The 514,064-nt window shown below is 37.8% G+C and overlaps 36 protein-coding genes and 4 long non-coding RNA genes across 114 annotated transcripts; 21 read left to right on the forward strand and 19 right to left on the reverse strand.

Annotated features, from left to right (window-relative positions):
- Window positions 1–72,403: 72,403 nt before the first annotated feature.
- On the reverse strand, window positions 72,404–75,704 carry LOC143144362 (S1 RNA-binding domain-containing protein 1). The gene is made up of 2 exons (XM_076306689.1): window positions 73,312–75,704; window positions 72,404–73,236 (listed from the first exon to the last, which is right to left on the reverse strand). The coding sequence occupies exons 1-2, from the start codon at window positions 75,199–75,201 to the stop codon at window positions 72,463–72,465; spliced, it is 2,664 nt and encodes an 887-aa protein (XP_076162804.1). The 5' UTR covers window positions 75,202–75,704; the 3' UTR covers window positions 72,404–72,462.
- LOC143144364 (uncharacterized) lies at window positions 75,516–77,857 on the forward strand. Its single transcript, XM_076306691.1, has 2 exons — window positions 75,516–76,033; window positions 76,176–77,857. Exons 1-2 carry the CDS (start codon window positions 75,866–75,868, stop codon window positions 76,965–76,967), a joined length of 960 nt encoding a protein of 319 aa, XP_076162806.1. The 5' UTR covers window positions 75,516–75,865; the 3' UTR covers window positions 76,968–77,857.
- On the reverse strand, window positions 77,166–78,663 carry Sgt1 (suppressor of G2 allele of skp1). The gene is made up of 5 exons (XM_076306692.1): window positions 78,406–78,663; window positions 78,210–78,320; window positions 77,937–78,138; window positions 77,678–77,874; window positions 77,166–77,600 (listed from the first exon to the last, which is right to left on the reverse strand). The coding sequence occupies exons 1-5, from the start codon at window positions 78,445–78,447 to the stop codon at window positions 77,493–77,495; spliced, it is 660 nt and encodes a 219-aa protein (XP_076162807.1). The 5' UTR covers window positions 78,448–78,663; the 3' UTR covers window positions 77,166–77,492.
- A 138-nt stretch (window positions 78,664–78,801) lies between these two features.
- Window positions 78,802–81,174, forward strand: LOC143144363 (uncharacterized). Its single transcript, XM_076306690.1, has 5 exons — window positions 78,802–79,377; window positions 79,624–80,025; window positions 80,111–80,315; window positions 80,398–80,613; window positions 80,686–81,174. The coding sequence occupies exons 1-5, from the start codon at window positions 79,308–79,310 to the stop codon at window positions 80,933–80,935; spliced, it is 1,143 nt and encodes a 380-aa protein (XP_076162805.1). The 5' UTR covers window positions 78,802–79,307; the 3' UTR covers window positions 80,936–81,174.
- Window positions 81,175–83,355: 2,181 nt separating this feature from the next.
- LOC143145037 (uncharacterized) lies at window positions 83,356–96,897 on the forward strand. The gene is made up of 2 exons (XM_076308041.1): window positions 83,356–83,594; window positions 92,094–96,897. Exon 2 carries the CDS (start codon window positions 92,096–92,098, stop codon window positions 95,978–95,980), a length of 3,885 nt encoding a protein of 1,294 aa, XP_076164156.1. The 5' UTR covers window positions 83,356–83,594; window positions 92,094–92,095; the 3' UTR covers window positions 95,981–96,897.
- On the reverse strand, window positions 89,398–113,556 carry Dap160 (dynamin associated protein 160). Of its 15 annotated transcripts, none has more exons than XM_076308036.1 (42): window positions 113,249–113,556; window positions 113,077–113,132; window positions 112,685–112,838; window positions 112,450–112,598; window positions 112,137–112,364; window positions 111,682–111,777; window positions 110,267–110,437; window positions 110,105–110,128; window positions 109,546–109,710; window positions 109,067–109,427; window positions 108,767–108,980; window positions 108,547–108,698; window positions 108,365–108,487; window positions 108,154–108,292; window positions 107,764–108,078; window positions 107,324–107,692; window positions 107,093–107,250; window positions 106,819–107,020; window positions 106,390–106,674; window positions 106,115–106,225; window positions 105,834–105,929; window positions 105,386–105,523; window positions 105,173–105,296; window positions 104,922–105,086; window positions 100,439–100,566; window positions 100,236–100,342; window positions 100,068–100,140; window positions 99,788–99,994; window positions 99,632–99,715; window positions 99,393–99,548; window positions 99,166–99,312; window positions 98,856–99,096; window positions 98,578–98,652; window positions 97,756–97,929; window positions 97,487–97,657; window positions 95,424–97,230; window positions 94,866–95,345; window positions 94,299–94,768; window positions 93,366–94,226; window positions 92,174–92,438; window positions 91,042–92,051; window positions 89,398–90,953 (listed from the first exon to the last, which is right to left on the reverse strand). In XM_076308036.1, the coding sequence occupies exons 2-35, from the start codon at window positions 113,096–113,098 to the stop codon at window positions 97,506–97,508; spliced, it is 5,505 nt and encodes a 1,834-aa protein (XP_076164151.1). In that variant the 5' UTR covers window positions 113,099–113,132; window positions 113,249–113,556; the 3' UTR covers window positions 89,398–90,953; window positions 91,042–92,051; window positions 92,174–92,438; window positions 93,366–94,226; window positions 94,299–94,768; window positions 94,866–95,345; window positions 95,424–97,230; window positions 97,487–97,505. The 15 variants fall into 15 exon arrangements, with proteins under 15 accessions (XP_076164151.1, XP_076164142.1, XP_076164141.1 ...); XM_076308027.1 differs by having other exon boundaries at window positions 92,174–93,137; XM_076308026.1 differs by having other exon boundaries at window positions 92,174–92,730; window positions 92,796–94,226.
- Window positions 113,557–115,023: 1,467 nt separating this feature from the next.
- Window positions 115,024–141,719, forward strand: Orct (Organic cation transporter). Of its 8 annotated transcripts, none has more exons than XM_076306836.1 (10): window positions 115,024–115,433; window positions 136,475–137,246; window positions 137,833–138,124; window positions 138,282–138,540; window positions 139,004–139,172; window positions 139,253–139,486; window positions 140,020–140,234; window positions 140,331–140,512; window positions 140,909–141,045; window positions 141,115–141,719. In XM_076306836.1, exons 2-10 carry the CDS (start codon window positions 137,104–137,106, stop codon window positions 141,230–141,232), a joined length of 1,749 nt encoding a protein of 582 aa, XP_076162951.1. In that variant the 5' UTR covers window positions 115,024–115,433; window positions 136,475–137,103; the 3' UTR covers window positions 141,233–141,719. The 8 variants fall into 8 exon arrangements, with proteins under 8 accessions (XP_076162951.1, XP_076162958.1, XP_076162957.1 ...); XM_076306843.1 differs by lacking the exon at window positions 115,024–115,433 and adding an exon at window positions 118,064–118,173; XM_076306842.1 differs by lacking the exon at window positions 115,024–115,433 and adding an exon at window positions 118,070–118,182.
- Window positions 122,333–124,601, reverse strand: LOC143144438 (uncharacterized). The gene is made up of 3 exons (XR_012991417.1): window positions 123,897–124,601; window positions 122,910–123,384; window positions 122,333–122,805 (listed from the first exon to the last, which is right to left on the reverse strand). It is a non-coding gene; the product is annotated as an uncharacterized LOC143144438 (long non-coding RNA).
- A 431-nt stretch (window positions 141,720–142,150) lies between the features above and the next one.
- Window positions 142,151–156,286, forward strand: Mcm3 (minichromosome maintenance 3). The gene is made up of 21 exons (XM_076307849.1): window positions 142,151–142,256; window positions 142,318–142,430; window positions 142,550–142,758; window positions 142,847–142,977; window positions 143,048–143,286; window positions 143,354–143,596; window positions 143,673–144,036; window positions 144,121–144,425; window positions 144,513–144,663; window positions 144,742–145,178; window positions 145,247–145,459; window positions 147,645–147,809; window positions 148,162–148,414; window positions 148,505–148,559; window positions 148,714–148,936; window positions 149,050–151,225; window positions 151,391–151,575; window positions 153,285–153,387; window positions 153,465–154,916; window positions 154,996–155,207; window positions 155,300–156,286. Exons 1-11 carry the CDS (start codon window positions 142,185–142,187, stop codon window positions 145,443–145,445), a joined length of 2,463 nt encoding a protein of 820 aa, XP_076163964.1. The 5' UTR covers window positions 142,151–142,184; the 3' UTR covers window positions 145,446–145,459; window positions 147,645–147,809; window positions 148,162–148,414; window positions 148,505–148,559; window positions 148,714–148,936; window positions 149,050–151,225; window positions 151,391–151,575; window positions 153,285–153,387; window positions 153,465–154,916; window positions 154,996–155,207; window positions 155,300–156,286.
- Na (sodium leak channel non-selective protein na) lies at window positions 146,645–155,935 on the reverse strand. 2 transcript variants are annotated; one of them, XM_076307839.1, is made up of 29 exons: window positions 155,768–155,935; window positions 155,277–155,410; window positions 155,009–155,194; window positions 154,708–154,931; window positions 154,365–154,639; window positions 154,038–154,285; window positions 153,469–153,858; window positions 153,163–153,354; window positions 152,966–153,103; window positions 152,686–152,892; window positions 152,406–152,602; window positions 152,032–152,154; window positions 151,621–151,794; window positions 151,354–151,533; window positions 150,998–151,250; window positions 150,760–150,927; window positions 150,451–150,659; window positions 150,252–150,372; window positions 150,062–150,195; window positions 149,813–149,978; window positions 149,376–149,570; window positions 149,066–149,283; window positions 148,733–148,956; window positions 148,511–148,647; window positions 148,294–148,430; window positions 148,060–148,216; window positions 147,854–147,973; window positions 147,594–147,765; window positions 146,645–147,482 (listed from the first exon to the last, which is right to left on the reverse strand). In XM_076307839.1, exons 2-29 carry the CDS (start codon window positions 155,379–155,381, stop codon window positions 147,337–147,339), a joined length of 5,196 nt encoding a protein of 1,731 aa, XP_076163954.1. In that variant the 5' UTR covers window positions 155,382–155,410; window positions 155,768–155,935; the 3' UTR covers window positions 146,645–147,336. The 2 variants fall into 2 exon arrangements, with proteins under 2 accessions (XP_076163954.1, XP_076163953.1); XM_076307838.1 differs by having other exon boundaries at window positions 146,645–147,515.
- Window positions 156,257–165,644, reverse strand: LOC143144957 (ATP-binding cassette sub-family C member 5-like). 8 transcript variants are annotated; one of them, XM_076307841.1, is made up of 26 exons: window positions 165,269–165,644; window positions 164,791–165,002; window positions 164,316–164,410; window positions 164,112–164,261; window positions 163,890–164,048; window positions 163,678–163,825; window positions 163,364–163,597; window positions 163,110–163,283; window positions 162,863–163,010; window positions 162,627–162,775; window positions 161,563–161,673; window positions 160,754–160,864; window positions 160,170–160,315; window positions 159,637–160,074; window positions 159,430–159,556; window positions 159,205–159,350; window positions 158,997–159,136; window positions 158,746–158,933; window positions 158,385–158,661; window positions 158,150–158,303; window positions 157,943–158,071; window positions 157,586–157,862; window positions 157,331–157,496; window positions 157,077–157,260; window positions 156,794–156,986; window positions 156,257–156,711 (listed from the first exon to the last, which is right to left on the reverse strand). In XM_076307841.1, the coding sequence occupies exons 3-26, from the start codon at window positions 164,393–164,395 to the stop codon at window positions 156,442–156,444; spliced, it is 4,299 nt and encodes a 1,432-aa protein (XP_076163956.1). In that variant the 5' UTR covers window positions 164,396–164,410; window positions 164,791–165,002; window positions 165,269–165,644; the 3' UTR covers window positions 156,257–156,441. The 8 variants fall into 8 exon arrangements, with proteins under 8 accessions (XP_076163956.1, XP_076163957.1, XP_076163955.1 ...); XM_076307842.1 differs by having other exon boundaries at window positions 158,997–159,127; window positions 164,791–165,644; XM_076307840.1 differs by having other exon boundaries at window positions 164,791–165,644.
- Window positions 165,645–172,347: 6,703 nt separating this feature from the next.
- On the reverse strand, window positions 172,348–178,245 carry Glo (heterogeneous nuclear ribonucleoprotein glorund). Of its 3 annotated transcripts, none has more exons than XM_076307851.1 (9): window positions 178,121–178,245; window positions 176,925–177,198; window positions 176,716–176,859; window positions 175,769–175,907; window positions 174,444–174,616; window positions 174,141–174,334; window positions 173,909–174,028; window positions 173,730–173,829; window positions 172,348–173,644 (listed from the first exon to the last, which is right to left on the reverse strand). In XM_076307851.1, exons 2-9 carry the CDS (start codon window positions 177,181–177,183, stop codon window positions 173,559–173,561), a joined length of 1,215 nt encoding a protein of 404 aa, XP_076163966.1. In that variant the 5' UTR covers window positions 177,184–177,198; window positions 178,121–178,245; the 3' UTR covers window positions 172,348–173,558. The 3 variants fall into 3 exon arrangements, with proteins under 3 accessions (XP_076163966.1, XP_076163967.1, XP_076163965.1); XM_076307852.1 differs by lacking the exon at window positions 178,121–178,245 and adding an exon at window positions 177,987–178,097; XM_076307850.1 differs by lacking the exon at window positions 178,121–178,245 and adding an exon at window positions 177,655–177,823.
- Window positions 178,246–179,585: 1,340 nt separating this feature from the next.
- On the forward strand, window positions 179,586–186,646 carry Mats (MOB kinase activator-like 1). Of its 2 annotated transcripts, XM_076306121.1 has the most exons (5): window positions 179,586–180,061; window positions 181,322–181,488; window positions 181,559–181,786; window positions 181,864–182,027; window positions 182,116–186,645. In XM_076306121.1, exons 1-5 carry the CDS (start codon window positions 180,048–180,050, stop codon window positions 182,194–182,196), a joined length of 654 nt encoding a protein of 217 aa, XP_076162236.1. In that variant the 5' UTR covers window positions 179,586–180,047; the 3' UTR covers window positions 182,197–186,645. The 2 variants fall into 2 exon arrangements, with proteins under 2 accessions (XP_076162236.1, XP_076162237.1); XM_076306122.1 differs by lacking the exon at window positions 179,586–180,061 and having other exon boundaries at window positions 181,308–181,488; window positions 182,116–186,646.
- Window positions 185,239–187,595, reverse strand: LOC143144088 (uncharacterized). Of its 2 annotated transcripts, XR_012991346.1 has the most exons (3): window positions 187,401–187,595; window positions 186,881–187,313; window positions 185,239–185,911 (listed from the first exon to the last, which is right to left on the reverse strand). It is a non-coding gene; the product is annotated as an uncharacterized LOC143144088 (long non-coding RNA). The 2 variants fall into 2 exon arrangements; XR_012991345.1 differs by having other exon boundaries at window positions 186,881–187,595.
- Window positions 187,596–191,263: 3,668 nt separating this feature from the next.
- On the forward strand, window positions 191,264–216,616 carry LOC143144394 (fatty-acid amide hydrolase 2-A-like). Of its 4 annotated transcripts, none has more exons than XM_076306746.1 (12): window positions 191,264–191,372; window positions 202,215–202,523; window positions 204,898–205,077; window positions 206,038–206,257; window positions 210,036–210,253; window positions 210,831–210,942; window positions 211,500–211,657; window positions 211,977–212,114; window positions 212,328–212,420; window positions 212,527–212,694; window positions 212,819–213,001; window positions 213,305–216,616. In XM_076306746.1, exons 2-12 carry the CDS (start codon window positions 202,464–202,466, stop codon window positions 213,410–213,412), a joined length of 1,638 nt encoding a protein of 545 aa, XP_076162861.1. In that variant the 5' UTR covers window positions 191,264–191,372; window positions 202,215–202,463; the 3' UTR covers window positions 213,413–216,616. The 4 variants fall into 4 exon arrangements, with proteins under 4 accessions (XP_076162861.1, XP_076162863.1, XP_076162862.1 ...); XM_076306747.1 differs by lacking the exon at window positions 191,264–191,372 and adding an exon at window positions 201,246–201,726; XM_076306748.1 differs by lacking the exon at window positions 202,215–202,523 and having other exon boundaries at window positions 191,269–191,372.
- Window positions 216,617–218,770: 2,154 nt separating this feature from the next.
- On the forward strand, window positions 218,771–231,996 carry LOC143144086 (fatty-acid amide hydrolase 2-B-like). The gene is made up of 10 exons (XM_076306120.1): window positions 218,771–219,022; window positions 226,833–227,004; window positions 227,561–227,780; window positions 228,353–228,570; window positions 229,287–229,398; window positions 229,922–230,220; window positions 230,396–230,494; window positions 230,880–231,047; window positions 231,125–231,307; window positions 231,728–231,996. Exons 2-10 carry the CDS (start codon window positions 226,837–226,839, stop codon window positions 231,818–231,820), a joined length of 1,560 nt encoding a protein of 519 aa, XP_076162235.1. The 5' UTR covers window positions 218,771–219,022; window positions 226,833–226,836; the 3' UTR covers window positions 231,821–231,996.
- A 2,045-nt stretch (window positions 231,997–234,041) lies between these two features.
- On the forward strand, window positions 234,042–241,240 carry LOC143144963 (fatty-acid amide hydrolase 2-A-like). Of its 2 annotated transcripts, none has more exons than XM_076307862.1 (10): window positions 234,042–234,211; window positions 235,169–235,338; window positions 235,770–235,989; window positions 237,216–237,433; window positions 237,860–237,971; window positions 238,341–238,639; window positions 238,852–238,950; window positions 239,797–239,964; window positions 240,047–240,229; window positions 240,610–241,240. In XM_076307862.1, the coding sequence occupies exons 2-10, from the start codon at window positions 235,171–235,173 to the stop codon at window positions 240,700–240,702; spliced, it is 1,560 nt and encodes a 519-aa protein (XP_076163977.1). In that variant the 5' UTR covers window positions 234,042–234,211; window positions 235,169–235,170; the 3' UTR covers window positions 240,703–241,240. The 2 variants fall into 2 exon arrangements, with proteins under 2 accessions (XP_076163977.1, XP_076163976.1); XM_076307861.1 differs by having other exon boundaries at window positions 234,043–234,211; window positions 235,166–235,338; window positions 240,610–241,238.
- An 879-nt stretch (window positions 241,241–242,119) lies between these two features.
- LOC143144962 (fatty-acid amide hydrolase 2-like) lies at window positions 242,120–254,319 on the forward strand. Of its 2 annotated transcripts, none has more exons than XM_076307860.1 (10): window positions 242,120–242,138; window positions 248,072–248,244; window positions 248,703–248,922; window positions 249,620–249,837; window positions 250,364–250,475; window positions 250,972–251,270; window positions 251,693–251,791; window positions 252,448–252,615; window positions 252,697–252,879; window positions 253,880–254,319. In XM_076307860.1, the coding sequence occupies exons 2-10, from the start codon at window positions 248,077–248,079 to the stop codon at window positions 253,970–253,972; spliced, it is 1,560 nt and encodes a 519-aa protein (XP_076163975.1). In that variant the 5' UTR covers window positions 242,120–242,138; window positions 248,072–248,076; the 3' UTR covers window positions 253,973–254,319. The 2 variants fall into 2 exon arrangements, with proteins under 2 accessions (XP_076163975.1, XP_076163973.1); XM_076307858.1 differs by lacking the exon at window positions 242,120–242,138 and adding an exon at window positions 247,783–247,955.
- On the reverse strand, window positions 254,145–271,783 carry Jar (Myosin heavy chain 95F jaguar). 4 transcript variants are annotated; one of them, XM_076307854.1, is made up of 19 exons: window positions 271,698–271,783; window positions 263,226–263,453; window positions 262,772–262,965; window positions 261,611–261,684; window positions 261,139–261,268; window positions 260,895–261,059; window positions 260,035–260,447; window positions 259,335–259,594; window positions 259,111–259,268; window positions 258,870–259,034; window positions 258,578–258,801; window positions 258,299–258,490; window positions 257,228–258,211; window positions 256,912–257,051; window positions 256,721–256,765; window positions 256,208–256,328; window positions 255,991–256,108; window positions 255,545–255,757; window positions 254,145–255,070 (listed from the first exon to the last, which is right to left on the reverse strand). In XM_076307854.1, exons 3-19 carry the CDS (start codon window positions 262,950–262,952, stop codon window positions 254,919–254,921), a joined length of 3,735 nt encoding a protein of 1,244 aa, XP_076163969.1. In that variant the 5' UTR covers window positions 262,953–262,965; window positions 263,226–263,453; window positions 271,698–271,783; the 3' UTR covers window positions 254,145–254,918. The 4 variants fall into 4 exon arrangements, with proteins under 4 accessions (XP_076163969.1, XP_076163971.1, XP_076163970.1 ...); XM_076307856.1 differs by having other exon boundaries at window positions 262,772–263,128; XM_076307855.1 differs by lacking the exon at window positions 271,698–271,783 and adding an exon at window positions 265,011–265,141.
- Window positions 271,784–276,960: 5,177 nt separating this feature from the next.
- LOC143144584 (zinc transporter ZIP1-like) lies at window positions 276,961–306,059 on the forward strand. 2 transcript variants are annotated; one of them, XM_076307157.1, is made up of 8 exons: window positions 276,961–277,123; window positions 286,822–287,072; window positions 287,504–287,671; window positions 287,867–288,025; window positions 288,109–288,270; window positions 288,542–288,749; window positions 289,519–289,645; window positions 304,468–306,059. In XM_076307157.1, exons 2-8 carry the CDS (start codon window positions 286,849–286,851, stop codon window positions 304,752–304,754), a joined length of 1,335 nt encoding a protein of 444 aa, XP_076163272.1. In that variant the 5' UTR covers window positions 276,961–277,123; window positions 286,822–286,848; the 3' UTR covers window positions 304,755–306,059. The 2 variants fall into 2 exon arrangements, with proteins under 2 accessions (XP_076163272.1, XP_076163271.1); XM_076307156.1 differs by lacking the exons at window positions 276,961–277,123; window positions 286,822–287,072; window positions 287,504–287,671; ... (2 more) ...; window positions 288,542–288,749; window positions 289,519–289,645 and adding exons at window positions 292,869–296,487; window positions 299,356–300,382.
- Window positions 285,517–290,819, reverse strand: LOC143144587 (uncharacterized). Of its 3 annotated transcripts, none has more exons than XR_012991455.1 (5): window positions 290,039–290,819; window positions 289,496–289,876; window positions 288,495–289,358; window positions 286,794–288,370; window positions 285,517–286,701 (listed from the first exon to the last, which is right to left on the reverse strand). It is a non-coding gene; the product is annotated as an uncharacterized LOC143144587 (long non-coding RNA). The 3 variants fall into 3 exon arrangements; XR_012991456.1 differs by having other exon boundaries at window positions 285,517–286,451; window positions 286,530–286,701; window positions 288,495–289,876; XR_012991454.1 differs by having other exon boundaries at window positions 288,495–289,876.
- Window positions 306,060–307,183: 1,124 nt separating the features above from the next.
- Window positions 307,184–308,608, reverse strand: LOC143144586 (uncharacterized). Its single transcript, XM_076307160.1, has 3 exons — window positions 308,243–308,608; window positions 307,669–307,791; window positions 307,184–307,573 (listed from the first exon to the last, which is right to left on the reverse strand). The coding sequence occupies exons 1-3, from the start codon at window positions 308,401–308,403 to the stop codon at window positions 307,396–307,398; spliced, it is 462 nt and encodes a 153-aa protein (XP_076163275.1). The 5' UTR covers window positions 308,404–308,608; the 3' UTR covers window positions 307,184–307,395.
- A 243-nt stretch (window positions 308,609–308,851) lies between these two features.
- Window positions 308,852–311,405, reverse strand: LOC143144585 (putative pyruvate dehydrogenase E1 component subunit alpha, mitochondrial). Of its 2 annotated transcripts, XM_076307158.1 has the most exons (7): window positions 311,201–311,405; window positions 311,022–311,039; window positions 310,419–310,655; window positions 310,124–310,342; window positions 309,806–310,054; window positions 309,475–309,723; window positions 308,852–309,396 (listed from the first exon to the last, which is right to left on the reverse strand). In XM_076307158.1, exons 1-7 carry the CDS (start codon window positions 311,249–311,251, stop codon window positions 309,211–309,213), a joined length of 1,209 nt encoding a protein of 402 aa, XP_076163273.1. In that variant the 5' UTR covers window positions 311,252–311,405; the 3' UTR covers window positions 308,852–309,210. The 2 variants fall into 2 exon arrangements, with proteins under 2 accessions (XP_076163273.1, XP_076163274.1); XM_076307159.1 differs by lacking the exon at window positions 311,022–311,039 and having other exon boundaries at window positions 311,201–311,398.
- Window positions 311,406–312,110: 705 nt separating this feature from the next.
- Mah (solute carrier family member mahogany) lies at window positions 312,111–315,391 on the reverse strand. 2 transcript variants are annotated; one of them, XM_076307154.1, is made up of 8 exons: window positions 314,879–315,391; window positions 314,180–314,300; window positions 314,008–314,120; window positions 313,793–313,925; window positions 313,535–313,669; window positions 313,335–313,444; window positions 313,038–313,244; window positions 312,111–312,953 (listed from the first exon to the last, which is right to left on the reverse strand). In XM_076307154.1, exons 1-8 carry the CDS (start codon window positions 315,012–315,014, stop codon window positions 312,250–312,252), a joined length of 1,659 nt encoding a protein of 552 aa, XP_076163269.1. In that variant the 5' UTR covers window positions 315,015–315,391; the 3' UTR covers window positions 312,111–312,249. The 2 variants fall into 2 exon arrangements, with proteins under 2 accessions (XP_076163269.1, XP_076163270.1); XM_076307155.1 differs by lacking the exon at window positions 314,879–315,391 and adding an exon at window positions 314,674–314,728.
- Window positions 315,392–315,532: 141 nt separating this feature from the next.
- Window positions 315,533–322,755, reverse strand: Rpii215 (RNA polymerase II subunit RpII215). The gene is made up of 9 exons (XM_076307152.1): window positions 322,605–322,755; window positions 321,639–321,908; window positions 318,895–321,556; window positions 318,608–318,813; window positions 317,870–318,529; window positions 317,401–317,789; window positions 317,167–317,285; window positions 316,888–317,076; window positions 315,533–316,805 (listed from the first exon to the last, which is right to left on the reverse strand). The coding sequence occupies exons 1-9, from the start codon at window positions 322,680–322,682 to the stop codon at window positions 315,673–315,675; spliced, it is 5,706 nt and encodes a 1,901-aa protein (XP_076163267.1). The 5' UTR covers window positions 322,683–322,755; the 3' UTR covers window positions 315,533–315,672.
- A 376-nt stretch (window positions 322,756–323,131) lies between these two features.
- On the forward strand, window positions 323,132–324,772 carry LOC143144298 (pre-mRNA-splicing factor RBM22). Its single transcript, XM_076306577.1, has 4 exons — window positions 323,132–323,203; window positions 323,270–323,329; window positions 323,409–323,462; window positions 323,557–324,772. Exons 2-4 carry the CDS (start codon window positions 323,276–323,278, stop codon window positions 324,682–324,684), a joined length of 1,236 nt encoding a protein of 411 aa, XP_076162692.1. The 5' UTR covers window positions 323,132–323,203; window positions 323,270–323,275; the 3' UTR covers window positions 324,685–324,772.
- Window positions 324,773–325,092: 320 nt separating this feature from the next.
- Tm9sf3 (transmembrane 9 superfamily protein member 3) lies at window positions 325,093–330,130 on the forward strand. The gene is made up of 10 exons (XM_076307165.1): window positions 325,093–325,376; window positions 325,729–325,924; window positions 326,007–326,129; window positions 326,211–326,455; window positions 326,551–326,790; window positions 326,868–327,152; window positions 327,231–327,439; window positions 327,518–327,664; window positions 327,742–327,825; window positions 327,907–330,130. The coding sequence occupies exons 1-10, from the start codon at window positions 325,290–325,292 to the stop codon at window positions 328,049–328,051; spliced, it is 1,761 nt and encodes a 586-aa protein (XP_076163280.1). The 5' UTR covers window positions 325,093–325,289; the 3' UTR covers window positions 328,052–330,130.
- Window positions 330,131–331,278: 1,148 nt separating this feature from the next.
- Window positions 331,279–332,838, forward strand: LOC143144348 (stress-associated endoplasmic reticulum protein 2-like). The gene is made up of 3 exons (XM_076306668.1): window positions 331,279–331,572; window positions 332,007–332,079; window positions 332,169–332,838. Exons 1-3 carry the CDS (start codon window positions 331,489–331,491, stop codon window positions 332,204–332,206), a joined length of 195 nt encoding a protein of 64 aa, XP_076162783.1. The 5' UTR covers window positions 331,279–331,488; the 3' UTR covers window positions 332,207–332,838.
- Window positions 332,839–333,449: 611 nt separating this feature from the next.
- Window positions 333,450–334,851, forward strand: LOC143144041 (uncharacterized). Its single transcript, XM_076306031.1, has 5 exons — window positions 333,450–333,634; window positions 333,744–333,994; window positions 334,049–334,244; window positions 334,349–334,444; window positions 334,509–334,851. The coding sequence occupies exons 1-5, from the start codon at window positions 333,586–333,588 to the stop codon at window positions 334,637–334,639; spliced, it is 723 nt and encodes a 240-aa protein (XP_076162146.1). The 5' UTR covers window positions 333,450–333,585; the 3' UTR covers window positions 334,640–334,851.
- Window positions 334,852–334,927: 76 nt separating this feature from the next.
- Window positions 334,928–337,811, forward strand: LOC143144043 (putative malate dehydrogenase 1B). Its single transcript, XM_076306032.1, is given in 6 exon segments — window positions 334,928–335,088; window positions 335,146–335,425; window positions 335,499–335,739; window positions 335,853–336,142; window positions 336,229–336,416; window positions 336,492–337,811. Coding segments are annotated over 6 exon segments (1,542 nt in total). The 5' UTR covers window positions 334,928–334,941; the 3' UTR covers window positions 336,888–337,811.
- On the reverse strand, window positions 337,586–341,113 carry Eif2beta (eukaryotic translation initiation factor 2 subunit beta). 4 transcript variants are annotated; one of them, XM_076306028.1, is made up of 7 exons: window positions 340,902–341,113; window positions 340,018–340,278; window positions 339,778–339,935; window positions 339,670–339,701; window positions 338,953–339,137; window positions 338,584–338,868; window positions 337,586–338,496 (listed from the first exon to the last, which is right to left on the reverse strand). In XM_076306028.1, the coding sequence occupies exons 1-7, from the start codon at window positions 340,917–340,919 to the stop codon at window positions 338,452–338,454; spliced, it is 984 nt and encodes a 327-aa protein (XP_076162143.1). In that variant the 5' UTR covers window positions 340,920–341,113; the 3' UTR covers window positions 337,586–338,451. The 4 variants fall into 4 exon arrangements, with proteins under 4 accessions (XP_076162143.1, XP_076162142.1, XP_076162145.1 ...); XM_076306027.1 differs by having other exon boundaries at window positions 338,953–339,140; XM_076306030.1 differs by lacking the exon at window positions 339,670–339,701 and having other exon boundaries at window positions 339,779–339,935; window positions 340,902–341,112.
- An 815-nt stretch (window positions 341,114–341,928) lies between these two features.
- Window positions 341,929–358,322, forward strand: Spir (spire type actin nucleation factor). Of its 8 annotated transcripts, none has more exons than XM_076306022.1 (16): window positions 341,929–342,335; window positions 343,590–343,796; window positions 345,494–345,843; window positions 346,797–346,828; window positions 346,914–347,037; window positions 347,653–347,810; window positions 347,902–348,120; window positions 348,751–348,780; window positions 349,224–349,487; window positions 349,666–349,807; window positions 353,482–353,615; window positions 354,027–354,282; window positions 354,351–354,661; window positions 354,785–355,033; window positions 355,150–355,436; window positions 355,532–358,322. In XM_076306022.1, the coding sequence occupies exons 3-16, from the start codon at window positions 345,519–345,521 to the stop codon at window positions 355,773–355,775; spliced, it is 2,775 nt and encodes a 924-aa protein (XP_076162137.1). In that variant the 5' UTR covers window positions 341,929–342,335; window positions 343,590–343,796; window positions 345,494–345,518; the 3' UTR covers window positions 355,776–358,322. The 8 variants fall into 8 exon arrangements, with proteins under 8 accessions (XP_076162137.1, XP_076162138.1, XP_076162136.1 ...); XM_076306023.1 differs by having other exon boundaries at window positions 343,653–343,800; XM_076306021.1 differs by having other exon boundaries at window positions 343,653–343,796.
- On the forward strand, window positions 351,080–352,356 carry LOC143144042 (uncharacterized). The gene is made up of 3 exons (XR_012991330.1): window positions 351,080–351,212; window positions 351,530–351,926; window positions 352,072–352,356. It is a non-coding gene; the product is annotated as an uncharacterized LOC143144042 (long non-coding RNA).
- Window positions 358,323–360,311: 1,989 nt separating the features above from the next.
- On the reverse strand, window positions 360,312–367,460 carry Asx (transcriptional regulator additional sex combs). Of its 5 annotated transcripts, XR_012991437.1 has the most exons (9): window positions 366,850–367,460; window positions 366,399–366,658; window positions 365,164–366,285; window positions 364,800–365,081; window positions 363,863–364,687; window positions 363,400–363,639; window positions 362,281–362,554; window positions 360,722–360,992; window positions 360,312–360,616 (listed from the first exon to the last, which is right to left on the reverse strand). XR_012991437.1 is itself a non-coding variant. In XM_076306951.1 (8 exons), the coding sequence occupies exons 1-7, from the start codon at window positions 367,103–367,105 to the stop codon at window positions 362,946–362,948; spliced, it is 2,991 nt and encodes a 996-aa protein (XP_076163066.1). In that variant the 5' UTR covers window positions 367,106–367,460; the 3' UTR covers window positions 362,429–362,554; window positions 362,908–362,945. The 5 variants fall into 5 exon arrangements, 3 of the variants coding, with proteins under 3 accessions (XP_076163065.1, XP_076163066.1, XP_076163067.1); XR_012991436.1 differs by having other exon boundaries at window positions 360,722–362,554; XM_076306951.1 differs by lacking the exons at window positions 360,312–360,616; window positions 360,722–360,992 and adding an exon at window positions 362,908–362,951 and having other exon boundaries at window positions 362,429–362,554.
- Window positions 367,461–368,309: 849 nt separating this feature from the next.
- Window positions 368,310–374,776, forward strand: LOC143144089 (retinoblastoma-like protein 1). Of its 4 annotated transcripts, none has more exons than XM_076306123.1 (8): window positions 368,310–368,554; window positions 369,110–369,641; window positions 369,722–370,018; window positions 370,546–370,644; window positions 370,915–371,012; window positions 371,097–371,480; window positions 371,560–372,945; window positions 373,033–374,776. In XM_076306123.1, exons 1-8 carry the CDS (start codon window positions 368,417–368,419, stop codon window positions 373,216–373,218), a joined length of 3,120 nt encoding a protein of 1,039 aa, XP_076162238.1. In that variant the 5' UTR covers window positions 368,310–368,416; the 3' UTR covers window positions 373,219–374,776. The 4 variants fall into 4 exon arrangements, with proteins under 4 accessions (XP_076162238.1, XP_076162239.1, XP_076162240.1 ...); XM_076306124.1 differs by having other exon boundaries at window positions 371,100–371,480; XM_076306125.1 differs by lacking the exon at window positions 370,546–370,644.
- Window positions 374,777–376,506: 1,730 nt separating this feature from the next.
- On the forward strand, window positions 376,507–378,048 carry Ave (sterile alpha motif domain-containing protein aveugle). Of its 6 annotated transcripts, none has more exons than XM_076307027.1 (4): window positions 376,507–376,648; window positions 377,273–377,357; window positions 377,514–377,627; window positions 377,734–378,048. In XM_076307027.1, the coding sequence occupies exons 2-4, from the start codon at window positions 377,319–377,321 to the stop codon at window positions 377,908–377,910; spliced, it is 330 nt and encodes a 109-aa protein (XP_076163142.1). In that variant the 5' UTR covers window positions 376,507–376,648; window positions 377,273–377,318; the 3' UTR covers window positions 377,911–378,048. The 6 variants fall into 6 exon arrangements, with proteins under 6 accessions (XP_076163142.1, XP_076163138.1, XP_076163141.1 ...); XM_076307023.1 differs by lacking the exon at window positions 376,507–376,648 and adding an exon at window positions 376,703–376,797; XM_076307026.1 differs by lacking the exon at window positions 376,507–376,648 and adding an exon at window positions 376,804–376,868.
- Window positions 378,049–379,184: 1,136 nt separating this feature from the next.
- LOC143144700 (RYamide receptor) lies at window positions 379,185–412,627 on the reverse strand. Of its 3 annotated transcripts, none has more exons than XM_076307355.1 (11): window positions 412,481–412,627; window positions 410,825–411,059; window positions 389,338–389,485; window positions 386,610–386,812; window positions 383,526–383,674; window positions 383,092–383,213; window positions 381,690–381,907; window positions 381,304–381,404; window positions 380,898–380,988; window positions 380,598–380,716; window positions 379,185–380,217 (listed from the first exon to the last, which is right to left on the reverse strand). In XM_076307355.1, exons 2-11 carry the CDS (start codon window positions 410,951–410,953, stop codon window positions 379,959–379,961), a joined length of 1,539 nt encoding a protein of 512 aa, XP_076163470.1. In that variant the 5' UTR covers window positions 410,954–411,059; window positions 412,481–412,627; the 3' UTR covers window positions 379,185–379,958. The 3 variants fall into 3 exon arrangements, with proteins under 3 accessions (XP_076163470.1, XP_076163469.1, XP_076163468.1); XM_076307354.1 differs by having other exon boundaries at window positions 411,207–412,627; XM_076307353.1 differs by having other exon boundaries at window positions 410,825–412,627.
- Window positions 411,519–429,422, forward strand: LOC143144701 (uncharacterized). Of its 5 annotated transcripts, none has more exons than XM_076307357.1 (6): window positions 411,519–411,897; window positions 411,998–412,197; window positions 412,535–413,303; window positions 423,887–424,004; window positions 427,674–427,878; window positions 428,802–429,422. In XM_076307357.1, the coding sequence occupies exons 3-6, from the start codon at window positions 413,295–413,297 to the stop codon at window positions 429,196–429,198; spliced, it is 729 nt and encodes a 242-aa protein (XP_076163472.1). In that variant the 5' UTR covers window positions 411,519–411,897; window positions 411,998–412,197; window positions 412,535–413,294; the 3' UTR covers window positions 429,199–429,422. The 5 variants fall into 5 exon arrangements, with proteins under 5 accessions (XP_076163472.1, XP_076163474.1, XP_076163475.1 ...); XM_076307359.1 differs by having other exon boundaries at window positions 412,535–413,286; XM_076307360.1 differs by lacking the exon at window positions 412,535–413,303 and having other exon boundaries at window positions 411,998–412,062.
- A 1,887-nt stretch (window positions 429,423–431,309) lies between these two features.
- On the reverse strand, window positions 431,310–440,926 carry LOC143144936 (uncharacterized). Its single transcript, XM_076307817.1, has 13 exons — window positions 440,912–440,926; window positions 440,747–440,867; window positions 440,241–440,606; window positions 440,062–440,166; window positions 439,495–439,959; window positions 438,748–439,413; window positions 438,253–438,666; window positions 437,857–438,054; window positions 437,128–437,550; window positions 433,834–437,064; window positions 433,288–433,662; window positions 431,875–432,857; window positions 431,310–431,441 (listed from the first exon to the last, which is right to left on the reverse strand). The coding sequence occupies exons 1-13, from the start codon at window positions 440,924–440,926 to the stop codon at window positions 431,310–431,312; spliced, it is 7,494 nt and encodes a 2,497-aa protein (XP_076163932.1).
- LOC143144538 (uncharacterized) lies at window positions 431,452–431,868 on the reverse strand (the record flags this gene model as incomplete). The annotated part of the gene is made up of 1 exon (XM_076307050.1): window positions 431,452–431,868. A coding segment is annotated over one exon (417 nt), but the record flags the coding sequence as incomplete, so codon positions are not given.
- Window positions 440,927–514,064: the final 73,138 nt, after the last annotated feature.

Below are 514,064 nucleotides of genomic sequence, written 5' to 3' on the forward strand. Positions count from 1 at the left end.
GGGCGATATTCGAGAAAACTTTTATGAAATCGACTTGGTCGTCGACGCGTTGAAGCTCGCGTCGCGTTTTGCAACACTTTTTACGCGCACGAAAGTCACCGATATCCGGAAGTCCGTTCAAAGATGGATTTAACCGAGTTCCGTTAACGCTCGAGAGACTACGAGAACGAATTTCCATTGCGTTTTCATGTTTCGCATGAACATCGGTATTCGCAAAAGTCAGTCCACGCGTGTTTAGCCAGCGATTGTTAACTCGTTAAATCGCGTAAGCGCGTTGGATCGCATGGATTTTCAATTAACGCACGCGACGATGGCGCGGCACGCGAAGAAGCTTAAAAGATTAAGCCAACGGTGACCAGTGCAATCAATTTGCATACTGCATCCTTCGCGTTTTGCAATTAATACGGGGGATACTTTGGCGCGACCTCTGCTCTCTTTGAAAGCTCACCGTGCGTGACCGTTACTTTCTTTAAGAGCTCGCTGTGCATGTCGTCTGCTCTCTTTGAAAGCTCGCTGTGCACGACATCTACTCTCTTTGAAAGCTCGTTGTGAGGAATTACAGCTCTCTTTGAAAATTTGCTATCCTCGACCGTTACTTTCTTTAAGAGCTCGCTGTGCATATCGTCTCTTTGAAAGCTCGTTGTGAGAAATCACTGCTCTCTTTGGAAGCTCGTTGTGAGGAATTACAACTCTCTTTGAAAATTTGCTATGCTCGACCGTTACTTTCTTTAAGAGCTCGCTGCGCACGACTTCTACCCTCTTTGAGAGTTCACCGTGCGCGACGTCTACTCTTTAGGAGCTCCCGGAGGTCCTGATTTGTTCTTAACACGTGCACTACCACACCATTACTCCATATTCAACTCTTACGCTATGTATTTAAATTTTCGAACTATTCATGGAAAATGTCTATTATCGACCAAAAGAAAATCTTTAATTTTCTACTTTTCTTGTATTTTCTATATAGATAGAAAACAGTTTGCGATAAAAAGAAGGGAAGAAATAATTGTAGAACAACTTAATACTATTGTCGAACTGTTTGACGTAGGAAACGGCACTGTGACGCTACTTCTAGTAATTTTGTATTTATCGATATTGGCATTAAACGTGTTAAGAATTCTCATATTTGCGAATCTCTATGAATATAAACGCAATGGCGACTTGTCGCGCGCATGGATACCTGGTATTCTTGGTTCCAAATATCTGACTCGCATTTGATACTCCATAAATATACACGCCTACAGTCGTGTATTTATAGACACGGTATTCGAATGGGAATAAAACACATTTAGCTGGAAACGCATGATTGTAGGTTGTAGTCAACATCGAGCATCGTTGGTAAATAACGCGTTGCGTTTAAAAGCAAAACATTATGAGAATTTTGGTAACTCGTGTATAACGATAATAAAATGCTTTTATCGAATCGAAGTTATGTACAGAGGCGAGCAATGAATAAATACTTATTATTGAACAAAAAAATTCAGCAGAAGAGGACAAAATTAAAACAACATTTGGCGGATAATATTAAAAGTGGAAAATTATGCAGAATAGATCTATTTGTTCAAACAGAAATATTGACTTGAACAATTTGAAACAAAGTATTAATCATATTGCGTGTTCTTTTCCTCTTCGATTGCCTATCGAGTATAAAAATGAACAATTTGACATAGAAAGAACCCGTTAGCAAAGTTTCACCCAGACACCTTGGATATTTCTCGAATTTTAGAGAAGTGCCGATGTGTGAAGTTACTCGCAGTGAATTTATTTATAAATTAAAAAACTTTTTAGTATCGCGATACAATATTCCAAATTCGCAGCCAATTAGCTCGGTATTATCCGCGACGAAGTATATTGTTCGTCGCGATTAATACCGATTACCAGGTCTCACCACGTGGAGGTTGCTGCGAGCGGAGACCCGGAGGGAGATAGATGGAATCGAAGTTCCATCGATCTCCCTCGACGCGCGATACAAACGAAATTACTAAACCGAGGAGATGAAAGGAATCAAAGTTCCTTCGATCTCCTCGTTTAGTTCTGCCGAGCGATTACATTATGGAAAAATGAGGCAAAATTGGGAAAGACGCGACGCGTACCGTGTAGTTGGTCCTACTAGGTCTATCCCGTATCCCCTCGGTGGGCCCAATTCAAGAGGAAACGAACGACGCCTCCACTCCCCTAGAGGAGTGCCCCGTTTCTCACCTTTGCGACGAGAGGGTCTTATTTTGGAGGCTTTCGCAGGGACCAGCAAAAATGCCTGCTCCTGTGCTCGCAACATGCCCCCTCTGGAAGCGGACACACCGGAGGAGACGCAGATAGACCGTTCGGACCAACTACACGGCCGGTCACTTGCTTACGCAACAAGCAGTGGTGACCGGGCTGAGGCACGAAGAAGCGAGCAAAATTAAGCTAAAGATTGGATAATTGCTTGGCAGAGCACAGCCTTAAAACTAACTTATTCTAACTGCAGAGATAGAAGGAATCAATGTTCCTTCGATCTCCTCGTTTAATTCTGCCGAGCAATTACATTATGGAAAAGTGAGGCAAAATTGGGGAATACGCGACACGAACCGTGGAGTTGGTCCTACTAGGTCGGTCCCGTTTCCCCTCAGTGGGCCCGATTCTCAAGGAAATGCGCGACGCCGTCCACTCCGCTAGGGGAGTGCCCCGTTTCTCCCAACTCCGCAGCCAGGAGCCACGCAGAGCGTGGACCTGACTCACGGAGGATGACGAAGAGAGGGTCTTATGGAACAAGGGCTTCCACAGGAACCGGTGCGAACACCTGCCCCTGTGTTCGCAGCATCTTCTCTCTCAAAGCGGACGCACCAGAAGAGACGGCGATCGACCGTTCGGTCCACCTCCACGGCCGATCACTTGCTTATGCAACAAGCAGAGGTGGCCGGACTATGAAACGAGGAAGCGAGCAAAAATAAGCTAACGATTGGATAATTGCTCGGCAGATCACAGATACTTGTACATGGTGGCCTTAAAACTAACTTATTCTAAGCTTGACCAAAGATCCCACGCCGGATGCGACGAGAGAGTCCTCTTTCGTTCTTCGTTCTTCCTTCTACGTTCTTCGTTCTTCGTTCTTCGATGTGCCTATCTAAGAGAAACCTAAAGTCAAGGAATGATAGAAAATAGAAATGAAGTTGGTTAGTGATTAAATACAGTCATGCAGTGACAAAGAAAATAAACGAAGTGGTGAGAAAAAAATATACATGGAAAAACAAGTACAAATTAAAATCAGAGAACAAATAAAATAAATTAAACAAAGAAAAAATTGAAAAGAAAAGAAGAGGATTAAGAGAGTGGTCGCTAGGACTGACCGCCGCCTATCGGCGGTTACCAAGAGCCCCCTCCTCTCCTCCCTCTGCAGATACCTAAAACGAAGAGATCCGTCCACCTCGGAGGCTCCAGGAACAATGAAATTTTAAACAACCAGGGGTTCCTTATATACCCACCACAAGGTCACCTTTCCGTTACTTCGATTGTCTTTGTTTGATTTAATCGAATGTTTCAACGAATTGATAGCTTTTAAGCAATTATTATACTAGAACATTGTTAATAATTGCTTAAACTATGGTCCTACGACGGTTGCTAATAATTATGATAAATAAACATCAAGATATTGCGAAATCTGTGAAGGAGAACGATTTCGGTGAATGTTTGTTCATTTCCGCAATTGTTACTAACATTTACGCATGTTCCCAATATTAATCGAACAATGTGCATCTTATTTATGCATCACAAATGATTAAGTAACTTATAGAAATTGATTTTGATCGAGATTCGAAGAAAAAACTTATTTCGTAAAGTTTTAAAACGTGGAAATTAATAATTGCCTATTTGGTGCATTAATTTAACATTTGTTTAATTCTTATAATTTACACGATACGCGTAGAAGTTGTGTTTTTTACTTCAAAGCTTCGAAATTCAATTGATCGCTTTGCGAGATAGAAAAATCATCGCGATGAACATTTGTGAATCGATAATCGATATGTGTAGCCTTGAAAATATCAGTTGGATCTCAACGAAAAATTCCTTCGCGAACAAAGAATATTTCAACGAAATGATATTTTAAGCCATTATTTACACTAGGACATTGTTAATAATTGTTTAAACTACGATTCTACGACGGTTGTTAATAATTATGATAAATAAACATCAAGATATTGCGAAATCTGCGAAGGCGAACGGTTTGAGTGAATGTTTGTTCATTTCCGCGATTGTTACTAACATTTATGCATGTTCCGAATATTAATCGAACAATTTGCATCTTATTTTTGCATTAAAAATGACCGATTCGCCTAGAACAATTAATTTTGATCGATCTTCGGGTATAAACGTGTCTCTCAATGTTTTAAAGCATAGAAAGTAACAATTGTTTATTAGATACATTAATTTAACATTTGTTTAATTCTGATAATTTACACAATGCGCGTTGAAGTTGTATTATTTACTTGAAAACCCCGAAATTCAATTAATCGCTTTTCTAGATAGAAAAATCATCGCGATAAACACTCGTGAATCGATAAACAATACGTGTAGCCTTGAAAATATCAGTTGGATCTCAACGAAAAATTCCTTCGCGAACAAAGAATATTTCAACGAAATGATATTTTAAGCCATTATTTATACTAGGACATTGTTAAAAATTGTTTAAAGTATGTTTCCATGACATTTGTTAATAATTATGATAAATAAACATCACGATATTGCGAAATCTGCGAAGGCGAACGGTTTTAGTGAATGTACGTTCCTAAACGCGATTGTTATTAACATTTTCGCATGTTCCCAGTATTGATCGAATAATGTGCATCTTATTTATGCATTACAAATGATTAAGTAACTTATAGAAATTGATTTTGATCGAGATTCATAGTAAAACGTTTTTTGTAAAGTTTTAAAGCATAGAAAGTAATAATCGTCTATTTGGTACATTCATTTAACATTTGTTCAATTCTTATAATTTGCATAATAGGCGTAGAAGTTGTATTTTTTATTTGAAAACCCCGAAATTCAATTAATCGCTTTTCTAAATAGAAAAATCATCGCGATGAACACTCGTGAATCGATAAACAATACGTGTAGCCTTGAAAATATCAGTTGGATCTCAACGAAAAATTCCTTCGCGAATAAAGAATATTTCAACGAAATGATATTTTAAACCATTATTTATACTAGGACATTGTTAAAAATTATTTAAAGTATGTTTCCATGACATTTGTTCATAATTATGATAAATAAATATCAAGATATTGCGTAATCTACGAAGGCGAATAGTTTCAGTGAATGTTTGTTCATTTTCGCGATTGTTATTAACAGTTACGCACGTTTCGCATATTAACATGACAATGTGCACCTTGTTTGTGCACTATAAATCATTAATTACTTTAAAAGTATTAATTCTGTTCGAAAATCGAGAAACATATGAATACCACGTTTCACTTTAATTTTCGATCGAATTTAATTTCGATAGGTAAATCAATCATTCACAATGCATAAATAAGAAGCATTCTGCAACATAATTGTTCGGAACATGCGTGAATGTTAATAACAATCGCGGAAATGAAAAAACATTCACTCAAACCGTTCGCCTTCGCAGATTTCGCAATATCTTAATGTTTATTTATCATAATTATGAACAATCGTCGTAGGACCATAATTTAAACAATTATTAACAATGTTCTAGTATAAATAATAGCTTAAAATATCATTTCGTTGAAATATTCTTTGTTCGCGAAGGAATTTTTCGTTGAGATCCAACTGATATTTTCAAGGCTACATGTATTGTTTATCGATTCACAAGTGTTCATCGCGATGATTTTTCTATTTAGAAAAGCGATTAATTGAATTTCGGGGTTTTCAAGTAAGAAATACAACTTCAACGCGCATTGTGTAAATTATCAGAATTAAACAAATGTTAAATTAATGTATCTAATAAACAATTGTTACTTTCTATGCTTTAAAACATTGAGAGACACGTTTATACCCGAAGATCGATCAAAATTAATTGTTCTAGGCGAATTGATCATTTTTAATGCATAAATAAGATGTACATTGTTCGATTAATATTCAGAATATGCATAAATGTTAGTAACAATTGCGGAAATGAACAAACATTCACTCAAACGGTTCGCCTTCGCAGATTTCGCAATATCTTGATGTTTATTTATCATAATTATGAACAATCGTCGTAGGACCATAATTTAAACAATTATTAACAATGTTCTAGTATAAATAATGGCTTAAAATATCATTTCGTTGAAATATTCTTTGTTCGCGAAGGAATTTTTCGTTGAGATCCAACTGATATTTTCAAGGCTACACGTATTGTTTATCGATTCACGAGTGTTCATCGCGATGATTTTTCTATTTAGAAAAGCGATTAATTGAATTTCGGGGTTTTCAAGTAAAAAATACAACTTCTACGCGCATTGTGTAAATTATCAGAATTAAACAAATGTTAAATTAATGTATCTAATAAACAATTGTTACTTTCTATGCTTTAAAACATTGAGAGACACGTTTATACTCGAAGATCGATCAAAATTAATTGTTCTAGACGAATTGATCATTTTTAATGCATAAATAAGATGTACATTGTTCGATTAATATTCAGAATATGCATAAATGTTAGTAACAATTGCGGAAATGAACAAACATTCACTCAAACGGTTCGCCTTCGCAGATTTCGCAATATCTTGATGTTTATTTATCATAATTATGAACAATCGTCGTAGGACCATAATTTAAACAATTATTAACAATGTTCTAGTATAAATAATGGCTTAAAATATCATTTCGTTGAAATATTCTTTGTTCGCGAAGGAATTTTTCGTTGAGATCCAACTGATATTTTCAAGGCTACACGTATCGATTATCGATTCACAAGTGTTCATCGCGATGATTTTTCTATCTAGGAAAGCGATCAATTGAATTTCGAAGCTTTGAAGTAAAAAACACAACTTCTACACGTATTGTGTAAATTATAAGAATTAAAAAAATGTTAAGGTAATGTATGTAATAGACAATTAATACTTTCCATACTTTAAAACTTTAAAAAACCTGTTTTTACTTCGAATCTCGATCAAAATTAATTTCTGAAGGCTAATTAATCATTTATAATGCATAAACGAGATGCATATTGTAACATTAATTTTCGGCATATGCGTAAATGTTGATAACAATCCCGTGACGGAACAAACATTCACCGAAACCGTTTGCCGTCACGGATTCCGCAATATCTTGATGTTTATTTATCATAATTATCAACAACCATCGTGGGATCATAGTTTAAACAATTGTTAACAATATTCTAGTACAAATAATGGCTTAAAACTCATGAATTCGTTAAAATATTCGGTTAGGTCGAACAATTGTTGTCGAGGTGGTGGTAAGTCACCTTCTGGGGGGTATAAGTAGAGCTGCCGGTTACCGAAAATTTCATTCGACGGGGAGCCTCCGAGGTGGACGGACCTCTTCGTTTTAGGTACCTGCAGGAGGAGGAGGGGAGGGGGCTCTTGGTAACCGCCGATAGGCGGCGGTCAGTCCTAGCGACCACTCTCTTAATCCTCTTCTTTTTTTTTCAATTTTTTCTTTGTTTAATTTATTTTATTTGTTTTCTGATTTTAATTTGTACTTGTTTTTCCATGTTTATTTTTTTCTCACTACTTCATTTATTTTCTTTGTCACTGCATGACTGTATTTAATCACTAACCAACTTCATTTCTATTTTCTATCATTTCTTGGCTTTAGGTTTCTCTTAGATAGGCACATCGATGAACGAAGAACGAAGAACGTAGAAGGAAGAACGAAGAACGAAGAGGACTCTCTCGCCGCATCCGGCGTGGGATCTTTGGTCAAGCTTAGAATAAGTTAGTTTTAAGGCCACCATGTACAAGTATCTGTGATCTGCCGAGCAATTATCCAATCGTTAGCTTATTTTTGCTCGCTTCCTCGTTTCATAGTCCGGCCACCTCTGCTTGTTGCATAAGCAAGTGACCGGCCGTGGAGGTGGACCGAACGGTCGATCGCCGTCTCTTCTGGTGCGTCCGCTTTGAGAGAGAAGATGCTGCGAACACAGGGGCAGGTGTTCGCACCGGTTCCTGTGGAAGCCCTTGTTCCATAAGACCCTCTCTTCGTCATCCTCCGTGAGTCAGGTCCACGCTCTGCGTGGCTCCTGGCTGCGGAGTTGGGAGAAACGGGGCACTCCCCTAGCGGAGTGGACGGCGTCGCGCATTTCCTTGAGAATCGGGCCCACTGAGGGGAAACGGGACCGACCTAGTAGGACCAACTCCACGGTTCGCGTCGCGTCTTCCCCAATTTTGCCTCGTTTTGTTCGTCGATGTAATTGCTCGGCAGAACTAAACCAGGAGATCGAAGGAACATTGATTCCCTCTATCTCTGCAGTTTAGTAGTTTCGTTTGTATCGCGTATCGAGGGAGATCGATGGAACTTCGATTCCATCTATCTCCCTCCGGGTCTCCGCTCGCAGCAACCTCCACGTGGTGAGACCTGGTAATCGGTATTACTCGCGACGAACAATAATGCTTCGTCGCGGATAATACCGAGCTAATTGGCTGCGAATTTGGAATATTGTATCACGATACTAAAAAGTTTTTTAACCTGTAAATAAATTCACTGCGAGTAACTTCGCGTATCGCCACTTCTCCGAAACTTTGACAATTATTTATAGCTATCTAAGACCACAAACTATTAATAAATTATGTACCACTGTATCCGGGAAACTCTTCTCTATTTTTAAAGACCAATTGGAACTTTTTAACTACTTTACTTTTTACGTAAAATGCCTCATTTTTGTTGAAAATCCTGGGTTTTCGCAAAAATTAGTGTTTTTCGAAAACTGCGATTGATACAGTCATTTAGATACAGCAAAATGATTTCAATTCGTCGGGTAGTGTAATAGTCTACGTTTCCTCGACAGCCTTTTTGTAATAAAATTCTTTGAACCTGATTTGATCATACGCATAAAATTGGTAACTCTAAAGATCTTTACGCGATAAATTCGCGATAAATTGAATAGAAATGTTTAATATTTCTCTACCATTTACAGTTTCATTTGTTTCTTGTCTTTTCAACGAAGTGTTGGTGAAGAATCTATTCGACTAACACACCTCCTACAGTGAGGTATCGTTTTTTTCACCAGCATTCCAGCGAGTTCACTGCAGAATTATCCATTAAATATGTATACAGTACTCACTCTAATTCTACCAATAGTAGTCTAACGAAATACATCGATCGAAGAAAAAAGTGTAGAGTGCAAGGTCAAAGGCGTACCGTAACAACCGTCTAAAAATGAGAATTTATTTCCAGGCTATGCGAGTGCGAAGCGAGAATAAACCCGGAGAGAGCGTGTGCATCCCTGATGAGGGAAACGTTCGTTTCGGTGGCGATAATCGATAGCGATGTCGGAAAGGTGACCCCAGAAACCTTGACCAACCGTCCCCCGTTCAAGTAGGAACGACGGAACCCTGGCAAAGGACCGAAAGGTTCGTCTCTGTTCTTGATCGAGTACCTATAATCGAAACAACTCTTCGTTCGGCCGGCTCCGTCCAGTGTAACTACAGATACTTTAAATTTCCTACGGAAGTTCCGTGCCAGGAGCCGTTTCCCAGCAGATTTAGTGCCCGGCTTCCATTACTTTTGCCGATTCTCTTATCCCCGGGTTGCTCCGGCTCGCTCCTATCAGGGATTTGTAGACCTTTTGTCAAGATCTTCGCCATTAAATGGACAAACGGCGTTTCGCTCGCTCGCCTGTTTTTCTAATCAATACGCACTTGGCGCGATTTATTTCACGCGCGCTACCCTGGACGGAAATATTTACTAGCCCCCGAATGAATCCGTTGGTACCCCGCCCAAAGCTTGAAATCTACGACTGTGCACACTCGCCCGGTCGTTATCGCGGTACGACGCGAGAATGAGCTGCCTTTTCGTAGACTCGACGCGAACTCTCGGTCACGTAGAATTACGTTTTCTTTTCTTTTCTTTTTTTTTGTTTTTTTTTTTTTGTGTTCTTTTTAATAATCGTCGACTCCGGACAGAACTCTCTCGTTATCGGGAGCACCGTGTCGCGATGACTTTGAAACCCGTGGAACGTAGTACTACGTTCTTTCTACGTATACGCGTCGATGTATTCCTCGTATCGCGTAGTACTACGTTTCTTAAATTATCGCCAATTACTACGTTTTCTCGAGTACGTGTCGGTGCGTTTCCCCGTATCATGTAGCGCTACGTTATTTTTCCGTAATACGTAGTGCTACGTTTTTTAAATTAACTTAGTAGCTACTTACTACGTTTTCTCGAGTAGGTGTCGGTGCGTTTCTCCGTATTATGTAGCGCTACGTTATTTTTTCGTAATACGTAGTGCTACGTTATTCTTGCGTAATACGTAGTGCTACGTTATTCTTGCGTAATACGTAGTGCTACGTTATTTTTTCGTAACACGTAGTGCTACGTTTCTTAAATTAACTTAGTAGCTACTTACTACGTTTTCTCGAGTAGGTGTCGGTGCGTTTCTCCGTATCATGTAGCGCTACGTTATTTTTTCGTAATACGTAGTGCTACGTTATTCTCGTGTAATACGTAGTGCTACGTTATTTTTTCGTAACACGTAGTGCTACGTTTCTTAAATTAACTTAGTAGCTATTCACTACGTTTTCTCAAGTACGTGTCGGTGCGATCCTCTGTATCACGTAGTGCTACGTTTCTTAAATTAACTTAGTAGCTACTCATTACGTTTTCTCGAGTACGTGTCGGTGCGATCCTCTGTATCACGTAGTGCTACGTTTCTTAAATTAACTTAGTAGCTACTCACTACGTTTTCTCGAGTACGTGTCGGTGCGTTCCTCCGCATCGCGTAGTGCTACGTTTCTTAAATTAACTTAGTAGCTACTCACTACGTTTTCTCGAGTACGTGTCGGTGCGTTCCTCCGCATCGCGTAGTGCTATGTTATTTTTTCGTAATACGTAGTACTACGTTATGCTTTCGTAACACGTAGTACTACGTTTCTTAAATTATCTTAGTAACTATTTGCTACGTTTTCTCGAATGCGTGTCGATGCCTCCCTCCGCATCGCGTAGTGCTACGTTATTTTTTCGCGATACGTAGTACTACGTTATGTTTTCGCGATACGTAGTACTACGTTATTCTTACGTAATACGTAGTGCTACGTTATGCTTGCGTAATACGTAGTGCTACGTTATTTTTTCGCGATACGTAGTACTACGTTATTTTTTCACGATACGTAGTACTACGTTATTTTTTCGCGATACGTAGTACTACGTTATTTTTTCGCGATACGTAGTACTACGTTATTTTTTCACGATACGTAGTACTACGTTCTTTCCACGAAACCTGTACTTCTCAATTTTCGTTCAAGATGTTTTACCAACGATTCTATGCAAACGTTCTACATCGACGAAAAAGTAGCGAAATTCGTTGCCCTGTAAGCAACTTCTACGCCCAGTAACCGTTTCCAGTTTTCTTTCCGAAAGAGGAAGTTATAGGAGCATTTGAAAAGCACTACGCTAATTTTACCCCGGAAGAGAAGTTATCCTCGTTTAAAATATGTTGAGTGTTTCTACACACGTGCACACATTGGTAAGTTTTCTTCGCGTACGGTTAAACTCACGCGCGAAGAGTCACTAACAGGTGGTCCACTCCACTTCCGTCTCGTCCGACTATCGCGTCACCATTTCCCCGTTTGTACACATTTACGTACGCGCGTTACACACAGTTTTTACGTTCACGTTTAATACCCATCTCGATCTAATTTCACGTTCAACCCCGACCGTTCCTCTCGGATGAAAAAGAGGTTTCGCGTATACGTTGAAAGCACACTGTTATACCCTCCGTTTTTTGTATTCGTATAATACAGGGTTGTTCGAAAAGTAATTTTCCAAAATGGAAAATATATAATTTAATATAATGTTTACACGCTCTAGAAAAATCGTGTTTCATTTTCACCAAAAAAAAAACCAAATCATTTTCCGAACAACCTAATATATTACGCACGAAGTATTCCTCGTATCGTGTAGTACTACGTTTCTTAAATTATCGCTGATTACTACGTTTTCTCGAGTACGTGTCGGTGCGTTTCTCAGATCAGTTTTGATTAATCGTATTTCCACGCGTTCTATAATGTAAGTATTTTAATATTCTCCTTCGTCCATGTACTGTGCGCAGCTCGTAAAAAGTCCCGCTGAATGACTCGGTTCGCTCTATCTCCCTCGATTTCGGTAAGTCTCGGCTTTCTTCGTCACTCTCCGGCCAATAATACGCCAAATGCTCGCGAGACGAAGCGCGCTCGGTACACACTTCGACACGCGTTCCTTCCGCGGGACATCTTCTCGATCGCGCACAGTACATACGGTCCCGTGTTCGACAATTTGAAAAGTTTCGTCTTTTCTATCAACTGAACCCACTTTCATCGCCTTTACAAACTAACAATTGTGTTACTTTGTTCCTTTCCGTTAAATTCGACGAAAAAATATTCCCACTTTACGTTCAAAATTTCGTCGCGTAGCCGAAAAAAAAATACGAAAAAGGATGATCGAGAAAATACGTTCGATCGAAATGTTTCTCGAATCGATTCGAGAATCTTCTAACCTCGTTTCGCTACCACGATCGCGGTAGCGATCCTCGTCGGTACGAAATAATAATATTCGCCTCGCGGCCCACTTTCCAGCGCAACTGTAAAAAGTTGAACGATTCTTGAACTTCTCGCGGGTTGACCGTGTTAAACCAGCGGAATGTTTTTCAATTGCTGGTACATACGTACCTGTACATACACACACATACACGCACACGTAGTTACAGAGATAGGTAGACTGAAGCGCATCCGCGAGTCGCGAAGACTCACACATATGCATTCAGATGTATCGCGAACATTCGCGTAACGCGGCGACATTTGAAGCACGCCAGCGACGAATATTCATGCGTGCGTCGAATGTTTGCTTTTACCCCGGAACGTTTCGTTTCTCCGAGTCGTTGGAATTCCACCGCCATCGTCATCGTCGTCGTCGTCGTCGTCGTCGTCGACCGCGGAAACGGAAGAACAATTTTTTGAAGCGACGCTCGCTCGTGAAACAGAACCGTTAAAAGACGGCGCGAGAAAACCTGGCAAACCCTCGCGCATTCACTCCCACCGTAATTATTTCGCACTCCAATACATCCACGTGGAACAAGTATTACCGTTTGCGACAGTTTGTACACCGCATCGGAAGCAATATTGTGCGAAACGTTTTCTTTCGGTTTTACGCTCGCTCCGCGCGAAGACTCCGCCCCCTGTTGCCCCCACCCCAACCGTGAAACGATATTATATAAGGTACTCCTCCTCCTCTTCCTCCGCTGTCCTCGCGGAGCTCGTTCAACGATCGCGATAAGAACCGGATTGAAAGAAATTTTCACGGAACGTTGTACCCCTCCAAGTAGAAAAGCTCGTAATAAGTCCGTCTTTGAAAGATACTCTTAAATACGACAGACTCGTTTTTCCTACGGAGTTCGCGGTTTAACAACGTCTCGCTTTTCAAAACACGTATTAATACGCTTCCCATTCGTACGACGGGCTTGTCGCGAGTTCAACTCGATGTCGAACGATCGCGTTGTTCGTGCCCCGTCCCATACCCTGGTTCCGGTTGTTTTATCGAGGGCAGTGCCGTTACTAAGAATCACGGGGCCCGTTGTTTCCGTACGAATGTGTAAGCGACGAATTTTGTCGAAATCGACATTTTTTTGTATAGTTTCTCACTTCAATTTATCACGGGAATGATACAGTTCTAAAAGTACGATAAAATAGAATTGAATAGTTAGATAAATACAGTTACAATTACACTTATCTATTTTTTGAAAAATGTGAAAGTAACTAAGAACAAATACGGATTACTACAAAAATAATGTAATCTGAAAGTAGGTAAAAAAAAAAGAAAATTGAATGCCGAGACTAGTAAAATTACACTCGTTTACTTTTTACAAAATGTAAAAGTAACTAAAAACAAACACGGAGTCATTTGTTTGTCAAAATTACACTCATTTATTTTTTACAAAATATAGAAGTAACTAACAACACATACGGAGTCCCTTGAATGTAGAGTCGCTTGGATACGGGGTCTGATGCAACTAGAAATTTCGAGACCACCAATTCCTATTCCGATATAACTAATTTCACGCGTAGATTGTTATAATGTACCATAAACTTTGGAAACCTATTACAACAAAAATAATGTAATCTAAAAATACTTGAAAACAAAACTTGAATGCCTAGACCAGTAAAATTACACTCATTTATTTGTTAAAAAATATAGAAGTAACTAACGACAAATACAGAATCCCTTGAATGCGAGGTCCCTCAAATGTAGAGTCACTTGAATACGGGGTCTGATGCAACTAGAAATTTCAAGACCACCAATTCCTATTCCGATATAACTAATTTCACACGTAGATTGTTATAATGTACCATGAAACTTGGAAACCTATTACTGCAAAAATAATGTAATCTAAAAATACTTAAAAAAAAAGAATCGAATGCCTTGACCAGTGCAATCGCGGTCGTTTATTTTTTTCCGAGTATAAAAGTAAGAATAAACGAGGTCCGGGGGCAAGTGGCCCGTTTGCCCGATGCTAAGGGCGGCACTGACCGAGGATTGTGCCCCGATCGCGAAGGCGGATGGTCTTGATAACGTTGTCCGAGATATAATTAAAGTACATCCCGGCGTTCCATCGATTTTTCTTCCCCGCTACTTTTTGCTGGCTTTATCCGCCGATTCCCGGCCCTCTTTCTCCGGTTGAAAAGCTTGACGATGATAAACGGGAAACACGACGAGCCGCAGAATAACAAATTAACGAGGCATAAATAAAGGAACGGAGATAGGAGGGGGGAGAGGGGGCCGAGTCGAGCCGTGCTTCAGATTTCATTCGCGCCTTTAATCTAAACTTCGCAGACTGTTCCCTTTGGTCTTAAATCAGGCATACCTTGGAATAATTCAAATTACCGGTTCGTTTAGAGGCCAGGAAACCGTTCTACCGTATCGGACGAAAACTTTGCAAAATAAGTGGGTGAGCGAGTACAGTCGACCGTGGAGATATGACGATGTCGTAAATTAAACCAGGATCCTGAAAAAAAAAGAGGGAGTGGACCGAACGAACGAAAAAGAGTAGTTTCGAATTTTCCTACCGTTTTGGTGTTACACTGTCGCTCGAAAGTTTGGAGCACCCTATAGAAACAAAGTTTTTTTTTTTTTTAAACCTGTGGGTACAGATTTAGTTGACTAGTTTTGCCTTTTGTATTTAGGATTACATTACGCACCGACATTCGTTAGATTTACCGTTACATTTTATACAATTGGAAGAAACATCATTCGATCGATGCTAAAATTGCACAGATTGTTTTGTACGAAAGAAATGTACAAAAGTTACGAAAATATAAATCGAATGTGTTAGAAGTGGTTTAACCTTGAGAAGTTGATAAAAGTGAGTAGAAAGAAGAGATTGGATTATAAATTATAACAAATAAGGTAGATAATAACCTGACCGTACGTGATCTCACGCCGCATAACGTGAACTCACGAATTGTCGGATTATCCGGATTATTCGGATTATCTGATAATAGATAATAGATAATAGATAAAAGATAATAGAGAGTAGAGAATAGGTAATAGATAATAACTTGACCGTACGTGACCTCATGTGAACTCACGCCTCCTCGCGTGAACTCACGGATTATCTGGATTATTCGTCAGATCGGAATGTGTTTCGAAACTTTGAGCAACAATGTACATATATCCAGTCGAATGTAAAAATACACACAAGGTTCGTAGAATAATAAATTCATTTTTTTGTTGTTTAGCTTACCTTTACCGGAAGTGTCGAGACATTTAGCGAATAAATCAACGAACAAGGTAAATATAAACGAATAGGTTTTGATAGAGTGCACGGAAGGTTCCCGTAATTGATGGTTCTACTCTTCGAATCCGTAATAATACGTTCCATATATTTTCAGAACGAGTACGGACCAACTTACGATTTCGCCAATAATTCTCGACAGAAGTTTGTAGTTAGTTCAATGGATTTGTCTTCGACGAAGATTACACGTTGCAATATCTTCGTCTACGAGCACATACGAATACGTTTCGTTCGTTTGTGAAACTACTCTGCGAACAAAGTTATAATTTTCATCGTAATTCTTGTAAAAGTTTCAACCAGCTTGATAAATCCGATATCGCGATACGGTCCTATACTAACACGTATTAAATTAACGCATAATAAACGTTCCAACTGGCTGCAAACAAATTTATAATTCCGTCGATAATTCTTACAGAAGCTTCCAGTCGTGAATCATTCGTTGGATCGTCTCTTCGAGGCAAATTACACACTGTCGTGCAAGGCCCTTCGTGCACGTACTAATACGCGCTACTTGTTTACAAAACCGCTCTACGAACGAAGTTGTAATTTTCATAATAATTCTCGCGCGAGTCTTTAACCAGTTCGATAAATTTTCATTCGCGGAAGATTGCGCGCTTCGATGCCGCTCTTCTCGTGCACGTATTAATACGTTCTAACTACCCGCAAATAAATTTACAATTCCGTCGATAATTCTTAGAAAAACCACCGGTCAATTTGATGGATCTTCCTTCGAGGAAGATTACACCCTGTCGTATCGTCTTCTTCGAGCACGTACTAATACGTGCTACCTGTTCGCCGAGCTACACCACCAACGAAATTATAATTCCCAGAATAATTCTCGCAGGAGTCGTCAAACGGTTCCATAAATTTGCATTCGAGACGATTCTACACTGCAATCTCGTTCTCCTTGAGCACGTATTAATACGTTCCGATTCTCCGCGAATAAATTTACAATTCCTTCGATAATTCTTACCGAAGCTTCCGTTCACTTCGATGTGGATCTCTCTTCGATGTGGATCTCTCTTCGAAGAAGATTACAGCCCACGGTGTCACTTATTTCGAACACGTACTAGTACGTGCCAGTTAATAGCAAACCACATCGGGAAAAAAGTTACAAATTTTGCAGTAATTCTTTCAACCACAACTGTAAATTTGCATTCGAGAAGAATTCACACACTGCGATACCGTTTTTTTCGATCACGTATTAATACGTTCCAGCTACTTACGAACAAATATATAATTCCATCGACAATTCTTACAGAAACTTGCAGTCAATTCAATGAACCTCCCTTCGAAGAAAGTCTCGCTCTGCAATACCTCTTTCTCGATCACGTATTAATACGTTCCTACATAAGTTAGCTACATATGAACAAATTCGTAATTCCATCGGCAATTCTTACAAAAACTTGCAGTCAATTTAACGAACCTCCCTTCGAGGTATGTCGCACACTGCGACAGCTTCCTTTTCAACCACGTATTAATACGTTCCATACGTTTTCAAAGCAACTACGAACAAACTCGCGACTCCGCCAATAATTCACCCGGGAATCATCGGTTCGTCGGAAGCAACTTCCCTAACGATCGTACGTCGCAACGAATCGTCCCTGAAAAACGTACTGCTACGTTCCACACGCTCCGTGGTGACAACAGAGTTTCCAGAATGGTGTCGATAAGTCTCACAGAAGTGTTTAGCCGGGATTGATTCTCGCGAAGAAACGAATGGCGCCGGCTCGCGATCTCGCCCTGGTCCCATTGAATAAATAATAAACCCGGTAAACAGGGTCCTTTCGTCTCCTCGCCTGTTTCGTCGGATGAATGGCATAGAGACGCGCGCCGGATCCGGTGGAGCCTTTTTTTTTTTTCTTCTTTTTTTCAGCGCTCCGCGCCAGGCGTGTTTTCAGTCTGCACGGATAAATAGAAATTTTTCCCGCTGAAAGGGATGGCCCCTGCCGCTGGCATTCAGACTCGGAAGCCGTTTAATGTAACGCCCGAGGAATGCGTGGAAATTGCACGGTACCTTCTTAGGATTAAGATCGGAATAATTACGCGGCGAGCGTGAGACGTACGACTCGACGCGTCGCGTCTCGCGACGAAGGGGCTCGCGCGAGCGAAGTCAACCGAGAGAGGCTGAACCGATCGGAGCACGAGTTCTAACCTCATCGGGGATATTAGGTTCGGTTCTCGTTTTACGTAACAGGGGATTTCGAGAATCTTGAGTAAAAGAAGTTATTTCTCTCGAAATTTAAAGTTTCAAGAATGTATCTTTGAAATGAGGGCACTATGTGTACCCTCTTGTAAGAGCGTTCTAACCTCTTTGGGAATATTAGGTCTGGTTTTCAATTTATACAAGAGAGGATTTCTAGTGTCTCGAGTAAAAGTGATTGAGTTATTTTTATCGAAATTTAAGGTTTCAAGAATATATCTTTGAAATGAGGGCACTATGTGTTACCCTCTTGTAAGAGTGTTCTAACCTCTTTGGGAATATTAGGTCTGGTTTTCAATTTATACAAGAGAGGATTTCTAGTGTCTCGAGTAAAAGTGATTGAGTTATTTTTATCGAAATTTAAGGTTTCAAGAATATATCTTTGAAATGAGGGCATTATGTGTACCATCTTGTAAGAGTGTTCTAACCTCTTTGGGAATATTAGGTCTGGTTTTCAATTTATACAAGAGAGGATTTCTAGTGTCTCGAGTAAAAGTGATTGAGTTATTTTTATCGAAATTTAAGGTTTCAAGAATATATCTTTGAAATGAGGGCACTATGTGTTACCCTCTTGTAAGAGCGTTCTAACCTCTTTGGGAATATTAGGTCTGGTTTTCAATTTATACAAGGGAGGATTTCTAGTGTCTCGAGTACAAGAAGTTGAGTGATTTTTCTTGAAATTTCAAAAGTTATCTTTCAAGCAATTGGAGATACTCTTACTCCTCGTGTAAGAGTATTCTAACCCCTTCGGGAATCTTAAGTCCTGTTTTCAATTTATTCGAGAGAAGTTTCCTAGTGTTTGAAATAAGAAAAAGATAATTTCTCCTGCTCTTAGAATCTAGAACTGCAAAAGAATATATTTAAAATAACAAGAACGTTACTTTCGCCTTGTCTTCGCACTTAAAAATATATTTTCCATACGCATTGCATATATATACATTCCCCTTCGTAGATTCAACCTCTCAGACAACACATCCCACTCTCTACCCCTCTCTCGTCTCCCTAAAAATGGCGTCAATACGTTAAATCCACGATGAAGGAGAAATAATCGCGACGTTCACGTACGCCGTATTTTTCAACTCCGTGGAAGGGACACGTTCGCGCAATAACAATATACACCGTCCGAAAGCAACCCCTATCGAAAACCATACAGTGAAAACGAAAGGGTCAAGGGTCCAGTCCGTTGTAACGAACTTCCCTTTGCCGCGCTGCCAACAAATCCACGACCACGATACCATACAGGATCGTTTAAACGCAAATGGTCAAACATCACCGTTCCTTATTGTCCATTAATTTCCACGAGACGCTGTGTAGAAGCAGCCACGGTTCACGTATTATACCTTGGGTCGCGAGTTCAGCTCGTCAAACGATTCCAGCGGGATAAGTTCGCGGTGATTCTTGCGAGAGTTAGAATTGAATACGACCGTCTCTGGTTGTCAGCTCCCAATCCTCCACCGCCCCTCATTGCACAGAATTTCCAACCCCATTTCAATTGTTTCGTTGGCTCTCGGCGGCTGGCAGCCGCCAGCCGTAAGATGAATACATGCAGGGTTTTCTCGTTCCCTTTGTGTTGGCATAAGTGGATACGATATCGACAAAGTTTCCTCGACAATAAATCGGCCCACTGCTCGTACGTTTCATTTGATGGACGCCTCGTGGACCTCTGTCGAACGACTGAAAAATTCACCCTTGTTTACGTCCAAGTGGGTCTCAGATTCGGGTCTAGCCCCGGGTATTCGATTGTCGAGATTTCCACCTGCTTTGCGAAGAATGAATTTTGGTTACAGGTCGTAGGAGGGCCATAAACGCACAATTTAAACGCGAATGCAAAGATTTTGAAAAAAGAATAAAAATGTATTTAATTGTATTATATTTCGAATTTTTACCAGGAGAGAGGAGTATGTGTCTCGTTCAGAGTTTTCAATTTTTCGAAGTTTTTTAATTCACTTTTGCAACACACGCGTCTATACTCGATATTCGATTATTTCTGGAGATAAATTTTCGTTACAGGTCGTAGGAAGGCCATAAACGCACAATTTAAACGCGAATGCAAAGATTTTGAAAAAAGAATAATTGTATTATATCTCGAATTTTTTACCAGGAGAGAGGAGTATGTGTCTCGTTCCGAGTTTTCAATTTTTCGAAGTTTTTTAATTCACTTTTGCAACACACGCGTCTATACTCGATATTCGATTATTTCAGAAGATAAATTTTCGTTACAGGTCGTAAGGGGGTGAGAAACTCGCAATTTAAACGCGACTATCGATTAACGATTTCGAATAAAAATAATCGTGTCGTGTTTCGAAGCTCTACCAGGAGAGTAAGTGTTCCGTTCACGAGTTTATAATTTTTGCACGATTTTTTTAATTTACCTCGGTAACGAAACGACACACAGGCGTGTCTGTTATTTTCGAGCGCGGTAGCGAGTATCAAAGAGCACCGTTTTTAATTTGTGCTGCGCGGGATCGAGGGGACGAAAAAAATTGTACTCGCAATGTTTTGCGATCGAATGGCGCGCAATTATGAAAAATCGTCCAAATTTTTCGCCCGTTCCGTCGGAAATACCTCGTTCGAGAACACCACCGTGTAAGCAAACGTGCACCCGTGGCTTTAAACAAATAACGCGGAATCGGGATCGGGCCGAATAAAATATTCGTTGCACCGTCAGATTTTTCGCATATCGGAATTATTTCTCGATGAAACGCGGAAGCGGTGTCCACTCGTTGGGCGCATTCTCATGGAAAAAAAAATCCCTTTTCCCCCGTGTGCCGCGAATATTTTCCGAATTCAACGCACGCCGTTCCTGCGCGAAAATTTGCGAACGAAATCGAGACTCGCGATGTTTCCTTCCGGTTAGGAACCGAGAGAAACAATTTTTGTAACAACGTGGATAAGGCGATATTTCGTGAAACATTCCGAATTTAATTGTTCTTAACATTCCGGGAAATTGGTTCACCTACTCGTGAAAATACGTTACAAGTAACGTCGACGATCGATGTTCTCAGGTTGTCTTTCGAAACGTAGACTCGCCCTTCGAAATGTACATCGTTCGTACAATTATTCGTTGTTTCAACGATTCTTGGCGTAGAAAGTTTTTTTTTAGTTTGATTTTTCGATGGACAAAATAAACGGGTTGCCGCTACTCGGCCTTGCGGGTTATTAAAGGAAGAGCCGATAACTCGGTTACCATCGATCGTACGGAAAATTTTTATGGAACGAAAAAGTTTCCAAATTTAATTTGCGACAACTTCTCCCGTATGCCTTTTTGCTGTAAAAGCAACGGCAAACGAGATATCGCGCGCCTCGTGGGTGGGGCAGCTCGGAACTCTCGCGTCCCGACAAGAATTTCCTCGTGTCGCGTAGTTTCGATTTTTAAGTCCGGCCACCACCGCCACTGCCACCGTGCATTCCGAGTTTCGTTGCAATTACTCAGGAACATTTCTCGCGACGAGATACTTTCGTGGATCCGTCGTTATCAATTGTATATAGGTGTACACGTGCGCAATTTCGTCGTTAATTAAAAATAATTACGGCGGACGAATCGAGGCGAATGAACGAAGGTAACGCGACGTTTCCTTCACATCCTCGATCCAGAATCGTTTTTTCTACGGTAAAACGAAAGAATCGTCTTCGTCCGCCGCGAATTCACAGTCGTAGTATGCAGATATTCGTACGAATTTTAATAATCACGATCTGTACCTCAGCACCGAGCAAACCGGTTCTCAGTTTCGAATACCTCGATTAAAAAGCTCTCTATTTATTACTAAATAGTAGATTCGTAATTTACAAAAAATAAATATTACACATTTTGTAAAGAATAAACATTACACGTTTTGTAAAAAACAAACACTACACATTTTGTAAAGAATAAACATTACACATTTTGTAAAAAATAAACACTACACGTTTTGTAAAAAATAAACACTACACATTTTGTAAAAAATAAACACTACACATTTTGTAAAAAATAAACACTACACATTTTGTAAAAAATAAACACTACACATTTTGTAAAAAATAAACATTACACATTTTGTAGAAAATAAACGAATCTTTATTGCTGTAAAAAGCAGTCCCCTGAAAAGTGTAGGCTTTCGAAGTACATTGTACTCTATAACGGGTCGAAACTTTTTAATTACATTAGAGCAAGAATAGCGTACTTCGCGAACTGTAGTTGCTCCGAGCCCCGCAATCTCAAGGGGCGGTACCGATCACGATGCTACTTATCTTTAATGCGAGTGTTCATCGAAACGTAAACACATCAGTTTTCCAAAATATCGTCGAGTTACAATTTTCCAAAAATACACATTTATCGTCGCGAGAAAAGAATTATCGAAAGAAACTAACCTCAACTTTCACGCATAAATTTTATAGTACAGCGTGGGCCCGAGAGGTTAGAAAATCATACGCTTGCTATGAAAAACCGTGAGACGTTTACCCTTGAAATTTAATCAAAATCAAACAAATCTTGAAAACACCCCCGAGGTACAATTTCTCAAAAAAATACGCATTTACTATTTCGAGAAAAGAATGATCAAAAAAGAACTAACCTCACTCTTTACGTACAATGTTTACAGTACAGCGGGGATCCGATAGGGGTGAATCATAAAGCATCGCTAAGATATAATTTTCCAAAACAACGCATTTATTGTTTCGAGAAAAGAAACCCAAAAAAAAAACCTAACCTCCACGTGCATACACATATACATTCCATATAGTGTCTACAAGCGAGGGTCCGAAAAGGTTGGAAATACGTGTCGCCCGGTGTCGGGAATCGTAAAACATTTATCCGCGAAAGTTCACTCGCTACGTCCCCTCGATAGTTTCTCGAGATAGCATCGATAAGAACGGGAAGGGGGGGGGGGGGGGGTCGAGAATAGGCGAAAGTTCGTATCGCCGAAACGACCGGGCTCGTTTCGATCGCGATGGCTCGTTTCGCTCGGTAGATCGAGCCGCTCGAATGTTTCGGCCACGGTGCGTCGGGTCTGGTCTTGAGCCCGTCACTAGGGGCAGCGAACCTCGTATGCATCAGACTAGGGTGCGCACGTATCGCGACTGCCACGGAATACGTTGTATCCGAAGCCCGAGAATGGATGGAGGGCGCAACGCCGCGTCGCGAGCCTTAATGATGTACCGACCAGCGAGACAAGGAGCGAGGGCGACCGAGTGGGGAGGGGATGGGAAGTAGAGAGGGGGAGAGAGACCGAGCGGAGGAAAACGTGGCGGGAAATGAGAGCCCGGCAGCCGTTGATATGCATTATGGAACGCTGTATCGTTATTGTTTCCCATTCGTTTTACCGTACCCGGCTTTCTCGACCCGCGGCCCCTCCCCACTCCTCGCCCTTGACGCTGTTCCACGTCGCGCTCCCAACGACACAAAAGGACTATCCTCTCTGTGATTGCGTGCTATCGCGTCGGGAGCACGGTTTGGATTTTTAGGCGGCTCTCGAAACCTTCGAAGAATCGGGCTCCCCGAACTTCTCGAGGAACCGACCGCGACGTTTTCAACGAGACCGGCGGCTACCAGAACCACCGAGTTTCGCGAACGGGCTCGATCTACGAACCCGACGACGCCGAATGGGACTTCTTGCGGGTGAAATATTTAAAGCGTTCGATCCGCGCGCGTCGTATCGTCGAGAAGCTTGCTAATATCGCTCCGCGTGTTTCCGGAGAATATTTTCCATCCGCTTTGCTCTACCGTGGAACATTACTAAGTGACGAAATTAAAGGAAAGTAATCTCGAAATTTCTTCTCGTGGTATATTTAGAGGTTGGGTGTCTAATTGCCTTGCGACAGGGTCTGTAATGTTCCAAGGTGGAAAGATAAATATCGATAAAGGAACAAGGGATCAAATATTTGTTTCTTGTACAAGTTAGATTTCGGTGAGTTCCTCGGGTCTTTTCAGACCCAGCTTACCCTCCAAATGCACTGTTACCGTATTTTCTTAATCGTCTCGGTTTTATTACCAATTTAGAAACACGAGTATATTTTTTTATATTTTTTACTCGTAGATCTCGAGTGTACTGTCGAAGCGAAAAATGCTTCGAGATTGAATAAATGGACATCTGGCGGTGATAGATAGAAGCTTCACTTTGAGAGCGAAAAGTCGCAACGACAAAGTTATTCTCGCTCCGTCTTCGTGTCCCATCCATTGACTATTCTCAGTGGTGGAATCGCCGCGAAACTAAACTTTTTATTGCGCCCAGAATTTTATATCCGCGGGCTTTGGCCGCCGAGAAAGTCTCGGTGTATCTTCGCGTGCAAGCTTCCACGGGGATAAAGCGTCGGGGACATATTATTTGTCCCCGAATCCCGGCCAGTGAACCCTCTGCTTTCAAAAATTCGCTATACGCTCCAAGGGAAAAGGTTGTCCTAAAGCCACGATATGCACGGGGGGTTTGACCAAAATGCAAGCGGAATCGAAAGTGCTTCGTTACGATGCACCAAGGTGCATCCCCAAAATCGGGCTACGTTTTATTGCGTAAAATGATCTCGAGTTTTATTTTTTCGCGTTGATAAAAAATTCCAAAGAATACACAAGTTGTTGCTTGAAAATTGATACGTAGGTATAGTTAACAGCGGAGTGGGAAATTGTTAAAATATTTCTTCTCGTGTTGAGATAAAATCTTTTAGTATTTCATCGAAAGAAAAATTAATACACAAGAATGAATATTAATACGAAGAATACACAAGTTGTCGTTTGAAAGTTAATTTATAACGATAGTTAACGGTGGATCAGGGAATCGTTAAAAATATTTTTTGAAAAGTATTGGAAGCACACGAGTGCAAGATCGATGCATTTGTAACGAAATCAAGGTTTCCTAAACAAACTTCGTTCTGTTCTTTTTTTTTTCGCGTTGAAACAAAATCTCTTGCCAGTTTGCCAAAAGAAGAAGTGGTCCGGAGAACGTACACGTTGCTCGAAAATGTATTGCAGTCGCTGAAAACCCATTACGAAAGAGAAATATACATCAGACGCGTTAAAAAAAAAACTCAATTGACGCTATCCGCTACAATTACTTTACAATGGTTAAAAATATTTCAAAGGTCGTTTTTCGTGAAAGAGAAATTGTTCTTTTAACGAGTCATTTACGACCAGTCGCGTCCTCGCGTTACATTATTATTCTATTAATAATTTTCCATTAGTAACAGAGCTATTGTAACAGATACCACCGGATGCTCTGATATTCCCTCAGTCGTCTGGACGTGTTACAAAGTCGGAGACCCGAGTTCCATACATTCGGAACATTTTTACCCCAGAGACTGACGAAAGAAGTCTCAAAGGTTAATCTTAACGCGTTCTTCCATTGTATACTCGAAATCTTTGAATAAGAAGTGTCCCAAACGTACGAGCCTCGTATTCGTAACTGCAATAAGAAGACCGAGAAGATACAGGAGCATTTCGTATTCGTCACGATCGCATTAATTATACAAAAAGAAACGGAAGATGACGAAGATACGACAACTCGTTCGATGCATCGCTAACCGTAATTTCATCTTTTGCAATCTTGGACGCTGATAAGAAAATATGTAAAACGAGGCGCTTGTGCGTCGCTAAACTAATAATTAGAAGTGAAACTACCTACAAGAACCTTTAGGAAAGTTTGCACGAACGTAATTATTCGAGAGGTGAATACAAAGAATAGGAAAACCTTTGAGAAAGTTAGGGCAGATATAATTACGTAAGAGCTAAATACAAAGAATGCAGAAACCTTCGGGAATATTGGCACGAGTAAAGCTACGTAACGTCAATTCGAAGGTATAATTAAAGAAAAAAAGAGCACAACGTCGAACGAAACGACGAAAGCTACCTTTCGAAAAATGAATGAAGATTTCTGCATAATTTGGTCGGTTAATCGTCGAACGAAGCTCGAAACCGAAACTCCGTTGAAAGCTTCGCAGACTATTACTCTTTCAACGTCAGTCTCGCCTAACGAAATGTTATCCGGCTCGGGCACGGCTACTAATTACAACAGAATGAGCAACGAAGAAGAAGCATGATCGCGACCAGCTCCGCACACGCTACGATTCAAAGCTGAGCTATCGATCCATCCACGGTTCCCTTGGCTCGTGCGATCGAAGATTAAACGTCGTTGCCAACTGCAATTTCACCTTTCTCTCGTCGTTTCTTCACCTCGGTCGTGGAAACACGCTCGCGAGTTGGAAAAACGCTCGCGAGACATCTTCCCAATTGGGCGCAGTATCTCGTACCGCGATGATTCTTTTTTTTTTATTCATTCTATAGGGGTTAAGACGACATTAACGAGCCGTCGAACAGGTATTCGTGGAATTTACAATCTCCTTCTAATTAACGCTTAACAACGTCGAACTATGCCCAAGATTTCCCCTCGCGTAAACCAGACGCGAGAGACACCGTTCAAAATGGTTTCCTCGGGAAAGGGTGCGTTCGAGCCTCGAATCTTCCAAACGGAAATATTTGGAGACTTTTATCAGGTTGTTCGATCAGTTTTATCGAACGACAAAACCTAGTAAAAGTCTACAAATTTTTCCTTATCGAACAACCTTGTGAAAGTCTACAAATTTTTCCAGTTCGAAGTTCTTCGATAAGTTTTGTCGTACGATAACGTAGGAAACTTTGTTGAATTGATCAAGCGAAACGTACATTTGTAACGACGTATGGGTAGGTATATATGGTGGAATATTACAAGGTATTTATCAGAGTGCCATAAAAAGGAAAAAACATTACGGAAAACGTTGAGACTTTTAACGAAAGACGATTTTTTCTTATATTAACTGTGTGTGGAGTAAACAACATGTGCAATAATTTGCACAACATTTTAGCAACGTTGTTTGGAAAGATTGGAGATTCTATTGATTTTAGAATACTTAAATTAAACATTAATTAAAAATAGATACCAAGATTGAAAAAATAAAGAAATTTGGATTTGTCTCTTTAAAACGAAGACGATATTTTTTTCGTGGAAAATATATACCTTTCTGAATGATAAATTTGTCGACAAAGTCTTTTTAAATTTTCCACCAGTCACGAACACCACGCGTTCGCGTAATCGAGCGTAACTCCCGTGATTATTAATATCTTTTCATGAAACTCTGACAAAACTTTCGTCGCGCAGGGATCGACGAACTGCGGCAATTTCGAACGATTAGGTTCGTTAATATCCCGGAAACGTAGGATTAAAGAAAATTTTTTCAATTCCGTGGCCACGGATGGCCGACAAGCACGGAGTTCTTCCACTTTGATCGCAAAACGTTTAATGAGAAATTTATCAAAGATTTTCGTACACTATTCCGTGATAACAGGGGAAAGTGATGACGCGTGAACGCTCACTGATATTTCGCGGCTTTCCAGCGTTTCCGTTTCGTTGAAACCATGGGGGATCGTCGTCTCCTGGTATTTTATTCAAGGGGTGGAGCCCCGATTGGATTCTAATGGAAGCCGTGATTTCGCGGAGTCTCGTGTCGCGACGTGAGATCGTTTCAACAATATAAATCTCCACGATAAAAAATTACACGCGATGATGAATTACTTTAATTTGATAACAACCGGTCCGGTATTAAAAATTGTTCTCGCGTGACCGTTTCGTCGATCAAAATTACTCCGATGTCGATAAAAAATCAAAGACGAATTATTTCGCCTCGATAACAACCGATTGGTTCTTAAAAATTATTAACAATTCGGTACTAAATCTACCAACACTTCTACATATAAATTCAATAACACAAAAAACTATGATACAATATTTAATCATTTAAATTGTCTAAAGTTCGTAACTATTTGCAAATTCGTTACTTCTGAAACTACAAATACAAAATCCTTAGATACTTAGATACAATTTTGCTTTAACAAATACTAGTAAAACTACCAACACCTCTACATATAAATCCGACAGAAAAAATCAAATATACAAGATTTAATCGTTCGAATTTCCTACAGTTCGTAATTTCTGAAAATACAAAACAATTTTACTTAAAAAATTGGATACAATTTTGCTTAAAAAAATATTACCAACTATTCGTACCTGACAACGATCCCGTGACTACCAAAAATTCAATTATCTCCGGTAGAATAAGACACATCGATCGAATCATTTTTTGAACGTCTCTGCGCGAATTACGAATTAAATAAACCCCGAGAGTAAACCGAATTGGAAATATTTTCGACGAGAGAAAGTTTCAGGAACGTCCCCGAATCACCGGGAACTCATTCTTCGAGTCTAGAGGATTGCATAACCGCGTTGTACCCGGGTAGAGAAAAGAAGCGAGAGAGGCGAAGTTTCTATTCAATCTTTGAACGAGCTGTCGCGTGGCCGTTACTCGAACGAAAACGACTCCCGTAGGGCCGCGTGGATCGTATAAAATCGCGCATAAGTTACCCCGGGCCCGAATCTCGTGCCATACGAACAAACGATGTCTACGACGCCGCTATAATGATATGGTTCAGGGAATACAACAGCGAAACGGCTTCCCGCTAGTTTGCCGAGCGCGGCGCGATATACATACCTATTGCGTGATATTCCCTTTGGTCCGCAGTTTGAACCGCAGGCGGTGTCGCATTTTCGACAACGAAGAAATATCACGGGGTATTCCGAGACTCGGCTGGAGAGACACGAGCGACGGAAGTTACCGCGTAATTAAATAATAAAGGGCGTAACTATTCCCCGCGTACGAGTTACTTCCGGGATTGTTCGTTTACAGAGAGTACGAAAACCCAGTGTGCGATCGTTGTTCGCCAAAATTGCGATGTAAGGAAAGGGAGATTCTGATGGTCTATATTTTTTCGAGAAACATTTGCTTGGGATTATTTAGCGAAGGGTTTAACAACGGGGGGATATTCACTGGGTAGAGTTATGCAATCTGGATTAGTGTTTTTACAGTGGAGAGTGCAACCTTTATTTTCAAAAATAGTGTTTTTATTATTATCGTAAGAGAACGTTATTATCGAAAAAAAGGGAGATTCTGATGGTCTGTATTTTTTAGAGAAACATTTGTGAGAGATTATTTAGTGAAGAGTTTAGCAACGGGAGGATATTCACTGGGTAGAGTTATGCAATCTGGATTGGTGTTTTTCAAAGTGAGGCTTACAACTCCATCCTTAAAAAATAGTTTTTTTTATGTTATTATAGAAGAAAAGAGACATTGCAATAGTCTATATTTTTTAGAGAAAAATTTGTTAGAGATTATTTGGCGAAGAGTTTAACCGAATCAGTGTTTTCCAAAACGGAGAAGAAGAAGACCCCCAACTTAAGACACCACTCTACCATCAAAGCAGAAAGAAAGGTTAAAATACACTATATGTTCGAAAGAAAAATATTTTTCACCGAATCTTCGGTTCTCGTTCGAAGGAGCAGACGAGTCCAGAGATTAAGCGTTATTTACACGGATTATTTTTAAAATACTGACGTCGAATGATTTCCGTCCAGACTCCCGTGTAAACAAGATCGATGTTTTTTATGGGCAGTTTATCATCCGCGATACGGGCAACGGAACGCGATCGCGTCAAGGATTAATAATTAGCGCGTTCGATTGACAAACGAAAACCGTTGACGGACGGCCCGGTATCGGGCCGATTGTTTCGACGAATGAAAAATATCCCCTGGGCGATGTCTGGTCCTTTTTATCGTTTACTTTCTATTTAGAGTAGATTTGAATGGGAACGACAAACTCTTGATCCTCCGTTCGAGAGAGATAAAAACGGCGGCACGATGAATTTTTCATTGTTATAACGGCCGACAATGCACATTATTCTTTTTCCGCTTTTCCGTTATATCCGGTTTGTCCGTTATACTTTTCTTAATTAAGATCCGAAGACCCCGGACAAAGGGGACGAGTGCTGAAAAATCGTATTCATTTTTCAGAGCTCTCTCGAAACGCTGCCCCTACGAAACAGTGTCTAAAATTAACCGGGTATATTTTGTGAAAATTTTCATCTCCGAGAGGATTCCGAACGAGAATTAATTCACCCGATTCGGGTTACCCTTAAATTACAAAAGATATTGAAGAATGTTTCCCATTAAACTACCACCGTTCACGTAAATTAATAATAGGAAAAGGTGTACACGTTCGAACGAACGAATCCTTTTCAATTTCATTTGGGGAACGTTACGTCGTTTGTAATATTAAATTTACACAAATGTGAATCGAGGATCGTACCAAGGATTTCGATCTTAAAAATCTTAAAAGTAACGAACGAAATACTTTCACGGTTATAAAATTTATTGAAACAAAAATTTGCGCAACGACGAGTCACCTTCTCTTTTGGAAAACACTTCTTCGTAAATTTCTCTCCTAATCTCTCAATGTTGGGACACCGAATCGCCTCTTTCGATCGGTGAACTCAAAATGTAATTTGAATGTAGAAAAAATAAAAAAAGAAACCTCTCTCGTAATTTCGCGACTCGATAATTATTGGGTTGTTCGAAAAGTAATTTCGTTTACCGAAATGAAAAATATACAATCTAATAAAATGTTTACACATTCTGAAAAAATCGTGTTTCATTTTCACCAAGAAAAAAGCAAAATGACGTTCCGAACGACCCAATACTTTCGGTTTCTTTATTTTTCCGAAGTAATAGTAGTATCCTACGGAGCGTTAGAGAATTTTGGGAAAGAAAATATTATTGTCCAAAGATCAGTATAATATCCCAGTATAAATATCCGATCCCAAACCGTTCGCGCGTTGTTTTCCGAATATAAAAGTACCCCGAAGAAAAACATCGATCGAGATGGTAAATGTTTCCATCGAGATCGATGACGTAAGTGGAAGGTTTCACCGGGTGGTTCGTCGGTCCGAATCACGGAGAACGCAGCAACGAACTTGGAGCGGACGTCGAGCGACATTTAAAAATAGGAAGAATGACCTAAGCTGCTTGGGGCAGCTTACGCGTGCAGACAGTGTGTACGACCGGCTATAAATGTGGTGGAAAGGAACTCCGGCGCATACGCGTCCCCGGATACCAGCTATGTACACATAGGAGACACCCTTCTGGCTCCCCGAGGACATGTTAGCTTCGCACGTGATATTCCCAGCCTACCGTCTTTACGATGAGAGCTCTCAGCCAGCCTTCGGTTCCATGGACCGCGCGAGCAACCTCTTCAAATACGTTTGTGTACACGTCTACCCGTATCCCTCGCGCGCGCCTGCGCGTACGCGTCCGTTCCTATACGCGTCCTCTGTATTACCCCCACCCTACTACCTCCCATACGTTGTACACGAATGTATCGTACGATTTCGCGCGTTCGTATGCGCGTCCCCTTGCTCTTCTTTCGTTTTCCCCCTTTCTTCCGCTATCCACGCTACTCAAATCACGAAATCTCCGCCCCACGATGCGAGCGTTCGGATTCGAGAGATTAAAGCATCACCGATCCTGTGCGCGAGCCTGCGCGCGCAACCGCGCGCGAAAAATCAAACGATCGATAAACGTCTCCCGGGTGATCACGTTTTTTTTTTTAGTAGCGAGAGAAAGTTCTGTGACGGGTTTCGCGAGAAATCTGACTGCTCTGTGATACGGTTTGAACGGAGTTTCCAGAAACCGGGGTAGGTAGATTTTTAGCTCGTAACCAGAACGATGAACGATCGAGTGTCGAGTGATCGAGAGACGTTGATGTGTTTGGTGTAAGAACTGACACTTGAAAGCGGGGATTTACTGGTTATCGGTTACTTTCGTAGTTTACTTCGTTCTTCGTAAATTAACGATTAGTTGAAGCTCCGTTACGAGGAGTACATTTCGAGGGGACGATCTTGAAGAATTTTTGTACAATTTGGAATTGAAAAATCGTTTCATAGCCTAGCCGGTGTCGGTGTATCGGCAAGCATTGCGTAAACATTGACGTTAGCAAGGATGATTTCGTTGCTTGAATTCGATGTAAAAATTGTCACTCGAAAGTGGGGACTACCGTGTTGAAACCTACTTTCGCAGTGATTCGTAGGTGTACTTTATTTTTCAAGTCAACGAATCGAGAATCATTGCAAGAACATTGACGCTGGTAAGGATACTTTCGTTACTTGAATCCGGGGTAAAATTTCTCACTTGAAAGCGGGGATTACCGTATAACGTCCACCTTCGTAACGATTCGTATAAATTTACCTTGTCCTTCGTGAATTAACAATTCGTCGAACCTTCGTTTCGAGAAATACGTGTCGAAAAGATGTTTGTGTACGTTTTGAAAATAAAAAATCATGGTTGTCGCGTCATGCGCAACGTTGGTCTCTCGCGAAAATCGATCACGCGCGCACGACACGTACCGATGCATTAATAAAAGGTTTCGTTGTCAAAAAGAAAAAACTGAAATTTCTTCCAATGAAAGAAAATTAGAATATCAATGGACCAACGAAACGCTCGTTACTCCTTTGTTCGAACGGATCGATGCCTCGGATTATTTAAGACCATGGACGTCCCGTCGTATTTAAATAATTATCAAGAACGATAGACAGCGAGCAGAAGCGTCCCCGATCGTCCTGTTTATCCGCCGTCTCAAAGGCAGGGAGGAAATTTTGAAACAAGGTGACAAGTGCAATCAGAGGCCCCCTCGTATCTAATTATCGAGCCGGTAACGAGCACGATGCCCTCGTTAAGCCTGTGGCCGGGCACGATAGAGCTCAACCGGGATCTGTTCAAGCCGCATGAAAACTAAGCCGCTGTTGCACCAGAATATCGGCAGTTTAGCGGTAACACGCAAAGTGAACTAAATTTCGTATAATTAATAAACATCCTGACCATCGAGGCGCGTTCGTCCGGAAACGCTTGTTATCGGTTTATCCGTCTAAGTAATACAATTTTCCAATGAATTTGCAATATTGATCCACGAACGATCGTACAATGTCCGTTTCGCTCGAAGTACCGTCGAATTCTAATCGTCTCGAGCGCAAATGCTTAAAAATCCTCCGAATTTGTAAGTTTGAAAAAAATTAACGATCAACGGTTGATTCTTTGCGAAAAAGTAAACAAAAAACGTAGAATACAATTTGTCCCCAACGAGTCTCGTTTCCGAGGAAATCGATTTCAAAGATTCTCGGGGCACGCGTGCGATCGAGCGCAACCTGGCCGCCGTGTCTGTGCATTGCTCGGTATTTCTACTTCGGTCGGTGTACGCAAACATCGACTGTGGTAGGATATTGTCTGGCTTTCGTCGATCTTACTATCTTTCGGGTAAGTAGAATCGGTCGAAGGAGACGATACCCCACCACCGTCTATGTTTACGAACACAAGTGGAAACAGCGAGTAATGGACAGACACACCGGTCGTGTTTCCCGAGAAATCTTCGAGATTGATTTTCTCGAAAACAGGGGCTCGTATCGAAAAATGTTGCTCTACGTTTTCGATTTAGTTTTTCGTGAAAAATCTTATACTACATTTTGAGTATTCTGTATACACCGTGGGCTGATATTCACGATCCAAGCGGGGTTAGGAGGATTCGATGTGGCTCGAAATAAAACGAAAAAGAGCATTTGAAAATCGATTTAATTTTGATCCATGATGTATCAACGTAAGTGCATACTGGATTAATTTTCAAATAAATTTCTCTCGAAAACGAAGGCTTCGATCAAATTTGATATTATACTTTTATCTTATTTCGAAATATGAAATCTTCCTAGGCCCATTTCTACCATTAATTTTTACACGTTCTATTTCTCGATCGATGCTCAGCAAAATATTCGCGACATGGAACAATTTTTAAATAAATTTTTCTCGAAAACCTCCGATCAAATTTGATATTATACTTTTATCTTATTTCGAAATATGAAATCTTCCTAGCCCCATTTCTACCATTAATTTTTACACGTTCTATTTCTCGATCGATGCTCGGCAAAATATTCGCGATATGGATCAATTTTTAAATAAATTTTTCTCGAAAACCTCCGATCAAATTCGATATTATACTTTTATCTTATTTCGAAACATGGAATCTCTCTAGCCCCATTCGTAACGGCTAATTTTTGCACGTACTATCGCTCGATCTATGCTCAGAAAAATGTTCGCGATATGAAAGAAAGCTGGTGGTAGATCGATGCTCGGAAAAACATTCACGTTTCATTCGGGGATGGTCCGATAGTACGTATGCAACGAGAATTCCAATAGCCGCGCGAGAACGTCGATCGTTGGACGACTGGTATTGGTATTTTCATTCTTATTAACGTTGGAGACGTTACCTGAAATGTACACGAGCTTCCACAAAGCTTAGACAAACGTTTAAAACCGCTTGCTGGTTGTACTTTAAGACTTGCGCAAACTCGAAGGTATCCTCGTTACCGGTCCACTTTCAGGGTTAAACGAGTCCGTTGCCAACAGACTACAATCGAGCACGGATACTTCCGTGAAAGCATTGTTTCGCGTGTACATAAAACCGCGTCTTTCCGAAAGGAAGAGGCTACCTGGTAAATAATTACACAAGAGGTTTAAAAAATGTTACTGGAATTCTTATTCGATGGTACACCTTCTTAGAAGCTGACGAGTGGATACTTGAATTATCGAGTAGCTCGATTAATATTCATCAAACGAGATTAAAAACCTGCTAAATATTTTTACGATCGAAAATACCTTTTTTCGCTATAGGAGAGAGTATCGAGAACTATAAAATCGTCCGAGGTCGAATTTGAAAGAAACACGATTTTGATGCATCTTATTATTACACATTTATTTTGAAAAATAACCGTTCATTTGTAGTCGTAGATTTGTCTACGTGCTCTTGAAGTTCAGAGATAATCGGTCACTTAGCAAGTATCATCGCTTGCAGATACTAGCAGATAACTCGACCGTGTTCGTTATTACTGTTGTAAATGGAACACTGAGTGTAGTAAGTATATCGACAAAAGCAAGTTGAGTGCCATCTTCTGGCAAGTAAACTCATTGTGTATAACAAGAGTTGCAATTGTGGCGTGTAAAGTGATTCTGATTATATAATTTGTGTAAATTGTTACAAGAGGGAGGGGTTGGATAAAATTAGAGAAATAATGGACGATGAAGAGGGAGGGAAACAGTGATTGTAACTAAGGGAGGGAGAAAGAGAACGAAGCTCGTGAGATTAAATTTTTAAAGGGAACGATTTAGGATTAAGTTAGTATAAAAGTTACCATAGAGATTTAGTTATTAAAACTATTAGAATTATATTAGAATTAAGTTTGTCTAATAGTTACCATAGAAATTTAATTATTGAAACTATTAGAATTATAGTAGGATTAAGTTAGCATAGTTACTAATTATAGAAATAATTATAGAACTAATTATAGAAATTTAGTTCTTTAAACCGTTAGAATTACACTAGGATTAAGTTAGTGTAAAAGTTACCATAGAAATTTAGTTATTAAAACTATTAGAATTATAGTAGGATTAAGTTAGTCTAACAGTTACCATAGAAATTTAATTATTGAAACTATTAAAATTATATTAGGATTAAGTTAGTGTGAAAGTTACCATAGAAATTTAGTTATTGAAACCATTAGAATTACATTAGGATTAAGTTAGTGTAAAAGTTACCACAGAAATTTAATTATTAAAACTATTAGAATTATAGAAGAGTTAAGTTATTGCAAAAGTTACCATGTCAGACGTTATCACGAAAAATAAGTCAGTGTGCAATTTACTACGCGAATGAGTTAACGTAGAAGTTACCGTAAGTTAATGTAGAAGCCACCGCAGAAGTGAGTTAACGTAGACATTACCGTAGAAATAAGTCACTGTAGACGTTACCGCGCGTGTAAGTTAGGGCAGAAGTTTCCGTGAGTTAATATAGAAGTTACCGCGGATGTGAATTAATGTAGTCGTTACCGCGGAAATAAGTCACTGTAGACGTTACACCACGAATAAGTTAGCGTAGCAACAGGTAGCAACACAAGTACAAAACACGGAAGGATGTTAGAAATTTATCACAAAAGGCATAAAGGAGACCTGAAAGTCATCGTAATCCACGGACAATAACGAATTACGAACACTCGTAAATTATTACCCGCGTATACTACCGAGTAATAAACAGTAATAAAAATTTTATAATGCCGTAAAAAAAAAAAAGGGAGAAAAAAAAAGAAGCGCTTACCTGCATAGATAACATAGATAATGCAGCTAGAAATACTGCATAATGGAGGACTATCGCGTCGTTACATGGCCCCTTAACATCCGCGAGTATCCATAAAGCGGCGAGCATTCAGAACCGCCACAAAACTGTACTCAGAGGCTTGAAGCAACGCCGTAATCGGATCTCCGTGTCTGTCTACTTTATTTCGAGGTCGTCGAACTTGAACGAAAAACAAACTACGAAATCGTCGCGATCGACCAATTTTATCATACTTTTATCTCCGTTCTTCGTTCAACGACGTTGTTCGCCGCATTGAAGGGAAACAACGTAAACCGGAAAGCAAATACGAGAACGTACTTCGTTTCGTGGAAGCGAGAAACGAGGTTCGAACGATACGGTCGTTCTTAGGAATCTTTCTCATTTCTTTTTTTTACTTGAAACCGAACGAAATCGTGGCGATCGCGAGAACCCCTTTACGGTGCGCGATTGCATACGAGACTCTGTACTGTCGCTAATTTTCATTGTTTTTCGTTGCAAAAATTCGCAAATATTGTCGAAAGGGTAACAAGTATATACGCAAAACGCCGATGCGATAGATCGCGTAGTTTCTTTGCAAAAAAATATCGGAGAGAGCAAAACAAAAGACGATTTACAGTAGACCACTTTAAAGCTAGAGCTACCGAGAGTTCGGATGAAGCTATTTTTATTAAAATCAGTTAAATCGACTGGTCTTTAGAAAGTGCGTGATAATAGAATATTTTTATATTTATTAACCGATCACTTTCTAACGAAAATTATTCCACGTTACGCGTAGAAGACTCTTGGTATCATTAAACGAGGGTGTAGTCGAATAATCGCGCATTAGATAACGTTAAATGGTGTTAATATTTTTTAAAATCAGTTAAAACAACTGATCTTTATAAATTACGTAATAATAGAATATTTTTATATTAATTAACCGAAAACTTTCTAACGAAAATTATTCCACGTTTCGCGTAGTAGATTCTTGGTATCATTAAACGAGGGTGTAGTCGAATAATCGCGCATTAGATAACGCTAAATGGTGTTAATATTTTTTAAAATCAGTTAAAACAACTGATCTTTATAAATTACGTAATAGTAGAATATTTTTATATTTATTAACCGATCACTTTCTAACGAAAATTATTCCACGTTACGCGTAGAAGACTCTTGGTATCATTAAACGAGGGTGTAGTCGAATAATCGCGCATTAGATAACGCTAAAGGGTGTTAATATTTTTCAAAATCAGTTAAAATAACTTTTCTTGATAAACTACGCGATAATAGAATATTTTTATATTTATTAACCGATCACTTTCTAACGAAAATTATTCCACGTTTCGCGTAGTAGATTCTTGGTATTATTAAATGAATAATCGCGCATTAGATCAAGCTAAAGGGTGTTAATATTTTTCAAAATCAGTTAAAACGACTTCTCTTTATAAACTACGCGATAATAGAATATTTTTATATTTATTAACCGATCACTTTCTAACGAAAATTATTCCACGTTACGCGTAGTAGATTTTTCGTATCATTAAACGAGGGTGTAGTCGAATAATCGGGCATTAGACGACGCTAAAGGGCGTTAAGTTTTCGTGGCAATGTACAAGGAGAGTGACGCGGGTACACGTACGTAGGTACGCAGGTACAAAGCAATATCGTAATTTCGCGGGACGGTGTGCAGGTTGAATGCCGTCCCATCGAGAGAGGAAGCTGTATTTTCTGGAATTTCTTTTCACGGCGATGGGAAACATAGTGGAGAGCCGTGTTGTACTCACGGGTTTATATCGAGACGTGGGGTGGATAAGAGGGTGGGCGAGGAGGAGTTAAAAGCACGTAGAGTTTAATGACTTGATCCGGGGCCAGATGGGATACTTTCGGTCGATCCGTGGTCACTAAATCCGTCATACCATCGAGCTGGAATAAAAAGAGCCCCACGTGTTTTACGACTCGAGCTACGACGTCGAAGACGGTGGCCTTCGCCTTCCGAGAAAATTGCAATAGGACGCATACTGTCCGACGATCGACGACAAGAAACCGATCTAATCGACATCGCCGTCTCGGTGCGAAAATTAGAGGGTGTTAATTCATCGGGACATAGTGAATTAAAAAATTTTCCACCCTTTTTAATACCCTCGTATTCATTGGATATTTTTCAACGAGTGAAAAATTAAAATAACTCCCTACAAATCGCACGGTGTTAATATTCCATCTAATAATTAAATATCCAATCTATTTTTTAGTTTTCATTGTTTCGTATGATTTCGCACGTTCGACGACTGTGCCTCGAGGAGTTGAACAAGGAAGAAATGAATTCTGTTTTATTCCCAGCGTGAAATCTGATTTGAGAATCGATGGAATCGACGCGGAGATTGTTGCGACAAAGAAACGATGATCGTTCGATTTTAATGAAATTCAACGAGCTTGTAAGTCCATGGGTGCAATAAGTGTGATCAGAAGTATGGACGACTAGTTATGAGAAAATAATTGTAAAGTTTGGAGAAATCGTTTAATTTCGTTTACTAGAGCAATCGTTGCAGAAACTGTGGTCGTAGTTGATCAGCTACGAAACAAATAATAGTAACATTTGAAAAAACCGTTTTGTTCTTCGTACCGGAGCAAGTAATAATTCCAACCGGAATTGTAACTCCAGATGACCAGTTACGAAAAAAAAAATGCTAAACCAACTAGTAGGGTAAGTAATAATTAATCGCACAGGTTAGAGCGATAACTTTGGTATTGCGGAGAGAAGGAAAGATTACTCGTGGAAGGAACGACAGACCGTGTTGAGTCAGACGTTTTAATCAACCTTTTAAGGCCCGTGACTAAGCAAAACCCTGTCCATATTCTACTTACACGTGATGTACGTGTACCATACGGATAATCGCAAGAAAAAAGTACACAAGCCACTCTTCCGAAGAAGATGATGATCCAACAGAAACCACAGTATTATCTTCTTATGCGCGTAAAATTATAGGTATTCGGTAAAATAAAAGAAATCTCTCAAACACGGCGCTCATTGACCGGGTATCGGTATCGGTGAAAAGAATGAAATTAAATTAAAACGGAGAACCGTGCACGTAGCAATTATACCATCGATGGAACAACACCGATTGTTACTATTTTTTTTTATTTTTTGCAATGTCGTGAACTGCAACTCGGATCAATGTCGAAAGAACGAAACGTTTCGCTTAAAATTAGCTACGATGGTTCTCTCTCCTTTCGAGTCGCCCTCTATATAACAATTAGCGGACCAGTCCCTTTTTACTTCTAACGAAGGACACTTTAACCAGACTATACGCAAGAAGGCGTATCGTTTTTCGCAATTCAGGTCCGTTACCCTCGCCGGAGCCACGTTTCGCATTGTAACTCCACGTTTAGTCTCGTTAAATTAACGTTACTTGATGCGGTGAAAAACTCGGTCCCCTTAAATACAGTGGGGGATCCAAAAAAAAAGAAGAAAAAAATGGAAAGACGATATTAAAGTCGAGTATAAAATTATGCCGACGAATCGGTTCAAATTAGTCGCCAACGCTCGCGGTTGAATTTCGTTGAACTCGGTCGATACCCGCTTTCGAGTCGCGACGTTCACCCCGGATTTGAGTAACGCACAAGACAACGGAAAACTCGTACGTACCCGAGACTCGTACGTTACGAATTGTTCTCTCTACCAAGAACACGCATCCAACTTTCTCTAAATCGCTAGTAATTTCGCCCAGAGAACCGAACCAACCCGCGAAAGTAAACACTCTGTATTTAATTACGATTCCCCGTGAGACCCGTCGCGAAATACGTCGATCGGCTACGTACCCTCGTCAAATTCCCCATAAAATTCTCCAACGGAAAATTGCTTTCGTATTTCGTTGAAATCGGTCGATACCCGCTTTCGAGTCGCGAGATTCACCCCGGATTCGAGTAACGTACGAGACAACCGAAAACTCGTACGTATCCGGGACTCGTACGTTACGAATCGTTCTCTCTACCAAGAACACGCATCCAACTTTCTCTAAATCGCTCGTAATTTCACCCAAAGAACCGAACCAACCCGCGAAAGTAAACACTCTGTATTTAATTACGATTCCCCGTGAGACCCGTCGCGAAATACGTCGATCGGCTACGTACCCTCGTCAAATTCCCCATAAAATTCTCCGACGGAAAATTACTTTCGTATTTCGTTAAAATCGATCGATACCCGCTTTCGAGTCGCGAGGTTCACCCCGGATTCGAGTAACGCACGAGACAACGGGAAACTCGTACGTTCCGAATCGTTCTCTCTACCAAGAACACGCATCCAACTTTCTCTAAATCGCTCGTAATTTCACCCAGAGAACCGAACCAACCCGCGAAAGGAAACACTCTGTATTTAATTACGATTCCCCGTGAGACGCGTCGCGAAATACGTCGATCGGCTACGTACCCTCGTCAAATTCCCCATAAAATTCTCCGACGGAAAATTACTTTCCGAAGCAATCCCGTCGTCATATTTCTCCAAGTTCCACCCCAGTTCCGGCGACGCGTTAATCCATGCGTTTCGGTTCTCGTAGTTGAAAGTTTCGGGAAGGGTTTCGACCCCGTCCTGTCCAAAGTGGCCCGTAAAATCCCGCGGCCGCGACATCGGCGTAAAACAATTCCCCGGTGTGTGCGTGTCGCGCAGATTAAAGGACATAAAACTTCGCGAAAGCGTAATAAACTCGTTTTTTTTTCCCCTCTCTCTCTCTTTCCATCCCTCCTCGTCCCTTTTCCCCCACTCCTGAGCTCCACGTTCGTACGGTTTTCTTTTCCCGCGGCCGGGAGCTCGTCTTACGTCCAACGACCAGTTCCTCGCCAGACGCGTCGTTTCTCTCTCGCGGGCAAGTTGAATTACCGCAACTTTTTCTCCCTTATACTGTCTATTTACGGCGCACTCGCGCTACGAGCCGACACGCTCGTAACGAAATCCGTGGCACCCAACGGCCCACGATTATGGCCCAGAGATAGATTTAGGGGACGCGGGACACCGCCGAAACGATCCGACCGATCGTTGCCGCGTTTCGTTCGATCGATTTCAATCGAGTTGTCCAGACTTGTTCTTCGTTTATTCGGAGATAGTTCCTCCAATATTTCGAATCGATTTCGAGAGCTATTTTTAACGATTATTTTGAAATACAACGACTTGGACCGATGCAGCCCCTGAGACGTCAAGACACGGGAGAGGGGGTCGTTAACGACTTCGATGTTTTTCGATCGGTCTAGTCGGTTTGTTCATCCCCGTGCCCCCGCCGCACGACTCTATTATCTTCTACTAGTTAAATAAACGTTCCATTCACTTTTCTCTCGTGTTCAACAATTCCATTGTTTCACGGATGAATTTCGTGGTATTTTTCCAGTCTTCTTTCGCTGTTCGAAAATAGTTCAGGTGACGCGAAGTAATATCGCTCGGTACGGTAATCCCCGCTTTCGAGCGACAAACTCGAAACCGATGGCCCCTCTAAAGACTGCGTCGCGCGCTAGTTCTATTGCGATGCAATTAAGAAGCTTTCAGGCATTGGCTGCTTGCAGTGTTTGAAAATTTTCAAGAAAATTTATTTTGTAGGACATCCCGTTCGTTTAGTTTCTAACTTAAATTTATTATAAGAATAATATAGTTTACGTACGTTGGGAAGAAATTGAATGACGAGTGCTACTTTCTTATTATAAAATGTGGATGGAATAGTAATAATAAATGCGGAGACAAGTGTGTCGTTTGTCCGGTATTGAAACGGGTATTGCTAATTTTCTTGAAAGCGGGGTAAGTGAAGATTTTCTCTCGAGCTGAGATTCAAAGCGACACTTTCAATTATCGAGTGTAAAAATCATTCCTGTACGTTAAGATCGCTGGAACTTCGATTTCATCTTTTATAATTTTCGAAAATGCAAGAACAATTATAACGCTACAATTTGAAAAATTTTTGCAAAACACAAAAATGTAGAGAGCTGCAAATGTTTGAAGGAAACGTACAATTTCGAATGTACCGATAAATTCGTTCTTAGAATCGTGAATGGCTTTCTTTCGTTCCCTCTTCGCTTCCATTCCCTTTACGTGATCCTAAATTATGAGTCAAAGAGAGAGATATTAAATTTCCAAGTGTTGTTTGATCATTCCCCCCTCGGAATGTAAGATATCATGGAATAGGGACTCGGAATAAATGGTGCTTGGAAAATTTTCATAAGGTGCTAGAGCGGCTATAACTTTGAAAATAATCTTAATTCCATTTATGCTAACACACTACCAAAATGTTTCAAGTTTCATCCGTTCTTGTATCCCTGTAATCTTCCAAGTTACGCGTGTTCTCGCATCAATCCGTCTAAACGAGTGTAACCAATTGTTACATTTTTCGAGATCAACGCACGCATTATTATTTATTTCCACATTTCACGAAAACGAAATTACGTCACTCGAAACGTTCAATTCTTACCTATTTTATAATTATTTTATAATTCACTTCAAATATCTCTGTATTCGATTTTCAATTGTCTCTGCATCTCAACAAACTCCCCGGAGTGCTTGCAATCACGGAAGGGAAAATTGTCTCCGGTAAAAAAAATTGTTTACTTTCATCCGAAATTCGCTCTCGAACACCTCGTGTGAACACTTACAGCGGGGAACGATTTCGTAGCTTGAATCCGGTGTAAAAATTGTCCGTTGGAAACGGAAATTACCGTATCTACTGCAGGACGACTGGAGAATCTTTCCGCGTGGGGTCATCGACCGAAATTCCGTTCGAACGGTCCCGACGCTCCGGCGGTTTCACGGAATTCGATCAACCTAATTCCGAATCACTGGCGAAAACAATTAGAACGCCATAAATACGTGCGGTCGATCGAGTACGTTGGTTGATTTTAGTGGCGAGCTAAAGCGACCGTCCCGTGCACGGGCTGCGGCCATTAAACAGCGAACACGTAACGTTGCACGCCTCGAATGTAACGCGCGCTCCCTCGAGTCTCTTACAGAGATTAAAAATCGATCCGCCCTTAGCCCATTCTAATTCGCATGAGCCATCGACTGATTAAAATCCGCTCCCCGGACGCGCGGCGACAGGGCCGTAACCGCGTGTGCGTGTCACCACCCCCACCACCATTTTTCTGTGCACGTTTTTTCTTCTATTTTTTTCCACCCCGCGGAAATTGGAACCGATTTCGACGACGAGATTAACCCAGACGGGAAGGCCAACAAGCTCGAAGGGTCGACAAAGAGCACAGTATTGCGTTCGATCGAAGGACGAGACGCTCTTATCGGTCTAACATGCGATCCACGAAAAATTTCATTCTGTCTCTTTGAAGACAATCGACGCTGACCAATATCCACCGCTACGAAGACACGTATACGTGTGCACGTGTGTGTGTGTATGTGTATGTGTATATGCAGAAGGGAGCAGTGTTTCTCAAACTTTCCCCTTGGCGATTATTCGTGTCTTGGGTGGACTTGAGTGAAACGTCTACAAGTACTAATCGTGAGGTACAAAGTTGTAGATCGAATTATGGATATGCAGGAATTCGAAGTGATAGGGAGTGTGTATGTGTGAACCATCTTGGATGAGTGAGACATCTACAAATATTGCCTCTGAATTACAAAATTGTAGACCAAATCGTAGGTATGGACCAATTAGAAATAATAGGGAGTGTGTATATATGCACCATCTTGGATTAGTAAGACATATACAAGCACTGCTCTTGAGTTACAAAATTGTAGACCAAATTGTAGATATGGGCAGATTCTAAATAATAGAGAGTGCGTGTATGTGCACAAGGGAGTATCGCAGTGCTTCTCAAACTTTCCCCTTGTCAATCATTTGTACCTGGATGGATTTGAGTAAAACGTCTACAAGTACCGCCCCTGAGGTACAAAATTGTAAACCAAGTCATAAATATGGGCAGATTCGAAATAATAGGAAGTAAAAATCAAGTAAAACGAATATCTGGTCGGTATTGCTCCCCAGTCGTGTTGGTTTGAGGAGAATATTTTTCATTTTTACTCTCCCACTTACAAATTGGATAAAATTTTATCAACGAAACGACACATTTTATGTTCAAGTTTTATATTGTTATTTTAATACCCGATTCAATTTTGACCAAAATCCAACCGTGAACATTGACGAACTCTCGTAATTTTTTAATTTCTCTCGACATGTACGTTTACTGCTCGTGAAAATGTTAAAACGTATTTTAATCAATTTTAGGAAGAATTAAACTCTGAATAGAAGAATCCAATAAACTTCCCCTGTGTTTTCTCCGATAGGGAAAAGGTTGCATATTTTTTATCATCGGATGGTATCGGGGAAATATTTGTCTCCATCGATTATTTTTATTCGATGTACAGAATTTGCAATATTATAAAAAATAAAATAAACATTCGTGTATTGCAAGAGATGCAAAAAAATGTGCAGGTTGACGTGGTTTTGAATTCAACAATAGTGAATTCAACATTGTATTCGACTATTGGGTCGTTCGAAAATTAATTTCGTTTTCCAAAACGGAGAATATACAATTTAATAAAATGTTTATACACTCTGCAGGAATCGTGTTTCATTTTCACCAAAAAAAAAAAAAAAAAAAGAAATGACTTTCCGAACCACCCAATATTTTTCATCTGCTAAAATGTATGGAAGCTCTGTAAGAAGAAATATATCCATATTTTCCTAAGAAGGGAGCGAAAATTTCGACGAAAGCCTCCCGGATACATCGATCGAGAGATTTCGGGTCAAGAAATTCATGCTCAACAATGGACGACGCTTTGAAAAAGGCTGGTACAGTGGTTCGACCGATAGATGGTAAATTTTATTTCACGCTCGTGTCGTCGTGGCTGTCACACAGCCGGGGATGATATTGTCGGGTGACTAGACGGGAGGAAACCAAGGGAGAAAAGTCGAGAATCGAGTTTTCTGGAAAAGATTCGCGAGGGTGTGTTTGTGTAGCTCGATGGAACTCTTGATGTTGCGTGGAGCCCGAGTGTCGTTGATCTGTGGACCCCTGGCTTGGATTAAACTATTTTTTATTTCGTTTACTCGATCCCATCGACACGTTTACAGCTTCATGAATTCGTACAACGAATCGTGAAGGCATAGAACCGATTAATACGTGCTTGTGCACTTATGCTTTCTACGAGTATAAAAAAGTACACCGAAGCTACGCAGAGTAGGCTCTTGAACAACGACGCGATAATATTCTTACACCGGTAAGAATTAAAAATATATCGTGTTGTTTAAAAAATCATTTCCTTTCTTTCGGTGAAAATGAAACTTGATTTCTTTAGAGTGTAAAAACATTTTATTAAATTATATATTCTTCGTTTTGGAAAACGAAATCACTTTTCGAACGACCCCATATTTTAAACTCCGTTGAAGTGTTTCAATTTTCGAACCTCCGTTAAACACTACCGAGCAATTTTCCAACCAATTGCCAGAAACTGAAAAGCGTTTAAAAATATCAGTAGCATTGCTCCCGGGCGATTAAAAAAAGAAACTAGTTACGCGAGAATTTCTTTAATACCGAAGGACTCGTTACAGTGTATAGATTCTCGGTAAACTTTCGTCGCGGATAAACTCGAACGCTCTTTATCATTCCACGAAACCTCTCGTGCCAGCTTATCGTCGAACTTCGTCCCTTTTTAGGCCCCGACTACTTCGTTTCTCTAATAACCGAAAGAGCTCGATCGAAATTGTTAACGAAGGAGTAAGACGGACGAACAGCGCGCGGAGCAGGAAGGAATGAAGGGAGAGGAAAAAAAAAAAGAAAAAGCAAATTTCAAGCATCGACCGTACTTCCGTAAGCAGCTGATGCCTGAGAACAGGCGCCGCGGCGTCTAGACGCCGGCGGGAAAACCGCCCTCGTTGTTCACCCCCTTCCGCCACCCTCTGGCCCCGCCTCGAACAGGGGAAAATAAAGGTTCGGCTAGATTCAGATATTCAATGGCTACCGTACGAATAACGAGTGAACTTTTTTTCTCTCTCACGTTTTCTCTACCCTTCTCTCTCTCTCTCTCCTTCACTCTCGCTTTCGAGTGGTCGACGACAAGCGAGGAATTAAATTGACAACGAGGCGTGATCGTGCCTCCGTCGCGTCTCGTGCATTGGAAAAATGCGAAACTTACGGATAATTGGCGACCTGTCGCGGATCCTGTATCGCGAAAACGGAGTACTCCGAGCCGAGGTAATTCCCGTTTTTCGAGCGACAAATATTTACAACGAATTCGAACGACGAAATCGCCCCGACGACCCACGTTCGCGTTACGCGAAATAGGGATTCTCGTCGGCCTCGGTACGAGATCGAAACCGCTACCTACCCCGCTTTCGAGCGACGAGTATTCACGATGAATCGAAACGATGGAATCGTCCCGTTTAGCGTACATCGACTAAACTATATAGTAAACGAAGGTTGTAGTTGTGGAAGACCAAAGAGGAGCCCACTGGGCTTGTTATCGTAAGTCTAGGATTACTATATAGTAGTATCATAATTCCAGGAGTATCGTATAGTGGTGTCATAATTCTAGGATCACCGTACAGTAGTCCTATAATTCCAGGACTACCACCCACTGGGATTACTATCATTAGTCTAGAACTACTGTGTAGTAGTATCATAATTGTAGGATTACTATATAGTAGTGCCATGATTCCATGATTACCATGTAGTAGTACTATAATTCCAGGATTATCATACAGTAGTACAATAATTCTAGGATTACCATACAGTAGTATAATTGCAAGATTACCACCCACTGGACTTACTGTATAGTATAAAATATTTTTATAGGATCTACCATCCTATAAATCTAGGACTACTGTATAGTAGTATCATAATTCCATGATTACCATATAGCAGTGCCACAATTCCATGATTATCATACAGAAGTACAATAATTCCAGGATTACCATACAGTAGTATAATTGTAGGACTATCACTCACTGGATTCACTATCATAAGTCTAGGACTACTGTATAGTAGTATCATAATTCCAGGATTATCATACAGAAGTACAATAATTCCAGGATTACCATACAGTAGTATAATTGCAAGACTACCACCCACTGGACTCACTATCATAAATCTAGGACTACTGTATAGTAGTATCATAATTCCATGATTACCATATAGTAGTGCCATAATTCCATGATTACCATACAGTAGTACAATAATTCCAGGACTTACTGGATTGACTATCATAAGTCTAGGACTACTTTGTAGTAATATCATAATTCCAGGGCTACCATATAATACCACCACAATATTATGTCTACCATATGACCACCATAAACGGTAAACATCGATCGAAATATTCGCCGAAGATCGATTCTTCGTAGCAGCACCTCGATATATGAACAACGAAAATGAACAAACTCGATATCAATTTACAGAATCTCGTTCAAGTTACCATTGGTCCAAATTAACGTGCATCGTGTCGCAGCCTTCCTAGAATCTCTAATACGCGAAAATAATTCATTCGAAGTGCACGGGTTGAAGTACGAACCGAATATCAGTTCCGAATACCGAAAGTGGTTTTAGAACGCGAATTCCTCCTGTTTATTAACGGACTGCAGTTCCGCGATAATCTAATATTGTAGAATGATGTACTGCAACATATATTGTACCCGAACGTTTTATTAAAATTCCGATAATCTAGACCCGGTTCCGCTAAAGTTAAAGCGAATTATCGTCGAGGGGATGAGTGCGCAAAATTGAGCATACCCAGGCGTAAAACCAACCCCCGTATATTGGATTTTAATTAATAGAAACGGAAATCGTTACCTGCCGAAAGTGGAACATCGATTAATAACGTATTCTCTCTTTTTTTTTTTTTCTTTTTATTTCGCCTCCTCGCGAGCGGCTTCCCTCCTTTCCCCCAGATTGCAATAAATTATGAGCGGTTTGGCACGCGGGATTCGCGGAATGCTTCCATCATCGACCGTTCCTTTCTCGCGTGTGTTCGTGACTAAATTGTACCAATATATTTCATTGTCGTAGAAAAAAATTATCTACGATCGCTCTTGCCGCGTACAATTCGTTCGCTCGTGTTTCAGATATTTTTAGCCGACATTATGCAAAACGCGACACGAGCTAAAGAGGTTAAAAGCCATCGAACCTTTCGTGTTCTTACTTTCGTTCTGAAATACGATTCCTTCGGTTCGTTTCGAAAAGAATTAAACGATTCTCCTACAACGCGGATCGTCGCTCCGATAATCTACTCCTATTCTACGCAATTCGTAATATTTGAATATTTTTAGCTAATCCAACGCGCAGTGCGTACCAAAGACGAAATAATGTAAAATTGTTTTCGTATTCTTACTTTCGTTCCAAATTTCACCTCTTTTGATCCGTGGTGTGACGGACTCTGGGTCAATATTGACCCGTGTGCCGTTTCAATCGACCCGCTTTCCTATTACAATCGTTAAAATAAACAAATAAATAATTTATAAGCCCAGTAACGCGAAACTTCGATCAAAATCGACGCATTCGATTGCAAAGCTAACGAAATTCGAGTCTGGTTCGAGAACTTGATTCTCGAGATTTGTTAAATTGACGCGATACCTTGTCGAAGGTTGCTTCGATTTCGCGACTCATCGATCGTGATAATTGGACGGTGAAAAATTTGTATAATCAGCGCACCGGCATCGCCGAAAGCAGAATTTAAATCGATACAACGAGATACCCGCGATGAAACTATTCAACGAGCTGTCGCGTTGCAAACTGCATCGCGAATGCATTCTGACCAGAATGGCGTTGCCTTCGAATATATGCGACCTGCTTTCGAACTTATTGCCTGGCTCCGAATTGGCAACGGCCATTAACACCAGCCGGATTCCACGGTATTACCGTGTTTATCCAGCCAATTTATTGCACGATACCAAGAACGCTAAACACCGGTAAAGCAGCTCGAATTACTCCCGGTAATGAAAGAGGAACACGGGATGAATTTGAACATCGAGATATTGCTACGGGACGTTCGCTACCCAAAGGGAAACCCGCGAACCCACCATTTGGATCTACAATTACTACAGGTTAGATTCGACCAATTTTGGAAGAATCACTGTCTCAATTTTGAAGTAGGAATTTTCAAATTAAACTCGGTTTTCTTGTCACAAAAATGTTCTAATAGCAATTCTTTAGCTATCCAAAATTTGTGATTCGAAATGCAACGTTTCATCTTTGAAGAATTGATTTAAATTTTTTAATAGAATTCTCACCGATCTTGATTTCAATTCTAAAGAATAATCTATAATAATTAGAGGCTAGGTTCGACCAATTTTGGAAGAAACACTGCCTCAATTTTGAAGGAGGAATTTTCAAATTAAACTCCGTTTTCTTGTCACAAAAATGTTCTAATAGTAATTCTTTAGCTATCCAAAATTTGTGATTCGAAATGCAACGTTTCATTTTGAAGAATTGATTTAAATTTTTTAATAGAATTCTCACCGATCTTGATTTCAATTCTAAAGAATAATCTATAATAATTAGAGGCTAGGTTCGACCAATTTTGGGAGAATCACTGTCTCAATTTTGAAGGAGGAATTTTCAAATTAAACTCCGTTTTCTAGTCACGAAACTGTTCTAATAGTAATTCTTTAGCTATTCAAAATTTGTGATTCGAAATGCAACGTTTCATCTTTGAAGAATTGATTTAAATTTTTTAATAGAATTCTCACCGACCTTGATTTCAAATTTGGAGAATAATGGATTTAAACAATTTTTCAATAGAATTCTCACCGATCTTGATTTCAAATTTGGAGAATAATGAATTTAAACAAATTTAAAATAGAATCATACCTCGATCTTAGGGAAGAAATTGTTTCGTTATACTTCGTTAGTTTGCTACGTGAAGCGAAATTTGCAATTTGGGAACGGAGATTAGAACTCTGTACAGTGGATTTGAAGAAACTTGGAATAGAAATCCTACCCCGATTTAAAAGAAGAAATTTTCAAAGTCCGTTTGCCAACCCAAAGCGTGAGATTTCAGCCGTGATTCTAGCCGTGAAGACCGTATTTGAACAATTTCGAAAGAAATCCTCGATCCCGTGGGAGAAATTGTTAAATTACACGGTGTTCGAGCTAGCCCGGCGAGCAAATGCAACCGCTGGATACGCAAATAATCTACGTTTCGGTACTCCCGGATCAATACCGGCGAGATAAGCTTAGTGTCCGAAAATACATAAATTTATGTAAGTTTAATACGAATAAAAGGTTATTATTCGCGAACAATGCCGATTTATCGTGCGCGCGTGGTGGTTCACGCGGGACTGGCACTGTTCCAATAAATATTTATTCGTGTATCACTTTCTTCGTTACATCGCGGCCTCCTCTTTTTATCGTGCACACCGGGTGTCACGTGAGCACCGCGTGCACACCACCGCGCATATGTTACACGAATATAACATACGTACCCGGAATATGCAAATCCGGAATAATAAATTTCCTGATAAGCGAACGCTGCACCGAACGAAACTTTATTCCCGATTTCCGAATAAATCTGCAACTTTTACCACTTACGAGAGAGGATCGTATTTATCGTGGGCTCGGTTTGATCGGTGTACCGTCAAAGCGAAGATATTTCCAGTATAACTGCCAGTTCTTCACGTGCGTGCGACGTGCGATATTCAATTGAATCGGTAGTACCGTGTGCTTGTCATCCGGTCCGGTCACGTTGTCACGTGGATCGATTAAAATCGCGAGATAATTCGAAGTTAACCGAGACGCAACGGTGAGGCTAGATGGGAGGCTGTCGTGGGTCAGGCGAGGGTTCGCGTAACGAGCATGAGCTAAAAGTTAAAATGTCAAAGGGTGGAGGCACGTGCGTACCTCGATAACCCTAATAAAGTCGTTATTGCGTTACCGCTTTCCGTCCGTCACCGGAGGAAACTCTCCGCTCCTCTAATAGAGGCCACAGACGAAGGGAATCGAACGACCGTGCGGTCAACGAGATAAACTAGTTTATTTCAACGAGCACGACCGCGTACCGCGCCTCCACTTGTTTAGCGAAGCCGCCCAGGGGGGAGGAGGGAGAGGGAAGCACGCGGAGGGCCTTTACATCGAACCCTTCGACCGGCCGAAATTTTCTCTCGGTTTCGTAGGTCTCTATTGGGGCGAAGAGGAGCGAATTCATTGCCGCGTGGAGCAGTCGAACCGACCAGATGACCTTGTCTTCGTACAGACTATCCTCGTCTTAACGTTCTTCGGACTATCTTTGTCCAGAGGGTAAATGGTCTTCGATCAGAGTATCTTCGACCAGACTGGAGCGTCGTCTTTCAATCTTTGTTTAGACTATCTCTGACCACCTTTCGTCTAAGTTACCTATGTTCGGATTATCTTTGAGTGAACTATCTTTGTCCAGACTATTTTCGACCAGACTATTTTCAACCAGACTAATTTTCACCAAGCTAGAGAATCGCTTTTCAATCTTTGTTTAGACTATCTTTGACCACCTTTCGTCTAAGTTACCTATGTTCAGACCATCTTTGTCTAGACTATCTTCAACCAGATTAATTTTCACCAATTTCTCCAAGCTACAGCCATCGCCTTTCAATCTTTTTTTAGACTTTCTTTGTCCACATTATCTTCGTTCAGACTATCTTCGACTAAACTATCTTTGTCCACATTATTTTCGTCTAGGTAATCTACGTTCAGACTATCTTCGACTAAACTATCTTCGTCCAAATTATTTTCGTCTAGGTAATCTACGTTAAGACTATCTTCGACTAAACTATCTTTGTCCACATTATCTTCGTCCAGATTATTTTCGACCAAGTTATTCTCGTCCAAATTATCTTTGTACAGACTGTCGTTGTCCAGGCTATCTTCGTCCAGACTAAACTATGTTGTCTCCGACGAAATTGTATTCAACCAGATCTATCTTCGTTCAGACAATTTTCACCATGAACCTATCTATAATTCGCTATCTTACCATGATGAGATCATGAGAGTACAATGGCTTGTGGGTGAAGTTCCATAAACAAGAGCCTAGATCTATCTTTGTCCAAATTATCTCCGTCCAGCCGAAACTTTGTCTCGCTTCCGTAGATCTTACTGAGACCGGGTCTAGCGAATACATTGAATTGTAGGAGAAGTTTCACGAAGAAGAGTTTACACTACCTGCGTCAAGTTGAAATTTTCTCTCATCGTCGTATATTACACTGTGGCGGAGTCGAATGCATTGACTTGCGAGAAAAGTTCCACGAACAAGAACCTTCACTATGTTACTCGGACCGTCTCGGATACTTGCAACGACTTATTCGAAGTATTACAAGACTCCACGGTTAGCAATGGACGTTCTTATCGATTCTGCGCAACCTAAGGTAAATGCATCTAATTTCTACGTTAATCCAATTTTAGACTAGACATTTTTTGTTCTTCTTCGTGAATATTACAAGCTCTTATAATCTTGGACTCTTTCTTTTTAACTTTTTGTATAAAATTCGACCAGTCTGTTGTTATTTTGGGATATATTTGGGTCAGGTAAAAATGTCGACGATCGTTTGGTTTATTATTCCTATACCTAACATTGTAGGTGTATAAAAGAACGATACAGTGGATACAGAATGTATTCGAGGTGCAGAGTTTTATTACACGGAATCAGCGATTCCAGGTAGCCACCTTGCGTAAATTAATACAGAGAAGGTCGACTAAAATTGTTCCAAAGGTACAACTGGTACCATTGAAACGACTATCGGACCAGCCGATTTCGAAATAATATAACGCAAGAGTGGTACCGTCTGCTGACCGTAGCAGTTGGGCGCATGGATCAGTTACCTGCAACGGATGCCCCACGACATTTACGAAGACGTTAATTAAGAAACAACCGCCCTAGAAATTACACATTTTGAAAAATAAGAATCACATATTCGAAAGTTTCATTTTGTTCAAGTACACATTTTGAAAGTTTCGAAGAATCGAGTTATCAAATTCCGAAACGTTTAAACTCGAAAATTTCTAAACAAGAATTTCTTTATAATTTCCACGTTGCAATTCCAATGTTCGATCTGGGAGAAAAATTATTTCGGATGATCGAATTCTTCTCGATAGAGACAAAAATAATTTCGAAAGTAAAAATTCATACGTGCGAACTCGTTTTTGCAAAAGTGGACGACATTCCCGAACTTTGAGGTCTTGTAATTTTTGAACGATTTCGAAATCGAGAAAATAACGACTCGAACCCCTGTAATTTTCAATGGACCGTCGTTTCGTGAAAAATCTTTCGGGGCTCGGGTGCAAAAGGTTGAGAAAGTGATCGATTTTTCGTTGAATTGGCCACGCGCGATACACTCGTACCCATCGCTACTTTCATCGAAGGCTGTCGAACTCTGAGCATCCAAGCCGTCGGCCAAGGCAGTGAGAAGGGGAAGAGTTCCCCTTGACAGGGCAAGTGGCGGGAGGTCGTTCAAGTCGATTCTTTCGTTTACTCCATCATATATTTGTAGGAGCGAGCGATCGACGAGATAGACTATAGTCAGGTCGAAGAAGTAATCAACGTAAGGGACAACCCACCAGTCATCTCGATAGGAAAAACTACCCTTACCCTGTTGCCCGATTGCTATAATCAAATCGAACATAACCTCTTCGTAGATACTGGTACACGCGTCTACATTTACTCTTAGAGTTATTTTAAATAAAATCTCTTCTTAATAACCGTCTAAATTGTGAATGAATAATTTTCATTGAATTTCCCAATTAGATAACAATTTGAATTTTTATTTATAACGAAATAATTGTGACTCCAAAACCCTTGTTTCAGTAGTCATTAACCTTCCTGAACTCACGGCTCGAAAGAAGATTCTTCGTTTAATATTTTGTTCGATAATATATTTCTCGATTCTAATCGTTAAAAATAAATGTATCATTTACTGTAGAAAATTTACTGCAGACGTGCAAAATTATTTCTAAGAGAATCTTCGATCAAGTTTGCACCTTATAACCGAAAAGAAGTCCAGATTGTTCAAATATAGTGTTGACTGAGTTAACAGCCGCAGTCACGTATACGTGACTTTCCCAGCCAGCGATTACCAACCGTTATTGCGCGTACGTGATCTTATTATTTCGCTCTTCGGATTGACATCCACTCAACTTGGAACGTTTCCTACGATACTCGATCTTTCGATTGTCGTTCAAAATAAAACTGTTTTTAAAATATTTTTAATATTTCTACACAAAACATCGACAACTAGCGTCATTTTCAACGAACCCAAAAACGTCAGAAACGAAAAGATTCTTATCGAAAGTATTGGGTCGTTCGGGAAGTAATTTCGTTCTCCAAAATGGAGAATGTATAATTCAATAAAATGTTTACATACACTCTACAAAAATCGTGTTTCATTTTCACCAAAAAAACGACTTTCCGAACAATCCAATAGAATCTATACTGTAACGTTCAATCTTTCCAAAATTTCAATCGCGAAAATTGTGTTTTTCGGTTCGTGGGAAGGTGATTCGTTACGATATCGATGCAAGGCGACGTTCGATCGGAAGTTGGACACCTCGTGCAAGCCCGTTGAATTTCCCCGACAATTTTATCGTCCTCGCGCGGAAATTCCGCGCGATGTTTATAAGCGGCGACATATTCGCTCCGCGTCCGGCGTGTTGATCGGGAGAATTAATCGCGGACACTTGTAGGGAATTCACCTGCTGTCGATGCACACCACGATGGCTACAATTAAATATCACGTGCGCCCGTGTCCGATTTATCGGACGAACGCGGACTACGCGAACGCAATTTTCCCGCGGCGAAATCGGCGCAAGGACCGCCGGCCACGGTACCGGAAATTAACGAGCGGACCATCGTGGTCCAATCCCTACCAGAAGATACACCGACGATCGAGCATCGAGGTGATTTTTGTCGCGTTCGAAAATCCGTGTCTCGCGACCGTATCGTAACTTGTTGCGCCAATTTTCACCGCGACCAGAAATCTCGCTAACATTTTCAGCAATTTTTATCGCCGATCGTTGATCATTTTTGGGGGAGTTTTCACGCAAGAATTGTAGGACTAACGTTACCAGGAACGAATAGATGCGAATAGTGTTACGAATGTACAGGATTCGACGAAAACTTTCCGTTTCTGAGAGGAAAGAACGAAGATCACGTGTACGTGACAGCGGCCGATAACTGCTGGCGGGAAAAGTCGTCTCGTTGTATTACGAAGTTTGAAACGCGAGTTTATATATTCGGGAGATTATTTGTTGTTTGCTCAAAGATCTTCGGTATTTCATCAAACGAAAGAATGTATTTTAGAAATTGCTTTGTTATTGTAAATATAGATGGTTTATGTAGGTACTTGTATCGGTCGTAAAATTTTTCTATCGATCGTGTGCATTTTTAATATCTTGGGTTACGATACAGGAAAGGGGAAAGGCCTATGGTGGTTCTTGGTGCCACTTTCAATTGTGCGTGGACCACCGTGGGGGTTAGTGTGTAGAACCCGCATCTGGTATCTCCAAGTGCAGGGAATCCCACTCCATCTTAACACTAGAACTACCAACAGTGATGGTATTACTATTTGTATCAAACTATTAGGTTGTTCGTAAAGTCATTTCGTTTACCAAAATGGAAAATATATAATTTAATGAAATGTTTATACACTCTGAAAACATCGTGTTTCACTTTCACCAAAAAAAAAACGAAATGACTTTTCGAACAACCCAATATATATGTATCTTCGAAGTTAGATGGGAAAAGAGAGAATTAATTCACGAGTATCGTTAATTGTTTATTTTGATAATTGTCCACGAATATTGTAGGCAAAGTCACCGTTAATAATTTTAAAAAGAAGTTTGAAACAGGCCAAATTGATCCTTTTGGTAGTTCTAGGGATAGAGGAAGTCTTTGGAAGATTTTCCTCGTGTAAAAAAAAAAATACCTTATCCTAATGGTCTCGCAAAATGTGCAATTCTGGGCCCAATTTCTGGCCCCTCTACGTATTGGGACCTGACAACCTCGTACTCGACAAGAACACCTGGAGTCGACGCTCTGGAAAAACTACCCCAGAAGAGAGAACTCGGTCTACCATTCGTCAATCGTGTCACCACGTTCAGCGTTTTACATTTAAGAGCACCTAGGTGCAACGTAAGTCAAAAGCTGTCTGGAACTTCTTTGAAATTTTTGAAACTTTGTGACATACGGACATGGAACGAGATCAATGGGAATAAAACACGAGGAATCGAAGTTTCCAGGATTTTCGATGTAATCAACGTTATTTTCTACCTTTTCTTAATTTTCTCGTCTCGTTTTCTTATTCTTTATTCTTTATCACGTTCTGATTATATCGTTTTCAAATTTAAGTCAGCGATAACATCCACAGCTCGCTCTTGCATCGAATGTTTATCTCGTTTTTCTTAAAGGATAAAAAATGTATTTTAAAAAATATATTTTAAAAAGTAAATTTCCATTCCATCGTCGTACTCACGAACGATTACTTTTTAACGTGGTGGTGTATTGTTATTAAAAGCGAGGAGAAAAAAAAAGAATCCGACTGTGTAATACAATTGGACGTACGTTAATGATACGTTCGCGTTCTTGTATTTAAAAACTGCCGATCGTGTTCGAAAATACTCGTCGAAGAAACGAAGAAGCGTTCGTTGGAAATATGTTTATCGAAAAGGATCTGCCGGTGAAATTTACGCGCCGCGCGATACTCGACGTTGAAAGTTAATTCGTCGAGAGCGCCGCAAACTTGGACGAAACACCCTGTAAAAATTTCCGGCAACGTGCACAGCCGACTGCACGCTCGGCATTTTTAATTGAAAAAATTAATACCAGCCGCCGCCAGCAACCACGTCGCGCGAATCACGACGGCGAGGCGTGGATTTTCCTAAAAAAAAATTTCATTTCTTCGAAACGAAGTTGCGTTAAACGACTCGACGAACTACCACCGATAGCGATGGGAACGAACACACCGCGAGTAGCAGCGAGACATCGCACGATCGAAGACTAGAAAAGTTTCAAGTACAAAGAAGTGGTGCTTACGAGTTTCGTGTCGTAAGTAGACTGCGAATTTTGTGGAAATATTGTGTCATTTGAAAAATCATTTCGTTTTACAAAATTGAGAATGTATAATTTATTAAAATGTTTATACACTCTAAAAAAATCGTGTTTCATTTTTACCGAAAAAAACGATATGACCTTCCGAACAACCTAATATATACCAAATATGGAAATATGTAATGAATTTTATAGGTACGAAGACTGTAGATTTTGGGATGCCAAAAGGTGAATTTTCTCTCATTTGTTGAGTTTTCTACTTTTGTTACCAGATCTTTATGTATTGAGAGATATTTTCCAAGTCTGTGCATTGCACAGTGCTTCACAATGCACATGCATCGCGACCAATCTTTGTTAAATGATCCCTTCCGTGTAATGCATTCAGCGACTTCTCTATACAGATCCACCGACCTCCTTCTCTGGTTTTTAATTGTCCAAGGATAGCTATGAATCGATTATATTCGGTCACTATCAGGGGACTTCCCCTAACTGAGGCATATAAAGATACTGAAAAGAAGAAAAAGTATGATATTCCTTGCATAAACCGTATTACCGTAAAACGTTGGTAAATCGTCAGTTTACTTATTAAACCCTCGCGAGAACACCTATCGACTAACCCAGACCTCTTTTTATCTCTCAAATATCAACAATAAATCTACTATCCACTTCCACCCTGTCGCAGCTGTGACTAACCCAAACCATACCGTCGTAAATTATTAAGTAATTATCGATTTACTTATTGAAGAACCCTCGTGAGAATAGCCATCGATAGAAAACATCGGTGCATCGTTGCCATCGGTACATTCGAACCCGCCGTCACCGAACCTTGTCCTTCGGTTCTCGGTGTCCAGCTTTCATAGTGCGCTACGGTGCCTTGTACCCCACCGAGGAGACCGACAAAGGTGGCGGTACCCGCGGAGGTGAAATATTGAAGAGGAATTAATGATTCCACGGCGATTCCATCGTAGACGGCTCGCGAGGCACAACGCGAACGCGCGAATGCCTACGTAAGGGTTGGCTCGCGACTGGCGTCGGGTGTAAGAGTCTCTTTGCACCCCGTCGATCAATATTCCGTCCAGTGGCGTAGCGCGGGAAACTATTTCTTTTTCCCCGCCCCGCGCTAACTACTTCGCAACTCTGGCTTCTGCCGGTGTGACTAGACTGGCGAACAAACGACGGCTGCGAAACCGACGACAACACAGTCTGGGCACCGCCGTCTGCGTAATTCCGGGGGTTCCCCGTACGCGGAGCGCAGACCAAGCCGTGAACGTAGAGAACGTATCCCGCAAACGATTGTTTAAACCCTTTGTCTTTCGAGAAGAACACTTACGGTCGCAACACTGCGATCAAAACAACCACCGTAAGTCGAATGGAACGGAAAGCAATGTCGACGGAATAATATTTATTATTTGTACGTGTGGTTCTTCACTCGCGAAGCACGCAAATGTCGAACGTTTCTACCTACTCTTCTATTACTGGCAAAGCTCTAATGTTACGATAGCAACTTAACCTTTTCAGTGTCATGGGTGTGTGTATGAGTACAGTGAAAGCTAGGTGTAGACGCATTTATGTCGGTAAATAATCTTCTCGTATTTGTTTAATTAACGGTGAAAAAATTAGAACTGTAACTTAACTGCGCCTTGTGCGCTCGATCGACGAAGTTCGCGCTAAAATATTCCGTCCTTAGCAAGTCGGATGCGGTGAACGCGCCTCGGCCACGTGAGTTGCTACGATCTGGAGCAGCAGTGAGAGGGTTACAGTAAATCTGCTGCCTGATCTATTGCCTCGCGTACCTTTTAAAGATATTACGTTCGATAAAAGTGATCCTCTACAGGTACCGTATTCGATAAAAATTGGTTTACAAGAATGTCCCCCCGTTCGATTAACAGCTGGTATCGCCAATTTCGTCAACGAGACAAGATTCGCCGCGGCGTCGTTTCAAGTTGTTGATCCAACGAACGATCGCGTTTGCTTTCAATGATCGACATCGGCTTCGTGCAATCTCGTCGCGTCGAATGGCGTTCCAGGGAAGAAGAAACGGGCAGATGATTTAATATTTCAACACTGTTCGCGTGCAACACGAGACATCGGACAGCCTAACCAGATTGAGGACCGAACGCACGGAAAGGTAAACTGAGTTCATTTCAATTGTACATATTTGAGGCGGAACGACACTCGATGTTGGTTCACGTCCAATGTTCATACACCGACACGAATATTATGCGTCGCGCGTAGATATTCTATTCGAAATGGCCGCCATGAATATGTACGAATTCACCGTCTCCCCTCGGCCTGGGCTCGATCGTGCCAAAAGTCCGCCACGGAGTTGCAGTTATTGAAACAGCTTTAGTTCGCAACTTTTGAATTTGCCACGCTCCTCCGCGCGAATAACAAAGACAACGATAACGATCTTTCCATTGCGCAACAACGAGACGAGGTACGCGATGTTCGAATTTTCAATCCAAAATTTTTCAAATATATATATACTTTTTTCCAAAGATATACTTCTCATATAAATCATCGTTACACAAGCAGTCTAAATACATGACCCGTTCAGTATCGGATAATCGATGGTTTGGATACCCGAAATTTAATTAATTTCGTCTTCTCGAATAATCAGCGTTTTACACATTGATCTACAAATCTACAAAATTTCGTTAAAACAGATTCGTGTAAGAATTACAGTGAGTCGACCTGAACACGTGGAAGGGTATCTAATCTTCCAAAGTAAAAATAAAGATATTCGATAATCTACACCGTTGTTGTTTCTATGCACGACGTTACGCAAACCGAACTTTCTCGATCCGAATTTCGTACGTTCGCAACTCTCTTTACAATCCTTCGGGTAACAACCGAAAGATTTCGTAAAATTACACCACGGTCTGAGAGAAGAATCCCCGAAAATCTACCCATCGTGTCCCAACGCGACCCTCTTGGGAACGGAATAAAAAAGATAGGAACGAAACAATCGAATTCTCGTGAGACACCGATGTGTCGTCTCGATTACCTCGACACTCGGATATCGATGAGGCGAGCGTGTCGAATCGACGAAACAACGGAAGCAATTAAATCGAACGAGTACGAGGAAAGGTTGAACGAAACGTGGAATACGTTCTACATTGTGGATCGATCCGAAGACGAATATGGTAACACGGGGGGGGGGGGGGGTGGTTTCGTTTCTTTCGCAAAAAAAATAGAAGAAAAGAGAAACAAAAGGAATGGTAACGCGGTGACGTGAAATAATCACGGAAGGGGGGGAGAAAGGAAGGTTTTGACGGAGGATGCAGCGATTTAACGCAGCGGTTACGACCTTTTTTGGAGGAAATGAATTGATATCCGTCAGCGGAATGGAATCCAGGGTGGACGTCCCCCGCGGTGCCTGGGGGCGAGACATCATCCGTTCTGCTTTCGAGGATCGTTACCGCTGCAGGTACCGACGGGTTTCCCCCTTCGACAACGACAGGGGCGGAGGGTTACAGACCCGGCGTCATCCGTGCTTCAGGTTCGCGGTGCACTGCGATAATTGGATCACCGAGTCCTCCTGTGAGTCGCGACCGAAATTAAGTAACCTCCGGCATAGTGGCGGCACACCACCCCCTCTCCGTCCCTACGCGGCGCCGCGATGATGCTTGGGCACGAACACAGCGGCAAGAGCCACCCCACCCGCCCCGGAAATAACGCACCCCCGCAAGAACACCGACACAGCTCGAAAAATGGCGACTTCACCGCTCTGAGACACCGAGGGACACTGCGAATTTTTACTTCGGAAATGTTCTAGTTGGAAAAATTTGGATTTCTGGTGTCGGGGAAATTGTAATTAACGAGGGTATTGCAATTTTTACTTCGAAAGTGTTTTTGTAGTGCTACTTATAATTATTGTAATATATACTTATCACTTCACCGGGGAAATTTTTACTTCGAAAATATTTTATTTGAAAAATTTGGATTTCATGTATCGATGAAATTGTAATTAACGAGGGTATTGCAATTTTTACTTCGAAAGTGTTTTTTATAGTGCTACTTATAATTATTGTAATATATACTTATCACTTCACCGGGAAAAGATACTGAGAGATATTGTGAATTTTTGCTTCGAAAATATTTTATGCAAAATTTGGATTTCTGGTGTCGGTGAAATTGTAATTAACGAGGGTATTGCAATTTTTACTTCAAAAGTATTTTTTATCGTGCTACTAAATATCACTCGAGTACTAAATAAAAACTTGAAATACTAGGCGCCATTTTATACCGTCACGGTATTCAACTATCCCGAGAAATTGAAGTTGAATGTCGGATTATCGGACGTGTCGAAGTAGCGAATGGCCCGGATTCTAAAGACTTCGAGTACTCTCGTGAATTGTATTTAATTGTTTTTATTATTATTTGATCACGAATTTACATTTATTTTACATTTGATTCGAATCTCGACGAAGAACCTTTTATCGTTAAAAAACGTTATACTTGTACAAAATTCGTTCTCCGTGTTGCATTAACCGTTACTATTATCTAAGATACTCTGATCGTAGTACATGAAAAGTACATGGCAAAAAATCAAGGTACAAATATAAACGAGCATAGTGTAATACAGATACGCGTTAATAGAATTAAAAAATTCACTCGTCGAATTTCAACGGTAGAAATTTATTCGACGAGTGATATTACCTCCCGAAAGTAACGCGTTCGCGGTTGTCGAATTTTTTTAATGAAATCGTTCCCATGTTTATGGACACCCGCGTAAGACGCGGGGGAGAGATAGTTTCTCGTTGTAATATAAATATTATATCTTATTACGAGAGGGTCGCGCGAATCTCCCGGTTCGGAAGGACTTAAGCCGTCGGAATGGCGGGGCGGTAAAGAAAACACGAGCCGGAAAAAGGTTCTCCGGTAGAAGAGGCGCTTTCCGCGCGGATGGACGTTGTGTTGCACGCCATCCGGAGCACAGCCATCGACCTAACCGGTGGAAGCAATTTGTACAGCGCTTAAGTTTCGCGCATTATTTACCGATCACTCGTATCGGTATTATTCGGCGGGTGATATACGATTACGGGCGCGAAACGCGAGATACGTCGCAATAAAAGTCAATCTTAGCGGGCCGGGCGACGAGGGTAGAACCCGAGAGCACGGGGAATCCCCGCGTGGAACTTACAAAACCGCTCTGAGCTCGACCGAGTCGCGTGCAAAGTCGTAACGTGGTCGTCGCGACAATTAAAAAATCCTCGTGGAGGCTTCGTCGTGGTCGGTACGGTGGGTTCCTCGGTCGATAAGAACGATCGAGTCGATAAGAAGGATCGAGTCGATAAGAACGATCAAGTCGATAAAAAGGATCGAGCCGATAAGACCGATCGAGTCGATAAGAACGATCGAGTCGATAAGTAATCGCGTTTCGAATTCATCGACGTCGCGAGACCTGCGTTCACCGCTGAGAACCCCGACGAAATAAAGTCTGGCGGGCGCCATTCACAGTTCCGCGAACGCAATTGATTCCCTTCGACCAATCGGATAAATCAGACGACGTTGGGCGGAATCGGGAATACACGCGACCAGAGCAGACGTATATTCGATGCGACGTACAATGCCCAACCCCGAATGTATTTTCGATAGAAAAGAGAGAGCTCGCTCGCATGTTGAGGTGAAACGATCTAGAAAACTGGGAGCTATACCCGATAAGAAGGAAATCGTTCCTACGTGACCGAAGACGCTTTCGCGCATCGACCGCCTCGAATTGTCAAGGTAAAGTATTATAATCTGCGAAAGCACTTCCAATACCGAGGGAGGTAAATAACATAACGCGCGCCGTGGGAGGGAAACGGGATAGATAAGAATTCACGCTGTCCACTTATTTCGCCTCTACGGCGTGATGAATGGCGCGCGAACAGAAATTGCGTTTCGATCGTTGCAAAATATTGTAGTTTTGCGACATTTGTGAAACAACGACGTTACGTGAAAACAATTATCGGACGATAATTTCGTTGATGGAACGTTCGATCGAAAAATGATTTTACGAGGGGAGAAGATTGAAGAATTTACGTGTTTCAAATTTGGAATACAGGTGACATTCTCGACGAGGGGGGCGATGAGGTTTCGCAGAGGGTCGATACGTACCTAAATTAACATTTTTGGAGTATTTGCAATGCCGTTCAATGGTTTTTGTGCAAACGTTAAATCGAGCAACGAGTGTCTTTTAATGGACGATATTTTCGATAGAAGGTCCAAGTAGAAAATACTTTAACAACGAGGGACCAATGTTGGAGAAGCAACAACGACACGTGGAAAGGAACTACCGTCTTAAAAGCAACTATTAGGGGGATCGAAGGTGACCTTGAAGCTTCGACGCTTTCACTCGGAACCAAAATAATTGGTCCCGCGTGACCTCACCCTCGAAGCAAAATATTCTGTCCGAAACATTTTTTCCCCCATTTTAAGCGACGCACCCTGTACATTAAATATACCTTTCCCGATCCTAACCTTTTAGAGCACGAATCCTGTACAAAACGAGACCCTTTTGGAGCACATTATATAGGTATTATTTCATCCAAACGATACACCTACATTTTATTTTCGGTAAAAGTGTGTCATCGTATATATATATATATACATTTTCAACATCTTTACAACCATAAAAATATTCAAGACAACCGAACCCTAACTCTAAATGCACAAATCTAATAAACCTGTATCCAGTGCTCCTCCTAGAAATTTCAAAGCCCGCCATTTCTATTGTATAATAACACAATTGAAAAGCATCGACCATCACGATACACTCCAAACACCTACATTCTTTAAAAAACAATATTTCTCGCATCTCGATACGATACCTTACTTAAATTTACCACAAGAATATCACGGTTCAAAAAATGTATTAAAAAGAAAAATTTGCTGTACAACAACATTCGTTTATTTCTCGCCAAAATACGAAAGTAACCGACAATAAATTACAGAACCCAAGTACCCAAGTGTCCCTTTATCTCAGTGCTAAAGACGGCACTGCGTCCGACACTCATACCAGAGAAAGTTAACAATTGATAGAACAGTCCAAGTATCGATCGTTTTCACTTCCTTATTAAAACGTTTAAATGTTTGCCGTTATATTTCACCGTTCGTTTGCACTCCTAATATTGCTCGCCGGTTTCGTGCATTCGAAGCCGGTAGCAACACTTTAATTATTTATCGAAGGAGAAAAAAATGTGAAAAGGTCAGAGATCATCGTCGTGCACGCGAAAACGCGATAATATTGCGAACGAAATATACCCGCGCGTATATATCGTAACGTCAGCTGAAAATATCGAATATCGATTTAACTCCAACGGTAGAGAACCTTGGCATTGAATTCCCCCAACCCTGCGCCGTTCTTTTTCTCTCCGGTATCTTCTCTTTATTTTCCGGTTACGCTTTTCATGCAACCCGCTTTTCCTTCTCTTTTCATGCGCTCCATTGTCAAGAGTAGACGCTCCGAAACTACTTTTCACCTGGGGGCTGCTCCACCTACAGCCCCCAAACCACCACCGCGTAATATCTGGCTGCATTTTGTCGTTATGACATTGCGGGGCCCCGCTGCAACACACGGAACACAATCTGTTGTTTCCTCCGCTCGAAGAGCTTGCGGTTGCACTTAATACCCCCGATGATTCGTCCTCCCTCCGCAAGGACATTTTATCGTCCGCGATATGAACGAATTTCGACGCGTGAACACGGCTAGTTCGAATGACTCGAGATTCAATTTCACCGGATGGACCGAAAGTAGACAGGGACCAACCGCGCGCAGACAACTCGAGGACAGAGGTATGGGTTCCACCGATGAGCCGCGCGAGCTCGATCCGGATGGATTGCGCTTAGATATTAAAACACGAGGGTAGTTTAGCACTGGAACTTCCCAAGGGGGTGAATTTGACTTGTTTCGAACTTCTTTTCGAAATTACTCGATTATCAACAATGCCTTTGCTTACAATATTCGTTTGGATATTGTCCACAAGGAAATTTTATCATCAGCGATATGAACGAATTTCGACGCGTGAACACGGCTAGTTCGAATGACTCGAGATTCAATTTCACCGGATGGACCGAAAGTAGACAGGGACCAACCGCGCGCAGACAACTCGAGGACAGAGGTATGGGTTCCACCAATGAGCCGCGCGAGCTCGATCCGGATGGATTGCGCTTAGATATTAAAACACGAGGGTAGTTTAGCACTGGAACTACCAAAGGGGTGAATTTGACTTGTTTCGAACTTCTTTTCAAAATTACTCGATTATCAACAATGCCTTTGCTTACAATATTCGTTTGGATATTGTCCACAAGGACATTTTATTGTCAGCGATATGAACGAATTTCGACGCGTGAACACGGCTAGTTCGAATGACTCGAGATTCAATTTCACCGGATGGACCGAAAGTAGACAGGGACCAACCGCGCGCAGACAACTCGAGGACAGAGGTATGGGTTCCACCGATGAGCCGCGCGAGCTCGATCCGGATGGATTGCGCTTAGATATTAAAACACGAGGGTAGTTTAGCACTGGAACTACCAAAGGGGTGAATTTGACTTGTTTCGAACTTCTTTTCAAAATTACTCGATTATCAACAATGCCTTTGCTTACAATATTCGTTTGGATATTGTCCACAAGGAAATTTTATCGTCAGCGATATGAACGAATTTCGACGCGTGAACACGGCTAGTTCGAATGACTCGAGATTTAATTTCACCGGATGGACCGAAAGTAGACAGGGACCAACCGCGCGTAGACAACTCGAGGACAGAGGTATGGGTTCCACCGATGAGCCGCGCGAGCTCGACCCGGATGGATTGCGCTTAGATATTAAAACACGAGGGTAGTTTAACACTGGAACTACCAAAGGGGTGAATTTGACTTGTTTCGAACTTCTTTTCAAAATTACTCGATAATCTTTGCTTACAATATTCATTTGGATATCGTCAAAATGGATAACTAACGATAACTCGTAAATTAATTTGCCCTAACCTCGAAAATTTGTATGTAATCTGATGCAAATATTGGGTTATTCGGAAAGTCATTTCGTTTCTTTTTTTTGGTGAAAATGATGAAATACCATTTTTTTAGAGTGTATAAACATTTTATTAAATTATAGATTCTCCATTTTGAAAAACAAAATGACTTTCCGAGTGACCCAATAGTAATAGGTTCGCCATTGGTAGTTCCAGTGTTACGATAGTTTTACATTGTATTCGATTTATAGATTTATATAGTGTTGGTAGAACTGGTGGTAGAACCCAAACGGTTGAATCTACGTGAAAGAATAAATCGAGTGTGTTTGGTACCATTTGAGGTGGTAGTTTCCTAAAGAACACACCCTCGTGACCGAAACGTGGATCGATCGAATTGTGCGCGACGTATATATGAATCACCAAAGTCCTCGAATGTTCGAATACAGGAAAAATTCAACGAGTAATCTTGTCCGGAGATGTGAAAAATTTGATTTCAATCGATATTGACGAATAAAGTCAACGTAGAGCGATTTATTCGTGACGCTTATTCGATTGGACGGTAATATTTGTTATAAGAGACATTTTCTGGATGAAAATTATGCCCGTACTCAACTTTGGTTTCAGCTCGGTGAAAATCTGTATATATTTTCTATTCGTTGTACGAGACTTTTATCTGGATCAAAATTTTGTCCATATCTGTCTCAGCGTTGGTTTCAACTCGGTAACTAAATTCTCCGCAAGCATTTCGCGCCACCACCGAATAACTCGACGCGGAGCTCCGACAGTATTTCACTAGGAAAGTTTCCTCCGTCGTTCAGTCAAACCTGGCTCGACCGTTTGAACAAGTTTCCTAAATCAAAGGCAAGGGTGTTTCATCGGATCAAGCCTCTCGCGAACCTTAACGATGAAATATCTACGTAGCCGCGTTCGCTCGACCCGAAGAACAAAAAACGGACGAAGATATACGTGGAGAAAAATTACCGAAACTGCTATTTACCCTTTGAGATAAATTATCTTGTACTATCTATTTGATACTGATCGGTGTGCAAATTAATATTAGAAACTGTAACTCGATCGGTGAAACATTACGCGCGTTAAACCTTTCATCAGAAAATCAATTGATTCCGTGTGCTAATAATTATTAAACAACGTATTCACGTTCATTTTATAAGTCACGCTTGGGACAATAACGTATGTCCCGTTCATTTCCCGCTCGTGGTACACATTTTATTTAAATCGTAACTTTCTATCATTTTCGCAACAACGCGTGCACAAAATGAATATAAAATATCTACGATAAAAGTACTCGTGTGAAAAACGTAAACGAGCGGAACACAACCGTATTGTTACATACGCAAACACGGTTGAAAATTACATTCGACGAAAGCGCTGTGTCGCGCGTTTGGCGAAGGAGAAACGAGGAGACGTGGAAACGGGAAAAGGGAAAACAGCGTTGCCAAAGCCGGGTGAACGCGACCCACTTGATGCACGGACTCGCGCGTCTCGTGTAAAATTTATCCAAGAATCGAGAGACAACAGACGAACGTGAAATGAAACGAGCTCAGAAGTTCCCGATAGAAAGCGCGGAACCCGGCAGATTGCTTGCTAAAACTTTCAACACGGTGCGGAACGAAATCCTCTGTTTTCGGAAAATCATCCCGCCCGACGTTGGAATACAATAACGAAATAAAGCTCGACGAGCGCTGTGCGTTCTCGCAGCTGGGCCACGTGTTCGCCGTGTACGTACGCGATCTCGAGCTGACTATACTACGTAAGCGTATCGCGCGCGCTCTCCGCTCGAGTGTTCGTTTCCACGGAACGTTTTCAGCTTCGTATCCATTGTTCGACGCACACAAGGGAACTCCGTTCGAGCGACGCGTCGCTAACCCCTCCCCACCCTGCGCGTTTCCTTCCGCGACTTGCTATTGACGAATTAAAACCTCGCGACCTTTCAGTGTTCTTTCGACATCAACTGCCACGGCGCAACGTCGAAACGCGTTTAGAATCTATTCCATCGTTGAGAATTTATAACCGTGATTTTGTTTCGTTCGCAACGAACGTGCTACACCGATCCGAAACAACCTTTAACGATGAAAGGAGATGGGCTTATATCCATCGCGCTAAATGAGCCTATCCTAAAGCGGAGATGAAATAAAATTCTTATCTAGTAAATGAAAAAGTAATTATTTAGAAAACGGACCGTTTTATCGATTTCGATGGTTCTTAAATGTATCGTAGAAAATTACATTTTGAGCCCATAGATATAACCTCGGTATTTACGGAAAATGTGAATTTTCCTGAAGGAACCTTTTTGACTTAAGTATTAAATGCAATCTTCACTCGGATTTCGCAGATAACTTTTTTCCCAGATGATTTAAACAAATTGTAAATACGCGATGAAAAGTCTCTCGAGAAAGATCATCGCGTAAAGTATTACGCATACATACACTGTCGTTGAAAGGTCTTAAGGCAGTTACAGAAATTCGCGTAAACCTGAACAAAATTGTGCAACTAAGGAAAAATTTTTTAAAACTTTATCTCGTTTAATTCGAAATGAAATTAAGGTTAAGTACTCGTACGTATCGAAGAATCTTAACTGACCATTGTTTCTCGCGTATCGTCGAACCCACTCGCGACAGCTACGCGCCAGTCTCTCGGGAAGTAACGAAAGTCGCAACGATGCGACGTGTTCAGTATAAAAGCTACTACATTCCAAATGGAATATCCACGATCCCTCATAGAAGAGGGTCGCTAACACGTGCTAAAACAGGTACTAAATATAGCCGCGGGAAATTACAGATGCATTATCGCAACAAGCGAGTCGGGATCGGCGCGCACGCGAGAAAGTAATACACACGGTGGCGTTTTGCCAAGAAGTCCCGACGGCCGCGACCGGGGTGGGAAGATTGAATTTGTTAAATATTTAAGGGCCGCGCGAGGCAAACACGGCGCGCTAATACCGACTGCGCGTGTTCCCTCGTGGGCAACCAAGAGATTTCTAGGATTTTTATTTTATCTCGAAACACGTTTTCCACGGATCCCGCCTTGACTGTGTTGTTGACGAGTCCTTTTGTTTCGTGCAACCGGCTAAAGACGAAACGATTCGTCAACGTTACGCTTAGTATAGACGATATTGTTAGTATAGACACGACTCACCGTATCGGACCCCAAGGCCACGCGTAACTTTTACCGCTTTCAGTAAAAGTGTTCCGAGACACGCCGTGGTGGATCCGCACAGGCCGTAAGGTGAGTCCAGCATATTGCAACGAGTGCTGCAGGCGAGCCATTGTCTGACGAGTCGCGGAAAGCCTGACGGGAGATCCCAGACAGGGAAAAAGGAGAAACGGTGCAGTCTCGTCGCCTGTAAAAAGACGACGCAAGGGTTAGTTTCAACCAGTGACTGTCGCATCCAGATACTATAGTATGTTTCGCGAGATGATAAAGTCGGATGTAAACAAGCCTATCACGTAACCAAAATTTGATTGGTCCATTACGTCGACACGACGCACTAGCCAAACATGTGTCGTAGATCGGATGAAATTCTATTGTATTTACATGCATTATGGTCAACACGGTCCTACCACAGTCACGTGGTTTCTACTATGATACAAATTATAGATAGTATCTATTTAATTAATATTGCAAACAATATATCAAAATAATACTTTTGTAAATTAGCGACTTTGAGTTGTTATAGCGTACTTGTATCCGTATACATTCGTAAAATATGTGTTAAACTTTGCACATCGAAATATCAGAATTACGTCGAAAATATATAAATAAATCAATTATATGTTTCACAGCGAAAATGTTACATTATTAATGGCGGAAAGACTCTCGAGAAGCAAGAATCGCATAATCAAATGTATTCTATATGTATTCGTTGTGTATGAAGTATAAAATAAATTACAAATTTAAACATACATTATCACACAACGACCAAAGCATTCATAATTTGAAAGGAATCGATCGTCATTTTTTGCTGCAACATCCAGAGGGAGTAACATCTGACCCTCGCACAACCTCGAACTCCTGTTCCTCGGGGAGAAACATGGTAGAACGTGACCAGAATTCGTCTTTAGAACTTTCCAGCTTACCGAATAGATTCTGCATCTTTTCCGATGGTCGTTCCATTTACTGTGACTGCGACCGTATTCGAAATTTACAACTCGATCTACGTGTTTCGCTAAATATTTTCGCGCTCGAAATTTTCCAAACCGTCGTGAAAGGAACACGGTTACCGTTTGCAGCGCCACAATTTTACTCGATACAACAGATCTATATAAATACATTCAAATTCGTCAAGTCGATAAAATCGATTCCATTGTGTTCCGTTTTTACCAGAAGAAATCATTGCTATCGATTTAAAATATTTTCTAGATGTTACATAACAAAAAATTTTATACAGTCAACAATAGTGAAGACAGTTTTTAAAAATGCATTAAATAAATGTTGAATATTTTGAAAAAAAACTTGCCATCAAGTTACTGCAATAATACATAGGAATAATAAAATCTTAATAACCGGCGTCGTATAGTCGCGACACTTCCATTTGCACCATCTATTCCACTCAGCGAACCGTCCCCTAAATGGTACGGTTCACAGCTCAAATACATAAGTGAGAATATTAAGTGGAAATTGAGGCTTACGACATGTGTATACTTGAAATCGGACTGATAATCATACAAGTATAATTGGCGACATCTATTCAGGAAAGTAGGGAGCTCCGTCGCACTTGCAAATTTTAATGATTGTAACGAGTCAAACTCGTACGCTGGAATCATTATTTTTATTTTTACTCGGGATGTTATATTGCTTTAAGTTTTGATGTTTCTTTTTGAAGGAAATGAATCTACAATGCAATATACCAAACGATAATTATCATATGCGAAGTAGGGACATGTATTTCCAGATGATTTGATTAAAATGACAAATATACTAGGTTGCTCGATAAGTTTTGTCGTTCAATAAGAAATGGCGCTATTAGGTTCGTCGTTTTATTTTTCTAAAGATGGTACTATTGTTTGATGAACATGTGTGAAGTTTCATGTAGATCTGTCGATTCATTCGTATATTTATAGTTGTTCAAAGTTGAAGTGTGTAGTATTTTTTTTACAATGGAAGAAATTGAATATCGAGCAGTGATAAAATTTTTAGTTTTGGAAGGTTTAGCACCAAAACAAATTCATGAACGATTGTTAAAAGTGTATAAGGACTCTTCACTTTCAATTAGAACAGTAGAAAAATGGGCTGCTGAATTTAAACGTGATCGTGCAAGTCTTCAAGACGATTAACGTGAAGGGTGTCCAAAACGTGCATCAACAAAACAGATTCAAATGCGACTTTCTCAGCAACATTTGCAACATTTTAGAAAGAATAAAAAGGATTTTATGTGTTGTTTCATCTCTATGGATGAGACGGATCTACCACCATGATCTTGAATCAAAACAAGAGACTAAGGAGTGGTGTAAATCCGGTACATCGACTCCGAAGTGAGTTAGGGTCCAGAAATCGGCCAAGAAAGTGTTAGCATCAGTTTTTTGGGATGCAAAAGGGATTTTGTTCATGGATTACCTTCAAACTGGTAAAACAATAGACTCAGATTATTATTGTAACCTTTTGGATCAGCTGGATATAAAAATTCGTAAGAAAAGACCTGGTTTACAGAAGAAAAAAATCATTTTTCATCAAGACAACATACCCTCTCACACAGCTCAAAAAACCATCGCGAAAATCAGTGGATTAAAGTATGAATTGTTGCAATATTTACCTTATATGCCAGATTTAGCTCCCTCTGACTTCTGGCTGTTCTCACATCTCAAAAAATTCATGTTTGGGAAATGATTTTCATCAAACGAAGAGGTAATAGGAATTGTGGATGCATATTTCAATAGCCTTTCAGATTCCCATTTCAGGGATGGAATCCATAAATTAGAACATGAATGAAACAAATGTATTGAAGTTCAGGGAGAGTATATTAATAATAAAATGTATTTCAAATCATGAAATCGTGTTTTTCTTATCGAACGACAAAACTTATTGAACAACCTAGTACATGGAAATTTACACACATTATTAGGCAAAATGATTAATTCCAGATCAATGCGCGGTGGTGATGAGGGACAATTTATTGTTAGTCGTTAACTTGACTCAAGCAGCGCGTGAAATATGCAAATGCTAGTCCAACGTGTAATACGTCCTGCACTTATGTTTATTCATAGAGTTCACGAGGGATCCTTATTCTATGAGGGGAAACAGTAAATTATAGATGTACATTGGATGATCCATTCTCTATAATATATCTGATCCCCCTTCATCTTCCAAAAGACAAAAAAGCTTATGTATAAAAATAAAATTTATTTTCGAAAAACGTGTACATATTATATAATATTTTTAAACAAATTATAAAACATTAATTAATTCTAAGCTAATTCTGTTACGGTTGAGATCCACTGAATGTACTTTCACTTCAACATGTTGACCTACTGAAACTGTATTATTTTTCATCCATTTAGTTGGTATGAGTCCATCTCTCCCAACTCCTACATCCACGAATGCTCCAAAATGTGTAATATTTCGTACCACGCCAGTTAACATTGTTCCAGTACTTATATCTTTAATGCTGAGCATACTCTTTCTGAACAATGGATAATTGGTCTTTAATCTTATATCTTCGTCTTTTTTCATAGATAAACCCTTAACTATTATTTCAATTGTTGTATCGTCTGTACCAAACTTTACTGCTAAAGCGGCATATCCTTCATTAGTATATGATTTTATTTTTTCAATGAATACAGTAGTTCCAAGATCTTCTAAGTTACAATTGCAATACTTCAACAATTGTTCAGCTACGTTATATGACTCAGGATGGATCCAAGTTTGATCCAATAAATTAGGAATATACTTGGGATTTTTAGCACCTTCAGTTTTTACTGAATTATCAGTTACTGAAGTTTCTGGCAATATTCTGATAAACCCAGCACACTGTTCAAACGTTTTATTTCCAATGCCTTTCACGTCCAATAACTGTTGCCTATTCTTAAATGCCCCAAATTTAATTCTCCATTCTATGATACTGTTTGCCCTAGATGCATTTAAACCAGCAACTCTTTTTAGAAGATATTGAGATGCAGTGTTCACATCCACCCCCACAAAACTCACAACCTCAGAGATTACCTGCAATCATTTTTATTATTATTTAATTCCCTTAATTATTTTAGTAATAATAAATCTATAGAATTTTATACTCGCTTCATCTAATGCTGCAATTAATTCTTTCTGTGGCAGATCATGTTGATACATTCCTACACCTAAATGCTTTGGATCTAGTTTTACTAATTCAGCAAGTGGATCTTGTAGACGTCTTGCTATCGAAACTGCAGAAATTACATTGGTGTCAAGATCTGGGAACTCAGATTTTGCTTTTGTACTACAACTATAAATCGATGCTCCTGCCTCGTCGACTATTGTGTATGAAATATCTATTGAACCAAATGATTTGGACTTTATCAATTTGTTTAAAAATGCTTCAGTTTCTCTGCAGGCAGTAGCATTGCCTAATGCGAAAATTGTACATCTATGCTTGTTTACTAAATTTATTAAAACATTAGCAGATTTTTCATAAGACTGCTCCATTTTCTTGTGAGGATATATTACACTTGTTTCAAGTACATCTCCATGTTCAGAAATTACTGCAAGTTTACAGCCATGAGAAAATCCTGGATCTATGCCAAGTATAATTTTCCCTCGCACAGGCGGAGTTAGAAGCAATTGTTTGACATTAGTTACAAAAACTTCAATGGATGCTGTCTCTGCTTTTTGTTTCAATTCATTTCGAACACGACGAACTATTAAAGGTTTAATAAATTTTGTGTAAGCATAATCAATACTATCATTCATTAACATAACATGGAATTTAGAAGATGTCATAGCTTCTTTATATAGTTTATAACAATGTGTTTTAAATGCTTTTTCAAGAAAGTCAGGCAAGATAATTTTTACCTTAAGAATCTTTTGTGCCTCTCCTCTATTAATAGCTAATATTTGATGAGGTCTAATACTCCTATTGGTTGCATTAAAATCATAATACATCTCATATTTCCTGTTAATATCTTTTTCTTTACTGTCAGAAGATTTCTTGGACTTACTTTCTGTAGTCTGTATGTTTATGATAGATTCACTTTGAAGTTCCTTAATCCTATCAAATATTGTTTTATCCTTATTTATTATATCTGCTATTATGTATACAATACCTTCTTTAATCTCTTTCTCAGATTTCAAACCATCTTTTTCAGGATTAATAAGAGATGACAAGTGAGGTAATGTCTGACTCTGTAATACAGCATTACTTACAGATCCTAAACCTGCTTCTCTTGCTCTTTCTGCTAAGGATCGCTTAGATGCAGGCTTGAAAAAGGAATATATGTGTTCTATGTCTTCTAAGCATTTAGTAGATGTTATAGCAGTATATATATTAGGTGTCCATTGTCCTAATTTATCAATACTTTTTAATACAGAAGCAGCTCGATGTTTAATTGCCTTAGCCTGATCAAAACTTTCACTCAATGCGCGCAATTTATCTGCTTCCATACCACCAGTCATGTTTTTTCTATATCTTGCAATAAATGGAATTGTATTGTCTTCTTTGAAAAGCTTTATCACATTTTGTGCTATATGCTTTTCAATGTTATTAACTTCACTTACATAATCTACATCAGTCCACTCTTTGCATTCCACAGCATTAAAATGTAATTGATTTACGTCTTTTAGTGTGCCTTTAAATTTTGTTTCAGCAGAACTTTGAACCTTTTCTTTTTTTCCTTTTGGTACTTTTTTCTGTAAATCTATTGATTTTTCAACATCTGTAACAACAGTCTCTGTTTTTACAGTTTTAGTTTCAAATTTTGTCACTTTCTGTTTCTTCTTTTCAGGTAATAGAAGTGTATTAGCTTTTCTCTTTTTACTACTTGTATTTGTATCATTGTTTGCAATTATTTTTTTTTTCTTGCTTTGATCTGTTTTAGCTACTTTTTCTTCAGGAACATAACTGTCATCACTTGAAGGATTTTCATATTCATTTTCAGAACTGCTTATTTCAATTATCTGGTTTGTCTGAGATGTTTTACGTAAAACTCTTTTCATTGTGCAAATTTGATTAACGAATGCCAATGTAAAAATTGAAAAATATACTATTTAAGGTTGTTAAAAAAAAGTTAACATTAAATAATAAATTATAAATAATTGTATTATTTTTCACAGTGAAATATTAAATTAATGACATATTGAACAATTGTATTATACATTTAACATGTATACATTTACATTGTTATGTAAATAAGACTACATAATACTTAATAGTGAACTGTCATGTGCTTTACTTGGCGCTCCAGATCGCAATAACATAACCACCAATTGAAGTTCCTAACCAAACCTGAATAAACCTTACAAGTAGTAACCACAAGCAACCGTCGAAAATATAGGTACCTTTAATCAGTTTCGAACAATGTTTTGTAATAAAAATTGAAAATAAGATTTTTTCCAATATTCATAAAAAATGTTTAGATGTATATATATTTGAAGTTTATTATATTCGGCTTTTGGTTGATATACATACATATTTATGAAAAATGAAAAGTTCCAAACAGTTGTATCTATTCATAATTTTTTCTTCGTGTTTTATTTTTATCAATAATAGCTCTTAACAACTGCAGATGTTCTATATATTGTAATATATGAATAAAATCACTGATTTTGATATCGTTCGTTTTCATATAATTTAAATATTGTTTAATTATATGTATATATAATGGCAGAAAAATTTCGGTCGCTAATAAGGGTTATAGTTAGCAATGTGAATAAACACTGGTTGTTAAATAATGCAACTATAAAAATCAGTAATACTACTGAAAAAGCACAAGAAAAATTAAGTAATATGCAAAATGTTGTTGCTTCAAAGTATTATGCTGTTGCAAAGGTATTATACTGTTTCATAGTCTTTAATGTACAAATATGCACATATAATATTTAATTTTAAAAAGTGTAGTACGTACAATTTGTAATAACTGTTTGCTATAACTCTATCGTGTATTACATTAAATTTGTTTTATTTATTTCAGCAAATTAACAGTGATATAACATTAATTCAAAATTTAAATGCAGCACGACTACAACCAAGTCCATTGCCAAACAAAGTTGTGAAATGGATGCAATGGTATCAACAATTAACAGGCCTGGATGCAGTTGAGCTGGCTAAGCATCAAGTAATATCAGCACAAGACAAATTATTTAAATGTCAAGATGACAGAAGAGCCCTTAATCGTCAAGCAACGACAATAAATGATAAATTAAAAGAAGTATATTCAGAATTGATTCAGACTAAACGAGATGATCCAAAATATGTGCAACTAACTATAAGAGAAAACAAATATCTGCAAGATCAAGCAAAAATTATATCACAACTTAATTTATTAGAAACAGAAGAAAAGGATCACTTTACACAATTAGCAACTGCTATAAAAGAATATCATGATAGTCAAACAATGAACGGGCAGAAGTATAAGTATTTATCTATTCTTGCCTCTTCCATATTAGCAATTATATCATTAGTTGGTTCAATGATATATAATAATCGGAGAATAGCAAATATGCGAATGGTTATAGCCGAGGCACAAAAAAGTAATGAAACTGCGCTTCAAAGTACTTTTCATTCTTTAGAAAAATATATAAATATAGGGTTTTCTGAGGTTTATAAAAAATTGGATAATAAAACAGATAATAACATTAAACAAGATATAAATCTAGTCAATCACGAATTAGATACAAATGTTACAAAAAAATTACAGCAAGGGTACATTATCTTAGGCTTATGCATTGTTAGTATATACATATATAGAGCATTGGCAGGATAAAAATAATGAAATAATTAACAGGGATACAATAATGAGTGGTAAATAGAATAATCCCTATCAATTAGCTGTATAGTTTTTGTACTATTATATTTAAACTATTTTATTTCAGTACTAGACTAGAGAATATATTTTCTAAAAAAAAATAATTATTGCTATTATATTACATGTAAAAACTATTATATTAAAATTAAAACAATATATTAAATTACTAACTAAAAAAGTTATACCGAGTGTTTAGCTGCATTTATTGCATATGATTGTTTTATACTTTGTATACGGTACAAAGATTACAATCCATTAGGGAAATACGTTTATGTATTTAATAAACTGGATAAATACATGATTCTTAGGAAGGAATAATTATTTAACTAATTAACTTCGTGATATATGGAATATCTGCAGTATAGAAGATGTTATAAGTTACGTTGTGGTTTCTTAAATCTTCACAAAGCAGTTTTATTTAAAATAAAATGAGATTATATTCTTAAATAGTAAGCAATTTAAATATCAATTATGTTAATTGGTTTACGTATTCCAAGGCTTCCACTCCATACCATCTGGTGGTTTTTTCTCAACTTTTCCTTTGCCTACTTCTAACCAGTTGGTACTTAAAACTGTACCACCTGACTCTTGCTATTTTTAAAAAAAATATGACATTAACACTCCTGAAATTACGTTTTATTGAATCTACTTAATGCTGAGATACTTGCAAAAGATTTATTCATTGCACGTCTGACTTCATCTGAGCCAGAATGATATATTTGTTGTAACATAGCATCCAGAGCAGCATCACCATCTAGTTCTTCCGCTTCTTGCTTCTCAAGCTCTTTTTCCACTTTATTCCAATCGCGTGATTTCTTAGATGAAGTAGGATATTTTGGTGGATAATTTTCAGCTTGCAGAATTTCTTAAAGACATTTTTGTTTCAATATACAATTTACAAGAAACATTATAGACAATGTAGTTTACCTTGAGGTATAGGTTGTGGTGTATCTTGTACAACTGGATTTCCTTCTAAGGCATTCCATCTAAATCCATCTTGTTTTTTCAACTTGATTTCTATTTTAGATGGAACTACTTTATGTGAACATTGATCTGATACTACAGGATGAGCTAAATCTAATTCCAGACTGTAATCGTTTCCTGATGGTAACAAGGCAGATACGCTTAACTGAAAGCAAATAAAGGTGATCAATGAATGAAACTTTACTACAATATATTCCACAATAAAAACAGTTTTACCGTGTGTTTCTCACAAACAACTTTAACATTTTGCGCATTCTTTGTAAGAATTGTAACTATGACATGAGTCTCCGTTTGATACCAGTCGTACCTTATTTTTGGAACTGGCATCTGTAAAAATCCGAAATTTTTATCTGATATTTGGACACTTCTGGATTTCTAGTTTTTGTTCGCGATATTTAATTGTAACGTTTACTTCATTATTATCCGCGGGGGTAGACATTTCTTCACTAGCCATTCTCGTTTCTGAGAAATATCAAATATCCAACCACTTGAAAATTTGATACAAAATGGCGTACACTATACTTCTCGAAAGTTCATACAGATACTACACTCAGGAGCGTAACAAGTGATGCTGGAATCATTACAAACACTTTTAGTGTTGTGTGGTTAAAATGCTAAATAATGTTATTTAAGCTATGCCATGAACCATATTCAACATAACAATTTTTGGAAGAACTTAACATCAAAGATGTGAATACAATGGTTACCTTCTTATTTACAATGAAAGTAATTAACGAAGTGATATAGCCATCTAGTGGTGAATGGATTAAACTACTTTTAAAACTATTAGCAATATTCGTAGCGCCTTCAACGGTAAAATGTCCAAGTTTGTAGCGAATAGTTCTCTTTTTCATGTATCAAATTCTGTAATTTTTATTCAATACTTGCTACTGTGAAAGTGAAAGGGAAGTAGAAAATTGGGACTAAGAACAGATGGTGACTTTCCTCTCATTTAGCATTTGCCATGAACCAAGACTTTTGGATAAACTTTGAATTTAATCATCAACGAAAGAAAAATGTTATTTGTTCACCTAAACTAAGTAGAATGTTATCTTTCAATTACAAGATATCATTGATAAAATGTGAAATAAATGATACTAGAAAGAGAATGAGTATCATGTTCCAAAATCAATTTACGATTTTGCCCGAGATCGTTTAGAAATTCAATCAAATTGATTTCACTTCCGTTAAGGCAATTGAGAACGGGTGAACTTCCGGAAGTGCTTGAATGTTTTCATGAGTGTTTTAAAATTTGGAGAGAACGAATTTCATACATTAAATTGAAAAGTGAAACAATAACAGTTTTTGTGAAAAATGAAACGACCAATCGAAGCAGTTATCGAAGAAGTAATTACAGAGCCATCAAAAGTTCAACCGATCATTGGTATTAAACATACATTTATTAAGAAACAACGTTTAAGCCGACTCGTGTTCTGTACATTTATTAACAAAATAATGTATTAAAATTATAAAAATATATCATTTTCAAACGATTCGAAATGAATTTGTTTATCGTGGCTGTCAATTGTCTCTGTGAAACGAATTGTAAAGGAACGAAGTCGTGAATTCGTTAATACTGTGCCTTGCGTAATTTACATTTTCAAATGTTTTATCAATGATTATTTTACAGTTAATTTTCAAAATGGTGAACTCAAGGATGCGGAAGCGAAGAAGATGTCATGTGGCCTGTTTTACGACAAGAAAAAAAAGAAATCATGCTTGGCTCTGTCAAATGGACAGATTGTTTACAGAGGTTATAAACCTGACACGAGCCAAGATTTGATGCGCACTATGCTTGTACTTCACAATCGAGAAACGGGAAGAGTTAGGCTTGTTCAAGTTGAACGTTGGCAAGTTAGTCCAGTTTTAGATAAACCTGCAATAGAGGACAACAAAACCATGGAGGATGATAAGATTGCCATATTGAACAAACAGTTTGGTTCGAAGAAAGTAAGACGTAGAACGGAACAGAGAGAGAAGCTGAGAATTAACGTAGATTCTGTTAAGGAGCAACTAGAACAAACTGTATCAAGTAAAATAATTTTTCAAATTTGGTCCAAGTTTCTAAATTGTAAGTCGAGTCGATCTTAATAGACTTGAAATTCTTCTCCTTGCAGATGTTGAAATCGATAGAACAGATTTATCAATGCAGTTACCGGACAATGAATTCATTATGAATACAGCATTACCAGAGTGTAATAGAGATGCTATTAATGTAAAAAATGTATATAACATATATGATATTATACCACAAGATAAATTGGAAACTTTGTACAAGAAAGTTTCAGAAATTTTGAACGAAGATTCCAGTAGTTTAGAGGGGTATGTTTCTGATAATTATTGGTTTCTTTCAAAATACTGCTGGTAGTTGCTGGTTTTAATTACTTTTTTGCTATACGTGTAGGAAAACAAAGTTTTTTAGCCGAACATTGAAATATTTATGGACTGATCCAGATAATATTAAAAAGACTGCATTATTAATTTATATACAAGCAGTTGTAACATGGTTAAATATGCCAATGAAAGATGCTAAAAAACGTGGTGTTCAAGTTTGTCCAGACTCCGAAGAGGTAAATTCGTATATTATGGATACGTATAGCATTGAGAGCACTCATGGAAGGTATGTGTATAAATATAAACACGACAGATACATAAAACTGAATTTATGTAATCAAATCTATATAATTTACAGGTTGAGACCAAACAGTATAAAAGATAAAGGAGTAATACATTGTATGATTTTAGCATTGATAATCTATAATTTTGAACTCGATATCGAGTTATTTGCAACAATATTTAGTCATCGCATGGGTGTAAAAAAGTTAACAAGCCTTGCCAGAATCATTGGTGCTTTACCCAATAAAGAGGACAAGAAAATCATCTCTTTAAAAGTTCCATTACCACCACCGCCGTCTATAGTAAAAAAGGGAAAGAAAAAATAGTTGTAAAAAGACTAGAATAATTAATAGGATATTGTTTTATAAATAAAATATATTTAAATAATGTAATTCTTTCTGTTATCGTAAGGAACGAATTTTTAAATTAAAGGCGCGTATATTTTCAGATAAATAAATGTTTTCATAATTTACTGTTATCTCACTTTTGCTATACGCAGAATCTTGTTTCACTGAATTTGTATCGGTCAATAGTATTTATACAATATAATAATGAGTGCATTTATTTTATACGCTATAACTTACGCAGTATATGTACGCGTATAATATATGTGTTAACGTCCAATAAATCGAATTTTTTCTCCATAGCCACGCGACAAATGTACTGTTTCCAACAAATTGAAATTCGATCGACGTGTATTCGAACAATGCAAACAATTTAAGAAACGACGAGAAAAAATGACTTCAAAGTAGAAATAATGTTTGAAAATTTAACAGAAACGTGTTATATCGCATTAAAAATATTTTTCAAATTTCTTCCCTTAATGTCTCGTTACACTTTCGCAAAGCGTTCGAATCAGCGATTCAAGTGGATACGTGCCCAAATGTAAATTTTCGTCCCAAGTTGAACGAGCAATTCGGAGAAGAGGAATACAGGAACATACGAACATCTTTAAGTGCAAGGGGAGGGGGGAACGCGAGGAGAAAGCAAAACTAAGGCAAATTGTTACATTCGGATAAGGTCTGGGCGGTTCGAAGAGCGTGGAAATAAAGAAGGGAGATTCGATGATTAAACGATTTCAGCGTGATCCTAGAACGTCTATCGTGGTTAACGGAGGGTAAGGTCGAGGAAACTGGCACGTTGGCCGGCCCTGAGCGACTCCCCGCAATGTGGGTCGTCGTCTAACTGTTCCACGTACCGTTCCGTCGACTCGGTGCCGTCCATTAGTCAGATCCAACTCCTTTTCTTTCTCACCTCCACCATCGGTAGCCGAGAAACGACGGGGCATCTTACCCGGCACCTTTCCTTCCTCATTCTATCGACAGCTACAACGTCCCGAGGAATCTTTCTCTAATCGATACACCGAGAAAACCTTAGAAAGTTTGTCCCTGTTCGTACATCTTTAACGGGAAGAAATTAGAATCATCTGGTCGCGAATAATGCCGACGACATTGTACATATGGACATCCAGAAACGGTGAGATTCGTTTCCTGAGTCCGACGAAGCAACCGATAAAGCCATCTTTCGAGGATAATTTTTAAAATCTGCGACTCTCTACAGAGGGAGATCGGTAAAGTAGAAGAGGTCGTAAAATATATATGTATCTACAGGAAAGTGTTTGCACAGTGCATGTACAGGAAAGTATTTAATGAACGTTTGTACACTTTATCCACGGCTAACCGAAAAAACGGTTGAATCGATTCTCAAACTATCGAGGATACGAGTCGTATAAAAATTTGATTCGAAGAGGAAAATAAATTTTTATTAGCCTATTATTTACAGAAATTTCGATTTCGATCCGTTTTTACCACGTAATTTCTATTCCTAAAATTAAGAAGAGGAGTGCAAGTTAATTTACGAATACAATTAGTTCTCTACTTCAATAACCGTCGGGTCACCGAATATTTCGAGAAAAACATCGTTAATAATCGAGTGATTTTAAAAAGGAATACAAAACAGGTCGACTGGTTTGGTAGTCCAGTTTCAAACGAAGCTTCGATCGATCGTTTGTCAGATGTTCCACGAATGATTTAATCGGCGTAAAACGAGTGCAGCTTCATCGATCCTCGATAATTACAATGAAACAATCAAAAGTGTTTTTCGGGCGTAATGAAAACATTTCCCTGGAAAAATAACGATAATATAAAAACTTCGTCAATACAATAAAATCTCACGATACGTTCGTGTTTAATATTACATATACATCCTCCTTCAAATCGAACCATTCTTCTATCCCCGGTACTTTGGGGAACAGTTGAACCGTAACCTACAAATTCCACTTTTTACACAATTTGAAGATCGATGTTTCTTCAAATTTCTACGCGGTGCATTCGAACATATAGTACTTGCACCGTTCGCTTGTTGAAATAATTAAACCGGAAGTTACCGTGTACGAGTAACAAGCCGTAGGTACTACTTTGTCGTCACGGAGGTGGAATTTTTTCAGGTGGGTTGACGCGGCCGGTGCAACGGTAACGAAAGTTTTTCTATCGCGTCGTTTCACGAAATTGAACTTATTAAAATTCAACGACGTACTTTCATTCTGTTGCACGGTGACGTCGACCACGGGAGAATCTTCCCGAAGCGTCTCTTTTTCTTTCGTCGGAATTTCCTCTTGCTCTTGTACCATTTCGTTCACGGTCCCTCCACCACTTCTCGACCACCACCGCGACGTCTTCCTTCTGCCTCCTGGTGGTCGGTGCTCCTCAGTCGACGTGCGACCTTCCACCGCGGCTACAAGGTTCCGTACGGACTCTTCGCACGTTCAGTCGTCTTATTCGTCACGGTTCGATATTTATTTGTATTTTGTTTTCTTTTTTTTTCTTCTTCCCGTCGCGAACAAGGGAACCGAGAGTGCCCGAGGTCGTAGGTGAACCATAAGAGGTCGACGCGCATGGGGCTGTGAGCGACCCGGTGGAACCTCTTCGCGCCAGATCGTTTCTTCGACGAGTGGTGAACCAACCAGATCGTTTTCGTCGAGTCGAGGTAAAGTCTCCTACCCTTGCGACGATACTCGTCTCCACGAATTTCCTCGAGGTAGGGCGGCAAGAGCGCGAGTATTTCGACTTGAGCGTACTTACCAACCGAGCTGTAACGTCGACTTTTTTGTTTTCTTTTTGCTGGAAAAATTTGGAAAGTTTTGAACAATTTTCCGAACGTACTAAAGAACAGCGCTTCTTAACACTGGTGCGTTTCACGGGTCTTTTTCGACCCATCGCGTTCTACGTGTATTTTTCGACTTATCGCGTTCTACGGGTCTCTTTCGACTCGTCGTGTTCTCACAATATATTATTTAAAGCCGTTAGAATAGACGCAACTCGACGTTTCTATATTTTCGGATTCTTCTAGTATCTTCTTCTCGTTGTACAATCAAATTAAAAACACGGGTTCTGTATATTGGAGACGTTTTTTTTTACACAAAAGCTTTGAGCGTAAGTTGAATGGAGAAACGCAGTAGGGTTTAAATTTGTTTCGCTCGCGATCTTTCTTTTTTATATTCAATTATTAACTGGCCTTGGTTTGAGCAAATCTTGTAGATAATTTGAACTTCAAACTAGTGCGATTTATTATAATAATCGTTGGAGACGAATAGAGTGAGAAAACAAGATAAGAATTGTTACGTAACGGATAGAATATTTTGATATTTTCAAATAACAGAAACAAGAAGCTCTGTACTTGAACGCAAAAAAAATATAAACAAAGTATTTCCATTCTCGTATTGTTGGAAAATCAATTATTCTCAGGTAGGAGAACATTTAACGCTCTCGATGACCGATAGAAATTTTATCAATTCTAATTTTGTACATTTCTGTCGGTTCGTTGTGCAATATTTCGTTCCACGATTCAAATTCCGATATTTCCGTTACTCGACGAGTAACAAATGCAAAGTTTATCCGTTCGTTGAAAGATTTAGGGTATAGTCCTTGGGAACAGCGGATTGCGATGTACTCTTTTACGACTCGCGAGAGGAGGTCACGACTTGGATTGCTTTTTGAATGGAAAAAATATTGCGAATAACCGTACCGCGAGCGAGAAATTCGAGTTCCTCGGATTTTTTATTTAGGCCGTATTCGCGATCACTCGCGCGTACAATAAAAAAGATCAAAGTTTCCATTCAAAAAGTGTTGGTTCGGTGTTTCCACGGAATTCGAGGACACATCGATAAAGTTAGTTCCAACGAAGTCGGTCGTAGCTAGCGAAGTATTGGAAAATCTTGAAGAAGGAAGAAACTTCGAAGAGTACACCTGAATCATTTTCTTGTTAAAAATAGAAACTTTAGTCTCTTCCGAAGGCTCTCCTCTCGAGCTTTGATTTTCAAAGGATGGAGAACATTTCTTCGAAGACGAAAGAAAAACAACAGAGGAAAATATCGAATGATGCAAAAAGAACTATCTTCCTACGATCTCGAATTTTTCATAAGTGTGATGATACACCTGTGGACAGTACAGGTTCTATTTTTTCGAAGCTAACCGTGTAATCACGACGAACATCCTCCATCGTTTAGAATCGTTGAAAGAATCTTCAACGATAGAGACTCTTTGAGGTAATTACTTCTTCGCATAAATAAGAGGCTCGCAGAAATTAGCGGTTGCAAACATTCGATTTTAATTTAAGAAAGCGTAAGAATCACTTCATTGAACGTTTCGTCCCTTCGACGACGGAGACGTTGCAATAATTCATTCATTCGTAGAATTCTCGTTGAAATTAATCATTCTACCAATCGTTGGCAATCGTTTGGCTTCGATTAAAGAAAGTTGTCGAGGTTCCCCATATTTGTCCACCGGATCGACGTTGTTTCTCTTCGTTAAACAGACCTTGGATAGTTCAACGCAGAGTCGAGATTCTACGAACAATTTGTTCCGATCGAGATCGCGTCGTATTCGATTCGATCGAGAGATAACATCGGGGCGACGAAACGCTTTCGTCGCGGATGTCTCTCGGGCGGTGGACAATTAGAATATTCTGCAATCAGTTGTACCGTTATAATTAGGACGAGTTTACGCCGCGTTGAAACTCTCAAACCGTTCTACGGAAGAGCGTAAAAACGAGCGCGATAAGCGACGCGTTCGAGCGCGTTAAAAATTGAATCTCGAACCGGTTACCTGCTCTAATTTGCATCGACAACCGAGAATCGCTCAATTGAACAAGAATCGCGCGATAACGTGGCATCGATGGATCAAAAACCAAAAAAGTATCGTAATCCGGGCTTTTGGTAGATCGTTGGAGTTGTTTCGTTCGTTTTATATATTTATTAACGGAACCGTATGTTTTTCTTGCACGCAGAGTGCGTTTTGGGAGGTCGTTGCAGTTACTTATCTCGCTTTATATTTTTTCTTTAACGAATCTGTACGTTTTCATCGCATATAAACTGCGTTTTGGAAGATCGTTGCGGATACTTATTTCGTTTCGTTAAAAAAAAAAAAAGAAAACAATTGAATCGTATGTTTCCATTTTTTTTTAAAACAGACCCGAATGTTTTTATCGCACGTACAGTGTGTTTTGGAAGATCGTTGCGGTTACTTATTTCGTTTCGTTAAAAAAAAAAAAAGAAAACAATTGAATCGTATGTTTCCATTTTTTTTTAAAACAGACCCGAATGTTTTTATCGCACGTACAGTGCATTTTGGAAGATCGTTGCGGTTACTTATTTCGTTTCGTTAAAAAAAAAAAAAAAAAGAAAACAATTGAATCGTATGTTTCCATTTTTTTTTAAAACACACCCGCATGTTTTTATCGCGTATACAGTGCGTTCAGAGTCGAGTGAGTATACACTGGAAACCGGTAAAAAGAAATGCAATGTAAACGTACACGTTTGTACAATAATTTGTACCAGTTTCGATGCACAGACGTTTTCGAGTATCGAGGTGAATTTATTACGAACCGTGGTCAAAATTTGTATCGCGGGTCCTTTGGACCCATTCAACAAAGCGAACCCTGTATTTCCATAATTAAAAGGATCGCTCCGAGAAACGAGAGCACGGTTCAGTGGAAGTGTACACAGTCAATTAGTTCTCGAGCCATTAGCAGTACAAAAGAGTCGCTGGTACAAAAGCGTAACGCGGAGAGATTTCTTATTACTCGCGGAGACCTCGATGCTTCGTTCCTTTAAACGGAACCATATGTTCCCATTGTGTAACGCGTATTACGTGCCCCGAGATACATTTAACGAGGTAAACAAAGTTCACTTTTGATCGAGCATCTACCGGATGGAACTATTAGCGTCGACGCGGAATCGTCGGGTGCAACTTTTTCAACTTGTCGCGAGAAACGTACCGTATATGGCTCGTGGAGTCTTCGTCTTCGATCCTGGTGAGTTCCTCGGGTCTCTCTCGACCCACCAGCTCCCCACAGTACAACGTTTCTCCGTAACGAAAGCCATTGCGGTAAACGCAACTAGATATTCCCTGAATTTTCTCGATTCTTCCATTACAAAGTTGAAAAGACCAGTTCTATAAGTTCCGGATATTTTTAACCCAAAGACTTCGAGTGTATGTTCGAACGTAAGTTAATTCAAAGATTGAATACTCGATGCATTTTGAATGTTTTGGTTTTAGTTCCTTCAGAGCATTGTAAAATTGAAAAAGTGAGTTCTATACATTCGGTGCATTTTTAACCCAAAGACTTCGAGTGTATGTTCGAACGTAAGTTAATTCAAAGATTGAATACTCGATGCATTTTGAATGTTTTGGTTTTAGTTCCTTCAGAGCATTGTAAAATTGAAAAAGTGAGTTCTATACATTCGGTGCATTGTTAACCCAAAGACTTCGAGTGTATGTTCGAACGTAAGTTAATTCAAAGATTGAATACCCGATGCATTTTGAATGTTTTGGTTTCAGTTCCTTCGCAGCATTGTAAAATTGAAAAAATTGAGTTCCATACATTCGGTAGATTTTTAACTCGAAGATGTACACACTTGAACGCAAGAATCCTCAAAGGTTCAATGATCGGTTGCTGATTTTGGATGTTTTAGTTTCAGTCCCCTTGTTGTATTATCTGTAAAGTTAACGACACGAGTTTCGTACATTCTGGACATTTCCAAGCCAAAGGCCGTAGGTAATTGCGAACATTTATAATATTAAGAACCGTGAAAAGTTAAACGATTTGTCAGAGGTCAGAGGCTACAGTCGAACGTAAGAAACCTCGACGGTTGAACGATCGATCGGAGGTGCAATTTGAATGTTTCTTTCGATCGGTAATGAAAAAAGGAGGTCGAGAGAAGGAATCTCCGTGCGGTCGAAGATTCTTTCCGTGACGTTGGTCACGGAAAAGCGGATGATTCATGACCCTGTACCCGAAACGGTTCTCGAGGATGAAACCCCCTCGAAACCAACGACGAAAAGTAGGTCGTCCCGATCAGCCTGTACAACACGAGACGTTTCTGTTTCGTGTACCACTCACCGAGTTAGGAAACATCGACGGCGGTCACGGTCACGAACACACCACTTACAATTAGCCACGAATATTATGGTCAGAGACGCGCGCGAGACCTTGGGCGGTTTCAAAGAGGCCTGCGAGAGACGAGAGTCGTTGGCTCGGGTCGTTGGACGTGTCCCTCATCCTGTCCATCCGTGTAAATAACTGGTTCGTTTACCTCTCCCGTGCTTTTGATTCTCGTCCTCGACCCACCCGCAATTCGGTCTCTTGGGTCACTGATTCCGCAAGGTGAGCCATTCAAACCTATCGTTTGAATTTATTTGTAAATCGTTCGTCGTGTAAAATAATCGCTCGAAACGAATGTTTCGCTCGGTATCGAGATAAGCGTACAACGTGCGATTACTTCTTTTTTCACATATTACAGAGATACGAAGGTTACTTTAATCTTTTTAATCGTAACGCGTAACGTTAAACCACACTGCTCGAAAGGGTACCGAATAGCGAGTAAAGAACGATTAAGGTAAACTGGGTGAAAGATTAACAATTAACGAGATATTCTTTAGCGAGAGACGATGGAACTTGCACGAAAAATACTTACAATGCTTGCGTCAACACGAGTTCATCTAGATGAAAAAACGAAATAGCAAAAAATTATTACATTGTACGATCCTCTCGATACGGAACAACTTTCGTTTGAAACGTTCACGACAAATAATTAACGGATAAATTTAACCGAGACGGTTAATCGATTCATTCTGTACAACGCTCTTCCATGGAGGAGTCTTCTAATCGGATCTTTGTCGAATTAACGAAATTCTAAAGACAACGATACGCGTAAATGTTTTCGAATCTTATCGACACTTTGGATGTGTTCTCTTTAATTGTCAAAGTGAACAATCGTTGATTCAACGGTACTCTTAGATACTTATTGAACGTTAATCGTAGCAAATTAGATACGGTGTAACGTTTAACTCGTTACGTTACATTGATGTTTAACGCAAGAAAAGGGTAGTAAAAGTGATGCCATTAATATCCTTCTTGGAAGTAGAAATAATGTAGTTGAACATTTTAATTCTTGTGGGCTTAATTGGGAGTAATTCAATGATATTTTTAGCTAATTGGAAACGTAATTTATTTACTCCAAATAAAGTAGATAACTCTCTTAAGACGAACAAGTGGAGTAATAAAGAATGTTGTACAAGATTACTCTGCAACTTGTTTATCATACACTTAGAAAAGACTCAAACTTTCCATTGTATTCTATGGGGTACACAGTTCTACTAATAAACAAAATTTTCTAAAGCGAAAAACACACGCAATGTGTTTACCGAACATTTACACATTCTTAGAAACATACTTTCACATTTTAGAAAAATTACTATCTCTTCTAGCGTATTAACATAGAGAAGTCGTATCACGGATACATTATTTATTTTACAAGTATCATATTGTAAATAGCCTGTAGATATTTAGACTGTATTCTTTTACAAGTTATTTTTTCCATCATTGGTACAAGTGTCGGTTAATAGACGCTAATTCGATAACGGAGGGATACAATTCTCGATAAATAGGTCTCGTTTCAATGGTAAACTAATAAAAAGTCGTCTATCGAAATTTGTGTCTATCGAGTTATAAAACGTAGTCAGAATCGAAGACAAGGTGCTCGAAACTGTGTCCAAAATTAGAATAAAGAGCGATTCGAATAACAGAGTCAAAAATTGAAGAACGGAGAGACGAAGGTTGCGAACAAGAAAGTAGAACTGTTTTACATTTTAGAATTGCTACTATGAGAAGATCTAGTTCAACTCGAGCCGAATTCTCGTTATCCAATACTCCGCGATATAGTACTTTATCAACGTCGAAACAACGTTGCTCACGTTGGAAACGTGTCGGTGAAACTCTTCCTCTTGTGACAAGGCGGAATTTCCTCATGGACATTCGTCTCGTCTCGTCTCCGTTCGTGACAACGAAAGCTCGCTCGAAAGTGCGAGTAACGAAATGCTAATGCCAAATACAGCGATCGAGATTGCGGCACAACCTCGACAAAAGCTACTGGAATGCCATAAGGGAGCCGCCGATGGAGACGAGAGGGAACGAGCGGAAGCGGGAGAGAACGAGAAACCCGTTACGCGTTGGAACGCGATTCCGCTTGATGAAAGATGTAGCAGCTTGTCCCTGTTTATCATTCCATTGTGGAGATGGTTCTCCACGGTCAGGGGATCCGTTAATTACGGCCAGGGACTGAACGTGTTACCGGCCAAGCGATTACAACGTCGGACAACGAACGATGGTTGTGCACGATAGGACGACGATTTCATTTTTACACGCAATCGAAGCGGCGAATTTTCATTGCTAATTAGATAATTTGCATTGTTACGCGTCCACGCGTTCTTGACACGAATGCAATTTCCTTTTTCAGACGGAAGAAACGAAATTTCTCTGGTACACCTGCTTCCAGTCTGCTTCGTGTCTTCTCTCGAAAGTACCAATTTTATCGGAAGGTGTCGATGTTTCTGAAATCAATGATCAAGTTAGACACACGTGTCCATAATGAACGAGAAATATTCTAACGTGGTATTTAATGCATACGAAACGCTTGAAGTTTAAACGACCTCGTCAAAATTGAATAAATTTACCACTGGCGTCCTTGGATCCTTGGATAAAATTACAATACCGATAAGATAGAATCTTTCTCGCCAGAGCGTCCACGTGAAAGTTTCCGAATCCGAGAAAAAAGAATATAATAAAGAATACTTTTGCAATGTACCGGTAACGCTAAGGTTGTTATAAAGTTAGCTCGAAGCGAAACTCGGAAATCTTCTTCGAAGGAAAAACGCAAATTACACTCCGAAGTTTCTTTTTTACTTAGAAACAGGAAGACGGTGATTTAATTTCATCCATGGAGTTGGAGAATAATGCTGGTTGCAATGCTGGCCAAAGTGTTCTGCTTTTTACCGGCAACCAGGAAGTCTGGAATACAATATCCTCGATAAGAATACAGTCGGTGAAAGTTTTAAGAATGTAATTCGGAGCAAAGAATAGAAGTTGAAATACCTACCAATATACGGTAGTTGGTAGATTATAATTCAATTGCAGTACATTCTTGTTATTCCAGTTCCAATTCTGGCACACTACTCCAGGGCTCGAATTCGCTTGTGATAGTTTCGTCCGACCGCTCCGATGCAGATTACACGCGAGAACCGCTTTGACGCGTTTACAGTAACTCCGCCGGTGGTACAACGCGACAAATCGGGTGGGCGTACCGTGAAACCGTACACGTATCCCGCATGCACGTTCGTGACCATGTCAGGATACATTAAATGTAGGACACAAGGGACGGTACACCTTTCCGGCCCCTTTACTCTACCGTATCGATAAACTCGTAGCCCAGAAAAAAAAGGAGCAGAGTACGTGAACAGTTTCAGGCTCGCATGCATTCGTACATTATAATAAAAATCACAATGGATAAGAGATCGCATTGCAAATTAATGATACATTGATAAACTTGTAGCCCAGAAAAAAGAAGATCGTTCCGAACAGTTTTGAATTACCAAAAATCGATACATACGACAATAAAAATCACGATTGCTTAACATTCTGCAATTAATAAATTGATCAAATATAATACCCGATTACTAGACTACCGTTGTCGATACAACGAGAATGAAATTACTTAGGACTCGGTAGATCATTTTCTTTCAAGGTCACCCGCGTTGCTCTAAATAAAACCATACGTTTTTCTTCGTGCACTGGTATGATCGGTATTCGACAATCAACGTGTACTTTAAACGATCTTGAGCATCGAAATTTATGTTTGCCTCGGTGTAAAGAGATTTTGGGAAGAAAGATTCAAATTTATCGACTTAATTTGTCAACGTTACGAAACGTGACACCGCGTTGTGCGAAATAACCACTGCGTAAACAAAAATATGTATAGTTCCGTTTGAAAATTCAGGTGAAAAAGAAAAAGAAATGATTTTCAACTAAATAGTCCGTCTATACACGCTAGTCCGAATTTTCTTCTCGGTATCTCTGTTCTCTCAGTAATGGCAATTGTTTCATCCTGCGCTGCAAGTAATATATTTTATCGTTAATGTAAAACGCTTTTAGGTATGGCGAGAATGACGCGACTCGGTCCATGGACAGTCGTGGTCGTCCTGGCCTGTGTGGCGGGTACATCGTCGGAGTACCTGATGGGGGGACACATGGACAACAGTCCACCGAAGTCTCTGCTGGAAGAGATCGAATCTTCTCCGGCTTTGGCAAGGACGGCGCAGCTGGATGACCTTGACCTGGATCTCGACGCAGAGGAGAGCACCGTTGCCCTTTCGACATCGAACGAAGAGGAAGCGTTGCGTTATCACCTTCCGTATCCTTTCGCCTTCAACGGCGGCAGACCGTTTTCCTTGGAGAAGGACCCGATCACCGGGAAGATCGACTTCGAGAAAGCGCCACCTGTGAAAGCACTCAACTATACTAGTCGTTACCAAGAGCACACGAACAACGACGAACGGATCGTCGATAAAGAAGCCGCCAAGGAGAGTACCCCCAACGCGAAGAAAATCGAGAACAAAGAAACCGTGGATGTCAGTCCTAACGAGATCAATCCGTACTCGCCCAATTTCCACGACTTCCTTAATCTTCCTGTTCAATACTCGTCCGACAAATACGGCAACGACAAATACCCGTTGATATCCAGTTCCTACGCGAACACGAAGGTTCAGAGTGGCTCGAACAGCTACAGTACCTACAACCACAAACCGTATCACGGTGAAACTGTTATCTATTATCCTACCAGAAAACCGTACGTACCCAAGGCAACTTCACCAACGATGACAACGTCCCTGAAAACGACACCGTCGTCTACGCCCACCACCACCGGCATTACTACGACTCCAAGGACTACGACAACCACGATGACGACCATCACCACCACCACAACTTCTCTATCGTCGACTACTCCTCCTCCTTTCACGAAACCGCCCGTTATAACGACGTGGAAGCCTCGTATCACCACACCGAAGCGATACATCGATCCTTTAGACGATTACGAAGATATTCTTCCGATAGAGAAGCTTCAAGCTTCTATATACGACAGCAACCACCATGGTCCAAACAATATAGTACACAATCGAGATCCCCAGATGAAGCCACCTGCGAAACAGGACGAATACATGGAGAATTACGAGGACTACGAGATTAGCGAAGGAGAAGATACGAAGGATTACGTCTCGGTAAAGGAGTCCACCAATGAGATCGTTAAAACCAGCACGTTACCCACCACGTTGTCTACCGTTCAGAATACAACGACGACCACTACAACTCCGGAGACTACTACTCCTACGATCACAAGTACATCAACGCCATCGTCATCGATGATACCTTCATCCGGTGTTTTCACGCCTTCTTCGATGTCCCAAGAAAGCACGTTCCAAACCAATCCATTGACGTTCCAACCTCTACCGCAGCGGCCAGTGACTTCGATGCCCTTGGATAACGATCCTCGAGTTCCATCGGCTTTCGAGAACGACAACAGAAGACACGGTATCGCGGACAATGTTATCATGAACCAAGGTTATCGACCGAATCCAATTGTCAATCAGAGACCAAGTGGATTGGGGGGGGGAATCCTGGTGGAGAGTACCAGCAACATCGTGATACCACCTGATCAGGATACAGTGTCCTTTGTACTTGGTAACAGACAAAACGTCGAAGGTGGATACTACTCGTTAGGCACAGCCATTGGGGAGAATCTTTACGGCGGTTCGACCGGAATCGATGCGTCCTTCAGGCCTCTGTACGGTGTGCCACCCGACAAAGGTAACCCGCAGGACCATCGTGGAACCATCGCATTGCCCTCGGTATCCGTAATGGACAACAATCCCATGTACGCTGCTCAGACGTGGAGGCAGCCAAATCCCCCTACCACTCAAAAATTGGCCAACGAAATAGAACCTTCCAGAACTCAGAGCTCGTTTGTGATGGGTACCGTGCTCCTGGAGCAGTCGGACGACAAAAAAGACGACAAAGACGTCAATTATGTGGTGTTCCCCAAGGACGAGCCCAAGCAGCCCATCGAGGAGCACATCGTCGTCGTGAACGAGGCTGACGGGTCTGTCCACGAGATCCCACCTTCTTCCACAACAATCAAACCCGTGAGGGTAGATCCGTCGGTGTCGAACGAGGAACATCTTCCGCAGCTCTCTGAGAATCTGACACCGCCCGCGGAACGACCAAGACCACCTGCACAATTTTACTATCATTATCATCACGGTGGTACAACAAGACCCGATCATTCAAGACCGCAAAGATTACCTCTACCGCCACGTGGAAAACAACCATTGCCACCATCTCTTCCACCTCCACCTTCGGACCTAGGGATTAGAAGGAGGCCTTATTCCCCAGACTCCAACCTGCCGAACATTCTACCACAATTTCGACCGAACGCCAAGACGTCTCACGGACACCGTGGCTCGGAGACGATCGGTACAATTCCAGCCGGTCAAGCTTATCCTGCGAGGATCAGGCAACCTGTACAGTCTCATCCGCCCACCAGGAGACCCCTGCCTCCACCACCGTCTTATCTTCAGAGATTGAATCCTCCACCACCGCCGATTCACGCGCTCAGGGTCCCAACAGTATCCTCCGTGAAATCCGAGAACGTTGTGCCTCCCAGGGACTTGGAACCAACGGTAAAGAGATTTCGCCTTCCATCGATACCAGCGACATCCAGAGGCGAGGACGACGTTCAATTGGCACAACGATTGTCTGGACAGAAACTGCGCCTGGAAGAGGAAGAGAGATCGGATCGTTACTCCGAGGAGCCACCGCAAGTGCCACCCAGACCACCCTTGTACCCTAAACGAAGAACGGCCGACTTACCGCACGTAGCGACCCTCCAGATGATTCAACAGCACGGCGAGTTCGACGAAGACATCACAGAGCCGAGTTTACCGTCCATGAACGCGAACGAGGAATTAGAAAGAATAGTGACCGATCAAGAGGCCGATAGACGAAAGTTCGACAACCGGGAGACCATGGCTGAGCCACCGGTTTACGTGGTCTATCCTGTAAACACCGCGGTGAATATACACCCGGACGATTCTAGGGAGAAAGACGAGAGCGTGATAGTTGGTACACGTGGCCCTCATAGACCACTTCCACCGGAGACGCTTCTCCAAGACAACGAGGATCCGGACATGGAGGAGGAGCAGAGTTCGCCTATTCACAATATATTTAGTGGACGACCTGTTGCTTCGGATTTCCCGTATCCATTGGAACGCCCTGATCCTTCGATTCTTGCTAATGGGATGAGAGAGACCCCATTATTGGTGCCCAGCGATCAACATCAAGAGGAGGAGCCTGTGAAAGAGAGTAACGATGAGAAAGAGGAGAAGGATTCCAGCGTGAACGTGATACCTTATCTACAGGATTTCGTACCTTTTCCGGCGAGGAAGAACGAAGTCATCTCAGCGACGCTACATCGGTTGCCATCTCTTCCATCGTCCACACCTATCGCCTATGTTTACACACCGACCGCCCAGGCGTCTCATCGTCTGGATACAGATGTACGCGACGAGGAGAGTTCTAAACCTGATGGTAACGAGCAGAAGCCCGTCTTGTTACCGTCACAACAACCGTCTAGTTCTTCTAGTTCGGCACCCTCGCCACAGAATTTTATGGCGCCGTTTGTAGCCAGCGTCAGTGCTGAGGCACCATCTAAAAACGGCTGGAGCGTTGTCGTTGTAGAACCTACTATTAATAGAAAGTCGGACGATGATCGCGAGTCATCCGAGAACACTTCTGATGCTGGAGAATCACAAACAGAGAAAAACGAGTTCGACGCTGAAAATTTCAAGCCGCAATTGTTCGGTGGGTTCAAACCAATTTATGAATTTCCTACGGAAGACGTAGACAGGCTAGAACGTAGAGAATCCGTTGATGAGGAAACGGAAGTAGCTACGCATCATCATGACTCCTCCGATCCAGCTGTTTGATGAAGGAATAGATTTATCATGTAGAAAATACGATATTTAAATGCGGATAATCTTGGTTTCGAGTATTTCGTTGAACGTTGTCACACTCCTATTGGCATTACCGTCCTTCTGCACATAAAAGAAGATTAGGATCGACTTCTATAAATATCTTGAAGTATATGGTTTTGAATTAAGATACACGATATTTATAGAGTAGTGCTAACTGGAATATCCTCGTGAAGGGAGAACTAAATATCTCGAAACTTGAAGTATTGGTGACTGGGAAGATTTGTTGTCTTCGTAGGGGATTGAAGTTAACTATACAAGTCTGAATATTTATACAATTTTTTGATAAATCTCATTCGTTGAACTTGAAGCGAAGAATTAAATGCGACCGAGTGCAAGCGATATGCTTAGATTAAATATTAAATTGATAAAAATGCAATAATAATAAATCTATTTGTACTCGTTGGTAGAACAATATTTTATACGCAATTTTGAATAATTAAACGACACCTAAGTAAGGACATTTTCAAAGAATGTATTATTAGATGTGCTTGCACCACTTTGCATGTAATTCTGTTAAATGTAATCAGAAATGCTGTAAACGTCTGAAACAATCATCACACCAATAAATCGTTATATTTATATTAATTTATCTATTTTATTGATAGGTTACATCATAATTTATAAAATTTCATCGATAGAATACACGTCATACTTTGTACATGTAAATTCGAATTTATGTTACGCATTTTCTCGCACGAGTCAGCGTGAATAATGTACATTATACTATTTATTTTATTATAGAATTATTAACGTATTTGAGAGTATGATTTACGTTAATAATTGCACTTACATGATAAGTATCCATGCAATAAATCGTTTTTAAATTATTTGTTCTATCCCTGTTTTATTCGCATTAATGCCCTTTTAAATGCTGCACATTTTGTACAATATATTTAATACAAAAAATAAATGCTTTCTTGTTACATACTACAAATGTTATAATAACAACGAATGTTATAATAACAATATATAAGTCTTTAAAATAACAAATATCGCATTTTTATATGTATATCATTTAAATTATTTGTTCATTTATTACATAATACTGTAATTCAATAAGAATTTAAATAATAATTAACTCTAAGAAAGAATTAAAAATAATTGTAACTCATTGAATTTTATATGATATGTAAGACATCAGAAATAAACAAAACTATTTCTATTTTATAAATTAATCCTTAAAACTGCATTGGATACAAGTCCTGTATAATAAACAAAAGTATCAAATAATATCTATTCATCAAAGTTTGTAAAGTATAATAAATACTCTTATGTAAAAAATCGTCTTTTTATGTCTTTATCAATTACTACTAATAAAATATTTAAGACCATTTAATTTCGTTAAGGCAAGAACTTGTTTTTTTATACTGAACATGAAAATATACATTAGGGATTGGAAAAATCCTATTGGCAGTAAAAACTTTACAACCATGACTTGTAACAGTCATAGCTAGTTACCTGTAAACGTAATACCATTTTATCGATTACCAAACAGTCGTAGATCCAACTTTAATACAACCGTGCCATTTTCAACTTCATGTAATCGAATACGTTTTTGGATAGGTCCACACGAATCTCTACTGTCTCTCATTATGTCAGCAACCCTTATTTCTGCTCGTCCAAGAAATTCTATGAATAATGTTTATCAAAATTACAATCATTTTGTTATTCTTTGGTGTATATTTTTCACAACTATATTTGTGGTAAAATTATGAAATTAACATTACCATCAGGGCTATAATAGCCTTTATCAAACACCGTAATACACAAAGTATCTTCGAGTAAATCCTTTACTTGAAATTGCATAGATGCATCCCACAAAGGACAATCGGTTCCTGATACAACACCTGTTCTCTCTTCTTGCGAACCCATACTTACTTTACAGAATGTATTACATTTTCCTACAAACATTATTCGTTTCATTGTTTCTCGTTATACTTATTATATAATATTATATAGTAAGAAACAAAATTAATATTATTATGTAGAATGCATTACTTGTGCTTGCTGTTAATAAATGCAAATGTTATTGGAAGTGCAGAAAATCAGAGATGCATTGTTATATTCAAAGCCAATGTATGATGGTAATGTATCTAAATTGAAGGTCATTAAATAGTACTATCATCTACAATTCAATTATAATTTAGACGTTATATTGCGTATTACCAAAAAAGAAAAGTAACTCGTTTTAATACCTGCTCAAAAATGCTATGATTAGGTAGAAATTACATGCAAGCAGAAATTTTTTACCTTTCTTAGATATAAGATCTTCAGCTTCCTCAACTACTAACCAAAGTCTACCCTCAGGTGGTTTCCTGCGAACTATAATCATGCCAGATTTTTGTTAGTACAAACACATTATGCAGTTAGATGATACGATATCCAATGTGATGCCGAGATATCCGATGATTCTATTCCCTCTGATAGATTGTTGTGTGTTGTTTTCTTTTATCACATGGTCACGTAAAAAGTGATTGAAAACACTAAGCAAGCAATAAGCATACGCACAAAGACGAAACCAAGCATCTTAAACATGCATTGTTGCTTACCAGGAATTGTTTTTAAATTGAAACCTTCAAGCACTGTAACGAGAATTCTGCCACACGCTCCAAACTGCGCCTGTTCTGTTTACTCATACATATACATTAATACATGTCAAATTTGCTATCATTAACTGTAGATAAATAACAAAGTATAAAAGTTTTCTTGTATCTTACATTACACTTGCATGATTCATTGTTACGATAAAACCACAAGGACAAATAACGTTGCGTGAATCATAATGTAATGAATAAAAACATTTGAAAAGAATGAAAATTAAACTCACTCGATCTCTGTCTTTGTAAACAGGTCCTTTCATTTTCCAAAAATTTCTTTCTTGCTTCTGTAATTCTTCTGACCCACAAGGAACATTCACTCGGAGATGGTGCCAATAATATTATTGGCTTTTTCTGATCTCTTAATCTGAGTATTTTAGTTGAGTTTTCTGTACCCTCACCCCAACTTAAGCTAACATTTCCATTTGTGTCCGAATCTCCTAGGAACCGCAATTCATTTAGAAATATTGGCTGCAAAACAAAAATATTTTCATTAGTATTATCATACTGTTATCCATATATTAAATTTCCAGTAAATACCTTTCTGTACATCTTAAATTTCTGATGTTCATTTCGGTCAAATGAAAATTGTTGCCCATAGAATACGGATTTTTTGGTAACTAATGGCTGAGCAAAGAGTAAAAAATCATTTGTAAGAAATCCAACAAGTTCTTTTCCACTTTTTGCCTGAAACACATGTGAAAATTTTCATTTCATGAAGGAAACATTTCATGTTTTAAAAAAATATCAATTTTGCTCTAGAGTACCTTATGAAGTATACCAAAATGTATAAGTTTTCGCGGACCCAACGAATTGGTTAAAGAATTAAAAATAAGTTGTTCCTCAAGACCATCACAAGCTACATGTGTTTGCAACCATTCTAGTCTATCACTGTTTTCTTTCTCTCTAACCCCCTCGTTTACCTAGATTTAAAATAAGCAAGATTTGTATTTATAATATGAAATTCATTTCTTAAATAACAGAATTTATATTTAAAAAATGCCACCTGAGTACAAAATTCTTCTGCTTTAGCCAATGCTTCTTGAAGATACTGCCTATCAGGATGAACAAATGGAGTGTGTTCTAAAATCTAAAATAATTATAACAGATACATATAACACAAGTTGTGAAATCAAACTAATAATACAAGAATGAAATATACTTTGCCAATAATAAGAGGATACTTTGTTATCCTTTGCATTGGTTTTATTAAAAACGAACTTAAAGGCATTCCTTTTGTACGTGGATCTTGTTGGCAAGTATGTGCAACTTCAACAAATTCTGGTACAGTCTCAGTTAATCGTTGAAGATAAACAGCAGCAGATATTTGACAGCTGCAAAATCTGATATAAGCTGACATTCTGGGTATCTAAAATTCACAAATACATATACAGAACTGCAACATGAAATTAAATGTAATATTACAATAAGTAGTTGCATACATTTTCACACAAGATATCACCAATCATTCTTACAACACCTCCTTCACTGTTATCTCGACGTATTCGCAATGTTCTAAAAAAAAATCCATTAAACGAATAATATGGATGAGCATTATTAATATTATATTCTTACTTAAGTAAGAGTATTCTTACTCTTACTATTCGTACCTTAGAAAATTATCATTACAGGCAATAATATCCCTCCAGTTAACAAATATCTTATCAACTTCGTCTACAGTTAAAACTAAACTTTCAATTAAAGGTTTCTCAAACACCTATAAAAAGATTTCCATTCTATAATTTCTACTTATTAAAATAAAACCTTAAATACAAATATCTTCACAAAATCATCTTATAAAACTTGTAAGTACCTCGTGCACAAGTCTCATGTCTTCTATATATGCTTGTTCAGTTGTGATAAGTTCTTTGATGTATTCTTGACGCTTTCTTTCCATTGAATCCCATCCACCCACTACTAGATCAGTTGTCATCTCATTAGCTGCGCATAAAATGTATGTAATCATGTTTTATTATTTTGGTATTATTACGTTTTATATGTACTTTATTATGTTTATTGCATAAAAGATTGTCTTCAATTCATTTTAAGAAATACATAAATACAAGAAAAAAAATAAATAATAAATAAGTTTTTTACTTGATAAATTTGAAAGAATATAACACAAATTAAAATATTTTATAAAATAATATTATAATTATTTGAGTTGATTGTTGGGTTTCATCAAATAGTATAGAATTGTTGTACACAATGATACTTTACAACAGACAGATACTTTATTTCAATCAGCAGTTTTGCGAACACGTCTGTATATGTATGGATATGTGTACGTATGTATAAGAACAGAGTGTATATGCATGTGAGAAGATTTAGAGTATATTCACATGAAGTGTGAACAGAAATCTGTAATAAATACACAGTGATCTGAACTTGTTCACACCTGTACAGTGACCTTCGCTCGAAAATATGCCATACACAGTTGAGATTCGCAATGAGATTCGACATTACAACAATCAAACAATATGGATATTTTGCAAATAGTAACAATCTTAAGGATGTAGCACTACACAAGTATTTCATCTAAGAATAACCAGTTGCATAATTTGCTTTACACATTATCAACATGTTTAGATAAAGATTACAAGATTATGGGCGCATCTAGAATATTTAATATTAAGCACACAATATTCATTCTTACGATCAGACATATTTATACACCTTTCTTGCAAAGAGTCATATAGAACGTGTAAAAGGATCAACCAGTGTATAAATATGCTGGTCTACTGTGCGCTTGGTTCTTGTAGTTATTCGAAACTAGTTATTCCATCAAATTCCTGATTCTTTCAATGGAATGAATACTACACATATAAAATATATTTACTTATTCAGTCAAATAAGTATTTCATGTTAATTTATAATATTTAAACAAAAATTGTAACCACTAAAAAAGATGGAGTGTTCGAATATTTTACAAATTGTTTCATAAAAAACTGATTTTAACAGAAATCGTAAATTATGTCGAATATAATTGTATAAAAACAATAACAGAATATTTAAGTATCTCAAAATCAAGATTCATAAAACTACAGCAATAAATATAAATAATAAAGATAAAAGAAAGTCATTAAACGTAACATCCTTGTATAACAATGTTTAGGTATCCTACTCTTAAATAACATAAACTATCATATGCAGGAGTAAATTGATGGAAGAACTGGTTTACGATAATATAACATTACTTAACAAATCATTCCCACCAGTGGTAATAATATCTATCTATAACTTTATGATTGTTATTACTGATATTTTAATGATGATTTAGGCTCTATAATAAAAGGCTGCGAAGAAGGAGCACATCATCTTTCATCATGTATTACTAGACGGATTAATGAAAAACAAATAATAACTATATATAGAATAAATAAATAGGAACAACAGATTTGGTTAAACACATTGAATTTTAAAGAGAGCAATATTTTCATTCTCTTTGTAAATATTACACAAGAATCTTTTTTGACTACTACGCTTATAATAAAATTTTGAATTCAAACATACAGATATATATATATATATATATATATATATGTATATATATATGAACTGTATGATTATTCAAAACTTTAAGACTGAAGGAGTACTTATTATACATTGTAACAGATTCTTCACTTATTTGTATGGTAAAACGACAATTTAAACAGGATATTCAACTAGTGATTATTTAACAACTCCTTCTCCCTTACATTGAAGACAAGCAGAAACATGATGTTCAATTGCTCACATTTCAAAGTGCTCCGAAACATTTGCACTAGGCCTTGGCGCAGTGTTATAACTGTACAAACCATCTGTATTGCGCACCAAATGATATGCTACAGTGCTTGTAAAAAAAAAGAGACAGCATTGAACGTTTATCAATATTAAAGGCTCTTTTAAGGGCACTGATCTTGGAAATTCAGGATTACTATTAACAATCTGTGTACTACTTTTTATTGTGCTAACACTTTAAGCCCGATGTTAGCGAATTTTATGAATAATTTGTATTTATTGCAAATTTGGTATGTTTGTATATTTTTATTTACACATAAAGCTGTTCAAATATTTTTAAATATATAGGATAGTATGAATGTTTTATAGATAAATAGATCAATAGTTATTGTCCTTGCTTCTAATAGAAAGTACTTCCATTTTACTAAAGTACTACCATCAAATATAACTGCCTTTATTTAAGCTTTTTTTCAAAACTTTTTTTATGAGATAAACATTATGTATGAAAAATGAAATTCTGGGCTGAAAGTGCTAGTACGAATAAAAACTGCAATTAACTTTTTCTAAAAATAGTATGATCTTAAATAAATTGATATTTGATTGACATATTAAGCATTGGTGGTACTAGATACTATTCTAAGTAGATAAACAAATTATATACTTTTAAGTTCTGTCTTGGATTAAAGTAGAGGGCTGAGGTAGAATTTGGTGCACATGTCAGGTGGTCGTAATGATACTTACGATATAACTTGTTATTAAATATTTAGCGCTCTCATGTACGCACATGTTTATAAATACTGCGCAATAATATTCCCGTCGAAACCATACATAGAGGTTTTAATAGCTTGAAGGACAACGGTCGATAAGACGCATGGTAACAATTTGAATGACATTGAAAACAAAGGAACGAGTAGGACCCCGCACCAGAAGAAAAAGGCTTGCAGAATTCAGGGCGATATAGAAACGAAGAACCAGCACTGAGTCTTTCTTTCACATTTCTCTTTCTCATTTCTATGCTCACTGTCTCCACCGACGAGACTTGTTGGTGTTGTAACACGTTGTGGTGAGCGTAGAGTCTGCTATCATTCTTATTGCACTTCAGATGATTTTATTTTAGCCTGCAATGCTGCGGTGCTGCTCTGCTATCCTTTATGCTGCATGTTAAGCAGAGGCGAAAGATAATAATTAGTAAAAAGGATTTACTGATTCCAGATATTCAAATGATAGATGTTTAAATTGCTTGAAGTAGCTATTTCCTTTTGTAATACTAATATTTAATAATATTAATATTATTTTAGTCTAATTAAGCACTTTATAAAATAGCACTTTAAGAAAGTTCAACAAAAGAAGTTAATGAACGCATGATAAATAACAATTATTTAAAATGATAATTGCATAATATGTACCTGGTAAATAGTTTAGTTTTCTCATTTGCAAATTTTGAATTATAAATTGCTAATGCAAATATAAGTAATAAAAATTATAGCGGTACAGATATTTTTGATTATAAAATATGTTACACTATATAAGTTTATGCATACTTCTTATTAATTATATATACTGAATCTGTCAAGTATGTTATAGTGGAACGAAGTAGCTACCTCAAACGGACAGACGGACGGACAGGCAGGCATGCAAGCAGACAGGCAGGCTATGTGATAGAGAAAGTATGCTTCTCTAATAATTTATACCGCAAACTACCAGGTATAAATAGACCAGAAATGAAATGACAATTACTGTACATTAAAGATGTACCACTTTCCAAGCCAAAGTGCTGATTTTAATGCAGCCATATCAGAGCAGAAAGCACACACAACACCCGTTGTGAATAATAATCATTGAAAGAAATACACTGTTTTTATATAACTATCACCAATTAAGATTAATTCTTATAAACCATAGATGGTAGAAGTCAGTAATAGATATTCATATCTAGTGGAACAGGATTTGAGAGCTTAATTATATTTACGTATTTGATACTAACACTCTGACAGACACACTTATTTGTGCCTGTAATGTATAGCTAATTTTAAATAAGTTCCATAAATAAAAGGATAACTATTTGAACATGAATATTGTTAATGCAACTAGTACGTTTATAACAATAACATGTCTACAAATATTTATTTTATTAAAATAGATTAATACAATAACATTATAAGCAAATATAAGATACGTAATTACAGTTTACTAATAATAGAATTATTTTTTTATAGATAATTAGTATTTAGATTATTTATCTGGTCCTCCTAAACAATTGTCGTTATAAATTGCATTTTATAATATCAAATTTTTGTATTTGATAGTACTAGAATTTAATTCTATCTTATGTTATTGATAAAAATTAAACCTGACGGTCCTCCGTCTATCCGTGTATCACAGATTGAAATTATACTACAATGGTAATGTTTCATGGTTTCATGTAAGTTTTGTAGCATGACGTTGCTATATAGTTGATTTAAAACTGTTATATAAATACTTATGATTGATATTAAAATAACCATGTTTGCTTAAGAACAAATTCTTTGTTAAATTCATCAAATCAAAAATGGAATTACAAAAAAAAGAATACTTACACATGGGAGATACATAATTACTGGGGAATACACCAGATACACCATTCAATTCGCCTTTCCACCATGTTGCTTCATCTTTTGCAAGTACAGTTATAGCGTCACCCTTTTCGAAGCTTAATTCATCTTCATTTTGTGCCTGATATGGATATAACGCCATAACACGTTCTGTATTGGTAAAGTAATTATTATTAAATTTTATGTTTATTGTATATATAGGAGATATGAAATGATGTAAATGGAAAGTTACTTACCAACACTTGGATCTGTAGGAGAATCTTGATATCCATGGGAAATAGGTGTACTTCTATTGCTACTGGTTAAAGGCTTAACATAAGATGCTGGGAACCAACCAATTTGTCTTTTTTTACCACGTGCCTATAAAAATGACATAAAATATTATAGTTATATTATCACAATCATTTCTATGTCATGATAGAAATACAATTGTCAATAAATCGTTATACCTGTAATTCTCCTTCCCACCAACCACTATCTGTTTTTTTACGTATCATTATTAACTGTCCTTTTTGTAAGTCTAATTGCTCAGAACTAGTAGCTTGATACGGTGCAATAACTTGTACGATTTCAGGTTTCCTTCCTCGCTATATTAAAGAAAATACATTTTATAAAAATACATTACATTTTTATTATTATTACTATTATATACTATATGTATAAAAAATCAGATGTGTATTTTACAAGCTGTAAAATAAATATTAAGGTCAAATTATGGAACAAAATAATTGGCAAGTGTATTTTATAGGAGTTAAAATACCTTATAATACTGCAATAGCAGGATGCCAGCAATGAGAAGGAAATAACAAGCAATTAAGTTTTATCAAACAACAAATATTTAACATATATAATCTGAGATTTTACATATATACAATAAGCGAATGCAATGTTAATTACCTGTTGTGAAGCCATTGTAGTAAAGTCTGGCAATTCTGCTCTATCTTCTGCAGCTGCTCTTTCATCTTCGAGCTGCTCAGCAGTTTTTGCAGTTTGCTAAACATGGATATACGCGCATCTAGCTTATTGCGTATTTTGCAATCTAATTATTAATAGTACGTTCGCAAAGTCAAGTCTATTTAGCATTTTACAGGATATAATGATTGTTTACAACACTCAAAAATTAATACATTTTTTGAATAACTACAAACTGGGACTGTTAAAACCAAAATATTACAAACCAATGTCGCTTGGGCAACTGAAACATCTGCTTCTTGACTACTCGTGGTTATATCTGCAGTCGTCGTAGTAGTCGTGTTTGTTTCAGACGCGTTAGTTACTACAGAGACACCCTGATTAATGTTATACATAATGTTAAAATTTAAAAATTGTCACCTCATGTTTTGTAAATCTTACTACTTTTTGTAACACATTTTAACATCAGAATCACAAACTTCAAGCTTAATAAAATCTGTATGTTAGAAAAGTGAAATAATTACACAAAAAATCAGTATACCTGATCTGGAGCATCACATTTTTCTACATAATTGGCAGGAAAAATTCCATTCCTATCTCCAATAGTGCCTGTCCACCAATCGCCTTCCTTTTTAGTGACCAGTACAATTTCTCCTTGATTGAATGTTAAGTCTCCAACTTCAACAGAGGTATATGGATACAGAGCCATGTAGTATTCATTGAGGCCATCAACCACTGCAGCTTGATTAGCAGTAATTTCTTTCACATATGATTTGGGGAACCAACCCTTAGCTTCAGTACTAGATGTACCATACCACCAATCACCCTAATTGATTAAATAATATTTGTATAACTCAATACCTTAAATACTTTAAAAGTATAACCACTTTTAAATTAGTATTTAAAGAATCTTAAATTTCTTATACTATATATACATATGTACTACAAATGATATACAGTCTATATTAACCTGCTGTTCAATGACATTAATAATATCTCCTTTCTCAAAAGCAAGATGCTGCTCTGTTGTAGGGCGATACTGAAACAAAGCTGTTACTTGTATATCACAAGCTACACCTAATCCAAGGTTGGGTATGATGGGTTCAACAATAGGAGGTTCGCCACCTAATGATCCTGCATCGGACACATTCTCAGGAACTTCAGCAATTCCTCTGTAATGAATTGAAATAAAAATATAATAATTACAAATTTTTCATTAATAAAGTATAACTTGATCAACTAACTCTAAGGTCCTCTTTTCCACGCTATCCTGTTGTATAAAAGCATTATCGTTTCCGCTTCCAACATCTACTGGTTCTACATAAGATTCAGGGAACCAACCAGTATGACCTCTGATTTCTCCAGCCATCCATCCTGGTTCTGCATTCTGAACAGGTGGTACCTATTTCAAATACAATTTTATTTTCAGGTCTTTGTATCAGCTTACTATATTTATGTATTTTCAAAATGGTTACCAAGATAATATCACCAGGTTGGAATGATATTTCATCTTGATTTCTGGCCACAAATTCATACAAAGCTCTGTATTTCATAACTCCTGGAATAACTTCTTCCACTGTATTAGCTGTAGTAGTAACATCATCAACAGGCCATTCATTAACTGTTTCTGTAGTATCATTCCAGGTTGTATTACTCCAAGCAGATGTGGTGTAATCGGTACCAGTTCCAGTACCAAGGCTAGCTCGGAGTTCTAAGACTTTTAACTTTTTATCTTCGAACGAAACATGAAGATTCTTGCAATCAGTCGTTAAATTTTTCATTTGCGTCTTAATATCTTGTAGCTGACCATTGTTATTTTCTATGTCAGCCATTTTAGCTTCAATCTATTAATATAAACATTATATTACAAAATTATTTTAAACATGAAAGGTTTATTGAATGTATTTATATATACCTGTTGTTGTAAATCAGCAATCTTATCCTTCATTTGTTTGAGAGTAATTTGTTTATTGTCGAACGCCATTTTAATAGCTTCTTGACCTGCGGCTTCCGTAGCTGTGTTCATTTTGTTCTTTGCTTCGATGCGAGCTTTCTCCTGACTCAAAGTCAACAATCTTTGGTTCTGTTCTCGAAGTTTATTCTTTAAGGCAGCCATCTCTTGCAATTGTGCGTCACGCGTTGACCGCATACCATCGATAGTTGTTTTTACACCGGAAACACCAACTCGAGTGTCACAAATTTTTTGCGACAGTTCCTTTACTTTATCATTCTATACGAATTATAAAACAAATTATGTGGAACAGATGTATTAATTGCTTCAATGATCATTTTTTTTAATACTTACAAGAGTTCCAAGTTCAATAGTTAGAGTATGATTTTTTGCTTTTAACTTAAGCAAAACATCTTGCTCTTTTTGCCTCTGAGTTTGAAGTTCTTGTGACTTTTGTTTTTCCCATTCTAATTGTCGTTGCCTCTCCATTTCCCTATGAAACAAAGTGAACTTATATTACTTTACACATTTTTTAACTGAAAGTCTAACAAAACATTTAACTTACTTTCGGGCTGCTTCCCTCTGTTCTTGTGCCCTTTTTCGTTGTTCTTCTTTTTCCTGTTCAATCTCCTTTTGCCTTTGCATTTGTTTTTCAATTTCTGCTTGTCTACGTCTCTCTTGCTCCAGTCTGTATAATAATTTTTTATTTATATAAACACATCTTAATGCAACGAAAGATTTCCTTACCTAATTTTCTCTTGTTTCTCTGCCTCCTCCCTCTCTTTCCGTTCACGTTCTTCTTGTTCTTTCCGTTGAATTTCTAACAGAGCTTTACGTCTACGCTCTAACTCTGCTTGACCCTTTTCAAAGTTTTCTTTACGTTTATCTTCAAAGGACGTCTTTGAAAAAATAATCATATGTAAAATATGAATTTTAAAATATAAATTTATGTAAACATTAATCTTACCTGTGGCATACCAGCTGATGGATCCACAGTTTCTGTTCCTGTTTGTGAAAGCGTCAAACTACTCTGCCGTTGACGCCTGAACGCGGGTGGAATAAGTTCTATTGGAAGCACAGTAGGTATCTTTTCACCGAGCTTAGCTACATCACATAAATGCATTGCTAACACAAATTCGTCGCAACTCAAACGACCATCCGAATCCATGTCTGCTAGCGTCCTAGTAGTGCAATCACATTCTATAGAAACACTAGGAATGATTGTTTCAGTAATTACTATTTAACGTTTATGACTATATTATTATACCATATTTGGGCCAACACTTTTTGATGCAACTGTGACTGCACCATAATATTTCTGGCTTGAGGACCAGACAAAAATCCAGACCGTGTCCTGTCCCAAGTATTGAATACTTGGGTGTATTTTAATTTTGTTTGATGTGGTACAGCCCATTCTACAGACTGCGGAGAACCCACTGAATGCTGACTATGTTGTGATTCGATTGAACTCACTCTATCAATACTTGGTGGACGTGCTGTTGTACTCACTGGTGTACTTGTAGATACAGGTGTTTGAGCAATGACACCATTTACTAATGTACCACTTGTTGTGGTTGTTGACACTAATGGTAAACCTACAACTGGAGGACTTGATACTACACCAGCACCTAAAAGAATAAAATGTTACATGTATAGTATTACAGCATTTATTGAATGAAACTGTAATGATTAAACTATGAATTAATAAAAATTATATTAGCAAAATAAATTTTAAATTCTATGTACCAGTAGGTATTGGTGCAATAGATGGTACAATAGTAGAACCAGCTGTAATTGGAGCAACCATGGTAGCACCTAATGGCTGCATCTGCATTGTTTGTCCCATACCAAAAGCAGCAATTGGAGTTGGATTTGTATTTAAGGGTGCAATTGGAGCTACACTAGACATACCTGTTTAAAAATAAAACTTGTGTCAAAACTACTTATTCATATGTACTAATTGTTTGCACTCAGAATGAAAAAATTAACATTAAAAATTGTATAAGTTTGAAGTTAGTGGCTTGAAAAATATACTTTAATTGTCTACACAAATAATTTAATTAATGTTATAACAATGTGAAGTATCAATGTAATATAATTTCTTATATAAATTATATATCTATTAATACTACAAAATATAATCTCACAAGGATAATATATATTAAATAAGTCTCCATCTACATAATCGAACCTTGACAGATACCATAAGGAAGACCTAAATATCATTACTTATTAACTAAAAACACATGAAAAATAATAAAAATATACTTTCTACAAAACTCAATTGTTAATGCATTAAGTATACCTGGTAACTCAAGATCAAGTAAATCTGTAAAGAAAGAATAAAACATCATTGGCAACTTAATAGACCACCTATTTCAGATGTGTCTGTACAATAAAAAATTAAGATTGAAAAATAAAACAAACAAAATAAAATAAAAATATAACAAAAAAGATATAACTTTACCTATGGCAGAAGTAGTCATTGGTTGTATTGGTTGAACTGGAGGAGCAACTGTTGTGACAGATCCAGGTGGAGCTTTCACTGGTGACATTCCAGCCATGACAGGACTATTAGGGAACGAACGTGGTGCAGGTTTTGGTGGTGGGCCACTGATAGCGGGTGAAAAATTTGCCCCTAAAATTATATGTCAGTTATTTATGAAAACAAAATATTCTAATTTGATTTTATTAAGTACTGTGCAAAATAAATGAAAAAATATATATTAAACAACTGAAAGTAATAGTCTACCAATAAAAATAACATAAATTCAAGCTACAATTATTTGAAAGCTTTGCAGTATATGCAAAATTAATTTATAATTACACATATGCGTTGTATATGTAATGCAGTGGAATGATCTCTTTTAACATAAAGTGTTTATTGTAATGATATATGATATAAAAAGGAATCATTTCTTTGTTTCTAAATTTAATTACAAAAATACAACTATTATCTAAGTTTACATGCTGTCTCATCTATTATATTTATAAGGAAATGGTTTCTATCTTTTCAAATCTCCTTTACTCCTTCAAACATACCAATATTTGTGGGTGGTGCAGGTCTTTGAGGAGGACCACCACTAGGAGTAGTGGTAGTGGTAGTAGTAGTGGTAGTACTTGCAGAAGGCACGATTCCTTTTTTTTGCAGCACAAATATTATATTATTGTATAACTGTTATATAGGCATGAGCAAACACATTAGAGGAACAGCAGAAAATATATATATATATAACTGCAGTCAATAAACAAAGCCACTGCAACACTGATTATATAAAATTATGTATTTGTGAATTAGAACATGTATAATAGGCACAATTTCATATTGACACTATTCCACATATAACATGATGTAAGATAATAAATCCATATTAAATGAATACACAGACACAAAGCATGAAAGTATAAATGTGTTGATGTTCCTACATAATGTCAAGTAATAAGTATGACATATGATACCACTGTATAAAAAAATAATAAAACATCACTTTGACAATAACATGAATTATTATATGCATTTATATAAATGTTTCAATTGTGTTGGATTTCCTACAGTATTCTGTTTTAATGTTCGTTAACAAATTTTTAATCTGCCATTAATTTATAATTCTATTATAAATTACATTAAATATAGTATTATATAAATAATTAATTAAAATATAATAATGTATTTCTCATGCAAAAATGAGTTTCCATGTTCAAAATTTGAAAGCATGTACCATAGCATATCATAATGTATCATACTGCTGATTATATCAAGTAAAAGAAATGTACTTTAAAAGAGAATCATAAAATTTTGATAAGCCATAAAAAAAATAATTGAACAGCAGATAACCCAGATATAATCATTCATATACAAAACATCTAGTTCTTGTAACATACCCACAGAGGGTGGTGCAGGTCGAGCAGGTGGCTTTGACGCTGTGTGAGTTATGGCATGTGTAGTGGCAGCCACATTCTGTCTACTTTGTCGTGATTCTGTATAGTATGATGCTGTGTAAAATAATGCTAAATAATGCTAAACAATGTTGTTCGTTAGTTAAGATGTTTTTCAATTGGAATGACCATTAGAACCAATGATAATATCCGAGGTAAGTACCACAAATGACAAAAAAGTCAGTTTAATCCAGTTTTAACAGTTACATATTTAGTTATTATGGAAAATATCAACTGTACAGTCAACTAAGACAATATTGTATTTGTTGTGAAATATAATATTAAACATTAGTGTAAGGATCTAGATGAAATATATCATAATTCATATTATTTTCACAATAGTAAAAATTAGTTATGTATACTTTTCGAATATTTAAGCATAAAAATCTTAATTTAATTACCTGGTAAAGTCATTGGTGAGGCAGGTCTAATTCCATGTCCAGGTAGTGGTCCATTTGATGGCGGAGGACCTATAAGAGGCCGTGGGACAGATCCAGGCATAGACATTCCACCAATTAAGGGTTGCACTGATACTGGAGGTGGTCCAGTTAAATTTGCTAAAGAAGCAACATTATTTTGTTGTGGAATATTGACAGCTCCATTTGTTAAGTTTGTTGTTCTATTATCACCTGGACACAAGTCAATGTCAAAAAATATGGATACAATCATATCTAAAATAACTGTGAGTGTTTGTAATTTCCTCTTTATACTCACTATCAGAATATATCTTTACACTTTGCACCAAAGTTGATGGCAATGTGCTAGGAATCTCAAAACCACGTAACTTTAAATTAATTAATTTACATGCAATACTAAATTCATTTATATCCATTTTGCCATCTGCATCTGTATCCGATAAGGCCCTACATAATAATGGACATGTTATGAATATAATATTTATTTTAAAGGAACTAAATGTTAAAGAATTATGATAACAAAATATTAATACCATATTTGTCCAAGAATGTGAGGTGGAAGCTGAGACTTAAGCAGAAATTCTTTTGCTTGTTCTCCAGTGACAACACCATTATTTGGTTTTAAAGATTCAAACAGCTCTCTGTATGTTGCACGTTCTCTGCGTTGGATTACCCAGAGATGCGCACCTGAAAGAATTGACATCTTTCTTTTTATCTTTCTTATAACTATAATCAATTAATGATTTTGAAATTAAAGTAGTTGTAATTGTAACATAATTCACTGTTTAATCAATAACATTTAACAAACTAGAAATGATCGATAGTTTCTGTTGTTCCTTTATACATAGATAGTTGCTGTCAACATGACAGATCAACTGAACATAATTGTTAATTTTGTTGTAGACAAAGAAAAAACATGACTTACCTGGAGTTTTTGGGGTGGCCATCTCTGTTCACCCGTAAGTGACCACCGAGTTGAATCTGCAAGGAAAGAAAAACGTAACTTTCACGAACTTTTCTAGAAAGTCGGGCAGGAATTCGTGATTTCAAGGTTAGGTCACGGTGATCGATCCTAGCAGGAATGACTCGAGATATACCTCACGAGAGAAGAATTGTCGAAACGCTATCAATTTAGCGTGGATTCAATCACGAATAAATCCAATTAACCAAATAAGCGCGGGGTCGTGAACTTGAAGATTGATCGGGGCCCTAACGCACACGTATAAGAGCAAGAATTTTTCTCACGCCAGTTATACGAACATACGACAGTGAACCGCTTCCCTTGCTTACGAATCCTCCCACAACTTTACGAAAAGAAATTCATGATTGTGTATCGCGATGTTAGCGATCCTTTCCCGAGAGAGCGAATCGGAAAAATTTTAGAACTCTATCGACGATACACGGGTCGGCCCACACTGACTGACGTACATACGTCACTTTCACGACCTCGGTTATTTCCGGGAATCTTCGGTTAGAATCGATATCTTGTCCGAAACCGTTTCGTTGATCTTCGGTAGAGATCGCCACTTCCGCAACCCTTGGTTCAAATTTTCTATGCTTTATATACGCGACAATAGAAAACATTCGCGACACATAGAAATATTTGATATAGTTTCTTTTAATAGAGTTTATTTTAATCTAATAGGAGTTAAAATAGATAAAAGGAAATTATTTTTGTTCGAAATTAGTCCCTTCGACTAGTATTAATTTTCTTGAACCATTACCTACATCTAAAGCAGATTGTAATTGAAATAAATGAATTCTCTAATCGGCTAACAGTAACCTTATATTTTAATCTACGAGAAATTAAATAAAAAACGATCAATTAGAATGATTTTGAAGCATGTACGACAATACAAATTTTATGTTGGGCTTATAAATTCTTATTATACGTTATAACTCAAAACAAGAAATATTCAAGTATTAACAAATTTATAAGAAATTTCAAATAGTGAAGACACAACTCAATGAAACAAAATCGTTCTATCGACTAATCGATATTTGTAAAGTAGAAAATCACCTATCGAAAGTCCGTAGCAGTGATATCACGTGCGGCACTCGAAATGCACTACTTTCATATAGTGACGAACAGTTTTATTGATTTGAGCCCAAGTTTGAGTTACGTCCCTAGACACTCAAGTACTTCATGCTATCCCATAATATCGCATTTGATCAGAATATACTGGTAAAAATCGTATATGATTATTACCGGACATATTTCCAGTACTAAACAATTCTTATTATTTGCTTGTAAGAAACATCAGATTATATTTTCCGATCAACATTACTTATTCCTCTTCTTTGTAATAATTTCAAAGTATCAAATACATTTACTAATTACTCAAGAAATTATAATTTATGTTTTAAAATTGAATCTGATAAAATTAAGTAAAATATATTTAGAAATTTCTGCAGCATACACCAGATGTGGATGTATATTTTCAACGGTTAGAAGTGTAACTACTACTAGACGTAGCTTACCGAGGAATGTTAATTCATTAATATTTAAACTTAAAAATAGATTTGTCCAATCAAAAATAATTAACCTAACAATTATTGAATTGCATGAACTTTGTGTATAAACACAAAAGAAGTTCTAAATATCTGGATAATGATGTGGATAGAGTATTCGTGGTGGCATCCAAATAGTTTTTGTTTGATGACACTAGCGATGAGTAATGCGAATTATACAAAATTACGAGTGGTCTGTACTTGTCACGTCCTTGGCTGTATCTGTTTCGTACCCACTATAGATAGGTGCACCCGACCTGGAAATTACAAACCTCCATTTCATTGTCAGTTAAGCGCGTGCGAACATACGAACGAGAACGAACAGCGGTAAATCGGCTTAAATGTACGAAAATCGCTGTTGGAAAGCATGGGAAAGAGTATTTCGTGGAATGATCGAGGTTATCCAGCTTCAGTATTCTTCGAAGCTTTGAGAAAAATCGGAGATCTATAGTTTATAAACATTCGGCGAAAGTGCGACCTAAATAACGATTATATGCGGGAGCTTTTTTCTTGATCGATAACGTGCGATATTCAATTATCATTATCGCTGTAGATATCACCTGTAGAGATTTTAAACGCGTGCATATTATACACTGTTAATATTTAAAGTGATGTTGAGATAATGTGATCTCAACTTTTCATAGGATGGCGCGCTGTTCGAAGTAAAATGATTTCGTGTGAATGATGATCGGTCGCGACATAATTATGCATACTTAATCGATGACTGTGTAACACGGAACAAATCGAAATTTCATTGAATTAACAATCTAGGTAAGTCCAATTAAGTGCTTAACATTAATGAGTCTCTTCGTAGAGTTCGTGTATATTATATCTTGTCTTTTCTCATAAAGAAGGAGTTAGTTAATATCAAATTTTTAAATTTGATATGTTTTTACATGGCGTGCATGTAAAAAAAAAATATTGAGCGATAACACGAACACTATATAAACGTTGAAAGTTTCGGCATGTCCAGTAGTATGGTTTGTTATATTCGATTACGGGATTATTATCTTTATTTAGAAATGATCGTACAACTGCCATGGATTAATCGGCACTCTGCTAATTAACATATTTTTTTCTTGTACTGTTATTTGAATATTATCTTCAATGATATTTATGCAAGTGTTGTAATATAATTTAAAAATATAAAACAGTATAACTTTTAAATCTAATAATAGTATTTAAGTAATCTTTGTCAAGTATTTAATTTATGAATTTCACTTAATTAATTCGTGAAACAAAAAATGCTACGATAAATGAGCACGAAATATGTAACATTCTTTCACCATTTTTCTTTTAGCTAATTTTAAGTTTCATTCTGTTTTTACTTTCATTTTGGTTAACAGTTATTTAAATCTTGCTTTATGGATGGATTATCGGTATCAAATATTTACTTATCGGTAAAGCTCTGAGATAATTCTGATACGAGAGAAAGTTATGATTGAAACTTCAACGTATGGTGGCGCATTGGGCGTCAGAAGTAAAAGTTTCGATAGAATTCGTCTGTCATCATATATATACGTACATAAATTATTGAAAATGTATTTTGTAATAACAGGAAAAATTGATATATTCCCGTGATATCAACTATGCTTAATAAACGCATTGCATGGTTCGAAAGAGTTTAACCAGTTTTATGGCTGACTCTTTGTATAGTACGACGCGTTTGACGACTCTGTCACGATGTTGTCGCAGAACCAGACTCTAGTCTCATTCAGAACATGTACTGTTAATGTGAGGCGATTACGCGTTTGTCACTAGTCAATGCCAATCGTTTCGAGTAGAGCTGGTAGCGTTCCACATTAAGGCATTACGGTACGAATTACATGTACGAAGCTACATACATTGGGATAGCTAGCACGCTAACCTACGCGAAAGAAAGGGGTAAAGCACGTGTTCCGTGATTGCAACGTGATTCAGAATAATGGACATCTTTTCATCAATTCTGTATTCGTATTAATCGAGTCTCGCGCATAAAAAACGAGACTATTATCTGAGTCAAATGTCATTATTTACATTTATAACACAGACGAACGTGTTATATTTTTATACTACCATAGAGATACATATGGCTTTGTACTTTCTCGTCTAATAACATAGTGCTTGCACAGATAACGGGAATGCGAATATGAACATTGTATGTACATACACAGTAATTTTTGAAACTAATAGAAGTGTAAATATTACACATGTAGAGAGTATACGTTTACGATCTTTGTACTTATGACGAGTGCTCGAAAAATAAATATTTACATTTCACGTGTATTTATGCGGAACGTCTTGTAAACATGTAGCAATTAAAGTTAGGAATGTTAGAATCCTATATCTAATGCTGAACATATTTCTATTTTATATAAAAATGTGAAACTAATGATAGATACGAAGCATGAAGAGTAACGGTTTTGTTGTCATTAATATGTAAAACACGTTCGGGTGACAGAATTCTGTATCAATTGTTAAAAACTTGGTATTACCTTTACGGGAGCAACGATCCTTGTTGCTTTTAAATCAATTAATTTACACGGATGAACATTTTAAACTAGGCGTAATCATACATTTCTCTCAATGCTATTGAACGATATCATCTGCATGAATCAATAATCAACCGCATGAGCAGGCAACTTGACAAGAGGTCAAGTGCAAGTATACAGGGTGAACCATATAACTTGTTCACCCTCATTATTTTCATTGCTAGTTGAGCGATCTAAATTACTTTACTGTAGATAATGTAATTCAAAGTAGCTAACAAAGTAGCCGTATATTTTTCGTGAGTCATATGTTTAAAATTTTTTAATGCTGTCTTTAGTGTTTTATAGGGAATCTTGCGATTTTTTCGTGAAAATGTTTCATCAAGTCCAATGAATAAGGCTGAATAATAACTAAGAAATATTATAAGGTCCTATATAACAAAAATTGTGAGTAACCTTGAAAAATTAAGTCATAAACAATATAGTGGCCTGTATGAAGATTGTCCAGAACTATATTATTCAAAATAAATAAAGTTTATTCGTCGCGTTAATAATGAAAATATTGAGGCAAGATATGTGATTCGCCCTGTATAACGCACAACATTAAAGTACAACAGATCAAACATCATTCATTTTTATTGAGCAGTTTATGATGTTCATAGAAGACGATCTGTAGGAACAAATAATTTCATTCAATTTGAATTGTAACAGTATTTGAAGCAAGAAGGAAATAGAAAGATCTTAAAATTACTAAACAAAGCAAGAAATGTTTATCTTTTTATACATAAGAGTATACAAAAGGGTTATAGGGTTCAAAGAGCGTTCTAATTGTCTAGATGTGCATTACGCATCGACGGATGCTCGATAATTCGTAAATCGCTCGGACCGCCATCTTTCGATGGCTTCGGAAAGCGTTTAGTACCGCAAGGTCTTCGACCTGTCCTCCGCTTCGCTCGCGTGTGTTTTTGACGTTTTGCTGTGTACCGTAGGCTTGTGAAGCGCCGAGTGAATTACCGAGAGATCTACGATTCCATGACAGACAGGTATTAAAGGTTGGCAAACGTTTCACGCACAATAAAGGTGATGAACGATTTCACCTGTCGCGAAACTGTCTCTTTTCAGTTCGTTAGGCTTTATCGATTAACTGTGCATACGCGACCGGCCGGCAAGTAGTCGACGCCGGGTCAACTGAGAGACCAATAAAACTTTACTATGAACGATCGCTTTTGGAATGGTCGATTGCATAGCGGCCTGTATTCACACGTTAAAAGTATCGGGCAGTAATATTGGCCGGTGATATTGCATTAATCGGGTACTTATATCATTGATCATTTCTCTTAAATAATCTGGGTCACTGGCACGTGAATATTGCGCGGGCGTCTGCTCCCTGATACTGCCAATGCGCATGCGTGCGATACGAAATGCACGCGGGAAAATACATGACGAGAACGTAAATACGTCTTATGGTAATATACGTTTCTAAATGATTGTGAAATTGAATGGTCTGTAGTACATTCTTATGAATTGCAAACAAAATTATCGATTGTTTCGTGTTACTGAATGGTAGGAAATGTGTTGATGGTAAAAATGATCTTAACGTAATATAATTATAAAAACAAAGTTCCAAGATGTTTAAGAATTATATGCAAAAATATGATATCCTGTGGAGAAGGAGAATTCTTTTTCTCTTTTTGCGAATATTGGTCAAACAGATAATCAATAACATGCGATGAGGAAAGTCGAATGGAAAAAAATGATGCGCATTTCGTATAAGAATAAATAATACGAGTTCAGATGCGAAGATATGCTAACGAGGAAGCAAATTTTGTAAAGTTCAACTTTTAAACTTCTCAGAGTCATCGAACAACACTCTATTCATCGTTAATGTTTTTAAAATATCCATATTATGGTCGTCTCTTTAACTTACGGTTTAAGGACATAAGTGTTGCTTACCTTGAACTTTTAATAGCATCCCTATTGTGAACAAAGTGTCAACACATTAACAACAAACAATGTTGTTACTCTTTTAAAGTTGAAAATACTTATGCTGAATAAATAACACTGACGCTATCAGTGGTACTATATAGAGTATTATTATAGACGAAGTACAAAACAGAATCAAATTCTAAAATAGGACACTTCACCTTGCATTTTCATTTTCAGCAGTTAAATTACTTCACTCTGCGCAACGTATTTCTAGGAATGTTGCGCAATGTACAGAGATTTCTATTCAAATGGCATCTATTCTCGTACATTTATCCTATTTTGTCCCGCGAGATAGGATGTTAAGCGCCAGATAATAATAATTCAAGCATTTATAGCGTCAACATCGCAATGTAAAACAAGCGATTAATCTCGCGGCATACATGTTAGTCGTTCAAATTGGAATTGCAAATCGGTGAAGCACAATACGTATATTAAAGAAAAATTGTTTTTCCAGAATCATTGGATTTCGTATGCGAGTAAGGGGAGAATCTTTTGTTTGCAACACTACACGAATCCACGGGAATTACAACTAATTGAAAGTGACCTTCGAAAGATAACATTAAACGAAATTTCTTTTACTAACTCTTACAAAACGATGGTAAAACTTAATACAAAGGATGCAGCCTAACATGTAAAAATACGCATTCCGCGACAAAAATTATTGGTTACAACTCTTCTACAAAAATAAACCGATTAACACGACTTCAGTTTATCAACACATTTGCTGCCAAGTTGATTTTATACAAATTTCCCCGAGAGATACCTATTTTCCTAATTTACTTCATTCTGACCATGAAACACAATTTTAGATGTCCTTACACTTCGCAATTTAAAATGTCTAACATTGAAGGATGTTATTCGCATACGAATAACGTGGTTCCCTAATGCGGACTACAATTCAGTTGCTCGTAAATGAATGTAGCTAATCGCATATAGTATCCAAAATGAAATATCGATACAGTTGGACGAAATATTCCGTTATCATTAATTTATCGTTCCACTCCGAGTTCTAACTCGTTGAATTCTCACCCCAAATTTATGAAAAAATGTCATCTATTCATTGTTGCACCAAAGGGTTCGTAATACCGTTAATCGGCTCGATTAACGCGTCGAATTAAAATTCTTCCCTTTTCGAGACGTTCGAATCTCGTACGGTGGACGTGAAACGCGGCGATCTTTCTTTCATTACGCTTCTCCGTAGCAAAAACTGCTACCAGCAATGCGAAATGAGTCCGGCGCGTCCGAACGCTTAATCGAGTGACTCGGTCGAGCCGGTCTCTCCGACCGGTGGCGAGCTCGGTGTCTGTATTTCTGTCCTGAAATTCCGCAGAGGGGGATGTGAATGCCTTCGGCAGCTTTCTTGTCTCCTCCGCGGGTGTAGTTCACGAGAGCGCCCTTGCAAGGACAGCGGCCTTTCAGGGCTTTCAGGCCTTTCGGGGCGAACGCTTAAACGAGCCAAACGGATAAGAGGCGAGTCAAGACGAGTATAGACCGGAGTCCTCTCGCCTCCACGCTGCCTCTCGCGATCACTTTTTCTCTCTCTCTATCGTCCGGCTCCATTCTTCCCTCCTTTCATTTACCCCCCTCCAAACGGCCCGTCGCCGCTTCCCTTCTTTTCTTTCGTTCGTTCTTTCTTTCCTCCTCTGCGGCTCGCAGGAAACCAGTCGCGATTTTTCACGCGGTGGGAACTAGAAGCCGCTCCCTACTATAAATAGCCTTCGAGTTCGCTCTCGAGCCTCTGGTCTCGGCCTCCAACGGCGATGGGAGTAGCTAAAAGGGGGTAGCCGTCCATGGGCGCCGACGCACTGACGTTTCAGGATTATTTTTTATCACCTGCGATCCTTCTAATTTCACGTTTCGCTTATATGGGCGCCGTTTTCCTTCTCGTATTTTTTCTTTTCTTTTTTTTCCACCTTCGACCGTCGGAGGGATCCCACGGTGCCAGTTTTCAGTGGAAAAAACGATCGAACGTTAGACAGTCCCGCGTTCCAGCATTCTTTTTGCCGCGCGATTATCGCTCTCTTTCGCGGCTTTAGGGCCGATAATAGAACATGGTCGTACGTAGATAGTTATCAGAACGGTCGGAAGAATGTTCTAAGTAGCTGCTTATACGTAAGTCAAGGAGGAGGGATCGCTTTACCTGTATATTTCATTGGAAACTCCTTAATTGAAACATCGAGCTTTCGCGTGTTTGGGAGCGATCACACACAGCTACCCGTAATACCAAATTTCGTTTGCCGTATTCACTGTATACGAGTTTTTAACGATTTTCTAAAAAATTGTTTAGTATCGATTGCGATTGCAAGGCCAACAAGTGCACGACTAACTTTTAGAGTATTTTGTGCGATAACAGTTAAAATTTTAACGAGGTAATTATGCTCTAATGATATATTAATCGAAGATAAGCAAAACAACCGCAATATTAGATATTGGTTGCTTTCGTGGTGCGAACGGTAATTATAAAACTCAAGCGTTGCACGAGAGCGTCTGTGGTTAGCAGAAGTTCGCGCTGAGGGAAGGCGTGGTTCCTACGACCCCACGCGAAACAGTATGAAGACCAGGTGGATGTGCGTTCGGTAATACGAAATTTTAGACAGTATGTTATTCCGTATTGATAAAAAAATTCGGTAATTTTTCTTCGTAATTTCGTTAATTTGCCTTGAATTATTTAAACGCATTATCGGATCATAGTGAATGAAAAAATTAAGCGCTCGCTTAGGTAGATATAGTTTAGGTCTTATTACGTTTCGAAAAATACCATTTTTTTTTTTGTTACAATTTCTTATAGAATTTCGTTATCTTTTATTTTTCTAATTTAAAAAACAAAGCATTTGAGAATATTATTTACTCGTGAAGCGTATAAAAATTATGTAGGTGTGTGCTTGAATTGTCTATAGAATTGAAATTGTACGCATATAGATTCAATTTTAATAGAAGCTTGATAGAAAAATCTTTTCTTTTTATTTGGAAAAAAGTATTTTATTACTTAGCCACGGTTTCGTTATTTTAACGTTAAAGTAACGTACTTGAGCATCTCGTGTGTCTACAAGATCTGTAGAAATTGTTTAGATAATTGTTGGAATTTTAATAACTCTTGAATACTAATCATGTGTTAGCTTAGACAACAGTTCGAGGTCATCATTTAAAGGGAATCGCTTAACAAAGAGTAGATTTCACCATCGCGGAGCATACAGTACGATCGGCACTGTTGGCAATAGCGTGTTTGACAATTTTTTCTCCCCCTCCCTGAATAAAATTCTATCGGCGCCCATGTAAGTCACGACTTTGTACGCGCGACAGAGGGAGGGGATGAGCGTTGGAATTTTTATGGAAGAAAAAAAGAAAAGCTTCGTGCCTGCGACCAATCGAAAGGGCAGCCAGCGAACGCGAGGATAGGTGCTGGAAAGAGAAAGCCAGATAATTTGAAAAAAATTGTATAATTCTATTGATTGGCCGTTAAAAAATATTGAAAGTGGATGGAGTCATGGAATCGTGGAACGATTGTCCATTTCCATCCTCGAATAAAAAAAATCGATATCAAAATAATAAGAATATCATGACGAGGCACATCGTTCCCTCGTTATCTTGATCTACGTATGAATTCCTTTTACTTAACACTTTCCAAGATTCACATTATTACTGCTAATAAATCGATTAAAAGTATCGCCGAATAAAGCCAGATTGGATTTCTACAACAATGTGATTAATGATCCGGTGGCTTGCAAGATTACGTTTAGTTGGTAATATTTAAAATTTAAGTATTTTAGAATATTATAAAATATATTTGACCCACATAAGTTCAGTAGATGCATCAGTTTCGTTTACGTTACAACAATCTTATCAGGGACCGCGATATCAGACGTGTCAACAAACACAATCCTGCTTTCGTGTGCAGCTGCCAATCGTTTACCTTAGACAAAAACGTTAAATCTTGCTTCATTAATATGGAATCAATTATTTTTTCGGCTGTTTTACTGCTTCGAGTGCGTAAATCAGATTTATTTTAAAATTCCTTTAACGACTTGATACAGTCTACAATGTTCCAAAAGTAAGTAACCATTTTGATACTTTTTCCTTTACCAATTGTGGTCGATAGCCATTGTCGTATTGTTACGTTTTCTGCATACATATACACATAAATGTCTAATTTAAACTAAAAATAGTTGAAAATTATCTACTATTTGTTTTCGCTTTAGCAACAGAATTTACCAACTTCCAGAGTTAGGTTTTTATAGTAGTTGAACGCGGCTCTCAGGATTGAGTGTTGGCTAAAACAAGTAAGCATTAAAGTGTTAACATTGATTGGATATCCGTTCTAAGGTTAAACCTCTATGAACTTTCTATTGTCCGTTCAACTCAAAGACGAAGTGCGAGTAAACAAAACCACGTGACTGTTACAGGGTCGTATTGGCTGAAAGCTACTTTCCTGAATAGATACAGATATATTAGAATTTATACAAGTTACTATTTATCTATATAAACAGAAATATTGTCAATTTCTTTCCATGGATCTACATTTTGCAACGTGTGCGAAAGAAATCTTGGCCCATGGCTTTTCAAACTTCCGTCACGTCTTTTCGCGTTTCAACCTACTGTGCGACGCACCTATAATAGATCGCTTGACCAGAACGACATGTCGACACGCTAAACCAGTGGAATTCTGATCACGTGACGATCTGTTGTTTACATTCACTTCGTATTTAAGTTGAACGAATAGTAGACGTTCTCGTAAAGCACTACTATAAACAAAAAAGGTGTTTATAATTCGAAAAGGAAGTACCTTAAGTTATGAGGATATGTAGCGTGCACATATCGCGCAACCTTTTTCCAGTCTTGAGACCGAGTAAACTAACCTCCCAAAGTCCAGTCACTTGTGTCTTGTGATACTCTGTACAAACGATCAATTGAAGCGCAGTTCGGTGCGTCTTAGTTGACGCCAATTAAAATCTCGATATGTCGTTCATCAAGCTATTGAATCTCAATCGGCTCGATTGGTATCATATAATGTTCGTTACCTTTTTCTACTACATACGTAATCACTTGACTTCGTGTTCACTAATCGCGACTTCGTTCGATCGTAATTACGTAAAAAAATCGTTCAGAGATTTTATCTTTGGGCGACAAGCTTCGACAAGACACTTCATCAATTGATCAAAGGTTCGTCAACTTTATGCACGCGTACGTCTAATTCTTATCAGAACGTTAACAACCGTACGCACGTGATACTGGTCGTTTGTGGGAGACACTTTCGCCTTTGATCTTCGAAATCTTCATTCACCGCTTCCACGAGCAATCGTTCGATGTTGGCGCTCAATTAAGTTACAAGTAGTGTCGTTCCGTCGACACGAAATTGCTTAGAAAGAACGTCTACTTGTTCACAAATTGCTTTTACATCGCAGGAAGCGATTCATCATTCCGAAATGAAGATTTAATTAGATAAATATACCGGATCTGAGCAAATAGAGGGTCGTTTACTCAAACGAGATAAACAATCTCACGTTTACGGTAACTATTGTAATCCACGTGAATATTCATAAGCAGCAGGTGCTTAGTTACGTTGTCTTCGACAATCCTTCGAAATACCCAGAGATATCGGTAAAATGAGAATAATACAGTTATTCGTGATTATTATAGTGCAAAGTAAATAATCTGGTGCATAGAAAAAAATAAATTTAACCGAATTAAATAAGTATCAGTTAAACGAATTGAATGCGGAACGACACCGATCATGTTTACTTAAATGTTCTGCGTCATAAATGAAATAATATACCGTCCTTTGACGCGCAACAATAACACGTCTCGGAAACGAAGTGACTTCAAACCTATATACATATGTACGTTCATTTGACACGTTTTTCCTCGTTTTAAATACGCTTGAAAAATCCCGTGCAACGTTTAGACTAAATACGACTCATTGACCATCGTTTTGACGAGATCGTTGATTATTCGACGACGATTATTCTACCCCGAAGGTATTCAAAAATTGTCAAAAAGATGTTTCTCATCAAAAGAGAACCCTTCGCTTGTGCCGTCCTCGCAGCTCCGAGCGTTCACGACGACGATTTTTCCACGGTAGTTTTTCTTTTCGGTAATTTCGTCATTGCGGGGACTCGAGAATCCCTTTGTTTATTAGTGAAACGTTAACGTCGAAGATCGCTCCCGACGACGGGATACTCGTAGTGGGACTCGCAGATGTGTGTCCATTACATTCGTCGATGGAGAAAAAAAAGAAAGAAGAAGATAAAATAGAATATCGCCGAGTTTGCAGTACGAGCGATAAAGTTGCGATTTGCGGGGCAATCAATGCGAAAACCGGTTAGCTCTCTGGGAGCATAATGTTTTTCAAATCAATTTGCACTTGCCGGGAAATGCACCTGTACCTCGGGTTCTCCCTTTCACGCTGGCCTCCCGGCGCTCGCTGCGAAACTCGCATAAACGCACACACGCTATTTATAGACAAGTGTAAGGCTGATTATTTCTTTCACGGATAGTCGCGGTCCGTCTTGAGTTCCACTGTAGACACGTATAATGGGAGAACCGTAAACTGACGCGGGACGAGCGAGAGCGGAGGAACGAATAGGTGGTAATTGTGAGAAGAAAAAGGGGAAAAACAATGCGTCGCTGCGGCTGAAACGAGCCACAGTTTCGTCGATTAATCGCGTACCGGAGGATAAACGTAATTAACTGCATCGAAAATTACTTTAGCGTATCTACGCCCCGACAAAGAAAGGCAGCTCTCGGCGGTGTATAGGTATATAACCATGAATTCTTGAATGATACCGAGTGTACAGGTTGCTTATAAATTACACTTGAAACGTATACAGACGTATAAATCTTATCGAGAGGAGCAAACAATTTTTCAAGAAACGTATACTCGGAAATTAATCGTTTCAAACAGATTTAGCCTTTGAATCCGTTAACCAATATTTGTACGACACTAAACTGCACGCGAATATATTTTTTTTTTTTGTAAAAAATATTCGAAACGATGGCCCGAGACGATGAATTTTATATTAGATTTATTTTTGATGAAATATTAAACGTAACGTTATGGAACAAAATTCAACGACGAAGAATTCATTGATCTTCCGATAGCGTGTACACAGTGCAAGTGAAGTAAATTATAATCATATTTTGATCATTGTCATTGTCTTTTAATTGAATTCAATACAACGAGCAATCTTTAATTTTGTAACTTAAATTATCCGACGAAACTTATTCTGCTCGGTTTAAAGACGAAAACGGGTTATATAAAATGGTTCGAGAAATTCTTCCTTTTCGAGGTAAAGGCGCTTCTTACTGATTTCGTTAAGGAAATTGCTAAAAATGATTTCCTTCCGCAGCAATGCACGTCCTCGCGACGCACTGTTGTACACCTTCGAAAACTCCCGGAGTATTTGTCTCTCTAATCCAGTTTCTCTAAGTCGACGATAGACCGAACTGTATGTATTTTTGGCGGGACATCGTCTTCGAGGAAAGATTTCGCGATAGAGACACCGAGCATCCCTGCATTAGCCCGTCCGATGTTAAACTAAGTTGCTAACTCGATGAACGTTATCTTAATTATCAAACGGTCAGATAAACTCTGATAATTTTTCTATTCGCTACGATATGCCCCAATTCTAATATCGAGTCAATCCATCCGGTTGTAAGTACTATTATTGTTTATTTCTAATTGGAGAAAAAAAATTACAGGTCCAGATTTTCAAAGTTTTATTACAATTGTTTCGGTTCTAGCCTGTATTGTTCAGAGATCTTAGGCTTAGATATCCAGGCTCAGAAACCACATTGTGACTTATTTCGGGGTCCCCCAAAAAATCCTCGGTTTATGGAGTCGCCAACAATAATATAATTTCTAAAGCACGATGGTTTCCACGGTCATTGACAACCTACTTTTGCGGCCACGGCACCGTGCCCAAATCATTACACGTCTCTTGAATGATTTTCCCGTGGCACCGGCATTTAATTCACTTTCAACCATAGGTAATAAAGTTTCACGACCTTTGAAATTACACGCGCTCGTTTCACGACTTTTACGACTCGATGACTTTGACATACGATCTTTCCGTTTGAAAATTGCTTTACGATATTTTATTGACCACGATCGCGTTCTGATAAATTATCCATATTTGGCAAGCGTTTACGCAATATTCGCTGTACACGGCAGACCGGGAAGCTGCGGAAAAATCAACAGTTTCATCCGATGAGAGAGTTAAGGTTCCGGGTGTCGCGAGTAAAAGCCTAGCTAGGATCAACGAACCGAGAATCGAAACAGAGAAATTACCGAAAACATCGAATTCGTTCTACCGCGCGGTGCAACAACGTATACGAAAAAAATTCAAGAACCGTGTTATCATGGACACCGTTTCGAAACAGACGAAAATTTTAAAACAAAAATGAAAGTTAACGTTTGTCAATAATTGCCGAAACTAACCGACGTAAAGGCGAGCAAACGTTACAATATATTCTCATACTGTTCACTATAAATTCGAGTCCAGAAACTTGTACAACGAATGCATTGATAGTCGGATAATAATAAAAAATCGTATCGCATCGAAGAAAGTAACATCGTAGACATTTTCCAAAGCCCCCGTGTACGTTCCCGAGTTGATAATTCCAATTTCGTGGGGCGGGCGACTCCCGACGAATTGGGGCGACCGTGGCGTGTCTGGTTATCCGGTAGCAATTACGTGTTTCTTTTAAATACCGGACAAAGTATCATAGTGCCTACTTAATACGATGGGTGTATAATACGGCGTCGTATCGGGCGCGTTTCAATCGTGGCCGTTAATGCTTTTCCTCGAACGAACCTGCTGCAAATTGCATCTCTTCGACCTCCTTTGTACTCGTCCTTCGCGGGGATCGTGGATGAGCCGGGAATTGTAATTTACAAGATCTCCTCGTCCTCTTTGTTTTTCGCGTTTCCCGCGGCCACGCTCCGCTGAATAATTTACATTTTCTTGCAGCTTCTCGCTCGATTTATTCGTTTTCCGCGGGATCGCGCGTCCCTCAAGGACCGAGCGTGCTGCGTCGGCGCGGATGCACCGACGTAGATATCGTAGATCGGTGCACCAGCGAATCGTTTCTCGATCGGATCGTTCGGATCGATTCGGTTTGGTGACCGTTTCGTTGGATCCGAGAACCGTGAAACGGGTAACGGGTAGGTACGGTCCCCGGTTCTTTCGTAAATATTTCGCGAGCCACGCGAGCGATGCGTTCTCCCAAAAGGTTCCAGGGCCCTCGGGCCGCATTCTCCAGCGGTCCTAAGCCTTCGTGAACGACCGTAAGGCCTGCCGGAGCACGCGACAGTACGACGGGACCGGTATGTTGCGAATGCATGCGGCCACTTTCTATCTTGTCATCGTTTTCACCAGCGTTGCTGGCCGGGTTCGCACCATCCGTTAGACAACCATCGATCGAAACATTCTTCAATGGGTTTCAGCATCGAAACGGTCGAAAGGGAAATACCACGACGAGGGGATGATCGTCGATGGGGCGAATTCGTCCGCATGCGTCGCTATCGATGCACCGACTCGCGGTGCATTGTCGATGCACCGCCACGAGATTCGTTTGTACTCAGGCATCGAAAGAAAACAAACAAGCTAACATTTCACCGTTCGATTCTGTTAGAACTTTTTTTCATTTGAAGGTGTTTTTAAAAAAATGACACGATGATGGTATTTTTGGGGAACTTTCGTCGAAGAAAGTAATAAGTCGCTACGTAGCTTTGGTACAGTGTAAAATGAATTGTAAAGTTTTCTGGTAACGATGAATAAAATAGATAGTTTCCGTTGCGCGAGAATTTTCATTTCTCGCGATTTATAAATTATTTGAATCGAGTCGATCAAAAAATGGTCCCGTGATCTATCCCGAACCTTGGTTTACAATCGTGGTACCGGCGCGGTTGAGTGTCTGTAATTACGATCGCTCCTTTCCAATCGTTTTGTAATTATCGATATTTTTACAGTTTTTTATTTAACGTCTTTATTAAGCGGGTATAAGGTAACGGATACGTGTAGAAGCAAATAGGACAGGAAGAAGGAAAAGTGCCCAAGGCGAGGTGCAGCTGAAATCCTGTTATTAATGTTCAACTTCTGGCAAAAAGAATGTTCGAAAAGTTGATAAACGAACAGGAAAATGTTGCAGAAAATCAAGAACAATACATGGTCGATCGATCGTTAGAAATATGTTGTTGCATCCCGTCTTCGAGAAATGTGAAAGAAAATTCGCATTTACCTATTGCATGACCTGATACCATTCACTCGCAACTGGTAACGCAGCAACATTCTCCTCTTCTTTTCCACCATTTGACGTCCATTCTACCCACGACTATCGACCGACCATCATCATTAGACTCCGTTATTATTAGATCCGTTACGATAATCCGTTGAAACGGATCCCATGAATGTGTACAATTAATTGCCCCTGCAATTTCCTTTGCAATCCAAACCAGACGTGGATATTGCTGGCGCCTGGTGCATCGAACAGGTGCAGAAATTCCTGTAGGCTTTTTATCGAAACGCCCGGCTTCTATATTTAGAGGCATATTTATACATCCTATTTATATACCAATTTCGTTCTAAAAAAAGCATACATTGCACATATCGTATAATAGTACTGGCAGATTTACTGTTTACACTCGATTTATTGTCACTCCTCCCCTCTTCCCGTTGCTCGCTTCAACATTAATTTATTACTATTTTATTTCTCTCCATCCTCCCCTCATTTCTACATACTGTATAAGGATGATGAGTTTTTCACCAGCAATGAATAATTAGCCTTTTCTTTTATACGGTAATTAATGACGATTCTTTATTAGTGGGAAGGTATATGTTTCTTCTGTATGCTTTCTGGTAACTTACCTCGAGAATAATAATCAAGCGACAGTTCCAAGAACCAGTCGTACCGAGAAAAGAAGTTTCAAATGAAGATTAACTTTTGATTACTTTTGAATACCCCGCGAACTTGTACTCCTTCGACGCACTCCGCCGCGGATACTGTGCGAAAACAAAAAATAATGATCTCGAAATTATATATATATAAAAAAAAAAAAATGCATAAAACCATCGAGACGAAGAACAAAGAACAGAAGATACCCCTGTATCTTCGTGCGGTTCAACGATCACGAAGAGCCGTTTTCTCTTCAAATATCTAAAAACGTGGTTTCTGGTTCGCAATTTTTTCATCGTCCTTCTCTACGGTGCTCAAATGGCGCTATATTGTTTCGGTTGTTCGACTTTACACGCGTGTAAAAAAAAAAAAAAAAAAAACAAATTCCATTAGAGTAATACGCCCGGTGGACGAGATACCTCGGGGTTGGCGTCAAAAAAGAAGGAGAAAAGAAAAAACCGAGTGCCGAGTATACGCGGGTCGAGGTTGAAGCGGTTTAAGAATCCCTGTATAGAGCGAACGCAACGGGAGAGCATTCGATTCGATGCAAAAAGCACATCGTTCCGACGCTCCACCTCGTACGACGAGACCGTGGACGAAGTTCTCCGGACGCGTTCGTGGCCGATTTACCCTGTTCGCTCCACCTTGGCCAGGTGAATCTGGCACCGACTTGAATCGCTTGATCCATCGGGGAGCAACAGGTTTGCTGACCACCGAAGGGAACAAACCCGTGGTCGGTGAGGGAGACGGAGAGGACGCGGTGCAAAGGTAGAATCTTCGGCCACGACCGAGTCGCCCGGTATTCGAGACATCCATTTAGGACAGGCGACCATGGCGGCGAGGGTAGGAGGGCGCTGGTGGGAGTCGCCGTCGTTAGCGATGCTGATGACCGTGACGGAAAACCGGGGGCCAACGACTTGACCGCGCAGAAAACAACGTCTACGAGATTGAGTTAACACCTAGAAGACCACCTTGTACTCGGTAACCAGAAATCACTGTTCAATTCTCTGCTTTCCGAGTCACCTCGACGATTCCCTAGGAACGACGAACGAAGAAAACGAGGGGGGACAAAAGAAAAACCAACCGACCGATTTCGTTCGGTGAAAGAAAATAGACGCAAGAGTATCTCCGCCGAACGACACCGTCGACGATTTGGAAATCGTTCGAAACGCGTTTACGCACGGGATAAACCCTATCGATCGATGGCCGTTAACGCGAGAAGAGTAAGAAGGGTTCGTCGACACGGACGCTTAAAAATAAATATCGTCGTGGAAGCTCTTTGTACGGTCAATAATTGATCCGTGATTCGAAATACCGCCTAAAACCGTCGGTCCCTCGTATAAATGACCATGGTAGTCGGCGCCTGTTAACACGTAGAAAGAAAACAAGGGAAAAGCACGGCTAGGTGGAGGGTAGGGGGTCGTTCAGCGATGGTGGTGGTTACCGGCGCCACTGGCACCGCCAAGGAACGGTCATATACTTCTGTTCCTGTGTATTGCTGGCCAAAGCGAACCGGTGCCGGCAGTCGTCGTTTGTCCTTCGTGCGTGAAGCCTCGCTCCGCGTTCATCCACCAGCAGTGAGACTCTTTGACAAGTGTGACACCGCGCGAACTCGAGTGAATTCGCCACCGCGAGGGGAAGACTTTCTTCTCGAAGAGAGAGTGAAAGAGCGAGAGCGAGAGAACGAGCGAGCAAGAGAGAGAGAGAGAGAGAGAGAGAGATTGCGTGTACGATCCATTTACGCGTATCCGCCACGAAGCACGGGTTATTCGTCGCGTTGTACTCACAGTAGCGACACGTGACGTTCACGAGTACATTGATTGCTCTTCGAGGTTCTGGAAGAGATTCGATCGTTTAAACGTTCCCCCTTGAGCTGCTCATTACGTCTACTTTGTAACGCGATTTATTAATTGTATCGTAGATCTTTTTTTTTTTTACCGCGCAACGGAACGGTGACTGGCTAGTACACACCGATTACGTGTTTCAGATAAAGGATTTCGATCGTCGCACAAATACCCCGCTCCCCTCCTCGAGCTACTCGTTACGTTTACGTTTAATTTGTTATCGCGTACCTTATCGAATAGCGGAATAGTGAATCATCCCGATTTCGTGTTTCCAAGAGGGATTTCAATCTTTGAATGACTCCCCCTTTCCCCCCCTTCCCCATCGAGCCGCTCGTTGTGTCTACTTTGCAAAGATATTCTATCCGTCGTATCAGATTTAACGAAATATCGAAATACTGATTCGCGTGTACACCGATTTCGTATTTTTGAGAGGAATTCCAATCTTTGTGTAACTCCTCTCTCCCCCCCCCCCCCCATACCCTTCTCTCGAGATACTCGTGTGTACATTGTAATGCGATTTATTCATGTATTCTAAAGAGAAGCAGAGTAGTAATACATGACTTTCACGAATACATTAATTACCGTTTGAGGTTCTCAAAGGAACTCGGTTGTTTCTACGTTCCCCTCGAGCCACTCGTTAGAGTTACGTTGGAACACACAATTTCGTTCGTTAGATTTTAAAGGGAAACGCGACAACGATTAACGATATTACACGAGTACACCGATTTTCAATTATCAGAACGGAATCGGTCGTTCGTGCGTTTCTCTTGTCCGCTTTAAAACGCGATTTACGTATTCCACGAAATATAACAGAGTTTAACAACACGCGACGTAACTCTGTTAACAGAGTTAACGAGCGGGACGATTACCGTTCGAAGTTGAAAATAGTAAATTCCGATCTTCGTGCGTTCCTTTTGAATCGATCGTTAGATTAATGAAAACACGTGACGACCGAGAGTAGTTTTCAAATTGCTGTTCGAGTAAGTTTATTGCTCGATTCCTTTCATTTTTTAACTCGACGGGTCCACGGAATCGGGTAAGAAGGATTAAACAAACATTGGGTAATGTTTGAGCGTGTCGACATCGAGCGTCGGGATTTCTGACGGTCATGAATGATTTAAATATCGGCCCGTGCTAGACGAGGATACGAGGAATTTCGTAGAACGTTTGTGAAATTCCGGGACCGTGGGTTATTGACACAAGAGTGCGATAACCTTGAATCGTTTGAGGAAAGCCTGTTGTCAATTAATTTCGGTGAAGTACGCCGCCTCGTACGGTATTAGTTCGAGATGTGGCGGCTCCGTCCATTTTTAAACGACGATAGGAAACCTGTTGCCCGGTTTAACGATATCCGTCTTCCTCTGACCACATCTCGTCCACAAACGGCCACGCCGCACCTTCGACGTGCAGCTGCAATCTCTCCTTTCAATAAAAATCTAACGTCGCTTTGTTTACTTAAAAATCATCGTGTCGATATTATTTCAGATTGGAAAGTATACGAATCGATAACTCTTGGTTTTCGACACGTGGAATATCTTGAAGAAATCGGTACCTCTTGTAACGTAGAAACCGAAAAATTGAACGCAAAAGGACACAAAGAAATCGGTACCTCTTGTAACGTAGGAACCGAAAAATTGAACGCAAAAGGACACAAAGAAATCGGTACCTCTTGTAACGTAGAAACCGAAAAATTAAATGCAAAAAGACGCGATCAGGGAGACGCGAAGCGAGAATTATCGGTCGTACGTTAAAAAGATGGACACATTTCGCGAATATTACGTTTCGAAGATATCGGTACGAGTATCGTGTTTGCTTACTTTGTACATCTCTTGATTTTCCACGTTACGAAAGAACCGTAAAAATGTAACCGGTAACGCGAACGCGCGTCGTAAAATAAATTTGAACGAGACGGCGCGCCGGATTGAAAGATTAAGTATCGTTGCAAACGGATAAAAGGGGGGGAAATTGAAAAATACCGATGTATACGGGTTCGCGGTGCGTACGAGTAGGATCACTTTACGGGCAGTAAAAATTCTGAAAGAGGTACGCAGTTACGGTCCGATTCAATGAAACCGGAGAACAGTGACGCCATTGACATTCTCCGGTCAACGCGCGAAACAGCGCGCACTTTCTTCGGGAAGTATAAATGAAATTGCATAAGAGGCTCGACGCGCGTATGTACACAACGCCTACGAACCCATCGAGTCGGTTCATTCGTGTAAAATAGCTGTACGTACGGATCTAATTCATCTTGCGTGCGCACTCGAGATCGCGCACGTGCACCACCCGATGATTTTCAATTGCAAACCCGTCGATCCGTTTTATTCCTCGACACTTGTTGTTTCACCATTTCCGAGCAAGCCGTTCCGAGATATCATCGCGCCGAGAACGATTCCCTCGTCGATACTTGATCGCGAAAATGCCCGTGTTCCCTCGATCGAGAACGTTCGCTCTTCCCTCTTATCGCGAACGAACGAAAAAAAAAAAGAAAAGAACGGGTTTTGCAATTGAAACGTAGCAAAATTTAAATACCATCGTGAACGTGTCACGAGGGAACCACGTGTCGCGTGCCAATTTCAACGAAACGTCGTAGATAAATAGAAACGGTGCGATTATCGCCGTACGGAACGACTCGTGATTATCGAACGAAATCGTTGTTTAATAGTTATGGGATAAATACGTTGGAATTTAATCGTTTAAATGTAGATCGTGTAATTAGGAATGTTTCTCGAATCTACAAGTATTTTTTCTTTTTTTTGTTCGCTTCACTCTGTGCGTTCCTGTATTTAATGATACGTATTTAATGATATTATTTTCTGCTTTGCTCGATCACTCCGTTGGCTCTATGGTCGTGCAGCTGTGACGCCGAGTCGAGAAAAAAAATCTTTTGCGCGCCAAAGTTAGGAAAATTGGATAACGTGTGCACCGTGATGTTTACCTGATCGTATACGTGCAGTTTCAATTGCAAATAGCATCGATCGAAAAACAAACGAGTATAGATACAGAGAACGAATTGATCACGAGACGGTTACACTTCTCTTAGATTTTTATCATCGTAACAAACATACTTCGCAAGAACTGGATTCAAAGGAAAATGCAAGCCGCGTAATGCATAGAGACAGAGTTAGAAGAATATTCAAGTCTAGAACAACCGAAGACAAAATGTAAAGAAATAAAAATTTGCTACGAAATTTATCGCGTCCCACTGATTTACCAACACTACTGCACACGAAATACGTTTCGCAGATCTTCGATGCTACTTCGAGCAGGCCTGTTAATCGTCTCAGTTGTTAATTTGCTGATCAATTCTTTTCCGACTTTTTAAATCAGATATAGATGTAACACAATCTGTTGTGAATTAGACGAACGTCGACTAACGATACACTATTCTCCGTGTAATATTTCAAACGCAACTGAATTTATACGCAATTCGCATTTTTATATTTCGTAATGTTCGCGAGTAAATATTTCTGTTGGAGACCTTCGTATCTTTTCTTTCCTTTTTTCTTGTTTTTATTATATTTCAGAGACGGAGAATGTTTTGATTGGAACTTCTTTCGTACGTATAATTTTTATTAAATAGAGAGTCACCTTAACGGCACACTACGTTTCGCGTAATGTTCGAAATATTTGTTGATTTTTTACACGACGCAAAGCGTTACCATTACACTCGTGGATAAATATTTCTCTCGGAGATCCCAATGTTCGTCTCTGTTCTTTTTTTTTGTTTTGTTTGTTGCAATTCGAGGAAAGAATGTCCCAGTCAGATCAGGTATATTTAAAACCGGTACAAGTAACCATGTGTGCGTTATATCCATTTGTATATTATTAACGGTTCGATAATACGTACGACATGTCGCAACGCTTGTTTCGTCGCGTAACGTACAACGAATCTGCGTTGAATGAGATGTCCGCCAATACCGATAATCCTTGATACAAATGAGAACAATTACGTGTCTTGAAAATTGAGTTTTCCTTATTGCCGTATCGTTTTACAAGGTTCAAGATCGTAGCCGTGTATAGTTTAAACCGTAGTATTGCATATCGCGTTACAAACGAAACATTCATTTTAATCCGTTCCTAATTCTCCGAACCGTTCAATTGATCTATTATCGAATTTTTATCGAAACACGAAGGTATCAAGATAAACTGTCGGATTAAATAAAAGTTCGTTTCATCGTTTAAGTAATATTTTCTTATCGACGAAATTATCCACCGTTCAGATTAGTCACAGATTCGTGAGACTAAACGAGCTTATCGATAATCAAGTACAATCGGTGTATCGAATATACAGCCATCGATAAAGAAACAAATATCGAGGAGGGGGGAATGTGGAAAAATGATTAGCAAGGGGAACGAAGACCGTGTAGTACGAATAAATTAAAATTTTTATAGAGCTGGTACAATTTTACCGAATTTTTGCAACTCTTTCGATGCGTGACGAGAATACTTCACTCCACGATTGAGTGGACGAACCATTATTTCTTTACGAGTATCGCTTATCAACAGAGAACGTAAAATCCGATCGAACGTCACTGTCGTAAACTCGAATGTACCTGCACGCAAAATTCCAGCTTTAAATAAACCACCGGGGTCGTAAAACCATCCTGTTTCTGAATTTCAGGTTGAAAGAGGGAAATCTACCTGCGCCGGAAACCGAGCCAGCGCAGTGAATCGCCACATCCGATACGGTTCGAGTCGAAGAATTTCACGCCGTGCGCAAATCGTCCGTTACGAAGATACACGTTCCATATTGCAGAATTTCGGGAGTTCGAATGGTGAAACTACCTCTTCGGGTGGGCTTATCCACAAAGACCATCATCTGTTAGCGGTCCACGTTTAACGAAAAAATGAGATGAATCGTAGAAGACACCCTTTACAGGATACGAATCGAGAGCGATCGGAGAATTGAATAAACCCGAATAATCGGAGAGTATCGATCGGGGAGAACGAAGAGAAGGACAGTGAAGTTCGAGGAACGTTCGTCGAAGAAAATAAGCTAATTTTCTTTTTCCTTTTTTTTTTACGAAGAAACGGGAGGGTGCAAGTTCCTCGAGTCCGGAATTTTTTGATCGGTAATTCGATTCTCGGGCACAGCATAGGTCCTCGGACCTACTCGCGGCAGGAAATCATTATCACCATCGAGACGGATTCGACGAGAGGAAGAGATTGCTTCAGGAGCGTATCCCCGAGCGAAAGGACCACGGGGACTAGAAGCCGTAAACGTAGAAGAATAAAAAGCATCAAGGAAAAATGGCGTACGACGATGTTATCCTACGGATGGGCGAGTTCGGTCGCTACCAGCGCAGGATCTACCTTTTGCTCTGTCTTCCGGCGATATCATGCGCCTTCCATAAGATCGCCGGTGTCTTCCTGAGCGCGAAAATGAACTCTAGGTCAGGACCGATTCACCGAATCAATCGTTATTATCGTAACGTTGAGAACGAACGAATTTTCACCGAACGACCGCGATCGATCGATTCCCGTACGAGTACTCGTCCCCCTTCTTTGTAATTCGTACCACGAATATACTGTATATTTACAGTATACGCAACAGTATACGTAACGAATACTGTATATACTGTACATATATTTTTCCTTTGAGCGCAATTTCTTCCTTCGATACCTTCGCCACCGAACGAACGAATTTACCCAACGATTCGAAAAGTACCGAACGGTCACGAAAAATAATTACACGGTAACCACGATCAATCTGGAATGAATTAGGCTCGGAACAAGTCTGTTAGAGAGTTCCCTCGCAAGTTGATTTAGACTGCACTTCGCTTTCACTTGCATGTGAAACTGAAGACCGCCAGTTTGAGCGGCGCGCGGTTCCATTGTTCTCGAAAAGAAAAGAAAAGAAAAAAAAAATTGTACAAATTCCTTTGACCGTTGTGTTAGCGATAGCGTACACGACTTGTTCGAAAATAGAGATCACCAATGGTATTATTTTTTTTACCGAGAGAGCAATTCTCGTTTCAGATGTGTGCTACCACATGAGAACGTGGAGAACGCCACATACATGTTACCGGAAAGCGTGATGAACGCGAGCTACCCATGGGACTACGAGCTGAAAGGATGGTCGCAGTGCTTCAGACGCGATGTCCCGAGTGTCGTTAACGAAACAACGATCGACAGGTACATCGATACGTCGACCAACGATGCACCTATCCAGAAACCCTTTTCTCCGAATGGTCTCAACACCCAAGGACTGATGCCGTGCAATGGATACGTCTACGACAGAAGCAAATACAAAAGTACCACTACTTCTGAGGTACGTCTAGCAACACGTTTTAATTATTCGTTACTTGTTCTTTCGATACTCTTCCCGATTGAATTAACTCATCCTACCTAATGTATACGTAACGAACTATTAAACCCTATCGATGAGAGGCTAACGTTGTTGGTTTTTTTTTTTTGTTTCTTTTCAGTGGAACTTAGTTTGCGACAGGGTATGGTTGAGAGCTACGGGGGATTCTTTGTTCATGGTAGGAGTCATGCTTGGCTCAATGATTTTCGGTGGTTTGTCCGATAAGTATGGGCGTAGACCAATTTTCTTCCTGTCTTTAGTCATACAGCTGGTCGGTGGTATACTAGTCGCGGTTGCACCTGAGTTTATTTCCTACGTTATCTTCAGATTGATAGTTGGCTCAACCACTAGTGGGGTCTTCTTAGTCGCCTATGTCATAGGTAAGTCACTATCCGATTAATGAAGCATTGGGCTGGGTAATAAGTTCACTCCGATTTTGAAGAGGCATACGTTTCCAGGAATATCGTCTCATTTAGGAGAACTGATCTCTGCGTACAGATGAAAATCAGAGACGCACGAGGAATATTTTTCATACCGTTCCATTGTCGTTTATGTTTGAAGCAATCTAATTTCCAAAATGATAACTTTCGTGCTAACGAAATGTGTGAATATCCAAAGACCTTGCGGCAATGAAACGTACAAATGTCACAAAAAGAAGACAAAAGATGACGAAGTAACGTTAATGAAATGTACAATAATACGAGTTAAATTATTACCCAACCGTATGAATACAATGCTCGCTTCTGAAATTTTTTTTGAAAATATCTTTAATGTTGTGTTTAATAATAGTATCATTTAACATTATAATGATACTGTAATGCTGAGAATAACATTGCTGTTTAGCCTTGGAAATGGTAGGTCCAAGGAAGCGTTTAGTAGCCGGAGTCGGTTGCCAACTGTTCTTCACAACTGGATACATTCTCACTGCTGGTTTCGCATATTTCATAACTGACTGGAGAATGCTACAAATTGCTATCACCGTACCAAGCATTGCGTTCCTTCTTTACTGGTGGTAAGATAAATATTCTCTTAATCTTGTGTTCAAGTTTTGTCAATTATTTCGTTAATTGTTGTATCATTAACATTTTATAGGTTTATTCCTGAATCCGCGCGTTGGCTATTAACCAAAGGCCGCCTACAACAAGCGAAAGATCTCCTACAACGCGCTTCTTTAGAAAACGGGGTGGAAATGCCTACCGAGGCACTGGACACGCTTCTTAATAATAATAGCGATGAAAGCGCGCCGGATTATAAGGAACCGTCATTGTTTGACCTCTTCCGGTATCCAAATTTGCGGCGGAAAAGTATTTTACTCTTTTTCAATTGGTAATGTTTACTTCAACTTTCCTCAACGTCGAGGCAGAGTAAATTGACCTGTCAAGGTTACCAGCAGGGGACTGTTTTGCCACTACTCTATACGTGACTCCTCCCACCGTTTAATCTTCTCTCATTACCTTGAAACAGGCAAAGAGAAGGTATTTAACCGTATACCAATAATGTGTTGCTGACAAGAGCTGATTTTAAATAATGTTTCGTATGAGATACAAAACAAACATTGTCTGGTTCTACCCAATGTTCACACTATTCATAATATATTTTTAGTTTTATTAACTAATTAAGCTAAACTTTAAAGCGGTAGTCCTTGACAAGTCAATTTTTTTTTGCTTTTATATCCTGGTATCTTACAAGGTGATGTCTCAGTATTGGTTTCACTGATTTCAACAAACGTTCTCTTTATTTTCATTCTAAATTTCCTTTAAAAAATATCGAATGACATGACCTCTCCTTGTTAGTATCCACTGATTTTTTATTATTGCCTTGATTTGATGCATGATAACACAATCTCCCAACCTTTATAGGCTTGTAAACAGCGGTACCTACTATGGATTATCCTGGCACGTATCCAACCTCGGTGGTAACGAATATGTTAATTTTCTCATTTCCGGGCTTGTGGAAGTACCTGCGTACACGTTTTTAATTTTCACTTTAAATCGTTGGGGAAGAAAGATCATCTTATGCGGCTGTATGTTAATATCTGGAGTGGCGTTGCTCGCTATCCTATTCGTACCTGCTGGTTAGTACAGGAAATCAGCTTTTTGTATCCTATTTTCCGACTGCTATTTTGTAAAATAATTTTAAGCCCAGTCGTCGCGCTCGTGAATGTTTCCAGACGCCCAATGGCTTGTGGTGTGTCTCGCGATGATCGGTAAACTCACCATCACGTCATCCTATGGTGCTATTTATGTTTTTACTGCTGAACAATTTCCCACGGTCATTCGAAACGTCGGTCTCGGAGCGAGTTCAACTTTCGCTCGAATCGGCGGTGTTATTGCCCCATACGTCATTCATCTGGTAAATAATTTCTACTTGCAACATACATAGCTGAAAATAATTAGGGAATCACATTTCTTGGCAATTTAAGAGAACTATCTTATTTCATGAATAGAAAAAATTCTCTATATTCAATATAATAATATTGTTATTGAATGTCTAGTAATACTGTAAATGAAGCTAATTTATATAGAAAGTAATAAGTGCCCTTATTGTTTTTTAAATATTGAATGCAAAATGAACAATCAAGTTATTTGAATAAGTGATCCCCCAATTATTTTAAACAGTGTATGTAATCTTAATGTTATGTATCTTCTTCTTGTGAAGCCAAACACAAATTGAAAACATATGTCAAAAGATAAATTGTTCTTTTTGAATATATAATGATATTCTAATTACCAATATGCTATTTCACAGTCTGAAATTTGGATGCCTCTACCTTTTGTTATTTTTGGGTCATGTGTGCTCCTTGGTGGAGTGATGTCACTACTCCTTCCAGAAACACTAAATAAGAAGCTTCCAGAGTCCATCCAGGACGGAGAATTGTTTGGAAAGTATGTAGATTTGTAATGTCTCTGTTTCATCATTATCACACTTCTTACCATTATAATGCTTTACTTTAGAAAACCTTCAAAGAAGAAGAAAAAGCAACAACTAGATATAGAACAGTTAAATGAAGTTGACGTAATAAAACCATTGAAACCACAGGAGAATGGTGTCCACGAGAAGCAAAACGGATGACGTTAATTTCTAAAGGAAACGTCAGTTACGCTCAAAATATGTATTTGATTCCTGTCCGACTGTATTTTAAGCACTCATACATATACGTGTCTCGCGTGTATGAATCTTAGTGTGCCCATTGCAAAAGTGCATCAATGAATCCTATTGGACTTTCGATCTGCATGACTAATAATGTAGGGAATATCGAACCAACGAAGTATGGAAACCTACATTGAATATTTCAGCTTGTTTTGAACATATTGAATGTAAAGAGGTAGTGTTTACCTTCTGTTTATACGTACACAAAATACACACAGCCTATGTAATTAATAGCACACCAAAATTCTGCCAGCAAACATATCATTTACTCTAATTTCTGAGTCGTTTACGTGTTAAGTGCCCTTGAAATGTAAACTTGTAAAAGCTTCTTCGAAAAATTCACGTGGAAAACGATTATACTTCCACGTAACAATTACGGATGAAAAATACAAAGACTTTGACATTTTAATGATTTTTTTATATATTGCAGAATGATCCCATCCCTTTCTTTTTCTTTGCTTATATCGATGCACTGTATTATTGATTAGACGGACGAGATTTTTAATTTTCAATGTCAGCATTATTTTTATTCATTGTATTTATTTGTAGAACAGTTTAAAGTAAATGTAAATAAATTAAAAATTTTATACAAAAACAAAAAATTGTATCAGATTTCAAATTTTTGAATGGCATCACTTGTGCTGACATCTTATGGAAAGCGCAGCTATACTCTTGTTGCATCGAGTATCGAAAATTTCGATTCTCTGAAATATATCGATCGAATCTCGAATGATTTAGTTTTCTTGTTATTCCCGCGCAAAGTTATCGTACGGCACGCCGGTTGTTTATTGACTTATTTACATATTTTGATAGTTGTTGAAAACGTTACTGTTACTTTTATTACGTTGAAATACAAAATTGTAACGAAATCAAAATGGATTCTATAGATAGAGATCAAAGACTCGAAGAGATACAAAGAGAATACGTTGATTTTTTAGATGACATGGTAAGTTGAAAAAAGTTTACAACTTAATGTAGGATTAACTTTTCTTATAACTATTCTTTAGGAGGATCAAGGCATTTATACTACTCTCGTCAAAAATATGATTGATGAGAATAAACGCAGATTATACGTAAACGTTAATGATTTGAGAAGAAAAAATCCCACTCGGGCAGCCAGGTGTGCACAATAAAACAAGTTTAAACATTACTGTTTCTTGTTTCTCAAAAATATTTTAACTGTACTGATATTTATTTTTGTACTATTATCTGTAATACTGTTTTTAATTTTAATTATAGTCTGTTGAACAATTCGTTCGAAGAGCATCAAGCTTTTCAAAATGCACTAAAGCAATTCATTGGGAGTATTGATACAGATTATGCAAAAGGAAATATAGATTTCTTTATAGCATTTGAAGGAAGTTTTGGAAATAAACATGTCACACCAAGAACTCTTACATCAAATTTTTTAGGTAACTTGGTCTGTGTGGAAGGTATTGCTACAAAATGTACGTTAAAATTATAAATTATATGAATTTTGTGTGGAAGGTTTATTATAATTCAATCTTGTCTGATATGCATTATAATTGTTAATAGGTTCCTTAGTACGACCAAAAGTTGTAAGAAGTGTTCATTATTGTAATGCGACAAAGACAGTGACGGAAAGAGCTTATACTGATTTAACTTCATTTGATGCATTTCCACAATCGGCTGTGTATCCAACTACAGTAACTATTGATTTTACTTCAAACAAAGTACATACTGTGCATTATAATTTTGACATTGTTTGAAATATAGGATGAAGATGGTAATCCCTTAGAAACTGAATTTGGCCTTTCTACATATAAAGACCATCAGACACTAACCATACAAGAAATGCCAGAAAAAGCACCCATTGGTCAGTTACCTCGAAGCATTGATGTCATTTGTGATAATGATTTAGTAGACCTTTGCAAACCAGGAGATAGAGTTCAGATTGTTGGAAGCTTCAGATGTATGCCTGGCAAACAAGGAGGATATACAACAGGCACCTTTAGGTTTGTTGATCAAATAATGCACATTTATTTAAAGCTACTTAAATATAAGGAACATGTTTTCTTACAGAACAGTTTTAATTGCTAACAATATCATGCAATTAAACAAAGATGCTAATCTATCCATTTCTCACGATGATGTAGCTATGTGTAAAAAACTTGCCAAAAATAATCCATGTAAAAATATTTTTGAGCTACTCAGTAAATCACTAGCACCTTCTATTTATGGACATGATTATGTGAAAAAAGCAATATTATGTTTGTTACTTGGTGGCATTGAAAAACTTTTACCTAATGGTACAAGATTAAGAGGGTAAAAATTTTTGGACTGTTTATTTTATGAAAACACTTTTGAAGTAGTAAACAGACATAATTACTAATGTTAACAGAGACATTAATATTATGCTCATTGGAGATCCGTCCGTTGCAAAATCACAACTTCTACGTTATGTTCTATGCACTGCGCCAAGAGCAATACCAACTACTGGTAGAGGATCTTCTGGTGTGGGATTAACAGCTGCTGTTACCATAGACACTGAGACAGGGGAACGCAGACTTGAAGCTGGTGCTATGGTATTAGCAGATCGAGGAATTATTTGCATAGATGAATTTGATAAAATGTCAGATATTGATCGTACAGCCATACACGAAGTAATGGAACAGGGAAAAGTAACAATTGCCAAAGCTGGAATACATGCTAGCTTAAATGCACGATGTTCAGTGTTAGCAGCTGCAAATCCAGTTTATGGAAGAGTAAGACTCATTATATTGAATGTAATTGTTTGACTTCAATATTAGTATGTGTTTGTTACTTAATATATTTGCATATACTTGCAGTATGATCAATATAAAACACCAATGGAAAACATTGGTCTTCAAGATTCACTGCTTTCACGTTTTGATCTGTTATTTGTCATGTTGGACATAGTAGACTCTGAGCAGGATCAAATAATCAGTGATCATGTTGTAAGAATGCATAGGTTCAGGAGTTCAACAGAACTAGATGGAGAAGCACTGCCTTTTGGTAGTAAAATAGAAATATTAACGACGAAAAATCCAGAACAAATTCTGTCTGAAGATGCAGAAATTCAAGTTTATCAAAAATATGATCCGTTATTACATGGACAATTACGTTCGAAAAGGTATCTCAAAATTAATTTATAATGATACAAGTATATTTATAATAGTACAGTATCAACCATGTATTCTTATATAAAATGTTTTTTTAGTGATCAAATTCTTACTATAAATTTTATGAGAAAGTATATCCACATAGCTCGGTGTATGAAGCCAAAGCTCACAGAAGAGGCTAGCGCGGCAATTGCTAGTGAATACTCGAAATTACGTTCAGAAGAATCAGTAGAATCCGATGTAGCAAGGGTATGTAATGTGCATTATTCATTTAAGCGAATCTTACATTTCATATTTTATTAATAATTTTTCTTTCTTTTAAATCAGACTCAACCTATAACAGCTCGTACTTTGGAAACATTGATTCGATTGGCTACTGCACATGCAAAAGCTCGTTTATCAAAGAATGTTACTGAAGAAGATGCTCAAGCGGCAATAGAATTGGTAGAGTTTGCTTATTTCAAACGTGTGCTAGAGAAAGAAAAGAAGAAACGAAGACGGCATGATAGTGAAGATAGTACACACGGAGAAGAACCAAGTGAGAAGAAGAAAAAACGTATGAAAAAATCAAAGACATCTGGAGAACAAGATCTTTATGAATTTGATAGCGATGATGATAATCATGTTGATGAAGTTGTAATGAGAACCACTAGATTACGAACAAGGACTACTTCAACTTTACAAAGTCAATCCGATCAACCGTTAGCGCAGGATTCCGATCAAACTGTTGTATCGGAAACTCCTGCAACTATTACCGAGGAAAGGTACGCATTTAAATCATACAGTGTATGAATTCTGAAAACATTCGCTTATACCTATTGTATGATTCTAGATTGAAAGTATTTAAGACGCTTCTTCACAAGTTGTTCCAGCAACAAAGAGCACAATCACTTTCGTTGTCAAGAGTTCGTGAATACATTAATAGTGAACAATCACACGAGTTTACGTCAGGTGAAATTACTGCTGCGATTAATAGGATGTCCGACGCAAATCAAATAATGGCAGCAGATGATAATATATTTCTAATGTAAATTGTATTCTTTCTGTAAGTCATTTATCTCGAATTTTTTTACTATTATTAATTGTAAATTTGTTATAAAATTTGTATAAAAAGTATTTCAATGAGTATTTCACATTCCAATAATTTATATTTTCATGACTTTTCATTTTTTTTTTTTTTTTTGCACATATTTAATCGATTTTATATTATGAGGACTTTTGAAAATGTCTGAAATAAGGAGATGTAAACGGTTGAAAATAATTGTATTTATCAACATTTATTATCTCTCCATGTTACAGTACAGCACATTGGCACATAAACTAGCAACAGTGATCAACATTCATTACAATACTGTAAACAATATTGTTTACGCCTCTAAGCCTTTCTGTTTTGTATATATATTTATATAAAATCAACTCATATCACATGGATATAAATAGTTGTGCTGTCTCATTTAAGTATATATCTAATATTTAGGCATCTTTTTTACACGTAATTTGTTATATCTGTATTTTCATTTTGTTAAAAAAATTCTTAACTTCATAACATAGTCATTTTCTATAGCATATTAACTATCTCTATTTTGGTAATCAATTTAAACATATTTTGTTGTTTTTATAACTGTTTGATCGAATTACAAAAATCTTCCTAATTTTCAATTTTGCACAACCAAATTATAACGTACTTGTTTAAAATCAGATTCTGTTAATTTGTATTTATATGTTCAATGACATTTAATTTGAATAATATGTCGATGATGTGATTTGGTGTCTTTCTTTTTATACAAATAATTTGTATGATTAAATTATTATCGTTGAGTGTATCAAAGGTTGTACTATATCTATGCTCGTAACGAAAACACTAAGACATTTACAAACAGATGCAAAAGCTTTACACTACCAATATTAAAATCACTACTTTCTTATCAATATAATACAGGCCTTCAGGACGTAATGTTTCTGTTGTAAATGAACAAATTCGTACCGCATTTAATTATTTTCATTTACATAGATAGATCAAACTTTCAACAACTGAATTATTTCCATTACAAAAGAAATTATTATTCGTGTTTCTTGTACTTATAGTTGTCCTTGACAACATCAATTTGATTAATTTTAGTTAGCACTTCCATGGTTTAACATTTTTTATTGTATAAAATCTACTGTATCTAATTCTATAATTCTCTACAAATTCCACACTTCAACACCAATAAATGACACAAAATATATGTAACACAATTAACAAATTATTTTTAATATATCTAAAAACACGCTGTACAATCTACAAAACATTAATCTATGTGGAACCTGAGTATTTGCTGTAGTAAGCTAAGACACGAGGGAAAACAATTGATGACTTTCACATTTAAGTAGACTCATGACATGAAGTACTGCAATAAGAAATTCTAAACATCAAACTGATATAATACAATTCCCTCGTGCAGTAATAAAATTATTTATATACTCTATTAAAAGATAAAATGATAGAAAATTAAGCACAAATTAATACATGTTTCTATGGATCTCTGACTTTTGCTTCATAAACTTTAACAGAAGGCTGTACAACAATACTAAAAAAATTATACACTTAAGAAAATAGTTATCTTTGGAATTTTGAATTGTATTACAGGAATCACACCTCTGCCCTATATTAAGATTAAAGGTGCTCTTTCAAAATCTTTAACTTAGGTATTTCAGGCACGTATTTATACCTTTTTCTTTAACTGTCATTTTAGCAAACTTGATTTGTCAATTTTAAATGTATGTGTAGAAATAAGAACGAAGCACATGCAAGAAACATTAAAATATAATTTATATTTTGCACCATTTTAAATTTGATTCAGATTTCCATATAGGCTGTTAAAAGCATGTGCTCCATTTTTATACCAATGCTTTTCATTATACATATTGCAAAATATGAACTTATACCTCATCTTCACTGGACTCACTGCTGTACACCAATTGTTCTTTCCACCATTCCCGAACTTCTAGTATAACGCTGGAAGGTTTTGGTATAGTTGTTTTTGCATTAAAAGCTTCTCGCTGTTGTCTGCTTTGCTCTGTGCTTTCTGTGAGATGTGGCAAATTATTTTTCGCCATTGCTTCAAACGGAAAGCTCATATTGGAAGAAAGCATGAGGGAAAAGGTATATGATTGTTGACACATATAAAAAAACTTACGTGGTGGTCTGTTGTTTCTTTTCTTAGGTGGTATATTCTTGTCTTTTTCAGATCTAATCGAGGCAGGATCCGACAATGTTGGAGTTAAATATTTTCTTCCTGATCCACTGCCTATACTATCAGATCTTGGAAGAACTGGTTTCTTTGCTTTATGCTTAGATCCATCGGTGTCCTACTCAACAAACATGTTGATGAAATTCTATGAAAAAGAAAATGGTAAACATTCTCACAATGATCATATGTGATATTGTTAAATTTACTTTTATTTCAGTTTCCTCTTCTTTGTCTGCTTCCTTTCTTTTTTCTTCTGTATGTTCTTGTTGTTGTATGGGTTGGTCAGTGTTTGCACGAAGACCAGCAACAAGACTATTTTGTTGCTTCTACAATACATAAATTACATTTCTTTTACTTTTATTATAAAGCGTTGTATGTTTGCTTTGAAATATATTTTTTTGCCTAAACTCACCCCACTTGCTCGAATTTTTTTTAAACAACCCTCCAACCAATTTCTTATTGTTTGCTTAGCAACTTCTTCTTCAATAATGTATTCAAATTCCTCCCTTGCCAGTAATTCCTCAAGTTGAAGAGCTTTTCGTATATCAACTGAACGATATGACAACATACTGACCAGAAAAATATAATATAAAACAGATTATAACTTAGAAAATAATAATTGCATATAAAGACGATGTCGACGTACTTGATGACGTCGTGGAAAGTAACATCTTCACCATTATTCAATTTTTCCAGTTCATAACACATATGTTTAAAGAGCAGTCGATCCTTTTGAGGATCGGTCTCTAATCTACCCTTCAATAGCCGTAAGATAAACTTCACCTAAAGCAAACTAATATATCATTACTTCTAGTCTAATTTACAATAGCTTATTAAACTCGTAACAATTCTTTCAGGCGTACCCGTTTCACTGGTATGACACCTTTTTGGTGATTATCAACGACGTTCCAGGTATTTTGGAAATTCCTAATGTCAGCATACGACAATAAAGCATCTTCTTCGTTCGAGTAAAATAGAGAAAAATTTTCCATAATAATAGCTGTTGTAAAATAATTAGTTTTTATATCGTAACATAAGAAAACTACGTTCGGCATTTTTGTTTCAGAAGGTCATTCGGTACTTACCTACCAGAAGATTCAAAACAATGTATGTGATAATGACGTAGAAAGTACAAAAATAAATTAAGGAAGCATGAAAATTGCCGCAATCGGTCTCCCAATAATTAGCAGCCGGTGTGCAATACGGCGGTTGTATCATGCAATCGTGCATTATCTTATTCCAGTCTTCTCCTGTGACGATACGAAAGAGCATAGCAACGCCAGTCACAGGTGACTCAAAATTGGCACGCCTAAATAATAAACGTCTCTTAAAATTATATTACGCTAAGGATGCCTATGATATTTTATTATTCACTCTTAATGTTGACCCTATTTTATTTCAGGAATACGTAATATTACCTCCCTATACCTTCACCATACTTTACGGTCCCAAAAATGATTGTGCCTGCTAGGGCGTAAAAGAAAACAAGGAGAAACATGCCAAATATAATGAAGAAACTTTTGCAAACAGACACTCCAACTGTCAACATCAACATTTTAAGGGTTGTATGTTTGCCAGTGATGGTGAAGAATCTAAGGATCACGACCATAAAGCCAATTACGTATGACAAATCATTCTGCAAGAAATCACTCCTTTCATTACATCTATTCATTAATATGTATAATCAATGAAACACTGAACAGTCACGAATTAATGTTATCGACATACCTTCATTGTACAATGAATGACGATCCAAATAACACCCACGACTGTCACGAGCAAATCATATCTGTTTCTTCTGGACTGCCAATAGCCACGTGGTGTAAAAGCAATATTTTTCATGATTACTTCCACGAGGAAGATCAGTGTCAGAATCGTGGACACCGTAGCGAGTGCTTCCGTGTGTTCTCCCTCGATTCTCCACTTAGGAAAAATGAAAAAAAAATAAACATGTTGTTAACGCAAAAACGTGTCGGTTTACTTTTACCACGGTCTAATGGTAGCCGGCAAGGAACAAATGATTCAAAGTAACAGTCATTAAAATCCTTTTCTTCTCAAAAGGTACTTTTGTATCAAGATTCTGTTAATGTGTGTAACAGTGTGTTTTGTTGTGTTGTGTGTTGTTATTACTGCTATGGAAAAAAGATCAAAATTATCCAACTCACGGAAACACATAGAAGAGCACTGTTTATAAGTACCATAACCGCAATAAATCTTTTAAAATAGATATTTTGAGTGATATCATAAATAAAGGCTCTGAATTTCTTTCCATCTGGTCTAGGCGGTAAGTGCAACGGTTGTGCGATTTTCAGTCGCTTCTTTAAATCGCACCTATTCATGTAACAATGTATATTCGTTTATATTTTCAATGTATTATTCGCAAAACTTAGTAAATTAATTAACTTAAGTTTTACCATCGTCTTTGATCGACCGTGAGTAACGCGGTTCCTTTATTTTCAGAATAATTGGCAATAACAACACCAACGAACAGAGTCAAACCAATCATACAACCCAGGAAGATATAGATGTGGATATAAATAGCGTGAACCTAAAAAATCATTGTATAGTATCATGGTCATTCTTATGATAGCACGAATGACTTACGGGTCCGAGAGCTTTGATAAGAACATCTCTAACGTCTAACCACCCTTTAAACGAGAGTACTTCAAAAAGTGCCATTAGCGCATCACCAATATTGTCGAAATTAAATCGTCTAGGATTGGCCCTAAAATATTTCAATATATGCTTAAAAATGTTCTACGTAATCGACTTTGACTCGGTATCTTTACTTTCGTATGCCTACCAAACACGTGGTACTAATATAGATGGATAGCTCTCGTTTTGGCCCGGTCGTAATTTCATTTTTGTCACAAAAACCCTCCGCATGAACACTCCAACGCAATCCTCCCGTTTCAAGATGGTTGGATCGTTGCACCGAGCTAATCTACCACCGTAAAGCTGTACACCATAACTCGCAAATATGAACATCAATAGGATCAACAGAGTAGACACCTAAAAAGCTTCTTATTCATTTTTTGTCTGAACTCTTCGCATCGTATGTTACCCGTTACAAATTAGGGAGTTCTATTGACTTTAAATTAGGATTATTTACCAGCAAGATTTCCTTGAACCCCCTACATAATTCGTAAACAACCTTTCTCATATGCGGCACAAGAGTAAAGATTCTTAATGGTCTAACGCATCGTAAAATCATGAGAAGTTGCGCATCAGAATTTGCTGGCACGCTCTTTGGCATCCAACAAAGGAACACAAGACTGACCTGAATAATCGTTTAAATTAGTAATAAATATTTCAGAAGTTGAACAACGATTCATTGAGTGTCAACGTACAACATAGATAAAAACGTCCAAAACTGAGGCAACATCTTTAATATAAGCCTTCGGCGTAAAAAATAATCCGTCGGCCAGAATCTTTAGTGCCAATTCAATACTCATGAAGATAACAAAACCGTATTCAGCGATTTGCAATGCCGGGATTTCCATGACGCGATAGCGAGGCGTCTCAAACATCATAGAGATGCAAGACATCGTCGTAGCAAAGATCATTACCCAATCAAGGTACGTAACCAAGCCAAGGAAATTGCTAAAAAGCGTGAATGATTATTGGCCATTATTAAGTTCATCTTTGTACTTCAAGCAATGATCTACGATGTGTTAAAGCAGCCATTTGAAATAGAAACACTTACTGTAGGCTTTTATACTGAACTTTCCTTTCTTTTCCAGTTAACGGATCTTTCACGTTTGTGTCGTACCTTGCGTAAACGAGCGATTGACAAATTTTGCGAAATTTACTCTCGCGCGGTACGGCAAATAATGGAGTGTCAAAAAATGGGTGATTTTCACGCAAATCCTCTTCGCGCTGATTTCTACAGGGATGCAACGTGGTGTGCTTTTAATTTTAAAGATGTGTAAGTGTTAAAACTATAAAAAAAATGCATAATCGCTTACTGTACCTCCGCATCTCTGCTTGTTGCCTTTTAGCTTGTAGCAATTTAATGTCCAAATCATGCGGTCTACTGCGAGAAGAACTAACTCTGTTTATACCTCCGATATCACCATTTTCCATTAGATGTTCATAGGTTTGTTTTAGCTTGATCGATCCGCTACGAACACTTCTTCTGATTGATCTATTACAATGGTCATTGATAAAAGTATCGTTAATTTCAAATACTGACAACCTTCTTGAATATCATAATTAGAAGATCACGTTTCTGAATGATTCAGAATGAATCAATATATAGTATATTAGAATTTTTAAGGTATTGAATACATTACTGAATGATAAAGTCATTCAAATTGATGATCCATTAATTACTTTGCTCATTGTGTTATTTATCACACAAAGTTTACAAAACTAATCTTACTTTTTCTGATCGATACGCAGTTGCTTGGCACTATTGACAGTACCTTGTGGTTTCAAAAGACCTTTTCCTGGTACTGGTATCATAGCAGAATCACCTAATAAAAGCCTTTGATTGTTGGAATCACTGAAACGTGATATTTCTGTATTAAAAAATGCATGTGTTATTTATTAACCCATTGATTGTGGACAACTCACACGCATGAGTCACCGATTATAGATTTTTCATCGATGCACAAGGTTTGCAGTCAATGGGTTAAAAAAGGCCTACCATGTTTATCTTTACACAACAATGTCAAAGAATGAATATAAATATTTTCAGATACTGAATATGAAAGTTTATGAGCAATTTTCAAGATTGTTGAATCTTATACTTACTTTATAATGTAATTAACAGCTGCTTTTTTAAGATTAGTGACAACGTTCCTTACTTTCGGTGGATTATTTAAAATCTTTACTGGACGTTGTTTTCTGTATATCATTTTTGAATCAAAGGTTTCGTTTACTTTTTTCGCCCCTTCGTTTTCTTCGTTTTCCATTTCGAATACAAATTGTCGCATAAAGCTTTCACGTACCTGAATCAAAAATATACATTAGTGTATGTACTTTTGCTGTTTTATTTATGATAAAGAAACAAATGTTAAGATGTAATGTATACCTTTGGAAGACTGAAATCTGATGGTACTTTATGTAAGCATGTCATTTGAGGACTATCAGGAAATTTTTCAAAAATTCTTAATCTGAATGGTAGAGTTTCTTTTATTTCTGCACTTTGTTCACGGAACTTTAATTGCTTTAGCTTCTTGATATCTTCGTCTAATTCAAGATTATCCAGAATGACTGCGACGAATAGACTTAACACAATCTTAACAATTAAATAAAGCATTATAGTCGCTATGTAATTCAATAACTATTAAGATATATGCATGTATTATTACCAATGTGACAAATAGATGATATAAAATGAAGTAAATAGCGACAAAAGCTCCCATTGTTTCATGTGTTCTGAGCATTGTTTCATCCATTACATCAACCCAAGCTTCTTGCGTCAGGATTTGAAACATAGACATGAATGCCTAAAAGATTTTTTATCAGTTATTCATACAGAAAGGATGTTTGATTTAATATATGTTACCTCTGGAAACGTTTCGAATTTCGTAAAATCACAAAGAAAACAGAAAAGCTGCATAGAAATACTAGATGATATAACCAGCAAGCACATGGTAAAAATGATGAGGCTACCCAATTTCTTTCCAGGCCCAAATATCTTATAAACGAAGTCTTCTAACATTGGGGATGCCTTGATGAGTCTGACCACCCTAAGAACCTAATTCCAAAGTAATACTGTATCAATTTGAGGGTATACACTTTAATTCTACTTCTTTTTTTGTAACTGTTTACTTATTCTGTTTCTGAACTGAATGAAAATTAATATAGAAACCTGAAAATACGTGAATCCAGAAAGATAGAAGAACGGAATGATGTGTATGGTTGTACCAATTGCCAGTAGCAGCTCGAATTTGTGAATCGAATGCTTGTAATAACTGCGGAATCCAAGGCACCAAATTTTGAACAAAGTTTCGAGATCCAAAAATGTCGTGAACGCAATCTCCGCGTAGTAATAGTTGTCATAGTAAGTGTGCCTTGGCTTTTCATCATGTTTGAAGCTCATCGTCGCGGTGGTAATGCCGTTTGCCAGAATCGCACACATCACCACCATGCGAAAATGAGGAGATCTTAGAATTGCGTGACACAAGGGAGAAGCCAGCCCTCCGTGCTTATTTTCATCCAAAGTTACCAATTTCCAGCCGTTGTCATCGCCAGTCAATATCTAGCAAATTAAGCGCACTTATTAACTCATTGTAAGATTATTCGGTTGTTACACTCACAAAAGTAGTTGACATGACAACAAAGAATTCTGTAATAAAATATTCTCTCGTGAAAATTTTATTTCTTATTTCTCAGGAAATGTTATGTTTTTAATTTCATTTGTATTACTGTATGACTAACTTGAGACGCTGTACTATTACTGATATGTCCCCTGACGCCCCACATCTGCTGGAACTGTACTCGTATCTCGTTAAAAGTCTCTGTGATAACGGCGATGAAAACGTTCTTGACAAGCCAAGCTAAGAAAAATATCATTGTACTGAAGTAGAGAACAGCACGCCAAGCGGGTAGACTGTCTATTGCACGGTACATAATAAACACCCATCCCTCTTGCGATGCAGCTTGATAAACGGTAAAAATACTCGTAACTGAAAAATAAAATTACTTGTATAGTTTATCAATCACCAAATATGGTTGAATGTTCTGAACTTCAACACGAGATAGTACCAAAATTGTCAAAACCGTTGAAACCCATAATGTATTTTGATAACTCAAGCTTCATGCAGGTCATCCCTTCTGGACATTGATATCCCGATTCAGGATCAGTCGAGCAAAAAGTGTCGGGAATCGCTAAGCTGTTTATCGTAATGTGCTTTGGATCGGTAGTGTTAAGAACGCAATGATTTTTCAATTCACCAAAGAACTGGACGCCCAGAAGACCATAAAGGGACATGAAGAAAAGGAAGAATAGAGTCACATTGTATATTTGTTGACTCGAGCGTCTGAAAACATGAATATGCGATATAAAAAAATGTTAAACTGTAGGTTTACATGCAAATATCTTACTTACTTGAAAATTAAATTAATCCTAGCTTTCGGCATGGAGAACTTAAGGAAGACTCTTAGAAAGCGTATCATAATCAAGGGTCGTGGTGCCCGTAGTATCGAAACGTAACTAAATTTTAAAACAAAGCCCAGCATTTCGAACATCTGTAAAATTACGGACAACCAGAGAAATACTACCATACTCCCATCAAATTGGCACCAATGATCTTTCAGGTAAGATTTGTCCCTCTGTAACAGAATGCATTAGATCGTTTAATGTTACTCTTTCAAGAGTGTTTCATGTAACTTGTAGAAAGGCTGATTACCTCTAGAATGCCTCTAATGTGCATCTTGGCAATCATTTCGGCGGTAAATAAAAACGTAACAACTAGGTCGCAAATAAAGGTAACATATTGAAGAGGTGGAACTTTTTCAAAAGTCTTTGGTGTATTCAAACAGACTGAAGCTAAAGATACCAGGGCGCAGAACCTCATCAATCTTCTAACCCATAGCTGAAATGATCAGGTAATTGTTGTCGGGAATTAAAACATAAAAAGTAAATTATTATATGGTGCCAAGATTAAATTAAATTACCTTGTTCACCCAATCTATGTCAGCGCTTTCATTGAGGGATTCCTCTGGCCCATAATCGGCCAAGACGGGTTCCCCCTTGAGGCTCTGCTTGCGCCCCAGCATCATAATAGGTATTATGTTCGCAATGGTGAGGCCTATAATTACAAGTATTTATTTATGTTTAAAAAGTTGTAAATAATAACACTGACTGTAATAACAATATATTATAAAATATACATCAAATTTTACTTATTAATAATAAATATTTTTATGTTTAATCATTTCTTTCATAACATTATAGCATTGTCAAAACAATAATGTTATTGTAACAAAACGTCATCAAAAATACCGTTAAATAAGTATATCTGAAGAACTTGAAGCATATTTTACTCAATAAAGAATATATAGCGGTTGATTACATAAACTCTTAAAAAATGATTTTGACAGGCAGTATTAGGACTATCTTAAGTATCATGCCTGTAAAAATAATTTAGTTGATCACATTAACCCACCTTTTGTTTAACAGTTTGGACGACGACAAAGATTGCCTTTACGGCAATTCATATAGACTACATCTCAGTATAAAACAACGATAGAGCTTAACGTGTGATAAACATTTTAGTAGTAACAACAAGCTGGTGGCATGGCGGTGAACATTTTTTGATCGAGTTCCAAGCTTTCCAGTGATAGTGAAAGCTCAGTGAGCATGAGCAGTCACAGCTTTGTCGCGAGCAAATCAATATTTCAAATCTCGAACAAACGCGCGCTCTTCGATGTATTTCCGCAATGATAGTTCTTCTTCCATAACATATTATTTATGTTGTTGTAAAGTTGACTATTAGAGCCAATACTGCATAATGTTGCTAAAATCAATTTTGTAGATTATTAAGAAAAAATCTGTTAAGTTAAGGGTATGAATAATGGAATGTGTACAAAGTTAATATTTTTATTCCAAAAGAATTTTAAACAGTATTATATTGAAATACATTATAGTTATAATATATAAACAAATATATGTTTTAATATTCAGATAGTAATAATAAATCTATATTATAAAATGAATGAAATCACTTGGGTGTTAATTCATTTTTCAAAAATAAAGTAGTAAAATGAACGTAGCACAAACGGTTGTCAACTTGTAGTGAATACTTTTTAATTATTAAATATAATACCATTGTTACTTTTGTTACAAATTAGATTTCTTTATGGTCTTATCTGTTAAAGCCAGCATTTTTGAAAATTCGGAGTTCGGATTAGAAAGGAGTACAGACGGTGCATCAAATTCAGTTATTTGACCATCTTTCATAACGATAACGCGATCACATAAAACAACGGTATTTAAACGATGCGCTATCGTTAATACAGTACAATTTGAAAACTCGTTTTGTATTGTATTCTGCACCGCAACTTCAGTTTCAGGATCAACAGCAGCTGTTGCTTCGTCCAATACCATCACCTGAAATTTTATCAGATAAAATTAATAATCATTTAGTATAATAATTATTATGTAAGATAGATGCAAATAATATATAGCATACTTTAGTATTGCGTAAAAGTGCTCTTGTTAAACAAAACAATTGTCTCTCGCCAACGCTCAAATTGTTTCCTCCAACTTCGACAAACGCATCTAATTGTCCTGGCATACGTATTACTTTCTCTTTTAATTGAGTTTTTTCTAAAGCACTCCAGAGTTCCGAATCATTATGTCGTTTAAACGGATCTAAATTTGTTCTGCAATAATTACGTTATTAAAGATGTTAAGAATTAAAAACATAAATTTGAAATTTACTAAAAATTTATTAACTCTCCAGATATACTTACCTTAAGGTCCCGCTGAATAAAACAGGATCTTGAGGAATTATGGATAGCTTACTTCTGAGTAATTCCAAATTCACTTTTGCTATATCTACACCATCAATTTTAATCTTCCCACCACAAATATTAACTAATCGAAACAAAGCAACAATGAGAGAACTCTTCCCTGCTCCTGTTCTTCCCACAATACCTACAATTCATTCCATTGTATATAAAATAATCATTAATGACTGTAAAAGTACGTTTCAAATTACAGTTACCTATATGTTCTCCAGCTTTAACAGCAAATGAAATATTATTTAAAATAAGTGGTAGCTCTTTTCTATATCTCAACTGAACTTTATGAAATTCCAATTTGCCACGAGTGGGCCATTCGTTTGGAGGTTTATCAGCAACTTCAGTGAGAATATTTTCCTTTTGTAGGGTCTATGTCATAGATATGTAATATTTAATTAAAGAATTATGTAATTTAATTGTTAATTGTTATTAGAATATAAAAATACAGATTTGATTACCCTTAAATAATAGCTTATTCTTTCAACACTTATAAAACGTGTTTCCGTTTCTGCCATTAATCTAACAGTATACTGAAAAACACCTGTCATTTGCATGGAATATGCCATTGCTAAACCAGCAAGAGCTGGAGATATTTGATTTTTGAGTACTACCACAAGAAATGCACTAATAGAAGTGGAAATGATTGCCAAACTATCGAGTCTCGCAGCGGACCATCTCATGGCTGACTGAGTTAGGTAAAGACACAAATTGTTTAAATCAAACAACTCCCTGAATCTAAAATAAAATAACTCATTATCTCTGTCTTATTTTGCATAATAAATAAATAAAGGTATATATAATTTTATGATATATACTTGTCTGTAAATATTTTTTCTTTCTCAAATGCATGAATTGTACTTAAACCCTGAACAGTAGTTGTAACAAAACTTAAAACTGGTGATCTTGAGGTACTCTCCATTCGTTTTAAATCCCTCATTCCTACTCTAAAAGATTTTGATTTTTGCTACATTACAAAATAAATAATATTACATAATATTATTCTAAAAATGTATCTTTCTTACCTGAAGACTTTACTAATATAATAAAACATAGCGCCAAGAATAAATAACGGTAAACAAAACCAAGGTAATATTGAACATATAAAAATAATTGCAAAACTACAGGTAAAAATATTCTGCACCATATTTTCTATACAAATGGGTATGTTATTGTCAACTGTAACAAGAAGAATAATAAATAAAAATATGAAATTGCATTTAAGTATAACATATTTAAAAATATTTAGAAACACTTTACCTTCATCTACATCTCGACTGAAAATATTTTGTAATCTTCCACTGGGAGTAGTTTCAAAGAAAGTTAATGACGATTCAATCATTTTTTTAAAAACTTTATTATGCAAAGTGGTTGAGGCGCTTATCGTAGTAAATGTAATAACTACACCACGCAACAGACTTGTTAACAAAATAACACCAATAGTAGCACCATAAATGTTGTGATAAAACATAAAATCAGGATTATCATTCAAATTGTCTGATACTATAGTTTCATTGGTATTGGGATCAGTAATGTTCTTAAACAGAAAGAATAAATATGAAATAGAAATATTAAGAAAAGAAATACATCTTACATGTATAAAAATATGAAAAATATTTACTCCACCACCAGCCTTGATCCATGTAGCTAACCACCAAGTACTAAACGTAGAGCTTCCAACATTCAGGAAAAGTGTAAAAAATACTAAAATAGCCACAAGATAACCACCTGCTGATTTTATATATGTATGATAAGTATACGATTTTACGGTACCCGTTTCTACCTTTTCTTTTGTAGTTAAAGTTGCTCCTAAATGATATGTTTAGATTTAATACATTTAAATTCAAAATATGATAAATCTATGGCACATACCCTTTCCTTGTATTCTCTTTGATGCATTGATATTCTCATAATTGTCTGCAGAGTTACATTCTATAATTCGTGTTTCTAAGTCATTTTCAAAATTCCAAAGTTCTATTTGAGTACCTGTTGTAGACTTTCTACTAAATAAACTAAAGTTAAGCAACACTATTTAAATTGTAAACTTAATGATCACAACAAATAAATTGGCAACACATACTCTTTTGTGTCATCTTCAGTTTTTAATAATGCACTATTCACCATTGCAGCATATTCTTTTCTCAACTGTATAAGTTCATTGTGTGAACCTTGTTCTATGATTCTACCATTATTCATAAAATAGATTTGATCACAGTGTTCCAAAAACTGAAAGCAATAGAGGATAATATTAGTTATCTGTGATTTAGAACAGAATATATTAAACACTAATTTCTTTAAAACTTACTTGGACTTGATGTGTTACAAAAAGAACACATTTGTCTTTAAGTGCTCCAAGAATTAAATTCTTAAAAATGTAAGATCCTACATGTACATCTACTGCACTTAGTGGATCATCCAAAAAATAAATATCTCTTAAATGAAAAATACAATCATAAGTGTTTTTGAAAAGTATAATTATTTATTTTCATTCAAATAAAAAAAAAGTACTCACCTATTGGCATAAAATGCTCTAGCAAGAGCGACTCTTTGTTTCTGTCCTCCTGAAAGATTTATACCCCTTTCACCAATCTCAGTTTCATCTCCACCTGGCAGCATGTCTATATCTTCTTTTAAATTACAAACTGTCAATGCATGATAATATCGATTGGCATCGAATTCACTCCCAAATAATATATTTTCCTTAAAAGTTGCATTAACAATCCATGCTTGTTGACTAACATAGGCACATGAACCTTCTCTCGATATATGCCCGCGAGTTAGTTTCAGTTGTCCTAAGGCAGCAAGTAGTAGGCTAGATTTTCCACTTCCTACCTGACCACAGACTCCTATCAATGCACCTACTGCTGCTTCAAATTGTATGTCAACAAGTACCTCCACATATTGAGTTTCTTTAGAAGGCTTATTGAGTTTTTCCAATTCGACTTTACCCCTTGTGTTACATGAATATTTTTGGAATCAAATGTTAATAATAATTTAATGAAACACTAGAAAGTAATACTGTGACTTAGTAGTAGAGAAACTTACTTCTTTTCATTATTGATATTTTTTGATTCTTTCGAATGTAGGATAGAATTTTCATAAACAAATGTACCATTAGAAATGGCTAGGACTTCTGATTTCACAATTGGTTTCAATAAATGGCATTTATGTTCTTCTAACAGCAATACACTCTACAAAAATATCACCAATTATTAAAAATGAATATAAAAGCTTAATAATATAAAAATAATATGTCATTCAAATCAATGCATTCTTCAAAAACAGTTTTGACAATACAAAGTTATTGCTCGTTCTTTTTTTCAAAGCAAATAGATTTAGAACATAGCCATGGAAAAATGTACTGGTATAATAGACCATTAAAGCAAGCAAAGTGTTATAAATATAAAGCAATTATTTATAATAAGCACATAAAATGTGTTGGAATTAAGTGAAATATAGCACAAATCATAATAGCTTTCATATATTTAAATTACCAAACACAAAATAAACTAATTACAAAGCATTCTAATGTACAAAAACACAAGTAAATTAGGTTGTTAACTTCTCATTCATAGAACTAATGATATTAACAATAGATATTAACAACAGATATTAACAAAAATAAACACCTGAAATCTGTTGAATGTTATGTTAGACTCAGTAATATTAATTAAAGCCACTTGTAAAAACATAAAACAAGAGCGAATTTGAGAACTGAGTACTGATATGAATGGAAATACCTGGAAAAGTAATATACCGTAATTTAAAATAGTAATATTTGTATCTATGCTTTAGTGAATTATTCCCGAAAATGCTCTACTGTTACATTTTTTATTATTACTTGTAAAATTCAAATTGTACTGTACATATTATGATAAAATGGAGGAATAACAGAAAAGGCAACTATTTTATATTTATGTACACGTCATGCGGCACTTTCCTCTTTATACCTACAGCCGTAACTAGAAGCTCTTATACCATTATATTAAACCAACATTTAAAATCAGGTACATATTATTAATAAAGCAATTCCTATGTATCTGTTTTCTCCTCAATTTTATAAAAATTAAAACAAAAATGATTTTAAGCACGATACACGAGGACTTGTTTGCTAATAATAGGTACAAAAATTAATTTTCTAAGTCAGTGTTTTCCAAAGTGACAGACGCCAAAGAAAATTTTTAATTTACAAAACTATGAATAACTGAAACATATTTTTCTAGTAATACATTGGAGTTTAACAACTATAGGAATATATTTTTCTTTTATCATTTTAAACCTTCCACTTATCTCAGGCACAAAAATTTTCTCTCTTTTTTTAAAGGAGCGTCATTTAAAAAATTTGGAAACCACTGCTCTACATTGCAAAACAAATAGTAACTTGAACTATGTCAGACCTACAAATCAAATTATAATTTAAATATAAACTTTTGGAGACCTTGAATCTTCTAAGGGCAATACGAGCGTCAACAAAATATCGTGTAAAGTCCTTAAGCGAGACGAGTACCATTCTCAGCATATTTCCAAAGAATATTATAAGTGGGAAAGCCTACAATATATATTCCATTAAATGCAACACCTGTTGCAAATGATTTTAAACATCTTGTATAGAATAAATTTTGTTGGTGACTGAAATATTAATTGTATATATTTTGCTTAAAACTAATTATTCTAATATTCCTCCAAAAGAATTTAAATAACTGGTTATATCAAACCCAAACCTGAAAAATCAAACTGTAATCCTTATAACTTTTGCCCTATAAACTTCCTATCCACACCTGGCAAAATTTTGAACTATTACATATTTAACCAACTCCTGGAGCTTCCTGAGAAACATAAAATCATCCATAAAAAATTCAGTTTCCGTTCTAAGCACTCAACCATCTACCAAGTACTTATTGCAGCAAATAACCCACAAAATGAATGTGGGAAAATTTACTGCGATGATGCTGTTGGATTTGGCTAAGGCCTCTGGCACAGTCTGGCATTATTGAGTAAATTACACAGAATTGGCTGCCAGCTTATTAAGTTGCCTGTGCCTGTTTTTGCAATGTTCTAATCTATGGAGCTCATGCCTGGTGGACACCCTACCCCCCAACTTTAACTGCAGCCTAAATCTATTGCTATCCTATAAATGAATATCCAATAAATCAGCAATTACAAATTATTTAGATTCTCTGTCTCTAGACACCAAAATTCACTCATCTATGTCTTTGGTGCTTACAACATCAATTGTATATCCTACCCTACCTTACTAAGGTGTTCTTCCCTTTATCTTACACTAGGACTGACCTAGCTTTATTTTATATCTAAACATAAACTTCAGCTATGATACCCCCCTCCCTTTTGCAGATTTATTTTGTTTAGTTCACCTAATTCCTTCTTACTAATTTAAAAAAAAAGCAACTGATTGCATCAAATTTTGCATGTTTTATAATAAAATTATTCCTTAACACTAAACTTCATATAATAATGTCTTAGATGTTAAAAATTAATGTATACCTGAGCTGCAATTAAGTTGTTGCCTGAAGATAAATGAGCTAAAAATGTAACAATTGCGGCTATTATGGGCACAGCTGGCATTAAAGAAATAGTAAAACTTTGAAAGTATACAATCTTATGTAACCAATTCTGTTCTTTTTTTCGTAAATCTGAAAAATAATGATTATAACATGTTAAAGTATTATAAAAGTCTAGGATAGTATTTATCAAAAGTCCTTTAAAAATGTTAATCATACCAAGAAGTTTATCACTTAAGTATTTTTCCCAAGAACACATTTTAATTAATTTTATACATTCTAAGATTTCATTCATCAACTTCACTCGTTTATCTGTAACGGCAACTGCTTTGGAACGAAAATATCTGACTACACGAGAAATAAGATACTGTCGAAATAAATATATCTTTGTAACATTATAATTACAAGGTTTTAGATATAGGGCAAGTGATTAAAAATGTTTATAAGATAAAAACATGTTACTTACTTGACAAGGATAGAATATAAGAAAAATGAATGTTCCCAGAAGAGCTATTGGACTAAATATCTGCAGTATATAAATTATACCACAGGTAATGATTATTGGACCACTAATTATCATAGGTCCATAAATGATTACATCAAAAAGTCTCTGACCATCATTAGTAAATAAATTAGTTAACTAAAATTATGAAACAATGATAGACATTAAACCAAAATAAAATAATTCTGTATAATACCTATAATCTGAATGAATCCTACCTCTCCTGTATTTTTATTTCCAAAACTATTTAGTCTCATAATTTTTGTATACAAAAGAGAAGTACAAGCTGATTTTAATCTTAGTGCAGTTCTAATATTTGTATTCCAAGTCCAAGTCAAAAATATCATTCTTAATAAATCACAGCATGTTAACAATAGTGCCCATTTTATACCCACCCATGAATCATCTTCCTGTGATTGAACATATTCCAATATCTTTTTCATTAATAATGTCTAAAAGGAAACATAATTGAGTAAATCGCAATAACAGTATTGTATAGATCCTAGTGATTTATAAACTGCAGATGCCATACAGGACTTATAAATCCACAAATTGTAGAACAAGTTAGTAAGATCCAAGCTACATATATCCTTGTTCGCACAAATCGCCAGGCAACAATTGGAAATGATGCCAAATGTGGCCCACGTTTTCTTAATTCTTCTTGCCAAAGTACCTCTAATCTAATAAAATTGTAATTTGAATTGTAATTTTCTATTACCACTTACATTAATATAACACACTGACCTTTGTGTATTGTATTTACAAGACTCATAAGATGAAATACGTGGTATATCTTGTATAGTAATACCCTTTTTATATGCTTTCAATATATATGGTGTTATCCAAGTATAAAAAATATATGAAAATAAGCCAGCACTGTCTGCTGGCATACTTTCTTCATCCCTAAAATATGCAAGACACTTTTTAAAAGCAACTTTCAAAATGTAAATTTATTTTTATACATACTTGTTTTCATGACGTATTGGTATGAGATTTCTTAGAGCTGGATTATATCGACTCATGTTAGGTCTACGAATATATTCTACTGCTATTTTTGGCGAGCGTGAATTTGCACTAGGAAGCAGAAATTGCTGTCCTTCATTGGTATCATTATATCTGAAAAAGCATCAATTTTATATCCCAATTCAACAAGAGACTATTATATTGTACCTTGTGCTATCAATATACTGGCTTTCAATTTTCTTGCTTTGCTCACTAGTAATAACATGATCCTCAGTCTTATCTTCCATGACTATTTTCTGGTACTGTATATTGATCATACATTTACATTAATGTATTGTAATAATTACACACATAAATGGTAGAAATAAATTTATAAAAATAAATTAATCAAATTAAATTCATTTTTATATAGTAAATTAAGTATTTAAAAAATTAAATTCATATATTAACAATGAAAATCTATAATATAGATTAAAATTCAAAATTGTATTATAGTATAATCATATTAAAAATTCGTTCTTTAACTTATTTAATAGTTCGAAAAACTATTAAATAACAACTAATTGTATAGTTTTTCAAATTAAACTTAAGCAATGCGTTATTATTGGTTTTCAGATAATTAAGATAAAAAAAAGTGTTATTTATACTTATGATTACATACTTATTTCATCTATATAATTACCTTTAGTGACACTTAAACTAGAGGAAAAAAATCAATTTTATTAATTCACCATACTCGTTGCGATGCACTTGACACCTACAATGAATGTTACTCGCGTAGGAGTTCTGATAATGAATTTAATCTTTCTTAATCAACGATAGATAAACATAGAGGTAAGATTGAACAAATATATCATGCTTGTACTTTGAAATTTCCGCTCTAAAGTCTGTCATCTGTGAATTGACAATTCATAAAATATATAACGCGCTGATTGTAAATTAACCTGGTTTTCTTGACAACTTCAAGGATTTTCGAAGAAGAGGTAAAACAAAAAGGTTCAATACTTCCGAAAATTCATTTCGTAAAAACAATTGAAGATGTGAAAGCGTGGAAATTACTCTTATCGAAGTACGCGTACTGATAATTGTCAAAGTGATAGTAACACTACGTGACATGAAGTCTAATTTAGTTCGTATTGAAAACTACATTTTTATTGTACCATTAAAATCTCTAAGGATAATAAAGTTGAATCTACAATATCTTTTTCATACAAAAATGTACATATGTCGAAATAATATTATTAAACGACAAAAATGTTCCAGCTTGAAAAATCGAAATGTTGCTTATTGTATCGCTCTGATAACTACACTTTGAATTAACGGAGTATAGTCGAGTTAACACTTTATCAACCGGTCGTGGTCTCCCGCTGCCTCTTAGTAAGGACTGGCTTATTCGCGCGTGTATTTGCTCCCAGTACCGGCTAAATTTTCGCTATTCATTGTGTTGTGCTTATTCCTTTTGTTTCAAAGGAATGTAATTTTATTAATATTTATACTTTATTTTGCATTTATTTTATATAATAAAAAAATATTCATAAAATATATTCAAGGTAATAGTAATTCAATTTTTGAATAATTCTTTAGAGTGTGATATCGCTCGTAACAGTCACCTTTATGTATCGGAATATTACCAAATTTACATACGAAATATGTTCTACTTCTTATGTGTTTCGATGCACATACTTTACATTGTTTTTGGGGTGTTTTGCTTTTACCACTTATCACTATTCTTATAAGTTTATGCTCCCCTATACATGATAATCTTTCTGGATGATCTGATTTGTTAGTCGAGTCTGCTGTGTCGTTACTTTGCGAATCTGTTGATGATAAATCGGATATCCACGAAATTGCCGCTTTGTGTAAGAATTTCTTATATGTCAACTTCTTTCCACTCAATGTTGTGTACGTTTTAAATGAATTCGTTAGCTAAAAGTTGATTAATAGACTATCGGTCGATAAGCGTTGGCAATCGAAAAGCCGATTAATAGGCTAGCGGTCGGTAAGTATTGGCAATCGAAAAGCCGATTGATAGGCTAACGGTCGATAAAGTGTTAAGAGGAAGATCGTTGAATCATGACTACGTGCTTACCGTAAAGTTCGATTTATTTGTACGTGTGAACTTCGATTTATTATACAATTTATTTGTAGAAGAGTGTTCTGTATACATCGGTGATTTTGTCGTACTTTTGATACTCGTTTTGTCTCGGTCTCGTTAAGAAAAAAATTCGATCGCCCTAGTGATTGTTAGTGATCGATTAATTCTGTCGGTATCGAGGTGCTAAGGGCGGATATTTTCACCAAATCTCGCCAATAGGAAATTATACGACATTCTGATGGTGGTGATACACAATATTTAAACCATAAACGATTAAGTGGCATGCATCGCCAGGATACCGTTCGGATGAGGTGGTCTGCTTCGATCGGCAGGTAGCCGTTTCCAGATTTTTGGGAACGAAAGTTTTCCCTTTATGAGAGGCAATGGAAATTGTCTCTCGTGTATTTGCACCGCAACAAATACATTTACTTACGTTTTACACTAAAAGTATTGAATCCAATTCCGAATTATATCTATCTCGTTATATAAAATCTGTTCTTAAACCATGTACTTATATTACTTTACCAATTACTTTCGTTGTGTGCAACAGTTATCTATTTTCTTAAATTACTGGGCTTTGAATCATTTGTTCGTGCACTCACGTACACACACGAGTTCCAATTACAGTAATAGAATTACACCAAGACATTTTACGAGGAAGATAGTATTTCAGGGACCAATTACTGCTGTTTATTTTCAACTTTATCGCCTTTATATACGTCGGAAACGAGAGTAAGCACAACGTCCTTTCGTTTAAAATTGTATTTTAATTATATATTAATTTCCTACTTATTTTTATAAAAACTACTTTATACAATATCAGCGATTGTCGTTTGGGGATCTTCTGTCAATTATGTCAATTTTATATTATCGTCTTTACAGAATTAATTTTGTAAGAATGTGATAAAGAACAGGTTGTTCGTTAACAACAGTAATATTTTGCAGGCCAGGCTTCAGTGATGCGCCGGTGATCGAGTTGTAACGAACAATATCCAAGCGTGACGATGTACAGATTTGAACGGTCTTTAACAGCATTGTCGTTGAGACGACTCTTGATAATTAATTCCACGAATAGCTTCACCACCTTGGATTAACCGGAATGCTGCCATTGTATCCTGATTCTTAACTCGAATTTTGCAAAAGTCCTCCCAATAAGACCTGCTCAGAAATTAACCCTGCAAAACTCTTCAGTCTGTACCTCACACAGCGCCCCAAAAAGCTGTTAAGATAACAGCTTGTACACAAACCCGCCAAATGCTCAAATAAAATAGTCAGAATTTTGAAGTCTAACTGTCGGCACGTCGTTACGTTACCCGTTTTACGGTCTAAATTTATTAAAATCTTCCATTAATTTGCGATTCCAAATATTTTATAAGGAACAAGTTCTCAGTTCGGATCAAGTGATCGTCGCGACTCTCACCAATCCGTTACTATATTTAAATCAGGATTCGAGCGCGGTTCAAATCTTTCGCTAACAAGTGACACCGTGGCGTGTGTCCCGTAATATTTTTGGCGATCCCTGCCAACTCGACCAAGGAAATTGATCAACAAACACGAATCAATGAGCCACAGGTAAAGGAGATTTTCTCAATTATAGAAATCCCATTCCTATTTATCTCTTCCGACGAAGAAACCAAAATATTTCTAAAAATGAATCGACCATCTGGAACCAACTCTTTCTTTGGACATTTCGACAAAATTCGATACGATGCACCGAAGAATGAGCCTACAAAGACAACGAATGAACGAGCTGACAATAAGCACGAATAAATTGAATAACGAGAACAGCTAGAGGACGGAAGATTTGAAGACTCTTGCCAAGGCGATAAACGTTGAAGCCATTGAAGACGATGAGTCATCAAGAGGATCGAGACAACAACAATGGAATACAAAACTGATATCCTCAGAAGACGAGGAAGTCTACCCAATCGACAAGGACGCGCAGATAAACATCGAAGAGCGATCAAACGCATTAGCAATCGCAAAGGTAAGTGGTGCAATCCGAATTATAGAAACATTATTCGGTAAAGACGACACTGGAGTCGAATTTATTCAATCTGTCAAGAAATAATTGTCAAGAACTTCAATTATGGTAACTCCGCATGGTAATAGCAGAAAAAATAATCGAGCATGTTAAAAGAAGCATTCGATAGTATGAAATAAATAGCTACAAGGATCTTTACGAGGCCAAGTTTCGGTAGTTCGTACCAAAGTTTCCATACCCGTAACTGTAAGCGGTTATCGTAACCGAAACGTGGCAGTCGAAAAAAGGGCTTTGTTACGTGTGGACGTGTAGTGATCAGAAAATCGAAACGTGTAGATTGTAGAGTGAGAGTTTCATGCTTAAATATATTTTACATTATTATTATTATCATCGAAGAGATGTATTGTCCCTAACCTGTCTGAATGCCTAACATTCCTCCACATTATCGACTGGAAAATGTGGATCAAGGATGCGAAAAGAATCGTAAATGGCCGCCCACATAACTTATTACTATCAAAAATTTTCCAACACCAAGAACTGTTATCCAATATCGAATCCTTTTTAGGTCTAGCGGGATATTACCGTAAATTTATTAAAAAATTTTCTAAAAAAAGGACGTACCGTATCAGTGGGCTCAAAATCAACATACTAGCTTTGACACTCTCAAACAGAAACTATACGAAGAACTCATATTGACATATCCTGATTTTATTAAAACCTTTATCTTATCCACCGACGCCTCCAATAAAGCACTCGGTGTCGTGTTATCTTAACGCCGAGAAAAATTATTCGACAACCGAGAAGGAATTACTAGCTATTGTTTGAACCATCAAAGAATACATATTAGGCAGAAAATTCGTAATTCAAACCGACCATCGAGCCTTAAAGTGGCTTCACAATGTAAAGGACCTCTCTTCGAAGCTCATGCGCTGGCGATTGAGGCTCGAAGAATATGAATACGAAATTGAATACCTAAAAGGGAAGGAAAACACAGTTATCGACGCTCTGTCCCGACTACAGCCTGCACAACAATTACCTAGAATTATCGACTATAAGATCCTATCCACGAACGAAGCCCTTTAGGCCCATTGACAGATCGTGATAACACGAACGACGACTCGAACATTCACTTTTTGACAGAATACTATACTTGACTTGGAAACAGACTCTTGGCGAGGCCTTAGGAGAAAACTAACGCTTAGGAGAACTTAGGAGAGACTTAGGAGAAAACAAAACGATAGCCCGCGTAAAAGAAAATCACCAATGGACAGAATCAGAAAACGATGTGACTTTATCGAAACTTGTGACACTTGTCAAAGATCAAAATTAACGTGTATTAGACTCCACGAAGAATCTATCATTCCCGACACACCTGTAGAGCCGAATGACAAAATCGCGTTAGACATAATCGACCGTAAGGATTCAGGACATACCGATCAAACACTTGGTACTTATACTTTTAACATATCAGCAAGCACTGTCAATTGTCAACAAATTACTCGAACACTGCGTTTACATCTTTTCTTCCCTCAAACACATCCTTATAGATTACGGGACGAGTTTTGTTCGTAAGTTCATGGACTCATTTGAGAGGGCTTTCAAAATTAAACATATTAAAAAAGCAGTTTTTTTCCCAAAATTAAGCATATTAAAAATGAAGTTTCCACCGTCGAAGCAATGGGGCTCTTGAAAGAACCCGTAGCACTGTCAAAGATTTGTTACGAACCAGCACTCTTGAGAAGGATAACGATCGAAAATTTGAATTTAACTTGCATGGATTATAATATCAAAATGAAAGTTCTTAGTGTGGATCAGGTGATCGTCACAACTCTCACCAATCCATTACTATATTTAACTTTGACGGTTCAAGATTCGAGTGCGGTTCGAATCTTTCGCTAACAAGTGATATCGTGAGGAGTGTGTCCCGTCACAACAGCATTGTCGTCGTTCTCAGCTGGCCTGCAAATGCTGGTGTGGTGGAACCACGCAAGGACGTGGGTGACACTTCGAGGAAGAGTCTCCTTTCCCTGGGCGACTTTCCCGCGTAAAATCAAGTGATCCAAGAAAGGTGAGGGTCGATGCAGAAGCATCGGTCTTTATCGAACAGAGAACCAGAGACATTTTTGGGTGACATTCGAAACAAACGTTTCGACAAGGCATTTGCAAATCTGTGTATCGTTTGTGTAGATTATTTTCCAAACTGGTTAAAGCAATCACGAAAAATGGCATCTGCTCGTGTACGCAGACAAAATTTTACCGTCGCGAAGAGTTTGGATATTCTCCATAAATTAGAAAAAGGCGCAACTGTAGTACAGGTTGCTGCCGAGTATGGTGTCCATAGAAAGACTATATATCGAATACGAAACAAAGCAGCTTCGATTAGAAAAGTCTCGAAGAATCCGAACTTAATGGATTTGAAAAGGACACCTATACTGCAATACGAAGATGTAGACAACCAGCTGTACGCGTGGATTTTGAAAAGACGAGCGTTAGGGGTCATGCTAACTGACAACCTTCTACAGGAAAAAGCTCGGGAACTACAAAAAGAATTTGCTGGTTCGTCGAATTTCACGGCGAGCCGGGGCTGGCTCTGGCGTTTCAAAAGAAGACACGGTATAATTATGAGCAACCATAAAGAGAAACTTGACGCAAATCAATTGGCTGTGGACAAATTCATAGAAGAATTATGGGGAATATTAATCGATGAACGGATCCACGAAGAAGACGTCTATAATATGGACGAGACAAGCTTAATGTGGAAAGCGGTTCCACGAAGAACGTTGGTCCAAGAAGAAAGACAATTGGAAGGAACAAAACTCAGAAAGGATCGTGTCACTGTTGCATTCTGTGCGAACACCACTGGCACCCACAAGTTGCCACTACTTTTTGTGAACAAGTATGCCAACCCACGAGCGTTAAAACACTGTAAACATATTCTGCCAGTGGTATATAAAAGTGAAAATAATGGTGTGGTTAGTAAAGCCATTTTCAGCGATTGGTATACTAATAATTTTAAACCTGGTGTGAGACAGTATCAGCTACAACAACATCGAACGGGAAAAGTATTACTATTGGTTGACAATTGCAGGGCTCATACGATTTCTGAACAATCACGGGACGATTCACAATTTAAACTAATGATTTTGCCGCCTAATACGAGCTCGACAATTCAGCCAATGGACCAGGGTGTAATTGCTAAATGCAAGAAATTTTTCCGGCACAAGCTACTCCGACGGATACACCAACACAGTAGTAACGGAGTTGCACAGTTTTATGCCGATTACGATGTAAAAGACTGCATTGACATAATTGCCGAAGCATGGAACGTACTGACAACGACTAACATTAGGAATTCATGGAGGAAACTTCTGCGTCGACCACTTTTTATTGAAAGTCCTGAAATAAAGAATTTTAATGTCGACTTTGAAGAGATAGATTCGAAACAATTAGGGGAAACCATTCCTTCCGAAGAAATAGCAGAATGGATTTCGGAATGCGAACAAGCAGAATCGACCGCTACAGAAGAGGAAGAAATCGCTACACAATCTCATTGTCGAATAGAGGAGGAAGAAATTGATCGTACTTTTAATAATTTGGCGGCTTGGGTGGAATCAGAACCTGAAGCTATTAAAGTACATGCACAGTTTTTGATAGATTATTATAATCTAAAATAATATTCATACACAGAAAATTTAAACAATGTATCGTAAGATCTATGTCGGCTATGAATCCTAAATAATACCAAGATTTGCTCGAAGTTAGCAGCGATGGGGATAACCACGGGACATTATACGAGGCACTATTGCACTCGGTATAATGCAACATATTAAATGCGCATTATATATTTTTCTTTGTTTTATGATAATTTGCACTTGTTTTTTTGAAGATCTTCAAGTATGAAGCACTTCATTCTGTCAAACATTTACTTGAGACAATTAAATTGTCTTTTATTTAAAATAACCAAATATATGAAATAAAGAATATATGTATTATAAAAATTACATTCTAAATCCAATGAATGTAGGCTAAAATGTAAATAAATTGACTATTTTTAATGCTTTATATAGAATAATTTAATTAGAATAGAGGGAGTATATCGCAATAAGTGACCTTTAATTACGAAGATATTTATTGTTATATTTTATAAAACACAGGTCACATCAAACATACGCCATTCTTATTAATTTCATATACAAGATAATTTATAAGGATACATTTTATCTTTTGCAGACAAGTTCCTTTCTCGTACAAAATATAAGGTCCTAAATGAATACAAGCATTCCCACATTGTTTACAACATTCATTTTCACAATGAAAGATAAAGGAGTATTTTATCTTTTGTTCACTTATACATAGTGAAATATTACATGTATTTTTAAGTCAGTGTTCTTGAAAGGACTTGTAAAGCTAAGAACGTTACAAATAAAATTGATTCGTTCAAAAGCGGATGTATCTTTTGTAAATGCCAAAGTGGAATAACGTACAACAGGATTTTAATACATGCTGAATCAATTTTGTAACGTATCTTCCTTTGCAGATCTTATATGCCGTCAAACGAGATCGCATTCTAAGTTCTCGCATACTTTTCAGACGAATTGTATTCGATAAGGTTAACGTAAACTATATAAATGTAACTGTGAATTATTATTCAGATAAATATATTACAGTATGAAGTAATCGTTGAAAATTGTTTGCATTCGATATAAACTATATTCTGCACGAATGCAAACGTATTATTCCTAACTCTGCCAATAACTTGTTGTCGAAGCTGTTATTAGATAATTTATAAATATGCTTATTTTATGATATCAATAGAATTTGGAACACTTTTTGTGAGATTTTAATGAAATAGTGGATGTACACTATATCGAAACGGTACGTAAAATGACTTTTATAATTTAGATTTTCATACGATAAAGCAAAATTATGTAAATAAATTTTTTAAATATAATTTGTCTTTTATCAAGTTATTCATACTTATAACTGAAATGTGTCATCCCAACGCTTTCAGGAAATTATTTGCAATTTAACATTTAATGTTTCTATAAAAATAGAAAGAAGATAAAAGAAAGACAAAGTGGAATACAATAATGAATTCTGACCAATTATTCTTATCTTTTAAAAATAATTAACTATTCAATGTCCATTGATAATACTTTATCGTTATCAAAACAGAAACATAAAGTTTATGTTTGCTTTATGATTGATATACGTATGCATTTCATAAAACGTAGTGAAACAGTAGTAATAAATTTCTAATTAAACGCAATATAGAAATAAAGTTTCAATGTGACGATATAATTCAGTGTGATAAAAATTTGATTCACGAAACATTTTATCGTCGGTAGCGTAAGAAACGCGACATCCGACCTCAAAAACTATTATAATTATTTCCTCCTAGCTGAGAGCTGAAACCTCTGTTTGGAGAATACCCTGGCCTGAAGTTATTACCCAAACCTGGCAATATAAATAATCTTAATATTTATAACAATTGAAAATTAGATGAAATGGATAATAAGAAAATATTGAATAAGAAACATACCTCCGCAGAAGTTTCCAATACCACCTAATGACATTCCACTTGAACCACCAGTTGAATTTAGGAATAATTCAATATACCTATGAGACATGTGACTCTTATCCTATAACATAGCATTAAAATAATATAAATAGATAGATTAGAATTTATATAATAATTAAGCTGAAATTTGGTGCACAAACCTTGGACATAGCTTTAACAGCCTCGTCATGAGTTGCAAATTCTACATCTGCTTCTCCAGAAGGTCGACCACCATTTTCGAGAATGATTCGAACATTCACAGGCTCAATAGGTCTAAAGAACTATAATAAAATAATTAAATTTATTATAGTAATATTAAAACAAATTTTATTATGGCAGTAATAATTTCATTAAATATTGTAATGAATTCATTAGTTTCATTTAAGGACTTACATCAGCTATATCTTGTTCTGTAGCTTTGAATGGTAATCCGCGCATATGTATGCTATGAATACCGGAATTGCCACCCCATGTGTCACCACTGCCTCTGAAGTTTCCACCCTTCATGTCTAGACCGCCGCGCATACCCATGCTACCTCCACGGGAATCAAAATTGTTACCACTTCCCCAAGGACCACCGTCAAAATCTATACACATATTGCATAGTAATAATAAATAGGAGTCAATAAAATAAGATATTTTGTCAGAACAATTTTATTTATATATTAAATAATTATATTTATAAATTTATATTACCTCTGTTTCTGGAACCTCTGCCATTATTACTAAAACGGTTCATTCCACCGAAACGAGCACCTCGGTCATAGGGAGCTGGTCTTTGGTTAAAGCCACCCATTGGCCCGCCTCGCATTTTTGGTCCAATACTGGCGTGCAATTCAGACAAACTGCTTCGGAAGATTTCGATGTATCTGTCGAGATTGGTAATGCATTGTTAGTATCTACGTATCAATATTATTGCCGCTTTTAATCGGCTGCCTTCGAATAGGAAAGTTCGATGCAAAAATATAAATGAGTACAAGTTCGGATTTTTAAATGAAGAGAGATATAAGTGGGAAATATGAATCCGAAATAAAATTTCTGCATGTAGCAGGAATAACTTGATTACAGTGTAATGTAAAAAAGAAATGATTCGAAGAAAAAATCCATACTGAAGATTTTGTAACAGATTAACTGTTCATACTACACCTCCACGTATTTATTAAACCTCTGTAGATACCCTCCCTCGGTGACATTGCATTCTGATGTACTTATGTCACCCTAGCCTGTGAGACGCTGATGATCCTCAGGTATATGACAATTACAATTGCACTTTATGCAATTTATTAGAAAAGAAACAGACACCAGTATCGAGAAGCGATACAACTAAAAGAAAGTACATGAAATTGAAAAGTTTAATGATCTTGAAAAAAGCTATAATATGTTGAAGTTAGCATATCATACTATCATAACAATTAATATTTCCGTGCAATTACGAGCTGTATGTTACTAGTGAATTTACTGAAACTGTGCAAAGCTTTCCAACTTGAATTATTCTTTTGCATAAAACGTACAATTGTGCAATTGTCAAACAGTTGTGCCAAATTAGATCGATGATTACTACCTCTGTAGCGCCCACCCATCCTGGGTTAGCCCTACCCACCTCCCATGGGATTTGGTGACGATGTAAGGGGGTACCTCCCGCCCGGCACCCACCCACAGGTTTCAGTTGGGCCAACAGTACTTTCGCTTACGTACGACTAACTTTCTTTTATTTGTGTTCGAAGAGAAACAGTTTCTTTACATTATTAACTCTCGTAATGTTACTTAAATGTTTTCAAAATATTTATTCTAATGAATGCAATCAATAAGTAAACGAACATTTAATGATATAATTCATAGAATATCAATTTTAAGAACAATATTTTTCTGTTCATCAAAAAAGTAATAAAGAAACTGCATCTGTTTAATAACTTGTTCCCGCTATTTACTAACAAAATTTATATACCTACATGTACTACGATCATAAAATGATATTGAAAAGTTATAAGTATACCCAAACCCAGCTAGCGTCAGTGCCCCACCTGTGTCCTATCTTTTCCTTGTGTTTCTGCAGAGCGCGCTCCGCAACATCTTTGTTAACAAATTGAACGTAAGCCTCCCCAGTACTGCGGCCCGTGTAGTCTGTCGGTAGTGAAATCCCGTTCGGCAATATCTCCAACCCTGACCCACACATAATCAAACATCGACATTGAAACGTAACACCCATTATTAATTAAAGTATCGTCAGTTTATTAAAACCCTTATAAAGAAGCAAGATTTTAATATCCTTTGCACATTATGTGCAAAACGTCTCGCTCCAATAATGTATTTTCTTTTAACAAAGTCAACAAAATTTTTACTATGCCGAAGTTAAGAATTAAGTTCTGCCTTCAAAACACAAAAGTGTATTACAAATAAAATATAAAGCACATGTAAATAATAATGAAAGTTTTTCAGTCCAGGGCTAATAGAACATAGGAATTTTAGCCTTCAATCTTAAATCTTAACTCAGGCTGTTTGATAATTACGAAACATAGGGATAGTGCTTGAGATGGATATAAAACTGACTTCAAAATTCAAAGATATTGAATGTTAAGATTGCATGTAAAAGTAAATATGATTTACAAAATTTTACTCTAGTAACCATGCATTTTGTCTTCCAAAAAATAGATATATTTAATGGTAGACTTCCTCAAATCATAATTCTAGACACCTATGTTCATACTAAAAAATTGAAACTGAAAATGAAAAAAAAATTTTATTTTACTTTCAGTTACCACGAAATGCATGTGTACTATAACCATCAGAAGCATTTAGTCCCTGTGGTTCAAGATTATTCTTTTAATTAACGAAAATCATACAAGAGGGAAATAATTTGATTGAAAGAATAAGGATATGTTGGTCACAACAAGGTTTAAGTGAATTTCTAATAATATATTATAGTATAAAGTAGCTAATAATACAAACTTGTGTATATTGTATAAAATACCTGAGAAGAACTGTGCTATTTCTTCTTTAGAACATCCAAAAGGCAGACCACGTAGTCTCACGCAACCATCGTCCATAGCACTTTCTAGGTGTAAACCACTCCTCTTGACTACCCACTCCATTTCACCTCTTTTTGCTTTAAATACTACAACAACAAAAAAAAGAAATTATAATTAATATTCTTAAACACTTACATTTCCTTTAACTTACCTTCTATGTAACGATGACCCATGTGATCTCTATCTCTTTTACAAGCCTTTTCAATATCTTCAGGCGTGTCCATTTCTACATAAGCCTCTCCGCTAGGACGGCCCTCTCTTGACATAGTCATGTGAACACCATTTTTACCATTTGAAATAGAACAATCACTGAAGAATTTCATGATTTCATCAACGGTAGTGGACCATGGAAGTCCACGTAATTTAACAACATAACCATCATCGTCGTGATCTCCACTTCCATTCGACATGGCTGCAATCTAGTACTAAATTATAAATAATGTAAATATATTTTAAGTTTTTTTAAGTTATGGAACAATAGTACAAATGAAAACTAGCATTATTTGATACCATTATTTATTATCAATTATATTTCTTTGAATCTATTTTATAATAAATAAGCATAATTTGATCAATTTTTTAATACAAATGTGTTCTTTTATGTAAAACTTCAGTCCAGGAATCTGAAGGTCATATGTATACAAAAGAAATTTGAGATAAATAGAAATATAATGGAAATGCCTTCCGATTTGCTGTTACTAGAAGTGTAATTTGAATGCATGAAGAGAAATGATAAAATTCAGAATATAACAAGACGAAAATTTCGAGAAAAAAAAAATCTCATTATAGAAGAGTCTACAACACCGCAAATAATATATTATAGACTTTTTACAAATAAAATTTATATTTCTTCGAAGTCCAGATATTCTCTCAATACTTACAAATTCTCGTTGTTGAGACACGAATCAGAAAAAATGACAAATTAACTTTAATTGACAGCAAACGCTCAGCCAACACCACGCTCTACAAGACTATCAGCAAAATGGCGTTCACTTAACGTTATTTAGGGCTGGCTCACAAAATCAACGCGAAGGTACAAATATCAATATAAATTTAATTGTACACAGAATTTCGTATATTTTACAATATGCAAAAATTGATATTTTGCCCTGCTAATGCATCGTAATAACATATTTAATAATAAAAGCTATCTTAAATATTTTACATTTTCTGATGCAAGAAATTTGAAAGATACATATACATAGATTCGTACCTATAAAATTTATGAACACATTCGATATCGCAAAGAATTAAGAATACTCATTTCTCAAGCAAGAAGTTTTAGTTTGGAAAAAATTCAATATTATGGATTATTGATTATTTAAAGAATTATTGTCAGCGACAAACCTGTCGGAGTATTCACCCAGTGCATGAATTTGTGCCGCGTAAGGGAAAAGTAACTAAGTCGCGTTTCCTTTCTATTTCACGATACGCTTCTTATGTAGTGTTACGCGTGCGAAACGCTAGATGGTGTTATTTAAACTTTATAATAGATTGTGAATCTAATCAATAGATTACTATTCAATAAATATAAGCCATTACATTTTAATACGTTGATGTATCTGCCGTTTAAATAACATATAAAAAATATTGTTTACAATTATCAGTATTTATTTTCAAAATGGTATGTATTCCATAAAATTCTCTTTATTGGATCAATAACCTATTATACAATAAAAATACCGCGAAACTGCTGACAATTCTTTATATCAAAGTATTCGCCTTTGAAAATATTCTTAGTTTCATTTTACTAAAATGATTCAATTTTCATCTGTTGTCACATCAAGCTGTAAGAATGTATGGCACTTAAACTCCTTGGTTTAGTAATTTTGATTGTAACGTATGTAAAGGGAGATCAATGGAACTTTAATTCCATCTATCTTTCTCCAGGTCTTTGCTCACAGCAACCTTCACTCCAAATGTTGTTAGATCGTCCCTCTCTTAGAATATAATATATACGCATATTACGGAATAGGAATCTGAGAATCACTGGGACTTGGTGAATTGCTAGGGTAGCTATAACTGTGATAATATTCTTACAATTAGTTTCATTTTGATAATAACTAGAACTTATGTGTTGTTACAATATCTTCTGAGATTAATAGGTTTGACAGAATCTCAAATTATATGCAGAGACAATTTTTCCATATTGATCACCTTTACCGACTTTGGTAATTGAGTTGACTAGTTTCTAGAATCACTATTCGTTACCAAGAGGTCGCTCCAAAACCATTGATATTTTACGAGGTCGATATTTCAGATTGTGTGACACCAACTCCGTGACATGAAACATCTATTTTATATTTCGTTTGTGATTACTATATGTTGTGTATGGTTCTATCAAATCTGTCAATTTCAGAAAGAATTTATATTAGGACAATAAATGTCATCCTTTTTTGCAGCTTGAATCGACAACAGATAGAAATTCGATCATTTTAGCAAAATGAAACTAAGAATATTTTCAAAGGCAAGTACTTGATATAAAAAATTCATTATATACTAGATTATTGATCTAATAAAGAGAATTTTATGGAATACGTATCATTTCGAGAATAAAAATTGATAATTGTAAACAATATTTTTCACATATTATTTAAATGTCACGTACATCAACGAATTAAAATGTAATGGTCCGTATTTATTGAATAGTAATCTATTGAATAATCTATTGATTAGATTCACAATCTATTATTAATTTTAAATAACAACATCTAGCACTTTATCCTGGCGAGACTAGAAATGTATTGTAAAGGAGGAGAAGGGGAAAGAGAACTTGGTTATTTTCTCTCGCACAGTACGGATTCCTGTCACTGTCTGTTCCTAAACCTATCAGAATTTCAAGGCTCGACAATAGCTGGGCTACTGTATTGATCGTGTTATATATAGTAAAATCTTTAGATAAACGTTTTGATATCCAAACCTTATAATCTGATGTGAATTTTGGCGGAGAAATTGTATATAATAGAACGTTGTAAATCGTAGTTCTACGAAAGTGAAAAATACGTGTCTGCAGTCACGTCCAGATAGAGGTCGTGACGGGATCTATAGAGGTATAATCCCGTACGGCAGTAGAACGATTAAAGTCAAGGGATCGCGGAGAAGGTAGTTGACAAAACGTCTATCGTACGATCGTGAGAAAGTGTATGGTGGATCTAAAGGAATATCGTTCACAGTTGAACCTCATAGTGTCGTACGACTCGGAAAAAATCGACGACACGTGAGGCCGTGTAATCGTGAATTGAATATCAACGACAGGTCATCGCACGAACGCACAATGAGCTTCCTATTGTAAGTTGTTTTTTTTTTCTTTTCTTTTCGAGTGAAAATCGATTTTTTCCCACCCCCGGTACGCTTTCGTGATCTCGTGTTGATTTTATACACCACGGTAAAGCGAATGAGCGCGTGCTTAAGGCACCCCGTAAATTTGTCGTTCGATTTATCACTAAACCCAATCGCAAGCAACGAATGACAGCGTAGAAGAATCGGTAATTCTTTCCGCGGACCGGGTCACAACGCGAACAAATATTGACAGAAACCGCCTCCGCCAGTTTCGTTCGCTTGCCTAAGCTCGGCTAATTTGGGTTCCCGACCCATTGCGCTCGAATTCGTGTACAATGCGATCGACCAATCGGTGGATACCTAAAAATAGCGCGATGCCATAATTTCTTTAAAAAATTCATCGTTTTTTTTTTTCATATGATTCTTACCCTCTCTTTCTCGGCGCTTTCACCCGTGCTCCGTTGCACGCGCACCGATTCGTCATACGTCAATTTTATTGGACAAAAATTCGTTATCTGTAGACCGTGCTGCGAAAACAAAGTTTTTTCTCAATACGTCGATATCAGGGCGGAGAGTTTTAATCATGATTGATATCGATCGATTTTGGCACACCCTCTCTAGCTAGGACTGGGTGAAAGATGGCTCTCGACATGTAAATAGTAAACAGTTTGTTAGTTTCAAGTCTACTCCGTCAAATTGGAGTAAAATACAGCAGGAATACTCTTTTATTTACATTGTTGTGAAAATAGGAGTACGGTTATATATGAATAAATTTAATTGTAATAAACATTCAAATTTAGGTAAAAATTATTGAAGGTAAAATATATACAGCAATAAAAAAATTCATATATTTAAAATACTTCAAAATTCAAAATAAAATATTCTATTTTATTTCATTTGTGTTGTTTAAGTTTTTGTTTAAAATATTTGTAACTTTACATTCGCTTTGACATCCACTATTTAACCAATAATTTAAATTTTATCTCATTATTAGTTATAGCCTCAATCATAATTTTATTTTTTTAGTTATTAGTAAAGCTATAAATAAAATTACAGTAATATGTATAAATTCTATGTATGTAAACAATAATTGGAATGTAACCAATAAAGTTCATTCTTTCACTCACAAAAAACAGTCGTGCAATTTTTCATTATTTTTTAAAAATTGTATACATTTGTATTATTTTTTAAGTTGTTGTTTTTTAAGAGTTTGTATAATATATGTTGAAATTAGTCATAACTGTAAAATGTTTTCATGGATTCCTTAAGCGGAAGCAGGTCTTCGAAAACCTTCAAGCCAAAGAAGAATATTCCTGAGGGAACCCATCAATATGATTTGATGAAACATGCAGCTGCTACTCTAGGTTCTGGGAATTTGAGACTCGCAGTTATGCTTCCAGAGGGTGAAGATTTGAACGAATGGGTTGCAGTAAATAGTATGTAAAAAATTACATAAATACATGTATTTTTATTGCAATAGTATAATTAATTTTTGTGTAATTTCAGCTGTTGACTTTTTCAACCAAATTAACATGTTGTACGGCACCATCACAGAATTTTGTACAGAAGAAAGTTGTCCTATTATGTCTGCAGGACCAAAATATGAATATCACTGGGCTGATGGACACACTGTCAAAAAGCCAATTAAGTGTTCTGCACCAAAATACATTGATTACTTAATGACTTGGGTGCAGGATCAGTTAGATGATGAAACATTGTTTCCTTCAAAAATTGGTAAGTGATACTGTATTGTCAAATAAAGTACTGTTGCTATGTAAAATATATTATTGACAAAATTTTCGATTGTCTAGGTGTCCCTTTCCCAAAAAATTTTTTATCCATTGCCAAGACAATACTAAAACGATTGTTCAGAGTATATGCGCATATCTATCATCAACACTTCAGCGAAGTGGTTCAACTTGGTGAGGAGGCACATTTAAATACGTCGTTCAAACACTTCATATTTTTTGTTCAGGTAAGAAGAGTAAAATGAAATGGATTTTTAAAAGGATTTTTTGAAAAAAAATTTTCTAATTTTTTTCTTTTGTTTTCGTTTATTGTAGGAGTTTAATTTGATAGAGCGAAGAGAATTAGCTCCGTTACAGGAATTAATAGAGAAATTAACGGCGAAAGATGCCCGATGAATGATCTCGATCGTCATCCGAAAACTCCTCCAAAGAATCTCACCCGTGCTATCTTTTAACAAACGTGTAACTGCGCATGTTATTTAACTAACCCAATCATTGCTAACGCGATCACTGCCTCGAGCCAGGATTCGCTGATCATATGACATTCTATTCATTTACGAGAAGAAGTGACTGATATATGTTTTATAACAAACCGCGAACTTATTAAATTGAAAATGATTCTTGAAAAAAAAAAAAAAAGAAAACGTTTGGCTGTTTACAAAATGGAATCGGTACTATTACGATAACGATTAAGGGGTTGATCATTACTAATGTAGACTTTTGTAAAATAGTTATACATCCGATATGCATTGTAGTACTCGTTTTGTTTTATGTTTTGAAAAATGAAATGTTGTTTTTTAATTAGTCGGGACGTTTTGTCGTGAATTGTAATTTATTACGTGCAACAAGTTTTTATACTTGGAATTTACACTCCAACAACGTTTTCAAGCTGGAGAACGTATAAGTCAGCGTGAATCATATGTGGAGAGATTAATTCATATCGGCTATAGAACAGATACAGCTCTGTGAACTGTTCAAACAACGATGATACTCGGTTTTGTGTTTCTATTTTCATCGTTCGATATTCCTACTGAATTATCACGTTACACAATTTTGTTACCCTTTTAATAGTATCGTCACTTTTAACGATAGAAGCGATACATAGTTTATCTGATAAAGAGAAAAAGTTATTCTCTCGGTTGTATTTTTAATTGGAAACAATTCGAAACGTTGTGTCTTCGTTGTCGAATGAGTTAAACGAGTCGGAATATAATGTTTATATCACGATACTGCACATTGTTGGTATATAAAATTATTAAGTTAATATAATGCTATTATATTACTTCATAATATGTAATTAGTTTAGACGATTATCGTGTTAAGCGCTTAATAGAAATTATTTATAGAGTTAGGAATTTTATACGCACTACATTTTATCCTTTATACGAGTGAGTTTTGAGTATGTTTAATTTTAGGAAGCATATTATATTTAGGCCGTTTGCGTCGTATCACTGGGAAAATGTTTGATGAATTTTATCATCTTTTATCTTGAAAATACTTGTTTGTTGATATATGAAAATTGACGCACATGTTGACGGCATTTCCGTTTGGCAATAGATTATTGATTCACAGTGATAGTCATGACTTCATAGTTTAGAGTTAATTCGATGGATACAGGGTATCCCAGGAAGTACGCAAAGGGCAAACTTTTTGCATACATACGATACACATGTGTAACGCATGTACTTACGAAACAATACACGTTTTCGTGGGTTACACTTTGCTATTAAGAGTAATTTGATAGAGATATCGAATAGGATATATTTGTTTGTAGCGCATTCAGCAACGTATGTTCGTTTTCTCGCTTATAGAAGATAAGATGTTTATATATATGTATATGTATCTTTATATATATATATATATATATATAAAGATGCTTACTATTTTCACACGTGGCGAACTGCATCGTTGCAATCAAGTATTAAATGAACGCATTGCATCCGCTTGTAACGATAGAAATACTCTTTATAAGTTTTTTGTTCACACTCTGCCCTTTGCTGTGATGATCGGAGTTTGCATTTTTACGTAATATGCAACGCTTATGCGGAGAGATGAATTTAATTAAGCCTTCGCACTGCTATCAATATAAATTACAATTATTTACAAAGAGAAGAGAAAGCGTGTTGGAAAAAAGGCATCGTGTTTAATCATGGAGAACGAGTTTACTTATATTTAAACTGTTCAATAGACAAAATGTCTCGAGACGAGTATCCTATGAAACAATTGCTAAACTAAGGTACGCAAGCAGCTGCAACAAGACTTATCCCTAACGTTATTAATTTCGAATTTGATATTAGTTTAGAAATATGTTTCAAGACATTTTAAAGGTCGTACAGTCAACGTTAGTGATATACAGGTGTCAATTATGATCTTTTCAAATTCTAAATTGTTAATAACTGTGCCCAGTACATCCTCAGATCCTTGATACTATTTATAATACATTGTCAAATATTTGGTGGTATCTCTCATGCGTGATCAGACTCTTGATACTATTATCAGTGCATTTTTTGTTGTTTTTTTTTTTCATATGGAATACTACTACGAGGTATACAAAAATCAAATTTTTAACGAACGTACAATTCCGAAAGAGCAGCGAAGATTAAAAGAAGTGCACGAATTGAGAACACAAAGTGAGCTCAGAAATATTTTCTTTATCGATACGTGGTGCCGCGTGAAAAGTGACAAAGTAATGCCAGTGTTGCGTTTCCTTGTATATCTTGACACTTAACAATTGTTTCATGAAACATTTGTCTCGCAGCAGTCTGGATATCACGATTCAATGAACGTAAAGTTGGGAATTGAAGGAATTTACGGAGAGGAACCTACAGTGATTTTATCCGATCTCGTGTGCGTACGAGCTAAATTTTTATCGCGTATAACCGATAGAAGAAATACTCGGTGACCGAGTGCGAGCAAACTCGAATAACGTATAGAGTAATACTCTCGTGTATGCAAGTCGCATACTGCGTTTCTCGTCGCTCGTTAGAGGGCCATTTTCACTATATTTGGAACAAAATCAATTTATTGCTCGACACTTATCTTCACCCTACAACAGATCGTTACTCGGAGAGCACGTGTCTGCAGAATCGTACTTTCGCGACCGAACAATGTGGTGGAGGTAGCCGCTCAGTGACCTTGAGCGGTCAATGTTTAACACCTCGAGTTAACACGACGGGAGGGGAGGGGGATACAGTGGTAGGAGAGCCGCTCGCCAGCTTTGAGCAGTCAATTGATTTTATTCCAATCTTAGTGTCCGTAAAACCATACAGAACCGTCTTTGGACTCTCGACTCTCAGCCGCGCTGCTCTTAAGAGTTTGCACTGTTTCTTCCGTCCGTTTGTACGCGTATATTTAACAAACGTGCGTGTTTGCATTCGAAACGAGCGTAAGAACAAATGATATATTTTTAAGCGTCCGCGGACCGGAACACACGAGGAATTTTATTTGTTTTTTTTTTTTTTTTTTTTTTCTCTCGACCGGCGTTAAACGTATCGCGACCCCTGTATGTAATTCATGTGATATTTTTTGATGTCAATCGCGAGAGGATCAATGAGAAATTTCACGAGGTCCAGGACTAATATAAATGTATTTTATTATAAACGACGTAAAAAAGTGTAGCTTTGATAACTACGATATTTATCGATGGGAAACGGAAAAGGAAGAAAATTGGTGCGAAAGAGTGACAGAGGGAATGCCCAGACGCTGGAATATAAGAATGACCGACGATGGTTTTTAATGGCGCGCTGAATGTAAAACGTATAAACAACAGTAATAACAATAATAATAATGGCTCGTAACGACGATAATGATTGTACTCAGTACTTAAGGGAAGAAAACAGGAGTTGTACCTTATAGATACATTTTTCTCGCAGAAGAAACGATCTTGCTTCTAATGGAGGCGACCTCGTTGAATAGTGTTGTCGGCTATAGAAGTTATTTCACGCAGTAACACCGTTATGAATTACGATTAGTATTATTAATATTATTATTGCTAATGTCTTTATTGCTATTTATACACGTGTATACGTACCATGTCACGGCGCTGAACGATCATCCCTAACATTCGGATTTTTCTCACACGTAAACTCGGTGTGTTACGTTTTCGACTGACCTGTCGCAGAAAAAAAAAACTTGTTCTCTTTTCTTTGTGGAAAAATCTGCGAATTATTTTAATTACGAGACCATTGGTACAAAGATTTGTTCGAAGGATCCGATTCTCGTCGAAGTTACGTTCGTTTCTTTTGGGTTATCTTCTCGAAATCACTGGAAGCTCTTTTTAATCGCAACTTGAATCTTTCATTTTTTTTTACGGGACTTCGTTGCAGTGCTTGTACGAGCGTTTCTTTCTTTTTTTTTTATTTCGTTTGTTTTGTTCAAATGCAAGTTGAAGGAAAGAACAATTTAAGGAACGTTGGGGAAAGTATGGACTATACTTTGAACGCCTTTTGAGGCCAACTTTTATTAAATCGTGAATTTTTAAGGTTAGTGCATACGCACGAAATTATATAGTAACAATTTTGTTTGTTGTCGATCCTTTTTTTTTTTAATGCAAAACGAATTCCTTTTCGATCGAACGAACGCTCGTGTAACTCTGTATTCGAAGACCGTGAATTCGGTGTCAGGTCGCCGAAGTTATACGAAAAAATGCACAACGACGAAGAAAAAAGAATTCAATGTTAATTTGCACTTTAACTAGACAAGCTCACATTCGAAGTTGGTTTTTAAAAAGCCTTCGTCGTGCAAAGAGCTTTCAGAAAACTGATTGTCCACTCGTTTTTAACAACGCTGGTGATACACACACATACATATATATATATATATATATACATATACATATATGTGTGTGTAATATATATATATATATATATATATATATATATATCTGTGCAATGTAAATAATATTTTTCTCAAATAAACAAAAGCTGACGCGTAACCAGAACACAATGCTGCATTCTTTTTTTTAAATTCTGTTATTTTTTATTCCCTTGGAACCTTTTACCCAGATACAAACTACGTACCTACTCGGTATATTCTTTACAATTATCTCAGCTAAAGTATTAAATCGTAAACGTAGCATTACCTCGATTGTTGCACGAATCTCCATTCTTGCATTCTCCCTATGCTCTCAGGCCCACTTTCCTGCAATTATCGAGGTTCTCCACCGTAGCTTCTTCTACGAGTAACCGGCGTCGAGTGTTCTACCATATACATATAATAAAAATATGTACGTAGAAGTTTCTTACAAACCGAAAAATGTTAATTATCGACTTTTCGAGTTCTTAGAAAACAAGCTTTTGCATTTCACTATGCAAGTAGTGTTCCTTCTTGGTACTTCCTTAATCTTCAAACCATTTTCTTGTGTATCTTCTCGTTGAATCGGTTACCTCGATAATTGCACGAATCTCCATTCTTGCGTGCCCCCTACGCTCTCAGGCCCACTTTCCTGCAATTATCGAGGTTCTCCACCGTAGCTCCTTCTACAGTTAACCAGTGTCGAGTGTTCTACCGTACATCTGTAACAAAAATACAAATACAGACCACTGTACTACTATACTCGCTACAATACGTTTCCAGCGTTTGAAAGCTCCTAGCTACGCAACGTTTGCTCGTAATTTTCCTCCTAATTTCACACTAATGGGCAAGACCTCCTTGCGAAATCCTGGCGCCGAGTTTTCGACGTCATGGTGCACGTTCGCCGACCGCGCGAGACAGAAAGTTTCCTACGCGGAAAAGGACCCGACCGTTCGTTCCATGAACGCTTGGCAGATTCTCCTGGAAACACTTGACATGTAAATTCCCGAAGGGGCGCCGATAAATATACGGTAAGTGGCGCGTTAATTGTTTTCGGTGACTCTCGTTTGTTCAAGGCGACGTCTCGGTGCACGGTTCGAAACGCCTAAGCGATTAGAGTCAGAGAGGCGTATCTTGACGCGTTGAGAAACAACCAACGTTCGTTTTCGCATTACGAACTCGATGCAATGCGATTGCGATAACGCAACCCACCACCGGTGAGAAATTTTACTTGGTTCGCGAGTATCGTTAACGCGCCTCGAAGACGAAGATAAATAAATGCACGAAAGATCAACCGTGACGCTCCAAGTTTATTTAAAATTCCTTCTTCGTAACCCCGATTCTTTATTGCAACAACAACAACGGTAATGGAAATAATGTACCATCGCTGCGCGAAATAAAATACAATGCAGATGTAATCGAGGCTGATGACACCTCCAGTCGACCTCGAGAACGAACGAATGGTACGCGAGGCTATTAAAAAATATCTCAACGTTTTATTTACACACACACATACGCGCGCGGAGAGTATTTGTGTATTTTGGTGAGATATTATAAATTTTGAACAAATTTTTCAAGACCCAAAAAAATAAATTTTTGCACGAATCATCGAATAGGATAAATGTGTATTTTGGTGAGACATTATAAATTTCGAACAAATTTTTCAAGATTCGAAAAAATAAATTTTGCACGAATCATCGAATAGGATAAATGTGTATTTTGGTGAGACATTATAAATTTCGAACAAATTTTTCAAGATTCGAAAAAATAAATTTTGTAAAACTCATCGAATAGGATAGATTAACATACACGTAGTTTGAAACTTTATTTGTTACTCTCTACACGTATAAAGTGAAGTTTTACGTACTGTACGATTTGCTCGAAATTCGTTTTCAAATTTTACCAATGTATGCGCAAACATTTCAGACGCGATCCGATGGAAATATGAAGGTGACTCGATTTTCAAACTTGGTTCTTTTCAACCTGAAAAACGGTGAAAGTTATCCACAAACAGTTCAAGTGACTGGTTCCAACTATGGTAAAGAATTTTACTTAAAATTCCACAAACATGACACAAGATCAAATTTTGTAAATGTTCTTTTTTCCTCGGTCGTTGGTTTTTTTTTTCGTATATATTAATATACCAGAGTCTGTCGATAGTTATAAAAAGTATAAACGATGGTTACAAAAGTATAAAATCGAGAGATTTGGTTCGATCGGCACGAGAGTCAACATTGGAAGTTCCGTATTTCTTCTTGTCGTGTCGCGATACTTCATCGATTCGAAAACTCTGTCGTGTTTTAGGTAATGCAACCTCCGCGATTGCCTCAATCCTCGGGGTAAACAAACTGTCGCTTGAGCGACAACAAGCGATAAGAAATTTTCACGATCTAGAGGATACGGTGTGAATCCTCCGGAGGTGAAAACGATATTAAATTTAACAACGAGTGGTTGTTCGCTTGGTTTTTATCGTACGAGAATATTTAAGCAACGCGAAAATATTTAATACGCGTAATAATAAAATCGTGCCTTTCTATTCTCATCGAACGAGGTGTGGAAATTTAGTATTACGTGAAAACTGGAAGCGTTCGATACTAGAGCGATAGACATGTTATTTGGCACTATACTTAACGATCATTGATACTCAGTGCCGCTCCTAAAAATCACCAGACTCGATATTTTTATACCAATGCACTTTGCAGCAAAGTTAAAGGATCCTTCATTTTGAACCGAAAGATTATCGATATTTGAATTACCGTAACTTTGTGAAAAAGAATCGTAGAGTAGTGTATCTAGGCTCGTTTTAAAGGGAAAAGTCTCTACTTTTTCACTTCTTGTTCAATTCTTCCAAACGTGCTTCTGTACTAGAACGAGGGACGGGAAAGCGAAGATGGTTCTTTTCAAAAATTTTTAAAATTTGAACCGCTATAGGGCGATTGGTAAATTTTTCTCGAGATTCGTTTGTATGAGCAATTTGAAGGCGGAAGTCTCCCCTTTGCAACGAGCCATCGAAAGTTGCCGCGCGATTTTTTCTCGCTGATTTATCGCACTTCGAACAACAAGTGCGCCACAACTCAAGGAAATGTGCACTTTTTTCGACGATTACAATGTTACGGTAGGTTCTTGGAAAAGGTAGTTATAGTCGACAGCGTTTAATTTGCGAAAGGAATCACGTGTTGCGTGTTATTCGCATTCACGAAACGAGATTTTTGTCCCGCATTAACGATCGTGGGTCGATTTAACGCCAGTAGCAAGCACACTTTTCGTTCAGGGTGCGAGAAATCGGCGAGAAAAAATCGTACACCAACCTTTTAATTGCTCGTTGCAAAGGGGAGGCTTCCATCTTCGAATGTATTGTAAAATAAATCACGAGAAAAATTTATCAACCTCGTACTGCTACGAGTTTCAATCTTAATAACGGGTTCTGGTCCAAGTCGTACACATTGGTTTGATTCATAGTTTAGGTTGAATGGGTTAAGTCAACCACTCGTGGTGATCGAAACAGTAACGGGTCACGAATGACCCTCCAGTACCAGACACGTGGCCATAATGTCACTGCGTACTAGTCTAGGATTAACGTAGCGTTACTACACATCGAATATTAACACTAGAATTACCAAAGGGGTAAATTTGATTTGTTTCAAACTTCTTTCTAAAATTACTCGATTATTAACAGTGTCTTTGCCTACAATATTCGTGGACAATTATCAAAATAGACAACTAACGGTATTCGTAAATTAATTTCCCTTTTTCCCAACTAACATCGAAAATATCTATGGTAATATAATGTATTGATAGTAATCTATTGTATCGATACAAATAGAAATACATACACCATCGGTAATTCCAGTGTTAAGGATTACTTTTATTTCGTATATTCCAAAAGTTCTTAATTTTCTCTTTCTACAACATACACCGGATACCGTTTTAAACAATCTTTGAGGGAAAAATGACTCAAAAACTACTATGATTTATGATAGTACTATTATGATACAGTTCCATGCCAAACTCAATCGTTCGTTTGCCTATCTATGCAACTTGTTCAACAAATTTTCATTCGCGATTTTTCTAATTAGATATGTATGTTTTGTCTTATACGTATACTTAGGTACCTTAATTGTACAGTAAGTATATGAGTTTGAACGATACGAAAAATTCTGATCATATTTTCTACAAAATATCGATCAACGTAAAGATCTCCAATAATTTGGAACAATTTAACGATATTATCACAATACTTGATTATTACCATAACGTACAAATGTATCGTGCACAGAAGGGTTAGAAATGTCTCGGTGAGACGGTTTGAAAATCGAAGAGGACGCAAAAAACTCCATTAGGAGACATATACGAGGTGGGGGTTCAACAATTTCAAGAATCGGTATGAGAAAAAATACATTCATAATTCAGAAGTTCGGTGGTTCGTAACATCGGTCGAAAGAAACTGATTTGAATGTCGTTAATGTCCAAGTAAAATACAGTATCGTACGTGGTACGATGCGCAACGTTGCGAGCGATGGAAAATAAAACGTGGAGCGAGAGATGCGAGGAACGAAAAATACGGACTGATTTCCAGGAGGAATCCCAGTGGCCCCCACTCTGGACAACGATGAAAACCGTTTTCTTTTTGCAGCTGCACGGTATCGAGGCCGAGGCGAATCAGTGTTGGACTAACTGTTCGCCGCATCCGGACTCGCAACATCCACCACCGGCCTGTTGCTCGCATCGTTCGCGAAATCAACGCGGAGAGAACGCGTGTACACGGATCGTCTCTCGCCATGGTAAACATTAGAGCAGTGATACTTAACCATCGTGACCGGCGATGCACCACCGCCGTTGTAACGCCGGCTGCACTGCGCCGCGAATGTTTGCCAACAGGTCCGATCGATCTGTCGAATTTTCATTTTTCATGAAAATTTCATTTCTTTAAAAAGAAATTCTCTCTTCTGGAAATTTTCACTGTCTTCACTTGGCCACGATCACGTGCGATGATTTTCCAGCCGCGATTCTGCCGCGAGCCCCGAGCTGCTTGTAAATTGTGTCGCGAGCGCGCCGCCCCTCCGAGAAATTCTTCGAAATTCTATCGCGAGTCTCGAACAATTTCTTCGAAAGATTTCTTCCAAATCGTGTCAGAAGTTCCGGAAAGTTTTCCTTTTTAAATTGTGTCGCGAGCCCCGAACAATTCCTTTTAGATTTGTGTCGCAATTCCCGAATAATTTCTTTTAAATTTTGTCACCAACCCCGAAAAGTTTCTTTCGAATTGCGTAACGAGCGCGGAAAAATTATTTCTAAATCGTGTCGCGAGCCTCGAAAAAATTTTTCTAGATTGTGTCCCGAATAATTTCTTCGAGATTGAATCGACAAGTCTCGTACAATATTTTTGAAAAGGTTCTGGATACAAATTTCGTCATTTTTATCGAATGGAATTCGTATTATAGAATGAAATGAAATTTCCACGGTGAACGAATGAAAAAAATTGATTTCGAACGACTATCGATGTAATACTCGATAATATTCAACTATTATTATGAGAATCTATATTCCGAGTTTTGATTTTGATTATTATTTTATTATTCCACTATCGATCGAACGAATCTCGCGAACGGATCGTTACACGATGTTCTTGTACGTGTTCTACTCGTATCGAGTGTTGCGTTTTCGTTCCTTTTCACTTATCCTCGCTCATTGAAGCGATCAGGAGTAGGTAGGACTCGCGTTGAAAGAGGCTTGAGAAAGTGTCAGCCAACTGTTGGCCCGCGATGAATTCGGGCGTCGAGAAAGTTATCGTGCACGACCACCACGCGTATCGTTTCTTCGAATTCTGGATCGAGAAAAATCGCGCGATCGTGCCGATAATTGGCCGCAGAATCACCGTGTGGATACGAACCGCTCGTGTAAAAATTTTTCATAAAACCTCCTACTGGAACATCATTATAGTAATCACACGGTACACAGAGAGTATAACTTATTGGGGGGAGAAAGAAAAAAAGAACGGAGAAAGAAAGATAACTAGGCAGCGAACTAATTTTTGTCTATTCCGGAAAGAGGCTAGAAAGTTGAAGAGAAATAAAAATGTCGACGGTTGTAATAATAGGTACACTACCGTTCAAAAGTTTCTGGTCCAAATGAAATCTCATTGAAACGTGTCATATTGTTGCTCGAAAGTTACAAAGATTGATTTCGATTACTGTTTTACACGTTCAATCAACGTTTATGAGTTACTGTTACGATATTTCACAAGTGTCTGGATAGTTGTGGCTACCAGATTGTATTGTGTGGCTACCAGTTCGAACGCTTCTCGTTCGAAGTAGAACAATTTAGTGAAATAAAAACCGTGTATCAACTTTTAGGGGGTTGCTGTAAAGGGGAGGCTTGGATCTTTAAATCCACGGTAATCTTAGACGAGTACAATATTTTTTAATCGATTGAGAGCGGTTTGAAATTTTTCAATTTCTTTCTTTCTTTGAGGAAACTATCTTTGTATTTTCAATCGTTTCTCGGTGTAGGAGAACTTTCAAGGGAATTGAACTTGGTGACATGAAAGTAGAGAGTCTGACCTTTAAAATAACCCCATGAAGATTATCGTACGGTTATTATTCGCGGAGGTGCAACGGTTGAACGATCGATGGTGGTTCGATCGGGAAACTTTTGAGCGGTAGTGTAGTTGTGCTCATTCTACGCAACTTATGACAAAAAAAAGGAGAAAGACGGACGATCAAATAGGAAAATAATTTTGGTGTGCTACAGAAAGATACTAGAAAGTTGAAAAGAAATAAAAATATCGACGGTCGTAATAATACGTAGCCGTGCTCATTCTGCTCAACTTATTGCCGAACAAAAAGAAGAAAAACAAATAATCAGCCGAGACAGTAATTTTAGCGCGTTGCAAAATGATTCCATCGGTAAATGTCAATTTATATAACAACAAAATTCACTCCCGCGGCGTCTTCCGTCGCGTAAACATTAACCAGCAGGTTGAATCCATTTTTCTTTCGCGAACTGCGCGATTAGAAACTTAAGAGACCAAGAATCACTGTAGTAATTCATACGTTGCACGTCGAGATTTGTGATTAGAAAATTGGGAAAATTGGTATCTATCGTGGTTACGTAACTCTTCGTGGATTACTCGGTAGAGATTTTTGTGATTAGATAATTGGAAAGATAATTGTCACGGCGAATTTTAATAATACAATGTTTTAAGTCTGTGTGTTTCCTGTGCGTGGACGAGACAAACCGGAAGTACATCGAGGTGTTTGCAACTCTCAATTTCGAACTGAAGCATTCGGTGTTAAATATAGGTCAAGTCGAATAAACTTCGATATATTAGAAAGTAGTTTTAATGTACGTGAAAGAATCATTGGATCGTCCCGTTGGAACAAGATTTATAAGTTATCACAGAAGTTTGTATTCTTTTTCTTATTTTTATATAAAACTCGTTGCAATTATTGCTATCGGTCAAACATTTACTACGGGATGCGTGGTATTTGAAACAAACTCGTTCCTGAAGGTCGTTCTGATTCGAAGTGAATGTACAATGGTCATTAATACGAATGGTATTTGTAATTTTGCGTTAGTGATCGTCGCGGGTTTCGGTTTTTCGTGTTCGCGAGTTCGATAGATACCAATCGACGAGATCCTGATCGTATGTAACTTAATTACGAATACCATTACACGTTTATTCTTTTTTTCGCGTCAATTATGCACATCTGTTTCGTTTTATCTTGCATCGAATTATGAATACATGATTAACGACGAACGATTCTAACGCAATTCGAACATAAATTTTCCCGAGAGAGAATTCATTAAACAAATAATCATCTATATGCAAATTGAACGATATTTTTAACCTGGAATTGAATCTAACGATAGTAAATTTGTTTACGATCGATTTGTTATTTTATGACTAACTGCTGTTCGTGCGTTCGTGACCTTTGTAACACGATAACGTGATAACACATAGTTACTATTCAATATAGTTGTTTAAACTTCTTAATAGAAAAGTGTAGTCAAAGTCGAGCAAGATTTAATTATTTATGTCTACCAGTGATACGAAATTAAATTAACGATTTTATCTGCTCAGTGTAAATACTGTTCAGGTTTTTATCCCAATAGCATGGAAATGAGATAAATATGAATTTTCGTAATTAGTGTCGTTCGAAGATCAATAAGATATTAACCGTAACATCGCGCAAAAAGAAGATAATCGTGTTTGATAAAAGATCAACAGCAACCATCTTAAAGTCTCGACGCGATGCTGTAAGAAAGTTCTTTTCATGAACAATGACAACATTATGAACGATAACGATGAATATTTAATTATATGAATAATGTACACTTTACGTAGAATATTTTACGTGTACGTAAATATGTTTTAACTTCTAACTTACAATTTACAACTTACAACTTACGACTTATAACTTACAACTTACAACTTACCACTTACAACTTACGACTTATAACTTACAACTTACGACTTACGACTTACAACATCACAACTTACGACTTATAACTTACAATTTACAACTTACTACTTATATAAAATTGTTACTCAATCTTTCCACGAATCTATTTTTTTTACACTCTATTTCTTGGTATTCAATATTGACCAAAAATAAAGCAGAAAAACGAGTTTTGTCAATTAACGGAAAGATCAAAGGGCCACTCAGCCGCGGAATTCTTCGGCGTATCATGTTTTGTTCGAAATGATGAAAAATCGGGTTTCGACGTCACCATTTATATTTTACATTTAGATATGTCTATTATTGAGATTCCTGACGAAGGAATCAATTAAGGTATTTTAATAGATTCTGTGCTACACACGTTCCATTTTTCTCTCGATAGACTCCACGCAATTTTCAACGACGTTTCTGTGCGCAATCAACGTTTAAATTGTTCTTGATTTTTCAATACTTTTATGTCCTTCCTCCCGATTCCATTCTTCACTGACCAGTTATTTCGTAACGTCTTCCTCACTGCCTACTCAATCGCTAACTAGTACATTATGTTCCGTAATCGCTCGTTTCCTGGCTAATTCACAATCGATTTTTGTGTTCCTCTTCCTGGTCGATCCTTAACTGTTTTAGTATTCTCTAATTGTGATTCCACGAACCGTAAATCATCTGCTTCCCATTTCACTCATTATTTTCGCGAAGTAACGGTACGGTCCAGTTTGCTCACAATTTCTTAAGATAATTCCAGTTATTATGATTTTCACTTTCGATGAATTTCCAATCGAAATATCTGTGCTACAGGCGTAAACAACTATGAAAAATTAAAAAGACATTTCTACTATAAACGGAAACTTCGATTTTTACAACGAGAATAGATACTAAAAAATTCTTTTCAATTCGTTTCGATTTCGATTCATTCACCATCGGAGTACTTTTCAAAGTTCATAGTAGTGGAAGATATACACGTGTCGAATAAATCGAATTTGAAACAATTCAAATGGAATTTTTTTAACGTTCGTCTCCGTTGAAACTTTACGGTTTATAAATTTGATTTTATTACAAACGTGTACGACAATTACAACAAATAAAACGTGGATCGATTAAGGAACGTCGTATCTGTTATTTATTATTTAATGAAACGCTAAACAATTGCCCGTTTTTGTAAAATTATACCGCTGAACATTACAGTACCGTGCATTTATAGTTTCCACAGGTATGTCTTCCTGATCGATCTCCAAATTAGGTATTCCTTCATATTTCAATTCCTAACTGGTTCTGTTTCACTATTTCCTTCTTAGCTACCCTCGACGATCTTTGCTCTTTAATTCCTCTATAAATTTCTCTCGACGTGTACGATCCCCAATTGATTTCTTTGTTTCTTTTCCTCAACGAGTTCATAACCGATACACAATCTGTACTATAATTATTCCCCTCCTAAACGATAAGGTATACATTCGATATCCTCACATCAACTGTGTAGCTATTTCTTAATCACGTTTCCCTCTACTATTTACCTCTCACTATTGTTCCAATTTCATTCATTGCTCTACACTCGATTCTCAACCGATCGAGTATACTTGCATCTCTTCTATAATTATAATTTTTTTTCGGGGTCGTTCATATTTCTTTTATAAAACTCTGTCCTCTTGTCCGAGCAATGTCACCTTCGACAATTCGTTTTCTCTTCGCTCGTTCGCTGCGTCAATTGTTTTTTCACTATGTTCGCGTAAATCTGTACGCGACACGATTCTATATTCAATATTCAATTTGCACGGACACTTCGCGGCTGCACATAGATCATAGGCACGGTTGCACCATGTCGGGACCACTTGAGAATCCGTGCGTCACTTTGTGCAACTTTTAACGCTTCGATCACGAACCACACACGTGGAGGCCGTGTCTCTTGTCGCATATTTTTGTCCACAATGTTAATATTCGCGCAACGAAGGAATCACAGCAACGTTCGTCTCGTTGAAACAATTTACAAGGACTTGTTGACCATTGCAAGATTGTAAAAATCGTAGCCTCCGTTTATCGTACGAGTCTCTTCTCAATTTCGTAGAAACTTTTGTTACATTGGCGTCAAGTTCGATAACTGTTCGTTCTGTGATCGTGAGTCGATGATCGTTTATAAATTTCACGAGAGATCGAAGAAAAAAAATTTGCGCGAATAGTCAGCGAACCGAAGAAAAACAACCGTGTAGATATAGTCGATGTTAATTGAACGAATAAGCGGATCGATAATGTTTCGCGAATTACAATACTCGAGACAACCGTTCTAAGAAAAGCAATCAAATTTAACGTAAAAAGAGTTTTCCTCGTGCCGGTACATTAAACAAGACGCGGTATAGGCGCTAAAAAGTGTGCGACCGAAGCTGATAAATAAGACGAAGGAAGACAACGATAGTACGGATGAATAAATCAATAACGAACCGTGGAAAGACACTGATTTAATACTGTTCCTCGTTGATGATATCAGAGCTTCGAATTAAGAAGAGACTTGTGCCTGAGAATCGCTTAAAAGAAACGTGATCGCAACGAGCAAGAAAAAGGTACTCCGTAAGCAGAAAAGGTTTCTAATCGAACGGATGAGCGAATCGGATATTAACAAAAGATGCGTTGAAAATTTATGCAAATAAAGTGTAATTCCGTTTGCCCGTTTCGATCGGAGGAATTTTGATGTAACATTTGGAAAAACTTGAAACTTATAAGACGTTAGACAATTCGTTCGAAAGGAGAATGTTGCGAACGTTGAAACTGTAAAGTGAACTTTTGCGATAAAAAACGAATAGGACGAAAGTTGTTGCGTATTTAATTCGGCAACTTTTTTATTCCATACAAATGTACGATAGAATCCATGGTAAACGAGATATCGACATTCCTGTGACTTTTTCTCGCGAACAATGATTTCTGCTTCAAGGTGTGTTGGAACGATTACCGTGCAACATGATTTACCTGCTCCTGGTTCGTTTAATCCGTGAATTGGATAAGTTGTCGATCGTAGTGTACACATAGTCACGTGTACGCGTTTAAATACCGATAAAAATCGGTGTAATACGTATCTCGTTCCACAGGGAATGCGTGCACGAGATAATTATACCTTTGATTAAATGACATTATTAGAGGAGGTAATTTTTATAAATGCAGAAGAAAACGAAGAGATCCAAAGAGATAAGGTCAGATAGAAACGATGAGTCGACTTCTTTTCCCGGTGTAATTACGTTACGATCGATGCAACAAATATTAGGGGGAAATACTTTGTGTAAATGCACGTGTAAACGAAGTGATCTAGGGTGATGAGGACAGATACACAGGCAAGAGTTGACTCATTTGCTCCAATGTTATTATATTATTATATACGTCATTATGTTACTAATATAATGACGTAATTGGAGAAGTGGAAGACCTTTGTACAAATACATAGAAAAATGAAGAAACATGAGAAGACATGGACGAATCGACTCGTTCTCTCCAGTGTTATTATATCACCACCGATACAATACTAGAAGAGTGGAAGACTTTTATATTATATAAATACATAGAGAAACGAAGAAATACAGACACGAACGAAACAATTCGTTTTTCCAGTGTCGTTATATCACCATCGATATAATACTAAAGAAATGGAAGAGATGTATTATATTGGGTTGTTCGAAAAATCATTTCGTTTTTCTCTGGTGAAAATGAAACACGATTTTTTTAGAGTGCATAAACATTTTATTAAATTATATATTCTCCATTTTGGAAAACGAAATGACTTTCCGAACAACCCAACATTACACACTGTAAATGCATAGAAAAGCGAGGCGATATAAAAGGATACGGACGACTCTCTTTCTACGGTGTTGTATAACGACAATATAAAAGTATATTGTCTTTTATATTGAAATCTTGAGTTCTTTGCATAAATACATAAAGAAGCGAAGAAATCCAGGAAAATACGAACGAATAGAAACGAGGAATTACCCAATTTTCCTCGGTCAACGGGTCAAATCTCGACGAGGTGAAATCTCGTGAGAACGGATTGATCAACCAACAAGACTTTTCCGACACCTTGTATGTGACGAGGCTTAAAGGCGGCAAACAGCCGTCCTTTTATTTGCAGACTTGCAACACGCTGTTCGCCACGAAAAATACTTCGCGCCGCGTGGTTTGGCCTTCACACTGCATTAGGCAGGTGGTGTAACCGTTGTTAGCCGACCTAGACCCGATAGGACTCGGACGATACTAACTTTCGGATCTATCGAGCTGTCGACCGCTTTCACATTGAAATTCCGTGCAGAGTCGGAACACTGATGGATCGCAACCCGCCACCTGTTTTTCGAACGTATACCTTGTACCTGAGTATCGAGAAATAAATACGAGGTCATCGAGTTTATTATCACATCGTCACGAATGGAATATCGTCGGTAAAATTCGCAATAAATATATTTATAATATTTAAATTCTATCGTTGGACGTCACGAACAACCTCGTAGATCTTTTAACTGCCTCGAGTCTAATCAAAGAAGATGGACAGTATCACTCGAAAGTCAAAACGACAAGTTGCAGTGAACTTTTTCTGGTTTTTGGGGACAACACTGTGAGATACTTCTTTTGTCGATTTTTACACGTACTCGAAAGTATGATTATTGAGAAACAAATTATGAAAATTAATTCAACAGCGAAGAGATTAATTCTCCATGAACGCGTCAATATTTGTCACTTTATCTATATCTTGGGATTTTTTTTGTAATAAATACTCGGAAGGAAAAGGACATCGAAGGATCTGTAATAATAATATTGTACAATTTTTTAACTAGGCGAAGATAGTCGTCGAATGAAATCTTTCGATCAGATTTTTATCCCGTTTTAAATGTTGAAGATCTAGAGTGGTAACTGCTCGACCGAAGTAAAATCAAGTAGTTACGCAAGTGTTATTGTTTTTTCTGTAAAAGTTGCTGAACACGTTCTCTCTTCTATGTTTTCGTACGAGTAAATTATCGATGCGATTCTACAAATGCAATTCCATCTGCACGGAATTTTCCACTTTGAGATTACGAGGAAATATAATAAAAAAAATATCTACCGTTCTTTAGAAAGTTCGGTGTACAACGATTCATTTATTACTTTTTATTTTCGGTGTTCGCGAAGTTCCGAGTAAACTCGTATGTAAATAAATGTCTTCCAGCCCCCTTATTTGAAGCGTTGTTTGCGTCACTGGTCCCTGAAAGATTCAGATAAAGAAATCCATTGAAGAAAAGTGTTCGACCAAGAAGGAATGTACCAACAAAATTATGCAACTAATTATTCAATATATCGAGAGTTTGAGAGGAGTGAACGTTCAAGTGAGTTTACAGAAGTTGCGTAAACACCTTCGGGGTCGCGTAATTACCGAATACAATACGCATGTATGATATCGACGTGTTCGATTATTGCTCAAATTAAAATACATTGCGTAAAAGATTCTAATACATTGTCTCCTTGCAACAACGATCTTTTTTCAACACCGTATAACGCAGTTCTCGACGAATATATTCGAGATGGAAACGCAACTTCTGTTTGTCGCTTGAAATGATTTTTTACATTGCGAATTCGTGGTACGAGTATCGACACATTCGGACATTATTCAAATTATGCCAAACGTTGTAATATATAATGTTCTTCGAAACGGTGATCGGTTCTCAGCTTCTTGAAACGCACTTCTCAACGAATATATTCGAGATGCAAACACGACCTCTATTTGTCGAGATGATTTTTTATATTACACATTTTATCATTATTTAAATTATACGAAATGTGTAATATATAATTTTCTTCGCAACGGTGATCGTTTCTCAGCTTCTTGAAACGTTCTTCTCAACGCATATATTCGAGATGCAAACACGAGACGATTGACACCTCGATTTGTCGAGATGATTTCTTTACATTACCCGTGTGATCCTTATTTAAATTGTACCAAGGATATAATACATAATTTTCTTTACAACGGTGATCGTTTCTCAGCTCCTTGAAACGCACTCCTCAACGAATATATTCGAAATGTAAACGCATTCTCCATTAGTCGTTAGAGAGGACTCTTCGCAAACAAAGAGTCACGGGGCGCGCAATTATCGAACAGGAGAATGGTTGATCGCTCTTCGAACTGTTTCTCGACGATATTAAACATCGATGTACGCGGAACAGACGAGCTAGAGAATCGTCGTAAAATATTCTCGTTTCACTCGACGTATTTCTGAAGAAAAGTCGATTTCTCGATTCGAGAGCGACGAGAAGTGGCTACACGATGAAGTTCGATTCGGTGCGATAACATCGAGTGTCAATAACTCGGTAAATACGGCTGTCAATCAGTTCGAGCGGCCAACGTGTAGAAGGTCGATGACGGTTTCACGAAACGCCCCACCATGATGATTTTTCATTTAAGTATGCTGCACGCGTGTGGGATCCGTTTAGTCCGCACCGCGACTACTGAAATAGTATACGTTGTCGGACGCGGGAGACACGGCAACGTTCGAAACGTTTTTTCACCTCGCTGTCAACAATCTCGTGCATCTTTTCTCGTTTCGAGAATCCACGTTGACCCGCGTCGCGCGAACACAAACGAAAACCAACACCAAGGTTAAACGGTCTCGCGCATGTTTTTACGATTATCGCTCGTCACGTCGTTGAGAAAAGCTAACGAACGTTTAACTAAGTAAACGCAACAGTGAGTAACTCGAAATCAATCAACGTCGAGAGAGATGCAAGCTTTGCAATCTACTTAACCAAGTACATCCAACGCGATCGACTCAACAGAATCTACAGAACCGACGAAATTTACATGAAAGAAAATTAATCTCTCGACGATTTAACACGTTCGCAATCCAAACGGCAATCTCGAGTCGACGAACATCGTACGTTTAAAATGGACTTTAGGGATTCATTTCCATGCAAGTCGATCTCTGTTCAATAAGATTTCCATCGATCTGAAAATTCGTGACAATAGATCAAAATTATTAGTAGATTACTGTTCGATCGACGCATATTGTATGCACGATCGAAAGAAAACAACGGTTAAAGATTCTGGGGGACAAAAGTAGGCAATTGACAAATCTTGGAAATTTGAGGGCACGAGGAAAATTATTTGAAAAATTGCCAGGAAAATTGTAGGGGAAATAGGCGAATCGTCTCGTAAATATTAAAATTATTGTAAAGATTTTGGAGCGAATTTGTCGAACGCGAGCATCTTTCCGCGTTCGGTGATAAGGAAACACCGTAGAGCGGTGTCGATGGACAAAGTGAAGGAACACTAACAACCTCGTTGCAACGAGATACTCGTTAAATGTTAGTGCTCGTGGTGTGACGGTACCTGATGACGTAAACGCGGGAAACTCGAGGCGAACGGAAGCAACCGAAGACGAAATTTTCAACAACAAGGCTCGTTGTTCGAGGAAGAGAAGAAACATGGAGCTTGTATTGTATGTGTTGCCGATGCTGTACGCGAAACTCGTATTCAATCATTCGGTGAGTCTCGCGATCTGTAACTTGGCTAAATATAGAACATTTCGTTGTGTAATGTTAGAAAAATTATCGGGATCGAACCGGTGATATTTTGCCCGAATTGATTTTGAAAGATTACTTTTCATCGAGAATTTCACGCAATGGTAGACCGTATGAGTATTGTATACTATAAAAAATTGGAAATATTCATACGTAATTTATAAATATTTATAACGTAAACTCTTTTCCAACTAGTTTTTCATTCAGAAATTTTCTTCAATTGTGGAAGGTGGAGTTCTCTGTCGTCGATGTATTTGTAAAAATTCTAAGACGATATTAACGATGAACTTGGACTTGATCGACAGTAGACTATAGAAGTTGCGTAACAATGTTACAAAAGATATCGAGGACTCTATTGTTTACATACGTGAGTCATGTACGGTACCTAATATAAAAGATGTCGACTCCATTGTTTAGATACGCGAGACATCCAAGATAATGCCGTCCTTGCGAATAATACGAAAAACGCACACAATCTTCTTTCGTTCGAATAATTGCTCTGGATAAATAATCGTGGAGAAATTTATATATCGATTAGAATCTGGAGTAATTCTAGTTTGGTGCTAAACAAGTACTGTCAGTGAACAAGAATCCCAGCTACATAATCCCCACACACGAACGTATTCAAATTGTTCCTCGTGAAAATGTGATTGCACGAGGTTGCGCAAAAATGCAACTCGGACAACTGTGAACGAGTATCAATGACAAGTTGACGGATAAGTGAAACGTATCACGACTTTTCTAATACGGTCAAGCATAGCTTGAACACGAAAGAAAAATTCTCGGTCGCGTTCAACGCTGTTTATCGAACGAGAACTGCTTTTCAATCTGACCAGGACAGCTTCGACGATGAAAATAAAAATTTCAACCAGTTCCTGACTCTTGACTCGATCTAAAATTTATCGTAACTCGTAAACAAATCTGCTACAGATATCGGAATCCTGTGTACAGACTCATCCATAAGTATCGCGACACTCAAAAAAGGGATAGAAATAAGAAAAATATGCTTCTTATTGTAAGCATTGTATTTTTCTCGATAGTAAGATATTTTCTTTTTTTTTATCATTTTGAAGAATTATCGTTTTATACGAACACAATTCCGATTTTTTCCCATTGCAAAGTTTGCGTAAGCTCTTGATATATATCGTTCCAATAGGCTCACACGCAATATTTACTTTTTTCGCGATGTAAAATATTAAATGGGGTAACACACCTTTAACAGGTCTATAAATTTTGCATTCACTTTCAATAAATGTCCTAATACTTCTAAACGTGGATGTGCATATTATTTCACAACTTTTATCACGTTGAAAACGAGATTCTCCACGCAATAGTGCAACCAGAAATTTCAAATAATAGGGGGCACATTTTTTTATTACAGAAAGATATCTTGATCATTTTTTCAAACGTTCCTTAAAATTTCTTTTACTTTTCTCTTTGTAAACATCCAACAAAATTGTTTAAATTCTGTCGTAGAAGATCACCTGCCCTTCGTTTCCCTCCTGGAAACCGCACAATGAACAACTTTGAAAAAGGCAAATTTCGCACGACTTGAATTCGATTGTCTCGAAAGTGTCGGGATTATTTTTTGCAGAAAAAGAATGTGTGTCTGGAACACGAGAAATTAACCCGTCGGGTACGCTACTGGTTTTTTTAGTTAACCTCTGTGTAGCAACGAGAGGCAACGAGAAACGATTCCCCTTTCTCTCGGTGTCTTCTTAATGATGTCAATTGGTTTGGTCGTGGCGATTATTACATTGAACTTTCCCGCGCGGCGTTGAAGAAATTATCACTTTGGTTTCTAAATGACCTTTCCCATGATCGTACCGTGCGGGTAAACCGTACCGTAGCCGAGCGCTACAGTTGCCGCCCAATATTTCGACCGTTCAAGGTCACCGAGGCGTTACTCCCACCATAACGTTCGTCAGCCCCCCCCCCACTTTTCGTCTCCTTGAAATATACACCACTCTATCATCCAGACAGACACACAGAAAACTTCGAAGAGACTTCGCAACGGCGTTTCTAATTAACCTCGATTATTTTTAATTTGAATCGCTCGTAATAAACACAACTCCCTTCTTTCGCCAAATTTATCGTTTAACCTCTTAAACGACACTCGTCGTTCTCCCTTTCTGAACACGTTTTATTAATTGTTACATCGTAAATGCGATACTTACGATTGACGATACAATCGTTGAGTCGCGACCGTGTTACTTAAAACGGTGTGTTTGTACTTAATTCAATACAAATTTAAGCGCGCGTTTGTATTCAACTTAATATAAATCCAAGCACGTGTTTGTATTTAATTTGGCACAAATTTTTACGTTCTCTTTTGCAGGCTACGATGACACTGATCGTGCAGAAAGTTCTGAAATTCATGGTGTATTTATTATCGTTACTGATAACGCCGATTATCAGGTTACAATACTTCAAGAAACGGAAACTGTTACCACCGATACAGAACAAACTTCTGTTGCTCTCAGCTACCGAGATCGCGCGACGAATTCGTGAAAAAGAGGTGAGCAACCGAGAACAAACAATTTTGAAGTAATAGGGGATTTTTCTTCGAGAATTTTTCAATCCCATTTAATCTTATTTTTCGTCTCCTCGAACTAATTTGTATCAATTGAGTTCACGATCGCTCGAGAAAATCAATTCCCACGTTCGTTGCATAATTATGTACGTCGTCGTTGCATGTGCAGAAATTGGATTAACACTACATCGCGGACGTGTAATTTATATAACGCTCGTTACATCGGAATCACCAGTTTCAATTATTTTTTTTTTTTAATTCCACCGTAACAGAATCTCTTATTAATTACTAGTAATTACTTCAGTTTATCGTGTTCCGACTGTTCGACGAATGAATAAACAAACAAGTAAATGTACACACGCGTGAAAAATATATCGTGTTTGAAATAAAACTTTTAAACACTACTGTCGCCAGTAAATTGAAAGTAAAAGAAGTGTAATCGATTAAAAATTCCTCGAAGAGATCTGGTCCCGATGTTTAGCGAATTCTTCGAAGTTAAGTAGAAAGTGTTCAAACTCTCTGCTTTCGAAGGTTCGCGAAATGATCAATGACCCCGTAAAAATTCACCTTTTTTGCATATTCGTACTCCAACGAAAGTAAAGCCGAATTCTACGATCTTGTCTCATTCATGCGTAATAAATTCTTTATCGATCGCAATTCGAACAAATTTCTATCGTGCGGTAGACGATCTTTTTTTTAAATAAAGCAAATTTAATCTTTTTTAAATAAAGCAAATTTAATTATTTTGAAATAAAGCAAATTTTTTTTTGTGAATAAAGCAAATTTAATTTTTTTTAAATAAAACAAATTTAATTTTTTTTAAATAAAGCAAAATAATTTCAATAATTTCCATTGTGTGATGAAAATTTGTCACAATGGGTGTCTTGTGACTAGGTACACGAGGATTTAGGTACATTTCGAACGTTTTTTTTTATTTTTCCATAGGTCAGCAGCGAGGACGTGGTCAGAGCTTACGTACAGAGATGCAAAGACGTGAATCCGATAGTGAACGCGATCGTCGAGTCGCGATACGAAGCCGCTATTCGAGAGGCTCACGGTGTAGACGAGTTCTTAACGTGGACCGAGAAGAGCCAAGATGCGCTGGCACGTGAAACGCCGCTTCTTGGTGTTCCCTTAACAGTCAAGGAAAGCATAGCCGTGAAAGGTTCGTGGAGTCCTTTCTTCTTTCTACTTCGTGCCAGGAGTTCACTGACCCGTGAGAAAAGAAAAAAATTCGTAATATCCGCAAAGATGTACACGCGTTTCGACTTTCGATCTGCAGAAAGCAGTCGAACGAGGAAGCTGATTAACGACGAGATCGACGCATTTTCGTGGGACGAGTTCTTTTTTTTTTCGATATAATAATTCGAGGAACAATGTTAAACAATGGAAAGTTAATTTCGTCCTGTGAAAATGTTGTCCTGTCGATCGATTTCTCCGATAACATTAATAGTACGAAAATTGAAAAGGAATATCAATTTTTGCATTTTTATAATTATTTCGGTAACGACAATTTTCGTTCGTAGACAATAATAATAGAATCGAGAGAATTAAAAAGAGGGATGTAACAAAGAGTAATCTACTTGTTTATTATTATGGTAATGAAATTAGGAAAAATTAAAAGAGGAATATAAAACAGAACAATTTACGTATTTTTATTATTATTATCATTGGATTTGTCATCGAAGGGAATTAGCTTGATTGATCGTAAGTAACTGTGTCTCTTTACTCCCAGGTGGTTTATTGATTCTAAAGGAGGAAGGAAGAAAGATATTTCCTTAATTACATATTATACTTAGAATGAGTATTCATGAGTTTTTTCAATGTAAATACGGGGCAAAGAAGCTCCTATATGTTACCGCAGATGCAACGAGAGACGCTCGTTCCGACTTCCGATTGGTGGAGTACGCGCTGTTCGACCAATCGGGAATCGGGTCGCGGCTAGTGCATTTTGACGCATCTGGGTCAGTGATGTTCGATCCAATACTTTTTCGATTGAACTAGTTTCCACGTACAGGGTCCAACGAGGTAAACCTTCGAGTTTCATCGTAAAAGTTTGCTAAACAACGTATCCCGTGTCAAAAAATATAGAGGTGATAATTTAAAAAAAAATAATTAAAACACTTCCATACGAATCCGACAGACCTTCTCCGCGTTCATCTGTTCTTACTAAACTCGCAAAGTACAAATTTTCATGTTGAAAATACAGAGTGGATCTCTTCGATGCATCGATCGATGCAAAAATGAGAAAAAAAATCATACGATCTTGCATTTGATTTTAAGTTTACAATGCACAACCATCTTTGTTCAGCAATGTGCAGCTGCTGTGTGATGCACACTGTTTCAAATAAAACTTAAAGAAGTATAATCAATTTAAACAAATTTGATCTGTAGAACAGAATAATGAAAAAGAATCTTGTCCTTTATTGAGAAAGAAGACTTTCGATACAGTATATGAATATACAATGGTAATTTATTCCACATTGTATTTAAAACGTATATGTAAATGCATGTAAAGTTGGAGTAAAATAAGAATCTATCGAGCATCGCGTATGAACAATTCAGCAAAATTTGCAACTAAGGATTATCCGAGCACAGAAGCAGTAACTGGAGAACAAGGTCGAGTAAGGATTACGTTTATATCTTATATAATTTTTTTACATTGATTTTATCTCACGATGCACCCTGTATATAGGGCACGGTTATTTCATTACAAAATACGATTACAGCAGCGCGAACCTTCCACAATGCGCACTCGAGAACACAAACGAACCGATCCCGTGCATTGAAACCGGTTTCGCGGTCGCATTTCACGGATTCAAGATCTACACGTTTCTCGGTGTTGGTGCACAATATCGATGCAGTTCATAGAAAAGTGGTTGGCATCGTGCTCGTTTCACGTACCACTTGGCCGTACCAGTAAAGTAAACTTGTAATCACCTTGAACACAGGAAAGGTCTATGATCGAATGGTAGAAAATCAATCGACGTATTTCGGAGCAACTATAACTCCTCGAGCGATTACGTAAGAGGATTAAAAAGTAGAAAAATCGCAAGGATCACAGTTCGAATCCAACGATTCGAAAATGGTGCGAGAAAATTCCACTTCTACACTATCATTACAACGAAACTTGTTACGATGTACAATATTCGAATTGTGAAAACAAATTAAACTATTGTACGATACATAGACGAGAAAATTTCAGTTGTACATTATTATTACAACGAAACTTATTACGATGTACAATATTCGAATTGTAAAAAAAAAGTAAACTATTGTACGATACATAGACGAAAGTAAGAAAAACTTAGAAAATTAATTGGATCGTATGAATTACAGTAATCGTAATCCAATTTCCAAACTTTACAAAAAGGTGGTATACGAAGGAAAAAAATCCAACTCGAGAAATCTATAAACTCAGTAATAGGTTTAGATCGTAATATTCAATTTAAATGAGACTTCGTAAAGAATGATTAAAAAGTGCGCGTCAATAAATACGCTGACGTATTCTTGGAGATTCGATAACGATTGAAAAATTCGACGAAAAAATTTCTCACCTCCGAGATCTTTAGTTCATCTGGAAAGCGACACTAATTTATTATTCGGATTTATACTTACATCGGTAAGAATTACTTTCACCGGAAACCTGACGAGAAATGTAAAGATTCATTGATCTCTCGAGCAGTACTGCGAAAAAAGGAACACGTGACTATCGATCAGCTTTTACGATTCACGAAACAGGAAATAAAAAAAAAAAATTTCGAAACAAGGAAACGGAAACGACCTGATTAAATTTTCATTAGTTTCTCGTAAATAATCGGTCTTGTCGATGTACTGTCACTGTGTTCGAATTAAAAATTATAACAGGGAAATATGCGAGTGCATCGTCAATTGCGTGATTTGCGAATTCATTTTTGTGGAAAAATTATTTATACCATATAACGTACTCCTTCGTACCCAACAATTTTTAAAGAACATTTTTTATACCTTTGAGAGAAATTTCATCTAGAATCTTCACCCAGAATTTCACCCAAGATTACTGTAACAGTAAGTAACAATTAACGTTAGAAGAATACTACTCGAGAAAGGAAGATTAAATATCGATTTCGAGATCGGAGAATCGAACTTTCTCCGCCAGACGATCGAATTTCAAACTTCCGTCAATATTTAACGACTCGTTCGAAATACGTCTCTCTACTCGCTAATCGGCTACAATTTTTACACTTTCATTGCCTCTTAACGTTTTCGTGACACGTTCGCGGGCTCTTTGTTCCCTTCGTAGATTTGAATCACACACGGTATTAGAATTCATGTTTATTAGAACCACTCCGTTAATTCGGAGGCGTGAAACATGGCTGTAAAGTACGTAACGGGACTTTGGACTCACCTTGTATACTGTGGTAACAATACGTTGCAAGTAAGGCTTGGACTATTTCAACACCACAGCTTCGAATACTCGTGTATTCGATTATTAAATTATTCAATTATTGCAATATTAAACGAAACTTACTTTTAATCTTGTTCGACTGTACATTCAAAATCTTGGCTTCGAAAATATCCCTCGTTACTTATTTCTCTGTTATCCCTCACTCTTTGTTTCGCGAACAATCTGTTACGATAACTTCGATTAGAGAAAATATATCACGAGATTGAAAACCCGAAGAATGAATCACGAACTCGAAGAACTCGATCTACAATGCCTATTTACTACTCGAATGCCGCAAATATCGAGGTGCTTGATCGGTGAACAAAATAATCGAATGGTATTCGAGTATTTTAAATTTGCCAAGTATTCGAATCACCGAAATGTTCGAATGTTGGAATACACACACTTGGACGAATAGTAATCCTAGTTACAGTTCGTCGAATTAAAAGATAAGACTATCGAGAAGTTCACGTTCGAGAAACAGATCGTTAGAGCACACGTGCTTCTATTCTTTCAGGAATGTCTCATTCGGTCGGTCTGAAGAAGAAGATCCCGGACAAAGCAGCTGAGGACGCGGAAATCGTGGCCATGGCGCGTCAAGCAGGCGCGATTATTCTGCTGGTTAGCAACACCCCGGAACTGTGCTTGTTCTGGGAGAGCAACAACAGTGTGACCGGTTCCACTTGGAACCCCTACGACAACACAAGAACCGCTGGTGGTTCTTCGGGTGGCGAGGTTTGTACTTTCTTGAAATTACAGTGGTCCCTTCATTTAACTGATCTAATAGGGGTACAAGGTTGATTGGATTATCGAGGGTGTTGGAAAATCGGGTATCTATTTTTTTAGAATAACTGGTAGGTACATATAAATACAAACACGAGAATAATAGATAGCATTTTTGGGGTATAATGCATGCTTGGTTCAATGTACATTTAAATCTCACGAATATTCATCGATTTGAATTTTTTGTAGACACGTGAATAGGAAAATGACGTCAATGCAATTTATTAATATTTTACGATATTGCTCGTTCACTGTAATAATGACGTGATTCAAAATCCTACGATTCTCGATCTACGACCGTAAAACGAGTTGAGGAACAATTCAAATTCACACGTTGCGTCTTTCGATATATTACTGTTGCATTATTAGCAAACGAGTTTTTTGTTTCACGTGTAATTGGTCGGATAAATCGGAGATTAGATAATCGAAGGACTATTGTACTTTAAATTAAATTTCTGTTCACATCTCCTGTTTGTAAATCAATATTCGACGTATTTCCTGAGAATCATTTTCGTTTCTCTTGTTCCAGGCAGCTCTTCTGAGCTCCGCTGCATCAATCGTGAGTCTTGCATCGGATATAGCGGGCTCGGCAAGATTTCCGGCCATGTTTTGTGGGATTTTCGGCCACAAACCTAGTGCTCGTGAGTTTCCCCCGCGAACGAACGTAATTTTTATCGATGACAATGTTACTCGCAGTTCTGACACACTTTCGGGACTTGGTCGAACGCACACTGTTCCACAGTGGGTGATCAATTTATTACCTAACACTTTGAAACTATTACTTGTTCGAAGTTTGGTTACATAACTGGTAGCAACATCTTAAAACTGTTTCAAAGCTTTTACGGTAAAAAAAATATGTACCGAATACTTCTTTTCGGGGTCATTTCGTGGTGCCATATGAATATAAATTTCCCCATCAATTGATGTTTATTACGGATGGGTGCAAAAAACAGTGTGATGAAATATTCATATATATACATTTTATTGTAAAAGTTTTAAAATAGATGTAACACGTTACGAATACAAAAATATATTTTTGTAAAAATCAAAGTATCGTTGTAAAGATATTTTCGATTCAATTCTTCACCAAACCTCAACTAAGTAATTTCAAGGTGTTCGTAATAATTTGATCGCACCCTGTAGCAAATATTAAAAAGTTCTTCGATTTTTATCCGATCAATGGTTGCACTCGTTGCAGATTTGGTGTCTTCCAAGGGTCACAAACCACATTCTGAGGACAAAAATTGGAACAACTATTTCACGCTGGGTACCATGAGCAGATACGCAGAAGATCTACCCCTCATGATGAGTATCATATCTCAAACAGAGGAGGGTCGTAATAATTTTCATCAAAAGGTTACGATAAATACGTCTTTCTATTTCTGCATTTGTTATAATTGTTGCATGTCACGAAAATTGCAATTTCGAATTTAGATGAAACTCGAATCAACACGTTTGTAACGCGTTCAGTTTTCTCAGACTGTAAAAATTACGATAATTTTTCCATTTTTTCATACATACATTCACTTATGTTTCCACGAGTCACCGGAATTCTTTCAATCCGGGACGATCGATTTTGTCGAAATTACACGTTGTTGTAACGTTGAAAATTTTTGAACATTTGTCCAACGATGAAAAAAAATTCTAATCGAATTGTGCACCTTGTATCGCACAGGTATCCGTGGCGAACTTGAAGTTTTTCTATCTGGAAGAGTGTTGCGGAGTAACAAATTCCATCAGCCGGGATATGAAAGAAGCTATCAAGAAGCTGAGAACGTATCTTGAAGCGACGTACGGTATCAAAGTGCAAAAGGTACACAATGGTTTCAAACACGGACGTTAAATACAGTGACTCCTCGATAAAACGTTCCGAGCGTATCCCACGGTGTACGTTTTAACGAGGTGTTACCGTGTGCGCACCTCGTTGAACATTTTCGATCGTGTCACAGTACCATTTTGATCACATTCATTTGACCACGTCACAGTAACACTTTGCAATTGTTTGATACAAAAATATCGTTTTCAGGCACGAATCGACATGAAGTACGCGTTCGATATATCCACTCGTTCGCTATTAGATATGAACGTGGACGACGTAGCCAAGGAATTCAAAAATTCGGTACGTAATTTCTGCTAAGAATTTTAATTCGAACTTGGATGTTGTTCGAATCGTGGATACTTGTAAAAAAGAAATAAAATAAAATCGATGTTTAATCTTCGTACAGACTTCGAGCAAACTCTTCCTGGAGATCATCAAATATTTCTGCATGGCGTCGTCGTACACACATTCGATGTTCGCGTATACATTGTTGAAATGGATATTCAGCAAATTCCCAAAGAGGTATCGTACCGGAATGATCGAGAGGAGAGCATCGTTAAAGAAACAATTCGAGGTAAGTTCCGAATGTACAGTCTCGAAGAAGTTACTCTAATCTACTTTTTAACGCCTCGTGGAGGAATTACTTCGTAATTTATACGTAATAATCGTCCACGCATAAAGTACTTTCGCTGTTGCAGGACGTTCTAGGCGATAACGGGGTGCTCATTTATCCCACGTTCATAACAGCGGCGTATTATCGTTACGAAGCGTACACCATGACTCCCAATTTCACTTACATGATGATTTACAACGTGCTAGGATTGCCTGTGACTCAATGCCCGATGGGATTGAACGATAGGGGCTTACCTATTGGCCTTCAAGTAATTATCTTTTTAAGTACTGTACAATATTCTCGTCCATCGTTTTCATTGTGCTTCTAATACTTATATTTTCAATTGTATTTTTCAATGTAATGATATTTTATTTGAACTCAAACTCTTGACACGGTACTGCTCAACACTTTGCGCCGATTTTCTCTTTCGTATTTCCACTCTTTCCCAGTTTCTGTTTCGTTACGGTGAAATAAACCCGTTGAATAAAAAGCATCGTGTTCGTGTTCGTACATATACTCGTGTTACGTAATTTTCTAACTGCTCGGAACTACAATCTCTTTTTTGTTACAGATCGTCGCAAACGCAGGCAACGATCACCTGACCATAGCAATGGCTCAAGAAATCGAGAAAGCTTTCGGCGGTTGGCAGCAACCACCGTGCACCGAAACATCGGTTTGATGTTTCCCTTGTCACACGATAGAAATTCAAATAATGAAAATCTGGAGTAACGCATACTTGCGACGTTTCGTACTCTCAACGACGCGAAATCGGTCACGGGCATCACTTTCGTATCATTTCGTTTCCAGTCTGGTCGGTTCGAAGAGTCGACCCGCTTAGAAGAAAGATGGATATCTCCGCATCACGCTCGACGAGCAATCACGGTAGGTACTTGTTTTGGTACTCTACAAGTGCCAAAGTAATTCCGCCAAGACGTCGTCATTAAACGTCGATCAATGATGATTCTAGCGAAATAAGTTATTAGTATGAAGCTGTGAGGAGCGTTCTCGAAGCTCGGCAAAGATGAAAGACCTATTTTAATTTAAGTCGTAAAACACATTACCGTCACGGAGTGTCGCTCTCGGTTTATTAGCAAGCGTGAGTGTAAGTAGCGATAAAAGTTTTTCAAGTCTTAATCCGGTAATTGCGTATTAAAAGTAAGAAAAAAATTCTAATCGATAAGATTCCTTCTAGGGCTATTATGATCGACACTTTACAGTAGTAGACGATCGATGTAAATTGGTCAAAGCTGCGAGCCATTTTTCGATTATTTGTTTAAAAATCTAAAATTCAAATGCGGATGTAAGTTCAATGAGGATTTGTGAAGAATGTCACTAAGGAGTGTTGTAACGGTAAAACGAGGGGAACGTTTATCGCTATTTGCGTGGAATGCATTTCGATAATAGTGTACGTGATACTAGATAGTGGCTCGATCAATAGTGATACAATAATGCGTCAGGGATTCAAGATCAGGAACCATCCCAATCACTGTTCACGTTTCTTCGATTCGAATAACCATTGGTACTAAAGTGGACTAAAAATTGTTCTATTTCTCATCGTACATTCACAAAAGTATTTTCAATAGCTTGGTTAAGTTTTTCCAATGAAAATAAGCCCAAACACGACTTTATTCCAATTACTTTTATATATAAATTGAAAATTTGCTTGTAAATGATTCAAATACATTATCATATCACGAGAGTATTGTCAATCGGTCAGATAGATTTTCCTTTATTTGGATTATTTTTAATTATTATGTAGCTGAAGGTTTTTCAGAAATGGTTCGAAGATTATGTAATTAAAAAATAAAATAGAGCACTGTTTGGACTCGTTTTTTATCGGACAGAAGTCGTCGATCGAACAATATTATTTTTAAGAAGGTGCAAAGAACATTTTAATTCATAGTAATATTAAAACATGGATACACTTTCGGCCCCCTTTCGGCACCCTTTAGAAACTTTTAACGATCGAATTTCTAGATACCAACGGATGTACATTCGGTCGAAGGGACCTTGTCGCACTGTCTCCGCTGGTAAAGATGAGTTTCATTTTTAAAAGTACGCGGTAAAAGATGCGCATATCCACAACCGTTTATCTATAGTGGTACAATCAGGTTTCTTTTGACCGAGTGTACATTGGACAACACAAAACCCGTAAATACTAGACAGTGCAGCACACAAGCACGATGACTCACATTTTACGAATCGGAAACCTTACCTCTATTGCGTCGCAGTGTTTAGATCAAGCGAGCTTCGTGTATCTAATTCATCCTTATTGGTGGCGTGCCTGATTTTTTATCTTTCACGAAGAGAGACAATATTGTATAATGTTTTAAGTCTGACTTTAATAGTGGAGTGTTGGAAAGAGTCGAAATTGTAATCAACAGGATGCTCGTTTCTCTCCAACATCTTTACGATGCGTCAAATTGTGCGTCACAATTCAAGACATTTTAAGCTTTTACATAATATGATTTGATTAACGAATAAACAGGTGAACTTAATAGACAGGTACTATGTGGTAGCGCAGCACTACTCAATATCATCACGGTGCAGAATAAAGATGGTAAAACTTTGATTCGAATAAAAGATGACGAATAAAATCAACGTATAACGATTTATTCGATTGACCGGTTACATTTTTATTCGTTCATTGTTAACTATTTTATCGTATATCTGAAATTCTAATTTTTATTCCACGAGTAACTGAGTTGTTCATTTTTTATTCGTTATTCGAAAGTTTTATCCAAATACGATTCAGTACAGTGCCTAATGAAGTAGTTCTTACGATAATATGATCGTTCAAACCTGTATGTACCGAGTGTTAAAAGAAAAAACAGTTCAAGACTTCTAAGATTGGAACTCGCCAAATGAAGGAAAAATGTCCTAATTAACGATTCTAGAATTTCTTCAATTGCTCTCAAGACTTCCTTATCAGAAGTCATAACAGACCTAGATCTTTCTGAATTTCGATGTCGTCTTAAACGAACCAGTTTCGCAAAGGAGTTGTGAAATAAACAATGAGATGGAATTTTCAAAAATATTAATTTTTCGATGCATATGTATTCTGCATTTGGTGCACACTTCCTCCATTTGGTAAGTACTACCTGCCTTCAGAGTCACGAACTGTTCTTTTTTAACATCCGGTATAATCAATACGTCGCGCATGACGTCTCTGACCTTGTGGTTTCCTTGACAACGAGAGGTCCACTGCTTGAAAGAAAGGTTAGAAGGGGAAACCAAACGTCTGAGGGGCCCTATGCTAGACAATGGTGATCTAAAGTAAATAAATTTCGGATAGACCTGTATATCAAGAAGTCGATGATTGGTAACGATTTACGTAACATTGTACCGGTGACATGACCCTAGAATTGTTAAGATTACTGTGCCTGAAAACCCACTAAAAAATTGTTCCTGGTACAGAGATCATTGTCGATAATTCGGAGTTTGGAGACATTAAGGACCATTGTGCTTGTAATGCACATTAGAACATATCTCGAGTTAAAAAATCAGTATTTCTGATTTTGAAACCGCTGTAATTAGGAAAGCGTATTAGAACATAGGAACACTTTTTAAATTTTGAAGATTTTGAGACCACTATGCCTGGATAATCTCAAGATGTTTTCGACACGCGTTACCAATGTCTCTAAAGTAATTTTATTTGTCCATTACCTATTACGGTGTGTGATTCACTATACAGATTTCCATTTTCGGAAGTCGCGTTACCTAATATAGGATCTTTCAGCGTCGTATCACAAACACGTGCAACAATCGTGTCAAACTTAATCGTAATAACATTTGTAATGTGTGAACGCGTTCGTTACAATGTTGTTCTATATTATATTGTAACTAAACGAATGTGGTAATTAAATACAAATCGCATATACAATGTGAAATTTTACATATCCATTCAGATATATTTCTTATCTTTCGAGATATTATTTTTGTGTTGCTATCACAATCTCGCAACATTGATACAACTGCAACTACGAGATTCTGGTTGCATAATCGCGAACAATATCGTCCGAATATCATTGACCATGATACATTAAAATGTGTAGTGTCAAATTGAAACAACTTAATGACGTAACACAGGTACCCACGAAAAATCATTTGTCATCGTCAACAACGAACTCTATGTAAATTCAATTCCTTCGCGCTGTAATATATTATTTTTCATACAAAGAAAAGGTACTGTTTTTTACTTTATAAATTAATAAAAGTTGTCAAAACAAAAAATCCGACGTTTTACTCGACCTTGTTATGATTTTTTTATTTCAAATGTCATTTCGATGACACTACACGGAACCATTGATTGTGTTACTTTTTTGTAGAAACTAGAATTATTATTTTTTATCTTACAAATGTATGTATAAAAGTTGTCCGTCGAAGTCGAGTCCGTTTGACCTTTCAAACTAAACAGCTACGGTGTTAATTTTAAGCAATTTCGCTTGAAACGTCTTCGTGTGTAATTGAGAACCAGTTAAGATTTATTTTAAAGAATTTGTAAGATTCGAGAATACACGTGGTCGTCGCTTTCACTGACATCGTTTAAACATCTAACGATCGATGGAATGAGCAATTATTTTATCGTCGACACATCTTTTTACCGCTTCGTAGTTTTTATTACAAATAGATCGTGCAAACGAAATTTGTTCTTTAAACGATTTTGTACGTAAGCGTAATTGAGTGAAGTCGGCACGCGCGTGTAAACAGATCGAGTTACTACTGTAACATTATGATACGTAAACTGGCAGAGACTTCGACAACTACATTTACAGACGGAAGAGGAGAACAAATAAGAAAGGAAAACATAATGCAATCATTTGTGGTAATTTTCCCGCATGTGCGTGCGAGAAATGTATACAATTTCCTTTCAATTTCGAACGTCTGCGAAGATTTCTCCGTTTTTCTTTTGTATGTCAAGTTCACACCTTAAACGAAGATGTGAGTAAATCGTTGCGTACGGCATCATGGTTGAGAGATTTCATTATCGTTTCTGTAACGTAACAAATCGTAGACGTTTCGCAACACCGAAAGAAAGTTATATTTTTAATGTTTACAATTTCAAAGCGGGGAAACTACTTATGGAAAATTAAAAAATGGCCAAATAGGTCTATGTTAAATAATCCGCTGTTTAAAAATACGTAAAACCTGTAAATGGTCCGTTTTTTCTACAAATCATATTTTTCAGCGATATTTTACTTTAAAAGTGAACTGGACAGGTATAACCATGAAATGCATTTTATAGCAGGTTTTTATACTTTATTACCATTCTATAAAAAACGAAGGTAAGGTAAATTCGTCCATTCTATTTCGGAGGTCGTTCGTCAGTCGTTCATCAAAATAAAGTTGTTTTATTTGCTTTTTCAACACGTTTTTTACATCTATCCTTCAAATTTGTATTATTTACCGAATGCTAAATTAATTTTGGTTACCTACTTTTCAGACAAAGAGAACATTCATTTTTTGCTATTTCCTCGGGTTATTATCCGTACAGCTTTGTCTTAAGCAAAATATTTTTGTACATATATATTCGTTATTGAATTTTATTAATCGATTAGTATGACCATTTTTGCTCTTGTGTAAGTTTTTATACTTATAATAGATGTTATTTCACTAGATACGAAAATTTTTTAATTGGGTTCGTATTAACTTATACACGTACTTTTATATCTATCAAAACTAGGCATTGAAAAAAAACAGTTACCTTTTATGTTTCAATGATTCTTGAGAAAAATCTCTTTTGTTTTTATTTATCATAAATTTCTTATAATTATTTATCATAAATTTTATTCAAACAAGAATTTTTATTTATCTTGTCTCATAGGAACTTTTAGTGCGAAAACTTGTATCGTTCCATTTCAATTGTTTCAATGGAACCTATCGGAAAAGTTGCACGATTGTTTCGATCCCTATATTAATTTCTTCTGCGAAGAAGTCGACTCACCCTCTTGCGTACAACGAATGCGTTCTCCGTGGCTACGCTCGCGTTGACCGCGAAATGGTAACGCGTCCCACAACTCCCTGTCAGTAAGTTCTGGGAGTTCGTGGAAGAAGGAAGTTAGACACAGACGGACAGACAAATTATTTATCAGTACGGTACTCGTGGTCAGTCACCGTGGGCAATTCGATCGGATCGGCGATTGAATTCGCGGTGCAGAAGATCGCGGTCGCGTCAACTGCTTTGAAAGCCAGTGTCACCGTTTCATTGTAGAAACACCGTACGAACTTTCGTCGGGAAACCTGATGCGATCTAGCCTATACTTGTAAGAAGAAAAGAGAAAAGCACCAGGTAAGAGAGCGAGTATTTACAGATTTTGTCCAATTTAGAATTATAATCTAGCTGGTGGAATTCGTGATTAATCAAATTTCGAAGATATTTGCTCGGCAAGAATAGTATTCTGGATTGTTGCCCATTGTGCAGCGTTAATTTATTAATTTGCAATATACTTTGGCGAATGTGGTTGAGCAATATTAGAAAGTGGTCCTATAACACGATGCGAATATTTCCATTTTCTTTTTCATTGAGTTTAATTACAAGAAGCTGAAATAGGTCAAAGTAAGCGAGGAAGAGTACATTGAGAATATACCATGATAAAATATGAAATCTTCGTTTTCCGGAAATGATAATATCGATTATTGTGTCGTGCAATTACTTCCGCTAGATCGAACCTCGAAGACGTGGAGCACCCACCCCAGTAATACGCACAACATACGAACTCACAACTGTCAGTTATCAACCACTCTACGCATATGTATATTGAAGTACTTTTAAACAATTAGGCTGGAATAACGAACTTGACTCGCGGCACGCCACGACAGTTTGCAAGAAATTAATTATTAATGTCCATAAGCACGCATCGGAATAACACGAAGAATTACGGGCTGGATTAAATACAAACGACATTCTTTTTATAAATTCACCGAACGAATGTTCTGGCAAACTACCAGAAGGTTATATATAACAGAAAGATATATGTAGTATGTGTATTGTGTCCAATAACTTCTATACACTTTTGCCAACGATGTGACAGTTGTTTAACGACGGTATCATAAAAGCTTCTAAAGCGTATATTAAACCTATCGTGCACATTTTTTTCCACCTCTATATCAATCTCGAATTTTTCTTTCGCCCGTTTGCTTTACAGTAGATGTACATATGTACACGGGTGTTTGCACATCGTTATCGTAAAAAAGTTTAAATAAAAGAATTTGGGGTGCATACCTCTTTTGCCGCTGTCTCGTCACGGTCCTGGTTACAAACAAATGATAATCGGTTGGCGCCAAATCACTTTATCACGGTCACCGCGAGAACGTTATGCCATTCGCAAACTCGAGACTTTGATAACATATCATTATCAAATTGTTCGTGTAATTTTATTAAAATTTTGGTCGATTGGATATTTTGTTTTACATACGAATTTAACGATTACGTGTTGCGTAAATTGAACTTGGTACTTGTTGTTTACTCATAATGATAAACGATGAACAAAATTTCACGGTCATGTATGCACAATATCGAAAAGGGTTAGATACGCCGAGTATACCTTGTTGTTCCAATAAAGTGCGTTGACATTTACTGCACTAGTATGAAAAATGTTGTTTATATTTGAATTATCCTGGTTAGTGTCGTGCTCTGCCCACTACAGCCACATAACGAATTCTGATTCGTTAAATTAAATTACTTCGTTTACGTATTTTCAGTTCATTCGAAGAACGATTGCCTTTTCCACGTCTCAAATGCGTCGAACACGAAGCCGATTGTTTTGTTCTCACTCGAGAGACATTTTTTCCGCGAGCATCAGTTAAAAATGTAACATCGAACGATCAAACACGTCCATAATACTGGCAATGCCCAATTCTGAACGCATGTTAACAGTCTTTATGTACAGGGTCGACTTTGCGTGGAAGTAAACATTGTACCAATTGGGGGCACCTCTTGCTAGAAATATTTCGACGAAAGAAACAAACGGAAACATTAAAACGCTTAATATAGAAAATTTCAAGCGTAGTTTCCCGTAGAAACTGATAAAATTATTAACGAACTTTATAATTTGAAAGTAAGGAAAATAAACTTAAAAAGAAACCGCGCCTAGACTCGACAGTAATTTGAGCAATAATTTTATTATATCTTGTTCAGTCCATATTACTTTAAACGTAACAACTCAGGTTTTATTTATTTTTAATGTGTAACACGATGTAAAAGGGCCTGCTAGTAACCTAGCTTCGGCCCTGTAAATGTAACACTCGAAGTGTCTGATCGGTTGAACGTGTCGCCACGCCTGTAGCATTGAAAAGGTTAATAAAAACAAAGGTGAGCTCATTTAAACGAATTACGAATTCTGATCGAAGTTGGTTTACAGCGTACATTTCCCCTTTAGACGAAGCACTTAAAACAATTATGAATTTATAATCCTCGGACGATGAAATTAATTCTCTCATTCAACGAAAATATTGCGTTTTAGCGAACAAAGAATGTGTAACCAATGAGTGTCGAGTGTTGCGATTATAATATTTTGCGACTAACTATGAATCGATTGTTACGAGAACATATATATATGTCTGAATAAGCAAATAATGAATTAATGAATAATAATCATTTCATGAACAGATGTACCATAAGCTAAGGAAATTTAGAAAAGTGTGAAACTTGTATAAAAAGAGTTTTCTTCGTGCAAACACGTGTGCACGCGTATGAAGAAATGCCAACGAAAGCGATTTCCCATTTAGAAAACAAACATTGACTTATGTGCATTTTCGCAACGAACGATTCGATTGGACTATTCAGTTAATGATTGTACGAATAGCTGTCATTCTTCAAATACACGTTTTCACTGGAGGAAAATGACGAAACTAATTTCCTTCTTTGAAACCAACGACCTTAATGCAAAAGCATCGATTCGATTATATACAGAGTGTCAAAAAGAAAAAAAACAAAAGATCCAGTAAAAATATTTAGACAACGTAGATAAAAAAATTAATTTCGTCGAATTTACGATTGAAACTGGTTTTCGTTTTCGACGATAAAAGTGATTTACTTGTCCAAAGGAATGAATATTTTACCATATTCTTGCATCGATGTTTACAAAATACGTTTCCTAAGCATCTTTTGTATTTCCACTCACGCTTCACGTTATCGTGCCACAGAATCGCGTGCTGTTTTAAATATTCTTTACTCTGTTGGCATAACTTAATAGACGTGTTTTACACGCTAAACAAAAGGTATTGTTTCTTAAAATGTTCGATCTGTTAATCGTAACTACAAATATTTACAGTATAATTAATTTTAAGATATTACGTTAAATAAATAAATCATCTTGTACATAATCTGAAATTCGGTAACCGTACTCTAAATAATAAAAAAGAAGGAATTGTTAGCTTTCGCTAGATTTGATATATTAATTTTATGAAAAGATATACAATACAAATGTCAAGTTTATTTATTTATTTTACAGTATTATTATTTTTTGAGAAACAATAATTGTTATTTGCTTTGTATTTAACAATAGCAGTGTCAACAACAAATATTAATTATAGGATTTTTAAAGCAGTTTTTTTATTTAGTTAAAAAACGATTATACAGAGAACTAAATGGGTGGTTTACGAAATGTTCTCTCGTAAAAGTATGTACATAAGTATTTATCGTCTAATCGATTCTTGAGGAGATTGCAAAGCATGGGACGAGAGATAGAGTAAATAACAGAGTGTTTTGAAACTTCAATGATTAATATTTCTTTCAAATTGTTATAATATTATCATGTTATATTATCGTTGGAGGAACGAACGATCACTGGTATTATCGAAACAGGAATTGTTTCTAACAGTGACAAAGTTTAACCGTACGATCTATAATTTGAGCAAGCAGTTTTTACTATACTTACCGAGCTCTATGTACTTACGTATATCTTCTGAATTTGACATGCTAAACACACGTCTCGCTGGACGTATTATCATTACTGAAAGTAGCCTTTAAAATTATTGTTATTGCTGTAATTATGTCACCATCTTTGAACACACTGTGGACATCGAGTATAAATATCGATTTATTTAAGAGAGTAAACGTGACGAATTTAATTCTGATCTAAGTAAAAATATTGTCAATTGTTTTGCGAATATAAGTCAATCGTAGGATTTAAAACAATGATTTTTATTCTATCCATTATATTCTAAATCAATAATAACAAACGGTTATTTACCTGGTAATTTTTAGCCGGTTGTAAAGTTAAGAATTTTAACTTTTAAAATTTCAGAAACGTTTCGTTTGTGCAAGTTAAGTCACAATCGGTGAAACACGGTCTGTACAGATGGTTGTTTAAAATTTTTCCGGTTGATAATAATCCATGGTCAACCACTGAAACTTGTTTATAAATTATTTGTAATTGGAAATTATTTGATTACATTTAATTGCGAGATATGTGTACTTAGTTGCGTAACTTATTCAACTCGTTAAATTGTAAAGGCCACCATCGAATGAGAACAATTACGTAACCGGTTTTTCCTCAATTCTCTGCGAACATAATAGACATTGGAAATTGTTGCGTTTACCTCTTCAAATTAGTGCGTGTTGTTTAAAATTATCCGTGTCAGTACACGAACAGTAATTGAATCGAAAAACGGTATACACGATGTTGGAGTTCACCTATAAATACTATTATTTTCTTTCTCGATTCATTATGCCTGCCACAACGTCTTCCGTTTGGTATCAAAATAAATGGGTCAATTGCGTGCAATCAGGAATTTCAAATAGGAGACGAACGGGGACGAAACATTTGCATATCTTTAACATTTTGCATATTTTACAGATACAAATAATTATCATTTTATAATGATAATCAATCTCCAAGTTTCTCGCCAGTATATTCAAAACTTCATAAATATTAATATTCATGTTTCTAAGTATCTATAAAGGAGTGACTCGAGAAACTGGGACGAGTCAAATTTCTTTTCACGATCTCGTAAGGCGTTAGAAAAGACCATGAAAAATGTTGATAAATGAAAACGAAATAAATAAGGAAAAGATTTCATTATCTCTGTAGTAAATTTGCGACAAAGTCAGTTTAATGGTCAACGCACGAGTGACTCGAGTAATCATTTGATTTTAATCGGAGTATAGCAAAACCGCGTTCGCTTCATTTACATCCATAAGTACAAATACTATTAACATCTTAGCAAAAAGATCTAAAGTTATCAACAATAAATAGGAGAAAACTGAAATATAAAAAAAAAATTAATAAATTGTATAATTTATGAAATTTCAAGCGTCCATAGCCAACTGCCTGTGTCTAGATCCTTCGCAGGACTCGGGTCAGAAAGTGAATTTAATATTCTGCTGTAGCAACGAAAAAAATACTAAAATTATTAATAACGTATAGGAAACAACTGCCAAAGGGAGCGATATTCTAATAAAGAAATTAATAATTCGTACAATTTATGGAATTTCAAACGTTCCTAGGCAATTGCCTGTGTGTAGATCTTTCGTTGGACACAGGTCAAAAAGTGAGCCCCACTCGTTCTCGGATTGTGCCACATTATCAACATTCAATCGCTTTAAAACACAAGTATACCGATTCCTGGCGTTTTATCGTTCCGGATGGAAGCAAAAAACGGTAGTCAGAAGCTCGATACTCGCCTCTGTCGATAACACAAGAGAAATTCCGATATTACGGATGGCCTAGTTCCTTAAGTACACGATACTGTTAACTATTGATCCGTATCCTTTAAATATCGTATCCTGTGAGAATTACAGTTCGTCGTTGCACGAACTGGCCATAGACCTCCAGCGGCGTTGGTATAACGACTTCGCATTCCGATTTCACGAATCGTGATAAGAAACTCAAGCGAGAACGATGCGGGTTTAGATGTACCGAGTCTAGGTTAGATGACGAAACGAGTATCGTTGAGCTTTTCGATGCATTATTCTTCGGATTATTTCGAAGCGTGTAATCTGGAAACGACTATCGTGGCAAATAGTTATCCCCGATGACCAGCTGAGCCTTGTGTAACACCAGATGAGTGAAAACGATAAACGAAGAGATAGACGAAAGGGTTATCGGGGACTTGGCGGAGTAGACAAATTGTAAACATTAAAGATGAAAGATCAAAGAAACGACTTTGTCGTTGGTAGCGATTCTAGTCGATCGTGTCTCGATATTTTTTTACAAATGTTTCTTCACCGTTGACAATTTGTTAAAATATTCTTATTTATTCAACGTTACCATTGAGATTGAGTCACCATTTTCTAATTCGATCCTCGTACGCACTGATGGCGCCTTTGCAACGGCCATAAAAAATACGTTCCCTTTCTTCACCTCGTCCTACCCCAGCTCGCGTGCAAGAACGATCTTTCGATTCGTCGATCGGTGTGTGCTCTCACCGTACCAAGGATTCACATCACGAGTGTAAACTAATTTAACACGTGCGCTCCTTGCTACGTGTACTTCGTTTCTAATTACTGGATTACGATAATACTCTCTGCACCGGGATAGCATCGTTAGCCTGTTTATTATCGGAGAAAATTGCGCCACAAAATTCGCACGACGAGTTTCGGTTCGATCCTTGCTTCCGAAACTCTCGAATATTGTTCGTTTCGTGGCTCGAGATTTGACTAAATAAACATTTTGTTCGAACACTATCGTCGAAAAAAAGTTCTTTAAAATAATCTTATTCGAACAAATTTCTTGCAACGTTAAAACCACCGACGTTGAACATATTCCTGTTTGTATCAGATCACATACGTATCTTTGGCATGAAAACAAAGAAAGATAAATTAATTTACGCATATAATTAGATCTCGATTTTCACGAATCTCGTTGAATATTTTGACAAAAACATCGTTAACGAACGATTTAAAAATCAAATTCGGTACCAGACGAATCGACCGCTTTGGTGGTTCTACGTAAGTCAAAACACTCGTGTTGGAACATTTTTTTTCTTTTTTTTTTTAAGCAATTTTTGTCAAAATAAAGTACTCGAAACGAAAGATCGAATATGCCTTCCACGTTATCGAAATATAAATTCCTGAGAAACGGGCACGGTGAAACCACATGCGCGATCGTTTCGATAGAGATCGTTTCGATAGACGATCGAATCGAACGAATCCGGTCAAAGTGGGCTAATGAGTGGGTGATCATGGTCCTAATAGCAAGAGTTGCGCACGTGAAACCGTAAGTAAAATTCTTAACCGCAACGAAATGGGTAATATTTTGTTGCCCCATCGCCACGCTTTCTTAGCACTGTGTACTTCCACACGAGATCACTCTTACCGGTACATGGTTCTCGATAATGTGCATGTACAATATGTACAGGGTGTCCTGGAAACAAACAGCCGTCGGAAGTTCTTAAGTTCAGAATATTGACAAATATTTTTACATATTAACGGTGAATAAACAATGATCGAAAACTACGTACTTCGAATACCACGCGTTGATGTTGATTTCCTCAAGCGATCCAGGTTCATTAAACATGCAGGTTCATTATTCAAGGTCACTTCCTCCCATCACGCGGATGAGTCTCACTTTCGCGTCATTTTCGAATAATTCCAATGAAAAGTGGAAAGAAATTTCATATCGTGGCTGATACGAGCGAATTTTATATCTCTGGATCGGTGAAAACGCGTTGGAAAAAATTTTGCCGAAAAATGAGCCCGATTGACATTTACAAGGTCAATTTCTGTTCAATCGTATCGTTTTCTACACGTTACAAAAATCGAACTTGTAGAAGTATTATTCTTGTTGTTGTTTTTATTTACGTGGTTTACATTTCGAGCAAAATTAGTATACTTATCGTGTGATCGATTATCGACACACATACTGAAATTGTGACCAGTTAAATATAGTTTCTCATGATTGTGATCACACTCGAAACGCACCGAGACCAAGCACTAGATACTAACTGAATTTATAAAAACATGAGATACTGAGACAAAGTAATTCGCTTATGCTACACATGACGAAACATTTCTCTCCATCCTGTATATAAAAAAGACAAGTTCGTCAATGGTATCCAGTATTACTAGACAATTCTTTTATTCGTATTATATACGAGCCACGAATAAATAATAATTAAGAAATCGAACTTCAAAGAGTTATTTTTTCTCCTAACAGAAAAATGTTCCTGCCAAACTTCATGAGTCTGTTTATACACTTTGTGCATTTTATTATCCGCCCCTTCTTCGCAGTCATGCACATAAGGAAACCACCGAGAATAGCACCGACTAAGGATCCTCTGTTAAAAATTAGCGCGAATGCATTAGCCAAGAAGATCAGACTCGGAGAAGTGAGTACACACTGACTATGTATTGTTTATCAACACATCCTCGTACAAGAAGTCTATTCATTGTGCGAGATTAGCTGTTGCATTTGAGCGTTATTGTATGGCCATTAAACACTACGCTAATTTAATAATTCAATAGTAAAATGCTTGCTAGGAATTCCAGTGACGGTGGTAGCGAATTAGTTAGATATACAAGTAATGTTTAAACAGTCTATTCGAACGTTTCGACCGTGTCGCTTCGAGTTCCCTTCGCTCCAAAAGTATAATGCGTGGAAAATTCTTTTCAATTATTATTTACTATGTGTGTTTGCACTTTCTCTTCGAAAGTATCGATAACTCGCAGAATCGTGTCCATCATTTCATGACATTCCCATTGACACGCTTACGTCTCCTCGGAAAAGTTTCCCAAGCGAAAAATTATAGAACAATGTTACACGTGTCGGGGATATCTTCGAAGGATAACAATTTCGGGGTAACGTTACTTTCGAAGATAGAGTGTTACGTTGAAATAGTGACCAAATGATATCAGAAATTTGTAAATTTCCTACACTGGAAAAAGCTTTCCAGCCAGACTATAGTGGAGGCGTACATCGAACGTATTAAGGAGGTGAATCCTATACTAAACGCAGTGGTGGAGGATCGGTTCGAAGCGGCTATAAACGATGCAAAAGCGTGCGACGCGAAGTTAAAGACCGGAGACGTCACCGCTTCAACTCTAGAAAGGGAGAAACCACTTTTTGGAGTGCCAGTTACCATCAAGGAAAGTTGTTCCCTTGCAGGTGAGAAACTTTCAACAAGAACGTACGGACTTCAAATGCGATTATAGTCCGTTAAGAACTCGAGAAAAAGGATTGAACAATAATATTTCAAGTTCCGGTTAACAAAATAGTATTATTATTAGATAAGTTAACGTTAGTATAGTTGACAAGAACATTATTCGTGTTACGTCTGTCCGCTTCGGGTATCGAACCATTGTCGCTAACAATCATCTACTATTCGTCCACGAGAAGAAGGCGAATGGGTGTTTACGTCCCCACCCTAGTCTACTAGCCTCCCTACCATCGCACGCGTTATCACTATTGGTCGCTGTTTGTCACCGCCCCTCGACCGATGCGTGCAGTGGTGGGGATAGTAGATTGTAAACTAGAGTGGGTGTAAAGTAACGCCATGTGAACACACGTTGATCTTCTTTTTATGATATCAACAGTTATCAACGGTTTATGCGGTACAAAATCAATAGAGAGTATTGATGCTGAACTTACATGAAAAAAATAATTAAGTAGGAACAATAATACGTAACGATCTCCCGTCGAGGTTGAGAAGCTTTAAAGAAATATTCTTTTGAAATCAGGAATGAGTTTAACGGGTGGCAGCTTGGTTAGGAAAGGAATGAAAGCTTCGGAAGATGGATCTGTGGTAAACATACTGAAGAACTCTGGTGCTATACCTTTGTGCGTTACAAACACCTCTGAAATGTGCTCAGGGATACACGCAACGAATTTTCTTTTCGGCACAACGAGGAATCCATACGATACGAATAGATCTCCAGGAGGGTCATCGGGCGGGGAGGTAACGGTTTAAGTTAATTTTCAACTTTTTCAAAAGTTTAACTTTATCGAATTCGTTTAGACTCAGCTACCTCGCAACTCTGACAATTGATCTCGAGAAATGAATAATCCTTGCTTGTTTTTCTTTTCAAACACTGTTTTCACATTTTAAGGCAAGCGCAACTGTAACTCTTTCGTTGAAAGATTTAACGAAACGGAAGATTTAATAAATTTTATGCGTTAGTAGATTAAGGAGGGTAACCCTGCCCTACATCATTTTTTACTCTTGAAATGTTTAGTTCTTTAAAACTAAATTTTCAATCTATTGTGGTAAAAGCGTTTTAGACCTAACTATGGTAAAAAATTCTCGCGAATTGATTCGTTATTCCGATCTTTTTTTTTATACGACACCTTTGCAAATTAATAGTCGAAGGAGGTGATCCGCGAGATCGTGTTTGTCGGACAGACCTAACTGATAACACATGGATCGATTGAGTTTTCACTAACAATGTGTCGTAAATGCGTATCGTTGTAAAACGGATTATAGGGAAACGAGGTACTATAATACGTACATATTTATTAGCGCAACTATCTCGTAAATTATTCGTAAACGGGTGTTTGTCTATGCCGGATAATAATCGTTAAACGTCTGTCACCACAACGTGGTTGACATTCCCACCCCACCGGCTAGTAGTAAATCAATATCAATGTTTGAGATTAATTTTTTCTTTCTCTTAGGGCGCGTTGATTGGCGCGGGAGCTTCTATACTTGGGATTGGCTCGGATCTAATCGGTTCCATAAGAATACCGGCCCTCTTCAATGGGATTTTTGGTCATAAACCTACTCCGGGTAATTATACCAAAGCAGAGACAGTTAAATTTTTGTCGATTGTAAAATATTTCACTTCATAATTTAAAGTCCAAGTTCTCGACCATCTCTTTATCAAACGTTTACATATATTTACATAATTATTCTTAACAAATCGTGGAATAGTTTTATATATATTTTTAAATAAGAAATGCAGTCTGAAAGGAACGCATTCTTTCACGATTGGGTTCTCTTTCTATTTATCATTAAATAATTATAAACGAACCTTTCCATGTCCAGCTTAAGAAAATATTCTAAATCTTATGTATTCCACGAATAGAAGAATATATTCGCAACCTGCTGAGAAATATAATAATTACCAAATAGGATGTTCAGTTTGTAGGGCAGAGAGGGTTACAACATTTTCTTGACTCGTCAGGAATTAAACGTAGCACAGTTTATTCGAATATTAAAGATAGGAAGCGAGTTAATACATTCCATGAAATTTAGCATTGAAAATGTCATTTGATTCATTAATTCTCTAATCACGCGGTTTCGTTCACAGGTATTATTCCTATCGTGGGTCATTTTCCCACGTCCGATGATCCGACATTCCAAAAAATGTTGGTGATCGGTCCGTTGACGCGCTACGCGGACGACCTCCACTTGGCTGTGAAAATACTGAGCTCGAAATGCGAAAGGCCGTTACACCTAGACGAGCCAGTGGACGTGAAAACTCTCAGGGTCTTTTACTTGGATAATATCAACAGTTTATGCGGTACAAAATCAACCACGTCAGATATAAGACGAACGATTAACGATGCGATGCGTTTCTTCGCGGAGAGCGGTGCACACGTTGAACACGTAATAATTTTATAGAAAAATTTTTCCCTTTAAAGAACCGGTACACCTGGTACAATCTTTACCATCACGAAGAATGAAGTATTTTCATTCGATGAGGACCACAATGGTTTGATTTCTATTTAAAAAGAGGCACCGTCTCTCGAATTTCCATACTCAAGCCACGAATGTATTTCAGTTGTCACAGGAATGGGTACACGACATATTCATAATCCTAATGGCCTGTATAGGCGAAGTGGACTTACCTGAAGTACTTTTGGACGTTAAATGCTCCGAGGTAACGATTGCAGTATAATATTCTCTTCACTGCGGTAATCGCCAATTCTGACAGCTGAATATCTTGGAATCTATTCGTCGAATTCTGTCGTAAAAAGACCGGTTGTTCCATTGGAAAAACCTCTGGACACCTACCCATAGTGGAACTATTGCCACATCATATTATATCCCCTTCAAAGCCATGTAACTTTTATTAACAACGCTTATACTGTCGCGTAAAGTAACGAAGATATGGCGGTGTTTTGTTTCTAGTTTATATCCAAAGATTCACCCTGTAAGTACATTCACGGGGTAAAATAAAATTGATTCACGCCATTCTTGAATTTAGAATCTCTGTGCGGGAACATTGTTTAAATACGTTGTCTTATCTGTAACGTTCTTCGCAGAAAAAGAAGAAACCAGGGGTTGAATTCGTAAAGGCGATGTTTGGCTTGTCAAACTACACGTTTCATCTCACCATGGCACGAGTTCTGAAGGAAATGCACGGATTCGTGCCGCTTTCGAAAATACAACATTATAAAACTATCAGGGAGGATATTCGTCGTCGGTTCAATGTATGGGAGTATATTTCATTCGATGCGTACAATCGTATGTCAGGTTCAGCGAATTGTCACGATGAATTGATTCACAGGATCTGCTCGGCAACGACGCAGTGTTCGTGTGTCCCACGTTTCCTCAACCAGCACCTCTATCGGGATTGGTTTGCCTTCAAACCGATTGTAGCATTTATAGTGCCTTTAGTAATATCATGGAATTGCCATCGACACAGGTGCCAATGGGATTGAACAGTAACGGTTTGCCAATTGGATTTCAGGTAACTATCAAAATATTTCTTCTAGAACTATCTACGGTTCCTCAGTGGAGATCATTTCTTCAATTGTTGCAACAAGTATATTATTGGAAATAAGTAAGAAAAGTAAATGCTGTTCCAATTGAAAAAATCAATGCTGAAAATATAACGTTTGTTGCAAAGAGTAGAGCCACGCACGGGTAACTCGATTCTATTCCTGAATTGAAGGATCATTTGTACAAGTAGAATGATCAAAATTAAAGTTACTCGAGCAGAGCAAGCTGAACATTGAACGAAAGTCCCACAAATATCAAATACACTAAATTTGTTTACTTTATGACACATGGGTGTATTGTTCTTTTAAACTATTCCGAGCAGTACATCTATCACATTTGTTGAAGACGTTTCATAAATAATATGACTGAAAAAAAAATGGTGTTTCAGGTAATGGCTGCGTCTCATCAAGACCGTCTTTGCTTGGCAGTAGCTAGGGAATTGGAAAAAGCCTTTGGTGGTTGGACACCTCCTCCCAGCTGAATATACATTTCGTCGATAATAGTCCTACCCGCACTGTTTTTATCACGGACTACTCGTACTCCATACTTGTTAATTATTGTGATCTTATTACCAGAAAGTACTGTTTTTCTAGCTTAAGGATTCTATCGCATAGGAGACTGTAAACAAAGTTATTTTAATAGAAAAGATACGATCTACTTATTTAGAATCAATCCTTTATGACAACCGTTTACTTGTATCTGCAGATACACACTTGTAATTCAGATTAGATCTGCATATTTCAACTATTTGATTGATTAATTCATAATTTGTAACTTTCCCGCACTCGAAAAAATCGACCGTTCGGACCACCTACACGGACGGTCACAAGCTTGTACATGAAGCAGTGGTGACCAAGCTGAGGAACGAGGAAGCGAGCAAAACTAAGCTACAGATTGTATAATTGCTCGGCAGATCACAGATACTCGTATATGGTGGTCTTAAAACTAACTTAGTATAAGTATAAAATTAAAGATCCTGCAGCCGATGCGATGACAGTGCTAAGAATTATCGAATTATCGGACTATTCGGATTATCGGATTATCCGTTTATTCGTTTATCTATTGTCTTTAATCTATTACCCATTACCTATTACCCATTATCCATTATCCATTATCCATTATCCATTATCCATTATCCATTATCCATTACCTATTATCTATCATCTCTTGTGCAATTAAAGGTTTATATTTTGTCAGCTACATTTTAATATACGACCTAACAGTGCCTGTGTCGCCATCTAGTTCTTCGCGAACGAACTATTTCTCGACAAACTTGGGCGTTTTACCGTAGATGGAGCCACCAGTGCTTTTCAGATTATTTAAATTTTGAACAAATTAAATCATTTTTAGAATTTTACTTCTGCACGCAATTAACAGTCAAAAATTAGTTTATTATGTTTATATCATGATTGGACAACCATAATTTTTCCACATCTTTACACATATAACACACATCCTGTGTATATCTCTAAGCGCGATATTTAAGCGTACTCTTTGTGGAAGGTTTATATTTTGTCAGCTACATTTTAATATACGTCCTAACAGTACCGGTTTCGCCATCTAGCACTTCGCGAACGAACTATTTCTCGACAAACTTGGGCGTTTTGCCGTAGATGGAGCCACCGGTGCTTTTCGGAATATTTAAATTTTGAACAAATTACATTATTTTTAGGATTTGTACTTCTGCACGCAATTATCAGTCAAAAATTAATTTACTCTGCTTAAATCATTTTTCTCATTATTTAATAGAAATATATAATTTTTGACCCAAACATTATAACAAGCTTTCTATGTTCAACTATTAAAGTAAAATTTATTCCTCATTATTAAGGGAAAATTATATTTTGATATTTACATTGCGATACATGTTTTAAGTACAACTTATATTAAAAGGTTTTGTTTTCTTAAAGAATAAGTATACCTTATTTATTGGATTTCATTGATTCAGTAATTGTTTAATTCTTGCGATTTGGACAGTTTTTACGGAAAATATATAATGTAGAAGTTGGAGTCTATACACGTATTGTGCCTTTTATCAGAATAAAATAAATGTTAAATTAATGTGTCTAGTAAACAATTATTACTTTCCATGTCTTAAAATTTTAAGAAACATGTCAAAAACCAGCTTTCACTTCGAATCTCAACATCACAAACTGTATTTCAATACCGACGTGACGCTTTTCGTCTGAAGTAGAATAACATGTTGAAAAAGAAACCATTTACTAATTTTTAACAGGTCGTTGCAAAAAGGAGAGTTTGATCTTCAAATTCGTGTTAATTTCAGAGGCGTGAGAAATATTTTAACCAATTGAAAGTGATGTGAAATTTTTTCAATCTTTTTCGAAAACCATTTTCATATTTTCAATCAGTCTCTATTATAAAAGGTTTCTTAAGAAAATTCACTATAGCCGTACGAAAGTAGAAGAATCGATCTTCGAAACGAAACCATGAAGATTAACAATACGAGTCTGTATTCTACCATCCCCTGAAAAGATCGATCGAAATTGAAAATGATCAGGTGAGGTCGTTTTTCTGTGAGTTATGCAATTTTCTTTTTACACGGAACCTTTTTGGGTTCAACCAAGGCGTAACTTGTTATTAACATCGTAATGTGTAAAAAGTATACATTGGAACGTATTAAATGCTTCGAAGATCAAAGACGAAGGACACCCGTTGCAGATGGCGTGACAAAATGTTAATCGAGAGTTCGTTAACAGTCGTTGAAAACGATTCTACCGAATCGGTGTTCTAAATCGTGGTTCAAGAGAAAGATCTATCAATAATAATTAGTGTCGTGCTAGAACTGTTCGAAATTTCGTTGAAAACTTGAAGACATTTGGCCTGTAATCGTAAGAAGAGCTGAAAGTTCAAGGTACGATTTTAAGTACTTCCTCTTCGAAGATTTCGTGTACGAAATTTCGTTCGAATCGTTTTACAGAATTTGAACAGTTTAACCTTCGATATTTTGTTTCGATGATATATTAAGTCATCTAATTGTAGATTGTTTAATTCGTTTTTCATCAACTACAGAGTAACAGTGAGAGAAGGATGCGTTGACCTTGAAAAAAGTCAGGCACGGATTATTTTAAATAATGTTTCTTATTAGCGTACTCTGTTTGTTTCTGAATCGTTCTTACGATTGATAGTGTGTTTAAAAAATGAAGATCAGTTAAAATCGAACAATGGTGTAAAAATTCGAAATGAATAGATTAACGACATTTCGTGAAACGTTGGGAAAAGATTTCGAAAAACTCGATCGCGTACTATCGGTCACGTTGCAAATATCTTTTTCGTTGTCTTGGCAACGAAAATTGCAAGAGGGCAATTTCAAGTCAATTCGAAATCAACATAATATGGTGTGTTGATTGTTACATTCTATTATAAAATATAAGATCCTCGTTTCTTATGTCAAAGACATTAGCAATAATCGCCGTACTAAATATGCACATCTCGACAACTTTGAACTTTTACAAATGATGTTTTTGCACGTTTGCGGATATTCAAATTATTGTTATACGGCGAGGGAAAGAAACAAAAAAAAAAAAGTGAATGATAAAGTACTTGTTTAAAGTACAAGTTGATCAAATACTGGAAACAGTCCCCGCGAGGTACTTTTTCCCCAATGAGTATGAAAAATTAGAATTGAAATAACAAATTGTATTCGTGGAGCAAGTTTTGTTTAAAACCGATCATTGTTTCTAAACGTTGAAAATTATTATGCGCAGATACGTATGCACGTTCACATATTCAAATAATGTGTTTACGATCGGAAAAGATCTCACCTTACCCCAAACTGTATTTTAAAGAATTATATTTTTTACGACAGAAGAAATGTTTTTGGCCAATCTGGTAGCGATATGTTTGCGCATCATACGATGTGTGCTCTATCCTTTCTACGCCCTCCTTCACTTCAGAAAACCTCCAAAAATACCGTCAATCAAGAACCCTCTGCTATTAAATAGCGGGACCACATTAGCCAATAAGATCAGACGCGGCGAAGTGAGTACAAAAGTTTCTTATTAATCATTTTTTTCATCCGACACTTTTACTTTTATCACTAATTGCCGAACTAATGATATTCGTTTTCTTTTTTTTTTTTTTTTTTTTCGAATTTTTCAATCTCTCCCGCTCTTCTCCTCTGAAAGAACCGTAATAAACCTAGCTAAACGTGCTACAAAGAATGAAATTAATTTGATTATTTCATCGGATTTTAATTATATTTATAATTAATTTATGAGAAATTGTAGATTAAATTTTTAATAAATATTATATTACCTCGTCGACTGTTGATATCTTCGCAGGTGTAACAATTTTGGAGTCACGCGTGTCTCGACGTTAGTGCAATAAAAATAATATCAACGTAATAACATTTTTCGATCCGGTTCACCTACAGCTGTCCATGATTTGTAACATGTCTGCGCTGATAAAAGATTTCCAGCCAGACTGCGGTGGAAGCGTATATCGAACGTATCAAGGAAGTGAATCCTTTCCTAAATGCAGTAGTGGATGAACAATTCGAGGTGGCTCTGAGCACAGCAAAAATATACGACGAGAAACTAAAGACTGGAGAAGTCTCCATTGCTATGCTGGAGAAGGAGAAACCGCTTTATGGGGTACCTGTTACCATCAAGGAAAGCTGTTCCCTTGAAGGTCAGAGACTTCCAGCAAAGACACTTAATCTCGTAAATTTATTTAAGAATTTTAATATATTTTCCAACGAAAAGATTTCGACATTAAAAAAGGAGAAGACATTAAAATTTGTTTGTTCGTTGTTCACAAGGGTGTTGGTAACGAACTGGTGAGGTCCTCCCGATGAAAAAGAGTACAAACACGGTTTTATTTAAATTTATTTTAATTGTACCTGCGATTGAAAATTTTTGAAAAATCATTCAGATGACGTATAATTAAAAACGGTTGAAACGAATTATTATTTAGACTCATTTGCCTTGGGAAAGCTCGTCGATTCATTAAAGAACGTCTATAGAAATAAACGAAATAAAATCCTACTTTAAAAAAGAAAGAAATATTCCTCCTCCCCTTTTTGAAATTTCTGGTCGTGCCACTACAGGCTTAGAGGGCGTTTTACGATGCATTGAAATTCAATTGCAAATATTTATTCACAAATGTAAAACACATTTTGAAATTACATAAGGTATACAACATCTGTGCATCAAAGGATTCAACAGAAAAAATTAGTTACCAAGTAATATTGTTTGAAAAACTAATAGGTTAATTTGTGTACAATCATTTATTAAGCGTTTTTTTGTTTACATCTCTTAGAAATATTAATCGATCGGGGCCAATGGAATCGTACCGATGCCTACGGCATTAAGAAATTATCGTACTTCACACTCTTCTTCTAACAAATAATTATAAAGGGAAATATGCTTTTTAACATTCTGTTACATCACATCACCGAGCAGGAGTTCAATAAACAATTCCGTGCAATATTTTCTTTTAGAGATATTTAACACTTGTTTAGATTCGACCACTTGCCGATTAGTATCGATATTAATTGATTTGTGACCGTATATAATCAAGAAATTATATTTTTTATATTTTTCGAAAATTGAAATAAAATCCGTGTTACAAAGTTTGAACGAGTCGCGCTTCGAAACTGTAGATTTTGAAACACCACTTTTTCGACGACTCGTTTTCAAAATAATCGACTTTCAAGTATCATATATGTACATATACATTAGGTTGTTCAATAAGTTTTGTCGTTCGATAAAACTTATTGAACAGTATAGTGCTAGGTTGCTCGATAAGTTTTGTCATTCGATAAAACTTATCGAACAACCTATTACGCGATAACTACGTTCGATAAATTTTAAAAGCTTCTCCAACAATTAAAAAGAAAATTCTTTCGAAACCAGGGATGAGTTTCACAGGAGGCACCTTCTCGAAGAAAGGAGATAAAGCTATCGAAGATGGACCAGCTGTAGAGTTACTAAAGGACGCAGGTGCTATTCCTCTCTGTGTTACCAATACCCCTGAATTTTGTTTGGGGATCCACACTGTGAATGTTATTTACGGCAACACGAAGAATCCATACGATACGAGAATATCGCCGGGAGCATCATCAGGTGGGGAGGTGAGAGCTCGTGTTACTAAAAAATATCTTCCATTATCTAAAACAGTGGTTCTCTTAATTATATTTGTATTCGACTTAAATAATTTCGTATCATCTGGTTTAAGTTTTTTAATATGTTTCTTACCAAAGCAATGCATAACGATAACAATGAAAAGGAAATCAACGAACCTTACTGTGCCCGTGCATCTAGTATTAAGATTTATTTAATATTACTTCATAATGAATAAGCTTCTTTGACGACAAAGGACTTTGTACCGAGTGTTTCTCAAAAAAATGCAGTAGCACCAGCAGGTTCTTTTCTACTCCACTATATATTTCATACGCTTCTGTTTTTCTTCCAGAAGATTACGTATTACCAACAACACGCTTTTCGGGCTCCTAGAGATCTAAGTCTAGGTCTGAGGCAAACTTTTTTACTTGTTGTAGGGCGCATTGTTAGGTGCAGGAGCATCTATACTTGGCCTCGGTACGGACTTAATGGGATCCATAAGATTGCCCAGCTTCTGTAATGGCGTTTTTGGCCATAAACCTACTCCAGGTACACTGAAACGTTTGTAAATTCATCTCGAGCACTCTCGATAGAATTAACCGACACGCAACGAATACTAGATTTAGTCAAAAGAAATTATGAAATTTGCAACTAAAATCTTTTATATTTCTCATTGTATCTTCGCGAAAGTATTATACACGAATTGGCGAGCTTCTCCCGAGTAAAACGAACCCAAACAAGACCCCAATCGGATTACTTTTAATTACGCGTAAAAAAAAAAGAATTTTTGAAAAATCTTTTTCGTACAATTAAAGATCATCCGAATATAGTCGTGTTTGTACTCGTTTTAAGCGGAAAAACCTCCCCAATCTATCGGCAATACTCTCAAGAAGATACAAGGGCGTTTTTGGTTCGCAGGAATTGTTCCTAACCAGAAACACTTGCCGACTTTAGATAATACCTCGTTAGGGCCACTGTTAGTGTTCGGTCCAATGACGAGGTACGCGGAGGATCTTCATCTTGCTATGACAGTATTGACCAGCAAGTGTGAGGTACCGTTACACCTCGACGAGCCGGTGGATCTAAAAAACCTTCGAGTATATTACTTGGACAATATCAACAGTGTCTTTGGCATTAGATCGACCTCGTCGGACGTAAGACAAATAATCAAACAAGGAGCGCATTACCTGAAGGAGAATGGTGCATACGTTGAAAAAGTAAATGGTTCTACGGAAAAATCGAAATTTCGTTGAGTCTTGATCGACAAAAAGATCGATACATCCCAGAGAACCACTCGGAGGATGTTCGTTTTGTTCGGACAAGTTTCCAGCACTGATCTTTAATTAATTATCTTCGTTTAATTATTCGTCAGCGATGTGGCGCCAAGTGTGGACATATTTAACGTTTCTGTCACGAATGTGTGTTTCAGTTGTCGCAGAGATTCGTGAGGAACGCGTTCATGTTTCTGATGTCCTGTTTTCTCGCGACGGATTTACCTGAAATACTTATGGACTTTAAACACCCCGAAGTAACGTTCACTCTATAATACTATTGCTACTGTACAGGATGTCTCGTAACACGTGCGATCCACTTCAACGGTGGATCGAGAACAACGAACAAAAGTTCGTGTAAAAAACGTGCCCAATTCGATCTTTCACCCAAATTGTAGCTGTTTAATAGTTGGATAATTCTTAATTACGAATTAATTCGATATTATACGAAACTGTTCGAATAAAATGCTCGATGAATACTCGATATCTCCGAACTCTGTTGATTGTTTCTTTTTTTTCTAAATTAAATTACACAAATTCGGTTACACTCGGTAGTCCAATTCCATTGTTAACATTCTCCGCGAGCACATAAATAAAAGCAAGCATAAAGCTGTATACTCCAGAGATACAAAAATGGTTACAATTTGGGAACAAGGTCGAATAAACGTTTACACGAACGTTTTTGTATCCCCGATCGATGAGTTACGCTACACCTTGTACATTGTGTTACGCTGTTTGAAAGGTAATGACATAAGCTCACGAGGGAGGTGGTGGTGGTAGTCGAACAGTTTGACGAACTGAGTTACCTCCGTGGTCTCGAGTTCTGCATTGTATGCAACATAGTATTGTAACAGGGGTTCTCAACCGAAATCGAAAGCGATACGTAACAGTTCCGTTCGGAAGGACGTTGTACCTCAGGATCGTAACGCTAAGTAACTTGTTCGTTCTTGAAAAGAAACGAGGAGATCGACGATAAGGACATACGACGCTTCTTGTACAGTGATCCCCTTCTCGAAGTAACGTTAAACTGGTCGCCACCATTCTCGATCTCGGGGAAAGTAACCGGTTTACGTTTGTTACATAATTGATAACTTTCCCCACAGAGAAAGAAGCACGTATTGCTCGAATTTTTAAAAGTGCTGTTTGGTTTCTCGGATTTCACGTTGCAACTGATCTTCGGTCGACTAATGATACTGTTTCACGGATTCCTGCCACGTTCGAGAACCAACTATTACAGAACAGTGACGAACAACACCATTCAAGAACTCAACGTACGGTGCACACGTTTCGTTAGATAGTTGGAAAATCTAGTACCGGAATCTCGCGTTTAACCATCTGTCAACGCGTTCGCAGAATCTGCTCGGCGATAACGGTGTGATCATAAGCCCCACGTTTCCGAGACAACCGGGCATATCGGAATTGTGCGTCCTTAACAGCGATTGTATCAAGTACACCACGATATGGAACGTGTTGAAGTTGCCAGCGACACACGTACCAATGGGACTCGACAGCAACGGATTGCCAATTGGGTTTCAGGTAATCGTACATTGAACAAATATTTCATCGATTATCTATACTTTACACGATCGAGATCCTCGCTTGAAATATCGCGTTGAACGTTCAGAACAAGTAAAATCATTGCACCTCGAAATAATCGTGAAACGATTCGATCATGTTTTGCTTCGAGAAATTAACGTTCGCGCGCGTGTATTTTCAATTTTTAAACGATTTTAAATATTCGTTACGTAGCTACGTGGTCGGACAGTTTCCAAGTACGGTTGAAATCGATTGAAATTTGTATCCGTTTTGAAACAAATTATACGTCCTTGAAAATATTAATGTCGTTCGATAGAATTGTAGAGATTGTTTTTTTCTTTCTTTCTTGGTTTACGAAATTATGAAGAATTGTATTTCAGGTGGTAGGTGGGTCTCATCAGGATCGTCTTTGTTTGGCGGTCGCTAGAGAATTGGAGAAAGGTTTCGGTGGTTGGAGACCTCCATCCAGCTGAACTTTTATTTCGTGGACACCGATCCTTCGTGTTTCAATATAGACGAGAGGAAAGCACTACAGTATTTACTCGTTTAGAGCTTTGTTTAATCTACACCAGGCATGTTCACGCTGAGCTACAGCTGAGTTTGGGCATCTGCTCCAAATTTGTCCCCTCACTGTGGTAGCCTGCAACGATACACACCCAATAGAAATATTTGTCGGTGAAAATCAGTGTATCGTTTTTTGTTTCATAAACGAAATGTTCAGCAGAAACGAAACCACGTGAGTTATTCAATAGTAAGGAGTTGGTCTATATCACGGAAGGGGGCTGAGCCACGTAAGTAGGATCGGATATAAGAATAAGATATCTCGAGGAGCAGTGTTCGTATACCACCGAGTAATGTGCTTCTGTTTCTCTTTCGAGGGTTCACGGACCGTAGTTTGAAAAATACTGATACGAGAACGTTAACACTGTAGAGGACCGGTAAATATTTCAACTATTTATTTTAGTTGAAAAAATCTAATGTAAATACCGTACGCGAGACCTGGACCACGTTACGAGATTTTAGCCCATGAGATTAGAAAGATTCGATACATTTCGTAGAGCAGTGTATTCTAGTCACTCGATTCCTATATTCTGATCTTTCAAATTGCTAAAAAAATTCAATCTTCGTAGAGTCAATCTTTGTAATATTCTAGTCTCTTGACTCACCGATTCAACATTTAGTAAAATCGTAGGTTTCGATTCCTCGATTCACCGATTCAACATTTCATAGTCTTATATTCTGGTCCCCCGAATTGCTAAAAAAAAATCTAATCTTCGTAAAGTCAATCCTTGTATATTCCGGTTCTTCAAATTGCTAGAAAAAATCCAATCTTTGGAAAATAATCTTTGTATCTTCTGGTCCCTCGATTCACGGACTCAACATTTAATAGAATCGAACATCTCGATCCCACGATCCACCGATTCGCCATTTCGTGAACCGGTACGTTCTGGTTCTTTAATTTACCGAACCAAAAAAAAAAGAAAAAGGAGAGAAAAAAAAAAATGAGTCCAATTGCCGTATCATTTTATTGATCCAATCGAGTCGGTGTACCACGTCATCCGGAATGCAAGCGACGCGTTCGTCGCGACGAAGTTCGCGATGACCTCGAAACGGTATACCGCGCCGCATGATTTTTCATCAGTAAATTTTGGGAGTCCGTGGACGAAGGAAGTCGGGCACAGATGGCGCGACAAAATATCACTCGAGTGTCCATCAACAGTTATCGAAAACGTTCCGTGCGGATCGATGGTACAAATCGCGGCGAACGAGAAGATATCGATGCGTGGGTGCGTTAATCGCATGGATAGCTGCTATCCGTGTACAAGTTGCGGAAACACTATTCGAAACTTTTGATCGGGTGGCTGAAACGATCCGGTCTGTACACAGTGGAAAAGTGAAAAAAGCACAGGTAAGGTCGTGTGTCCACAGGTGTCGCGCGTAAAATCGTCTACCTCGTTTCGAACATCGTTCCAGAACCACGATTCAACTAACGTTCGATTACCTCGGAGTACTCGTAGACGTTGGTTCATTGGCTCTTCCTTTGGTATCCTAATTTCAGGCCCCAATGTCACGGTAACGCGCAACCGAACCGATCTCTCTCCGCGATTCGAGGATCGTACGGATGATTTTTCTTCCTGTACGTTTTTTCTTTCTTTTTCATCTCCCCCTCCTCCCGTTTCTTCAATGACAATCGAAAGTGTTCCACCGCGCAGAAATCGTCCGAAATCGCGTGACCTTCGTTGCACATTCCTCCGGTTCTCGAAGATACTCGCCCGACACGTGGAATGCTCATACGAGATATATTACTATCGAATGGGGTTGAAGGTCGAAATTTCGAGATTAAGATTATCGGCCCGAAAATCTTGTATCATTTTTTATCTGTAAATGAATGTTCATTTAAGAAAAACAGATTTAATCGTCCGTGCAAGTTCGCGCGAATATTATTATTAATGCGTCGGTCAACGCGTTCCCCTTACTACGCGAGGTATGGTTACACGGTCTCTATCGGAGAACCCGCACGTCGAACTATGCAAATCGTCGATTAATTGACGTAATCTCGCGACGGTGTACACGGGCTCGTGGTGTCTATAAATCAACAACAATTGTTGCCGCGCAATTACACCAAGTGTAATCGAACGATCGCGAACGAAGATAAACGAAACTCGTTGAAATCGAGTTGCGGCATGTGCACGAGCGGATTTCGTAACGCGGGATACAATCCGGATAAGTGAGCTCGGTAAAGGACGAGGTCCACCGTTTCGATGTAAGGGACAACGACGCGAACACAACCTATTCGAAAGTCGCTACAGATACATAGTTGCCAAGATCGCGTAGAAATTGTGGAACGAGATCCAAGGACGAGCCAGGCACGTGTAGTCTCCACGTACAGTTTACGTAATCGTGAATACAGCGGTGTCTCGACTCGATTTAATATTTTTCCTTCTTTGCTTTATTGGCAATGTCGAACATAATCGTTCCAAACGTGCACTCTCGTGGTTGCTTCGTTGGAAGGAGTATTGACAACGAAGATCGCTGACGTTCGAGAAAAAAAAAGAAAAAAAAAACGAAAAGAAGAAGTTGGAACCTTTCATCGAAGACTTTTCTACGATGAGAGGATCGCAACGTGCTTCTCGGACTCGTTAACAGCAAACGCACGTTTCGCGAAGATAATCCATCCACCTCTCTCAAACCGACTCTTAGATAGCAAACAAACATACGTGTACAAACAGACACTTGATACTTCGCGCTCGATACACAGTCGTACCGTGTACCGTACATACACTTCGCATCGAACGATATTTCTGTCAAGATTTACCTCGTGTTTCTTAACGATCGAGCGTTTTCGTTTGCTCGATGGTTGAGACATTGTTTCGCGATTAATTAGAACTTCTCGGAAACGTAACGGGTGTACTCCATTCGAAAAGGTGTTGAAATTGAAACGAAGGGTACAACTCTCGTAATCGATTGTTTCTTGGCGAGCTTTCGTTTTCACGATCCAGATCGGTGGGAGTTTCTCAATCTTTTCTCGGCTCGTGGACCCCCCTCGTTCCTAGATCGTGACCCCCCAATGAGATTACGGAGTGTCTCGCTCGGGTACCGAATATACTAGGTTGTTCAATAAGTTTGGTCGTTTTTTCCATTGTAAAAAAAATACTCTGACACTTCGAACAACACTGTGAATATACGAACGTGAGTCGACACATCTACGTGAAACTTCGCACATGTTCGTCAAACGATAATAGTCATCTTTCGAAAAATAAAACTACGAACCTAATGGCTCCAATTCTTATCGAACGACAAAATTGATCGAGATACTTATTGTATGTTTCTCGTTGAGAATCACTGAAGCAGACGATCGTTCGGGATTCACGTATTCTGTGCACGCTGCACGGCTATTCCGCGAAACGAAACTATTATCGTCACTTTTTTTGTTACATAATTGCAGTGGGACACCGTTCGAAACCAGAGACGTGCAACATTTTGTTCGAATAAACCGTGACGAACCAAACAACGAAATATGGAATCGAATTCTAATTTTTATTCAAAGAACGAGAAATCGTTTATCTTTTACTCGTCGCTGGAAACTATCGGGTTGTTCGGAAAGTCGTTTCGTTTTCCAAAATGGAGAATATAGAATTTAATAAAATGTTTATACACTGTAAAAAAATCGTGTTTCATTCTCACCAAAAAAAAAAAACGAAATGACTTTCTGAACGACCTGATATTGATCGGAATATCTCGCGTGTTAAATTTCGCCCGTCTCTGTTCCTAACGTAGAAACTCGATTATTGTAGACATCGTTAACGCGAAAGTGTGAAGCAACGTGTTGTAATTGTACCGAATCGTCCTCGTGTCATTAATTTTCGTGCGAGAAGAAACGAATTGTGCACGATCGCGGTTACGAGAGATTCTCGTGCGCGAAACTCGTCCCGATCGCGTTAGGAGGAGTCGATATAAACATACAATGACGAATTACTCGAACTGTGCAGTGGATAGTCGCGATCGGACATTTGATTTCATTTTTATCAATAATTTTCCTACAGTTTGGAGTCTCAACCGGAGAGCAAACGCGTGAAAATATTTCGTTTATTATTATTTAAAAAATAGAAGGAAAAATAATAAATTACGCGCAACCGCGCAACAAATAATGGCAACAAAATGGATAGCTCGTAAGCTCGCATTTTCAAACGGCAATTTTTTTGGAAAATTGTCACTGTAATTTTTATTTCAACCTGTGCGCTGCCTGGGTCAAGAACGACCCGGTAAAATTTTGGAGTCGATACTCGAAGAATCTACAGAGCAGAAGTGATATCCGATAAGAGCTAATAAAGTTTTTTCAAAATTATTGAAAGTTTTTTTGTTCAACATTTTTCACTCGAAAGTTAAACCACTCGTAGACACGTTCGCCTACCCATTGAGCTAGAATTGTAACAATAACTGTCGTATTTTATTTTTATTGAGAAAAATAAACGAACTGGTTTCAAATTTAACAAAATTTCATTCGTATAATTTAATCGGTAGTCCTGGATAGTTATCACTTTCACAATGGAAAAATATTCTTGCGTTGATTCTATTAATTTTTTTTTTGAAACAAACCGAAGACGTAAGAAAATTTCTAGGTGTTCTTCAATGGCTGATAAAAATACCCACGTGAACAAATTTCGAGTAATCGATCGAACAGTTTAATCTCGATCAGTTCTCAAAGATACCCTTTGTTTCATTGCGTGCAAATACACGAAGAAAGGGAAAAAATCCCCTGATTAAATCCTCGAGTAGAACGTCGGTAATACTGTCTCGTCGTATTGTACGTGTTTGTGTTCGCAAAAGAAACCTTATCGTTCAGAAACGGTGTATTAGACGCCAATTTTTTTTCAACGTCTTTTTTCTAAAAGTAATCTTTACATTCACAGTGCAAATCCATTTATCGCTCGATAATGTCTACGCTCCGAGACGAGTTTAGATTATACACGTATCAAGTGTTTCGAAATGCGCCATCGAGGCAGAATTCGATTCTATGCGTGAAAAGTGTTACTACGCGAGAATTTGCAACTCGTAAATCGCTAAAAAGTTGACGAATTGCAATACAAGAGTTAACGTGTAAAATTTGCAAAATGAAACTAATACGGTATCCAAAACCGTGCAACTTTTTACATTACAAAGTACCCTGTGAAACAAGAAACGTTCCTTTCCACGATGTAAACAAAATTCTTCCTCGGAAATAATCTTAATTTCCAGGTATTTTCAATTAAATTCGTTACAAGCTTCCGGTAACCTGTTTTCGGTCACAGTGGCGTTTCTCTTGGCAATTCATCGATACTGAATATTTATTTAAATCGTATACGCGCATTATACCGTTGACAGGAAAATGTAAATTTAATAATCGACGAATGTAACATAATCGAGGAAATAGGTCGACTTTCGAAAAATTCTATTCGTACCTTTATCCGATTTCCCGAAATAGTGCAAAGACACGTTGAATCTTTCGCGAAGTTTATTTTCTTTCTCAAGAATTATTGAAAAAAAAAAAAAAAATTGCTTCCTGGTTATTGGCCGAATCTATTAGTAGTCGTAAGGATGCATATTATGCACAATTCTCATAATTTTTTTAGCGTACTTTAGACACATTTTTTCCACTTAGTGTCTCGATCGGTCACATTATGCAACGGATGGTAAAAATGCGCATTTCTGTCAGAAACAAACGTTCCGCAATGTCACGGTAAAGAAACTGATTCTGTAACCGGTTGATCCATACTGATAATATCACTTGGGACAATTAAGAGTGATATATTATAAATGCAATCCAAACGTATAATTAACTGTTACGAGTAACTTTTGCGCGGCTAAATGTTCCGGTCGCGCGTATTATTTAATCGCGTATAAACAACCAACCACTGAGAATACTACTGCAATACTGGTACACTTAAATAGCCTGTGGTCGGCAAAATACCAATTGAACGTGCAAGATTATTAACTCCTACTTGGACAAGTTCGTCGCTTTTGCGCCGCGCTGTACCTGGCGCTACATCGATCGATCACGGACCAGAGACGAACGAAATAAATTATTACCGAGTAATAAACAAAAAATGAACAACTGTTTGTCCGTTACTCGTTGAACAAAATATCTGGATCGTTGAATTGTTTCGCCAAGAAACAAATAAAAATTTAACGAATGTCGTTAGTTTCGTAGGTCGACTTTTACACGAACAAAAGTTAACCTATTATTTAAACTTTCTTTTCTTTAGATTTTTCCCGTAAATTCTAGCAATTAAAAGCACGTCTCTAAATTATCGGATCAGAGTTCGATAAATTGTCGAAATTGTATATAATTGGTAACGGGACGTGATCATCCACCCACGCTACTATCGGAAATTAAGGTTAGGTTATAAACCACGCCCTTTCGCGTTGGTTTCTCCGCTATGTCACGTTTTCGTCTACAAGAAATTGTATTTTTTTTTCTCGTTGGGACGAAGAAAATTGTCGAATAAAATAAAATACGAACTCGAACGTCTACTTGTCGACCATTACGAGAACGCGCGTAGCCGACTTTGCAACGTCCGTGTTTTCTCGTTACCGATCGAATCTATTCGTCCATTTTTCTTTCACCCTTACGACACGTGCTCGGCCAGCAAGCGAAACCGATTCGTTCTTCGACGCGCGTGGACGATTTTTTCAATCGATGAAAATTCAAAGTTCCTATTTCTCGTTTCATCTTTGTCCCAAAAAAAACAAAAAATAAATAAATACATAAATAAATCGAAAAAACAAATAAAGACGTTCGGTATCTTTCGTGCAATTATTTATCAGTACGATGCCTTCGCTTTCGAATTCCCTAAATACAGGATCCTACGCGTAAGGTCGTATCGCTCGCCAAACCAGTCGTACTTTCGTAACATAATGAAAAGTATAAAAAAATGAAACTTTCATTGCTGAATGAAATTCAACCACCGAGGTGATCAACATAATACACTTCGTGTATGCTCACGACGCTGCATCGATAATCGTCCACACTTTGTGTGTTTCCTTAAAAGGCTGGCCGCTTGGTAAAGTCAGATCAGTCTGCCTCCATATTTGAGAAAGAGAAGGTGCGCGCTTGCCGCCTCGCAAGCGACTTCTGTCTTTTAAAGCGAACCATCGGGCGTAGCGACGAGACGAGAGACACAGCGGCAAAGAGAAAAGTGGGATCTACCCTCCGAGAGGTCCGATTGGTCGATAGATTTGGCGCCAGGTATAACTATTCGCTGGTCCCGAGCCACGGTGCACAGAACTCCTCTCTCACCCAATTTCGCGACACCCGTGGATCGAGAGATACTTCATTTTAAAGAGTGGTATTTTTTCTAACAGAAAGAATGATTCTGTCCCACATCCTCAGTGTAATCATACACCTGATTTATTATGTACTTCGTCCTTTCCTGGTTCTCATTCACATCAAGAAACCGCCGGCCATACCGCCCATTAAGAACCCTCTGTTGAAAGTCAGCGCGAGCGAACTGGCCAGGAAGATCAGACACGGAGAAGTAAGTGCAAAAAAAATAGAAAATATTTTATTACGTCGTTTGCATCGTGCAAGTCGCGTCCTCGCACTCGATTCTTTCTGTTTTGCTCCCGAACATCGAATCACCGGTACACGTATCCGTCTATATCGCAATCCGTCCCGAGAATTTGTCTCGATAAATGTAACCCTCGATCTCGTGTCTCGTCGAGCGCTGAACGTACAGTAACGATGAAACTTGGTAAACGTTCGCAAGAGGTTTGTCAAATAAATATGCAAACGTTCTGCCGTTAGACCGAGGACGTCCGCGTGGAACAACGAGAACTATAGTGTTACGCGGACGATTTAACAACAATTGTGCCGCGAACGCGCGTTAACATTCGACGGTCGAACAATATCTCTCGATCGAACAAAACGAACGAGAGAGACGACAGTCCAATTACAGCACATTCATAATTTGTAACTCTCTTGCGCTGGTAAAAGCTTTCTAGCCGGACTGTAGTGGAAGCGTATATCGAGCGTATTAAAGAGGTGAATCCTTTCCTAAATGCAGTAGTAGAGGAACGATTCGAAGCGGCTGTAAACGATGCGGAAATTTGCGACGCGAATCTAAAGACGGGGAAAGTAAACGTTGCTACGCTGGAAAGGGAGAAACCGCTTTATGGAGTACCAGTCACCATCAAGGAAACCTGTTCCCTCGCAGGTGAGAGACTTCCAGTAAAGACACATTTAACCCCTACGGTCGCGCGCGACACTTGCACGCGAACCGGACGCCGGGTCGAATCTGACCCGTGGAGGAGTTACACCGTTTCGAAAGTCGTTGAATCGAATTTTGATATTACGTTCTCTAACGAAAACATTTACATCGAAATTGACAAATCTTCTTCTAAGAGCTGGTTTTAATTGTACTTGTAAAATTGTTTAAAAATGACGCGACGTGTAATCGAGAGCTTCAATTATTATCGAAAATTTTAATTTCCAACGGTAGATGACTCGTCGTTTCGCGCGTCTGCGCGTGCAAGTGTCTTCTGACACTTATTTGCAAACCGTCGGTGTATGTAATGCGACACTCGCTCGTTCGAGTTCTATCTCTCTCATTCCTGGTGCATTTCATTCTACTCGTCTACGAGTAGACGAGACGAGTTGAGATCAAATTAAACGATTTTTGCTCTATCGAAGATATTTCTCAACACACGATCCGGTTCTGATGTAGAATAATCGTCGAGAATATGTTATAAACGACCCGTGGTTCGTCATCGACGATTAAGAACACGAGAAATAGAAATTAAATAACATAACAAGAACGAAGCTATCGGTACGAGGACACTAACGTATGAAACTTTGTTTGATTAGCTTGAGAAGCTCCTCCTGTGATTAAGAAAAAATTCTTTTGAAACCAGGAATGAGTTACACGGGAGGCAACTTGTGGAGGAAAGGCATGAAAGCTTCCGAAGATGGATCGGCTGTAAAAATGATAAAGAACGCGGGTGCTATACCTCTGTGCGTAACCAACATCCCTGAATTGTGCACGGGGATTCACACCACGAATTTAATTGTTGGCTCGACAAAGAATCCATACGATACGAGAAAATCGGCCGGAGGATCCTCGGGCGGAGAGGTAACGATTCGTCTCGCGAAAGGGTACAATAATTCCCGCTTTCAAGACTCACCACCTAACCCGGATTCAAGAACTACACTGATTTACGTTTACTGAACACGAACGGGACGAGAGATAAACACCGTGTAAATTAACCGACTCGATTCTGTTACTTGAAAGCGGGACTCTACCATTTTGTAATTTTGAGTAAAAATGTTCTTACGATCCATCGCTTAAATGGCCAGTTTTGCGCGTTGTTTCAATGCCATTGTAGAGCAGGTATTATCATGCAAAAATATGAGACATCAATTTTAATGACACTTTACACAAATGTTAATTAGTGCAACCTAAGAATTACGTCGTATTCCATTGCTACTATTTTTCGTCGTTAATAGCCATTTTCTACTCAGTTATGTAACATTTTCAATTACAAAATACGTTAAAAACTGTCTCGAATGAAAGTTCTACTTTATCCGGAGGCCAGAGAAAGGTTGGTAACAAAATTCTTTTCGTTCCCTTCGTAAGACGAACTTTGTTTCTTATTCAGGGCGCGTTGCTCGGTGCGGGAGCATCGATTATTGGAATTGGCTCGGACCTTATGGGATCCATAAGAATACCTAGCCACTTCAATGGCATTTTTGGCCATAAATCTACTCCAGGTACGTCGAAACAATGATTCTCAATCTCCAATATCGTTGAGTCATTCTGAAAGATTCTACAAATATAATCTTCTTTTAAATATAGTTGCAATTTCCATCAACATTATTGTGCGCGTAAATACATATTTAAGTTATTCGATACATTTTATACATATTGTAATTCCTCCTTTTAAGTGACAATATGTAGCAATTTTTATCCTAAACGAAAATCGAGCATTGAATATGTATCGTTGCGCGACGAATAAATTGAATTTCGAATAAACGAATTTTTTACATGCAATAACTTTAAATATCGTAATATATATAAAACTATTAGCAATGTATTGAGTAAGAGGTTCCTAATTCGAATTATTTCGACCATAAGCCCAGGATTCGTTTCACGCTTTGAGAAACGCTACGTTATAATTAATCTCTTTATCGAAAGCATAACTTTGGGAAAATTTTCATTGAATTAGGTTTGCATCGTGTGTACACGGGTTCGGTGTTCTGTTTGCAGGTATTATTCCCAACAAGGGACACCTTCCAGATTTCACTGGCACCACGATCGAATTCATGTTCGTGTACGGTCCAATGACGAGATACATGGAAGATCTTTACTTGGTTATGAAAATATTGACCGCCAAGTGCGAGAGGCCATTAGGTTTCGACGACCCGGTGGATGTGAAGTCTCTTCGTGTTTTTTACCTGGACAATTTCGACAGTTTTTGCGGGATTAGATCGACTACTACGGACATAAGGGAAACGATCAAAGAAGCGACGCGTTACCTCGCGGGGAACGGTGCACGCGTTGAACACGTAATAATTTTACAAAAAGATCAGTAAATTTCGTGCAATTTTAGTTTTCGAAATATCGGTACGTTTGATTGAACGATGAAACACTACACATTTGGAAAATTTCGATGAAACCTCGCACAAACATCGATCGATCCGACCTAAGAACTATGCTGCTACTTTTTTTCGGTTTTAAGGGTGCAAAACACCCTTTTTGTCGGAACCATCCGTTTTGTTCATATTTGTATAAAAATTCTTTTTATTTTTATTTTCACGATTTCTCTCTCAAGTCGAAAAATAGCAATAAAGTTCTCAGGCTGAGTCGATGAACACTTGTGCAAAGTTTCATGGAAATCGGTGTCTAAAAGTTCGTGATTCTTCCTTGTGGACAACAAAGCGTAGAATCTTTGTCACAATTTCGCACTCAAGGCTCGTTTCTATTGCAGCTGTCGCAAGAGTGGGTAAGCAGTATGTACATACTCCTGATGTCCAGTTTAGGCGAAATAAAAATACCCGAGTTACTTTTGGACCCTAAATACAACGAGGTAACGGGGACAGTGTAAATATTCGTATTTCCGATACACTTTCCATCCATATTGCATTTATACAGGATGTTCCACGAATACGAAACAAGTCAAAGCATGAAAACTCTTCGTGCCAAAGAGAAATGAACAAATTTTCTGACGTACATCGGTCGACTTCGATCGTTTCCATGCGCAAGAAATTTTCATATCTGACCTTGTATTGTCTTTTCGAAACACCCTATGCAAGCACCGAGAGCGATGTAAATCGAAGAACCTAGGGAAACAAGTTATTTTCTAATATTTTTTTACAAGAATATCTTCCCTTGTTTCTTATATCGTAAAAAAAAATTGCTTCGAACATTATACTTCGCGATTAGAAGTTTCGCGCAACGAATAAAAGACAAATAACATTTCGAAGAGAATTTCAATTACAGACTGAAATACAACGAAACAAAACAAAAAAATAAATAAATAAATACAAGTTTAACTATCCGATCGAACGTACGTTGATTTCGTTCATCTTTCGTTCGATTAATATTTTGCTCGTCTTGTGCCCGTTGTAGATCGATTCGCGCGTTTGATCGGGCACGATTTACATTTCTCTCGAACGCAGTGGCTTTATAATCGCAAGGCGCGCGATTTCCACGTGTAATCTAATTCGCAACTTTCCCCCACAGAGAAACGAACGACCGTATCTCGAACTCGTGAAGGCTATTTTTGGTTTATCGGATTACACGATACCGCTCGCTTACGTCCAACTGCTGAGAAAGGTACACGGTTACATTCCACCTTCGACAGAAAAATACTATCGAAAACTCAGGGAGGAGATTCGTCACAAAGTGAACGTACGGAATTTCATTCGATAGATACCGCGACGAACTCGAGCCACGTGTAAATTGAACATTTTACGTTGCGTGTGCTTGCAGAACGTGCTAGGCAATGACGGGGTGTTCATATGTCCCGCGTTCTCCCAAACGGCCGACTTACAGCAATTACTATTCTATCAGAGCGACTCGATCATTTATAGTGCGTTCAGTAATATGATGCACTTGCCCTCGACGTACGTGCCAATGGGATTGAACAGTGACGGATTGCCGATTGGATTTCAGGTAATTCGCGAAATCGAATTTTTTTCTTCGTGTATCTCTTTCCTCGATTGTCACACGGTGTATGTATTGTTTAAAATAAACGTGTATGGTAATGCTTCGCACGATGTTTGAAAATCGGGAGTAATTATCGATACACGAAACATGGACAGAGAATTTTGTATCACTTAAACGGGGTTCAACGGAATGAAGTATCTTTCGATATTGATGATCCAGTTTCTATATAAAGTGGAAAGAGAAAAGAGTTCGTAACTTTCAGGGTAGACACTAGCCAAATGGAGCGGAGAAATAAACCTGGATCGAAAAATTGGTATTCACAAAGTTGCGAATAATTTTTCGTTTCAATTTTCGTATGTATCTGTAACTGTTCATTGAAACGTCTCTAAAGTTTTTCATTTGCATGATACACAACGGTTTTTTACCGTAACGATATCGAGACGTTAATCAATGCTACTCGACGTAAACTCAGTGAAATTCTCCCACTCGGTATTTGTTACCATAGCCAAGAACGAATGGAGTAGCCAAGACTATGTATTAGACACGTATTACAGTTACGTACACTGAGCAAACTGATCATTCGATAAATAGATACTGCTCCTTTGATCGATGGTACAAACATTGTTGTATTGCCATATGCAAGAATATTTGGAGTAACCAAGATCATACAGTCACAGATACTATGCACACTGGCCATTTAGTAAATGTATACTGTTTCTTTGACCAATGGTACAAACATTGTTTATTCTCCAGATCTGAATCAGTGCTGCCAGAGCTATAATAGCCAGAGTTTTAGAGCCAGATATAGTAGCTAGAGTTTTGTGAGCTTCCCCCACTCTAATCAAACGCATAGGGAGGGGTTGATAAAGCTGCACAGAAAGCTCCATGAGTACACTGCACTGCTCCAAATTTTTTGTAAAACTTTCTCAGACGATGTACCTTTTATTTGTTCAGCTAGTTCTTCATAAACTGTCGATTTTGTTAACCGTGAAAAACTATGTTTCAGGTGATGGCTGGATCTCACCAAGACCGTCTTTGTTTAGCAGTCGCTAGAGAATTAGAGACAGTCTTCGGTGGCTGGGTACCACCTCCGAGCTGAAGTTCTATCTCATCGATGTATCGATTTCGTTTGTTTCGTCATCGACGGACATAATTAATCGTATTTCATTCCTGCTGATCACTGTGATTTTTCAATTAAGTACTACTTCTTTACCGTAAGGACGTTTTCGCTGCAGGAGCCTGTAAAAAGTGTTATTTTAATGGAAAACAGGTGGAGTGAATGTTATTTATTTATAATCACTTAACTGATACACACACTCTTTATTCGTCGCGGCTTCCTTTATATCCGCGCACTGGTATACCTACGATTCGCATTAAATGTGCAATAATATACCTTATGAATAGTAAAATTATCTTTACTAAATAAACCAAAAATAGTATTTTCAACGAAGCTCTATATTAATCGAAGGAACCTTGACGCTTTCTTTCATTGCAAAATATAAGGGAGGTTTATATTCAAAGTCCGTTATTAGTTTTTTTTTTCTCTCTTTTTTTTTTTTATATCAACCTTAATACCGTAAATTAATTACAAGGAGAACACCCTCAATTGAATCGTCGTTCCAAAGCGAAGGAAATAAATTCAAATTTAATGAGATCTTTCGTTTACCGAATGTTCCTCTTCACGCCGTCGTGCATCCGTGCTCTTTCAAACGATTACAAAATTCTGCGTTCGAAGATTCAGCGATACCGATCGCGAATACCGAATATCAAGATTCATCGCGCCAGGGATGCACCCAATCTCGTAAACGAATCGTAATACCGTGTATTTCGCAATGCACTGAATACACGAAGTCAAATTAATAACGAACTCGATCAATGTCATCGTGCTTTCCGAAGAGCTGCCGTTTACCGCGAAAGGCACAATATCTAAGGCACTGTGCTGTGGATACACCCTCAAAGTGGATCAATACCGACAAAAATACAAAATTCGTGATTCATATATTAGAACTACATTCGCATATTCGTCGAGCGTTCGAAGTAACATCTCATTTCTTACGATCGCATGGGGGAATGTATAGTTTCCCTCCGTGCTTTTCCCACTCACGATTGAACTCGTGTTCCAACACCTCGGCCCCGCGTTTCCTAGTCAACCCGGTCTCGTCTAGGCTCAATTCGCACATTTGCATGTCGTCGATACCTTTCACAGAAATTAAATTCATTTTTGAGAACTCGATAATTGCTCGTTAGAGGATCAAGCGCTGAGATTCGTTACAAGCGTGAGGTGTTTGCTCCCCTTTCCAGTGAAAACTTATGCGCGAGCAACAATAGCATAGTAATGCGTGACAGCCTCGAACATCGTACACGATCAACAGAAATGAGAATACAATGAGAAAATAGTGTTCGGTAAGAGGAATGGTGTTCTCTCTATGTTGTGCATAGAGGTGTTTCTATACCAGTGACATGGTTTCTATACCAGAGCATGAGAGCAGAAACAATATATAATACAATTCTTGAATATTACTTGTGGTAAACTATGTGTAGAAATAGAGCAGAGAAAAATAATCAATGGAACGAGTAAGGGTAATTTGTTTGCATGCTAGCGTACGAGAGCAGAAATAGTATCAAATAAGCTTGATTCTAGCAAATAAAAGAGAAATTCTTAGAACTTTACCTGCTACCAGTAGAATTGGTGCTTTGTCAGGATGAAGTTCCATCTGTCTTGCAACATATTGACCGTCAAAATGGGCGTACCACCATCCCCTTTTACCAGAGGTATGCGAATCCTGTTGCCCTGGTGCAGAAGGTCGTACGAAGGGAATTCTAAAGTATCGTTGCGAAGACTCGACTATCGATTGCTTCATTGGATTTCTGGGTGTTTTAGCAGCTAAAACAGATATTAAATTGTACCAAGGTTGAATACAGATACATTTTGAACAATCGATCTTTGATTTGCATATGTATAAATTAAGAGATAATATAAATGTTCAATGAAATTATTATTAGTTTCAAAGTATTGTCTACTTCAAAAAGTTAGAAAACGAAGTTTAAAAGAGGAAGTAAAACGGTTTAAGACATTTTTATCGAGCATACATTTTTATAAATTGACCCAATATTTACCAGCTTCCATAATAGACCTTGGCGCTCTTTCATTTTCATCCATGGTCGTTCTCCTGCGATTTCTCGCTTTCCAGGCGTGATAAACTTTTAATCTTCGATGGAACTCGTGACGACAAGCCTGTGAAAAGAATTATATGAAACAGATATCGATTGCAATATTTATTATTGAACGATTGCTTATCTTGTTAAACCTTAGATAATTTGAAATAATGTCTACCTCTAGTAACTCGATGTCACACGATGTGTTTATAGCGTCTCGCAATTCGGAGTACTTCCATTTGGATAAATCATACTTCTTATTAGCCATAGCTGCTTGATTGTTGCGTACCTGTTCTGACCTATCGTTTTAAACAATATTAGTTAATATCGAAAGAATGTATTAATATATCGAAGCATAATTATTGTTAAAACATTCAAGAATTAGAGTATTTATTTTCTGTGTATCTTGCATTGAATGAACACTTATAATTTCCCCGATGAAGGACAACATTATCCAAGATTGTGTAGATATTACGTATCTCATCGTGCAATTCTCATTTTTAGTCGGAACGTATCTAACAAATAGATATCATGCAGAGAAATGATACGGTGTTGTTTATCGATAAACAGCAGAAAACTCTGCAAAGTTTTTAGTATTAAAATAAAACATGTTAGTGAGTTAATTTACCATGAAAGTTTTGTACTCGTATGTTAGTTATACGTGCAGAAAACCTCAACATGTTTACAATACCTTGCTAGCCTGTTGTTGTTCGATGGTACTCGTACATCGGAACCGCTATACATGTTTAAGAAAATGAGAACTTATTGTATGTTGAAAAAAAAATTCGTCAATCGATCAAGATACTCTTGTTTATGTCGACACGTTTTCATTGTATAAGAATTCATCTATTAATCAATATGTACAAAGAAAAAGTAACAAACCTTCGCACAGGTGGTGGTGAATCTTCGACTTGTCCATTTGATTCTTGGGCTAATCTAACTGCCAATTCGTGATCTCTTCTTTCTTGTTCTAATAATTCGCGATACTTGTTCTCTTCCATTGCTTCTTTCTCCATTTGAGCCTTGAGAACAAAATGTAAGATTTAACTTCTGTGTACGAACAGTACAACTATGTTCAAAACTGATGAGTTAAAATAAAACAAAATACAAGATAGAAAAACCTTTATCCTTAATTACCCACTTAACTTAACGATACACGTAAACATGAAATAAAGCTATAGAAAATTAAAATACATACTTGAATAATTACTGCAGCTTTCTGGTCCTCTAATTCTTGCTTCCTCTTCTGTTCTTCTTCGACTTTCCTTCTCATCTCGATATCGTGTTTCTTTCTCCTATTTTCTTCTTCCTCCCTTTTCTTTCGTTCCTCTTCTTCCTTCCGCTGTTTCTGAAGTTCTAACTCTTGCTGGATCTTCCTCAATTTCGCTTGTTCCTCGGCAATCTTCTGCTGTTTGACCATATCTTGTAGCGACGCCATTTGTTTGTTCACCTCATTAACTAAATTTGAATAAAGAGAATCAATTTCTGCCGGTTTTATTCTCGTGTTATTCTTGATCTTCTTGATTGCCGCTTCTAAATCGTTTTGGAGTCTCTTTATATTGTTCATTGACTTCTCGCGATCCTTCAACTGTTTCGACGTCTCCTCCATTCCAATAAGTTGTGTCTTCAAGTTCTTTATCTTTAAGATTCCTTTTATACGAGGTCGATGCTGTTTCTTGGCTATATACATTCTCGCTGTTTTTTGGAGAATGATTAGATGATGTCTGCGATAAATAATCTTGTTCTTCAGTTTGATCACAGAAAGAGCACAAAATTGCATTTTGTTCCATCGGGATTTAAGGAGCCATTTCTTCACATTAGCTACCAGTTTCTGTAAGTTTTCAGGATCCGATTTCATGATCTTATCGAATTCAGCGAACTTTCCTGGTTTGAAGAAGACTCTAGTAATTCCAAACTTAAAGTCCTTCTTGTTCAATTTCAAGCTGTGAAGCAATGCTTCGCAGAAGAACCTAGGTTCTAATGTAACTAACTCCGGTGGAAGATAAGATTTGTACATGTTATAGAGTTCCTGAAACGGAACTCTGCTAGGATAGCCGTGCTCCATAAGCTCCAAAACAGACGTCATCCCTGAACAACGAAGCTGTCCCAAAATACTGTTTCCATCGAACTGGTGAGCTACCATGTCGTTATTGGGTTTAATGCAACGAATAAAGTTTGTTCCCTGAAAAAGAATTTTAATATAGCAATCTTTCAGAATCTAGCGAAAAATGATAGTATTGTAATAAACGCATCAGCAAAAGAAATTTACATTGCTCTTTAATTTATCCATCAGCTCCCCTAGCTGAGTTTTGAATTTACTACCAACGCTGATGAAGGTAAGTTTTCCTTTCTGACTCGAGTTGTTGGCAAATTGAGTTCTAAGGAATTTGGTGTTGCTTTCCTGAATCAATGCTTCCAAAGAAGCGTGTAACGCATCATTGTTTTTCTCGATAAATTGATTCTGCATGTGTGAAAAATTGTTTAATAGTATCATATACGATGCCAGAGATTGCGTATAGTAAATGATTATAGAAACACAATAGTATACCGTTTGATAACAGACTCCACCGGCATAATGACGAATTACAAATCCTTCATCGTCGCGCAATTCTCTATGGGCCTTCAAACGCGAAGTTCTCGGCAAAGTTATTCTGAAATGGCCATTCCAAACCCGATGAACCTCACTGGTGAAATGCGCGAAGCTGTGAGTCGGTAATTTCGATTCCTCGTCCAATAAACTGAAAACTCCCATGTTCCTCGACTCGATTAAATCTGAAAATTCAAGCTGAAGGTTATGCTTTGCTTTCACGTTGTCGAACGGATCTCAAAATAATATTTACCAATGCAATCTTGATTGTCGACATAAGATATCTTGGGTACGTTAAGAGACTCCCTCGCGTAAAGGTCTTGTTCGTACTTCAAGATCCTCTCGTTGAAAAATTGTTGCAATTTTTCATTGCAATAGTTTATACAGAACTGTTCGAAACTGTTTACTTTGAAATACTCTGTGAAAGAACAACACTGATAATGATAATGTTTAAAGATATTAGAGCATAGTGTATAAATAAATCTCATACGTACCAAAACCTGCGATATCTAAGACACCAATGTAATAGCTCGAAGCTTTAAAAGGAATACTTTTATTGATACGACTTACAATATGATCAAACAGTTTACTATAAATGGCTTTGGCCAGAGCGTCCCTAGCATTGTTGGCTTCGTAAACTTTCAACGGTACCCTAAAAACAGAAGACAATAAACATTTATTACCTTTCTTCTATTCTTTATAATTTTTACAAACTTACATGATAACCGTTCCTTTGATACCCCCGCGACTAGTCTGCATCACCTTGGAAACCAAAGCCTGTCTGAGCTCTTCAGGATCAACACCTAACAATTTAGCGGACATCAACACCGCTCTCTCGGAACTAGCACATATTTTGGATCCACCTTTTGTATCCTCAGGATTATCTTCGAATGTGATATTTCCAAGATGAAGCACCGCAGCCACCATCGTGTAAATTTCCATCCTTTCCGCTTCAGTCAAACCGAGTCGCGTTAAAGCCTTTGTGAAAAATACATTTAAAGTAAATGAGGACGATATTGCGTAAACAAAATTGCATAAATCCAAAGCTTCTTTCGTAATCTGCGAGCTTTGTGAGAGAAAAAGGGCAAAATATTTCCGCTATTCTATGTGTGAATGAATGAAATACAATCAACAATAAAAAATTAAAAAATTCGTACGAGATGAAAAATGTACGGAGGTTGTTTACAAAACAAACAAATTACCGTTGCTTTTTCCTGCGTTGCAAAAAATTATCCAATCGGCAAAAAAGAAGAGAACGTGGATTAATATCATCGTTACTTAAAATTTATAAAATCTCTAAGAACTTGATTGCGAAAAGAATTTTATTTACCAAGAGGCAAACCAGTTAAGAATTTCTAATAGAAAATCAATCAAACAAGTCTACTGAAAATTGAACAATGGTCACGATGTTTATTTACCTGGTCAATGGCATTGAAACCTTCGGCATCGTCCAGGATTGGATCGTCCAAACTACCTTTCGATATTTGGTCATGACTCTTTTGAGCGTCGTTCAGTTTTTTCGCCGACTCGTTGTTACAAAAGTACTGTGTGCAACCGTTCCTCAGATAGTTGAAGTCATCCGGTTTCGTAATTCCAAGTTTCGCTCGAAGTTCAGGAGGCGCACCAGCGCACATCATATAGAAAACGTGATAATTTCTCTCGTCAGAGCTTTGAAGGCATACCCTCGACTTTTCCAGAAGATAGTGAGATATGTAACCGCCAACCACTTGACATTTTGAGTCGAAGTGTACCTCCATGAATTTGCCAAAACGCGAGCTGTTGTTGTTCCGTTTGGTCTTCGCATTTCCAAAGGCTTCCAACACAGGATTTGCTAAATAATTTAAGAACATAATACTCTACTTAGCTCATCTAATTGTGATATACTCCTGTAAACAACTACGTGGAGAATTAAAAAATGAACCAAATTTTGGAGTGTATTTCCGATTGAATATAATGCTATAATGCACATTCCTAATTAAATTCCAGTCCTCTCGTTCTCCTACTCTTTTAGATTACATCTTCCAACGAGTAACATTAAATACTATGTATTCAATATATCAATAGTTTTATCGAATGTGCAACTCTTACAGAACACAAACGTCGGTTACCGAGCTACAAACGTCGGTTAAACGAACGATAATTTAATTATTTTTGGCATTGTATTATAAAAATCTAAACGTCTAATACTTCATTTGCTAATTAAGAATTAATAATGGTATATGCTATATAATGATAAATTACTTTGTTCAGTGCTACAGTATTGCTCAACAAAATGTACCGTCCAAAATTTTCTGTTCAATCGGTCCGGCCTTGGCCCCCCACAAATCGCATAGATACCGAAGAAGATATTTCGTCGATTCGGTCTTGCCAGCTCCGGATTCACCGGAAACGATGATACTCTGCGACTGTCTTAACACTTTCATATCTCTGAATGCTTTGTCAGCTGAAAAAGGAATTACAGTTAATATTTCGGTAAAGAAATGTAAATTTTTAATTTCGGTAACAACTGAGAATATACTCACCAATGGCAAAAACATGCGGCGGCGTTTCTCCCAATGACTTGCCTTGATAAGCTTTAATCGTCTGAGGTGAATATAGATTTTTCACTTCGCAATAAGGATTTACAGCGATTAAGATATTGGCAACATAGGTCTGTGGAATGTCATATAACATTAGTCATTCAACGAGAATATCGGCATATACGATTTTGTGCATCTTAATAGATATATGCGGGTCAAATATTAGTAATACACTGTTCAAAACAATTGGAGGATAGATGAACCAATTACATTATAATTTTTATCGATCGAACAATAAAGAACAAGATTAAATCCTATAAGAGACCGGATCGAACGAGTGTACGACTTAACATTGGTTCGCTAATGTTACTTCTTTCATTTCCAAAATTTCACTCATTTCCCTAAATTGTCCGGAAACATGGTACCCGAATTGTTTTGAAAGTCGTATTTCAATCTACGCAGATTTATTACTCACGTATATTCTGTCCTTGAAATAACGTGTCCGCACATTGTTCAGTAGCGTGGCCTCGTTCAGGTACATCAGAGCACCTGAAAACATAAAAAAAAACAGAGCAATCCCGGTGAAAGTGGATTTTGAAAAGTGCGAGAACCACCTCGAGAACCGGGTGGAACTTCGACATCCTTGCTCACGGCGGATGCATCGATAAATCTCGGTTTCCGGTCTACGGAAACATCATCGTGAAATATGTCTTATCTACATCGCGAATTAATGGATAAATAACGAAAGAGCAAATATCCGATGCGTGCGAGCGATAAAAATGGATAGATACGATTCGATGTGTTGTATTCTGAAACTTGTGGAGAAGATAAGAAAAGAATAAATTTTTGTCAGATATCTTCGATACACCCGTAGGAGCAAAAAAAAAGAGAGAGATAAATATTCCAAAGTTAAAGTTAAACGAAAAATATAACAATCGGAACGAAAAGGAAATAGAAGACATTACAATAGATTTCGTTAATTGAGTCGTATCGGGGTCAGAACACTTTGTCCCGACTGAGCGGATGCCCCAATTATGCGAAGTTTTACAGTTACTTTTATAAGCAGTTTATTCCTTAATGTTTGACCCAAATGAATGGCGGTACAACCGGAATTCACTGTATACATTTAACACTGAATTCGTGCTATTCGTCGACCGTTTCTTAAAAGTACAACCAAGGTTATTCGAATAATTCAATATTCCAATATTTTATAGATATTCGTAGGCTACGAATAAACGTCGGGTATCATTTTTAAAATTGAACAAAGAACAACCGATTCGAAGGACTTGATTTATGTACCACCCACGACTTACTTAAATCTGTATTCAGACCTACACTTCCTAATTTGTGTACTAACCACGAATTACTTAAATTTGTATTCAGACCTACTTCCTATCTCCATTAGTTTCTAAGATGTTTAACTAAACAAATACTTTATCTCCGAAATTGTGAACAGTTATCATTTCTTTCGTCACGAGTATTAATCAATAAAAAAAGAAACTAAAAGAAAGTATCTAATATTTTTCCTTCCTCTGCGTGTCACGTTTCATCGAAATAGAGAATTGTCATTTGACCGATGTTCCTTGAACAATAACTAGAAACGGAATGACCGTATTATCCTTAGTGATTTAATTACAATTGTCTTCGACGTCTTTGGTGTACTCCCCGGCAGGATAAACCTCATCCAGTGGGCAGGTGCGTTGTAAATATTTTGGTTCCAGCGGCATGATCAGCGCATCCCCATCGACCATGTCCACGAACTTTCCAATTATGAAACCCTCCTGGGGGTCCCGCACCCATACCTGCTGGTTCTCCATACTTGCTTACGCTCTGCAACGAAACAAGCGGGAAACACTTAAGCAAGAATTCAGGATGTAGCGAAAATTACTCGTTAAAAGTAAACACTTCCCAGCCACTGATCAGGAAGCTTTATGTTGTCGACCTGCAGCTAACGTGCAGCTAACAACAGAGATTTCGTTCTACCGAGTTTCTTCTGGTAATAATGAACATTATTAGCGATTACACAGCGAAGAGGAACCGGGACTATATTTATATTTGCACCGCGGTCACGTGCACCCAATTACACTTACCTCGCGTGTGGAATAATTGTGCAACCTATTATGTCGTGAGGTACGAGATGTCTACAAATTCGAGACAACGCCGCCACTTTCACCCGAGCCGGAGGAAGATTTCCGGTGAAAGGAACAGTCTTCGGGTTTCCGGTCGCAGAATTGCAAATGAGGAGGAAAATTCCTTAACCGAGTCGCCGTGATGCGAGGCGAATCGCTAATAGTCGTGGAAACGCGTTTCTTGCTCCTCTGCGAAAGAATGCAATACCATTGCAATTAATATACAGGGTGGTCGGGTGAAGTTCGATGCCATGGTCGCCTCGCGCGGGTTGTTCACCGCAGAAGGACGGAGTTCGAACGATTGAAAGTTGAAATTTTGTTCTTGAAATTCAAATTTGTTCATTTTTAAATATTACTCCACGTTCCGAACGATTGAAAACTTACGACTCAGATCGTAGAAACGTTTGACAAATTCATCGATACTCTCTAGGGCAAATATAGATAGTTCGGATAATTGGTGAATTGATTAAGAATTTTCGTACAGTAAAAACTTTACTTATGAAATCTTATCGCGATGCTTAAATATTATTAAGTTGTGTGTTTATAATTTTAATACTAATCCGGTCGTTGACAGAATTTATTTCAGTAATTATGATTATAAATAATTTGGTAAATTTTATATATTTCCATTTTTGGTACGTGTATTCAATTTACCGATATTAGCGACATTGTAATTCTAATAACGCAATAAGAACTGGAAACCGGTAAACTTTTTAATTATTCTTAAGTAGGGGCGGTCTTATTAGAGCTTGCACGAAGGTAGATTATAGTCACGCGATGGTAATGTTTAACGCAACCGAACGGATGATGTTCACGAACGATTATCTCGAAAACGAAGTTTCGTAGAAAAAGATTTCCATCCTACATTTTCTATTTATTAATTTTGAAAAATCGGAACTTTAGTATCATTGTTCGGTTAATAAATTATTCGGATGAATAAATCGCTAGAAAATAGAAAACGGTTCACTGTCTCGCCGTTGTTTCCGTTTCGCAAAAGATTAGACGTCGTGGTAGTATCGGGTTGCACAGTATTATTGATGTAGGAAGCATTAGAACTGCCACCGTTAATGCCGCTCGATGGGGATTTAAAGCGACCCTCGAGGGAACAGAGGCTGTTAATGAAGGACGTGACACCAACGCAAAATTTAACAACGAGTCCCGCCACGTGTTTCGCGCGCGACGGCATCGCTGCTTCGAGCCAACGTTACCTGACGAATCCCAATTCTATTTCACAGCACCGTTTACCCCACTAACAGCATCCGACGTTCCGCGCGATGCATTCAAGGCAAGAATGAAATTAACCAGACGCTCGTGCACCGAACTTTCGAGACGCTCGAATCGTTCGCAGGATTGTTAACAGTTATCGTGGATCCTTGACTACCGACCGACGTATTATTCCGAGAATCGTAGATGCTTGAAATTGCTGGATTTTTATCGGCACGCTACACGACGTTATCGCGACAAAGATAAGACCGGTGAAAGGTAACACCGAAAATTGTTACGATCGTAGCGACAAAAAATGTCGATTGTTAATTCGATCGACGACAAACGAGAGAATACATTCTCGAATCGTTTACAGAACTGTCAACGGTTATCGGGGTTCTTTGACGTATTATTTCGAGAATCGTACATGCTCGAAATTGCTGGATTTTTATCGATACCCTGGGCAACGTTATCGCGGTGAAAATAAAACCAGTGAGAGTAACGCCGAAAATAGTTACGGTGACAATGAAAAATGTTTGTTACCTGTCAAGAACGGAGGATATTCCGCTAATCGTTAATTTGATCGATGATAAAAAGTGACTGTATTCTACGTCGATTGTTTCGTGCGTTTAGGTATAAGTGTATTATTCGTGTCCTATGTATTTAATATATATTAAACGGATGACAGTCACTGAACGAGCAAAGGTCGTCACGAACCGATATACAGTTGTTGCACGAGCGCCCAGACCAGCGTGACAGAATTTTGAAAACACCGTTGCGGATCAAAGTGGCGCGCTCTGAAGCGGCACGCTGCACTTGTCCAGCGTGACGTGCTGCGCCACGGAATTGCGTGAAACGACTCGCGAACGAAGAGAGGAAAATGCGCCCAAACGCACTTTTCTAACGAAATTAAAGGCCCGACGTTAACACGCCATCGTTTTAACACGTACTGCTACGTTCTTGTCGGCGTATTGCGTTCCTGTCATTGAATCTCGTACCGATGCTTTCCGGTATACAGTATGTTTAACGACAAACATCGAATTGTACGTCTTCTTGAGAAATCGGCTATAAATTTCGTATCGCATAACGATACGATGGTAAATTTGCAAATTTATTAACTATCCATAGATGACGAAGCTATAATGCTTTCCAAAGTTTAATACCAGGATTGTGTATTAACGCGTCTTAAAGACTTAGAAGCATTGTGTGCTACTACGTCCTAAACCTAACCTGAAATTCCATGTTGCTGCGTCTTGATACAATTATACTATTGCGTTCCACGTCTAGACTAGAACAACAGATCACGTATTACTACGTTCTGAAACAATGTCTGGAAACACATACTATTACGTTCTAAACCTAAACCGAAGTTTAGCATCATTATGTTCTGAAATGCAATCATTAATCATGTACTATTACGTTCTGAAGTTTAATGTTAGTAAGATCTGAGAATTAAATTATGTTTCCTTTAATTATCACTCAAGAGAGCCCAAACATATGCTTGTGCGATATCGAGTTGTTTATAAAACGATATTATTTAAAGCCTCTTAAGTAATTATTATTTGTACACACCTTGCTAATATTTTTTGTTACAAATAACCATTAAATAACCATTGCAGAGCACCTGTAAACAATTACCGTAGTGTGCCACAAAATGCGTAAAAATGATTAATAATCGATAGTTTAGACGAGAATTCATTGCGAATATCAGTCGATCGTTCGCATGGCTGATCTAGAAAGCGCGAGAAAGGAATCGTTTCGGCTAGTTCCCTCTGTCGTCGCATTCCCAGCATCCCGTTAGGAGTATCGTAACGGTAAAAGCAACCGGTAGATCCTTGCATCGATCCTTGAAACATGAACCAAGATTGCATCGTATTCATCCATGGATTTCTATCGGTGTAATTCATTGAAATGATTGATCGACTAATAAATAATGAACCTAACGAAAATTGTACAACATCTGGAAGATATTTTATTATCAAATGGGTAAAAATTTAATTGCTACTTTCTTAACAACTACTTCGACAAATGATTACCGTTATATTAATACAGTAACGTTGCTTTGGATTATATAGTTTGAAACATCAATTGAAATCCCGTTAACAGAAATTAGATAGAAACAAATTTCTATATCAGTGCAGCAAAAATGATCAAAGGAGGGAATTGCTGGTATCGGTTCGTTCACCTTATACTCTATAAAAAAAAAACGGTAATACGTAGCTGTGGCATCATTACTTCTGCAAGATCATGCGGCCTTTCTCCCTTGTTTTGTAATAATACTAAACCCTATTATAAATCGTTTATCTGACAAGACGATTAACGGTAACTCAATAAGGAACAACTTATTCGAATTAAACTTTAATCCTTGATATATATACTTCGTGTTCAATTACGCTTCGTTCTTTATCGCCATTACATAGTGATTTTGCTGTTATTTTTTTCTTTTTTGTCTGTTGTGAAAAGCAGCGCCCGACACTGCGTCAAAATGGAATGAATGAAACAGGAGAGGAAGCAGGAAGCAGCAGGTGGAGCCGACAGTCAGGAACAAGGAGACACGCGTCAGTGGTCACGTGTTTCCCAACAAAATTCGAGCGTGAAATTATGTAGCTTCAAATAAAAGAAAAGCACCCTTCGACGAGAATTTCGAGGCACATGCATTTTTGCCGTCTCTGGGGCGACAGTAGAATACGAAACTAGGTAAGCACACTTGAATCATTGTTTTTCCACGCGTATCGACGATCCGCCCCGAGGCTGCGTCTAGACAGTCTTGCCATGGCGCTGTTCGGTTTAGTCACCGCGAGAAAGTAAGAGCCGCCTATCTGTCGTCATGGTCAACGAACTCCGGGACAGCTACTTTACCTTCTGCGAATATATTCATTACGCATTACGTCCATGCGTTGCGTACCCACTGTGTAATTAAAGGTTATGCTTATGCCAGTTTCGTACACTTATCCGACGCGATTCCGCCAATAAATCCGAAAAACGATCGACACAACAAACTCAACACGTAATACAGTTTTCAAGAGAACTCGAACAGGGGGGGATAGGGTCGTAATAGATACGTTTCGTGTCGCACGAAATTTCGAAGAATTTTCAGAAGTTCATGTTCGACGAAAACCTTAAGACTCGCCGATCATTAGATGCGATACCGTAGAAAAGTCGAAGGTGTTAACCACAAAGTGCACGTTTTGACACCGAAGCCATGAAATATGGCGAAAGCGGAGAGGAAAGAGCCGCGACAACGGATTTACAATGGAGATCACATTAGAATGGAGCGTTGGCACCTCGGACCATAAAGCGCGGCCAACGACCTGTCTTCTCCCTGGACAAAAAGACAGGATCGAAGGAAAGGGAAATCTCGATACTGGAAATACGACATCGTGGAATCTTCGAGCACTCGTAGATTTCATTTCTCCTTACGACGCAATTCAAATGTATTTCGAAAGTTTACTTTCTACGAATACAAACTCGACGATTTGATAAGTTTTCGCATTCATAATTAAACATTGATCTCAACGTATACTGAGAAATTTCTGGTTAAATATACTCAAGCAAATTTTACTCGTGGCGTTTTCTTTTTTTCTTGTACTGTGAACCATAGTTACGAGTACAAAGTAACGTGCATATTTCGTTCGTTAATGCCATCACGAATCGTGGTATCATCATTTTGCAGGCCATTTAATATTAATTGGAACAACCTTCGCGCGGTCATCGTCATCAACCGCTTTCAGCGATTAGATTAAATCGTGGGATGTGATTTCGAGCGTGCGGTGGCATACTGCGCTATGTAATCACATACATATACGTATACATACACGTGTGCACGAACACAGAGAGGGAAAGGGAGAGGGGCTCGCTACACTTCGATTATAATTTATGAGTTTGTCTCGCGTTGTTTGAAAAATAGTAATTGATCTCGTATGAAAATATGAACATTATTTGGAAAGCTTCTAATTTAAAAAAAGTATTATAACAAAAGGAATGCAACGTCGAATGTCCCAACGACATCTAGGAATCCAAGAAATAAATACAGATTTACTGCAACACTTCTGCCTACGTACGTATCGCTTTGTACTAGTACGAAAACAATGCACGGAGATCCAATCGATAAAGTCGTTTGATCAATAGTCATTTGCATCTCCGGAAGGTCCTCTTGTCGTCCGTGTCGTTCAGTTCGCATCGTTGAGATAATTACAACCGGCGATTGAGACTCCGTTACGTAATCACGGAAAAAGGATCGTTCGCTCCCATATCCGATATCGTGAGACGAGAGAATCATGTTGTCAGTGACTCATGCCACTGCGATCGCTCGACCGAGGATCCCGGGGAATCGTTAGCCTCGACTCGGTGTCACGATTAAGGACACACTACTGACGTTTTGTTCCGTAATTAATTCGTCAGCTGATCGAAACCGGCTTCATTAACAACTCCCACGCGTGTATTTAGAAACCCAACACGATCCTCTTTACGCTCAAATATAAGAAGCGTATAAGTGTACAAATAAAAGATAGATGGCGCGGTACGTTTCTGGGTCACTTCCCAACCAATTACATTAATCCTTTGATACACGGTTTACAAACAACACACCGAGTTCTAAAACCCAGAGCAGAACGATACGTGGAAGGTCGATTGCGTCAAACATTTCGTGCGAATAATAATACTTCAATAAATATTGAGTAATATGATATAACATCATGTATAAATATGAATTATTTGAAAGCTGATAAATACGGACACATGCCAGATCAATTATACGGGTTCTCAATGTTCGGTAAAGACACGTGATCAAACAGAACAGAATTTTGTAACTCGATAACAGAGGCAGGTGTGGTGGAAAAAAATTCATTGTTTCTAAATGAGTGCTTCGTAATCGCAAAGTACACGCATCCTCGCACGTCGGTAGACGAACCCAAACGAGCTTTCATCATGCACGAAGAGACCGGGATTTTTTTCTTTTTTTTTTGTGGCTATCAGATACATATACAGGGAAGGAAGACGCATACGATTCACACGCTAATTCACCGGCACTGGATCGTCCGCTTTCGCGCACTTGTGCACCTTCGTTCCACTCTCCAAATCCTCTTGCAATTGTAAGAAAACTATCGCACGTTTTACATCGTCGTCCGGCGGAACAATAATACAATACGTGCCACACGGTTATTCGTCTGTCATTCTCCCACTTCTATATAACGAGTGTCTCACTTAACGTTGCTAACGCGACTATTTGTTTTTTCACGTACAACTGAAGAGAAAGCTGTTTACTTGGATGACCTTTTATTTGATATTCTACTGTACTATGTAATCTAGACCTAACCCAACTTGTAATATTCAATTTAAAGAACCTTATTCTAACATACATACCTATTTTAGAAAAAGAAAAACCTAATCGACACGAGTGGGACTACTTTATATGTTTATAAGAACATGTATACTAGACGTTATATCCTGTCTTAAAGAAAGCATTTTGTGACGAGAATTCTTTCATCGAATAATGCATAGAAAAGTCGAACACCCTGTATATTGCCTGTTATTATATCATAGCCCCCGATACGTAATGAGTGTTGCCTTCAACAATAATGATCGTCCAAGTAGTGCGTTACACGCGTGTACAGCACACCACCTTCAAAAGTTATATTAATTGATTAGCGATTGACAATGAAATAATAATGAACAGAAGCACGGTGTTTTAAGCAGTGGTTGGTTTTAACTAATAAACGAAGCGTAATACCACGATTAATTGATACTTGTACCGCTACTAGAAACATGATTTAATTAGATATAATTCTTCGCAAGATAAATTGTGGAAAAATAAAGTCATTTAGATGTTAACGGTTTACAAATGTAAGTCGTTCACGCTACGAAAAAACGAAGTATCTGAGACACACGTCTATTCCCTGTTCTCAGGAAAATTTTCACGGACGATGCAAGAAACTGGTGTATATCATGTTCTCCTAACCCAATTAGTATGAGAAACAGCTACAAAGTATTAAAACGTAAAAAGTCATGAGAGGTTATTTAAGTCTCCGCGACTTTAAATAAAAAGTTCTCAATTATTTTGAAATGAATATTTTTCCATTTTTTAAACGAATATTGTCGTAGCAAAATTTGATACACAAACAAATTCAACGTAATAAATTTATAATTTTAAAAAACGAATATTTGCGCTTGAAGATATAACAATATCTACCTCTATGATGTCATCATTTGATACTCGATATCATGGCTATTCATCCTTAATAATTATTTTCATGAAGTAATATTTTCTTTACAATTTTTAACAAGTGTCGTTTAAATAATATAGAACACCCATGTTAGGGTAAAAAAGTTAATTCTGATTTCAAAGCAAAAAATATGAGATGTTTGGACATTAACAATCTACAATTAGTCACCAATGATTCGATATAAGAAGTAAAAAAAAATAAAATTATGAATTTTTTATTTTTTGTAAATATCGGAATGAAAATCAAATCACGTTTGTAGATGGTCTACTTCATGTGCAGCACAGATGAATAAATAACAGTAATAATGATAATGTATGAAACATATGTTGCTGGATTTCAGTCTCTCGTTAACCTTCTATTCGATGTTTTTCGCACGTTGTCTATTTGTAAACATAAACAGGTATATATGCAACGCACCGCGAACGAGCGATGACATTGTTGTCCAATCAACGATTTCCAAATTGATATACAAAGCATAGTAATGAAAATTCGACAATGATTCTTCCACCTGCAATCCCACGATAAAGTTCCACAGTCGAAGCGTAACAAACGTCATCGTTATATCACTACTGTATCTAATATATTTAATATTATCAAACTGAGCGTCACCTTCCTAAATTGCATAATAGTTTCCTATAGTAACCGGTGTACGTCGAAATAAGCATGTACATGAAGGGATGATTACCAACACAAAAGTTGAAATTACAGAAGAAAGATTGTAAATTGTATGGTTATGTACAATTGCGAGCGTTATTCATAAAGAAAATACGAACGAAGAAGTCTACAAGAAACAATTTTTCCGCCTTTTTGGATCACTGTGTCTATACGTGTTTGTACTCAACGAAACGATAATTATCGCAAAGCAAAGAAAAAGCAAAAATACTGACAGGTGAAGAACCTTGGCAAGAATAATATTTAGATCTTTTAAACAGTCGTATAATTGGAAAAGGAACAGGTGCACACGAAGAAAAACGAAAGACGCGTGTGTTAGAAGAACAAAGTTACTCACCGATTAGAAGAACGACAGCCACGACACGATCGGCACCGAGTCCGACATACAACTGGCGCTTCGATGCGTCAGTTCCACAGGATCGGCAAATTTCGTGAGTTTTCGGACATGCCACGCGGCAAATGGCAATCACCTGGCGAATCGCGCGCTGAGAAAATTTGAATGTGATTATTATCGTAACAACAGGTGGTAACAAATTTAAAAACTGACACAATGTGAACTTGTTTGCATAAATTTGTTTACTACGTCAACAAAACGTTATTTGTAATTCTTTAAAATAATTTTCAAATTGTAATCTTAAAAATGTAAAATATTACTCCACAATTTCATTTGTTTAAAAATTGCAAACGTTTCATACCTTGTATGATACGTCCTTAAGCCTCACTTATGTTTCATTATTACTTCGTTCAAGGTTGGAATTTTAAATAAATTACTTCGAATATATTTTAAATGCAAGAGTATAAAGATAACAATGCTGTTCTGACTGTCGTAACTATTTATATAACTCACATAAATATTAATAAGTAGTAACAAGGTAAACATTTCTTTCAATGATAAATTGTTATTCCGAAAGTTAGTCAATAACATAGCGACATCTATAGTAACTCGTATATCGAATTACTGTCGATAAAACAGAATACACACAAGTATCTGCATAAAATCGTGATCGTTTCTTTACTGCACTTCAGTAAAGGTTTTCATCTTCTTATCATAGACAACAAAATTTTAGCGATAGTGGAAAACATGATCACAGATCTGCATTATATACTTTATAATTACAGAAAATTCTTATTTCAAATTAACGCTTTGTAAAATGCACAAACAATTATCTTAGGTTAACGTTTAGAAATTTAATGAACCGGGCACAGTTCATTAACCTCAACGAGTTGTAAACGTTAAGGTATAACCGGTATGTGTCTCGATACACAAGAAACTAATTCCTCATTTTATGACGACATAAAAGCTTCACCGTCATTTCCTTGGACAAAACATCCGCAACTATGTTCACAGACCATTGCATGCCATAAATTTTTGCTGATTCGCAGTTATAGGTATTTCTTCCGGTTTGCGTTTCTCGTAAAAATAACTTTCTCCAACGTTAACTGAGAATCAAATACGAGCAAAATCGAACTCCATGAATTTTATTAATATTTTTAACGAATAATTTGTTTGCAATGATTTTTAAATTATGTGAAAAAAAAATCTCGAGAACTTCTCTAGTAAAATTTTATTTTATTGCAACACTTAAACTACTATATCCTTCAAATTCATCCTCGGTTTGATAAACGTTCGCTTGTTGTACATTCTTATCGTAATGTTAAGAAATAAAGAGAAAAATGTGGAATCTCCTTCATCCTTGGCATTTCATAGAACTCTTTCTCGCGAACCTCCTTCAGTTTCCAATATCCGCAGCAAACACAATTTACTCGAGAAACAAGTGCAAATACCATACTTTCGTTTCCTTTTCGTTTCTCCTATTTTGTCACACGTGCTGGTCGCTCCTACCGTTTTCATTGAATTCTTACAAAACCTTGGAAACATTTCGCAGTGACCGTACCGAAAAGCCACTTTTCCCACGTAATAGAGGGGAACCTTGAAAATACTAATCTGCCCCAATAACAGTAATAGGGATACTGGCTATCACCTAAACGTTGTCGTGGACATTCCCCCCCAACTTTCTAATTGATCAACTGACCCATTACAAACTGCGGTTAGCGATCAGTGAGGAAATGACAATTTAAATAGACGTCGACCAGAAGAGGCGTTTCAATATCAGCGCCTCTACAAATTCCTGATGAAGTTGAAGTCGAATCAAGCTCAATTGGCCACTGGTGGTACTTCTTCCACTCGGTTCATCTGGTTGAGAGATGGAAAACGCCCACGGGTTCGCGCGAACGGGCAAGAGGCTGAGTGGTGGGGGGTAGCTGAAACGGTATGGTGGGGGTAGTCGTTCGGTGGCTCTGAGCGGCCACTTCATTGCGATCGAGCTATAGCATCCGATGCTGGCGAAATATCGAAGTCACTCTCCCGAAAAGGACACGGCGACTATGGAAATGGACTTACGGTCGTGAAACTTCGAACAGTATAAATTGTAACCGGCATCATCTTATTCGCCATTATTCCTTCAGTTCCCGATCCGTGATAATCTTGGATGAAAAATATGCGGCATACATTGTATTTTAGTTTCACTCTTACCTTTTTTATCGTTCGATATCGCCGCTATCGCCGTTCACTTGGAAAGTACTCACACGTACCACATTTTAGTTTCGTTCCCGCCTATTTTATTTCTATTGTCCCGTGTCGCGATGAACGTAGCCAACCGTTTAAAAACTACTCTCACGGAGACCATGTTCTCGTTTCGTTCTCGTCTCCGTTCGTGTTCTGAATACCGTCGCTATCGTCGTCCAATTGGAAAATGTTCGCATGTACCAGATCGTAGATTCGTTCTCGCGTTCGATCCGATTGAAATAAGGTTCGCAGGATGTCTGTATTCCCCGCGCTTTCTCTGTCCTCTTTCCAAGCGCAATTTCTAACGAGCCCATTGGAAGATCGAGTTTACAGAGCTTGCTTCCGTGAACGATGACCTCTACGAGGAAAACTCTTGGGCCTTTACGCGAGGTGCGCTAACAGTGGGAGAAATTCTCCGTCGTGCGTAATCGCACGTACCTGACGAGATTAACGATCCACCGAGCGTGGGTGAGAACTATTTGAATACGCAGGACTCACATCGCGTTTAGATAATCCGTGATGGATCTTCTCATTGCTCATCGGTAATTCCGATGTTAAGCGTCGAGGCAAATTACGCGATTAAACTAGGAATTTTGCAAGTCTATTACCGTTTAATTTACTTTGCGAGAACCTTAGTTATCTTCGCGTACCAAGAAATATAATAATCACACAATCACGAAGGAAGGGTACAATAAAAGCTTGTCGAGTGTCGATTTGACGTCAACGTTTCGAAGTTTTATTGTCCATCACTGGACATTGAAAAAAACGATATAAGAACGATAACGAAGGAGAAAATTAGTTGCAAATTGGTTATTAAATTCATCGAAAGTAATTCTTCATCGTCTATTATATTTGAAATTCTCATCGAGAGATTTTATACACTTACGATTTTAATGAACGAATTGTCGATAATCATCGTGTTATCTCGACGTATTTTTCCTCGATTGACACCTACGTAAATACGTACATATTGAAAATATTTTCCCTCGACGGGTATTCGCGAACAAATTTTCAAACTTCGCGAAACGAACGAAATGTTAATCGAGTCGAGAGATTTTAACAGAAGACAAGTATAATATAACCGGTCTAAGTCTTTGTCGAAAGTTTAATGACAAGGTTACGATAAAAGTTAGCGGGTTTCTCGAAAGCGATTAGGGCTTTCTAAACGTTACATTTGATAATCGCCCGCAGCGGGGAGATTCCTGCTGCGTTTGCTTCTTTCTCCCCCCTCCCCCTTTTTCTTCTCGTTCGCTGCTGCATTTCGAGCGCGATATTGCATTTCCTGCGTGTCAACGATACGCGTTCGCTCCAACGAATAAAATTGCTAGACACTCGAAGAAAAGGATGGTAGATGACAACCTCTGGTTCTTAATCGTCGAGAGAACTTGGATTGATCTCGTTGGATCGTCTCAAACGGCTCGCGTGACGAAAGAATTATACGTTTAATTGCACGACCCGGATAAAACCTACCGTCGAAGAATTGAATAAACCACTGCGAAACTATTGGACACCAGAGCGCTGTTCTTCGTGCACCCGTATGCAAATAAATTCTGTGTAAATACAGCTGAGAAACATTTAGAGGTACTCGACGCGTGTATGCTTCATTTCGTTCGTATTTATTATTTCGTTTTCAACGCGTATATTCTAGACACTGTGGATATGCAAAACGTGTACAGAGAAAATTTATAGAGATAAAATCGATTTCTTTCGGCCGTGCAGAAAAACGCGTATCCCCGTTAAACACGATGTCAGCGTGGAAAAGCTCCGATCGTTTTAAAATCTCGTTAACATCTCGTCTCTTTCGTTCGTCACGGTTGATCTTAGATATTCCAGTGCTCGTTGCGTTTTCCAATTGTTACGCTGATTAGTCACGAGAATGAACGTATCTAACCGGCGTAATAACGTTACGAGTATGTACCAGTTAAATCGTGGAAAAAAATACAATATTGCAGAAATCACCTGTACGCTCGCGAATATATCACGGCGGGAAACAAACGTACATTCACGAGTAATACATTAATCGTGTTCGATGTTCACGGATCGGTTGCTTTGGTGTTACGTCGATACGGTACACGTTCGAATCGTGCTTTCGTTTGGCGATGAGGACTGACGCAAGAACGATCGTCAAGGAACGAACAAATCGAAAAACGACCGAATCGAAGCTATAACAGCTGATCCTGAAATCACCTTGGCGGATTACGTAATTAAACGAATAAAAGGAGAGGCGCAGTAGAAACGGAGAAGATGGGACGGGACGAACGCGACTTCGGCGCGAACACGATGATGGATATTGAAACATAAAATTTATGCTAACGATACCACGTGATTGACACATTGACAGGTAACGTTTAACGTGGACACGTGTAAACTGTATTACAGGGACGAGCAGATTTTTATTCGAATAATAAACGACAAGCGAAAACTATTTATTTTGTTTATTCGTTCGTACGGTTCTCGTTTGTGAGATACTCGACCTAAGTGCGTTCCTCGGGTCCTTCTTGACCCGTCGTATGTATGCAACACATAGCTTTTCTCTGATCAAGGTTGACACAACAGACGAGACTGTTTCCGCATTTCTCTACTCTTTTTATTAGGGAATTAAAAATAAATTAAGATACCACACAATAGACGAGACTGTTCCTATCTTTCCTTAGTCTTTTCAGAATTATAAATACAAAAGTTTCGTTCGAGATATTTTTTAGCCAAAGTGTACAATCGAACAGAACGCATCGAGGTTAATTTTATAATTCAAATTCTAATTATTCTACGACGAGGAATAATCGATGGAGAAATTTGTTTACCTTTTATTCCTCGGAAATTTCATCTCGATCAAAACATTGCCCAATTCGAGACGGGAACCACATTGTTTACGGATACCTCAGGGTCGCACGCGCGGCCAGGGTGAATCGTCGAGCGAACCCATCCCCAGGATTCCCCGTCACGGAAAGAAGGCGTGCATACATACATAATGGGCGAGGGAATCCCGATAAACAGGTACGAAAGTTTCCTCCACCGCCACTAGTTACTCTCTCTTGCAACGTTACTGTATTCTTCATTCACTCATCCGACTCAGTGCGCTGTGGTTCGTCGCGACCGGTGCCTTCGCGAATCGTTCGGGCTTCGTTCCTCGTCGGAGTTCGCCCTGTGATAACTAAATAACGAGACGTGAGAGGACACACTTCGCCATTCTCTAAACGGTACATACACGTTCGAAAAATTTATTTTAAATACACCACGTTCGAAATTTATTTCAAAGACACCGCTTCGAAATTTATTTCCAATACACCACGTTCGGAATTTATTTCAAATACACCACGTTGGAAATTTATTTTAAATAGATCACGTTCGAAATTTATGTTAAATATATTACGTTTGAAATTCATTTTAAATAGATTTCGTTCAAAATTTATTTCAAATACACCACGTTTGAAATTTAATTCAAATACACCACGTTCGAAATTTATTTCAAATAGATTACGTTCGAAATTTATTTTAAGTACACAACGTTCGAAATTTATTTTAAGTACACAACGTTCGAAATTGATTTCAAATACACCACGTTCGAAATTTATTTTAAGTACACAACGTTCGAAATTTATTTTAAGTACACAACGTTCGAAATTGATTTCAAATACACCACGTTCGAAATTTATTTTAAATACACCACGTTCGGGTACACCGGATTCGAAGTTTATTTTAAACACACCGTGTCGTTCGAACAGTGTCAATACCTACGCACTTTATTGCAACGCGTCGAACGACGCCGAAGGAAGATATTCGTTCGTAACGTTCTCAAATTGATGAGAACTCGCGCGTGACAATGTTTTCAATCGTCCCGACTCGATCATCGTTGCAGTTACACGGTAGCAAATGCTGTATTTAATACTCGAACGCGTATTAAACGCATTAAACGATCGTCGAAGTGAAACGTTCGCGGTTCGTTGACGGTAGTGTTTTTCTTCCCCTCGAATTAAGTTCTCTCGGTGTTTCGAACCTCGCGTATTGTGAATCCATCCGTAATTGTACCTCGTGTATTGAAATTATCATCTCTCTGGGATGATCTCATTGTATTTCTCTATATTGCTCCGATACTGCATCGTCGAGTTGTGTTCTTAAACGATAATCGATGCTGTTGTGGAAGTGACGAAGTTTTAAGCCGCATTAAGAGATAATTAACGCGACGGAGAAATATTTGTTAACTCTGGTTAAATCTACCTAGTCCTTAAGAATGGTGTTTTGATTCTCGCGCCTTGGAATATATATTCAACGAGTATATTCCAGAATTAACTCATCGAACTGGTTGACCGTCTAAAACCGCCTCCGTGCTGTTGGCGAGTCGGTGATTCGAATTGCATCTAAAATCGTAGATCTCTAATCAACGATAGATATCGATCAACGCTGGATAAGAACGCGATTACATCAAAGGGATCTATTTCGTGTATTGAAATTATCATCCTTCAAGTAGTGGATTGCATAATGTTTCTTCTACGACACTGGAGTATTGTTCAACTGAAAATCGTCTCCAAGGGCACCACGATACGTATGGTGGTAATAGTTTCCTTGTAGGTGAAGTAATAAGGGAAACTCGAAGGTCAACTTTATTTCTTTTTTTTTTTTTCAAGGTAAATTAAATATTCAATTCTTTTGACAGAAATTTGTAGCGATGAATTTTCAAAACGAAGGTGTTACCTACAACGGTTCATAACTTTGAAAGGGGCATGGTGGTGGTGTTGGTGGTTTTCTCGTAATGGAAACTTAAACGAGATTCGAAGATTCACTCCGTTTATTTAGCAATGCGCAGTTCTTTTATCAAAATTCTACACGGTAATAAATTTCCAAAACGAAGGTATTAGGTACACGTGACTCAACGGTAAGAGATATTCTCTGGTATTTTCGGTTATTCTCAGACGGTTGAAGCATTGAAATTGTGTTCTTTGAATTGCTACGTCGAGTTTATATTTCGAACGGGCAATGTTTTAACGCTGCCTTTTTTTCTTTTTTTTTTTAACAAGACGCGACTCGACGCTTCTTTCCTCAAAATAAATTCTTAAAAATAACATCACTGACATCGTATTGAACAAATATTATTATTATTTAAATCAGCAAAAATATTACGTGGGTTTGTACTAATCGGAGACAATTATTGCGATAATCCATTCTTACGTACACAAGAACTCACGAATGACAGTATTACTAATCATCGTGGGAAACCGTCGATGCAATTGCATAGTGAAAATCCTTCTCCGCTTGCAAATTATCGGAATTAAATACGTCACTCGGGTTTTCATTAGACGTGTTTTCAAGCGACGGCCGTTTATCTTCTTGATGAATTTGTTTTAGAATTAACTCATCGAATCTAAGCTGGACTATCTAGAAACTTTGCTGTTCGAAAGTCGGTGGCTTAGAACTGATGCAAAAACTGGATGTATTCAGATAACGATCGATACTGATCAATGCCGAGCAGAAACAGAAATAAAACAGCTTCCTGTTCCGAAATTACCCTTGGAACGGTGCATCGTGTACATCGTTTCTTTTGTGCAACTTGTATCCCATACAACTGCAATACAAACCGCTTCGTAAAATTCTCAAATCTGTAACAAATCGCATACGACGATATTCTTAACCACCTCGAACAGTCATCGACTCTGTTAAGTGGTACAAATGAGAAACCTTCGATTTATCTTCAAAGACACTCGAAGACTATTGCGGCAAAACAAGTACAGTCTTTTGTCGTGTTTTTAAATTTGAAGTCGATATATCTTTTTCCTTGTCGTAAACCTTGCATGTTAGATTTCCACGGTTACCGCGATCCACGATATCGACGCTCCTATTCGGAATTCGATCATCAATTACTTACAGCTATTGAAATTTTATCGTTTAATCGATTACCATCTAATTGTTGCAAAATGTTTTGCAATAGACGTTCCATTAACGAGATGGTTTAACAAAGCTTAAAAAGGCTTAAAAGTATCTTCGTCTTTTTCGAACCAAAAAGTGGATATCAATTGTATTCATTTTTACAAAGAAACTGCAAAGTGTTTTAATCGATAATTTCGCTTACATATTTATACGTCTCTGAAGTGGATGTACAAATTTTGGCATAACTTATTTTTTCGAGAAAAACGCGTTTAAAGTTTACCGTACATTTTCCACAGTCACACTTGCAAAATTTCGTTACCTACGTTAATCAACAATACCGGGGTCGTAAAATGATCCTTGATTTACAGTCAAAAACGTACAATTACGCGCATAAATACAAAATGCTTTTCGTACCCTTGGATTAGAATTATAAAATTCAATAAACCTAGGAACCAACCAGAGACATATATAATATTTGTACGCTTGCAGAAGGTGCAAAAAATAAAATATTCAATTTATCACTCAGAAGTAACGAATACCACCTGAACGATAAACCGCACAGTTAGTATCGAAATATAAGCATTTATTTTACCGGTCTGGGACAGTTGAAACGCAAACGCAACTTCGTAATATTTTCGCAATAACTCCAAACTTAAATATTAGCTCTTGGTCGTGTTTTCGTCGCAAGCTAGTTTCCCGATTGAATTCCTCTCTCACGATTGTTTACGTCTAATGTTCGTCGTTTACGACCAATTAACGGACTCTCCTCGTTCGATCTTCAACCTCGACAATCGTCTCGAAAACGCATCCGTTGTTAACCGTTTCGACGACAGTACTGTTTCATTAGGTTGCCGCAACGAACCGTTAAGACGAACGACTTCGAAAAGAATAATAGGAAACGTCTGCTTCCGTCATCGTCGAACAGGTACAGGGTGTAAAAAAAGAAACTCGACAGTCGATACTCTCGAGTGAATGAATCTACGCGGTTAGATCCGCGGAGAACTGTTCGGAAACTTTCCAGAGAAACATCATTTCGATTCGGAGAAATTTCGTGCGAAATTCTTTTTATTATTTCTACACTCGTCTCGATAAGAATACGAAAAGTTAAACAAAAAAAAGAAAAAAAAACTACGTTTCGTACGAATCATTTTCTCGCGAAACATCGTCCAAGTTTCGACCAATTGTATCGCGCTCCCCCCTCTCCGACTTTCATTACCACGTGTCGCTAGCGTCACCTCCCTTTGCGCGACTGCAATGTTTTCATCGCGTACACGCGAAGTGTATCGGGGCCTCGCGTGAGAGCAAACAGCGGAGTGGGGGAAACGCCCCGCCCCTAGAAGCAACTCTCGCCGTCCGATTGGCCAAAACTTTGACGATCTTTTGCGAGAAACCGAACCGTTCGCGGCGCACGGTTCCTTCGGAACTTTTTCTCCTCTCGTCCGATAGAACGCGTAAAAAATATCGAACAATGATTCTACTCAGAATTTTAAGGTGAATCTCGCGGCACCTCGAACCAAACCCGGTTATTCCGAGAACGCAGATCTGTCTCTGGAAGAGATGGTCGGTGGGCTTTTTTTTTTACACCCTGTACGCGTCACAGCTCAGAGAGAAAGGGACGCCAGGTGTACAAATTACCGGGAAAAACGCTGGAACTCGTTACTGTTCGAATCGATTTTTTGGACGATTATACCGGCCCGAAACAGGTTTCGCGGACACGTTTACAGCCGGTGGACACGGTCGCTGGTCAACCAGTGATCCCAGATCCTTCGATCAGAGTTGTCAAAACGTACGGATCCAGTTCGATCGATCTAGAAGCGTAATTGGCACGAGGCGAATTTCAGAGAGGATACGTTCCATTTGCTCGATACTCCGCGGGGTGATTCTTTTCTTTTTTTTTTTTATATAATTTTTCGCTCGTTTGCAACCGAAATTTCAACGGCGACCGTATTTTCAATGTTCACGGATCAGTGTTTTGTGTTTACGTTGCTCGAAACAAATTTGCCGTCACTGAGATAAGACACTTAAATACTTAAATTCACGCGCGAAAATTACAGAGAACTTACAGCCAGAGTCTACGTACATGTGTCCAATGCGAGGAGAAAAACTTAGAGTAAATAAAAACTGAACGCGGTTGTGCGCGGTATTGCTGACGTTTACGAAAATAATTGAAAATTAATATAACGAAGGGAAGAATCGTGGGAAATTTTAACGTATTACTTGTGTTTACAATTTTCTTATTCTTTCGAGATATTTTTAACGTTTATCGTTACTAAATTTACTATACCTGTAGGATCATCGAGACTCTCGTAACTGTCGCGCGATATCACAAATTTGTAACGAGCACGTAGACTTTTGTTACGGATTGTAGATTCATTGACTCGGTTCTCCCGGTGAACACAATATGTATCTTACTGTGCACGCGGTGTTTGTGATGTTTGAAAACATCACGGTGACGTTCGAACTATGGAAACACAGCGGGTCTAACAATGAGAATGATTAGGAAGCTACGAAATCGTTCATTCAAATTACGCTAACGCGCGCGTATGTACGATCGGTACGGTAAAAATTATCAACTGGAAAATACGCGTTCAAATAGACCTTGGGTAAATATCGATAAAAAAAAAAAAAAAAAAAAAGAATGGTGACAACATCGCGAATGCAAATATTGACCGTGAAAAGAATATCAAAAGGAAACGTAACGACGCAATAATTTCGTAATACGAATCCGGACGTAGACACAACGCGAAAATTATTTAACTTCGAAACAAATAACAAACTTCGCGTTAATTGCACGCGATAATAAACAGAGAGTGTTCCCGCCCCGAAAAGTAATTCGATCTGAGAATAGGTGATTTCGAAATGATATCGAAACGATAGAATAGAAATTTTCCTAAAGGCGCTTCGTTTACAGGAAAATTGAACCGTTTGAGGTATGCGTACATTCGACCCAAAATTCGAGTTTAATGAATTTGTTCACGTTCACCGTGTACCCGTTTCTCCTTTACTGCAGTACACACAATGTGTAATAATAATGTGTCATCAGGAATATTGTTTTATTACGATTGACGTTACGTTTCCCGTATAAATACTTACCGAGGGATCTGCAAAGATCAAATATACTAATCGAGCAAGAACGCGCGCAGCTCGCGCGTATTTACAGACCCAATTTTACCGAAACGGATAAATAAATATGGTAACAAATTTTTTTCAATTACAATCTGCTTCGCGTGTTCGGACCAGCGATTTTTTCCAATTTGAACGCTCGATGATGTTCACGATGCATCGAGCAATTTTGAGTGATTTCTGGTTCATCAAAAATAGAAAAAAATCGCTCTTACGAAAACAAATCGGGTCGCGGGAATACATTGGGTTGTTCGGAAAGTCGTTTCGTATTTTCGGTGAAAATGAAACACGATTCTTTTAGAGTGTACAAATGTTTTATTAAATTATACATTCTCCATTTTGGAAAACGAAATCAATTTCCGAACAACCCAATGGAATTTATTACACCGTTCAATTTGTACCCCTTTGCTTCTATCTTCGACAAAACGTAAGTTACGACCCGTCCCAATTACTAGATACGCAAAATTTTCATCGTTTCGTTTCGTTAAACTAGGAACGTACCCGACGTCGAATTTTAGCGATCACTGTCGATGTCCAGCGAGGAGGAGATTGCGATCAATCGAATGCAATGACTTCAGACGTTGTAGTTTACCTTGGGGTAAACGCAGAAGTCATTTTTCCCCTCTTTGTTCTCTCGTCGCCGAAGGGGCATAGCAAGCATACTTTCACCGCACTTCAGCCTATGGTACTACGTAGTACCATCCGTTTCAGGCTCTCGTTCGCGCTGGTCCCGGTTTTAACGACCATTCCGGTCGATTGGTGTTGGTCGGAGGCAAATGAAAAATGTGAAACGGCAAAGGAGCGGCGCCATTGTATACCGAGCGATTTTAATTTCAAAAGGAAAACTATTTTGGTTCCGTCGAGTAAACGGGACTCGCGTCGTACGGGTCCCTAATGGAAACACGATAAATGGAAACGTGCCTTTCGAAACCTTCGCGGAACGCAACTTACGGTTCCAATATCGCGGTTAACGCGCGTATTTGCGCAATTTTTACGATCCGTTGTAAAGTCTTCCGTGCAGATGCATCGATATAATTCGCAACGAGAATACACATTTTTTCTTTACGTATGATTCACTGCTGTGAACGCGTTCCGTGGAGAGAACTTCACAAAATGGTATTTAATTGTCGAACGAAAATGCACACTCTCCCGTGTTCCTTCAATCGTCACTACGGTTTCGTCGATCTCGATTAACCGACGAAAATTGGAAGATCCGAAATGCGGTTCTGTCAAAGACTCGAAGTACGTCACGATGCGATCGATTGTCGTCATTGACGTTTCAAAGAATTGTACAATCTCTAACGATTATCGTAATTGTTAATATTTGATTTATTTTTCTTAAGAAAGATTAGAATCATCGAAGCCCCCGAACCGCCACCAAACTGGCCGGCTTTGAAATTTCCTGTTTGCTTGTTTATCATCGAATTCCTAATCAAATATTGCACAAAAATCTGAATACGTTCTCAACGATGAAAACGTATCGGTGGAAGATAAGACTCCTCAACGGAACCAACGGAACGCCTACGAATTTTAACCAATCATTGTCGAGATTAGTGAAATGCTTATCTCGGGAGATAAATGAAAATAAAACGGTTACCTCCTGGTGATTGATTAACAGGATACGATCTTACCGGCTTATCTATTAAATTCTATGGAAAAACAAATACATCGGTTTAAATATTCTTTCAATTGGCGATAATTTGTTAATACTATTTAAAAAAACACATTCACGGTGGCAGACATTGATGTTCCACGTTGAATGTTTTTCTAATATTTCGTCGGCAATATTCGCCCAGATACCCGAACGATTCCATCGTTTTATTCTTTTCCCAAAAGATGGCTATCGTGCTTTCTATGTACTTGCTCATCCGTAGCCACGTGTAATACCTATATCTGTTCTTTCGAGAAAGCACGGAGAGATACCGATAGTCTTCATTCTCGCCGGAAATCCAACTTATTGTAACGGATCTTATCGCAAAGGCGACCGACGATTTCGATGATCACAAAAGACTACATGGACGCTACGCGCAGGCTCTTTATAATATATATACGCTCTGCTGGAAAATATAGGGGACTAGTAGTGCGTCCACTCTCACGGTTATACTTACCTGACATCTGAAGTATATTTGGCTGGATGATAGCAAGCTAGACGAACAGGTGTCGCGATATATTAACGCCGCTACGTTCAGACATTCGCTAATTTCAAATTACGGTGAGTTGGTAACAACGTACACAGAATTTACCATGGGAACCTGACCGACTAAGGGATAATGCGCAAACATTAACAACCGTCTCTTGTGCGAACGAATATGTAATACCGATAGAGAGAAACTTGTAACGTTTTCAATTGGAAATATCGAGATTGAAATTTGTTAGAAAGAATTATGATTAGAAATTAGTCATGGCGTATCGGTCGTTAAGAATATTTTTGCTGAATACATTCGTAACGTGGAATACACTTTATCTTGGCAATGAAACTCAAGTTGTGTTAATTTTATTTAATCCCGGTGATAATTCAATAACTGTCAGTATGAATCGGTCTAAATCGAGGGACACAAAACGAAGCAAAAGCAAACATAAAATTATAAAACGGTCACATAACTCACTCGAAGAATAAAAGAAGGTCTATTTTGTTTTCTTTCTTTTAACATTATCAAATTTTACAATACTTAAAATTAATTCGATAAAAAATAATTTTTAATACTACGGATTTTTCTATGTAACTGTAAATTGGAATGTGCTGTGAGGGAAGCCTGGACGTTTCATCTATTATTGAATTTATCCCCAGATACGTCGCGTTCGATTTATCTATTCCAGATTGCGAAATGTTCACACTCGTATCAAACTCTAAACTAATTTCAAGTGGCACATAATCATCATTTGATTCAATACCTTGATATTGATTATTCACAGACACTTTCAGCGTTTTGTAGACACCAAAAATTAATTTTTCACTTTCATCGATCGATTTGTGTCAAATTAAATGATTGTCATTGAGAAAACAACTAATACAAAAAAATACTAATACACGATAAAATAATGGAATTTGAATATACATATTTGTATATATATTCATTACTTCTATTATTATAACAAATTCATCAGTTATTATTATTAGTATTATAATATTGCGTTTCAAAAAAAATAATTATCTAACGCAAACCTGTAACTCCTAACCTCGAAAATGCTAATAACTAAGCTTAGTGTTCGTGTTACGTTTGTCACGACTAATAAAAACGTTTTAATATTTTTGAAATATACATTTCAAAGGTCACAAGATAGGGATTATATGAAATTAGAACATATACGATACGAACTGAATACGATGCTTTTTTATAGGTGAAATATTTGCAAACGTTTAACGGTGTTGAAATTTCGAACTTCTGCCTCGTTCATACCGTCAACAAGTTGTTTTTGCGTTTATTTCGTGAAAGCGGCGATAATGTCGCTCGTGTATCGGCGCGATAATACAAACAGTTAATTTTATAACGGTCAATTGAGTAAAGTCTCGAGTAGATCGATAAAACGCGTATCAGATGTTACCTAGATAAAAAAGAAACCTTCGTTAGCGAGAACAATGTATTTACAATGTATAAACTATAATGAAAGTCACATTCACACCGATTGTTACCGACGTACGAAGAAATTAGTCTTGTTTGTTCATTTTATTTGTTTAAACATATATATGTGAAAAATATATTTGAATGTAAATAAAGAAACGTAGAATTCCTTAAACCGATTTAAGCCAGCTAGATTTTTAATTTTATCTTTCTTACCATATCAATCAGTATTTCTGTAAAAAAGGAACAAGTGTAATAATTGTTGTAGAACGTAAACCATCGTCTAAAATGCTACGTTAGAATTTATAACGGTATTGGCACATACAAATTATATGTTCATTCATTCTTTACAGGATATTTCGACCGTCGATACGGGAACAATGTCTCCATTAGAAGATAACCCGCTCATGCAGAGACTGATGATCGCCAGGCATGCGCATCACGAAGAGGATGAGCACCAGGAGGGCGTGAACACGTCGAGCGTATTAATTGCAAAAGGTGTCACTATGATCATCTTATGCGTAGTCAGCACGTGCATGGGCATTCTACCGATGCAAATGGCGAAGTGTTTGAAATGGAACACCGCTGGCGTGACAAATCCTAGGTAACAATATTTCCATCGGTTTCTCTTCGTTCGTTTTCCTCTGGCATAACAGAAAACTTTCAAACTCTATTCACTGAGAATATGGCGGATTCCGAACCACCGAAGACAACGTTAATCCTTTTACTTCTTTGTCACTATTAATCCTCCTATGATAATATCATTAACGTCAGATGTGAAATTTGTGGATTCCCTCGGATCAAGTTGATAACCCAATTAAATGTGGGTCGGGTTGTACATGTTAGAAACAAACACCTTTAACTCGAGATTTACAAACTATATTATCAGCGTGACGATCGTAATGCACTCGGTTTGTTTGGTGTCGTAACGGTTTCAGAGACGACCCCCGTGACGTAATCTCGTATTACGAAAACGTAGCGTGGCGCGGGTCGATAAACTAGCCGGTGCACTGAACATTTATGTCGTTATGGTAGGTCGACGAAACTGGTGAGTCTGCTTCTCGGTTTCGGCGGTGGCGTGCTATTCTGTACGACGTTTCTACATCTACTGCCGGAAGTAAAGGAAGGGATAGACGATCTTACCCATGATGGAAAACTTCCTACGCTCAGCTTTTCGTTGGCCGAGACACTTACTTGTACCGGGTGAGTGAAATTCAAGTTGTATCTTTCGTTTTGATAATCTAACGATAATGTACACTTATCTATTTTCGTGCTCGAGAAACATCCACGTTAAGTGTTTAAATTTTAATATCCAGGAGATCAATGTATCGTATGAACATTATCGATCAAGTCACACGGATAAGTAATTCACGGAACGACCGCATTTTTTTTGTTTAGATTTTTCATCATGTACTTGGTCGAAGAATCAGTGCACACGCATTTAAGGAAAAAGCAGGCCCAAAGGGTCAGTTCTCAGAAAGACGTCAATCGGAGTACGAACGAGTTGGTCGAGAATGGGCAAACAGTACCGAATTGCGTCAGTGGGCATTCCCACTTGTAAGAACGACTATGTTTATCATTAATACGCAACTCGATGCTATGTAAATTATGCGGAATTAACTGTATATTTGTTGTTGCAGTAACGGCCACGGCCATTCGCATCACCTGCCGGTTATTATGGATGAGAAAGACGACTTTGTCATAAGCTCGCTGAGAGGATTGTTAATAGTTCTTGGTTTATCCGTGCACGAATTATTCGAAGGACTCGCCATCGGGCTAGAAAGTTCAGCCACTTACGTCTGGTACGTTCGATCAACGATGACGTGTAATTTAACTACGTGCATGTTAATATTTTCATTCTACAATTATTATTATTGCGTAAGTCATCTCGATCCTTTTACTCTAGAATGTTCAATATTTATACCGAATCGTATACAACTGGAATAATATTCGCTTATCGTATTCTACAATCTTATACGTTCCACCTTGTTTCTTATACTGTTAATACAATGTATTATACACTCACCACTCTTGTAACGCGTAGACGAATAAAACCGATAATTTCACTTCCAGGTACATGTTCGCGGCGGTGGCAGCTCATAAATTCGTCATAGCGTTCTGCATTGGCGTGGAGCTAATAGCTTCCAAAACCAGGTGGTATCTTTCGGTCATCTACGTCTGCACGTTCGCGGTTGTTTCTCCTTTAGGAATCGCCACAGGAATGTTCCTCGTTGGCGGCGAAAGCGCTGCTGCCGGTGGCATACTTCCGGTGTTGCTGCAGGTACGCTCAACGCTTCTCGATTTCGAATTTTTTACGATCTTCCAGTCGGTTTAACACTGCGGAATAAATTTACCCATTTTCACACTAAATCGAGCGAAAAATACTGTCGCATAAAAATAAATAATAAACCCCAGTCGTTTTCCCGCGTATACAGATGGCAGCAGCAACCACGGTGCACTGGAACGATTTTCTTGTGCGAAAATAAATAAAAAAATGTAAAGTAAATTTCTTTCCCCGCGAAGTTTGATTTTCAAAAAAATTCGATTTCGATGATGCGTTTAAATATGACGCGTACACTTAATAATCATCCGTCTTCGTTGCACGTAAAGTTGTTCACGAACGAACAATTAAATAAAATACGTACACGCTTGACGTAATAAGAAATTTTAGCCAAGCTGGAAGAGCAAGTTACAGTTCTGTGCCGTTATCGATCTAACCTAGATAAACAAAATAATCTCACTGCACTTGATCTTCGCTCGTAGGGTCACGTTTTCAAAGTAGTTTTTCCCAAGACCCGAGTATCGTGCAATTTGTTCCATATTTTCCATTTAATCTCCCTCGAGAAATCGTAGCGTACGTGTTCGAAACACGGTTTTATCGTTACACTTTCTAAAATAACAATCGATATTGTATACGAAAGGGATGTCGATCGATTCGTTTTCGTTAAATTAGAAAGCGTGGCGTTATAAATTTCGCGGTAGCGGTTAATTAAACCGCGATACGTATTAAACCTGCGGGGAAAAAACCTTATGTGTATTTCGCGTTACAGGGACTGGCGTCCGGCACTCTGCTGTACGTTGTCTTCTTCGAGATACTCCAAGAGCACAGAAGCGGTCTCAAACAGTACCTATCCATTCTCGTCGGTTTCGTCGTGATGTTCGGTTTGCAGCTGCTGAGTAAGTACAAAACTTGTTCACCGATAACGTTTAAGTTTCCTCGTAACGCAAACTTATATACAGCTGACGAGGCGCGACTTCGAAGTGAAAATAACGAATGGCCCATTTCGGCACAACCTAGGTCCAATATCGATCACGTTCAAAGTAACCTTGTCTTTCTGCAAACTAGTCACATACAAGGTGTTCCATTTATCACGAACACCTTGAGTAACTTCGTCGTCTTCTTCGGTGCTGAAACACGTGAGATTGCAAACAGGCATCGTTGTTTACTCAAACGACGCACGAAGTGATTCTAATTAATATTCGTAGTTAAATTAATATTAATATTCGAACTCGATCGGTTCGAATTTTCGTTTACTATGTGGAAAGTGATTCGTCCGCGAAGATACTAACATTCTAACGATGCAAGAAGTATAGATTTCTACGGTCGTCAGACATCTACAATCGATGTATTGATACAGATGTTCAAGTTAATTGCTTCCAGTTATTTCTGCATTGAAAATTTTCTTTTATGCCCTCCCCCTCTCCTAGGGGTCACGCTCTCCTCCTACCAGAGGTTGCGCTCTTCACTTTCAGAAACTCTGTCGCAATATTAATACAAACCGATGTTCGAGTTATCCAACAGTACGAAGTTCTAAAATTAAATACACGCACGGAAGTATCGAAATGAAATACTTGTACAGAAGTATTAAAATTCTTCTTCCACGGTCCCCTCTACCAGAGATCACGCTCTCCTCTGCTGGCGATCGCGCTCCCCACTTTGGAGAACACTGTCGCGAACGGTTGGACCGAAGTTGCGCTAAAAGCAACGAAGATATTCAAGATGTTCGCCGTAAATGGAATACCCACCGATAGACCACGCTGGAACGTAGGTCGATAGGGGGTGTTCGTCGCTCGAGTGTCGTTCGTAAACACGAGGATAACAGTTTCTCTTTCGTTCGAATTACAATGTAGACGTCGGGGCGTAACGAGCAAGAGGAGCGACTAATCTCGCGATTAAAGCGTCGTTCACTCGTTGATCGAAGTTCTCTCTCTCTCTCTGTCTGTCTCTGCGCAGACAACGAGCGAAACAAACGCGTTACGGTAAATTAAAATAAATTACGCGATTGCGTGCCAGCGAGGCGCGAAGAGTGCGATAATCCGTGGACTCGAGATCGAACGAAAATTATTACTGGTTCGCTTTGTGCGTATCGATTGCCAAGTGGTCAATAGTCGTTTATCGACGGTCCGTAGCGCACGATTCGAGGGCTAACGGCGACGAAAAAAATAATAAATAGATTCGCGTCGGGGTCAACGATCAGGATGACGTGGCGGACGAGGGAACGCGGGAAAAATTCTTCGTAGATAGTGGAAATTATTGAAAGACCACGGACGAGTACACCGAATTAATCTCCGTAGTCACGATCGTTCGCGCATGAATCGAAACGATGACCAATAATCACCGACAACAAGGAAGCCCGATTTCTTGCACGCGCTTAACCCGCGTTCGAGCAAACGTTTATCGCCGGCGCAATTAACAGTGGAATTTATTGGAATGTTTGCCGCGACAAAGTAACTCGTGACGTTTGTCACGCGATCGATGATCGACGATCGAATCGTTGATATCGGTTCATTTTCGTTCGATCGTCCACCGTCTCGTTACGGGGCAGAAATCTAGAACTTCGGGAGAACGTGCAACGTAATACGTGTACACGTGTTTGTAGCTAGGAAGGTGAACTTCTATAACGAAATCTCTGCTTTTTCCGCGCCAATGATTCGACAACGCGTTTACCATCGCCGGAGTGCCTTTCACCGTGAAATCAGATTCATCCATTTATAAGCAGGCATAGCTAATTCATGGTCGACTCGGGTTTACTCGTACATAGAAACGAACTGAAAGTGATTCGATCTCGGGATGCAAAATGCCCCAGAAATTCTGCATCGTTGATCGATCGTTCGAATCGCTGCTTTTCCAAGCTTCTTTAGAAAACTTGTCCGAGTTGAAACTAATTTCCACGCTCGATATTAGCGGTGTATTCGAAACGACTGGAGAAAACACAATACTTCGGTTGTAAAAAGAAATTTGAAACTCTCTGTTCCCTTCTTCGAATATTACAAACGTCTCCTGATTCCGGTTGTCACGTCTTTCGTCTTTCGCGATACTTACGAGTCTGGAGTGTACCATGTCTCTGTATCTTCCACCGAATCGATCAATAGGTCCGATTACGTTTACAACGTTCAAGAACCGACTGAACGTCTAATCGAAGCTATACAACTTACTCGCTAGGGTTCCATTAGAGAACTGCATTCCTGGGAATTAATTTATAAAAACACAGAAAGGAGATAAAATGACGCAAGAATCTTTAATTTCTTCGACCGTGATCCGTAAGCCCTCGATGCTCGACGTGAGAACGTGAGTTACTCAAAGGTGTAATTTGACGCTGTTGGAACGCAACGTACGAAAAATTACGAAGACCAAAAGGTTAACGCTTTCCCAGTCCGCGCCTGTGAACGTAGACCCAACGCCGCGTCCAGAGAGACGATAAGATTTTCACAGCCACGAACGTTCTGCCCTCTCTCGTAAAACTGTAAATCGTTGCACCATGGGTTTGACTCGTTAGCAAAATTTACGAACAGATATTTTATTGTCCACTCGACCGATTTCCAAGTCGAAACTCCCGATCGTGGACCAAAATGAGTAGAATTTTTTTTTAATAACAGACAATGAATAAAAATTCTCTACAATTAATCACAATTCGTAACGTTCATTCGATCGATAACTACTCGAACGAGCTTTGATTCATTCGACGTGAAATATAAGTCGATTCGGATTGTAAATTTCATCGAGCAAACAACGTGCTTAAAGTTGTTCATTTCTTACTCGTTATTTCAAATTTCTATTCGGATAAAAATTTCGCCAATCTCTGACCAACGGGTGAAAAACGAACGAACACAATGATGTTCGATCGAACTTAACTGCGGAGAGCGCCATAATAGTGCGATTGTAGGATCATAGAGTACCGCGACACGCACAGTATGGTGCGCGCCTTATTTTTTCGAGCAACTCCCTGCAGAACGCACTATACGGCGCGCTCCTTATTTTTCTCGAGTAAGTGTTCACGGGACGTGCCGTATGGCGCGTCTTTTTTTTTCAATTAATTCATTGTGGAACCTACCGTGCGACGCACGCCTTATATTTCTCGAGTAATTCACCGATTGAAGATAACTCATTGTTCACAATTACAAACCTAAACAAATTCCACGCTGGTAATCGGACTGAGACTGTAGACGTACAGTTATTCGGTTGTTCGAAAAGTCATTTCGTTTTCCAAAATGGAGAATATATAATTTAACAAACTGTTTACACACTCTGAAAAAATCGTGTTTCATTTTCACCAAATGACTCTCCGAACAACCCTATAGAATCCTACGAAATAGCAAACTCGATTTATTTTCTGGTGCAAACATTGAAAAAAATCAATTATAGAAATATTTATAATCGAGAGAGTGAATGTACAAATAACAGTGAAAATTCTACGAAATAAGGTAAGATCGATTTATTCCCCGATATGAAAATAAAAAAGAAATCAAATCCAATAAAGAACGTCGTTTGTTCCAGGATGCTAAATGCACGATTAAAATCGTACGAAATTTATTTCCGCGCGAATATACCGCGGCTAAGGGTTTATTAGCACGTTCGGTCGTCGCTCTTTCCCCGATCGTTCGAGACTCGCCAGTGCAGTCACGCTGCGTCCGTTCAATCGACGTAGAAAATCAATCGACACCTGCCGAAGTGTCCGTCCACGGAGCTACTGCGCGGGAATCATTCATTCGGTCGCGTCTGGGCGTCGTCGGTGTGTAATTCGCGAATCGTATCCAACGTGTCGCCAAACGGAGCGACGGCTGCTCGCGTGTGTACCTGGGAACGGTTCGCGGTGGTCTGCGTGCAGCGCACACCAGCGTGGGCCGCGTCACTCGCGGTGGAAGGAGGAGAGATCGTTCTCTCCTACACAGTAGGTAGGGAAGCACGAGAGACCGTGGAAGGGGAAGAGAGCAGGAAACGATTCGGCTTGGACTATGTAAGACGCGAGGGGATCGAGTCGAGTCCCCGACCAGCCCCGGAGTGTCCGATTCACCGTCGTACCGCGTGGAACGACTATCGCTCCTCTCCGCTCGAGTCGAGTTTTCAGTGTTTATCGAATTCTCTTTCCGCTTCGAGGAAAGAGAAACCGATCGAGACACAGTCGCGGGAGGTACGGTTCGCTGCCAAAAGAATCTGTGTCGTCCGATTCTACTCGGTTCTAACGCGTACAGCCAGCCGAACATCCTCCGAGTCTTTTAACGCGTATCTTCGAAAGATATTGGAATTCTTTCAACGAGAAATCAATACGGATCGTTGTGAAAAGTGTGCACCATAGCGAGGAACTGTCGTTCGTCGAACAGACTAATCTCTTTCGAAGAGAAATCGATACAGATCGTTGGGGGAAGTGTGCTCTGTCGCTAGGAACCGTTGTTCGTCGAACAGAGTAATTTTTCTAACACGCGGGACAACTCCAATTCCTCTCGGTCTTTCGACGCGTATCTTCGTATGATATTGGAATTCTTTTAAAGAGAAATCGATACGGATTTTGAGCAAGTGTGCTCTGTCGCGAGGAACCAATTGTTCATTGAACGAATACGTTCTCCAAAGCGTGGAACACTCGAATTCTTCCGAGTCCTTCTAACGTGTATTTTCCAAAGTTGTTTGGAATTCTTCGCGAGGGAACCCGATACAAATCGTTGCAGGAAACGAGCTCCATCGCGAAGAACGATTGTTCATCGGACAGAGTTTCTCAACAAACGACACTGGTTCCTTCCGATCATTTCCAGCGTTCGAAACTTCCCTTCGAAACTTCTCTAAAATTACTCTGGAAGAAATCACGCGTGAACTTGTACACCGTCGCAAGTGATCGTTCGCGATCGAACAGGGTGATCTCGCGACGAACGACGAATTCCCTTGGAGAGTCCAAGTTTCAAATTTCAGAAGAGAGACCGCCAATCGGAACCATCGTTGTGTGCGCACGCTATCCCGAGGAGGATCGTTATTGTTCGAGCGATTTCGTAACACCGGGAACGAACGCAGTTTCCCCGAGTTTCTCGAACCGTTCCCTCGCGTCCACTTTCGGAATTTTTTGTCGCGTATACGATCCACGAGGATTATCACCGATCGATGTCGAGCCAGTTCGCTACTGTAGCGTGTCCAAGTCCGTTCTCAACCCTTCGCGCTCGAGGCTTCTTCGCTACCGGAAACCGAGAGAATCCAACGAGTGGTAAAATTCATCTGGAATGGAACATTTTTGTACACCTCGCACACGTGGGTTCCCACTCCACGAGAACGTAATATTTCAAGTCCAATTTGAATTCCAAACCGCGAAGTTCTCCCGAAACGAAAACAGAAGACCGAATTAAGCAACGATCGAGGATCTCCTCTCGAGTCCAAGGGGTGTCAACCCTTCTCCAAAAGGCGTATCAATTCCTTGGAATCTTCTCGACGATTCCACGAGAGAGGAGACCGATCGAGAACATCGCGACGAGGACAACGGTAGGATCGTTGTCGTTGAAACCGACTCGTTTCGCAACGATCGTGCGATAGTTCCTTCCGGTCGCTTCTGGATGCCCGTTGGCGACACCTCGATGCGAAATCGTGTCGAGATCGTCCACGAAACTCATCATCGGCCCGGTCGGAGCGTTTCGTAACGTTTCGTTACCATCCGTTCACCGTTTCCACTTTCCCAAAAGGAAAAGCGAAACGTTTTCAGGCACGTGTGTGCCGGTGGGTTCTCCGCTCGGCTGGATTCAGGACACGCGCGTTCGCATGGCTCGCGGAAACGCATCTGACGATGTCATCGAACGATAAGCTCGCCACGACGGAAGAGGTGCGTCGATTTTTAAATCTCGACCGCTCGATCGAGCCGACCGAACGACCCGACCACCGTACGGATCTGTAGATCACCTTCTCGGGGCGATCACTCGCGTACAATTATCGTTCTCTTCCTTCTTTTTTTTTCTTTTTCTCCCCATCGCGGTGCATCTCCAGGATAAACGAGCACCATGTGGTTCCTCTTTACGGATTCCTCGAGCGCGGACACCACCGCGACGAAGCGCGCAGCGAATTGAATCACCGATTCGATTATCCGCGCGGTCGAACCCATTGGACGTTAATGAGTCGTCCCGGTGACGAGAAAGGTGCCTTAAGTGTCTTTTCCATTTCGAAATACACGGTCGTTCGGCGTACCGGGCAGCGTGCGTTAAGTGAAAAAGTGGTCGCGTCGTTTAGCCGGCTGAACAAACAAGAAAGCGGGGCGTGAAACACCTGCGAGTTAATGCGAATGCCTGACCGGAGTTTGAAGGTCGACGATGACAATTGACGGACACGTCGGTGGCAAAGGACGCGCTCATGCGTTAATCGAAGGAATCAACGAAACGAGTTGAACGTGTTTCGTGCTACGGGCCGGTCCGGCGATCGGGTTCGGAATCATGTCCACCGTGCCTCGTCGTTGAGGGATCCTCGAATTCGAAGGGACGTGAACGAGTAAAGAGAAATCAGGAACAGGCTCGTTCTTGGCGACGAGACCCTCGTATCGTGATATCTTCTCCCGCAAATCGAAATGGAGGAGACCACGATGTCCACTGTGTTGCTCGTGGCGAAGATCGGTGCGATGCTCGGTCTGGGATTCGGATCTTTGATCCTGGGTATGTTGCCGTTGATCGTCGGACGTTACAGGAGCAGTTATCGTCAAAAACGACACCGTGGGATTTCCAGCAATTCCAGCACGTGCACGTCGGCCTCGGTCTCGAACGCGTTCTCCTCGAACGATTCCCAAGTACGTTACCCATACGAGAAACGATTATCCGGTTAAATAAATATCCTGAAACAGTTCGAACGATTAATGTTCAACTGGTACGTACGTACGTACGAGAACGATACCGTTTTCTCTTTCGATGTCGAACGCATCGACATTGTTCGAATTCCGGTTGTTGCGCGAGCAATGCGAACGAAAAACACGACGAAAGTAATCACCGAGTAAACAATTGAACCGTTTAAACGACCAAGCGCGGTCCGTGACACGGTCCGTTTTATTATCGGGGAGTTTACGAACAACGAGCTTTCACGCTTCGAAATACACGCGCTGTTTATTGTTTGATAATGCTAGACGAAACTAATAATGTATGTATATATATATATTCGTTGATATGAGAATATTGGCCAGGGGAATATCTTGCACGCGCTATTGGACGTTGTTGTTTTACGCGGAACGTAGTATAGTAATTTTGCACGGAAAAGAACGTACTTGTTACTTTACATAGATAGTGTATCTAATATATTTTTTAGTTTACACGGAAAGTAACAAAATGTAATTTTACATAGATAGAATTAAAATGCAAGTATTTAACGTCTAGACTGCGTTTCAGTCCGAATCGTGCGACCGAAATAGAAAACTGTTTCTCTCTATTTTGTAGCAGTTGAAAAGAGCACCAATTTGAAATTATTCCGAGGAAATTATTTTAAATATCTCACAGAACGTTCACATGGTATATAAATTACTGCAGTTTATCCGTATCGTTGACTATTTCATTCTTTATACAAAATTTACCAATTATTGGATTAAGTATAAATTCAGCGCGAGCAATTACCGATAAATTATTTAGTTTCAATTTTGAAAACATACAGATCGGGTCGATCGGAGTAGAAAAATTGATAAGAAAAATACGAAACAAAATCGAAGCATTGGTATTTTAAACTGTACACAGTGCCACGATAATTTTACCGATGACCAATTTTTGTTATCTCCTTGTATCCGTGTTTGTTGCATTGCTTTGGTAACAACTTCCCGGAGACCCGCGTCCGCGGTGTAAAGGTTAAATAAACACGCGAAAGCGACCAACAGTGTCGTAGAGCACTAATCTAGTGTTACTTTTGTTAAATTTCATAAAGCGAATTACACGTAACGTATCGCTCGTTGTCAACTTGTATTCGAACCTATCAGTTGAGGGTTAAATATGCTCTGACGAATGCACGGTGTACTTTTCTGCATCGTTAACCCAGCAAATGTACAGGCAGGTCGCGATTAGCGGGAAACATCGCATTGTTGCAATTTGTACTGTACAAGACTATTATAACATACAGGGTGACTCACGCGGTTACGACGGCTCGAAGCTATTTTCTCGTCGAAGCTAGGAGAAAATAGTCGAAAATAAAATTGAACTCTGGAATAAGCTCAATTTTCTTGTGACCTGGTTTCCGGTCTTCTGCATTTTACTATAAGCGTAACGACACGCCTGCAACGCGCAGTTGCACCATTTTCTTCGAATTGCACCACGTGTACGTTTCAACGTAAATCGATCGTCTTTACCGTGGTACTTTTACGGATTTTTATTTCGTAACTTTGACTTCGTTAAACAAAGAAATTATTTCCCGATAACTTGCACGTCCGTGAATTAGTGCCCATACTGAACAAGGTCGAACCTACAAGGTTGCGTGAAATATCCTCCGCGAACGTTACGCGGACCTTTATATATTTGGTTCCTGATTTGTCGCATTGTGCAACATTGGATTAATACTTGTACGTCTCGGTAAACGAAAAAATTGATTTACGTTAAATCATACGAACGATACGATCGAGAAAATAATAATGCAATGTTTCCGACGCGTTACTGTACTCGAGAAGAAACCAAGGTCGTGGTCGTATCGGCCATTACAATGGCGTGAATCACCCTGTACGAAGTATTATACGTCTCGGTCGGTTGAGAATATTTAGTAAAGGTATTCAAATTTTTTTCTCCACTTTGTTAATGCGATGCAACTGCTTGGTACATGCGAGATGAATTCAGTCGGTAACTAGGATCTTCCGCGGTTAGACATCTTGGTTGCAGCTGTTTACTTTCTACACTCACGGAAAAAATTACAGCATCCACAAACGGAGAAAAAAATTTGCAAATCGATATTTTCAATGGACTGAAACTAATTATACGACTTTACACGGGTCACGACCATTAGGGTGAGAAACTGAACAGCGGAACATCTATTTTTCCATTACCTTGTTTCCTTCTTTAACTTTTTACATTTGGAACGCCAATGATGCAACCAGATTATATTCCGCTGCACAAAGTTGCAATGCGATACAATCTGGTTCGATAATCGTAACAAATTAATATGTCCATCGTTTCGCACGGTCTCGTCTCTTTGCGTTCGATTAACAAACAATGGGAACATCAGTTTCTCACAATTATCTTACACCGTCGCAGGAACAATTCTTCCGAAATTGTTGAACGCGATAACGAATCGAAGGAATCGTATAAAATTTTCAATCGCACCGTACGACCACCACTGGTCTCGGATCGTAACCGTCGACCACAATCCCATAAATCCAACTCCATAACGATCCTTAAAGTCGTAACAATCGCCACCCACCTGTACTGAACGACGCAGAGTTCGAATCGGTCTTCTCGATGGGTCGTTGTCGCTCGAAATACATTTACGTTAAAACATGCAAACGAATACGATCGAGAAAATAATAATGCAACGTTTCGGACGCGTCGCTGTACTCGAGAAAAAAGACCAAGGTCTGATCTGCGAGCTGGGTTAACAATGTTCCGTGAAACGGTATTTCGTAGCTTCTCGACGAAGACGTCAAAAAAAAAAAACAGAAAATTCTTGGAGAAGAAAAAAGAGGATAACGTGTGATCCCTAGGGTCTCCAAACGTCGTTGCTGTTGTGCTTCGGCGGCGGTGTCCTCCTGTTCACCACGTTCCTGCACCTGGCGCCCGAGGTGCGCACCAGTGTCGAGAGACACCAGACAAACGGTCAGTTGCCCACGCTGGGCACGCTCAGTCTATCCGAGTTGTTGTTCTGCGGTGGGTTCTTCCTGGTCTACCTGGTCGAGGAGGCGGTGCACGCGGCGCTCACCGGTAAACCGGAGTCCTCCGAGGCGTTGCTCTACAGAACGGTGTCGGTGCGCAGATGCAACAGCCAGGCGGGTGCATCAGCGGCCACGTCGACCGGTTCGACCACAACGGTGTCCACCACTACCAGGTCCACGTACAGGGAGGACAACGACGAGTCGCAGGACGAAAACGAGTCGAGCAAACGGTCCACCCATCATCTGGAGGACCTACGAGACGGTAAACAGGAGAAGACGCTTCCGGCGATCTTCGTCCTGTCCTCGCCCACGGGGCTGTCCTCGTCCGAGCGGCGTCCAGACGATGCGGACTCGAGCAACTACCCTAAAACGAAACACCGTGAGCACAAACACGCCGTGATAACCAAGAACACGTCCGTTCAAGGACTGTTGACCGTTCTGGCGTTGTCGTTTCACGCGATCTTCGAAGGTCTCGCGGTAGGTCTGGAACCCTCCATAGGTTCGGTGGTATACCTGGCGGCGGCCATAGCCACCCATAAACTGGTGATCTCGTTTTGCGTCGGTATGGAGCTCTACGTGGCTGGTGCCTCGACCAGAACCACGCTCGGTTACCTGACGATATTCTCGATGGTGACGCCGATCGGTATCGCGGTCGGTCTTGCCCTGGGTCACTTCAAGAACGACAGCGAGAATCTGGGACCGACACCCACCATACTTCAAGGAATGGCGGCCGGGACGTTGCTCTACGTGGTCTTCTTCGAGGTTCTGGCTCGCGAGAGAGCTAACGAGAAAAGTGGACTCTTACAGTTAACCGCCATAATCGTCGGATTCATGCTGATGTTGGGCCTGCAAATCGCCAGTGAGTGTTTCCCGGATGATGAGCCGTCCGTGCGCAACTCTGCGTTCGGTGATCGCGACGACGGTGATTCCCGCTTTCGAGAGACCCCGATGTTCATTCGGTTTGCTCGAAAACGGGGTAGGTAGCGGATTTTTGTCTCTCGCAGTGTCGTCCCGTGCGAGGAACCAGTGCACGGGACTTTATTTCCTCGCGGTCGTCGGTTTACGTCGTTTCCACTGTAGGGAGCTCGTACAGGGTGCCCGGGAAGTATGGGGAAAATCGAAACATGCGAACTCTTAGTCGCAATTGGAACAGACTGTTCCCCGCATAAGTGACAGAACTCGAGCCTGGAGTTTAGGGCAGGTTTATTTTACTTTAACAAATGACTCTTCTTTCTGTTGTATTTTGACACTGTGGAGATACGTAAGAATTGTTATTCGCAATCTTGGACGTAGCTCTTGGTACGAAATACTACCCAGATAACTGACAGAACCTGAGCCTGACGCTAGGGCAGTTTTAGTTTTGCAGATAACGCTTCTGTTGCATTTTATTCCGCCAGGAATACGTAAGAATTGTTATTCACAATCTCAGACCACGCTCTTGAAACCGAGTACTCCCCGGATAACTGACAGAACCTGAGCCTAGGATCAGGGCAATCTTACCTCCGTAAGCGACTCTTCTTCCTATTGCGTTTTATTCCATACAAAGGTGTCCTGTTTTCAGCTGAACGCTATCTTTCACCTCTAACGATCTATCTACCCACTCCTGAAATTGAGATTAACTTTGCCCCTCCCCCCGTTACATAATGTAACCCAACCGGGACCTTGATAAAACATGTCCTCGAGAAATTGTGCAGAATTAACAAACGATATTATCTCATAGACGTATCCGGTAACTTTCGATAAGTACGTCTACTTATTGTTCGAGTTATTAATCAATTCGTGGACGTACCGAATAACCGAGAAGAAGTATTTCCTTTTTTGTCATTTTCGAAGAATCGAATAAAATTCACACGCTAAAGGGATTACAAAACTCAACGAATGACACGGGATGTGTGCTAAGAACTTGTATGTAACTTTTAAAAAGATTCTTTCAAACCTTTCGCCAACTTTCGCGGACTTTGTTTCTCGTGACGCAACCTAGGCGCGATTAACGAACTTGTTGGCAGCCTTTCGGTTTTTTTTTCTTCTCTAGCAACTCGTCAACGTCGGTGCAAACCTATCGCAGGTACGTCCTTGATGCGATCACCTCCCACGTGTTACTCGTACTCGTTGGAAACGACGTCTATCTATCGATTTACCGAAAGGCCGAATAGCAACGTCCAAAAAGTCACGGCCACGAGGACCGCGATGAAATCGAGCTACGGCAGCTCGGTGTACATCGATATCCGTCGGACGAAAGATTGTCCGCGCTGGTATTTTTCAGTCAGTGTTGCAACCCTCGCGTGACTACGGTCCGGGTCTTCTTGGACCCAATTGAACAACATCGGACCGCCCCACCGAATGCACGATGCCTCTTGTAAACGTACGATTCTTCGAGTTGCCGGACGCGTGAAACGATAGAAAATAACTGAAACGAAAAAGTAGATTGATCAGATATGTATTTACTTATGAGATGAAATATTAATAGTCTTACCATGGAAACTTGTACGGAGTTATTTTCATTTTTCACGGTGAGTTGAAAATTATCCCACCGTACGTATCGGTGTATTACAAAAGTGAAACATTTCTTGATCCACTATGCCCCAAAGACCAGAGAAAAAACGCACTTAAAATTTGGAACGCGCTAAAATGAAATATAGACTTGGTCGTTGTTCGTGCGAGGGTCCATAGAAGAGTACCCAATTCCATTTGATAGACTCCCCCCGAACTTATCGTTCGCTGTTAGTACCGTGAGCGATTTTAGTCACATCGAAACCAGTAGACGGATCTTAATCGAGATAGAAGAATAAAATCAACGAATTCCCACGGAAAAATCGACGAAACGTCATTCGTGAACGGAAGCGCCATCCAACGTTCGCTTGGTCAGTGACCGTTCATCGTCGAGCATATACGAACGTTTATGCAGAATAACGCAGACAGTTTGCGTGCCCGTTCCCCCTTAAAGAGACGCCTCTAAACTCGTCTACGCGTCTGATTACGCGAATTTACAGATTGACTTTATCCCTTCTCCCCACACACGCCGCACGCTCTCTGATTTCCTCGTTTCTTTCTTTTCTTCTTTTTCTTCCTTTTTCACGTCACACGACGACACTCCGTAACACGACAGCTCAATTGCAATTAGGCTAATGACTCTCTGGTATCTCTGGCGTACACGCGCTGAACTTCTGCTTCGTGGCATCGTCGTCGTATCGTGCAGGAATCGTCGCGACAGGCAGCAACAATAAAACTCGGATGTACCTATTAACCTATTAATTTGCGAAAAGTACGTGATATCATTACTGAACGCCGCCACTTGGGGCAAACAGCGTACACCGAACGATCGAGGAACATTCGACGAACCGTCGATATCGAGTCGAAAGAATTCACGCTTGCGTCGATTCCGTCTCGCCTCTGTAACAGAAAATTCGTTGGATTTACGTCTCGCGAATTTAAATCGATCGTAAAGGTAATCGAAGTAATAGCAATGAAATACGAGAGAGAAAAAAATATGCGTTTAGCATCGATTATTGCGATTGGAGCACCACCTTTGATCAGAATCAATATTTATTACATAAAACACCGCGAAGAAAAATGATATCGCATTTCTTTCCATCTCTTACCGTTTAGTTGATTTGTGCGACCTCTATGCCGAGACATCCGATATACATCAAAATGTGAATATTATCGGCTTCAAAAGCGTTTTCGTTGAAGCGTTGCATTATTTTTCATGCAAGCGATTCACCGACGCTACTATCTCTACTACCATATTTCGAATCGACAATTGTATATATAATGCAAATTTTTATCTGTTGTCCGAGACTATCGTCAGGTGCAAGAATTTAATCGTCCGCGATTAAATGCATAGTTGACCGTCTATTGGAACGCGACTCTAGTTTATCTTAATAACAGTAGACGAGTTATTTAAGAGGTCTAGGCTCGGGAGACCTAGAAAGATTTCGTAACAGCTACCTTTACGGAAGTGTCACCCGTTATGCAATTTGATTTCACGGTGTATCGTATCACTGGTGAATGTGTACACGTAAAACGAAACGACGTATTACAATATCCGATTCAGGAAAAAAACAAGCACAAGTACATAATTGCTAACCTATGTACGACTTGCCCGGTTTGTTTACGTTGTCAGGCGTTAACCTCTTCGCTTTCAGTCACGAGTAAATTCATTTTTTGTCGTTATTGACTCAATCGGTAAGATAAATTGCATTTGATTTACTGATCGAAATTAACTTCCTTTCGAATCAAATTACATATTTTCGGTATAAAGAATAGATCGAAGTATTTTATCATTTCGTTGCCTTAAAGAGGATCGAGCACTCATAATTACATTCTTACGATTAATTATCGTATTCATTTGTTCTAAATTCTCGATTTCGAGGAAGCAATCACAACTATTCTGACGCAGTTGTACAAAGATTTTTCGAGAAAAAATACGTACTATGTATTCTCGAAGAACAGGTTATCCATGAACTTTCTCCATCCATGGCAATGACCCCAGACGTAGGTCAATGAACAATCCGACCGACTTTTGACTGCTTTCTCAACTATCTATTGTGTTTTTATCTACAATTGTCATTCTTTAAAGTAATAATTCATAAAAAGTTCTCTTTAAGTGTGATGATTGCAACAAATTTGCGCGCCTTTAAATATCAATCGAGTAAATTCGATCAGAAGAATTTTCTATCTTCGGATATTCGATACTTTCTACGAAAATGCGGTAAAAATCATATTTCTTTGAGAAAGTTAACGTTATCTTAACAACTGAATCAATTCTAGATGAAGCAGCGCAGATTGGACTATTGTATATGTAGTATAATTCTTTAATTTCTAAGTTCGCTTCTAACCTTGTAAAAAGATAAAGTAACGAGAAAATTGCGTCCCTCTTTAACAACTATACGTAGAAACGTAATCTACTATTAAAGCACTTAAAAATTTATTTCTCATTTGCAGCCGCTCATTCCCATTCGCATTCCCATTCGCACTGCGATTACTCGCACGTGCACGAACAGGAGGATGAGCATCACTTTGACGACGATCACGATCACGAAGCGGATTCCCATGAACACAACCATTCCAACGCAACGAGCGAACGAATACTTACCGATACGATTGACAGAGTCACGGAAAGCATCGCAGAAGCGGTCAGCAATCTTTTATCTTCCTCAATGAAAAATCTGACAGGTGTACCTTCGAGGGATGATAACGAAACGACAACAACGCATACGGATCACAGTTAAAATTTATTTGCGCGGGAGTGAATCCCTTGATCGAGACGGCAGTAGTTCCTCCCGTAAGATAGATGTCTCCCGAATAGTACTTACTTTCGGGAATCAATTATGCTACTTAGGATACACAAATAATTTTTTGGACAACTGTTTAGCCAAGCATAATGACGAAAAGGTCTCGATTGAAGAAGGACAGTATTATGAACTCTTTATTTCGACGCGGGAGAGAAGTATAGTAGTGTACCCGAAAATTTTTAGTCAGTATCTTCTATCGGGATTATATAGGGACCTCGAATGTTTCTTATCACAGAAAATTAATCCGACATTCATGTATTTCACTACAATCGCGAATTATGATTTTTTTTTTCAATAACGATATATTAAATTAACTATGAAAAAAAACTTTTGATATTGAACTCAATCCACATCAAATTACGCACTGCCCGATCCGAGCTACATCTCGAGTATTCAAATTTTCGGGTACCTGCACACTCGTAGAAAATAATATTCACGCTCTGCGTGTGTTATGTAAGTATCACGTCTTTTGGACATTAAAAAAAGTGTTGCATTCAACATGGACGTTTATGAAGTACTATAAGAACGTGTGTAAAAGAATTACGCGAATGGAGAAACTGTTGTCAATATCTTTAAGGCGGTATACTATATACATGTGATACGATTCACGAGTAAACACACCGTGCAATCGCGTTACTTATTCTATTTTTTTATGTAATATAGACTGTATGGTATATCCATATCGATTGCTACTTTTTATACTGTAATTAGAAAAATTTATCTTAATTGTTTATATATTTAAATACTTACATATATAATATGCATATTACATGATAACAGAATGAAATGTATATTTTGCAATTATCGGATATTAATTCTTTCTTATTAATTAAGAAAGATCAAGTATCAAAATATGATGTTAAAGCGTGAATAGCATAATTTCGAAAACGATAACGTTGTCGATAGTGTTTTAATGAATTTAGATATTTACAACTTTCATATGCATTACCATTTTCCTACCGAGCTAACATACATCGCGTGTCGTCAGGAATGATAATACAGTATCATTAATACGAAGACAATGGAAGTCAGATCAAAACATGGGAAACTACATTCTACAACTGTTTGCAATTCCATTCGTATCGCGTTCATCATTTCACTCGTATACAAATCACGTTAACACGACAGATACATGGCTTATATGTAAACATATTCCAATAACAAACAAAACAAACTTTTCATATCAAAAACTTGATTTCTAAATATGAATTATATTTTTTACGAAATAAATTATAACTTTTAGATAGAATTTTTATTTTGAACCAACCAAGGTAACTACTCTGTACCTATCAATATTTCTAGGGTCTTTGTTTAATTTATAGTTTTCAACATCGTTCACAAAATAATCAATTAAACTCAAGAACTTCTCAAAAATAAATTCACATTACGTATAATTCATTATCATTTCTTCTAAAGTAACTATTAAGTTTGTAACTAAAACTGCAAAAACCTGAGTTTCTCTATTGTAGAAATTTTTGTGTCTTGAATGCTTATTGTCAAATTTGTATTATTTATTATCATATATTTAACCATAGTTTCGTGTGAATGCTATTACATGAATATATGGTACGATTGGTTTGTATGTACAATTTATCCTTGAACTAATAATATCTGCACATTCTGTCGTATGATTTTATTTTGTCTACTGCGAAACTTATTAATAAAACACAAAACATTGATTAAGAAAAAAAACCCAGAAACATTCTCCCTTTCTTAGTAGTAGACAAATATACTGATAAATGTATCAGTTCAAGTTTAGTAACAGAGTTTATTATACAAGTGATACAATCTTATTCATTTACAGTGAACGTATTTTATATGCATTTTTAACATCGCGAATTACTTTGATTTAAATTAATTCTGAATATTTTGCTTATAAAAAAGCATGGAAATGCACAATAATAAATTAATTTGTTACACTTATACTTACGCAAAAAAAATTATAAAAGGTGATTCTTTATTTGTAACATGAAACCTTTCAATTTTTTTTTAATTTGCAACATTTATTGAAACTGCAGAAAAATTTGCACATATATAGTACTATAACTACCACAATTCAATTATTTGAGTAGACATATTGTAAGGTGTATCTTAAAAAAATGCATAAATATTGTAAAGCCACTTCAAATTCAGAAATTCAGCTTGTTCTTTTTTCATATTTTTGAATATATGAGTCACAACGCTGTACACATGTATAGTCAGACTAATGTCTGATAAGGCTAATATGAACTATATTTTGCATTTTAAGAAACCACTTTTCATTGTTTACACATTCCATGTAAAGTACAATAACAATATTTCAACACATATTCTATGTGCTTTTAAAATAAGTTTTGAATCTTGCATATAAATTAATGAGGAAAAAATATTGTTCAGAAGTATATTCAACATATAGTTCATAATCTTCAGTCACTTATGGAGCAAAGACTATACAAAATGTAGAAATTTGTAGACAATTTTTTGCTTAGCATTACATGTTTTCCTTACTTGTGATTCAATCCACTATTTAATATTACATTATTGCAAATTTTCATTTAATACATATTGATGTTATCTTGATAATAAAAATTCTATCAATCTACTTCTTTGGTAATAGTCCATCAACAAAGTTCAAATAACTAGAACCAACCATAACGAATGCAACTCCAGAACCAATACCAGCTATTGTACACAGAATAGGATTAGGTGGTATAAGAAACCGTAAGACTGCCCATGACAGAACTGATCCAAAGCACATCAATACAGCACCAGTAGCACTATTGAAAATAAAATAATGTAGAAATGTATTGTTAAGATTTAAAATATCTGACTCATTAAATAATCAAAATACATTAGAAATAATGGGTCTTACCTATATGTAACTCTTAAGCTATTAGGAGCTTTTTTCATGTGTTCACGGGTACATATATATGTGCCAGTGCCAAGAAGGGCACTAATCAATAAAACGTTTGTAATGTCTTTCTTTGGAAATACTCTATAAACATATAGGAGTATCAACACCATGATACAAATTAAAATAAGAAAAAACAATTATTTTCCTCATTATACAATTAACGATGAACAGTGCAATGAAGAACACAAAACACTAATATTACAATATAAATATAATTTTCAACCTAAAATGTTAAATCGAGATCTAAGTTAATCATTGCTTTGCGTGTATGCAAAATCATATGTCATGAAACGCACATAAATAGGTCAAATACTTCCAACTATTGTTCAAGACATATGTGTTTAATATAATTATTCTCATTTTCATTCAAAAAAGTTGACATTTTAGTTAAAATTTTTAAACTATTCCGAAAAAATGTGTCGCTGGAATATATCTACTCGAGGATTACGTAACATTCCGAAAATTATGAAACTTTTATACTTTATGTTAAAAGTTAATGTTTAGCAGTACAGTGGATTGCTTACAGTCTTACCTAATGACAAGTTTTGGATTCATCACATTGACCGACAATACGGTGTACGAAGCGACACCGAAAGCCGGGACATAAAATTTTGCAAGGTTACATTTTGTAATGGGTTTCAAACCGAGTTTTTGCAAAATCGAATCGGTGTTCGCGCTTCCTGCAGCGGCCATTGCTCGTTCGTCTATCTTTTCAGGGCTAATTCACGTGAATGAGCTCCGCTTGTAAAATATTCGCGTTGTAACTTATAACTCTGTACAGGCGAGATGTTTACACAATTCACAGTGATCCGACAGCATCGAACTCGATTGGAACAAGGATAAAAGAATGGACTCCCATGATGTGTTCGTAAATGCATTAATGCCGCGAAATGTGTTCCAAACTAAAATTACGAATTGTTACATGAGTCATGAATAAATCTGAAGGAGTTATAAATAATGTATTTTTATTAAATTTTAAATGGAGGCTTCCTCACTACAATTACACCCTTATGTTATTTTTAATTATACAATTTTACAAATAATAATAAATTTCGATTGTTCTATTAACACAAAATAATAGATACGAATTGTACTGTAACATAAAGGATAGTAAAACAAATAAAACGTATTGTCTTTCGAATCGTTTTTGATACATTTACTGTCTTGAACCACAGTTTGAAATGTACTATGTACATGAAAAATCGCTTGCTACAATATGGCAGTGGATATTACCATCTATTAATCAATCTATAACGTTAAATCTTTCCCTTATTGTACTATTTATACCTCTATAAATAAAATAAATATATATTGCGTGTGTATATACAACAGAACTGTAAATAGTAAACAAAATCGTTATCCAAGAATTTGCTATTTTTTGCCTAAATTTTAGGAGAATATCCCTATATTTAGGGAGTATTTTACCAATGGTAAATATTAATATAATGTTTGAGATTTAATATCATTTAATTTGTTCAAGGTCATTTTTGGAAAATTGTTTTAGGCATTAACAGCAGGACCCAACCTCGTATGAGGAAGAGGATTGAATGGGGTTATATTACGAATTTCTTTTTCTAAACAAGTAGCATAAATATCAGCTGTAAGCTCGCTTAATGGAATTTCAGAATCCGCCTTTGCAGTTTTTACAGCATCATCCACTATTTTTCTTATTTCGCTTTCTATTGCCTAAAAACGACAATATTAGTATTAAATAATGTTACAGTAAATTTCACAGAAAATATACAAAGAATCAATAAAACTTACTTTTATTTCATCTTGTGTAACAAGATTAGAATTTAAGATTCGTTCTTTGAAACCAGTGATAGGATCTCGAGTTTGCCTCACTTCTTGTATTTCTTCTCTTGTACGGTAACTAGTTCCAGGATCTGACATACTGTGACCACTATATCTATAGGTTACAGTCTCCATGACAAGTGGACCTTTACCAGATGTGCAATAGTCTATGGCGAATTTTGTAGCTTCTCTAACTGCCAATACATCCATACCATCCACCTGATGATTTATTCAATTAGTAAATATAATTTACATGATAATAGCACAAAAAATATTTGTAATTATTCAGTTTAAAACAAACCCAAATTCCAGGAACATAATCTCCTCTTGTGTAATACTCTGTACTTGCTGAAGCACGATCAACACTAGTACCCATACCATATCCATTGTTTTCACAGACAAAGATACAAGGAATATCCCATAATTTTGCCATATTATATACTTCAAATACCTGTCCTTGATTAGCTGCACCATCTCCATACAATGTAAGACATACACCTCCAGTGTTCATGTATTTTTGAGCAAGGGCAATTCCAACTCCTAATGGCACCTATAAATTTGTTTTTTCAGTAACATGACACTGATAACTGATTTAATAATCTTCTTAATTAATACTCACTTGAGCACCAACAATGCCATTTCCCCCATAGAAATTTTTAGAATACATATGCATGGAACCACCTTTACCTTTTGCATTACCTCCTTTCCTACCAGTTAATTCAGATAGAACACCAACTGGTTCTATTCCCATTAGATAAGTCCATCCATGGGCACGATACGCCGTAATCACAGCATCTTGTGGCCTAAGTGCTGCTTTCATACCAACTGCACATGCTTCCTACCAAAAGCATAGACACATTTTATTAGTAAAAATTTTTACTGAATAAATCTTGAAATGAGTAAAAGATCCTTACTTGGCCAGAATATAAATGACAGAAACCTCTGACAATTTTTTCCTTATAAAGATTTCCTGCTGCTGTTTCCATACGACGGATTGTGTGTAATTTTTTATAAAGTTCTATAGCTTCGTCCTTAGTAACAGTAACACGGGTGGGTGGACCACTCTCCAGTTTATGTAATCGAAAAGGTTTGGTTTCAAATGTAGCCTCCGTAGCATAATTATTTTTTTTGTTGAAAAAATAAGACACCACCTACAAATGCACAAATCTTTAAATACTCTATATTCAACTTCTTACAACACAGTTTTAAATTCGTGTCATGATCTTTTATAATTTACAAATATGTGCAAAAAAAAAATAAAACAAAAGGATGCAACATAAAGCTAATCCAAATCTAAAGTCTCAAAGTAACAAGCAAAGTCACGTAAAATTTTGATAACGCGTAACCTCCTCTCAGCGATTCTAATCTAATTGTATCAAATAAGAAAAGGATGAACTCATGGAATATATTAAAGATAAAAAGAAAGAGAAGCAACAGAAATTCAGCACGGTGCAATCCGTGAAGTATGGGAACATTAGTGGTAACAAACACATCGGTAAATTTTTACAAATAATTACCTCATTCCAGCTCCCAAACTGGCAAGACACCAGGAGATATAAAAAAAGAAAGATCAAACTATCAATTGTAAGACTCGACCAACGATTACGATTAGAAATTATAACAAGACCCTGGCATGGAACGTGTTGGTAAGTAGCTAGCTAGAGGTCATTTGTGGTTCGTTGGATTATATACTTACGTTTCGTTTTGACGTTTGCACGCCTATGTTTCTGATACAGTTAGGTATCATTTTAAAAAAAAATGTCTTCTTTGATCGAAATCGATATCGAATAAGTGAAAGAACAAAGAATCGAAGCTAAAACACAAAATGGATCCGACGAGGACGGCTCATTCGTTTGGCGCGGACAGTATCGTAAGATCTGGTTCGTAAACGTCACAAGTTCGGTCGTATCCCCTCCACTAGAATCGTTAAAAAAATGTTCAACGATGTGACGTAATAAGTCGTTCACAACGAAAAAGATAAATTTGGAAAGAAACTTAAAAATTACACATTGTACTTAGATAAATTACATTTTTGTCTGTCAAAAAGTTTAATATCGAAATGTAAAATAATTTCATGGTATACTGATTGATTAAATTCACGTGTCATATCAGTATTTAATGCCAGTATTTGGGTTTTCATATGATCAAATTGGACAAACCATAAATAGATTAACTAAAATTTACTTAATAAATAATCTTCTAATTTAGAAATTTGTTTCTGTAGACACGAAAATTTTGCTGTTGGCTCACAGAAAATAGTATGTGTACATTTATAAAAGCGTTCTTTCAAGGTAACCTTCGCGATTAAGAATAGTTCGTCAAATCAGCTGATTCTAACGATCAAACACGTGTGTGTTATGAAACAAGTTTGTATATTTGACTCGATTTTATAGAATGAAAAATAAAACATAACCTGCAGAAATTTTTATTACTAATGTAAAATATATGGAATCTCGTTCAGATATAAATTTAGCACAGACAAGAATTTTGTATAGATAAGAACTTGAAGGTCCACGTGTTTATCAGAAAGCGCGAATTTTTATCAGCACAATGCTGCCGCACAGTGGACATTTCTGAAAGTTAAAAGCCCGTACAAAAAATTTCAAATTAAATTTGGAATTGATTTAATACTAAAATTACACAATGTTACATGAGATTTTTGACACAAATTTAATTAATAAAACTTGTATGTATTCACTGGTAAAAAAAACAATTATTTCTTTTATTGGTACAAGACATTCTTATTTATACCGAATTTTGTACGATGGTAGCATTTATGATACACGGTGGTGTGAATTGCACGTAACGTATCGTATTTTTAATATTGATATACGTTGAGGAAATGGTGACGGCAATACCGAACAGTACAATCAAGTAACCGAACCAATCGTTCCATCTTTGAAAAGTGCAATCTATAATTGACTTTGAGATCGGCTCTTCGGAAATTGCAATTCTTCTATGGGTTTTAAAAGGACGACTAGCGTCTACGAGTATTGGTCTACTATCGTGATTTCTTCTCATCATTAAATATTCTTCATTGACTCCTCCAATGTCCGAGACATCATTTTCATAGTCCACAACTTCATCGAATTCATCATCCTGGTCGTCATAATAAACGTACGAATATCGATTGTACTCGGTTTTAGGTATGCCTAAAACACCATAATAGACTGATCTTGAATGAATTCTTGGATCGATTATCATACTTCCACCAGTGCTCCAACGTCTCTCAGAGCCTGAATACACTTCCGGAGTTAATATTCGCGTAGATCTCAATTTCAGAGCAATAGCTTTTGAATATATCAGCGGTGGAAGCACGAAGACCAATGGACCAGTCAAAGATCCTCCAATTAAAGCCATTACAATGTCAAATCTTGGTACAGATTCTCCTACAGCTACACCAAGAAAAACAACGGCTGACCGTATCGCGCATCTTTTCCATCCAAAAGCTATTACAAAAATATTTATGTTACAACATATTTTTTGACATTAATCTGTGATTATATTACAATTTATTGTCATGAAGTTCTTACATCTTTGGATATTCCACTGGTCCTCTAGATCCTGGAACAAAGCAGAATGACCTATAGCGCTTGACAGGCAGAGTTGAAGAGCAGCAAGTAGAATAGCTGCACTCATAATGAAATTCCCTGGAACCACTTGTAGAACATTAGCTGTTGTACTGCCACCATATTTCCAGGCAGCCAAGCCAGCAGTGATGGCAAACAATGAACCGCTTACTACAATTAATGATATTGATTATTATTGGGATAAATGATAAAACAAAAAGTGGAATGAATTTTATGCAACTGTTTCAATCACATTATTACCTAAGAAAGAAATGACAACAGCTTTATTGATGTCTTGGGAACGACGCATATCAACTTGTACAGTCATTAATGTTGGATGTACATCGAATTGGAATGCTAGCATGCCATATCTGAAAAGTTAATTGTCTCTAAATATCAATTGAACATAAAATTAAAAGGTAATTGGTATTAATTGTAAATAACACTTTTATAAAACTTACCCAGAAATAAATTTGTCCCAGGAAGGAGAAGTGGGCACTGGTATTACATTGAGCTCTTGATCATCAGCAATTATACACCACCATATTAATATTGCTGTCAGTATGACCAGTGTGCAAGAAAACGACACCAACAATCTACAAGTATTCATGAAATGCACAGTGGACCATGGAAATATATATACTACCCACTGTATATAATTGTATACATAGTTATGAAATATAATTTTCATGAAATTAATAGAAAAGATATTGGTTTACTTCATGTCACGTGGACTACCAAGCCACATAATTGGGCACAAAAGTACACCCACAACCAAAAGCCAATAGCAGAAAGATAGATCAAATCGTTGTCCTGATATTTTTAGTCCAAACAATTGTAAATTCTGTGATGCTGAAATTTATTGATAATATTTATGATTAATCTAAATTTAATTAACTATATTATTAATGAACTATATATATTAAGAACATACCAACAAGCAAATTAGGTATACTGCAACCAAAAACAGTAAGATCTAGAATTATAGTGACTAAGGTCCTTGCCCGGGGACCTAATGTTAATTCAGTCACAGCAGCAAGTGGATGTCTACAAGATAATTGGGATAAAATCCACTCATGTATCAAAAAATACAAATGCAATCTTACCGATTTTTCCGCGAAATTTGCGGATCGAGAGTCGTTGCAATTATCCATGACTTTCCGAGAAGTACAGCTGTGTAAATTTGTAAACCCAATACAACGAGAACTAGGGGAATCCCGTATAAACCTAAAATCATGTAGCATGCGCTTTTGTTTCCATTCACTTTAATCATTTAGAAAAATCCTATTCACGAACGTATATTAATTACGAAAATATAGATCATGGCAATGCGTGTAGCTTTATGACTTGGACGTATCGAATAACAAATTCCTTTAACAAGTTAACCAACTTTATTTCCTTCAAATAATCAACTATTTCACACAGCATCTCACGCATTCTTTGCATAAACCTTTTTGACAATAATCGCTGAATAGTAAATACAAGTCAATTATATAGATGGATTCAATTTGAATAAAAATATTTCGCAAAATGAAGTTACATTATACCTACAATTGACTGTATATATATATATTATATATATATTAATATTGTGTCTTACAAAATAGTCGACATCCATCAGGCTGATGTTTACGTCTGTGCGTCATAAAAGAAGGTATACGATACTTAATAAAGCTATTCACAAAAGTGTTAACACGTTTCATTAAAAACAAAAATAAAAGTAGACGAACATTTCGTCGAATATTTATCATTTTTATTTTGGATCAGTGGTTTTGGAAACGGATAAGGTAAAAAGAGAAACTTACCGCATTGCACGATCGCGCGTGGCAACGCAATGATCGGGAAAACGCCGAAGATGTCAATAACACATAACGTGGCGAACAGAAGCGACAAATTTGAATTAGCGTCTCTGAAAAGCAGTGGTAGTCTCTCGCGATTCATGACGAGAAATAATTCGTACTGTTCGACATCAACGCGGAACTTGAACCGGTTTGGTGTGTGGTGGTGAAAAACCACGCAAAGTGTAACTTGATACTCTATCGAACGCAAATGGCGTAACTAGATACGATGAGAGCAACGAAAGAAGACCCACAACGGGTGCTCGTGCCGTCTTCTTAAATACATGGCCATGTATCGGGCGAACATAATACGGACATGTCTGAATCTACCAAATTGAAATTTAATTATAAATACGTAACAAAAATATTTGCAATGAATGGCAGTCATATTTTCTGTTTGTTGCCCAGATTTAAAAATCAAACAGTCGATCTGTGTGGAACGTAATTGTGAGGAGATTTACACACACAACCGTGCGTCGACTTCTGCTCACCCCGAATAGTCTGGAATATTCTTTGAAACGAAGCGTTCAATCATTCTTCTTCTTCAATATAGAAGAAATACAATTTCCTCCAACCTACGGTCATATAGGTGACAAATATGACAATTATAAAAATTGTGCATAAATTTATATACTAAATATATATTTACGGGCTTAGAACATTCAAAATCGCAGCAGCGGTAATTACAACTTATCGCACTTATACCTAATCCATAATAAATGTTTAACATTAAAGATCCATACAGATATACGTAATACTTCTTAATCGTCTGTCTCGTAGGCTGGCGACGCCGGTGAGTAGGTAGGACTCGTCGGCGAGTATCCAGGCACTGGTGGAGAATACGTTGGACTCGTTGGCGAATAACTAGGACTGGTCGGTGTGTACGTGGGACTGGTGGGAGAGTACTTCGTACTTGACGGTGAGTACTGAGGACTCGTGGGCGAATACGTTGGACTAGTGGGAGAGTAGTTTGGACTACTGGGCGAGTATCTTGTGCTCCCCGAAGCTGTGTGTTGGGGTGAACTTGGCGAGTATGATGGACTCGTCGGTGAATAGGTTGGACTCGTAGGTGAATACGTTGGACTGGCTGGTGTGTACTGTGGCGAGGTTCCAGCAAAGGATGGTGATGTAGGCGAGTAGCTTGGACTTGTTGGGGAATATTTTGGACTACTCGGTGAATAACTGGGACTAGCAGGTGAATATTGTGGTGAACTCGGTGAGTAACTGGGACTCGTAGGAGAGTAAGATGGCGAGGGTGGTGTATACTTTGGTGAACTGGGAGAGTAGCTTGGGCTCGTTGGCGAGTAACTAGGACTCGTTGGCGAATAACTTGGCGATGTTGGTGAGTACGAAGGACTTGGTGAATAGCTCGGCGAGGTTGGTGAATAACTGGGACTCGTTGGCGAGTAGCTAGGCGACGTTGGCGAGTACGATGGACTCGGTGAATAACTCGGTGACGTTGGTGAGTAACTAGGCGACGTTGGAGAATAACTGGGACTCGTTGGTGAATAGCTTGGTGATGTTGTGTAACTTGGTGACGTCGGCGAATAACTTGGCGATGTAGGCGAATACCTAGGCGATGTTGGAGAGTAATTCGGACTTGTCGGCGAGTAATTTGGACTGGTGGGCGAGTAAGTCGGACTCGTGGGTGAGTAGTTAGGACTCGACGGTGTCATACTCGGCGATGTTGGCAAATAGGCGGGAGATGTAGGTGAATAACTGGGTGAAGCACCACCCGCTGGTGACATGGGGTATGGACTCATACTGGGTCCTGGACTTCCTGGACTTCCCGGTTGTGGTGAATACGCAGAATATGCGGGTGAAAGTCCTGAAGCATCCGATGCTCCTGATGGCGAGAAGCATGCACCTCCTGGTGTCATACCACTACCCAGTGCTATGAAAAAAATTGTGTTCATTACTATTATGTTACTGAAAGAATTTTATTATTATTATAATATTATACAGCATGTTCATACCAGGTGACATGCTAGAAGCGCCATAGCCAGGAGTAGCGCCCATCCAAGGTGTCATTTGAGGACTCATACTTGGTGTAGCGACGCTACCAAAGAACATTCCAGCGCTTCCCATCATACCAGCTCCTACTGCCATGGGTATTTCAATACCAGCTTTACATTTCTCGGCGTCCAATAACAAATCAAAACATCCTGAAGGATAATATTAAGTACACATGTTAACTTAATTAAATTGGTAATCTGTTTACTAAATTCAAATATACCAAATGATGGAAACAATACCTGTTCCTATGCGTGGCAGTTGTCCCATAATAATGTTTTCGGATACTCCTCTCATTGGATCAACTTCTGCATGAGATGCTGCATCCAATAAGACGTCTACTGTTTCTTCAAAAGAACATCTAAATCGAGATTAAAGATTATATATCAAATTATATGTAATATAATAGTATTATATACAATATTCCAATAATTAAAGTGTAGGTATATTACATTTTTGATTTTCTAATAACTTACCTCATAAGGGCGCCAGTGTCCTGTCTGTTAATTCCATGACGAGTTATAGCCATTAAGTGTCCTTTGGCAGTCATCACGTCACAAAGCAAAGCAAGGTGACGGTAATTTACGTAAAGACCATAGAATTGCAATACAGCGTTCATTTCTTTTTCTACTGATTTTCTCACAGCTTCAATACCTAACACTTGGAATATTTCACAAATATCGTTACTGAACGTCCGAACAGGGTCTACGTCTCTTTCACTTAGTACTTTCATTAAACTTGTTCCGTCCGTTTCCAATAACCATTCTGCTATTGCTTTGAATTCACCAGTTTCTGTGATAACGATGCGCTTCTTAGAATCAGTTTGTGGTAAATGCATATATACTTTCCCTATGGCTTCGATACCCTACAACAATTAAACGATATTTGTAAATACAATGAATCTCGTATTTGTCATATCTTGTAATTAAATTAATTAATGCATACTTGTAACGTCATGTCACTCAGCATATTCGCCTCGATACATCGAAGGAACATATCGTCTTCCATTTTATCTACAGTCTCTTCCACGGTGTCTTGGAATTTGTTATCGTCGCTATTCATAATCCTAATTCGTAACACTAATTTTTCGGCATTATCGTCATTAAAAATGCAGTTCAAATCGTCTCCAAAACCAGCGTTAATCTTTTCTGCGATTTGTTCCATAGTTAACTTTTTGTCAGTCATTCTTTTTCGATCTAACTCAATACGAAGTAACCACGGTGATATTTTAGTCGGATCGAAATCAGGCATTTCGTAATAAACATTAACAAATTCTTGATCTTCTGCTATTACAGTATTCTGTGGATCTGGATCGTAATAAATTGCGGTATTTGCCGTAACCTTTCTTAATGTAGTATGTTCCAGTCGACAAAGTACATTTTTTGCTTTCTCTGCGTCCCTTGCCGCAGCTCCTGTCAAGAACACTGTCAATGATGGAGCCTTCGGTTTCTTACTGATGTTTATAATTTCTTTTAGCCTAGGTACACCGAGAGTTACGTTCTTCGATGATACACCGGCAAAGTGGAAAGTGTTCAGGGTCATCTGAGTGGCAGGTTCACCAAGTGATTGAGCAGCCAAAGCACCTACCATCTCACCAGGTGATACCTAAAATATACATTTTAAAAATAGTATGTCTAACAGTTTTATACTTAAACTGATACATATAATTTATCCTCTACAAACCTGTGCTTGTTGGAATCTTGTTTCAATTTCTCCAATAAGCCATTCAAAAGCTTCACTAGATAATCTAAATTCTTCAGAAACACATTTTGTACATAAAGTAGATCTCACTAAACATTGGAATAATAGTGTGGCGTTTTCATTTGCCTGTTTGCTGAGTCTATCATCACCAGCCACAATGATACATTTCTCCAGGAGATCCTTTACACCTGTAAACCAAAATTTTTAGTATAGACCCTACTGATAATATCAATTATTTATATTTTTAATGAAATTATAGTTTTGTTCACCTTGTATAACCCTCATTGGACTAAGATCAGTGGGTGCTCGTTTATTAATGTGGAAAATCTTTTGCACATTCCAAATCATTCTTTGCAAATTACATGGTAATACAACTTTTGATTCACCACTGGGGAATATCTCTCTGAGCACTGCACGATCCTTATTCAATTGTTCCCATTCCCTTTCTAGTTCAGAAATCACTTCACCAGATCCCATCATTTCTCTGACAATATCTTCATTGAAGATGCGACGAAGATAGCGTTCGTTCGTTGGATCGAACTTAAATTTCTTTTCAAATGCTTTGTTGCTTAACTTAATAGTAGGTAAATTTTGGAATTCGACAGTTTCACCACATAAACCGTCCTCACCATAACGTAACTGAATCAGTTGTCCCACAGAGTTTCTAACTGTTCCATCATAATGTACCATTACAGATTCCATAGCCTTTATCAAACGACGCTGAATGTATCCAGTTTCTGCAGTTTTTACGGCAGTATCAATAAGACCCTCACGACCTCCCATAGCGTGAAAATAAAACTCGGATGGAGTCAAACCGGCAAGGTACGAGTTCTCGACGAATCCTCTGGACTCAGGACCATAATCGTCTTTGATGAAATGCGGTAGTGTTCTTTTACGGAAACCAAACGGAATACGTTTACCTTCGACGTTCTGTTGACCCACACAAGCAATAACCTGAGAAATGTTAATATTGGATCCCTTTGATCCTGATACTACCATAGCCTTTAGATTATTATATTCGGTTAAAGATTTCTTAGCAGAACCACCAGTTTTGTCACGAGCGTCGTTCAAAATCCTATTTACTTGATTTTCGAAAGTCTGCCTCAAAGTGTTACCAGGAGTGGGTTCCAGCTCCATATTGTGAGCTTTTTGAATGACCTCTATTACATCCTCTTTGGCCTTTTTGATTGCTTTTTGAATCTCTAAATAAGTCTGTGGATCAGCAATAGTATCTCCAATACCAATGGAGTGACCTTCTAGCAATAACCAATTATTAATCACAGTCTGAATATTTCCGTAAAACCGTCCGCAAACTTCGTGTCCCAATTCCAACATACAAATATGAAGAAGAGAACCTGCAGATGTACCCAAAGTCTTTTTACAAAGTATACCCATGACAAGTTCTCCATGTTCTACCATGACTTTGGTGTCACCAGGAGATATCCACTTGTATGGACCATCGTCTTCTTCATCTGGATGTGTGCTGTGAGTTCTTATCATATTTACGTTGCCCGGTATAATCAATGAGAAAATTTGTTTACCAGTCCACAAAGGCTTTGGTTTCAATATACACGGCTGAGGCATTTTGCCGTCCCAACTAGGTAAGAACATAAGAATGTTCATCATTTGTTCTTTTTCTATGAATACGTCCCTTTTTGTCATTTTTCTTACAGCAGTAAGCGTATCCTGTACAATACCCATAACGGGTTTATTTGCTTGTGGTGTAATAATCTGACGCGGTGTTACGTGAATATTTTCTACTTCTGCACGAGTCTCCATCGATTGCGGAACGTGCAAGTTCATTTCGTCACCGTCAAAATCGGCGTTATAAGGTGACGTACAGCTAAGATTCATACGGAATGTACTCCATGGTAGAACTTTTACTCTGTGACCCATCATACTCATCTTGTGTAGAGTTGGTTGACGATTGAAAATTACTAAATCGCCATCGCGAATGTGTCGCTCTACTCTGTAACCGCATTGTAGGTGCAGATCAGATGGTTTCGGATGAAATCTCAAATCGATTCTCTCTCCATTGTCTCTAACAATGTATTTAGCACCTGGATACTGTGAGTTCCCGCGTCTAACGAGTTCTTGCATTTTGTCAATATTAAAAGGTGTCACAATTTCAGGGAATGTTAAATTTTGGGCAATACTTCGAGGCACACCTACTTGATCAATTCGCAAATTGGGATCTGGTGTAATGACAGTACGAGCTGAAAAGTCAACACGTTTACCCATCAAATTTCCTCTTATTCTTCCTTCTTTTCCTTTCAGTCTTGCTTTTATAGCCTTTAATGGTTTTCCTGATTTCTGCATTGCTCTTGGCATTCCAGGCATATCATTGTCAACTAGTGTTGCTACATGAAATTGTAACATTTTTATATTCTCTGATATAACATGTGCTGCTGCTCCAGCTTGTTCATTTCTAATCAATTCATTGTTTGCTTTTATAATATCTGCAAGTTTGTGCGTCAAATCATCCTGATTTTTTGCAGAACCATACATAATAACTGCTGGTCTAACTGACAGAGGTGGAACAGGTAAAACAGTTACCACCATCCAATCTGGTCGAGCAAATTTTGGGTCCATACCAAGAATAAATGATTCTTCATCTGTAATATGTTTTAAAATTTCCCATGCTCTTTCAGCAGTGAGTGCTATTTTCTTTTCTTGTGAATCTTCATTTACGTGTTTCCATTCTGCAGTAACATCTAGACCAGATCTCCTAAGATTAGGTTGATATCTACCACAACCACCATGTCCTGGTTTTCTATCTGTAGGTTGTTGTTCTGGACTTTCTTTGTTAATATCCATTTCATCACCACCCTCACAAATATTTTTACTTTTACACAAATCGTAGACAAATGTGAGACGCTTACGTGGCTGACCTTTAGTTTTCATGACAATTTCTTTAATTTTTGGGTTATGCTACGATTAAAAAAGTAATATTAGAAAATTAATAACAAAGCATTAAAATATATAATAAGTGGATTGGTAATTTTTTACTTACTGGACTAACAAGCAGTTTTGAGCAATAGAAACATACACATCTTAAAATTTTTATTGTTTTTGTTATAAAACCAACATGAAAAACTGGTTTGGCCAAATCTATGTGACCAAAATGTCCTGGACATTCTGTCATGTTACCGGCACATGTTTGGCACCGAGAATTTCTATCAATGACACCTTGCCTTGGGTCCATAAGTCCGCCAAGTTTTGGACGGCCACCTTCCATAGTTTCTGGAAAGCGAATGCCGCCATCTGTGACGGACATACGACGCTGCACAAAACATTGTATAAAGTTACATATAACTGATAATTGAAAATAATGTAAGTACAAAATAAATATATTAATCATAAATATTTAGAACTATTTATTTCTGATCATAACATCTGTAACGTAAATAAAATGTACATGTAGGTGTATAATTATAAGGAATAATAGGGCATCAAAAATAGTAAAGAAATGCAGCAATTATATATTTATTATCATAGTTCAATAATATTTTCGTTTATTATCAAAATTATATGATAATTGTACACAAACATATAGACTTATACTGAATTTGGTCATTTTTATTCTTCGTTAATATTTAATCAAACGTGATAACACTGTAAAGGGGGATTCCATATTCTTTGAATCTTTATTAAAAAATTAATCATAAGTATGTAGTTAATGGAAACAAAACTAAATCGTATTATAGACGATATTCACATTAAACGTTAGCAATTGTATAATAAATAATTCTTATTGCATGTATTTTATAATTCTGAATTATGTTTTCCCGCAATTATCAAATGATACAAACAAGAAGTACTCATCGAAAATCAACACGCGCGTCTGTTTGGAAGTAACATCCAATGCCTTCTCACGCAATAAGGTCTCACAAAATGTCGACTGGTGATGAAATAGTTTTGCACATCGCGATGAAAAGTATATTTCGGGTGATCACTTGTTTACAAGTAACGAACTTACTATTTCATCGGGAGAAAGAATGCCAAATTGGACCCTTTTCACGGTTCGCAGAGGCGCTTTGGAGTCGGACGTGGCCATTTTACAACGAGCACGTACAGCTTCTCCCGCGGCCTTCTGCGTCGCGACTCCCTCTAACCGATCTTTCCCGATGGAAGCATCTCCCACCCCTGACAGTTCCATTCGTTGCTAATTACTATCTTGCCTACCCTACCTATGCATGTGTTCCTAAATACATTAAACATTAGTGTCAAGTAAAATTTCCATTATTTGATTTATTATTGCTGAAAAAAATAAAGTAACTAATCATAAAGAACAATCGAGAAATAATATAAGAATGTAAATAAGAGTATGTTTAATTTGTTCGTTATTAAAATACGAATGAATCTCTGTATGGATCATAACGTTACAATGTTCTCATGAAAAACGCAATGACATTTTTTTTATAATCTGATTGGCTAAAGCGACTATATCGTAATTGGTAAAGTAGAAGATCTAACACTTGGTCTGTGTTGCCATCTGTTGTCGTAGAGTAATAGACATCAATGTCCACCCGTGTTGTTGATTAATGATTGATTCTATTTACGATCTTCGTCAATGATGTACGTATCTCGTATCGCTTTGTTGTGACTTGTAACGCGAATGTAAAACTTTTATGTATTTTATAGCTTAAAATGGCCACATCAAAAACGACAAACACGTACAATAGACAGAATTGGGAAGATGCTGTAAGTATTACCGAGTTTTTAACATGATATTGAAATAATTGAAATAGAATATTTGTTAACGCACTGCGCTTCATTTTAGGAATTTCCAATACTATGTCAAACTTGTTTAGGCGATAATCCATATATTCGAATGGTAAGTTAATTATATGAAAATTTATGCCAAAGATTATGATTTTTAAGAAGTGTATTTATTGGTCTTAATGATAAATTATTATTTAATTTTATAGACAAAGGAAAGATATGGAAAAGAATGTAAAATTTGTATGCGTCCATTCACGGTATTCAGATGGTGTCCTGGTGCAAGGATGCGTTTTAAAAAGACTGAAGTATGTCAGACTTGTAGTCGTTTAAAAAATGTATGCCAAACATGTTTACTCGATTTAGAATATGGATTACCAATTCAAGTACGCGATGCAGCATTAAAAATTAAAGATGATTTGCCCAGATCGGATGTAAACAAAGAGTATTATGTACAAAACATAGATAGTGAAATTGGTAAAATAGATGCAACATCACCAGCAGGTGCTGTTGGTAAATCTGCAGCAGCCAGTGATTTATTGATGAAACTGGCAAGAACGAGTCCTTATTACAAAAGGAATAGACCACACATTTGTTCCTTCTGGGTTAAGGGAGAATGTAAAAGAGGAGAAGAATGCCCATATCGTCATGAGAAACCCACTGATCCTGATGATCCATTGGCCGATCAGAATATCAAGGATCGTTACTATGGAGTAAATGATCCTGTTGCTGACAAATTAATGCGTAGAGCTGCAGCTATGCCCAAGCTAGATCCACCAGAAGATAAATCTATCACAACTCTATATATTGGCAATTTAGGAGATGTCTTAACAGAAAAACAATTACGTGATCATTTTTATCAGTATGGAGAAATACGTTCAGTAACAATGGTTCCTCGTCAGCAGTGTGCCTTTATTCAATACACACAAAGAAGTGCTGCTGAAGCTGCAGCAGAAAGGACATTTAATAAATTGATATTGGGAGGAAGAAGATTAACTATTAAATGGGGACGTTCACAAGGAAGACAAACTGTGTCTGCAGCTGAGGCAACTAGAGAGATTTTAGAACCTGTACCAGGTTTACCAGGTGCTCTACCACCACCACCTGAAAGCATGGGAAATAACTTCTTCAATTTACAAACTACTCCTGGCATGATACCACCAATGATGATTCCTCCTCCACCAGTTGCTCCCCAATTTATGTTTCCACCACAAATGGCAGCTGCTGCTGCAACGCCAATATTCCCACCAGGGACAACTCCAATACATTATCCAAGTCAAGATCCATCAAGAATGGGTGCATCTCAAGGTATAGGAAAACCTTGGCCTGAAGAATAATTAAAATAATATTTAACTTTTCATTAAGCGTAATTATGACGAAAGAATCTGTAAAAAATAAATATGTCTTTGACTTTCTTTTAAACTATTTGTACTCAAAAACTAGTAATTTTCCTAATTCATTTTATCAATTACGTAAGAGTTTAATAGAAAATTATAAGCAAATATGATTTATTTAATTTTATTAGTTTATTGCATAGAAATCTCAGAAAACAATACGTATGGGAAGATTTAAATTATTCAGCCGTAACATGTGTATGTATATATGTATAATTTTTTTAACAGACGAAATCACGTGGTTGATTAAGGCAGCTGTATCGCACTAAAAAGTCGCCAATTTCGATAAGAACCTTAAGAAAATCGATGGAGGCGCCACCTGATGTGATAGTAAGTAAACATCCTCAACAGCTAGCGCGTATTAGCGGTTACTGTGAGTGTCATCGTTGCATTTTAATACGTGTCCGCTGGTGTCTGCCTGGCCTGTCCGTCCGGTGTTTCTGCTACGTTGGTCGTGTTCCGTGAATCTATGGAGTGTTTGTATTGTCGGATATCATTGAATTTCTGTCTATAGTAGCATAAGGCGCCTAGCGCGCCTTCCCGTCACGATGAACATGTGTCGGGTTCGATTGTTATTCCACTTTATGGCGCTTAGCCTACTCCCCTTTGCCCGTCCCGACGAGCACACTCACGTCGTAAGTATTCTGAATTGACATATTTTTGAAATGTCAAAGTTACATGTACATCGTAGGCACGTCTTTGTCGGCTTTACAATACGTACCTTGTATTTTTTATGATCGCAATTTGTTCTTTTGTTACCTTTCTATCGTGGGTTAATATGTAATCACGAATTTGTATGTTTAATTTAAACTATTCTTGAAATAAAAGATTTTCAATTGCTCGTTAAAATGCAACAATGTATTTTTTAACAGAAGAGTTTTCCATATACATGAGTTTAGAACCAATACTTACAATAATACATCATACATCTTAATTATAATTTGTCACATATATTAAGAATATACTAACAACAATTTCTTTTATTAGTATGATGACAATGACGAAGTGGTACTATGGATGAGCACAGTTGGACCATATCATAATCGCCAAGAAACTTATTCATATTATTCGTTACCTTTTTGTATGGGCACAAAAGACGTCATTAATCATTATCACGAAACCTTTTCTGAGGCACTGCAAGGCATCGAACTCAAATTCAGTGGCTTGGAAATTGAATTTAAGGGTACTTCCTAATTTTAATAATTATCATTGAGTAATGATTAAATGTTTATATATGTTCTAATGACATTCTGATATATTTACAGCCGATGTTGTAAAAATGGAATATTGCCAGATAAGATTAACTGAAGAGAGTGAAAAAGCTTTTATATATGCAGTGAAGAATCAATATTGGTATAAGATGTATATGGATGACCTACCAATTTGGGGTAAACGATAATGTTGATTTCATTTTCTTTAGCACTTTATTACTATATTAATTGATATTATTTTTTAATGTTACTCATTAGGAGTTGTGGGAGAACCAGAAGAAAATAATGGGGTTGTATCTTATTACATTTGGACACATAAAAAATTTGATATAGGATACAATGGGAAGCAAATAGTTGATGTAAATTTAACAAGTGAAAATAAAGTGAAATTAGCGCAAGGTGCAGCCATTTCTTTTAGTTATGAAGTTAATTGGAAAAAGAGTAATGTTAAGTTCGAAGATAGATTCGACAAATATTTGGATCCTAACTTTTTCCAACACAGAGTAAGCATTATGTTGTGTTACTTGAAAAATGTTAGTCAAAAATTTAGAGACTAATATCTAAATCTCACAATAAATATTGTTCTTTTTTCTCTTAGATTCATTGGTTCAGTATCTTTAATAGTTTCATGATGGTAATATTCCTAGTTGGACTTGTTTCAATGATTTTAATGCGTACCTTAAGAAAAGATTATGCAAGATACAGTAGGGATGAAGAAATGGATGATATGGAACGAGATTTAGGCGATGAATATGGGTGGAAACAAGTTCATGGGGATGTATTTAGACCAGCTAGTCATGCAATGGTTTTTTCAGCTTTTATAGGTGCAGGCTATCAGGTAATAAATTTAACAATTAGATATTTATGTTTCGTACAACGATTAGAATAATATCTTAATAGTTTATTTCATTTTAGGTCACAGTTGTTGTACTTAGCGTTATCATTTTTGCTATCCTTGGAGAACTTTATACGGAAAGAGGATCAATGCTATCTACAGCAATTTTTGTGTATGCTGCTACATCACCTATAAACGGTTATGCTGGAGGAGGCTTATATGCTCGTATGGGCGGACGCATTTGGATCAAACAGATGATACTCAGTGCCTTTATGTTACCTCTTATCGTCTGCGGCACTGCATTTTTCATTAACTTTATCGCGATGTATTATCATGCTAGCCGCGCTATACCTTTTGGCTCTATGGTGAGTGTTATTAAATTTTGATCTTAATTTTTAAATATATATATTTTTTTGACACAACAAAAATTGTTTTATTTATAGGTGGCAGTTACATGTATTTGTATATTTGTTATATTACCATTAACATTGGTTGGAACCATATTGGGTCGCAATTTAGCTGGAACACCGGACGCACCGTGTAGGGTTAATGCAGTACCTCGACCTATACCTGAAAAAAAATGGTTTATGGAACCACTGATCATTATAATGCTTGGTGGTATATTGCCTTTTGGATCAATATTCATTGAAATGTAAGTTTCATCATTTAGACAGTGAAACATTATGGACCAAATAAATTTATATATATATATATATTTTTTTTTTTTCAGGTACTTTATTTTTACCTCATTTTGGGCATATAAAATCTATTATGTTTACGGTTTCATGTTATTAGTATTCGTTATTCTAATGATAGTAACCGTTTGTGTTACTATCGTATGTACATACTTTTTGCTAAACGCTGAAGATTATCGATGGTAAAAATTGTCTAGTTATTAATTAAGAATATTGTTAAATAACATTTTTGTATTCTACATTTTCTTTCTTATTACAGGCAGTGGACAAGTTTCTTAGCTGCGGCTTCAACTGCTGGATATGTCTACATATATTCCTTCTATTATTTCTTCTTTAAAACTAAGTACGTTTACTATATTTACTGCATTTGATTACAAAAAATATAAATTCATTATGAATGTAATTACTTTAAAATTTTTTTCAGGATGTATGGTCTCTTCCAAACAGCATTTTATTTCGGTTACATGGCATTATTTAGTCTTGCCCTGGGCATAATGTGTGGAACAGTTGGTTACGTCGGTACTAATGCATTTGTACGGAAGATTTATTCCACAGTTAAAATAGACTAAAGCACAATTCTAGTGTAATGTCTAAGCCGTGGATTAAAAATATGAAAGCGTACAGAGTAATGCCTGCTGCTCCTCATGAAGTAGGACTCTTCTTCTTCCGGTAGTTTTAATTATTTACACCGATCACAACGCGCAAATACATCCCATAAAATGAAACCTCTAAATCAACTGAACCTTGATACGTTCTAATATTAATAGAACGAATATCGAAGAAATATTTCTATCTGTTATATTTAACAATTGACCGACAGATACTCACTGCGCATTGATAAAATATCATAACAATACTTTTAATTTAAATGGATGTTTAATTTATTTGTCAATACATAGTATTTGAAGCTGAGTCCTACGGCAGATGTGTGCATCATTGAAACAAGCTGTTTGCCAATTCAGACAGTCACGTATATTATTCGTCCCATGAGTCACAGTTCCATATTATATAAAACGCAGGTTCCAATGATTACGCAACTTTAGGATCACTATTTTACTTACGACAACTAACTATATAATATTGCTCAATTTCGCTGAATATTGATAAAGAAATTGCCAATTTCTTTCAGTACATAAATTCGTATGTAGAAATACAATAGCAAATTCTAAGATCAGAAACATTTTAGAAGTTTATGTATACTTGATATTGACACTTAATACGTTTCTTGATGCCACAAATTCTAAAAATTTTTATTAACTAATAATATTTTAAAACACTAGTAAATATCAACAATTCATTGGAAATTTGAAAGCATAAAAGTTAAAATTATCAAAAAAAAAATGGAAAAGAAATATAAGTTGTATGTAAATTGTACACTATAATTTTTAAAAACAATTTATGCAAAATGTGAATATTTTAATTAGTGCTACTAGAACAGTGCCTAAGTTGTGTGACTCTAGACTGGAATTTTAGTCATATAAAGAACGATGCTCTGTTATCGACGATTAATAACATTAATTTTTAGATAAGCTAGATGTTAGATCGAAGTAAGAACGTGAACATAAGAAATTTTTTTACCATTGGGTTCGTACTATACACCACAAACGTTTCGTTCGTGTGGATTTCCTTTGTTACAAATTGTGAGTGCATTGATAAAATGTAAAGTATTGTGAGTCTATATCCAGGGATAAAATGATTCTTTTGATAGCAATCCTCTTCATGGAGATAAATGTCTAAGTATGCATTAATCTCTGCTAAAGGATTAAGAATAAAACGAAGGGGATTGGAATTTGGGAATCACAGTGAATGTGTAACCCTGATGGTACTGTCGTACGACGAATATCAGTGAGGACATTCGAATGAAAATACGGTTTGTTGTTAGTCGTAGCAGTTCTAAGAAATATAAAATTTCTACGTACAAGTTTATTATCTTTTATTAGTGCATCGACCCTGATACTAATTATTAAATTTCATTTAATTATTTTATGTATATACTTTCAGTAATTTTGAAGACTGTCATTCTTAATGCATTTTTTACGTTATTTTACAACAGATCCGAATTTATCTATTTATTAACCGTTTGAGTCTCAAGCAGCGCGATCGCGCTATTCAGATTTAATGTCGAGAAAACCCAGCACATTTTGGGCATTGTCGACAACTGACGGTGCGTCACCGACTGTCGAAGTTGCGCGCTCAGATTTACTGACGCAATTACATCACACAGCTCCTTCTTTTAATGTAAATAATACATTTTACAATAGGTACAATAATATAATAATAGAACGATCACAATTTTGAAAGTGTCACCGCACGTTATCCAGTTTAGATTTATTTTTCAACGGATGTTAAGTTCGATATTTCTTTCGATTGGTCCACATGGTATGCATTCAAGAACATCTTTATATTTAAACTTGCAATCGAACGCTACGTGTTCACTATTAAAATTACAGATAGAAGATAGAAATTGAAATTATCTGATAATTTTGTATTATATAAAATATTTCGATTGGATCAAGTATTCAGTTGCTAGTGTTACTCTTGTGACGGAGGGTCGTCCATCGGTACGTAGAACGCCAACAATTGTTCTTTGTACATAATCTCAAAGAATATCATCAAGGTCGGCTTTTCAATAAAGATTTGTCAAAATATGTTTTAGCATTTTTTATATCTCGCACATATTTGTGCAATTTAAAGAAAAATCCGTTTAATTACTCGTAACATGTTTCAAATGTGTTACCTATACAGGGAGATCAACGTCCACGTTCAATTCGCAATTAAACTATAACTAGAATATCTGTGTCATTGTTGAATATTCGTCATTGCAATATCTAAGAATATATTTTGAAAAATGTTTTCTTTTTATATATGTATTTGTCTGTTTTTCCGTAATTAAAATTAATACAGTATAATAATAAAACGGTAAAACTATTGAGATACGTACATCTATTTCGAACTTCAATAATGAAAGTTCCTTTTCTAGTAACTTTGAATATATTTCTTCAAATTGGTGTAGTACACTTTTGTCTCGATTATTGTTTCACATTTTAGGAAGCTACAACGAATAATTTCTACAAAGGTATGATCATTATACAATAGTCAGTTTCCTGATATTCTCGTGGCTCGATCTTTAGTGGCATAACAATAAACTTTAAAAATTAATTTTGAATATTTTTCATATCACCACATTGAGTAGTCGCATTGGTCATTCGTAAGCTACATTTTATTTTCCGCTCAAATCGTGTTGATAATTTTCAATAAGAAATAGTATTACGAAATATTTGATATTATTTAACTGGTATATAATTACCATATATAGTGAAATCATTATATCGCGAACCATTAATAATGGTGGTGAAAAAACAATTATTTTTTTAGCTTTATAGATATAAATTACATCTTATAAACATACAATAAATGCAATAACGGAGATTATCTCTGACTAAGATAATTTAAATGAAAAGTAGTGCAATCATTTGTTGAAAATAATTATCTTCGTGTACAGAATTTTTTTTTCTGTAATCAGTTTTCATAGCTACACAAATTTTATAAAAAAAATTACAGGTACATTTCGACTATTCGTGTTATAAAGTAGGAAAGTACTATGTTGTTCAACATTGTGCCGCGTAAATCGTTTGCACGTTATTAAACATTTTTTAAATATTGAACTATTATATAAAAGTGATATAATATGACAAAATTATAATATTATATGTATGTTGTTGCTTTATGTAATTTTACGAAAAATTGCATAGTTACTAAGTTGATTTAAATGGTGCCAGTGTGGCACTAAAAGCTGTTCTGTCGTATAATGTGAGTTATTCACGTGTCAAAGCGCACACGTCGACGCAGGCAAGAGCCAAGCGCGTTTGGACGTACACACCTGTTCACCGCTTCGAAAACTTTACATATTGAAGTTCAATTACAGTGACAAGAGTAGTATTTTGATCATTGATCAATTTCTTTCAAACTTTCTTTACATACCATCGGTGATTGAGAAGCAGTAAAAATGGCACCGAAACAGAGAATGCGCATCGCTAACGAAAAAGCTACGAAAAATATTATGCTTCGTGGAAACGTTCCAAAGTCGTCGGTAAGCTATTTGATTTACTCTTTGATAAAGCTTGTTTAATTAATTATTGCCCAAATGGAATAACCAAAAGATATAAATTGTATAAAAATAAGCAGCTGTCAATATTTAGATTTGAGGTTATAAATTGCGTTACCTATACGTTTTAATCACGTACTACGTGACATTTATGACAGTATTATCATATTGTATTTCTCAGTTATATTGCAATGCATGTAGTTTTAAAAGAACTTTATAAATATTTGCAAAGCATTTGTCACTTACTAGTTTTAAATGTTATGGTTTAATAGAATTATATTTGTACCATATGTAATGCAACCATACAATAATTTTAAAATTAGTTTTTTAATAATTATGAGTATTCCATGTATAGTATTTAAATTATATGTATAAGATAAAAACTAGAAGTAAATGACACTTAAATTTATATATTGTAGAAACCGCAAGATGATGGATCTCCAGTTGGGCCTTGTCTACTAGCACTTTTCCTTTTTGTTGTTTGTGGTTCTGGTAAGTTTTACTATAATAGTTGTTTGTTATTTTCTTTAATTTATATACAATTTATTTTGAGTATTTAAGTGGAATTATTTAACTTTCAGCTGTATTTCAAATAATTCAGAGTATTAGAATGGCTTAAGAAAAATTACAAGCATGGAGTTAAGAACATGTTGCTGTTACTGTTAACAAGAAAAACTGTCTGCAATGTATTGGTATACAAGCGAGATTAACAGACTGTTTTATTGCATATTTGTAAAAATGTAGGCATTGTAATGCTGTTGATACAAACTGAATTCAGAGTTTCACTAAATATTCTTTTCCATTTGCAACTCAAGGGATTTATTTATGAAAATTTAGCATTTATAAACATTTTTACTTAATTGCATTATGTTTGATTGTATCGATGAAAGAAGATAACATTTAATACATTTTATTTAAAAATTTTCAATGATTTTGATTTTGTCAGTTTGCAATAATTTTCATGTAGATTTCCATAAAAAGTGTGAATTCTTTCATCGATATATATATAGTAAATAATTGTATATACATATAATCAATTTATCGTATCGATTCATTAATCAAAGCATTCCACTCTAAGCAGTTGGTAGCTTTTGGTTGCTATGTATTTTAGAGACCTTAAGAACACAATAGGTCCTTATACATGTAAAAATATATACTATACATAATGTTAATGTAATTTATCCTAATGAAATATTTGCTACTGACAATTCATTGTCTCTTTTAATAAATTATATTATGAGTAAATATTAATTATGTGATTTTTATTGTTACTCCCATTGGAAATAATTATTTTAATAATTATTAAATTATTTAACCCCAACTAAAATATTTTATGCGTGAAACAAAAGCCGCGTATTCATTAACATTTAATGAACATTTGCAAACGTTTTCTGAATGAATCTTAAATTCTGTAGAAATGTGAAGTTCACACGAACAAAATACTTTCGTGAACATTCGCCCATATTCTTTTAGCCGCGTATTCACCGACTGCACAGAATATTCATGAATATTATCGACTCTAAAATATTTGATCTATATCAGTATTTCAAAGGAAACTTGTTCACATTCATGCGGAATTGAACATTATTCAAATACGTTTTATTTATATTTACAAATTAACTAAATATTATTTATGAATAATCAATAATATTTTACTTGAATACTTTTTATTCGAATAAATGTTATTTAACAATATTAATAGCATTATTAATTATCAATAAATACAAAGAAATCAATATACGTAATATGTAACAATAATAAAGTATCGTCTATCTATTCAACATAATTTATGTCCAAATTTTAGTACTTTTAGGTATCAGTGTAGCCAATAAAGTTTCTCTAGATTGAGTAAATATTCGGTTGCTGTTTAAATTAAACAAAGTTTGTGATAAAATAGAAGAGGTGATTGTTATTTTGCAAATCAAAGTTTGAATGATATCAACTAATTTTATTTTATGCCAAAATACTTATTAAATATTTTAAAAGGATTTTAAGAAAATGGCTGGAATATTTAATTTATTTGGCGGAATATCAAATCACGACAAAGGTATAAGTATCAGCTCTTGGAGGTTAAATCCTTCTTATAAATATATGCTTATAATATTATTTTAAACAATAAAAATAAAAAACAAAATTTGGCCAAACCACACTTATAGATCAGGTTGTGAAACCCTTATCAAGATCAAAAACTTCTCTGGGAGTAAATGGGACTTCTATAAAAACTTTAAGTCAATCAAAATCAAAAGGATTGTCAATTAGATCTAACTCTGATTCAAATGTATCTGCTACTGTGTGTCTAAATAATCAAGATGTATTCAATAAGAAACAAGAATGTTTGAAGCAAAAACTGACACAATTGGATAGGAATGGCTGTTCATCATCACTTCGAAAAGAACTTACAGCAAAGGTATAAACATTTAATAATTTATTGTAAATAAAATATAACATAATTTTCTTACAGAAACTAAATGAACATCCTAATAAAATAAAAGATTTATCTCCAAGAAAAGTAATATTTAATCCAAAAACTGTAAAATTACAGAAGATATCTGATGATTATATTTTTAAAAAACCATTATCACCAAAAAAATTGATTACAAAGTCATATCCTGAGCCAGAGAATCTGGCACCATATTATGATATGCAATATGAATTTGGTACGATCGAATAAAATATTAGGAATTATAAAATATTAATGTTTTTAAAGAAAATAAAAGAATTTAAAGTTTCTTTGCAAAATGTGTACAATTTATTCTTACAGATCATATTTACACAAAAACTATGGAGAATAAACTTAAAGAATTGTCTATGAAGAAAAATGAAGTGTTAACATACGAAGATGAAGAATTTGAATCAGGTATCAGATTTGATGGATGAATAATATATATATAAGTAATTTTTTAATTTGATTTTTTATTTAGATCCAGAACCATTTAAACTTGAATTATCAAAATTATGTATATTATTTGAATTATTTGAAGAAGAGTATGAGAAATGCTGTACTCCTGATTTACCAGAAATATCAGATGATGATGATGATGACAGATTCTAATGTCTATACTATGACTATTTAACTTAAAATTACCTTTAGATTTCTTATAAATTATAAAAAATATTAATTTAAATTACAGTATTATGTTCAAATTGATATGTATAGCTAAAATATCATGATAAACATAAATTAAGAAGATGATAAATGACAATGTGCCTAAATAAATATATTTTATTTTTATATATAAATAAATTGTCGCGTATGTGTAATGATATATGCGTTTCTGTTTTATTACTACACATATTTGAAAATTTTCAAACAGATGATAGTTTAATTGTCTTTCAATTGTCAAACATAAAAAAATGTCAGCAGAGCGATGCATGATTGTAATAGCAGGCGTTTTAGAGGACCATGTTTTCAATCATTTAAGTTTTATTGCTGAAAGTTTATCTACAGTATTGCCCAATTTTTACGTTAGAAATGTTTGTAAAAAATCAACTGAGTGGAAAGTAAGTTGAACATCATTCCTTTCACTAATAATATTTGATATAAAACTTACCTTCTAGCTATGGTTGAAGGAGATTTGTGCAAATCATGGATGGTCTCATACTAAATCTCCTTTAATATGGAGAGAAATTGGATTAACTCATACCATTATTTCTTACATTGGAGGTAGCTATCAATTTTGGGAATTATTGCATAAATATTATAAAATTAAATTGCACTTGACTAAGGAAGATATTGATGCTTTAGAAGTGGATTTAATATTTGTAAATAACTACTATCCAACACAAAACTTTGAAAATCGACTAATGTAAGTACATTTATTAAATTTTATTTACATAGGCTCAAGATCTAGAGAATCAAAAGTGTAAGTGTTTAGATGTACAAAAAGAACGTCGTCAAATAATGATAATAGGAGCAGGAAGGTCGATGTGTCAAGACTTGGTATCTGATTTAATACTTACAAAAGAACTCTGGACAACTCATGGAATTCTTATTAATTTATATGATGAACCAGGGTATTTTTTTAAATTAAGAAAAATTTGTAAAGATGCCAAAGGAATTGGTGGGGGTTTAAATGCAGTGAGAATTTTGGACAATATATCTGATGGTTTAAATAATTGTGACATATTGATTTATCTTGATGCATTATCAAGGTGAGTAAGAAAATTAAGTAGTTTAATCAAATTTACTTGTAATATTTATTATTAATTTTCATATTATTTATTACTGTAAAATATTGTTTAATGTCACTACATATATTTTTTAGGGAAGAATTTGAGGGAATAGACAATTGGTTGCAACGAAATTATAAGTCCATAGAAGAATTATCTATACAAATAAATCAATGTGCACCTTTACACATGAAAGTAATTTTCTGTTCAATGGGCCCTACATGCTTTTATGTCAATATTTTGCAAACGCTTGTTACACAATTACCAAAAACAAGTATTGTAGCTGTCAGTTCTCATTATGGATTAGAACTTTTGTATGTGTTTGCTAGTTCATTAGGTTGCACCTTACGAAACTTTGGTTGTCCACCTGTTTGGGGATACTTGGGTTAGTTCATATATTATTATAAACAAATTTAAAACTTTCAATGCTTTATTTTACATATATAATAATTAATTAAATATAATTTATAGGAATTAATCAGTTTATAGATGTTCATCATATAATTATAAAATGTGACATTTATCAACCCAACAAGAGAGCTATAGATTCAAATAAGAACACAACATTACCAATTGGGGTTCAGTATTCAGAATTAAGATGGTTTTTCTATTTAGTGCATGACAAAACAAATCCTTATAAAAAGAATTATCAACGTAGGGTACATATTTATTTATTCTCTGCTTTACTATATATGAAAGAATATAAATTCCTGTACTAATTTGTATGTCTTTAGTCGCTTACTCAATATCAAGTTGGTAGATCAGAAGATTTTCAAAAGTGTAAAGCAATTTGTGATCTTTTGAAATTATGGTATAGCAAGGAAGAATATATTGGAGATGAAATTATATCACTAGGAATTTCTTCCGATGGTAAATGTAAAAACAATAAAAATGTAAGGAAATCTAAGAACACTTTCTTTGTTGTAGGTTCTTTTGGTATTCCAAAGGGATTAGCATTTTCACAACCAGTCTATTTAAAAGTGTTAGAAGATCATTCACGAATATGGGTACCTTTCACAGATTTTCCAATGCCAAACATGCCAATTGAAATATTTCAAAATCTTATAGACACAGCCGTTATTATAAATGAAAAAATGACAAAATTAAAAGGTAAAGATTTTTTAATTTAAATTCTCGACATTAATTCATTTCGTTAGAAGAAAAGAACTTGCAGCTGAAAGTTGTGAAAAAAGAACTTGGCAATGGAGTTGTCTAAGTATTCCAAATATGATTCTTTAAGCTATTTAAATAATTAGGTAACTTAAAATATGCGATCAATTAATTATTATCTAATAATATTGCATAATATTTGATATGTATAAATATTTTTCAAATATGAAACTATAATACTGTAAACTTTGTAAAAATTTTATAATTTTTTTATAACATTAATACACGATCATTGTTATTTTGATTAACATTATCAGGTATTTATTAATTTACTTTTGACACATTTCTTTTATGATACTTACTAAAAGTTTATGGATAATTATGATACAAACTAAATATATTTTTTGATTGAATGTATGTCTATTTTTTAACCAAAAGAATCATTCTTTTATTATATTATTTAAATACATAAATACCACAAATTTATTCAAATTTAACCTATATATTCTAGCTGCCTATTATATAAGTGTGTGTGTGTGTGTGTGTATAAATGATTAAAATTGCATATTCGATGTTATTCGATGTCTGAGCAATTGAAGTGAAAGAAAAACTATGTAACTTATAATGAAATACAAATCCCTAAAAAACGTTATAATTAATTTGAATAAATATGAGTGTTTTTACATTTCTATTGAATGGATCAGAAGAAGAGTGATAATAGAGCTTCTTAAGATAATTTTATTATCTTGTAAATACAATTGAATAAATTAGCTAAGAAAATGATCATTATAATCGTTTGAAAAAATCATTACATGTTACCATGACATTTGTCTAAAAACATATTTATGGGAATAATACTTTTTGCCATACATAATAATGTACTTGAATTTAATATTATAATTTTTTTTTGTATACTGAAAATGATATAACAAATTATTATTACCTGCTTAAATCTATTGTTAACAACTGGTAATCCATACCACTTTCCACTTAATTGATAATTCTTTATACAGGATTTCACGTCACAATGGTAGACAAATGGATGAGCAATGCATTTCGTATTACCGTGCCATTGTTTATATTATTATTATTATTATTATTATTCAAATCATGACTATAAATCAATTATGTATCTTCTTGAAAATGAATACATACCACTCGTCTATTTACTGCAATGGAAAATGCATTAAAATGTCCAATTCAGTTAAATGTTGCAAGACTTTTCATGTGTCTAAGAGTGAATAGTACATTAAAAATTTTTAAATAAAAAATGAACTGAAAATTGTGGAAATTCAAATCGCAAATACTAAAATTTTGCTGAGGAAAATTGTAGGAGAAAATTTGTTAAAACATAATTTTCACATAATTTTTTTTTGCTGTGTAGATGGATGATAAAAAACAGTTATGGATTGCAAATTTCATAATCATTTTTTAAAACTGATGCTCTTTCATGCGAGTAAAAATAGGTGTTTGGATTGCACGTCGTTACAATAGGTATAGTAGAAATAGTATTCTAACACAAAAATCTCTGACAATTTGAAAATTATGCTACAAGATTGATAGGTGAGACATATGAAAATTTTTTTAGGCAGTTTTTGCTCGAATAGCAGCACGTTTCCCTGTGACGGCCTGAAAAATAAATAATATGTTGTTATTATAATACTTGAAAAAGTTAATATTTAAATATTTCTAAAATTTTTAATCATAAACACTTACTTGGAAGCCAGATTTTATGCTAGCTACTGAACATCTTGACCCACAAGTTTCACATTGTAAGAAAAATAATCGCGTATCTTTCTGAAGAATGGTATCTGGTGAACGACAAGTGTGACAGGTAACATATTCTTTAATGTATCTCCTAAGAACATTTTCTATTTGTTTTTGTTGAAAACGACCCTTAATGATAAGTTGATTATTTCCATCAACAGATCCACTAGTTCCTAATTCAGCAAGTAAAAAGTCGAGTAAATGTTTCGGTTGCCTATGAAGTGTTTTACATATCTACAATGAAAAATTATGGTATAAATCAAAAAGAAAGAATTTGTAATTTGTAGTATATAAAATATAAATATCAATAGTACTTACTTCAGTGAAATTAGCAAAAGATGTTTTCTTGGTACCTATACGTACTACTTGAGGAGGACGCATAACAAATTTCTGTTTTTTTCCAGCAACCATATCAGGGTTTTTTTCCCTCATAATGTTGAATACTCTTACCAATAATTCATCATATGTGTAATCTCTATCTGATCCAACCCATAAACTTATTTCTTCTATTAAAAAATATGATATTCATTTAGTGTGTATTTAAGATACAATAAAATTGATGGTAGATCGATGAAAGAGATTTGTAAAGTAATGGAAAACATCCAATAGTTTATTATATATAGATTATTAGTTATGAAATATTATGTTACATATATATCATTTTCATAACATAGAAAAATATAACTGAACAAAATTACCAAAATACTAATTTATTTTGAAATAGAAAAGAAAACAAGATGCAGACATGATTCCTCTGGCACTTTGTTTTCCATTGTTTAAAATGCATGTATAAATACTCTCGATCAATATTTAATGCATACATTGTATTGTTATTGTATGTACTACACTTTAGTAAAATGCAATTTTCATGATAATCATTGTACAATTTTATCAATGGAATAAAATTATTTTTATAGAGTATAGCGTGATATACCACTTTTTCTATTAGAATGAGACTTGTGAAAGTACAGAAATGATGTATATACTTATGACTGTTACTTGATATGTATAGAAAGCAGCAGACATATCCCTTACCATACTCTGCACTTCGCTCAGATTCAGTGCAGCATGTTAACAAATAATGAGTAACATAAAATAATGAGTTACCCGCAACAATTGTATTTTTTTACTATATAATATTTACCATTTTCTTTATCTTCAATTTCTTTACGCTCTTCTTCCGCTACTAGTTCGTCAAGATCTTTCTTTTTCTTTTTCTTCTTTTTAGTTTTTGAGAAGTCCATATCTAAATCAAAGGTATCATCCACAGCAATTTCTTCTGTTTGTTGTTCAATAACATCCTTTTTAAATAATAAAATATAATTGTAGAAATTATGTTTGAATTTTTACATTTGAAAAATTACATCATTTATCATTTTTCACCTCCTTCTTTGTATCTGGTAAAGCTGTATCTAGTTCATCTAAATTAAATGCTTTTTTCTTCTTTTTCTTTTTTCTTCCAAAATTTTCTAAATCCAATGCATCATCATCTTCTGCCAATGCAGGAGGATCTGGCTCCTGGTTTTCTTTGTCACCAGTGGTTTCTGTTGCATCACTAACACTACCACCTTCATTAAATGCAACATCGAGGTCAAAGCTAGTTTTCTTCTTCTTTTTCTTCTTTTTCAAGGTAGGATCAAATACCTAAAAATTTTTATATGATTTATATAATTTAAAATGAATACAAACTGTAATTTATTGATAGACACTGTATCATAATATACAGATGTATTAACTTCATATTGATATCTCATTATATTGTTGTTATTAATTGTGCTAAAAATAGAAAGCTCCTGTAGAATTCAATGGTTGATGCATTTTTGTATTAAAATCCAGCAATAGTTCTCAAAGTTTCACATACAGTAATCTGAATGTTACATCAACTGCACTATAAATTACATCATTCCACAGAATATACGTAAAGTATTACAATACGATACAAAAAATATTAAACTTATAATATAAAGTGGAAAGACGTAAGAATGTAACATGTGTCAGAAGACATTACATTAAACATAAATTTACATTCTCCTGAATACTATCCACATGGTTTTGAGGTTGGAATTTGTAAAGCCGCATTATTTTTATTTAATGATAATTTCGCTGGAAAATATTCCTTTTATGTGGGTGAATACTTTATTTCCGTATCTATAGGTTATATAGTATTGTCAAAAAATCAAAAAGTATGTCAAGATGACCACGCTCCCATGCTTTTCCAATACGACATGGATACCGCTCCAAAGACATTTTCCAATATTTGTACGTACCGAGTCTTCTTCAGTCATTTTGAATATCGCTTTAAATACTTTGGCGTCTACGATAATCTTATCAATTTGCTGAATTTTCTAAACACAGATGAACATTTTAATTACACAGATCCTCGATCTTTTCGTCTCTATCACTTACACAGTGTATTCACGTCTTATTAACGAATATTGCATCAGAAATTCGACTTTTAAGTCCAAAGTGTGATTCACACTCCCAAACAGTGTTCCCAGTGGACCGGGTTTTTTCGCGCATGCGCAACCTCACGATGACAAACAGCAACGTGCATAGTCAATGTTATGGAGAACAAAGTGCAGCGGGCCCTAACAAACATTTCAAGATGAATTTAAGGCCGGGATTTTTTTTTTAAATTCGGAAAATATGTGTCCGAATTCTTCGAGGTATTCTCTTTGAACATTCTTTCCTCCTTTCATTCCTTCATTTATTTTCCAAAAACTTTTAAATAATTTTCTAAAACAGCCAAACAGAGGGCCATACGACACCCGTTTTCACACAATTAAAGCACTGAACTTATGATGTTTCCGACATGAAACATGAAAAAACCCGGTACATCTGAGAACATTGCTTCTAAACCGTTTAGTGAAGTCGATTAAGTTGTATACATTGATAAGCTTTTCTATTGGTCAATCGCATGATACATCAATGGGAACGCGATATAATACATATACAGCACTCGATTTTGTTGACTGATTATTATATATTTTTGAACAAGTTTTAAGTGTTACAGTATTTTTGTCGATTAATGAAAACGAATTTTTCAAATGTTTAACGCCAATATTTAAATATAGAGTTATGTTATTTTCCAACATTTTCATCTATACATAAGGTTTGTCTAGCATTTTTTAGAATGTTGAATTTGTAAATTAAATGTATATAATTATATCATTATTTCGTTTTTCGCGATTAATATCTGAACGTACTTGACCTATCCTTATCTATCTGTCGCTTTCATCCACCTATGCCATTTCGGATAACTAACATGTACATATAGATGATATACATATAACACCAGGAATACAGGTTATGGATCGAATGGTAGTTTATCGTAATTCGTACAACCGGTGTTGCTGCGATGGTATCGAACAGAGAATGCACGTATATACATTGAATGTTTCGTTTTGTTGAATTTTATAATGACCAAAGCAGTTCATTATAACTATAAATTGACGATGAACAAAGTGTTGTGTCGAGTTTCGATTGTCAATATGCTCGGGGGGAAATTAATATGATCCATGTCAGAAGTTGCAAGAGGAAGTTCGATGTGAAAGATCACTCGTGCGTGAAACGATTTTTCATTTCAGTAAAAAAGTGATACGAAAAGTGTCTTATAAACAATGAACAGAACGTGATGTGGTAAAAATTTCCATGCACGTTTCATTGCGAAGCATACATGTCAACTGCCTAAATAACCAAAAGTACGTATTAATGAGTTTAGATAAATTTTAAAAACATTTTATTTATTTATAATCAATGCATTTTACATAACACGAATTGATAAATGACCACATAGTTTAAGATACGTCAAAAGTTATTATCAGCAGTTTGTGAAGCAATACTGCAATGTGAAAAAATTTATTGTAAATACAATCAGTTTAAAAAAAGTTAAGTTATAAAACATTCTTGAAAATGTTTCAACCGTTAAAATATCTTAATATGTTATTAATCCATGCAATCGGTACATTAAATCGATATATTTTTATTTTTACACAAAGCTGAGTAAATTATTCGCATCGAATGATTGGATGTTTCATAAAATTTCATATAATAACACAAGTTTGTATACAAATTCCGAAAAGTATACTATAAGTGAGTAACATAAATATGAACAGTTAACCTTGAACTGTATCGTAGAATTTTTCCTTTATTGATCGTGTATATGTGTAAAATGTAGGGTATAGGTATGGATGTGATTGATAAATCCAAATAAAATAAAAGAACATCTGCCTCTTGACTATTTGGGATATTATCTAAGTATAGGTCCAAAACTCTATGAAATTTATGTATAAAAATATATCTAATTGATTTGTAATACAAGCAAAATGCACATTCACGCTTGATACATTATCGCATATCGAAGTATCATATCTTATTGTCTGCAATTTTTTGTTTACATGCTAATAACGTGCACGTATGTACATACATATGGCTATGATCGATAATTGATGCGCAGTAACTGTTATTTTGAAAATAATACTTTGAACCGACACGGTTTTTTTCAACTGCAAGGATGAATGGGAGCATGCTAATAAAAATACGATTGAATTCGATTTTCGTCCACTCGTAATTAATGCCTTGTTTATTTTTTTCGAAAACGTTCATCCAGAAAATGTTATACATTACGAATATTAATTTTCAATTAATTATATCGAAATTTTGCATATCAAAAAAATTTGTTTGAACATAAAAATACGCAGTAGAATAAAAGACTCTCTCAGCAGATTAGATAAAGAATTTATCAGAAACTATCCGCGTTTAGGTCGGTCTTGTTTGTTTTCATTTATTTTTACGAGCTTGAATTTCTTTATGGAAGTAGTCTTGTTCGTCGGTAAAGGAGGCGTATGGTGATTACGATATATTAACAATTATTAGTTTATCTCTCCGTATTTGTCGCTGTCGTTGAATAAGTTATTCAACAGATGGCAATAAATATTTATCTTGATTGTATTTAGTTCGTAAGAGTGTGAAGGATCAGCAAACATACATAAGTCAACTTGTTTTTATTTAATCCAAAGTACGTATGTGAATCGAATCTCTATGGTCGTCGATTAGGATGATCCCCCCACATTGTTTAAGGAATCACAAAACATACGAATGACGGTGTCACCTGATACTCGCTGAAAATAGAAACACGGAAGGAAAAAAGTAAAAGTATTTACGTATGTACGTTTTTGTCTTTTGCATTGAAGATTGTTACGTAGATCAATTGTTATTTACGATAATCATTATTGAAAAAATAATTGCAAAATTTTAATGCGAAATTTCTAATTAACCCTATTCCATAGTGTAAAGATTGAGTTGCTACAGTTATTTAAAATTGAATAAGTAACTGTTATTTCACAGTTATAGACAATGCTATTATAGTTTAAAATATAACTATTTTACTGTTTTCGAGTGAACCTTCTATATCATTTTTGTAAGCATATGCAGTGTAGTGTACTCGGGTGTTTGGTAATTCACTATCAATACTAGTTACTTACACTGTCCAAAATGAATTTTATTTTGCAATATCTATTAGGCGATACACAAAAAGTTTTTTGATTCAAACACAAATTCTAAAACAGAAGTGCCTATTACCTTTTGTTCTTGAAAAACATTAATTTTTGTAAAAACGCATGATTTTGAGCGAAAATAAGATATTACGTAAAAATTAAGAACATTACAAGGATCGACATTTAATCTTAAAAGTTAGAAGAGAGTTTCCTGAATATATCAGTGTATATTTTTATTAAATGCTATATATAATATTAAACTATATAATAAAATTAAACTGCTGTATTATTTATGAAAATAATAAAAAAAAGTCGGTCGGATTGTCTAAAATAATTTCAAAGACAAAACTGAGTTGTGACATAAATGCGCTTCGCGTTGTCTTAAAATTAAAAAAAAAAAATGAATATTTGAAACTTATTAATAAGTTACTGGGAAAGTAACTTATATATTTGGAAAACTATTTTAAATTTGATAAAATCATTATAAAACAAATCTTATAAGTTCATAAGTATTTATGCTTGTTTTTTAACAATTTCATGCTAACGAGTCATACGTATTTATAAGCATCGAAATTGTTTTAAACTGTGAATAATCGAGAAGAGTTCTTTATAATTGTATGATTCGTGTTTAAGTAAATACGAAGGAAATCAAACATTATGCATATAGAAAGATAAGTTGTCTATCGGACAGTACTATCGGTGTCAATTACTTGGATATGATACTGACGAATCAAGGCAAATGAGCGATGGCCGCATGACGGCAAAACATCATTCGCTATTATTTTTTTTGGGGCAGTTTCTCATATCTACAAAATCTGATACCAAGTAGTAAGAATTTGATACGTAAAAAAACTTATCGTAAAAACGTGAAAATGATGCGTAAACAATTCGCGCAATGTCCTTTTTTAAACTTTGATAGCCGTTTATAGTTATTCAAAATCATAATATTTAATAGAAATATACACTGATGTATTCAAGAAATAATCTCTTCCATCTTATAAGACTAAATTGACATTTTGAATGTTTTTAATTCCTGCGTGACACTTCATTTTCGTTCACAATCATGCGTTTTGATAAAGACTGAAGATGATAGAGTAATTCTGCTTCTGGACTTTTGATTAGGACGAGAAACTCTACAAGTATCATCCGATGAATATTGCAGAATAAGAAAAAAATTTTTATTTGTTGGGCACTGCTTTTAGTGGACAGTAGGTATTTCAAAATATATGTTTGATTTTAGGAAAAAGAATCTGGCGATAATTTGTCTAGTTCAAGCATCAGAATATTTAGTATAGTAAACTTAAGTACTCGAATTTAAGTTCTCGGTCCAATTTCTTTTCCTGATTTTTTTTTTTTTTTTAAAGATGCGTTAATGATATTAACAGAGAAATGACAACGCACGGAAGAAGTTCGACATCGTACGATGATGGCCTTGAAGTTTCCGATGATGAAAAGAAAACTACCGAGAATAAGGAAGGAGGAGAGACTCCGACAAAGAGACCGAAGTGCAAGCTCGACGCCAACGGCCGACTGAATCTGAAAGATATTTTATTATCCTTCAATGGACCGGTCAATCAGGAACAGGCATGGGCTTTATGCTTCCAAACGGCCAAAAGTTTGTCACGTCTACCGGACAATAATTTCTATGAAATCACGGAGCTCTCTCAGATCGTACTTCACAAGGATGGAGATGTTTGGCTTGGAGATCTAATCGGTAAGACCTATTAGTCTTTATCTTTCTATGAAAGTTTGTCGCATTCCGCATTTTCTTATCGATGTATTATTTATTTTCAATATAATGAAAAAAAAATGATCGAACAAAGGTATAACATGAAATAATTTAAGATATTAAGTATATTGTATAATGCATGTATAATGTGTTGTATAGTATATAATATGCTATATTGTATATGCAATAATTGTATGTATATTATATATACAAAATAATGCAGTTGCACTATAATTAAACTATCTACAGTTGCAGTGTAAGCGCAGTATAGTTGTCGCGTGATTATAGTATATGTAGTATAGTATATTTGTAGTATATAATACAGTTTATTTTATAATTATACAATGTACTATATTTATTATTGTATAATCATATTTATCAATTATGCAACTAGTATAGTATGTGTTGTAGTAAAGCCTGTATATTGTACGTACGTGCGTAATATGTAATACGTAAAAATATAAAAATACGAAGTTATGAATATCTGCGATCGCAATTAAATGAAAAATAAAAACGTGAAACAGAGTTTACAAGTCATATAACGCGTCATATGGCGCATTTACTATTTGTTACAATTTTTCTAAGGGTATGCCACAATTGTGTAAATTCTTGGTAAATCATGCAACGTTTGTAAATGGCTTTAGATACGCGTTCCGCTAAGTTTAAATGCTGGAGTAATGATATGAATTAATTGTTTGCATGACGAAGTTTTTTCATAAGACTATTAATACTACACTTTGCGATATTCGATTCAAAGAAAAGAATAATTATTGAATGTTATTGAACATCTCGCAAAAATAATTCGACATCATCTAAATACGAGAATATTTCTAAATTACCCGATAATTACGAAACATTTTTATTAAAATTGGAATTAAAAATCCATATTGATTTTTTTGTATTTATTCGCTCAATTTTTAAATCTATTTATGTTACAGAATCGAAGCAACCGCCGGTTTCTGAGAAGAAAGTAAGCAATCGGAATAAAATCTTTACAGAAATAAAACAGTAATTATTACTATTTCACGATAAAAATACATTTCTATTTGTTGCAGGCGATCTTTTCGTTAGGTATGATGATTTTTGAAGCGCTTGATTTCGGCCTAGATGAACAAGAAGAACGGCCTCTAACACCGAATCTAGAAGGTCTTATAACGCTAATGACTAGTGCAAATGGAGGTAAAATGAACTAATGAAAAAGTAAATAATTATTGCATAGTGCGATATACATTGAAAGTAATTAAAGAGATCATCAATTCAAATTTTCCCAGTCGCTTAATAAACACAATAAAAGTTGTATAAATTAAAGGATTACTCACTTTGGGCTAAAAAATTGTCGACATTTGAACTGCTGTAACTTTATGAAAAAAAATCTTACAGCAGTGTAACTAGGGTCATTTTAAAGGAGAAAGTAATTTTTTTTTTTAATCTTAATTTAAATTTTCTCAAAGATGCTTTTATCCTCGGATACGGGACGGGAAAATGAAGATGGTTCTTTTCTCTGAAAATTGTCCAAATTCAAACCATTCCACGGGGTTTAGTAAATTTTGTTCGCAATTTATTTTATAAGGAATTTGAAGGCAGAAGTCTTCCCTTTACAATGAGCTATTAAAAGTTGGTGTACGATTTTTTGTTGCCGATTTATCGCGCTTTGAAATTGGTAATCCTTTAATTTTACTACGAATTGTATTTAAGTTGATACATTTTTACAAACTGTTTAGTGATTCTCTAATTGCGTGCGCAGTATACTTTCGTATATAAAACAATAATTCGATTATCTTTAATAATCTGCAGGATGTGAAAAAGAAACGGAAGAACGTCCGCAGGAAACAGATGACGAAGGCATTGAACGTGACTCCAGCGATGCCGATGCAGATGATTTTTTGTTACAAAAAAATAATGATACGTATGAAGAAAGGCTATCAGTGTATTCATTAAAAGACGTAATGCATGTACGTATAGTAGCATTTCTTATGTATTTCTTATGTACATAGATTTTTTATTGATAAATATATATGTACTAATTTCTGTATTAATTTGTAGCTATGTACAAGACACGCACAGACTATTGAGTCTGCTGATGCTCATTATAAGGCTGTAATACGAGCATTTGTAGCAGAGGCTTTGGAACTATCACAATTTTTGGATACAGTGGAGGCTGAGAAACTGCAAGCGAGTCAAAGGGAAGCTGCTAACAACGATGGCAATAAGCAAAACTCGATGTCTGTCCAGAATCTCGATACATTAGATTTTATTGATTGGGTAAGACTAATTGTCACGAAGCAAAGAATATTTATTTGCAATATAATTCATGCTATGATATCATACGAAGACAATAACATCACTTTTTAGTTTCAAAATAGTGTTCAAGGTGTTTTAGAATTACACGTATAACCTTAACTGACTAGTAGTATTTTTAAGAAACAAACAAAAATTGCAATACGTATAAAACCAAAAACTTATCATATAAGAGGTACTCAGTTATTGAACGGTTAGTTTTCGGATTAATATTTATTAACACTTTTTTGTGATATTCAATAAATTCTATTAGTCGATTAAGTGTGCATATTTTTTAAATATAATATGATGTCAAAGTACAATATAGTGTTGTATATTTATTTTGTTTATAATAAATGCGATTGGCAGAAGTGCTTCCACTTCTGCGTCTCGCGAAGACGAGATTCGATAAATTAAAATAAGCTCCGTAACGAGTTTAACTATTGTGCCTTAAATTGATGTTGAATCGAATGAATTATTATATAAGTATGTAAAAGTACGTGTGATAATGTGTGTAAATGGAGCAACTAACATTACTCTGTCGCATAAAGTCATTTATCATTTTGCAGAGATAAGATATTTGAGATTTATTGACTTGACTCTCTACCGTTATAGACTGACATTAGGATTTGGCGGGCTATACAAGTATGTCATCGTCAATAATTGTTTGCGCATGTGAAACAAGAATGATAGAGCTTAGAGACGAGTGTTAACACGAAGCATGTAGCACGATTAGTAATAACTATGAATACTATTTTAAAATGTCAATTTTGAAAACCACTAAAATATTAATGCACTCATTATTTGGTAAATGCATGCATGGACTTTTTCATTTTAAGTAGGCTAATGGGTAGAATACTTTAAAAAGTTATTCGATTTTCGTTTTTAGAACCAAAATAACTTTTAAAATACTGCGTGTTACATAATAGATATTAATACTGCTTAATGTATTTAAGGACAAAAAGTTAACTAAAAATAGCCTTTAAAGATTTATGAAAGTCACTCATTTATGTCGCATATAGATTTTACTTTTTCTGAACACTTGGTCGCAACTGATACCAGAGGAATTAAAAGAATGATTTCAATAGGCACGATTTTGGGTACAAGTTATCCAAGAGTTAAGGAAAGGAGTGAAACTGAAAAAGGTAGAAGACAACTTGGGTTCAAAGAGCACAACTCGTGGATGCGGCAAGGGGGCAGAATTTGAGTTAACACCGTACGAAATCTTAATGAATGATATCCGAGAGAGAAGGTATCGTCTCAGGAAAACACCGTCGCCAACGCCGCATTTGCGTAAAGATGCTCATGCTGTTATTCTCGAATTTATTCGGAGCAGACCTCCTCTAAAGAAGGTAACATTTCTTTAAAGATAACATTTAATTACGGATTTCATTCACGAGAGAATTTCTATTCGCATAATTATTGAGATACGTAAAAAGATACAATACATATATGTAAAATTATATACAGAAACAATTGTACGATATGTAACATTTTTTCAATAGACTTTAGTGATATGATTCTACGCAGGCCTCTGAGAGACAACTACCACCGCTGCAGAAGAAATGGACCCTACGAGAATTACTTATGGAGAGCATAAAGAAGCCACCGAATTTAAGACCTTGGCGCAATAGATATGTTCCTAAAAACGAAAGAACATTCCCTCAGAATGGTAAGTTACGTTATTTGTTTACTAGCACAACAATAATTTTTGCATGTTACATGTCATGCTGCTTTATAAAATATATCTTCATTCGTGTATGAAGTTTAATAAATCAATAAAACCTGATGCATTAAGTTTACATTTTGTGCACCAATAATCGCGTACATCGTACGTCGAGAATCGTTCACAAATTTTCATTGCTGATCCATGTGGTACCTCAATAAATCTTCTTAAGTTAACTGTGGTGTGTTGTAAGTTACAAATAAAAATGACGAATATTTTATACCCCCTAATATATGCTATATCACTATAAATAAGATAATTTTTACTTCATATATACATCGAAATTTCAAACACTTTACAAGAAAGTTTTGCAATTTGCTCAGAGGTGCTCAATTTTTATTTGTAACTGCATCATTTTTCTTTTAACTATATAAGAATTTCACTACATTCAGCTTATACTGCTTCTTTAATGTGATTTTGTCAATTTTTATAAATATAGATACAAACAAATGGACATATGTACTAAAATCTGTTTATTTCGAACTCCATTCAGGCGAACATGTACCCAATAAACCTTCGAATTTAATTTTATACTTATTTTTGGTTCTGGAATTATACTATTTGGTTACACCACATATTACAATACAGTTAAAACCGTTAAAAGCTTTAAGTGTCCCTTTGTAAAATGGTTTTTACATTCCACTGATCTTTATCAAAAGTTTGAAAAAATATTTATAATCTTAATTTGTATTTTTCCAAAAGAACATGTTTTTATTTAGACATCTACAAGAATGTCAATTCCATTTATCACTATTATATTTTCTAAATTAAATAAAAACGTGTGATTCTTCAGGAAAAATAAATCTGAAATGACAAACAAGTTAAGTAAGAACTTAAGGTCATATAAAGTTTAGAGTTTTAAATGATACTATATAAGGAAAAGATAAAAAGCTAATTATTCAAATGTATTACAGTTTCATTTTCTTAACAAATTATTTAATTTTTGTTGTAAATGTTTATTCGAGCAAAATTAAATAATTCTTTAGTTTGTACTCAAAATTGAACAAAATTAAATTATAAATATTAAATAACTACTCAGTTCAGATACTTCTGTATTCACTAGAGAGAAGTCTAAAAATGGTATGTCATTGGACAGAAAATGTCTGAATAGTTAGGTGAACGTGAGTGCGCGCGTACACTTCAAACATTATGGACCAGCATACACAGCCATGCGCCGCACACGTGCAACTGTATTTTTAACGAAAATGTATTCAACGAGGAGTATCCATGCGCGAGGATGCGAACGCGCGCGCGCGCGCGCGAACAATTGCACACAAGCCTGGCACGTCTCTCTCACCCCTAATCTCGAGAGTGCAGCCTGGCAATTCCACGCAGCGCGACCAAAACAGCGGTATCTGTGTCTTCATATTTTTATAATAATTTTCTTTCAATGCTTGCGTCCCGAAATTCACGTCCTATAAAAACATTCGAAAAATTAATTACGTTCAACAATGAAACTACTCCGTATCTTTTTGTTATAATAGTGTACCAATTCGATACATCCCTCCCTCCCAAAACAAAAGAGTATTGTTCCAAAATAAGAGTACTATTTGAAAATTTTGTGTCTCGTCTTATATAATCGTTTTCGTTCTTGTACATTGTGGCTCATATCTCGATCGCGTTTTCCTAAGAGGGTTGGTCTGAATGAATCATGATTCGCAATGGTAGGCCGGCTTAGACATCGCAAGCCCCAGACCGACCGCGATCAATAACCGAAAGCGCGCAAAGGCCGAGCTGACGTCGCCCGAGAACGTCATCGTGCAACAACGCGTTCGGCAGATCGGTGATTGCCCGCTTTCTCGTTACCTTTTGTCCCTGGCTCGTGGTATTCCATTCGTGTCCCTACCGAGGGGGAAAGGTTCAGCTCGAGCATGAAATCCTATCGAACTTCTAACATGTACCAGTAAATCAAGTGCATCGAGAGAGGATAGGCACACTAACGAGCACGTGTACTTGATGTACAGTCCTAACGCGAGGATCTGCGAGCATCACGGCGGTCCAGCAATTCGAGACGATGGAAAACAGAAACAGATGAATAAAGAGGACAACAGCCTATTGGACGCTGGTAACCATGAGAATTTTTAGACCAAATTCCTTTTTTTTTTTAATTTTATTTTTTTTTCGTTCCTTCGAAGACAAAATCACCGATCAGATCAGTTGCACTTCTTCTTGAAATGACACTTGATAAATCAAATGATATTGATTCACAGGCCGTGTAATTCTTGAGTCGTTCCTGAAGATTGTAGGGGATACCAACGAGAGTACTGTTCAATCGGACGTTGTGATCGCCGCAAGTAAAGCCACTGTAAAGAATCGTGTACAAACAAGATATGTATTAGAGAAAGGGAGAGATACAGAACAATAAGGTTACTGATCATAGGCGGTGAGTCCCGCATGATAGTCTTGGGTGAAGTTCCACCGTCGCAGCCGGAGCAGGAACAAGAACCCGCGCAGGATGTGGCGGCTCAGTGGTTGCAGACAGATGACCAAACCAATGTCACGAGTACGTCGTCGACGACGACGACAACAACAACAACAACGACAACGACAACGACAGTGGTCGGTTCAACTACCACTACGAACGTACCGGCTACCGCATGTCGAAGCAGAACAAATGTACCACCGGTGCCGCAACCGAGGCAGAGAATCGGCAAGCCCGAGATCAGGATACCGGGAAACAGGAATCGTAAGTCGCGTAGAAGGCGCATTACGGTCGCAGGTAATCATACCATTCATCTTGTCTTCGACCAATTCGACGAGTAATATACACAGAAGTGAATATTGGTGAACAATGTTGTTCTCTGATGATAAAAAATGGTTAATGATCATCTGAATTATGATCTGATTAGTAAACAAATGTTATAACAGAAGTTCATTTTGCTAGTACTCAACTATATGGCAGTTAAATAAAAATAAGATTTAAACAATTTTTATTATACATATGTTGGTGGAAAATTTGGATATAAATTATGTATTATTCTAATAAGTAGATTAAATATGAATTATATTTCTTTGATTCATTGAAGTCTCATATATATGAATGTGATGTTAACAATTTTGAACGAGTTAAATGTATATAAGGTATCTCAGAATGATAGGTATGAACTTATATAAAAAATTAGGTACTTTAATTCATATAATTATAACACAGTAAACAATGTTCAGTATTTTCATTATAGTAACATATTGTTTTGTCATGATTGTTTAGTTCTTTTTATAAACTCTGTCACTGAGATAGGTGTTTATTTGTAGATATTGTTTTGAAATATCTTGTAAATTCAAAAGTAAGTAACATGGTATTGTATACATGTAAATTTTGAAATCAAGCAAAGTTTAAAGTCCATAACTGTAGCTAGAATAATTTGAAATAAAAATAGAATGGAATGGAACAGAATAATTGTAATATTTATATTTAACTTTATGTGTGCGCGCAGGAAACACTTATGTATGTATGTATTTAAGATTTACTGAGGTACCACCATTTTGTGAATGTTTCTTTTCCCACAGAAGAACAAATCAATCATATGTCATATTCACTGGTCATCAGCAAACATATCTCTGTGCTTTCTATAATAGTAATTGATCTAGTTGAAGTCTGTTCGCATGAATCAAATTTTTAGATCAAACCCAAAGTAGCGCTGGCATCAAAGAAAATGAGTCATCTACAGCACCAAAACCTTCTCGAAGGGATCTGGATGGTTCAAATACTACAACAAGCAGACGAAAAGTAATACCTGTGGATTTTGACTTAAAGGTGGATATTCCTTTCATTTTAAATGTATTCTTTTAAAAAAAAAAAATATTTTGTTTCAATCCTTTTTTAATTCCTAATCCAGGAGTCTAAATCTGTACCTATTTTATTTGAAAACAATACTTTTTCAGTATTGTAATTGACTTCACTGGGAATCTGAAGACACATTGATACTAGGATTACCAGTATAGAAGTTTGATAACTCATTGAAATCTTAATATCAGTATACAGTTGGATCTTTGATAAAGACAGCTGTAATGTTAATGAAACGTCTAATTTTTTTTCAGAGTGTAGCTTCCACACAGAGGCTTCTAATAGTTTTAATTAATAATATCCAAATTATGAAAGCACTTACGAGAATTCTTTATTTGGAATGAATTTATAACCACTATTTTCTTTTGTTTTAATGAACAGCTCGACGCAGAAGACGAGGACGACGACGAAGATTACAACGAGGAATTTGCAGTAACAAGATTTGAAGAAGAGGATGAAGCAACAAATTATTGGCAACTTAAAGAGGACTACTCGTTCGTAGATAGAGGTGTTTGCCACGTACATAAAAATCACAGAGATGACGATGAAGCAAGTTCTGCTAATCCTTGGCGAAAAACGGGTGGACTTCGTTTAACGAGAAACGAGTATCATCGATTTTGTGATGCCCAACTCGAATGTAATTATAATTTGCATAACTGACGAGTATAGATGAGAATAGACGAATAATAGAATTTTATTTTACAGCTTATGACCTCGCAACACAATGTCCATCTAGAAGGGCATCGGCTCGAAAACACGCAGCCAGGCGTAGTATAGCTCTTACAGCACTAACTGGTACCACTTCTCTTCCTCATTCGAGACCACAGAGTCGTCAGCACATAGGTGTGATTGAATCGACATTGAGTCAGGGCCCGAGTCCTAATATCAGCCTGAACCCTAGTCCAAGTCTGAGTCCTCAGCCAAGAGCAAGACAGCCTCGCCGTTCCCAAACAATTGTTGAAGGTACTAAAGATACCGAAGATCAAACTGAAGACTGGCAAGATGATAAAGGACAGGTAAGATGTTTGTTGAAACATTGAAGCAGCAACAAAGTTGAAGAATATATCTCAATTAGTATTAGATAAAGATTTGATTAAAAATAAGTCATCTAATGCTAAGAAAATATTTTCTTTTTCTAGAAACCTACATTAGGTGACATGTTCCTAGATGAAAGACTTTCCCTAACTCTTGAGGAAATTGTGCATATACGTAGTGTACTTACCAAAGCCGAATTGGAATCTCTACCTGTGGAAGGTCGCGTGAAGGAAGATGTAGAAAAACGACGCGTTTGTTTCCTTTGCCTAAAGACTAGATTTGGACTGTTAGGTCCTTGGGGACAACGTTGTCGTTTATGTGAAAGAACCGTATGTGTAAAGTGCTATTCAAAAGTGAGTTCTTGACTTGTTTGACACCTAATTGTATGCAATAATTACCTTGTGTTTATGTTCATTCGGTTTTAATATACATTCAATTGTTTTCATTCAAACAACATTTATGATTTTAGATGCGAATTCCAACGGAACATTTTGCTCATGTTCCTGTGGTTTTACTATCACCTGGTCTTCTCCTTTCCCCATCGTCCTCAGAACCGGATACTAGCAAGAGTTCCTGGCTTAGAGGCAGCGGAGCAGCTGGATCTGCACCTGCATCACCAGCCTCTAGACGCAAAGATTCGTCGCTAAAAAGCGCGACACCTTCATCTACACCGACTACGACACCTGTTTTGATACTTACACCAACCTCGACGCCACCTTCTCACGCTCGCAGAGAAATGGATATTCATGATAAGAGGTAATCATACTTGATTCAGCATCGTTATCTTAAACATTAATTTCTTATATAATATTAGAGATTGTTATAATTTTTTCTCAAATTCTGTAATACAGGTGTTGCAAGAGCAGTGGTAGTCCAGCTAACGTACCATCACCAAAAGCATTCTCCAGTTTTACTAGTCACAGCTCGGAACAACGATTGGCTGCAGAGCGATTGCGAGGAGTCTCCATGGTCGTTTGTCACGATTGTCGCATAATGGTGATACAGATAATTAAAAGTTCAAGAACAACACGGGCTACGATACGCAACAATGTCATTTCGCGACTTACTTTGAACCTTTCGCCAGCCTATGTTTGAAATTCTTCCCCCTTGTCCTTCCGAAACAGGATGTTCCATGCACCAAATGTTTATTGGAAAAAGGTGCATCATCTCGTTTTCAATTCTGACAAATGAGTAAAATGCTACTATGCCAGTAAGTGAGGCACGTAGATTAGATTCCTTCTCCTTGTACCAATGTCTTCTTGTTCTCCTTGTACTGTTAATCTTCTGCGAATAGTTGCCAATATCTCTTTAATACAACGAGCACACCAGTTTCTACGAATTGCAATCGTATTTCAAAGGGTTAACTGCTATATTGGTTCTAAATTCAGTACGCAACGATAACAAAGTATTATATACTATTGTTTACGTTTAATGAAACTGTGAAATGAAATTATTTATAAGTACTTCGTTTTGTTCATTTTATGCAGTTACTTGAAATGATCATTAAAAACTGAATACGAAGTAGTATCTTTTTATGAAAGAAATAGGCAAAATCTATTACCGTCAAAGAAAACAAATTAAGAATTACTTGTTTAAAAATTGAGAATAGAAAATTTGAGAAGTATGGTGTGCAAATAAAAATAGGTCTAAAATATTTCAGTAATACATGGTGGAATTTAAAATACGAGGAATCTAGTACGAGAAACCGGCATACAGTGGCATCTAATATAGTCTACGTACCTACATACAGGCTTATATCTAAGTAGTATCGTTAATGCATGCAAATTTGAAAAATGATATAATTAGAGTCAAATATTTCATTATGATGGCTAAGGTTCCGTTTTGATTCGCAACGATGGTGAACTACTTTTGCTTCCCAATTCAATGATAATTACTATAGCGATAATCTTAATGGTAAAAATAATGCTAATGCGCTGTGTGCATTCTCAGCTTATAAAAGTTGGGAATCCTTGTTTAACCCGGCTAATTGTTTCGGGCACGAATATTATGTACATTTGCTCCTACATTGTTGTGAACACTAAATCTAAGTAATATCGCATTTAAAGTGAAATTTAGTTGAGGGGATAATCTAAAGGGGATCAGCGACAAAGTAAAAATGTTGAGACATTAAATGTAATCAATACATACATGTGCTAGAACATCTGTTTCATGTGATAGTGTTTACGCGACTGCAAGTTTGAGTCAGTACATTATAATTTGCCCAATTTCGATTTGCTAATGTGCATTTATAATGTACATCTTTTGCAACGTACTATTTTTTCGATTTTTAATTCACGCTATGTTGATTCTGTTTAACTTTTAATATCTTTATTTCAATTTATCATCCAACTAAAGCGCGAGATAGGCGTACATAAGCCCACATATTTAACTAGTTAGAGAATTAATCAAATACTCTAACAATACCCAATGATGTTTTTTGTGTCCGCGTAACATAAATTTACATCGTAAGAAATATTATTTAATTTACAGAGTCTAAGTCGAATGCACAATTGTATAATACGTCTATGGTGATCAAATTCGTTAACTTAAACTTTTGTATAATATTCGTGATATTAATTTATTATTTTGTATGGTCAATATTTATTATGATTATTTATTTACCTCCGCGCAAAATTGAATGGATGGAGGTGATTCTTTACATTGTAAATATAATTGTGCATATACTTTATGCGATTGGTACGAACGTGTAGTGTAATGTTCTTACTTTGTTGTTATTATTATTTAACATATTACTTATTTGTACAATGTTTAATATTAAGTGCTCAAAAATTCTTTGTTTCTTTTTGTATTTAATATGATCTTGAATGAATCAATTGTACGCTGAAAAAAGTCATAAGGTGGAAGAGGATGCATTAAAAAGTGACTCTTGTTGCAGTCACAGTTATAGGGAATTAGTACAATGAAGTGGCTGTTTGCTTGTACAGATTAATGCTGTTAAAGAGGAAGTGTACAAACGTAAACCGATAACGATTCAGAGTACAAATGGAGAAAACGAAGAATGCGAATTGCGTTATGATTAATGCTGCTACGGTCTAGCACTGAATTGTATACGTAACAGTGAAATTATAAATTTGTTGATATATGTAATGTACATTGGTGAATTCTACAAATAGGTGGATTGTTTTAGTTAAAACGGAGTTTATTTATTTTTTTAGTCACAAATAGATTTCTAATGATTTCCAGCAAAAATCAAAATAATAATATACTTCATAGTACCTCAAAACAATGTACAATAATAGATTATTGAAAACAAAAGCTATATAATGGGAAGCTCCCAACATTTTGTGCGAAGGACATAAGCATGAACTTCTACTTGTAGAATGATAGTGCAATAAAACAAAACTAAAACCTCTCACAACAGAGTCACAATGGCATGAAATTACAACAAGGCATAAAAGGATTTACATGATGGAAAAACATTGATTATATTAATTTACTGTTTTTTATGTGCAATATATATGTATACAAATGAAAGATTATTAGAAATCTTGTTCTTATGATGAAAGTGACCAAAATATATTTTATTCCAATCCATTATTCAAAGCGTTATCTCCAAACAAAAATTTTTCTCTTATTATGTACTCTATTGTAAATATTAAAATGGTTACAATTATATACAGGATGATTTTTACAAAATTAACGATACGAATATTTAACATTTGAGGACATATTACATAACTGTTCATATAGAAAACGTTTGGTTTCAACATTATCAATATTCTTTCAAATTAAATAATATATTATCTTAAAATATTCTCGATGCTTTCATAAAAAAAATAATAGTTTATACAGTGCATAAACTGAACATTTTTGTACCAACAATTTTGTCAATATGTCGTTGAACTTTAGAAATAATCGCATCGTTTGTTTATAAATATCATCTTGTATTTTGTAATTATCATTTGTCAAAATCAACACTGGAATATAACGACTAAATTATAAGACAATTAAAACAAAATGATGGCAACCATTAACAAGATTCATTTTTCGTGCGCATAAAATACACTATTCAAGTAAAATCGAAAATAATTTTTGATTTGAAACGCAATTCAAGGCGCTATATATTTATAATTGTTAGTTTAAAAATTGATTCGAATATTTTATAAATAAAAGAAGAAAAAATGTTAAATAATACATCATTACAGAGTAATGTTATTATTATATAAAATGAGATCCCGTAAACGTATGAGATCATTAGTATTTCTTCATTTTATTATTAATATTTAGCTATCAATTTCATGAATGATCGAGACTTTGAATATTCGAATCGATTGTTCGAAATTAGACGCATGCTCTTCATTCCATTATTGCCATTGAAGTGCCATCATATTTGATTTAAATCAGTCAAAGTCTTAATTAACTTGAAGGTAAAAACCTACTCCGTTCTACATTCCTCGAAATACTAATACGGTAGTACTTACATTATTCAGGCGACGGATTATTATTAAAAATCTTATTTCGAAGATCGTACAGTATTGATTTTTCTTTTGAAACAGATGTTTACTGCGTGTCATCTATAAATCACGGTAAAAGCGAAATGTTTCGTGTATGTAACTTACATATGTAATTAAAGCAACAGTTCTTCGATAATTACTTATTGAAGTTCATATTATTATCTTCTCAACGAAATTTAATCAAATCTCGTACTATCTTGTGAAATTTGCTTACCAATTAATTAATATATTACACACACTAAATCTAATTCATACGATGCGTATAAAAAGTAATATTTACATGTAATACTGACACGTCACAAAATTTTCAATGGCTTTATTGAAAGAATGAAACTTATGTCGGGAAACAAGTACAATATTGCGTAGCGAAAATTTCAGTGAGAAACATTATCACAGCCGTTGATTCTATTAGATGCGTATGAGAAAATGGAAAATCACATTGATAAAATGTCGAAAGTCTCATTGAAAATATAAAATAGTACAAAGAGAAGTAACGTAAAATATAATTATCGATCGAAAACAAGATTATACAAATATATGCACAAAATATTCTATACACGATGGTATATTAAAATTAAAAAGTAATACAAATACACCTTAAAGCAGGTAAACATTAATTCGTAGATATTTAAACTTTAACACTTGTAATAAAATGTTTTAATAGACAAGATTAAACTATAGATTATAGATGGTATTTACAAAATTTGAAGTATATCCAATAATGAGTGTAATATTTATCAAACATTTATTGAAAATCTAAGCCAATTTGCTATACAAACATATTTCTGACTTTTAGTCAAAAGCTTAGTTTTACAATAAATGTTTCATCATTATTACACACATTACCAGATTTTCTTTAAATTTTGTCAATCTAATTTTGATAGTTATGACTTACAGTTGCAGTACAATTTAGTTTCTAAAATTCAATACAACTTACAGATTCCGTTTGTTACAGTGGTTGACTGCAAGAGTTTGAATACTGGTGAAATACCCATTCTATGAAAAATTATTGCTTTCTCAATGATTTAAGTATTATATTGCGAAGCAACTTTTATGTAAATCTTCTTGCTTACCACACTATATTATTCGTTATTCTCGTGACAGAGCTTGAAAAGCGATGAAAATAATTTCATGGTTTAAAAGGAATACTCACGTCTGACTTAATACTACTTTTTAATTTCAGCACTTTTAAATATAGAATATCTTTGTACATACACGTAAGTGGCTATTGCTGTTTTCGACAGGTAATATGTTATCATTTTAAGTACGAATTCAGCGCACGTTAACGTTGCATTGCGATGAAGTATCACAGAAGCGGCGCAAATAAGAACGAGCTTTGTAGGTACTGGGGGGCGCAAACTGCATCAGAAACTAAACTTCGCTGTCTCCACCATACTGCTCAAGTGCCATTTCTCCACAACGCTCACGGTCACCAAATCCGCACTTTAGTCATCACGTACACTGCGCATATTAAACGAATTTACACATTAAACGAATATGATTTTATTTACATTTGAGCGACAAATACACAATAGTTTTCTATCGAATCGCAATAATACTACTCGCCTTTATCGATGATTCCAAATAAACATATCAATACAAAAATTCATTGATACGCACGAACGCAATTCGACACGTCTGTCCGATCGAAAAAGGTGATGCTGTATAACGTGTAGTTACTCCTCTCTAATAAAATGTGAATCATGTTATTATGCTTATGCACAGACGCAACGATCGTGATCCAGTATTCGACTACAGTTGCATAAGAAACTAATACGACAGATTTAGATTCTCGTGAGTCCGTTTGTAAAGTAAGAGTCATGCGACTCGCGACAATCTGAAAAATATATTTGAAAAATGAACGTTCAAAATGCGAATTATATACATAATGCAATGTCGGTCGTGGAACTGTGATTAGTTTACTTTTTACTCGTTCTATATCTCACTTGCGACGTTTAATTTCATACTAATGCGAAGCAAATAACGTATTCGATGCTATTCTAGAGAAATGTTTACAACAAAGTGAGAGATAAAGCTAAAATACGTAAACTCTACATTTTAATATCTAATCAGATTTTGTCATTGTTGGCAATAGAATAATAATAATAATAATAATAATCATCATCGATATTCATCTTAAGACATTCCTGTACATTCTATAGTAACTTGTTCACGACGAATAGAAAGTCTGTTCGCTATGTCAAGAGAAACAATTATAAGAGAGCATGTAAGAATAATTTTTCGATATTTTTAATAAGTTTTGAAATTAACATGTACAGGAATATCTTCTACGTAGTAAGAATAAACTTAACTTCCGTTAATAAATAAATAGTAAAGACGCATATTAAAGAATGTGATGTTTACTGGAAGACGGTATTAGAGTCTGACTGTAAGAGATTTATCTTTACCTTATTAGACAAGAGGATACAGGGATATAGTTGCAATACTTTCATTACTAAAATTATCAAGGTGTCCATTACCTTTTATTCTATAAAAGATCTACTAATTAAAAATCATTTATAAAAACAATTAAAAACATTGTTTCCCCAAGAATCATTCTGTTAAAAAGTTATTAAAGGCATTCATTAAAAGAAAAAATAAGATAAAACAACACAGCAAGATATAAAAACATGTTTTTGCATACAAGAAAACACTGATTAATACTGAGAAACAATCACAGAGTTCAAACGATTAAAAAATTTCTAGATTATTGCAACTGTATCCACCAATTCCCTCAACTACGCAAACCACCGTTCACGCTAAAGTGCTGGACAACAAACTCGGCTGTTCGCAGAAAACATGAAATCTCATCTATTTGAAATTCATGCATTATATATTTTTCATTGTTTTCCTTTTTTTTTTTTAATAAAGATCCGAAGAAACAACGACGCCTCTAATATCTGCCTCTATTTCCGTAATTTGATACTCAGCACTCTTGTCGCACGGCTCTAAATTTATACATAAACAATCGGTAAACAATGATTAACGTATCAGACAGGTAGCACAAATACGTTGAGGCCCAATACAGTCATCATGACAAAAGGCGCCACACTGCCGGCATATTACCATAGCACCTCGCATATTACATTCGCAAGGAGGTGGTGGATCTCCACCCATTATCATACCAGGTGCACCAGGTTCAGCTCCACCACCTCCTCTACCATCGGCACCTCTTGCTTTTAACGTCACGGCTTGATGCGAGCCTTCTCCTGCACTGGCTGGTCTACCACGTACTAAATGTACTCCAACTCCCATTCCAGCAATTTGTGGAGGCAGAGGCGGCGCAGAGGATGCCCTTGGTGCACTATCTCCGACACCTGTCCTTTGTACGAGTATGTATTGTCCTAATCCACCTGTCGTTGTAGATCCTAATTGTGCTACAGTACTGTTTTCTGGAACCTAAAAATTTGATTGTGTCAACAGCTATGAAACTGTTTCACCACTTCTATATAATTTAAATTCGTAATTGTCTTTCATTAGAATTAAAATTGCTACAATTGTAACGGAAAACACGCGAGTTTCGTGTTTTATAGACCCTAGTGAGCTAGACTTAACAAAATAGACCTTCCATTATCCTTACATTTTGTTTTCAAATGAAAACAGAAGTATGCAAAATGCATCGGTCAAATATTTTTTCGTTCACTCGTTGTTTATTTTGATAATACTATCCCTTCTGAAACTGAAGATCGTAATATCGTCTTCGCTACGTTTAGAAACTCAAAACTAGTAAGAAGAGTTATTTATTTAGGTACCTGTATGATACAGTGATCATCACAAGCCACCCGCAAGATTAGCACTGTACACACAGAAAAATATAAAATAGTACATAATACAAGCTTGAGTTTCTATTTTATACGAGTGATCCATATGCAGATTGCAAGATTAAATAAATGGAAATAAGCATCTTTGTGTTTCTCTAATGTATTATTTTATTCAAATTTGTACTGTGTTGAAATATTCCAAATGTTATAAAATCCTTCATATGCTCTTCAGCTTAATAATTTTGCATGGATTTGTAACTTATGTCTGTTTAATGTAAACAATAAGGTATTTGATAAAAATGAAATGAATTTTTAAACATGCTCTAATTGAATATTCTTATCCATGACGTTTTTAGTTTTTGAATTAGTACAATTAATATTTAGGACGATTTATGCAAACAATGCACGTTCAAATTGAGAACAAAACAAAAGAAACATAGTGCAAGCTACTACAATATAATTTTTCAAAGAGATATGTCGTACCTCTGCAGACGTAGCTTGACGTGCTGTAGCAAACACATGCCTGAGCATAACTGCTTGGGTTTTATTTTGAGCTTGTTTGTTATGTTGCATTGTTTGTGGTGGTTTCTGAGTTTTGACGGTCGTAATTGTACGGCCACCGGATTTATTAGTAGTAAACGCACCATCACCTCTGGCAAGTAAGCTAGGCGGCGGCTTTAAATGAGCTTTTAATTGATCTCTATTTGGCGAACTTTGTATAACCTGTAAAAAAAAAATGCTTACGTTTACTACAGTAAAGAAGATTATACATTCTACTAAATGTTTGGAGCTATTAAAATCAATATTATAGAATAAAAGATGAGGAATTGAAACTCAGAGTTAGGCTTCAAATTTTTTATCTTTTAAAGTTTTAAAGTAAAGCATCATCGTTTTGCTCTTCAGGTTCTTAAAACATTGTACAGTATAACAGTGTCTCTTGAATTACCGCTTGACATATCTGGTAGCTACGTTCCAAATTAACAGCACCAGGTGGTTCTTTTGTAGTACTACGAGATCTACCTCCTCCTTGTTCCTTATTATTGTTTCTAGAACCTCTCTGACTGCCTTGGTTAGTAGAGCGTGAGGATCTTGAGGACACTGCGACTGTTGCTCCAGGATACTGTTGTTGTTGTATAGTTGCTACGACTTGTCTCGGCTGTGTAGGGGCCGATGCTTGATGTTGAATAACAATAGTGTTTTGTGCACGATTCTGAGATTGTACACCAATTGTAGCCGGCACGGTATTCGGAACTTGATTTTGCGTTACATTGTTTCTAACATTCCGTGCATTGTTATTTTGACCGTTTAATTGGGCGACGTCATCTTGCGTTCGCATTATGTTCACTTGCGAGTTTGTATTTTGTTGATTTGGAAGTTGAGCAGATATTGGAGAAGTGCTATTCAAGGGTGGAGCAGCATTTTGATCAGAATGAAAACTAGTTTGCACAAATCTGATGGATTGCAATTGCGGGAAAGCAATGATGGGTGAACTTTGAGACTGAAAGTTTTTCATAATACAACTTGTTCCTGGTGTGCCAATTGTAAGACTTTCTGACTGAAATGGAGTTCCTTGAACAACTGGTAGTTGAATACAGTTTACTGATTCCACATTCGAATCCGCGTTGATAAATTGTTGAGGTTGATTCGTTGAATCAGTTGTAGTAGGTGTGTCATTACACTCGTCTTGAGTAGTCACTGTAATGTTAGCAGCTACGGATCCATCTAAAGCTGCAGCTACTAATGGCCATGGAACTTGAAGCTCTTCCTGTGCCTTTATGAAGAAAAAAATTTCCTTTAATACCAGAATCTGTTATCCTTTATACTACACGACATTTAATTTTATGTATGTATGTATGTGTATATATGTATATATATGTACTTACCCTGTTAGTATTATTAATATTGTTAACTGTTGGGTCTACCGACCAGCTACACTCTAGCATTTCAGAACAAACATAATTATTAGCCTCTCGAAGAGCTTCGTCTTCGTTTCCGCCATTTACGTCTTGTTGGTCTCTAGTGGCCTCTGGCTGGCCAGAGACCACTTGTGTTTCAGTCTCTTCTCTATTGTTTGACCCCATTTCCATTCCATCAAGAATAGGATACATTATTTCTTCAGGGCATCCTGAAATTTCTTCATAAGCTTCACGCATTTCTCCTCTCACCTAAAAAGAAATGCATTAAGTTTTTAATACAATTGATTAAACTTATGATTTTTATATTTGCATAGGTAGTACAAGATTTCACCTCTAGTTCATGAATACGTTGTAATGTTTCACTATCAATTTCCATTCCTTCGGGAATCTGCGATTCACCATCCGTTGGATTTTCATGAGTAACCTGAGGTGCATCAGTTTGATTGTTACTAATCAACGTAGAATCTTCCATTACAATTTCCGTTGGTCTAACTTGTTCATGCGATGGTGAAGTTTCGAGCATCGTTGTAGTTTCACAATCAGAGATTGGATAAATTTGTTCTCCAGATATTTGAGATATTGGTTCTTTTGATATTTGAGGTACTTGATCTACTGAAGTTTCAGGCGTGCATTCTGTGGATAATTGAGTCGTTGTTTCACCAGGTGTGTGAGATACTTGTTCTACTTGTTCATTGGATCTTGGTGAAGTATTTTCCTCAGATAAAAGTTTTGTATCTTCTTCTGTAACTTCAAGTATATGATCCTTTATTGGCTGGACATTTTTTTCACTTTCAGGTAAATGAATTTCTTCTTCATATGTATTTGAAATATTTTCCTGACAAACTTCTGTTACTATTTCACTTTCTTCAATCTTATCTTGCTTCTCTGTAAGTGTAGTAATTTTTTCATTTTCTTCTGGTTTATCTTGATGCATTTCAGTATCCACTATTGTTTCTACAGAACTTATGTTTACCGATTCTAAATGTTTCTCATCTATTAATGTATGTGTTGTATCGTTATATTCTGCTGGTAATAGTTCTTGTATTCCTGCAGTTTCATTTAATTCATCTGAATTATTTATACTAGCTTCAATTTTACAATTATCTTCTTCAACTTTGTCTTCGGTCATAATAATAGGACAAGGAGTATCCGATGCAGTTGTATCTACACTGGATTCCAAACGAAGTCTTAAACTTGAACGTGTTACAGCCCCACTAGATCTTGATTCCGAAATACAATGAAGACCTGACCTAAGTTTGGGTTCACGTTTTTCACCCCATATTGGTTCAAAATGTTTTACTTTCCATGGATCTAATTTATTCTTGTCTCTCTCTGCTTCCATCTTCAATCGTTGCTGATTTTCTGGAGTAAATTCTCCTTCCGCCAAGCGTTTACGCCATTCCAGACATGCTCGTGCAAAGAATTCATTGTTTAATCCGGATGTAGCAGCATCCTAACAGCAACAGACAAAGTATACACTCACAAAAATCATATTCATTTTGAAGATTTAAAAAAGAAAACATAAATATTAATATGTTGCAATTGAAAACATATTGTCAACGCTACCTGTCTATCTACAGCAGGCAAAAGCTGCGCAAGTTTTCTTTGATACAAAGGTGGTAAACCTTGAAAGGTATGCCTATTTAAAAGAGCACGTAAACTTGTGCTCGCTAAAATACTCGCTGGAGACTCTAGATCTACAAGACCAGCCTCCAGTTGCGCGGTTGCTGACAATCTCTTCGTTGATCGTCTACGCCCAGGCTTTAAGCTAAATCCTGGCAAACTAGCTAGGACTTCTCTCATTGTGGCAGCAGGCTCTTCGGTAGCTATATTTATTTAAAGTTACATTAAAATATACAATATATATACAAAAAAATTATCAAATTAAAATACATATATTATATGCAAATAAAAATTATGCTAATACATTTTAACAAAGTATTAATTTTTAATGAAATTTATATACAAGTAGTTATTCATAAATTATGTTTTATATCTGTTGAAATATTTCACTCACTATTATTAATGTGCTGTACATTGTTGACTGGAGAAGGTGGATCGTTTGGAGGAGGTGGAGGCAATGGTTTGACGACAATCCTTGGCAGAGTACGAGAATTGCCAGCTGCTATGGTTGTGTTTTTTCTACGTCTTTTGGCCTGTTGTCGTAATGCATGTTTGATAACTTTTTTGCTGTGCACCATACTAGAATAGCCAGAGCAACCTGGACTAGTTTCACACCCTTCACCTTTGGCAAGTTCTACATCTGTGTCCATGACAGTACCTATACTTCAGACATTGCTGAACGAAATGCCGGCAAATCGAACATAAACCCGCGATACCGCTGTGTTCGACCAAATACGGGTTTCGTAGTAATTTATTTCATATTGCGGCAGAAGGTTCAAGAATACAATTATTCTCTCTCTCAAGAAATAAACATTCTTCAATAACAGCACCTTCGTGACATCTCGAAGTGATCAAAAAGAAGTCCAAATGTTTCTCGCAATATCTTCTAATTCATGTCGTTAGAACAGTAATACACGCACAAAACTTCAGCGAATATACGAATTTCGCTGTTTCTCAATCAATTGGCAAAGTGCCATTCGGAAAAACTCGCAATGTTCCGCTTCTATCGGCCATATTGTATTTACATATTTATACCATGGAAGCGCACCATCGACATAGAGCGCTTTCTAATTTCATACTCACCATTATAGGTATTGAATTTAATTTGATCTTGTCCCATTTACGTTAAAGTTGTCTTTAAAAAGAATAAACCTCAAACGAAAATAACAAGGAAACTAGTTGAGCATAGATAATGCCATATTAGATAAATAATTTATAGTGCTTCAATGAAAAAAGTATTTTTAAAAATAATAAATATGTAAAAATAAGAGGAAAATCTACAAATCTTATATAAAAAGTATCTTACTTTCCATAGAATAAATAGAGTATATTTCTTGTTCATAGATAATGCAAATGAACAATCATACTAATCAGAATATCGCAAGACCAATGAAAAACGAGTATTTCAAATCGCGATAACAGAAAACTGGATTTTTGATTGGACAATGTACACTACCGAGTAAAAATTTCATATATTCTACTGACAAAATATCAACTTATTTAATAATCTTATTCATTTTATTATTTATGCGTATGTAATAAATAACAAAATGTATGAAACGTTACTTTAAAATACGGAAATCATTTCCGAAAATTTTGCCGCCTGTTTTAATTCCACTGTTTCAATGATCATAAAAATCATTGTCGTGTTCTCGATATCGAGAATCTTCTCAACTGAAATTTTATTATCCTTTCTATACATGAAAAAGATTTTTTTATAATGTGTTATTGCAAAGATAAAATAAATGTCGGAGGAGTAACTATTTTCGTGCAAGATTGACCTAAGGATTTTTTTCTTATAATTGCCGTTCTACATTTCCCGCCAACATGGCAAATATGGCGGAGCTCGTGTCGTTTCCCGCCAAACCTTCGCGGAGCTCTCGTATGGCGCACCTCGGTCCTGTATAGCGGTATAAGTTGGTCGTGTTTTCCTACCGTTTTCCATCAGTTTTCCGACAAAAATGGGGCAGTCGGACGACATTGAAGATTCTACTTATAGTAGACATCAAGATTTGTGTCAGAAATTGAATATGGATGCAACTGCTGCGTCTGAGGCCTGGAAATCGTACGAGTCTATTCGACAAAATTATACTCTCGAGGTATTTTTTTGAATTACTCTGCTGTCGTAGTTATTCCAAACTGTGTTGGCCTCTTCGAATTGTACAGTACTATTTCTCAGTTTTTCGACCATAAATTGCGGACGTATCGTTTTTGGTATTTCCTTCATAATGTATAAATCGTTTGACTTTTCTCTGTGATGTTCGACGTCGTTGAATTTTAGGATTTGTGTTAATCCAATGGTCAAAGCGCACCAATTTAAAATGATAAAAGAGAACGTTCAGCGAACGTACTGATTGTAAGATGCAATAAACGTCTTTACGTAAGAAAAACGAATTCACGGAAGGACTGCATCAGCTTCTGTTTGTTTCTCTGTTATTTATTCTTCATACAGCTCTAATTGTTATAAATTTTATATCTCATTTTCTTTATCAAAAACTTGTAGCATAGTTCACTTATGCTTCTTTGTTTATTTATAAAAATGTACATTTCAGATTTATATGCAATATTTTTGAAAGTATTATATGTACATCTGTAATTTTTTGTGTACATATATACTTGTATATGTACTAAATATTGTGTTGTAACTATTTTAGGGAGACCAATTACATTGGATAGGATGTGCATTATATGTAGCATGCCGTAAGTCTTCTATACCCACCGTTGGAAAGACTGGTACTAATGTAGAGGGTAATTGTGTATCATTGACACGTCTGTTGCAATTGTGCAATCTTCCACTGATACAATTCTTCACAAAAAGCAAATCTTGGGCAGACATGGCCAATATGCCGCAGGATTTTCGCTCAAAGATTGAGAAGCTTGAAGGAAATTTTTCTGTTTCCATGGTCATATTTAAAAAGTATCAACCGATCTTCACAGACATATTCAAAGATCCTGTGGATGATATTTCGCGACCACCAAGATCTAGGCGACATAAAGCTATGCCCTGCACTCCTGCCAGAGTATTTGAATTCTGTTGGACATTATTTATTTGCATAAAGGGAGCATTTCCAGATATCTCTGATGATTTGGTTAATTCCTATCATTTGCTTTTGGTTTGTTGTGATCTTATATATAGCAATGCTTTGTTGGCTAATAGGAAAGACCTCTTGAATCCTAACTTCCCAGGTAAATATATACAACTTTTAATTTGAGTAAACTAGCACAATATTTTTTATTTTTTTATTTATATGTTTATTCATTGACAGGTCTACCTCATAATTTTAATGATGAGAATTATATTCCGCCTCAAACAGCGAATTGTATAGTTAGTTTGTTGTGTGAATGTCATGAAGCTATTGCAGTTGAAGCTAAAGCCATTAAGGAGTATTACCTGAAAAATCATATTAATCAATTGTTTAAGGACAGAGTACTACATGGAGATCAATCAAATTTTTCTGGTATTCTGGAAGCTTTAAATTTCGATGGTAACAACAAAGCAATCAATAAAGTATATGAACAACATGTACTAAGTGTTGGAGATTTTGACGAAAGAATTTTCTTAGGTAAACATTTTGTAATTAATTTACACCTATATAATATGCAGCTTTTAATCTTGCTTACTATTAAGGGATCAGTGCTTGTAATTAAAACAAAATAATATCATAAGATGCATGCATGTATGCTTTTGATTTTTATTGTCTTCTGCTTTCAAAAATGTAATAATGTAAGCTGCTTTTAAATTATGGATTCAAGTATTTTGTGCATAACTTCATAGTATGTTCCACTTTTTTTTTATTATTACCATTATTTATTGGTATTGAAGTAATAATATCATAAAATTAAAATTTATTTAAATTATAGTTGTATACTATTGTTTATAAGTATATGGGTGTTTTCAAATATACTAAATTTTTGTGTATATATAGATGTATCTGTGTATAATCTTCAAGGTTATCTAATAGATCTGTTTATGTTTTTTGATTTGCATTTTTTAATAAAGGACAGAGTCTGGCAATCTTTATTTTTTCTGTTAATAATTTTCATTTCTTACTGTTAACCAATTTGTGTCTGCTTTGTCTTGGCTTTGAAGCTGATTGGAGGCGAATCAGACTAAATGGAATATCAAGCTTGGAAATAGTTGGAGGAGATATAGCTTATTCTAAATTATCCAAACATATTTCTATGAAAGGTAGGTTTATAATGTATAGGAGGCTTAACTTTGTGCTGTGATAAATAATAAAGACATTAAGAGTAGATAGTTTTGTGTTTTAACATAAACAGTATATAAATTTGAAGACTAAACTGTTTATTTAAGGTAGTTATACTTCTTTTCTAACAACATACTTTAATTAATGTTGTTTTGATTTTATGTTCAATTATGTAAAGGAAGCAAATATTAATACAAATTACTGATCAATATATTTTCATATACCTTATAAATAATTTCATTTTGTTTCAGGTCATGATGCTAGTAATAATATTGGTTCCCCCACCCAGATGATGAATATTAGTGACCTTCAGGAACAATTTCAAATGAAAAGAGAGCAATATAGTGGGGTAAGTGTTAAAAAATTGCATTTGTTCCTTTAATTCGAGAGCTATGATTTTTTAACTAAATTAGTACTATGGTATTTCTCATAGCAGATACAGCACTTGGCTCCACCCACTCCATTAACTGGACGCGGCTATCTTAGACCAAAAGATATTACTAATGTGACACCGGTATCAACTGCGACGCAAAGTGTAATTCGACTACAAGCGATGCTGGCAGGTCAAACTTCACCGAGTGAAAACTTGTTACAAATTTTGAATAGCTGTTCTCAAGATGTGAAATCGCTTGTTGAGTCGAAGGTCAAAGAAATTGGAGAACAGTTTTGTGCTAATTACAACAAAAGTACAAATGCTAGTGAAAGTACTTCTGATTTTGGAAAGAAGCGACTTTATTTAGGTCAAACTCTATTCTATAGACTTCTAGAAATGATTTTAAACGATGAAAAACGCAAGAAACCAAATTATGATGTAACAGTACGTTGAACAATTGTTTAGGAAAAAAACACAAAATGAACTATGATTGATAAATAATATTTATATTGGTATGTTGCAGAATCTTCTTATGAACGAGGTCTTTATTCAATGCTTATTTGCTTGCTGCTTAGAAATTGTTATTTACTCATATAAAAGTAACGATAAAGTGTTCCCTTGGATCCTAAATGCACTGAATTTAGATGCTTACTATTTTTACAAAGTAATAGAAATCATAGTCAGAGCAGAAGATCAATTATCGCGCGATGTCGTGAAACATTTAAATCAAATAGAGGAGAAGATTTTAGAGTCACTTGCATGGCAGAGTGATAGTCCTTTGTGGGGAGCTATTCAGTCTACGTCAGAAGGTGTTCCAAGCTGTGAAGAAGTTTCATTGCCAGGAACGTTGGAGACTGTTGATCCAAATATACCTGGACAACCGGTGTTGAGGAGAATCGCATTGGATCGCGGTACTCATCATGATGTACAACAAAGTCCTATTTCTTCCGCCTCGGAAAGATTTCAATCTCCTGTCGCAGCATCCGGTATAGCCAAGAAACGTCTGTTTCCTGATACTAGAATCAGTGGACAGAGTGTTTTACGAGTAGCAGGCCAAAGTGTGCTACCATCAAAAGTGTTAACCATCGATGGTAACCCAAGAATACTTCTTCTACCTGAACCAATTACAGTCCCACGATCGTCTAACGCGCCGACCACAAGTACACCGATGCAAACTATAACGGTCAACAGAGAACCAGCAAAACCAAAACGAACCGGTTCCGTTGCCTTATTTTTTAGGAAATTTTATAATCTCGCAAGTGTGCGCATGTTAGATTTATGTGGTTCGTTGGAAATAATGGACATCGACCTGAAGAAGAAAATTTGGACGATCTTCGAGTACTCCATCAAAGAACGGACAGATTTAATGAAAGATCGACACCTCGATCAAATTTTAATGTGTGCAATTTATGTAATATGCAAGTTAGCCAAAGTGGAGAAGAATACTTTTACGGAAATCATGCGGTGTTATCGATTACAGCCACAAGCAGAGTCTCATATATATAGATCGGTACTTATCGTTAAAACACCATTTAACGAGTCGCAAATGAACAACGAAGAGTCTGGTCCAAAAGATACGTCAGATAAGGAAACTAAGGTAGCACCTCCTACACCCACGAATATGGCTGGAACTTCGCAGAATTTCGGTGAAGAGACACGTGGTGACCTGATCAAATTTTACAATACTGTATACGTGCCACAGGTTAAAGAGGTGGCGAATAAATTGGGACTGTCACGCGGAAGCGTGATGAACCTGTCGTTAAGTCCGTTACCGAAAGGAAAACCTCTAGCAAGCTCTCCCGTAAGACGTGTCACCGGTAGTATTAGGACACGTACACTGGACCCGAAAGCTATTTCGGCTTCCCCAGCGCCGCAACTTAGTTATTGCTTTAGTCGTAGTCCTGCTAAAGTAAGTCAGTATTATTATATATTCTCATCTCAAATAATCATACAGAAAATATGTATAATGTTATACATTGCTTTTTCCTTTCTTTAGGATTTGGAGGCTATTAATAGGATGATGATTTCTGTCGATCCGAAACGATCGGTTGGCAAGCGACTTCTATCGGACGATACCGACGTGGAAATGTCAGAGGGAAGGTCTCCCATAAAAAAGACAACTGCCTTCGTTGCACGCAAATTAGAGAACATCATTGGAGAACGACGCACACAAAATCAATAAAAAACACGAGCATCGAATTTGATTATCGAGAATCGTACACGTGGGTACTGAGAGGAAACCGTTTAGAAGACATTTGCGTCATTTCCGTTTAAATAAAATTTTTCTTAAAAAAAAAACAAACGAGTAGAGAAAACATGTTCAAAGTCGAATTTTTATTTCTTGGCTGTGTGGCTTAAAATGAATGAAATATTCGCTTCTCAGGTATGATCATGTTAGAAACAGAGAAAAGGCCCGTATGATACCTAATCGTATGTAAGGATACGATATTGTTATATTGAGTAAAGCCAGAATTTTATTTCCAGTGCTTTTTTAATTTTGCATAAACATAATAAAATAAAATAAAGTGGGCATTTTCTTCGTATTTTTGACTTAGATTTTGATATTATTTGAAAACGTTTGATTTTAAAGTATATTCTATTTGCTCTATGTAAGCAATTCGTTGTTATTCGATAAGAAATAGATTTTTAATATTATAATCTTAAAGGAAAGTGCAAACAAAACTTTCAAATTGGTATAAATTACAAAAGGTACAAAGGACTGCAAGGGTGCTACTAAGAGTGATTGTTTACTTTTCACTGGAAATGTTTCTGACTTTTATTGATATCACTGATCAATGGTATTTTGATCGAGCTATGTACTCTCTCTGAAGTTATATATATAACTTTTATATATATATATATGTATGATGAATTTGTAAAAGTTACGGCCATAGATGGTAAAAGGACTCTATTTTACCAGTAGATTTAAGCATGCTACAAAGGGAATATAGTCCTCGAAGCATGCAAATACGATTTGGGTGATATTTAATTAAATTTACTAGGCATAAGTTTGAAGCTACAAAATTTCAACGTTTGATCGTCCAATGTATTCTTGGTCTGAGTGTAATAAGTTATTCGCGTCTTTCGGGATATTTCGTACGTTCGTGAACTGAGATTATTTCGGTTTCCGGCTGTACGTAATGCGTGTATTAGGTATAAGTGTTTTTCAAATTTGACTTTTGATCTCATTAATCTGTCTTTTATTACCAAACAATATATATATAAATCACAATTATTATTATTATTATTATTAAGATAAGAATGACATTTGAACGACTTAGAATTGGAAAGGAGGTTTTTCTCGCATCTCTTTAGGAAATCTTGTACAGTACGGAACAATTTAAATAACAAAGTTTATAGGTAAAAATTAATTCTCTCAGACGGAAGTCATAGCATGATCATATACAAATTTCTCAATATCATCGATCGCATAACAATTTCCTAAATGTGCATTTGCAAAGTTTTTGAACTAGAGCAACAATTCAGTGAGAAAGTATAATTGTCGTGATTTTATTCCTCGTTGCGCAATTAAGGCAGTTCCTCCAACAATTTTTCTTTTTAAATAAAATGAAAGTGTAAAGAGTTTATTGGCATATAATAATTATTAAATAGTTTATATGTACATAGTATTGTAATTCGAAAGTAAATTAGAAAGAATAAAAGTCGAAAATTTTATATGTTATACTTGCTCTAATATAATGTTAAGAATATGTATATTGATAAATATTTAATAGATTTTGCATTTTTCTCTTTATTTATGCATTTCTACTTTATGGTCATCGTTATCATTAATGACGGTCAAATGTAATGTTATCACAAAACGAACAGTGGCATTTGAAAAGTTAGTAGATGGAAAAATCAAAATATGTTATGAAAATTTAAAGCGCAATTAATAATAGTAGAAGTGATATTAAACCGAGGTCTTTGTATATTTAAAAATATGAATTTAATGATAGATTTTTTATGCATAAGAGGAAAGTCACTAGTTCTATTTTCTATTTCCCTCATAGTATGCTTTTAGTTGAATTTTGACAACTTTAATTAAATGCTAGGTACATCGAAAGAAAAAGATTTTTATCGAAAAAAATTTCTTAAGTAGTTATTTCGTTGAATAATTAGTATTTAGGACATTAGATGAAGTTGTTGATTAAGCACCCCTGGATAGAGAAATTTGAAGATTTCAAGTACGCTGTCCATATCTCTTTTACCAACTTCTAATTATACTTGTGTTTACATGTATGTTTGTTTTGAATAGATTATAAAGCTATCGAACGATGACATCATATCCACCGTAAAATTGTTAGTTTAGATTAATTTTAAGGTCACTAAGTACAAATCTGTGCACTCGACTAAGCAATTATTGAATAAATAGCTATTCTGTCTTGTCTGTGGTGTAAGATAATCTGAAATATCGACATTGTAAAATATCTCCTAATATCGTGAACGTTGATTTTAGGAACTACATTTAACTGAACCACCGAAGTCGGTAAAGGTAGAGAATGTAGACAAATTATCCCTCTATTAATTAAAGCGTTTATCAAACCTATCGGTCACAGAAAATATACCAATAAATTCCACTCATTTTCACACATAGAACTTGATACATTTTAGCAATATAATACATATTAACAAGAAAATTTTTAAAGCTACAGCTACTCTACAGCTTAATACAAATTTGGGTCTCATCTATTTTTAGACTTTACTCTGTGATACTTTATATTTTAAGAAAGGAATAATCAAACAATATTTGCAACTTTCATATTTTTTTCTTCGACTTATAATTTGAGAACAGGTTAAGTAAATCGTAGAATAAGTGCTGCTATTTGACTTGAAGAAAAAAAATGTGATAGCTGCAAGTATCAGAAGAAGATCTGAGAATGAATGGGATTTGGAAATTTGCATTAAATTATAGTGTAACTGCAGTTTTAGAAACTTAGTATGTATTGTTAAAATGTTTCAAGTTCCATCTGTGAGAATGAGTGGAACTTATTGGTATAATATTTTTTGTGACCGATAGGTGTGATAGAATCTCGTATGATACGCAGGGACCTGCATCTATTTTATCAATTTGTTGTATAGATGACATAAATAATGCGTATATGTATCATATAAAATCTAATCAGATTTTGAAATGAGAATATAAAATTCTAATATAAAATTTCGTTCAAATCTAATCTATTGAATTTAGGTGCTATCGTGTTAATAATTTAAAAAAAGAAATTTTACTAATCAAAATTCGTTCAAAAGGCCATTAAACGTGTTTTTAGGTAAAAAAATTTAAACAAAGTTTTCTTCATTACAATACTTTTCTGTGTGATACGAATCGTGAATATCTTCAAATGTAAATGACAGTTAGTCAGTCAATCAATCCGTCTACAAATCGGATTTCAAATTTTTTAAGGACGAGAGTGAAGCTGTCCGAAATACTAAATTTATGAGAACGCGGCTTTTGCATTAGATGTATCGTAGTGGTGAAAATTCCATGATTTGCTGTATAATCCATTATGTGTGATGTGGCCACTATGGTTTAATTGTATTCGACAAATAAAATTTTCTTTATGACCAACTATTTCTATACAAACTTCGATGTTTTGGCGTTGAGGACGCTACAGGTATGTAGTACAAAGTTAACTTCTAGAGTAGTTCACCGGTAGATGGCTATACTATTTCACTACCCAAGTGTTTGTGGATAGATCATTAATCCGAGCACTAAACTAATATTTTTTAAATATATACAATTGTGTTTTATGAATTAATTTTGGTACGTGACTCCAGACACGAGTGTTCAATGTGAAACTTTTAAATTTATAATTTATTATTTTATTTTTCATGGTACATAATAAAATTTTAGTGCTACTAAAGTATATTTAATAAAATAGATACAAATTGCGAAAATATTACAAGTGTATAATTTTTTTATTCAATCTATGCATTGTTTAAATACTAGTAACATTATACGATTGCAATTTATGATGGATGCACTGCATAGTAATAAAATGGTATAGTTTTTACTAATCATTCAGAAAAGAATTATAAAAACTCTAATTTTCTACAATCCATGTATTTGTGCTGAACCTTTACGTTGAGCTGTAGTAATGTAAAGATAAGAAAATTTCAAATGGTAGTCGTATTTCATACAATTTTTATATAACTACATAATAAAATAACAAAGAATTCTATTGATAACAAATACTACCAATAATCTAGATCCATGTTTTCTATTTGTATATTTGTAGAATCCAGTTTTAATTGTGTAACTATATACCTTGGTTTTTAAACATAATGGTGGAAGAAGTAGTTAATTCTACTAATAAACCAAAGGTATGTTAATTTTTTTGCAACACTAGACTTTTAGAATTTTTTTCCAATTATATTGTTAAAAATCAATGTATTCTATTTTTTCAATTATTTAAAACACTTCTGCATTCCTTAATGTAAATTGATTTTATATTAACAATGGACATTCAAATATTGCAGAATAAAACTGCTCGACCCAGGCCAGTTTATCTTTGGAATGTGTTAGATGTACAAAAATGGTTAAGAAGACACTGTAGCGATTATTATCAATTATATCATGAAAAGTTTTTATATGTAAGTATCTGACAGAATAGTGTGCATATGTTTTATATTTCTTTCAGTTACATTTTTGTACTTTCTGGCAATAAATACATAACATTGTTATATATTTTTATTTAAGCACGATATCACAGGCAGAGTGTTGTTAAGAATAAATGAAAATATTTTATTGAGACTTGGAATTGACAATGAGCAACATAGAATGGATATTTGGAGAGAGATAATGAAATTACATCTTAAGACTGATATGTTAGAAATTAAAGATATTGAACGACGTAATAATATGAATTTTGATTAATATGATAGATTTGACAGACTTAATGTGGTTGGTAATTTAAATGAAAAAGCTTTATTTTTTATATTAATTTACATTAAATGTTTTTTTTTTACTAAATAAATATTGTAATTTTATACATATTTATAATAAACTCTGTTTGATGTATGTATTATAATTTGTTTTCCAATAGTGTAAATAATAATACATAAGTAAATATGGAAAATAAAAAAAAATATTTTTGTAGAAGTGAAAAGAATAGTGACATTACTAAGAAGTAATTGAAACTCAAATTATTGTTATTGTTTTCATAAAGAAGTTAATTATCTTTAAAATATGATATTTTTAAAACTTTTGAAATTTGTTTTGCGCATTGTTTGTTCTCCTTTCTTTACACTACTACAAAATGTTTTATTGGCATAAAATGTTACAATGAAATGTTGAATGTTTTCTTAAATAGAAAATGTATAATAATAATATATTAACAATCCATTTAATAAGAAATAAAGTTTTTAATGTTACAAATTCTTGGTACAAGATTATATTTCAAAAGAAATTTACACGTTGACTAGAAACATTTACATATTTGTTACTTCAACATTATAAATTATGCCAACTTCAAATTTATTTTCTATGTTTAAATGATATTGTACTTGTTGATGATTTTTATTCTATTTATGGTCATTTAAAGAAATAAGTTTATAGATTTCAATCCGTATTACCCTGTTTGTTATAAGTTCATATAGGAAGTATATACTGATACAAGTAATAATAATACATTTGAGAATACATATTAAATATCTCTCAGTTACATACTTACTTCATTCTATGATAAATTATCTTTTCTGTAATTACAACAATGATAGCTTTATTACTGTGTAATTTTATTAACTGTATTATGACAGTTTTATGAATACTTCACACTGATCAACAATATTTTTTAATATTTCTTCTAATTCTTACCATTAATATAAAAAGCAGTTTCAAACAATTCTTGAGAAATTATGTAACTATTTTACTAATCGCATTTTTACTTTAAAGTTATAATAAAACATATTTTTAATAATTGTCATAAATCTACTATATATTTACATAGATATGTAATATGTACCATCATAAACATATTCACTGAATCAGGATAACTGTATCAATTTTATGAAATTATCTATTTTAATTTTATAATATCTTATATTTTAATATATTATTTTATAACCTAGATTATCAGTGTGACTATTGTTATAGTAATTTTATTAAAAATTTATGATTAAATAAATATTCAATTTTTTAACATTATTATATTTGAACGTTTTTTGAGAAATTTTTGTATTTTTCACATTTCTCGTAAAAATTAAAGATATAATACTTAATGTATAGAAAATTTGTATGTTGATAGAATAACACTATTTTAATAAAAATGTCACAGCCTTACACATCTTTTGGAATTTCTTCATTCCCTTGGGAAACTGTGTTTTCAATATATGTAGATAAAAAAAAGAAAACTAAATATATTATAATAAAAGTTTCAAATAGTATGATTCTCTCAATACTTGCACTTAAAAACGTAATTATGTCAACTCTTGATACAGAATTTTGTCTCCTATTCATTGTATTTTTCCTATAATTATTTATTTCTACGAGTACTGTTACTAGTAATTCACCGTCAGATTTTCGGCCATTTTGGTATTAAGTATAAAGTGGAACATGTACTTAACATTTCTAAAAATTTTTAAGAATTACACAATAATTGATCTAAGAAATTATGGATGATATTCACATATGTACAGATATGTACACATTATTAAATTAATAAATGCCAACCGAGTGTAATTGTTTGTAAGTTGATAAGAGAAATTTTTGCTCTCTATGTCATTGACGAGTATGAGCAACGATCAGAATAGGTAAAAAAAATTAGTGAAAAATTATTTTAGAGGTAATCATTCATTCTTGCATTTTTGTTCGAATATCTATAATATATGGAAAACGAGTCATGGAGTTTGCACTTTGAGCAGAATAAAATTTTCACTTGTCATTGATTATTTAAATTAATTATACGATTCAATTAATCTTCAGTTCTACAAGCACAATTCTTCCGAATCGGGATTTTGCGTGTGCTTTCTAGATGAAAAAACATATAACTCTTCGCTTGTATTCGATGACATCGAGGAATGATTCTCATGGTCGTTACGAATGTAATGGCCGATTTCCTTTTTCTTTTGTGTGCTTGTTTGATGTTTACCGACGAACGAATTCGTTGATTCCTTCACCGGTATACCTTTGTAAAAAGACGAAACGGCTGGATAACTACCGGAAACCGTGCGTTTCCATTCGTATCTGTAAGATAAAGCAGTTATAAGAAGTTCAACAAATGTATCGTTTACAAAAAAACATTGAATGCGTTTGATAAAATGTTGCATCGGTTCGTGTATTTGCGGATCAAACTACTGTCGAGTAATAACACGTAAATACTAGTTGTTCAATAAGTTTTGTCGTTCGATAAAACTTATCGAACAGTATAGTATCATAGTAACAGTATGGAACAATTTATTATTAATGTCTTTATAAGTGCTTGAAACGATTAAATGTACTTGTAACTTTATGCGAATAAATAATAGAGGATCGAAGATTTGCAAAACAATGATGGTGGATGGCCCATCAGTGGTCTTGAACGATCGTTGATTTTCGATTATAGTTACCCAAACTGAAAAACGTACCTAATGGAGGCTCGCGTACTTTGGGTTTTATCCATTTCTATATTATCGATTGGTGGACTGTTTGTCCAGTTTCGCGATTTGAAAGGACACCTCTGTTGGAACTCCTTTCGGAATTTTTCCTAAAAATATTTCACATTCGTCAATGAAGCTTCAATACTTTCGAAATTACCGTGAATTCAAGTTGCACTTCGTTTCCAAATGATAGCAGTATGAAAAAATTCAGGTACCTCGCTTGTTTTAATTTTTCGTCTTGTACATCATACAAATGAAATATTGATAATATCGATTATTGATACGTACGTTATATATTCCATAGATGAATGGATTGTAGCAACTATTCGACATTGCCAACCAGTCGCAAAAGAAGAATATGTAATGGATATTTTTGTACCTGCAATTTCAATTCTTTATAATGTATTACGATATTGTATATAAATAAATACGACGGGTGGATTCTTAAGGACATTTCGTTTTACGATAACAAATATTTCGCAGGAAGTATATAAACTTCTCGAAATACAAATCCAAGTGTACATTACACGCGCGAGTAATTGAAATTATTTACCGTACTGATCCGATACGTTGAGAAACGTTCGATTTCTAAATTTATTTGTCGATGATTCTTTATTCCGCTACCACGAAACATTAATCTCACTTTTATCATTGAAATTTGAATATTGTTTGCGGTTACTCGTATATTACTTACTCGTTTATTCCTTGATACAGATATCGGGTCACGTTGTACGTTTGAAGTGGCAGCCAACAAATTGCGAAAAGAGCCACGACGATAATCAACATTTTGATGACCTGAAAATCCAATGAACAATTTGTCCCGATAAATGGTTTATGGACGAACGTATAGGTTTGTTCGGTGAACTGTGCGAATATAATTCGTTTTCAGTGTATTTGCAGCTGAGGTATTTCGGATGTTTCCAATCGAACGGTCTGATCTTTTTTTATATAGAAATTTAGTTAAATTCGAGTTAGTTTCTTAAAGAAATAATACATATATTTAGGGATCGTAAGCAAATTTTCGTTTCAGCTTTACGTTTTAAGCGTTCACCCTGTCGCGAGGATATCAGATTTTCGTACCCTTAGCTTATTCTTCATCAGAGTTGCATCTCGGGAGTCTTCTGCATTTCCGGGTGCTCGGTTGCCCCACAGTTTCAACGCCATTCGTGCATAGACGCAAGAAATGATCGAAAGCGGCGTTAGATATTGCAAAAATACCAGTATTATCCAGTAAATTAACATCGTCTCATCGCTGACAATTTGGTCGTGCTTGCAGAACGGTTTGAAATGCTTTCGGTCTGTTTAAAAGTTGGGAAACACGTACATTAAACACACATCGGATCGAATACCGAGGAACAATAAAACGTGACTGAACCGAGCGCGTAACTGACACGAAAATGTTGATGTTAATTAAACACGTGCAAAACAAGAACAACGTCTGCTTGTTTCGTTGGTAAAGAGTCGTTGCGAGCAAACAGTTGCTCATAATTAATCGTGTAACTTGATTACGGGCAGGAGTGTACGATAATGAGATTATTACAACAGCGAAATGTTCGCGTGTAATTTAATTTACAGAAGCATTTTCTTCTCGATTATCCAATTCGTATTATTTTTTTCTTCACGCGAAGAGCAGTTCGCGTAGAACCGGTTATTTTAGTTTTTCTTTTTTTTTACACGAAGTGGACGGTGAAACTTCGATTGTTTTTATTCGTGCGTTCTTCGACCGCGAGATTCATTCAACGATTCGAACTGTAATCGTGGTACGCGATACATCGCGAACACCACGATACTCGAAGTTTCACGTGGACGTTTCGAGTAATAAAATGTGTACAGTGTTCACTGGATAATTAAAACGGGCAACGATTGCAACCGAGAGCGGTGCACGTAGCAGTAAAAATACAAATTTCGATATTCGTCGTTGTATTTTCACGGGAGCGTCGTCGACGAATTGGCGATCTCTCTCCGATGAAAATGAGTCCACGCGCAACCCTTGTTCCAAGGTTACATTTAATTATACACAATTGAAATAATCTAAAGGTTAAAAGATCAAGGGTACAATATTCGGAGTGAACTTCGTCAGAAGAACCTCACCGATCCGTTAGAGGACACTCCTACGAAGACAGAACGAATAATTAAAAAATTGTTCGTTTTCTTAGGTTATCGTAGACTCGTTTCTTGTCGCTCCGTCTCTCTCGTTGTTGGTTCATCTCGTTCGTACATCTCGACTCTGATATAAAAAAAGAAAATCAATTCCCCGTACGAGAACTCCGATCTTCTGCGGATAATCGAAATCCCAGCTTCGGATTGAATTTTTCTCGGTTATTCGGAGAGTACCGTAACCTGTCTGATAAACGACTAAATCGTTCGTAATCTTCGCTGTTTACCGTATACAAGGTAGAGAATTTAGAGAATTATCGCAGTAAACGGTACATCGATTTACACGGTGATCAGATTCGATGAAACGTTCTTACTGCGAACTCACCGTATGGATATTCCTCTACTTGAGCGACTCGGTTTACGATCGCCGTTGGCGTCGCCAAGCTTCCCGCGATTATCCAAATACCAGTGATGATCCTTTTGGCAGTTACTTTGCTCAGCTTCGCGCTGTTGGAAACAGTAATACGTGTTCGAATGAAAGGAAATGAATAACGACGGAGCTCCACGGCTCAAAAATTTACCGAGCAAGGAATCGGTCTCGATCACGTTACGATGTCAATCTACTGTTCGTTCGCAATGAAAACGACACGACGCGATACTTTTCACTTTCGTGACTTTCACCACGCGCGGTTAATCGATATCGCGGTTAACGTTAATTAAGATCGAACGTCGAACGTGAGCAACGTTTAGACGAAATGTTACGATCGAATCGCATCGAATCGGTGATTACTAATCACCGAGAGGATTTAATCAACGTACCTGAGGGGTTTTAAAATTGCTCGATGTCGATCAATTGCAATTGCCGTCAGTGTGAAAACCGATACATTAACGGAGAGAACTTGTACGAAGGGACAGAAGGGGCACATAAACTCGGGCAGATCCCATCTCTGTAGCAGGGCTGCTTGAAACTTGAAGTGAAACGATTAGTGCGTTACCTTTCTATTCTATTCTCGTGGTAAATTTGAAAATTAATCGACACTTAAGCGTAACGCGTGACCGTTAACGAAACAATTATCTTAGAGGTACGCGACGATTACGAGAATAAATGATAAGCGTTCAGCGTATACGGTTCTGAGAATTATTCGAATTGAACGGTACGGTGGGAGGTTTGCCTCTCAGTGACCTTGAACGGCCAATTGACTTTGTTTCGACTGGAGTGAATCTTGTCATCCACGAGACAATGGAGACCAACATTCCAGACCAGGCTGCGGATTTTCCGATATATTGATATTATTATTGTACTATTTAACGAAGTGTGTAACGCGTGAATAAATTTTGCGCGCGTTTCTTAAATTTTTTATACGAACAATAAATACACGAACATTCGTTGTCTGCTAACAACGAATGAAAGATAGCTTTCGTTTAGTCATTGATTCGATCGGAATTACAATCTGAATTATAAAACGAAATTGGGCACCGGGTTGAAAGGATAGAAACTTATTTCTAGAAATCGTTTTGGATGCCTCTTTGTTTTTATTTCGATCGTTGGAAATTTTTCAAATACACCGACCGGTGTGCGAGTTCTTTCGCGTCGAATCAATCGTTTTTAACACGGGGGCTCGAGCGATCAAAGTACAGTTTTCAACGTTGTTGAAAAAATATACCTCGAGGCGACGCTTGTCACTGATTTGTTTGGAAAAACGTTTTCGAGTCTTTCTTCGAGTTATTCCCTCGAAGAGATTTTTATCTTCGCGACCGTTGATTTTGTAAAGCTCACGGATCGAGTCTTGAACAATTCGGAAAATATTATTTTCGTATTCTGCGTTCTTTGCCGTTTCGATCGCGCGCTTCTAATTCGCGAAAGCTCTGAAATCGCGATTAGGTCAATCCGATAAGGGACGGTTGTTCTCTTCCCGTGTGTTTTCGGAAAGCTTGATTGGTTTTCGATGCTCCAAAGGTGGTAGTTTATATCACTTTGGTACTTCAAGATACCATACCTGATCAATAATACTTCAAGCGAGTATAAAACGAAAGTGTCATCGTTCGATGGATACCGTGAAAAGGTGGAGCGTCTCGTCCATTACGAACGAGAAAGGAGAGATCTTTTCTCTGGCGATGCTTTTAGAGAACGTCAATGGTACGTTCTTTGATTCAGTCCCGCGATAATCACGTGCATTTATCGTTGAGAACAATTCGATTCGTAATACCATAGAGGAAGATTTTGGTACGTATTAGTACGGATAAGCTAACATGGATAAGATCACTCTCGACAAGTTTAATTTCGTTACCAAGAAAGAACCAAAAGACCGTATAATTTCTTTGAAACGTCAGCTTGGAGCCGAAAGAACGATTAAAAACACTTAAAAGCCATTTTAGCCTTGTGCCGATTTTTAACATTCAATTTTTCGCGAAAATACTCTCTCTCTCTCTCTCTGAAAGGTCGTACGGGAAATAGAATTATTTTCAATAGAATATTGAGAAGTAGAATCCGATTGTTTTCAACAATAAACGCGCGTGTGTGTCTCGCGAGTTCGTATAGAAAATAATTTTTTTTGCTGGCCTTTTATAGTATTGTATTTCGAGCAGAAAGTTTCATGCTCGAAATCGTCACAAAGCTAAAGCGATGTTTAGTGCTTCCGATCGGTCTTTTCGTCGCGATTCGATTTTTGAAAGAACTCGTCGTGTATTTCTATTATTCGTCGCACGATTTTACGCAATATTATTAATATTGCTCGCGGTTCGTTACAATAATTTCGTCGCAATCGTAATTCAATTGCCGTAGTATAGGTCTTTGCGAGCTGACACGTGGAACGAGTATTTGAATAATTCCACCGATTCCATCGCAAGGACTCTTACTATGCACAGTTGCAAAAAATGTCACTCTGCATTCTCACGGGTATCGTTATTGCAATGCACCGGATTAATCAAATTTTTCTAACCTTCGTATCGAGATAACGTATATTTGTAACAGTATCGTAAAATTGATTTTACGAATGATAGAAACAGTCAGTCGAAAAGTGCGATCCTTTACGATTAGAAGAAGAGAATAAATAATCGATGTTTATACATTCGTGGTGATAAAAATTCTTTCGTGAAGATTGGTGAAAACTACCAATTTCGAGGGTCTTTGTCGTTTAAACAATCTCGAAAACGGTAACCCAATGACTCGAACACGTACTGTACATCGTACTATCTAAACATCGCCATAAATAATAACGATAATAGATTTTAACATTGACGGAAGAAGAGCTCTAGGAAAAATAACGAACCTATATTACATATCTGAATATTAAAATATTTCTTAGCTTGACAATTAATGACATTCCGTAGCGTGTTTATTAAACTCTTTTTGTTTGTTGAAAACAAGTTCTTTACACCTTGTTATTTATTCATGTACATATCTTACCGAAGTGTATGGAAGTTAGAGGAAACTGTTCTCGATTAAAGAATTTTATTTTTTAAATATAGTTATATATATATATATATATATTTATTTAAAAGATAAAAAAAATATATATAAATATTTAAAAAGTGAAAAGAAATATTGAGAACAGTTTTCAAAACAATTTCTTCGAATTCTTTCTTTTCGGTAAAATATATGACAATAATAACAAGGCGCGAAGAGTTTATTCTCGACCAAAAGTGAGTAGATCGATGACACAATTAATTGAAAATTTAATTAGGCGGGAAGACCACCTTTTCCGGGAACATCTTTCGGAAATGAAAAATGATGCTGGAGGAATTTATATACGTCTACAATTACATTGGACACGTGGTATTCATATTACTGTGCGCGTGCATAACGTGAATGCATTCTTGAACGTTAGTAGCTTTCGTTGCTTTACAGTTAACGTGATTTATCGTTTCCTTAATACGAGTACACGCGCAAATGAAATATCTTACCTGAAACGGAATTGAGAACAAACCTATGACGATGTCAGCTACCGCTAGATTCGCTATGAAAATATTTGTTACGTTCTGCATATGTTTAGATGTCGCGATTATCCACATAACAAGAGAGTTTCCCATTACCGCCAGTATAGATATGGTCCCGTATAGTATGTAGAGAATCACGAGATAGAAAGTCGTCACTTGGTACATTTTCTCTGAAAAATCGGTAAATCATCGTTATTAAATTAAACATTTATGCACAACGATTGCAAAAACGTAAATTCCTTTTCCATTCGAAGCTTTGAATTTCAGTTAGCGAAAATTAGGAACGTAATAGCGAAAATGTGATATTTAATCAAAAGATGTTTGAGAGCAAGTGAAACGTATGTTTTTTTCATTTCTCCGCATGATTATTCAATTTAATATTTCTTTTGATACGGGCGTTTAAAAAATTCGGAAACTTTTTGTTCTTCAAAAAAAAAAGGGAAATCCTCGTTTTTATCATTAAGCGATTTGAAGCTTTGTTACCGGAATATAAGTGATTAATGTTTACTCGGGTAACTCTCGCTCCACGGTGCTTCTAGTTCACTTAGTTGATTGTTTGACCAACGTATAAATATTTGGTTGTTAGGCGTAAAAACTTATTGCTTCCATTTGATAAATTTGATAAACGTATTTAACAACACGTATTTGTTAACATCCTATATAGAGTAGCACAGTACTTATTAAAAATTCATGCAGTCAAAATTGTATCAAAATTGTTTGGATGTACACGCGTATACACTAACTCCTCGATAAAAGTTACAAACTTGGGTTCGGTCCGAGACCTTTAACGAGTGAGTACAGTAGACGATCTCGTTTCAAGAATGCGATAGAGTAGACTAGAGTGAACGAGATAAAGTATACCGAAAATGATCTCGAAACTTTTATCGATGTAAAAATCCGGCTTGATAAAAAAAATTGTATACTTTTTGTTTAAAAACCGTGAATCTAGCGAAAACAAGATTCGAATCTTTACGGTGTAAAATGTATTCCTCCGCTCTCCAGTGATCGAAACGATTAAATTTAAAACAAGTGTTAATCGCACAATTGATGGTAAACTTTGTATCGATAATTCACTCGTTTATTACCGTTTGGAAGAAGTCATTAACTATATTCTATGAAAAATGTGAGTAAAAATAATTCGATAATAGGATAGATCTAGTGCTTCGTTGTAATTAATGTACAATACACGTACAGTCTGTCACGAAGATATTCGTGCCTCGGTATAAGTTTCATCTCGTGCTCTGCATTTTAATTACAATTTTTTTGTTTAATTATTCTTATCATTGGTGAAGTTCGAATACATCGTTGATAGACCCTTTACCGATTAAAGAACCGGTTAACCGGTCTTTCGATGTTGGCGAGAGCAGACATTTCGAATGCAACATTCGTTTTGTTTAGTTCGTAGGTAAAATTATCTGTGAGCCAGTTCGAGACGACTGCGAATTATTATGCGCCTGTGCTTGGTTATTGCAGTGAATATTTTTACAATGTTTGCTCAGGTGGCCTTTTTTCCATGAAAAAAGCTGGAATGTTTATCAATGGAAACGTAAATTCGATACATCGTATTCTCACGTTCTATTTTGCACGCATTATGTCTAGTTTGCCAACATCGTTCTACTTTACCTAGACTTATTTTTCTATCCAAATTGGACATGTTCGGGTAATTTTATTTCTATCCCATTGTTTGTAATCGCCGTTGACCACCATTGGACAATGTTATCCGTTTTGTTTCAGAAATCGACAGTCTCGGTTCAAACGAATATTTACTTCGACGATCTCTCGAGATTCTACAAATGGATCGATTGTTTCTCGAGAGCTTAAATATAGTCGTACTCTAACTCGCGAAAAAATTCTTGATACGAATAAAATGATAGTAAGCTGGATTATTTAACGCTTGCGTATGCAGAGTATCTGTTTTATCTTGACACGGTGAAATCTCTCACGAGTAGACTGCGTACTTTATGGATTTATGGTTTGTACAGGTGTGAAAGAACATGTTTAACCTGTGCAGAATATACGTCCCTTGTGAGAAACGGGGCCTTAATTAATGTTATTATACCGCTCGACGAAATATATTTTGCACACACTTTGCTCGTGCTTCTCAAATTTGAACACACAGTGAATGCGTATATAAAATGTCTACTCACGAGCAACTGACGATGGTATAAAAAAAAAATATTTCAATGAATGTTGTTCGGAACGTAGGAGAGTAGAGAAATGATTCATAATGTGGAACGTTCTTCTCAAATTTGCATACATTACCAATAAATGCGTAACTACAATGATATTAAAAAAATACTTCAATGAATATCGTTCGAAACGAAGTAGAGTAGAGAAACGATTTACAATGTAGATTATAATTTGAGAATTAATTTTTTTATACCTTTGACTCTTCGTGAGATATTTCTCCACAGTATCGAGATAAAACAGATCCTCTGAGTATTATTTTATTAACGATAACTTTCATCGACTCTGTTGCGAACGGATAGCATGCCCATTTTTTAAATTGCTCGACCAACAGCTTCGGCTTGTGAAACCTTACTCACACTGATCGTCGAATCGATTAGAACTCGAGTATTTTGAAAATGTTGATCATTTTTTCGTTTTTTTCTAAATTAAATTCCACAATATCGGGACACACAGTAAACCGTCTTTGAACTACTCTTACGCAACCGTGTTGGTAAACGTGTCTTACCATATTGATAAATATCCAAGGTATTCAATGAGGAGGTAGTGTTGTCGTCGAACATGTTGTACGTGTGCGTTGCATAGAAATCGTACATCGAAGCATTGTACATTTCACCGTCGTTGTACAATAAAGTGTTCATAGCGAAGATATCCACCTGCAACAAGCCGAAAAGAAAACATTAATCTTTTATCTGTATTATTCTTCGTCAATTGCCCAAGTGAGATTTAATCGAGCGGATTTTTCAACGATGCAACGATACGATAAAGTACCTGTATCGGTGTGATAAAATTAAAATTTCTCTGCGCAATGTTATTGGATCTCGGTTGGTCTTCCCAAACGAAACGATCGATGAATAGATCCTCGAGAAGGTGTCGAAACGAATTCGATCGTAGAGACAATTGACCGATCTCGAGAAGATAGAAAACATCGAGAGAATGATTTATTCATCGAACCTCGCGTCGTTTGCTACTTAAAATACGATTCCCTGTCAAGAAACTTTAGCAATTTCGCGACTCGGGAATAATTAGTTCCATTGAATTTGTTTACCCGTTTCACGGATAACTGGTTTTCTTAGACGAGAAAGAAGATAGTCTAGCCTCGTTCTTCTCGGCGGTACGATTGAACGTTTATTCGGTCGGATTGTAAAACAATGGTTTACTAAAATAAATACTAGAATTTAACCAGTGGAGAGAGTCGCTGGTTGCGCACTTGTTTCAACGCGAGATCTTAATTGTGCAAACGCGATTCGAAAAGTAGGTTACCTTTACGATGAACACAAAAATGTCGAGCGTTTCGTTTAACAACCGTCCCTACTTTTACGTCGCGGTTATTTCTTTCCGCTGTGTCGCCTCATTGTCCTCATTGTGGAAACATAGTTAACGAAATTACTCTTACGAATGGTAGAACGCGTGGCTTCGTAAATTTCGATCTAGCGCATTTGTTACGGTAATGTATCGGCTTAAACTTACCGTGCGAACCTAAATCCATTACACACGGCTTAAGTGTAAATTTATTCGTGCCCATAATAATAACGCGGGTGTACGTGTCTGAGATATTACTCTAAAATTGTAAAACATTAGATGGAATGTGTGCATCGTTGAAAAAATCTCGATTCAATTGCACTTCATAGCGGTAGAGAGAGAGAGAGAGTGCACCAACGACGTTAAATAATTTTTAAGTGATTCGAAACTATTCCAATTTAATTGTTACGCTTTAGCTAGTATACGATATATTTAAGAAATGTATTTAAAAGAAACGTGCACATTTAAAAGAAAGAAATTATTGGAACGCGAATAACTCATAAATGAAGCAACGTGGTATTTATAAATAATAAAGTATCCTCTGATCGTAGTATTAAGTGTTACACGAAACTTGGTTCGCGATCGTTGGAAATGTTATTGTTGTTTACGGTTATTAGAAATGCTGTTCGGAGGGTAGTTGTATTGTTCGAGAAATTTAATTTCGTTTGCACAGAAATAATAGGAACGGTGTACGATATTCTGAAATACTCTCCTAAGTGGTAATTAGTTGTACAGAGATATAGGTACACTTTTATCGTTTCACAGATACAGGGTGCAATCTCATCGTGCGGAATGTTCGATGAACTTCATTAGCAGTTAACGAGAAACTGACCGCGAAATACTTTAACGTTTTTTTTTTTTCTTACGGAACGAAATTGTGTTTATTTTACGAACACACGAAGAACTTTAAATATTTTCGGACGGTATGTTCGCATCGTTCAGAATTCAAAGGTTTGAAAATCTTTTCCTTCGTTTTATCTTACACGTATTTGCTTTTCTTGGCAAACGAAACTTTTCACACGTAAACTTTCCGATGTTGAATTATTAAAGGATTATCGTTCACTTCTTTTCACGCAGCTCTCCAAATACAGGCCGACAAACGAATTAAATATTAAACTAGAATAAATCGATAACCATTCACGATTTACTATTGTCGCTATCCTTCTAATTTCACGAAACATTGGCGTACATATTCCAATTTAGATACGCTCCGTTTGTGTCGTTTTAATTGAAACGCCAATTGCATGTTCATCTGAATGTATACAATGCAACGCGAGTTACCGTATGTTTATATACACGCCAGTTTGATTGGAAAACCTCTTATCAGAGACAACAATTACTTTCCAATCACCGTATCGTTTCCAAGACTCTCATCCTTAAATGTCCCCGTACACGTTTATTTCGTGTTCACCGATTCAATAAACAAAACGTCAGAGAATTTATCGAAAGGAAGAATCGAAATCTAAAAGTACGGAGATGACGGTTTCGTTCGCGGGGAAAGTTGTCAATATATTAATAAATGAAATCATTTGTGTCAAAAATGTTGCGCAACGAAAACAGAAATTGTTTTTCTATCGTTTAAGAATATCGTGGATAAGAATTGTTCGCGATAGATTCGTAGATATTAGGTATAAATTTAATAATAATTTCAACGAGATGTTTTCTAAGCTAAAAATGTTAGATTAATAAAAAAAAAAAAAAGAAAAGAAAAGCATTGAATCGTTGGATGGCAATTTAACGTACGATTTCTTTTCGAGGAATCTAAAAAATTATTTATCTCGAGTCGGTAACACATCTCAGAACTTTGAGAAATGCAACGTCACTGAGAATCGATCTCGTGAAAAGTTCGTTCGTTGTATTATGTTCAGAAGTGGAAGGGATGGAAGTAAGCGTAATTGGTGATTTGAAGGCAAGTGTAACTGAAGGTGGAAGGAACAAGTTCTGTATTTGCCAAAGTGAAAATATATTGCTCAAAAGTGGAGCACCTTGTTACATCGGTTACATACGAATCTTGTAAAACACCGGTTTACGAGGAATATAAATACACGATTTATTTATAAAAAATCAAAAATATCAGTACGGATATATTACTAAATCTTAATCGAACGTTCGTTGTATTTTGCATTGTACTTATTATCATTGTATCTGCAGATTCAGTATCCGGAAGCTTTGTCATAAGAAAATCCAATACCCGTTCTTTCGACCCTTTTTAACGTACATTAACATTTCTTTCGTTTAGCGTATATTAACGTTTGTCGATTCAAAGAAAACATTGATAACCAATCGTAGTTAATAACCAACGAAAACGTTATTTCTTTCTCTAATTAATTTCCGGTTATTTCTATCGCAGTTTCAGTCTCTTCACGGAACGTATTTTAATTTTCGAGTCCTGCGGCGTATCCTTTCTTTTTTATCGATATTTTCTTCATAAGAATTCCTTAACGTTCGTTAACGAATATTATTTTATTAAAAATAGTAAAATTTATTTTACGTAACGGTGCTGGTATAATTAAAAAAACAAACCGATAAAAAGATCGTCTATCGTTGAATTATAATTGGATATAGTTTCTGGTTGTTTACAATCTTGGCGAAAAACAGTACGGATAAAAATTGACTCAGTTTCGATCGCCGGCTCTTGAATTCGTCAATTCGAATTTGATAAACGGGACAGTGTGAATTTTTCACCTCTTTTACACGCAAACCACGTGATGCATTTAAACCCCAACGCATCGTTAACGATGCATTACGTATGCAGCCGCACGCCCTTATCCAAGTTCGGTTCGTGTACGTTAACAACAATCAAATAACACGGTGGAGTATGTTCATTCTTGTGGAATTGATTTACGATACCAATGTTTCCTTTGTGACACGTTCTTCACGCTCGCGTGGCGGTGAAGTTGTTTCAAATTGAATCTTATCGGGTGTTTTTTCTTGTCGTGGAGTGCTACATTCAATTGATATTTCTCGAACGTTTCGAGTAACAGAGATCGGGGAAACGGAGCAATCCAACGATGGGACGATGCGGAAATTAATCGTCTAAAATTTTAAACATTGACCGATTCGTCGTGAACCGGGCGCCGGTTGCACGTCGAACAAACGAAAACGAGAAATTAACGATCGTGTATCCGAAACTTGGAAATTCACTTCAATTTATCAATTTACACAGTGCTATTCGGCTACTAATAACGATTTCCACGTATGTTCCCCCCTTATTATGCGAACGTAATACGGAATCGATAAATAATACGATCATCGGTTCAATCAGCGTCTATATAATGTACCTCGTGGATTATTAAAACAAATATGAAGTCCCGTGCGCGTAATTTCCAGTAATCTGCAACGTATTCGGTATGGATTATATTTATCATCGATGTGTAATAATTGAATAACGAAGCGTGTATTTTGTGCACCGTGATTCGACGAGATGGAAACGGAACATTTTATTGAAAAATCGTTTCGATTATCGGGGGGAACGTTTGTTCGTCAATTTGCGAGAGTCAAACATCGAGGACGAAAGATCTGTTCGCGTGCACTCGTTTTTTTTTATTCTTCCATTTTGTTCGTGGAGTGTATTTCCGGGATAGTGAGTACGGTGGCGAGATTTACGTTTCTTCGGGTACAAGGAGAACAATGTATATCTTTGTAGAAGGAGCATCATTCCGGGGCCACGATCACTGTTCCACGAGCATAACGTCAAAGTGACCGTGACAATTTAATTTGATTTTCTTGGACAGCTTTCGTGCACGGGAACAGGAAATGCAAAGTAACGCGACTCTTTGTACGTGTTTCTTTCACGAACGGGAAGTCAGCGAGCTAAATTTTCCGAAATGGACGCGAGAAGCTCGAATATATTGGAAACTTGTGCGCAGTCCTTTCTTCCACAAAGGAACGAGAAATGTCTGGTACGAATCGGGGTAATTTGTCGGCATACCTTGGAAAAGTGCACCCGTGGGAAAATGCTTTTTCGAAATGATTTTCCACGGTAATGTCGACGAAAAGATTATCGAAATTTAAAAGTGAAAGATAAACGAGAGTTCGGTAAAATTTCGGATGTGAGAAATCTTTCGAATTTTACGAGGAAGACCCACCATCAAATCGATAGTAAATACTTCGGTAAGGTAATTTGCTCCAATGCAAGTAAAGTGCAATGGAGCTGAAATTAATTCACGCGAATTTCGAATCGTAGAAAAAGAAGTTTTGTAATAGGAAAAAATCTACAATAAAAAGGACGGTATTATTTGCAATAAATATTTCTTCAAATTCGCAAAATTTAGCGATGACTATTTTCGCATTGAAAAACTCGAGGTAGTTGCAGTTACGATAAAATCTTCGTAACGTCGAGATTTCTTTGTAACATCAGGAAACGACGAGGCAATTTCCACAATAGTTTCGTGGTATTTTTACCCACACGTAGGTTCGGTGTTTTGAGCTTTTGTGTAGTTCACGATTGCTCGAACCACAAATATACAGTTTCACCTTTAACACCGCACCCGGTGAATCGTTCTCCTTAAACGAATCGAATGAAACAATTTCACGGAAACGTGAAAGGCAAGTTGTTCGTCGTTTTGTTTTTTCTTTAGTCGCTCTCTGAAGTTGATGTCAGCTGAAAAGAAAATGAAAAAGAAAATTACACGAATGTTCGTTACTTCGAACTCTGGCCTTAAATTCATTCCATACGTACTGTGTTACGTATGAAATTATATCTGATGTAGAATCTTCGTGTTTCTATTGGATTTTTCTTTACGGCAGATTTGTTGGAAAGAATCACATTTGTCGAGAACCGCATCATAGGTTTCTGAACAATTTTTAACGAGCAAGGATATTTCAAACTTTATTACGAGCATCTAGGATCTCGAATACAGTATATTCCGTTCCAATAGTCTTCAATTAGATATCCTTTTATCGACAGACCGTAAAGATTGAAGACTGAAATTTGTGTAGGTAGGAAGACACCGTGAAAAGAATATCCAAGAACTTTCGTATTCCTTATAATTTACTTTTTATCTGTGTCTCTCGCTTCGTTTCTTTTCGAGAACGTGGAATCTAATATCGCTCGTCGAGTATGATTTTCGTTTGTCAAGCGACGAGGATACTTCTTCCACGTTACATAAGAAGGAATACGACATGTGGAGTTTTACTCGACCACAGTACGGTATGGAGACGAGTAATGATACGTTCTTCTTACGTTTGCGATTCTTTGTATTAGAAATATTCTTCAAGTTCATTCGGAAGCACTTTTAAATTCGTACAGTTCGAGGATAAAACAATCTGACGATAAATTGACTTTACGGTAAATTGTCCTGGTAGAGATGAAGTAAATTATATTCTATACGAAAGGTCGAAACGATTAATATCATATTACTCGACCATCTTTCATTAGATCGATGAACTCTGCGCAATGGTTGCACATCGAAATGCAGTATTCTCTATTAATTGTGATTCATGATACACATTGTATATCGTTTTGATGTAATCCCAATATAAATCTGAGAGACAAACAGCGATCGAATGCCATTTATAAAACTGTAATTAAGTGGTTGATAAAAAATGTGATACCTGCAATTAAGTAGTCCATTCATTTAGTTCGTCTTCATTGCGATATTGCACATTTTGTGTCTCTAGTTCTATCTCTTACTACCCTCCTCGCAAGTTCATTCTTGAGCCTTCCAATTCGGACGTTTATTATTAACCCATTTAAAAATAAATGAAACTTAAATTTTTCCAAATAAAATATACATTTACCAAACGAGAAACAATAAAAGTTCGTCGAACACAAGCAAAGTCTTCTTACAAATAGAAATTTTTGAAATTTCTCACGAAACAATATTACAAATAATTCGTCAACCTTAAGCAGAGTCTTTTAAAGAATCGATTTCGATTTAAAAGGCTCCTCGAAAGCGTATTAGTCTTTTTAATGATCGAAATTTATCAAACGAGAAAAAGTGGAGTAGTCCAGGGCGGAGCGAGGCGGGGCGGAGCGGGGCGGAGCGGAGGAGGGCGGGGCGGCGTTGAGCAGGGCGGAATGGACCGAAATATAGTGATAAAGAGCTAGTGATAAGAGCTTATCTATTGCAAAGTAGATTAGAATAGAGCAGAGCGGGTCGGGGTGGAGCGAGGCGAGGCGGGGCGCAGCGCGGTGGAGCGGGGCGGGGCAGGGCGGGGCGGGGCGGAGCGGGGCGGAGCGGGGCGGAGCGGGGCGGAGCGGGGCGGGGCGGAGCGGGGCGGAGCGGGGCGGAGCGGGGCGAGGCGTAGCGGGTCAAAGCGGAGCGGGAAGGGGTGAGGAAGGGCGGAGCGGAGCAGAGCAGAGTGTAATGACGTAGAATGGAGTAGAGCGGAGCGGGCACAGCGGTGTGGAGTGAAGCAGAGCAAAGCAGAGCGGAACGGAGTGAGGCAAAGTGAAGGAGCGTGGAGTAGACTAAGGCAGAGTGGAGCAGGGCGAAGTAGAGCAGGGAGGAGTGGGGCGTAGTGGACTGGAGTAGAGTACAGTAGAACGGAGTACGGAGAAGTGGAGGGAGTAAAGTGGAGTAGAACAGAGCAGAGCAGAGCGGGGCGACGTCGAGCAGGGCAGAGTGGATCGAAATAGAGTGATAAAGAGCTAGTGATAAGAACTTATCTATTTCAAAGTAGATTAGAATAGAGCAGAGCGGGGCGTGGCGGAGCGGGGCGCGGCGGAGCGGGGTGGAGCGGGGTGGAAAAGGCCGGGGCGAGGCGGAGCGGGACGGGGCGAGGCGGGACGAGGCGGGGCGAGGCGGAGCGGGGCGGGGCGAGGAAGGGCGGAGCGGAGCATAGCTGAGTGTAATGACGTAGAATGGAGTAGAACGGAGCGGGCACAGCGGTGTAGAGTGAAGCAGGGCAAAGCAGAGCGGAACAGAGTGGAGCAAAATGAAGTAGCGAGGAGTAGACCAAGGCAGATGGAAGCAGGGCGAAGTAGAGCATCGTGGCGGCCCGCATCGTCGGGCACCTGTCGCGGGGTGGGCCCGGGCTGGCGGAGTGCCAGTTCGGGTTCCGGGAGGGCCGGTCGACGATCGACGCGATTCGACGCGTCCGGTCCCTCTCGGCCTCGGCGGTCTCCCGGGGTGGGGTGGCATTGGCGGTGTCCTTGGACATCGCCAATGCGTTTAACACCCTACCCTGGGAGGCGATTAGGCGGGGGCTTGAGGAACATCGAGTCCCCGCCTACCTTAGGGCAGTCGTCGAGGACTACCTCCGCGACAGGTGGATCGAGTATCCGGGCCGGTGCGGGACGGAGAGGAGAGCGGTGTACTCCGGGGTTCCGCAGGGGTCGGTGTTAGGACCCCTGCTGTGGAACCTCGGGTACGACACCGTCCTGCGGGCCGAAGACCTCCCCGACGGCGTCAGTCTGACGTGTTACGCGGACGACACCTTGTTGCTGGCCGTCGGGGGGGACTGGAGGGGGGCTGTTCGGGCCGCCGAGGACGGTGCCCGGCGCGTCGTCTCCCGGATCAGGGGGATCGGTTTGGAGGTGGCTCTCCACAAAACCGAGGTACTCGGGATGTATAGACCCCGGGGAGAGCCGCCTCCCCCCCTGATCCGGGTGGGTGAGACAGACGTCGAGGTGAGGTCTCAGATGAAATATCTGGGACTTCACCTCGACAGCCACTGGCGCTTCGAGGGCCATTTCCGGGCCCTGGCCCCGCGGTTGGAGAGGATAGTTGGCGCTTTGGGCCGTATCCTCCCCAACCTGCGGGGCCCGAGTGACCGGGTTCGCCGCCTCTACGCGGGAATGGTCCACTCGGTGGCCCTATACGGGGCCCCCGTTTGGGCGGGCGACCTGGCCGCCTCCCGGCGCAGCAAGGTATTGCTGCGCCGGGTTCAAAGGCGGCTTGCACTGCGGATCGCCCGGGGGTACCGGACCGTTTCGTATGAGGCGGCGAGCGTCCTGTCAGGGCTACCCCCGGCGGACTTGATCGCGGGCGCGCATGCGGCTTTCTACGAGGGCCGCATGCGCGCCCGCGAGGATGGGGTGGTCCTGGCGGGATGCGAGGTGGAGGCCCTCAGGCGCCAGGCCCGGGAGTCCATGCTGCAGCTTTGGCAGCAGCGGCTGGCCGAGCCGTTGTTCGGCCAGAGGACTGTCCGGGCTATCCGGCCGGTCCTGTTTGAGTGGCTGGGTAGGCGCTTCGGCTCACTCACCTACCGGTTGGTGCAGGTGCTGTCCGGGCACGGATGCTTCGGACAGTACCTGTGCCGGATCGGTGTGGAAGAGGCGGCGCGCTGCTGGCACTGTCCAGCGGACGAGGACACGGCGCAACACACCCTCGAGGTGTGTCCGGCCTGGGGGGTGGAGCGCCGTGTCCTCACGGCCGTGATTGGGGCGGATCTATCGCTGCCGGGCGTGGTACGGGCCATGCTCGGCAGCGAGACGAAGTGGCGGGCCGTGGCCTCCTTCTGCGAGGAGGTAATCTCGCAGAAGGAGGCCGCGAGCCGCATTCGCGAGAGCGGGAGACCGCGAGCGAGGCCTCGTCCGAGGCCGGGGGCGGGTGGGCCTCCGGAAGGGCCGGGGAGGCCACCCTGAGAGCGGCGGGCGGGGGTGCGTAGCCCTTGAGGCTCGTACCACCGCCCGTCGTCTGAGGGGTGGGAAGAATAAGGGACGGCGACGCTCTCGAGGGCGGAGAGGCCAGAGCCGCCCTCGGGAGCGTACGAGCCGGGGTGCGGCCGCGCCGACGGCACGGTCCCAGGGCCGTGCCTCCGGCGCGGCTATGGGGGCCGTGGGCGGTCGCGAGTGTGGGACTCGCGGCCGCCCTCGGGCGGCCCCCGGGAGTGGGACGTCGGAGCAGTGTGGCCCTGCTCCGACGTCGGGCGCCAGAGCGCCGAGGAGAAAACAGGGAAGGGAGGGTGAAGTACCCCCTCCCTTCCCTGGAACGGGAGGACACGGGCGCGAGAGCCCTGCACGGGGGAGCACCTGATGTTATGATGTCTTCGGTCCCAGGTGCTCCCCCTGCATAGTGCGAGGATGGCCACCGTGGTGGGTTTTAGTGGGTAGGTCCCGCGCCCGATGGGTTTCCTTCCGGGCGCGGGGAATCCCACACTCCCCCCGCCCCTCCCCAGGCGGCGGGGGGGTCTTTCGAAGATTTCCCCCACGTTAAAAAAAAAAAAAAAAAAAAAAGGGCGAAGTAGAGCAGGGAGGAGTGAAGCGTAGTGGACTTGAGTAGAGTAGCGTAGAACAGAGCAGGGAGAAGTGGAGCGAAGTAAAGTGGAGTAGAAAAGAGCAGAGCGGAGCGGGGCGGCGTGGAGGGAAATAGAGTGGAGTAGAGCAGGGCGGAGTGGAGCAAAGTAGAGTCATAAAGAGCTGCGCAAGGCGGAGCAGGCCGGCGTGGAGCCAAGTAGATTAAAGTAGGGCAGAGCAGAGAGGGGCAGCGTCGAGCAGGGCGGAGTGAACCGAAATAGAGTGATAAAAAGCTGGGCAAAGCGGTGCAGGGCGAACTCTGGCGGAGCAGGGTGGAGTAAAGCAGACTAGAGTGGAGCAGGGCGGAGAAGAGCGAAGTAGAGTGGAGTAGAGCAGGGCGGAGTGGAGCAAAGTAGAGTCATAAAGAGCTGGGCATGGCGGAGCAGGCCAGAGTGGAGCGAAGTAGATTAAAGTAGAGCAGAGCAGGGCGGGGCGGCGTCGAGCAGGGCGGAGTGGATCGGAATATAGTCATAAAGAGCTTATCTATTTCAAAGTAGTTTAGAATAGAGCAGAGCTGGTCGGGGCGGAGGTGGGTGAAGCGAGGCTAGGTGGAGCGGGGCGGAGCGGGGCGGAGCGGGGCGGAGCGGGGCGGAGCGGGGCGGAGCGGGGCGGAGCGGGGCGGAGCGGGGCGGAGCGGGGCGGAGCGGGGCGGAGCGGGGCGGAGCGGGGCGGAGCGGGGCGGAGCGGAGCGGGGCGGAGCGGGGCGGAGCGGGGCGGAGCGGGGCGGAGCGGGGCGGAGCGGGGCGGAGCGGGGCGGAGCGGGGCGGGGCGTGGCGGGGCGAGGCGGGGCGAGGCGGCGCGTGGCGGGGCGAAGCGGGGCGAAGCGGGGCGAAGCGGGGCGAAGCGGGGCGAAGCGGGGCGAAGCGGGGCGAAGCGGGGCGAAGCGGGGCGAAGCGGGGCGAAGCGGGGCGAAGCGGGGCGAAGCGGGGCGAAGCGGGGCGAAGCGGGGCGAAGCGGGGCGAAGCGGGGCGAAGCGGGGCGAAGCGGGGCGAAGCGGGGCGAAGCGGGGCGAAGCGGGGCGAGTCGGGACGTGGCGGAGCGGGTCGGGGTGAGGCGGAGCGCGGTGGGGCGAGGCGTGGCGAGGCGGGACGAGGAAGGTCGGAGCGGAGCAGTGCAGAGTGTAATGATGTAGTGTGGAGTAGATCGGAGCGGAGCTCAGCAGGGTGGAGTAGAGCAGGGCGGAGTGGAGCGAAGTAGTGGGGAGTAAAGCGGAGCAGTGCGCGGCGCGGCGGGGCGTGGCTAGGCGAGGCGGAGCGTAAAGCTTAAGCCGATTCTTTTAAAGGATCGATTTTACATAATTGTAATTTAAAAACCTCTTTGGGGTGTGCCAAAGTATTTTTCAAAATTGAAATTTACCGGATGGTAACATTATTATCTTATAAATGACTCGTTGAGGAATGTCTTTCGACGAATCGACTCTTCTCGTTTTCGATTTAGAAAATTCGTCGATAATTTCAACCATTCTCAATGGAAGGTGTTTTCTTTAATTATGTTTTCAATGGTTTTCTCATATAGTGTATTGTGGAGATTTCGTGATTGAATAGTGTTGTTTGCAGCCACGTAAATTCGAAGCTGCGGGTTCTATGACATAACAACGCACTTCATTTATCTTGTGCCAATTGGCAATGTAGGTAGATTTATGCTTTGGACTGTTATCTTGTCGTAGTATCCATCCTTGCTATATATTCGACCTAGCTAGGATAGGTAAGAGTAACGTGTTCTTCTGCCAGATATCGGTATACCTGGCTTTATCTATGCGTTCATATGTTCCTACGAATGAGTGAACCAATATAATCAGCACCGAGACAATCTTACATTTTCGTCGGACCATCACTGTCTTCGACAATGGAAAGTTGATCCTTGAAAGTTGTATCCGACACCTTTGGAACGATGAACTCATTGTATACAATCCAACGAAAACGAAAAAATTTGCTTCGAACTTTATCCGTTACTGGTTTCACATTTTTGCTGAAAGATTACTCAGCGAATATAGATCGATGTGCATTCTGCTTTTGAAAAAAATATTTTCCACGTTTGCATCCATCGAGTAGAGTATATTTGTGACAATAATTTAATACGTTTTGTGTGTATGATACCACTTGAGTGTGTCGTTTTTGAAGTAAAGAATATAATCGACTTGTAAAAATTCTTCTGTAACACAATTGTTGTGTCGGATGTGGAGACTCGTCAGACTGTACTGCGTTAAACTTTGAAACAACTTATTGCGCAAAACCGACATGTTCGAACTTCTTCTATTCCGTTGTAAAATTCAGTTTTGAAGAGATTGTTCTAGTAGTTGGAAATTTCTAATTACCATTAAATACTGCATTATAATCGTATAAATATTATTAGTGAGTATTCCTCTCTGTTATGTACTCTTTTCACGTACGATTTCTATATTTACTATCTTTAGTCGATCGACGATATTTAATATCTAACAAAGAATGTCTATCAATATGACCTGTCGTCGTGAACAAAGTTATCTTGTACGTTGTGTCAACAGTCGCGTTGATGGATGATATTTTCTAATACGAGATAATTTATTTGGGAACATCTCGGTAACTATTTATTTTAGATTGTATTCGATACAATACGTTTTCTTCTGTAGAATTTGATGCTTTACAAATTCGAAAAGAATTATTGATCGTTCTCTTTAAAGAAACTGAAAGTGATCTTCGTATCTCGACAAAAAGTAAATTAGCATTATATAATCTTAAATAACTCACTTTTAAAGAGATGGAAAATGAAGTATATCAAATGAAAATTACAGTGCACTATTGCAAAGTGCAAATAAACATGTACACAATATATTTTCTCTGATCTATACATTTTAATCTAAGAATACAATACATATATACGATACAACGCATCGTTAACGTTTTCAGTTACAACAGCGCGTGACTCTAACTTGTAATAATGATTCGAGGTAGCTATGGGGAGGAGAGTTTCAAAATTACGCGGATCTTCAATTACACGGTATAATTTCCTACTTTGAGAGCCAGCTGTTACATAAAACTAATTATAATATCATATGTTCCTCGGAAAGTCGTGCAACTTTTATTTTAAACAATTTTTCCTCACAATAATTTATCAATTATTCAAAGTCATCTTTTTACGAGATTCACCCTGTATTTATGTTAGAAAATTCGTACCACTGAGGTGTACAATTCCGACGAAGAACTATAAAGCTCGAGGGATGAAAAAGAAATGCATTCGTGTTTCGTGCAGCGAAGATATCGAGTGTTAAATGCAAGGAAGTTGCACTGAACGCAACATAATCATCGCATTGGTCCACAGCGATACGCGTGTACTACATACCATGGTCACGAGAGACGCTTTGACAATACCTTGTTACTGCCATGCTTCCTCGGCACAATATGCACTTTGTGCTTAATAATGCGATTACGCTATTTGGGTAACTCAACACGAACGTGCAAGGACCACTTTAATACGCGAACCGTCTTGTCCGAACGAACCCACGTGCAGGTAAAGAGATCAAGGGATTCGATTGCGACGAATGTTTCTCGAATTGAAAAAAATCTGATCGAACTCTCTAGGGAAGAAAAAGCGATCCAATTTTGAAGCTGACATATTTTTAAAGTATAAAAGAAAAGATATTAAAAAAATTATCTAGCACAACGAGACACTACTGGATTCGGGTGTGACGAATGTTTCTCGAATCGAAAAAAAATTTGATCGAACTCTCTAGGGAAGAAAAAGCGATCCAATTTTGAAGCTGACGTATTTTTAAAGTATAAAAGAAAAGATATTAAAAAAATTATCTAGCACAACGAGACACTACTGGATTCGGGTGTGACGAATGTTTCTCGAATCGAAAAAAAATTTGATCGAACTCTCTAGGGAAGAAAAAGCGATCCAATTTTGAAGCTGACGTATTTTTAAAGTATAAAAGAAAAGATATTAAAAAAATTATCTAGCACAACGAGAGGCCAATTTTATTTTGTTGCGAAACAAGTGCTTTCTCGATCGGTAATTTAATTCGAGAAAAATGGGTAAGTTGATTAATTTCCAACCAATATAGTTTCAGATTGTAAAAGGTATTACAAAAATTGTTCAGGTTGAGTGGAAACTATTTTTCCTCGTAGTGAACATTTTCGAGCCTCGATTAATAATACAAGAGGGAACAGATTGAAAAATATTCGACGAAGAAAATAGTATAAACTGAAAATCAGTTTCTTCTCATCGAAGGAAGGTACGCGACACCTCGATAAACAATAATTGAAGTAAATAGCTCGATGAAAAAATTCTCTTTCGGCGATGAAAAAAAGCTTCGTAAGGAAACACAAGAAAGCTTACTTTGTACAGGTATCATTTTTCCCTCGTACTTGATGTTCGATACTATTTTTGAACAATAAAGAACAAACCCACTTAATGATCATTCGTGTAAAAGTAGCACCGTCGAATCTTCGTTAAGAGGTTCCAAACTATTTGACTCGATTTTCAAAAAGTTCTGAGCACCCTCGAACACAGAAATCTCCATTAACGTAGAATTTTCAAACAATACTTGAAAGAGGATACGGCTGCTTTTTATCTACAAAGAAATAATTCACCTGGTTAGAGGTAGAATTCCCCACTTACCTATCGGGCACTTGGATTCGTATTACGCGCGTTTATCTTGCGTATCTTTATTTTTCATTCAACAGGCTCGAATTATAATCACAAAGGAAAAACGCGTTCACGGCACGTTGTAATTTAAGCAGTGAATCCTTGTTTGCGAACGAGCCCTTTGCCCAGTCAAATTTGACAGATCGTCTATATTTGTAACACGTGTCAAGGGAAATGTCCTTCGACTCTGATGTAGACATCATTATGCGAAATAGGATCAAATAGGTTACCTTTGTCCCTTAAACATAGGGACACGCGTCAATGATCTAATTCACCGCCTTGACGTAACAATTTCACGACCCTGCCGCGGTTAGGGGGGAGGAAACAGAAATTTATAGCCTTCTGCCCAAACTTAATTAGAGGTAGCGTCCATGTTTGACAGTCGTACGGTCCTATTACTTTCTTCCAAGAGTCCCTTTAATTTTTCGGGCGTGAACAGAATTTCATCTGCCACACGTAATCCGATCAATGGACAAAATTAGAACGTGAACGAAGATCGACAACGCTAACACGTCGAACCGTTCATTTAATAGATTGCTATTAAAGTTGCGCAGCGCGGAGAGGATAGTAACAATTTACGATGGAAATCGTTTTTCAAGGAATTTCGATCGGAGGAGAATTTTAACGAATGATGTATTCTCCAATAAAATCGTCAGTATTGCGTGTATGTGTACGAATATTATATAGAGTTCGAATAAAATTGATCAGAGTCGGATAATTTTGGGAAAGATTGGGAGATAGATTCTCTTCAAACTATCTGACAAAATGCATTGGTGGTGTTTTGTTGTAAAGTCGATAAATTTTACACCGTAACTCTGGACAATTTTTAACAATAACGATCAATATTTTAATTTCTCTGTTACGCACTGTTTGTTCGCGAGAAGAAAGTCCTCCCACCATCGCACGCGTTGTCGATCTTTGGTCGCTGTTGATCTTCGTCATCGTTCTCGGCCAATAGCGACACTGCTCGCGGTGGTGGGGGATCTGGTGAACTGGAGTGGGGATGTGAACACTCGTTAGTCTTCTTCTCGCGCACGCGTAGTACACAGTCGTAAAAAATAGTATCACACTGTTGTTTGAGCACATGTTTGCCTAATTCTCGTAAACCAAGCTTTGGCAGGTAGAATTCCGTATGATTTGGACCACAACGAACAATGAGAAAAGTAAAAATGATATTGTAATAAATTGAACCGAACATCGATGCGTTAATTATGACGAAGATTGAACGAAACGAATAGAACATCTCTCGCGAGTTTAACAATGGTAATAATTCAATGAAATAATTTTTCCAATGAAGCATACAATTTCTACTAAATTTCATCCGTAGCAGCGAGATAGAGATGGACATTTGTTTAAAATTTTAATTTCTTCTTTCAGTAACTATTTACATTCAAGGATATTGTATTACTCGCAGTAGCGAAACGTATTTCAAATTTAAAATTTTCTCTTTGCAACGGAAAAATACCGCTCGATGGTATTCGAGTGCATTGTATTTTTTTAATTCGTAAACAATCGTCAATCCAAGGGACAACTCGAAGGCTATCGGACAGACGTGGCTGATAGAGAGCGGCGCGTAACGAAACTCCCGGTTTAGCACGTTTTGTTATAAATAATTTCGACGAAAAGAATTACATTCGAACCGACACATATGTTGGTAAAGTCGATTAATACCGTAATTGATCATTGAGCCTCGAACACTCCGATTTGTTTGCAAATGGAATTTTCTTCCGTCGTATTTAATAAAGATTAAGATTTTATATCGTTTTACATCATCGAATATATGACTCGATCCATCGATCTCTAAGATCGAATATATTTATACATTATTTACGTATGCGAGTTAAAGATGCATTGTATTAATTAATCGTCTCAAATGCAAACATTCGAATTTGTCCACAAATAGAACTTATTTCGGAACTTATTTTATCGTATTTAATAAAGATCAAGAAAACATACTTGATATATTGACGGTCACGTACAGACGAGCCAATCAGCTGACGATTATCGATCGTTGTCACGTACGTGTGATTTTAATTAATGTTAGATCTGCCTATGCAATCACAAACGAATCGTACAATTTATTCGTTATCGTTGCACAAGAATTATTGATTTGCGTACGAATTAATCCCGAATAGAAAATACGCGACGAAACATCTCGAGTGTGTACGACGTCGATAAATCTTCCCTACTTTTACAATATGTAATTTAAACAATTGCACAAACGCGTGAAAGACAAGGTATAGTTCTCTTCAGATGTACCATCGGTGGAATATTTTTAATTTAATGTATAAGAGTAAAAATAAGAATTAGAAGATTTGGATCTAGGAATGGAAAAATAGTAGATTTTGACAATAAATAGATACGATACGAGTTCCAGAGATAGTTTGTATTAAAAATTCGTTTAAATCTCGTAATCCGTTCTTCGATATCGTTTGGCGCCGAACAATGTGTGCGTGTACGCCAAAAATAAATCACGTCCAAGGTATAATCGCGAGTACTGTTCCTGTGTTGACGTGCACCCGATTTGTTTAAAAGATTCACGGCAAGAGGATCGAACAGATCTGGGGAAACTTCCGGATAAGTCGAGCAGTCTTCGGAGATTTTAGATTACATATCCTGTATACCTCGGAGTGTTTGAAAAGTTAAAAGTCCCAAGGATTAACGAAACTGTAAAACGAACTTGACGAAAGGGGATCGAGTTTGAAACTCGTCGAAACTTGGATGACTTAACGATCTTTAAAAAATCTTATAATTAGTCTGCGTGAAATCGTATTTGCAGGAAACTCGAGGAATGTACGACGATCGAATAAAAATTCCTCGACGAATCATCGACTAGCGAGGGAACAATTTTTTCCCGTACGTGTATTTTCTCTTTCATTTCGTTTCATTCTGTTTGCATTCGTGTAATTTCTTTTGTTTCGTTCGTACAGAATCTTCTCTGTGAAAAGAAGTTGCGATACGACGGCATTATTGTTCGATGATTTTGTATCGAACCTTTTAAAAAGGGTTTGATTTCTTAATTAAAAATTTTTAATTGAAAATTCGAACCGACAGAAAGAAAAAAAAAGACAAAAGTACCTAATTGTTCAATTTACAACCTAGTTACATCTCTCACATCGAGTGTCTATTCCGAAGTAATACGTATCTTGTGGTCTTCTCATCGGTACTCGTCACGTTGGAGCTTTCTCGTTGCACGAAGTCCGAGATCGAAGAGATTATAAGCTCGAGAATGATCGAACAGCGGAAATGTGAATGCTTTGGAAGAAAGTTTGCAGCCGTGGTCACAAATTCGCTCTCGAATTATCATCGCACGGGATCACAGGGAAGAAACAAACGCTTAGGTTTACCAACGTGTACACGATCACTACAGGGCTTAAAAACGAAACATTTTGACACAGCGTGTTTGTTCAACGCTGGAAACAATTGATCTTATTTCAATTTGAACGAAATTGAAAGTACATTCGAAGAAAATTTGACTTGTTTTGAATTTCTTTTTAAAATTGTTCAATTATTAACAATTATCGAAACAGACAACCAATGGTAAATTAATTTACCTTTTCCTCGTTTAACGGTACTTCAAAGGTACGTATGTGGTTTGATATAGAAATAGTAATTTATTGGCGGTAGTTCTAGCATTAATACCACTATTTAGACATTGTTCTCGTTCGTTTCACAATTACGAAACAATTTCACAACAAGTGGCACCGTGACTCTATTTCACGAATAGAATGAAAATCTTTCAAATTTGGTCTTTATGTTTCAATTGCTACAAGTACAAGCTGAAAAAGTTCACCATAGGTTCCTATGGCATTATCCAACTAAGACTATACCGAGATGTAAATAAGATTATAGTGGTCACGAAATTTCATTTGGATTTTGTACACAAAGGGTTAAATAGCAGAATGATATACTCCCTGAGCTTCTACTTCTGCACGGTGATACATAAACCAGCTATGAAATTTAATTTGATTTTTCTACAAAAAATGTTCAATAGCAGAACAACATCTCCTGAGCTTCTACCTCTGTACCATTTGATGGTACATAAGCTCGCAATATTCCTTACTCCGTGTACAATTTTATAAATGCACAACAATTTCGATGCAAGTATAGTTCATCGCACAATTGGATTTCTCTTTTGTCGCGTCTCACCTTTTTGGAAACGAGTTAATTAAAAATTTTCTACCGTATACAAAGAGGAGTCAACCCGTGAATAAAGAATGATGATGATTATTATTATTATATCAATCGTGAGTCCACGGTTGTTATTGAACCGGCTGCCAGGTTTTACTCGTTCCCCGATTAAAAGAGATTTCGCGCGCTTTATTGTTTTATCGTCTCGAAGAAAAGTTCCATTTAAGTCGAGGATTCTGTTATCTGCGCCCGTAAGAAATACAATCTGCAAACCAGCGACTTTACCGGTGTCTTTTAAGCTCGACACACGCTGCACGCTTCGACCGAGCGGATTTCACGCTGAAAAAATTTTTCTCGTTTCAACGAATACCTACCTTTTCGTGAGATTTTATCTTGAAAAAAAAAATCGAGGGAAAATATTTTGAATATTTCTCAATCGGTGCAAAGAATTCACGAGAGACGATTCGCAATCGTGAAACGAAGTAATTCCTTACGATGTAAATTTTTTTCGTTCGAGCACTCGAATTGCTTCGAGAAATTTGATATAAAAATCTTCCGCGCGCCTGTTCGGTCATCCGAATGGAAGAATTTCGATTTGGAAATTTTGTTTCCTCGAAAACTTCTTTCCACGAAGAATCGGAAACGTCTTGTTCACGGTTTGCAAGGGTCTGGAGCATCGTAAAATCTTGATAAATAATTATAACAAATTGCGTTCGTAGCGTTGGTTATCACCCGTTTTTATTTTGTCCGCACGAATCATGGTAGAAATTTTCTTCCAATAATAGACGACCAAATAGAAACACCGTATAATTATTTATTCGCTGCGTTTATTCCATTGCACTGTTATTCGGAGAAATTTTCGTCCGTTTAACCCAAGATTTAATTTCAGATTGTAATTTTTAACCCAACAGGTCGAAATCTATTTTTTATTCGATATTTTTATTCAGATGATAATTTTTGCCTCTTAATGTGTGTCAATGATTGCAAATTGTTAGATTCTCTGGTAAAATTTTATCGAGAGGTGCTCTCAATGTTTTACTGTATACACATTCGCGATATTCCAGCTGAAAACTCGAGAAACGGTATTGTCGGTCCCAAAATAGTCTTTCGAGAGGAAAGATAGAATTGTAAGAATAATACTTGCTCAACCACCTGGTTAACCTTCTATTCGTTCATCGTATAACGCTCTCTTTTTTTATTCCTTGTCGTGTTTTTCGTAAACACGGTTCTCTTTATTTTTCGGTTCTAAGGTTAGACAACAAAAACACAAGAGCGTGTACGTTTTGACCGTTTCATCTTACGGCTGCTGGCCGAGTTGTCACTGTTAATTGAACTGTCGCTCAATTTGCGCCAGACCCACGATCGCTTCGATTAAGTTTCATAAAACTACGGGTTTGTAGTACTCGCGCGAAGAATAATAACAACGTTACGTTGCTCCGTGTGGAATGGTCAATCAGAGATGAACAATGGTGGAAAATTATTATTCATTAGACGTTTCTGTTAGACGAAATTAATTATTAGACGTTTCGATTTTCTTTAGATCGTTCGAAAGTTTATCGAAGTTGAGCAGCGTTTAATTTTTTTATTTCTTGGCTCGCAACACATAAGTTTCTTCCATTGTTAGTTCGGATCGAGCAATACTTTAATAGAATACCCAATACGTTTCCAATACCTCAAGTCCAATTTTCTACGATCTCGAAGATTGGTTTGTAGTACCGATACAATTATCTTCGACTGTTCGTTAATATCGAGGAATATTTTTATTCGGTAGGAATTTATGCAGGTAGGATTAACCGTTTGCACTCGAGGCTACTTTGCTACCGGAAACCGATGCCTCGAGAAAATTCTTTAGGTCGTAAAATTCATCTGGATTGGAACATTTTTGTATACTACGCGTACACGCGTTTACACTCTACAAGAACGTGATATTTAAATTCCAATTTGAATTCTAAACCACGAAGTTTTCACGGATCGAAAATAATACACTGAATTGTGCGGCGACCGAGAATCTCCTCTCGAGCCCAAATGGTTAACCTCGATAAAAATTCTATCGTCCACGAACAAAGTCGAAACGTTAAAATAAAGATTTCTTTTCACCGTTTGTCAGTACTGTTCAATGATTCAAAGATACAGACCGGAATGAAAATTCCATTGTGAGTACCTAAACAAAGTGGAAAGTTAAAATAATCATTTTTCCTCACCGTTGGGAACTAGTACCCCAAACGTGTAAATAGTCGTGTAATGGTAACTAACGTAAATGGATAAAATCCAAATGAAAATTCCATCACGGGTAAAGAAAATCGAAACGGTTGATATAAGAATTTTCCTTCGTCGATTATCGAAAATTCTACCGCGGATCGTTGAACGAAATCAAAATGTCGCAACAATAATATTCTTTCACCGATTATCGGAATGATCCAATACCCCAAAGCTATCAATAGCCGTGCATAGAATACACCCGTATAAAAATTCTCTCCCTTGGCTTTAAAACAAAGTCAAAACGTTAGAATAACGATTTTCTCCCACTGTTGGCTGGAATTATTCATACCACTCCACGTATCCGAATCCTAGCGCGTGGAATGGATCCGACTAAAAATTCCTGGCACAGGGTTAACTAGAAAAAAAAAAAAAAAAAAGAAACCACCACGGTCGAAACGTCGAAACGATTTCTTTCGATTCTCTCCCGAAACCTCGACCGAACCTGACGGAAACCGAGTAACCGAGAACCGAAGACATGAAAAATGTTACTTACAGAACGGTGGAGTATACTCGTCGAAGGATCGATCACGTAGTAGTTGGGCGATTGCTTCGCTACGGGCCGGTTGTTTCCGCGCGATCTATCGTACGCGAAATCTCGTTCGCTAGCAGCTCGACATTCCATCCGGTGTCGTGCTGCGAAACGACTTCGCACGCCTCTTGTTACGATCAATTGTGTCCCTCACGGTGTACACGACACCGTCGTTTCACCCTCCACGCTTCACGCGACACTGGCGGTTCACGGGCACCCAGAAAACGATCGCACCGATACGAAAATAAATTTTATATCTCGGCGTTGCGAAAGTGTGTCTCGGTCCGTGTAACGAACGTCACCGACTTAATCACGGTTTACGTGAGACAATTTCGAGGATCCCTACCCGAGTAGCTGGGGGGCTGCGTCGTCGCGACGATTCAATGCGACGCGTCGATTCCGGCGAACACCGCGCGCTACCGGCATAGTTTCCACGGTTTTTTAGCGACACTGTTGCCACAACGTCCAAGGGGTTTATGTATTCCCCGTGACACGGTCGTGTCTCGAGTAACCGTGAGGTTCGCGCGCATCACGCGCGCAGTCCCGATCGTGAGTGACCATGTGACCCGGCCGTACATGCGCTCGGAGAGAAACACTCCGGCTCGAGAGAGTGAGAGAGAGAGAGAGAATGGGAGAAAAAGAACGGGGAAGGAAAAAGGAGCAGCACGTGTACCGCTCAGCCGTTACCGCACGGTATCGTGTCGCGCACAATCTCGTCTTCCGTGGAACTATTCGGCTCAGTGTCAACAAACACGGTGGTTCGTTCGCTGTACGCGACGTTTCGACGTTGACAACGGAGAACACTGTAACGGTGCAACGGGACCTTTTCAAAGGACTGCGACGGATTTCTCGGTGCTCCCCCTTCTCTCCGCTACGACCTCGACCGGTGTGCACATCGGTTTCCAATTTAATCCTCATTCGTCGCGCGTGGATCGATTTTCTTTTTTCTCTCTTTCTTTTTTTAAACTCTTCGCTCGATTCGCATTATTATCGGAACGAACGACGCGCGCGGTGTCGCCCGATCGCCGCAGGGACCGGTAATTATTCGCTTCGAAATCGCTTTCGATTCTAGGCGTACGTGCTCGGTGGTCGTTACATGGTTTTTCCGTTAGTGATCGACTCTTTTTTTTTTCTTAGCGAGTCTACCTAGCAGAACGTTTCGATAACCGTGACGATCTCCGTGGAAGAGAGGATTCCGATCGGTGCGTTCGCGATTTTTAATTCTCGACGTATGTACGCGATCGACGACGGTTCCATTATTTTTTCGTTACTTCCCGGATACCGATCTCTGATCGCGACGATCAATTTCGATGGACGAACGATTTTCTATTTTCCAAGTACGTGTTCACTTCCATCGCTTTTCTTTCATTTCTGAGTTCTTTTCTATTTTGCATGTATACCGATCAAAATGTTTCAAAACCGATCTCCGATCGCGACAAATCGGTTTCGGTGAAAGAGCAATTTTCAATTCTCTACACACGTAATCTCTTCCATCGTTTTTCTGTTATTTCCGAGTTTTTCTCTTTCTTTTTTTGCAAGTTTATCGATACCGATCGAAATGTTTCAAAACCGATCGCGACAAATCAATTCCCGGCGATTTTCAATTCTCGACGTACGTACCCTGATTCCATCGTTTCTCTGTTATTTCTAGATTTGTTTCTTTTTCTTTTTTAGCAAGTTTACCGATACCGATCCGCTTGGAGGATGTCGAAACGATGCCGATTTCCGTCTGCGACGCGAAACGAGGTACATGCGTGCTCGCTTTCCGAGAACTCGCGGCGAAGTGTCGTCGTATTTCAGGACATCTAACGGTGGGGTAGGAGCCTATCGCGGGCTCTTCTTCGTGGTAGGAGATCATTGTCGAACCTGCGCTTTGCGCTTATCCTGCTCGCTGTCGCGTTGTTTCGACGCTGGTAAACCTCGTATCCACGTCTCGCGAGACCCACGCTTTCCTGATTTTCGATACACGTATCGGGGGTTTAAGGCGAACGCGTTTCGTTTTTTCCCCAATAGTGACGCGCGGTCGTAGATCGTTGCGTTCAACTGGCGATCAGATACTGGTACATATGCAAACAATGTAGATATAGAAAATTTCCAAAGCAATTCCAAGGATAGTAATTTAAATCGTTCCGATTATCAAGTTACCGTAACGATCGAAAAGAAGTAAACGGTCGATTAAACGCACAGTTACAAAGGAGCCGAAATGTTCGCTCGAGTTCAATCGAATACCGGAATAAATTACCAATGGTGTTTGAACGGTTTCAAACAGTCGACACCTTTTCGATGAATGAAAAATTTAACATTCTCCCGAATTAACGCACGCAAGTCGTGAATTCGCACAGTTCGAAAGTATCGATTCGAAGATGGCCTGAATTGCTTCCCGTCGATTTGAAGGAGATTTGAAAGATGTATTAAAGGAACCATAGGTGGGTCAATGGAAAACGTGAGTAAAATATTTATTCGGTTAAATCCGTAGTGAAATTTTATCCGTTTCATCCGAATTAAATTTATGCTCGTAATATTGCAGTTGGATAACAATAGGACTTTAAATGAAAATTTAATACGAACATCGGATATAATAATTTTCGAAAGACAAACATTATTGACTTTTTTTCAAACGGATCCATAGTTTATGCATTTCGATCAAAGTTTCACTTTGGACAGCAAAATGTTGTAGGAGTTAATTCAATTTTATCGCTTTACGATTTTTTAACGGTATTACATTTATTTGCAATTCTCTATTCAGAAATACACGCTGATACGTATGTTTCGTATTATTCGTCATAAATTTTGTAATTATTTCCAATTTTGCGCACATCGCGTGATTATTCTTTTCGGATAACTTTTGCAACGTTTTTGTTAACGAAAAGAAATTCTTTCTCAACGTACGTAATATCGGTAACGACGTTTCATCGATGAAAATGAATTTTGCTTCAAAAACACGTCCCGTTTATTAACTTGCTCCGTTATTGAATTTTAGTGACAAACGGTTTTCATTTTGTATTAAACGCGAACACTGTTTTGAAGAATATATTGGAAATTGTTATACGCATCCGGGTGATTTCAATCGTGCCGACTTATCTCGAATTAATTAATAATGAGCAACAGGGCGCTCTTCTGTTTGTCTTTTATCTTTTTCTTTGTGCTTGAAACTCAATCATGCGCCCTGCAACAGGAACGCGTGCATGGTGCACCAATAATAAGCAAAAAAGCCATTTTCAAAATGTCAGTTACACGAAACGCGTGAAATTCAATTTTGAATTTCTCGCGCGTCATCTTGTACGAACGTACACGATTTTAAAATACCATTGTCGTTGAATAAGATAAGTCTCGAAATGAAAATCATCGAGTACAATTTTAGAGAAAAAAAAAAAAATGTAACGAATTCATCGTTACCATTCGATAATTAATCGCGAACAATTTTAAATTTTATTACGATTTGACTTGCTCGATTTTTTAAATTGCGACCGAAAATATTACCGAATCGCTTTTAAGATTTATAAAAATTGAGAACAGTCATTGGTCGGTTACTTACAAGTAAGAAAATGCAAAAAGAAATGGATTTTTTGCTCGCGTAAAATGGGAAAATCACTTTAAAGTCAGTGTTTGCGATCAGATATTAAATAATTGAGCTGCTGTACTGGTTGCAGAAAGTAGGAGCATTTTCCTTGGGAAGCATTGTAAACTTTTTGTTGAGAAGGTATTTTAAGTTGACAATACCTTTAGGTAATATTTTAAATTTCCCCCGTCTTAACAACTTAAAGGGAAACACCATCTTCTCGATTTCGAGAAGTTAAAACTTTTTAATTTTTGCATTTTCCTAAAATTGAACATTTGAAAAATACTGTCTTAAACAATCACAACGAAATACGAAATATCAACGAACATGCAATGTTCTTTGTGTAGCGTGTTACAATACTCTAATTGTTATTTAGTATCAAAGCGATCTTTGAAATTATATACGACTTCCTCGTAACAAATTTTTTCAAATTAATGGGTAAATTTCCTTTGGTACTTTTTGTTCGATTTACATGAAATTTTAAGTGCATATTAAAAACAACGTACTCTGAAAATTTCAAAAACGGTCGTTACGTTTGCAAAATTCACATTTTTGTTTCGAAAAGTTTATTGTTCCTGAACGAATTGTTATTTTTAAAAACTATTGAGAGCAGAAAATTCCATCCCAACCATGCGCGTGGGAAATAAGTGGCAACTTCTTTTCATGAAAATTGCTAAAAATGTGGATGAAAGTATATATTATACTTTCAATATATGCACGAAGCATTTACGTTAGACGTTCCGTATCTTCGAAAAATATTCCCTAATATTATCTTTTTCTTTTTATAATGGAAAAATGGTGTTCACCCTTAATAAATTATTTCAAGGTTTATCCATTCTATCCGTGCACAATATTATTGAGTATTCCATTCGTCCTACCCCTCTAGAAGACTATTTGCAAACATTCAGATAACGGACATCTGCGCGAAAGATAGGCAACCGTTGTTGCTTCGCACAATCGCGAACAACATACTGAACATCCGAATATACTACTTCACACTTACGTGATTGCACTAAGCTTCAAACAATAGATTTTCGAAATAATTTTGGTGTAGTTTCACTGAATTGGAGTAAGTTCAGCCTGTTTAAACCTCCTATACCCACTATACTATCGAAGTTGTAATGCAGTATTCAGTCTCAACGAAAGGTATTATTTTAAACCGATTTACGTCAAACTAATACGTCGTCGAGTTGTCGAAGTGTTAGAAACCGTATCTGCGTATAACTTGTAAATAAAAAAATATGAAAAACACGACAGAAGACAAATCTAAAGAATTTTCGTTTTAAGTGGGAACACCCCCACTTTTATTATACTTTTAAATCTTGTTTTTTGCGTTTATACTTTTACGAAAATTTTCTATGTTTCTCACTACATCCATAATTAACAGTCATTATTATTACTTTACCGAATGTTTTTTTCACGTAGTGCAACACGTGTATGTGTTCATTTCTACGAACACGATCAAGTATTGCTCTCGGCAAAATACATGTATTTCCGCAATAACGTTTATTAACTTTTCAAGGATGTACACCTTCTTGAAAGTATCGTTTGATACAGCTGGATACGTTTTCAACGCGAAAGTCAATGAAAGAAAATGAAATAATAAATTGGATAATAAACTCAATTTTCATTTCTGCCACACTTAATTAACACGAACGACTTCATTCATGGGCCGTTGGTGATATGCCACTCTGCTTTATACAAAGGAAACGTACCCGAGTGCAATGAAACGTATATATTTCCCTGAACGTTGTTAATTCAGTGTCGTACCGACTTCAAAAGCAATTTGTCTTCCACGCTGGACACTGAACAAACCACATCAAAGAGGGAGAGATAGAGAGAATGGTGTTTTTTAATAACGTCTTGCTTATATTTTTCACAAATTTGATTGCGGACTAGGTCGAACAAAGCATCGTTTTAAATTCATGCCTGTTGGATTTCATTCCAAAACGTTTATTTATCTTCGTGGGGTCGTTGAAACGTTCCTTTGTTTCAAGATAAAGGTAACGTTTGGAAGAAACGTTACCCGTTGCAGAGAATTGTCTATTACGTTCAGTTTCCAGTTATTTCGCGCAGCATTGAAACGTCGAAAGTTAATTCGAGGTTTCTGTCATGGTCGGAGATACGTTTCGTTGGATAGGAACGACCACCTTTTGTTCGCCCTCGAAAAGCAATAGTGACATTATAATGCTTTCGGAACGTTTACGCTTCTCGATGCTTTAATTAGAACAATGAAATACCAGACACGAGACGAACCGGTACACTTTATACTGATCTTCTACGGAATGATGCGGTATATCGTCAGCCTTCTTCTCGTGGGCGAACAATAACTCCCCCACCATCGCCCGCGTGTCGCTATTGGTCGAGGACGATGACGAGGATCGAGAGCGCGCGATAGTGGGGGAGATAGTGGCTCGTGGTCCAGAGTGGGGATGTAAACATTCGTCAGCCTTCTTCTCGCGGGCGAACAGTACATTCTCCTTAACCTGGTAATCATCTTTTCAGCTCTGTATACGGAACGTTGAACGATCAAGTTCCAATTAATGTTTAATCGGATAACAGTTTGTAAAGTTTTGTACGAAATTAAATTGAATACAATAAAATGGATACCATCTAAATACTGGCTAGTAGGTTCACGACAATTATTACTTGGGTAGCTGCAAGTGTGGCAAAACACTCATGGAGGATGCATTCCGTTACTAAACAATCCGGTACACGAGCTCATAAGTTCGATTCCAGTTTCATACATATTCATGCGAACAGTATCGTTTGCCTGCACGTTCGTTTATGGATTATACATGCACTCAACACCGTGCTACGAAGCGTGCAGCGCTGTTCGATCGAAAAGTGTGTTATTTTATACGAATGAAAAGAGATTTTACACGATGTTCTCGTATTAGAAAATTAACGCGCCGAGAAGTAATACGAACCGGTAGATAGCAACACGTTACTTCAAATAATGAAGTATTATTAACAGAAATTGTGTAATTATTGTTTCGAATAATATCGCTATTATCGTCGTTGTTATAGATCGGGAGAAGGCGTATTTGAAATAGAAATCGTGAACGAAACTGACATAGGTGCCCCACCTATTAATAATTTGTTTAAATTCGTTGACAATTGGAGCAATGAATGGAAACGTGTAATTTATGAATAATACGGGTCAGGCTGTACGAGCAACAATATACACGAGAATACGAGTATGAATGATATTGTAAACGTTGTACGTGCAAAGGGTGTGTCTGACACTTTAAATCGTGTATGGCAATACCTCCTTTTGTGGACATTGTAACAGTATCTTTGTTTCGAGAGTATCGAGTGTGTTATGTCAGCTGTTATCGCTATCGACTTAATGCTTCTTATTGTAGGCGGTAGTCGATGCAAGCACTCAGACCTACTTTCTACCATTCTTACGTTATATTAGTGTGAAATGTAATAAGAGTTTATTTAAATATTTGAAAATTGATAATTCCTATTGGTTTATTTTGTTTGAATTGCAGATTTAATATTTAATGTTTACTTGTAGATAATATATCGAGGTATAAAACTCGTGTCAAAAAGTTTCCCCTCTGTAATATAATTCTAATTGGAGAATCAGTTCAATGCAACAATTGACAATTGTTCGGTACTATCATATTTGCCTGTTATTTTTCCCTCTTTTTATTCGTTTCTCAATTATAGTTCCAGATGATAATATCCTCACGCGATGTGTATTTAAAAATTCATCAATATATTTCTCTTCCTCACTGTTCAATGGCCGAAGTATTTTTTTCGTAAGTTGCACGAATGAAACATTTCTATATTACGGACCGGTTAAGTTGAACGAGAATTCCGTGGCTCGCAAAATGAATCTAACGACTGAATTTCAAAAACGTAAATTTGCATTGCGAATCAGCGGAGGTTCCGTATTACTTTTCAGCTACTTCGAATATCGGATACGAAATATTACTAAAATATGTATTATAGATTGCCACGAAACGGTAGAAGAATGAACGATTGTTTGGATTAACATCGAACGAACGTTCTTCAACTGTTCGTTCATGAGACTCGTTTAAACTCGTGAAGTTTAATTTTTGTTAATTAAATCGATAACTCGAAGTTGTCAGAGGATTCGGCTTACTTGAATTTCAAACGAACAACCTTCTCGGGAAAAAGTTAATACGCGCTTTCGGGACCATTCTCATGATAAATTAATCGGGAGATTTTATTTACATTTATTTACATTTTTCGATCAGCCCTTAATGGAATGTTCGATACACTGCGACAAGAAACTTGAAAGCTCTCCTTCGAAAGCTTTCGCGAAATCTTTCGAACTTTTATTTATTTAGGGCCGCCCGATGACTTCGATAAAACGAAGCGGACGATATTTCACGGTAGGGGTTGAACGAAAGAAACGAGACCGTGTTTTCTCCTTAAGTCTTTCGTAATTGCTACGAATTTTATAGGTGTTAAGTTTTCTGTAAAACATCAGAGATACAAGGAGCTTGTTGTACAGAAATTATTTATCAGATTGTCTCTCTCTCCGTACCAACATTGAAACACCGTATAACCTAAAAATGAGCTGGATGTACGCAATATTTTTACATAAGCATAATATCGGTTCAAATATTGTTCTTCTGTATTACTGGAAAATTTAATTCTCAATTAACGAGTATCGTAACTATGTGAATGAAATCAACGTTATTGCACGAGTCTGTACTACACAGAAATCGTAGGTTGTCAACGAATCAGATTAGTCGTCCTACTTCGTAGTACGCGTATTTTCGTTACCGGCTGAAATGATGTCGCAATGACTGGAACCCATTGGCGTAGACGTAAATCCGGAACACTAATTACCAAATGGACAAAAATTCATACGAATATAAAATATTCTTTACACCACGATCCACCCGTTCTTCCCTGTACAATATTAATATCGCTTTGACATCGTATTAATATCGTAATTGAATACGAAATATTGCCCAATTTTTCGAATTTTTCTCTAAAAAATCTCGATAATTCAAATTCTCGAAGAAATATGTTCTTTGAGAAGATGGTGCAGGTCACTTTTCAGAGAGAAAAATTCAGTGGCATTCTTTCTACGATAAAACTTGACATCCCCCCTCCCCCCTCCATACTGCACCGTTTCAAAAGCACTGACTACTTTATGACACTGTCAAAATATGCGAACTAAATACGGAGAAAGATGACGTACAAGACAAATATTATCCACGCCATTGCGAAAGCGGGAATGTTCTGTAACCGTTGCTGCGTGAATTTTATTACGATTCTTTGAAATCCGTGGATTATTAATACTTCGGACAGACGGAGCTACACAAATTTTCATCCCTTCTTAACATCTTCTTTCAGAATTTTAGAAAAAAAAATACAATTACTTCGTTTCAGATTATTAATGCTTCAGGAGCTACCCGAATTTGTACCTCTCTTCAACATCCTCCAATCATAATTTAGAGAAAAGTTCACTCCATTTCGGATTGTTAATACTTCAAGAGCTACCGAAATTTATATCCCTTTTTCAACATCCTCCTTCACAATTTAGAAAACAAAATACAGTTTACTCCGTTTCAGATTATAATAATACTTTAGGAACTATCGAAATTTGTATCCCTTTTCAACATTCTCCTTGAGAATTCAAAAAAAAAAAAAAAAAAAATATACAGTTCATCTCACGAGTCGACGTATCGTTTAATTTCCTCGTGCTCGATACGAAGCGTGAGAAGATTTCTTTTCTTTTTCTGTATTGTCACGCGAGTCCAGATTGCAGCAGCCTCGACCCGACGTTAAAAGCGGAATGGTATCATTAACAAATCATCGTGTACCGTTTACCCCGCGGAAGACTTCCTAGGCTCGTTCGATTCAGTTACGATCGATCTTGAACTACTTCAAGTCGATTCCACGTCCTCGCGCGATGACGTAGCCGAAACCGAAGGATATCGTGCTCTCGTCGTTCCCGGTGTGTCTACGTTTGAACGCATATTGTTCACGGATGAAAAGAAAAAAAAAAGAAAAAAAAATAAAAGAAGAAGGAAACGCGATTTCCCATGAGCATGAACGCGCTACGCCAACTTGTACGGTTACAGGCGTGTCACGCAGAAATGTCGGTTGATTCTTTTTAGCGGCCTTGTCAACGTCGTCTCCTGAGTACGGCTCAAGCTTAAACAAACCTAGCCTGACTAGGAAAACGAGGAGGGGTTACGCGAAACCGCGTATATAGAGGTTCAGAAGCGTGTTGCTCGAGCAGAATATCTCTGCACCGTCTAGTTAAGGTATTTTTGTGAAAAATTTCGTTCCTCCAGCCCGAGAAAGATGCGATCGCTTCTCCTCGTAAGTCTTCTTCTTATTTCGATGATGCGTAGATTAAACGAACAGAATACAATTAACAGCTTAAACTACCGGCGTTGAACGTATATTATTGTACTATTTCTAACAGACCGTGTACGTGTTTTTGAAGTTAGACGGTGAAAAGGTAAATTAATTTACGTGTAAATTAGTTGAATATTTTGACAATCGTTCGTAGATATTACAGGTAAAGACATTCACGATTGAGTAATTTTCAAAAGAAGTTTCAAATATGTGAGATCGACCCCTTTGCTGGTTTTAGCATCAGGAGCGAACAGAGATGATTTTTAACGAGGAAACGTCTACGTGTGACAATTATCGTGTACCGATCGTTGATTTATCGTTGTTGGAAAAATTGTACGAATGGATACAATTGGATAAATTGTACAGTTGGAGTTAGGTGTGCGTCAAAGAGGGAGAAAATTCTAACGGGAGACGAACGAGAGCAATGCGTAGCGTTCGGAAATTTTATTGTTTCTATATAACGAAAGTTTCAAGTTTGTTTACCAATTTTTCGAATCTTTCGGCATTGTTAATTCTTTTCATCGAGGTGACACGATCGCGATGAACTACGCGGTAGATTTTCATCGTTATCGAATCATACAGTCCGGTGAAAGCCACGCTTTGCGTTATGGTACGAAAACGATGTGTATGTTTGTTTTTTTATACAGGATCGTTTCGCGTTGTTCGATGTGTTTGCGCAACGGAAGATGACAAAACGGGGCTATTCGTTCGGTATTTGTAATTTCGCGGGTACGAACGTACCGCGAACCAATTAAAAAGCTATTGTTGCGTTCGACGTTCGACTTTTGAAGAACGATATCGTTCTATTTACGGTTACAGGTTTCAAATTGCGTTTCAAATTATACAGAGTATCGATACAAAACTTTCCTTAATTATATTATACATTACATTCGAAGTGGATGTATCGATACTGTTACACGTTTTTTCACCGGTTGATTTTCTCGATATGTACCGATCTCGACTTGGTTGTCGATCGTCAATACTTATTCTTCGATATTAGTTTAAAAATTTCTAAACCGAGGAATATTGAGCTACCACTTCGACGAAGGTATCGTTAAATTATCTTCAGAGAGGAGGGATACTTTTCATAGAAAAAATTGCAATTGTTTCCTTCGGAGTAGAAGAAAACGAACGAAAATGTGTACAGCGAGTGTTCTTTGTGTTCTCGTCGTAGAAATTGAAAAGAAATCGTGTCTCATGGAATTGCTTTAAATTTCGCACATTCGTAGATCCGTGTGGCTGTTATCAATCGTGGTAAATTTTCTCCTAAGTCTATAGAGAGCGAGATAAGGGGACACGAAAGCGTCGCTCGATGAAAATTAAAACAAGTTAATAACTATGGAATGATTGGGGATATTTTAACGCGACTTTCGTCGCAAAATAGAAAAGATCATTGCCTTCGGACGATGTGTAATTTTTATCGTCGAAAGTAATCGTAATTATTTTTGTTTATAATTTCAAAGTTTTTATACATCGCTTGCCAAGCAAGATCTACTGCTCGTCGATTATTTTTTTTGTAACATTTGGAACATTGAAAATTGTTTCGAAACTGAAGCCACCGCTAAGCTAATGATAATTATCGTTATGTAAACAATGGAAGTGAACCTTTCCGAGCAACAAAGCCGGCTGTAGAAGAAGATTCAGAAGTGCATGCACGAAAGTGTGCAACGTACCTCAAGATAATGTTTTCGTTGTTAAATGTCATTGTAAATGTTTTCACATTTTTTCGACGCATGTGTTTATGTGGTTTCTTGGTTAACTAACGTTCCACGTACTGTACGAAACGTCTTAAGATTAATTGTCACATTATTTCTACCGCACGGCATACATTCGCGTCAGCTTCGTTATCGCGAGTGTGAAACATGGTTCGAATTAAACGCTATAATCCGTAACTCAAAACACTTTCCTCCAATCTAATTTATGTCATCCTTACGGACATTAAACTAAGTATAATTCAGATAGATTTTTATTCAAATTTAACGAGACTGAATTTTGTTACAAGAATACGTATAAATCGCGTGAAATAATATTAATACGTAAAAATGATGTGTCACCTGTGAGCTGTAATTTTTTTCTATTTTTTTCTTTCTTTCTTTCAAGTAAAATATCTGGAATCGTTGAAAAGTTATTCATTTGTTTCGATTCGAGGAAACCCACACATTTTGCACCCATTAATTTTCGTATGTAGGTTTAGGGGAAAATTGAAAAAAAGGTGTTCAGATCCACGAGTGTGAAAAATTTGAAGCAAGTCCATAGAGAGGGAGGAGGATATCGTTGTATTTTTTTAGCAAGGTCCTTCCTGAAAGTCACTTGCAACGTATTATAATATGTCATTATTGTTCAAAACACTTTGGAAGAAAAGTAGATGAAAGGAAACGAAATATATGTTATTTGTGTGTTTCGTACTTAGTACAATACAACTCGAGTTGAATTACAAGTCATTGTTTATGTCATACCTTTCCGGTATATTGTTATTCGTGTACCGGTGATAACGAAAATCGTCCAGAGTGTCTTCCTAGATATTATTTAGAACTTTCTATCTGAAAGTCTTCGCATATCTACGCTATTATAAACAAGCTTCAATATACACGACCCAGAAATAATCAGTGTTTCCACTGTTAAGAATATAACGAAGTTCTGTACCAATATTTGCGATTAGAGGCGGTAAAAGTGGAGAGAACTGTTTAACATTATCGCGGATCACGAGAAACCCACTGTGAAATCTAATCTTAATTTGTTTTTGATAATCTACGCGAAAACACGAATGGACCGGTAAATGAACATTTCTAATCGGTTTACGTTACAATTTTTCCTTACGAATCGAAGCCTGTGTGCTTTTTAACGGAGACGTTTCCAAGAAAAAGGAAATTTATCAAATTTTTAGTAAACGTCCCTCGTATTTGCAACGCGAACGCGTAAACGTATATTTCGTAATAAATTTTGACGTTTAAATAAATCCTCGACGGCGATTCGTCCGTCGAACCGTCAATTTTATTTCACTCGAGAGTTAATTTGCATCTGAAAAATTTACTTTCGATAATTGCGCGTACGTATTTCCGTCTCGATCAATTTCGTGCATTCATTCCGACGTTTTTTAATTTCAGATATTAATGTTCGCCTGTTTACTCACACTCGGCAACAGTGCTATCGAATCGTTGGATACAAACCGCATCATTCGACCAACAGAAAAGAAAGACATAACACCGGCAGCCAGTGACCGAAGTGAGTTTATTATTTCGTAGTTATCCAACTTGTCTAGATTTTCAACTCTCACGACAATACAGTATTCCATATTATAATACGTTGAATTACAAAAAGAAGAAAAAAGAAAAGAAAGAGAACATTGATTGAACACATCCGTAGAGTCATTCTTAGTACCCTGGACGCGTAAAACATGAAATTTACGACACGTGACCTTTAATTTCCGGTGAAACGGTACATTTACTTCACGATATCGAGTTACACGGTGTATTAATTAAACGTTGCGCGAATTTTCGACTGCAAAAATTATTCGCAGCGACTAATTGCATCGTGAAATATTAACTCGCAATATCGAACGAATATTTGATTCGTTGCCGGTTCTCGTTCACGAATTCGTTCGTCGTTACTCGAACGAACGTTGAAAAATAAACGTTGACGTTCTATCCAAACAATACTGTTACTCCGTAGAAACGATTGAAAAATAAAATATTAGCCATTTTCTCCCCTCCCCCCTCCCTGCAATAACGCGAAAGAAATGTAAATCAATGATCGAACGATCGATGTAATGTGGAATTATTAAAAAAAAGAAAAGAGTAAATAGCAAGGAAAAATGCATCGATAACCATTGTTATGGAGCACTCGTTAATGGAACTCTCTTTTGTGAACGATGAAAACAAAACACGAAGCGTAACAGATGAATCACGTATGGAAATTTTCATTTTCCCGTTACGAGTAACATTATAGTGATCGCACCGGTGATCTAATGCAGAATAGTGATCAGAAGCCCGCATTGGATAGACGCCGGTGGAAGACGAAGGACCTTCGAGAGTCTCGGTGCATTAGCATGTTATTATATCGAATGTCACGTTTCACGTTGAAGACCGTTTGAAGTGTTCGATCGTGGGAACGGTAGTGACACACTTATTTAATACACTTGCCAGCGAAAAGGTTAGATAACAATCGATTATATCAAAGAATAGTCGTTATCCCGTTTGGACAATGAATCCACGTATTCACGTATTTAAACAGTTACGAATATCCGCTGAATGTACTATTATGTATCATTGCGTGTCCGACTTCTCGTTTTAATCTTGTTTTAGTTAATTATGCTGTCGCTGAATCGGGCGTACAATTAATTACAATTTGTGTAAATTGTTCGCATTATTGTCTCACTCATTCAATATTCCATTGGGTTGTTCTTTCACTTCGAGGAAATCGTGTTTCAGTTTCACCAAAATAGAACGAAACGATTTTCCGAACAACCCAATAGTTAGGTGAGTTGGTTTCGTTACTTTCTTCGAACGAGATCGTGGCTCGAGATTTTCTACTAAATTTTGCTTCGAGAACGAACATTAATCTACTTCTCTTGAAGTTGTTCTTATTCTTCGAGAGCGGCTGCTAAGCGTATAATTTAATTTTTAAGATCGTAGCGATTCGTTGCATCCTGGTGATACATTGTTTCTCTGTAATTGAGAGCACTACTGTACAGTATATGTTTAACACACTCACTGTAGTATATACAATGATTTATTCGTAGTAACCCGAGTTTCGTATTTGCGAGACATTTTTTTTCTCTCTCTAAAAGAAATATTGTTTCCCGTGTGAATATTGAAAATTAATTCAGGCTGTAATTGTTGCGACGAAATATACCGAAACTTCTCCCTTTTGCATTAGTCTCCTTCGGCATTGATTTTCAAAATGTCCCGAGCAACAACAGCGCGAACATCCTGTATAAATAAACCGTTTGCATGTACATTACGAGTAATAATTATTATTCACTTGGGGATGACAATTGGCGACGAGTGAACATATTTGCTACAAACTACGTAAATGTACAATGTAAAACGAGTTGCACAATCGAACAAGGAGTTATATTTATCGTTTGCAGCAAGAGGTTCGAGTGAAATTAATACAATTGTAATGCACAACAATCGATGCACACCACAGACAGAATGTATGGAAAATAATTTGTTTTCGATTTAGAAGTATTGCGTTCTAAACGATTGTCAACAATTTGTGTCGGTGGCTTGCGAATAATAACGTAAAATATCGACAAGGCAATCGAAAGAGAATTAAACTTTTCTTTAAAAGTTGCTTAGGTTTATTAAAAATGCTTAAGTTTGACAAATCGTCACTTTCCATAGAGATTCCGTTTACAATTATACTAATTGAACGCGGCCTATTGCAACGGCTTAGATCCGTAAATCATTCTGCGTCGCACCGATACCAGCAACTCCAGCAATCATTGTTAATTGAATTTAATTTTGCGTTAATTTGCGGATTGTCTCTCGCGTACAGCGCGGTATAGTAACAACCGATGATTCATGAAAGCGTCATTTCCGCCACCATGAGACCAACGGATGGAGGACGTCTATGTGTGAAAAAACAATCTGCCCGTTCACAAGCGTTTGCCAAGGTTTAATCTATTATTATCAATTATTCGTTACACAGTGAGAAATGCAAAACAATCTACACGAATTCAATATTTTTTATAAACGATACGAGTCTCCTCGAGAAGCGATAAACAATCATCGGGTTATCCTTCGAAGCTTGTGTTCAACGATATATATATATATATATATATATATATATATATATATATATATATATATATATATATATTCGATCTTCGTAGCTGATAAAAAAGTTGTAAGTTCTGGAGCAATTTTAAATATTTAGAGACGTAAAAGTTGCTCGAGAACTAACTTTTATTTTTAAACTTCTCTCCGGAGACCACGGTACTTGAAATTCAATTACAGTACTAATTTATATTAGTACCGTTTAGCCGCTGGCAACTTTTTTTATATATATATATATATATATATATATACTAATATAAAATTGCTTCAGAACTTACAACTTTTTTATCAGCTACGAAGAATGATTACATACAGGTTATTATAATACAACTTTTGTATTGTAATATTGCATGCAAAAATTATTTACAATTATTATAATACAGGTGAAAAATCGTTGGTTGCTAACGCGTAGAATCTCGCGATAATTATCTACGTTTAAAGACACCCTCGACAAATGTCCAAATTGTGAAAAGTAGAAGTACTCGATAGTTTATCGGTGTAGCCGTTACACACCAGTGACGTTATTTAAAAATTGACAAGCATCCGTTCCTTGTAAGCATGTTAAAGAAACGTTGCGAATCATTTCTTTAAGTTATTCCTTGTATCGTGTTGTAAATTGTTTCACAGGAATCGTTCACATCGATTCGATTTATTGTAATTTGTTCGTATCATTTGTAATTCGTATCGTAACGTACATTTACGGTGAATGTACTTTCAACAGTCTCCGATCTTCCACGGTGAATCGTGTCAATGTAAACAAACATTGGTACGGTAGTTTGTGGTGGTACCCTCGAACGACAAAATTGAGAACAGTTCGCTCGATAACGGGGTAAGTAGCGATTTTGATCGCCAAGCGGTGTCCAGTCTCGCGTGTACCGACGAGAAAAGTGAAAGGGATGCAGCGAGCGCGAGTGAGACAGAGCAACAGCGAACGAGTCTCGCACTACATGCGCTCGGTGATCGAAACTTCAAAGCGACACGCGTACACTTTTCGTTCTATCTTTTCTACAAATAGACCGGGTTTCCTCAAATGTCGACGCTTGTATCCGAGGACGTGTCCTCGCTCGAGCAACATTCGTGAATTCTACGAAACGTTTGATTTTCTTAAAAGTTTCCTTGATTCCAGCGTTCCATATTAGCAAAGACTATGGCCAGTTGGGAGGATACACTGGAGGCGTACCGTACGGCAGTAGCTACGCTTCGACTTATGGTACCGGTACCGGATACCAGGGAACAGGCGGAGGGTACCTGAATTCCGGTTACAGGGGTCATTCTCTGAATTGGCCCAATGGAATTATCGGTGGCGGCAATAACGGGTAAGTTTGAACGGAAAATTTAATCGATCGAGTGCAAAAGTAAGTGAATGTCGAAATCGAAGCGATTCAGGCTCGCGTGAGCTGGCACAGTGAATGAATCTTTATTCAGCGGACGGTGATTTATATACATGGTTTTTGTTTATCGATGATCCTGGTGTTTGGGTTTTGTGTCGGTCTTATCGGAGTGTTTGGTGGTCCTCGCAGACTCGTGAAACGTTACGGGAGTTTGACACGGGGGAAGGTCGCGTGGACCACGATTCTCCGGAAAGAGAATGCAAAATGAATCGATCGGTTGCAAAAGTAAACGTCGAAATCGCGTTACGAACCGACCGTGGATTCGATGTACGACTCGTGAAACGTTACGGGGAGTTTGACACGAGTGAAAAAACGATACGATCGGTTCGGAATTTAATTCCACGGACAGTTTTCGAAAAAAAAATTATCGTTGAAATTGACGTTGAGCATTTCGCGTTGGTGCATCGCTCGTGTGAAACTCAAAGGATTGGGAAACGTGATTGAGCTGTATCGCGTGTAAACGTGTTACCAATAATCCATGGACGTACGAGAGCACACACGATAAAAAGTAGGTGTATATGCGTGAAAAGAGTCGAGGTGCTCAAATTCCTCTTTACAAAAACCGAGCGTGTTTTTCGTACGATTATGAAATACAGTAAATGTTACGAGCGTAATGATTCGTAACACTTTCACGTGTCACCTTCGACGAACAGATAATCGTCCAGGTATTTCCGGTGACGACACTCTTTACCGGTTCGTGCGACGTCGTTGGATTTTAAAAGGAACACGCGTTCCGGGGAATTCGTTTTTATTTGCATCAATTTCAACGCGTGACCAATCGTTGGGAAGAATTTCGTTCTCCGTGGGGAGACGAACGAATCTTAATCGGGACAATCGTTTGATCGTAGGTACGGATATTACGAGAGTGGTGGATACAATCCGGCTTACGCAGGACGCGGAGGATACGGTGGATACGGTGGTTCCGGTGGATACGGAAACTATGGTGGCCTTGGTGGTGGTTACGGTGGATACGGAAACTATGGTGGCCTTGGTGGTGGTTACGGTGGCTATGGTAACAGTTACGGTGGCTACGGTACCGGATTGGACAATCTTGGCTCAGGTGTTTACGATTATGGATACGGTGGACGCGGTGGTTCGGACGGTTACGGCTACAGAGGAGGTTACGGTGGATACGGGGGTTTGAATTACGGATCCTCGTACAACTCGAGGAACTATTACGATCCTTATAGTTATCGCGGAAGCAGCTACCCGAATTATCCATCGGGATACAGAGGTTACTCTTAGAGAGTTTGCACTCCGGATCCGACCTGGAACTACAACATAGATTTTTTTTTATTCATACTTCTCGTTCGCGTTACGAAGATCGCACGAATCATTGCAACAGTATCGGTAGAATACCATCCCAACTGTACCTACGGCAACTTTCATTCGTTTCGCGTATTAAATTCCATCGATACACGAAACGTTTACAATCTTTCATTGTTATTGATATTTCGTACAGTGTACATATAATTTTAATAATAAATAATTCTCGATACGTTTACCATCTTATCCGACTTCCGTGACAGAATTCCAAGATTGGAATTCATTTTTAAACCGGAACTATTATTACGTACGCATGTAAAGTTCGATTTTTATATCCTTCGTGATTAGTTTTATTTAATAAAAATACATGATTAATGCTCGTGAAGGAACATTGGATGAACGCAATATTAATATGTACAATTATGTATAATTTATTGAAAATTTAACGCACTCTACGCTAAAAGAAGAAGAGGATACACACGTCACTCAGCTTATGTCCAATGTACAAATATAATCGTTCGGTTATTTAAAACGCGTGTCGAGCACGTACAGGTTTCACACGGTCTGTCACGTTCGGTACTGTACATAAACCGTCGAATGCGAATCCGATAAAATTCTACACGCTCGAAACGATCTCTTTCAACGCGATCGCATTCCATCGCGAATCCTTTTTTTTTCGTTCTAAATTTCAAGAAGATTCCACATCCGAAAGCGACCTTAAATATTACAGCCGTTCTGTACGCGCTCAATAAGAATTAAAATACATATTAGCACTTGTACGATCAATATTTAATCTCAAGCATACACACAACGAAGACGCGATGTGTGTGTGTGTGTGTGTGTGTATTCATTTCTCACGATGTTTTCATAAATTAGATCGAAAGTTGTGCAACCGGAGCCTGTGTGTCACCCTGATACACGCCTGTGTCAACATCGAGCGAAACGAACCGGTACCCTTGAAATTAAATATTAGTTGATGATAATGAAGTAATGAACGAGAGAGAATTTCTATTGCAACGTATGAAGAAGAAGTAGAAGAAGAAGAAGAAGAAGAAATTTTTCCAAAAAATTTTCAAATGCTGCCCAATACGAAAATTCCTCCGAGCAAACGATTTTACGAAACGTGTACATTGAAGCGACGACGAGAAATTTCCCGAAATTAGAATCACCTTTTTTCCGTGCGTTAACTTTTGCTCGATCGCGATTATTCAGTGGATGCTGAACAAAATTATAAATTTATATACTCCCGTCATCTCGAGTCGACCGCAGTGTACATTTTATAATTGAGAATACGTTTCGCGACGTATAAACGACGATGGAAACCTTTCACCTATTTTCCACCAGCAAAACGCAATTTACGTTACAAATTACGAGCTTCGATTATCGTGAGGTACGCACGATGAAAATTAAAGCACGGAGAAGAGGAACGAGGAAAATCTGTTACGGTTCCCGATATACACTACTTCCGAATAACCGTAGTTAATCGTTCTAAGCGAATGCCACGAATCTCAGTCAAATCGTTTTCACACCAATGATAATTTAACGATAGAAGAACGCGTAGATTACACAGCAACGCTGTCCAGCGAAGTCTCGTGGGACCTCTGGGCTTCCCCCACTCTCGTCTAACCCGACCGGCCCATACGGCGCGCGCAGCGTCCGCGGGGTCGCTTACGGCAAAGACGCTAGCTGTCATTGGCTGCCTCCGTGGCGTTGCGCGGTTCCCATGGCAACGTAGGTACGCCGTGCGGGGGATGGACGGTTGGAAGGGGAAACAGACGCGCGAGGAGCCCCTACCGGGAATGTCGGATTTCCTGCTACCTCTCTGACTCAGCTTTCGTGCCATTGACCGGAACAGGAGTAGTGGAAAGGGAACCGGACCCAAAGGCTCTCCCTCCACCCGACGATAGAAGAAGAGCACCGACCAATCGCTGCGCGGTAGTAGAGAACCTGGCATCTCTGGTCCTTACGTTGAACAGCGCTGTAATTACTGTTACCCTAAAAGACGATAGTTCCGCTTTTCGATCGTGTTCTCTTTGGCCATCCGTCAGCTGTCCAGCAGCCGATAGACGGGCAGTGTTTTTCGTAGCCATTTACGGATCTCTTCCCTGTAAACGAGAAATTTTCCTCACGGCCGAATCGTGACTCGATGGACGTGTGTTACAATTACATTCCTCATTTGATATTCCGGCTCTTCGTTCGTCGCCTCTCGGTTCGATTCCGAGCTGAAACATTCAAAAAGCCAAGTTTCGCTTGACGCAGGGCTTCCCTTAGATTTTCAATGTTGCCAAGCTGATTCAGGCTGAGAAGCTTCGTTTCAATTTTTCCGCTTTGCGCGCCACATGCATTGCATGTATACGGGACAGGCATTGCGGAGGGGAACATGTCTTTCATGTTTTGACCGTCGGTCTCGTCGCCTGGACAGTACGGTACAAACACCACGGGAATGAAGCCAAGCTGACCAATGAGGGGAATGGATGTCGTGCTCGTGGTGGTGGCAGTATCATTGCCCGGTTCGAGCAGGTAACAAGGACAGGTTTGTGGATCTGGCCCTACTGATTGCTGATAGGGCTTGAAGTTTTTCGGACTTGGAGGCTGAACCCCGATAGCAGCGAAACTTGTATTTGGTTCTAATGGTGTCTCAGACAATTCGTTTACCTGTTTGATGAATGCCGCATTACTTCTGCTCGACGACTGATACTTTACATTGGCCTGGCCATCGGTATTTTGATACGCGGCGCTGTGTGTCTCTACTTCGACAATCGGATTGTTTTGATTAGGCGGGCTCACTTTTGTGACCTGTTGGGAAAATTTACGGTGTCCACGGCCGTTGGGCTCGACCTGTTCTCGATCAAAATACTTCGCAATGTTCGATGGTTTTATTTCGTTGTAAATAGTTTGGGGGATTCCAGGTGGTGCGAGTTTCGTCACGCCGACGTACCCATTTTCGTTCTCACCGTCGGTGTACTTTCGCGACTCCTTTCGTTGCATTTGTTGCAAAGAGTTAATTGCATCCGCGTTCTGATTCAGTCGCTCTTGATAGTATCCAATTCTTCCCGGTTGGCCTCGATACTGTCCACCCTCTACACCAAACGGACTACTTACTTTGGTCGGATATCCAAAAGCGGTAGACTCGACGTTCTTCTCGTAATTATCATCTACTGTTCCATTTTTGCTAAAATCTGTATCGAACTTGGAACCGGAAGTCAATCGTTCTACGTGTTTCTGTCCAAAGTATCCGTAGAATGGTTCATTGAAAGTAGTAGGTGTAGTAGGTTCGTAATACTTCAACGGATACTGAAGTTTGATCGGCCCTTCGTACTGAGATTGTGTGTCCGATTGTGCTCCGGGTACGTAATCTGGATCACCAGGCCATGGTCCATCAGGTCCGGGTGAACCTGTTGGCCATGGACCATCTGGACCGTCGGGTCCAACACCACCTTCGCCACCTACTCCACCAATTCCTCCATCACCACCTACAGGGCCTCCAGGACCCTCCGGACCACCTGGGCCTTCTGGACCACCTGGACCTTCTGGACCACCTGGACCTTGCGGGCCATCAGGACCACTGGGCCATGGACCATTAGGACCGTCAGGTCCAACGCCACCTACACCACCTCCATCTCCAATTGGACCATGGTCTGAAATTTTTAAAAAATATTCCAACTTAAAATATGTACATTCTATTACGTGTTTGAAGCGATATCGGTTGCAAGAAAAGCAAGAACGAGTGGATGAATTTCAGTGATGCAAGATGAGTTTTACGGGGTTTAATGATAAGCGGAGTAAATGTGGTGTGTGGTGTATGCGCGAGAATATAAATGTATAAAAGAATTAATGATTGTGCAAGAATAGATTTATCTATTTGTGAGAGTCAGCGCGTTATTAGTTAGAACTATGAAAGAAGGTGAATATAATGACTTCACTTTCTATCTATATACTTCTTACGTTTTTACATTAGTTAAATTTCTCCCAAATCATACTAATAAATTACATTTATTAAGAAAAATCTAAAACGGTCATCTTATGCGATCCAACATCATATACACGCAAGGAATGTATTTTATATACCTGGTTTTGAAGTTCCAGGAAGGTCTTGATGCCCAGGGTGTCCAGGAAAACCTGGGGTGCCAGGTCGACCTGGTCTACCAGGTTTACCCGGAATTCCGGGATATCCAGGCTGGGGTGGTATCGGAGCAGTTCCAGGTATTCCAGGTAATCCCGGTGAACCAGGAGCACCCGGTATGCCGGGAGTTCCAGGTGATCCAGGTGTTCCGGGCAGTCCTGGCGATCCAGAAGTACCAGGTGTTCCGGGATATCCCCCTTGAGGTGGATAAGGTGGTAAACCAGGATGATCGGGGCTGCCAGGTTTCCCAGGTTTACTCGGTCCAGTTGATGTACCAGGGATTCCAGGAGTACCTGGTGTGCCTGGTGTGCCTGGTGCGCCTGGAGTACCAGGCCCTCCAGGATATACCGGATATGGTGGATAGGGAGGTACTCCGGGTGTCCCTTCTCCACCGGGAGATCCTGGAGGACCGCCTACGCCTGGAGATCCTGGATATGAAGGCTGCCACGGTTGAGGATGACTACTGGGTACAGTAGATGTACCATCATGACCAGGTTTGCCAGGTTTCCCGGGCTTACCAGGTCTACCTGGTCTGCCGGGTGCTCCAGGAATACCGGGAGATCCAGGCATTCCAGGCGTACCCGGTATTCCAGGGTATCCAGGTTCTGCTGGTGTTCCAGGGGTTCCTGGATATCCAGGTTGTGGCGGAAAACCAGGTTCACCAGGAATACCGGGATATCCTGGTGTGCCAGGGCTTCCGGGAATTCCAGGCGATCCAGGATATCCAGAATGTGGTGGCGCTCCTGGTATACTCGGTGTTGATGGATAGCCATGATGGCCAGGTATTCCAGGTTTCCCTGGTTTTCCTGGCCTCCCAGGTTTTCCAGGTTTACTTGGCAAGCCCGACGTCTCGGGTATTCCAGGTGTCCCTGGTGCCCCAGGATAGCCAGGGGTGCCGGGAGATCCAGGTGTCCCGGGTGTTCCAGGTATTCCTGGGTATCCAGATTGGTCCGGTTTTCCAGAAGTTCCGGGGTATCCTGGTTGAGGTGGCGTACCTGGTGTGCCGGGATAGCCAGGTGTGCCTGGTGTTCCCGGAGTGCCTGGGTATCCAGGTTGCGGTGGCGTACCTGGTGTGCCAGGATAGCCAGGTGTGCCTGGTGTTCCTGGAGTGCCTGGATAACCGGGTTGCGGTGGTCTTCCTGGTGTTCCAGGAGTTCCGGGTGTTCCGGGGTATCCAGGTTGCGGTGGAGTTCCTGGAGTGCCTGGGTAACCGGGTTGCGGTGGTCTTCCTGGTGTTCCAGGATATCCAGGTGTGCCTGGAGTTCCTGGGTATCCAGGATGTGGTGGTGTTCCTGGTTTTCCAGGATGGCCAGGTGTACCCGGTGTTCCAGGTGTTCCAGGATATCCAGGTGTACCTGGTGTTCCTGGAGTTCCCGGAGTTCCAGGCTGCGGCGGCGTACCTGGTGTGCCAGGATAGCCAGGTGTGCCTGGTGTTCCCGGAGTTCCTGGGTATCCAGGTTGCGGTGGTGTTCCGGGTTTCCCAGGATGGCCAGGTGTGCCTGGAGTTCCGGGATATCCGGGTTGTGGTGGCGTACCTGGTGTGCCAGATGTTCCCGGAGTTCCTGGGTATCCAGGTTGCGCGGGTGTTCCTGGTTTTCCAGGATGGCCAGGCGTGCCTGGAGTGCCGGGGTATCCGGGTTGCGGTGGCGTACCTGGTGTGCCAGGATAGCCAGGTGTGTCTGGTGTTCCCGGAGTCCCTGGGTATCCAGGTTGAGGTGGCGTACCTGGTGTGCCAGGATAGCCAGGTGTGCCAGGTGTTCCCGGAGTTCCTGGGTATCCAGGTTGCGGTGGAGTTCCTGGTTTCCCAGGATGGCCAGGTGTGCCCGGTGTTCCTGGAGTTCCAGGGTATCCGGGTTGTGGAGGTGTTCCTGGTTTTCCAGGAAAGCCAGGTGTGCCCGGTGTTCCCGGACTTCCAGGGTGACCAGGTTGTGCTGGAGTTCCGGGAGTCCCAGGGTATCCGGGTTGTGGCGGCGTTCCCGGTGTTCCAGGATGACCTGGTGTTCCTGGAGTTCCTGGGTATCCAGGTTGCGGTAGTGTTCCTGGTTTCCCAGGATGGCCAGGTGTGCCTGGTGTTCCCGGAGTCCCTGGGTATCCAGGTTGCGGTGGCGTACCTGGTGTGCCGGGATAGCCAGGTGTGCCTGGTGTTCCCGGAGTGCCTGGGTATCCAGGTTGCGGTGGCGTACCTGGTGTGCCAGGATAGCCAGGTGTGCCTGGTGTTCCCGGAGTCCCTGGGTATCCAGGTTGAGGTGACGTACCTGGTGTGCCAGGATAACCAGGAGTGCCTGGTGTTCCCGGAGTTCCTGGATATCCAGGTTGCGGTGGTGTTCCTGGTTTCCCAGGATAGCCAGGTGTGCCTGGTGTTCCCGGAGTCCCTGGGTATCCAGGTTGAGGTGGCGTACCTGGTGTGCCGGGATAGCCAGGTGTGCCTGGTGTTCCCGGAGTGCCTGGGTATCCAGGTTGCGGTGGCGTACCTGGTGTGCCAGGATAGCCAGGTGTGCCTGGTGTTCCCGGAGTCCCTGGGTATCCAGGTTGAGGTGACGTACCTGGTGTGCCAGGATAACCAGGTGTGCCTGGTGTTCCCGGAGTTCCTGGATATCCAGGTTGCGGTGGTGTTCCTGGTTTCCCAGGATGGCCAGGTGTGTCTGGTGTTCCTGGAGTTCCTGGGAATCCGGGTTGCGGTGGTTTTCCTGGTTTACCAGGATGGCCAGGTGTGCCTGGAGTTCCCGGAGTTCCTGGGTATCCGGGTTGTGGTGGTGCTCCTGGTTTTCCAGGATGGCCAGGCGTGCCTGGAGTGCCGGGGTATCCGGGTTGCGGTGGCGTACCTGGTGTGCCAGGATAGCCAGGTGTGCCTGGTGATCCCGGAGTCCCTGGGTGTCCAGGTTGAGGTGGCGTACCTGGTGCCCCAGGATAGCCAGGTGTGCCTGGTGTTCCTGGAGTTCCTGGGTATCCGGGTTGCGGTGGTTTTCCTGGTTTTCCAGGATGACCAGGTGTGCCTGGTGTTCCTGGAGTTCCTGGAGTTCCCGGACTTCCTGGGTATCCGGGTTGAGGTGGTGGTCCTGGTTTTCCAGGATGGCCTGGTGTGCCCGGTGTTCCCGGAAGTCCAGGATGACCGGGTGTGCCTGGTGTTCCCGGAGTCCCTGGGTATCCGGGTTGCGGTGGCGTACCTGGTGCCCCAGGATAGCCAGGTGTGCCCGGTGTTCCCGGAGTTCCAGGGTGACCAGGTTGTGCTGGAGTTCCGGGAGTTCCAGGGTATCCGGGTTGTGGTGGTGCTCCTGGTTTTCCAGGATGGCCAGGCGTGCCTGGAGTGCCGGGGTATCCGGGTTGCGGTGGCGTACCTGGTGTGCCAGGATAGCCAGGTGTGCCTGGTGATCCCGGAGTCCCTGGGTGTCCAGGTTGAGGTGGCGTACCTGGTGCCCCAGGATAGCCAGGTGTGCCTGGTGTTCCCGGAGTTCCTGGGTATCCGGGTTGTGGCGGCGTTCCCGGTGTTCCAGGATGACCTGGTGTTCCTGGAGTTCCTGGAGTTCCTGGGTATCCAGGTTGCGGTGGCGTTCCTGGTTTCCCAGGTTCACCAGGTGTTCCTGGAGTTCCGGGAGTTCCAGGGTGACCAGGTGTGCCTGGTGTTCCTGGAGTTCCTGGGTATCCGGGTTGCGGTGGTGTTCCTGGTTTTCCAGGATGGCCAGGTGTGCCCGGTGTTCCCGGAGTTCCAGGGTGACCAGGTTGTGCTGGAGTTCCGGGAGTTCCAGGGTATCCGGGTTGTGGCGGCGTTCCCGGTGTTCCAGGATGACCTGGTGTTCCTGGAGTTCCTGGAGTTCCTGGGTATCCAGGTTGCGGTGGTGTTCCTGGTTTCCCAGGTTGACCAGGTGTTCCTGGAGTTCCGGGAGTTCCAGGGTGACCAGGTGTGCCTGGTGTTCCTGGAGTTCCTGGGTATCCGGGTTGCGGTGGTGTTCCTGGTTTCCCAGGAGAGCCAGGTGTGTCCGGTGTTCCTGGAGATCCTGGATATCCGGGTTGTGGAGGCGTTCCTGGTTTACCAGGATGGCCAGGAGTGCCGGGAGTACCTGGTATTCCAGGTGTACCAGGAGTTCCGGGATAGCCGGGTTGAGTTGGTGTTCCTGGAGTTCCAGGATAGCCTGGTGTGCCTGGTGTTCCCGGAGATCCTGGATATCCGGGTTGCGGCGGTGTACCTGGTGTTCCAGGATAACCAGGTGTTCCTGGAGTTCCTGGGTAGCCGGGTTGTGGTGGGGTTCCTGGTGTTCCAGGATAGCCAGGTGTTCCTGGTATACCCGGTGTTCCAGGGTATCCGGGTTGCGGTGGTGTTGCTGGCGTTCCAGGATAGCCAGGTGTGCCTGGTGTACCTGATGTTCCCGGTGTTCCTGGGTATCCGGGTTGCGGCGGCCTTCCTGGTGGGCCAGGATGGACAGGTATGCCTGGAGTTCCAGGAGTCCCAGGTTTTCCAGGATGTCCAGGTGTGCCTGGTGTTCCCGGAGTGCCTGGGTATCCAGGTTGCGGCGACGTACCTGGTGGTCCAGGATAACCAGGTGTTCCTGGTATTCCCGGTGTTCCAGGGTATCCAGGTTGCGGTGGTGTTCCTGGCGTTCCAGGATAGCCAGGTGTTCCTGGTATACCCGGTGTTCCAGGGTATCCGGGTTGCGGTGGTGTTCCTGGCGTTCCAGGATAGCCAGGTGTGCCTGGTGTACCTGGTGTTCCCGGTGTTCCTGGGTATCCGGGTTGCGGTGGTCTTCCTGGTGTGCCAGGATGGCCAGGTATGCCTGGAGTTCCAGGGTGTCCAGGTTGTGACGGTGTTCCAGGAGTCCCAGGTTTCCCAGGATGTTCGGGTGTACCTGGTGTTCCCGGTGTTCCTGGGTATCCGGGTTGCGGTGGTCTTCCTGGCGTTCCAGGATAGCCAGGTGTGCCTGGCGTTCCAGGATAGCCAGGTGTGCCTGGAGTTCCAGGAGTCCCAGGTTTTCCAGGATAATCAGGTGTTCCTGGAGTTCCTGGGTAGCCGGGTTGTGCTGGGGTTCCTGGTGTTCCAGGATGGCCAGGTGTTCCTGGTATTCCCGGTGTTCCAGGGTATCCGGGTTGCGGTGGTCTTCCTGGTGTGCCAGGATGGCCAGGTATGCCTGGAGTTCCAGGGTGTCCAGGTTGTGCCGGTGTGCCAGGACTCCCAGGGTGTCCAGGTTGTGCCGGTGTGCCAGGAGTCCCAGGTTTTCCAGGATGTCCAGGTGTACCTGGTGTTCCTGGAGTTCCAGGAGTTCCAGGAGTTCCAGGAGTACCAGGGTATCCCGGTTGCGGTGGTGTTTCTGGTGTTCCAGGATAGCCAGGTGTTCCTGGTATACCCGGTATTCCAGGGTATCCGGGTTGCGGTGGTGTTCCTGGTGTTCCAGGATAGCCAGGAGTGCCTGGTGTACCTGGTGTTCCCGGTGTCCCTGGGTATCCGGGTTGCGGTGGTCTTCCTGGTGTGCCAGGATGACCAGGTATGCCTGGAGTTCCAGGGTGTCCAGGTTGTGCCGGTGTTCCAGGAGTCCCAGGTTTCCCAGGATATCCGGGTGTACCTGGTGTTCCTGGAGTTCCTGGGTATCCGGGTTGCGGTGGTCTTCCTGGTGTACCAGGATGGCCAGGTATGCCTGGAGTTCCAGGGTGTCCAGGTTGTGCCGGTGTTCCAGGAGTCCCAGGTGTACCTGGAGTTCCTGGACTTCCTGGGTATCCGGGTTGAGGTGGTGGTCCTGGTTTTCCAGGATGGCCTGGTGTGCCCGGTGTTCCCGGAAGTCCAGGATGACCGGGTGTGCCTGGTGTTCCCGGAGATCCAGGGTATCCGGGTTGCGGTGGTGTACCTGGTGTTCCAGGATAACCGGGTGTTCCTGGTGTTCCTGGAATACCTGGGTAGCCGGGTTGTGCTGGTGTTCCTGGCGTTCCAGGATAGCCAGGTGTGCCTGGTGTTCCTGAAGTTCCTGGATATCCGGGTTGCGGTGGTCTTCCTGGTGTTCCAGGATAGCCAGGTATGCCTGGAGTTCCAGGGTGTCCAGGTTGTGCCGGTGTTCCAGGAGTCCCAGGTGTACCTGGAGTTCCTGGACTTCCTGGGTATCCGGGTTGAGGTGGTGGTCCTGGTTTTCCAGGATGGCCTGGTGTGCCCGGTGTTCCCGGAAGTCCAGGATGACCGGGTGTGCCTGGTGTTCCCGGAGATCCAGGGTATCCGGGTTGCGGTGGTGTACCTGGTGTTCCAGGATAACCGGGTGTTCCTGGTGTTCCTGGAATACCTGGGTAGCCGGGTTGTGCTGGTGTTCCTGGCGTTCCAGGATAGCCAGGTGTGCCTGGTGTTCCTGGAGTTCCTGGATATCCGGGTTGCGGTGGTCTTCCTGGTGTTCCAGGATAGCCAGGTGTGCCTGGTGTTCCGGGATAGCCGGGCCTTCCTGGAGTTCCAGGTGTTCCAGGGGATCCAGGTTGTGCCGGTGTTCCGGGTGTTCCTGGAATGCCAGGTTTTCCAGGGATTCCAGGTGTGCCAGGAGCTCCAGGAGTACCGGGGTAACCTGGCTGTGGTGGTCTTCCTGGTTTTCCAGGTGTACCAGGATATCCTGTTGGCGGTATTCCGGGTCCCTGTGGTTGTCCTGGATACTGTGGCTGTCCTGCACATGAATTATTCTTTTATAATTAATTCTTGTTACCCCATTGTTCATTCTTTTATTTGTTCTGATAAATAATTGTATATGTTATTTATTTTTATTAACTGTCCGTGCCTGGTTTATTCGGATATCCCGGTGTTTGTGGTGGGAATTGTGGGTGGCCTGGTACGGTGGGCGTTCCCCCACTGCCTGAACCGTTTGTGTCTGGTGCTGCACAGATCGTTTCATGGATTTATCGTATTTGTGTTTTTGTGTTTCTTATTTTTTAGACGCTTCATACGTACTTTCTCCAGGTGGTAAAACCGTACTTGGTTTTGTATTCGTTCCGTCGAATTGCCGGCAAATATTTGGAAAATACAAGTCCTTCCATTCTGTGATCACCCCATGGTGTTCGTGATGTTCATGGTGTTCGTGTTCGTGTTGCTGCGATTCTTCGTGCTGATGGGGCTCGTGTTCATGTAGAAATATTTCTACCGAGTTGCCAGGTTGAATGACTCGGTATCCCCAACCATCACTTACGTAAAATGTTGTTTTCAATTTTCCAAATGGGTCTATATATCCATAGCATCCGTACGTGATACCATCGGGTCCGCGTACTTCATGATGAAATTGTCCATTTGGATTTACTTCATAGCCGTAATTGTACGCGTCTGCAAAGAATGTTAATCAGTGTTCCAGAGTTACTAAATCCTTTTTCTTTATACATACTCTTACGAAGGTATTCTGAATTTATGATAATACGCTTCTATAATATTTTTCAATTTACTTGCATATTGTATCGTAAACTTACTGGAATAGAAGTCCTGATTCAGATATTGGGTTTTCTGATCATCACTGATGTTCAGTATCACTTCTCTACTCTGCCTGCTTCCTTCCTGCTGAGTGTCTTGCAACAAACATGTGGCAATCACCTATTGCGGATAAACTATGAATTAGTCACATGTATAACAAATACCTTACTTTTAACCATGATAAAATATCGTAAATTTTTATCCAATATTTACACATAGATCGTATTTAATAGTCTGTGCATTATACTAGCACTTAACGAACACACTTATTTACCTACAGAAATTATACGATGCATTGCGTATCAAAAATGATGTTTTATGTTTTGTGTAGTGTACTCCTGTTGATAAAGGTAATCGTATATTCTTTTATCGATTGTCAGCGAAATTTGTGAAATATTTTATTTCGTTATGATATACATGCATTCTAAGTCATTCTGCTGATATTATATAACGCGTCAATTATATAGTAAATTAACCAACACTTTATCCCGATTTGTTCTTCGAGTAGCCTGCCTTTAGATGGACTAATCTTGTTCACCTTTTAAAAGCTTAGCGAAGATTCACTAACAACATAGCGTGTCATCTTAAATGTCAAGTCGACCACTGAGCCCAACATGCTTGGAACACTGTTGCAATAATCCTCGATTTACTCCAAAAATTGCTACCCTTCCATATCTAAACCGACAATTTAGCAAACGAATGAATTATCGCGCATACGCAACGACAAATGTAAACTTTCTCGTTGACTCGTGACTCTTGTTAACTCATCCACTTAAAATCCACCGCTTGAATTTGACCGTGTACTTCTGCCCTGTTTCCCCTTCATTGTAAACTCGTTGACATTTTTATCGGTAACGCGTTACTCTTTAATCCCGACTTTACACGATGTAAAATTAGCACAAATGAAAGTCGAGAGCTATTAACGAAATTGGTGATCCTTTCACCGCTATTCCTAAATGTATCTTTAATCAACAGGTATCCAGAATATTACAATTTTTTTTTATTTACTTTTTTTCAGACTAGCCACTCGGTGTATACGTAACGAGAGGTTGACTCGCGCTTCGCACGTTCAACGTTTTCTCCGCGCGTTCGGTTCAAAGTGATGCAATGTTTGCTTAGACTCTAGATCCGCGGAATTGTACGACCTTGTTACCCAGAAGAAGAAAAAGATTAAAAAAATAAAAACGAGAGGGACCAAATTTTTCGTCCAACTTGGTAAAATTCATCCCGCATCCCTGACACGTTTCCTTTGTTTTTTCCTTTGCGAAAATTAAGAAAATTAACCGATCCTGATCCGCTACCATTTTCCGAATAAAACACCGGAGAATAAATCGAATAAAATCGGACGTCTCTCGCTCTCGTTTCATTCTTTGGGAAAGAAAAGAGCCTCTCGGGGAAAAAAACTACGATCGTATTGGCGATCATCAATTCCACTTGACTACTCTCTATAAATAACCAGTCCCGTATTGGCGTAAGTGAACAGTGTACGACTTTTTGTAGCGCGGCGACGTTGACGTGGCTTTTAATCTTCCCATGTCAGGGCCCCCGTAAAAGTCATCCAATGGAATCTCTGAGTTATTTCTCGCGTGATTACACGTAGGAAGCTTTTTCGTTTCGCATCGCCATTTAGGGTAATTAAAATTAAAGGTCACGTACTCTTCCGAGAGAGCACCCGTCGCGTTTCGCAATCGAAACATCCGACGGATCTGTTACAAGACACCGTGTATTGACTTTTATCATTATCGTTACGGTCCTGTCACTTATTTTCGCTCGAACGAGTTTCATTTGCGTATCGATGGATCATTGTGGCGCCAGATCCGTCGATAAACCGTCGTAGAAGGGTGAAAAAGAAGCGAAAGAAGTAAAAGAAGAAGCAGGAGATTAATCAATTTTATTTCGGAACGCTCGTGCTCGTTTTATTCGACTTTCTTCGAATTACAGCCACACTTTCACGTCTCGTTAATGCACTTATGGTGCAGTTTTATGATCAAGTACCCAACGGTGTGGTTGTTCGTTAACGTATCGCGAATTCGGTACACCAGGTTGGCAATTGACGGGGAAATTTAAGATACCTTGACGAGGTATTGTCGTCTCGTGGCTTCCTCGTCGTGGTAGTACTTTTCCTTTCGGACGTTCTCTGTCCACGTCGCGGGTGTAATTATGTATTTACAACTTGGTAAGTAACGCGTAAATTCGAAACAGGTGGTGGTTATTTCGATCAATTATTTGTGTAATATTATATAATTTATTTCGATCAATTATTTATATATTAATAAAGGCTGTCTTTCGTTAATTTTAGATACATACGTACTGTTATCGCCATATTTTTTTTATACATGTATTTAGAATACTATTAGGTTGCACGGAAAGTCATTTCCTTTTTTTCGGTGAAAAAGAAACACGATTTTTTTTAAAGTGTATAAACATTTTATTAAATTATATATTCTCCATTTTGGAAGACGAAATCACTTTCCGAACCACCCAATATTTCTTATATATCCCCATATTTTTCGCTTTAAACAATTTTTAGCTCAAAATTATTAAATGTTACTTCTCTTTAAAAAATTACCCCAAAAAACACGTATTTTTTGTTGAAAAAACTTACTAATTTTAACTTTTTTTTTTTAAAAATTCGATAAGTTTTATCGAACGACGACAATTATTGAACAATCTAGCAGCTTCCTCGTCGCGGAGGTACGTTTACTCGGAACATACGAGCTTCCCGTAGGAATTGGAACTATCCTTACGAGCCGTAATTGAGAACAAGCGGTAATTCAGTTCCGCGTGCGCAGCAAGGATGCGAGTTTCTCTTCGCGAGCGAAAAATATTTTTAAACACGTTACATCAACGCCCGCGTAACGCCTGTAACTTGGAATTACGTGGAACCTGTCCGTGATTGATGATTAAAACACCGTCCACCCACTTAAACGACGGCTGAAATCTATTTCATTCACCACGAGTACCGTCGACAGATCCATTGAATCGTATTAATGGTGTCTCCCGTGCATTTCTAATCTCCGATTTCATTGCCGTACCTGTACAATGATTTATGTACGCGCGACGGTAAGCGCGAAGCAACAGGTAAGTATACGTTCAATAACCGAAACACAAAGAACCGTCGTCCCGTTCACGTCGATACGTTCGATCGTCGAAATCCATTCACGATGGAACAGTATTACACGTTTCGCGTGGCAACAGTTCGCGCAATATTTAAAACGCACGATCGGGAACTACTCGAACGTAACGCGATCCGGGTGTCCGACCACGAAACGGGACACAACCCCGCGTGTTCGTGGGTCGTTGCTAGGTGTCGTTGGAAACTTCGTTAACGATGTTTCCAAGGTTGTAATTAATTCCATTCCCACGAGATTTCACGGTAAAGTAAAATTTACACGAGCGTGCACCGACCGAGATAATTGGGACAAGTACCGGTTAAAAGTTTCGCGAAAATACTCGTTAAAAGTTTCGGTAGAGATTCAACGAACGGGTTCAGTTTGTTACGTGTTCGCGCGTCGAGGATATTATCATACATTCCGGTTAGACGTGTACGAGAAATCGATCGTTCCTATTTGTGGATTCCGTCGCGAATAATAAACCGTACGGCGAGATTCGTCGAAAGCGACGAACGTTCAACGAAAACGATCGCCCGGTTTGACAAGTGACGTACACGTGGCGGGACACACCGGTGTCAGAAGTGGCACGTTCGCGCATCCTGCTCGGTTAGGATCTCTCCGCGGCGATCGATGATCTCAGCCGCCCTGTCGTTCCACCCACGAAAAGGGAAAGTGAGATCCTGCGGAGCTCTTCTTCCCATTCGGAGCTGACGGACGGCCGTTTTACACGCTGACTTTCGTCTGTGTAGGAAAGGTTAATATATGCTAACGCTCGACCTGCCCTGTGTCATGAATCAACCGTTCCTGGCAATGGTAATCCCTCTGGTATTCGTGCCGCGATATTTTAGTGGACAATGGTAAATCAGTGACGGACCCCAGGCGGTAACCATTCGCGGCTATTCGCGTGTCTGAGACTCTCGAGAACAACGTCGGCGTCGGCGTCGGCGGCGCCGTCACCTTCAAGATCGCGACGAATTGCGAACACGTCGGAGGAGACGGACGAAATTTCGGCAACGGTTTCGAACGATGAATAAAAATATTCGTTTTTGAAAGTCGAACGTTCACCGTTCGGATTACCCAAACGGGGTCGATGTTCTTTTAATGTGTATAAAGTGTGTAATTTTAAACTCGAAGGATGGAAAATTATTTCGAAAAAATGAGAAGAGTGAATGGTACATTTTTGGAAATTGAAAATTATATTTTTGAATTAGAAAGAGAAGGTCGATGTTCTTTTAATGCGGCTAAGGAGAGTAATTTTAAATTGGAGTGATCGAAAATTATTCCGAAAAAATGAGAAGAGTGAATGATAAATTTTTAGCAATGGAAAATTATACTTTTGGATTACAAAGAGAGGGTCGATGTTCTTTTAATGTGTCTAAGGAGAGTAATTTTAAATTGGAGTGATCGAAAATTATTTCGAAAAAATGAGAAGAGTGAATGATAAATTTTTGGAAATTGAAAATTATATTTTTGAATTACAAAGAGAAGGTCGATGTTCTTTTAATGTATCTAAGGAGAGTAATTTTAAATTGAAATGATGGAAAATTATTTCGAAAAAATGAGAAGAGTGAATGATAAATTTTTGGAAATGGAAAATTATACTTTTTGAATTACAAAGAGAAGGTCGATGTTCTTTTAATGTGGCTAAGGAGAGTAATTTTAAATTGGAGTGATCGAAAATTATTTCGAAAAAATGAGAAGAGTGAATGATAAATTTTTGGAAATTGAAAATTATACTTTTGAATTACAAAGAGAAGGTCGATGTTCTTTTAATGTATCTAAGGAGAGTAATTTTAAATTGAAATGATGGAAAATTATTTCGAAAAAATGAGAAGAGTGAATGATAAATTTTTGGAAATGGAAAATTATACTTTTTGAATTACAAAGAGAAGGTCGATGTTCTTTTAATGTGGCTAAGGAGAGTAATTTTAAATTGAAATGATGGAAAATTATTTCGAAAAAATGAGAAGAGTGAATGATAAATTTTTGGAAATTGAAAATTATATTTTTGAATTACAAAGAGAAGGTCGATGTTCTTTGAATGTATCTAAGCAGAGTAATTTTAAATTCGAAAGGTGGAAAATTATTTCGAAAAAATGAGAAGAGTGAATGATAAATTTTTGGAAATTGAAAATTATATTTTTGAATTACAAAGAGAAGGTCGATGTTCTTTGAATGTATCTAAGCAGAGTAATTTTAAATTCGAAAGGTGGAAAATTATTTCGAAAAAATGAGAAGAGTAAATGATAAATTTTTGGAAACTGAAAATTATATTTTTGAATTACAAATAGAAGGTCGATGTTCTTTTAATGTATCTAGGGAGAGTAATTTTAAATTGGAGTGATCGAAAATTATTTCGAAAAAATGAGAAGAGTGAATGGTACATTTTTAGAAGTGGAAAATTATATTTTTGGGTTACAAAGATAAAGTTGATGTTCTTTTAAAGTATCTAAAAAGTGTGCACACCGACACGAGTCATTGTACAATGAAAAATACCCGAATCTAGGAAAACCGACGTAAAACAGTACCGCTCCTAGAGATTATGGTCCCGTTGTTTCTATGGGAAAGATTTGAACGAGTTGGATTACATAGATGAAAAAATATATTAATTTAATGTTCTCTCTTTAAAAAAAAGTACAAGAATTTTCCACGGGGCTCGATGTATTGAGAATCGGAAGAAAGATTTGCGCAATCGAAGGATGTTTGGCTGTATTGTTGTAGAGAGAATATTTTATGGACGGTGGTTATGCTCGGTTATTGTTGTCGAGTACGATCCAAAAGCTTGGTACCGTGTTTTTGGTCGTTCCTGGAGCGACGATTGCGGAATAATGCATACGCCAGCTAAAGAGTTATGGGAGTAAGAGAAATACAGTACTGCTCGGATATACGAAACGCGGTGATCGCTATTTTTATTTATACGGTGCAGACAATTGACCCGTATCGCGTTCGATATCGAATATCAACCAGTAATGAAAAATAAAAAAAAAATTGTTATATTTTGCATTACGAAGGAATTTACAAATCGTCGTGTGCAAAATAATGCTCGACGAATTTCGAATCTTCGTTTCGAAATCGCAAGTTTTAACGAGACTGTACTTCACTCGAATCGCTTCTTTTTATCTTCGATCTTATTTTCTTTGTACAAAGATCTTCGTTTCGCTGTTAGATTAGTAGTTAAGCTTCACCGTGGCTCTTTAAGTTGTTACGAAGTTAATTAAGACCAAAGTGTACCGGATGGTCAGTAAGCAGATATCTCCTCGGTAGCACGGTTATCTGCTAATGAGATATTAATACTTAATCGTAACTTTACGAAGTTTCGAGAACCTTTCACAGATACCATCATCGCGGAGAAACTTGTTTTAACCGTGTTTATAAAGAAATCGGAATACGTCGTTGAAAATTATGAGGTTATCACCGGTTATAATTTGCAAGATTTACAAATTGTTTTACCATTAACACGTGTGCTGAAATTATGCAACGGTGATGCACATTTTATTTTAATTTTCTTCTCGGAATTGAATTTTTCTTGGATTGTCAATTTTTGCTCGTCTGTGTGAGAAACAAAAAGACTGTATTAGCGGTTATCCAATACGACGTCGGTATTGTCAAGTTGCGTATTAAAGATTTTCCACCGAACAACCGTGAAGTGAAGATTACGATACACTGTAATTTATTATGGACAAGGCATCGAAATTGTACGTATCATCTACGAATATTTATACAGGGTGTTCCATTGTCGGGTAGAAGATAAACGTATACTTTTAAACTGTTCTTTGAATCATTATATACTTAACGTATACATCGTATACTTAACGTCATCATCCTGTCGAATTACAGCCTTTTCTGTATTTTATCGTTTAGGTACGTGTTATAAAAATTCGTTCAAAGTAACCATTTGATGCTCGAGCATATCTCTCGTCGTAAACTCTAGAATATGTTAAAGATGTCTCGTTATTTTCTTCAATTTATTTTCATTTGCGTGCACTTGATGGACAGATTGTTAAATATATCGAAAAAAGCATAGCAATGTTATCGACAGATGTCGAGAAAATAATAAATCGTGAATAAGAGATCTTCGATACGATACACCATCGATCAGTCTCTAAAGTACGTTACGAGGGATGTTCTACACATTATGCGAACTGAACGTTCGTGTGAAATTTTACATCAAATATTCGGTGTCGTTAATGATTAGCTTATAACGTATTCTTGCTTAGCTATTAAAACGACTATTCCATTACGAGAGTCACTGTTGAAACACTATCATTAGTTTCTTAAGTGTTAAATGTGGCATATAACGGTGCAGGTATTTGCAAAAAGGTTAATGATACTCTGTGCAATTGAGACACCAATTTCTTATGCAAAACGGATCTACTCGATTAGCCTATACGAAACGAACAGTAAAAATGTTCGCCTTGAAAATTGTAGGATACGTCAGATTTTAAACAAGATATCTAACGTAACTCGTTCGGGGAGTGAAACGATCCCTAAAAATCAGGGAGCGAGAAAAAATAATCAATTATGTTCGAATAATTCCATCCGAGCGTGTACTTACGTCTCATTCAAAGAAATATCTGTTCTTGCGGTACTTTTACGGGAAAAATTTCTACCTCGGGAACTTTTTTATAAATTATTCTCATGGAACGGATATTTTAAAATCCTTAAAACAGAAGTTTCGAGAAGTCGATCCTTTCAGAACTTTCATCGAAAAAAGTTCCATAAAATAAGTGAAACTCCCAACTTATAGTACATTGTGGGTAATACGGTAGAGCCTTCGAAACTCTTTTATCCGAACGTTCTACTACCCGGATATCTGAAAAGACAAATACCTCCACGCGTAAAATGTTTACATACGATATAAGTATACTTTCCTCTGTTCGATCGAAGGGATCCTAATAGTAACAATTTACTACAAAGTTAACAGTATCAAAAAGAATGTAACTTCGCGTAGTTACATTTAACAAACAAAAATATATATAATTTCTAAATATTGAAACAAACTATACATTTTGTTGATTTCTATTCGAATAAACGATGTTTAATACGAAAAAAGGTAATTTTTCTATTATCCCAAAATTCCTCTACTACTTTCATCTCCCGATTACTGCTGTCGTTTTATTTTAGAGATATTACACACAACACTTATTACATTTTAAACAATCGAGGACTCTTTTTAGTAAGAAGTCACTTACTTGGGAAAATTGCGCAAGAATTTATATTTTTCTTCCCAAACGAGAAAGCTATTGTTATACAATTTACATTTCGACTAGTTCAAAGTCGAGAACTCCTCTCTATGGGTTCTCCCGTAGAAAGACTTCCACAATCCTTCCGATACCTGCCTAAAATCCTGTGCAATGTGCAACGATGGTTAAAAAGTTACGATAAAAATATACGGTGTTTCTCGTGCGCGGTAAAGGGGTTAGAAAACATTCTGGACAACGTCGTGGAACAGGATTGCAAGCGTAGAAAGGCGGATTCTGTGGCTCGCGCGTCGCCACGTGACCGAAGCGAAGTCGAGAAACGAAGCTCGTCGTCGTACCGGTGAACAGCGGGCGCTCTTTGAAAAAGGCATTTTGTAACGTGTGCATATTAATAATGCCACCGGGCGATCGAACGCCACGACAAGGGGCAAACGAGTAATAAGTAGAAGTAGGCGTGCTTATTACTTCGCGTTTGGCGCTGCGTTGCTTCGACGAGACATCATCGACCAGTCTTCGTTGCAGTGAAATGCACAAACATGCTTAACACGTTTTTTTCTTCTCTTAGTATTTTCTTCGTCCGCAACCGAAGTAAGAATTCTACGGACCGGTGTGTCGTCACAGGACTTAGGTGACATTTGTACAACGCGATGAGTGTTCCTATATTAAGGATGTCAAATTCGAGCCAATCGACCGAATGTATTTCGACTCTGTATGCACAAACATGCTTGACATCTTTCTTTCTTCGCCTTCTCTTCGTCTGCAATCTAATTAAAAATACTAGAGGCTGATGTGTCGTCCCAGGACTTGGGTGACATTTGTACAACGCGATGAGTGTTCCTATATTAAGAATGTCAAATTCGAGCCAATCGACCGAATGTATTTCGACTCTGTATGCACAAACATGCTTGACATCTTTCTTTCTTCGTCTTCTCTTCGTCTGCAATCTAATTAAAAATACTAGAGGCTGATGTGTCGTCACAGGACTTGGGTGACATTTGTACAACGCGATGAGTGTTCCTATATTAAGAATGTCAAATTCGAGCCAATCGACCGAATGTATTTCGACTCTGTATGCACAAACATGCTTGACATCTTTTTTCCTTCGTCTTTTCTTCATCTACAATCGAAGTAAGAATTCTATGGATCGATGTGTCGTCATAGAACTTAGGTGACATTTATGCATCTTGATGAGTGCTCCTACATTCGACCGAATGTATCTCGACTCTGTATGCACAAACACATCTTTTTTTCTTCGTCTTTCCTTCATCTGCCATCGAAGTAAGAATACTAGAGACGATGTATCGTCCCAGAACTTAGGTGACCTTTATACAAGGCGATGAGTGCTTCTACATCGAGGATGTCGAATTCGGTTCCATTCGACCAAATGTATCTCGGTTCTATAGATCAGGTGTCTCTTGTCCAATGTAATAAATGACACGTGTCTCGCGCCAAATTAATCTTACATGACCGTTGAACGATGAGCCACGACACTACACGCGTGTATAGTAACACAGTTTAGTTGTGCTTTGGTCGAGACCAATTTCACCCGAGAATCGAACTACGGTATTAAATAATTTTGTTAAATATTTTTGGCAAAATATTCGATCGGTGTAAAATTTATCGACTTGGACACTACTCCAAGGAAACCACCGGGTGTGGGAAAATGCAATTAGCGAGGTTCTGTGCAGTGCGCAAGGATTAAACTTAACATATGGTGGACGACTGTCGAGCAAATAAATTGGTAGGTCGGTGAAGGTTAACGAGGAACTGTCAAGGAGGGACTCTGGAGGTGATTTCCTAGATTTTGTATCTTTTTTTACCGACGACACTTGTATCGTTTAACTGTCAATTTGTGGAGAAGTCAATAGGAGGAGATTTGGATACTGGATCGAATATTTAGGAAAATATAGAAACTGTGGAAAGACGTCGTGAGAAAAATGCAAGATGCATCTGCAGAAAGGTCGGGGAAAGGAAGTATACGAGTGAGAAGATCAAGGAAAAGTATACAATGTAGTGGAAGGAAAATAAACAAGGTTTCAGAGTGGTCGAGCAACGTTTACTTGATTTATGATCGTCGACCAGTGTAACGACTGTCGAATCTCAAGTGTTTCTAAACCGGTGCATAGCTGATCTTATGGTATTTAACCCTTTAATAACACTCTTGTTAGTCGAGCAGACAATCTTGTGCGTTGAACGCCCATGGGCGTTCAGAATGTATGTATACTCGATATGCGAGAGGGTCTTCCGCCCAGAACGTACATTTTGTCATCACACCGAGGGTTCGTGACTTAATAAAAAAGACCTATACCTCGCTCGAGGTGATTGTCTTTTTAGTCTTCTATAGGCCTGCTGCGTTAGAACACCATAAAGTGTGTTTACAAATATTTACAAAAGTATCTTGTGTAGCAAAATTAATCATACCGAAGAAATTATGCAATTCAACTGTCAACGAATTTATTATTTTTTTTTTTTACCTTTGTTAAATAGCATATTCGAATAATATTGTTTCTTTCTGATTTCGTATTCTATATTCGAATAATATTGTTTCTTTCTGATTTTGTATTCCATGCACAAAATTTCACTTCGTTTTATCTCGAATATTAAATAAAATCAAGCCGGTTGGTATTTATTGTTCCGTTACATAACAATTCTTTGGCACGTGCACAATTGTTTTTCCTAAATTGGTTCATATTACGGTTCTACCGTATTTGACATTGAAGACGAATGCTGTGTGTCGCTCGCGGAATGCAAAGATCGTTCTGTACAAGCGTGCAGAAATTCGCGCTCGTAATCTGTGCAATACGTGTATTTTAATAACGTCATTCAGCGCAGAAAATGCTGCCACTAACGGCGTCAACTGCACAAAGAACCCGTGCTTATTACGTCGTGTTTGGTACACATCGTCGAACAGAAATTCGTTTGACAGAAATCGCTAGAGAATCTCCATCGCGACTCGGGAGGCTTGGAATTAATTTGCATTCAGTGTCGTGTAACGCCGGCGATAGATCATAAATTTCGCGCGAACGAGTATCGATGACTTCGTGACGCGTCAATGGTAAAAATTGCCGGATGACATCGATTAGCAATAATCGAGAGAGCCACAGAGATGATTCGATATTAATTTCGCTCGTTGATAGAAATATCGTGTTACTCGAGCGGTCAAGGTGCATCTAATTTGTTTCATACCCGAATTCTGAATGATTATAATTGGAATTAAATGTTATTGCGTTGATTACATTTGCAAATATCCCGTGCTGGTACAATATTCCGCGAAATAATTCACTAAAAGTGAAATTTACAGTGGAAGTTTCCCGTGTATAATACAAATTACCTCGAAATAATTTAATAAAGAAATTTACGATACTACGTGAAGTTTTTTGTGTTAATACAGTATTCCGTGAAATAATTAATTGGACACATTTACAGTAGAAGTTTCCTGCGTATAATACAAATTTCCACGAAATAATTTATTAAACAAATTTACAATATAACGTGAAGTTTTCTGTGTTAATACGGTATTCCGTGAAATAATTAATTGGACACATTTACAGTAGAAGTTTCCTGTGTATAATACAAATTTTCGAATAGTAATTTATTAAATTTTTTACAATACAACGAGAAGCTTCCTGTGTTAATACAAATTTCCACGGAATAATTTATTAAATAGATTTACAGTACAACGACAAGTTTAGGATCTCACAGTGGGTTTGTTAAACGTTGTTACATCTTGGTAAATAATCGCTAACGAATGCACGAGATTGTTTACTCTTTCATAGATTGCTGATGTCGATTGCCCAATCGGTCGCAGTGTAAAATGGCGCGTGTATCGTTCTATTTTCATTTATGCATCCATTTGCATATAGATAGTCTCTTTGCTGTTGGATCCTATCGCGGATTGTCGTTCAAAAAATCAAACGATCACAGCTAACAGAGAACAATACAAATACACTGAACACCAATATTTATTCGTTTCGATTATCCTTTTAATTTATTTTTTGCGAAAGTTTCCTTCTTCTTTTTCAATTTCACCCAACTTCGATCTTTCGTTTACAAATGTTTGCAGACATACAGTTGCTACTCGATTAAAACCATAAGTATAACAATTTATGTACCTTCATTCTATCGAATAAGTAAATCTTTATTCGTTTCGAAACAATTTCACATTCGTGAAACATGCGTCCACAGTCCAAGTGTAACGAATATCGTTGGGCATTCAAAATGATTGAAATAATTAACTTCGGTGTAATAAATACCAAAAATAATGAAAACGATCGAGTCGGTGTAAATAAAGCAAAGATATTTACTAAATTCAAACTTTAGAGAAATTTAATTTGCAACAAATTAGTATCGTCGTAATATAGTAAAGCTTAAGAAAACAGTCGAGGTTCAAATTCATGCGTTACCTACGAATTTTTAAATTGAAGAAAGAAAATGACAATCTTATTGCATTACGTAGAAAATAAAAAAAATATATCCAATACGGACAAGTAACCGAAGTGAAAGAAACGTATTGAACGAAATAATTTTTGTAATATTTGCATTCACGACTTCCGAACGGATAATCATAATTAACGATCCGAGGTCGATCCAGAAAAAGGATTAAAAACGTTCATTTAGTTCCCTTAACGTACACGATCGATTAAATAAATAACTAATCTGCCTGTCACGTGGACTGTCACGTGCAGCGAAAATGTTCAGAGAATGTTCGTCGTCCAGCGACGTTAAAGTTGTTCCTCCCTCGAAAGGTTAACCCCTTGACGATGATAGACGAGCGACCGAATTGTTATAAAGCGGTACTCGAGAAATCTTATTTAAAATTTCTCTATCGTGGAGAACGTTATGTGTTGTACAAACAAAGAATGTGATACCGACGGACAAAGATACGAAAATTTCTCCAAGTAGTAAATAAGAAGGAACACAAATTATTAACAAAACTTGAAAAATAAGTAGATCCGAGCGTATCAAAGCGTGCACTTGTTTTTACCTTATTTCCCTTATTGAGGACATTATCTATATATTATTTAAAAAATTATCAAAGCACGTGTCGTGATTCTCTATCTATCCAGTCCTTAGAGGTCACGTGAGATGACCTCTATAAAAGGTACTCGTATAAGAAGCTCTATCCTATCTAATAGCGTGTCTCACAGGTATCCCAGTGTCTCACAATCGATAGCTCCGGTCTAGATTTTTCGATGTCGAATTATTTCCCTTATTAAGGACATTATCTATATTATTTAAAAAATTATCAAAGCACGTCTCGTGAGATACTCGTAAGAAGGTACTCGTGTAAAAAGCTCTATCCTATCTAATAGCGTGTCTCACAGGTATGCCAGTGTCTCACAATCGATAGCTCTTGTCTAGATTTTTTGATGTCGAATTATTTCCCTTATTAAGAACATTATCTATATTATTTAAAAAATGATCAAAGCACGTCTCGTGAGATACTCGTAAGAAGGTACTCGTGTAAGAAGCTCTATCCTATCTAATAGCGTGTCTCACAGGTATGCCAGTGTCTCACAATCGATAGCTCTGGTGTAGATTTTTCGATGGCGAATTATTTCCCTTATTAAGGACATTATCTATATTATTTAAAAAATTATCAAAGCACGTCTCGTGAGATACTCGTAAGAAGGTACTCGTGTAAGTACAAGTATCTATCCTATCTAATAGCGTGTCTCACAGGTATGCCAGTGTCTCACAATCGATAGCTCCGGTCTAGATTTTTCGATGGCGAATTATCGAAGGGGTCGTCGAGGTCTTAGAACCGGATAGTTCATCGCTATCGACCGATCCTCGTTCGCCCCGAGGCTATTCGATGATCCGAGGCATCGTAGAACTCGAATCGGCGCATCATCTCTCATCGTCAGTGAAAGTCACCGACGTGTTGCGTAAGAGGACGTCGATAATGCTCGGGGCCAGGCCTCTGGCCCGGCAATCGTTCGCCTTACGGTTTGGTAGCACCGATTCGAGCAAATAGACGCGCACACTTCGGCTTTAGGATGATTTACATGGGTTTCTATTCGGTGAAAGTTCGCTCCGTGCAGCCGCACGTGCACGAATTTTGTACGGTGTTCCGCTTGTCGTGTTACGAGATCAAACGTATCAATTGTGATACGAAACGAACAATTTTCGTCCCGTTCCCTTCGCCCCTAATTCGATCGATGACGTTGATGGATAGTGTTTACGTTTCTGAAACGAATGTAAATGGAACAGGGATAAAGTACTCTTCTTCGTCGTTTGAAGTATCTTGTGCAACGAAACAGTTGTTGCACGTGTCGGATACGTTATCGGAGATCGTCGATGGAAATATCGATGAAACTAAGGTCGAGTCGAAGATTGAGTTTCACGGAGAATCGTATTTTTACGGTACTTCCGACATCGCGAAGTACTGGGCAAACTTTCCGAGAATTCGATACTCCGTATACACCGAGATGTTAATTACGAAGTTATCGCGTTGCTCGGACCGTGGAACCGAGATTTATCGTGCCAGGATTTAGTTTATTGATTGTTGCTGGAGTTCTCTGTAGAAATTTCCGTGGTACGGGGGCACGTAAATTGGTACGAAGAAGCATTCGATTCTTTTCTCGAAGGAAAACGTTGCGACTCGGATAAGGAGAAATGTACCGGCCTAAATGTAAATGTAACTTGCCGACGTGCGATCGGAGAGGATACGAACGAATCACGCGTCTATTCCCGTATTGTGTCATTAGCTGAACACCGTTCTCTATCCCGTCCTTGAAACAGCGCCGCGTAAACTCTGGGAGAACGTTGTTCCAAAAATCAAGATAATTCGGGATCTCGCAATCGGCTTTGAACGCGACACTTACAATTCACCTACTTCACCTCTCTCTTTCTAACTGTCTCTCCAACTCCGACTCTAATTCTCTCCCCCCAACTCTCTCTTTCTGATTTTTTCTCTTTCTCTAACGTTTGCTCTAATTCTAGCTCTTTAACTCTCTCTCCTTAACTTTGACCCTAATTATCTCTCTCTAACTCTTACTGTAATCCTCTCTCTTTAACTCTTACTCTAATTCTCTCTCTTTAACTCTTACTCTAATTCTTACTCTAATTCTCTCTCTTTAACTCTCTTTCTCTAACTCTTATCCTCATTCTCTCTCTCTCTAACTCTTATTCTCTAACTCTTACTCTAATTCTCTCTCTTTAACTCTAACTCTAATTCTCTCTATTTAACTCTCTCTCTCTCTAACTCTCACTCTAATCCTCTATCTTTAACTCTCTTTCTAACTCTCGCTCTTATTCTTTCTCTTTAACTCTCTCTCCTTAACTTTGACTCTAATTATATATCCCTCTAACTCTTACTCTAATTATATATCTCTCTAACTCTTACTCTAATTATCTCTCTCTAACTCTGACCCTCGACTCTCTCTTTTTCTAACTCCGACTCCCTGACTCTCTCTCTTTCTAACCCTGACTTCCTCTCTTTCTAACCCTGATTTCTTCCCTTTCTAACTCCCTGACTCCCTCTCTTTCTAACTCTAACTCCCTGACCCCCTCTATTTCTAACTCCGACTCTCTGACTCCCTCTCTCTCTTCCTCTGACTCTCTGATTCCTCTTCCCTCTCCCTAACTCCGTCTCTTTGACTCTTTCTCCGTTTCCCTTTTTCCTTCCTTCGTCAACGTGATCGTACTAATTGCTCGCCGGAACAATGGGCCGGTTGCAGGGGGCATAGCAATTTAATATTAGAATGCTCGGATGGAAGAGGAAGGGAGCTAGGGGGATATTACCGCAAACCAGATAGAGGCGTTTGCATTATTGGGAGGATTACGAAAAGAAAGTTAGCCCGATACGATCTACACGGATTCATTGTCAGGCTGGTCCGGAGGTCGTGGCAACAAGTGTGCGAAGAAGATTCAACGGTGTTGCGGTTTTGCGGGCTGCTTCCTTCAATGAAAACGGGGAGACAAACGCGTATAGGAACAGTGAACAGGACTTTCTTGTTCTCTAACCTTTGAACATTGTTGCGAGTGCGTGTTTGCGGCCGAGCCAACTGGAAATTGCCCAACGTCTTTGCCCGCTCACGTTATTGATTACGGTCAATTAGGAATACCTCGATAAGCCGTGACGCGGAATTAATGAGCGAAATTACGATCTATCAACGATCACGTGGATCGCAGATTAAGCCAAATGAATCGTCGATTAATTCTCCGTTTCGTCCGAAATTTGGCATCGTCCACGGTCGCTCGCGTTACCTTTTAATCGTAACGCGCACGAATACGATTAATTTTTACCGCTCGATATCGACCAGCTGCCTCGAAATGAGCGATTACACGGCTAATGGACCGTACAGGTAGAAAAAACGAATTGAACACCGTTCGTTGGAAACGTAGCTCGGAAGACGAAGATTGAGTAAAACAGTTGCAAGAGCTTAACCAATTGTAACGAATCGAATCGATGTACCAAGATCATTTTTCCGAATCTCGATGAACATTTTTTTTCTTTTTTTTTTGCGTTTCGAACGATCCATTCTTGAAAAGATTCCGATGCGTTTAATTCGAGTGATCGTGGGCGAAGGTAAATATAAATTTGCACATCGGACGGAATTTATTTAGAATCGATTCACGGGACGGTGGGATCGTTTGTAAGGTCTCTGGTTGCGTTTCTAGCGTGCGTAGCACCGATGAAGGCAATGCGTGCAACCATCGACTACGATGAGCCGCGGTGCCACGAATTGGACTGACGGCGAATAGAACCACGTCGGAGTTATTACCGTCTGTGACAAATCGTGACACGAGACACTGGACAGACGCGTGGATCGATTCGGGTTTCCATGTGATCAACTTGGCCAGTAGCGTCGCTGCGTTGTTAACACGTTGAACGTCACGGTGGTCACTTGTGAACCGTGTCCCGAAATCACGTCCCTTTAAAGCGTTTACGAGAAAGGATGATACTTGACCACGATACTTGTACACATTTAAACAATATTAATTACACCAATGCATTAACAAATAGTTTTTCTTTTCAATGCCACGGTGGTCACTTTAAAGCGTTTACGAGAAAGAATGATACTCGACCTCGATACTTGTACACTTTTAAACAATGTTACTATCTTTAGTGATTCTACGAAATAACACTTACACCAATGGATTAACAAATATTTTTTCTTTTCATTGCCACGGTGGTCACTTTAAAGCGTTTACGAGAAAGGATGATACTCGACCTCGATACTTGTACACTTTTAAACAATGTTACTATCTTTAGTGATTCTACGAAATAACACTTACACCAATGGATTAACAAATATTTTTTCTTTTCATTGCCACGGTGGTCACTTTAAAGCGTTTACGAGAAAGGATGATACTCGACCTCGATACTTGTACACTTTTAAACAATGTTACTATCTTTAGCGATTCTACGAAATAACACTTACACCAATGGATTAACAAATATTTTTTCTTTTCATTGCCACGGTGGTCACTTTAAAGCGTTTACAAGAAAGGATGATACTCGACCTCGATACTTGTACACTTTTAAACAATGTTACTATCTTTAGCGATTCTACGAAATAACAGTTACACCAATGGATTAACAAATATTTTTTCTTTTCAATGCCACGGTGGTCACTTTAAAGCGTTTACAAGAAAGGATGATACTCGACCTCGATACTTGTACACTTTTAAACAATGTTACTATCTTTAGCGATTCTACGAAATAACAGTTACACCAATGGATTAACAAATATTTTTTCTTTTCAATGCCACGGTGGTCACTTTAAAGCGTTTACGAGAAAGGATGATACTCGACCTCGATACTTGTACACTTTTAAACAATGTTACCATCTTTAGCGATTCTACGAAATAACAGTCACACCAATGCCTTAACGAATATTTTTCCTTTCCACGTTACAATTTGAAAGAATATCGAAAGCCTTCTCAAATGTGGAAAACTCTCGTGATAGTTTAATAATCACGACGGAAGGCTTAACTCGATCACGTGCTTTAACTACACCTTATTTGTAAGGTCTCCATTCGTCCACGTTACGAAGCCATCGAAGAAAAGTTCATCGCAGTTATACACGATATTTTTTATCCGTTACTCGAACGAAGTGTACGCGCGAATCGATCACCAGTCACTCTATAAATCATAAAACATAATTACTACCTTTCGTTATTTGTCGGTGCATCGACGTCCCGGCGAGAGCCTCTAAAAAACGCGCGTTACCTCGCAGCACGCCGCTCGAACGAGTCACGAATCTGTCATTTCGTTAACACACCGACACGTATCTCGAACTGTTGGTCAATGGATAAACGTATAAAAACAAAACGGGAGGATTAAATATAGCGACGCGTGGCTGGAATTTGCGCGAGATCTATGTATCGGAAAATCCAGCATAAATTCATTGTGAAACAACGAACGATACTGTGAATCACTGCAGATTTTAAATATCGGATAAATTATCGTCGATAATATATTATAAAAAAACGGTCGTAAAGAAATTACACTTTATCCGGGTCTCGACTTTGCGTCTCTATAATTATAGAATATTTAATTAAATTTTACCACCGGTGAAAGAATATTTTCAGATATCCTCTACGTGGAACGCGAGCTTTTTATTCAATTATATTTAAAATTAACCAATTAATCTTTCCATGCAGAGCGCACGATCGAGTGTAAAATATTAATTTGTTCAATTAATTTTCAATGTAAATAGCGGAATTTATTTCGAGCGGTAAGTTTTACAGTTTCTTTAATTTTTTTATGCGAACGAATTATTAAATATTCGAACGATAAAAGAACGAAAATTGTAAATTGCACCCAATAAAGGACCACCTGAGTATCATAAGTATGTAATAGTAAATCTTGACTACTTGATCTATGATTAAAAAAATATGTAAATGTACGTAACAGTAAATCTTGATTCTTTTTTTTTAAACATCGTTTCTGATATTACACCACTCCGAGAACAATTCGTATTTTATAACGAAATGTTAAAGGGGTGGTATTTTCCGCGCGAAACACGTATTTCTATGGAGTGCAATATAATACGCGTTGGAATTAAAAAATTTTTAATTGCGATCCTGTATGAAAATTCAACGTCGAGAACGAACCATTGACGAAACACCTTTCGAATGAATTTGAAAACCGCAAACGAACAAAACTTGCGCAGGAAACTGCGACTGTAAATAATTGCAAATCAAAAAGTAGAATCGTCTAGAAATCTCGTTCATTAACGATGGGATCTCTAAAATTTGATCACGGAACACGTGCTTGCGATAAATTAAATAATATTCGTTTCGAGAACGAGTCCTCCGTACAAAAGGATTTTGCAAAAATAAATTTACGTTTCGTTTTTCTGTTGGGCTCCATCGAGAGATGCACATTTTTCACCGATTTTTTTTTTTTTTTTCTTTTCACCGATAAGATCGTTAGCTCGCTGCTAAAAATTTTACTCGAATATTCTAAAACCGGATTCTGTCAAGATCTTAGCTGCGTCTCGGGCAAGGTTTGCTGTGCAAGCAAACCGCCAATTTATTTTTGTGAAACTCCGTTGCATCGAGACACCGAACCTGGAACCAATATTTCTTAATTCACTGGAAGCACGATCGAGCTTACTAGAGTTCTTTGTTAAAATTCGATCACATGAAACGTTTTTCGGTAATCATTCCTTATGAATTTTCGTTTACTTACTCAAAGACCAATTGTTACGAATACTCTCGTACCGACATTAGTCGCGTTCTACTTTTCGCTTTTATAATATCATTTAACCGTTAATTATCACGTGTAGATCATCGATACACAGATTCTCAAATTTTAATTTCTCTGCTCAAAGAACAACAGTTACGAATATTGACTTTCGTTGCTATTATATATATATTATATCGTTTATGACGATCGCAGACTTTAACACATTTGTATATTTTTATAATATCGTTAAACACTAGAATCACCGAGTAGATTCTAATATATTAAAATTGTTCCTCATATGTATCTCAGGAAAATCGATGAACTTATGAAATTTATTACACGCATCGAATGGAAAAAAGTCGCAAGGTTTTTTTGAAAATATACTACGGAATTTAAACTAAATTTCTTCGTAAATCCAGTTGAAACTGATCGGTAAATATAGTCAATTATCATCGGTAATTACAGTCGAAACGACAGGTTGGTAAATACAATCAGTTATCATCATCGGTAATTATAATCGTATGGTGGTCCATAGATGATTTTCTTCGTCCCAATGATTATTTTTACAATTTCACGAATGTCGTAAGTCCTCTCTCGTAATTACATTGGCTTGTTCGGAAAGTCGTTTCATTTATTTTGTTTGGTGAGAATGAAACACGATTTGTTTAAAGCGTGAAAACATTTTATTAAATTATATATTCTCCATTTTGGAGAACGAAACGACTTTCCGAACGACCCGGTACATTCGCAAAGAACGCAACGAAACGCAGGCTCGCGCGCCAACGTAAAATTGGCGCGAAACTCGGCGCGCTTAAGAGCGGGTTTGAAAAATTCCGAAATTGTACGTTTACCGTGGCAAAGTGACGTCGAATCGGCCAGGCGAATTTGCAAATTGCCACGTACTATCGCAGAAGCGCGGCAAACGAGCAGCTGCGGACCGGAACAAATTAGCTGAGCTTTTGTATTTAACTAGCCGTATCAAAACGTTAAACGCTGTATCTCGCCGGATTTGTAAACAGTACAAACGGATTGCATCTGGAGATAATTTCTGCTGATTGAAGATAGGGCGCCGGGCACCTATAGTTCAACCGGTAGTCGTCAATCATTGCCAGACTTTCGATAGAAGGGGCTATTCGTAATGGAAGTACTCCGACAGATGAGCAGATCTTGTGTTAACCATTGACTGACTATCATTTCACAAGTCCTTTCGTTTTTCCCGGCCTGAATATACACCGATCTTCCATTATGTATTTCTAGATCCCGGTTTACGGCCAGCGTTAACAGTCAATCGGCATTGAAAGGAAGTGGAACTTAGTGACGCGTGGAAGTAACAGTTTCCCTCGATAATTGAGTAATTTTCTCTCATCTCGATAAACACAGTTCGATATGTACCGGGACGATAATGTTTGGAAGTATTTTAAATGCTTTTTTTTTTTTAATGAATGTACTTCGAACGATCGAAGCTTTCGATTGAATTTTTTTACTCTCACTGGTCTATGTACGTTATATTATTATTATTATTATTACTGTTCGGAGGATATCGAAGTTATTGAATTTAATTTTTAAATTAAACACTTGGGATCGCGAATGTTTACCGTACGATTTTTTTTAAGTATTCGCAATGTGTTTAAAAGAAAATTTAATAAAGTATTGTATTTACTGTAAAATTTTTACGTAAAATACAATATCGTGACGCGATTGCAAACACACTTAATTAAAAATTAATATCGTTGATTCTCGATCGAGAACGATACTGGATTTCGAATTTACAAATGTTAGCGAATATCGATAAATATTCCGTCGATGTTCTACAAATATTGTTACGGTAAACTCTACAAGTATCGGATAAATATTCGATGTAATTTGTATTCTTGTAATTTATCATTTTAAATTGTAAATATCGTCGTTTATAAACGTTAGCTCAAACTCGTAACATTTCAATTGAATTTAATTTCTCGAAATTTAATCTATCCTCTCGATACGAAAGCAAGGGTATCGAAAGCATCGTCGTGTCTTAAATTTCAAATTTCGATAACCTCGACATCGTCCTATCGACTTTCGAGTTCTCGCGTAAGTTTTACCTCGTTAAAAGTGCGCTAGCAGCGGTTAACTTGATTTACACTTCCAGAAACATGGATACATTATCTATACATAGGTTCGTGATGTGGAATTGGCCAATTTGTTGCAAACGGACTTAAAACCGATAGTTGTATACCGAAATACGAATATAGTAGCGACGGTTAACACGTATCGAATTCTTATCGTATACATCAGTGGAAATCTTTGCGACAGTTCCACCTCGTTAAAAGTCCACCGAAGAAAGATCGCGCGTAACACTTCGACGAATCGATAGTAATTTATTGGGTTGTTCGAAAAGTGATTTCGTTTTCCAAAATGGAGAATGTAGAATCCAATAAAACGTTTATACACTCTGAAAAAATCGTGTTTCATTTTCACCAAGAAAAACCGAAACGACTTTCCGAACAATACAATAGTTTATGTTCCCAGAAACGAAGGTTGCATCGATAGTTTCGTGGCACAAGGGTTATCTCGATGCCTCGCTACCGATCGACGTTCGAATGCATCGAGTCACGCTCGAACAGCCACGGATCGCAACTGAACATAATAGCGTTACGTCGTGGCATTGAGAGTTATGAATGAAATGTAGTGCAACGACATTCTGTTCGAGTGCCAAGATCAATGGAACTCTCGCACACAGGCATCGATCACCGCCGATGTACACCGGCTATTATATTACGTCGGTGCAATCATCATTCGTTTCGCTTTGCGTGTTCGACGTTCGATGCATTTCGAATGCACCATATATATATATATATATATATATATATATACATACAGGAAATTCTTACGCTAATGGAGCACGTGTCGACAATTCGTAGTACAAACCGACGGAAGTGTAGCTCACTTTTACCGCGACGTTCATTAAAAATACTCGAAATTGTTTATCCATCGATGTGAAAACGATTGCAACGGTTGGTACAAGTTTTTTCTACCAACGATTGTTTCGTTGCACTTAAGAGTCACTCGAGTTATACGTTTGAATAGTATTACCGATCGAGTGACATTAACACGTATCTTTTCGCAACGTCGAGTAACATCAATACACATTTTTCCCTCCGGAACGTAACGTTTCGACTCTTAACGCTGTAATGAAAAAAAAAAGAGAGTCATCGATAACGAACCGGTCACTATAATTACTCCGCATCGGTCCCACTTACGAGAGATCGTAAAACACAGTAATGGACGAATTATACGTCTTACGCAGGAGAGATTAAAAAATTGTATAACGTCTTTCGAAAGTACTCAAACATTTGCGGTGCATAATCGACGAGGACGAGGACGATCCGGTGGAGAATTTGGGACGAAGTACACGGTATGTGTATTGCTCGTGAAAAATATTTCGAAGAGAATAAAGACGCACGGAAATGTTTATTGTTCGTGGAAAGTATTTCGAAGAGTATCGTACATAGAGACACACGAAAATGTGTATCGTTCGTGGAAAGTATTTCGAAGAGCATCGTATAAAGAAACACACGAAAATGTGTATCGCTCGTGAAAAATATTTCGAAGAGTATCATATATAGAAACACACGATAATGTGTATTGTTCGTGAAAAGTATTTCGAAGAGCATCGTATAAAGAAACACACGAAAATGTGTATCGCTCGTGAAAAGTATTTTGAAGAGTATCATATATAGAAACACACAAAAATGTGTATTGTTTGTGAAAAGTATTTCGAAGAGCATCGTATAAAGAAACACACGAAAATGTGTATCGCTCGTGAAAAGTATTTTGAAGAGTATCATATATAGAAACACACAAAAATGTGTATTGTTCGTGAAAAGTATTTCGAAGAGCATCATATATAGAAAAACACAAAAATGTGTATCGTTCGTGGAAAGTATTTTGAAGAGTATCATATATAGAAACACACAAAAATGTGTATTGTTCGTGAAAAGTATTTCGAAGAGCATCGTATAAAGAAACACGAAAATGTGTATCGTTCGTGAAAAGTATTTCGAAGAGCATCGTATAAAGAAACACACGAAAATGTGTATCGCTCGTGAAAAGTATTTTGAAGAGTATCATATATAGAAACACACAAAAATGTGTATTGTTTGTGAAAAGTATTTCGAAGAGCATCGTATAAAGAAACACACGAAAATGTGTATCGCTCGTGAAAAGTATTTTGAAGAGTATCATATATAGAAACACACAAAAATGTGTATTGTTCGTGAAAAGTATTTCGAAGAGCATCATATATAGAAAAACACAAAAATGTGTATCGTTCGTGGAAAGTATTTTGAAAAGTATCATATATAAAGACACACGAAAATGTGTATTGTTCGTGGAAAGTATTTTGAAAAGTATTATATATAAAGACACACGAAAATGTGTATCGTTCGTGGAAAGTATTTTGAAGAGTATCCTATATAAAGACACACAAAAATGTGTGTCGTTCGTAGAAAGTATTTGGAAGAGTATCATATAAAGAAACACACGAAAATGTGTATCGCTCGTGGAAAGTATTTGGAAGAGTATCATATAAAGAAACACACGAACATGTGTATCGTTCGTGGAAAGTATTTCGAAAAAAATGGAGATACGTGGCGGAAGAAATTGTACGGAAACATGTATAACTCGGTGGTAACGAAGGTTGAAGATTCTGCGGTAAAATGGTTTGCGGCATCACGTGTCGATGACTCTCGTTCCGATTGTTGCGATTTTCTATTTGCAGTCGAATCGGCGTATGTCTCTGTTTCGCAATTCGTTGGTATTTCGTCGCGACGTGGCGTGAATCCCGCTTTCATCTCAGTGACCGCACAGGTGTAAACGCCTATCATCGCTATATTTACGTTGCGACTACCGGTGGAACATTGACGGTGGGTGACACCGGTGCGTTCAATCGGTCGATATACATATTCTTTTTTTTTTTTTTTTACTTTCTTTTATTTTTATATTCCAACCGCAACCACCGTGACATTAATAGATCACACCATGGGAGTACGGCGGACTCGTGACACAATTTTCGTCGATGACGCGCGTTGAAGGATCGCTCGAACCTCGACACCTTTTTTTCTCAGACGAAACTCGCGTACCTTGTATCGAAATCGATTCTTTTTGTAGTTAACGTCGATCTTCCGACGATACGGAACTTGCAAACGGTAATTTTCCATTTTATTCCTTCGTTCGAATGTATGTTTCGATTCTCGTTCGTTTTTAGGATTGTCGTCTTTTCTTTTTTTTTTTTCTTTTCAATTATCGAGCGTGTACCTCTCGGTTGCGAAAGTTTGGTAAATTTCGCACGGTTCGTAGACAGATGTAACCGAGAGTTCGTTTCCAACGAATGTACGTGCACGAATTCTAATCGATACGTGCGAACGAATGTTCGTTTCCCCTGTTTTTGGAATCGGGAAACGTAGCTGTTATTCGCGCGCGGTAAAAGGAGCTAACGAAACGTTACGCGCGGGAATCAAACAACGATACAATCGACGTTGAAATAGTTTATCACGGTTACATGTTTCGTTCGTTGTACGGGGTATATAACGCGCGGTATTTAATTTGAATTTCGAGCAGTTCTCGAATTACGCGGGAAGTAAATATTCGAATACAGTTTCCAATTAACAAACCGTGGTAATTAATTTCATTGTACAGCGAAACGATCACCGTTTGTTTATAGAGAAAAATTTGACACGATCGAATTCGAGATAACGTTCGATCTTCGAACGTTCGGTTCAACCGAATATTTTTGAGAAATTTAAATCATTGAACTATTACGCTTCGATCTCGGCAGTAAGTAAGATGAAAGAAAAATCAACAAATTCATTCTCGTACGTATTACACGTATTCGTAAATTTGAATAAATTTTAAATCTCCGATTTTTATTCCAAATTATTCTCTATTTCAAAATTTCTCAACTTTGATCGACCTTTGTTCTAACTACAAAAGAAAGAAGATTCTTTCTGGTCGAAGGTTAAGGTTCGAGAGTTCCTTACAGAAAGTTACAAAAAAAATAACGTCTAACTAAATAAAATTAAATAGCACTCTCGTCGCTACGTTTGTTCTGTTTGTTAATTCCCCCAAAAGAAGTATAATCACGTATAATTAAATTATACGTCGCTACTTGTACGCTCTCTGTTAATTCCCCTAAAAGAAGTATAATCACGTATAATTAAATCATACGTCGCTACTTGTACTCTCTCTGTTAATTCCGCCAAAAGAAGTTCAACCATAAATAATGAAACCGTGTTCGCGTTACTCGATTCTCTTTTCGTTACCAATTTTCAAACGAAGATACTATCTCGATACCGATCCTAGCCTCAAAGAGAACTATAACGAGGAACCTATCCGTCCCCTCGAACCTCCCCTTCCCTCTCTCTACTCTGTCCGTGTCCCACGGGAAGGTGTGATCGAACGTCGGTCGTTTCACACGTGTCTAACCGCGAAATGCACAACGTCACGTTAAGAATTTGTCGCACTCGGAGGCATAATCCTGACCGGTTTCGAGGATCGTATATGGGGCACGTACCAGGCTGAAGAAAGCGGCGCGCACACGGCCGAGCATCCTGGCGCGTTGCTTCCGCTAGCAAGAAGGCATCGTCCCGACGATCTCAGTTTCGACAGATGATGATCTTCGGATTGTACACGCAGTGTGCCGTTCGAACTGTAAGACTGAAGAGGTCGCCGGCAGAAGAAGGCTTATATACAGGGTGGGGGTCGGCAACCAGACTAACCGACCAACTTGGTGCCCATCCTCCTTGGTGTCCTCTCCTTTTCCCCATTCTTCTCCGTTTCGACTCTTCAGGGATAATTCTCTTGGTATCCCCCACTTGGTCCCCCTACTAGCCGCGTCGTGATCCTTGCCCGTCTCGGATCCGGAGGACCCTTCCGTTCGATCGAGCGACCGAGAACCAGCCAAGATCGCTATCGATCGTTCCCGCGCGATCTTACCGATCTCGTTCACCGAGCGAGTCACACGCCAGAGGGTTTCGATCCAGACGTTCGTCTACTCCCTTCGATTTTGTACACGTTTCGACCCCGGAATCACGCGAGGGAACCAACCGAGTACGGGGTAGGTTGTTGCGTTTTTTTTTTCTTCAATTTTCTTTTCTTAATTCTATTTCAAATTTTTGCTAACAATGTCTATATTTCGAGCGGACATTCTTCGGTTTCTCGTCTCGAACGTGTCCTATTTCAAATTTCTCTAACGATGTCCCGATTTCGAGCGGAGGACATTCTTCGTTTTCTCGTCTCGAACGTGTTCTATTTACTATTTCTCTAACGATGTCTCGATTTCGAGCGGAGGACATTCTTCGTATTCTTGTCTCGAACGTACTTTATTTACAATTTCTTTAACGATGTTTATTCGAAACAGAGATTATCGCGAGTGTAATATATTGAGAGAGTTAAAGAGATGCGTGGAGTTCGAATAAGTGCGGAAAAGTAACGTTTGTTTCCGGATTGTCTATCTCGAACGAAAATAAAAATGTTCGTTTACGAAAGCGTGGTTTAATCACCGATCGTACGGAAGGTACTTACTCGGTTTATATTTTATCGAATAGGGTAGCTCTGGGAAAACTCTCCGGTGGTTGTTCATTCGACGTTCGTCTATCAGTATTGAAACCGATGGTGCATCGATACGTATCGATACTACTTTCTTTCTTCTATCGAACTGTAACAAAGAAGAATACCTTTTCGATAGATTAACTCTTGTGCATTATTCTTAAACTTCGAACTGAAATCGAACTTTGGTGTTAGGTAACTCTTCGACGAAAATATTCAATTTTCACGAAATTCAACAAAGTTTAACAATTCTTCAACGATGAACGAAGATTGAATCGTTTCACGGGAAATCTCTTCGACGTATTAATCTCTCGGAGTCTTCGTTTCCAGTCTATTTAGTCGCAAATTTTGTTATCGACAGACGGCTCGGTTTGATAAATCGATACCCGATCGAGATCATTGACTTCTTCTCGTCTTGGATTTTCCGTAGCTCTTTCACGTGGTCCCGTTTAAAATCTTCGTTCGTCGTCACGAAAACGAAAAAGTCGAAAAGTGTTGGGTTGTTCGGCGAGTCGTTTCATTTTCCAAAATGGAGAATATATAATTTAATGAAATGTTAAAAGACTCTAAACAAATCGTGTTTCATTCTCACCAAAAAAAAAAACAAAAACGATACGACTTTCCGAACAACCCGATATAATAATCGATATTGGAGTGCAGCGCACACTTTAAAGAAACACTCGCTTAATGTAATACTCGCTAAGCTGCTCGCTCGCGCGAACGATGCAGGTTGCAATATCGTAGATTCGCGACCCGATGTCTCTGGAACTACACTACCGATAGAAGTTTCATTGTTATCGTAATTCAATCAGGCGACCATCTTGTACTTTGCGCGGTAATTAATCACGATCCGTTCTTAGCAGGCGCAAGCAAAAAGTGACGGGTTACAGCATCGTTGATAAATGTTACGGCGAACTGTCTCTCATCGTAGCTAATTTAATATCACAGATGCTAGGTGCGCGAGGCTTTCGGAACGTTTTCGAGTCGACGTCACCGGATCGAAACGAATATTCCACATTTAACCTTTCCGACACGGATGGTTCGATTTCGATCGCGAATACTCCGCTACTGGGGCGTTCGAAGACGTGTACTTGGATGCAGAATCGATAACCGTGGAGATAACGAGTCAATGTTATCGATGATGGGTGGCTATAGTCACTGAGAAGATATAGCAGTGATGGGTGATTATAGTCACTGATAAAATGTAGTAATTATGAATGGCTATAGTCACTGATAAGATATAGCAATAATGAGTGATTATAGTCACCGATAAGATGTAGCAATGTTGGATGACTATAGTTACTGATAAAATATAGTAATGAAGGGTGATTATAATTATCGATAAGATATAGCAATGATGGGTGATTATAGTTACCGATAAGATATAGCAATTATGGGTGACTATAGTCACTGATAAGATATGGCAATGTTGGATCACTATAGTGACCGATAAGATGTAACAATGTTGGGTGATTATAGTCGCCGATAAAATATAGCAATGATGGATGGCTATAGTCACCCATAAGATAATATATGGTGATAGATGACCGTTTCGCAGCAAATATCGAGGGCGAAATTGTCATTGTCCCTCGTAAAAGTGAAAAACCTGGTTTCGAAAAATCTGGGGAGCAGATTTCATCTACCTGCCAATCATGGCAGGCTGTGTCATAAATCAATCAGCCGCGCGGCATCCCTTCGCTGCGTCACAGTTAATCTTTTAATGGTTAAATGTTGCGTTCCACCACCGCTGGAAACTCGTAAATTTTCTTATTGACAGGTCCTATTGCAAATAGTCGTATTGCGACATACAGCTCAATATGATGACTATAGTTACCTATAAAATAATTGTATGGCGAGAGATGACTATAATCGTCTATAAAATAATGTATGACGATAGATGATTGAGTCACCGATAAAATAATGTATGGTGATAAATTACTATAATTCCGTGTAAAATAATGTATGGTGATAAATGACTATAATTCTTCAAAAAATAATGTGTAATAAATGAGTAGTCACAAATAAAATAATGCACGGTAATAGATGATTATAATTCCCTATAAAATAATGCACGGTAATAGATGATTATAATTCCCTATAAAATAATGTACGGTGATAGACTATAATTTCTTACAAAATAATTTATGGTGATAGATGATCATAGTCACCGATAAGATAATGTGTAGCGATGAACTATAATCACCTATAGGATAGAGCGTACGGCGATGGTTGATTATAGCCATCGTTAGTATCAAAAGGATTAAAGAGAGTGCCGCGCAATGTGCGTGTTACACACGATAATTGTTCAACGATCGTTCGCAACGAGTCCTTTGGGACTCTTGAGTGTCGTAAAACCTCATACCCTTCGTTTACGTAACGACGAAAAACTATTTACGTTATAAAATTTTCAATATTCCCACAACGCCGTGTTTTATGCAAAATTAACGAAACTCCGTATGAATGTTCGATGAGCCGTTATATCGTTTTTTAAAAAACGATTCGTTGTACGAATTTTATTTTGAAAATTCGGTAACGCCGCTTACGTAACCCGACGAGGGAGATCGATAAGAAAAAATGGCGCGACGTTTGAACTTTCTACGGGTTCTCGAAGCGACTTAACGATCGTTGTTCTATTTCCACGAGGCTCGATTCCGAAAACGACGATTTTTCGATTTCGCTTTCAATCAACACTTACGATTTAAATTATAATAACGCGTGTCATAATCAACAGCAAAGTCGATCACCAATCTCACTGTCCTCGTGAACGTTAAATTTTCTTCTCGAAAACATTACGTAAGGGTTTCTTTTTCATATTTTCAAGAGAATATATTTGAACGTACGAATATGGGCAAGACTCATCCGTGATTCTTACGTACGATCCGATTTTTTTTATCACCAGTCTCATTGTAGACAAAGAGGTTAGGTCTGGGTTAGGTTTTTAATCCAGGGTTTTTCTAGATTTTTTTTTATCACCAGTCTCATTGTAGACAAAGAGGTTAGGTCTGGGTTAGGTTTTTAATCCAGGGTTTTTCTAGATTTTTTTTATCACGAGTCTCATTGTAGACGAAGAGATTAAGTAAACGCTAGATTCAAATTGCAACGGTTCGATTTCCTAATCTCTCGTTTGCAGAACCCGGTGTATCTTAAATATCGCTCCATTTGAGGACTTTACGGACACCTGATCCCCACTGGTACCATTCATTGACCATCGTAAACTTCGACGCACCTAGCGCAAGCATCTCCGTAAATTGAGCAACCTTCCATCAATCGAGTCTCGTCGCTCTCTGTACAGAACCGTGCACATTAAACGAAACGGGAACGATGGAATTCATTATCGTTATCCCGTCCATAGACGACGTAGACGAATATGCCCTAGGGCCTACGAGAATCTTAACGCGACCCTGACATTGGTGCGCTCTCATCGAAATTTTCGAAGGTACCCCGATATCGTATAAAATCATCATCAATTACCATACGAGAACAGTGAGAAATCCCCGCTATTAGCATAATAAAATACCACGACGAAACGGATTCTTCGTGGTTTCGACTTCGAATCGCTCGTCTCGTCTCCAATTTTGCATCCTGTTGTACGCAGCACCGTTCCGTATCCTTAATTGAACCACGTAAATACTGTTAATTGACACGTTGCGCGAAAAAAAGAAAAATAAAAAAATAAAAAAAAGATTAAAAAAAAAATCGATCCGCAACGGTGACCTATTCCTGACTCGTTTCTTTGATTCGTGCGTTTCTCGCGACTGAAACGAGACGAATCGATGAATCATTCCGTTAAAGATTCTCCGTGCAATTTACTGTATTCGATTCAACGGGTTTCGTGGATAGGTACACAATTGGGGAAGGACACTTGAGAAGCGATACGTTCGGCCTTCGATCGAATTAGACCTCACCTGGTGAACAGGAACACAACGCATTCTTCGACGCGAGCGTGATCCAAAAACGGAGCCATTTACGCACAGGTGCATCCGAGTGTCTCACGGTTCGCAGCAATTTACCCTCGAAATGGTTACAAGATCGTGGGAAATGTTCCGCGAACGCGTAAATAAACAACCGAACAAAAGTGTAGGAGAGAGAGATCTCTCAATTAATCATCGGTTAAATACCGATCGAATTATTGCTTCGGGGTCTCGGTTGTCCGTCTCAAGGGCAACTGTCGATTGACCGTCAGCTGGAAGAACTTCCAATCGTTATGGAATAATCGAACAAAGGCGAACGAGAACGTACCAGTGACAAATAAACGTAACCGTGGGATAAATTATTAATTAACCAAGCCACACGGTGTTTCCGTGGACATTCCGGTTACCAGGTGGAAACGACGTCGACTATACCAAAAATGGCACCGAATCGTGTCTTTGATCGTCGCGCGTGATTTCTCGGAGACGTCGCGAGGAATACGGCGCCGTTCGAGGATCTTGGTAAAATTAACAACGCTGGAATTCCCGGAAATCTCGAGGAATTAATGTCTTTTTTTTTTTTTTTCCTTTCTGTTCTGGTTTCAAACGAGAACCGGCAGCGTTTCGACGGTTAATTGAACGTAGACACACGTGCGAATCGGATCGAATTGCACGATTTTCGTTAAGAGAGACAATGATTAGAATTCTAGCGAGCAGTTCGAGAGGATGCGAGTTACGTTAGGGAAAATTATTTCGGGATGAGAATTGTACGCTTTCGAATTTTATTTTTCAGTTTCCGCTCGATCTAAGCTTTCCTTTATCCGTAAGAGCGACAAGTACACTTCTAGACGAGTTTCCTACCAAATAATCGCCGAGGAGACGTCTTTGAAGATAGTTTTTTAATATTGGTCTCGTAACGTTACCTTTAAGCGAAGGTGATACAGATAACGAGCAAGAAACTTTTCGCTCGACTTGTATTGGGTTGTTCGAAAAGTGATTTCGTTTTCCAAAATGGAGAATGTATAGTTTAATAAAATGTTTACACACTCTAAAAAAATCGTGTTTCATTTTTATCAAAAAAAAAAAAAAAAAAAAACGAAATGACTTTTCGAACAACCTAATAGAAGGACCAATAATTCCAATTGATTACGACCTTTGAGCATATACTAGGTTGTTTAATAAGTCGTGTCGTTCGTCAAAACTTATCGAATAGTGTATTAATAGATTGCTCGATAAGTTTCGTCGAACGACAAAATCGATCCTATTATTCGCGATAATAAGACACTGAAGTTTAAAGATTACTTGGAGATCTTCGAGTCGGTGAGTTTAATTAACGAGTCAAAAGTTGTGCTGCACAGTGGAAACTACGATGTTCGTTGATGTAACCGAGGAACACGGTGTTTGTGCGTGCGCGCGAACGTGCGTCTTGCATAACTCAAATTTAAGGCGTAAACCTTGACTTTAAAACTGGTCCCGGCGTTACCACTGTACCGCCAGTGGCTGCACTTTCTTCGTAAGCGAAGAAATTGTCTCTCGGTGAGCGCATTGAACGATATAATTTCATATTTTGCACACGATGCTTTTCGTACTCGCGAGCTTGTGGTTTTTTATTTCCCCGAATTGACCGCGCTCGCAACTGTTGCTCTGCACGCGGATTTACTTAGTAATTGCACAAAAAATTCAATTGTTTCCATCATTTATATAGAGAGTGTATAAATGTTTATACACTCTAAAAAAATCGTGTTTCAAATATAGAGTGTATAAATGTTTATAAACGTGGAGTGTATAAATATTTATAAACGTGGAGTGTATAAATGTTTATAAACGTGGAGTGTATAAATATTTATAAACGTGGAGTGTATAAATGTTTATACACTCTAAAAAAATCGTGTTTCAAAAATATACATAGAGTGTATAAATGTTTATACACTATAAAAAAATCGTATTTCAAATATAGAGTGTATAAATGTTTATAAACGTAGAGTGTATAAATGTTTACACACTCTAAAAAAATCGTGTTTCAAAAATATACATAGAGTGTATAAATGTTTATACACTATAAAAAAATCGTGTTTAAAAAAAAAAGCGAAACGACTTTCCGAACAACCCAATAGTATCGAACGAAATAATTTTGTATCGACGAGGGTTGTAAAATTGTAAATTTCGTTCCGTGAAAATTTCTCTTATCGTTTTTTTCGCTAACCTTGGATTACGAGTCAAAGCTACACCAAAGATCTTCATTCTGATTCATTCACCATCTCCTTTAGAGTATTCCTACTCAATTAGCATTGCTTTGCATCATTGCAAAATCGTTTCGCCGACGAAAGAGTTAAAACCGAAGTGGAAGCGTAAACGAGTAAACGTGGTTTCTTGAACGAACGAGAATAGAATATTGTACAATACAAGGGATATTTATACACTTGCATCACGATTTGAAAAGGTTATTATTCATTGTAATGGGACATCGTACGTACGTATAAGGTGGAGAAGTTTGTAGTTTCTACTAGAATGCAATTTTTGCAACCTCCTCGAGAAGTTTAAAGGGAACATGCTTTCTAACGATACGAAATGTTTAATGTATAATGTATGTTTAATATATATTTTGCGGAGCTGTGGAAAATGTTACTTTGACTGTATTGTAGCAGTTACTGAGAAATTTTATCCATCAGTTTGAGAAAATTTGTTTCGAGAAAAATGCGTTTAAAGTCGAAGGATTGAAGCGCACGAAGAATGCTGCATATTCGTCAATATTTCGAATTCCGTTGCAATATTTTAGGACAATATTCTTAAATTAAAAAAAAAAAGCAAATACAAAATTTCAATTTTTTAAAAATATGCATAAGTAATATTTCACTTTAAGAGGCGGTACGAAAAAAGGGAAACACGTGTGTGCAAGAGTACGAAGTTTCTATGGTATGCATGAACGTAAAATTGATGCAAATGTGGTTACAAAATCTTCAAAAGACGTTCTCAAAAGACTCGAAATAGCATTAGAACTTCTTATTTTCCTCTCGATTCATTCTTAGTAGAAGTAACGTTAGAACTTTGTCACGTTTACTCCGCACCTTTCACGCCTTTAGTTTCTCTTCATCTTCCTTTAAAAACGTGCGGCGAAAAATGTATACGACGTGTTAAAGTTCAAACAATTCCGTATGCAACCTAAATACTAACCTCTGGATTGAAGCTAAACACACTTGGTTTAAAATGGATTAAATTAATGTCAACGACTAGGTCATTAAACACCGAATTATCGCTGTTTCAAAATTGATACGCATTTTCAAACAATAATTTCTTCGTGAAAAAAATGTTTCGAGTCAGTTCGAGTCAGAGATGGACGAAATTTTTAACCGAATTAAAGTTTTAAACAACGAATAAAAGATTAGCAACTTCTTATCCGCTGCTCGTTGAATAAAAATGAACATTTGAATTATAGAATGTAATATTTCACAACGAAGAAACAAAAATGTAACTGTCCGATTGAATATACGTCGTGCATAAATCTCTGATACAAGCACCGCATACTTGTTTAACGAGCTAAAAATTACCAATTCGCTTTGCCCGTTTCTCCGGCTAAACACAATTTGGTACATTTTAAATAGTTAATACCGATGTAATAGGATCGAAATCACGAATAGTACTATTAACCTTTAAACCGTGAGCAATGATATTCCACATACTCGAGTAATAGAAAACTTTGAATATAAAAACATTTTGGCTCTTGTGAACGATTCTGTAAGGTTTTTTCACTTCCTCGTTTAATTCTCACATACCAGCACAGAGGGCGTCCCTCTAACCACTAATTTGACAGCGGAAACATCGAAGTAGCGAATATTCCAGTAAAGTAGATTTATTAACTAGCAAATCGCTTGTGCACGGTACAACAATAAATTTAATTCCGAGAACTGGCCTACATTCGATATTGCATTACCATTTAACCTCAAGTTGTAGCTGGGGAGCAATTTCGTTCGTATCGATCGTCATGGGTACGCGGAGAGATGAGAGGAGGCACGTGACATTGAAATTTCCCGCAAAAGTTTCTACTACTTGTTGCCATTCCGCTGCGGCAGCGGGTGTATTTCGCATGCAGGATGCGTAGCTCGGTTCCTACCGATGCTGGTCGGCTGATACGAATTTTTTCGCGTGCTTCAACGTACCCGCGTATATATCATATACATACGTACATACGTACGTTCGACTGATTCGTGTGTCTCAGCATTACAGATTTCCACCTTTTTCGATCCCGATCGAGCAACCACCACGTTCGCCAGCGCCATCCAAATGAACTTTATGCACCACTTAGGTTCTCCCACTCCCGACTAAACACGCACTAACACACATCGCGCACATTGTCGGTAAGTTGTCAGACGGAGACGCTAGCTGGTGTTGGTTGCCTCCTTAACGTCGCGCGGTCTCTTTGGCAACGAAGATACGCTGTATACGAAAGGAACGGTTGGACAACGATGTATTGTATGTACGAATACACAATGAGCTAAAATTTGTGGCACAAATAGAATCAGGGAGATTCTATGGCTCGAAATAAACCGAAGATACAGAACAACAAAATTACATCGAAGGTTTCGTTTTCGAGAACAATGCATTTGAAACCGATCTAGTACGCACGTATCTAACCCGATGCGTGACAGTATGAAGTTTGCTGCAAACGACTACTGTGATTGTTTTGTTTAGAATCCAATGTTAAACGTTATTTATTATCGATACTTACTATTAATGTATTCTTAAAGTGTACAGAAGACATTTTAAACGTTCGTAGTGGAATTCGTAACGTCAATTATCGTTTAGGTACACCCGTATCAAATTCAGTTTCAAATGCATTTTTCTCAAAGGCTTCGATGCAATTTTGTTGTTCTTCATTTTCGTCTAATATTTTGAATTATAGATTCTCCCTGACACCATTTGTTCTGCGAATTTTGGCGTATACGTGATTATATACATGTATATACCTTCGACTGATTAGTAATTCTCGATGTTACAGATTTCGACCTTTTTCGACTCCGATCGAGCAACCGTCACGTACACCAGCGCTACCATGCGAAACTTCACAACACTGGGGTTCCCCTACTCTCGACTAAACGCGGCATCAACACACGTCGCGCGCAGCGTCCGTGAGGTTTCTTACGACGGAGATACTCGCTTGTATTGGTTGCTCGCTTAGCGTCACACGGTTTGTTTGGCAACGAAGATACGCTGTGTGCGGAAAGAACGCTTGGAAGGGAAAATGGACGCACAAGGGGCCCCTACGCTGGATAGCAATGTAACCGCGTATGTACAAGTACACAATGGGCTAAACTTTGTAGTACAAATAGAATCAGAGAGATTCTATGGCTCTAGATAAGCAGAAGGTACAAAATAACAAACTTGCATCGGAGGTCGGAAAGGGAAGCGGACGCACGAGGAGTCCCTACACTGGACAATGTTGCCGTACATCAGATGTGCACAAATTAAACTTTACAGCTTAGCGGACTTCTTCAATTTCATCTTTGTCATCTTGCTACTAATTGTAAGTAGTGAACTCTCTCACTCTCTTGCATACTGCCAAATTAACGATAATACGTGGCGTAAAATGTAGCCTAAACGACGTAGCGTTAATCTCTTTCTAAACTATTCCTGTCTCTTACAATCTATGACAATGGTGGGAGATTAAACAGCGTGTGGGGTCTTTTTTGCGAATAGAATCGACGTATACCGACCCAGCGTTTAACCGGGCATCGAAAAACACCTAACCGTCTTAATTTCGTTTCCACGATTTCGTCCAAACGAAATTATCGGAAATTCTGCTCGGAATACGATTATCGGGGCGGTGAAGCAAACGACGAAGATAAAATTACTTTCCCGCCACGTTTCCCAACAGGAAGTAAACGGATGCTTTGAATGAAAATTTAGTCAAGAGTGGGTGGAGAAATATCGATTCGATTTAGTCGAGCGACTACGCCGTGATTTCATAGTTTGAACTCATAAACAAATTATCATACATTGCGAAATTTGCAAGTAACGCCGATTTCGTAAAATTCTATCGATTCGAAGCAACGATTCGAACGATTGTACGTAAAATACAAAAATCGCTAGATTAAACGACGAATCGAGAAATCAGTTGTTTACAAGAAATAATAAAAGAAGGTATCGTCTCGTAAACCGATTTATTTTGGTCTCGTCAATCCACATAATCTGTTTCCAGTTGAAGTACGTCGCATAAACAGACCCGATCAGATTAAGCACACCCCAACAGAAAAAGAACGCGTTCGCAAAACCAATAAAAGCAAGTGGTCCACGAGAATCGAGACTCGAGTTTACGAACGTATCGAACGAGAAGGAAAGGACGAGACACGTTCTTTCCCCAATCAACGTGTCTCATTTTTCTAAAACCATTAAAGTTTAACGAAGTGGTTCAATCTCGAGCGCAGCTTCTAATTCGTTTTAACTTTCGAATACAGAGGAAACTTACGTCGTTCGAAAAGTTTTCTTCCGTTTCGAAAAATCGTTAAATCGACACTCGTCGAGCGCGTTTCAACGACGATTTCATTTGTAAACGGACCGTGTCCGGGCATCGTCGTCTGTTCGTTCTCGTCGAGTATCGTCGAGTAAGAACAGTATACACGTTAACGATGACGTGCCTTTTCAATGAGACAAGCAAGTTAAATGTACCGTAAAACGAATTTTTAGACGACAACGATTTAGCGAATTATCTATCTACAACGCGACAGAAGTTCTGCGCTTGACTCGTGACGATTTTTATGTATTATATTTATGCTCGCTTTCCATGGCGCGCTTCCTTTTCAACGAAAATTAATGACGACCACGGGGCACTGAGAAAAGATACAGCTCTGAAGGAAGTGGCAAAAAAAAAAAATAAAAATAACGAAGAAGTGGGAACGTGGCGAGCTCAACGCAGGTCGATCGATGCGGTTAGGCAACAAATCACTTTCTTTTTCTTTTCATTAGCTGATTGGATCGGACGACATTCTGAGATGCAGTTTTCACTTCGTCGCGATACAGATCGGAAATTGGGCTTGTCGGGGACCTGTTTGTTCTTTTTCTTGCTTTTATTAAAGATCTCTGCTCGTGAAACACGGAACCGATTAATCGAAAATATTTCAAAATTTTATCGAAATAAAAGACGACGAATAAGAGCAATGCAAAACCGATTTTATTCAATCGGGCAGTTATATTTCTATTTTTTCGACACGATACATATTTAAAATTGAAATTAAAACTACTTTTTTGTTTTTAAAACTTTTATTCAGATGAAAATTTTTCCCATCTTTGGCTCTAGCGTTATATAATTAATATTTTATTTTTTAAAAGTAGCTCGAATACATTGGAACGTTTCTGGCTGGATGCATTTGGATTTTTTTCTAGATTCAGTAGAGTTTAGAGCTCTATTAATTGTATGATTATTTACATCGTCGAAAATTGCTATTTTTTAGGAAAATTGATTGCTCGAAATCCATAGGAAATATTTGTTTCTTATAGGTTCACGCGACTCGTTGAAAAATATTTTCTCACCGTGCTAAATCTAATAACGAATTCAGATGTCTATTTCTCGCTACCCGTGATTTTAATTATTAAACAGTCGAAAGGCGTACCTCTGCTGTTTACATGGGTCTTCGATTCGAAAGTTTCAAATAACAAAATGAAACGTTCGGGAACTTTCCAAACTGATTCAGAAACTGTCATGCGCTCGAAGAGATCCCAATCGAGTACTTCGTTATAAAGTGACATGGATATTGTATTAATTGATCGGAGCCACGCGAACATTTTATAGGAAACATTCTGAACAATTTATCAATTAAACAATACTTTATCGAAAGCATTTGGTTGATATTCGAAATGTGAAAGTGTCCCTTTGAAATAAAATATATGTATGTATTTCTTTCCATACAGAGTAAAATTTTCAAATTTTAAAAAAATCACAATCCATGTTTCTACGAATCAATAACATCTACGATCGAAACAAACATTTAACAATTAATTATACACCGGAAAATTCCTTACCTTCAACTACCTTCGCCGGAAAATTCAACCGTTTCGCTAGTGTCTTGGAAAGTTTTACACGGAAGTAATTCACATGGTTGCATGCAGAATTCGTTACTTAACTGTCGGGATCTCGCGGTTGTTTCGCGTTACGTACGTTTATCCTACGTGCGGCAGATGTATAAGTTCGACGTTCGCGCGGTTCAATTAAAATGTAGGATATCGCGCGTTTGTTCGTCCACATTTTTTTCTATTTACATATGTATCGTTGACATTGGCGCGGAAGGAAAAGCGACGACGGGAGAAAAAAGCTTTACCGTTCGTCGTGAATCGCAAACGATCGGTCAACGCGACACAAATCACTTTCTCTGAATGCTTAACGTCAAATGAAATAATACCTTCCGCGTGAATCCCCCTTGATAACGTTCGGGGACGTAATTTACATGAGCTAACTGGTTTGTCGCGGCCGGTGGTGTAACTTTCGCCGAGATGGAATAGAGGAAAGAGCTCGATCGTAGCGATCGTGACTCGCCTGTTTTGTACGTTCTGCTTCCTCGAAGCGCCGCCGACATTGTTATTGTTGTGATATAATCGCACCGTGAACGCGTTCGTTGGCGGCGACCGCTGAAAAGAAATTGGAAAATCTAACCGGGGGAAAATCGTTCTCGTGTAAAATTATTTCACCTTGGATATTCATTGGGTTGCTCGGAAAGTCATTTCGTTTTCTAAAATGGAGAATATATAATCTAATAAAATGTTTCTCCACGCTAAAAAAAATTAAGAACGCGCTAAGAACAACCTAATATTTTACCGTGGATATTTAATTACGTAACCGTAGGAAGTATAACGATATACAGCGAGACAAATAGGGGAAATTTGAACGTGTCTCAATTTTTTTTTCTTTTTTTTATTATATATATATATACGATACACGAACCGATAGTTTTTCATCTTGGTACATATATTTCCGTATTAGTTGTAATTTGAACTCGGTTTGAAAAATTTGTTCCTCAAGTAACGAGGAATTATCTCGCATACGTGGTAACTTGTATAACGATTGAAGTGTAACGATTAAAAATACGGAAGTATTCTCGACGTAATAATTGGAAACAATGTGGTGCAATTATTTTCCATTGGAGCAATATCCGACGAATGTCTACCGCAATGTTTGACCGTTTACCCTTGAGACTTGAAACTCCGAAGATGCAACGCCCTCGTCGAAATAACGCAAGCCTCGTGCACGATCGTTTTTCGTACAATGCATAATTTATAAGTAACACAAGGTGAGCACGTTACGCGCCTCACCCTGTACACGCAGCGAACAATTAAACCGTTGCCCTAAATCTCTTCCACCCGATCCGACTATACGCGTTAAGGTAACTGGGCGATTAATCGTCGTAGAACGTAGAATATTCATTGTTGCGCGCGAAGTAGAAGGTCAGGAATCCTCTCGGTGAACGAGACACGTCGAGTAGTCGCTCCAATCGCGGTGTCGAGGAGCAATTATGTTCGCGGGACCAAAATGAGAAAATCCTTGCCCACGTGGACGTCACACACCGTGCGCAAAAAAAAAAAAAAAATAAATACCTGATCCGTAATCGTCGAGAAACGATCCTTCTCGTCGCTTCTCCTTCGGTTGGGTCGTTCAAACGGGGGTGGTATTGCGCAATGTTATCGCAGCTTAGATTTTTTTATAGCTCTGCACAATGAAACACACCTCGGACTTTGTAAGGTATCGCGCGAAGTGAAACACCTTGGATTTTTTACGGTATCAAACCAAGTAAAACGTCTTAGATCTTTTACAAATATTTTTATATCGGAAAGAATTTGAGGAAAAGATCGATGGTCTGCGAAAAAAAAACCGAGGCGACCATTTGGGAGATATCTTACCCCGTTATTAACTCCCAAGTTTGTACTTTTAACTAAAAGAAAAATATCAAGATTACTCAAACCGTTCGAGTTTTATTCAAAAAGTAAATCGACCGGTGATGATTGGGACACCCTCCAAAACCCATCAATTCGCAAAAATTCCATTATCTCTAAAACCGTCACCGGATTGAAATCATTCAAAAATTTTCAACTTACTTTCGAAGACTAGTTTCTTATCGAACACCTCGCGTGCAAATTTTCTCTTTCGAACCGTTTGCAAATCGCGTTAGATCGACCGAAGCGAGTCATACGAACTCGAGGGTTTCGAGTCGCGGTACGGTGGAATCACGTATTGGATTTTCAAAAAGTGTGGCAAGTAGAGAGAGATTGACAAGATGAGGGACAGTTTAGGAAAGTTTCACGGAGAGAACGAAAGCTGTAACGATTCGAGGGTGCGGATGACGAAGTCTTCTCGTCAGTTGACGAGAGATCTGTAACACGAATTCTCGCATAAGAATATTCGTTTACGTACAGACGAGTCGCGTAGATCGGACGGGTTACATGGTCGATTTTTCTTTGGCGAACGGAATTCGCAGATATGACGTTAGAGATTATTTCGGGGCTCGCGTTGGCGTATCGCGGCGACTTATCATCGCGCCTAAATCATTGTCCCTTTGTGGGAAGGTTAAGGCCTGGTGCTCTCGGCACGAGTGGGCAAACCGGTTCGGTGAAATCTTCCGACGTATACGTCCCGCGAAACTACCGAACATTTTCAACAATTTGTTCCTTGGTTGCGATATCGACGGTTAACGATCTCGGTGGCGGTGTTACGTAACCGCGCACCGCAATCGTGGAATTCCGTGGGTGGCCTGGAACGCAGCTTTTTACGAAAACGAGAATTCCAAGCGCGATGTTTTCCAGCGTCAGGTGTTCGTAGCTCCGAATAGCTTTTAGACTAGTCTGTTTAGCCTGAAAGGGGTAATCGTGCGATCGTGAGTCGTACACCGCGTAGATACGGGTAATAGTATTAGTATTATCCGTATAAGATCAACGCGCGTCGATTAAAATTTTTTATTTGTCGTCGAATATTTCATTCGGTAAATCGAATTCGTGTGCGTGAACGAACGGTGACTTATCTTTCGTTCGTTGTTCGAAGATTCCATCTGGATAGACATTTTGCAAATCTTTATGGGAGGATATTGCACGGTATCTTCTTTTGTTATTTATTCGTTTATGCGTACTTCGAGTAGAAGTTCTGCTCGATGCATTTCGTCGGTCTAGGGAGACGAATCGTTCTCTGAAAAACGTTTCATTCTATAATTCTAACTTTATTCAACCAGCAACGAACAAAAAGCTGTTTACCATTCACTGTTTATTTGTACTGAGAAAACTTTCAAAAAGATCGCAGTCTGAGAAAATACACCAATCGTTAGACATCGAGTCCCGGTATTTGTTTGCAAGGCTACGTTTATTTCGAGCTCCTGGATTCTCCGGAGAACGTAAAACTTTCATACAATGTTAAAGCCGAACGAATAGGAGTAACGTAAATCCTCCTCGTCGCAAGATTTCCCTCTTATCTGCGAAAAGAATTGCATTACACGAACCATAAAATTGCGCGTGGAGGAAAATTAAACGTAGAATTTTACTCGCGTACGAATATTTTAAAAGTACCGAAAACGAGTATTAAAAAAAAAAAAAAAAACTCGTCGTCATCGTTCGAATTCACTGACCGATGAAACAGTATCGAAGAAAGTGTAGATATTAGCCGGTGCATCGGGTACAATAAAACTAAATAAACACGTTCGTCCGTGTAGTGAAAAAATTTCCGAACAGTTTTGTTGCTAGAGCAAAAACATGCTAATGTAGAACGAAGGAGAGGTTTCTCCACTTCGAGGCTGCGCTGTCACCCCTCTTACGGAATGTTGGCTTCTCATGGAAAAACAACCGAGATTTACTCAAAGCAACTTCGAATTATCATAAAGCATGCAGATTGTCGTACGGTTAAGGCTGCGGTAGGTTCTTCTATTTGAAACAGTATTCCCGGCATGCGAGATAAAGTTGAAGAGAACAGACCATCAAAGTAGATTCTCAGATGAGATGCGTCACAACGTGTTAAGGACACTACTTGTAAGGACGGATGAGCCAGCGATTGATCAATCTATTACAGAGATCGAGCGCGATCACTCCTCTTTTGATCTGGCACGAAATGGATTTAGATTCCCGGGACAAGTAAAGAGATCAGTGTCCCCTCTCGTAAATTGTCAATGCCGTTTACAAATCCAAAGTGTTGCAACGCGATCCTTTTAACGATGAACGCTGTTGTGTCAACTGAAATGTTACTTTGCTCGCATTTACACAACCACTTGACACCTCGATTGTGGACAGACTGAGTTTCGTATACAAAATGTTGTCCATTGCTACATGGTGTGTTTTGCGTTGCAAAAATGCGAAAGGATCGCGACCAGAGAATCCTTACAACACATTCGATTCCTACGTACGAATCGATCGACGTCAAAGTTTATAAAATATTTTTAAGATGGACACCACACTGACATTATTCGTGGACATAGAAATCGAAAGATTCATTTTTCGTTGATAATTTCTCGATTTTAAAGACACTACTCTTACAAAATATGGAGAGGAATTATTAATCGTACGTTAGATGGGCTAGTGACTTTTAACTCAGACCTAATCCCTAGCATCTGATTTCTGCTTTTAAATCGTTCACGAGTAATACGATCGCTTATTTAGAGCAGTGCGGTATTTATCGAATAACTTGCAACAATCAGGACCACGGTATTTTGATTATTCGTGTTTGGTCGCGTTTTCGTTCCACGAATCAATCCACCTTTCGTATCTGTGACCAGGGGAGAAGAGTGAGAGAGACAGAGCAACAGCTACCGAGCCTCGCATTATATACTCTCTGCGATCGAAAGTATAAAGCGGTATGTTAACCTTTATTGCGAAAGAATGAGATTTATATATTTTATTGTATCTTCGCAAATGTATCATCGATGTATCGACAAAGCTTTCTTGATGGAAATGAAACGATTTTTCATTTATACGTAGTTGAATGATTTCCGGAAACGATTCGAAGAATGTATAGTTAAAAACGGTCTCGTTTTAATTCGAGGACTCTCGATAATGAATTGTCGATATTATCGCGACGATAAAACGGAAAATGTAAAAGTTTTTAGCTTTCGTTAGTAGCGGTCACGTTGATGGATCATTGCTTCGATGTTATGGTCAGCAGATGGGGATGATTACGTTTCAATTATTCGGGATAAAATTTGTGTTACATGCTCGTCCTTTCCTTTATGCGACGTCTATCCACCTCCCTCGACAAGTGACGAAATATAAAGAATCCGATGAGTTCGAGTGATATTTCATGACAATCATTAATCATCGCGAAATGATTACTTACGCCATCAGCGATTATTGATCAATACCTACGAGCCTGTTAGAAAGTACTGACCTTAGAATCGAAATTATCCCGACTGCATTAAAAATTTACAATTCGAACGAGACGTGTTATCGACGTTGACGAAAATTCAAATTTTCTTTTCTACTGTACCGTAGAATTTCTTAATCGACGAATTAACAAAAAATTCATGCATTCGATAAAATAAGTGTGAATGAATCATGTTAAAAATTATATCTAAATCTCTAATGATAGTATTAACCAGTTCACGAATTAACCAGTAACTGCGATCTTTTCGGAAAGTACCAATTTTGAAAATTCAAATTTTCTTTTCTACTCTACCGTAGAATTTGTCAATCGACGAATTAACCAATAACTGCGATCATTTCGGAAAGTACCGATCTGAAAATTCAAATTTTCTTTTCCACTCTACCGTAGAATTTGTCAATCGACGAATTAACCAATAACTGCGATCATTTCGGAAAGTACCGATCTGAAAATTCAAATTTTCTTTTCTACTCTACCATAGAATTTGTCAATCGACGAATTAACCAGTAACTGCGATCTTTTCGGAAAGTACCAATTTTGAAATTAAAATTTTCTTTTCTACTCTACCGTAGAATTTGTCAATCGACGAATTAACCAGTAACTGCGATCTTTTCGGAAAGTATCGAACTCAAAATTAAAATTATCATCGGACGTAAAGAATTTAAAATGTACAGTTCCTACGAGACACCGTTATCGGTGTTTAACGCGAATTAAATAAATACACACGTTACGCGGCGCGTCACCGCGAAACGTGTAACCAATCTTAAATTCTTCTTATCGAAATGATCAGCAACAACAACAAATAGGGTGAACGACTGCCAGACGACGATAAGGAAATATTTGTACCGTTACATTCGTGTCTTTCCGGTACGGTACATCGCTTCCAAGTGGTTCGTAGTTGGTTTTTGGTCGGAAATTGTTTCACAGATTCAAAGTGATACATGTTTACCGCGCGAACTCTTGTAACTCCGTGTCGTTACGTTTCATCTCGAGAACGTTGTGTCCGTTACCTCGATTAGATCCTAATCTATGATTTAATGAGCGACAACCGATACCGGCGGTTCTCTGTTTCGTGTCATAATGTCAAGTCGCAATGATCTCTCAGCGTGGTCGTTCACTCCGTTCACCGACTCATTCCCGGTAGATTTATTTAATTAATGCACCATCGACGCGCATATTTCCGAACACGATGCACCGTATTCTGTCTCCTTATCGTTTTTCTGCGGCTCTTTACCTCGTTTTTATCAACGTTTATCTATTTATCAGGTACACTTCAAGCGTACAACGTTGCAACGAGCACGATAAAGCACTGTCGTACACTAAATTGTAACACTTGCATTGTTATACGCTAAATACGTGTGCTCGCGTTCCGAGCTGACTTTCTAAAGGTATCGAAACAAAAGTGCAATTCAATACTCACGAATCGGTCGACGTCAAAGTTTGTGAAATATTTTTAAAATGAACACTACGCTCACATTATTCGCGAACACAGAAATTAAAAAATTCATTCTTGATCATTTCTCTAGTCTATATACACTGTACGTTTGCACAAAACTGTGAGAAATTATTAATCGAACGTTAGGTGAGTTGGCGGTTTTAATCGAAATTGAACAAAATTGAATTTAAAGTTAAAAACGAATTTCGAAACTTTTGCAAGTTCGACGTTCTATAGAACCGATTAAAAATTAAACGGGAATACAAACTGGTGCACGAAAAAAAGGGGAGAAGAAAAAGGATTGTCTGAAATGTCGATACTTACGATCTACCTCGATTAAACTTTCGATTATTAATGCAAAACAATTTCAGGAATCTGGTGAACGAATCTCTGGTAAAACAGTGTTCTTTTCCACCCTTAAATGGCTCGTTGTTTCATTCTCTCCCGGTTTCCATAATTCTTCCCACGATTCCATTCCTTTCGTATTTAACATTACTTCGTCGCCTTTATTTCGAGTAATTCGAGTTAAATAACTCCGAATCCTACGGTTGCACAAGTGGAATTAGATCGCGAAACCATTGTCGCAGTACCACGTCCCTTCGACGTGGAACAAACGCTGACTTGTGTATTTTTATGGCGGAATAATAATGTAAAATAAACGAATGAAAATTAAGACAAAACCCGCTCGGTGATAAAGGTGGTTGAACAAACGGACTTTAGCTTCTACGAAACGGAAGGAGGTCGTTCGAGCGAATATTTCAAACCGAAATGTATAGTATAATCGAAGAAAAGTGAAACTCGAAGAATCAAATCATTTATCTTTCATCGAGGCAACCCCAAACGAACAGCGAAGGAAGTTGAAAAACGATGGTTGTGCAACGTATACAACGATCAACCAATCGCCCGATACGAAACCCATAGAGTATCAATGAGACGAAACAAGAACATATTTGGAACAACGGAATTGAAAAAAAAACAAACAAACAAAATGTATACACGAGATACGAATTTCGATTTACCAGGTTGCATCGACTGTTCAAATCAGTTATAATTCCCTCCTGACTTCGTGAAATGTCCAAAATAGAGAACACGTTCTCAAAACGAGCCGTGTAACTGTCAAAGCCGGTCGTTTAAGTAGCATTTTAATTGAAATTGCTCGGTACTCCGGTATCATTTCCTTTTCATTCGACGAATCGTGTATTTTCATTCGGTCGAACTTCACCTTCGTTTCAAACGAAAGGATCATCTGCTCCCAAAAGTGCAAACATCAATTAATTGGCAATTATAAATACTCTGTTCAAGCTGCTCGGAATATTAAATTTGTTTCGAATGTCGCGCAAAGTCTTCGAGTTCGGCCACAAAATCGATTACGTTTTCAAACGGAGTTTACTCGCTCGAAAAGCTTCTCGTTTAACTAACTTCGACACGAAGTTAACAGTAAGCCGTTCCATGGTACCGTTTCCTCTTCCATTGTACGTATATTTCCTCCGTCCACGAGAATTCTACCCTCGTTTCAAACGATGAATCCGTCTCGCTCCAAATGCACCCATCGATTAACCCTACGGTGGTGGTCGTGGTCCAATTCCTCCACGGTGTACGTACCACGCATGGTAATTACTCTTTACTTTTGAAACGATAAACCAATGAAATCGTACGAAAATTGTACGTGTACTTTTAGTACGATTTTTAGTCACATTTCGTGGATAACGCAAAAAGGGAGAAATTTCTTTCGCCAAATTACGAAAGGAGAAATTTTCATCTAGAAATTGAAAGGAAAATAATTAAGAATCTTTTAAATTCTTTTCAATCTGTTTCTAAATAATTTATTTAAACGTTCTTCGAAGTTACTTTCCCGTGTAAATAAACACATTTTGCAACCTTTTCTTTTCCGTACTTTAACGTCTCTGGTTCTTGATACAACTTATAAGTAATTTTCATTGTTACGATTTCTAAGAAAATATTTTCAGTGTCTACGTCACAGGTATCACGGTCACCCATAGTTAATCAACGATAATGAACTATTTTTCAAGTTGCTCCGAATATTAAAAAATTTACCTCCAATTTTCTTCCGATTGTCCGAATTCGTGTACGATCGATTATTCAGTCGCTCGTTCAAAGCCACAAAGCACAAAAATCGTTCGAACGATTTCCCGCGCTATTCCACCGACCGTGTATTTCCATCGTCATGAATCACAACTTCGTTCCAAACGACGTGGTCCCCCGACTCGGAACGCAACAAGTGCAAAATTTATTCAAACTGCGGAGCAATCAACCACCGTGTAAAACTCAAATGTACCCGAAAGCAGTTCTACCCCTAGAGATTTCAGGGCCCGCTATTTCTACTCTAATACGATTAAAAAGTTTCCAGGTGTCGACCCCTGGACACGTAGAACACGTAGTTCTAAAAACCTATATTTTTCGTGCAACTTACGTTTCACAATATAAACTGTGCGTCTGTAATTCGTCGATGTAGCCTTTAACTTAAATTCACCGCAAGCGAAATACACTTCTGAAAGCACGTTAATAAAAATTAAACACCTACAAAATTCTTTTCATAAAATCTGGCGGTAAATAATTCAAGTAACAAGGGGCTAGTATCAAATGCAATACTTCTCGAAAGAGTACACCTTAGTCAGGTGTCCAAACACGAAAATTACGAATATTTTTCACAGTTAATTGCCGAATGAACCGTCAGTTGTTTGCAAATATCTCGAAAATCAAAACCGAACGTTGTACACAAGCATGTCTGAAAGAAGTTCCGGAGATCTTGTAACGTGTTTCGAAATCATCGAAATCGCCGAGGAGGGAAAACTTGTGAATAATTACCAAAGGAAATTCGATTTGTAAAAATTTCCAGAACGATGCGACCTTTTAAGTGCCGCAGGGCACTTGGAACAAGTGTACCATATTCTCCGTGTTGAGGGTGAAGTTCGATCCGTGGTATTCGATCGTGTTTTCCGCGTTAGAATTTATTGCTTCGAAAACGTAACGAGTTTTAACTTATAACGCGGCCACTCGTTCGTAACCGCCCCCGAGGCGTTATGCCCGCGGGCGAATCGTTCGTACGGGCCCCCGTTCGTTCGCTGTGCGAGCAAACGAGCTACGACTCGGTATTCGTAGCGTGTTCCGAGGTTACGTTTCACGACCCGGATGAGATTTTATTTACGACGCCCGTATTCTTTTTTCCTTCTTGTTCCCCGTAACCGACGGTTGACGCGAGATTTTTACGTATTGGCGCGCGTTGATCCTCCCTCTGTCACGTTTCGTTTTTCGGTGGGCTCTGTGGATTTTTCGGGGCGCGTGAAAGCGTACCTCGGACCAATACCGGGCCCGAACGAGTCGTAAAGTACATCCTGGAACACTCGTGCAACGACGAACACCGTTCAACGCGAACCAATCCCGTGTAATTTCTATCGACTTCGGGATCGTGGGCGGGCGTAGATTCACGGTTTACCGGGAACGATGGTAATCGAGAACGTTTTCACAAACCGGGTAAATATGCATACGCAAATATTGAAACGGTGGTAATTATATGGAGCAGTCGGAGAAATATTTGTTTTTCTTTCTCGTGGTTTCGACGAGCCCGAAAGATAGAAAGATAAGAGGTTCGCGATCAATGGGATAGAAACCGACGATATTGGAGAAATTTTGATTAAATTCGTATCGAGGTCTCGGCAAACTGGATCACGAGGTACGCTATCGGAACATGTACCAATAACGCGATTAAATCATCGACGACCCGTTACCCGATTGATTCTACTTATTGTTAATGGCTTCCTGCGAATGGTGCTTTCACTTCAATCGAGTACGCTTGATGTTGATTTTAGTGGAAATTTACGAAGGGCACCGTGTGAAAGTTTGCAATCTTTTGAATTCTTTTTCATCTATTTCTGAATAATTTGTTCAAACATTACTCGAAGTTACTTGCCCTTGGTGGGGCAACGGTGTGAAACTTTGCAAAATATTTTCTCAATTACACGAGATTTCGAAATCACATTTAGGTTTCTTTTTTAAGTAAAAATTCAAGTGTTTTTCATGTTTTCTTTTTCTTTTCTTTTTTTTTGTGGAGCTGATTCGTATAATACAGATTCTACTTTGCAGTTCTTGTACCTCGATACACTTCCGCATTCTTCTTTCAAATCTTGTGTGAAATCCTTCAAAGATACGCGTATTCATTGCTTCACGAGCATTGATATTTAATGCCCATTCTCAAGACTTGAACGTTGCTCCATTGTAACCCACGTTTTTTTCTACGATTGCACGAAGGTTTGTGTTACGTTTGATACGATTACGGAATATCTAGACAATGAAAACGCTGTTCAAAGAATCGCGTAAGCAATTTCAAGGTAATACCATCCGATGTAGTTGAATTTCTAATGCTATTCCAACGTTGTACGTGTAACTTTCGTTGTAACGAGAAGCTCGATTACAATCGGGAAACTAAAAGTGACTTTGAATCGTGGAAACTGCAAATATTAAATTTAGAACGAGAGATTATTCAATAATAAATTAAGTTCGTAAACTGTGGTTTCGATTAACGGTGCTGAATGTTGCAATCGTGGAATTTATTTTGCTTCGAAAGCACCTGGAGCTGGTATTTAAATAATTTTATTACTTGGAAATTTTTTTTTTTTTTTTCATTACTAAAATTATAATTTTAGATACTCTTGGTTAACGCTTGGTAGGACCAGTTTTACAAAAAATGAACACATTTCGTGAAAATTGACTTGTCGAACTCCTTTATCGATAATTTACTTCCTTTTTAGGAAAGAGCACACCCTTCCGGTCGAATCTTTATTTTTTAATAAATGTTACTTCAGCTTTCGATCAGAATATCTAGATTAATTCGTGTGTTCTATCTTCGATGCTGAACTTCCAAAGTACTTCGGGTAAGTTAGAATAAGACAAATTGAATAGTAGCCAGGTGTGGAATTACCAAAACTTGGACGAACTTCGAGGAAACTTCAAGAAGACACTTTTCAACGGAAAGTAGTTTTCGGAACAGATTTCTATAGCAGACGAAGAATAAGTAAGTTCCGTAACAAATTTGCATTGTACCTTTGCTGTTATTCTTACTCTGCAAAAATGTTTCGAGAGGGACGACGAACTGCATTGCCTCGTCGTCTCTCTGAAGATTGAGATGCACTTCGTTGCACAAAAGAATCAAACGACGACACTCGTTATTGAAAAAAACATGGAATAAAATGTAAAATGGAAGAATACAAGCTCAACGAGGAAAATGTAACAATTGTCAAAACCGTTAACGATGTTATCAACTTTGGAGGTAATGCTGCTGTCGCTGTTCGAGTAAAACAATTCTATTTCCTATAGGTGTAGCGCATCTGGAAGTCGACGCATGCAAATACCGCGTGGGAAGCTTTCACTCGAGCGGTAAATGTTTAACATTTAATGGAAATACGAGCTTCGGGGTAATATGTCGTTTTTCATCGATTTTGATCAACGTACGGTTGCAAATACGGGGAATTGCGGCCCATTCGATGAATACACATGAATTTGTATCATAAATATTTCTACACACCGTGGAGCTTGTAATCGTTGTTACTCGGGATTAGATAGAGACATATGTACTCTGCTCGAAAGTCATAGAACCAGATAGATGATGCATACACTCTCTCAAAAGTCACGGTATAACCATTTTAACAAATTTGAACGATACAATGTAAATTTATACGAGCTATAATTATACGGATCAATATTAGCTGGGTACGACAAAAAATATTTAGTCACTCGAACAAAGAAGAAACGAAATTGTCAAATATTAACGAAATTATTAATTACCGACCAATAATTGACGGAAAACGAAATATTCAGTCACTCGAACAAAGAAGAAACAAAATTTCCAAATATTAACGAGATTATTCATTAATAACGAAAAACAGAATATTTAGTCGCTCGAACAAAGAGGAAACAAAATTTTCAAATATTAACGAAATTATTCATCATCGACCAATAATCAACGAAAAACAAAATATTTAGTCACTCAAAAAAAAAGAAGAAACAAAATTTTCAAATATTAACGAAATTATTAACTATCGACCAATAATTAACGAAGAACGTATTCAAACCGTTGAAAAAGAAGCCGTTTAAAGTGACAAAACGGATCCGTGGACGAATAACATCGAATGATATTTGGTCGAACGGATGGGTCGCAAATGACCCGAGCAGCACCGTGGAATTTGCCGAAAACTCTTAACTGGCCTTCATTACCGAAAACCATACCCTCGCTGGCGCGTACGTCGCGATATGCAGCGCACGTTTGATCCCCGTGCGTGAATTTTTAACAAACTTAAACCGATTCCACGGTTTCGCGATGCGTGTGTCCCGCGAGGAACTTGGTTTATTGACCCCGCGCGGTTACGGGGACCGGTGAACCCGATGGCCCGGCGGTTTACGGGCCGGGAGCTTACGTGGTCAACCCAAATTCGACGAACGAAATGTCAATGTCGAGGCAAACCTGTCGAAACATCGATGCACGTGTACATTTGTCGGCAAAACTGCCATTTCCGTGCCAGCGAGTATCCGAGACTCTTGTACGATCGTTACCAAGTGTTTCGCATACTTGTTTCGAGCAACGAGTTTGAGTAATGGGTTCCTTCGAACGTCGAACGCGACGCTCGTTCACCGACGACTTTATCTCGAAACGATACCGGTAACGGTTGGTCTCTGCTCACAAATCGTACCATAAACTCTCGAGAGACCCCTCGCACGGTGCATCGATGCTTTTCGTGACACATCGCTCGAATATCAATGGAATTGCGGATACCTTTGTCACTCGGGAATGGTCGCTCGGGGTTGCTACGCCGAGGATGATCTCTCAGTTGGATTCTCGATCGAAGCTCGGAGAGACGAATACGTCGAACCGTGAACCGAATGTCGTCGCGAATAGAAATATCAATTTTGTACGGTTGATCTAAATACTCTTCGGTCGACAGCTGGCTCTGTGTATATATATACACGTAAATCGGTTAGGTAATCGACGTGGTAAATCTGGTAGATTATACGGTAGGACACCGATTATCTTCCGGGGTGGAAGAGGGATAAGCGAATCGATTATCCGGGCGAAACTCTCGGCAGAAGGAGACGTACACAAGAGAGTAGACGAGAGGAATTTTAAAAGACATTGCGAAACAATGATGTATTTATATTTACGTATGGATGAAAATGTTAGTACGAGTCTTTCCCCTAATTTCGTCGTTGTACCGATTCATCCGATGATCGATTTCTCATTTTTTTCTTTTTAACTTTACGGCGAGTTTGATTCTTTTAGAACGATTTCTCAATTTCAGTTGGTTTTCATTCTAATCGGCGATAAAGGCGATTTAGTAACAGTTTCGTGGATTGTTCTAGGAAGAAAATTCTTTTGATCTTTTTTCTCGTTCGAGAGGTACCTAACACGGATCAGCTCTTCTCGGAGATCCATTTACTTTCTAGAGGCTTTTAGGTACGTTTAGAGATCTTCGTTATGTGTAAAAAAAACTTTGATTTAACTAATAGGTAATATTTTTGGTAAACAGAACAATATTACTGCGTTTCGTCTCAGATTTGCTGGTTAGAGAGATCCTCCCTTGGGTCTGATACGATTAATCGTTGGGTGAACATTCCCCATCACTCGATAGATTACCAATATACAATCATCGCTCGTTATGTCAACGCTATTATTGTCACAAAATCGTGAACCAATTACGAGTTAACGATAACAAACACCAGACAAGCGACATTTCATCCGTTACCAATTTCATCCATTACTGAGGGAATTGATCTCAAAATTCACTCAATACTTTTCCACGATTAATTTCCCATCAGTCTAGACGACACGTGTCGAGTTTCGGATCAATCGGTTCGACGTTAAGAAAATAGCGGGAAATTGAAATCGACCGGTGACGATCAGGACACCCCGTGTACTCGTCCTTTTCTGTGACACGAACCTAAGACGGACCCTGTCCATCATTTTTTTTTTTTTTTTTTGATATCCTGAATCATCGAACTCGGTGTTCGTAAACCCGGACGAACTTTTGGGTCAAGGGTGCCGGTTTAACAACCAGCCAGAAAACAATCGACGAAACGTCGGGCGTGGAAAAAAAAAAGGTGGGGGAAAGTAGAAGCGGTTGAGATAGGCGAGTCCGCCGTAGAAGGCGGAAGCTGTCGTAACACGGTCATTACCGACAATTAACTCGTATACGCTTAACGCGAGTATTATTCAATATCACGCCAAAAGGCTGGCTGGAGGCATCGAACAGTTGTTCGCCGGTCCGACCGGTAACCCCGATTCCAGCAGGCCAATGAGAGTAAGACTTTCGCTTCCACGGCAGGCACAGTTGCCAAACATCTTCCGGAATTCTTCGCGGTGACTCGGGATAATTAACCTTTTCCCCTAGAACCTTTAACGACCTCGATACGTGCTTCTCCCGTGGATCGTTCGTTTCTTCGTTTCGTGAACCGAAACGAGCACTCCTTTTATCTTTCACCTGCGACCAAAGAGTTTCCATTCCACGTTTCGGGCTCGTCTAGGCGCGATTGGTCCCTTTCTCGTCCCGGTACTCTTTCGTCGGTCTCGCCGGCCAATTTCTTACGACTCTCGCAACCGATCGTATCGGTACGTTCGGAATGCTGGGAACGCGTCAATGTCACGATGTCGAAGTTGACAGACGCGACGCGTCCGTTCCTCGATCGCGACATCGACGATTCACAAGCGTACTCGGACGGTACGAGTCCTCCCGAAGTCGAGGATCGAGTCGTGCGATGTTTTCCTTCGCGAGAGATAACAAGGAACACTGGATGACGTTCCGAGACGCGGAAAATCGGGAAGCGCGTATCGTTCGGGCAACGAATTGCAACGATCGCGCGACTTCGTGTTACGATATCGGCGAGCAGTAAGGCTAGAGGTGACACGAACGGGGCACTCTCCTGGCGAATGTTCGGGATGAAATAATTGGAAAACTAAACGATCGTTCTAGTTCCAATTTATATCATTATTTTGTTAGGATAATGATACGAATAAGTTCTTCTCTACGTTAACGATATCGACGAGTCGATGACCAGTAAGGGTAGAGGTGACACGAATAAGCCATGTGGCAAATGTTCGAGATAAAATAATTGGAAAACTAAACGATCGTTCTAGTTCCAATTTATATCAGAAAGATTAATTTGTTAGGATAATGATACGAACAAGTTCTTCTCTACGTTTACTGTCTTTATTCTTTTACCTTTTAAACCAGTGCATTTTTCCCTATTCGTGAATTGGTTATATTCTCTAGCATCGTTCTCCGTGTATATTATTTACGTATAATTTCGTGATTGTTCGACTATTACTAATTTTACATTTGTACTGTTCTTCGACCGATCGATTCAATTTTAGTTGCACGAAAAGACGAAACGAAATTCCGATACATGGTTCGTTGAGAGTGCACCGAGTGTTTCGTGTTGCACGCTCACATGGAAGTAATTTCTTTCAGAGAAACAGAAACGAGGACACAATGTGTCGTATTAAGGAATGTATTTTGTCTTCGAATAGTCTTCACATGCTCGGCCTCATCGTCGAACGTATTCTTGGAATCTTCTCCGGCTCGATCCCTGGAGACCCGAGACACGTGTCTTTCGGCGTTGTTGCAATCGCATTCGCAGTTTTCTATCGGAGATTGAACATAGATTGAAAAAGAAGAAGAAAAAAAACAGAGCACGTGCGTATGTTACGTTGGGTACAATTTTATTCGACTAACAAGCAACGGATTACTTTTTATCGATGAAATACTCATGGAGATTCTGGAGTGTCCTATTCCGAGTCTCGTTATGGTTACCTTCCTTTGTACGTATCAAAATTGATAAAGGTTTTCATCTAAGTCGTATATTTTCGTCCTTTCGATCGTGATCCACATTCTGTTCAATTTTGCTAATAATTTCACGCACGATAACACAAGATACCCGTATAATAATTGTGTATTTGTCGTTGTCGACAAAATCAATACAAACCTCTCGAACGATTCGTGTAATTTAATTCGTATAATTATTTATACGAATTACAAAGGTCACTTGTCCGTCTTCAATACCGTTGAAATTGTTATCCGAATGGAAAAAAGGTCACCTTTCTGTATCCACATTCTTTCGAATCGTCTTTTGCATTGCTCGTTCGCGATAATACGTTCTCGTCGGCGCAAGAATGCGAATTATTTCGTTATTCCTTTGAAACGCGATTCAATTCGCGCGCTTCTGCTTATATTGATTAATTCGCGGAGATTCCAATCTGTATCTTTTATTTGTCGCTCGACCGGACGATCTATCGAAGCTATTTACAAGAAACTGTCGTGGCTTGTAAAATTTTTGTTCGAACCTAGAGGGTTTGTTACGTACAAAAGGTTTAATATCGGGCTCGCGAGTTGCTTGAAATTAAATTAATTTCAAACCCTCTCTCTCCCTCTCTATAGTAACACGTGCACAGCGTAACAAAGGGACGGTCTTAACAACGACCTGGTATTCCATTCTGAAATGATCTCGCATTTTTCCGTACGATCCACGATAGTAATAAACTCGCACGATTATGTCTGACGACAAATCACGGGGCATGACGCGCATTCAACGTTTGGTTATGCCTAAGGTTGTTCCGAGAACATTTTTCTGTCCTTAGTTTCAAGAACATCTCCGTACAGGATGAAAGTCACTGAACTGTTGTTGTTCACTCGCGCGGTACGACACCGTAAAATTGTTAGAGTCGGCCTTGCGGTCTCCGTGCTTCTCTGAAATCTTAATTAGTTCTGACTCGTTATCTCGATCAGTCGTCTCTCTTAATCGTGTAGAAGGAACTCGGACAATTTGAAACAGCGAGCTCCCGCGGTCTTTTTACGATACACTACCGGTCGTGTTGCGTGACCGTGGTCAAGGTGTACCGAGTACCCCTAACTCGATGAAGATGATCCAAACGCGAAGCGCGATTAAAGAAACGGAGTATATTTTCCGCGTAGACCTCGTTTTACAAAATAACAAGACGAAGAAGTGCGATCGAGAACGTGGAATTTAATTTGTGAAATTAAATTTGGCACGGAGTTTCTAATGATATTTTCGCATTGGATTAAACGACGCGCGACGTTGATTATTGAGAATAAAGAAGCAAAGAACAAAATAAATGGTACTCGTTGGCAACTGAAAACTTACTCTGTGGATAATTCTGAAAGTCAAGTGGTTTCTGCGTTTAATTTTTACACGCGTTTGTAAGTACAATTGTTAGAGAATAAATTGTGAAATTAATTCCGTGCAGGGTGTTACTGTCACCGGTTAATTCAGCAGTGAAAATGTTAAATAGCGCGATACCACCTCTGACAAATTGAAATCGAAAGGTATCAGCTGAAACGATTACCTTATGGGAACATCAATGAATAATAGTTACTTTCTAATGCTCCACTCGTGGCGGGAACAACTGGTAGTACGAGTACTATCGGTGCAAAACATTGAACTTCACCACCGTCAAGTCATTACCCGCTACATGTGTCGAAGAGCGATGTGTAGCATTTTAATTTGTTCTGTCAGTGTGACTCGTGTGTAACTCAATTTATGTTCAGGCGTTCCCTTTTCAGACCCGTTTCGGTCGTAAAATCTACCAAACACGTCGCGTACCCTACCGCAAATGCGCGAAATTTACAGGTTTATTCGAAACGGTGAACGTTAAGGTGCGTTCAGGTTTGTGTCGGGTCGAACCATGTAAAGCCACGCCTCCGCGTACGTAAACGAGCTCGATCGAAGTTTGTTACATTTCTACCGATCTTGAGAGCATCTACGTACAAATGACAGTAAATTATAAGTCATGGAAAATCGAGAGTAAATTATTAACGAATCCGACCTATTTAACGTACATTATTCTCGCAGGTAAATTTAAGTTGAAAACTACACTAAAATGTAATCTCCTGAAAAAATACAAGTTTCTGAAGCACACTGTACACCATGGTAACAGACACTCGAAAACTTGTTACTTATATCAAAACGGAAATAACGGACCCGGAAATCTCTAGTTGTAATCTCTAGAAACGGCATTGAAAACTATAAATTTTCCCACGGTGTTCGAAAAATTGATTTTTAACAAATTTATTCGATAAAAACAAAATGACGGACCCGAGACTAAATAAGACTTTGAATCAATCAAACGAGAGTTTTCTGTACTCCAATTTCGACGTTATATTTCTCACAAACTGTGAGACATTTTTCCAAAATTTTCCCTGATTTCCTATACTCCAATTTCGACGTTATATTTCTCACAAACTGTGAAAAATTTTTCCAAAATTTTCCCTGATTTTCGTACGTCGACTATCCTACTACGAAACCGCGTTAAAAAAAATTTACCATTAAAATTCAACATCGAAGTTTCTCAACATTGAAAAAATTGAATTCTTTTCTCCACCTTCGAACCACCACCGTGCGCCGCACCCCGACGCTATCACGCCCTGTACGCGACGCCTCGCTTGTAATTCCAAGCGTCGCGTACGCACCGTACCGCGCGTTGTTAAATCGAAGATTTACGGGTAAAGATCAAGGTACGCCTGGGGGGAATCGCGATGTCATCAACCTTTTATAATCGGCCGTGTTCGCTATCGAATCTTATGATACGTTTGGCTGATAGATCGCGCGATAAGGCCAGCCGGATCTTCTTCGTCTTCTTCTTCGTCGTCGTCGTCGTCGACTTCTCGTCGTCTCGTGACATTCGTGCCGCAACGAAGCAAAGACATCCACGGCACAAATAATCGCGGGACGGGGACGAAGAGGTGCCACGATTCGCGACCAGCTTCGCTCGTGATCCACCATGGATATTAATTGTCCATTGTTTGATTGCTCGGATGCGCGAATACCGATTTCCACACACCGTGGCACGAATATCGGCGAAGAGGTCGACCCGGCTCGAATGTCAGGAACGATTAAAATTGGGGTCCTCGGGGTTCGTTCTACGGAGTGAGTCGCAAAAGGTGCCGCTGTCCAAGCTGCGATTCAATTTTCACGTTGTCAGAACCGTGAACGTTTGTCGGAGACCGACGTCAACATTCTCTTGTATCGTGTGGTCTCGACTACTTCGATTTACAGGCATCGTTTCGACGATCACTGATTAATCTTCGGTTGAACGAACAGTCGGAGTAGTCTTCGTTCGAATCGTTACATGGTGTGACGGAGAGTCTGTCCGACTAGAATGTAATTTTTGTAAATACAAATCGATTTCCAGGGATCGTTTCGATGATCACTGATTGATCTTCGGTTGAGCGAAGAGTCGGAGTAGTCTTTGTTCGAATCGTTACATGGTGTGACGGAGAGTCTGTCCGATTAGAATGTAATTTTTGTAAATATTACACAAACGATGTATGTTCTCCTCTGGTTAGAATTTTCTGGTTATTGGTTTCGTAGATAAGTGAGGTTAACTCTTGTAATCGGAATGTTGATCTTCTAAACTCTACCGATATACAAATCGTTGTTAAAACCAGAATTAGACACTGGGTTAAAAATCGTGAGATGGTTCGGTACACTTTGCCTGTCCCAAAAGCAATTTTTAGAAATACAAACGATATTCTTTTTTTAATTTATAGGTTAGAATTTTCCGATTATTGTATAGGTATAAATTAAAATCAGAATTAGATAGTAGGATAAAAATTATGAAATGGTTTGGTACACTCTGCCTGATACAAAAGCAATTTTTATAAATACAAACGATGTATACCTTTCTGTATAGGTTAGAATTTTTTCGATCATCGTGCAGGTCCACGGATAGGACCTGGCCTACGAGGTCAACTCTTGCAATCGGTTGATTTCACAGACTCCACACGATGTGCGAATCATCGTTAAAATCGGAATTAGGTACTTCGCCGGTGTTCCTTGTTTGATTCACGAGGATGTAGTTTCTGCCTCGTTAGCCGTCCCCGAGTTATCCCCTCGATTCTTGGAACACCTACCTCCCTCGTTTATTGTCGCGGCTCGGTCTCGACCCAACGATAACTAACCGGCATTAGTGTATTTCTTCTTGTACCCGAATAATAGTATCGTATTCTTGTTTTTTTTTTTTTTTTTCTTTTCTTTCCAGTTGCTACGTTGATTTCAGATAAGCTACGTACGATGAAAAAAAAAAATATTAAACAAGTTTAGAAACCGGTTCGATGACTCAGTGGGGGAGATGCGTCTATTACGAAATTCCGGTGACACCGGTCGTCGCGATTTTTCCACCGAATTGGCAAATTTCCACATCGGAGGCATTTATAATTTTATGACTTTCACGTCCTGAATTCGTACGCGCGAGACTTCCGGGTATAAGTTGCGTTCTTTTGAGCAGGCAGATGACTTCATCGGAGATCCGACCACTCGATACGAGTCACGAATTTATATTCGTTAACATCACGTCGCTTTCTTTTCGCGCGTTATTGAAATCCCCACCAAGAATTCTAACAAATTTTCCAAACACCTGAAAGTCTTACGAAATTCTATTACTCGTTACCAAAATCGATCGCGATACTTACACGATCGATAAAAATCCTCTTATCGTCTCAACTTCGCAAAGCTCGCCCTATTTCTATCACTCCTCTTTCTTACTTTAAAAATTCCTAAATACTTTACATATAATCTCAACCCCTATATTTCGTTTCAAAATTTTCGTTTCGTTTACAAAACTTGCAAATTTTCGTCCGTCTCGAGTATTTATTTTTCTGTAATTGTAAGTCAAAAGAGTGGTAATTACAAAACGAGTTTCTCATCGTATTTGTTCTATTACACTTCAATTCTGTATTATGAAAAATTTATCTCTTCATCGACCCCTTAGGGACAAAGATCGTAAGGTAACTTTCGCACGCAATCGTCTTGCTGCGAACAGCTTAGTATACCTATCTAGTGAAGTAATATTTGCGAATAAACTAATTCTATGGTCCGAAGATCGCATTCTTTGGTAAACAGCGGGTAACAGCCGATAGCCGGCTTCGACAAAAGCGATATCAGCGATCATTCACATGGCAAGAATGTTTCAACGATTAACTTGTTGCGGATATATCTTCCATCGCTATTGTACTGTAGCTTCGTTATGCATCCGGATTGCCTTAATTATCGTCTTTATTACGTATCTCTGTCGATGGTACTCAGGGATGGAAAATTTATGATCCTGTTCTTCTTTGTTTACAGAGACGTTACGTCATATTTTATCCGAAGATCAAGAGCATAAGCCAACCTTGACATTCATGTTCACGGACCGTTTCCTGGTCCGGAGAAAGCTGTTATTTAGATTCTAAACGTTATTTGCTTCTTTGACACCACGATCGAAACGTCGTGACAACATTCGAGAACTATTACAGAGAACGATCAACGAAAGAAATTATTTACGAAACGACAATTGGGTAAGAGCGCGGAAAGAGAAAAGTTCCAACGTTTCTCGTGTATCACAGATTTTGTATTCGTCATCGAGCAAGTTGACCTTTTACGTAGAATTTTACCGCAATTGAATACTGCAAATAACTGCATCGTGAAATTCGGTCGTTTGATATTCAGTCCCCGAAATTCACGATAAATATTTCGTTAATTTAAGGGAGAACACACCACCTTCTGGACAGAGAAAGCTCATATTTGGGAATTTTCCTCAACGATACGGAATGTTTAATATTAACGTTTCGTACGTATATTAAATTACAAGCGTTCTCGTACCGCGCTACCTAAATTTCCTACTCGTACGTTCGTGTGAATTTCTCTGGTCTTAACGATGGGAATTGAATAAAATTAGAATTTTTAGAAACTAACAGTCGTTACCTTCCCGCGGAGGAATTTATCGAAATATCGATTTTCTCGAGGACGAGATGAGCTTTTTAGAAAAAGAATAGAAATTTTACCGAGCGACGAACATTTGATTAAATTATATATTCTCCATTTTGGAAAACGAAATCACTTTCCGAACAACTCGATAGTTTCTAGGAAAAGTTTTGATCGAAAGAACCGGCATTCGAAATTTCGTTCGAATACCTCGGTAGCCTCAACACGTGAAATTTACACGCGAGAAAAAGATAACAATTTCTTGAAATCGGGAAGCTGTCCTCTCGAATTCACCATGGAACCTCGAACAGAAATTTTTAAACGTTCTCCGGCGTTAATGCTTCGAGATCGATCCTCGATAGAGTGGGTTTAGCAGTGCGATCTTGTACGAGACCGTAGCTTTTCCCATCGAACGGAAATTTCAACGCATTATTCACCGTTAATGCTTTCAAATCGGTCGATCCTCGGGGAAAAAGTCGAAACGTACGTGAAATGGTACCTTCGAACCATCGAGTAATCCTTTTCCATGGGGAAAGAAAGGAGACCCCTTACCCCGGTTCCGTATCCGTCGATAAACCCTTGACGTCGGTTTCAAATCGAGCAAAGAGAACGTAAAAAGGAGCGTGCAACCAAAACCAGTTTGGTCCAGGAAAATCCGTGACTAAGTGCTCGTTGCCTTTGCTCTCTGTTGGCGCAGATAAAACAAGAATACCGTGTTCACCGGGCCGGTGACCCACGAATTCGAACGAAATCTTATGATTCGTACCACGGAACCGGTTGAAGCTCGACCGACTCGCTTCACACCGCATTCAAATTTTTGCGAGTCCATCTGCAACCGCAAAATGCAAATCGTTTTATGGAACTCGACCGTTTCTGGGTATTTCGAGGAACCCGTACCGCTTCATCGTCGCTTCCTGTCCGGTTTAAATTCGTATTACACCGCCGAACACCTCGATGTCTCGGTTACGTTTAATTAATACAAATTCCTTTTTATTATATACGCGTATTTAAATGACTTTACCATTTTGTTCCCCGTACGGTTTTATCGCGACTTCTCAGAATTTTGATATTAAAAAAAAGGAAAAAAAAGAAAGAAAATTGCTCTTTGGTAATTTTTTTTCTTTTCTTTAATATCAAAATTCTGAGAAGTTGCAATAAAACGGTACGAGGAAAAAATGGTAAAGTCATTTAAATATGAGTGTACAATCGACAAAAATTTGTATTAATTAAATTTGTATTAATTAAATTTTATTCACTTTCTTAAAATTGTGTACAACAGTTAGTGTGAATCGAATTCACGTGAGCTTGATTAAGTGCTCGATGGGAGTGTTCGATTCGAGAGTGTGAATTGTTTGGAACGTAAAGTATTTTTATGAAATTTTTCTGAAATGAAAACTTCGAGATAGTTCAGAAATAATGGAAATTGAGGTTTTGAATTTGTCAATGAAAGAAGGGAAGACATGGAACTGATACGTGAAAATCGAGCAGCAGGAGAAACAGCAAAAGTTACTGTTATCGACACATTTCCAATTCGATGTTCCCTACACTTTGATCTTAACCATAAGGCCGTATTCTTTCCACAGCGTTGTCTTTTATATACCTTTTATCTCAAGTAGAAACAATCGGAATTGCGTAACAAATCATTTATAGAAATAACGTTTGCGGATTGTAAATGCCAATCATACACAGGTTTGAAGGATGTTGACCTTGACTTTTTACAGTCTGACAATTACATCGCGATTTGAAAGACACGAATTACCAGCTGTACACTTGCAAAGATAAGGTCAAACGGGGAAAGTCGTAAACCTTTCCAGAATCGTGATCGACGCAAACCATCGATCGACATTGCACGCTGACTTCGTTTAATTGACAATTAAAACCGCAAGTGATCGAAACGGTGTGCATTTTACAACTGGCCGCGCGATTTATTTCCCTTCGTTCAACCACGAGTGAATTTTTACAAATGTTCGTGCGATAAACACGCCCCGAGAGTTTCATAAAATAGTATTTACGTGTTTATTTTATCGTTGGAGTTAAATACTAAAATTAGTATCTAGCTCGGAAACTAACGAGACAATCATCTTTCGTGAGAGAAAAATTTTTGTCGTTAATTCTTTTTTTTTTCTTTGGCACACAAATATTACGAGCACCTAATTATTTGAGTTCTCCAGCGTATACTTTATATCAGATAGATTCGAGGTGCGCTAAATTCGTGTTGGAATAATATCGATACATAAAAGTTACGAAGTTCAAGAAAGTTCCTCGTCGTGTGTTCTAAAGGAGACACGTTTGTAAGTTATAGAGTGTTATGCAAATTAGAGAAATTTGAGATACTTCGGCAATCCGTGGGTGTCACGATATCGAAATTTATTTCATGAAATCGTAACTGTGATCTATCCTTATCCCGGATCCAACGAAATTAAAATTCCGGAGGATTTATTTATGTAACGTTGCTAAATTCTTGTCTCACTTTACGTCTTGCTTTAAGAATGTCACATTAACATTGCATATTATTCTACTGAAAATGAGAGATCGACGAACGGTAGAAAAATTCGTGGAAAAATATATTTTTAATTTACAAACTTGTCATCGAGAGTTGTTCCCGTGTATATCCAATCAGGTTCGTGGAAAGTAAAATTTTTAATTTCGAAAAAATTTTGCATACAAATAGACTCGGTTGTGTATTCACAAAAAAAAGCATTCTATTCTCGCAATACGAATGATACCGGTTAAAATGCATTTCGTGTCCTGAGAACAATTTGATACCGCGTATTATGCTATTGAATGTCAAAATTGAAGTTTCTTTCTACCAATCATAAATTTATGAATCAAATCGTGACGAATATTTTTTACGTTACTTAAGAAAGATATGTATCTACTACATTTTTATCGACCACGATACCACGAATCTATATAAATCACGCACGAAAGATACGTTTAAACAATACGGTAAATCATAAGGAAAAAAATCTTTTCCACCTATAGTTTCAATTTATTTTTTAACGAAGCACCGTCCATTATCTCGAATCCTCTGGAGTACCATAATTTCTTCATTATTTTTTGCCAAAAGTTTCAAGGTGCACATATCCCTTAGAATTGAATTATTTTGCTAGAAATGTAATTATTTTTCGATCTTTCTCGTACCGTAGGGAGGGAAAGCTTCGATTGCTGAAATTACCGAATCAGGATTCAAACCCGGATGTCCCGTTTGTCAGACGGTTTATCTCATCGATTAAACTATCTCCAGGCCACTGTTGAGTTTTTCTTTCTTCCCGAGCCTTGCATCTAAAATGGTTCCGCCCACAGATCAAATCAGTTTGACAAATGCGACGCGTATAAATTAATGAAAAAATAAAACACGAAGTAACTCTTTTATTCTAGAATTTCTTTAAATTAGAATTTCATTGAATTAAAATTTCTTTAAATTACAATTTCTTTACGCTAGAATTTTTGTACAGTTGTTATAAAATATCTTACAAAAAGAACGAATCAAACGATCGAATTGCTAGATTATGATTTAAAGCCGGATTTCTTATTTTCTGGACGGTTATTCCATATTTTTCTAAATCTCGTTTCAAATGCCTGTCTAGAAAGATCGAATAAAAAGGAACGACAGACATATTATAGTTTTAATTGTTAGACGATTAGGTAGTTTTTCAAATGTTTGTAGATTGATCTAAAAATTCGCATAATTAGTTACCACCTAGACTTAGGCAGGTCTGGGTATTCCATTTTGAAGAAGATCGATATTATGAAATAATATATTATTTTAGAAGATGGATATTATTTCATAATATTGAATCCTTTTATATAAAAACGAATACTACGAAATCATATATTGTTCCAGAGGATGGATATTATTTCATAATATCCATTTTTATTTAAACGGAATTCCCATTCGTTGCGTTAGAAATACGAAGCCTCCTGGAGCAAGAATCTCGGCGGATCGCACCTACCCTAATCCTTGAAAACGTCACCTGGCTCGTGGATTAGAAGTCTCTTCTGCGTCCAGGTTGCTGAAAACTAGCCTGTGATTATTACTCTCGAAACAAACGATTTGGCATTAAACTGTTACCAAGTGTAGAACAAAGAAGGGTGTACATTAATGTCACGAAAGAATGGGCCGCCCACCGGCTTCGATACAACGTGAACTATTGCGAAATGGTTAGGGACACAGAGCACATCCTGAATATCATCTTCGTGATGCAGATCGTGTCGGTCGATGAGACACGGACCGCTTGGAACCGAATTAATCACTCTTATCGGGGAATGAATAAATTGTTGCGCGATCGAACCTCTACTTCGCTTTTTGCTTCTTCCCGTATCCCTCGAACCTTGAAACGAATGTTACACGTTACGAGACGGAACGAGAAACAATAATTAATCGACCGATAAGCGGCTTCCTCATTCTCGTTCTGCATTCTTTTCCTCGATAACGAACCTTTCCACTACAGAACCGGTTGTTTGCGATAATTAACTCGCTGTTTATTGACTAACGATTAATCTTCGATCGTAACTGTTTCGACAAATCAATTTCACTCTTAATTCGCGAAAAAGTTTCTTTCACGGTTATTTATACGAACGATACATTTTTTTTTCAAATATTTCTGCTTAAGTTTTTACAAAATTTCAAACGATCGATCTTGTTCGGAATATTAGAAGAAGAACTGGACGTTCCAGTACGAACTCATCTTCTTCTAATACTCCAAACGAGATCAATTGTTTGAAATTTTGTAAAAGCTAGTTCAATGAGTTCGTACTGGAACTTCCAGTTCTTCTTCGAACATTCGAAACAAAATCGATCGTTTGAAATTTTGTAAAAGCTTAAGCAGAAATATTTGCTGTCGTTGAAAATATTTACCGTCGTTTACTGTCGTTGAAAATATTCGCACGTTGCGTGTTACATTTTCTGCTTTCAATTCGTTGCAATCAGAACATTTACTCGCTTCGATTATACATTTCCACGATTACGCATTGATGTACTGTCGGTCGATAGGAAAAATGCGAGTGTTCGTATCCCCTCTCTCGGTTCGCAATCTATCATCGTGTAGATCCCCTACCATCGCGCTCATCGACACTATTGGCCGCTGTCGATCATCGTCACCGTCCTCGATGATGATAAGTTACCTCTCACTTCCTCGTTTAACACGTTTCGTCTCTTTCTTATCCGTACGTAACTTTAAACGAATGCTACCGAAGAAGACTCGAATAACTCTTACAAGAAATATAAAATTTAAAATGAAATTTGAACGATGATTAAATCCTTCTGAACTCGATATGCACTCGTGTTGCTATACCTCACTGGAAATAAACTAGCAATTGCTTGGGTTGAACTTCGTATAAACTTGAAAAATGATTTCCATCTCATCGTCGAGCTTCGGTCAACGCAATCGACTACTGTTCCAGTAACTGGTAATTCTCGAAACACTTTATTTACGTTAATGTCCACGATAGAGATCCAACGGCTCCAGACATTGAAATCGCAGAAGAATAAATGAGCTCGTTACAAGAAACTCGAGGCAACCTTTTTGCGGCTGTCCATTCCGCTAAGAGAATGGCAAAGAACGATTATCCATAAGAGTGCGTTCTACTAACTCTGGGACCACCTTGACACGGTTGTTCACATTTCAACTGAATGGATCGCACCGCTCTTTGGTATCGTTATAAATAATTACGATTAAAGGAAAATGTCATACTTCGTATCGGTCGAGATCGAATATCGACAACTTAGAATATATATATATATTACAGTATAAGACGATTCATCGTATCAATTTAAATGTCACGTGCAAAATGAGAAACACGGCGAAGCACGGTTCGTCCGAATGAAATTTCGTTCAATTTTATCCGACCTTTCTCCAAACTCTCAAACTCCGAAATATCGACGAACGACGTGATTTACACGAAAGCTTGTCCACGAAGACGATTTCAAATGTCCACGTACACATAAAAGGTGTTAAATTCTGTTCGAAGAAGTACGATTTAAATTCGAGAAATTTTAAGCTTCGTAAGCTCTGCTGAACGTTCGAAAATATTTATAAGAAGATTACGCGCGTAGTTCGCAAGTACCCGATTAGCGGGAACTATTGAACGATTTAAATTTCACAAACATCGTACTCGGTTCATTGTTTCGTAAATTTAACCGTATCCCGCGCGAAATCCTCAAATTGTACACGAAGCGGGAGCGACACGTTATCGGATATCATTGTGCATCTCGATCATACGTGCAGCTTGGCCCGCGATATGCAACACGCGACCATCATAAATCTTAAATAGAGACACGGTGACCTTAATTTCTTTCAACCGGAAGTCTTTCCACCGAAACGCGGATTAAAGCTCCTCACTCATGCGTGCATATCTCGCGCGCAGGATGCACGACCACTTCGCCTTCGTTAAATTAACACCGACTTTCGACGATCTCGTGCAGTCGAAAACCGGACCGAAATGCACACGTACGTGTATACACGGTTGTACACGTATCCCGTGTCCCGAGTTAAGCGGTCGCGTTCAATGCACGCGCGGGAATTAATATTATCGACACGGTTGCTAATTAATAGGTACTGCAAACGCGTTACGTGCTCGCTCTTCCCTGTTTCGACAACTGGGAATTATTATCCTTGCGGTGTCTATTCTCTTTGAGTATCGTTTCGTCCTATGAGTACCTTGGGAGTCATTTTTCGTTTTATCGGATGTGACGATAAATTGAAAAATAAGTTCACGATTCGATCTAACGTTGGTTTAATCAGTTATCATTTTTCTTTTTTAACTGTTACAACTTTGGAAAATATTGAGTTGTTCGGAAAGTCATTTCGTTTTTTTCTTTTTTTTTTTGGTGAAAATGAAACACGATTTTTTTAGAGTGTATAAATACTTTATTAAATTATATATTCTCCGTTTTGGAAAACGAAAGTACTTCTCGAACAATTCAATAGTATATTATATAAACGGGTAAACGATACTTATTCCCTTCTGCTTCGATTATTCTTCGATACATTTTCGGAACGGTTACAACGTTGGAAAAATTCTCTCAACGTATCGTTCGAGCTGTTATCGCAGCTCAAACGTCTCTTTGAGAAAACGTTACAAATGGTGTAAAGCTTGAGGCAATTCGGGAGAATGTGGAGAATAAACTATTTTTATTCCTACCTGTTTCGATTATTCTTCGATGCTTTTTTGAAACGGTTACGACGTTGGAAAAATTCTCTCAACGTATCGTTCGACCGTTATCGAAGTTTAATGTTTCTTATTGAATAAAATGTTATAAACGGCGTAAAGTTTAATTCAGGAAGCTGTCGAGACTAAACGATATTAAATTTATTCCCATACGTTTCAATTATTCTTCGATGACGTCGAGTATCGCGTCAATTTCATGACTTTCCATTCAGGCCGCGTGGGTCAGCGATGGTCCACGTTATTGCAGTCGTTGTGCATCTTTATAAGAGTAGGCTTGCAACATCTGTAAGACTACGAAAATAATTATTGGGAAGAAGAAGAAAGCTAGTCTTCTCGTGTCCGCGGTGGTTTCGCTGCATTATTACCTAACAATCGAATGATGTTAGAAAATATATCGCGATACTATTTTTTTATACGAAATTATGAAAATGGTCCGAGCGCAAAATAGAACGTGTCAATTGTACCCCGGTGTAGTATTTTTCCATTCAAAACTGTTCAGCCTGGTTGAAGGATAATAAAAAGACAACAGTTATGAGACACACATTTCTTAAGATCGCGTCTAAGGAGATATTCTAGTATAAAACTTTCGAAAGATTGATTTTTTTTTAATTTCATTTTCGTATCTCGAAAATATTTCTACCGAGATGTATCGTTACATTTGCAAAATTGAGAAAATTGCGAACGCAACCACGAAGGCACCTTCAACGGAAGGGATTGTACCAAAGTGACCGTAATTCCTGTAATTTTAACTATTTTTACCTGAAAAAAATCGTGTACATTCCTGAAATATTGACGAAAGACACGTGAATAGAGTCGATCTGAAAATGCGTTACCGTGTGGTTGTAAAAAATCTCAAATAAACGCGTAAAAAATTGCAGACTAAAACGAAGTACGCGAGAAGGTGGCGAAGCAAGGTGATGCACTTTATTGCAATTAATCGAATGTTTTCAATGAATGGCAAAGGTTATCGTGCAACGATAATCAACGTTTCGGAATACGTGGTAACGGTTTTACTTTGCTCGAAACGCGCTTGGATACGTACCAAATATTGCGAAAATCAATCGTGGAAACAAAGGAAACCCTCGTATGCAAATAGGTACTTGACCATTGACGTTACAATGCTTGGAAGTGCAGTCTAATGCGACACAACATTCCGTGTCCTATTATTCCATTGGGATTGAAGCGTCGCGGTTATTCATGCTACTGTTAACTGTCTTCTGTTCAATACCGCACGAATTGCAATTTGAAGCACCGAACCGGCACTACAATCCATAATTTAATTGCTATTTAAATGCAATCGTTCGAAATGAGATGTTACAGCGATCTAGAAAACAATAAAAATCACACGTGGAAATCGAAATGATTTTGTAAGTTGCACAAAACGGGGAAATTATTTAAAAAGTTGAGAAACTCACCAGTGAAGATTAGAAATTTCTATTATATTACTCTGAGCGGTGTTTCTAATTTATTGGGACGTTTAATATTGTTATTATCGTTTTCAAAAAGTTCCAAGATTCACAGTTCGAATTTAACTTTCTTAGTTATACCGCATGTGGAAAATTTAATTTAATTTAAAAATAAGCAATGGAAAATTTTCCATTCGCTGAAAGGTACAATTTAATTACACATATTATGTTTTCTGATAATAGTAACAATAGTAATACTACATTCTAATTGAACCAAGATTGTATACATTGAAAAGAAAAAAAATAATGCTACAATAACGAGAGAGAAAAGAAAAGAAAGTAAATAAGAATAAAAAAATTAACGTTTAAGTAAAATTAAATATATTCTTTATTACTATATTACCGTAGAATGTAATAAGAATATAATAAAAGAGTAAAAGAATCGATCGGAAGATTGGACGCTACATTTGCGTCTTTATGTTTTTAAAATTTCGAATTGCAACGTCCTGGTTAAGAACGAGCATTAGAACATAATGTCACGTCGACGAAAATACCTTCGAACCTTTATACAAAATAGATATGTTCCATTGAGCTGTGATATGGAGAAAAAACAACGTGTACATTCTCCAGTCGGGAACCGGTCGTGGAGTCTTCTCCGGTTGTTGCATAATTTGAAAGAGTGCAGTTACTTTATCTGGACCTTTATCTACAGTGGCTTACGCTCAAAATCGTTCGTACTTTCTATTATCGTTTGTATTACAAAATACAATACACAAATGGTAAAATATCAAGAGTTTAACGACACATGGAAAAAGTGCATCCCATTAAAAATTCATTCGTTCGTAAAATTTAAGAATTCTCCAATCCAGGATACCTACAATCGACTATATTTCCGTACACTGAGTTCATCGTCACGTGTGTTCGTTTTCGTTTCGTTTTTTCGATGCATTGCATATTTTCATCAAAAACGAAAAAGATTAGAAACATATTTAAACGATTAAAGTACGAATTTACACGTAATCAATGGTATTTACGTATACGTGGTGTGGCGGCACTACCCACGCTTGCCACCAGAGGGAAACTCACCACCAACCGTTTCCCGCAAGTTCCCGTACCTGCTCCGATCGCTATATATACGACCTCTTACCGATCTTCCAATGTCCCGGCGTATAAGGCAGGGCCTGCTAGGATGCCTTACTGACGAGTCCACTAGCAGGCCCGGGATGAAACGCTTATCCCCACTTCCTTATATTAGGGGGACCGGAAAGTAATGTCGTTTCCCGACATTAAATTCAAATACATAAATTTTTAACGAGTTTTTATTTTTAATCAATGATATAATCACCCTCATTATCAACAACCTTTTGCCATCTAGTGTGCAAATTTTCAATGCCGGATCGATAAAAATCAATTGGTTTTTGAGCAAAATATACAGAGATGGCATTTTGAATATCATCCAAATTTGCAAATCTTTTGACACTTAGAAAGTGTTGAAGCGATCGGAATAAATGGAAATCCGATGGTGCAACATCGGGCGAGTATGGTGGGTGAGGCAGTACCTCCCACCCCAATTCATTAATTTTTGCCAAGGTTCGTCTTGCGCAGTGCGGTCTTGCATTATCGTCTTGCAGAATAACGCCTTTTCTGTTGACAATCGCTGGCCACTTTTCAATTAAAGATTTATTTACACGATCTAATTGTTCACAGTAAAGGTCTGCATTCACAGTCTGTCCAGGTTTCAGCACTTCAAAATGAACAACGCCGCGAATACTCCACCAAACACACAAAAGGGCCTTTTTGGGGTGTAAACCTGGCTTAGCAGTACTTTGTGGCGATTCATTTGGAGAGAGCCACTGCCTTTTGCGTTTTGGATTATCATAAAGAACCCACTTTTCATCTCCGGTGATCAAACGATCAAAAAACGCTTCTGTATTGTGCCGTTGAAGCAATAAGTTGCATGTGGTGGATCGGTTAGCCTTGTTCTCTTCGGACAGATTATGCGGGACCCAAACACCTGCTCTGCTTACTTTCCCAATCTGCTGCAAATGTTCTTGGATGGTCGACCAAGGTTGGTTAAGACTATTTGACAATTCCTCGATTGTCTGACACGGATTTGCTTCCACTTCCGCACTTAACACGTCATTGTCTAACGTTGTTGGTCTTCCTGATCGATACGAGTCGGAAAGATCAAAATTACCGGATTTGAACTTGGAAAACCACCTTTGGCATTTACGAACGTCTAATGCATTTGGATAAACATCGCAAATGTTTTTGGTAGCAACTGTTGCGTTACTACCCTTGCGAAACTCAAAAAGCATGCAATGCCGGATATGTACCTCTTCTGGTATTTGGCTGGCCATTTCACCCAAAATTGTAAAGAAAAATTTTAAATTTAATTATTTACAACTAAACAAGTCACTATAACCTCAGAATGTCTTTGCTACGACTTTAATGTACACAATGAGCTGACAAATGACAATCAAATAGTGACATGCGCAGAAACGACATTACTTTCCGGTCCACCTAATATTTCCGTTCTCTCCTACCTTAAACATCTTATTACCGCCGCCAAACGTGGCATAAATCAAAAATCAAATTGTAACTTTCGTCGCGTTGTAAAGAAAAAAAAAACAAAAACAAATACAGATGTGAATATATTCATCGTCGATATCGATCAAATTGATAGTAAACTTTGGAATGGTAAAAAACGGGAGCGAAAATTCTACGAAACGTTTATAAACTTTCAATCGAGACGCCCGATAACTTT

This window comes from Ptiloglossa arizonensis, chromosome 3 (genome assembly GCF_051014685.1).
Source record: "Ptiloglossa arizonensis isolate GNS036 chromosome 3, iyPtiAriz1_principal, whole genome shotgun sequence".
Classification (NCBI taxonomy): Eukaryota; Metazoa; Arthropoda; class Insecta; order Hymenoptera; family Colletidae; genus Ptiloglossa; species Ptiloglossa arizonensis.

Bases quoted from the DNA above. Each gene is read 5' to 3' on its own strand.
- LOC143144041 (XM_076306031.1), top strand. From the start codon at position 333,586: ATGGCTGGAATATTTAATTTATTTGGCGGAATATCAAATCACGACAAA. The intron at 334,245-334,348 runs GTACGATCGAAT...TTATTCTTACAG, and splicing joins TGATATGCAATATGAATTTG to ATCATATTTACACAAAAACT. The intron at 334,445-334,508 runs GTATCAGATTTG...TTTTTTATTTAG, and splicing joins AGATGAAGAATTTGAATCAG to ATCCAGAACCATTTAAACTT.
- LOC143144364 (XM_076306691.1), top strand. From the start codon at position 75,866: ATGGCAGAAAAATTTCGGTCGCTAATAAGGGTTATAGTTAGCAATGTG. The intron at 76,034-76,175 runs GTATTATACTGT...TATTTATTTCAG, and splicing joins AGTATTATGCTGTTGCAAAG to CAAATTAACAGTGATATAAC.
- Na (XM_076307838.1), bottom strand. From the start codon at position 155,381: ATGATGCTGGGGCGCAAGCAGAGCCTCAAGGGGGAACCCGTCTTGGCC. The intron at 152,603-152,685 runs GTATACATTACA...TTTTTGATTCAG, and splicing joins CAGATTTCAGTCTTCCAAAG to GTACGTGAAAGCTTTATGCG. The intron at 148,217-148,293 runs GTACGTCGACAT...TTTTCTGGTCAG, and splicing joins ACTTTCCACGACGTCATCAA to TATGTTGTCATATCGTTCAG.
- LOC143144701 (XM_076307356.1), top strand. The intron at 424,005-427,673 runs GTGAGTTTATTA...TTTTCTTAAAAG, and splicing joins ACCGGCAGCCAGTGACCGAA to TTTCCTTGATTCCAGCGTTC. The intron at 427,879-428,801 runs GTAAGTTTGAAC...GTTTGATCGTAG, and splicing joins ATCGGTGGCGGCAATAACGG to GTACGGATATTACGAGAGTG.
- Sgt1 (XM_076306692.1), bottom strand. From the start codon at position 78,447: ATGGCTAGTGAAGAAATGTCTACCCCCGCGGATAATAATGAA. The intron at 77,875-77,936 runs GTAAACTACATT...AATGTCTTTAAG, and splicing joins ACCACAACCTATACCTCAAG to AAATTCTGCAAGCTGAAAAT. The intron at 77,601-77,677 runs GCAAGTATCTCA...TTTTAAAAATAG, and splicing joins GTGCAATGAATAAATCTTTT to CAAGAGTCAGGTGGTACAGT.
- LOC143144086 (XM_076306120.1), top strand. From the start codon at position 226,837: ATGTTCCTGCCAAACTTCATGAGTCTGTTTATACACTTTGTGCATTTT. The intron at 228,571-229,286 runs GTAACGGTTTAA...TCTTTCTCTTAG, and splicing joins GAGGGTCATCGGGCGGGGAG to GGCGCGTTGATTGGCGCGGG. The intron at 230,221-230,395 runs GTAATAATTTTA...AATGTATTTCAG, and splicing joins GCGGTGCACACGTTGAACAC to TTGTCACAGGAATGGGTACA.
- LOC143144957 (XM_076307841.1), bottom strand. From the start codon at position 164,395: ATGGAAGATAAGACTGAGGATCATGTTATTACTAGTGAGCAAAGCAAG. The intron at 158,662-158,745 runs GTAAATATTTTT...TTTCTGTTTAAG, and splicing joins GGATCAAGGCTGGTGGTGGA to AACATTACTGATCCCAATAC. The intron at 157,261-157,330 runs GTAACTGTAATT...AATGAATTGTAG, and splicing joins TAAAGCTGGAGAACATATAG to GTATTGTGGGAAGAACAGGA.
- Eif2beta (XM_076306027.1), bottom strand. The intron at 339,702-339,777 runs TAAATATTATAT...TTTGTTAACATG, and splicing joins ATTGAAGATAAAGAAAATGG to CTGCACTGAATCTGAGCGAA. The intron at 338,497-338,583 runs GTAAGTGTTTAT...TTTATTTTTCAG, and splicing joins GCATAAAATCTGGCTTCCAA to GCCGTCACAGGGAAACGTGC.
- LOC143144936 (XM_076307817.1), bottom strand. The intron at 439,960-440,061 runs GTTAATAAAAAT...ATTCATGTGCAG, and splicing joins GAATAAACCAGGCACGGACA to GACAGCCACAGTATCCAGGA. The intron at 431,442-431,874 runs GTAAACGAATTG...TGAATGTTTCAG, and splicing joins ATGCGGCATTCATCAAACAG to CTCGGAATCGAACCGAGAGG.
- LOC143145037 (XM_076308041.1), top strand. From the start codon at position 92,096: ATGGCGAGAATGACGCGACTCGGTCCATGGACAGTCGTGGTCGTCCTG.
- Ave (XM_076307027.1), top strand. From the start codon at position 377,319: ATGGTGGAAGAAGTAGTTAATTCTACTAATAAACCAAAG. The intron at 377,358-377,513 runs GTATGTTAATTT...CAAATATTGCAG, and splicing joins ATTCTACTAATAAACCAAAG to AATAAAACTGCTCGACCCAG. The intron at 377,628-377,733 runs GTAAGTATCTGA...TTTTTATTTAAG, and splicing joins ATCATGAAAAGTTTTTATAT to CACGATATCACAGGCAGAGT.
- LOC143144394 (XM_076306746.1), top strand. From the start codon at position 202,464: ATGGAGCTTGTATTGTATGTGTTGCCGATGCTGTACGCGAAACTCGTA. The intron at 206,258-210,035 runs GTTCGTGGAGTC...CTATTCTTTCAG, and splicing joins GGAAAGCATAGCCGTGAAAG to GAATGTCTCATTCGGTCGGT. The intron at 211,658-211,976 runs GTTACGATAAAT...TGTATCGCACAG, and splicing joins GTAATAATTTTCATCAAAAG to GTATCCGTGGCGAACTTGAA.
- LOC143144089 (XM_076306123.1), top strand. From the start codon at position 368,417: ATGGGGCAGTCGGACGACATTGAAGATTCTACTTATAGTAGACATCAA. The intron at 371,013-371,096 runs GTAAGTGTTAAA...TATTTCTCATAG, and splicing joins AAAGAGAGCAATATAGTGGG to CAGATACAGCACTTGGCTCC. The intron at 371,481-371,559 runs GTACGTTGAACA...GGTATGTTGCAG, and splicing joins AACCAAATTATGATGTAACA to AATCTTCTTATGAACGAGGT.
- Tm9sf3 (XM_076307165.1), top strand. From the start codon at position 325,290: ATGAACATGTGTCGGGTTCGATTGTTATTCCACTTTATGGCGCTTAGC. The intron at 326,456-326,550 runs GTAAGCATTATG...TTTTTCTCTTAG, and splicing joins CTAACTTTTTCCAACACAGA to ATTCATTGGTTCAGTATCTT. The intron at 327,665-327,741 runs GTAAAAATTGTC...TTCTTATTACAG, and splicing joins AACGCTGAAGATTATCGATG to GCAGTGGACAAGTTTCTTAG.
- LOC143144962 (XM_076307860.1), top strand. From the start codon at position 248,077: ATGATTCTGTCCCACATCCTCAGTGTAATCATACACCTGATTTATTAT. The intron at 248,245-248,702 runs GTAAGTGCAAAA...CGCTGGTAAAAG, and splicing joins GGAAGATCAGACACGGAGAA to CTTTCTAGCCGGACTGTAGT. The intron at 251,271-251,692 runs GTAATAATTTTA...TTTCTATTGCAG, and splicing joins ACGGTGCACGCGTTGAACAC to CTGTCGCAAGAGTGGGTAAG.
- Mcm3 (XM_076307849.1), top strand. From the start codon at position 142,185: ATGGATTCTATAGATAGAGATCAAAGACTCGAAGAGATACAAAGAGAA. The intron at 142,978-143,047 runs GTAACTATTGAT...TTTGAAATATAG, and splicing joins CGGCTGTGTATCCAACTACA to GATGAAGATGGTAATCCCTT. The intron at 144,037-144,120 runs GTAAGACTCATT...ATATACTTGCAG, and splicing joins CAAATCCAGTTTATGGAAGA to TATGATCAATATAAAACACC.
- Jar (XM_076307854.1), bottom strand. From the start codon at position 262,952: ATGGAGAACCAGCAGGTATGGGTGCGGGACCCCCAGGAGGGTTTCATA. The intron at 260,448-260,894 runs GTACATTTTGTT...TAAATTATTTAG, and splicing joins TGAACAGAAAATTTTGGACG to CAAATCCTGTGTTGGAAGCC. The intron at 255,758-255,990 runs GTAAATATTGGG...TATCTGTTTTAG, and splicing joins AAGGTCTATTATGGAAGCTG to CTGCTAAAACACCCAGAAAT.
- Mah (XM_076307154.1), bottom strand. From the start codon at position 315,014: ATGAATCGCGAGAGACTACCACTGCTTTTCAGAGACGCTAATTCAAAT. The intron at 313,670-313,792 runs GTAAACCAATAT...GAATACTTGTAG, and splicing joins GGTAGTCCACGTGACATGAA to ATTGTTGGTGTCGTTTTCTT. The intron at 312,954-313,037 runs GTAAGAACTTCA...TTTTTGTAATAG, and splicing joins CCAGTGGAATATCCAAAGAT to CTTTTGGATGGAAAAGATGC.
- LOC143144585 (XM_076307158.1), bottom strand. From the start codon at position 311,251: ATGATACCTAACTGTATCAGAAACATAGGCGTGCAAACGTCAAAACGA. The intron at 310,055-310,123 runs GTGAGTATTAAT...ACAAATTTATAG, and splicing joins ATGGCATTGTTGGTGCTCAA to GTGCCATTAGGAGTTGGAAT. The intron at 309,397-309,474 runs GTAAGTTTTATT...TGTCGTTTTTAG, and splicing joins TTACACAAGATGAAATAAAA to GCAATAGAAAGCGAAATAAG.
- LOC143144363 (XM_076306690.1), top strand. From the start codon at position 79,308: ATGAAACGACCAATCGAAGCAGTTATCGAAGAAGTAATTACAGAGCCA. The intron at 79,378-79,623 runs GTATTAAACATA...ATTATTTTACAG, and splicing joins AAAAGTTCAACCGATCATTG to TTAATTTTCAAAATGGTGAA. The intron at 80,614-80,685 runs GTATGTGTATAA...TATAATTTACAG, and splicing joins ATTGAGAGCACTCATGGAAG to GTTGAGACCAAACAGTATAA.
- Orct (XM_076306836.1), top strand. From the start codon at position 137,104: ATGGCGTACGACGATGTTATCCTACGGATGGGCGAGTTCGGTCGCTAC. The intron at 139,487-140,019 runs GTAATGTTTACT...CAACCTTTATAG, and splicing joins ATTTTACTCTTTTTCAATTG to GCTTGTAAACAGCGGTACCT. The intron at 140,513-140,908 runs GTAAATAATTTC...GCTATTTCACAG, and splicing joins CCCCATACGTCATTCATCTG to TCTGAAATTTGGATGCCTCT.
- LOC143144298 (XM_076306577.1), top strand. From the start codon at position 323,276: ATGGCCACATCAAAAACGACAAACACGTACAATAGACAGAATTGGGAA. The intron at 323,330-323,408 runs GTAAGTATTACC...GCTTCATTTTAG, and splicing joins GACAGAATTGGGAAGATGCT to GAATTTCCAATACTATGTCA. The intron at 323,463-323,556 runs GTAAGTTAATTA...TTAATTTTATAG, and splicing joins ATAATCCATATATTCGAATG to ACAAAGGAAAGATATGGAAA.
- Mats (XM_076306121.1), top strand. The intron at 181,489-181,558 runs GTATGTAAAAAA...GTGTAATTTCAG, and splicing joins CGAATGGGTTGCAGTAAATA to CTGTTGACTTTTTCAACCAA. The intron at 182,028-182,115 runs GTAAGAAGAGTA...CGTTTATTGTAG, and splicing joins ACTTCATATTTTTTGTTCAG to GAGTTTAATTTGATAGAGCG.
- LOC143144584 (XM_076307156.1), top strand. From the start codon at position 296,272: ATGGAGGAGACCACGATGTCCACTGTGTTGCTCGTGGCGAAGATCGGT. The intron at 296,488-299,355 runs GTACGTTACCCA...TGTGATCCCTAG, and splicing joins TCTCCTCGAACGATTCCCAA to GGTCTCCAAACGTCGTTGCT. The intron at 300,383-304,467 runs GTGAGTGTTTCC...TCTCATTTGCAG, and splicing joins GTTGGGCCTGCAAATCGCCA to CCGCTCATTCCCATTCGCAT.
- LOC143144362 (XM_076306689.1), bottom strand. From the start codon at position 75,201: ATGAAAAGAGTTTTACGTAAAACATCTCAGACAAACCAGATAATTGAA. The intron at 73,237-73,311 runs GCGAGTATAAAA...AAATGATTGCAG, and splicing joins TAATTGCAGCATTAGATGAA to GTAATCTCTGAGGTTGTGAG.
- LOC143144700 (XM_076307355.1), bottom strand. From the start codon at position 410,953: ATGGAATGTCGAGCTGCTAGCGAACGAGATTTCGCGTACGATAGATCG. The intron at 381,405-381,689 runs GTACGAAAATCT...TTGGATTTTCAG, and splicing joins TGATGAAGAATAAGCTAAGG to GTCATCAAAATGTTGATTAT. The intron at 380,989-381,303 runs GTAAGTAATATA...TTGAAATTGCAG, and splicing joins CTGTATCAAGGAATAAACGA to GTACAAAAATATCCATTACA.
- Rpii215 (XM_076307152.1), bottom strand. From the start codon at position 322,682: ATGGCCACGTCCGACTCCAAAGCGCCTCTGCGAACCGTGAAAAGGGTC. The intron at 318,530-318,607 runs GTTTGTAGAGGA...TGTATATTTTAG, and splicing joins CAAGATTCCAACAAGCACAG to GTATCACCTGGTGAGATGGT. The intron at 317,790-317,869 runs GTATGCATTAAT...TAATTGTTGTAG, and splicing joins TGAGTGACATGACGTTACAA to GGTATCGAAGCCATAGGGAA.
- Glo (XM_076307851.1), bottom strand. From the start codon at position 177,183: ATGTCGAATGGAAGTGGAGATCACGACGATGATGGTTATGTTGTTAAA. The intron at 174,617-175,768 runs GTGGGGCACTGA...CAATCTCGACAG, and splicing joins AAGGAAAAGATAGGACACAG to ATACATCGAAATCTTCCGAA. The intron at 173,645-173,729 runs GTATGTTTCTTA...TTATATTGCCAG, and splicing joins TATTGGAAACTTCTGCGGAG to GTTTGGGTAATAACTTCAGG.
- Spir (XM_076306018.1), top strand. From the start codon at position 342,286: ATGCACGTTTCATTGCGAAGCATACATGTCAACTGCCTAAATAACCAA. The intron at 342,336-345,493 runs GTACGTATTAAT...TTTTTTTTAAAG, and splicing joins AACTGCCTAAATAACCAAAA to ATGCGTTAATGATATTAACA. The intron at 348,121-348,750 runs GTAAGACTAATT...CTACCGTTATAG, and splicing joins CATTAGATTTTATTGATTGG to ACTGACATTAGGATTTGGCG.
- LOC143144586 (XM_076307160.1), bottom strand. From the start codon at position 308,403: ATGGCCGCTGCAGGAAGCGCGAACACCGATTCGATTTTGCAAAAACTC. The intron at 307,792-308,242 runs GTAAGACTGTAA...ATATGTTTATAG, and splicing joins AATCCAAAACTTGTCATTAG to AGTATTTCCAAAGAAAGACA. The intron at 307,574-307,668 runs GTAAGACCCATT...TATTTTCAATAG, and splicing joins AGCTTAAGAGTTACATATAG to TGCTACTGGTGCTGTATTGA.
- LOC143144348 (XM_076306668.1), top strand. From the start codon at position 331,489: ATGGCACCGAAACAGAGAATGCGCATCGCTAACGAAAAAGCTACGAAA. The intron at 331,573-332,006 runs GTAAGCTATTTG...TATATATTGTAG, and splicing joins GAAACGTTCCAAAGTCGTCG to AAACCGCAAGATGATGGATC. The intron at 332,080-332,168 runs GTAAGTTTTACT...TTTAACTTTCAG, and splicing joins TTTTGTTGTTTGTGGTTCTG to CTGTATTTCAAATAATTCAG.
- LOC143144963 (XM_076307862.1), top strand. From the start codon at position 235,171: ATGTTTTTGGCCAATCTGGTAGCGATATGTTTGCGCATCATACGATGT. The intron at 237,434-237,859 runs GTGAGAGCTCGT...TACTTGTTGTAG, and splicing joins GAGCATCATCAGGTGGGGAG to GGCGCATTGTTAGGTGCAGG. The intron at 238,951-239,796 runs GTAACGTTCACT...CTTTCCCCACAG, and splicing joins TGGACTTTAAACACCCCGAA to AGAAAGAAGCACGTATTGCT.
- Asx (XM_076306950.1), bottom strand. From the start codon at position 367,105: ATGGACACAGATGTAGAACTTGCCAAAGGTGAAGGGTGTGAAACTAGT. The intron at 365,082-365,163 runs GTGAAATCTTGT...ATTTCTTTTTAG, and splicing joins AACGTATTCATGAACTAGAG to GTGAGAGGAGAAATGCGTGA. The intron at 363,640-363,862 runs GTAATTCAAGAG...TTTTTTTTACAG, and splicing joins GCTACCAGATATGTCAAGCG to GTTATACAAAGTTCGCCAAA.
- Dap160 (XM_076308032.1), bottom strand. From the start codon at position 113,098: ATGGCCACCCCAAAAACTCCAG. The intron at 107,693-107,763 runs GTATATATAAAT...TTATATTAATAG, and splicing joins TTGCTGATTTACAACAACAG to ATTGAAGCTAAAATGGCTGA. The intron at 100,141-100,235 runs GTACGAATAGTA...ATTTTTTTTTAG, and splicing joins TGTAATGATAATTTTCTAAG to AACATTGCGAATACGTCGAG.